Below are 576716 nucleotides of genomic sequence, written 5' to 3'. Positions count from 1 at the left end.
CATATTCAGTGTTTTCTTTTATAATGTCCAGCTGGGTTGGGGAATGATTTCCAGTTTCGGTGTGAATAATACTGTCTAGGATGTTATTTACAGAGTCCTCCCAACACAGGATTGGGGTTCCATCTAGTTTGACAGTAGTTTCTAAGACATCTCCTCTTGGCAGCTTGTTGGTCATTATTCTGTAGACAATTCCTCAAGGGTTATTGTTTCCAGTGGTTCCCAACAAGTGCCTCCTGCATTCCTTTTTCTTGTCCCTTATGAGGACTATATACTGATTCCTGAGAGTTCTATAAGAATCTCTCAGTGCATCCACCTCATTTTGTGGCCAAGATGTTCTGGCTCTTTGAAAATTTCTTCTTGCCTGGTGCACCTTTATCCTGAGTACAGTCAGTTCAGGGCACCACTAAGGGACTGCCTGCTTCCTTGGGGTTTTCCATGGAACAGACAGGTCTGTTGTTTTTGTTAAAATGTTTGTCATAGTCAGTGCTTGCTCATCCGGGCGGCTACAGTTGCTTGATCTAGACCACTCATTTTCCTGTTTTTGCAGGTGAACTGTATGTTCTGCAAAAATCTGCCAGTTTGCCTTTTTGAGGTTATACCTTTTGATATCCAACAAGGGGTGTTTCTAATTGCCTGTTTAGTTTGAAGGTGATGACTCTATGATCTGATATGGTCCAGACTGGCTGGACACACCAGTCTGTAATTTTATTAATACACACCAGTCTGTAATAATATGTGGCAAGAGTAACATCAGTGTCACTCTCCCACACAGTACTTCTAAAAAATTGGGAGGTTATTTGGTTGGTTTAGCACTTGAAAGGGTGAGGTGGCTATATAGTCTGAAAGTATCTGGCCATTGTGTGTGCTTGCTCTGTCTTCCATATGGCTGACAGGCAGTTGACATCAGCACACACTATGATATTTGCAGTAGGTAGCAAGTCTGACTGCTTGTAGGTATTCAATAACTGGATTTATATCTTCAGCTGGTCTAGAATATAGTGAAATAATGTAAAACTGTCCTACAGCACTGGTGATATAGGCACACACTGCCAGTGGTGAGCAGAGGTGACCCACCTTTGTGACTATAAGGTCAGTATTTTTAACTACTATTGCCATAGAAGGGACACCTGAGGTGTATTCTATTATTTTATAGCACGTTGGGTATCTTTAAACCCTACCCATATGTGTGTAGGGCTCTTAGAGTACCAAGATATCTATATTATTTTCTTCCAATTTGAGTTTGATCTGATTGACAACAGCTCTTGCTCTTTAAGCATTCAATTGGACAAGATTTAGAGCCCTAGTCACATTTATATTTTCAATCTGGCCATAGTTTGTCCTAGATTGTATAAGTTTTACCATTTTTTTATAACAGGGCATTTATCATCCCTGATACTATGTGCATAGTGAGTCAGCCGTGCTACTTTACAGGCAGCACATTTTGGTTGCTGATTTTTATTTTGGCAGTTCTTGTAATCGTGGCCAGTGACTGCACAGTGGCCACAGACAGGGGAATTCTGACTGCAGTCTCTGGCAGTATGACCATATTTATGACAGTTAAAGCACTTCTGCACAGGAAAGAATTCCCTGAATTTAGGCTGGTCCAGCCAGCGTAGACTCTTTGCTGTCATTGTAGGTTTTTCCAAATTCTGGGTGATACTTCTACAATGATATTGAATTGCCCATTTCTTTTGTTTTTTGACCCTTCTTTTAGAAGAAATTCTTTGGCATACTTATCCAGTTCCATTATATTGATAAAGTTTTTGTTGTAGAAATCCAACATAAGATCTCTTTCCAGAGTTGTCTCAGGTATGCCAAATATAATGATGGTGGGGTTCCTGCCCCTTGGCTTTTCTGTTTGCAGTCCCAATTTTACTACCTCTGGGTTTTTCAATCTTTTTAACATCCTCTTTATTTGTTACTTCAATTAAAACTCCATTATCTATTATTTTTCTCATGTTATTCACTTTTATTTCTTTCAAATGAGATTTTAATTTTGTCATGATTTGTATGTAGAGTCAGGCTTAGCCTTTATAATGATTGTTTGTTTCTTTTGCCTTTGGTATTTCCTTAGTCTTATTGTTGGTTTGTTTAGTTTGTGATGAATCTTCTTTGGTGGCCCTTCCTACTTGGGCGTAAGTCAAAGTATTTATTTTTTTTATAATTATTCTTCTCTTCAGTCACTGTTTCTACTTTTGCTTTCAATACTTTGTTTTCTGTATTAAGTTCAACCACTCTATGTTCCAAAACAGACCAGCAGTTCACAATCTGCAGTCTTGTTGCGGATGTAATCCTGTTTGTCTGTGTATAAAGAAACTCTTCTAGCAAAAGTTTCATTTCTGGGCGCCTCCGTAGCCAGGTGGGAAGGAGCAGCCGTGCATTAGCACACACTTCTTGATTAGACCGGGGTTCGAGCCCGTCACCACCAAATACGGAGGATGCGGAAAGGTCATTCAGGGAATGACCACCGCATATCCCGGAGCAATATGGCCTTAGTTGCTAATGCTCCTAAAAACCAAATAACAAACAAACAACAATAACAAGTTTCATTTCTTTAATTTGTCTTATGGGATCCTCTATTTGATTTATAAGCTAAAATTTCTTCTCCTCCTCTGTTTTTGTTACTTGTGGCTGTAAATTATCGTTCTCCTTTTGATCTGTATTTTCTACCTGGTTTTTGCCTTTTCTAGCCCTTTTTACACTAAGGTGGCAAGATTCTAAGTCCTCATTTGTAATTTCTTCATTGTTTAGCACCTCTATCCCACAATCAGGCAGGTCCTTCAAGTCAGGATCGCAATTGATATTTTTTGATTTTTCAGTTTTTTTCCTTGAGTTTTGGTCTTTGCCAGTCATTTTGCTGTTATTATAATATTCCTTATATCCAGGGGAGTAAGTTAAGATAAATTTTATATTGTGGGCCTATTAAAACCCAAGATGCAACATTTCCCCGTTTTGGCGGGAAAACAGTCACACACAAAGAAAGGTTCTCTTATACACAAGGAAATTATTATTATTATTATTATTATTATTATTAGCTATATGGTGCAAGGAAGCCTGAGGCTTATGCTGCACTATGTTTAATCTAAGTGAAATTCACATTTTCCCTCACAAATAACATGTAACCAGCTATTTTAATCGATAAATTTATCCCAATTTTTGGAATTTTGAGGCATTGCAATATCGAAATCAGAAATAGTTGCAGTATAGAAATCAGCAACAGTTCTGAGAGCCACTGGAGTTTAACATTGGCAAAGTGTTGTATATGGGTATCTGAGTGTAGTACCAACTGGGTGGTACTACACTCAGGGTAATGGAGAATGAAAAGGACCTGGGGGTAATTATGCAGCAGATATGAAGTTTTCTGAGCAGTGCAGATAGGCTGCAAGAGTAGCTCATAGTGTCTTGTCAGTGATATACAGGAATTTTTCTAGCAGGGATAAGGAGGTTGTCCTCTACAAGAGGACAATCACCTCCTTATCCCTATGGGGTAATGGTCAGGCCACACCTTGAGTTCTGCATACAGGGCTGGAGGACTCATTTTAGGAAGGATGTAGAGCTGCTGGAATGAGTACAGAGAAGGGCATCGAAATTGATGAGTGGAACAAAGGGCAGTTGTTACCAAGAAAGGCTTAAGTTCTGAAAATTGCAGCTTCTGGAGACCAGGCACTTGCGAGGTGATCTTATTGAGGTGTAGTATAAGGCCTTGAATGGTTTGAGCAAGCTCAATGCTGATGGGATTCTTCCTCTTGCTCAGATTACTCACCTGAGGGTAAATAAATTCAAATTGAGGAAAGGCAATTGTAGAACAGATTGTGTGGAAATTTGCCTTTAGCCAGCAGGTGGTTGATAGAACAAAGTTCCCTGTTGTAGTGGAGGTCAACAACTTAAATAAGTTGAAGGCAGAACTAGACAAACATGGGTGAAATGGGAAGTTTTTAGGGTCCATAGTATAACAATGGACCCTTATAATGTCACTCAGTTGTCTGTCACAGCATTGTATCTCTGGAACCACTCAACCTATTGACTTCAAATTTTGCATGGGTTTGTACGTCATGTGGACCAACATAACGCCATATTGATCATTGTTGACAAAAATTTGTCTGAGAAATGGGGGGTGTAAAATATGAGGGGACAAAATTGTTTTTGACAATCTATAGCTTATTATACACCATTGGAAAGAGCTCAATGAGTAGGCTTAAAATATAATTTTAAAATATTTTTAAATTAAAAATGGTGGCGCCAGACAGGAAAATGTGAGTAATTTTCGTGTGTCCCCCTCTTCTATTTCTGTCACTAATAGAGCTAAAAATTTAAACATCTCATTAGCTATGCGTTATTTGATTCTTATCAAGGGAAAACTATTCCGATTGAAATCTATCATTTACTTTTTGTGTTAAAATTAAAAAACCAATTTTTTATTGAACTTCGATAGTATGCTTCTTTGTACTAAGTAACTCTCCTTTTGGCAACAAAAAGGTTGCTAAATAGTTAGATAATAATTCTATAAAGGATATTTATAAATTTTGTGATGAGAAATATTTTTAAAAACTTTCAAAGCTGGAGTTGTCCCGGCAAGGAGGTACTCAGAGAGCCAGTGTTGAGGTGGTGACGGTGGGGAGGAGCCTGCGCGGAGTCTTGCATGACCCTCACCTGCCAGTCACTTCTCCCCCAAGACTTTAATCACTTCTCCAGGAAGAAGTCAGAGTTGCTTCTCCCACCCTTTTCATTCACAACAACTGGAAAGACTCAAATAGACTGTTTTAGTTAGTTCCTCAGTTTTAGGCCAAGCTGGGGTGCTATAAACTTTTTTCAGTTACTATAAAGCTCTCTATTTGAGATACAGTCAGTCCTCGTATAACACGTGTTTACACTACACGAATTCGATCATACGCGATTTATAAATAGGGGAACGATATCTTATATAACATGAACCGAATTCGCTTATGCACGATTCGTCTTTGTGTTTACAAGAAATGGCAGTCGAATGCGGAATCACCCCAACTGAACGCAACACAATAGGAATGAAGAGAAGATTCTGAAAATGTATTTGTTTTTTATATCAGTGAAGGGGAAACACATTTAACCATAATAATGTAAAAACCCACACAATTCCAGCTATCGGTATTATCACAAATGCAATTAGATCGAGTTTACTACCAGTTTATAACAGATTCCACTAGCAGAAACGCAGCTGGAAATTATTTTTATTGTTTTATGGTAGTAATCCCCAGAAATGTGCTTTAGTAAAATTTGAGGTGTTAATAGTGTGTCTCTGCCTTTACGGTGTTGTTTATTCAGTTGCTACAAGCGCGCAGCTTTATGTGTATCAAGCGTGCCTCCTCATTTTGTAATTGTGCTTTATTCCCTAAAAATGAGTAAAATACTTAAAAGGTGTCAAAAGGAAGCGTCCTGGTGAAGACACTGCAGATTCAGAGAGAAAAAGAAAGGCAATATCGATAAACAGAGGCGGACTGGATCAAAAATTCTTACCCGGGAAAATTTGTAGTGGCCTCATACTAGCGTTTATGGCCAAAATCATACCGGCCTTCGGCCCACCGGGGTTTCCCCGGCAAGGCTTATGGCCAGTCTGCCTCTGTCGATAGAGAAAAAATATGAAATTGTGAAACGCTTTGAGCGAAATGAGAGACCGTGTGATATTGCACGTGCTACAGGCCTAAATGAGGCAACGCCGAGAATTAGAAAGATGCATAAAAACAACTTTCATAGCAGGAACAACTCAAAGTGTAATTAAAATCCATTAGATTAATACACAAAGAATTGGAAGAGATGGAACGACTGTTATCTGTTTCGATAGAAAATCAAACAAAAAACAAGTTTGCTTACGATAGAAGCAAAAGCATCAGCAATATTTTATTACGTAATAAGATACGCAAGTATTTTATTACCATTATTTATTGTGTTTGGTAATGATTTGGTTACAAATGTGTGTTCAATCTTGGGTGTCGGCACCTAACCCTATTTTTCCCATAGGGCCTGTTGTTTATATTGCACGAGGGTTTCTAGGAACACAACTATCGTGCTATATGAGTACTGACTGTACTACTCTAATGACCACTCATGACTATGGACCCTTCATCCTGAGTTCCTGGCACTCGGTAGTTGACCGATTTATTACTATTTTGTTTTTTGGCTGATGCTATATAAGCTTGCTTTCTTGCATCAATGCTAACAAGCAAAATATTTTGGAATTATATTTGACAGTACACCAGGTGTATCCCATACTGACCAGATGTGTGAAGTAATTACATATGTTCACATTGTAGGTGACAAGGTTGAAGCTTATTTTCCGTTGTTGGAAAGACCACTGCTGAACTAACGAAAGAAAGTTTGAATAATTTAGAAAAGGATGGACTGGATATAAATCTAGGCTGTGGGCAAGGTTACAATAGTGTAGCAACCATGGCAGGAATTCATTGTGGAGTTCAATCTAAAATCAATGAAATTAATCCCAAAGCATTGTTTATGTCCCATGCAAACCACTCATTAAATTTACACACAGTGCATTCATTTGCGAGTGTTTCTTCATGCATAACCTTCTTTGGAACTTTGGAAAACCTTTATTCTTTGTTTTCAATCTCTTCACACAATGAAAAAACATACAGGAATGACAATCAAAAGACTTGCCCAGACAAGGTGGAGTGCACATGAATCTGTAAATATGGTCAAAATGAATTTTGAAAAAATAACTTCTGCTCTACAAACATTTTGTGAACCTCAAAAGAGAATATTGATACCAGAGGGACCACTGAAATTTTGTTATCATCCATATGCGATTTTTCTTTTCTAAGTTACCTTTCTTTCTTTCTGGCACAATTCTACAAGAAGTTAACCTTACACAAAAATATTTATAAATAGTTGGAATAAGCTTGGAAAAATATGTTGTATAGTTATAGACCTTAAAATTATTCATTAATGAAGAAAGAAATAAAATTGTAGAAAGAGCTCTTCAATTTGAAATACAACTGTTGAGGAAATGGGTATTCCAATAGGAGGAAGAAGAAGAAGAAGAATAAGGATGAAAAAACAAAAGCCAGAAGAAAAGACGAAGGATGCTGGACTGTCACTCCAAGAAGAATTAAAAAGAGTGATGTATGAATGCCTGGATAGATTTTGTCACGAATTGGAGGTTCATTCAAAAGCGATGGACAATCGTATAATTCGGTTGTTGCAAAGAAAGAAGAATATGAAATGCATATTTCAAAGCTGACCGAAATTTTTTATGAATTTTGCATGAAGAAATTGTATTAGAAATTGGCTGACTAAGATGTCTCTTACAAGCTGAAATGTTGAGAAAGCAAAACAGCGGACAGCTGTGCAGTTTGTAGAGTTTATTATAAAGTGGGATTTTTCTGAATCTTTACCAAATTTATTATTATGTTTTTAGGTTCTTTTTAGCAGCATGTGTATCTATAGCTTCTGCAAAAGAAGCTTTTCCAAATTAAAATGAATTAAAAATTACTTTCGCTCATCAATAGGTTAGACTAGATCAGTGGTTTTCAACCGGGGTGCTGCAACAACATTCCTGGGGTGCCATGTAATTTGGGTTTAAGCTACTTAAACTTATTATTATTTTTTAATTTATATGTTTATTTCATTATAAAAAGGTGTACGGTATCTTTTATAATTCTGTGGTGATCTATAATTGATGTTTACTTAGTATCTCTATATAAAGAATAAAATTATATACTGTATATATATAATTTGTATTATGAAATGTAATTTTTATAATCATATTATTGTAATAAATATCATATATATTTTTATATATGATATAAAAATATATTCATACACACACACACACACACACACACACACACACACACACACACACACACACACACACACACACACACACACACACACACACACACACACACACACACAGAATCAGATCTAACAGGCAGAAAATTGAGTAGGGGTGCCGCAATATAAAATAAATTACTTAGGGGTGCCGTTATTAAAAAAAGGTTGAAAACCACTGGACTAGATTGTCCAGTCTAGACTATATTATCTATATATGCCAACAAAATTAATTTTGATGAGGTTATCGATAAATTTACCAAAATGAAGACACGAAAATGGAAATATTATATTAAATAAAATTTTTTAAAAATTCAATGAATTTTTGTTGATAACATTTTTTAGGGGGTGACACCACAAGGATCCGCCCTAGGTGCAAAAGACCATAGCTACAACACTGAAATGTGAATGTTATTCTTATTAGGCCAAGTTTCACATTGTTTAAAAGCAAAATGCTAGCTTTTATTTTAATTGTTGTTTTGTCAAATTTCAGTAATTGAAGAAGCCAATTGGTTAACACTTCCTGATGATATTCACAAGCCAGGTGATGGATTTGATGCTGTAATCTGTCTTGGCAATTCCTTTGCTCATTTACCAGATTTAAAAGGAAATCAAGAAGACCATAAAAGCGCTATTAAGAATTTTTGTGAAATGATCAAACCTGGAGGATATCTTCTTATTGACCATAGAAACTATGATTATACAATTGAAACTGGGCTTACTCAATTAAAGAATGTCTACTACAATGTAAGTATTATAATATTTGTGAATAATAATGAATAAGTGTGAATTTTCACAAGATTATATACAAACTCATATTGTATGTACATGTATATTTGTGTAATTGTTATTACTCATGGGGTTCGTGAAGAGAAAAGATTAGGGAACCACTGTCACGATACATCCCCAGCATTGCATCCCTGCATGTAATAATACACTAACTTATCACATTGCACTCTATCCATTCTTGTATATATATATATAGTGATAATGGGGTGCACCATGCATTTTGTTCAGGTGGAACTCAATGGCAAAATAGCCATTGTGGTCAGATGCGAGGGAACAATATGCATTTGAATTGATTGTAGTTCTAGCTCATGTGACTGCTAAATACGATGAACTTGTATTTTCTCTCTTGTGAACTTCTCTGACCTTATGTGGTTGTCCCAGAGTATAAATAAAAAATTTCTTTATTTTTAAAACAGTTTAATTAACAACAAATTTAATTCAACAACTAATAGGGAAGGTCTTGCTTTTGTTTGTCAATATTGTATCAAGCTGGTCTTGCTCTTGCTTATCAGTATTGTACATAAGGTAATCAGATAATGAAACCGAAGATTGTACAAAGTGTTATTGTTCTGTTTTATGACCATTGAAGTAGCTTGTTAAAATGCTGTACCTACATAACCTTCATGTTTACAGTTTTTTTTTTAAGAAACAGCCCTTCTAAGTACATGGTTGAGGTGAGTGGTTCTCTAGGCACCTCAGGTTGCAACTTAGTGATGAACTGAGGTACCCAGAGGACCTCAGGTCATCACCAATGGTCTCTTTTCCAGTGGGGCCTTTCTCTCTTGTGGCAATTCTCAACCTCTTGTTGCAAAATGGAATGGCCTGCATGATTTTTCTTCTTTTCTTTGTTTGGATTATTGTTTTAAATCTTCTGACGTCAACGTATGCTCAGGTAGGTGCCTCCGTAGCCAGGTGGGAAGGAGCAGCAGTGCATGCGTATGCTCAGGTCATTTCAGGGAAATTATTCTTGCAGGGATGAAATCCTTTCTTCCACACTCCACCTTAAAATCTCATCCATTATCTAAACATTAGTTTCCCAATAAATGTGCTTAAGCTCATTTAAGAAAACAGTGTTATATATCAAAACTGGGTTGCATCCAAATCTCCAGGTTCATTTCCTTCCTACACCAAGCTTGCAACAATTGTAAAGCAGTTATTAATCAGTCCAAACTAGTTTTTGAACAAGTTAAGAGTTGAAAACGTGCCTCTTGCCCAAATTGTAGTCGAGCATTCTAGTCTCTTGCAAAGCTGTTGGCCATAACTTTTGCTCATTTCTATTCCCAACTCTGTCAAAACCAGATGGTTCTATTGCCACTTCAGCCAAAGGTAAAGCTGACCTGCTAGCATCCCATTTTTATTCCAACTCGTGTATTAATGATCTTAGTAAAACACCTCCCACCATTCCCCGCATGCCCCCATTCAATGCCTCCTGTGGTCTTCCATCAAAAGAATGTCAGAAGGATTTTGACTAATCTCGATGCTAAGATAGCTCCAGGTCTTGATGGTATTTCTCCACTTGTTCTTAAAACCTGTGCTCCTGAACGTACTCCTGTTCTTTGCTGCCTTTTTTCACTTTCTTATTCCAAAGGTGTTTTTCCTTCTGCTTGGAATGCTCATATCCAGCCACTTCCTAAAAAGGGTAACAAATCCCTCCCATCCAGTGGTGAGCTGTGGATAATTTAACAATGGGCTCGCAGTTTTTCCGACTTTCTACCAAGTAAATTTGATCAGTCACTGAAATGACATCATTCGCAGCTTCCACTATAGGCACTTCCCACGCTCGCACTACTAGTAGTATGATTAGAGTGCGTGACGCATTTTTCGTGACCGGTATGATATCTTGAGTCTGGTGGATTTAGGGGGTGGACAGATGAGACTTATTACCCCTTAACCATGCGTATAAGTGAATGTGTAAAACGTCCCTAGGTCTATCTAAAAAAAAAAAAAAAAAAAAAAAAACTTAAACCTGGTTGTCATGCTTCGCCTTATGATGATAACTGGATACGACAGTGTCTGGAGTTCTAACTTTTTAGAATTTTTGAATACTATGATGTCGCAATCATGCTTCCTGAAGTTACTACTGCAGTAAGTATGTTGCAACAATTTCTTTTTTTCGTTACATTCCATTGTTAGGTTTCCCTAACAGCTGCGTATGTCGCTTCAACTACAAGATCAGTACATCAATCGGTGCTATTTTACAGAGCTATTTAGATACGTTGCACTTGCAAGTATACATCTCTTACTTTAGTTATCATAAATCCATTGTATCTTGTCTTCCAGAAATTATGAAAATCTGTGAATGATCAATAAAATATTTACAATAAAAAAGCTCTTATTTCGTAATTGATATATACAAATCAAAGTATCTAAAAGAGCCGACCGGGCTAGCCGGGTGGGTAAAGTGCCTGCCTGGCAACCCAAAGGTCGTGGGTTCGATTCCCGCCTCGTACTGCAAAAACCTTGGGAGGTGCATTATGGCCACAGAAGCCTATGCGCCAACAACTACAAAAAAAAAAAAAAAATAATAAATAAAAAAATAATATCTAAAAGAAATGCGAAGGATGTTTTGCATAAACCATCTACTGCGCATGCTCGGCACATGCGCAACTTTTTTATTCGTCTTTTTTTTTAACAACTAGGGAAATATAATGGATACATTTTTTTCATGATCAAATTTTAATATTGCGAATAAAAAATAACTGAAATATTTCCCATATCACAAATAACATAAAAACTATCACAAAACATTCCACAATATAAAAGCAAATATTACATAAAAAAACAAACTTTTTCTAGAAAAAGTACACAAAAATCACAGATTACATGAAAAAAAAATTATTTCATAAATATTCAAAAACATTTATTCTAAAAATTTCCACATAGAATTTACTTTATTAATGTTTGTTGTCGATCTTCTGCTTTGCTTAATAGCTGAGTGATGATTACAGTGGATTGATTTGGCGTAATGATCCGGATCAAATTGAAGCAATGGTTTTCCATTTAGATGTCATAATCTGCAACGTGTTTAATTGTCAACGTTATTCATTCATTCACTCAATATTATTCATTACGTTGAAAACTCGCTCAGCTTCAGCACTGCTAATCACAATGGTTTCAAAGATATTTTCTGGCTTTCTTGATTGAAAACGTAATTTCACACGATTTTAAAGATAAACTGTCTTCGACAAAATCTCTAAAATCATTAATTTTTATTTCATATTTTGTCAGAAAACTTAAATTTCTTATTCGGTTTTCGCCCTCTTGCCACCGAGATGAAAGTTCTTTCACATTCCACGATTTTGGGTTGCATATGTTTAAAATTTCTTTCAATGGTATCGTTTATTTACTTTATATAATTTAAAATTGCCCTGTTGCATTAATAACTTATCCTTTAAGGATAACACAATGCATTTAATAACTTGTTGTTAAAAACTAATTTTTTTACTTTCGATTTTGATTCCTTCAAATTCTTTCCACTTCAACATGCTCTCAATTTTAGTGTCATGATTTCCTTCAGAATTTTTCAAATTAGCAATAGCACTGATAGTTCTAATAATTAATTTATATGCTTTTACCATTGTGATTCTGTAAAGCTCTTGAAAGAGAACTCCTGCAGGATGTCGATCATTACTGCTAAATTGTTAAGAAATTCCAAATTTAAAAGTCGATTTAATAATCCGAAATATTTAACTTCTGATTCAAAATGTTTGCACAAAGCGGGATGATTCCTCCAAACCACAATTGCCGTCCACAAGCTAAAAGATGCTCATCGTGGCCCAAACACATGACCGATCTTTATGGTTTCCACACCAAGTTCTTTAGCAATCATCCTTAATTCACTCTAGTTTTTTGGAGATTGGTGATATATATATATATTTTTTTAATTATTGCCTATATGCCATTATATTTTAGAACATTTTCTAAACAGTGAAAGGCTCGATAAAGTTTCAAAATCTGCCAACATTTCATCTTCGTAAAGTTAATATAATATCTTAGTTGCCTCAATCCCCCCCCCTCCTATGTTGCTACTCTCACTAGTTCTTTGAATACTGTGCAAATGTCTGAATCACAATATTCAGCTACTGTGACCATGTAAACATAGACAGGAGAAATTTATTGGAAGGTGTGGAACACTCACTTCTCCGAAAAACATATGCCCATTTGTCGGAGTAAAGGGGAACCACAACACACGTTGACCAGAGGCTATAATCCGTGTCGAGAACTTCTTAATCCTCTGACTGGCTATGGAAAGCATATTGACTAGTGCGACTTCTCGGTATGTGACTGCAGAGGTTTTATGGACACCACTAACATTGTGAAACGGTAATCCCTTTCACCCTTAATTCGCACTTTCTAATTATCTAAAGGCCAGGGGTCAGAACAATGCATACAAAGTTCTCTCTCCTAATCCGTTCATTACGTGGAAATTTTCTTCGTTCAACAAAACTATTTTAAATGTAATCACCAAGGGGGAATAAAAAAAATTCGCTGTAAAGAAGTTGGTTAAACAGAGGTCCGACTAATTAAGTCAAAAATAAAGAAATTTTAAAATACATAACCAATCGATTGCGCCATGAAAATGCTGGGAATGGGGCCCTGCTCGCCCCACTGTATTTTCGGCTCTGGATACTCAATAATTGCATTCAGGATTTCGTGTGTAAAATAAATGATCGTCTCAACAATGGACTCACAAATTTTCAAAAAATAACAATGGGCTCTCATGAGCCCACTATAGCTCACCACTGCTCCCATACAATTATTATCCCATTGCAATTACTTCTACTCTTTCTAAAGTAATGGCAAAATCAATTAACTGCCAACTTAAACTATCTAGAAACCTTCCATCTGATCAACGATCGCCGCTTTAGATTCTGTCAGTGTCAATCCACTGGTGATATTCTGGCTTATGTTACCCATTTATAGACAAATTCAATTGGAAAAGTATAGTGAAACCAAGCAGTTGCTCTTGACATTGAAAAGCTTAGTGAAACCCAAGCAGTTGCTCTTGACATTGAAAAGCTTAGTGAAACCCAAGCAGTTGCTCTTGACATTGAAAAGCTTAGTGAAACCCAAGCAGTTGCTCTTGACATTGAAAAGCTTAGTGAAACCCAAGCAGTTGCTCTTGACATTGAAAAGTTTAGTGAAACCCAAGAAGTTGCTCTTGACATTTCAAAGGCTTTTGATGATTGTGTTTGGCATAAAGGTCTTCTGAATAAGCTTCCATCTTATGGTCTGTTTTTTTGTAATTGAGTATCCAGTTTTCTCTCTGACCACTCACTGCAGGTGATGGTAGATGCTGCTCTGTATTTTAACTCCATTTATACTGGTGTTCCCCAAAGTTCAGTTCTCTCCCAACTCTTTTCCTCTTATATATTAATGACCTACTTCCATTGATCAGAAACCCTATCCATAGTTTTGCTGATGATAGCATGTTGCATTAGACTTTTCAATCTGAAAAACTATGCTCTGCGCAAACCACTTCAACTTCTTGAATGTCTACTACCAATTCCTTAAATGTTGATCTTCAGGTAATTCTCCAGTGAGTCAAAGATAACTTAGTTGATTTCAATCCTTCTAAAACTTAGTCCTATCTTATATCTCTCAAAAAAAAAAAAAAATTCTTCTGCACCTATGCTTATCTTTGATGACACTCTGATTTCTAGGTAAGATCATATATCTCTATTGCGGATTACCCTGACTTCTAATCTCTGTTGGCATAAGCACGTTACAAATATTGCTTCCTCTACATTTAAAAAACTGGGGTTTTCTTTTTCCTCTCATGCTTGGTATTCTAATAAAAAAAAAAAAAAAATTGTTTCTGCTGTTATGAATAAACTGTGAGCAAAACCAAATTCACTTGTCCTACACCCTTTACAAGATTCACATCATAGAGAGTGTAAGGATTTCAGCACTTTCCTCATCATTACCTTCCATCAACCTGCACGATGTATGTACCAGACATCATTAGGAAGTCATCTGAACTTCCAGTCAGTAGTGAAACTACCATACTGTTATGTCTACCACTGCAGGGTAGGGGGTGAAGCTGAGGAGACAAGGAGCCCCATGATTAGTATCATAGGTTCTTTGAATATGCTTTAGGTTAGGTTTAATCAGTTTTCTCTGCCACTCTGTGACACAGCAAGATCTTTAAAAATACAGTAATACAGCATTTAATGTTTTTTATTATTATTATTTCATGGTACAGCACATTTTCATTACATTCTGGCTTCTTTGGCAACTGTAAATATTTCTTTTGAATTTAAAGTTCAGTCGGATTTAGCAGACTTTGTGGTTTTACTGTGTTATTATTAACAGGAAATGGATGATAAACATTAAAGAGTCCAGAGTATTCTAAAGATGTGGAATTGAGAGTGATCTCATGCTGGCTGAAAGTAAGTTGCAGTTTATGAATAGAGGGAACTGGTATGAAAGAGACAGTAAACACCCAAAGACACATACACTGGAATTACAAAGCATTAAATACATTAGGAACAGACTAAAACAAAAATCCAAACTTACCATCAGAACCACAGAAACAGACTAAGAAAACATCAAAGAAGCTATCCTAAAAGCAGGAGAAGGCCTAGGATACAAAAACTGAAAAAATTAGATAGCTACATATGAAATGAAAGCCTAAACAAATTATAACTAAAATGGTTGTTCAAAAACAACAATTCAAGTACAAAACAACTGTGCAGTGACAAAATCTAAAAATCTTTATTTTATAAGTTTTTGATGGTATAGTCTCCTCTAGCCTCCTGTGCAACTTGATTGCAAACATGCAGAAAGCATCCAATACGTTAAGCAGCTTGGTTTTTCTTTGGGCAGTAATGAGGAATGCTCAAAATATTTTCAACTGCCTTAACAACACCAGCCATGACACCTTACACTGTGATGCTCGTGATGAGTCAGAAGGCCCTGATGGCTAATTTTGTATGGTTGTTAAAGGTCATATGGGATGGGTCATCAGAATTCTCACAGGAGAAGGATAGAATATATAGTTTCACCTCGGATGAAATGTTTAATGAAAAACGGCTAATATTTGTCAGTTACATCTGGAAGTAAAATAAAATTTCAATGGACTGTAAAACAGGATTAGTAATAAATATTCACAAAATAAGGTAAAAAAAAAAAAAATCAACTGTAGAAAAATTAATCTATTACAAAAATTCTAAACTACAATATATGCCAACATAAAAAAAACAACCACCACCACAACAATGCCTACAAAATTTCAGAGAAAAATGCATATCAGAAAAAGAATAGTTCAGATTCAGGGTAGACATAAGCTGCATTAACAGGGTGTCAGACTGAATTTTCAGGAAAATTTTATCACCAGTTTTAATTAGTAAAGGTGTGAGGTGAGGCTTAATTATACCTGGCACTTGTGTGTGTGTAATTTAATTAGGAAATGGAAGCCGAAACAAAGAATATGTTTTAAATCAGATGAAGCAATAGCCACCATTTTATATACAGAAAACCAGTTGCCAATGCAAGAAAAATATATTGGAATGTGTGTAAAAAAAAAATCTCAAAAGTAAAAATAAAACTGAATAACAACATTGCCAAACAAGTGTTGACATTGACGGTTCGATTGTTGATGAAGATGATGAGGTAGCTGACAAACTGAATGAAATATTTTGCATCTACATTCACGCATAAAGGAGATCAGTAGGGAAGTGGAGGCCAAAAGCTTATCAAACTCTGGGAGGGAGCTAAATGATTTTGTAATAACTGAGAGCAAAGTGGAGAAGAAATTGTTGAAATTGAACATAAGAAAGGCACCTGGGGTGGATGGGATCTATCCAGTTATATTAAAGGAAGTAGCAACGGAGGTAAGCAAACCCTTAGCTATAATTATGAAAGCTTCCTTGGACACAGGGGAGGTCCCCGTGGGCTGGAGATGTGCAAAGGTGTCCCCAATTCACAAAGGGGTCTGGTTTGTTTGTTTGTTATTTGGAGCATTAGCAACTAAGGCCATATTGCTCCGGGATATGCGGTGGTCATTCCCTGACCTTTCTGCATTCGCAAAGGGGGATCAAAGGGTCAAAAGGTGATATGAGTAATTACAGACCTGTTAGTTTAATTTGTGTTCCTGGGAAAATAATGGAGTCACTGGTTAAAGAAGCATTACAGGATCATCTAGACAAGACTGCAGTTATAGTTCAGACATAGCATGGGTTAGTTAGGGGGGGCACCTCCGTAGCTAGGTGGGAAGGAGCAGCAGTGCGTAGCACACGCTTCTTGATTAGACCGGGATTCAAGCCCGTCGCCACCAAATACAGAGGATGCGGAAAGGTCAGGGAATGACCACCGCATATTTCCGGAGCAATATGGCCTTAGTTGCTAATGCTCCTAAAGACCAAATAACAAACAAAACATAGTTAAGGAGAAGTCTTGTCTGACAAATTTGATTGGATACTATGATGTAGTCACAAAGAAACTGGATGCAAAAAATAATTTTGATATTATATACTTGGATTTTAGGAAAGCATTTGATACTGTTGCGTGCGAAAGACTACTGTACAAATTGGAGCAATATGGCGTTAAGGGCAAGTTGCTACAATGGATAAAAGGATGGCTGAGTGAGAGAAGACAGAGTGGTAATTAATGGATACTGCTCTTTGTGGACTAATGTTACTAGTGGAGTCCCCCAGGGTTCAGTGTTGGGCCCATTGTTGTTTTCTGTATTTATCAATGATGAAGGTATATTGGTGTTAATATCTAAGTTTGCAGACGATATGAAGGTTGACAGGGTTGTGACAGTAATGATAGTACACTATTGCAACAGGATCTGGAGAAGTTAAGTACCTTTTTTTTTTTTTTTTTTTTTTTTACCAATAACTGACATTTTATTTTTCAAAAAATCTTCACCACAGTTTAGGTACTTATCCCTCTCTGTATGTCAGCTTTTTTATACACTGCTCGTGAGTCTTTTAGTTGCTGTTGGCACAGCTGTTTGACTGAGTCCATCTGTGTCTCATCCATAGCCACTGCATAGTCTAAGAAGTCATTTTCACCCTTTTCATACTGTGTTCAGAATCATTTCTATTTATCATTGTTAGCTTGTCCTAGATAAAAAGTTTCCTTCGGGGTATACCTTCCTTCACGGTAATAATTTGTTCATTCGTGCATTCATAGGTATGATTGACATACAGTTGTTAGTGTAAACCTTTTTCATACATTGGTAAATTGCATGAGATTTATATAATTGTATTAAGAGAGGCAGCCATAATTTTTGAACGCATTCCTGGATTTAGGGGAGATCTCTGTGGACTGGAGATGTGGAAATGCATCCCCAATTCACAAAGAGGGATCAAAGGATGACATGAATAAACATGGATGTTAGCTTGACTTCTGTTCCAGGGACAATAATGGAGTCACTGGGTAAGAAGTAATGCAGTACCATCTAGATAGGAATGCAGTTATACTGTATTCACAGCATGAATTTCTTAAGTCACTGATTATTGTCTGACCAGTCTGATTGGACACTATCACAATATCCAATCAGATTCATCAGGAACTGGATATAAATAATAAGGAACTCAATGCAAATAATAATTTCAACATCATATACTTATTTTTCAGAAAAGCTTTTGACACTGTTGCGCATAAAAGATCAATTGGAGAAGTGTGGAATTAAGGGTAAGTTACTGGTATGAATGGTTTAGTGGGAGAAGACAGAGATTGGTTTTCAGTGGGCACTGCTCTTCTTGGACTAATGTTATTATTGGAGTTCCCTATGTTTGAGTTCGGTGCTGGGCCCATTGTTGTTTTCTGTATTTATTAATGATATTGATTAAGGCATTTCGGGCTTAACCTCTAAGTTTACAGATGATACAAAGGTATACTACTGCAGCAAGGTCTAGAAAAGTTAGGCAGATAGGCACATCAATGTCAGAGCTTGCACTTGAACATCAGGCAACACAGCGGCAATCCCCAAGGTAGAATACTCTTGTCCCACAGGAACTAGTTGTCAGCGACTCTATTGTCAGGGAAATGGGGAATATATTGTGCAAAAAGGATAGGTGGAACAAGACCAGAGTATGCCTGCCTGGGACAAAAGTTGATGACATTGTGGAGCAGATATCATCTTTTAGGGCACAAAAGATGATACTGTTGTACATGTTGGCACCGATGATATTAAGAGTAGGAGAACAGTGGAATTACTTAAGAAGTACAGGTAAATGTTGAAAAAAAGTAGTGAGTTAGAGTTAAATTTGAAAGTGTCTACAATTCTGGCCAGACACGATAGGAGGAAGTACATGATGAGAGCCTTGTCGATCAATTCGGCCCTGGAGAGATTGTGCAATGCTCCTGGGGTGGAATTTTTCTCAGCTTGGTTTGTGCTTGTTAACAGGAGTGACTGCTTCTACAGGAATGGGATACACTTAAATAGAAGGGATGCAAGAGTGTTTGCTGATGCTGTTGAGCAGGGCTGGCCCCAAAATTTGTGGGGCCCTGTGCAAAACTTATTCGGGGTATTTTTATAATAGCAATTTTTTTTTTTTTTTTTTTAAATTTTTTTTTTCAAATATACAGTAATTAAGAGATAATTAAATTTAAAAATAATTAATTTAATTTATAAGATATTAAGGTGAAAATAAAATATTTTCATTTTATATAAATTAAATCTGTGCTTCCTTTATTATTAAAGATATATCATGTAAATTATTTGCATAAAATGATTTTGTCTTTATAAATATTAATTTCTTAAAAATTATCAGTATATCTACGTAGCATAAGAACAGTCGATTGTGGTAAGGAATAAAAAAAGTATTTTAAAATATTACACATTTTAGCATTTATAATATCACTATAGTAAATGATACAATACAATAATAGTAACTTTATAACGATTTTATAACTTCTTTATAATGATTTTAATTTTTTTCAAAACACAGGACCGCTGCCAGTAAGTGAAATCAAATTTGTGACCCAAAATATTTGGATTAAAAAATAAAAGGTGTAAATAATTATTATTAATTTATTGAAAAAGAAAATAAAATCACAACATATCTCACATTTAATATAATGAAACAACAAAAAAAAAAAAAAATTAATTCCGAAATAAACTTTTTAAATTTTAACAGTAAAAGAGTACACTTTTTTCCCATGGGGAAAAAATTTCCTATTTTAATTTCTTCATTAAATTTTTAATCATATGGATTAGGAGGTAAGGTTCATGATGTTTATAAGCAATGTTAAAAAATTGAAATCGTATAAAGAATCAAAGCCATAACAAATCCAAACAAATCAAAGCCATAACAAATAAGTTTCACAGTTATATTTTTCATTATAAAAATTGCTTACCTTGAGAAATAATTGAAATCTATGATATAAATAAACTATTTTGTAACTGCAAAATATAAATATGATACACAGATACAGATAATAAGAAAATTACATAAGTTTGCAATTTCATGTACTGCATTTATTTCAAATGAATTATTTGCCTGCTGTGTTGAATACCGGTAAATGTTAACCAATCAGATGATCAGCACGACTTCTGGGTATGTGGGAGAAGTGCGGTTGGATAGGTTTTAAGAGTAACACTAAGTTGCAGAATGGTAATCCCTTTGACTCTTAATTCATGCTTAGCAGCAGCAGCAGCATTAGTTGCCTCAATTGCAAGGCCAGAGGTTTGAACAATGCATTTCCAGTTAAGTCTCTCGTAATCTGTTCATTACATGGAAATTTTCTTCGTTCTACTGAAACTATTTTCAATGTTCCATATCAAATGAAACATATGCGTTAAAATTGAAGTATACGCTCAGAGTAATTTTCAAGTCAACTCGCGAAAGTGCTCTTGGAGTGAAGATAATGTGGGTGGCTAGACATTTAGACGATGGTAGGCTCGTTGATAGAAATGTGGAAAGGGCACAGATGATATTATTATTTAGACCACTTGTGTGTGGGGCCTTATTCAACAGAACCGGTTGAACATGCTTGTGGCCGGCACTGCTAGTGAGGCAGTGTTAGGTGAGTCGGAAAACTGCTAGCTTGGGGGATTTACAGATTAAAAGATTAACAGTAGCTGCATGCAGAAGTGAAAGTGATTCTTGCACTACTGCTTCTATTAGAATGAGCAGTGGCCCAGAGGGTGGGGTGCTGGGGATTTTAAGGACTGGTGGGAGTCATCATGAAACAAATAAATACATGGCTGTGTTACGGTAAATAAGAGTAACAACAGGCGCATGTATACTTGCATGTGCATCAATGCTAGGAGTGTAATAAATAAATTTCATGAATTTGAAGTGCTGGTCAAGACATCAAAGGAGAATACTGTTGGGATATCACAGACTGGTGTCACACAGATATAAGCAGTGCAGAATAGAAATTTGGGGAGTACAATGTGTACAGAAAGGACAGACAGGAGAGAAAGGGAGGAGGGATTATGCTGTTAGTTAAGAAACACAAAATCTAAGGAAGTGCATCCAGTTGACATGGATGGACAGTGCAATGTTGAGTCAGTTTGGTGTGACATAAACACTGGGAAAGCAAAAATGAGAGGAGTGTGTTATAGGCCTAATGAGTATAACAAACAATTCTACAGAGACATAGAGTGGGCCTGTAAACCAGAATGTCTAATAATAGGGGATTTTAACTTCCCAGATATTGACTGGAACTTGTGGATTGGTCACTTGCACACTAGCAAGACTTTTGTGGAATTATTGGATGATTGTTTTCTGTAGTAGCAGCATGTTTGAGAGGCAACCAGAGGGAGTAATACTCTTGATCTGGTTATCAGTAGTGTTCTTCATGCATTAAGAATCTGCAGATAAAGGAACCATTACGTGGCAGTGATCACAGTGTGCTGATGTGGGAATTTACTCAAATAGGTAACTACCATCAGGGGTAAAGGGAAGAGCTTTTGCTTTTGTAAAGGTGACAATAGTGGTCAGAGACAGTTTTTAAATTCTATACAGTGGGACCAACTGATGATGTTACCAACAGCAAATTCTAAATGGGAAGCATTCAAAGAATTAATCTTGGAAGCTACTAGGCTTTCATACCTAGTAAGAAATATTGTTCAAGGATGTGAGGTGAACTAATGAGACATGTGGCAGAGAAGAAAAACACATAGTATACATATAAATTAACAAGTGACACAGAAGCCTATGGTAGATATAAGCTGGTTTGTAATCAAGCCACAAAGGAGTTTTGGCAGGCAAAGGCAGATTACGAGAAATCTTTGGCAAAGGATGCAAAGAAAAACAACAAAGAGTTCTTTACTTATGTAAACTCTAGAACGAAGGGGATGAATCAGATTGGTCCACTTGATATCGATGGTTCAACTGTTGATGATCACGCACAAGTAGCTGACAAACTGAATGAGTATTTTGCATTAGCATTTACACATGGAGTTATTCAGGGTGGGGAATGCCAGAGGTGTATTAAACTCTTGAAGTGAGCTAAATGATTTTGTGATAACTGAGTGCAAAGTGGAGCAGAAATTGTTGAAAATAAGCATAAGAAAGGCACCTGGGGGTGGATGAGATCTATCCAGTTATATTAAAGGTGAGAGTTTCCTTGGAATCAGGGGGGGGGAACCCATGGACTGGAGATGTGCAAATGTGACCCCCAATTCACAAAGGAGTAATTACAGACCTGTTAGTTTAACTTCTGTTATGGAGAAATTAATGGAGGCACTGCAGGATCATCTAGACAAGACTTCAGTTATAGTTCGGACACAGCATGGGTTTGTTAAGGGGATGTCTTGTCTGACCAATTTGATTGGATATAACGATCACAAAGGAACTGGATGCAAAGAATAATTTTTGATATCATATACTTGGATCTTAGGAAGGCTTTTGATACTGTTGCACATGGAAGCCTGCTGTACAAATTGAAGCAGTGTGGAATTACGGGCAAGTTGCTGCTATGGATAAAGAGATGGTTGAGTAGGAGAAGACAGAGTGGTAATCGATGGACACTACTTTTCATGGACTAATGTTATTTGTGGAGTTTCCCAGGGTTTAGGGCGCCTCCGTAGCCAGGTGGGAAGGAGCAGCAGTGCGTAGCACATGCCTCTTGATTAGACCGGGGTTCGAGCCCATCACCACCAAATACGGACAATGCGGAAAGGTCATGAAATGACCACCGCATATTTCCGGAGCAATATGGCCTTAGTTGCTAATGCTCCTAAAAACCAAATAACAACAACAACCCAGGGTTTAGTGTTGTGTCCATTGTTGTTTTCATTAATGATGAAGGTAGATCAGGCTTAATGTCTAAGTTTGCATGCGATACTTAAGTTGGTAGGGTTGTTAATGACAGTATGCTACTGTAACAGGGTCTAGAAAAGTTAAGCAAATGGGCTGAGAGTTGGCAACTGAAGTTTAACATTTGAAGTTTTTTGAGCAGTGCAGATGGGCTGCACGAGTAGCTCACGATGTCTTGTCAATGATATACAGAAATTTTTCTAGCAGAGATAAGGAGGTGATTATGCCTTTGTATAAGGCAATGGTCAGGCCACACCTTGAGTACTGTATACAGGCCTGGAGGCCTCTTTTCAGGAAGGATGTAGAGCTGCTGGAACGAGCAGAGAAGGGCAACAAGATTAGTGAATGGAACAAAGAAAGACTTAAGTTATGCAAATTACAGTGTCTGGAGACTAGGTACCTGCGAGGTGATTTGATTTAGGTATATAAGGCCTTGAATGGTTGAGCAAGCTCAACACTAATGGGATTTTTACTCTTGTCCAAATTAATCGCCTGAGGGGACATAAATTGAAATCAAGGAAAGACAGTTGTAGGATAGATGTACAGAAATTTTCCTATAGCCAGCAGGTGGTTGATTGCTGGAACAAACTTCCATCTGTCGTTGTAGAAGTTGAAAGCTTAAATAAATTCAAGGCAGAACTTGACAAATATTTGGAGCGAACAGATGGGTGAAATGGAAAGGGTTTTTTTTTTCTGGCTGATGCTGTATAAGCTTGCTTTCTTGCATCACATGCTTATACTAATGCTAATTTAAATTTGTAATATTTCTAAAGTTTAAATTTTACCCTAATAATGGTTGCTACAAGTTCCACTTACAATACAAAGTCCAAGGACATCATGATCCAAACAGAAATGCCTGCAGGCATTTACAGTGCAAGTCATGAGTTTGTCATTAGTATAGCATGTGACATGTATTCTAAGGTTGGTCTAGTGAACAAATCTAGCTCAACTGATGATTCTTTTCTTTGCACCCAATGTAAGGAGTGTACTGGTTTCAAATTTGAAATTGGTGCATTATGAAAAGAATCTGAGTCACTGAATAAACGAGTGCTTACCCTAGAAACAGTTGTCAAGTGATGAATCCCCAAAGTGGATTTGGGGGTGCATCACTTTAAAGCCTTATGGATTAACTCAAGCCTTGACAGACTACAAAACTCTAGGAGGGAAATTTTTATCAGCATGGCTTGTACTTGTAGTTAGAAGGAATCTGTTTTGTAGAGATGGTGTTCATTTGAACAAAGTTTTTGCAAGGATTTTTGCTAGTATCATTGATGATACTTTAAGGGTTTGAAGAAACTGCTAGTTAGGTGGGAAAAGGGTAATATAGATCCACATTTATCTGATATGAGTCAAAGTAATGCTTGCACTCACCTCAAGAATTCTGTTTGTCGCCACAACAGCAGACATTCAATATGTTCTGAGGGTAGCAACATTTCAAATGAGTGGGATGATAAAGATAGGGAAACAAGCCTAAATAACTTCAAGGGATGTGTCAGGGTAGTAAACTATAGAAGAATATTTAATACTTAGCCATAACTATGTCTATGCTAATGTCAGAAGTAAAGTCCTGTCAATAAAATGGCTGAGTTTGAACTCCTAGTTAGGACAATTACTGCTAACATAATAGGACTAACAGAAACGTGGTGCTGCCTGTAAATTGGGGATGATGAGTTCCACTATGGTATGCATAATGTATTTAGGGAAGTTAGAAGGGTTGGTGGTGGTGTAATGATTCTTATCAAAAGCAGCCTGAGTGCAAAAATAGCTTTTGCTGAGTCTGAAGTTACATCTGCCAGCACAGAATCTGTGGTGCAAGTCAGTTGGAAGCAAAGGTATAATGATTGGAAGTAATCTACAGAATCTGCCCCAGATTGACTGGAATAAGCGAGGGGAACTCATCTTAGGGGAAAAATTTTTTTTAAATAAACTAGATTATTATTTTTAACAGCATGTTAGAGAAAATACTAGGGGTGAGAATATTCTTGACATCATTATTCACGAATTAGATGACATCACAGGGCTTAAAATACAGGAACCATTGTCAGGTAGCAATCATAACCATCATCAGTTGAAAGGTGAAGAAAGATGTTGCGATAGCTAAAATTAAAGGCATGGGTTTTAATTTCTCTAGAGGGGACTTTGACAGTTCAAGGTGCTATATGGCATCTAATAATTGAGTGGATAGCAGAGTGAGCGAAAATACACTTGAATTACGGAATACCTTTAAAGCAAAAATTTCAAAAGTTACATAACAAAGATGATTATTTTGCATGAAGCAATGGGACTACACTTAAGATTCACTATTGAACAACCAGTGCTTTTGCACCATGTTTTGTTCATAATGAATTGTTCAAGTCAATAATTAGCATCATTTTAATTGAATCTCCTATTGTGAATCAACCTTCACAATGAATTGCCGAGGTACTGCACTGCTTTGAATAAGTAACACTTCACCAGTGGAGAAGACTAATGTTACTTATTCTCAGCAGATACCACCACCCAGACGGCACCGTTTTGAAGCATGTTGGCTTACTCATCGGTGGGTGGGCAGGTACCCTGCTGTTGCCAAATGGTGCCGTCTGGGTGGTGGTACCTGCCAAGAATAAGTAACATTAGTCTTCTCCACTGGTGAAGTGTTACTTATTCAAAGCAGTGCAATACTTCGCCAACTCATTGTGAATCAACCTTTTACAATGAGATTCAATTAAAATGATAGCAATTATCGACTTGAACAGTTCAGTACGAACAAAACATGGTGCAAAAGCACTGACCGTTTAATAATAATAATCAAGATGATATATGACCACTTACAAGAGAACCAGAACATCATGGCTGAGCAGAAGGGATGTAAGCTGATGACCAAATAATGCACAGAGCAATTGACCATTGATGTGGCAGTTATAGAGCAAGCCTACAAGAAACACCGCAACCTGTACATGACCTACACTGACTATCTCAAGGCCTTCAACTCCATGCCCCCATATCTGCATGGTAAAAACACTGAAGACTCACAAAGACAACCCGACACTGACACACTTCCTAGAAATAGAGTAATCCAGAGTAGTTGGATTACCGAAGATGTCATCACTGACATCAGGATGCAATTTGGCCTAGACAAATACAAGCCCCATGGATTGCATCAGGGAAATGCAGTTGACCGAAACTACCAGCTGAAGACCAGCGAAGAGATTGAAGCCATGACAAAGGGAGAGACCTACAAATACCTGGGGATGATGCAGGCTTTACAGTTAGAACACAGATATCAAGGCTCACCTGACTGAAAAATACCATTAGAGACTGAGGAGCAAGCTAAAAACAAAGTTCAATGATGTGAATGTTGATAGAGCCATAAACACCTATGCAATCCCAGTACTAACATACTCTTTGAAGATCATAGATTGGACTAATACTGAGCTGGAAGAGATTGAGATCGACCAGGATAATGATGACCAAGAACCGCCAACACAATGCAGTCAGCCATCAAGAGATTGCCCATAGCCCAGAAAGGGGACTGACTGACTCCATTGAACAAGAGAAGTCGGCAATTAAGAACCTGTGAGATTACTTCCAGGAGAAAACAGTGCCAATCTACCAAGCCATAAGGAAGACAGACAAATGGCACACACTACCCAACCTTAACGACATTCATGGCAAGGACTTAAGAGAGACTGGTGTAGACATGCAGCCAGGGTTACCTGTTAGCCGGAAAACACTAGTAAGATGCAGGTTTCTGAAGTATGCTAGTATGAATGAAGATGAATGAATGAGAACCGGAGTGAAAGGTTGAGTGAATGATAATGCATGATTCTGGGGAGTAATGCATGAGTACTGAAAGGATAAATGTGGAAATTGAGTGAAAATGGTTGGCGAAAGTAAAGGGGGTGCGTGTGTGTTGTTGAGCGAATGACTGTGGAATCTTGAGCGAAATGAGTTATGTGAATGAAACAGTGTGTGTGTCTGGATGAGTGAATAATTGCAAGAAATAGTGCATGTGTTGAATGTATAAATGTTGAAGGAAGAATATAATAGTATGATAGGAAGTTTAATTTTTATTATTAGGATAACAGTTAATATAAATGAGGGTGTTTTTTTTTTTGTTTCTTTCTTTAATTAGATATTCAACCAACCCATGCATGCTACTAATTACTATTTGGTTCAAATACCTCTCGTGTTTGGGGTTTTCATAAAAAAAGAGATATGTAGATGAATATCTCTTTGTGTCCTTGAGGTTGTCACAGACATTCTCTCAGATATGCCAGTCAAGCTGTACTTGCTACCTGGGAGTCTAAAATGCTGATGGAACTGATATTCGGGTGACACTCAAGCCAAGTGGACCCAATTTCGGCAAAGTCCGGACGGTCTGTGACAGCCAAATCCTCTGCTTGCACCTTCACGATGGTGGGACCGTTAGTAATCCTGGGTATAACCTCCATGCACAAGTACATGGTGGGTGACCACCCAGGTGTGAACCAACGTAAGCAGGGGTCGAGGTGTGGCACCCACACCACATGGAGGAACGCCGCCCCCCTCTATGTTACCAGGCAGTACTAGGTGGTAGATGACTCTCATCAAGCAGTGAAATACCACCACTTTGCTTATTGGAGGCTTGAAGTGGTGGAACCCATGTTTAGTCTCTAGAGCTAAGTTCCGGTCAACCCTTCCCTATCTCTTCAATCATGCAGTACGATTGATGACTTTTGAGGTTATGATGAACGTCGTGGCGAGATCCAATATTCCTTACATTTCGAGGGTACAGCTCTAAAACGGTGTTCGCAGGCCAGCCACTAGTTAGTACACCAGGCCGAACCTATTGGTAACTCCCTAGGAGGCTTCCGGATCAGCTAGTGTATAATCTTGCTACCTCTACTCTGCCAGATAGTGACTGGAGGGAGTCCGAGTTGTGTGTATGCCGGAAGCATTGTCGAGGCCACGTTATGTCAAGAATCTGGGTATATTCTTACCACGTGTACGCCATATCCAAAAATTTTATTACTTCATACAGCATGCCTCACCCACTTTTTCTTACTATTGAATACACCATGAATTGTCAAACTAATAGAGCAAGCTTATCTGCGAAAAGATCTAAACCTCCCAAGCACTTTCTAATTCATTTCAAAAATATACATGGTCTCAATTCTAATCTCAACGATGTCCATTTCCACTTGCAGTCTGCCAAACCCTATGTACTTTTTCTGACAGAATCTCAGTTATCGATTGATTCAACTACTGCTCATCTCAGATGCCCAAATTATTCGCTGTATGATTCCTTTCGTCTCAAAGGTGGTACTAGTGCATATGTCCATTCTGATATTCCCTGTCAGAGACTTGGCAATTTGGAATCTCCTCTCTTTGATCTCCTCTGGCTTAAAATCTCTCTACCTCATTGTGTCAAATTCATCTGTTGTCTCTACCGTTCTCCCAACTCCACTAATCACTTGGAGCTCTTTGATTTCTTCTCTTTGCAACTTGACTTTCTCCAGTCCAACTTTCCTAACAGTGAGGTAATTTTCCTTGGTGATTTTAATGTTCACAACTCCAGCTGGCGTCCGTTTTCTAGTCACACCGACCCAGCAGGTCGAGATGCTGAGGCTTTTGCAATTACTAATGACCTAGCACAGATTGTTCATTTACTTACAAGAATACTGGACAATCCTAATCATACAGCCAATACGCTTGATCTTTTTCTCACAAACAACCCTTCTAAGTACACGGTCGAAGTGAGAGGTCCTTTAGGCACTTCAGATCACAACTTGGTGATTGTCTCTTCTCCAATGGAACCTTTATCTCATGGCTATTCCCAACTTCGTGTTGTTTGGCATTACAAGAATGAAAAATGGAATGACCTGCGAGACTTCTTTTCCTTGGTCGGATTACTGTTTCAAAACTTCTGATGTCAACGTTTGCTCAGATTGTATCAGTGAAATTATTCTTGCAAGAATGGAATCCTTTATCCCACACTCCACTTTTAAAATCTCGTCCTTTATCTAAACCTTGGTTTTCCAATAAATGTGCTAAGGCTGTTGAAGAGAAGAATGTTGCACATCGTAATTGGCTTGTTTCTAATTCTTCAGTTTCATTTTCTGCCTACACCAAAGCTCGCAACAATTGTAAAGCAGTTATTAATCAGTCCAAACTAGAGTTTGAACAGGCTAAGAGTAGAAAACTTGCTTCTTGCCCTAATGGTAGCCGAGCATTCTGGTCTCTTGCCAAAGCTATTGGCCGCAACTTTTGCCCATCTCTGCTCCCACCTCTGTCCAAACCAGATGGTTCTGTTGTCACTTCAGCCAAGGATAAAGCTGACCTGCAAGCATCCCATTTTCCTTCCAGCTCATGTATTAATGATCTTGGTAAAACACCTCCCACCATTCCCAACACGCTCCATTCAATGCCTCCTGTGGTCTTCCGTCAAAAGGATATCAGAAGGATTTTGATGAATCTTGATGCTAAGAAAGCCCCAGGTCCTGATGGTATTTCTCCACTTGTTCTCAAAACCTGTGCTCCTGAACTTACTCCTATTCTTTGCTGCCTTTTTTCACTTTCTTATTCCAAAGGTGTTTTTCCTTCTGCTTGGAAATTTGCTCATATCCAGCCAGTTCCTAAAAAGGATGACAAATCCCTCCCATCCAATTATCATCCCATTGCAATTACTTCTACTCTTTCTAAAGTAATGGAGAAATCAATTAACCGCCAACTCTTAAACTACCTTGAAACCTTTCGTCTGATCAACGATTGCCAGTATGGATTCCGTCAGTGTTGATCCACTGGTGATATTCTGGCTTATGTTACCCATTTATGGACTAATTCAATGGAAAGGTTCGGTGAAACACAAGTAGCTGCTCTTGACATCTCAAAGGCTTTTGATCGTGTTTGGCATTAAGGTCTTCTAAACAAGCTTCCATCTTATGGTTTACCAACTGTTTTTAGTAATTGGTTATCCAGTTTTCTCTCTGATCGCTCACTGAGGGTGATGGCTCTCTGTCTTCCAACTTCTCCACTAATGCCGGTGTCCCCCAAGGTTCAGTTCTTTCCCCCCACTCTTTTCCTCTTGTATATTAATGACCTTCTTCCATTGACTGGAAATCCTATCCATAGTTTTGCCGATGATAGCACATTGCATTCCACTTTCCATTTTGAGAAACCTTGTCCTGCTCAATCAGCTTCAATTTTTCGAAAATTTGCTACCAATTCCTTAAATGCCAATCTTCAGGTAATTCTCCAGTGGGGCAAAGACAACTTAGTTGATTTCAACCCTTCTAAAACTCAGTCTTGTCTTATATCTCGCAAAAAGGATTCTTCTGCTCCTATGCTTATCTTTAGTGACACTCCGATTTCTAGGCAAAATGATATATCCCTTTTGGGGATTACCGACTTCTAATCTCTCTTGGCACAAGCACATTACAAGTATTGCTTCCTCTGCATCTAAAAAACTTGGTTTTCTCTTTCGCTCTCGGTGTTACTTTTCTTCCAAACAGCTGCTCACTCTGTATAAATCGCAAATCTGCCCTGCCATGGAATATTGTTCCCACATCTGGGGTGGTGCCCTCAAAACCTCTCTCAGGCTTCTTGATTCCATTCAGTAGAGGGCAGTTAAGTTAATTAATGATTCATCTCTAACAGTCTCTCCACTCGCTTTCCCATAGACGTACTGTTTCTGCTGCATGCCTCTTCTACAGATACTTCCATGGGCACAGTTCTTCTGAATTGGCTTCTATAATTCCCGCTCTCTCTTTCAAAACAGTCCAAACACGTGCCGTCACCAGCCAACATCCATTTACTGTCCAACTTCAAACTCATAGAACCAACTTTTCATCTTTCTCGTTTATTCATTCAACTGCCGTTTTCTGGAATAACCTTCCTTCATACGTATTTCCTGAAAATTACAGTCTACAGAAGTTCAAGTCCAATGTCAACAAATATCTTCTTTTGTCTTCTCAACCTCCAACCCAAGCACGGTACTAAGTACTATAGGTTCTAATACCTCTCGTGTTTGGGGTTCACATAAAAAAAAAAAAAAAAAAAAATATTATTTAAATCAGTGAGAATTTATTTTAAATTATTTAGTTGTTTAATTCTTGCTTTGGTTTAAATTGACTGCTACGAATGAGAGTGATGGATGAATGGAACAAAAAAAAAAAAAAAAAAAGTATAAAAATTTTGTAAAATGTAAAAACTATAAGATGTCTTTGAAATGTAGAAAAAAAAAAAAAAAAACTATAAAACATAAAATGTAAGAAAAAAATATATAAACCAAAAATGGTGTATGTGAGTGAATGAGTATTAATTGCATGTTTTGGGAACCTTATAGACCCCAAAGTCATCCACGCTGACACCATGCTGTTCTCTTTTCCTAGCCGGCATGATGTGGAATGCTGACATTGGCCATTGGAGAAGCCCAGACAGTGTGGGACTACGATGTCTGATGCTGACTCCATACTAGGGCTTGCTAACCGGTTAAATCCGGTTTTCATATTGAGTTGTTAAAACCGAAACCGAGCTTCTAAAACCGGATTCGAATATTTTTTTTAGTTAGCCTTCGAATATAGTTTTTTGTTACGCACATTTTCTTTTGTTTGTTCGTTTATCTGGATCGTTCAACTGCTTTGTGTTTTAAACATGTTTTTTATTTTATTTTATTTTAAGGTACGAATCTCATGGGCAAGTGGCCCAAATCTAGGAGGGGTACCTTTTATCTTCCCACCTGTATCTTTTGAAACTTGCCTCGTTTAGACTCTTCATTCAGTGCTTGCGGGAGTGATGCATAGTATTGTGCCTTTGTTATCTTCAATATTTTTATTTAAAATTGTCGGTGATATAAATTCCTACTAATTAATATTTATTACTCTTAATATGTCTAAGATGAAATCAAATGTATGCAATTATTTTGCTCCAAAAAGCAAAGATGCTTTTTGGAGCAAAATGTTCGAAATGTCAGAAGATAATGAAGTCGTCTGGAGGATCTACATCATCTTTGATGTTGCATTTCAAGAAAATGCATCAGATTGACATTAAACAAGATAACAGTGAACCTTACGTAAAAATGGTAAGAACATTAGAAAACTTTATCGTTAAAAAATCTATGGAAGAAGAGATTTCAAAATTAGCTGCTTTAGATGGATTTTCTTTTAATTCAATTGCCAAGAGTGAGTTTATACAATCAAGCCTTCACCTTCAGAGAAATAAATACGATAAATTACCACCAGCCTCAGTGAATGGAATTAAAAATATGGTTCTGAATTATCATAAAACTAAGAAAGAAGACCTCATTCAGCATTTCAAAAATTCATTGGTTTTGGGTGCACAATGACTCTAGACGAATATCGTCTATTCAAAATAAAAGGTATATGAATATAAATGTGCATTCAAAAGACAATCATTGGTCGTTAGGTCTTATTGAGATTAATGGTTCACTTGATAGCAGAAGAACTGAGCAAATTGTGAATGGACACTTGAAGGAATTTGGTTAAAACTTGGATGAGGATATTGTTGCCTGCACCACCGATGGAGCAGCAATGATGATTAAGTTTGGCAAGAAAATTACACCTAATCATCAACAATGTATAGCCCATTGTATACATCTGTCAGTTATAGATGTACTTTATGAAAAAGCAATCAATTATGGTGCGACAGTCTCTGAGTCTCCCAAAGACAATGAAGAAAATGAAAATAATGAAGAAAGTAGTGATGATGAAGAAAGACAGCAAGGCATGCTTTATCAAACCGACTTTACCGATGAGCTCATTTATTTCTTCAATCCAATGGCCAATATTGCACAAACTATTAACATATTGTTAATAGTTTGTGCAAATAGTTTGTGTTAATAGTTTTTGCAAGCTTTTTCAAAAATCGCCTACCAAAAATGACATATTACAAAATTTTGTTAAAGCAAAATTTAATGGGAAAGAATATAAACTTATATTAGATTGCAAGACTAGATGGGATAGCACATTCTATATGATTGAGAGATTTTTGAAATTGAAAAATTGCATTCCAAATGCTCTATGTGCAGTACTGTCAACTGAAGCTGTGTCTGACGATGACTGGAAAACACTTGAATTGCTATGTGAAACTTTGCGACCAGTTGAAATGATTCTGAAGGCTATAACCTCAGAAGATACGGACTTACTTAAAGCAGAGTCTTCAATAGAATTTCTGCTTGCTAAGCTTGATATAGCAGAAACCCCATTTGCTTTAAAGTTTCACCAAAGCCTTTTGCAGCTTTACAATGAAAGACGAAATTGCCAAACTGTGGCTTTGCTGAGCTATCTACACAACCCCAAAAAGTTTAGGAAAGAAGATTCAGGTTCAAGAACTTTTGATTTTCCAAGTAAGCAAGTTTTGAAAAAGCATGCTGAAGAGATTTATCAGAGATTATTTGCAAAACATTCCGAAGGAGTCTTAGCGTTGAATGAAGAAACTGAAAATAAACGAACTGTTCTTTTAGAAGAAAACAAAGACTCATCTAGTTCCGATGTCGGAGATACACTCATGCGAGAGTATGATAGTGTAATAAAGAGATTAACTGAAGAGCCTTCAAAATATCCGAGCGAATTGGAAATCAGCAAAGAATTTAAAATTTTGGAGGCAACTAGCAGTAGAAGTGAAAAGCTGGAGAAAGTTTATAGAGCACTGCTGACCATTAAACCAACAAGTGTCCAATCTGAGAGAGTGTTTTCGATCACTGGTCTCTTTAACACAAAAATAAGGTCAAGTCTATCAGGAAAAATGCTTAATATACTGTTTTTTAAAGGACCATTTTCAGAAAAAATCTGAGCAATAAATAGTAAAGTAAATTCCTCAAGCTGTTTATTTTTATTTATTTATTATTATTATAGGGCTTATTATTTTTTTGTATAATCTTAAGCTGGTTACCTTTTTGGAGCATTTTAATTTTTTTATTTTTTTTTACTATAAGAGGTGATAGATTTTGTTTAAAAGATTTGATTACGATTTGCACAATATACCCAAGATAAAATAAATACTTGTGTTATAAGCTTTTAATTATTTTCCCTAAGTCTGAGAAAATTGGTTTTAAGAATAAACTTCGGTTAAACTTGGTTTTGAAATTTCTCGGTTTTATGCAAGCCCTACTCCATACCATAGGGATCCCTTTCCCTATGTTCTTTCATTTCTACCACCTGGGGTGGTTGTCTCCTCCCCATCTCCTTCCTCCACTCTGGGTGGCCCCTACTCCTTTTTTGCCTGGTGCTGAACTCCCCCACCCTCTTCACCTTCCCTTGGATCAGGATGGGTTTTCTGTTACAGGGAACCCCTTACTGTCACCCCTTTCTTAGCAGGTGGGCTCCTTTGCTCTAGCCCCCTCTTTCCTCTCCCTCCTTTATCCCACTCTTAACTACCCAATACTTTGCCTGGTGGCTAAACCCACCACACCTTTCTACTTCCCCCATTGCAGGTTGGGCTTCCTGTTCCTGAGTTTCCTACTGTCACCCCTTTCCAATAAGGCTATAGTGACAGAAACTGGGGATTGGTGGCCCTCCACAGGCTCCCAGGCTAAGTGGCCAGAAGAACAACACAACCCATATTGGTGCCTCACAAAACACACACCCTAGTCTCGGGTGTGTGTTTTGTGTAGAATACAGAGTATTGTATTCTACACAAGTAATGGAGTTGGGGTGAACACCCAGTGCCACCAGACAAAAACACTGTCACTGTTTCACCACTCAACCTCACTCACACAGACAGAACAAACAAAGATGGGCATTGAAGGCATTCCATGGCAGATATTACAATGACCTCCACCAAGACTACATAGATATTTTACAACGTATGGCTCATGAGAGAGAGAGAATCTTTATTGTAACAACATTTGATTGTAGGTGGTTGCAAGGTTATATAGTGTTGCACTTTCCCTTCACGGCCAAAGTCAGGAGTGGGAGGTGTGGACTTCAAGAAAAAAAAAGAATTCAGCGAATTATTCAGAGTTGTGTGTACTTTGGAATATTAATCAAGATTAAAGTAATCTTCTTAAAACTTTTATTGCATGTATATCGTAGAAAGCAAAAATGCTCGCTATCAAAGACCAGGTAATCAGGAACTATAGGAAATACATTGCTGAAACCCAAGAGTGAGAGACAATGCATCGATGATGCATTGTCTCTCAGTCTGATGTCCCTGGCCCCAGAAACAATCCAGCACATCATCACGGAATACAGGGTATAGGAAATACATCGAGACCCAACATGTCGATGATACCATCTGGCCCCAGAACAATCCATCAAGGAGTACAGGATGATCACCCAGATGGAGTACACTCAGACATGACCAGGTAGCCAGGATAGTACATCAGTAGCTAGCACAAAAGTACCAGTTGATTATATTGTAATCAAAGTACCAGTTAAGTGTGTTGTATTAAGAGTATGATCTCAAGGCCCTGCTAGAGACCCCTATTCACATGCAATACTGGGAACATGCCATAATAATGGACAAGATGATCCTGCTCAACAGAGCAGACATAACCTACACCCAGCTGGATATCACCATTCTTCTGTTTCTTGGTGATTCCCTTCTACTTCTCTCTCTCTCTGGGTAACTCGGAAATTTTTTTTTTTGGCTGGTGCCATAAGCCTCAGGCTTCCTTGCACTACATGGCTAGTAATAATATTAAGGAAATGGCTTACCAGATCAACATAGCGGTGTTCAACACCAGCAACCTCCAGAAGACCTACAAGGAAAAGATCAGTAAGTCGGAGAAATTATTATTATTAGCCATATGGTGCAAGGAAACCTGAGGCTTATGCTGCACCAGCCAAAAAAATTTCTGAATTACCTTGAGAGAGAAAGAGAGAACAAGATTCAGAAGTAGAAGGGAATCGCCAAGAAAAAGAAAAATGGTGATGTCCAGTTCAGGACCCTGGGTGTGCCAAGCCCATACTCACCAGATGTGGCATATGAAACAAGTTATGACCATTCCAATCACCATATCAGTCCCTGGTATAGTGCCAAAAAATTTTCCATAAGAACTTAGCAGAAATAGGCCTCCACGTTTTCTGGAGCAAGTAAGTGTACTTACTTGCTCCAGATAACTGCTATTCTCAACACCTACAGTGGCAGACAAAAAAACTGCATCAGCTTAAAAAAAAAAAAAAGTAACAGTTATAGTGAAACATAAGACACTTTGTTTGTTGCAAAGCAAAGGTATTGCATCAGCCATTTCTATAAATATGGCGTTATAAAGGGTATACATGCTCATTAGTATCCTGTTTTGCAAAGTTGCAAGCATGGCTCCATATGTTCAGAGTTGACACCAAGAAAAAAAAGTATAGCTGTTGCTCTGTCCCAGGAAGAGGTTTCTATGCATGCTATCACTGATAAAATAGGCTGCCACCAGTACCCCAGGTGCTGAAATTAAAGCGTGAAACCGGTGTTCTGAACAGAAGATCTGGATCAGGCCATAAGAGAGTGGCCTCAAAGTTGATGTTTGAAATGGCTATGCCTTCGTAATTGCCATGCTAGTGCTCCTAATCTAAAACTTAGCCTCTTGTGTTGAAACAAGTGCACGAACTATCCAAAGACAGCTTTTGGAATGTGGTCTCCATGCCTATCAGCCCAAGAAGAAGCCTTTGTTAACCCAACAAATGAGGAAAAAGCTACTTGGGCTAAAATGCATGTTTCATGGACAAAAGAACACTGGGTCTAATGAATCAAAATTCAACCTGCATGGCTCAGATGGGAAGCGATATGTCAGAAGACAAATATCGGAGGCATACCATCCTGACTGCATAACACAGACCATAAAGTTCCGTACCAGTCAGATCGTCTGGGGATGCATAACAAGCAAGGGGGGGGATGCAGATTAATGGTGAATGCAGAAACCTACTGTTGTCTTGAAGGAGTGCCTGAAACTCGTTATTAGGATCACCACACAGACGTCCAAAACTGCATTTTTCAACAGGACTCAGTACCTTGCCACACAGCAAAATTGGTAAGTTTATGCTATTTAGATGAGTTTTTCTTGTCTCACAAGGCTTAAAACATACATCATTTTTCACCCTTAAGGTGCAGTCATACCTCAGAAATGCTGGAATTAAGTGTTGGACTGGCCCAGCAACATTTGATTTGAACAAATCTGTCATCTAATTGCTCAGAAGATGCCAACAAGTAAGATTCAGCTGCAAGAGAGCATTGTATGGGTACCACTAAATTGGGCAACTGTATATCCAGAAGTTGATTAGTTGCAAGGCTGTAATTGCAGCTTCAGGAGGAACAGTAAAATATTGGGGACTTATTTTGCTGATTTACAGTACATAATACTATTATGTTAATGTCATTTGTTTGTATGCAAGTGCAATAAAATGTATGGTTGTCATTTGCATGCACATTAATTATGCACTTTACCCTTTGGGAAGATATTTATGGCAGTTGGGTATATCAGGTGGAGTCTTTTTATTGGATTTCATTCACAGAGATATATATATATCCCATCTAACAAATGCATTTAGAACATTTCTGCAACCCATAGTGCAGTGCAAAACAAATTATTCACAAGTGATGCAGATTTTTTGTTTGCCACTGTACATGATAGTTGGAGAGTTCCCTCTACCAACAGTGATAATAATACTAATTGGTTCCAATCAACCACCCTATGCACTTGTACCAGTCACACTGTGGAAAAAATCCCATAAGGAGAAAAGTCATAATAAGTTGGGAAGTACCCATATTTTTGTATACTAGCAATGGTTCTATGGCCAGTAAATTTATCATACTATATTTCCTTTTCTTGTAAACTTCAACATCTAGCTGTTATCTCTTTAGATCGGTGTTTCCCAACGTGGGTCCCACGCCCCACATGGGGGAAATTTGATTGTTCAGGGGGGCAATTCAAAAATTGCTTGTCTAGAGTTTAAAACAACCGCCTACTATGATTTAACTTATACAAAAGAAGAATTGTTGGTATCTCAATTTGAAATAAGCATTCGTTAAATGTTGTACTTTCTATAGAGCCGCACTTGAAAGTTTGGAGTAATATCAACTACAGTTTGCTCGGAGAGTATTGCTTACTATGCCTAGTGAAGGAATAGTACGTACTGTATTGGACGATTGCTTATGGCATGTGCAATGCTCAAGCAAAGTGGTTGTCTACTGTAGCCTACCGCAAACTCCGCATGTTATATGAAATAGGTAATTTCTTTCATACAGATGCTCGCTTGGGCATCTGACTGTACATTTGGATAGGTTTGGCGATCTCAGATTAAAATAAAAAATTACTTTCTCTGCGCACAGAATTATTATTAATGAAGAACCGCGATACACAATGGTATGTATTTGTCGTATATATATATATTTCTGTGGTCTCAGTAAATAAGCAAATAAGTCCAAAAACTCGAATTTGCAGGAGAGGAAAAATAAACTTCACACTCTCATATAAACATGCATATATTCGAATATACAAATATTTATTACTCACGCTAAAACTACAGTAACGAAGATATCTGCATGTCACATAATAGTAAATAATAAATACTTTATTATAGTGCACTTATCTCATTTTTGATAAATTAGACTTATCTGCTTGTTCACAGAGACCACAGATTTAATAGCCCGAATTCAGTAATTTGTGTGATTTATTCATTCAAAAAGCATACTAATAATTAATTTTGATATATTAAAATAAAATTAAACTAACTTTAATGCATAGTTTATTTTTAGTTTTTGATTTATCTTATATTTATTTCTTTCAGTTGCACAGTAAAATGAGTAGTGCAAGTAAAAAAAAAGTTCGTCAGTATTCAGAGGAATACTTAAAATTTGGTTTCATACCCGCTATCCACGATCAAAGGTCACCTTTTTGTCTTTTATGCCAACAATGCTTGACCAACGAATCAATGAAGCGAGGTCGTCTTGATGCGCATTTCAAGGCGAAACATAATGCCTCAGATTTAAATTACTTTCAAACTTTAAAGAAGAATTATGAAAAAAGAGCAACATGAAAGTCTCTGTTTATTGCTCATACTGTAACTATCAATCGTACTCTTGAAGCTAGTTATGAAATTTCTTTACTCATTGCTAAATCTGGGAAAAATCATACTATAGGAGAGAATTTAATCAAACCATCAATATCAGCATTTCTTAAACAGTTCTGGAAAAAGATGACAAAGACGTGAAAGCTATGCCACTCAATAACAATACTGTTAGCAGAAGAATAGATGAAATGAGTGAAGATATTGAAATACAACTTGTTGGAAAGCTGAAAACAAGAAAATTCTCAGTGCAAATGGATGAATCAACTTTGAGAGACAGTGAAGCCGTACTGATAACTTATGTAAGATATATTGATAAAGGTAATTTTGCTGAAGAAATGTTATTCTGTAAATCATTAGAGAGCACCACTACCTCCAAAGGTATATATAATAAGCTAAAAAATTACTTGGATGACAATAATATACCAATGAAAAATATAACATCTTGTGCTGCAGATGGTGCTCCTAATATGATGGGCAAGAAAAATGGCTGCTTAAAATTGATGAAAGATGAGAATCCAGAAATGCTTCATGTGCATTGTGTTATTCATAGGGAAAACTTGGTAGCTAAAAATATTTCGCCTGTTCTTAATGAAGTATTAAATCAGTTATAAAGTGTGTCAATGCTATTAAAGCTAATGCCAAATGTGAGCGTCTCTTCAAGCTTTTTTGTGAAGAACAAAATGCAGACCATGTGAGACTTTTACTTCATACTGAAAGGGAACTGCTTGAAAAGATTTATGGAACTATTTGATACTATTAGTGACTTTTTAAGTGACAAACCTGAAATGAAGCATCTGTTAATGGTCGATGGTAAAGAATTTGTGAGTTATTTAGCCGATATCTTTGAAAAACTAAATATATTAAATAAACAACTTCAAGGAACAAATAAAACTCTCGTCAATGCAAAAGCGAAGATATTTGGTTTCATTACATTCATTGAATTATGTCAAAAATATATTTGTAACAAAAATTTTGTTACAAAATTTTTGTTACTGATACTGCTGTACTTGTTATTGTCGATCATCTGAAAATTCTGTCCACTGATTTAAAAGAAAGTTTTCTGATTTAAAACAAATTGATTTTCCAACCTGGATGATGCAACCAATGTTAATAGATTTGTGGACGAGGCACTCGTCCTCGTCCACGAGGACGAGTGCCTCGACCTCGTGGACAAACGGAAACAGGCAAAGTTGGTCGACTTTGAACGGTACCGGCAGCTAAACCGAGAAGTCCGACAAAGAATGACAGCAGAAAGAGAAGCATACTGGAACCAAGTGGCAGACGATCTTGAAGTGGCGGCATCCAAAAACGAGTACCGCACCCTCAGATGTCTGAGTGGAAAGACCAAATTGACTAGTGACAACATCAAGAATGCTGATGGGACCTTCGTGCGATCATCATCCGAACGCCTGCAACAGTGGAGTGAATTCTTCAAAGCTTTGTATAATCACGACCCACCTCAGGGACCGCCAGCAACAGCACTCTCGATCGACCCCCCTGAGGTCTCCATGGTCGATGTTGAGCCTACAGTACAAGAAGTGAAAGCAGCCATACAATCCCTGAAGAATGGCAGGGCACCAGGAGTGGACCAAGTCACCACAGAAGCGATCAAAGCCGGGGGAGATGTACTGCTTCGCCGACTACACTCACTCCTCAAAACCATCTGGTGCACTGAACAAATTCCGTTAACATGGAGGAAAGCCATTATCGTACCGATCCACAAGAAAGGTGATAACCGGGACTGCAAGAACTACTGTGGCATCAGCCTCCTTTCCATCATCGAAAAGGTCTTTATGAAGATCATCCAGTCAAGACTGCAAAAACATCGCGAGCAAACCAGTCGAGAAGAACAGGCAGGATTTAGACCCGGGCGAGGATGTTGTGATCAAATCTTTGCCATTCGTCAGCTGATGGAGGAGAGGATCCGGTGTGGACAGCGAACCGTCATTGTTTTCATTGACTTTAAGTCTGCTTTCGACTGTGTCCACCAGCCTGCCTTATGGAAACTACTAGAGGTTGAACATGTACCTCGAAAAGTCATCACACTCCTCCAAACTGCATACAACGGTTTAACCAGCCAGGTGCGCATCCAGAACGATTTATCTGAGGAATTTACCATCCAAACTGGAGTCCGCCAAGGGGATGTAGCCTCCCCGTTGCTTTTCAACATCGTGGTTGACCCCATTATGAGGCAAGCATTCAGAAACAGACAGGGCATACAATATGATAAGGATCACTATGTGACTGACCTGATGTTTGCTGATGATAGTGCTATCCTTGCCGGTAACGACGCTGAAGCCACGGACATCCTCTACGACATTGCCCGGCCATACGGTTTGAAGATCAATGCTGGTAAGACAAAGGCCCTGACAACAGATGGGTCGCAAGCCACCATCTATCTCGAAGGCGTCCAGATCGAGCAAGTGCAGGACTTTAAATACCTTGGGTCACTGGTCCAGGAGAAGAAAGTTGCATCCACCATGGAAATCCACAGCAGAATTGGACAGGCGGCCACTGCATTCGCCTCGCTCAAATGGTGTCTGTGGAAGAGGACCAACATTTCCACAAAGACTAAAATCCGACTCTTCCGGACTTTGATCCTGCCAATTCTTCTTTACGGATCGGAAACATGGATTTGTCTCAAGTTAGATTTGAACAAACTTGAGGTATTCCAAATGCGATGCCTGCGGCAGATCTTGGGCATCTCTCTTCGCGACCGCATCACTAATGATACCATCCGCGCCAGATGCCAACAGCAACCAACCATTGCCGACCAGAAGCGAAGACTCAGATGGTTTGGCCACGTATGTAGAATGGGCACGAACAGAATACCATCCACACTCCTTTGGAGACAACGACCCACCCAATGGAGCATCCAACGGACCGCGCCTAGGAAAACGTGGGCCAAGCAAGTGGAAGATGACTTGAAGAGCCGATGTCTCGACCTTAACCAGGCCAGGACTGAAGCCATGGATCGTAAGATATGGAAGAACATCACAGAGCAAGTCCAAAACCCTGCGGCACCTACAGCAGCATACTGGTTGTGTGGCCAACCACCTCCCCCAGCTAAGGACCAAAGAAGAAGAAGAATAGATTTGTCTGATGTATCAATGCAGTACCAAGAAGAACTCTCAGAAATGCAAAATGATGAGTCAGTTAAAACTTTATTCAATATAAAAGGAGCAATGGCATGGCTTTGTGATGAAACAAATTAAATACCCAAATTCAACCAACTTTGCAAGAGAGCTATTGTTACCGTTTCCATCTTCATATTTAGCTAAATGTGGATTTAGTGCCATAAATGATTTGTTACTAAAGAAAAGAAATCGACTGGATATCACAAAACTGGGAGATTTGAGACTGAAGCTGACTAAATTGGAGCCCAATATAAAATCTCTCTGCATCAAGCACAAGGGTCTCACTAAATTTAGGGGCACCTCCGTAGCCAGGTGGAAAGGAGCATTAGTGCATAGCACACGCTTCTTGATTATACCGGGGTTCGAGCCCGTCACCACCAAACAAGGAGAATGCGGAAATGTCAGGGAATGACCCCTGCATATCCCGGAACAATATGGCCTTAGTTGCTAATGCTCCTAAAAACCAAATAACAAACAACAAATAAACACTAAATTTAGTGCACTCATCTAGAAGTGACTTCACATGGAATGTTGAAATTATTAAACAATTAAATAATAATTACTAAAAATTAAAATATTATAGAAAAATCTTTCATATAAATTATCTTGTACTTGAATTTTAGTTGTCTATTATATGTTTTGAAAATTTACTATTTTTTTCTTAATAATTTTTTCCTAAAACCTAAGTCTTGTGTCCTGAACAAGTTGTAATTAGGCTTCATTTAGGGAATAATCCAATTTTTGAATATAAAAAATATATATATCGGTGTTTCCCAACATTACATAGGGGGGCATCAGAATTTTAGAAAGACTTAGGTGGGGCATGGTAAAAAAAGGTTGGGAAACACTGCTTTAGATAGAAGTATCATATGGGTATTTATTTGGAATCATCCATTCTTTGTCACTTGACTCCCATTAAAAGACCTTGTGGTGACTGGAGGAATTTTTAAAGGCTTTTTCAATTGGGGATGTAGTTAGCTGGTTTTAGGTGGAGTGACAGTAGGTTCTCCTTGCGATTTTGAGTTTTTTAGTATGCACATCATTCAGATTGGTTTGGGAACATACCTGTACAGACATAACAGCATCCATTATTTGAAAGAGATTTAAAACTACAGTTTGGAAAAATCTTTAGTCCAACTTCTCATCTTTGCAGTTTTTATCAAAAATCAGTTTTTCCAATATAGGTAAAGTATATTAATAGAATAGAAAAATAAAATTTCAGAATTTCAAAATATTTTTATTATGAGGTTTATTTTAACATTACATAGTTTATTAATTCTACCTCTGGTTCTTATAAATTGCTTAATATAAAAAAAATTTTATTGATGATTCTTACCCTCCAATGATAATTTTTCATTTGTTTAGTCTACAGAGGTTACCTGAATAAATTGTTTTATTTATAGAGTAAGCATGTTAAAGATATTCAGACCTCAGTTCTCTATGTAAATGGCAATGCCAGAATGGTTACACTGGATTATACAATGGACATGTCAGAAATCACTGATAAATGTGAACAGACAGACAGCATTTATACAAAGAAGGGAAGATATTTTGGAGATACTATTGAGTAAGTAGTAAACCAAAGTGTTGCAGAGTAAGTTAAAAGTAAAATTAAGTTTTTTTTAAATATAGCAGGATGCTGATTATCCAAATGTTTGTTAGCCAAAACATGATCTAGTCGAGTTCAGAATTCATTTTTGCTATGCACTTATTTTACATCTGTTAAAATACATCAATGTAACACTTGTCTGCATTATAGTGATGAGAAGACTAGACTCACTTTTTATATGCATTATCAGGTAGCAACTTATTGTTTTTATACTTCTTTAAAACTATTGACAACTTCTTCAGAAATACTTCGGATTGTGATACTAATTGGTAAGTTACTTTCAGTGCACTGTAATTTGTTTTTATAGCATGGAGAAAGACATCTGATGTTTCAGCATCCTGATTGCATGATACTTCTGTTCATAAGTGCTATTCAGTTAGAATGACACATGCACAGGTCTAGAATTTGTTTTTGAAATTAGACTCAGAGTAATGCATTTGGTGTCATGATAAAAATAACTGTTTATATTCTTGTTATTGGCAAGGCAATTGCCCTGTACTGTACTCTTTATACCTGTGACTAAATGAACTATATTGTGCTGCATCATCCAAAAATGTCACTAAAAGCAAGATCAATTACATTGAACAACAGGACAATTGTTTTCAATAGAAATCTGGCAGAGTTAGTGCACTGATTTTGAATGTCCAGCCATATTAGCATATTGCATCTATTGTCTTTACAGTCATGTAACAACTTGATTCTGAGTGGATGGATTTTTTGTGGAATTTTGTTTGGGTCTTTAAAAATGCTTTTTCAAGGCATCCCAAATTTCATTAAAAATCAGACCAGTAGCAATGTGGTAATTATTATTTCTATTTTTTGTCTTCATGTAATAACTCCCAGTGGATGGCTTTTCATGAAATCCATACACTGGAGCCTTTTGGAAAGGTTTGTTTGTTGAACCATTACAAATTTCATTAATATCAGACCAACAGAAATCTAGCAATTATTATTATATATATATTTTTTTCATACACATCATAGTCTATCCATATACCATATGTTGGAGCTGAAGTACTGTTCCATGCATTTTATCAGTTCTCACATAAGTTGACTTTTTGCTCTTTCCCTTATTATTATAAAAGAAAATTACTACAGACAGACCTGTAAAATTCAAGTTGTTCTGCAAACCTTCACCTCAAGTTTATTTACATAAATTTAACCCACCCATTTTAATCACACCCTATTCCTTAGGTGTTTACAATATGTGTATACAGTAGTACATTTAAAGGTTATTTTCTGTTAGTTTTATTCATAGGACACACTAATTTCAATATGTAATTATTAATGCAAAATAATATATAGTATGAGAAAATAGAAAAGGTTTAATTTGGCCAATCAATCTTCCTTACAAAATTATCAAGAGATAACTGAACAGTGGCTTCTTTCCTCTTTGCACCTTTAAGAACCATTAGAATCCATCTTCTCCAATCATGCCATTCCTACTGAAATCTCACAGAATGCAACTCACTTTTTGTCATGTCTTGGTTCTTCTTCTGAAGCCTCGGCTTCAACAACTTTTCCTGCTTCTAATTCATTGTTCTTCATTTGATAATTGATCCCCATGTTGTGAGTCAATCAATTCTTCAATATCATGTTCATCAACTTCTAATTTTAATTGTTCAAGCTTCACAATTTTTCAGTCAACTCTTTCTAAAGTTTCATCCTTAAAATGCAGACATTGTTTTCTAAACTGAATTCATACAATTTTGTGTAACCTCTTTCCATGCTTCTGTATAGCTTGATGATAATATCTGACTGTTAAAATCAGGATTTCTGTCCATAGCTGCCAATGCCTGTGCAAAAGCCTTATGTAAATAACTGAGCTTTGCAATTGCCCTGGGCCAAAAGAGTGAAGTAGTGTTGAGTGGAAGGTAGAATACTTTTTGTATGAAAATCATCTAAATGTGCAAGACGGCCAGGAGTATTATCAACAATCTTGTATCGTATGGGATGTCAATTTTGTGACAATATTTCTCAACTTCAGGCACTAAACAGTTAATAAACCAGTCCTCAAAAAAAAAAAAAGTGATAGTAATCCATATATTGAATGAAAATATATGGGAAGAGTCACCTTACTGATGCTTTTCAAAGTGCATTGTGTGGGGTTTTTGAATGATAGACTAGCAGCAACCAGAAGCATTATCAGCAAGCAAAAGAATTAGTCTAACTTTTGAAGCTTTGCTTCCTGTCTACATTAAACACTTGTCGCAGCAAGTAAGGACCCTCATAGATTGTTTCTATCACTCAGCTGCTTCAATATTGCCACTAGCAGCTTCTAATCTAGCAAACCAACCATAGCAGAACAATAGTACCAGAACTTTTTTTTTAAAAGGCAGATCCTTTCACATGTTCCTTTACATGGGCAACATTCTTCACTGTTTTTGGTGCAAGAGAACATTATGTCCTATGGACTAAAGCTTTGTCCATCTTCATGTTTCTTTATAATTTTAAAATTTTGGTGCATTTACAAATGAGCTCACTTTTTCCAGTCATGATTGTACTCAACCACAGTGTATCCAAACACTAAAAATTATTAAAGTGTATGAATACACTTTAATTGCCAGGGCAGGTTATGGGGGTTTTGTCAATGATATACAGGAATTTTGCTAGCAGGGAAAAGGAGGTGATTGTCCCTCTGTATAAGGCAATGGTCAGGCCATGCCTTGAGTACAGGTCTGAAGGCCTCATTTTAGGAAGGATGAGGATTTGCTTGAGCATGTACAGACAAGGGCAACAAGATTGGTGAGGGGAGTGAAGGAATCCTCTTACCAAGAGAGGCTTGGTAAAAGGATTCCTTCTTAGGGGGAGGGGGGAAACTACTGCTGTACACAGATAAAAGGGGAAGAAAACCAGAGTGTAATGCACAAATTTACTAATGTAAATAGCCCAATTCTGCTTCATTTCCTGGTATCGTGAACTGCAGGTATACTAACAAAAAGCCCAGACCACAATGAAAACTGATACCATTGATTGTCAGTTGCCTAGTAGCTTAACTGCTCTCTGTGCCATGGACCTGGAGCAAGTACCTTCTGTTCCTACACATACTTTAACTCTCATCAATTGCCTTGTTACAAGTTCTGCATATGCAACTTGACAAATAATAACAGCTACACACACATGTGTAGTCTCTGGGCTGAGAGGAAATGAAATGTTATGCTCTTACAATGCAATGTCTTCAAAAATAAATAAACCAAATGCTTCACTATGATTTCCTTAGTAGCCCAAACATTGAACACTGAAATTAAAATACCTTGTTTTAGGGCAGTTTCATGACCTGTGACATGGCAAAGAAAAAGGCTCATGAAAGCCATGAACCCTGATGAGCTGGAAGAGGTCATTGAAAGGCCAAGACTGAAACCTTTTGAAGTAGGTCCAGACAATTTCTTTGCTTTGCAAAGCTGGTGGATAACTTGATAAACACCACTAAACTAAGCATAAGTAAAGCATCACAAATCAGGGTGACAAGTCACCAACCAGACCAAGTTCAGATCAAAATTCCCTTCCACAAACTGTTCGATTGGGAGATCTTGTTCAAGAAAAATAAACCAAAATGGTTACCCCAATACTGATGCTTCTGTGTATAACGAAATAGCATGAAATTAGTCAAGAAACACAACCCTTTAGACCTGTGCTCCTTTTTGGCAAGGAGTAGTACAAAAACCTTTGATACCTTTGTTTGGGAGAGCACAAAGATGAGGGTTATGATATGGACAGCAACTAAAAAGCTGCTGTGTTGAAATTTACATTTTTAAAAATAATTTAATCAAAAATCTTATGGATTATTCTTACCTCCAGTCAAGATTAGGTTACAGCATTTATTCATATGGAAAAAGAGAATCAATGGTTTTCTTCAAATAAAGTATTTTTCCCTAAGCTTTGTTTTAGGAAATAGAAATCTCCTGGAAAACAATGAAAGTGACAAAAAGAACAATTTAAAAATTGTTCTTTTGGCATTTAATGTTTTCCTCCTCAATTGCATTTTAAACAAAAATGTGCTAGTAATATAAAAAAAAAAAAAAACAAATATTAAAAATTGGCTGTGATATAAAGGTTTAAAGTAGTGATTGAGCCAATCTACACACAAGAAGCAGCAATACAAACAATTATCTATGCCCCTCAGGTTCTTAGTCTGATCAAGCAGAAGTGTCCTGTCAGCATGGGGCTTTAATCAAACCATTCAAGGTCTTATACACCTCAATCAGATCACCTAGGCTCCAGTTGCTGAAACTTGCAGAACTTAAAATGAGGCCTCCAGACCTGTATACAGTACTTAAGGTGTGGTCTGACCATTGCCTTATTTATACAAAGGCAATAATCACCTTGTCTCTGCTAGCAAATTTCCTATATATATCTCATTGACAGACATCTGCACTGCTCAGAACTTCATACCTGACTGCACAATTACCCCCAGGTCTTTTTCATTCTCCCCCCTCCCTGAGCCTAGTACTACATAGTATACATCTTGTTTGGGTTACTGCTACCCATATGCAGTACTTTAATATAGTATTAACTGGAAACTTGCAAATAGTGGCAACTGAAAAAAAAAAGGTTAAAACTAGTTTTATGCAAGACCCAGCTGTAGTAGAGATAGTTCTTTAGATATCAACTGAGTAAGAGGTTGAATTGTTAATTAAAGATGAATAAAATCAAAAACCAAGGCAACTTTCCTTCTAATTACTTTGACCATTTCTTTTATAAAAAATGGTTTTGAACTAAGATTTATTTTATGTGCTACTTTAAAATATTGATTTTAAATAAAAAATTGAGTTAATTTTATTTAAACTTTACATACTTGCAGCCATTTTCGCCTTTCTTATTATCCGCATCGCCTTGCAGTATTCACAGAACTTTTGAAAGAAGCTTTTGGAAAAGGCAGTAAACATGGTGTCTACGGAGACTTCAAGCCATTATGCGAGAAGGAAATCCCAGCCTTTTACATCCACGTAATTAAAAAACCAGAGTGAAGTTTACTTGGAAAACTGTTTAGCTAATAAGTTGTATTATTCATTAAATATTCTTACAAAGTTTAGTTTGTAAGGAGTTAAAGCAAGACTACTACTTAATACTTAAGTAAAAAATTATTAAAAACCTCACTCAATGTAAGTATCAGTAAATAAAAACTGAGTTATGGATTGTGTCGTGTAATTTGTCTATACAGGAGAAAAACTACAGCTGGTCACAATATCTTTGCATGAAGTTTTATTAGAAAACTTCATTACAGAATGAGGAATGTTAACATGAAAGAAATAAATATACAACAACTTCTACAATGATGGTGAGAGTAGATAAGATAATTTAATCAACTTCTTCCATTCTAGAAGCATCTTCTTCATCTCCTTCCAAAGGTGGCATGTCCTCTGTAATGGCATCACCAGCACCAGTTTCATCTTCATCAATACCAAGTCCAAGTTTGATCATTCTGTAAATCCTGGATGCATGTGTTTGGGGATCTTCAAGTGTAAAACCAGAGCAGAGCAAAGCAGTTTCAAAGAGTAGCATAACCAAATCCTGGATAATTAAAAAAGGACCAGTTAGATTTATGCAACTAAATAATTATCAATTTACACAACTTCAATAAGTACATTTAAGTTGTTTGAGGAAGCAGTTTCTATTTGAGTTTTTTGAATTTCTTTCTAGCAAGTTGTTTGAAGGGGCAGAGTTTGTGTAGAGCAGTGCTAGCAGTTGTCATAAGTCAGAAATACTGTCAACTGATCAATTGCTGCTGCTAAACTAGTCATCTAGCATGCACCTCCTAGCTAGGTATACTAAGACCTAAATTTTATTGCAACTGTTCAGAAATTCACAATACCACTAAGTTTTCTTTGCAAGAGTATTTTATAAGAAAAATACTATTTTCACAGTCAGTTTTAGAATTCCCACATGTTCACTAGCAGTCATGAATTCCATGCAGTTCAGAGAATTACAATATAGAGCTACAATACTGGTAGAGTGCAGCTTTTTAACAGGAAATTGCAGTTAACTGTTTCCAAAGTTGAATCTGTCATTTCCTTGCTGCAACATGCAGATTCTGTTTGTATGCCCAGATGCTATGCACCTTAGAACAGTAGGTGGCTATTCATTAGATCCAGCAGAGCATTATTGCTGTGAACAGCACATTAGTTGTAACCCACATTCCAAAGTGTGGAATGTTGGACCATGCATGATTCCTGTCATTCTTCAAAGTTGGAAACAATCCATATAGCTTCCAACAATTGTTGGAAGCTATTCCATTATGGAAGGGTGTATTTTCCATGATTGGCAATATGGTAAATGCATCTTAGACCTACTTCTACAGTCTAACAGAAGATGTTTTGCTCCTTTCACCACAACCTGCATTGGCTTGTTTATGCAGTGCATACATATTGCACCTTTGCAGCATATAACTATTTGTCTAAGTCAAAGTGGTATATTGCTCCAAAAGTTACTTAATGTAACTTTCATTCTTATTGCTTTTAGTACTTGATCAGTTTTAGCATTTATTTTTACAATGCTTATTAATATTCTTAGCAGTATCTGCTCACTGTATGAAGTTAAGTAGCATACAAGTGTTATTGTAAATAACACATACAGGAGAAAAACTACAGATGGTCACAATATTTTTGCATGAAGTTTTATTAGAAAACTTCATTACACAATGAGGAATGTTAACATGAAATAAATATACAACTTCTACAATGATGGTGAGAGCAGATAAGATAATTTAATCAACTTCTAGGGGACTGTTGCAGAAACATGTTTATAAAACCCAAAACAGAGAACTGAGTGCAAACTACAGAACTCAAATATCAATTAATACAATTGGCAATGAAAGTAAAGTTTACTCCAAAACAGGCAGGGGAGAGAATGTAACAACATTAAAGGATACTAACCTTAACAGACTTATCATTCTTGTCAACTTCTGCTTTCTGTCTCAAGTTTTCAACAATAGGATGGTCAGGATTAATTTCCAAATGTTTCTTGGCTGCCATATAACCCATGGTACTACTATCACGAAGAGCTTGGGCCTTCATTATTCTTTCCATGTTGGCACTCCAGCCATACTGACTAGTGACTATGCAGCAGGGCGATGAAACCAACCTGTTTGACACAACGACCTAAATAAAAATGAAGGTAATTATTTTACTCAAATTCTTTCAATAATTATTTTAATATTAAGTGACCAAGTTTTACTTATACAAAATGCAGAGTTAAGTTGTTTAGCATTTTCAAACATGGCTAGGTATTTCCAACACTGGGAAGGAAAAGGGAAACTGAACTTTAACACTGAAGTATTAATAAGTTAAGGCACTAATTGAATCTAAATTGGCAACAGTTAACTACATTAAGGGTAACAGAATTAGATTTAACAGACTAAATTACAAGGGTTGACTTGTCATTTTAGGAATCAAATTACCAGGTAAGTTAAATAAATCAGCAAAAGCCATGCTTAAACATTGCAGCATTTAAAATAATGCTCAAATAAACAATTAAAAATTCAGTTGCCTATGCTCCATGTTTCCACAAACCAGTTCTTGGCAACTACTGAATGACAAAGTTACCAAATGGTATAAATAAATTAAATTGCCTTTATTTCACATTTCTTAAGTGAAACAACTCAGGAGGTAACATACTAACTTGTTTAACTATTTATACTTTAATCTTACCTTTTCTACCCTTTTATCCAAAATGTCCTTAATAACTTTACAAAGGCTTTCGTATTTGGCCTTATCTTCTTCTCTCTTCTTTTTCTCTTCCTCATCTTCAGGTAGCTCTAACCCTTCTTTTGTTACAGAAACTAGTTGTTTGCCATCATATTCTTTAAGTTGCTGGACACAATATTCATCAATTGGTTCTACCATATAGACAACTTCAAATCCCCGTTTCTTTACCCGTTCAACAAATGCAGAGTTTGCTACCTGATCTTTTGATTCGCCTGTGATAAAGTAGATGTGCTTTTGGTTTTCTTTCATTCTAGATGCATAGTCTTTAAGGGAACACATTTCATCCCCAGAGGCAGAAGTATAGTATCTAAGAAACTCTGCAAGCTTCTTCCTGTTTTGAGAATCTTCATGAATACCAAGCTAGAAATAAAGTATTCTTAGAATTAGTTCACACAAAATAAAAAAAAAAAATTGTTAGTCTTCATAAGGCAAGATGTTATACTTGTAGTACTTAAAAGACCTAGTTAGTTATATTTAATGTAAATAAAATATCAATTACAGCTGGTGCCGTTTAAAAATAACAGCCCTTTACCCTAAATGCCATGTGGATGTGCAAATCCACATGGTGTACATAGTGTTTAAGATCAAGCAACAATTAGTTTTTCACAACTCAAATCACTTCTGATGTCTTGAATACAGTACCCTGTAAAGGCCAGATAATGTGAGTGGATGTGTTTCTGGCACCAACTACGGAACAGCACTGACCCTCAAAAAAAATAAAGCCTGCACACAACACTGGGACTCCAAATTTAGAATTCTTTGGATCTAAAGACTAGTAACAGTTTTGATTGATTACTATACAGCAACTGACTTTACAGAACCTAATTAGACAGTTTAAAGTATTACCTAAGTATAGCAATCAAGAGAATTTATTTCAATCTCTGCACTCACTTTCAGTGTTAGTTAATATATGCTCTTTCCCTGAAGAGCAAAAGATGCTTAACATATAAATTCTTAACCCCAAGTGGACCAATTATTAGAAGGAATGGGCACAAAAAGAATGACCATTCATGTTCTACACACAAGCAAAGGTTCTGACCAGGGATGGGCAACCATTATAAAAGGCAGGGCATTTTTTTTTTTTTAGCTTTCCATGATTATATACCTCCCAATTATATACCATTTTACAAATGGTATATAATTGGGAGGGCAGAGTAAAAAGGTTTGTTATTCATTGTAACAAATACATACACAATTAAGATAAAATTACAATTATAGTAACAAAAACTAATCTTATTTTTATAATAAGAGAGATTTGATAATGTTTATTTTTAATCAGTGACTGTTCTAGCAATACCTAGGGTATTTTCTCAATTTAAGCCAGAAATTTCTTTAATTCAAAATAAATGGCCATTCTCCAACTTATCTAGGCATTGCATTCCACAGAACTAAGAAAGTTGGAATTTCCTAAATGGTAATGCAGCATTCAACTGTGTGAATTTGATTGAAAAAAAAAAAAAATTCAATTTTTTCTTTTGAGCCAGAATCAATTCTGGCTGATAAGTATGCCACTGTTGATATTTAGAAGGGTTTTTCCAACACATCACAATTTCTCTGCAGAATCTGCACTGGAGACTTGGGGTTCACCATACTTCATAAATAATTGCTTTTGCTTGAATGGCTAATTGGATGCAGGGGGGGGGAAAGACTTGCTTCTGCATCTTTGATATAGCACCTGAACACAGTTTTGTGTTCAGTGTTGATCTTAAATGCATTGATCCTTTAACATGTTCTTTTATACACACAGTCCCTTAAAATAGCATTCATTATTGAAGCAGCAAGACCTAACTCCTTGCAATAGATGACAAACTGTCCTGCTTTGTACTTAAATCATTTCTAATTGAGATTTGTTTTGTTCCCTAACACTGCCACTTTTCATTGGTCCCTTTCCCTTCACTGTTGTAATTAGTAAAGAGAAGATTCTGAAAATTTGTTTGATTGAAAAATTTCCGTGAAGGGGAACAAATTTCACCACAATACTGCACTGTAAAAACCCACACAATTCCAGTTATAGTTTACTACCCATTTATAATAATTACACAGAAAAGCCCAATAAACTGGCAAGTGCAAGTTGTTTTATGGTAGGGACCTCCAGAAATATCTAAGGGTTCAAAATGGATTCTTATAATGAAACATAATGAAAGTGTAGTGCTATTTATCTCTAAATAACTACCTTTTAGAGATAAATAGGTTAGTTGTATAGCAAAAATTAATTTTTGAGGTATCTGAACAAATTATATATAATAATAAAAAAAAAATAATAAAGTGTTAAATGGGGTAACATTACATTATTTTTGTGATACCTCCATTTATTCCTACAGGATAAAAAATACACTTGCAAGATTAAGTTTGCACCTGCCGGAAAAAACTTAAAGCCAAATTTCTGTAAGTCTATTAATTGCCACCCCTGTTCTAGACTATACCACAGCCAAACATCCCTCTTAATTTCACTGATGAAAAGCTCCAGCAGCAATTTCTAAGTATCCCCAACCCCTACCCACATTTATTTGCAATAGGGTATTTTTCATTTCATTCAAAAAAGTTAAGACAGCAATGTTACCTCATTTCAGTTAACTAGCTTGGCTCTAGATGCCAGAATGAGAAGGCAGCCTTACAAGGAAATTTATCTAGGAAGGACCAGTGGACTATGAAAACAAGGGTATCTATACTTGAGGATATTGTAAAAATTAGGATTATTCTTGGTCAGATACTTGCAAAACCTTTAGTAGATGTGCAAATTATTAATCTTGCAAACATAAGCTCAATATAATAACCACATCTATTAAGGTCAACATAAGGTCTCCATTGTGACTAATCAGAAACAGGACAGTTTTCTAGCTACATTTAGGAAAAAGGACAAATCCACAGTTGATTCCAGGAATTGGCAAATTTATGTTCTATTGCTGAACAAGATGAACTAACATTGAAGACATGTAAAAGCTACCAGAATGCAGTCAAGGCTGATTTGCATGTCATGTGGGTAGAATCAAGGAGGGAGGACTACTCCCACTTGCAAGTAGGGGAGTAGTCCTCCCCAGACTTGTTCAAAAGTGGTAGCAAAACCAATCTAAGGATTTCTCAGATTATCCATTTTCTAAATCAAAATAGGTGAATGGGTAGATTGCACCTCAGTCAATGCCTTTTTCCCCTTCCACAGAGTACATTCTGGAATGGAAAGTGATACTGAGTATTTACTGGAGGTACCCATCATTTGCATGTAAAATCAGATATAGCAAAGATTTGATTTGGCAAGCTTTTTTTTTCTTGAGGAGGAATTCAATTGTTTTCCCCCACCCTGTTATTAATAAAGATACTTTAAGTAAATAAGAATTCTGAGTGATCATTTTTAGATTAGCAAAGATTAATAAGTTACTTCCAGCTCACCTTGATATTTTTGCTGAACTGTTCATAACATTTTTTGTACATGTCTTTATCTTCTGCAATTTCATCAAAAAGTTCAAGGCATTTTTTCACTAAGTTCTTTCTGATGACCTTAAGGATTTTGTTTTGTTGTAACATTTCTCTGGAAATGTTAAGAGGAAGATCTTCTGAATCAACAACACCTTTGATAAAATCTGAAAATAAGAATTTTAGTATACTATCATTTATGATAACTATTTATCATAGAACCTATTAGTTAGTATTAAGTGAATACTTCAACTGCACGCCAAGCAGAATTAAAACATTAAGCAAAAAATCTTGCTTAAAATGTTCTAGTAAAGTAACCAGTAACATTAAATCGGTCAGTCAATAAGTAATGCTTTTTTTGGACATAAGTATAATGACAGATAAATTAAGCAAAAAAAAAAAAAGCTATATTAATTTTTATAAGTTAAAACTGGGTTGCATTTTAACTGAATATGCAGGGTGGTCATGTCAATTCACCAAGATGTTATAGTAACTTCAAGGCATTTAAAATTTCATAACACCATGTAAATATAACATTAGACAGAACTGATTAAAATTCAGTTTGGAAAAGTAATCTGTAAACAGATGGTCCACTCCACCCTGCATATTTTTTGCACAATTTATACAAGGTGCATTCAAGTCACATTCTCAAAAATACACCAGCTAAAAAGGGCACTACCAATAGTTTAAGCAAACTCCCACAAGAAGCATCTTACTTTTCAATTGTAATTATGCAGACATTAATTCCACTGTTTGAACCATCCAAGAAGTTTGGTTTGCTGCAGAGAAATGTTTGCATGACAGTGAAAGTGTTTGGTATCTCACAATTTCAGAATGTGACAACCAGATTAAAATTCCACCAGGACAATGCTGTGCCCCACTGTGCTGATTAAGTGCATGATTCCACATCATCCATATTCACCTAGCTTTGTACAGAATTCATGGGATATCTGGTTTCTGGGTAACATGACACTCACCCCCCTCTTGTTGGTGGATGAACCCACCACTTGGCAGGTATATGGGTACACTGCATTCATGTACACTAATTTGATCTCAGTATGGATAAACATGAGCTAACTGACTTTGAAAGAAGGATGTTTGTTTGTTATTTGGTTTTTAGGAGCATTAGCAACTAAGGCCATATTGCTCCGGGATATGCAGTGGTCATTCCCTGACCTCTCCACATCCTCCGTATTTGGTGGTGACTGGTTTGAACCCCAGTCTAATCAAGAAGCGTGTGCTACACACTGCTGCTCCTTCCCACCTGGCTACGGAGGTGCCTCAAAAGAAGGATGGGTGCCCAATGCATGGGTCACTATCAATCAAAGAGGTGGCATAGAAATTGCTCTATCCCTGTTTGACAGTATCAGGAATGTGATTTCTGGAATAACATTCCATTGTTGACAGCACTGTGGGTGGATGAATGTGGCTATTGACATGTCTCATTGTTTCAGCCAACCAGAGAAAGAGTGGCACAAATCACCACTACTTCAATGAGAGGAGTGCCAGAAACATCAAGCAATCAGCCACAATAGGTTATGGGAGCCACTGTTAGCACAACGACAAAGGTTACTTCACCCCAACTGGACAAAAGAACACTGGCACTGAGGTCTCCTCATCCAATGAGGACCATTTCCAGAGCATGGGGAAGGGCTTGTATCTGGCAGAAACTGCACAAAGCTATGTACCCATCGTGTCAAAAAGGAGTATGGTCAGTAATGGTCTAAGGCATGTTCAACTGGCACATCTACTCTTCTCTTAAGTGTCCATTCTTGTTAATCATGCCCCCACAGGGCAACGAACTCTTCCAGCAGGATGATGTACTTTCCTACACAGCTGGTGACTAGAACATGGTTCTAAGAGCATTCTGCAGATGCCAACAACATTGAATGGCCTCCCTATTCACAAACCCTGTGGAGCATCCTTGGGATACTGTCAGAGCTTTGGATTTGTACAGGAATTATGAACAGTGATGCAGCAAGCATGGATGGAATTACCTGTGGAATGCTTTTGTGAAATAGGACTCAATGCCTTGCCACATGATTGCCCTTATGCAGGCAAAAGGCAAGCCTACCCATGTACTAGTTAGGTATCCTATGATTTCTATCCATTCAGTGAACTTTGTTTCACAATGGAGGATGCTTGTTTTGGCAGAACTAACAAAAAAAAAAAAAAAAAAATATTCAGCCATTCACCCCAAATTTGGATACACACCAAAATAAGCCTTTGCATAATTGCTGCCAAAAAAATAATGCTCCTAGGAGCATTGCTGAAAGATTTATTTTCTCCGAGTATCTTTCATTTTAATCTTATGGATGGAAGCTACAAGCTTTCTTTAAAATTTAAAAAGTTTACCTAAATTAGTAAAAAAAAAAAATTCTGTAACTTAGTTTTATTAGACTACTTAATACAAGTCCCAAATTTTCAAAGTAACAAATTAGTGAGAAAGCCTGAATTGCATTGTACTTACTTAGGTACTCTGGAATGAGATCTTCACAATTATCCATGATGAATACCCTCCTCACATAGAGTTTAATGTTATTTTTCTGTTTCCTGTTTTCAAATAAATCAAATGGTGCTCTTTTGGGTACAAAGAGCAGAGCTCTGAATTCTAGTTGTCCTTCCACTGAGAAGTGTTTTACTGCTAGATGATCTTCCCAATCATTAGTTAAGCTTTTATAAAATTCACCATATTCTTCTTGAGAAATATCATCAGGATTCCTCATCCAAATAGGTTTTGTTTTGTTTAGTTCTTCATCTTCAGTATACTTCTCCTTAATTTTCTTTTTCTTCTTATCCTTATCTTTTTCTTTATCTTCTTCCTCATCTTCACCAACATCTTCAATTTTTGGTGCTTCACCTTCCTCCTCCTCTTTCTTTTCTTCTTTTTCCTCATCTTCAGCTTCATCATCTGAGATTTCTTTCTCTCTTTCCTTCTGAACCATCAGCTTGATTGGATACCCAATGAACTGGCTATGCTTTTTAACAACTTCTTTAACCCTTCTTTCCTCAAGATATTCTGCCTGGTCTTCTTTTAGATGAAGGACAATCTTTGTTCCTCTTCCCAGCACCTCACCTGAAAGCAGTTTATCATAATATTAAAATAAAAAATTAATACAAGTTTATACATAGAAATAAATGCAACTTGAAGCTAGGTCTCAACACCATGGGGGGGGGGAATTTAAGGACCCAATCCAATCACTCCCATAAAGTAAATTAAACTTTGCTTGTTTTAAGCACTGCCTGACAGCAAATGAACTATCTAGCTCCTTGATTGCAGTTTTAGAACTGCACAACCCAAGTCCCTCTTTATGGGAGGGATTCCAAATTAAGATGACAAGTATATCAGCAACCAACAGAGCACATTAATCATAATGCTGATGACTTTACTAAATGCAAAAGTATTAGTGAATTTTTTGCACTTTCACCAGTATTGCCTTTTAACCCATATTTTTATTTGAAAGGCACAAGTTGATACAATAGTTCACAAGCTGTCCAATCCAAACATTTTGGTTAAGTTCCATAGTAAAACAAGTTTTGTAAGAGTTAAATGTTGTATTTAACTCTTACAAACTAGATGTTACTTGTTATTTAAAATATTTCAAGTAGTGCTGTCATATTTAGCTGGTGAAACAAGAACCACTTTCTATATAAGATTTTCTGTTATTTAAAATCAGGCAGCACAGTATATCATTAATACCTAACAAATTTCTGAAAACCCTGGACCTGATCATTATCAGATCTTACAATGAAATTATACTGAAATATACTGCTTTATCCTTTTTAGTGTAATAACCTAATCAGTCAAAAAAAAAAAACACCTTTACATTTACTACAATAGTGCTAGACAAAAGTTAGGTGACAAATGGCATTCACAGAGAATACCATTTCAAGTAGTTTGTAAACTAGGTTGTCACTATATTTAAGATAGTGATTAGGACAAAGAAGATCATTTATAAAACATTTTTTCATGTTGATAAAACTGAAAAATCAATAAGAAATTGGCATAGCTTTTCCAGATTTAGTATATAGATGTATAGTACTAGCCCATCACTCAAGGGAATAATTGCTCTGGGGGGTACCAAATAACCCTCCCTGGTTCAGGTCATTCAATCCTGGTAGTAACAGTCATAAAGAGTGACCTATGGTGTAATCTGCATGCATGTGCTGTTCATAGAACTGTCACAGGTGTAATGGCACCCAGGAAATACATTTTTGTGAAAAACCCAAAAAAGTACCAGACCATTTAGTACTATGCATGGGTTGAAGGAGATGGGCAGTGAAAAGCAAACTGAAAATGTACTAAGCTGATTATTTATAAAATATATTGGTTACAACTTATATTATACTGACAACCTTACCAGGTTCCTGGAACAGCAACACTGAACATGAACAGAAAGCTGTCAAATTTTTTTTAAACAGGGTTATACAGTTTTACAGGGTCTATTTCATCTATGTCAATGGCAGATAGAAAAGATGGTGTTTTTGTTTATGTTCCCCAATACTGATAGTTCAGAGTCTACATGTAGTCTATTTACCTGACATGGTAAATTCTTTATTGCTAAGTTTATTCACCTGGTAACAGTTACATCCAGCAGAAATGCTCAGAAATAGTTCCAAGAGCATGAGCCTCTTGTATCCAAAGGCCATATTTAAATTCTACAAGCAGTAGTGATGCACTGTTTCTTATGCTCAAAGTTAAAGGGCAATAGAATCTCGCTCAAATACATATGCTTAAATGATATCATTCTCTTACTGTCGGGAATCCATAATTTTGAACATTAAAAGCCTGTCAAATTAACCCCTTTATGGGTTATTCTGAGATAACTAGTTTTTAGTTTTAAAAACTATTTGGAACTACACAAAATATCTCTGGACAATACCCAACACAAACAATACCTCCAAATTTAGGACAAACTTCTTTTCTTGGGCATTTATCTTGCTAATTTTGCATTAGCCAGATAAATCTGGAAATTCTTACATCTGGCTTTCATTTTACTTATACAGTCGATTCTAGTTATTTGGGACACATCGCAACTAGTGCATTTTGGCCCGATTAAGCGGCTGCCCCAGTTATCTGAAGTTTCACGTTAATAGTTAAAAATACAGTGGATCCCCTCTTTACAATTGGTTCACTGTACAATCAAATCACATTATGATGGAGTCACCATAGTAAAGTACCATTCACTATACGATGTGTAGTAAGTGCTGGTCATTGTGATCTGAATTTTAATTCTATTAAACAGATTCTAATTAGCAAAAATAGGAGGAATATTACCCACAGGCTATAAGAGTAAAGTGTATTATGCACAAATTTACCCTTTATTACCTTACCAATTAAAAAATTGTACACAATAATTGAATAATTAATACTTACTGTAATATGTACATTTTAACTAGTTGACATTTCTGTTCACTGACATTTGTGGGTGGGGGTTAATTTAAAACAGTAAAAATTTACTGTTTTAAATTTAAGACAGCATGAATAATTAATACATACTGTAATATGTATATACTAACTAGTTGACATTTGCAGGCAGGGGTTCAATTGTAGGGTAATCTCCAGTGCTGCAGTCTCCTGCCCCAATTAAATGGTATGTTATCCCAAATAAGTGAAGTAAACACTGGATATTTTCGATTGGTTCTGTTTAAGATTTGACCCAAATTAATGGCTGCCCTGATTAACTGGCGGCCCAAATAACCAGATTCCACTGTAATTGCCATTTTAAAATTTATCTGCATTAGAGGATAATGAAATACCTCTTTAGACTTGGGCAACATGAACAATAAGTATTAGTAAGACATCCTTTTGCTGTAATTGGCAAAAAATCTGTTCCTCATTATACCAAGTCTTTTACAGGAAGCAGTGGTCCTTTAAATTAGATTAAAATCCACCAAGAGGCAAAGGTTTTTGTAAGGCATCTCCTTTCTAATTTAGTGGAAGTCTTCTCATGCCCATATTTGGTATTTTATAAAACACCACTATGGGATTTGGCTGATCCAAGTCTTTTCTGAATAAGACTAAATAATGTCTATTCAGAATTATCTGTATGAAAGGGACAAATGAAACTACATACTGAAATCCAGTTTTTCTAGCTTAACACCATGTGGCTATACTAATATTCACTAGTACTTTACTAGCTACAAAACAACCTACATAGGCTTCAACAACTGAGAATAGCTCTCTCAGCAATTCCATTAAAAGATATTTAAGTTACAAGTGAAGACTAAATTAACTAAAAGCATTGCTTAAATTACAAGAGTAAGATTACTGTCTAGGCAATTAAGTTTTGCAACTTACCACAAAAACAAATCTCATGTTCTATTCTTCCAAATAGTCTTACACAAATGTTCCAAATGGCAGTATTAAAACTACTTGCAGTTCATGTTCACATATTTGTTTGTGAATCAAGAGAAGAGGCACTGTTTTTGACAGCAGGGAGCTTTCCTGAACAAAGACTGCCATAATTCCCAAGTGTCAACTGAGGATATTTTTTTACCTCAAAAATAATAAACTTACCTAGCAGTATCAATAGCTACAGTGATATTTTATAGAATTATAAAATTTTGGTGTAAGTGTCAAAATAGGAAATGACAGCCAGTCAAATTTTTTTTTTTTTAAATAAGAGCTCAAACTTGATTCTGCAAGCTTATAAAGCTGAGCCAGTCAAATAAATGTGAATCATGACCAATTTTTGGCTTGGCCATAAGAACCTATCTTGAAGCTGAATGCTCACAATTAAGAGAATCAGTCAACCAAATGCAGCCAAGGTTGTCAACTTTCCAACATACTTAGTGAGATTTATAAGACTATTATAATTCCAAGAAATTGATGTTTTGGAACATCACAATGGCTCTTTAACCCATTAAAATCAAAGGTCAGTAAGAAATACAAGCATGAATTTACTTCAATATACTGAGGTTTTTCCATATTGAAGGAAAGGCAGGGGCTGAAGCCTCACCAAGAACACACATGTGAAGCTACTACAGTTAAACAAGTAATCAACCAAAGCATTATACACCATAACTAAAGTCTTGCAAAAAAAAAAAAAAAAATTTAAGAAAATCTACCCCTAGTACTCACCATGGTCTGGTTTTACAGTAAAGGATCCACCAGCAGATGATTCCCATGTATACTGTTCATCATCATTGTTCTTGGATGTAACTGTTACCCTATCTGCAACAAGATAAGCTGAATAAAAACCAACACCAAACTGACCAATCATAGATATATCAGCTCCAGCCTGTAATGCTTCCATAAAAGCCTTTGTTCCAGACTTTGCAATTGTTCCCAAGTTATTTATTAGATCTGCTTTGGTCATACCAATACCAGTATCAATTAGAGTCAGAGTTCTATCATCTTTATTTGGAATTATTTTTATATACAGTTCTTTCCCACTGTCTAGTTTAGATGGATCAGTAAGACTTTCATATCTGATCTTGTCAAGAGCCTATACAAAATACATTAAAGAAAAATAATTAAAAATAAATATTTTAACAAGTCATTAATGATTACTTCAAATCAAGTATCTCACATATACCATTTTCTTTATGCATGAATTATTACACACAAACCAAGTGGACAGATTTAGTTCTAAAATATTCAAATTATTTTCAGCTGTAAATTAATTTTAATATCAGCAGAAAATAACTGCAAATTGATTATCACCATGAATAGCAAGTAGGCTATGTAAGCCTACTCAGAAGTATGCATTAATCTAGTGCACAGGGGAAGTAAAAAAAAAAATTTTGTACAGGACTTTTCAAATAAAATGTAGTTGTTCAGGACCTAGAAATGTTTTGGTCAAAATCAATTGATGAGATTTTACCACATTTTTCAAAATAATGAATTTGTCTGGTTTTTAGTAGTACTAAATCAACTATTCAAAAAATGGCTCCAAGAAAATGAAAAAACTTGTATGCTGTTAATTTTGGGGATCACCTAATCTGTAACTGCTGCACATGTTTGTTTCAGGTAGAAACAAAACTTCAACCATCCATACTGGATAACCTGTAGTTTTGCTAATAACCTGTAGTCAAGCTTATCTGCGAAAAGATCTAAACCTCCCAAGGACTTCCTAATTCATTTCACAAATATACGTGGTCTCAATTCTAATCTCAACGATGTCCATTTCCACTTGCAGTCTGCCAAACCCCATGTACTTTTTCTGACAGAATCTCAGTTATCGGTTGATTCATCTACTGCTCATCTCAGATGCCCAAATTATTCACTGTATAATTCCTTTTGCCTCAAAGGTGGTACTTGTGCATATCCGTTCTGATATTCCCTGTCAGAGACTTGGCAATTTGGAATCTCCTCTGGCTTAAAATCTCTCTACCTCATTGTGTCAAATTCATCTGTTATCTCTACCATTCTCCCAACTCTACGAATCACTTGGAGCTCTTTGACTTCCTCCAGTCCAACTTTCCTAACAGTGAAGTAATTTTCCTTGGTGATTTTAATGTTCACAACTCCAGCTGGCTTCCGTTTTCTAGTCACACCAACCCAGCAGGTCGAGATGCTGAGGCTTTTGCAATTACAAATGACCTAGCACAGATTGTTCATTTACCTACAAGAATACAGGACAATCCTAATCATACAACCAATACGCTTGATCTTTTTCTCACAAACAACCCTTCTAAGTACATGGTCGAAGTGAGAGGTCCTTTAGGCACTTCAGATCACAACTTGGTGATTCTCTTCTCCAATGGAACCTTTATCTCATGGCTATTCCCAACGTGTTATTTGGCATTACAATAATGCAAAATGGGATGACCTGCGAGACGACTTTTCTTCTTTTCCTTGGTCGGATTACTGTTTCAAAACTTCTGATGTCAACGTTTGCTCAGATCGTGTCAGTGAAATTATTCTTGCAGGAATGGAATCCTTTATCCCACACTCCACTTTAAAATCTCGTCCTTCATCTAAACCTTGGTTTTCCAATAAATGTGCTAAGGCTGTCCAAGAGAAGAATGTCGCATATCGTAATTGGCTTGTTTCTAATTCTTCAGTTTCATTTCTGTAAAGCAGTTATTAACCAGTCCAAACTAGAGTTTGAACAGGCCAAGAGTAGAAAACTTGCTTCTTGCCCTAATGGTAGCCAAGCATTCTGGTCTCTTGCCAAAGCTATTGGCTGCAACTTTTGCCCATCTTTGCTCCCACCTCTGTCCAAACCAGATGGTTCTGTTGCCACTTCAGCCAAGGATAAAGCTGACCTGCTAGCATCCCATTTTTCTTCCAGCTCATGTATTAATGATCTTGGTAAAAGACCTCCCACCATTCCCAACATGCTCCATTCAATGCCTCATGTGGTCTTCCATCAAAAGGATATCAGAAGGATTTTGATGAATCTTGATGCTAAGAAAGCTCCAGGTCTTGATGGTATTTCTCCACTTGTTCTCAAAACCTGTGCTCCTGAACTTACTCCTGTTCTTTGCCGCCTTTTTTCACTTTCTTATTCCAAAGGTGTTTTTCCTTCTGCTTGGAAATTTGCTCATATCCAGCCAGTTCCTAAAAAGGGTGACAAATCCCTCCCATCCAATTATCGTCCCATTGCAATTACTTCTACTCTTTCTAAAGTAATGGAGAAATCAATTAACCGCCAACTCTTAAACTACCTAGAAACCTTCCGTCTGATCAACGATCACCAGTATGGATTCCGTCAGTGTCAATCCACTGGAGATATTCTGGCTTATGTTACCCATTTATGGACTAATTCAATGGAAAGGTTCAGTGAAACAAGTAGTTGCTCTTGACATCTCAAAGGCTTTTGATCGTGTTTGGCATAAAGGTCTTCTAAACAAGCTTCCATCTTATGGTTTGCCAACTGTTTTTAGTAATTGGTTATCCAGTTTTCTCTCTGATCGCTCACTAAGGGTGATGGTAGATGGCTCTCTGTCTTCTAACTTCTCCACTAATGCCGGTGTCCCCCAAGGTTCAGTTCTTTCCCCCACTCTTTTCCTCTTGTATATCAATGACCTTCCATTGACTGGAAATCGTATCCATAGTTTTGCCGATGATAGCACATTGCATTCAACTTTCCATTTCGAGAAACCATGTCCTGCTCAATCAGCTTCAACTTCTCGAAAATCTGCTACCAATTGCTTAAATGCCGATCTTCAGGTAATTCTCCAGTGGGGCAAAGACAACTTAGTTGATTTCAACCCTTCTAAAACTCAGTCTTGTCTTATATCTCGCAAAAAGGATTCTTGTACTCCTATGCTTATCTTTAGTGACACTCCGATTTCTAGGCAAAATGATATATCTCTTTTGGGGATTACCCTGACTTCTAATCTCTTGGCACAAGCACATTACAAATATTTCTTCCTCTGCATCTAAAAAACTTGGTTTTCTCTTTCGCTCTCGGCGTTACTTTTCTTCCAAACAGCTGCTCACTCTGTATAAATTGCAAATTCACCCTGCCATGGAATATTGTTCCCATATCTGGGGTGGTGCCCCCAAAACCTCTCTCAGGCTTCTTGATTCCATTCAGAAGAGGGCAGTTAGGTTAATTAACGATTCATCTCTAACAGAGTCTCTCCACTCGCTTTCCCATAGACGTACTGTTTCTGCTGCATGCCTCTTCTACAGATACTTCCATGGGCACTGTTCTTCTTAATTGGCTTCTATAATTCCTGCTCTCTCTTTCAAAACAATCCGAACACGTGCCGCCACCAGCCAATATCCATTTACTGTCCAACTTCAAACCCACAGAACCAACTTTTCACCTTCCTCGTTTATTCATTCAACTGCCGTTTTCTGGAATAACCTTCCTTCATACGTATTTCCTGAAAATTACAGTCTACAGAAGTTCAAGTCCAATGTCAACAAATATCTTGTTTTGTCTTCTCAACCTCCAACCCAAGCACAGTACTAAGTACTATTAGTAAATTAATAAGAGGAGTTTACCTCAATATAGTACGTGGAACACTTCCGTATGATACCCTCCAGAAATTAAAACGGAAAAAACGAAAAAATCGACAACTTACCGGTACATTAAAGTAAAATATAAATAATTAAAGTAAAATATAAATAATTAAATAATCAATTTAACACAATTCAAAATCAATTCAAAACAATTAAAATTCAAATTAACGCAATTAAAAGAATCTAACGAAAATATTCAAAACGATTTTCCTTCCTGAAGCTGACAATGCTTTTCGACTGACTGTCGTGATCACAGGAATGAAAATTACCGAATCAGGCTAAACCTGCAACTTAAATAGTGATTGTGTCTTCGCGCATGCGCGTAAAGGTCCACGCATCGGAGATCAAATATGGCCGCCGAACATTAACAGAATTCTCGTGTAATTTAATTTCAACGGTTTCTGCAATTAATAGTCGCGTATAATTACGTTGAACGTTAAGTATTTTGGCCTCGTTAAATAAAAAAGTATGTTTTTCGTTAATGGCATGAAAGGCTAATTCTGACGCTGCTGAACGAGAAGCACGAACAGAGGCTACGTGTTGATTTACACGGATATTAAGAGAAAACCGCGTGGAACCCTGATAAGACGAGTCGCAATCACCGCAAGAAATGTTGTATACTAGATCATTAATATGTGTTGCGAACGCCGAAAGAACCGAGCGATTGTTCAGTATAGAGTGTAACTTCCGTATAGGCCTAGCTATAATTTTAAATTTGGTATCTTTAAAGAATCTGTTAAGCTGTTTGTGCCACTGTTCAACATATGGGACAGAAATAAAGTATTTTTTGATATTACTATTGTTGATTGGTGCAGTATTTTGTATCCTATCCTTAGCTTGTACCCTAATTCGATTTATTGTGTTAATGGGATAACCCCTGTTCAAGAATCTGCTAGTTAATATTTGTATTTCTGAGTCTAAAGCAGAATCCGTCGTTGAATATTTATAGGCATTTAGAAATTGATTAAAGATAATCGATCTTTTGTAGGTGAACGGGTGGTAGCTATTATAATGTAGAAGCATACCGGTGTTTGTGGGTTTTCGATAGATGCTAAATTGTATTTTGTTCGAGTCCCGGGTAAGCGTGAAATTTAGAAAGTTTAATGACTTAGTATCCGTATCTTCCCTTTCCAGTGTAAATTTGAGTCTAGAATGAATATTGTTAAACGAATGTAAAATATCTTGGATAGTACTACTATCGGTAATAACTAGAACATCGTCTAAATACCTCCCATAGTATGTGATACGGGGACGAAAAGGTGTCAAATGTATCAGCTCAATCGTTGAGAGATAGATCTCTGACATTAAGCCACTCAGGCTCAAACCCATTGGTAATCCAAAAATTTGTTTGTACACCTTGTCTCGAAAGGTGATGTAGTTAGCCTCAACTAATAGTTTAATTAAGTGAAAAATCTCCTTTATAGGCAGCTTCGTATAATTAATCGGTGTCGAGTTTTTATTTAACATATCCCAAATAATATCTAATGTGTATTCAACGTTTACATTCGTATATAATGATGTAACATCTAATGAGAATAAATTGTCATTGTCGCCGAGTCTACAGTCTTTAAGATTATTAAATAATGTATCGTAATTCTTAATCCCAAATTGTATAACCTGTCTAAAAGGTTTTATAATGTTATATACATGTGTGGCTAAGGCTGAAAATGCCGAGTTCCTGTAGGAAACAATAGGTCGAATCGGAAATCCAGGTTTGTGTAATTTTACCTGACCAAAAAGTGCAGGAATATTGTATGTTCTGGACTTCAATTCCTTCAACTGAACCATAGTAATGTAGTCGTTTTTACGATATGTGGTTAACGTTTTATTGTATTGATTTACCAAATTGGTAAACAGTGTCGGGTCCACTTCACAATAAGTGGAGCTATCAGATACAACTGAATCTAACTTATTAATATAATCATGTTTATCTAGTATTACCACTGTATCTCCTTTATCTGCCCTCTGTATAATAATGTCCTTATTTTCTCGAAGTTCTCGTAAAGCTGAACTGTCATGTGTATTCAATTTAGGAAGTCGTGTTTCTTTTATGTTATTCACTACTTGGTTAACTTGTTGAATAAATACATCTTTTTGTGGAACACTACGAAGTCCAAATTCAAAATCAATTACGCATTGTTTTTTTGGCAGCTTTCGAGGTGGTAAATTATAATTTAATCCTTTGGATAAAAGTGAAATCTGGTCCTGCGATAGTGTACACGAGGAAAGATTTGTAACCTGTTGATATGTCGGTTCGTTGGATACTGGGTGAGGGGGTGTTCGTGAACTAGCCGACATATTCTGTGGTAGTGCGTTATGTGTCTGTGGGGGGGATGTCACCCAACTCGTGTGAACTTGGTCGCAAGCTCGCGACAATGTGTTAGAATTCGCATGAACGTGTCTTGAACTATTCGATAATGTTTGCAACTTATTAACGTGTCTGTTTTTTATTTCTGAGGCTTGTGCTTCCCGTCGCAAATCTATGGAGGTCTTCAATACAGACCAATCGTTCGGATGTAGATAATTTTTTAATTTATCGCGAAGCTTCCTAACCTGGGAAAGGTATTTTTGTTTATCCGAATATCGAGATTTTAAGGCAAGCTTAACAATATTACGTGATGTCGCCAGTGATAGTTGTTTTATGCCTGAAATTTTTTGATTTAAATTTACCCTGGCAAACTTCGGAACGATGTTGTTTTGAAGGCAATATTTTAGGAAAGAAATATGGTAACTTTGGGCCGAGTACCTTAGTGTAGATTTAATGTAATTTTGTACCAAGCCATTCAAAAAATCTCCCATAATTGTGTGTATCGATTGTATACTACTGGAGAGACAGGAAGTGAATGAAATAGTCAATAAGAGTTTGAAAATTAATTAGATAGTATGAATCAGAGCTGTAATACTCAATATGTTCTACGTTGATAATAATATTAGTAAATTAATAAGAGGAGTTTACCTCAATATAGTACGTGGAACACTTCCGTATGATACCCTCCAGAAATTAAAACGGAAAAAACGAAAAAATCGACAACTTACCGGTACATTAAAGTAAAATATAAATAATTAAAGTAAAATATAAATAATCAATTTAACACAATTCAAAATCAATTCAAAACAATTAAAATTCAAATTAACGCAATTAAAAGAATCTAACGAAAATATTCAAAACGATTTTCCTTCCTGAAGCTGACAATGCTTTTCGACCGACTGTCGTGATCACAGGAATGAAAATTACCGAATCAGGCTAAACCTGCAACTTAAATAGTGATTGTGTCTTCGCGCATGCGCGTAAAGGTCCACGCATCGGAGATCAAATATGGCCGCCGAACATTAACAGAATTCTCGTGTAATTTAATTTCAACGGTTTCTGCAATTAATAGTCGCGTATAATTACGTTGAACGTTAAGTATTTTGGCCTCGTTAAATAAAAAAGTATGTTTTTCGTTAATGGCATGAAAGGCTAATTCTGACGCTGCTGAACGAGAAGCACGAACAGAGGCTTCGTGTTGATTTACACGGATATAATACTGCACCAATCAACAATAGTAATATCAAAAAATACTTTATTTCTGTCCCATATGTTGAACAGTGGCACAAACAGCTTAACAGATTCTTTAAAGATACCGAATTTAAAATTATAGCTAGGCCTATACGGAAGTTACACTCTATACTGAACAATCGCTCGGTTCTTTCGGCGTTCGCAACACAAATTAATGATCTAGTATACAACATTTCTTGCGGTGATTGCGACTCGTCTTATCAGGGTTCCACGCGGTTTTCTCTTAATATCCGTGTAAATCAACACGAAGCCTCTGTTCGTGCTTCTCGTTCAGCAGCGTCAGAATTAGCCTTTCATGCCATTAACGAAAAACATACTTTTTTATTTAACGAGGCCAAAATACTTAACGTTCAACGTAATTATATGCGACTATTAATTGCAGAAACCGTTGAAATTAAATTACACGAGAATTCTGTTAATGTTCGGCGGCCATATTTGATCTCCGATGCGTGGACCTTTACGCGCATGCGCGAAGACACAATCACTATTTAAGTTGCAGGTTTAGCCTGATTCGGTAATTTTCATTCCTGTGATCACGACAGTCGGTCGAAAAGCATTGTCAGCTTCAGGAAGGAAAATCGTTTTGAATATTTTCGTTAGATTCTTTTAATTGCGTTAATTTGAATTTTAATTGTTTTGAATTGATTTTGAATTGTGTTAAATTGATTATTTATATTTTACTTTAATTATTTATATTTTACTTTAATGTACCGGTAAGTTGTCGATTTTTTCGTTTTTTCCGTTTTAATTTCTGGAGGGTATCATACGGAAGTGTTCCACGTACTATATTGAGGTAAACTCCTCTTATTAATTTACTAATATTATTATCAACGTAGAACATATTGAGTATTACAGCTCTGATTCATACTATCTAAGTACTAAGTACTATAGGTTCTAATACTTCTCGTGTTTGGGGTTCACATAAAAAAAAAAAAAAGTTTTGCTGCTGGTGCACACACTGGCTATGCTTTAAAGTAACAAACACAAATCACTGGTGCAGTGATTTAGTACAGCTTTAGAAGCAAAGCATGCTGTGGTAAAGAGATGTGCTCACCAACACTAGAATCTTTCACCTTCTGTTCATCAACTTTCCTATCCCAAATAGACCTACCAAATTTAGCATTAACCAAAGCTTCCTAAGATCACTTAATACTAACCTCAGTTGTGCAGTGTGGCCTTGTTGCATCTGGCAGACCTACAGACCTAAGTGAAAGTAACAGCCAAAGCTGCTTCTATTTCATCAGTTCAATCATTTTGACAAGAATCATTTTCACTATCCACTTAAGCAAACTCAAAACAAGGGGCCCACTCAGCTGCATATACCATTGACTAACAGTATATGTTAGTCATATACTGGCAGAGTATGTCTGCCAGGGGCAAAGGTTGATGACATTGTAGAGCAGATATCTTTTAAGGGCACTAAAGGTGATATAGTTGTACACGTTGGCACTAATGATATTAAGAGTAGGAGAATAGTAGAATTACTTAAGTACAGGTCACTGTTGAAAAAAAAGCAGTGAATTAGAGTTGAATTTGAAAGTGTCTGCAATTCTGCCCAGACACGATAAGAGGAAGTTTATGATGAGAGCCTGTTGATCAGTTCAGCCCTGGAAAGATTGTGCAAGGCTCAAGGGGTAGAATTTTTTTCAACCTGGTCTATTTGTTAACAGGAGAAACTGCTTCTACAGGGATGGGATACACTTAAATAGAAAGGGTGCAAGAATGTTTGCTGATGCTATAGAGGCAGTGTTAGGTGGGTCGGAAACCTGCTAGACGGGGGGGGGATACAAGGACTAATAGATTAACAGTACCCACTGGCAGAGGTGAAAGTGATTCTTGCACTGCTTCTATTGGAATGAGCAGCAGTTTGGAAAATAAGATGCATGATATTTCGGAGACTGCTAGGAGTCATTGCGGTACAAGTAAACACATGGGTTGTGTTAGGGTAGTTAACAAAAAGAACAGGTGCATGTATACTTGTGTGTACACCAATGCTAGGAGTTTGGTAAATAAATTTGATGAATTTGAGGTATTGCTGAAAGCATCAAAGGCGGATATTGTTGGGATATCAGAGATGTGGTGTCACACAGATATAAGGAATGCAGAACTGGAATTTGGGGAGTACATCTACAGAAAGATGAGACAGGATAGGAAGGGAGGAGGGGTTATGCTATTAGTTAATAAACACAAAATCCAAGAAAGTGAAGCCAGGCAACATTGCTGGACAGTGCAGTGTTGAGTCAGTTTGGTGTGACACAAGCACTGGGAGATCAAAATTGAGGAGTGTGTGCTATAGGCCTAATGACTGAGTATAATAAGAAAAATGTACAAGGAAATAGTGGGCCAGTAAATCAGATTCTTATAATGGGGATTTTAATTTCCCAGATATTGACTGGAATTTGTTGGTCACTCGCAAGGCTTTTGTGGATTTATTGGATGATTGTTTTCTACATCGGCATGTTCGGGAGGCAACTAGAGGGAGTAATACTCTTGATCTGATTATCAGCAGTGATTCTTCATGCATTAAGAATCTGCAGATAAAGGAACCACTAGGTAGCAGTGATCATAGTGTGCTGAAGTGGGATTTACTCAAAGAGGTAACCTACCATTAGGGGTAAAGGGAAGGGTTATTGCTTTCGTAAAGCAGACTACAATGGTCTGAGACAGTATTTAAATTCTATAAAGGGGGACCAACTGATGATGTTACCAACAGCAAATTCAAAATGGGAAGCATTCAAAGAACTTATCTTGGAAGCTACTAGGCTTTACATACCAACTAAGAAATATTGTTCAAGGTTTAGGCCTAAATGGATGCCAGATGACATGACAGAGAAGAAAAATGCTTGGCATACATAAATTAACACGTGACACAGAAGCCTATGATAGATATAAGTTGATCTGTAACCAAGTTACAAAGGAGGTTAGGCAGGCGAAGGCAGATTACGAGAAATCTTTTGCAAAAGGATGCAAAGAAAAACAGTAAAGAGTTCTTTTCTTATGTAATCTCTAGAAGGAAGGGATGAATAAGATTGGTTCACTTGATATCGATGGTCCAACTGTTGATGATCCTGCTCAGGTAGCTAACAAACTAAATGAATATTTTGCATAGACACATGAGGAGTTATTCAGCGAGGGGAATGCCAGAGGTGTATTCAACTCTGGCAGTAAGCTAGAGAATCTTGTAATAACTGAGTAAAGTGGAGGAGAAATTGTTGAAGATAAACACAAGAAAGGCACCCAGGGTGGATGGGATCTATCCAGTTATATTAAAGGAGGCAGCAAAGGAAGTAAGCAAACCCTTAGCCATAATTATGAGTTTCCTTGGACTCAGGGGAGGTACCCATAGACTGGAGATGTGCAAATGTGACCTCAATTCACAAAGGAGGATCAAAGTCTGACACAAGTAATTATAGACTTGTGAGTTTAACTTCTGTTCCCGGAAAATTAATGGAGGCACTGGTTAAAGAAGCACTGCAGGATCATCTAGACAAGACTTCATTTATAGCTCAGACACAGCATGGTTTTGTTAAGGGGAAGTCCTGCCTGACCAATTTGATTGGATACTATGATGCAGTCACAAAACTGGATGCAGGGAATAACTTTGATATTATGTACTTGGATCTTAGAAAGGCTTTTGATACTGTTGCACATGGAAGACTGCTGCACAAATTGGAGTAGTGTGGCATTGGAGGAAAATTGCTGCTATGGATAAAGGGGTGGTTGAGGGGGAGAAGACAGGGTAGTAATCAATGGACACTGCTCATCGTGGACTAATGTTATTAGTGGAGTCCCTCAGGGCCCATTATTGTTTTCTGTATTTATAAATGATATTGATGATGGTATATCAAGCTTAATGTCCAAGTTTGCAGATGATACAAAGGTTGGCAGGGTTGTTAAGGACACTACTGATGCAACAGGATTTATAAAAGTTAGGCAGATGGGCTGAGAAGTGGCAACTGAAGTTTAGCATTGACAAATGCAAAGTACTGCATACAGTTGTTAAGGACACTACTGACACTATGCTGCTGCAACAGGATCTGGAAAGGTTGAGCAGATGGGCTGAGAGGTGGCAAATGTAAAGTACTACATATGAGAAACAGCAGCTGCTGGAACGAGTACAGAGAACGGCAACAAGATTAGTGAATGGAACAAAGGGTTGCTCTTACGAAGAAAGGCTTAAGTTTTGCAAATTACAGTGTCTGGAGACTAGGCACCGGCAAGGTGAGAGGTGTATAAAGCCTTGAATGGTTTGAGCGTGCTCAATGCTGATGGGCATAAATTCAAATAGAGGAAAGAGATGTTAGGATAGATGTGAGGAAATTTGCCTTTAGCCAGCAGGTAGTTGGAACTGACTTTCATCCCTTGTTGTGGAAGTTAATAGCCTAAATAAATTTCAGCTGGACAGGTATTTCGAATGAACGGAGGGGTGAAGTGGAAGTTTTTTTTTTCACTCCCAAATATGCATAAGCTTGCATCATATGCCTCTACTAATGCTAACAGTAACGAAGTTTTATAAGAAACAAAAATTAAAAAAAAAAAAACACTAACAGGTTCAGAAAATTGGGAGAGTCCTTGATTTTTAGACTATGCTAACAGTATTGACCACTCAAAATTGAAGTGTGGAAGAAATTAAACATTTCAAGTACAAAAACACACCAGGAAATTAATTTTGAATTCCCAAATTTTTTGAAATTCTATCAACAAATTGAGACAAGGTACAGTGATTATTGCAGCTTATGTTATCTACAAAGATAGATAACAAGTCTGACCCAGCACAAAATTTAGAAAAATCATTTTTGGCCACAGAAAGGGGAAGACTTTTCCGGTATAGTTAGATATTCCTAAATTACAATATGCAAAATATTTATTTAAATAGAAAAAAAAAAACACCATACTTACATCAGATGAATTAGAAATCAGTTCACGGAGAAAAATTTCCTTATTGGAATAGAAAGTATTGATGATCAAGCTCATCAACTGGGCAATTTCTGCCTGAAAGGCAAATGTTTCCACTTCTGCCTCCTCTACCATGTTGACTGTTTCTGGAGTCTCTTCAGGCATCTACAAGAAAAATCAGACGCATAGTCAATTTAAAACTGCATGGACACAAAGTTCATTTCTGCCCAACTTTAAAATCATGTCACCACCAAATGTAATTAACCCTAGAATACTGAAGAAACTTATGTATACCACATTATTGGTTATGCTAATAAAAAAGTTCTTGTAATAACTGTGGCTGACTCAGAGAAAAAAAAAACCCACCCACCTTAAATTCTTATTAATCTATTTAAGTTTGGACTGAAATGCAGAAGCTATGATCATTGAATGTTTCTATTATTGTTTAGTTAAATGTGATATGCTTACCTGTTGCATTAGGGGAGAAAAAAAAAAAAACCTACTCTTGTCATCATAGGTAAACATGCTTGTATTGGTTTTCACCAAATTTTAGAGTGCTACAAAAAAATGCTATTGCCTATTGTTATTTTTGAACATGTTGAAATATTACCTCAATGCAACAAGTCAGCTGTGGAACTAGTGTTCTGTAAGCTAATACTTTCTGCATATAGAACTTATTTAAATTTCCAGATTTAGAGGTAGGTATAATTTTTTTTTTTAAGCTAAAATAGAAGTCTCATTTCAGCAATATGCTAATTTTTAGAGATACAGCAGACTGTTCTCCAATGAATATTATTCATATTCCTTTGCACATTAATCACTAGAATATTTTTGAAAGGAAAGCTGAAAAGTATTTGAACAGAATTTATTGAAAGGTTGAATACTGTTTTAACATTCAGAGGCCACAGGCTTTTGCTGCACTGGCCAAAAAAAAATAAATAAAATAAAACAATAAGGAAATACTAATTATGTGCTTCCCTCCCACATAGGAAGTTATCCACTTGACCACTGAATTTATTCAAAATTCAGCCCAAACTTCCTGAAGGCCCATAATCAACTCACTGGCTGAAAGAAAACTCGCTACAATTTAGTCTAAACCTCTTCCCCTTCCATTTGAATTTATGGCCCCTAATTCTGGAACAGTTTAACTGTGAAAGTTCCACCTTATTAACTCTTCTCTCAGCATTATAAACTTCAAGTCCTCCTGAGGCACATGGTTGCCAAGCTCTGTAACCCATATCTGAATCTCCTCATCCAGTCCCCTTTTCACCAATCTCATCTCACCTTGCAAGTTGCTCATCTTTGGGCCCTTTAAAGAAGCTAATGTCTTGTTTTTTCCCCAAATGAGGTCTCCATACTTGAACACAGTATTCAAAATGTATCTTGCAATTTCCTTATACAGCAAGATCTATACAGGATAACATTCAACAAATGATCAATAGGACAACCACAGACTTTCCTTTCTGCCTGCTTACATTACACAGAAAAACTCCTGCCCATATTGTAACTACCAGATCCCTTGTTTTTAATCAAGCCCCACCAAATGCTTTTGGAGTTTCTATTCCCAAGTGTATGACCATGCATTCTACTGCAGAAAACACAGCTACCACATTTCTGAAATCTGTTCAAGTCATTCTGAAGAAGCACTGATCATCAGCAATTACCAATCTTTATGCCATCTGCAAATTTTGACATCAAGCCTTCAATGTGATTTATGACAATTAGAAATTAGTGACCCAAGAAGCAATCCTTGGAGGGGCACTCCTGACATTACACCAATTTGAAAAATATCAATTATTCACAACCCTCCAATCTGCAGCCACCCATCTTATCTTTCTAGCTTATAGATGAACATAACCAAGATCATCTATTAGTGTAGTGAAATAGACCATTGCACTACAATGCTAATCCCATCTAGTGTATTCTGAAAGAAGACAACTGAAAAATACATTAAGGTCATACAGAAAGCTTGTCTCAGTTTGTTTCCAGTAAGAGTTCAAGTTTCAGAGAAAAGTCTTTCAGAGTTAAGTCCAGTAAAAACCAAACCTTAGTGGATTTTAAAGGTAAAGTCCAATTTCTATTGAGAGAGAAAAATGCATTGATTAAAACATCCATGTCATCCTCTATGTATATGCCTGTACCCCATTTATTTACAGAAAAAGGGAATTCTACTTGCAGTAAAAGCAAGTAGAAACTGGGTCTATCTGGGTCAATCAGAAGAATCTGCTTGGCAGTGATCATTAACTCTATTTGCAGATGATCTAAAGATCATCTGCAAATTTAGACATCATGCCCTCCATCCTTTCCTCTACGTCATTTAAGAAAACAAAAAACAGCAGTCCCAATACTGATCCTTGGAGAACTCCACTTCTTACATTAACCTAATCTGAGGAATAACCATTTATCACAACCCTCTGCCCTGAAGCCATCCAGCTAAGAATTTTCCTTGTTATTCTAACCTGTTCCAGCTTATCAATTAAGTAAGCACTCTTGAAACCTTCAAAATAAATAAAATGTCAGAATTATTCTCCAAGTCCAGCTGTTGAGTGACCCTGTCAAAATAGCTAACCAGATTAGTCAAACATGATTTTCACTTTACAAAACTATGCCGAGTATCCTTCAGAATTCCATATCTAAATGATCCTGAATTCCACCCACAATCATTGTATCCATGATTTTACCTACTACCGACCAGTAATTTCCCACTTTGCTCTTCCAATCCAAAGGAATCACTTGAGTCCAGTGATTCTCTCATAATTAGCTTCAATGCATTCATTTGCAGCCTCCCTTAAGATTATAGGTATACGCCATCAACACAGGAGCCTTACTGGCCTGTAGGATTAAGTTTTCATTAAATAAAGATGCAAAATTTCAACATCATTACATTTTTCGACTTCACTCCCATAATTTCTCATTGATGCAAAGGGTTTTTTCTTCTATAAATATCAATGCAAATTAGCTGTAAAGTTCATCCAGAACATCAGCTGGGGGTATCTAATACAATCACATGTCCATTACATAAGGGTCCAACCTGGTTTGTCCTCTTATTTGCATTTATATAAGAATTCCTTACCTTCAGTAATTTTTCATAATCTGCTTTTGCCAACCTAACCTTTTCTGTGGTACTATTACAGATCACTTTGTAGGTATTATAGGCTTCAGTACTTTATTGCTCTAACTTTTCCATTTTGTATTTTTCTGCTCAAGTAATCTAGCAACTTCACAATTCATCCAACTTGGAATCCTCATGAAGTATTTTAATGGTGTATAAGCATTAAAGCTTCTGTGATTAATATTGTAAAATGGTATACCATAATTCTATTGTATTCACCCTGAGATATCTATCCAGTTAGAAAGCCATGTAGCATCTTAAGCCATCGTAACTTCCTCTCCTAAAATTATAACCCATTCCTTTGCCTTTAACTACCTCTTCATCATTCCCCATAGAACTCAGTGATCACTTCCTGTACTGTCAGCCTTATGTATCTGGTTCATAGGTGATGAAGTTGGGTATTTTTCTCTAGTACTTTCCCTGACATGTTGATACAAATAACAATCATCTAGTTGATTTTAAAGTTGTCCCCTATGTAGTTTCCTTTCCATTTGCTCCAATCAATTTGAGGCAAATTAAAATTGGCCATAATGGCACTTACTTGCCCATTCCATTTACATGTAGAGGCTCTCATCAATCTTCACAATCACCTTGCCTGTAGATTACTCCCACTCTCATACCTTTGCTTCCAACAATCTCATCACACCATACAGATTTTATACTAACATGCAAAATGCCTAAATCCAGGAAAACTAATGTTCTTTTCTACTTTCCTCATCTCATTACTCACTCCACCCACCCATTTCATTCTCCTCCACACTACACTTCTAGCAAAAATGTAGCCATTAACAAAATGCAATGAAAATAACTCAGGCTGTTTTGTACAATAACTGAACATTCCATCAGTATCACAAAGTGATATAGTATGCACGATTGTGCAAAGTTAAAAAAGCACTTTAGTAAAATAAGGAACAGTTCCCTGCAGGGAAGCTTTCATTTAAGTCAGCAGTTGCACCGAGCTGTTTAACAGCTTAAATCCCATCACCTGACAAGCCCCAGCTTTTAAAAGTATCAAGATTGTATTTGTTCTTGGAGTACAGTAATGCTGGACCTATAACCAGTAGATTGAAATGCATAATAATTTATTTTTAATTAATAATGAATAGTCAACTCATTAGCTTTAGTGAGTAGTCTAAAACTTAATTTTCAGAAAAATGTTCATATCATAAAATAAACATGGAACAATCTCTGCTGTAATTGCCAACTTGGGTATTATTTTACACATTAAAGCCAGTATTCATATAATTAACACTTCAATGAATACGTCTGTTCATTGCTGTGTTCATAAAGCATACTGCAAACACAAAGATCCACTTCTTTTAAAGTTTCTTTTCACTACACGCAAACATAATTAGCACAGTGCAAATTAGTTTTTCTAAATGGGGGAGGGGGATGCAAGGTGGTTATAAAGGAATGCCTTGGTTATGACTGTCATAACCAAGTTGCACTGCATTTAAAAAATAAATTAGAGTTGTGGAATTCCTGCACCATGCCAAATTAACTCCCAAAAGATCCCCATCCCATGGGTGGACTGAACATTTTAGGTGGGTCTGAAAACTGTTAGCTTTGGCAGGGGGGGGGGAAAGATTTAGACTGACAACAGAAGTAGTGCAAGAATCACTTGCTTTGTGTAGGTTGAAGTGATTCTTGCACCATTTCTATTGGAATGAGAAGCAGCCTAGAACTTGCTGGGGATTTGAATAACTGCTAGGAGTCATCATGAAACAAGTAAATACATGGGCTGTGTTAGCAGAGTAACACAGTAAGAACATGTGCATGTACACCAATGCTAGGAGTATAGTAAATAAAAAGTTTGAATTTGAAGTGGTGGTCAAGACAAAGGCAGATACTGTTGGGATTCAAACTTCGCACAAGAATGCAGGGGATTCTTGTGCGAATATGTGTGAGTTTGGGGAGTATGTGTAAAGAAAGAATCAAAAGGGAAGAGAGGTTATGGTGTTAGTTAAACCAAAATCACACAAAAAGCAGTACATCCAGTTGACACTGGTGGACAGCACAACAGTCATTTTTGTCACCTTAGCACTGGGAAAGCAAAAAATGAGGATGGGGGGGTTATAGACCAAATGACTGATGAATAGAATGAACTATAGAGAAAGAGTGGGCCAGTAAATCAGAACTTAATCTTCTCTGTGCCATATGCTTAATAATGTGGTTGGTCACTCACACACTAGCAAGACTTGTGGATTTATTGGATGAGTTTACTACAGCAGAATGCTCAAATGGCAACCAGAGGGAGTAACTCTTGATCAGCAGTGATAATTCATGCACTACTGGCAACATTTAGTGTACTATTGAGGGATTCACTTAAAGATAACTACCATCAGAAGTAAGGGGAAGGGTTTTTGCTTTTGCAAAAACAGTGGCCTCACAGTTTTTAAAACTCTATACAGTGGGACCAACTGATGTTACCAATAGCAAATTCTAAGTGGGAAGCATTCAAGGAATTAATCTTGGAAGTTACTAGGCTTTTCATAGCAATTAAGAAATATTGCTTAAGGTTTAGACCTAAAATGGATGCCAGACAAACTGACTCTTGAAAGATGAAAAATGCATTGGATGCATATAAATTATCAGATAACACAGAAGCCTATGATAGATACAAGCTAATCTAATCAAGTCAAAAGGATGCAATGAGAAACAGACTTTCTTTTAAACTAGAGTTTTTACTTATAAAAACTCTAGGAGATGAATCATATTGGTTTCACTTGATATTGATGGTTTCAGTTTGATGTTCCTGCTCAGATAACTGAAGTATTTTGCATCTACATTCACACACAAATGTGTGTAGGGAAATGGAGGGCAGAAGCTCAAGCTAACAGGGAGCTAAATGATTTTGTAATAACTTTTAGAAAACAGGCCTTGTGCATCAGGTTGCATTATATCTTCCAAGTTTCTTGCAACAACCCATTAACTGGTTAAAACAAATGATATATACATAAGATAAAAGCATTAAAATACATAGTAGCTGTTGATGCAAAGTGCCTCTTCATCAGCTAATCTGAATGGTGTACTTTGGTGTATATATATTGATGGTTACAATAGCACAAGTCAGCTGGGCATGATCGCGTATCACGAGTCTGGTGTCGGTCAGACTAGCTGATGAAGAGGCACTTCGCTTCGAAAGCCACTATATATTTTAATGCTTTCAGTATATTATATTTTAACACTATCTTATTGTATTTTAATGTTTTTATCTTATGTATGTATATATATATACACACATCATTTATTTTAAATAAAAATATTTTAACCAGTTAGTGGTAGCAAGAAACTTGGGATGATATTTGTAACAACTGAGAGAAAAGTGGAGGAGTAATTGAAGTTAAACATAAGGCAACTGGGATGTTTGGGATCTATCCAGTTATATTAAATGAGGCATCAAAGGAAATGATGCAAACCCTTAACCACAATTATGAGGGCATCCTTGGACTCAGTGGAGGACCCCACAGACTGGAGATTTACAAGTTGGTCCCAATTCACAAAGGGGGATCAAAGGGTACACAAGTAATTACAGACTTAAACAGGTCTGTAATAGAGTGGCTGGTTAACGAAGCATTGCAGGATCATCTAGACAAGACTAGATGTAATAATCGAGACAACATGTGTTTGTCGAGGGGAAATCTCGTCTAACCAGTTTGATTGGATATTATATGGTCACAAAGGAACTGGATGTAAAAAATTGATATATACTTTGATTTCAGAAAGGCTTTTGCTACAGCTGAACATGGAAGACTACTGCAAAAATTGGAGCAATATTGCATTAAGGGCAAGTTGCCGCTACAATGGATAAAAGGATGGTTGAGTGGGAGAAGACTGATTACTGCTCAATGGACACTTTTGTGGACTAATGTTATTAATGGAGTCCCCATGGTTGTGTTGGGCACATCGTTGTTTTGCATATTTATCAATGATATTGATTGTTATTTGGTTTTTTTAGGAGCATTAGCGACTAAGGTGGAAAGGTCAGGAAATGACCACTGCATATCCCCGGTGGTCACGGACTCAAACCCCAATCTAATCAAGAAGCGTGTGCTACACACTGCTGCTCCTGCCCACGGAGGTGCCTCAGTGATATTGAAGTATATCAGGCTTAATGTTGAAGTTTGTGGATGATATAAAGGTTTTCTAGATCCTGTTGCAGTAGGCTGGGAGGTGACAACTGAAATTAACATTCAAAATGTTAAGTACTGCATATGGGTAGCAGTAACCCCAGAGAAATGCACCAACTGTTGTACTACACCTGGGGTAGCAGAGAATGAGAAAAAAAAAAAAAATACCTGGGGTAATTGTGCAGTCAAGATATGAAGGTTTCTGAGCAGGGCAGACAGAGCACATATGGGGTCTTGTCAATGATATACAGGAATTTTTGCTAGCAGGGATAAATAGGCGATTATCCTATTTATCCTTGTATACGGCAATGGCTACACCTCGTGTACAGGTCTAGAGGCCTCATTTTAGGGAGGATGAGGAGTTGCTAGAGAGTACAGAAGGGTAAAAAAAGATTGGCTAGGGGTACAAAGGGTTGCTTTTACCAAGAAATGTTCAAGGTCTTCAAATTTAGAGTTACCAGACATCTGGCAGATTTTACTCTTTTCCTTATTTTTTTGTAATTTAGGAAAATATCATCATGAATTGAATTTATTAAAGTTTCCTGCACATTGCACCTTCAGTCAATACAACAGAATAAATAAAAATATGCTGGTTGCATTAAGCAGACTATCATTTTTTTTGGCTGATGCTACATAAGCTCATATGCTTGCTTTCTTGGATATGACTATACTACAACTATTTGCCTAATCAAAAACAGATTAGGTTGTTTGACCAATTATGAATTTCAGCACAATTAACTGACACAGCCATATGGCCAACACCCTGTTTCAGTCTAAGTTACACTAGCTGTAAAGCACTGACAACCAATAGGGAATTTACATTATTTTTGTAAAGTGTGGCCCTGGTACATCTAATGAAATTTGCATGCCATTAAAATAAGCAAGTAACTGCTGATTATTTAAAAAAATATATATATTCATCACGTGAATTTCAATCAAATTAATAAGTGAATGAGGAATAACAATTCAAATGTTGCAAGACAATTTTTGTTAAGTTATTTTTATAGATAAATTTGGTTGACCAGTAAGATACCAAACATGTAAGCATGAAAAACTCAGTTGTCAGAAACTGATTTTTTTTTAAATGACTCTGCCTATGTTTCTGTTAGAATAATATTTACGACTACCTCAAAATGAGTAACCACAAAGTTGCTGACATGGTTCCAAGAAATGAAGCAGTAACTTATAATTACTTGGTAATCCAAACTTAAATGATTGGCAGTAACAATAAATATGTATTGCAATTTTTTTTAATAATAAATAAGTTTAACTAATAAGTTTTATTATTATTAGTTAATTTTCAGCACGCACTGAGATGAGTGCTGAAAATTAAGCAGTGCTACATCAGTTTTAAAAATATATGTCCTAGTTTTCTTCTAGCCTTCAAATTCTAGCATCTGAAAGGTGATCTAATTGAGGTGTACAAGGCCTTGAATTGCTCAAGCAGGATAAGTACCCGGGCACCGCCTTTCTCCCTACACAAATGGCGGCAAAAAACAGGCAGTAACGAGAACCCTTAGCATGCAACTGTAACAAGGGCAGCTCAATGCTGATGGGATTCTTCCTCATTTTATAAACTGGGGGGGGGGGGGGGGGGGGGGGGGGGAAGAAAGGCAGGAACTCAAATCAGTTGTGGAATAGACGTGTTTGCCTTTAGCCAGCAGGATGGCTTAAATTAATTCAAGGAAGAACTTGGAGTGAATGGATGGGTGAAATGGCAAGGTTTTTTTGGCTGATACCATATAAGCTTGCTTTCTGCTTTTTTTTTTCACCCATCCATATATCTCTACTAATGCATTTTTAACTACTCAAAACATGTTCTGTAACTTCATACCACATCCCTCTTGACTCATCAGAATCTGCAGAAAGCATTTCTACAAGACTTGCTTTGTTGGCATTTAGGTTTTTTTTTTTAAGAATCCAGGACTGAGCAACAGACTTCTCTTCATACTGTCTTAGTAATAGTAGTGAAAATGAAAAACACGAATACAAAAAGTGATTTAGTTCAAGATACAATATTTTCTTTCAAAGTTAAAATGTTTTCTCAAGATACACAGCTCTCCTCCTATTGAGATTTCAATCACTAGACTAGGAAATTTCCCAAAAAAATCTGTCAAGAGTTCTTAAAAAGAAGTTATTTTTGTATTTCACTTCACATTACTTATATTGTACAATGAAATTCAGCAACTTCCATCAATAGTTTTGTGCACAGATTTTTAGGAATAGTTTTAAGGAATGGGTAAGTGATTTTACCTTAAAGAACCATTCCTTTAATTGATCAACTTCTTTAACCTTTACTTAACCTTTGTAGCCATTGTTTTTTGTATATAGTGGTAGGGAATTCAAATTTTTTAATTGAGGTAGCTAGGTAGCTCTAATGCATAATTATATAGTAATACGCTTCACTGTTTCTATTCAAATACTATTGACATTTAATTTATTGATTTTATTAATTTAAAGTATCATGCCCCAAACTAGAGCAGCAAAGCAACGGGCACAAAGTGGCAGGAGTGCTGTGAATCGGGGGAGAACTGAGGGGGGCGATTCTCCAACGCATCACAGCCTAAAAAAAATGTGCAACTTGTGAAATGTTTTGCCGAACTCTCTGGAACGGAACATGATATTGCCATGGGGGATGTCTTTGTGTGTGCGTGATGTAAGGAAATCAGGCAACAACTCAGCATTGTTATGGGCCTATATGAGAGTTTGAAGGACAGGGTGGATGCTCTTGAAAGATCTAAATTGAGGGGCCCATCAGGCTCTCAGCTGCCCACATCAATGCCAGAGCCTGCACTTGGTCATCACGCAACACAGCGGCAACCCCTAAGGCAGAATGTGCTGGTCCCACAGGAACTAGTAGTTGTTGGTGACTATTGTCAGGGAAACGGGGAACATGCTTTGTAAAAAGGATAGGTGGAACAGGACCAGGGTATGTCTGCCAGGGGCAAAGGTTGATGAGTAGAATGGATATCATCTTTCAAGGGCACAAAAGGTGATATAGTTGTACACGTTGGCACTAATGATATTAAGAGTAGGAGACCAGCAGAATTACTTAACACGTACAGGTCACTGTTGAAAAAAAGCCGTGAAATAGGGTTGAATTTGAAAGTGTCTGCAATTCTCCCCAGACACGATAGGAGGGAGTACATGATGGGAGCCTTGTTGATCAATTTGGCCCTGGAAAGATTGTGCAAGGCTCAAGGGGTAGAATTTTTTTCAGCCTGGACTGTACTTGTTAACAGGAGAGATTGCTTCTACAGGGATGGGATACACTTAAATAGAAAGGGTGCAAGAATATTTGCTGATGCTATCGAGGCAGTGTTAGGTGGGTCGGAAAACTGCTAGTTTGGGGGGATACAAAGACTAAGAGTTTAACAGTAACCACAGGCAGAGGTGAAGGTGATTCTTGCACAACTTCTATTAGAATAAGAAGCGACCTGGAGCGAGGGGTGTTGGGGGTTTCAGGGACGGATGGCAGTCATCATGGAATAGTTGGGTATATGGGATGTGTTAGGGTAACAAGGAATAGGCATAGGAGCATGTATACCAATGCTAGAAGTATAGTAAATAAATTTGAAGTGTTGGTCAAGACATCAAAGGCAGATATTGTTGGGATAGCAGAGACGTGGTGTCCACAAAGATATAAGGAATGCAGAACTGGAATTTGGGGAGTACAATGTGTACAGAAAGGATAGACAGGACAGAAAGGGAGGGGTGTTATGCTGTTAATTAAGAAAAACAAAATCAAAGGAAGTGCACCCAGTTAATATAGATGAACAGTGCTCTGTTGAGTCAGTTTGGTGTGAGATAAGCACTGAAAAAGGAAAAATAAGGTGTGTTTAGAGGGGAACAGATATCCTGTGTGTTATCAGACACTCAGCCTAAAACACTGATGGATCCAATATCTTTCTATTACAGAAGATTTAGGAGAAGTCCGGTTGGCCTGCCTCCCTAAAATCCACTCGTGCACACCTTCGATGGTAAGCCCTGTTACGTCACTTAGGTGGCAACGAACGTGTAGAGCGGTTCTCTTCAAGACGCCTGGTCAGCGTGAAGAGGAAAAGACCAAACCCTCCAGCAATGAGAGCACAACAATACAAATGGCCCTCAGTCCCCAGCAGCTTTCACTCTCCCTCTTACGGCAGCAAGAGGATCAGAGGGTGCTAAGAATCTCTGGGTACGACCAGGCTGCCATACACAGAAATTGAACTTGGCCTGTTATAACGTACGATCACTCATCGGTGAAGACAGGATTATTAGAGCTGGAAAAGGAATTAGTAAATGTGAATTGGAATATCATCGGTTTGGCTGAAACAACAAGAAGAAATGAATCACTTATAAGTTTATCAAGTGGAAATCTGCTGTACACCAATGGAAACAGTGAAAGGAGTGAAGGTGGAGTTGGGTTTCTGGTCCATAAAGATTTTAAAAACAACATTTTGGAATTCAAAAGTACATCACCAAGGGTGTCAAGACTAATATTCAAGATTTCTAAGAGGTACAAGCTAAAGATTATAATGATTTATGCACCAACATTGAGCCATGATGAAGAGGTTGAAGAAATGTACACTGAAATTGAGTCTTCTAGATGAGCAGAAAACCCACTACACTATTATTATGGGGGACTTCAATGCTAAGGTTGGAAAAAGGCAAAACAGCGCAGAAAGAGGAACTATAGGAAATTTTGGAATTGGTGAAAGAAATAAGAGGTGAAAGACTTGTGGAATTTGCAGTATCTCAAGGACTGTCAGTAATGAACACTTTTTTCAAGAAAAGGGTGAACAGAAAGTGGACATGGAAGAGTCCAAATGGATTAACAACTAATGAAATCTACTTCATCCTCACTAACAGAAGATATATTGTGAATGATGTTACTGTCCTGAATAAGGTAAATGTTGGAAGTGATCACAGAATGGTAAGATGTACACTTGATATAGATGTAGGAAAGGAAAGGAAAAAACTGACTCGAGTAAATAATACAAAAAGGTCTTTGAAATAACAGGAGGAGAAAAAGCAGTATGTACTGGAACTTAAGAACAAGTTTGAGCTTCTGCAGACTGCTCAGGACCAAGATATCGACGAGGAATATTACAACTTTCTGAAAGTGATAAAGCCCAAGAAACCTATAGGGAAACAGAAATCCAAAGAAGAAAAAATTAGTCAAGAAAACACTTGTCATGATGAACCAAAGACGACAAATGAAGAGCAAGAAAAACACTGACAGGGAGAAAATTGAGTATACTGAGTTATGCAAAGCCATTAGAAAGAGACTCAGAGAGGACATAAGAAGATTTAACACAAGAAAAGTAGAACAAGCATTAAGGGAAAACAAAGAATTTAAATCAGCAGCCATGAACAGTAATACAGAAAGACAAATGATACTGAAACTGAAGAATAGCAATGGAGTACTTATAAACAGCAGAAAAGGCATAATTCAAATAGCAGAAGACTACTATAGAGAATTATACAAGGAGCAAGGGAATGATACCAGCAGTGCGGAAGATGGATTGCAAAGTAGCAACACATACGACATACCCAATATTCTTCCTGATGAGGTAGAACATGCATTGAAGAAAATGAAGAACCGGAAAGCCCCGGGGGAAGATGAAGTTACTGTAGAGTTGTTAAAATTGGGAGGAAGAGATAACACAAAAACTGGCAAGGCTCTTCACAAAGTGCATTAGAAAAGGTGTGATGCCTAAGCAGTGGAATAATGCAATCATAGTTTTGCTGCATAAGAAAGGAGATAAATCAGAAATTGGAAATTATAGATCAATTAGCTTGTTATCCCATATCTACAAGTTGTTCACAGGGTCATTACTAACAGATTAGAAAGAATACTTGATGAGAATCAACCGAAAGAGCAAGCTGGCTTTAGGACAGGATTCTCAACTATGGATCATCTTCACGTAATATCACAGCTAATGGAGAAAGCAAATGAATATAAAAACACCATTATGCCTGGCATTTGTGGATTATGAAAAGGCGTTTGACTCCATACAGCATAAGGCAATGTTTCGGGCACTGGAAAGACAAGGCATAGATACTCCATATATTATGATTTTGAAGAAAATATATGAGAGTGCTACATCCTTTATTAGACTAGACAAAGACAGTAGCAAATTTAAAATCGAGAAAGGAGTTCGACAAGGAGACAATATCTCTGAAGCTGTTTACTGCTGCCCTTGAGGAAGCTTTCAGAAGATTAGACTGGTCGCAGAAAGGAGTCAATGTGAACGGAGAGTACCTAAACCATTTAAGATTTGCAGATGACATTGTGGTCATAAGCCACGATCCCAAAGAATTAGAGGAAAATCTTATCAGTTATGCACAGCTAGTAAGGATTTTGGACTAAAGATGAATATGGCTAAAACAAAAGTAATGATGAACAAGTATGCCACGGAAAGGGAAATAATGATTGAAGGAGCAGTAATTGAAAAAGGTGGAGTCATATACTTATCTGGGACAAGTTATTAGCTGTAATAATGATAAATGGCTGGAAGTCAAGAGAAGAATAAATTTTGGATGGATAGCATTCAGGAAATATAGTCACATACTGAAGAGCAATATCCCAGTTTGTCTGAAACTGTAAAATAATGAATCAATGTATACTCCCCACCATGACTTATGGAAGTGAAACTTGGGCACTCACCAAAAGAATGGAAGAGAAGCTAAGAACTACACAGCAAAGAATGGAACGAATTATATTGGGAATCAGACTGTTAGATAAGAAGAGAAACACATGGATTAGGCAGCAAACTCAAGTAAAGGACATTCTTATCAAAACTAAAATGGTCTTGGGCAGGACACATAGCTCAAAGATATGACAGATGGACTAAGAAAATAACAGAATGGTACCCAAGAGGAGCTAGAAGAAAACCTGGAAGACAAAGGCAGAGATGGATAGATGAAATTCATGAGTTTTTGAGTAGTAAATGGATGGTCAGTGCTCAAAACAGAAGGAACTGGAAAGTTGCTGGAGAGGCCTTCATCCTGCAGTGGATTGAAAATGGCTGATGATGATGATAGGCCTAATGACTTGAATGAGTACAATGAACAATTGTACAGAGAAATAGTGGGCCAGTAAATCAGAATGTCTTATAATGGGGGATTTTAACTTCCCAGATATTGACTGGAACTTGTGGGTTGGTCACTCACACACTAGTCAGACTTTTGTGGATTTATTGGATGATTGTTTTCTGCAGCAGCATGTTCGAGAGGCAACCAGAGAAAGTAACACTCTTGATCTGGTTATCAGCAGTGATCATTCGTGTATTAAGAATTTGCAGATAAAGGAACCACTAGGTGGCAGTGATCACAGTGTGCTGAAGTGGGATTTACTCAAAAGAGATAACTACCGTCAGGGGTAAAGGAAAGGGTTTTTGCTTCCGTAAAGGGGAGTACAGTGGTCTCACACAGTTTTTAAATTCTGTACAGTGGGATCAATTGACGATGTTACAAACAGTAAATTCTAAGTGGGAAGCATTCAAGGAATTTATCGTGGAAGCTACTAGACTTTTCATACCGATTAAGAAATATTGTTCAAGGTTTAGGCCTAAATGGTTATCAAATGAACTAATGAGACTCGTGACAGAGAATAAAAATGCATGGGATGCATATAAATTATCAGGCGACGCAGAAGCCTGTGGCAGATATAAGCTAGTCTGTAATCGGGTCACAAACGAGGTTCGGCAGGCGAAGGCGGATTACGAGAAATCTTTGGCAAAAGATGCTAAGAAAAACAGCAAGGATTTCTTTACTTATATAAACTCTAAAAGGAAGGGGATGAATATGATTGGTCCACTTGACATCGATGGTTCGACTGTTGATGATCCTGCTCAGATAGCAAACAAACTGAATGAGTATTTTGCATCTACATTCACACGTGAGGAATTATTACAGTTTGAAAATGGAAGGTTATCAAATTGTAGCAGTGTGCTTAATGATTTTGTAATAACTGAGAGCAAAGTGGAGGAGAAATTGTTGAAGTTAAACATAAGAAAGGCACCTGGGGTGGATGGGATCTATCCAGTTATTTTAAAGGAGGCAGCAAAGCAACTAAGCAAACCCTTAGCCATAATTATGAGAGCATCCTTGAACTCAGGGGAGGTTCCCACTGACTGGAGATGTGCAAATGTATCCCCAATTCACAAAGGTGGATCGAAGGGTGACACGAGTAATTACAGACCAGTTAGTTTAACTTCTGTTCCGGGTAAAATAATGGAGTCACTGGTTAAAGATGTATTGCAGGATCATCTAGACAAGACTGCAGCAATAATTCAGACACAACATGGGTTTGTTAAGGGAAAGTCTTGTCTGACAAATTTGATTGGTTATTATGTGGTCACAAAGGAACTGGATGCAAAAAATAATTTTGATATCATATATTTGGATTTCAGGAAAGCTTTAGACACCGTTGCACATGGAAGGCTACTGTACAAATTGGAGCAGAATGGTATTAAGGGTAAGTTACTACAATGGATAAAAGGATGGTTAAGTGGGAGAAGACAGAGTGGTAATCAATGGGTGCTGCTCTTCGTGGACTAATGTTATTAGTGGAGTCCCACGGGGTTCGGTGTTGGGTCCACTGTTGTTTTGTGTATTTATCAATGACATTGATGAAGGTATATCAGGCTTAATGTCAAAGTTTGCAGATGACACAAAGGTTGGCAGGGTTTTTAATGACTGTCATGGCAGTGTGCTACTGCAACAGGATCTAGATAATTTGGGCAGATGGGCTAAGAAGTGGCAACTGAAGTTTAACCTTGACAAATGCAAAGTACTGCATATGGGTAGAAGGAACCCCAGAGAAACGTACCAACTGTGTGGTACTACACTTAAGGTGGTAGAAAATGAAAAAGACCTGGGAGTAATTGTGCAGTCAGATATGAAGTTTTCTGAGCAATGCAGACAGGCTGCTAGGGCAGGTCATGGGGTTTTGTCAATGATATATAGGAATTTTGCTAGCAGGGAAAAGGAGGTGATTGTCCCTCTGTATAAGGCAATGGTCAGGCCACGCCTTGAGTACAGGTCTGGAGGCCTCATTTTAGGAAGGATGTAGATTTGCTTGAGCGTGTACAGAGAAGAGCAACACGATTGGTGAGGGGAATGAAGGGATCCTCTTACCAAGAGAGGCTTAAGTTCTGCAAACTGCAGTGGCTGGAGACTAGACACCTGCGCGGTGATCTGATTGAGGTCTATAAGGCCTTGAATGGGTTGAGCACGCTGAATTCTGATGGGATCCTTCCACTTGTTCAGATTACGAACCTACGGGGACATAAGTTCAAATTAAGAAAGGACAGATGTAGAATAGATGTGCAGAAATTTGCCTTTAGCGAGCGGGTGGTTAATTGCTGGAACAAACTTCCATCTGTCGTTGTGGAAGTTGATAGGTTAAATAAATTTAAGGAGGAACTGGACAGGCATTTGGAGGGAATGGTGTGATTTTTTTTTTTTGGCTGATGCTGCATAAGCTCCTACACTTGCTTTCTTGCATCACGTGCCACTACTACTAGTCACATCAGTTAGCATTGATGTTTGCAATGACATACATTCTCATCTGTCTTTGAACTGCTCACAGTGGTTCCCAAACAGATCTACAGACCCCTTCAAAAATCAAGTTTGCAGACCCCTGTGTGTGGGTTTTCTGAACAGAAAATTCAAAGTTATGTTTAAAACAACTTTATTCTTAATTTTACATAAATAATAAAAACTTATCAATTTGATATACATAGAACTAATAATTTGACCAATTCCAGAGGGTTTGTTTTGCAGACCCCTGGAACTGGTCTACAGAATCCAGTTTGGGAAATACTGGCTTATACCATCCAGACACTGCTACATCTTATTTCTCCGACCAGGCTAGCCAGGTGGGTAAAGTGCCTGCCTGGCAACCCAAAGGTCGCGGGTTCTAATCCCGCCTCGGATCAGAGTACTGCAAAAACCTTGGGACGTGCATTATGGCCACAGAATGCACGATGTGCCAACAACTACCAAAAAAAAAACCCCCACCTTATTTCACCAATTTAAAGCAAAGCAAAATTTGCTATTTGTTCATTGCTCCACTGCAACGTTAACAAAACTGATTCAGCCTACTGGATAATCTGTACCACTATTTGCTGGAAGTTTAACATACCAACTCCAGTTTTTTTCTTAAAATCAAACATGACTGCAACATCCACCAATACATGAACTTTATACTATGCTAAACACACCGCTTAGTACTTGGGAGGGCAATTACCTGGGAACACAAGGTGTAGTTGGCTTTTTTTTTGTTTCCTCAAGCTCCTACATGTGAAGCTCTGGGTGCTGGTCACTGTGTGTACTTGCACAATTTATTTATTGCCACACCTGATCAGCGCTTTTTGTTGTTTGGTTTTTAGGAGCATTAGCAACCAAGGCCATATTGCTCCGGGATATGCGGTGGTCATTCCCGGACCTTTCCGCATCCTCTGTATTTGGTGGTGGCAGGCTCGAACCCCGGTCTAATCAAGAAGCGTGTGCTATGCACTGCTGCTCTTTCCCACCTGGCTATGGAGGCACCTCTGATCAGCGCACTGAGCAACATTAACAAGTGGGCCAGACAGCACCCAACATTCAGAATACTGAATCACAGTAGGTCTGCTTTCTGTGGGCACCTAGTGGTTAAACACTAACTAGCACCACCACACACGTGCTGCTGTAAACAAACTGCAGGTAGTCTTGGCCATATATGAGCCCAGATACAAGCCACATGACCTTACAAAGTTTCCTGAAAGATATTCCACAGGAAATCCACTGCTGGCAAAATTGATAGAATTGTCTCAAACACAATATAGTGAAGTACCACAAGAGGTAACTAGATAAAATGGGAACTGTATTTGGTAATATCACTTTTCTTTTTTTTTTAATTGAGAGTCCCACCCAATGGAGAAACCCCTGGTGCCATCAGACAACTAACCTCTTAATTTGTGTTCATAAGGGAGCAATGAAATTCCCAACACCATTAATGCAAAACTACAGATTTTGCTTGGCTGAAAAATTCATTGTGCAGAAAGGGGAAAAAAAAAAAAAAAAAAAAACTCTTGGATTGGCTTCCAGGATCTGTATTCGTAAACAGTAACATGGCAATAGAGAGAAAATGCAAATTTCACCACAAACTATTTTCAGCAGTAGCAGACAGTGGCGGTGTAAGGAAAGGAGTCTAGAATGGAATAAACGAAAGGAGTCTATAATGTTACTGTTGAATGCCAAGGCTTTGCAGGACTACGTAATTAGCATGCTATTTGGGCAATTCCCAATCATTTTTGCATTACCGAAAATGCAAATTATGCAATTGTATCCCAAACTGATTTCAATCAGGAAAAAATTACTCTGAAAGATGTTTCACTTGTATAAAAAAACTCTGCACTGTGTCAGTAAGTGATAAACACTTATTTTATTCACAAACCCATTTCTTTAAGGTAGAATGCCAACTAACAGATGCAAATAATTTATACACGCTTCTTTTAACTGTTTATATGAAGTTAAGGGTGTCAGTAGCACTTGGCCATAAGAAACAAAAGCATCTTTAAAATTAACCTTGATTTTTTCCAACAAGAATGTTGAAAAACAATAGGTTTTTCTTCTCGGTGATGCTACTGATACTTATCAAAATTTTGACTAACTCTTCTGTTGAAAAGTGACAACTTCGTTGGCCGCTTGGTATCAGTACAGAAGCATTGTATTAAGATACAATAAATGAAATAGGATGCTTCTTCAGTAACAGCATCCAGGATAGTACCATAAAATAAACAGATTTACGAGGATAACGATAGCCATTTTCTGTTTAACCTGAACTAGTTCGGTTAGCTTCCGTTATCATCTGCAACAATGTTTCTCAAATGACCTTAGTATAACAAAGGAAACTAGAGGCATTTTGAACACACGTCATCAAAAAAGAGTATCGTAGCTGACGACCGAAGTGTCCACTCCTGTAAATGGAAAATGTACTGTTGCAGCGAGCTCAGTATAACAGGACTGGAACTGATGAATTTTTTTTTTTTTTTTTTCCCCTTTGGTAGTTGTTGGCGCATCGGCTTCTGTGGCCATAATGCACCTCCCAAGGTTTTTTTTTTTTTGCAGTACTTTGATCCAAGCCAGAGGCGGGATTCGAACCCGCGACCTTTGGGTTGCCAGGCAGGCACTTTACCCACCCGGCTAGCCCGGTCGGCGGAACTGATGAATGCCGGTGAGAGTAGGATAAGACGAAAACACCAGGGAAACGTTTTCGTGGGCATACTTGCCCTTTGATAGCAATATCAATCCAATGGAGCGCCTGGAGATACGGAATGAGCTCTTCGAAGTAAAAATGCTGAAATTGCGACAACTATGGGAAGCAATTAGTCCATAAGGTAACATTCCGGTGGCAGCCGGAGAAACCGTACCACAATCGATGCGCACTGTTAGCATTAGCAGGTGTGTTAGCATAAGTGTGTGTGTATATATATATATATATATACACACACACACCACCCCCGTTTTTCACCCTTTTGCGAATTTGAAGTTTACAAAAGGATAAAAAACTGTTTTGCGAATTTGAAATTCCCATTTAGAACCATCTTAAGTAGTTCTCCCCGCGCGCGCGTTTTAATTGCACATTTTCATTTAAATTATTTCAGGGGATGCACTTAAACTAATTTCTGTACTATATACATATCATCATTTATTGAATCAATTAACAATACCAAACAGAAGGAATTCTTTTACTTACTTTCAAATATTACAGAACGATCAACCCTACCACCAAATCAAACAAAGAAGATCTGAGGGTCACTAAGGCGCAACGCTTCTGTTTTAAAGACAGGAGAAATTGCTAGAGAAAGAGGAGCGCGCAATTTCTGTGTAAGCTTCCGCACTTCCTACCAATGCAGTGAAATAGCAACGAAATGATTATCATATATAAATCACATGAAAATATTAAAATATAACCTTCCACTTTTACTCTTGTTTACATTACATATGATAATTAAGATGTAATGTTCATTAATTGTGAAATAGTCTCGAAACAAGGATGGGTTTAGTTAACGGAAATGAATTGATACTTGTAATGTGGTCAGAGCTCTAGAAAGTTCCAGATAATTCTACATCTTTCTTGTTAATACGCTTCCGGTAATGCTAGCGACACCTATTCAAAATCCGGACGTGTTTGTCTTTTGATTGTTGGATGATGCTTATATTATTTTCAAAGAAAAATTACCCATAAACCCAAAGAAATTATTATTTTGAAAGGATGTGTATTGGATTTAACTTTTTTAAATGATATTTATAAACAAAAGATATTTCATCAACTTAGTAAAGCATTTATACTTTTAAAATAATACTTACCATAAAAATAACATCGTTCAGGGTAAATGAAAGTCATAATAAAAAGTGAGTTTTTATAATATGGACCAATATATTTTTTGTTCTATTTTATTCTTTTAAGCTTTAGGTAATATATGCATCGGTACATACCGTTGAAGCTTGTTATTAAAATTAGTTATTGCAAATTGCTTAGATATTTTCCTGACGTAAATGATGAATAAAACTTCTTTTATTATTTGTTATTATTAGGGGCTGACATCTGGTGAGTATGGGCTTAGCACACTCAATGCCCCAGCTGGATATCATTCTTCTCTTTCTTGGTGATTCCTTTCTACTCTCTCTCTCTCTCTCAGAGTAAAAGGAATTTTTTTTTTTTTTTTGCCCTTGCAGCATAAGCCTCAGGCTTTCTTGCACCATACGGCTAATAATAATAAAAATAATATTTATTATTACAAAGCCTCTCCACTATCTCATTGATGTTCTGTTTCTGTTGCATGTCTTTTCTATAGATACTTCAGTGGGCATTCTTCTAAAATTGGTGTCTAATTTCACTACTCCCCTCCAAACCAGCCATAACGCTTGACACAGGCAGTCAGCATCCATTTACTATCCAGCTTCTCTTCCTCATTTATTCTTTCGACTTGTATTTTCTGCAACAAAATTTATTTGCCTGCATTGCAGGATCATCTAGATAAGACTGCAGCAATAATTCAGAAGGGAAAGCAATGATTAAGGGAAAGTCTTGTCTGACAAATTTGATTGGATACTATGATGTGGTTACAAAGGAACTGGTTGCAAAAAATAATTTTGATATCGTACTTGGATTTCAGGAAAGCTTTTGACACTGTCGCACATTGAAGATTACTGTACAAATTGGAGCAGCATGGTGTTAAGCGTAAGTTGCTACAATGGATAAAAGGTGGTTGAGTGGGAGAAAACAGAGTGGTAACAGTGGATGCTGCTCTTCATGGACTAATGTTATTAGTGGAGTCCCACAGGGTTCGGTTTTGGCTCGCTGTTGTTTTGTGTATTTATCAATGATATTGGTGAAGGCATATCAGACTTAGTGTCGAAGTTTGCAGATGATACAAAGGTTGGCCGGGTTGTTAATGGCAGTGTGCTACTGCAACAGGATCTAGAAAATTTGGGCAGATGGGGTGAAAGGTGGCAATGAGAAGTTTCACATTCACAAATGCAAAGCACTACATATGGGTAGAAGTAACCGCAGAGAAACTTTCCAACTGTGAGGTGCTACACTTAGGATGGTAGAAAATGAAAAAGACCTGGGAGTGATTGTGCAGTCAGATATGAAGTTTTCTGATCAATGCAGACAGGCTACAAGAGCAGGCCATGGGGTCTTGTCAATGATTTACAGGAATTTTACTATCAGTCAAAAAGAGGTGATTATCCCTTTGTATAAGGCAATTGGTCAGGCCACGCCTTGAGTACTGCATACAGGTCTGGAGGCCTCATTTTAGGAAGGATGTAGAGTTGCTTGAGTGTGTACAGAGAAGGGCAACAATATTGGTAAGGGGAGCGAAGGGGTCCTCTTACCAAGAAAGGCTTAAGTTCTGCAAATTACAGCTGTTGAATTTTGCAGAACTTAAGCAAGCAGAATCCGATAGAGATGTATAAGGCCTTAAATGGGTTGAGCACGCTGAATTCTGATGGGATTCTTCTGCTTGCTCAGATTACAAACCCGAGGGGGTATAAATTCAAATTAAGGAAAGGCAATTGTAGAATGGATGTGCGAAAATTTGCATTTAGCCAACAGGTGGTTAATTGCTGGATCAAACTTCCATCTGTTGTTATGGAAGCTGATAGCTTAAATTAATTCAAGCAGGAACTGGACAAGCTTTTAGAGGGAATGGATGTGCAAAATTGTTTTGTTTTTTTTTTTTGGCTGATGTTACATAAGTTTATATGCTTGCTTCCTTGCATCACATTATTACTACTATTAGCATAAGCATTAGTAGAGGCATATGATGCAAGAAAGCAAGCTTATGCAGCATCAGCCAAAAAAAAAAAAAAAACCCTTCCACTTCACCCCTCCTTTCGTTCGAAATACCTGTCCAGCTGAGCCTTAAATTTATTTAGGCTATCAACTTCCACAACAAGGGATGGAAGTCTGTTCCACCAACCAACTACCCGCTGGCTAAAGGCAAATTTCCGTACATCTATCTTACGTCTGTCTTTCTTCAATTTGAATTTATGCCCTCTCAGGTGATTATTCTGAGCAAGAGGCAGTATTCCATCAGCATTGAGCATGCTCAAACCATTCAAGCCTTTGTACACCTCTATCAGATCACCTCGCTGGTGCCTAGTCTCCAGACACTGTAATTTGCAAAACTTAAGACTTTCTTCGTAAGAGCAACCCTTCATTCTGTTCACTAACCTTGTTGCCCTTCTCTGTACTCGTTCCAGCAGCTCTACATCCTTCTTGAAATGAGGCCTCCAGACCTGTATACAGTACTCAAAGTGCGGCCTGACCATTGCCTTATACAAGGGAATAATCACCTCCCTATCCCTGCTAGAAAAATTCCTGTATATCATTGATAAGACACCATGAGCTACTCTTGCAGCCCTTCTGCACTGCTCAGAGAACTTCATATCTGCCTGCACAATTACCCCCAGGTCCTTTTCATTCTCTACCACTGTCAGTGTAGTACCACAGAGTTGATACGTTGCTCTGGGGTTGCTGTTTCCCATATGTAGTACTTTACATTTGTCAATGTTAAACTTCATTTGCCACCTCTTAGCCCATCTGATGAACCTTTCCAGATCCTGTTGCAGCAGCATAGCATCAGTAGCGTCCTTAACAACCCTGCCAACCTTTGTATTGTTTGCAAACTTGGACATTAAGCTTGATATACCATCATCAATATTATTTATAAATACAGAAAACAACAATGGACCCAACACTGAACCCTGAGGGACTCCACTAATAACATTAGTCGACGATGAGTAGTGTCCATTAATTACCACTCTCTGTCTTCTGCCACAATTTTAACAATCAGACACATTTTAGTTGACTGTCCAGATTTTAGCAATATACGTTTTACCGCTTTTAATCATCTGACTGAGCCGTATACACTCAGTCAGATTTTATCCGACAATGACAATGTGTCTGCTGTTTTTAGCCTTTTTAAATCAATAAAGGTTTTTACTCATATTTAAAATTTATATGTTATCGTTATTTCTTTTATTGATTTTTTTTTTTTTTATATATATAAATCTGGACATGGTGGCCTTAACTAATTAGGTCACTGAGAGGTTAAATTTTTATATTACCTGGTCTTGGCGCATTATAGCCTTAGTTGCTAATGCCGCAATAAAATCCAAACCAAATCTCTTTTCTGCCACTCAACCATCCCTTTATCCATAGCAACAATTTGCCACCAATGCCACACTGCTCCAATTTGTGCAGCAGTCTTCCATGTGCAACAGTATGAAAAGCCTTTCTAAGATCCAAATATATAATATCAAAGTTATTCCCTGCATCCAATTCTTTTTGTGACTACATCATAGTATCCAATCAAATTGGTCAGGTAAGACCTTCCCTTAACAAACCCATGCTGTGTATGAGCTATAACTGAATTCTTGTCAAGATGATCCTGCAGTGCTTCTTTAACCAGTGCTTCCATTAATTTTCCTGGAACAGAACTCACAGGTCTATAACTACTTGTGTCAGCCTTTGATCCTCCTTTGTGAATTGGGGTTACATTTGCACATCTCCAGTCTGTGGGTACCTCCCCTGAGTGCAAGGAAGTTCTCATAATTATGGCTAACGGATTGCTTACTTCCTTTGCTGCCTCCTTTAATATACCTGGATAGATCCCATCCACCCCAGGTGCCTTTCTTGTATTTATCTTCAACAATTTCTCCTCCACTTTATTCTCAATTATTACAAGATCATCTAGCTCACTGCCAGTGTTTACTTCATCTATGGCATTCCCCTTCCTGAATAACTCCTCATGTGTGAATGTCGATGCAAAATATTGATTTAGTTTGTTAGCTACCTTAGCAGGATCATGAACAGTTGAACCATCGATATCAAATGAACCAATCTGATTCATCCCCTTCCTTCTAGAGTTTACATAAGTAAAGAACTCTTTGCATCCCTTGCCAAAGATTTCTCGTAATCTGCCTTCGCCTGCCTAACCTCCTTTGTAACTTGGTTACAGTTCAACTTATATCTATCATAGGCTTCTGTGTCACGTGTTAATTTATATGTATCCCATGCATTTTTCTTCTCTGCCATATGTCTCATTAGTTCATCTGACATCCATTTAGGCCTGAACCTTGAACAATATTTCTTAGTTGGTATGTAAAGCCTAGTAGCTTCCAAGATAAGTTCTTTGAATGCTTCCCATTTTGAGTTTGCTGTTGGTAACATCATCAGTTGGTACCACTGTATAGAATTTAAATACAGTCTCAGACCATTGTAGTCACCTTTACGAAAGCAATAACCCTTCCCTTTACCCCTGATGGTAGTTACCTCCTTGAGTAAATCCCACTTCAGCACACTGTGATCACTGCTACTTAGTGGTTCCTGTATCTGCAGATTCTTAATGCTTGAAGAATCACTACTGATAATCAAATCAAGAGTATTGCTCCCTCTAGTTACCTCCCGAACATGCTGATTTAGAAAACAATTGTCCAATAAATCCACAAAAGCCTTGCTAGTGTGCGAGTGACTAACCAACAAATTCCAGTCAATATCTGGGAAATTAAAATCCCCCATTATAAGACTCTCTGATTTACTGGCCCACTCTATTTCCCTGTACAGTTTCTTGTTATACTCATCAGAGTCATTAGGCCTATAGCACACTCCTACTCTCAATTTTGATCTCCCAATGCTTTGTCACACCAAACTGACTCGACACTGCACTGTCCAGCGATGTCGACTGGCTTCACTTCCTTGGATTTTATGTGTTTCTTAACTAATAGCATAACCCCTCCTCCCTTCCTATCCTGTCTACCCTTTCTGTAGATGTTTTACTCCCCAAATTCCATTATTCTGCATTACTTATATCTGTGTGATACCATGTCTCTGATATCCCAACAATATCCGCCTTTGATGCTTTGAGCAATACCTCAAATTCATCAAATTTATTTACCAAACTCCTAGCATTGGTGTACACGCAAGTATACATGCACCTGTTCTTTTTCTTAACTACCCTAACACAACCCATCTGTTTACTTGTACCGCAATGACTCCCAGCAGTCTCTGAAATATCCTGCATCTTATTTTCCAGGCTGCTGCTCATTCCAATAGAAGCAGTGCATGAATCACTTTCAAATCTGCCAGTGGCTACTGTTAATCTATTAGTCCTTGTATCCCCCCAATCTAGCAGTTTTCCGACCCACCTAACACTGCCTCGATAACATCACCAAACATTCTTGCACCCTTTCTATTTAAGTGTATCCCATCCCTGTAGAAGCAGTCTCTCCTGTTAACAAGTACAGACCAGGCTGAAAAAAATTTACCCCTAATTTCCTAAAATTTACGATCTACAGAAATTCAAGTCTAATGTTAGCAAGTGTCTTCTCAACCTTCGGCTTACTGACAGTAGTACAGATTATAGTACCTTTCATGTTTAGAAATCTTTTAATTCTTTCTTCTGGTAAACTGTAATAAAAAAAAAAATCACTATACCATGATGTAGGGAATAGTGGAAGAACACGATTTATTCTCAAAAAAATAATAATAAAATAAATATATATATAAAGTGGAATCTGTCAGGTGCTATGCATCAGATGAAATGCTAAAAACATTAAACTCAAAAGGAGGAAAATAAAAACCCACCACAGACATTTCCAAAAAGCGTACAATCAACAGCTTTTCTTTCTGACAATTCTGTTGGTTTATGTTGAGTATATGGAATATAAAATGACAAAGACAGGAATACCCTGTGGCCTAGGCCTTGTGCAACCCTGAAAACATGTGCCATTGTAAACTTTGAAAGACAATCAATACTTTAAAGGCACGTTGGTTCTGTTTCAAGTTATTTCCGTTAAGGGATAAGAGGCTCACATCTGGTGAGTATGGGCTTGGCACACCCAGGGTCCAGAGCTGGATATCATCATTCATCCCTCTCAGAGTAATTCGGGATTTCTTTTTTTTTTTTTTTTTTTTTGTTGGCTTATGCCACAGGCACCATATAGCTAATAATAATAATAATAATAAATTTAATACACTGATTATTACCTTTGATTAGAGGGTAATTAGAGAGCAGGGTATGGTTATTACTGAGCCAGTATGATATGATCTTTCTTCCAGAGGTGGATTCACCATAAAACTTACCAGGGAAACCCTTGTGGGCCCAGAGGCTGATGGAGGCCTTTTTAATTTCCAATATTACACTCTGACCTCCAATACATTCGTTTTTCCCAGTAAGAATTTTTGGCCCAGTCCGCCTCTGCTTTCTTCACTTGACATTCTGATTGTTAGGAGCAGAGTGTGACAAGGAACTCGCAGAAATTCTGGGATGTGATGCTCTTAATAAAGGTCACAGTGTATTAATTAATCAATGTATTAATTGGTATATGCTGTGATTATTACTTTTATTAAGAGCATCACATCCCAGAACTTCTAACAATTCCTTGTCACATGCACTGCTCCTAAAAATCAGAATGTCAAGTGAAGAAAGATCATCCTCCAATTATCCTCTAATCAAACCTTTGTTCATAATTGTGAGAGCATCCTTGGATTCAGGGGCGGTTCCTACAGATTAACTCCATTGGAGGTGTGCACATCTTTCCTATTCACAAAGGTGTATCAAAGGGCAATGTGAGCAATTATAGAGCTGTAATTTTGACCTGTTCCAGAAAAAATAATAGTCAGTGGTTAAAGAAGTATAGGGGGTCCCAGTATCCGAATCCCCTCAGTTACGAGATTGCAAATAATGTATGAAAACATAAAAAATATAATAGTATATATGTACTTCATTTCAACTTCCATTGAAGCACCGCACTGCACACTTAATTATTTCTGGCCCGTTCTTCCTGGGAGCATCCTGTTGACTCTACCTCTAGTCAGTTTCTCCTTTACTGTTGCTTGTAGTAGACGTGTCTGATATTTTCCATAATTTTTATGTTAAGAGAATTCTTATTTTCCTTATTTGTATTAACCATGCTTTCAAAGTGAAGTGCAATGATAAGGCATTCTAAAAAAAAAAAGACAATACAAAGATTATGGTTTAGAATTTATACATTGTTAAAGAAGTGGAGAGTAAGTAATCAATATTGTAAAACTGAAATATAGTGTAACTTCAATAAACTTTACTTAACCTTACATCGCTCAACATATTACAATAAAAAATGTCTAATAAAATAATCTCATTTTTCAGTTTCTTCAGTCTATTTTTTACTATGTACAAGTACACTGGTGTTCAAAGAAAGTGCATCACCTAGGAATTTCACATTTCTAACCCATTTTCGCAATGGTATGTTATATTAATGAATAGCATCACAAAAGATATTTATTAATAGTTAAGGCAAAGCTAAGTAATATTTCACAGGTGCTCTCAAAATGTTCCAAAGTGAGCACTTGCAGCCTTTATACAACAGTTTTGGTAAACACCATAATTATGGCTGAAGTGTTATCAGAAGCACTCAGTTTGCTTCAGTTTATCATTTTAAATGGAAAACAAAACGAAAAGTTCACCATGTGCAAAGTAATATTTAGTTGAACTGCCTCTGCCCCTGATAGCAGCAGCACACCGTCGAACCAATGACAAGATCAATTTCTAAAGATAATCAACTGATAGTTCGTGGTTCCAAACACAAATTATGGCTTCCTGAAGTTCACAAAAGGTCTTTGGTTTCTTTCTGGCAACTGCAGATTCCACACGATTCCAACAGTTCTCTATAGGATTCAGGTCCGGGCTGTTTCCTGGTCAGCTAACAGTTGTAATCCATACTTCCAACCATTTTTTCACCTGCAACAAATGTTAACACATTACTGTTGAACCTCTAATGCAGAAACAAAGCTAAAGTAACTACAGAAGTGCCTACTTACACTTTTCGCTCGATGATAAGGAGCAGATACTTGGCAGGTTGAAATGGTCTCTAATGGTTGGCAGAAATTTGCCTTCCAATATAGCCAGGTATCCATTGGCATTTATGGAACCTTTTATAAACTGCAGGTGATACAAAATGCACCCCCATGTCATTTGGCTGGTAGGGAATTTCACTGTAGATACCATACAGTCTGGATGGTATTTTTCACCACGTCTACGGCAAATCGTTTGTCTCCCATCAGAGCCATGCAGGTTGAATTAGGTGCCTCCGTAGCCAGGTGGGAAGGAGCAGCAGTGCGTAGCACACGCTTCTTGATTAGACCGGGGTTCGAGCCCGTCACCACCAAATACGGAGGATGCGGAAAGGTTAGGGAATGACCACCGCATATCCCGGAGCAATATGGCCTTAGTTGCTAATGCTCCTAAAAAAAAAAAAAAAAAAAAAAAAAAAGCAGGTTGAATTTCTTCTCATTTGAGAAAATAACTGACTTCCACTGTTTGGGGGTCCATTTGACATGCTCCTTACACCAAATTAATCGGGCCTTTTTCATTTTTTGTGCGAAGAGGGGCTTCTTAGGATGACAGGCTACAAGCCCATTTTTGAAGAGGCATCTTCTGACTCTTACTGCACTTGCTACCATTTCTATATGTTCTTCCCATCCTCTTTTCAGCTCAGAAGAAGAAGCTTTACGGTTTTTAAGGCGCTTCAAAACGCGGGCCTGTTTTGGCGTAGAGACTTGTTTGCGTCCGGTTCCTTTTTTCCTATCAGCAGAACCAGTATTCTTCAGTTTGGAAAGAAATCTATTCACTGTTGACTGATTACAAGACACTATAAGCAATATGACGGGAAGAACATCCTTCCTCACGTAAAGCAACAATAGCACTCTTTCTTCGTGCTGTCAACTGCACGTAACTCACCATCCTGACACAAGCAAGGAATTACTGCAACTCTTACAGAGCATGCTTATATAGCTGAAAGTAACAGCTGATGCAATAATAAGTCATCACCTATATGTATCAATCTTATCTGATGCAATATGTAAGAAACATTGCCATATACTTAGGTTATTCGGAGGCCAATTACAATTTTAAGGGGTGATGCACTTTCTTTGAACATCAGTGTACATAATACACATTATGAAAATTTGGTCTCCATTTTAAATGGAATTTTCTGTAACCAATTATCCTCGGATAACAAGGATCCCGTGTTGCAGGATCATTGTAACAGGGATACAATTGTATGGAAATAACAGAATGGATTTGTTGGGAGGAGGAATCTTGTCTGACCAATCTGATTAGCTACTCTCTCTCTCTCTCTCTCTCTCTATATATATATATATATGAAAACTCAAAGTTCTCATTAGAATCTTGAAAGTTTTTAATGAAAACTTTATTGTTGAATAACTTTTTGCTCAATTTCATTAGATGCAGCTGATAGACTCATCGAATAAATCTGTTTTAAAACAAAAGTACTTTTTTATAGCATGAACTATTTACGTGTGGCCAAGTATATTGTCTGGTATATTTTCCTATGAATTCTATAGAACCATCATCAGTGGAATAAATGTAGTCTATTAAACTCCATTCCTTCCTAATAAGTTCAGAAACTATTGTGATCATTGGACCCCATCTAGTAAAGAGGAACATATTTTTAAATTCATCCACATTAGACATATCAATATAGCTTTTAATTACTTTATTCCTATTATTAAAATGTTGCCAGCTCTAGAGAATGTTTTAAAATTAAATATATTTTTTTGAATCTTGTTTTCTCTAGGTCAATAATTTGACTAAAATGCACATGTATGGGTGGTTCGATTAAAAATTATATTTATCATTTCATTTCTACATATTTAGTAGATGGAAATTTATTTTATTTTTTAATAGGTTGGGCTGGTGTTGCTACTTGGCGCTGGGTTGCTAATGACGATAACTGTGGCATTTGCAGAATGCCATTTGACGGTTGTTGTCCTGATTGCAAAATGCCAGGTGACGATTGTCCTCTAGGTAAGTTATTGAAGAGATTTACTGAGTTAGCATATCTCAAGACGATCTTTTTTTTCCTGGATTAACCCATAAGTAGACATTAGCATTAGTAGAAGCATATGATGCAAGAAAGCAAGTTCTACAGCATTGGCCGAAAAAAATAAAAAATTCCCCATTTCATCCATCCATTTATTCCAAAAGTTTGTGTACTTCTGCCTTGAATTTATTTAAGCTGTCAACTTCCGTAATGAATAACTTTTTGCTCACTCACCTACTCAATCACTCACCCACTGGCTAAAGGCAAATTTCCGCACATTTATTCTACAACTATCTTTCATCAATTCGAATATATGCTCCCTCAAGTGCGTAATCTCAGCAAGAGGAAGAATACCCTCATCATTAAGCTTCCTTAAACCATTCAAGGCTTAAGGAATTACACCTCAATCAGATTACCTTGCAGGTGCCTGGTTTTCAGACACTGCAATTTGCAGAACTTACGCTTTTCTTAGTAAGAACAACTCTTGGTTCCCCTCACCAATCTCACTGCCCTTCTCTGTACTCGTTCCAGTAGCTCTACATCCTTCCTAAAATGAGGCCCCCCCAGACCTGTATGCAGTCCTCAAGGTGTGGCCTGACCATTGCTTATACAAGGGAATAATCACCTCATTATTCCAGCTAGCAAAATTCCTTATTATCATTGACAAGCCCCCCATCAGCTACTTTTGCTGCTTGTCTGCACTGCTCAGAAAACTTCTTATCTGACTGCACAATTACTCCCAGGTCTTTTTCATTCTCTACTACTCTGAGTGTAGTCCCACACAGTTGGTATGTTACTGTGGAGTTACTGCTACCCATATGCAGTACTTCGCATTTGTTAAAATTAAACTTCAGTTGCCACCTCTCAGCCCATTTTCCCCAACTTTTCTAGATCCTGTTGCAGTAACGTACTGTCACTTACAACCCTGCCAACCTTTGTATCATCTACAAACTTGGACATTAAGCCTGATATATTTTCATCAATATCATCGATAAATATATGAAACAACAGTGGGCCCAACACTGTACCCTGCGAGACTCCACGAAGAGCAGTGTCCATTGATTACCACTCTCTGTCTTCTCCTACTCAACCATCCCTTTATCCGTAGCAGCGACTTGCACTTAATGCCATACTGCTCCAATTTGTACAGTTGTCTTCCATTTGAGTACTGTATACAGGGCTAGAGGCCTCATTTTAAGAAGGATGTTGAGCTGTTGGAACGAGTACAGAGAAGGGCAATAAGATTAGTGAATGGAACGAAGGGTTGCTCTTACGAAGGAAGACTTAAGTTTTGCAGATTACAGTGTCTGGAGACTAGGCACCTTTGAGGTGTATGGTTTGAGCATGCCCAATGATGATGGGATTCTTCCTCTTGCTCAGAATAATCACCTGAGAGAGCATAAATTCAAATTGAGGAAAGAGAGTTGGAGGATAGATGTGCAGAAGTTTGCCTTTAGCCAGCGGGTAGTTGATTGGTGGAACAGACTTCCATCTTTCATTGTGGAAGTTGATAGCCTAAATAAATTTAAGGCTGAGCTGTACAGGTATTTGAAATGAATGGAGAGGTGAAATGGGATTGGGTGTTTTTTTATTTTTTTTGGCTGATGCTGCATAAGCTTGCTTTCATGCATCGTTTGCCTCTACTAATGCTAATGCTAATTTGCAACAGTATGAAAAGCTTTCCTAAAATCCAAGTACAGTCAGTCCTCGTATAACACGTGTTTACACTACACGAATTTGATCATACACGATTTATAAATAGGGGAACGATATCATATATAACACGAACCGAATTTGCTTATGCATGATTCGCCTTTGTGTTTACAAGAAATGGCAGTCGAACGCGGAATCATCCCTACTGAACGCAACACAATAGGAATGAAGAGAAGATTCTGAAAATGTATTTATGTTTTTTATATCAGTGAAGGGAAAACACGTTTCACCGTAATAACGTAAAAACCCACACAATTCCAGCTATCGGTATTACTGCAAATGCAATTAGATCGAGTTTTCTGCCAGTTTATAGCAGATTCCACCAACAGGAACGCAACTGGAAATTGCTTTTATTGTTTTATGGTAATAACCCCCAGAAATGTGCTTTAGTAAAATGCGAGCTAGTGAGGTGTTCATAGTGTGTCTCTGCGTTTATGGTGTTGTTTATTCAGTTGCTCCTTCCCACCTGGCTACACTGCTGCTCCTTCCCACCTGGCTACACTGCTGCTCCTTCCCACCTGGCTACACTGCTGCTCCTTCCCACCTGGCTACAGAGGCGCCGCTACACACGTGTAGCGGCGCCTCTGTAGCCAGGTGGGAAGGAGCAGCAGTGCGTAGCACCCGCTTCTTGATTACACTGGGGTTTCAGCCCGTCACCCAAAATACGGAGGATGCAGAAAGGTCAGGGAATGATCACTGCATATCCCGGAGCAATATGGCCTTAGTTGCTAATGCTCCTAAAAATCAAACAACAAACAATATGCGTGCAGCTTTGTTTATGTATATCAAGTGTGCCTCCTCATTTTGTAATTGTGCTTTATTCCTTAAAAATGAGTAAAATACTTAAAAGGTGTGAAAATGAAGTGTCCTGGTGAAGACACTACAGATTCAGAGAGAAAAAGAAAAGCAATATCGATAAACAGAGGCGGAGTGGGTCAAAAATTCTTACCCGGGAAAATTTGTAGTGGCCTCATACTAGTGTTTATGGCCAAAATCACACCGGCCAGAGGCCGGTGTGATTTTGGTAATCCCCGGTAATCCTTCTGACATCCTTTTGATGGAAGACCACAGGAAGCATTGAATGGAACATACTGCAAATGGTGGGAGGTGGCTTACCAAGATCATTAATATATGAGTTGGAAGAAGAGTAGGATGCTAGCAGGTCAGCTTTACCTTTGGCTGAAGTGGCAATAGAACCATCTGGTTTTGACAGAGGTGGGAACAGATATGGGCAAAGTTGTTGCCAGTAGCTTTGGCAAGAGACCAGAATGCTCAGCTACCATTTGGAGACAAGGAGCAAGTTTTCCACTTTTAACTTGTTGGAAATTTAGTTTGGACTGATTAATAACTGCATTACAAGTGTTGCAAGCATTGGTGTAGGCAGAAAATGAAACTGAAGATATGGAAACAAGCCAATTGCAATATTCAACTTTCTTCTCTTAAACAGCCTTAGCACATATATTGGAAAACCAAGGTTTAAATAAAGGATGAGATTTTAAGGTGGAGTATGGAATAAAGGATTTCATCCCTACAAGAATAATTTCACTGACACGATGTGAGCTAATGAACATCAGAAGGTTTGAAACAGTAATCCGACCAAGGAAAAGAAGAAAACAAATCTTACTGATCATCCCATTTTGCTTTCTTGTAATACCAAACAACACTAGGTTGGGAATGATCATGAGAGAAAGGCTCCATTGGAGAAGCCATCACCAATTTGTGATCTGATGTGCCTAGAGGATCACTCACCTCAGTGTACTTAGAAGAGTTGTTTGTGAGAAAAATATCAGTTGTGTTGGCTGTATGATTAGGATTGTCTAGTATTCTGGTAGGTAAATGAACAATCTGTGTGATATCATTAGTAATTGATCTCACACAGATCAAAAGATTCAGCTTCTTGAATAGCTGTGTCCATGTGACTAGAAAATGGAAGCCATCTGGTGTTGTGTACATTAAAATCACCCAAAATATTATCTCACTATTAGGAAAGTTGGACTGGAAAAAAAGTCAGTTTTCAAAGAGAGGAAGTCAAAGAGTTCCAAGTGATTAATGGAGTTTTGAGAACGATAGAGGCAACAGATAAATTTGACAGATTGTGCTGGAGAGATTTTAGAGATCAAAAAAGAGGAGATTCCAAATTACCAAAGTTCTGACAGGAAATATCAGAATGGGGATATACATAACTACCACCTTTGAAGTGAAAGGAATCATATAGCGAATAATTTAGACAACTGAGATGAGTAGTGATTGAATCAACTGATAACTGAGATTCTGTCAGAAAAAGTGCATGGGGTCGGTCTGGCAGACTGCAAGTAGAAGGTTTTTTTTTTTTTTTTATGAATACAACAAACAAGAGAGGTATTAGAACCTATAATACTCAGTACCATGCTTGGGTTGGAGGTTGAGAAGACGAACTTCTGTAGACTGTAATTTTCAGGAAATACGTACAAAGGAAGGTTGTTCCAGAAAACGGCAGTTGAATGAATAAATAAGGAAGATGAAAAGTTGGTTCTGTGAGTTTGAAGTTGGACAGTAAATGGATGTTGGCTGGTGGCAGCACGTGTTTGGACTGTTTTGAAAGAGAGAGCGGGAATTATAGAAGCCAGTTCAAAAGAACAGTGCATATGGAAGTATCTGTAGAAAAGGCATGCAACAGAAACAGTACATCTATGAGACAGCGAGTGGAGAGACCCTGTTAGAGAGGAGTCATTAATTAACGTAACTGCCCTCTTCTGAATGGAATCTAAAAGCCTGAGAGAGGTTTTGGGGGCACCGCCGAAGATGTGGGAACAATATTCCATGGGAGGGCAGATTTGTGATTTGTACAGAGTGAACAGCTGTTTGGAAGAAAAGTAAAGCTGAGAGCGAAAGAGAAAACCAAGTTTTTTACATGCAAAGGAAGCAATATTTGTAATGTGCTGGTGCCAAGAGAGATTAGAAGTCAGGTTAATCCCCAAAAGAGATATATCATTTTGCCTAGAAATTGGAGTGTCACCAAAGATAAGCATAGGAGCAGAAGAATCCTTTTTGCGAGATATAAGACAAGACTGAGTTTTAGAAGGATTGAAATTAACTAGGTTGTCTTTTCCCCACTGGAGAATTACCTGGAGATCGGCATTCAAGGAATTAGTAGCGGATATTTGAGAAGTTGAAGCTGATTGAGCAGGGCAAGGTTTCTCAAAATGGAAAGTGAAATGCAATGTGCTATCATCGGCAAAATTATGGATGGAATTTCCAGTCAGTGGAAGAAGGTCATTAATATACAAGAGGAAAAGAGTGGGGGCAAGAACTGAACCTTTGGGGACACCGGCATTAGTGGAGAAGTTAGAAGACAGAGAGCCAACTACCGTCACCCTCAGTGAGCGATCAGAGAGAAAACTGGATAACCAATTACAGAAAACAGTTGGAAAACCATAAGATGGAAGCTTGTTTAGAAGACCTTTATGCCAAACACTATCTGAAGCCTTTGAGATGTCAAGAGCAACTGCTTGTGTTTCCCAAACTTTTCCATTGAATTTGCCCCTAAATGAGTAACGTAAGCCTGAATATCACCAGTGGATTGACACTGATGGAATCCATACTGGCGATCGTTGATGAGACGGAAGGTTTCTAGGTAGTTTAAGAGTTGGTGGTTAATTGATTTCTCCATTACTTTAGAAAGAGTTGAAGTAATTGCAATAGGACGATAATTGGATGGGAGGGATTTGTCACCCTTTTTAGCAATTGGCCGGATATAAGCAAATTTCCTTTGGAATAAGAAAGTGAAAAAAGGCGGCAAAGAACAGGAGTAAGTTCAGGAGCACAGGTTTTGAGAACAAGAACCTGATGGTATTTCTGGGTGGTGGGAGGTGTTTTACCAAAATCATTAATACAGGAGTAGGAAGAAAAATGGGGTGCTAGCTGGTCAGCTTTATCCTTGACTGAAGTGACAACAGAGCCATCTGGTTTTGACAGAGGTGGGAGCAGAGATGGGCAAAAGTTGCAGCCAACTTTGGCAAGAGACCAGAATGCTCGGCTACCATTAGGGCAAGAAGCAAGTTTTCTACTCTTAGCCTGTTCAAAATCTAGTTTGTACCGATTAATAACTATTTTACAATTGTTGGGAGCTTTGGTGTAGACAGAAAATGAAACTGAAGAATTGGAACCAAGCCAATTACGATATGCAACCTTCTTCTCTTGAACAGCCTTAGCACATTTATTAGAAAACCAAGGTCTATTAAAGGATTCCATTCCTACAAGAATAATTTCACTGATATAATATGAGCAAACGTTAACATCAGAAGTTTTGAAACAGTAATCCAACCAAAGAAAAGAAAAAAAGAAATCTCACAGGTCATCCCATTTTGCATTCTTGTAATGCCAGACAATATGAGGTTGGGAATAGCCATGAGATAATTGCTCCATTGGAGATAAGACAATCACCAAGTTGTGATCTGAAGTGCCTAAAGGATCACTCACTTCGACCGTGTACTTAGAAGGGTTGCTCGTGAGAAAAAGATCAAGCGTGTTAGCTGTATGGTTAGGATTGTCCGGTATCCTTGTAGGTAAATGAATTATCTGTGCAAGGTTGTTAGTAATTGCAAAAGCCTCAGCATCTCGACCAGCTGGATCGGTGTGACTAGAAAACGGAAGCCAGCTGGAGTTGTGAACATTAAAATCACCAAAGAAAATTACCGCACTGTTAGGAAAGTTGGACTGGAGAAAGTCAAGTTTTAAAGAGAAGTCAAAGAGCTCCAAGTGATTAGTGGAGTTAGGAGAACGGTAGAGACAACAGATGAATTTGACACAATGGGGTAGAGAGATTTTAAGCCAGAGAAGATCGAAAAGAGAAGATTCCAAACTACCAAGTCTCTGACAGGGAACATCGGAACGGACATGTGCACAAGTACCACTTTTGAGACGAAAGGAATCATACAGCGAATAATTTGGGCAACTGAGATGAGCAATAGTTGAATCAACCGATAACTGAGATTCTGTCAGAAAAAGTACATGGGGTTTGGCAGACTGCAAGTGGAAATGGACATCGTTGAGATTAGAACTGAGAGCAGGTATATTTGTGAAATGAACTAAGAAGTGTTTTGGAGGTTTAGATCTTTTTGTAGATAAGCTTGGTCTATTACTTTGACAATTCATGGTGTATTCAATAGTAAGAAAAAGTGGAGAGGAGGGGACATGATGTATGAAATAATGAAATTTTTGGATATTGTGTACACATATTAAGAATATACCCTGATCCTTGACATAACGTGGCCTCGACAATGCCCCCTGCACACACACACAACTTGGACTCCCTCCAGTCACTATCTGGCAGAGTAGAGGTAGCAGGATTATACACTACCTGATCTGGAAACCTCTTAAAGAGTTACCAATAGGCTCGGTCCTGTGTGCTAACTAACGGCCGACCTTCGAACACCGTTTTAGAGCTGTACCGTCGAAATGTAAGGAAGATTGGATCTCGTCATGATGTTCATCATAACCTCAAAAGTCATCAGTCATACTGCATGATGGAAGAGATGGGGAAGGGTTGACCGGAACTGAGCTCAGGAGTCTAAACATGGGTTCCACCACTTCAAGCCTCCAATAAGCAGAGTGATGGTATTGCACCGGTTGATAAGAGTCAACTACCACCTAATATTGCCTGGTAACACAGAGGGGCGGCATTCCTCCATGTGGTGTGGGCGCCACACCTCAACAACTGCTTACGTTGGTTCACACCTTGGTGGTCACCCACAGTGTGCTTGTGCATGGAGGTTATACCCAGGATTACTAACAGTCCCACCATCGTGAATGTTCAAGCAGAGGATTTGGCTGTCACAGACCATCCAGACTTCACCGAAATTGGGTCCACTTGACTTGAATATCACCCAAATATCAGTTCAATCAGTGTTTTAAACTCCCAGGTAGCAAGTACAGCTTGTCTGTTACAATCTCAAGGACCAGAATCCTCACGGAAGTTGACATCATTGAGATTACAACTGAGATCACATATACTGTATTTGTGAAATGAACGAGGAAGTGTTTGAGAGGTTTAGATCTTTTCATAGATCAGTTTTCTGTCTTAGTTTGACAATTTGTGGTGTATTCAGTAGTAAGAAAAGGTGTGGGTGGAAACACGCTGTATGAAGTAATGAAATTTTTGGATATAGCATACACGTAAAAATATACCCAGCTCCTTGACATAACGTGGTCCTGATAATGTCTCCACATACACAATACTCAGATTCCCAGTCACTATCTGGCAGAGAAGAGGCAGCGAGATTATACACTAGCTGATCTGGAACCTCCTAGAAAGTTACCAATAGGTTCGGTCTGGTGTATTATCTAGCAGCCAGCCTACGAACACCATTTTAGAGCTGTACCCTCGAAATGTAAGGAAGATTGGATCTTGCCATGATATCCTCAAAGACGTTAATCATACTGCGTGATAGAAGAAATCGGGGATGTTTGTTTGTTGTTGTTGTTTGTTATTTGGATTTTTAGGAGCATTAGCAACTAAGGCCATATTGCTCCGGGGATATGTGGTGGTTATTCCCTGACCTTTCCGCATCCTCCGTATTTGGTGGTCATGGGCTCGAACCCCGGTCTAATCAAGGAGCGTGTGCTACGCACTGCTGTTCCTGCCCACTTGGCTACTGAGGCACCGAGATGGTGGGGGGAAACTGAACATTAGTTACACCACTCAAACCTCCAATAAGCAAATTGGTGGTATTGCACCTGTTGATGAGAGTCATTTCCTGGTAACACAGAATGGCAACATTCCTCCGTGTGGTGTGGGTGCCACACGAACCCCGCTTATGTTGGTTTGCACCTGGGTGGTCACCCACAGTGTTGTGCTAGGTGCCGTATTTCAGCACTTGCACATGGGGTTATACACAGGGTTACTCACAGTCCCACCATCGTGAAGGTGCAAACAGAGGATTTGGCTGACACAGATTGACTGGACTTTGCCGAAATTAAGTCCACTTGACTGGAGTATCACCCGAATATTAGTTGCATCAGCATTTTAGACTTCTAGGTAGCAAGCACAGCTTGGCATATTTGAGAGAATGTCTGTGACACTCTCAAGTACTAAAATGGAATTAAAGAAATTAATATGAATTTCAAATGGGGGGAAAGAGTCTTTTTGATAATCTTGAAGTGGGCAAAGAAAAGTGCAGGTTGATCCCTGAAACTGTTGTAAACATTCTTCCAGGTTTGATGAGCTATCTGAAAAATCTAAAACTGTGATGGAAATGATATTCAGATCCCTTTAGGCTTGACGTAGCCGAGTGGTCAGGAGCACGAGTGCAGTAGCACATGCTGTTTGAGTGGACCAGGGTTCAAGCCCGTGACTTGATACGCTAAATACGATCATATGTATTGATTGATTTATTGTAAACGCCACTGACCTGGTGGTCATGCCAGAGTATAAAAAAGAACATTTTTTTTTTTTTTTCTTGAGTCAAGCAGATCACATTTTGGCAAAGTCCAATCATTTTGCAACAACCAAATCCTCTGCTTTCACCTTCACCTTATTGAGACTGTTATTAATCAGTATTTCCTACCTTTTACTTGGTGTACCAACCAGGTGCAAAGTAGGCAACTGTGCCTAACAAGTGGAAGTGATCACGCATGTGTGAACCAGCATAAGCAAGGGTGTGGTATTGACATCACACAAAGAGGAATGTCATCCCTCTGTGTTACCAGGCACTACTAGGAGGTAGACAATTCACATCATCCAATGCAAAACCACCACTTTGCTTATTGGAGTCTTCGTGTGGGGAAACCTATGTTAAGTCTCTAGAGTAAAGTTCTAGCAATCCCCATCATGTAGCATGAGTTGTGTGTTATGAGGGACATCATGGCATGGTCCACTATTTCTTACATCCCAGAGGTACAGCTCTAAAACATTATTTGCCTGTCTGGTTAGATACTATGAGGACTGAACTCTCTTGGTAACTCTCGAGGAAGCAACCAGATCAGTAAGTGTATACAGCAGGCTCCCGCTATAACGCGGTTCGCTTTACGCTGATTCGCTATAACGCTGTTCATATATTATAACCCGTATCTGACTATAACCCTGTCACAGATCACTATAACACTCTTTTACAGATTGCATATTTAACAAAATCGTTTCATTTGATGGAGTCGATAGCTTGAAAATGAATAACAAAACAGCATTAAAACGTTTCCCACGCCGACTTGAGAAATTTTCCCACACTCAGTGAAATTTTCTCGCATGCTAATTTAATTGCAGTACAGTGACTTGTTACGTAGTTCCGAGATCAACATTTTAAAAAATGATCAAGTATATTGCTTGTAATATTTGTGTTACATGCATTTATCCGAAGTCTAGTCATCGCTCAGTACAGTATTAGACATTGTGCGTAACGGACAGTTTACTTGAACATTGTATCATAATTAATGCAACCAACGCAGTTACATTTTCGAAGAGTTAATAATGGCCGATAAGAATGAAAAAGCAACAACGTCTGGGTGCAGTATGAAGACTATAAATGTAAGAAAATGACTGAATTTGAAAATTAAATTAGACATTTTGAAGCGAATCGATTCCGGTCAAAGACAAGCGGATGTGTGCCATAATTTAGGACTTGCAAGTTTAACTGTAAGAACAATTATAAAAAAATAATAAAGAATTAATTTTAGCAGCAGGAAATATAGCTGTTCCACTGCAAGCAACTAGGGCTAGGCTGGCTATTAGGATTGAAATGGAAAGACTTTAACTAATTTTATTGAAGATAATATCCAATTCAGAATTCAGTTAAGTTAAATATTATAAAAAAAAAAAAAAGAGAGAGAGAGATTAGCCAATATAATGATCTGAAGAAAACTCACCTAAAAAAAAAAAAAAAAAAATGTGGAACCATTTAAAACTAGTAAGAGCTGGTTGAATAGATTTAAAATCCAGGGAGAAGCCGCAAGTGCAGATCAAGGAGCCGAAACTTTAAAAAAAAAACTTGTTAAAATTATTGAAGAGGGGTATTATGTGTTATACTTCTCAACAAGTTTTTAACATAGATGAAGCTGGACTTTTGTGGAAACGAATGCCTAAAAGAAGTTTCATATTGAAAGAAGAAAAAAACATGCCAGGTTTCAAAGCAGCGAAGGATCGGTTGACTTTATTGTTGGGTGGTAACGCTGCGGGGAATTTAAAATTAATACCCCTTTTAGTTTATTTGGAAGAGGGCCAAAGTTCAACCCAAAATCGACACATTTTTCATGATTAAATTTATCAATTAAATTAAATCAATTTAGATCAATTAAATTCATGATTTTAATTGGAATTTTAAGTTTAATTTTGATACGTAAGTAGTTACCACATAATTATATACGTATGTGATGCAGAATGTTTAATTATGTACAAATATTTGAATATTAAATATTTTGACTGACATTTGTGCATCTTTTCACTACCGTTTATTGTTGATTTGGAAATATCCTATGGCACCGACTGCAACTCACAAATACATATGTTACCTTATGGGAATGCGGTGCTCGCTTAGCGCTCTGTTTTTCTGGAACAAATTATCAGCGTTAAGCGGGGGGGGGGTCACCTGTAATCTCATTATCTCTACTCTGCCAGCATAGTGACTGGAGGAAGTCTGAGTGATGTATATGCAGAGGGCATTGTTGAGGCCATGTTATGTCAAGGAGCTTCTTCTTTGAGTCTGCTGTATCCAAAAATTTCATTAATTTATACAGTCAGTCCTCATATAGCACAATAGTTGTGTTTCTAGAAACCCTCGTGCAATATAAATTACAGGCTCTGAGGAAAATAGGGTTAGGTGCTGACCACCCAAGATTGAACGCACATTTGTAACCAAAACATTACCAAACACAATAAATAATTGTAATAAAATATGTATTTTATTATGACTATTATACGCCTCCGTAGCCAGGTGGGAAGGAGCAGCAGTGCGTAGCACACGCTTCTTGATTAGACCGGGGTTCGAGCCCATCACCACCAAATACGGAGGATGCGGAAAGGTCAGGGAATGACCACTGCATATCCCGGAGAAATATGGCCTTAGTTGCTAATGCTCCTAAAAACCAAATAGCAACAACGACTATTACGTAATAAAATATTGCTAATGCTTTTGCTTCTATCGTAAGCAAACTTGTTTTTTGTTTGATCTTCTATCCAAACAGATGACAGCCGTTCCATCTCTTCCAATTCTTTGTGTCTTGATCTAATGTATGTTGTTCCTGCTATGAAAGTTGTTTTTATTTTCTCTGCATTTCTAATTCTCCGCATTGCCTCATTTAGGCCTGTAACACATGCAATATCACATGTTCTTTCATTTCACTCAAACCACTTCATAATTTCATATTTTTTCTCTATCGACAGAGGCAGACTGTCCATGAGCCTTACCGCGGAAACCCCAGTGGGCCGGAGGCCAGAAGACAATGGAGGCCGGTGTGATTTTGACCATAAACGCTAGTATGAGGCCGTTACAAATTTGACCCAGTCCACCTGTGTCTATTGATATTGCTTTTCTTTTTCTCTCTGAATCTGTTGTGATAGATACTCTCATTTTTCCTTTCCCAGTGCTTAATATCACACCAAACAGGCTCAACATTGCATTGTCCACCAACATCAGTTGGGTGCACTTCCTTAGATTTTATATGTTTCTTAACTAACAGCATAACCCCTCCTCCCTTCCTGCCCTGTCTATCCTTTCTGTACATATTGTACTCCCCAAATTCCAATTCTGCACTGCTTATGTCTGTGTGACACCACGTCTCTGATATTGCAACAATATCTGCCTTTGATGTCTTGACTAGCACTTAAAGCTCATCGAATTTATTAACTATACTCCTAGCATTGGTATACTTGCAAGTATACATGCACCTGTTTCTACTCTTAGTTACCCTAACACAGCCCATGTATTTACTTTTTCCACTATGACTTCCAGCAGTCCTGGAAATCTCCATTGCCTTGCTTTCCAGGCTGCTGCTCAATTGCATTTCAATAGAAGCAGTGCAAGAATCACTTTCACCTCTGCCAGCAGCTATTGTTAATCTATTAGTCCATGTATCCCCCCAAGCTAGCAGTTTTCTGACCCACCTGTAGAAAAAGTCTCCTCTGTTAATCCCTGTAGGATGTATCCCATCCCTGTAGAAAAAGTCTCCCCTGTTAACAAGCACAGACCAGACTGAGAAAAATTCTACCTCTTGAGCCTTGCACAATCTCTCCAGGGCTGAATTAATCGACAAAACTCTCATCATATACTCCTATCGTGTCTGGACAGAATTTCAGACACTTTCAAATTCAACCCTAACTCATGGCTTTTTTTCAGCATTGACTTGTACTCGTTAAGTAATTCCACTGGTCTCCTACTCTTAATATCATTAGTGCCAACGTGTACAACAATATCACCCTGTGTGCCCTTAAAAGATGATATCTGCTCTACAACATCATCAGCTTTTGCCCCTGGCAGACATACCCTGGTCCTGTTCCATCTTTCTCTTTTGCACAATATGTTCCCCGTTTCCCTGACAATAGAGTCATCTACAACAACTAGTTCCTTTGGGACCAGCGCATTCTACCTTGTGGGTTGCCGCTGTGTTGCGTGATGTTCAAGTGCAAGCTCTAGTGTTGATGTGGGCAGCTGAGAGCTTGATGGGCTTCTCAATTTAAATCCTTTGAGGGCATCCACCCTGTCCTTCAAGCTCTCATATAAGCCCATAACAAATGCTGAGTTGGCACCTGATTTCCTCACACTCTTTGCATCGTGCACACACAAAGACATTCCCCTTGGCAATATCATGTCCCATTACTGATTGCTCCACAAATATCAAACAAGCAGTGCATTTCAGTAAACTGATTCTGAGGACGACCGCCCCCCGTCGGTTCTCCTCTGAGCCACAGCACTTCCATTAGTTTGAGCCTTTTGCTTTGCTGCTCTGGTCTGAGTCATGATTTCTATTCAAGTTCAATAAAATTCCAATTCAAAATATAACCCTTAACTTATATCCCAATGCAGTTATAACACTATATATACAAATATAGTCAATTCCGGTTATTTGGGACACATAGGGACTAGTGCCTTTTGGCCCGATTAAGCGGCTGCCCCAATTATCCGAAATTTCACGTAAATAGTTAAAAATACAATGTATCCCCCCCCCCTTACAATTAGTTCACTGTACAATCAAATCACGTTACGACGAACTCACCATAGTAAAGTACCGTTCACTGTACGATGTGTAGTAAGCATCGGTCATTGTGATCACGCTTTGAATTAAATTTTAATTCTATTAAACAGCAATTCTAATTAGCGAAAATAGGAGGAATATTATCCACAGGCTATAAAATTAAAGATATATTAAGTACAAATTTATCCTTTATTACCTTACCAATGAAAAAATTAAATGATATATGAAATTCGGAAGAATATATGTGATAATTAATACGTACTGTAATGTGTACATACTAACTAAACTAGTTGACATTTCTGTTCACTGACATTTGTGGGTGGGGTTAAAATTTAAAACAGTAAAAAGATAAGCAATCAATAACAAAAAACACAGCACACACAAATTGCAGGTAACACAACATACGCAAGTGAGAACGGAGTAATGAGTTACAAAGCTTTAAAAATAGGAATGAAGAGAAGATTCTGAAAATTATTTTTTTTATATGATTAAAGATTCCATGGAAGTGTAAACACATTTTACCATAATAACCCACAGAATTCCAGCTGTCAGTATTATCGCAAATTCAGTAAGATCAAGTTTACTATCCGTTTATGATAGATTGCACTAACAGAAAAGCCCAATAAACAGGTGACTGCTAATTGTTTTATGGTTGTGACTACAGAAATCCGACCAAACTACGTGGTACGGTCGGAGACAATCGTAGGGTAATCTCCAGTGCTGCGGTCTCCTGCCCCAATTAAACGGCATTTTTCCCAATTAAGCGAAGTAAACCCTGACTATTTTCTCAATTGGGTTCTGTTTTTTAAGATTTACCAAATAAACGGCTGCCCCGATTAACTGGTGGCCCAAATAACCTAATCCACTGTATATATATTTCAGTATCGAATACTATCTCTGAGTTACGTTATATGACTTCCTTATTCCGTGTTAATTTATGATGTTATGTTTGTAAAAACTAGGTTGCTATATTTATTTAGTTAAAAAAGTACAATTCAGTTGATGATGAAATTTAATAAGATTAATAAATTTTACTGATTAATTGATACTGCTGTACTCGCTATCTAGTTTTCCATTAAACCTTACGCTATGTAGTTTGGTGTACACATATCGTATAACAATGGCGGCAAGTTACGAATTGTAAATCTACAGACAAGGTACAAGGTATTATATACTTTCCAAATCGCACTATCTAAATTCAAAATAAACCATGGAGCTTGACTAGGTCTATAAGCTACTTATAGAAAATAATTTAATCTAACAATTAAGTCAATAAAGCAGCTAAATATAATTAAAAACTTTGTGTTGTAAATGCGTGTTATACAAGGACTGACTGTACAAGGTTTCTCTCCCCCCTACATACACATACTTTATATACTAAATGCATTATGAACGGTCAAATTAATATAATAAATTTAGCTGCAAAAAGATATAAAGATCCCAGAAATTTGCCTTAACCTCTACTCATCTCAGTTGCTCTAACTTTTCACTCTGGGACCCCTTTTGATTCATATGTGGTACTTGTGCATATATCTTATATGATATTACCTATCCGTGTGGTCAGGAGCACGAGTGCAATAGCACGTGCTCTTTGAGTGGACGTTCAAGCCTGTGACTGCTAAATACGATTAACATGTGTATTGACTGTGGCCTGTACTTTTTAACAGGAAGGACTGTTTTTGCAGGAATTGGATAAACTTAAATAGAAGAGATGCAAGAATATTTTCTTATGCCATCAATGCAGTATTAGGTGGGCTAGAAAACTGCTGGTTGAGGGGGCGGAATGATACAAACTAATGGATTAATAACAGCCATGAGCCCCAGAAATTTGCCTTAACCTCTACTCATCTCAGTTGCTCTAACTTTTCACTCTGGGACCCCTTTTGATTCATATGTGGCTTGTGCATATACCTTATATGAAATTACCTATCCGTGTGGTCTGGAGCACAAGCTCTTTGAGAGGACTGGGGTTCAAGCCTGTGACTGCTAAATACAATTAACATGTGTATTGACTGTGGCCTGTACTTTTTAACAGGAAGGACTGTTTTTGCAGGGATTGGATACACTTAAATAGAAGAGATGCAAGAATATTTTCTTATGCCATCAATGCAGTATTAGGTGAGCTAGAAAACTGCTAGTTGGGGGGAGGAATGATACAAACTAATGGATTAATAACAGCCATGAGCGAAGCAAAATTTACTCTTTTAGTGCTTCCAACTGGACAACCAATCACCTAAAAGCAAGGGGGAAGATCGAGTTCTAGTGGGACAAGCAATTATATGGACCCCATTAGGGTGCTAAGAGCACAAGCAGGCACATATACTTGCATTATATAATAATGCTAGCAACACAGTAAATAAATTTGAATATGAAGTATTGGTTAATACTTTTGCTGCTAATTTTCTGACTGCAGTTCAAACCCTGGGTTTGAAAACCACCATGGAATTGTGCCAGTCTGAATCGGAAAGAGCAGAAATATTTTTGGGCTTCCTTCTGACTATGTTGTTATTTGTTTTTAGGAGCATTAGCAACTAAGGCCATATTGCTCCGGTGCGGTGGTCATTCCCTGACCTTTCCGCATCCTCCGTATTTGGTGGTTGATGGGCTCGAACCCCATTCTAATCAAGAAGCGTATGCTACGCACTGCTGTTCCTTCCCACCTGGCTATGGAGGCGCCTCCCTTCTGACTATGACTGAATTAATTAACTACCAATGAAAGTCGCTTGACAAAAATATCCAATTTTTCTTTTGTAAAATTGGTAGAAAAGTTCCAAATGTAGAGCGGTTTCCCCCTCCAAATGGATTAAAATCTGAAGTCACATATATGCATTCAAGAGGCATTGAATGTGTTAAGCATGAAATGCAGACATTAGTTTTTAATACCATACCACTACCCTTCCATGCTCGGGCCATGAACTTTTGAATATCTCTTAGTTTGTCTAGTTATTCCTTGAATTTATTCAAACTACCTATTTCCACAATGCCAGATGGAAGTTTATATTAATCAGCCTGCTAGCTGAAGACAAATTTTCACACATCTCTCCTGCAACCATCCTTCCTCAATTTGAATTTATGGCCCTCATGTGTGTAGTCTGAGCAAGAGAAAGAATACCATCAGCTTTGAGCTTATTCAATCCATTCAAAACCATAAGCACATCAATCTGATCTCCTCACAGGTGCTTAATCTCCATACACTGCAATTTGCAGAACTGAAGCCTTTCTTGGTAACAGAAAAGCCCTCTAAAATGAGGCCTCCAGACCTGTATGTAGTGTAGCCTAACTATTGCCATATACAACAGGTAATCGCCTCCTTATCTTGCTGAAAAATTTCTGTATATCATTGACAAAAACTCCATGAACTGTCCTGACAGCTTGTCTACTCGGTTCAGAGAACTTTGTCTAACCATGCAGTTACCACTAATCCCTTTTCATTCTGCACTACCCTGAGTGTGATAACATACAGTTGGCATATTTTTCTCGGGCTGCTACTACCCATATAGTAACATTGTATTACTATATGTGTAGATACCTTATATTTTATGAGATGTTTAGCAATTCTGTATTATTAAACACTTTATCCTTTAAGAATCCCTACAAACCACACGGTGTTAAATCCGTGGAGAGCGCTGGCTATTCAGTAGAACTCCTGGGAACATTTTGTTTAAGGATTTGCAGATAATTTATGCATGGTGAGCTGGTGCTCCATCCTGCATAAAAATGCAATTCTGAAAATTGAATTTTAGCTGCATTAGTGGAATGTCTTTCAGCATTCTCAGGTGGCTTTCTCCTGTTACAGTTCCCTCAAATAAAAAAAAGATCCGAGAACAGCTCCAACCCAAATTCCTTTTTTGGCTGTCAAGTCAGAAGCATTTAAATGCAGTTTGTTAAGAGCATAATAAACACAGTTATTATTATTATTATTGCTCTTACAAATGTATATTATTTCTCCCTGATTGGGGATTCCATCTCGTAACGGGTATTGCTACCAAGTACACGGGGTGGTTGTTGTTATGTCTGATGTTACTGTTGGTCGAGGAACTCTCTGACTATTCTACAGGTGTTCAGGATTGCGACTTTCCAGAGTTCCTTGTAGGTGTTCGCTGGCAGACCTATTGCTGCTAGGCTATTATGTAGGGTCTTTGGCACCATACCTGTAGTTGACATGATGATCGGGATGCTCGTTACTTGTTGCGTATGCCACATCTCTTTGATCTCCTGTCTTAGGTTCGTGTACTTCCTGATTTTTTCCCCATGGGTTTTCTGCAGGTTGCCAGTGTTGGGTACCGCTATGTCAATCAGATAGATAGCCTTTTCCTTCTTGTCCACAAGGGTTATGTTTGGTCTGCTGTGCGAGATTGTCCTATCTGTTATTATGGTGTGGTTCCAGTACAGGTTGGGGTCTATAGTACTGCCTGGCGTTCGTACTTGTAGTACGGTACACTTTCTTCTATCAACTGGTATTTCCTTGCTAGCTTCTGATGTATTATCCTGGCTATCTGGTCACATCTATGAGTGTATTCAGTCTGGATGATCACCTTGCATCCCGCAGTGATGTGTTGGATCGTTTCTGAGGCTGGGTTGCATCGTCGACATGTGTCATTGAACACTCTGGGCTCCTTGGCGATGTATGTTCTGTGGTTCCTGGTGTTGATTACCTGGTCTTGGATGGCGAGCATGATTTCCTTCAGTCTCGGGGAAGAGCGTCCCACTCGTGAGCCATGCATTGGAAGCAGTTTTATCTATGTGATCTTGATGGAGATGATTATAGTGTCTGCCATGGAGTGTCTTCTCTGCCCATCTTTCTAGCTTCGTTTGTGCCTCCTGGTTGGGGGGGGGGCTCCTCGCTTAGGTTGAGTGGTGTATACTGCTTGTCTATCTTCCTTGTGGCCTGCTGGAGTGCTGCTGTGTGTTTCTCGAAGTAATCCTTCAGGTTAACTATCGCTGTCTTCTGTTGCTCAATGAGGTCTATCAGGCCCCTTCCTCCTTCTTTCCAGGCAATTGTCAGTCTCTCCACAGAAGATTTCGGGTGGTGTTGGTGGCTCTTGGTCATCATTGTCCTTGTCTTTCTCATGATATCCTCCAGCTCGGTGTTAGTCCAATCTATGACCCCGAAGGAGTATATTAATATAAACTTTACAAACCACCCTGTGGTTTGTAAAGTTTATATTTAATTTCCTCTGTGATTTTATTTAAACTTGTTTTTGGTAAAAGTAAAAGTAAAGTGCAGCCATTATCAACCCACTGCAGGATGGAAGCCTCCTCAACAATTCATGCTGAGGGAAAATGGACCATAATCTGCCACGCTGGTCCAGTGCGGGTTGGCAGATCGACCGTATTCAGCAGTCAGGGGCTTGAACCCCAGTCTACTCAAAGAGCGTGTGCTACTGCACTCCCGCTCCTGCCCACTTGGCTATGGAGGCCGTTTGTTTTTTATATTTTAAGTTAAAAACTTCGCATTTGAGATTTTTTTTTGATTTCTCTAGATATTTTTTATTATTATTATTAGCTATATGGTGCAAGGAAGCCTGAGGCTTATGCTGCACCAGCCAAAAAAAAAAAAAAAAAATTTTCTAAGTTACCCTGAGAGAGAGAGAGAGAAAACTTGAAGGAAATCACCAAGACAGAGAAGAATGATGAAGATATCCAGCTCAGGACCCTGGGTGTGCCAAGCCCATACTCACCAGATGTGAGCCCCCAGGGTTTAGCACTTAATACATTCACAATATGCTGAAAGCAAAATTATGTGCATATACACAGATGAGCCAAAACATTATGACCAGCAAGTCATTATGCAAATTGAAGCAACTGCAGGTGAACTACGGCGTGTGTGCGGGTCGGGAAGCGGTATAAAAAACACCTGATACTGAGCTCCGTTAATCAGTGTTACTCTTGTTCTTCAGATGGGAAAGGCAGCAGACTTGAGCGAGTTTGACAAACGCCAAATTGTAATGGCCAAACGACTGGGTCCGAGCATATCTGAAATGGCACGGATGGTGGGATGCTCACAGTCAGCCATTGTTAGTACCTACCGAAAGTGGTCCAAGGAGGGGGGAACCCATAAACTGCCGGCGAGGTGTTCGACGACCATGGCTCATTGATGCGAGTGAAGGCTCTCCTGGATGGTACGTGGCAACAGAAGGGTGACTGTGGCACAACTTGCCAGTAATTGGAATGCTAGTGATGGGAGTAATGTGTCACAACACACAGTACATGTGTACAACTCCAGCTGGATTCCGTTTTCTAGTCACACCGACCCAGCTGGTCGAGATACCAAGGCTTTTGCAATTACTAACGACCTTGCACAGATTGTTCATTTACCTACAAGAATACCGGACAATCCTAACCATACAGCCAAAACACTTGATCTTTTTCTCACAAACAACCCTTCTAAGTACACAGTCGAAGTGAGAGGTCCTTTAGGCACCTCAGATCACAACTTGGTGATTGTCTCTTCTCCAATGGAGCCTTTATCTCAATGCTACTCCCAACCTCGTGTTGTTTGGCATTACAAGAATGCAAAATGGGATGACCTGCGAGATTTCTTTTCCTTGGCCGGATTACTGTTTCAAAATTTCTGATGTCAACGTTTGCTCAGATCATGTCAGTGAAATTATTCTTGCAGGAATGGAATCCTTTATCCCACATTCCACTTTAAAATCTCGTCCTTTATCTAAACCTTGGTTTTCCAATAAATGTGCTAAGGTTCTTCAAGAGAACAACGTTGCATATCGTAATTGGCTTGTTTCTAATTCTTCAGTTTCATTTTCTGCCTACACCAAAGCTTGCAACAATTGTAAAGCAGTTATTAATCAGTCCAAACTAGAGTTTGAACAGGCTTAAGAGTAGAAAACTTGCTTCATGCCCTAATGGTAGCTGAGCATTCTGGTCTCTTGCCAAAGATATTGGCCGCAACTTTTGCCCATCTCTGCTCCCACCTCTGTCCAAACCATCTGGTTTGGACAGAGGTGGGAGCGGAGGTGATCTGGTGACCTGCTAGCATCCCATTTTTCTTCCAACTCTTGTATTAATGATCTTGATAAAAAAAAAAACCTCCCTCCATTCAATGCCTCCTGTGGTCTTCTGTCAAAAGGATGTCAGGAGGATTTTGATGAATCTTGATGCTAAGAAAGCTCCAGGTCCCAATGGTATTTCTCCACTTGTTCTCAAAATCTGTGCTCCTGAACTTACTCCTATTCTTTGCTGACTTTTTTTCACTTTCTTATTCCAAAGGTGTTTTTCCTTCTGCTTGGAAATTTGCTCATATCCAGCCAGTTCCTAAAAAGGGTGACAAATCCCTTCCATCCAGTTATCGTCCCATTGCAATTACTTCTACTCTTTCTAAAGTAATGGAGAAATCCATTAACCGCAAACTCTTAAACTACCTAGAAACCTTCCATCTGATCAACGATCGCCAGTATGTATTCCATCAGTGTCGATCCACTGGTGATATCCTGGCTTATGTTACCCATTTATGGACTAATTCAATGGAAAGGTTCGGTGAAACACGAGTAGTTGCTCTTGATATCTCAAAGGCTTTCGATCGTGTTTGGCATAAAGGTCTTCTAAACAAACTTTCATCTTATGGTTTGCCATCTGTTTTTTGTAATTGGTTATCCAGTTTTCTCTCTGATCGCTCACTGAGGGTGATGGTAGATGGCTCTCTGTCTTCTAACTTCTCCATTAATGCCGGTGTCCCCCAAGATTCAGTTCTTTCCCCCACTCTTTTCCTCTTGTATATTAATGACCTTCTTCCATTGACTGGAAATTCTATCCATAGTTTTGCTGATGATAGCACATTGCATTCCACTTTCCATTTTGAGAAACCTTGTCCTGCTCAATCAGCTTCAATTTTTCGAAAATTTGCTACCAATTCCTTAAATTCCGATCTTCAGGTAATTCTCCAGTGGGGCAAAGACAACTTAGTTGATTTCAGTGCTTCTAAAACTCAGTTTTGTCTTATATCTAGCAAAAAGGATTCTTCTGCTCTATGCTTATCTTTAGTGACACTCCGATTTCTAGGAAAAATGATATCTCTTTTGGGGATTACCCTGACTTCTAATCTCCCTTGGCACAAGCACATTACAAATATTGCTTCCTCTGCCTCTAAAAAACTTGGTTTTCTCTTTCGCTCTCGGCATTACTTTTCTTCCAAACAGCTGTTCACTCTGTACAAATTGCAAATCTGCCCTCCCATGGAATATTGTTCCCACGACTGGGGTGGTGTCCCCAAAACCTTTCTCAGGCTTCTTGATTCCATTCAGAAGAGGGCAGTTAAGTTAATTAATGATTCATCTCTAACAGAGTCTCTCCACTCGCTGTCTCATAGACATACTGTTTCTGCTGCATGCCTCTTCTACAGATACTTCCATGGGCACTGTTCTTCCGAATTTTCTTCTATAATTCCTGCCCTCTCTTTCAAAACAGTCCGAACAAGTGCAACCAAAAGCCAACATCCATTTACTGTCCAACTTCAAACTCACAGAACAAACTTTTCATCTTACTCCTTTAATCATTCAACTGCCATTTTCTGGAGCAACCTTCCTTCATACGTATTTCCTGAAAATTACAGTCTACAGACGTTCAAGTCCAATATCAACAAATATCTTCTTTCATCTTCTCAACCTCCAACCCAAGCATGGTACTAAGTACTATAGGTTCTAATACCTCTCGTGTTTGGGGTTTACATTAAAAAAAAATCATTTACTGCTATGGTTGAAAATGCACACTCTTAATTTTGAGAGTTGGACAGACAACTTGAGTAGTTAACAAGTACTTAACAACTTCAGTAGTTAACAGCTTAACAAGTACAGGTCACTGTTGAAAAAAAAGCCGTGAATTAGGGTTGAATTTGAAAGTGTCCGCAATTCTCCCCAGAATTGGGCAGAATTGCAGACACTTTCACACACTATCGAGGCAGTGTTAGGTGGGTTGGAAAACTGCTAGATTGGGGGGATACAAGGACTAATAGATTAACAGTAGCCACTGGCAGAGGTGAAAGTGATTCTTGCACTGCTTCTATTGAAATGAGCAGCAGTCTGGAAAATAAGATGCAGGATATTTCAGAGACTGCTGGGAATCATTGGGGTACAAGTAAACACATTGGTTGTGTTGGGGTAGCTAAGAAAAAGAACAGTTGCATGTATACTTGCGTGTACACCAATGCTAGGAGTTTAGTAAATAAATTTGATGAATTTGAGGTAGTGCTCAAAACATCAAAGGCAGATATTGTTGGGATTGCAGAGACGTGGTGTCACACAGATATAAGGAATGCAGAACTTGAATTTGGGGAGTACAATGTCTACAGAAAGGATAGACAGGATAGGAAGGGAGGTGGGGTTATGCTATTAGTTAAGAAATACATAAAATCCAAGCAAGTGAAGCCAGTCGACATTGCTCGAATGTGCAGTGTCGAGTCAGTTTGGTGTGACATAAGCATTTGGAGATCAAAATTGAGAGTAGGAGTGTGCTAGTATAACAAGAAACTGTACAGGGAAATAGAGTGGGCCAGTAAATCAGAGAGTCTTATAATGGGGGATTTTAATTTCCCAGATATTGACTGGAATTTGGGGGGGTGGTCACTCACACACTAGTAAGGCTTTTGTGATTTATTGGATGATTGTTTTCTACATCAGCATGTTCGGGAGGCAACTAGAGGGAGTAATACTCTTGATTTGATTATCAGTAGTGATTCTTCATGCATTAAGAATCTGCAGATAAATGAACCACTAGGTGGCAGTGATCACAGTGTGCTGAAGTGGGATTTACTCAAAGAGGTAACTACCATCAGGGGTAAAGGGAAGGGTTATTGCTTTCGTAAAGGCGACTACGATGGACTGAGACAGTATTTAAATTCTATACAGTGGGACCAACTGATGATGTTACCAACAGTAAATTCTAAGTGGGAAGCATTCAAGGAATTAATCGTGGAAGCTACTAAAAGTTTCATACCTATTAAGAAATATTGTTCAAGGTTTAGGCCTAAATGGTTGTCAAATGAACTAATGAGACTCGTAACAGAGAAGAAAAATGCATGGGATGCATATAAATTATCAAGCGACTCAGAAGCCTATGGCAGATATAAGTTAATCTGTAATCAAGTCACAAACGAGGTTCGGCAGGCGAAGGCAGATTATGAGAAATCCTTGGCAAAAGATGCTAAGAAAAACAGCAAGGATTTCTTTACTTATATAAACTCTAAAAGGAAGGGGATGAATCTGATTGGTCCACTTGACATCGATAGTTCGACAGTTGACGATCCTGCTCAGATAGCAAACAAACTGAATGAGTATTTTGCATCTACATTCACATGTGAGGAATTATTAAGGTTTGAAAATGGCAGAAGGTTATCAAATTGTAGCAAGATACTTAATGATTTTGTAATAACTGAGAGCAAAGTGGAAGAGAAATTGTTGAAGTTAAACGTAAGAAAAGCACCTAGGGTGGATGGGATCTATCCAGTTATATTAAAGGAGGCAGCAAAGCAACTAAGCAAACCCTTAGCCATAATTATGAGAGCATCCTTGGACTCAGGGGAGGTTCCCACGGACTGGAGATGTGCAAATGTATCCCCAATTCACAAAGGAGGATCGAAAGGTGACACGAGTAATTACAGACCAGTTAGTTTAACTTCTGTTCCGGGTAAAATAATGGAGTCGCTGGTTAAAGATGCATTGCAGGATCATCTAGACAAGACTGCAGCAATAATTCAGACACAGCATGGGTTTGTTAAGGGAAAATCTTGTCTGACAAATTTGATAGGATATTATGATGTGGTTACAAAGGAACTGGATGCAAAAAATAATTTTGATATGATATATTTGGATTTCAGGAAAGCTTTTGACACTGTTGCTCATGGAAGACTATTGTACAAATTGGAGCAGAATGGTATTAAGGGTAAGTTGCTGCAATGGATAAAAGGATGGTTAAGTGCTAGAAGACAGAGGGTGGTAATCAATGGGTGCTGCTCTTCTTGGACTAATGTTATTAGTGGAGTCCCACAGGGTTCGGTGTTAGGTCCACTGTTGTTTTGTATATATATCAATGATATTGATGAAGGTATATCAGGCTTAATGTCGAAGTTTTTAAATGATAAAAATGTTGGCAGGGTTGTTAATGACAGTAACGGCAGTGTGCTACTGCAACAGGATCTAGATAATTTGGGCATATGGGCTAAGAAGTGGCAACTGAAGTTTAACCTTGACAAATGCAAAGTACTACACATGGGCAGAAGTAACCCCAGAGGAACGTACCAACTGTGTGGTACTACACTTAAGGTGGTAGAAAATGAAAAAGACCTGGGAGTAATTGTGCAGTCAGATATGAAGTTTTCTGAGCAATGCAGACAGGCTGCTAGGGCAGGTCATGAGGTTTTGTCAGTGATATATAGGAATTTTGCTAGCAGGGAAAAGGTGGTGATTATCCCTCTCTATAAGGCAATGGTCAGGCCACACCTTGAGTACTGCGTACAGGTCTGGAGGCCTCATTTTAGGAAGGATATAGATTTACTTGAGCGTGTACAGAGAAGGGCAACAAGATTGGTGAGGAGAATGAAGGGATCCTCTTACCAAGAGAGGCTTAAGTTCTGCAAATTGCAGTGGCTGGAGACTAGGCACCTGCGCGGTGATCTGAATGACGTATATAAGGCCTTGAATGGGTTGAGCACGCTGAATTCTGATGGCATCCTTCCACTTGTTCAGATTACGAACCTAAGGGGGCATAAATTCAAATTAAGAAAAGACAGATGTAGAATAGATGTGTGGAAATTTGCCTTTAGCCAGCGGGTGGTTAATTGCTGGAACAAACTGCCATCTGTCGTTGTGGAAGTTGATAGGTTGAATAAATTTAAGTAGGAACTGGACAGGCATTTGGAGGGAATGGTGTGTTTTTTTTTTTTTTTTTTTTTTTTGGCTGATGCTGCATACGCTCATACATTTGCTTTCTTGTATCACATGCCACTACTACTACTACTAAAAGTAATTATAGACCTGTGAGTTTAACTTCTGTTCCCGGAAAATTAATGGAGGGACTGGTTAAAGAAGCACTGCAGGATCATCTAGACAAGACTTCAGTTATAGCTTGGACACAGCATGGTTTTGTTAAGGGGAAGTCTTGACTGACCAATTTGATTGGATACTATGATGCAGTCACAAAAGAACTGGATGCAGGGAATAACTTTGATATTATATACTTGGATCTTAGAAAGGCTTTTGATACTGTTGCACATGGAAGACTGCTGCACAAATTGGAGCAGTGTGGCATTGGAGGCAAATTGCTGCTATGGATAAAGGGGTGGTTGAGGGGGAGAAGACAGAGAGTAGTAATCAATGGACACTGCTCATCGTGGACTAATGTTATTAGTGGAGTCCTTCAGGGTTCAGTATTGGGTCCATTATTGTTTTCTGTATTTATAAATGATATTGATGATGGTATATCAAGCTTAATGTCAAAGTTTGCAGATGATATGAAGGTAGGCAGGGTTGTGAAGGACACTACTGACACTATGCTGCTGCAACAGGATCTGGAAAGGTTGAGAAAATGGGCTGAGAGGTGGTAAATGAAGTTTAACATTGACAAATGTAAAGTACTACATATGGGAAACAGCAACCCCAGAGCAACGTATCAACTCTGTGGTACTACACTGACAATGGTAGAGAATGAAAAGGGACCTGGGGGTGGTTGTGCAGGCAGATATGAAGTTCTCTGAGCAGTGCAGACGGGCTGCAAGAGTAGCTCATGGTGTATTGTCAATGATATATAAGAATTTTTCTAGCAGGGATAAGGAGGTGATTATTCCCTTTTATAAGGCAGTGGTCAGGCCACGCCTAGAGTACTGTATACAGGCCTGGAGTCTTCATTTCAAGAAGGATGTAGAGCTGCTGGAACGAGTACAGAGAAGGGCAACAAGATTAGTGAATGGAACAGAGGGGTGCTCTTACGAAGAAAGGCTTAAGTTTTGCAAATTACAGTGTCTGGAGACTAGGCACCAGCGAGGTGATCTGATAGAGGTGTATAAAGCCTTGAATGGTTTGAGCATGCTGAATGCTCATGGGATTCTTCCTCTTGCTCAGAATAATCACCTGAGAGGGCGTAAATTCAAATTGAGCAAAGACAGATGTAGGATAGATGTGCGGAAATTTGCCTCTAGCCAGCGGGTGGTTGGTTGGTGGAACAGACTTCCATCCCTTGTCGTGGAAGTTGATAGCCTAAATAAGTTTAAGGCTCAGCTGGACAGGTATTTCGAACGAACAGAGGGGTGAAGTGGAAGTGGTTACTTTTTATTTATTTTATTTTATTTTTTTTTTGGCTGATGCTGCATAAGCTTGTTTTCTCGCATTAAATGCCTCTACTAATGCTAATGGTAGTTGAGACCCACTAATTTTTGTAAAGTCACAGAAATGCTAATAATTTATTGTAATTTTTCTTTGTAGTGGATCTGCGATCTCATTATGGATTTAAAATAAACTTTGTGGATTTTTTCCAAAAAGGATATAATATAGGCTATTTTAGAAATATATATTTTTAATGCAGAATTCTCTTTCCTGGTAATTCTCGTGTACTTTTGAATTACACCTCACCCGGATGCAGCCATTTCTTCAGAAATGGCTGCATCCGGGTGAGGTGCAATTTGAAAGGTGTTGAAATAGCATATATCTGAAAGGGGGATGAAGGAAAAAGCAAACTTTTGTCCTAAATGTCCCCCTTGCAAGGATTTAGGACAAAAGCTTCCAAAACGCTTTGGAAGCTTATATTTTAAAGCGTTTTGGAAGTTTATATTTTAAGGAGACTTCCTTATGGTCCACCCCTTCAGAAAATCATGGTGTAAAATGTGACAAATTTTTGAATTTGGGGGTTTTTCTAGTTTTGTTTTGAAACAGTTTTGAATGTGCTTCCCCTTCCCCCATCCTCTCTTACAAGTTTGAAACCAAGCACGTTTTTATGATAAAAGGTCTACCAGGTTTTGGTAGATGGTGCACTGCTCCCAGTTCACACTTTGCTCTGTGGTCTTTTATGTGTGGGGGGGGGGCGTTATGGCCATAAAACTTGTTTCCTACAGTGGATACATCCCTTAATGATGACTGTCTTCCTGGATGGCAAGTGTATTATCCAGCAGGATAATGTGCCCCGCTACATTGCCAGAATTGTTTGAGAATGGTTCACCAAACAGAAAAGTGATTTCCACGGCCAGCAAATTTTCCAGATATGGATTCAATAAAACATCTAAGGGATTCCATGGATCGACAGATCTGTTGTTTGGTTCCTCAATTGCAGGATGCCATACTGGTAGTGTGGTACAACTACCTCCTGCAGTGTTCAGAGGCTTTATAGTATCCATACCTCAACAAGTGACTGTAGTACTATTTCAGGTTTATTACCTGCCTAACAGTGGTTTTACAGGTCTCATATTTTATGTTGGCATGTGATCGTTCATATCAAACTTCACTATTTTCCACACTTTTTGGCTTGTATTTTTTTATAACATTCAAAAATCTGCACTATTAAAAATTGTAATACAGTCGATTCCGGTTCTTTGCGACACATCGGGACTAGTGCATTTTGGCCCGATTAAGCGGCTGCCCCAATTATCCGAAGTTTCACGTAAATAGTTAAAAATACAATGTACTCCCCCCCCCCCCTTTACAATTAGTTCACTGTACGATCAAATCAAGTTACGACGAACTCACCATAGTAAAGTACTGTTCACTATATGATGTGTAGTAAGCGCCGGTCATTGTGATCACATTTGTGAATTGAATTTTAATTCTATTAAACAGCGATTCTAATTATCGAAAATAGGAGGAATATTATCCACAGGCTATAAAAGTAAAGATATATTAAGCACAAATTTACCCTTTATTACCTTACCAATTAAAAAATTAAATGATACGTGAAATTCGGAAGAATATACGTGATAATCGGAATAATTAATACATACTGTAATATGTACATACTAACTAAACTAGTTGACATTTCTGTTCACTGACATTTGTGGGTGGGGGTTAAAAAGATAAGCAATCAATAACAAAAAAACACAACACACACAAATTGCAAGGTGGTAGATGACTTTCATCAACCGGTGAAATACCACCACTTTGCTTATTGGAGGCTTGAAGTGGTGAAACTCATGTTTAGTCTCTAGAGCAAAGTTTCCGGCATCCCCCTCCCCCCATACTTCTCCTTCAACCCATGCACGGTACTAAGTACTATAGGTCTTGATACCTTTCGTGTTTGGGGTTTTCATAAAAAAAAAAAAAAAAAAAAAAGTAACATAACATGCACAAGTGAGAACAGAGTAACGAGTTACAAAGCTTTAAAAATAGGAATGAAGAGAAGATTCTGAAAATTATTTTTTTTATATGATTGAAGATTCCATAGAAGTGTAAACACATTTTACCATAATAACCCATAGAATTCCAGCTGCCAGTATTATCGCAAATTCAATAAGATCGAGTTTACTATCCGTTTATGATAGATTGCACTAACAGAAAAGCCTAATAAACACGACTGCTAATTGTTTTTATTGTTTTATGGTTGTGACCTCCAGAAATCCGACCGTACCATGTAGTTCAGTCGGAGACAATCGTAGGATAATCTCCAGTGCTGCGGTCTCCTGCCCCGATTAAACGGCATTTTGTCCCAATTAAGCGAAGTAAACCCTGGCTATTTTCTCGATTGGGTTTTGTTTTTTAAGATTTGCCCCAAATAAATGGCTGCCCCGATTAATTGGTGGCCCAAATAACCGGAATCCGCTGTAATTGTTTTGGTTAATTTATATTTTAGTTGATAGACAATCTTTTATATTTGAGGTTTGAAATAATTATTATTTGAATGTCTATCCATCCCCACTGGATGTGCACTGCCCATGGGTATTTATATTCATATTCATGAATTTCGTTTTTACAACCCGTAAACACTGGCAAGCCATTCCCGCTTGTTTTTCTGCATTTATTATTATAACCTGCTCACATCCCATCCATGATTTCAATGCATAAAGGAAGTGCCACTCATGATGTAAAGTGCAAACACTGTACATTGTCCATAACACAAAAATTTGAACTTCTGAAAAAACTGAACAGCGGTGTGTTTTTTGAGAAGTTTAACTCTGCTTAATTGTAAATTCCAGCAATTTCTCTCAGTTCCTCTTATTTTAGTAATTTTCTTTTAGCCATTCCTTTTTAGATTTTTTTATGTGATTAGTTTATTGCAGTGCTCATCGCACGTGCAATAAACTAATCACAAACGACCTTCATATGTATGTCATAATAGCGTCACACGTATGTGGCTGACACGGCTTTTCAAGATTTAACCTACTGGGCCACGTCAGCCACATATATGCGACTTAAAAAAAAATACTTTTTTTTTTTGATATTTTGAACGAAAAAACGACAACACTGACATTACAATATTTATTTTAGAATTACTAATAAAATTATTTGCTAAATATTTTTTGGCCCCTAGGAAATTTTTTTCTTAAACTTGCTTGGCAGTCAACGTGTTAAAGGTAGGATGAGGTAGTTAGCTGTTGGGTAAACTGTGTGCGCCACAGAGTAGTAAGATAATAATAATAATAATAGTAGTAAGAGTAGTAATATCTTACTACTCTGTGGTATGTGCTAAAATAATCACCGGTGATCCAGCAAACTCGCTAATCCAGCACCCCACATTTCCCAACGCTGCTGGATTAGTGACGGTCGAACTGTATAATCTTCAAGTTACTAGGATCTGTTTTGTGATAAATTAGTTACTATAGTTACAAAATGTGAACACTGTGTAACTTTACATATTTTTAGGTAGAAGTTCTGCATATTATAACAAGACATTGGAATTTATTATTGCTTTTGAAGGCAGAAACTATTTTTAATATTTTTGAAATACTGTTTATATCAGCATTAAACCATTATTGTTTTTCAACTGTGAAAATTTAAAAAAAAATGAATTGTAATATTTTTCAGTATGGGGTCAGTGCTCCCACTGTTTCCATATACACTGCATTATGAAATGGCTGAATTCCCAGCAGGTTCATCAGCTTTGTCCTATGTGCAGGCAAGAATGGAAATTCAAGGAGTGAAAGAAAGGAAATGATATGTTATATATTCACAAAGAAATTTTACTTGCTTTATAATTTGCTTGTATCATTAGTGACTTGCACTCATTTGCTATTTTTGTAAAATACATCTTTTTCATCTTGGATATAATTGTTGTAAATAATCATTGACACAGCTTGTAAAAGGTTGATTTAGAAAGTTTAAAAATCACCAAGTGTTGCATTGTCTATTTGCACCTCCACATCTGTGTGCATGTCAAGACACATGGATATATATGTGATAAATGATTGGTTTGGGTATGCATGCATGCTTGCTCAGTTTGTGGGGAAAGGAAAGAAGGATTTGTGTGTCTCTCTGAGTGCTTTATCATATTGGGCATGCTAAAATTCCAAAAATTTGTAAGAAAGTTTTACCTAGACACACACACACACACAAGCATTATCCCGGAACCTTCAAATAGGCCTCTGGGTTGGGAAAATTCATATTCACAAAAAATTACACACGTACACCAACCGTTGCTGAAATAATTACTTTTAATTTACTTTAATATTGTAAAACTAATGAAATAACAAAACTTTTCTTTAAATTAATGTAGAATAAAATAAAATCTATTTACAATAAATATAAAAATATATATAAGATATATAAGAATTTGAGATATAAAAGTGATAAAATAATGAAAATAAAACCACTAAAATACGAATAAAACAATGAGACTAAAACCGCTAAAATCCTGAAGCTTTCAGAGGCATCCGCCTCCTTTCTCAACTGTTGAACTGTTGAGAAAGGAGGCAGATGCCTCTGAAAGCTTCGGGATTTTAGCGGTTTTAGTCTCATTGTTTTATTCGTATTTTAGTGGTTTTTCATTATTTTATCGCTTTTATATCTCATAAATTCTTATATATCTTATATATATTTTTATATTTATTGTAAATAGATTTTATTTTATTCTACATTAATTTAAAGAAAAGTTTTGTTATTTCATTAGTTTTACAATATTAAAGTAAATTGAAAGTAATTATTTCAGCAACGGTTGGTGTACGTGTGTAATTTTTTGTGAATATTATCCCAGAACGTGCAGTGTGAACACAACTCGTACAAGAAGAGTGAGAGCTAGTAAAGGCACGTTGCCTTTACAAGCTTCCAAAAAAAAATCAGCTGGATGTGTATACCCAAACCAGTCAATGACTAGGTGCAGTGAAACTTGCCTATGATAACAGAAAAGCCATGTTTTTTTTTTTTTTTCGTGGACATTTGTGGTTCATTTATTACTGCAGCACACTGTTGCACAAACTTTTTCAGAAACAAGAATTCTGTTGATTCTAGCTTTACTGGTAAGTAAAGCTAGAATCAACATCAAATTAAAATATCATTTGTTTTATTGCTCTTAATAAGAAATTGTTCATGGACAGGCATAAATATTTTTAACTTGCCTTCAAAATTTGCCTCTCTATACACAGAGAGACAAATTTTTAATTTGTCTCTGCTCAATGCATAATTGTTTATAACTTGGCTTCCAGAAACTAGAGAAGGTAAAAAAATATGTATGTATAGTAACAAGTTTACCTCTTAAAATTAGTGTTAATGGGGTAAGTATGCTTTTTTTTTCTTTCTTTTTTTTATTTTTTTTTGTGCTAATTAACTCATTTGTAGTTCATGTAATGAGAAGGAAGTCCACCTTTTTATGGACCTCTACAAACTACAGTTTGAGTGCTGCTGCTGCTGCTGCTGCTGTAGAGTAATCAATAAAAGGTATGTAAAAACAAAGGAATTTTTTAAACACTTTTTATTAAACATACAATGGTTGGTGTACATGTAATCAATTTCTGATGTCACAGTAGATAAGTGACTAACTTCAGAGAATAAAGAATTTTAGCTTCCATTAAATTAAAATGTGTTATTTTATTTTTGCGTTCTGTTTAATAAAGCTATAAAAACAAAGTTATAAATGCACCAGTAAGTTATAAATGCACCAGTTGTTAAGTTTACCCTTTCAAATTAAGCACAAAATGTTCCAATTGTTACACTTGTTACAAAAAATGTTTGCCAATATCTCAAGGTGGTCATTGCCAATTATACATTTGTGCACATTCATAAAATACAACATCCAAATGTCATTACTAGTGAAAACTATTGTATGATATTTACATATGTTGGATTAGCCTTTGTTTCCAAATATTAGCTTCAGTTAATATTTTCCAATTCAAACTGCTTGAAAATAACATGATTCATTGGCTCAAAGGCTCTTCAGTTTTGAAATGGGTGCTGTCACCTGACATAAAATCCCCACTGTTCAGTTTATTTGTGTATTCTATTAAGAGTTTGCTATACATCCCCCCCCCTCGTCCTTTTCATCTAAGTTAACAGATGTTTTCATCTAAGATCAAGATCCTATCGTATATTCATACGTGTCCCTGAATGTATATGAAGATGCACATAGGTACTTCAGTTGAAGCTCTATATAACGATCCTCCAGAGGAATGAGAAAAATAGTCGTTATATTGGAAGCATGTTATTTCAAATATTCATAAAATCCCCAACAAAACAAGTAAAAACTTGAATATTTAATGTAATTCTACTAGCACGATGTAATATGATCTCATTTATAATATGTACTGCGGTATTCAATTAATAGAGGAAGAGGCATTCAAAACTTTGCACATTGCATCATTCAAGGCAGTAAATCCTGCATGTTTGAAGCAGTTGGTGATCAATTTTTAATCAGCTTCATTCCATGCTTAACCATATAAATACGTTGCCTGCAGGATGTCGATTTGGTTTCAAGACAAAACACAATTTTGTTTAATAGCATTCTTCGTGTAGTTTTTCTTAAAAAACTGGATTACACCTTGATCAGGTGGCTAAAGAATTGACGTTACATTTAGTGGTAAGTATTTGATAGTGACTGCACATAGCTCGTTTACTTGAGAATGAGGAGTGCAGTTATCCACGAGCAGCAAAATTTTTCTATTCTCACTCATCCTGCTGATCTAGGTCTCTGATTCATTTTCGTAGATTTCTGATGTCATCCATGCCTTTTGGTTTCTCATTACATAGTCAGCAATATCTTTGAACCTTTAAAGCATTGAGGCTTCTGGGCTTTCCCAGTGATTAACGGAGGAAGCTTCTCTGTGCCATTCATATTTGCTGCTAGGAGAACAGTAATCTGTCGTTTGGTCTTTTTTTCCCGCCACTACATTTCTCGCCTTTAAATGTGTTTTATCTGGTAGCAATTTAATAAAAAGAGTCCAGTTTCTTCAGCATTGAAAATGCCATTGTGGTCGTATTGTCAGCAAAACATTTTTTTAAATGATTTTCCTTCCATTCTTTTGTAGCATCACTGTCCACGGCTGCACTTTCACCATACACTTTTTTTGAAAGACAGGCCATGATGAGTCTTAAATTTCTGGAAACATCCATCTGAACTTTTAAATTCTTTAATATCCATTCAATGTGAAAACAATTCAGCCTTAGCTTTTAAAAGGTTACCATCTACAGCAGGCCTGGGCAAACTTTTTGGCTGAAGGGCCACATTAGGAATTCAAAAAGAAGGCGGGCCGCATGTAAAATACTATTTTTAGATATATATTATTAGTTATCATGAAGAAGAAATATAACATAAAAAAACAATATTCTCTAACACCAAGAATTTAATGAGATGAATGGAACTGTTTTACATCTTTTAAAATTTTTTTAATTTCGGGTGTTAATTTTGTAGTTGAGATTCTTAAAACTGCTTGTAAATGTTCATCGGTGATGCTTGATCGTAATGAATTTTTATTTAGATTCATGATGGAAAATGTTTGTTCACATATGTAGGTTGATCCAAAAATAACCAACATTTTTCGGTCAAAATCTTTTTAAGTTCGTTGAATTTGTCCGAATTAAGAGTATTGTAGAATTTACAGATATCCTCACGACGGTGCAATTCCCTTAAATCAGTATCACACTGCAGATCTATAATCTGAAGTTGTGGTTCACTCGGTGCACTATCAATTTATATTTAAAATGGGTCGCGCACTATTGCCAAACTTTTCGCAATTTTTCGGAAGTCGCCGAATCTTCGTGAAAAGTCGTCATTCAAAGCGTTGATAATTTTTCAAATTTATTTTCTGGAATCTTCAGCAACTTCATGATTGGAAAGTGGTCTACCTTGTTAATCAATAAATGTCGAAGGAACAACTGGAGTTTTGGCGCCTCCATAGCCAGGTGGGCAGGAGCAGCAGTGCGTAGCGCACGCTTCTTGATTAGACCGGGGTTCGAGTCCGTCACCACCAAATACGGAGGATGCGGAAAGGTCAGGGAATGACCACCGCATATCCCCGGAGCAATATGGACATAGTTGCTAATGCTCCTAAAAACCAAATAATAATCAAACAACTGGAGTTTTAATTGAAATCCATTCAAACTTTTTACCATATCATGGGCGTATAAATTTTTTCCTCGTAACACGGTGTTGAAAGTATTTAAGTGTGTCACGATGTCCAGGGTAAACGCAAAATCACAAATCCAGTTATTATCAGTTAATTCGGGAAAGTCCATAATATTTTTCAGTTTTAAAAATAGAATAATGTCATCTTTAAGATCCCATACTCGCCGAAGAACTTTTCCTAAGCTAAAGCCATCGAATTTGGCTATGATAAGGAATATCTGTGTACTCAGATTCAGTATCTTGAAGAAAATTAACGAATTATCTGTTTCAGGCCCCTCAATCGTATTAAATTTACTAGTTTAATAATACAAGATGTGACACGTTCAACTTAACACATTTTTACATAATACTTGTCGATGTATAATACAATGAATTGTAATTAAATTATAATCAGGATAATTTTCACAAATTTTATCCTGAATTTTCTTTAACGCTCCAACATTTTTACCTGTCAAACTTGCTGCTCCGTCAGTTGTTACGCTTACCATTTTGTTCCATTGTAAATTATATTTTGTTAAGCGTTTTTCAAATATATCAGCTCGTCGAGAGATATCGAGTACCATGTTATGGATTCTAATACTGATAATAATTGCTCATTCAAATTTGTATCGATACATTCAATTCTTCTTACTACGGTTCGCCGAGATAAACTTATATTCTCAAATTTGTGTTTAATGTCAGGAGATATAATTCCACAAGCTTCAGTCATACATTCTTTAATATAGTGTCCGTCAGAAAAAGGCTTGTTGCTTTTTTCAATTATGTGAGAAATAACAAAACTTGCCTCTACAGTAGCTTCTTGTTCCTTCTGCGTAAACACATTTTGTTGTCTAGATAAATTTTGAATCAATCCATCAGCAGTTTTCTTTCTCGCTTCCAGAGTTAAATTGGCACCATATTCGGAATGTTTAGTAGTGAAATGTCTTTTAATATTGTACTCTTTCAACACTGAGACACTCTCCCGGCAGATGAGACAAATAATCTGGTTATTTATGTTAGCAAAAAAATATTTTGTGTTCCACTCTTCAAATATTTTGTGTTCCATTCTTGAAAACACAATGCTCTTGTTGAATTTTTCGTTTTTTATTCATTTTTAAAAGGGCATAAATATTATTTTTATCGCTACTGGTACTGAGATGATAACCGAAGATAACGCAAAAAAACTAACTGCGGGATGACCGTCAGAGAAAACAGATTGGAATTGCGGTCGGTGCTTTGGCTCGCTCCGGTTCGCGCACAAGTTCAAATTCTATCTCAATTTGAACAATAGAGATGATAAAACAATTAAAAGTCGACAAATTCTATAATGTATTACATATACAAATTTATTTTTCAAAAAGGCGTCGCAAAAGGCATAAGATAAGTAAACATTTTTTCGAAAAATGTAATTAAAGCTCGCGGACCGCACAAAAATGTGGGGCGGACTGCATGTGGCCCGTGGGGCATAGTTTGCCCAGGCCTGATCTACAGGAACTTTTTTGCACGAATCATCATTAGTCATTACAAAATAACTTTTTCAAGATTCAGATGCTTCGCTTTTTGTGCTCGTATTCTACCTGATGCAGCAGCAGACCGCACAAAAATGTGGGGCGGACTGCATGCGGCCCGTGGGGCATAGTTTGCCCAGGCCTGATCTACAGGAACTTTTTTGCACGAATCATCATTAGTCATTACAAAATAACTTTTTCAAGATTCAGATGCTTCGCTTTTTGTGCTCGTATTCTACCTGATGCAGCAGCAGATTTCTCTAAACTTTCAATCTTTTCCAATCTTTCAGAACAGTGAACAGAGTACTCTTAGGAATGCAGAACTTTTTGGCGATGTTAGTCTTAGAATGCACACCATTGTCTACAGCTTGCAAAATCCTAATTTTCTGGGATTGGCAAAACTATCCGCTTTCTTGGAGCCATACCAGTAAACATTACATTGTAACTGACTTCTAGCCAATGTTTATTTGATTACTGCACTGCAAAAAAATGCATGGGAAATCTGAAAAAATAATTTCTCAGTCAGGATGCAATTACTCAATATATTTAAAGCATTCTGTCATTTTTAAATGCAAATTTTGAAATCAGAAAGTGAAAATTCAGATTAAGAGGTAAAAATTTATAGTCGTTATAGAGAAATCCTTTTATTTTCACTTTAAGTCATCGTACTGAATGTAAAATAGCATTAGGTTAATGAGAAATTGGAATTGGAAATTGTTATAAAGAGACTGTACGTCCTTTGGCATCTATTTAAAAAAATTATGAAATCTTTACTACTATGCATAATACAGGGCAATCATTTTGAGTAAAAGAGTACATGAGATGTAATTTACAAGTCTGTACAGGGTGTTGCCATTACTCAGCATTCTGTAATTCTGTAAAACTTTCAGTGCACATGTCAACAACCACATACACTCAAAATTTCAGTCTATACAAACGTGTTCAGCATAGCAGTGGAATGTTACCCCAAAACAGAGTTGTTTAAAAGTAATGAACATGATTTTTGTAGGAAATTTTAGTTTTGTAAGGCACTTTCAAAATATGAAGTATGGAAACCTATGAAAATGGTCAGGGACTGTAATATGAAATGTTGCAGATCATGTTTGCCCATCAACTGTCACGATGGAGTCATTGTTTTCAGACATGCTTCATCGTGCTCAGTTATTCTATGATTGTGAATGTGAACTTGATACTTTTCAAAAAAATTGTTTTCTGAAAAGTTAACTAAATTCAGAGAATAAAGAATTTTACTTGTCAATTTCTTGTCTCCTTTTGCATTTTTGTGGGTTCTCTTTTAAAATAGTTGCATTGTATTAAGAAAAAATGTTAAAAATAACTTCAACATAAGCAAAGAAAATATTGAACTGTGAACCAAGTATACAGCTTTTATAGCGTTCTCTAGACAGTGCAATTGATTCTAAGCAATCCCACCCGTAATGCAATAGCCCATGTTTCAGTCAAGGTGCCGATATCACTTAGTTGTTCATTTCATGTGCCTTTTCTTCTGCAGTGCTCATTTATTAACTGCAGTTGAATACAAAAATACAGTTGAGGACAAAAAAACTACATCACCTTAAAAAAAAAAAAAAAGTAACATTTGTAGTGAAATGTATGAGATATTGTTTGATTACAGTCATTTTGTTTGTTGCAAAGCAAAGGTAATGTGTCAGATAATGCTTATATTGCATCAGATAGTAATTGCCAGGTATTGCCTCAGCCATTTCTATAAATATGGAGTTGGAAGGGTATACACAGTCATTAGTATCCTGTTTTGTGGAGGTGTAAGCATGACTCCATATGTTCGGTTGACACCAAGAAAAAAAAAATTTTGCTGTTGCTCTGTCCCAGAAAATACTTTCTACGCGTGCAATCGTTGATGAAATAGGCTGCCACCAGTCAACAGTATCATGGGTTCTGAAATTAAATCGTGAACCCAGTGATGTGAAGAGAAGATCTGGATCAGGCTGTAAGATAGTGACTACGCTGTCCAAAGATCGATATTTGAAATGGCTGTGCCTTCGTAATTGCCATGCTAATGCTCCTGATCTAAGACTGGGTATTGAGATGTCCTCCGGTGTTGAAACAAGTGCACAAACTATCCAAAGATGACTTTCGGAATGTGGTCTGCTTGCCTATTGGCCCAAGAAGAAGCCTTTTTTTAACCAACAAATGAGGAAGAAGCGACTTGCTTGGGCTAAAATACGTTTTGTGGACAAAAGAGCAATGGACACCATCATCTTTTCTGATGAATCAAAATTCAATCTGCATGTGCTCGGATGGGAAGCGATATGTCAGAAGACAAAAATCAGAGGCATACCACACCGACTGTAAAGTTCCCTGCCAGTCAGATGGTCTGGGAATGTATAACGAGCAAAGGGGTGGGGCGAATTAAGTTTATTAACGGAATGGTGAATTCAGAAACCTACACTTCTATCTTGGAGGAGTGCCTGAAACCTTATTAGGGATCACCACACCATGTCCAAAACTGCATTTTTTCAACGGGACTCAGCACCTTGCCACACAGCAAAATTGGTAAGTTTTATGCTGTTTAGATTTAATGATGAGTTAGTCTTGTCTCACAAGGCTTAAAACATACACCAATGTTTTCCCTCGTTTTTCGACCTTAAGGTGCAGTCATACCTCAGAAATGCTGGGATTACAGTGTTGGACTGTCCCGGCAACAGTGCAGATTTGGACCCTATTGAAAATTGCTGGTACATAATGTCTAAAATTGTTCAGAAGAAACCAACAAATAAGATTCAGCTGCAGGAGAGCATAATAAGGGTGCGGCACCACGAAATTGGGCAACCGTATATCCAGAAGTTGATTAACTCTATGCCAGATCGTTGCAAGGCTGTAATTGCAGCTCAAGGAGGAGGAAGAACAAAATATTGAGGACTTATTTATTTTGCTGATTTACAGTACACAATACTATTACGTTAACTCGTCATTTCAGTTTGTACACGTAAATGCAATAAAATGTACGTTTGGTTGTCAGGCAATTTGCATGATTTCTCATATTTCTATTAATTATGCATTTTACCCTTTGGGAAGATATTTATGGCAATTGGGTATATCAGGTGGAGTCTTTTCATTGGATTTCATTCACAGAGATATATATCCCATCTAACAAATGTATTTTGAACATTTCTGCAACCTACAATGCAACGCAAAATGCATTATTTACAAAATTCACAAGTGATGCAGTTTTTTTTGTCTGCCACCGTGCAATTGGACCTGTCTCTCTCTAACAAATTTCCATATAGCGAATTTTTCTACGTGTGAACTTTTTTGATTTCCCCTTGGTCATTGCATTGAAAATAGTTTCTGTATAACAAAGAAAATTTCCATATAACAAACTGATTTTGGGAGACCTGGGTATGCATTGTTCGTCCTTCTAGGCAGTAGAACTGATGCTGTAGGAAGCACGAATTAAAAGCTAAAAGGATTAAGAGGCTTAATTCTTAAGAGCATTCCACAATTTAGTAGTGCCCGTAAAGCCTTTACTGTATGGAAAAGTCATGCTGGTCAACTGCTGTTATTATTATTATTATTAGCCATATAGTGCGAGGAAGCCTGAGGCTTATGCTGTACCAGCAAAAAAAAAAAAAATTCCGTGTTACCCTGAGAGAGAGAGAGAGAGAGAGAGAGAGAGAGGGTCAGAAGTAGAAGGGAATCACCAAGAAAGAAGAAGAATGATATCCAGCTCGGAACCCTGGGTTTTCCAAGCCTGTACTCACCAGATGTGACCCCCTGGGGATTTTATGTGTCCACAGCCATTGGCAAAGATTAAGACATATTCCCGACATGGACATTGGCTCTGGTCAACCTGTTTTCTATTGTAAGCACCATATTAGAGAATTAAGAGAGAGTGATATTCCTTTATCCTGTAAATTCATCTGTTGTTTCCCAGAAATGAGTCATCCTCACTTTCACTAAATTTCACCTGTCTTTGTGTGGTAGGTACATGTGGGCCCTAAATCAGTTTTGTTTTAGCTGCTGTGCAAGTAATCTTACATTGTCTAAGAGGAAATCCTTGAGTGTAGTGGAAAAAGTGAAAGTGCTTAATAGTGTAGATTGAGGTGTTTAAAAAAAAAAAGAAATCGCTTTAAAATTTGGTATCGCAGCCTGTAGTGTGTCAGCCTTTCTGAAAAACTGAGTTTCGATTCTCAAACTGTTTGAGGAAATGGGACGCAGTCGGGAGTGCACAAAATTATGCCTGTATGAAGATGTAGCTTAAGCCATTTTTAAGTGGGTGAACATGTCTGTATCAAGGCTATTAATAAAAGAAAAGGCTATGGAGTATGCATCTTTTCTGGGACATAAAACATTACAAGTCAGTTCTGGTTGGCTGGACAAATTTAAAAAGTGCCATGGCTTATTCAAAAAAGTTATTTCTGGTGAAAGTGGGGTTGTAATCGAAGAAGCCTACCCCTTGGAAAGAAACCGTTTTGAAAAAGATTATAAGGAGGACTGCGAGCCCAAAAACATTCGATGTTGATGAAACTGGTTTATTTTTTAAATGTTTGCTAAAAAAGACACTGACTTTTAAAGATAATAAATGTGTAGGTGGTGAAAATAGTAAGAGAATTACAGTCTTGGTTAGTGCAAATATGGCGGATAATGAAAACAAGCTTTTGGTAATAGGCAAAAGTAAACAACCCCAATATTTCAAAGTAGTAAAATCAGAGTTAGACTACAACTACAACAAAAATGCTTGGATGACAAATGAAATTTTTGAACAGTGGAATTTAAATTTTGATAGAAAGATGATGGAAGAAAACAGAAAAATCATTGATTGTCGACAACTGCCCTGCCCACATACACTCAGTAATTTTGAAACTTACAAGTGAGAAGCTTGTTTTCTTCTCCCCAAATACCTTGTGCTAAACTTCAGCCAGTGGACCAAGGCATTATCAAGAATATGAAAATGCACCCAAAGGTGTATACCGAGAATAGAAACCAAGCAACCTATAGATCTGTTATAGATTTGCAGAAGTGCTTATCAGAGTTGACAAAAGTGTGGCATGAAGATGTGACAGACACAGTGATTAAGAATTGTTTGGCAAAAGCAGGTTTTGCTAAAATGTCAATTGCAGCAATGAGAGGGATGAACTGCTATGAGACATTGACCAATCGAGAGGTTTGATCAGTGGAGAAATTGTTCTTGACGAATTTTTAGGAGTTGATAATAATGTCATAGTAGCTGAATATCCAAGTGACTCCAACATTTCGGAGAGTATTCAAAGAACTAGTGACAATATCGATGAGTTGGCTGAAAATTAGGGCAACGAAGGAAATATTAAACTTTCCAAACAGGAAGTGTTGGCAGCATTTCAAACTTTGCGTCGATGCCTTCAGTGTCAAGAAAATACCATAAAATACAGTGTTTTGAGTGTTTAAACAAACACAAACTTGCACAGATCATCCATTTTGCATTCTTGTAATACTGAACAACATGAGATGGAGAATGGCCACAAGAAAAAAGCTCCATTGAAAAAGAGATCACATTTTATGAATGATCTACAGTAAAAATCAATGTACAACACAAAATAATTCTTAAAAGTACTTATATATTGTGCACATGTAGTCATTTCTTAATACAGCAATACCCCGCATAGCACTGATAATTAGTACCGAAACTATTCCATGTTATGTGAAACCGTGCTGATTGAGGTATAATTTTAATGGGTTTTAATTGAATGCATACCAGAGAAACAGTCTATAAACAAATTATAATAAATCTATAAACAATTTGCACTTGAGAGCCAATTAAAAGGATTCGAAATTTAAAAAAATATTGCAAAAATTTTATTAATGAAAAGGTAACGTCATGAGAGATGAGGAAACAAGCTTTAAAAAAGCAGTTGTTCATTTAGGTATTTCAATAATGAAGTCTGGTGAAGCCATCTCTTCTTTTTCTTGGCATACTAGTCTTTGTAGCATCGAATCCCACCTTTTAGACCGAGGTTCGAGCCTGTGATCACCAAATATGGAGGATGCAGAAAGGTCAGGGAATGAACCACATATCCCCGGAGCAATATGGCCTTAGTTGCTAATGCTCCTAAAAACCAAATAACAATGGATCTCCATTCGTAATCGCCTCGCAGGCCATGTCAACCACCCAGAAAACTTTCTCCAGTTCTTCTGTTGAAAATCGTTTTGGTGGCACTTCAATGTTATCCACTTGAGAATTGTTTTCCTCTTCTGCATATGCAGTTTGCTCTTCAATTTCAAGGAGGTTGCATCGTATAATAAGTCTGTGAGTTAGTGTAGTCACATACATTGGCAGTGTCCAAAGTTTCAAATCCCAAGTCTTTTCCGACCTTCACAATGTCTTCGGCAATTATCTGAACTTGTGATTCAAAATCAGTGAAATCATTTACCAAATAGGACAAAACATTCTGCCAAGCAGAACGCATGTTTTTGGCAGTGATTTCTAGCCAAGATGCAAATATATTTTCGATCATATTTAAAGGGGTAAAAATTAAATTTTGAAATCAAAAGTTTGAAAAACAATCATGTCGTCTCGTCAGGATGGAATTAAGAATACTGAACACTGTTGCATGTTACAGCTGACTGTCTGAAAGGAGCTATTGTCACATGTGCATGGTAGAAAATAGAGTATATATGTGTAGTACCTGTCTAGGCTATTGAATGAGTTTTATTATGTACACTAAATTTTTGACTTAAACTTAATTGAAAATTGTGTTATAGTGAAACCCGTGTTGTTTGAAGCTGTGCTAAGCGAGGTATTGCTGTATGTATGTATTAATAAATTAATTGTTTTAAAATGTTAGAAAATTTATTCATTTCCACTTATTTCTGAATGGGAGTTACATTACAGTATTTAAATTATAGTATTTTTCATTGTTGAAAAGTTCATATTTCTTTATAACAAATTTTTTCAAGCTAACGATCAATTTTATTATATAGAGGTCCGACTATTTGCATTACAGCAAATAAAATTGCAGTTCATTTTGATGTAAGTTTGCATTCCATCAGTAAATGTGTTAACAGATTTATTAAATGTTGCATATCAACCCCAGGGACTCACATCTGGTGAGTATGGGCTTGGCACACCCAGAGTCCTAAGCTGGATATCATTCTTCTCTTTCTTGGTGATTCCCTTCTACTCTCTCTCTGGATAAATCAGGAATTTTTTTTTTTTTTTGCTGGTGCAGAAAAAGCCTCAGGCTTCCTTGCACTATATAGCTAATAATAATAATAATAATACACTGAGTGATCACTGAATTATGACCACCTACCTAATACTCTGTAGGTCCTCCTTTTGCCCTCAGTACAGCAGCTATCCGGTGTGGCATTGATTCAACAAAATGTCGGAAGTGTTCAGGAGGTGTGGCCAACCAAGCTGGCTGTAATGTGGCCAGCAATGCAGGTATGAAGGTGATTGGTGTATCCAGATGCCTGATATGTCTTTCCATAGTGTCCCACAAGTGCTCTATGGGATTGATATCAGTGGAATTCAGAGGCCAATCGATATGCTGGAAGTCAGAACTGTGTTCCTCAAACCATTCCTGCACAACAAGTGCCTATGGCTTGGTGCATATGCCTACAGCCAGGTGTAGGCAGTCAGCAAGCAGTTGATGATAGCAGAGACCACTGATACGTTGTTCCACATACACCAGGGGCCCAAGTTCCTGCCAGTGAAACATGCCCCACACCATACAACCGCCTCCACCGGCCAGCACTTTTGATACTACGTATGATGAAGAGCCTCGTGTTGTCGACGCTAAATCCATACACGACCATCCACGGTGTGGAACAAATCACATGACTCATCCAACCAGCACACCTTCCAGTCTTCTAATGTCCAACTTGCATGTCTTTGCACCAGGCGAGTCTTTTATGCCGATGAACTTTGGTTAGGAGAGGATGGCATAGGGGTCGTTTGCTGGTATAGCCCATACATGTGAGCGTGCGACGCACGGTCATGCCAGATATTGTTCCAGGTTGGCTCATGTTGTATTGGCTAGTCAACTCTTCAATGTGCTTATATGAGTTGTCGGACACGGCGCTCACCTCTAACATCAACCTTGCGCTGACCTTTGCAGTTTTCCTGTTGGGTTGTTGTTTGACCATTTTGATGCCAGTCCTGGTACACTTTTAACTATGGCGGCTCTCGAACACCCCACCAGTTCAGCTGGTTGGGAAATCGAAGCACCAGCTCGTCAAGCTCCCACAATCTGTCCTTTATCCAAGTCCGATAAATCCTTCCTTTTACCCATCACACTCGGAATTTTACTACCTACTGAACCACTGACACCTTATCTGTGCTACGTAGGTCGACTAACTGCACACTCGTACTTCACGTGGTCAGCAGGTCACATTGAGTTTTCATAGGGGTGGTCATAATTCAGTGATTACTCAGTGTATACATTGTGGTTTAAAATAAATATTTACAAAAATATATTAAGTGATATTTATGTCACTGTTTTTTCATGTTTCAGTGGACTGCATAAATTTTAATAATCTTTTCTGAATTTCATATACCTAAATATTGTACTTGTTAAAATTATAATTATTATAATTTTTGAAACAAAAATCAGAAAATATCATACTAATATATGAGGCAGGATCAAATAATGAAGTGAAAATATCCTGAGTTCCCTCTTCTTCCAGTACAGTCCTGAATTATTTTTGGTTTATCCAAGATGATGAATAAAATGGTGGCTAAATACATATTAGGTCTGACTAAAAGGATATTTTTACAGTGATGCATGTAGAGAACCAATATAATGAGTAAGCATGAGGGGGTTACCAGATTACTGGATCAAATTACTTCCTTTTCTGCCAAACCATTCAGTCATATCATAGGCCTCTGTCGCAATCAAAATGAATATGAAAGTAGAATGTGTGCTTCGTGTTTGGTGATGCTTCTTTAATTAAGGCTGTCATTTATCACCAGATGAAACATTTTGAAAATGGCCCAAAATCTGTCAGAGATAAGCGTCATTAACTGGACCTTCAGCTGCGTGAAGTGATTTCTAGCTCAAGTGCATTAAAAAATTCATTCTGATTGGCTGTTAACTGAGAAATTGCTAATGAACTGGGATTCCCCTTTGGATTGACTGAAACCTTGACGTGCATGAAGTGACAGCAAAGTTTGCTCAAGATTGTTGAATGATGGTCAAAAGGTTCATTATCAAGAATTTTGCCAGAAGCTAAAAAGAAGGGAAGAGAAGGAAATGCATCCAATTTCATCATTTCCATTGTTATTACTAGGGATGAAACCTGGTTGGATGGACCGGTATATCAGCAAAGTCCACAACCCCCCATCTCCGAAAAAAAGCTTAACACGTTTAGTCAAAATGGCATTGCTGTTTTCTTCAGTTAAGGATATTATCTATTGTGAAGCATTACTTATTCAAAGCAGTGCAATACCTAGGCAACTTGTGAAGGTATTCACAATATCATATATAATTAAGCAATGCATACCTAATATGAACAGGTCATAATTCTGTTGAGAAAAAAGGGAAAAAAATACTAGTATCCATTTGAAAGTGGTGAATGATTTGATTTACCATGACAGTACTTCTGTGTACACCACACTCCCCACTCAAAAATTTTGTCCCATCCTCCATATTCACTTTCACCTTGCCTTGTGCAATATTTTTCTCTGTCACAAACTCTGAGTACAAATAAAGAATAACAATTTGATCTGCTCATCCAACAAAATGTGACAATAGTACTCAAGTGGTTTACAATGAAATAAGAGGAGTGGTGGGAACATTGTTTTTTTTTTTTTTTTAGGAAAAACAGTCTTACAACATATTGATTGATCAGACTGCATGTATTGTAACTGCATTTGAGCTATTGATGCCAATTTTTGGGCTGGAGATATACAGGAGGGTTTTGACATTTAATATGTAATTTGTTATATCAGGGGTTCTTAACCTGGTGCTCATGAGCACCATTCTGCTCTTTAAAAAATAAATTTTGCTCGTGACCAATCCTAAAATGGGTGCACCTTCACTTAAGCTAAAAAAATTATATATAAATCTCTTTATTTAAAATTTGTGCTTTTTATTTTTTAACTTTCTGCGCTGCGATATTCTACAAAAATCCATGCCAATCTTTAGAAAATCCTTTTGTTGGCGATTGGAGGAAAATTATATATTTCGCGACGTTTTAATCTGAAAAGTATCAAACTTTGACGGTATTCTTAAAATTATTTCTTGTTAATTTGACATTAATTTAGTTAGAAATTTTTTTCAAAATACTTTATTGAGAGTAGGATCATTGTTGCCGTAGTTGTGCTACTGACCAAGGATACTGCCTCATGATTCTCAGTTTATGGTTATAACAGGTTTGAACTAGTTTCTGCTGGGTTTCCTCAACTGCACTGCTGCAATAGGTACAGTATAGTGTTGACTTTAAAGGTGAAGAGAAGGAAATGGATCCAATCTCATCATTTCCACTGTTATTACTAGGGACGTTTCTTATAGTAAGAAACCTTTTGATTTTGTGAATGCTTAGAACTTGTTGGTATGCAGTCGTCTTTAGCTCTGAAATATCTTTTACAACCAGGGCTGGATTTACCCATACTACAAGGATTTACGATTATACAAGCTACAGTTTAGGCCTCAAATTACAAGGGGCCTCTGCATCAGTACAGATAAAGTTTATTTTAAAAAATAAATAATTTATAAATGATAAACATCAGTATACAAATAAATTAAAATTATTGTTATTATAAACTTTATGCTTTTCTCCTGATAATAAAACAAGGAATCAGATTGATTATATCCTTATGCAGCAAAGGTATCGTTCCAGTGTAATCACAGCAAAAACACTTCCTGGAGCAGATTGTGGCAGTGATCATCAACTACTCCACGTTGTCAAGCTGAAGCTGAAAAAGATAGTGAATAAGGTTTTCCCTATACGATTGGATGTTGAAAATATTCCAAACGATTATATGCTTGAAACAGGCAATCGTTTTCAAGCTCTATTAGAACTAGATTATGATATGCTGCCTCAGGAAATATGGGAAAATACATAAAGCATTATTAAGGATTCACAAATAGATACATTAGAGAAAGGTCAAAGATCAGGAAGCCTTGGATTACAGAAGTCACTTTTAAACTTATTGAACAGAGAAGAACTGCAAAAGCACGGGATATACAAGGAAACGAGTATAAGGAACTAAGCAAAGTCATCAAGTGCTGTTTAAGCCTGGACAAACAGGATTATATCAATCGAAAGTGTAAAGAAATCGAATACCACAACAAACGAAACACTATAAAGATGTATGATGTAATTAAGTCCTTAAGACAAAAGTTCCAACCAAAACTTAATGTAATTAAGAACTCCAAAGGGAAAATTTTAACAGAGGAGAACACAAAGGAAGGTGAAAGAATACTGTGAGCAGCTCTTCCGAGCACCTGCTGGCACTAATGAACTGCCACCCCCTTTTCAAGAGTGGTCATGAACCAGATCAAAGAACTAACGTGTGGCAAGTCACCTGGAATTGATGAAATCCCAGCGGAATTTATTAAAGCTACAGGTATGAAGGGCGCCGAGTTTTTTCATAAAATTATTGTAAAAATTGGGAAAGAACAGGATGGTGACCATCCGATTGCAAGAAATCAATTTTCATCCCCTTATCAAAAAAAGGAGATTGAAAATTTTCTAAAATTACAGACAGCCTAATTTCTAATTCTAGCAAAATTCTTCTTAAACTCATACTAAACAGAACTTTGAGAAAACGAGAAGAAAAAGATGCCAGAAGAGCAAGCAGGTTCAGAAAGGGCAGAGGAACCCGAGATCAGGTCTTAAACCTACGACTGATTAATTGAAAAATGCGAAGAATTGAATGTTCCAGTTGTTTTGTGTTTTATAGATTATGCAAAAGCATTTGATGGTGTTCAACTTGAGAAACTATGGGAAACAGCTATTACGGGTTTCCCAATCCACGTAATTCATCTGATTAAGCTACTGTACCAGGAACATGAAGGAACTGTGCGAACTGACTTTTTCACAATAGGTAACGGTGTCAGGCAGGCTGTATTTTGTTATCTCATCTTTTTAATCTTTATGCCGAAGATATGGTGGGTGAAGCTTTGGAAGATTTAGTGACACCTCCAAATTGGAGGACAAGATAAACAACCTTTGTTATCCAGATGACACTGCTAATTTGTAATTCTAAGGATAATCTTAAAGAAACTCTGAGGAGAGTACGTGAAGCAAGAAAACAGGATTGTTTCTGAATGTGTGTGTAAAACTAAAATCATGGTGATTGGTGGTAATATCGGTTCCATTAAAGTTAATGGGCAAGATATCAAAGAAGTTGATGAATTTGATTACTTGTGTTCAAGAATAAATAAAAATAGTGACTGCTCAAAGGATGTAAAGAGATGACAGGCAATTGGTAAAGCGGTCGCTGATCTGATAAAATTATGGAGAGATGATCTGCCCCTAAAGACGAAACAGAATCATTGATTCGTTAATTTTTCCAGTTGCCACTTGTCTTTATTAAATGAATATACTCTCTGAATAAATTGTATATTAAAATAAAATAAGTTGATATAACAAAAATGAAAAATAAAAGTGCTAAAAACATGTTTTAAAATTACTAAAACTGTTGCTTTCGGCAGCAGCGGCCACCAGCAATAATGGTTACAGGTTACATATACACCTATATGTCACCGGTAGGTACACAACACGAGCTATGGCACTTGCATTCAGTCCACTTCCCGTGCGTTGGAACCGGAAATGGCACTGGAACGAACCATTCCAAAACGTTAATCTCTCCCTAGGTTAAGGGTTTCAAAGAGTGAATGAATGCAACAGCCCTTATCCCTATTAAAACTATACCATCCAGATGAACGTATCCTTAGACTCTAACCATTTCCAGTTAGAGGGGATCTATCCAGTTATATTAAAGGAGGCAGCAAAGAAAGTAAGCAAACCCTTAGCCATAATTATGAGAGCTTTGGACTCAGGGGAGGTACCCATACACTGGAGATGTGCAAATGTGATCCCAAATCACAAAGGAGGATCAAAGGCTGACACAAGATTGGTGAGGGGAATGAAGGGATCCTCTTACCAAGAGAGGCTTAAGTTCTCCAAATTACAATGGCTGGAGACGGCACCTGCGCGGTGATCTGATTGAGGAGTATAAGGCCTTGAATGGGTTGAGCACGCTGAATTCTGATGGGATCCTTCCACTTGTTCAGATTACGAACCTAAGGGGGCATAAATTCAAATTAAGAAAAGACAGATGTAGATTAGATGTGCGGAAATTTGCCTTTAGCCAGCGGGTGGTTAATTGCTGGAACAAACTTCCATCTGTCATTGTGGAAGTTGATAGGTTGAATAAATTTAAGGAGGAACTGGACAGGCATTTGGAGGGAATGGTGTGATTTTTTTTTTTTTTTTTGGCTGATGCTGCATAAGCTCATACACTTGCTTTCTTGCATCAAATGCCACTGCTACTACAAGTAATTATAGACCTGTGAGTTTAACTTCTGTTCCAGGAAAATTAATGGAAGCACTGGTTAAAGAAGCACTGCAGGATCATCTAGACAAGACTTCAGTTATAGCTCGGACACAGCATGTTTTTGTTAAGAGAAAGTCTTGCCTGACCAATTTGATTGGATACTATGATGCAGTCACAAAAGAACTGGATGCAGGGAATAACTTTGATATAATATACTTGGATCTTAGAAAGGCTTTTGATACTGTTGCACAGGGAAGACTGTGCTGCACAAATTGGAGCAGTGTGGCATTGGCAAATTTCTGCTATAGATAAAGGGGTGGTTAAGGGCGAGAAGACAGAGAGTAGTAATCAATGGACACTGCTCATCGTGGACTAATGTGATTAGTGGAGTCCCTCAGGGTTCAGTGTTGGGTCCATTATTGTTTCTTGTATTTATAAATGATATTGATGGTATATCAAGCTTAATGTCCAAGTTTGCAGATGATACAAAGTTGGCAGGGTTGTAAGGACACTACTGACGCTATGCTGCTGCAACAGGATCTGGAAAGGTTGAGCTGAGAGGTGGCAAATGAAGTTTAACATTGACAAATGTAAAGTACTACATATGGGAAACAGCAACCCCCCAGCAAGGTATCAACTCTGTGGTACTACACTGACAGTGGTAGAGAATGAAAAGGACCTGGAGGTAATTGTGCAGGCAGACATGAAGTTCTCTGAGCAGTGTAGACGAGCTGCAAGAGTAGCTCATGGTGTGTTGTCAACGATATACAGGAATTTTTTTAGCAGGCATAAGAAGGTGATTATTCCCTTGTATAAGGCAATGGTCAGGCCACACCTTGAGTACTGTATACAGGTCTGGAGGCCTTATTTCAAGAAGGATGTAGAGCTGCTGGAACGAGTACAGAGAAGGGCAACAAGATTAGTGAATGGAACAAAGGGTTGCTCTTACGAAGAAAGGCTTAAGTTTTGCAAATTACAGTGTCTGGAGACTTGGCACTGGCGAGGTGATCTGATAGAGGTGTATAAAGCCTTGAATGGTTTGAGCATGCTCAATGCTGATGGGATTCTTCCTCTTGCTCAGAATAATCACCTGAGAGGGCATAAATTCAAGTTGAGGAAAGGCATGTAGAATAGATGTGCGGAAATTTGCCTTTAGCCAGCGGGTAGTTGGTTGGTGGAACAGACTTGCATCCCTTGTCGTGGAAGTTGATAGCCTAAATAAATGTAAGGCTCAGCTGGACCGGTATTTCGAACGAACAGAGGGGTGAAATGGAAGTCGTTTTTTTTTTTTTTTTTTGCTGATGCTGCATAAGCTTGCTTTCTTGCATCATATGCCTCTACTAATGCTAATGGTTCCAAAAACCATGCGCTTTATCTACAATCACGGCTTCCTTAGTCATAATACTATGCCCAGTTTCCCAGGCATATTCAGCTAAGGCTGAAGCTTCATAATTAGTCATCTTCAGGGCCCTATCATGCTCCCCCAGGTGATCATGTAGCCTACGTTTCGTCTCCCCCACATAACATTTCCCACAATCTGGACACTCAATTTCGTATACAACCCCACTAGTGTCATTATTCTCAATAGGATCTTTAATTGCGAATATTACTGTGTGCGGTCTGGCCCGGAAGCTGCACACAGCATATCTGACACGAGTGCAATATATGAGCAGTGTGTTCCAAGATGCCGGATTGTAGGAGATGTATGCAGCGGCAACAGGTGTAAAAACACCCCTATGACTGCTACTCATATCTCTTAAACATCCCTCAATAAAACTCTGGGGGTAACCGACTGCACGTTACTAGATCAGCCGTAACCCGTTTGGTCTCATCGACCCTCCCCAGATAAAGAGCAATGGGACCGCACCCTACCCGTTAAGACCTTGACCACACTATTTTGGGCAACGTGCCCAGGCTGTTATAAAATGTGTATTAACTGCTACAAATCGGTTTTCTATAAACCTTGGATCTCAAGTGTCAGCCCTAAAGACAGCTAATTATGTAGGTTCAGCCATAGCTGAACATGCCTGGGAAACTGGGCATGGTATTAAGACTAAAAAAGCTGTGATTGTAGATAAAGTGCATTGTTTTTGGAACCGGAAATGGTTAGAGAGTAAATATATGTTTGTCTGAATGCTATAGTCTTAATAGGCATGAGGTCTGTCGCATTCATCCAATCTTTGAAGCCCTTATTATTAGCCATATGATGCAAGGAAGCCTGAGACATGTTGCACCAGCCAAAAAAATTCCGCATTACCCTGAGAGAGAGAAGTAGAAAGGAATCAGTAAGAAAGAGAAGAATGATGATATCCAGCTCAGGACCCTGGGTTTGCCAAGCCCATACCAGATGTGAGCCCCTGTGCTTATCCTAGGGAGAAATGAACGTTTTGGAATGGTTCGTTCCAGTGCCATTTCTGGTTCCAATATATGGGAAGGGGATCGAATGCAAGTGCCGTAGCTCCTGTTGTGTACCTGCTGGTGACAGGCGTACATATAGATTGTTGGATAATGTTCCACAAGTGTTCCCGTTATAGCGTGCTTGCTGGACAACCTTCATCGCGTAATGATCACCTCACACTTACTCCACCTTCAATGTGTATAATAAGTTTTCCGGGCAAGTCTAAACACTAATATTGGTATTTTAGGAAACCTGGGTTTTATATGATCAGCTAGTGGTTTGGTTTTAGGACAAACATCTCATATTCTCAAAACCTATTCCGCGACGTGGAGAATAGACTCGCAATATCAAGAAGGTGATGTGTTAATCCAATGGTGAGGCCTCGAAGTGCCGCAGGTTATGGTTCTTTTATTATAACTTGTGCTATGGACAGTGTGTGGCAAGAAAATGGCTAAGAGGTACGGATGCATAAACAGAACATGATTTATTAAACATAATGTACAACTGGTAAAAAGAAATAATTGGTTACATTTATGGTATAATAGCATATACTCTATTCCTTATTCTTTGTCTAATATTAGATTGATGTGATAATGATACACATATGCAATGTTAACCATGATCTTCATGTCACCTCTGATTGCTTTTGCTCGTATCCTATGTAGCTGACATATATTTTGCTGTCTGAGTATTTTCACACTAGTGTATGAAGACATATGAGTCTAGTGGTCACAACTAATACTAAGGCATTTACCATGATGGCTCATGTTAGTTTTATATGTTCTGGGTGCTGAATATGATAACATAGATTCTTGTCAAAGTATGTATTTAGGAGGAGAGATGTATGTGGGTGACAACTATACAAAATGGGGGGGGGGGAAGGTCTGGTTGTTGTACCGTTCCAACCGATTTGCTATCGAACAACTAGGGTTAACTTTTGCAGGGGTGGGAGATTCGGAACAGCGATCCATCAGGTACAATAACCAGGGCGTTCTTCTTGTTTTCCACTCTTCTTTCTCTTTGCTCTCCTGATTCCTTTGGTTTCTTTCTCCTCGTGCAACGACACCACTCGCACTCTAGTTCACTGCGTCTCCTCTGATTCCCACAACAAAAAAAAAAGCACCCTCCAAAACGGCTACCTGCGATTCTTCCTTGCCACAAACAACAACCCTTTCTTTTTCCCCACACTATATATATATATATATGCCCCCCTTTCTGAGTTTCAATAGCTCGCATTGGTTTACAGGCTAATTTTCCTGGAGGAACTAAAACAGGCCAGGAACTGTCATCTTGATGACCTGAGACGGCCACAATGGGATTTATGTAGAGAAAGAGGAACTTTACATCGGCATGGGGTGGCATTTCCAGACTGTCCAGCGGTAGTCATTAGATCTAAAGTCTGTTCATAACTACAGATTTCCAGACAACACTCACCCCAGGTTCAGATTTCATCCAAAAGCAAGTTCCTTAACCGACATTACTCTCGCTTCTCTGTTGAGAGTCATACTTTCCCACCGTTCTCATGATTATAATGTCCACGACGTTTGTCCGATCCGATCGAGTGACGATCTCTCGCTGTGAACCAGCCAGACCCATAACAGTGGGATAATGTCTCAATCGCTTCTTTCTGTAACTCGGCGTCACGGAGCATATGCTAGAGCAGACAAAGATAGCCTCCAGCAGGAAGGGGGCCGTTATTCTCCAAATACAGCAGTGGCAAAAATACAGGGTGATTTGGAGAGGAGACCGCTTCTTAAAGGCAAACCAAGAGGTAAAAATGCCAGCATTTTTACAATAACCTGTAACCATTATTGCTGATGAAGGTGGCCGCTGCTGCCAAAAGCTACGGTTTTAGTGGTTTTTAGTAATTTTAAACATATTTTTAGCACTTTTATTTTTCATCTTTGTTATAATCATCTTATTTTATTTAATATACAGTCAGTATATTTATTTAATAAAGATATTTTATTGATTTGATTCAGTGTTTTAGTAGCATTATAGATGAATCATCAATAAATTACGATTGTGCCAATGGTAAGTGTAAAATCGGAGATTTCTTTCCCCACTTCTCAAACTAGCTGCTAGGTTTATCGGCCGGGCGTAATGTGGTTGACGTTATTTCTGGAGTGCCTGTGAAGCGAGCCTTTTATAAATCGAGCATCCGAAGTGGGAACAGCCATTAAGCAAAAAGTCCACAACTAGAAAGGTGGACACTGTAAATACCAAGATATTTTTCAATGATATCTGAATTGGATCTCTTCGCCCACCCTGCAACTAATCTGTGTGTCGAACATTTTGAATTTTTAATTCAGGGAACGTCGAAAGAATATCTAGACCTGGGAAAAAGTTATTTACACCTCAAAGTAGAGCTTACAGAGGCCAACGGTAAAGACATGCAAGAAAATGTGGGTGGTGTTAATTGCTCTCTGTTTAGCTATGTCGATCTTTTTGTGCAAGATAAGCTTGTCAACCCTGCTTCAGATACGTACACTTATAGAGTATTTAGAAACGTTTCTGAACTTTGACAGCAGTGCTAAAAACTCAACTGAATACAGAGCTGTTTGTTAAAGACAATGTTTGCGACATGGGAGCAATCTTTTCCCGAGCTGATAGCGGCATGTACCAACAAATGAAGCTTTTTCCAAAGTCGAAAACTGTCGAACTTTTGGTTCGTCTCAGACTAGATTTGTGCCACCAAACCAGATATATCGTTAACAACCTGTCACTTTGTCTGAGCATGGTTCGCAGTTGCCCAGAATTTTGCCTGTTATCTCTAGATGCCACCGCGAAAATACACATACGAGAAGCATGTCTTTTTGTTCACAAGGTAAGGTTAGGTTGAACCCACAGATTCAGCTTGCTGACCTGACTGTTTTAGAAAAGAACCCACTTGTTTACCCAATCAACAGTCAACGTTACTATTTCTCTGTTCCCAAAGGGATGAGCGACTCAACCCGAGACAACATATATCTGGGTCAGGTTCCAGCCCGTCTCATTGTGGGTATTGTGGCCAGTGAAATCTTCAATTGATCATTTAAAAGCAGCCCTTTTAATTTTTCACATTATAATTTGTATTACTTGCTTTTGACTGCAGGTGGAGTTCAGGATCCATCAATACCTCTTACACCCAATTACAAGAACAGGCATTACACGAGATCCTGTCACTTTTTACAGCTCTAAACAAGTGGAATTTAGACTCTGGAAACAATGTGTTGTATTTGGAATACTCAGGTGGCAACGTTCTTTATGCTTTAGACTTAACACCAGATCAGAACACAGTCGGCGAACATGTGAGCTCTAAAATTGAAATGAAATTTGCATCCCCTCTTCCCGAGAACATAACAGTGATTCTGTGTGCTGAGTTTGAAAACGGGCTCTCTATAACTAAAGATAGGTCCATCGTCATCGACTATGAACGCTGAACAGATCGTAAGAGTGTTAGAAGCCGATGGCGCATTGGTTGAACTTCTAATTGCGGTTTGTGCCCTTGACAAGTTACCATCAAGAATAAATTGAAAGCCAGCTCTATTCGTCATCAATACAGATTTTTCTCATCAATGGGGAAAATAGTGGGTGCCTATTTTCCTTGGAAAAAAAGCCAGTATTTTGATAGACCCCCACCAGTGGATATTGCTGCCTTTCTAACCAAACAGAAGAAGAAAGAGCCTTAAAACAAGGTGCAAATTCAACACCCAGAATCTGTGGTCTGTGGCCTTCATTGTATATTTTTCTTAACTCATAAATGTAGGAGCATTTCTATGCAGTATGTGTGATAGCAAGCATAATTTCTCTGTGTCCTGACAGAAGTCAAACAACAAATATGAATGAGCTTCTCGAGTTGCCTCTTTATAAATGTTTTCAAGGACACGTGGTCGACCCGGAAACACCTACATAGCCAGGTGCCAGATTTGGCGAGTCTCGAGGGTTTTTAAATACTACCATCTAATAAGAGTTTAAGCTTATAGTTCTAAACTATGAACCCTGGGAAAACAAGTTTTAAGTAAAATTACACTTAGATTTCTATGATGAGACCCTTTAATGAAAATTTCTGGCACTAGAGTGCTATCTTTTGCCTGATTGATGAGATCGTTGAGAACGAGAGTATTCACTCTAGGGTCAAATTCGGGAACGTTTAACCCTTCCACGAACTCTATTTGTGGTTATCTTAGAAACTTTACTTGATGTTCAGAAAAACAATAGACATTCTTTGTGGAGGAGGAGAAATTAAAAGTTGACTATTCTTAAGTAATAACTGATGGTTTTTCTTGATTGCATTGCTCCAGACACTAGACAGGTAAAACTGTTTTAACATTTTGTGAGTGTGGACCCCCCTCTTATTTATAGATGTGTGGGCGAGGCTTGCAATGATAAAGACAGAAGATGAGGTTCCAGAAAAAAAATTTTTCATCATGCAAACAAACAAATATTTTCATTTTCAATTCCTGATTAGAAACAAGTTGCTGATTTCAATCTGTATGGTTTTTAATATTCCTGATTTAAGAAAAGTTACTGATGTTCATCCTAGTTTTCTGAGTTCAGAAAATTAAAAATTTCTGATTAAGGTACTGACTTCAGAAAATTCAAAAAGAACACCCCTTTGGGGTGTACCCCCGCGCACGCATCCGGGGCCATCACGAAGTGACAGTGGGGGTGGAGTCCCGTGTTCTCCCCTCGCGTATGGAAGGGGGAGGGGCAGGCGTGCGCTAAAGTCCCCAGAAAAGGAGACAGCACCACTGAAGACCACTTAGTGTCAAACATGGGGGTTCCGCGGGAAGTTTCTAATGCTGAAAGTATAATGTTAGGTGGTTAGCCTTCACTGGTGTCGTGAAAATATCCATAAGGGAAAGTCCATTCGTCATCTCCAATCACACGTTTAGTGAAGGTAAGTCTAAACCTTTTTGTTACGGAGGATTCCAGAAGACGAGCAGTTGTTTGTCTCTTCGGTCACAAAATGGTGCATCGTCTGAAACACTTACATTCTGGTCCTTTGCTGCAGCTGTCATAACGTCCAAATTGACTACTCTGGCATTTTTGGCATTCAGAGTCACCTTTGCATTTAGTCACCATTCTTCCTCCTTGGCTTCTGGAGTAAGACTTGGGACTCGTCGAAGCGAACTCGATGATGTTACCGTCTGGCTCTTTGTGAGCTCCCCAGGTGAATGACCGATAAGTGGACATTCTGGATTTTGATATTTGTGTGCGTTCTTGGTGAGAAATGTGTACAAACAAATGTAACAGCGATGCAGTTCCGAGCAAGTATTGTTTACTCGGTGACAATCCAAGCACTCGCTCCCCTTGAAATACCTGTTGTGGGCATTGCACAAAAGAAGGTTGCTTCCACTATGATGGGCGCGGGCCCTGCACCAATTATAGGAATGAGGAGAAGTATTTGTTTAAAGGTGTTGCTGATTACGAAAAACCTTCAAACAAAGTGAACAGTAATAACCACTACCTAACAGCCTTCAGAGAACGCACCAAATCATAATGTTCATCATGGTGAAGGAAAATCTGTTTTGCGCTCTTGCCCACCGATAAATCACTTCAAGCCTGCACTCAGCGGAAATCACCACAATCTGGAAAATCGGGTGTGAACGCACTGAAACTTTCCACTTCAGCCAAACCACAAACACCTGAAGCAACCCCAGCCATTTCATGCAGCTCTTTAGCTCTTGTAGTCTGCACCCCACGTACATCTTCCTGCACTTGTCGGCGGTATGTTTTGGCATCGTCCTAGTGGGATGAAATGCCGATGCATAACACTCTTGAAAGACACAGCGAATCACCATTATTGATCTGAATGAAACATCTTTATTTTTTTTCAAAAAGTTGTTCAGATGCAACATACCCCTTTTCTTTATATTCTCAGAATGATTTCCCTTCCCCATTGGCGATGTTAATGAGTATAATATAAGACTAAGATCATTTGTGATCATGAAGTCTGCATTGGACAGGTCTACTTTTATAAATGCAGCCATCACCATGTTTAATGTAAGATCAGACAGCAGCATGAATGGTAAACTAATGGCATTTTTGAGGCTAGGCGCATCGAGGCACAGATGAACGCGAGAATAGTTCCCCTGCACACTCAAACGTCTGATAATTTTCTCTAACATGTGTTGGAAGGCAGAAAAACATTCACTATCATTTGCAAGGCCAAATATTTCTAAACCGTGTTTCATAGGTCTTGAACAACGTGCAGTATTTCTTGGAATACCTTTCCACACCTGTATTTGGTAAAATCATTCATAACCCACAACAGGGACATCCCCACCTGAAAAGAAAAAAAAATCGTGTAAGGCAAAGTTTTTTCACAAAAACGTATCTCTTTTCGAAATTGCAAAAATTTAGACTTCACATTACCTGTGTAAAATAGCTTTATTTTACCTCTTGGACTTATCTGAATAAGTAATCCTTATAACGCCAATACTTTTCCACGGCCTGTATAAGTAAAGCTTCCTCCCTCCCCAACGGAGAAGGTTGCGTCGCTGCCCCTGTGGTGTGCAGGTGACGCCGCGCGAGTGAAACAGTATCGCCCCGTCATGTGCCGCCAGCTTGCGGAGAGTGGTCAGTATTCGCCCAAGGCAGTGGGCTGACGCATGTTTACAAAAAAGAGAACGTGAGATGTGACACTGCAGAGAGAAAAGTCGCCCCTGTAAGAGTCATACTACTGATGCCGACTGAATCACGTATCAGCGGAATGTTTGGTAGTGGGGAGACTAAAAGGGGAGAGGTGAATGTCACATAAACTTCTCCAAAGCAGCCCTGCACGAATATGCAAGCCCCTTAATAAATATCGTCCCTGGGTGAGTCAGGTCCTAAAAGTGTCAAGCAAAAACCCTTTTTGCCTGGCCGTCCAAATGAACACCTGCAGATGGGAGGGAAAAGCAGAAAGGGGACAAACTTATATATAGGGATAGAGAACAAAGGAGTCGAGGGAGTGGTCCAGTTAGTTGGTGAGAAAGTTGTCCAGTTGCCGTGGTCCAGTGGTCGCAGTCGAGTTGATTCGAGAGCAGTAAGAAGAAAGGCAGAGAGCGGTATTACCCCAAGTAGAAGTGAGATAAGATGATACCAGAGATGATGAAGTCCTCGCTCCGACGTGGCTCGGAACTTTGCGGTAAGTTCACCCCATTTTAATCAATAGAATTGTATATGATGGTATATCATATTATACCCACCTTTCTTCTCATTAAAGTAAGCTTCAAGATGTGTTTGATGTGATTGTAACAGTAAAGTAATATTATCCAATGATACCATATTGTGTTCTATTATTTACCCAGCAATTACCTAGGCTACTTACTTAACACGAAGATAGGAGAACATCTATGTCATCATTTAAAGGGAAGGAATCGTTCGCCTAACTACATGAAGATACACAGACTTAATGTACCAACCAAATTTCCCTTAAACTAACTTAACAATTATCTTGATACTAGATACTGTTATATTATGTTTATTGTATGTTTATATGTAATGTTGTTATGTAATGTTGTTGTTTAATAAACCATGTTTGTTTGCTAACTTTGCCTCATGACATTCTCTGGTTACACATGGACCACGGAATCCAAGTTAAGAAAGAACCTTTATTTGCGGCCACTCTAGAGGCTCTGTTAATTCAATAGAGAATCAGGGTGGAGAACACAACGCCCTCCGATGTTGCCAATTTTATTCCACGAATAAGATTGAAGAACACGTGAGGTTTATGTCCTAATTCAAACTGGTAGACGAGCACATTAAAACCCGACTCTCTGGACATTCATTTTAGTGTTGAGCATGCTTGAAAGTTGTATGGATATTGGTGAAAGTTACACAGCATGCCCGCACTATAACCAGAGAGAAAAGGCGGCGTTACACTGTTGCTAATCGCGACCAGGATTGGATGTGTCATTTCGGGATGAAAAACTGTTTTATGAGTACTTATTGGTAACTAGGATTGCTGTAGACTGAAGAGTGAAACAGCAGTAGAACCAACGAAAATAAAGAAGAAGAAGTAGAAGAAAATTACTACTGTAGAAGAGAAGGCACTAGTACCGTGGATGTGTTTGCAAAGAATGGTAGAGGCATTTTGTTTTTCAGCACATCAGCACAAGTAACACGGTCGTCTTCAGGAACACCTACATTCAACAACAGTTAGCAACTAGTAACTAGTATTATTTTTACATCTAAGAGAGAAGGGAAAACCAATAAAATAAATAGTTGCTATATGTTGTAACACTTTTGTTTAGGATTATGGATTACTAACGTTATATAATTCTGTTTTCAGCAACGTAAAGGTAGGTCTCACTATTTTGGAAAACGGGATCCCACAGTACATAGATAGGCTTACCCCAACATTTTACCTAAAAATTAATAGGGTCATCTAATTTCACTTACACAGGAATAAGTTTAAAATGGAGGGACAGAGCCCACAAACCACTCAGGTCGGAATAGATCCTTCAGCTCCATTATTCGTAACAGAACAGACTCAGCCTCCTCCCGATGCAGCTAGGCCGCAGTTGGCTAATATTGGAGGTTACTTGGGTCTTGTTCCAGTTTTTTCAGGCAGCCCTGATGAAGTCCCATCTGTTCAATATTTTTTCGAAATGCTCGAAAGTGTAGGGGAATTAGCTCTTTGGGGAAATTCTGAACTTTTGGCAGTCTGTAAAGCTAAGTTTCGCTCTCTTGCAGCGGAATTCTTAGCACAGTCGTTAGAATTACGTAGAGAAAAAGACTATACCGTGTTCAAGAATGCTTTCTTAGCCCAGTTCGAAAAAACGGAACCAATAGTGACATGCTTGAGTCAATTCTCAAATGCTGTTCAGGGGCCCACTGAAAATGTGGCGAATTTTAGCGCCCGTGTCAAGAATTTGGCACGACTAGCGTTTAAAACCCAAAGTGAGTCGCCTGAGGCATTATCAATTTTAGACCAGGCAATGTTGGCTCAATTTCTCAGGGGGGTATCAAATAAAATTAGAAGGATGGTGCTCTCTCAAAATCCGTTAACTTTCTCACAGGCGATAAACGTAGCGAAGCGTGAGGAAACAAATGACCTCATATCGGATTCAAAACATAGATCCGTTAACACTCTTTGTGGGCAAACTAATAGGGATGGAGAAATGCTCAATCAACAAGAAAGCTATTTTAAAGAATTTTTAAAGCCGTTACAAGAACAGATACGAGACCTACAACAGTCGTTATATACTCTATCGGTAAATAATGTTATGCAAAATAAATTAGAAACGCAAGGTACTACAAACAATGGAAATAATTCATATCAAAAATGGAGCACTGGAGCTTATGCATCTTCCCCTGCGTGCGACCGCGAAGCATTCCCTGTAAGGCACTTACAGTCGAACAGGGCGTTACCAAGAGACGCTAGCGATACTCGCTGTCACAGGCGCTACGGAGAGCCGAGTTATGCCGGGAAGCAAGCATACCGTAACCAAGCTAACACTACAGAAGGCAGGGGCCGTTGTTCTGATCGATGCGGCTGTCGGTGCAACTCTTACCCGACGCCAGATTGTTCTCCTCGGTGTGCGAGGTATACCGCGCGCGAGTACACTACCTTACCAAAAAATGGGACACCCCATGCTAACAGTCAGGGTTACAATTTTAACAGGAATAGAGACAAAATAGCAAATAGAACGTATTATAGTAATCGAAATAAGGGTAATATGAACTCGTATAATAGGGAAAGAAGGGAAATAAATAAAAGTGGGCATATTTTTGAACAAACTCAACCTAAAGCTGTTTTGGGAAGGCAAATAAATCAACATAATTACAAAACAGATAGGGAGAGATATATGTGACAAAGATCAGTTCCTGCACCAAATAGAAAGAGTTTTTCATGTTATAGAACCACCTCATTGAAAAAAAATGTAAACGGAGTCGCTAAATCGTATGCCTGTAGTAAAAACGTACAAGGGGTATATATATTAGATGATGATTCCAAATTGCCATTGATTAGTGGGTTTATTCAAGGTGTTCCGGCTAAATTTCTAGTGGACACAGGAGCTAGTATAACGCTTATGAATACAAATTTATATAATAAAATTAAACATGATAAGTCATTAAATTCGAGAACACCAGACCTAACTATAACCGGAGTTTCTGGCTATATTGTTCCAATTCATACTGAGGTTACAGCGAATTTTAAGTTAAATGATGCTACTTTCCAAGAAAGTGTTTTAGTAGCTTCAGGGAATTTTAAGGGTCGTTATGAATTAATATTAGGACTAAATGTCTTAAGACGTTTTTCATTTACCATAGATCTAGGTAAGGGAATTATACACTCTGCCCCATTGAACATTTGCTTAAGGGAAGAGGGTAGCGAGGAGAAAGGCGTAAGAGGCCAGTATGTGAATTTAAAACCGTCGGTAGCTAAATTAACGGGTAAACATTTGATCCCCCGCCTCATCAGAAAAAGTAGTAACGGCTGTTTGTAACCAACTTGCTGCTTTTGCCGAACAGTTGGTTTTGACAGAACCTAACTCTAACTTAGGTCGTGACGACCTGGCAGTTAAATGCTCAATAGACAGATTAGGTCCAGATGGCAGAGTGTCAGTTCTTGTTGCCAATCTGACAGACGAACCGCTCCATCTTCCAAAAGGGATGAATATTGCTAGTCTTGAGGGTGTTAGGGATAATACAGTTGTTTTTACAGGTGAGAAAGCTAATGAGAAAGCTACATCTCCCGTGACTTTGCAAGACTTTGACCTCGATCACTTGACAGATGATCAAAGGCATAAACTGTCCGATTTGTTATACGAATATAGAGATATCTTCGCCAAGTCCCCAGCTCAGCTAGGAAATTCGAAGGTGCTAAAACATAGGATTAGATTGACTGATAATATACCGATGAAGCAGACAGCCTATAGAGTTCCATATTTGTTAAAAGATGAAGTTCGAAGGCAGGTAAATGAACTATTGGAATCCAACATCATACAACCAAGCCATTCCCCATACGCAGCGCCTATAGTTCTAGTCAAAAAGCCTGATTCGAGTTATGAGATGTGTGTGGACTTTCGAAAATTAAATTCTAAAATTCTTTCTGATAATTATTCTCTCCCTAATGTTAGTGAAGTACTCCAACATCTCAGGCAAGCGCGTTATTTTACTTCACTCGATTTGCGAAGTGGATTCCACCGAATTGAGGTGCACCCAGCTGATCGTCACAAAACCGCCTTCACTACTGGTGAATCCTTATATGAATTTTCTCGAATGCCGCATGGGTTAAAGAATGGTTTTACGTCGCTTTTGAAAGCCTTATCATTAGTGCTTATCATGGGTTAAAGAATGGTTTTACGTCACTTTTGAAAGCCTTATCATTAGTGCTTCATGGACTCGGAGAAGAATCGATTTTCGCTTACCTTGAACATATAATTATTGCATCGCCCAACCTTGATTTACATCTCTTGAAGCTGCGAAAGGTTTTCCAGCGTCTGAGAGAATACGACCTTAAGCTAAAACCCAAGAAATGTGAGTTCCTAAAAGAACAATTAAAATACCTTGGGCATTTAATCAATTCTGAAGGTATTCGCCCTGATGCAGACCAGGTGGCTGCCGTTCGAGATGCGCGTCCTCCTCGGAACCCAAAACAAGTGCGATCTTTTCTAGGAATGGCAGGGTTTTACAGGAAGTTTATTCCTAATTTTTCGGAGATTGCGAGACCTCTAACAAATGTGACGAAGAAAGGAACACCATTCGTCTGGAACAGCTCAACGCAGCAGGCTTTCGATCAGTTAAAGGCTGTTTTGACTACACCACCTTTGCTGGTCTATCCTGACTTTTCCCGACCTTTCGTGGTATCTGCTGATGCATCTTCATATTGTGTCGCAGCATGCTTAGAAGTACAGATAGATGAGAATTCTAGACAGCCAGTAGCTTATGCGTCCAGATTGTTAAAAAAGTCAGAGTTGAACTATAGTACTACAGAGAAAGAAGCCTTGGCTATAATCTTTGCAGTCATGCAATTTAGGCCTTATTTGGTGTCAAATCATTTTACATTAATAACGGATCATCAACCATTGAGCTTTTTGCTTAATCTAAAGAACCCATCGCCCCGCTTAGCTAGATGGAGTATGATGTTGCAAGAATACGATTTTCAAATTACCTACCGTCCTGGTAAAGTGCATTCAAATGCAGACTTTCTTTCTAGACCGGTTTTAGAAGAAGATGAGACACAAAAAAGGAATAGGAAACCAAGAAATACGAAGGTAGTCGCTCCATATCAGCAGAGGCAAATCAGGAATCAGTGATTTTTCCTCAAAATCAAACCAGAACTTTGATCAAAACTCTACAGAGAGAAGATCCGATTTTGCGGAAATTAATTGAAGCGCTAGAAGGAACACCCCAGGCATCAACAAGAGTGCCAGATTCCTTTTATATGAGTAATGATGGATTATTATACCACTATACTCTGTCTGGCTCTGGAAACACCCGAGAAGACCCAAATGAACAGTTAGTCGTTCCAGAAGGTCTAAAGGGGGAAATTTTAAAATCATGCCATGACGATTTACTTTCTGGAGGCCATTTAGGATTACAAAAGACACTGGAAAAAATTAAAAGGCACTTTTTCTGGTCAGGCATGTACGCAGACATCCGGAATTATATTGAATCATGCCCATCTTGTTTGGAACGCAGGGGTTATAATCCTAAAGCTAAAGCGGCTCTGATGAGAGTCCCAGTCGAAAACGCCCCTTGGGTGAGGGTGTCTTTAGATATTTTGGGACCTCTCCCAATGACACTGAAAGGAAACAAGTATTTGCTGTTGGCAGTTGACAATATTACTCGTTATGCCGAAGTGGTCCCACTCCAGACTCAAAAAGCGGATGAAGTTGCTACAGCCTTTATTAATAATGTAATCGCTAGGCATGGAATTCCTAAGTATATTCTTACAGACCAAGGCACAAATTTCATGTCCTCGTTGGTACGACAAGTGTGTGACAGGTTGAATATTCATCAAATTCATACGTCTCGATATCATCCACAAACAAATGCCAAAGTCGAACGTCTAAATCGCACCTTAGCAAATATTTTGTCACATGTCATAAATGAGGCTCAATCAGACTGGGACGAAATGACACCATTGGCGATAGCTGTGTACCATGCAGCAACCCATAGTGCTACTCAGGAATCGCCTAACTTCTTAATTTATGGTAGAGACTTACTGTTGCCTTCTGATTTATGGCATGCGAAAGAAAAACAGTCTTATGCATCCTTGGAAAATTCTGAAAAGTTGTGTGCGCGTCTTAGAAGAACCTATGAGATTGTGTCCCAACATCTGGAAGAGGCAGTGCAAAAACAAGAAGAACGAAGAGCTACAGTAGCTGTAGACAAGAATATTCGTGTGGGAAGTCTTGTCTATCTTTTTACTCCTAAGATAAAGGTAGGCACAACAAAGAAACTGGCTCGATTAAGTACAGGTCCTTACCGTGTAACCAACCAAACTTCGCCAGTAAATTTTGAGATTCAGAATCTGTTCAACCCAAGAGACAAGCAACTAGTGCATGTGGATCGAATGACAAAGGTAGTTGATCGAAAAGTTTTCCCTGAACTGAGAGTTGAAGAGACAGTAGAAGCTGAAGATAATGAACCGCTGGAAGAAACTTGTACCGAAACAGTGCCTAAGGAAACTTGGATATTTGACGAACCTGTTGTGGAAGCTTGTGATTTAATCCCACCAATAGACCCTAGGCCGGCCATAACAAGACCAGTTCGGCCTACAACTGTGCCAGTATCCATTCCCTTAAGGAATCTCCCAAGTAGGAATAAAAATATTCTGGCTGATAAATCAGTTGAAGCTACCCAAGTGCCAACACAGACACATGGATACAACTTGCGTAGCCGAAATCGAGTGACTCATACTCTGCATGTTGTGACTATCACTTCCCCACCACAAAATGAAGTGTTAGTTCCCGAATCAGTTTCCAGTGAAAGAGAGGAAACAGAACAGAGTAATCCCATTCTCGAAGTAGAGATGCCGAGTGATGAAGTTCAAGAGCAGAATCTTGTAGACCTTAGTAGTCCTGATCTAAATGAACCACCAGGTGGTGCCGAAAGGACATTACAGTGGATGCTTGGACCACTTGCGTCAAGGGTTGATTCACAGGACAGTGACAAGAGTTTTAATTGGTCAAGTCTCCTCAGAGATGCTTGGAGGGATTAAAAAAAAAATAATATAAATTAAATAAATAAAATTTTTTCAGTTTTTGACTAATGAGAAGAGTATGCTAGAATGATTGCTTTTCTCTCTATCCCCTAGATTTGAGATTGAGGTCTGGAACAGGTACTACGACCAGCCTGAGATTTCTGTTGAGATGGTTGATCTTAGCAATATTTCTGCGATTTTGTAAAGCTGAAGTTGAACTGTGCCAAGTGAAACATGGAGCATATGTTTGTGAAATGACTAAACCCTCCCTGTCTTTGCGTAAATTAATTCCACAGAATAGTTGCTCCATTACCAATTGTGGAAATTGCCTTAAACAGTGGGTATCCAGAATTCTTCTTAAAAATGGTTCTTTGATCCCACCAGGGCACTTTATGTTGAAACAGTCATTAAAAGAAAATGGCACTTCTGTCATTTATAAATGTCAAAAAGGAGAAGAGAGTTGCAAATGTAGCAAAGAGCCCTGTAAAGGTAGTATCGAATACTGTTTCGAAACCGAATGTAATCAACAAGCATCATGCATATGCCAAAGACAAGCGGCTGAAACATATTGGCTAGCAGAATACGGTGCGCAAACTGTTAGAAATCCACCAATTGTCTCTTACAGAATGTGTTTGACATCGCAAATGGAGAATTTGGATCGGATTAGACATGGAAGGCATATGTTAGCTGACGAACAAGCAAATTTCCAAGAGCAAGGATTGGAAGTTATGTTTACCGACCCAGTTTTCACCACCTTAGAGAAAGGTACCTTGATTATCAGGAAGTTTGGGAACGAACGGACGTTTGTAATAGATAAGGAACCTTTGCAGGCAGAAGTACCAAGGGAGTTCTTGTTAGTTCCAGGACCATTAAAGTTTCTTTTTGTATCCCAGCAAGGTAAAGTGGTACAAGGTACGATACATTTGACAGGAAGGGATGAATGTAAGAAAATGAATTGCATTTTTTGTTGGGAGGTGATGGGGGTTACTGTCTGAAAAGGATTAATCGTCGGGTGCCATATCAGCATTTTAAAAGCGTTACTACAAAATACACCGATCTTTCTGTGGACTCCATAATTGGTTCTTCTTAAATACCTTCGGCTGCATATTGAGTTTTCTACACTCCTGAAGTTTTGGAAGTTCGATGCCAAAGCGGTGAACAGCCGACACTGTTTTCCACCTTTTGTTACTTATACAGTATACATAATACTGGGTATCATGGCAGTAATAATCATCTGGTATTTAAAACTGGTCATCAAATCAATAGTACAAACAGTCAAGGGATTTTTCGTGCTTGTTAGTGTTATGTGGAGAATGTTTAGAACTGCTTGGCGCCTCACGAGCCTGGCAGGCCTTTCTGCAGGCGCAGTGGTTAGGACAACCACGGGAAGAATGCAGCAGTATTTAGGAGAACATGTTCCCATAGAACCCAGACCACTTGTAAGAGTCACACCCTTACAGATTCTCTTATACTTGTCGACACTTATGCTTGTAATTGATTCAACCTGTACTAATCATCAGATTTTACATGCGAAAATAAAGGAATGTCAAGCAGACATCTCTCAACCATGCAAAATCTCTACGAAAGTCCGTGTGACTCTATTAAATTTGGAATACAAACAATGTATGTGGTTTGTTTCCGACACTGATCAAACTCTCTTTCAATTAAGTTGACTTTTAAACAAGTTCAGTGCCACTGGCAAACGAAACGGATGTATTACACTTTTCCTACTGAATTGCATCTAATTAGTCAAGTGGCCTGCCCGCAAAATGCTTACTGCGCTTGGGGCCACCATTGTGTGCCTGACTATATTTTTGAGGCATTGACTAAGGAATCCTTGAGTTGGCCAGGGATTACAAATTGCATTGCAGGAGATAGTGGTTCGAATTGTTTCATTATCGATAGCCAGCCCTGTTTACACTATCAAGTTTGGCTAGTTCCCGACTTCACACGTGTGTATGAAGTCCGAAAGATTGAAGGAGTTACTTGTAGATACAGAGTGGAAGTACAATCACACGCTAATGCAACTGTTGGGACGTTGTCATTAAAGAATTTCGCTATCACACGAAATAACATTAAAATTCAAGTTTTAGGAGCATTTGATCAACCCACCGACATTCTCGAACACCATTTAATTCTGAGAGTTGGTGATAGTACTGAAGCCTACTTAGACCAAGCAGCTTTGATATCTCGACCAAAATACGGAGAGATTGGTGACGTACAAGCGAATTATAGTGTGTCAAAACATTTTATTTTTGATGACAGAATGATACAGTGTCAATACTATGAAGAGAAAGTCCGTTGTCAAAAAAGCGAGTCTTATTTAGAACAAATGGTAGCCAGAAAAATAAATAAGCTCCCCAAAACGAAAGTTTCTCATCAGCTAGAAGTTGAGCCTTCTGGTAGGCTCACATCAAAAATGCTGCAATCAGCTCCATTAACCTTAGACTTGTCGTTTCTTGGATTCGAATTTTACTTGGAAACACACACAGTATGTCCAAAGTTTGTTGACGAGGTTACCAAACCGATTGGATGTTTTACATGTGATACACTGGCTACACTTACTTTTCAAGCATTTTCGACATGTCTTTCTGGAATGGTTTCTATAAACTTTCAAAGCATATTAGTGGCCACAAGATCAGTTAAGTTAACTCAAGAAACTAGTACATACACTATTCAATTCAAGACCGATATTAAATGTCATAATGAGAACTTGTGCCTAGTCGCACGAACTATTACAGCTTGTAAGGACATAGAATTCTGTTTAGAAGACCCAGCATTACAAGTAAACCACCCAAACTTTTCACAAGTTTCACACATAGCAAGTTACGCATCGGGACTGTCGCCATGGACAGAGTGGTTCCACCAATTAATGGATGGAGGCCTCATTTCTTGGATTAAAATACCGATTATACTCCTTTCTATGGCCTTATTAGGATCATTTATTGTCTCGACATGCTTAGCTTGTTTTCGCAAATAATAATAAATAATAAGGATAATATTAGTTAAAAAATTAAAATTCTATGTGTGAAGAGGAATGAAAGAAGATTAAAAATGTGAACAGTAAATGGATAGTATGAATGTGAAGAGTAAATGACAGCAAATGTCCTCCTGCTTGATTCCAACATAAGAGGTGAAAAGAAGTATAAATGAAGCAAATCTTTGTCTAAAAGGAAGGAGTGAGAAGAGTAAATGAAAAAAAAAACAGAGATTAATTTAGCACCTATTTCTCTTTGTTTCTTCCCACTCACAGTTTCAGCAATAACCAAATTATGGGGGTATGTGTTGAGTTGCCTGAGGATCTTCCTCGGCACTCATTTGAATTGGTTTTGGAGGGATGCAGCACCCTCTCCCCCCTCTCGGAGTACCTGCCAAGACCATACCAGGGCACAGCTGGTATTGACGCCGAAAAAACTTGCCAGGCACTGCCGAAGACATGAGGCGGCAAGAATGCATGTGGTCAAAAGGAAACGTGACGATGACAGCTCTTTATGAAGATGTTAGACCGACGTTTATCAAGCTTACCCCATCCCAGATTGCCACTACGAGTCGCCCTTTCAAGACGCTCGAAGTGCCATTTAAAGATTGGGCATTTTTGGACGCTCGTTTTACGCGAGATATTCAGGAGTCAGGGCCAGTTGAAGAACTTGCCTTCATTACGGCAGATGGTCAGGATTGTGCTTTCCTTCTCCAGCCAGGAACCCTCTTTTCCCCGGAGTTTGATTCTCAGCTAACTCAACTCCTAAGAAGCTACCCTGTGATTCTCACAGATGGTTCGGAAAAGGCACGGCTTCTCCGTGAGTCTCTTGTTTTCAAGACCGTCCTGAACATCAAAGACTTCTCCTGCCCTGCTCAAGACCATCTCCCTGCGGTTCGAAACCACCAATTTAGATGTCCTTGGGGTCACCAAAAAGTTTTGCGCGGTCCACTCGGTCGGTGTCCTCACTCAGTGGGCAGAATCTGAGGGCCTGATCCAGCTGCGTAGTGAGACCAGCTCAACTGAATGGTGGGAGTGATCCTCTCTAGACTGATGAAAGGAAGTATCCCAGGAGGATCTCTTATTGAATGAAAAAAAATGGGGAGAAAACCTCTCTCCAAACAGAGTGTATTGACTATAATCATATCCTATTGTAACTAACATGTATTTTTGGCTATTTGATAACCAATATCTAATTGCTATTACTGCTTAAATTTAATTGTTGACCAGCTATGTATGAAATGGTCTTATAGGTATATCAAAAAAAAAAAAAAAAAATATATATATATATATTATAATGAAAAAAATATATAATCATATGTATGCAGAAATTACTTTTTTTAGATAGATAAGTAGGTTTTGAGGTAATTGTCTATGTTATTAATTGTATGGATAATTGGCAGGCAGCATTGTAGCACCTGTCAATATCAACTGTGCACTTTCTAAAATCATTGCTTTATAAACGGGTCAAGTATGTTACCTATTTCTTTTATAATATAACCTTCATAGGCATTTATTGTGTGTTTTGCTATCAAACCTTGAGAATATATCTGAAGGGATTTTTAATCAATATGATATTTAATCAATATGATAGTTAATCAAAATATATAACTTTTGAAGTTATTAGATAGTAGTACATATATAATGGATTGTTCTAGATATTGGTTGTAACGTGTAGTGTGTTTAATATCAAATATGTATGTGTTTGACAAATCATATTAGAAATAGGGGCAGATACTAATGTTGTGTTCCTTTGTTTCATGTTGTATCACCACTTCGTATGACAACAAATGACGAGAGTCACAAACCAGCTGTCTCCAGCATACCAGGAGAAGAAACTTTCAAAGAACTTCCGTTCCAGTGTTAAAAGTTTCAACCAGACTATGCTTATCCTGAATCAACTGTCACAAACAGAAGAAGGTGATGCAGTGAACATGATAATGTATAAATAGTGAATTCAAGAGACATCCATGAGACATTCATACATACATCTAAGAACATTTGGACTCCCAAAAACATGTGAACATTTATTGTGTTAATTATTTATGTGAAAACAATATAACGGTATTGCTTTGATACTAATTATTCTCAGATAACCATCTTAATACATAACAAGTTAGTATAAATTGATTTTAGATATTCCTTAGATTAGAAAGAGTAACCCAATTATGTAAGAGAAGAAATGTGTGTTTTGTTTCACCATAGTCCAAGAACTCCATGCTCGATTCGACGAGTACGTACACCCCTTTAAAATTTTGAGCACGTGAAATTAACTTTTCGCGTGCGCAAAATCTTCTGGTGGGGTAAAGGTGTGTAAAATAGCTTTATTTTACCCCTTGGACTTATCTGAATAAGTAATCCTTATAACGCCAATACTTTTCCACGGCCTGTATAAGTAAAGCTTCCTCCCTCCCCAACGGAGAAGGTTGCGTCGCTGCCCCCTGTGGTGTGCAGGTGACGCCGCGCGAGTGAAACAGTATCGCCCCGTCATGTGCCGCCAGCTTGCGGAGAGTGGTCAGTATTCGCCCAAGGCAGTGGGCTGACGCATGTTTACAAAAAAGAGAACGTGAGATGTGACACTCTGCAGAGAGAAAAGTCGCCCCTGTAAGAGTCATACTACTGATGCCGACTGAATCACGTATCAGCGGAATGTTTGGTAGTGGGGAGACTAAAAGGGGAGAGGTGAATGTCACATAAACTTCTCCAAAGCAGCCCTGCACGAATATGCAAGCCCCTTAATAAATATCGTCCCTGGGTGAGTCAGGTCCTAAAAGTGTCAAGCAAAAACCCTTTTTGCCTGGCCGTCCAAATGAACACCTGCAGATGGGAGGGAAAAGCAGAAAGGGGACAAACTTATATATAGGGATAGAGAACAAAGGAGTCGAGGAGTCGAGGGAGTGGTCCAGTTAGTTGGTGAGAAAGTTGTCCAGTTGCCGTGGTCCAGTGGTCGCAGTCGAGTTGATTCGAAAGCAGTAAGAAAGAGGCAGAGAGCGGTATTACCCCGAGTAGAAGTGAGATAAGATGATACCAGAGATGATGAAGTCCTCGCTCCGACGTGGCTCGGAACTTTGCGGTAAGTTCACCCCATTTTAATCAATAGAATTGTATATGATGGTATATCATATTATACCCACCTTTCTTCTCATTAAAGTAAGCTTCAAGATGTGTTTGATGTGATTGTAACAGTAAAGTAATATTATCCAATGATACCATATTGTGTTCTATTATTTACTTGGGCTACTTACTTAACACGAAGATAGGAGAACATCTATGTCATCATTTAAAGGGAAGGAATCGTTGTTCTCCTAACTACATGAAGATACACAGACTTAATGTACCAACCAAATTTCCCTTAAACTAACTTAACAATTATCTTGATACTAGATACTGTTATATGATGTTTATTGTATGTTTATATGTAATGTTGTTATGTAATGTTGTTTAATAAACCATGTTTGTTTGCTAACTTTGCCTCATGACATTCTCTGGTTACACATGGACCACGGAATCCAAGTTAAGAAAGAACCTTTATTTGCGGCCACTCTAGAGGCTCTGTTAATTCAATAGAGAATCAGGGTGGAGAACACAACGCCCTCCGATGTTGCCAATTTTATTCCACAAATAAGATTGAAGAACACGTGAGGTTTATGTCCTAATTCAAACTGGTAGACGAGCACATTAAAACCCGACTCTCTGGACATTCATTTTAGTGTTGAGCATGCTTGAAAGTTGTATGGATATTGGTGAAAGTTACACAGCATGCCCGCGCTATAACCAGAGAGAAAAGGCGGCGTTACACCTGTTTGGGATCAGAATTGTCATGCAGCGCAGGGGTATCTTTACCTCCACCCAGCTAAAGAAAAACAAAAAAAATCAGATAAGACCTTTTTTTTTTCACACATAAAACGTATTGTTTTTCTAAGTTAAAAAATTTAGAGTTGAACTTACTTTTCGCTGCTCGTTATGCAATGTCGTCGTGGTTTGTGGCCCCCTCATTGGGGCTTTCTGCAGCACTAAGAATCTGGGCCTTTGCTTGAGCAAAGGCCTAGATTCGGGGTAAAAACATCTAGTTGCGAAGGGCTAAAGAACTCTGCATTCTGAAAAAAATAAAAGATCGTTGTTTTTAGAACTTGAAAATAACGTCAATTGAAAGACAGTAAAAACTTGTACTTTTTAAAAATCGGTTTAAAAGCCACTTAAAAAGTAGCTCTATATTGTCAAGAAAAATTACAAGTAAATTTCAATTTACGGTAGAAATATCTTTCTGCTCGGGTCTGCCTTGCCCTCTCCGCATTGTTTAATACGTTTCCGTATTTCCACATCCTTCTCCACCTTATCTACTAAGGCAACAGCTTCCATTTCGCCCACTGTATTGCAGTAAAAATCTAATTCTTGAGAATACATCTTCAGAATCTATCTCTTCAGAAAAAAAACATCAAAGTAAGCACACTGGCAATGATCAGAAAAAAAAGCAAGTGAGGGAATAGGGTCAAACATCTCTTTTTAAACACTAGTTCGGGATTGAAACGACAATTGCAAGTAACCAATCAGAACTGCAAAAAGGGTTCTGGGATAACCAATAGGAAGCCTACTAACCAATAAGATTTTTTTTTAAGCTGGGTACAAACTAACCAATAAGATTTTTCTTTAAGCTGGGTACAAACTAACCAATAAGATTTTTCTTTAAGATGGGTACAAACTAACCAATAAGATTTTTCTTTAAGATGGGTACAAACTAACCAATAAGATTTTTCTTTAAGAACACAATCTGATGCATGTCTGGACAGGAAATCATATATGAGTCATACGTCCACCTGTTATCACTACCCTCTTGGTGGAGATGGCAGACAGAAACATGTACCTGTTAAATTTAAGTATTCTTTGAAAAGTAAACTTTCAAAAAAAAAAAACTTCATTTAACCTTCTTTTATAAGCTGTCATGAATAAAAACAAAGCTGTTGTTTCCCAGGATGGAAATACGGTTTGTTCACGAAAATCGAGTTGTTTTGGGTTCAAACATGCAGTTTATAATGTTTAAAAAGCCCCAAGTACTTTGTTTGTTGGTTACACAGACTAAACGAACTGTCAGCATTGAAATTTTAAACCTTAAAATTAGAGATTTTTCATAAGTTCCAGAGCAACAATTATAGGGCAATAGTAGTTTCGACAAGAATGAGTTCCAAAGTAATAACTCCGGAGAACTAGTTTCAGGCATTACCGAGCGATATACTGTATAGGGTTTAAAAGGCCGTATCTCTATATTTTCGACCGTTTATGTGGCGTTAAGATGTAAAATGTGATTGTTTTCTGTCCTCTGCGTCTCAGAACAGATTAAAATTATTCGAGTTTGAAAAAAATATATATCTATTTAATTCAAAAAGAAAAGACATTTTATCGTTTTCGCATGTATGTAGGACATCAATGCTATGTGTTTATAAGGGCGGAAATTATCACTTTGATATTCGCTGCCTAATATCCCCTCCACACTAAGCCCGTACACTGGTATGGAATGGGGAATAGCTTTATGTGGTTTAGAAATTAACCTTTTTCAAAATAAATTGAAAAAAATATTGTAAATTCAAAATAAACCCACACTCGTTTCTGTTTTTTTTTTTTCGTGAGAATTATAAGAGCAAAACGAACGGTATTTGATGATCTTAAATTTTCAAAAAGATCCCTACCGACAATGGGAAAAAATATACATTTCATTCCGAAGAGAAATAAATATCAGGTTATATTCTCAACCAATCAGAAATCGTTTGCAGATACAACAGAATCAGACACTAAAATGTTTTCAGTTGCACACATAAAGGCTTTGTACCTTTTCCCAATTTCGATCCGTCAGAAATCGTATTCACATCTTGATCATAAAACAAGTGTTTATGTACACCTCAAACAGAAAATCCCCCCACGAATGGATTATTACCCTCCCAAAACTGATGTTCAGTACTTCTCTTTCTGAACGGAAATTATCAGCAAATGTTAACTGGAGGGGCATGTACAGCCATATTTTGTGAAGGTGAAATCTGATGATATTCAAAAATAAACAAGAAAAAAGAATTTGCATTTTATCGTTTCAATATGTAAACTGTGTTTCCCAAAAATTTTCTGCTCTGCTAACTGCAATTATCTCTTTAGACGATGTAAATTTGTATTTTCTGTTAAAAATGAAAATAATCTTTTGTGTAGTTCTTTCTGGAAAAATTGTAAACAACCACTTTCATTACACTAAAGTTAATTTGCACTCGACAATAAGAATAGTTAGTTAGTTATTTGGTTTTTAGGAGCATTAGCAACTAAGGCCCTATTGCTCCGACAATAAGAATAGGACAGAAATCATGGAATGTTCTTTGTTATATACTTTTCAATTCAGTTTGAATCAAAAAGGTTCAATTCATACAGCTCAACGGTTGAAGATTTCGAATGCAAGCAAAAGTGTATCTCCAGGCAAATTGAATTTGTGTTCTGCTGTTAAAATGTAAGTAAACTCATTTTCATTTAATCAACTGAAAAAGGACTAAAATGTAACCATTATGGAGAATAAATAGCCATGTGATTTTTGTATGTTTGTGGTTAGGGTTGAGAATGGGAAAATATCTGTTTTAATTCCAAAGAAGGACATTCACAATTACAGTTTTTGAGAAAAAAGAAAACCAAATTATTGCAGATAAACTTGATGAGACTTCAAGCATACACAGGTTTAATTTTCAACTTTTCAAGAACAGATTTTAAGAATACAAATTTTATTTTCAGATCTCATCAGATGGAAATAGCAAGGAATTTATCTTTCAGGGAAAAAAAGTTTTTTTCCTCCCGCTGCAGGTCGGCGGCGGCCCTCCCCCAAACACCATAAACACTCCAAAATAAACCTTCCCAACATACAACTTCCCTATTAAGACCCACAATGCATTGCCACAAAATTGATGTCAAAATTATTCACAAAAATTCACTATGACGTCACAACCGATACATTCAAAGACAGACGACATATAACCCAAAGCTAACAGGGGAACCTGAACACTCGCGAGGAAATGTCTCTGCTCGCCACCCATAATGATCGCAATTCGAGTCCCCGACCCCAAAGAATAAATTGAAAAAATAAATTCCGAAATTACAATAACGTCATCTATCGAGAGAAAAACAAAACTTTATTTCCTGCCAAATAGGGACCCGCCTCCGACCCCACAAAATCGGTTCGTGTTGTTGGGACCCGTCCCCGCGAATTTCGTTCATAGCTACACTCGATACTACAGACAAACTCTACTTACAGCAAAAAGAAAAAATCTTTTTGCTCGAGTAAGATATTTTTGAACAAGGGAATTACCAATTCTATATCCCCAGGCCCCAGCCGCATAACACACAATTGGTATAAATATACAAGAGTGGTATAATTTAACAGAAGATTTCTTTACACCAAAAGTACTCTTGGTAATTTTAATAATTTTATAGATTATAGGTTTTATTTTCTGAAGTACATATTTTGCATGATAATTGGTCCTTGAGGTTGTCACAGACATTCTCTCAGATACACCAGACAAGCTGTACTTGCTACCTGAGAGTCTAAAACGTTGATGGAACTGATATTCGGGTGACACTCAAGTCAAGTGGACCCAATTTCGTCGAAGTCCGGACTGTCTGTGACAGTCAAATCCTCTGCTTGCACCTTCACGATGGTAAATACGGTGTTGGAAGGCTATACACGCTCATTGATATCCTGTTTTGCGGAGGTGTAAGCATGGCTCCATAAGTTCAGTTGACACTAAGGAGAAAAAGTGTAGCTTTTGCTCTGTCCCAGGAAGGGCTTTCTATGCATGCTGTCACTGATAAAATAGGCTTCCACCAGTCAACAGTATCCCGGGTGCTGAAATTAAAGCATGAAACCAGTGATGTGAAGAGAAGACCTGGATCAGGCTGTAAGAGAGTGACTACGCCTTCCCAAAATCGATATTTGAAACTTCGTAATCGCCATGCTAGTGCTCGTGATCTAAAACTAGACTTTGAGATGGTGTTGAAACAAGTGCACCAACTATCCAAAGACGGCTTTCGAAATGTGTCTGCATGCCTATCAGCCCAACAAATGAGGAAGAAGCGACTTGCTCGGGTTAAAACGCATCTTTCATGGACAAAAAAGCAATGGGATACTGTCATCTTTTCTGACAAATCGAAATTCAACCTGCAAAAAAAAAAAAAATTGATATTAGGGTCCCCCGTAAATGATTACATCTACCCATATATTTATGCCTTAAAATCCGTAAAGCTTCTTTGTCTGAGCTGAAAAGAAAATGGGAAGAACATACAGGAGTGGTAGCAAGTGCAGTAACAGTCAGAAGTAACACTCTTCAAAAATGGATTTGTAGCCCGCCGTCCTAAGAAGTAGCCCCTCCTCACACAAAAAATTAAAAGGCCCGATTCATTTGGTGTAAGGAGCATATCAAATGGACCACCGAGCAGTGGAAATCAGTTATTTTCTCGGAGGAGAAGAAATTCAACTTGCATGGCTCTGATGGAAGACAAATGATTCGCCGTAGACGTGGTGAAGAATACTATCCAGACTGTATGGTGTGTACAGTGAAATTCCCTACCAGCCAAATGATAGGGGGGGTGCATTTCGTATCGTGGAGTAAGTCCCCTGCAGTTTATAAAAGGTTCTGTAAATGCCAATGGATACCTGGCTATATTGGAAGGAAAATTGCTGCCAACCACTAGAGACCATTTCAACCTGCTAAATAACTGCATCTTTCAGGACGACTCTGCTCCGTGTCATCGGGCGAAAAGTGTAAGTAGGCACTTCTGTAGTTATTTTAGCTTCATTTCTTCGTTAGGGGTTCGACAGTAATATGTTTAAATTTGTTGCAGATGAAAAAATGGTTGGAAGAACGGTCCATTACAACTGTTTGAGGGCCAGGAAACAGCCCGGACCTGAATGCTATAGAGAACTATTGGCATCGTGTGGAATCTGCAGTGGCCAGAATGAAACTAAAGACCCTTCATGAACTTGAGAAAGCCATAATTCTGGTTTGGAACTATGAACTGTCAGTTGATTATCTTCCGAAATTAATCTTGTCAATGCCTCGATGGTGTGCTGCTGTCATAAGGACCAGAGACGGTTCAACTAAATATTAGTTTGCCCCTAGTGAACTTTTAATTTTGTTTTGCATTTAAAATGATAAACTGAAGAAAATTGAGGGCTTCTGATAAGATTTCTGCCATAATTGTTGTATTTACCAAAACGTTGCAAATGCTCATTTTGCAATATTTTGAGAGCACCTGTCAAATATTACTTAGTTTTGCCTTAACTGTTAATAAATATCTTTTTTTGTATTCCTATTTGTGATGCTAGTCATTAATGTAACATACCATCGCGAAAAAGTGTTAGAAATGTGAAATTCCTAGGTGATGTACTTTCTTGAACACCAGCGTATATTGGAACAGTTTCTCAAAACCAGTAAAATATTACAAGATCCTCAAACATCATTAAATACATGTTCAAACTGTATGCATATTTATCAGATTTCATAAAAGTAACCAGAAATAGTTTTGATGAATTTGAACAAAATGTAAAAGAAAAATTACCATATAACATAGATTATAAGAGTGCAAAGAAAAGAAGAAGATCTTGAAAAGTACAGATTAATGATGGAAATGTATCTGATATTGACGATCTTTATGCAAGAGATAAATTTAGGATAAACTCTTTCATTCCTATCATGGATTCTTTCGAAAATAATTTACAAAGAAGAGGTGAAGTATATAAGAATATTTCTCAAAAATGTTCATTTTTTAAAAATTTTGACCAGACAGACGAAGAGCTCAGAGAAAATGTAAAAAGTTTAGTAAATAATTACCTCGAAGATATGGATGATAATTTATACGAAGATATAAAACATTTTCATCTGTATATAAAGAAAAATTATTCTCAAACAAATGAGTTTAATTATCAAAATTCAAGAGAAAATACAGTCAGTTTTTCCAAATCTTGAAACTATATTTCGAATTTTTCTTACCTTGATGATAGCCAGTTGCCCTGGAGAAAGCTCATTTAGCAGGCTAAGGGTAAAAAAAATGAATGTCATTCAACCATGCTTCAAAAGAAACTCTCTTCCTTGAGCATCTTATATATGGTTGGCGCCTCCGTAGCCAGGTGGGCAGGCGCAGCAGTGCGTGGTACATGCTTCTTGATTAGACTGGGGTTCGAGCCTTTGACCACCAAATACGGAATATGCGGAAAGGTCAGGGAATGACCCCCGCATATCTCAGGAGCAATATGGCCTTAGTTGCTAATGCTCCTAAAAACCAAATAACAAACATCTTATATATGGAAAGTGACAAGCTTAGAAGCTTATCATTTGAAGACATTGTTTCCCATTTCGCCATAATGAAATCACATAAGAAATAATTTGAATCAATAATTTTTTGTAGTTAATAAAATTATTTATTAATCATTAAATAAAAAATGATTTTATTTATCTGCTGCAAGCAAAAAATTGTTTTATTTTATTTTTTAACAAAAATGAATGAAAATAATGTATTTTGTTTTATTATATTATTAATTTAATTTATGTTATTGTTACCAATGTCAAAAATATCTGTTATTTTTTTAATAGTTAATAAAAATGTATGCATTACTTGTATGTAGGATTTTATACAGACCCTTTGATGAGCATGAAACGCTATTAAACCTAAAATTTACTCAGTAGAGGGGGGGGCCTCTTAAAAGTTATACCTTAGGGGCCACAGCAACCTTAAATCTGGTCCTGTTTCCAACACAAAACTATTTGAAAATTCTGGAGTTCTTCCAACTACAAAAAATGTCCTTTATTACAAAGAGAAGCGCTCAAAATACTTTCTATGTTTGAATCAACATATACGAGTGAAAGTGCTTTTTCATTAATGAACAATATCAAACACAAAAAAAAAGACAAGATTGCTGAAATCACATTTGGAAGAAAAGTTGCAATTATCTCTTCATAATGGAGAAATTAATTTCAAGGTTTAGCGTTATGTCTTCAAAATCAAGGTTCACATTGATAAGGTAATAAATATTAGCGCCCAAAAATTTTAATTGAGAAATATAATTCTTGTACTCGTATGTGTAATTAGGCTTATTGTAATTTGCATAATCTTGCTCGCTTAAAGCAAAAGGTTAAGAATCCCTGTGTTATATTCTTTCTGTTAGAGGAAAGACTAGCAAAATATTTCTGAAAGTAATGAACAAGGTGCAGAAGGCATAAGAACAAACAACCTTAAACTTGTTTATCTCCATCCCCCGCCCCCGTGCAAGAAATTGTAAATATTATTAATCACTGATATTTTAGCACTGACAATTTAAAATTATCATTTATATGATTATTTTCTCTCAATTGCAGTCCATACAAGTTTCACCTCCATAGATTGCATCGAAAGAAAAGGATTAAATAATAAATGAAGCTCCATATGTTCCACTTGATAAGACACGTTTTTCCTGGAAAATGTAACCTAAAATTTCCGTGGGGCTTTTGGTCTGAAGGTATACTAGGTGTATGTTGTGAGTTTTTTTTTTTTTTTTTGTTCCGATTCAGACGTTTCGCAAGCTAGTATAGAATCTGTATCGTGTGAGATAGTTAAAAGCTATAAGATATAATGAGAATGGGAGTAATTTATAGTCCAGTTGATTGTGAAGATTATCACGAGACCTCTACATGCAAATGGATTGGGCAAGTAAGTGTGAATGTCTTATTATGCATGATTTTAATTTGCCTCTAATTGATTGGAGCAAATGGGAAGGAAACTCGACATGGGGACCAAAATTTTTAAATCAACTAGATGGTTGTTATTTGTATCAACATTTCATGAAAAGTATTAGGGAAAAGAGTATTCTGGACCTGATCATCACTTATGAATCAGGTGACATAATAGGGTTGAACGTACAGGAATCAGTAGCTGGAAGTGATTACAGAGTTCTACGGAGGATGATGGAGAGGTAGCAGTAGTTAAAGGCAAAGGAAGGTTATAATTTCGGGAAAGAAAATTACGACAGTTTAAGATGCTACATGGCCTCTATTAATTGGGTTGATATCTCAGAGAACGAATACAATTAAATTATGGTATACCTTTAAAACAATCACAGAAGCCTTGAGTGCCTATATACCATTAAAAAAATACTCTATGAGGAGGATTCCAAGTTGGATGAATAACGAAGTTGCCAGATTACTTGACCAGTAAAAGAAAGGATGGAAAAGTTACAGAGCAATAAAAAGCAGTGAAGCCTATAACAGCTACAAATTAATCTGTAATAGGGCCACAGAAAAAGTTAGGTCGGCAAAAGCAGATTATGAGAAATCGCTGGCAAAGAAGGGGGGGGGGGGATAAGGAATTTTTCACATATATAAATGCAAATAAGAGGACAAACCAGGTCATGCTATTTAATGGACACGGGACAGTATTAGATATCCTAGTTGATATTGCAGATGAACTCAACAGTTACTTTGCATCGATATGTACAGAAGAAAAGTCTATGTCAATGAGAAATGGGAGTGAAGTTTAAAAATATGTAATTAATGATATTGAAATTTCGCATGATTATTTAATAAAAAAACTTTTAAGTAAGTAAGTAAGGCTTTTGGGGTTAATGGCGTATACCCTATAATTTTAAGGAAGGCAGCAAGTGAGTGCATTGAACCATTGAGACTAATTATAAAAACATCACTGGACTCAGGAGAGATTGGCGCCTCCGTAGCCAGGTGGGAAGGAGCAGCAGTGCGTAGCACACGCTTCTTGATTAGACCGGGGTTCGAGCCGGTCACCACCAAATACGGAGGAGGCGGAAAGGTCAGGGAATGACCACCGCATATCCCGGAGCAATATGGCCTTAGTTGCTAATGCTCCTAAAAACCAAATAACAAACAAACAAACAACATCAGGAGAGATTCTGTTGGATTGTAAAAGTGCCAATGTATCACCAATACATAAAGAGTGTAGTGGGAAATTACCACGGTCACTCTGACTTCAATGGTAGGAAAAGTCATGCAAGCAATGATCAAGGGTGGAATTCAGGATCATTTAGATAGAAATGGAATTCTGAAGGATACTCAGTACGGTTTTGTAAGGGGAAAATCATGTTTAACAAATTGGTTAGCTATTTTCACTCATGAGCTGGATTTAGGGAATAATTTCGACATTGTTTATTTATATTTCAGCAAAGCATTTGACTCAGTTCCACATGAGCAGTTACTTTATAAGCTGGAACAGGTTGAAAACACAAGGAAAATCCTTAGATGGATAGCAGAATGGTTTCAGGGGAGGAGGGGGGGGGGATGATAAGTGGTTATTCCTCAAATCGGGTTAATGTAAAAAGAGGTGTTCCTGAAGGATCAGCATTGGGACCAGTGTTTTTTTGATTTTCTTAAATGATATTATTGAAGGGATAGAAGGCATGATGTCTAAATTTGCATCGATTTAATTTAAATCAATGCCTTTACACTACTTATGTTGTTCTTCATCTTTTTAAATATCTTTTATTTAAATATTATCCTGCACACCTTTTGGCATCTCTCATATTGTGGGAATAACTTCACAACTGAGTTGGCATGATTGCAACACCAGGGTACCTTCCCTCCCACTCACCACGATATGCGAGCAAACCTTGAAACGGTGCCGTCTAGGTGGTGGTACCCACTAAGGATAAGAAACAATAGCCTATTGGTGAAGCATTACTTATTCGACGTAGTGCAGTAAATGGTAACTAGTTGTGAAGGTAGTCACAATATGAGATACAATTAAATGGATGCCTGTACACTACTTATGTAGTTGTTCCTATAGTGTATTTACACCAAGATAAGATTTTTTAGTGTTTTTGAAACTCGTAGTATGTTATGCCTTGAGCATTTATCTTTTATTTATTACTAAAATCATCTTTTTAAAATCAATTCGGACAAGAACTGATATCAAACTTGATTGAATTCTGCCCACTGGAACCTGACCAAGTAGTCATTTCATCCATCTCCTCCCGTACACACACACACTACATTATATCACCAACTACTACTTTGTCTATAACTATTTATATACTGAGCTCCAGGGATCAGGCGCCTCCGTAGCTAGGTGGGAAGGAGCAGCAGTGCGTAGCACACGCTTCTTGATGAGACCTGGGTTCGAGCCCGTCACCACCAAATACGGAGGATGCGGGAAGTTCAGGGAATGACCACCGCATATCCCGGAGCAATATGGCCTTAGTTGCTAATGCTCCCAAACAAACACATATCCACGGATCAGAATTGCCAGCCTGTTCTACAAAATTTCTCCAACATACCTCTTTACATTTTTTAATTTATCTGGAGTATTATAAACTTAAATTTCAATATACGAGTTTATTATATACAGTAGTAATTAGATTACAGATTGTTGTAATGTTTAATTTATAATTGATGGCATTAATCTGATCTAAAACATATCTTACCACTCTTTTATTTTCATTCCATAATTTCATAATAGATTATATATACACTGATGAGCCAAAACATTATGACCAGTGAGTTGTTATGCAAATCGAAGAACTGCAGGTTAATACGGGGCAGGTTGGGACACGGTATAAAAAACACCTCATACTGAGCTCCGATAATCAGTGTTACTCTTGTTCTTCAGATGGGAAAGGCAGCAGACTTCAGCAAGTTTGACAAAGCCCAAATTGTAATGGCTAGACGACTGGGTCAGAGCATATCCGAAATGACAGGCTGGTGGAGTGCTCGTGGTCAGCCGTGGTTAGTACCTACGGAAAGTGGTCCGAGGAGGGAAAACCCACGAGCCGCCGGTGCGGTGTTGGAAGACCACAACTCATCAATGCTCGAGGTGAGCGAAGGCTATCCCGAATGGTACATGGCAGCAGAAGGGCGAATGTGGCGCAACGAGCCGGTAATTGGAATGCTGGTGACGGGAGTAATGTGTCACAACACACAGTACATTTATGTTGCTATACTGAAAATGAGGCTGCTCCGAGTGCCCATACTAACCACAGTTCACCGGTGACAGCACCTACAATGGGCATGCGAGCATCAAAACTAGACTTTGAGTGATTAGAAGAAGGTCATCTGGTCCGATGAATCACGTTTCCTGTTGCACCATGTGGGCGGATGGGTATGTTTGTCATTTACCTGGGGAAGTGTGGTGCCTGGATGCATGGGACAAAAAGAAGCCGGTGGTGGTGGTGTCATGATTTGGGCGATGTTCTGCTGGGGTACCCTAGGTCCAGTCATCCTTGTGCTGGGCACTTTGACGTCTACCACCTACCTAAACATCAGATGATCACCAATATGGCTGCCTTTCATGCTGCCACGTTATTTTACCGCTCGTGGTGTACAAAGTGTTTTCTTCGCAGTAAAAGTGTCTACAGTGATATTAAAACCTCAGTGGATACCCACAGTGAGTAACTTTCTGTACTTTGCTGGATTTTTAGCCTGCTAGAAATGTTTTCATTTGTATTCTTTGTGTCAGACTGCATGGTCACCATGTGGCTGACACTCGGAGTATAGAGAGGCGACCGATATTACGCGGTCGCCACGCTTCTTTTGGGGAACTTGACTGGGGAGGTGACCCAAGCTTAGTAACCTCGGACTGTGACCTAGTCCCAAATTTTCAGCGATCTTCGTTCTCTTCATTTTAAGGAACAATGACCACAACATCTCCCCCCCCCCATTACTATAGACTTACAATGGTGAAATGCCATCTTTTTCCCGATGCGCCAAATAACTTTTGAGTATGACCAGAAACTTCGCCATCCCTGAAAACCACAAATAAAGTGACCCCGCTCTCCTAGGAGTATTTCTGTACCTCCCCCACCCCCAATTTGACTGGGGGTATAACCCAAACTTCAACTAATATACCCACAAACTTGTGGCTGACATCATCCGCCAGCAAAATCCCAGCCCTAGCAAACACCATCAACAAAATCCCAGCCCTAGCAAACACCATCAGCAAAATCCCGCTAATCTGGACGACCCCGTTAATCCGAACTGTGTAGGCATGCACAGGAAACATGCTGATCAAAAGACAATCCACAAAGGGACTGCGTCCCAGAAAGAAACAACGAACGGAACCCATTAACTTAACCATAGGAATGGACAATTAGAGTAGTAACACTGCTATAAACAGAAACCATGGACAGAAAAAACACCAGCAATTAAAGAATTCGACCCAAACATAAACTTAAGTAACCATAGACTGGACCAAACACCGACAACCACAGACCTGACTAATGGACCCTAACCTGGTGCTAAGTAACAACTATGGTCAGGATCCTACACCCGGACTCGACAAACTCGGGTCCAACAAATGGACCCAGGATCCAACAACTAATGACCATGACTCCAGACAGAGACAAGTAACCATGGACTGGACTAAATACAACTATGGACTTTACTAAGGGACCTGTCTTGCTGCCAAGTGACAACCACAGATAGGAACCTACACCCGAATTGGACAAACTCGGACTCAACCAAGGACCTGACTCAAGCAGACATGCAACTGCCAGGCCATATGGCGACTTGTGCCGACTCCCTTGCTGGGCACACTTTCCTCCCTCCCCTGGCAGAGGGGGAGGCGACAGCCTTCTTGTTGCTCCCCTCTGCCACCTCACATCTTTCCCTCTGGTGGGGCATGGGCGTGCACCACTGACACATGCGGGGTCATCTACTCTATTGACCCCAGTCCTTCCAGCTATTCCTCTCAGCCTTCAGTCTCCTCCCCTCTCTATCTGTATGCTAGCACAAAACCCACACCAAAATTCTAGCTTCTCTAAATTATTTTGCCCGCTCCTCGGCCATTAAATTCTCAAACACAACCCCTTCAAACCAGGAAACATATATGTGATCAACGTACAATGTGCAAAAATTATTTTATTTTATTTATTTATTTATTTTTTTTTAGGTCCTCACCCCTGAAATCTCAGGAATAGGTGGTAGGACCTGCCAGAATAAATTGCAAACTACTAGGTACCTGGTCTGCCTCCACAGGGCGGAAGTGGGGCAACGTCGGGTCTCAGCAGGGGCCTGGCGGCTAAACGGCCAGAAGAACAACGGTACACGACCACACATTTCAAGATCCATACACTTTTAAATCTCTGGCCTTTACAGCGAACTGTATCACCACACAAAATAAACTACGCGGAGATGGGGGGAAACCCCTGGTGCCATTTTACCATAAATACACTTTACCTAAACATTATTGCTGACCAGGTACACCTATTCGTGGCAACGGACTTCCCCTTTGGTGGTGCCGTCTTTCAGCATTATAATACGCCATGTCACACCGCCTGGATTGTTCGAGACTGGTTCGCGTAACATGAGGAAGCTTTAGAGGTATTGCCCTGGCCTCCAAATTCCACTGAGCATCTGTGGTTTGTGTTGGAACAGCAACTCCGATCTGCGGCGTCTCAACCATGGACGTTACAGGAGTAAAATGAACTGCTGATTACATGTTGGTACCAGATACCACAAGACACATTTAGAAATCTTGTAGCATCCATGCCTCGCAGGTTACAAGCTGTTTTGGCTGCACGTGGAGGACCAGCATCACATTACATAGGTGGTCATAATGTTTTGCCTCATCGGTGTATGTCTTTCATGTCATTTCATACAATACTAGCAACCCTGTCTCCTTTGATACTTTTTATGGGCAGATTTAACATGTAATTTCATTTCACTCAACGTCTGGTTCTAGCAAAGAACATTGCGAGAAGGCTCCCGCTTTTTCACAGAAATTACACTAGCTTCCTATAAATTTCGCCACCAGTTCAACGTTTTGTTCAACACCCTGATTGCTCCAATTCAATCCTTAAACCCATCTTTGATATAATCATCAAATTTATTCCATTTTACAGTTTTAACAGTGTAACGATCAATCTCGTGCCAGGTTCGAGTAACTTCTGACACTGTGAACATGTTATACATTGGTGGTCACTAACCAAAGCCTCATAGACCTTCCAATGGGTCAATATACTGCCTACTGCACCAGAACACTGACATCTATATAGGATTTCCCATGGACAGCATTAGCATTAGTAGAGGCATTTGATGCAAGAAAGCAAGCTTATGCAGCATCAGCCAAAAAAAATAATAAAAAAAAATAATAAATAAATAAATAAATAAAAAATAACCACTTCCACGTCACCCCTCTGTTCGTTCGAAATACCTGTCCAGCTGAGCCTTAAACTTATTTAGGCTATCAACTTCCACTACAAGGGATGGAAGTCTGTTCCACCGACCAACCACCCGCTAGCTAAAGGCAAATTTCCGCACGTCTATCCTACATCTGTCTTTTCTCAATTTGAATTTATGCCCTCTCGATTGATTATTCTGAGCAACAGGAAGAATCCCATCAGCATTGAGCATGCTCCAACCATTCAAGGCTTTCTACACCTCAATCAGATCACCTGGCAGGTGCCCAGTCTCCAGACACTGTAATTTGCAAAATATAAGCCTTTCTTCGTAAGAGCACCTCTTTGTTCCATTCACTAATCTTATTGCCCTTCTCTGTACTCGTTCCAGCATCTCTACATCCTTAAAAGAAGAGAAGGTAGGAAACTATTGCGGGTCGTTTGCCACTCTACACCCAGAAGAGGAAAGGAACTCTCCCAGATATAAATATCTGTCAGATGTTCCTGCCCCAGAGTGTAGAGTCGGTATTTGAATCTGCAGCAACAACCACAAGCATCCCATTTAATTAATATAACTTCCACTTGCTCCTGGTACCTAACGTAAGGCTCAATTATGTCGCTATACTTACAATAAAAGGACACACCAGGTACACAGAGCTGGGGGGGGGGGCTATCTCACAATGTAACAAACAGTAATGGTGGAATCATAGTGACAACTAAATCCAGGTTCACTACAATAATCACAGCCAGAGCAGGAACTAAGGTGGGGAGAGCGAGGCGCCATCCTCAGGTGCAGCATTATAAGGGCGCATTCGAACAGTTATATGTTTTAAAAGTTTGTTAATCACAGTGGGAGCTGTGTTTAACGAACTTCTTTATAGCGAATTTTTTGAATTCCTTTTGGTAATTACATTTAAAAGTTTCTGTAGAATGAAGAAAATTTCAATATAACGAACGAATTACGAGAGATTTAACTTTGTATGCTTCGTTTCCACCTCTGGCCTTTAGGCAATTTAAGCAATTAGAAAGCTCAAATTAAGGGTTAAAGGAATTACCGTTCCACAATCTAAGTGGAACGTAAAGCGTATGCAGTCACCTATCACATATACCAAGAAGTCATGCTAGTCAACTGCTTTCTATAGCCAGTCAAAAGATTAAGGAGTATTCCCGACACAGATAATAGCTTCTGGTCAACTATATGTTTTAGAATTCGATTTTTGTCTTATTTTAAAAATGATTTTAGACACAATAATCAAATTGGGAGGGCGTAGTTCTCCCTGTTAATTTTTTTGAGTAAAGAGTTCCCCTTATCAATTTTTTGAACAAAACATTTTCCTTGTTAAAATACTTTTTTATACTACAAAAATGCAGATTGTGAACAAACTGCTATTTAAAATAATGTATTATCGAGTTTGTCTCTTTTTTTTTCACTTAATGAAACTGTTAGTTGAGGCTAACTATATCACCTTTCGAGACAAGGTGTGAGCCCGGGGTTAATTGTACCCGTTGTCCAAATTTATCTTCAGTACAAACCTTAGAACTCGCTCCATAGGGATACTTTAATTTTAGCAGCCCTGTACATTCATAGTGTTATATGAGTGGTTCAGAAGAATAGCGAATCAAGTCACTTTCAAATAGTATTGAAAAAAAAAATTCAACTTTTGTTCATGAGCCAATAAAAAATTGTTAGATAAATTTAAATAAATTATGACAATATTTGTTTGAAATGGTTTGAAACTATACAAAAACCGCCAGTATTTATATAGTAGATTTTGTTTAACTTGCGCCAATGAAGGTCTACCAATTTTCTCCTTCTGTATGTCAATTTCTTCGAATGGCATTACATTTCTTGATGAGTTTTTTGTAAAGTATTGAGAAGCAGGGTCCTGAGCTGGATATCATCATTCTTCTCTTTCTTGGTGATTCCCTTCTACTTCTGACTCTCTCTCTCTCTCTCGGGGTAATTGAGAAATTTTTTTTTTCCTTTTTTTTTTGGCTGGTGCAGCATAAGCCTCAGGATTCCTTGCATCATATGGCTAATAATAATAATATCCCCAGGGGCTCGCATCTGGTGAGTATGGGTTTGGCACACCCAGGGACCTGATATAGCTAATGATAATAATAATAATATAAAAGGGGCGTTCCTCTTTTTAGCATTAGCATTAGCATTCGCATTAGTAGAGGCATATGATGCAAGAAAGCAAGCTTATTCAGCATCAGCCAAAAAAAAAAAAAAAAAAAAAAAAAACCCTCTCCCATTTCACCCCTCCGTTCGTTCGAAATACCTGTCCAGTTGAGCTTTAAATTTGTTTAGGCTATCAACTTCAACAACAAGTGATGGAAGTCGGTTCCACCAACCAACCACCTGCTGGCCAAAGGCAAATTTCCGCACATCTATCCGACAGCCGTCCTTCCTCAATTTGAATTTATGCCCTCTGAGGTGATTATTCTGAGAAAGATGAAGAATCCCATTGGCATTGAGCATGCTCAAACCATACAAAGCCTTATACACCTCTATCAGATCACCTCGCCGGTGCCTAGTCTCCAGACTCTGTATTTTGCAAAACTTAAGCCTTTCTTCGTAAGAGCAACCCTTTGTTCCATTTACTAATCTTGTTGCCCTTCTCTGTACCCGTTCCAGCAGCTCTATATCCTTCTTGAAATGAGGCCTCCAGACCTGTATACAGTACTCAAGATGTGGCCTAACCATTGCCTTATACAAGGGAATAATCACTTCCTTATCCCTGCTAGAAAAATTCCTGTATATCATTGACAAGACACCATGAGCTACTCTTGCAGCTCGTCTGCACTGCTCAGAGAACTTCATATCTGCCTGCACAATTACCCCCAGGTCCTTTTCATTCTCCACCACTGTCAGTGTAGTACCGCAGAGTTGATACATTGCTCTGGGGTTACTGTTACCCATATGTAGTACTTTACATTTGTCAATGTTAAACTTCATTTGCCACCTCTCAGCCCATCTGTTCAACCTTTCCAGATCCTGTTGCAGCAGCATAGCGTCAGTAGTGTCCTTAACGACCCTGCCAACCTTTGTATCATCTGCAAACTTAGACATTAAACTTGATATCCCATCATCAATATCATTCATAAACACCGAAAACAACAATGGACCCAACACTGAACCTTGAGGAACTCCACTAATAACATTAGTCCACGTTGAGCAGTGTCCATTGATTACCACTCTCTGTCTTCTGCCACTCAACCATCCCCTTATCCATAGCAGCAATTTGCCTCCAATGCCACACTGCTCCAATTTGTGCAGCAGTCTTCCATGTGCAACAGTATCAAAAGCCTTTCTAAGATCCAAATATATAATATCAAAGTTATTCCCTGCATCCAGTTCTTTTGTGACTACATCATAGTATCCAATCAAATTGGTCAGGCAAGACCTGCCCTTAACAAAACCATGCTGCGTCTGGGCTATAACTGAATTCTTGTCTAGATGATCCTGCAGTGCTTCTTTAACCAGTGCCTCCATTAATTTACCTGGAACAGAAGTTAAACTAACAGGTCTACAATTACTTGTGTCAGCCTTTGATCCTCCTTTGTGAATTGGGGTTACATTTGCACACCTCCAGTCTATGGGTACCTCGCCTGAGTCCAAAGAAGCTCTCATAATTATGGCTAGGGGTTTGCATACTTCCTTTGCTGCCTCCTTTAATATAACTGGATAGATCCCATCCACCCCAGGTGCCTTTTTTATGTTTATCCTCAACAATCTCTCCTCCACTTTCCTCTCAGTTATTACAAAATCATCCAGCTCACTGCCAATGTTTACTTTACCTACATCATTCTCCTTCCTGAATAACTCCTCATGCGTGAATGTAGATGCAAAATACTCGTTTAGATTGTTAGCCACCTGAGCAGGATCCTCAACTGTTGAACCATCAATATCCAGTGGACCAATCTGATTCGTCCCTTTCCTTCTCGAGTTCAAGTATGTAAAGAACTCCTTTCTGTTTTTCTTTGCATCCTTTGCCAAGGATTTTTCGTAGTCTGCCTTTGCCTGCCTAATCTCCTTTGTGACTTGGTTACAGACCAACTTATATCTATCATAGGCTTCCATGTCACCCATTAATTTGTATGTATCCCATGCATTTTTCTTCTCTGCCACATGTCTCATTAGTCCATCTGACAACCATTTAGGCCTAAACCTTGAACAATATTTCTTAGTTGGTATGTAAAGCCTGGTAGCCACCAAGATAAGTTCCTTGAATGCTTCCCATTTTGAGTTTGCTGTTGGTAACATCATCAGTTGGTCCCACTGTATAGAATTTAAATACTGTCTCAGACCATCATAGTCGCCTTTACGAAAACAAAAACCCTTCCCTTTACCTCTGATGGTAGTTACCTCCTTGAGTAAATTCCACTTCAACACACTGTGATCACTGCCACCTAGTGGTTCATTTATCTGCAGGTTCTTAATGTATGAAGAATCACTACTGATAATCAGATCAAGAGTATTGCTCCCTCTTGTTGCCTCACGAACATGCTGATGTAGAAAACAATCATCCAATAAATCCACAAAAGCCTTGCTAGTGTGCGAGTGACCAACCCACAAATTCCAGTCAATATCTGGGAAATTAAAATCCCCCATTATAAGACTCTCTGATTTACTGGCCCACTCTATTTCCCTGTACAATATATTATTATACTCATCAGAGTCATTAGGCCTATAGCACACTCCTACTCTCAATTTTGATTTCCCTATGCTTATGTCACACCAAACTGACTCGACACTGCCCTGTCCATCGATGTCAACTGGCTTCACTTCCTTTGACTTTATGTGTTTCTTAATTAATAGCATAACCCCTCCTCCCCTCCTGTCCTGTCTATCCTTTCTATATACATTGTATTCCCCAAATTCCAGTTCCGCATTACTTATATCTGTGTGACACCACGTCTCTGATATCCCAACAATATCTGCCTTTGATGTTTTGAGCAATAAACTGCATGCAGCCGTTGAAAGTTAAGGCAGGTGACAGGCTTCCTGCTTTTCATTCTAACTTTGAATTTACTAGGAATTTGAAATGTTTATCCTTAAAATTTGTGTTTAAACAAAAACATGCACTTCGTTCACTTTAACTGGAATATTTCTCCACTTCCACAGAATACAAAGTCCTATTACTAACTAATTTTATTATTTAGGATTTAATGAATGAGTAATATCACTTTTTCTTTTACCAATACTGTTTTATTTAAGCAAATAATGTATTACTGAAATTAAAATCATAATTTTTTTGCACAAAAAAAAAAAGATAAAAGTGGGTACTTTTATTAGTCATACATATATTCATGCATAATTTGCATGAATATGCGTTTGAAAGGAAACTAGATCTTCTGCAGATGTAGTGTTCCTTTCCATCGACAGCTTTTTGTAGATACTATGGTGACAAGGAGGAATATAAGGCAATAACGAAATCATGTTTGCTTTCTTTGCACTTGTTACGGGACGTCGGTCTTTGTATATTTGAGTTTGTTTAACTTGCGCCAATGAAGACGGAGGTCTACCAATTTTCTCCTTCTGTATGTCAATTTCTTCGAATGGCATTAAATCGCTTGTTGAGATTTTGTTAAATATTGAGAAGGGGTATCCTCTTTTAAACTGCAGCCGTTCAAAGTTAGCCAGTTGACAGGCCCCTTGCTAATGATATTTAGCAAGGGGCCTGTCAACTGTTGATTATGGCCTTTTCTGGAGGCTTTAATAGCAAAAAATCATTTTGCTTAAGCTCAACTACTTTAAATGGTGGGTCTTTTTTTCTTGATTTTTTATTATATTAATCCAGTCGTCTGGCTGTATATAAATGAATGTTTCTTACTCAACTTTTCTATAACGCCGAAATCAGCGTCATTTGTAGGTAGCAGTGACGAGAAACTATGAACATTCGTCAATTGAATTGACCACCATAGAAGGGTCCTTGCACAACTTCAATAAATAAAGTGCAACCTTTATGTTCCGGTCCACCCCGCAAGGGTCACAATAAGGAGTAATGTTGGTGCATTGGCTAGCGTTATCATTTAAATGCTTTTAATAACAGTCGAGATTTCTTGACACCCCCTTCGACTTCATGTGTCATTTCACATAAACTTTACAGAAGGTCCAGAAGAGGTTCCACTGGAAAATGGTTCGTCATCAGACAAAATTTCTTTACAATACTATCAATAAAATTAACAACAAAAGAATCAAATGCCCGTAAAATTATACAATATTTATTTTGACAATAACAATCCACTGTCACCGATTCAAACGTTATAAAGAGGTAACTGTATGGTTATAAACAAGAGGACTAAGCATCAGAAAAGGCATATGATGCAAGAAAGTAAGCTTATATGGCATCAGCTAAAAAAAGAAAAAACAAAAAACCTTCTCATTTCACCCATCCAATCGCTCCAAATGTTTCTCTAGTTCCGCCTTATATCTATTTAAGCTATCAACTTCTACAACCACAGATGGAGGTTTTGTTCCAGCAATCAACCACACGCTAGCTAAAGGCTAACTTCTGCACATCTAATCTACAACTGTCTTCCCTCAATTTTAATTTATGCCCTCTAAGGCGATTATTCCGAGCAAGAGGAAAAATCCCATCAGCATTGAGCATGCAAACCATTCAAGGTTTTATGCACCTTAATCAGATCACCTTGCAGGTGCCTAGTCTCCAGATGCTGTAATTTGCAAAACTTAAGCCTTTCTTCCATCATTTGTTCCATTCACTAATCTCGTTGCCCTGCTCTGTATTCGTTCCAACAGCTCCACATCCTTCTTAAAATGAGGCTTCCAGTGCGTAGCACACGCTTCTTGATTAGACCGAAGTTCGACCCCGTGACCACCAAATACGGAGGATGTGGAAAGGTCAGGGAGTGACCACCGCATATCCCCGGAGCAATATGGTCTTAGTTGCTAATGCGCCTAAAAAAAAAAAAAAAAAAAAAAATCTTTTCCTACTGGAAAAATTCTGTATATCATTGACAAGACACCATGAGCTATTCTTCCAGACCGTCTGCACTGCTCAGAAAACTATATCTGACTTCAAAATAAGTCCCAGGTCCTATTCATTCTCTACCACTATCAGCGTAGTACCACACAGTTGATACGTTGCTCTGGGGTTACTGCTTTCCATATGCAGTATTTTACATTTGTCAATGTTAAACTTTAGTTGCCACCTCTTAACCCATCTGCTCAACTATTTCTAGATATTGTTGCAGCAGCGAACTGTCATTGGTGTTCTTAACAACCCTGCCGACCTTCGTATCGTCTGCAGACGTGGACATTAAGCCTGATATACCATCATCAATATCATTAATAAATACAGAAAACAACAATGGACCCAACACTGAACCCTGGAGGACATCACTAATGACATTAGTGCACGAAGAACAGTGTCCATTGATTGCCACTCTTTTTCTTCTCCCACTCAACCATCCCTTTATCTATAGCAGCAATTTGCCTCCAATGCCATATTAATCCAATTTGTGAAGCAGTCTTCCAGGTGCAACAGTATCAAAAGCCTTTCTAAGATCCAAATATCAGATATCAAAATTATTCTTTGCATCTAGTTCCTTTGTGACTACATCATAGTGTCCCATCAAATTGGTCAGACAAGACTTCCCATTAAGAAACCCATGCTGTATCTGAACTATAACTGTTCTTGTATAGGTGATTCTGCAGTGCTTCTTTAACAAGTGCCTCTATTAATTTCCCTGGAAAATAAGTTAAACTAACAGGTCTGTAATTACTTGCATCGCCCTTTGATCCTCCTTTGTGAATTTGGGTCTCATTTGCATATCTCCCATCCATGGGTACCTCCCCTGAGTCCAAGGAAGCTCTCATAATTATGGATAAGGGTTTGCTTACTTCCTTTGCTGCCTCCTTTAGAAGAAGAAGAAGAACTCTTCTTCTTTAATATAACTGGATAGATTCAATCCCCCCCACGTGACTTTCTCATGTTTATTTCAACAATTTCTTCTCCACTTTGCTCTCAGTTATTACAAAATTATCTTGCTGACTGCCAGAGTTTAATTCACCTCTGGCGTTCCCTATGTATGAATATAGATGCAAAATACTCATTTAGTTTGTTAGCTACCTGAGGACGAAAATTAACAGTTTCACATCAATATCAAGTAGCCCAATCTGATTCATCCCTTCCCTTCTAGAGTTTACATAAGTAAAGAACTCATTGCTACCTTTCTTTGCATCCTTTGCCAAAGATTTCTCGTAATCTGCCTTTTCCTGCCTAATCTCCTTTTTGAATTCGTTACAGACCAGCTTATATGTATTGTTGGTTTCAGTGCCACCTGTTAATTTACAAGTACCCATGCATTTTTCCTCTCTGCACATGTCTCATTAGCTCACATGACATCCATTTAGGCTTAAACCTTGAACAATATTTCTCAGTTGGTATGAAAAGTCTAGTAGCTTCCAAGATTAATTCTTTGAATGCTTCCCATTTTGAATTTGGTGCTGGTAACATCGTCAGTTGGTCCCACCGTATAGAAGTCACCTTTACGAAAGCAAAAACCCTTCCTTTTATCCCTGATGGTAGTTACCTCTTTGAGTAAATCCCACTTCAGCACCCTGTGATAACTACCACCTAGTGGTTCCTTTATCTGTAGATTCTTAATGCATGAAGAATTACTACTGATAATCAGATAAAGAGTATTCCTTCCTCTAGTTGCCTCAGGAACATAATGCCATAGAAAGCAATCATCCACTAAATCCATAAAAGCCTTACTACTGTGTGAGTGACAGACCCACAAATTCCAGTCAATATCTGGGAAATGAAAATTCCACATTATAAGACACTGATTTTCTGGCTCATTGTATTTCTCTCTACAGTTATTTATTATACTGATCAGAGTCATTAGGTCTATAACACACTCCTACTCTCAATTTTGCTTTTCCAGTGCTTATGCACACCAAACTGACTCGACAGTGCACTTTCCACCCATGGCGACTGGCTGTACCTCCTTGGATTTTATGTGTTTTTTAACCAACAGAATAACCCCCTACTCCCTTGCTATCCTGTTTATCCTTTCTGTACACATGGTACTCTCCAAATTCCAATTATGCATTCCTTATATCTGTGTGACACGACATCTTTGATATCCCAACAATATCTGCCTTTGATGTTTTGACCAACACTTTAATTTCATCAAATTTATTTACCAAACTCCTAGCATTTGTCAACATGCAAGTATACGTGCACCTGATCCTATTCTTAGCTATCCTAACACAGCCGATGTATTCACTTGTTCCGCAATGTCTCTCAGCAGTCTCTGAAATCCCCTGCACCTTGTTTTCCAGGCTGCTGCTCATTCCAAAAGAAGCTTTGCAAGAATCACTTTCATCTATGCCAGCGGCTACTGTTAAAATATTAGTAAAATATTATCCCCACAAGCTAAACATTTTCCGAACCACCTAACACTGCCTCGATATCATCAGCAAATATTCTTGCGCTCTTTCGGTTTAACCGTATCCCATCCCTGTAAAAGCAGTCTCTCCTGTTAACAAGCACAGACCAGGCTAGGAAAAGTCTTGCACCATCTCTCCATGGCCGAATTGATTGATAAGGCTCTCATTATATACTCACTCGTATCGTGTCTGGGCAGAATTGCAGACATTTAGAAATTCAACCCTAACTCCTGACTTTTTTTCAATATTAACCTGTACTTGTTACTTGTACAGGTTAATGTACAAGGTAATTCCGCCGATCTCCTACTCTTAATATCATTAGTGCCAACGTTTAGAACAATATCACCTTTTGTGCCCTTAAAAGATGATATCTGTTCTACAACGTCATCAACCTTAGCACCTGGTAGATATACCCTGGTCCTGTACCACCTAACCTTTTTGGATCACTTTCATTATGAATCTCGTGCAAGATGTACTTGGCCTGGCTAAAGAACTAAGAACTTGGTCCACATTTTCATTGAATAATTATTGGCTTGAAGGGGGTTAGTACACCTTTAGCTCGACTTGAAGAAAAATTGAACTATTATATATATATATATATATATAGGTTACATCGATTTTCAAACTATGGAGGTTACATCGATTTTCAAACTATGGAGGTACTTACATTACACTATAACTTATATAATTTGGACATACCTAACGTCCGATGTAATGTTCTATCGTTTGATGGCATTAATCGGTTAGTTCTATATGTAGCACTTAATAATTTTATAATTTTATATATTGGTAACACTTAATAATTTTATATATTTTACAATTTAACTCTGGAATATTTGGATTCTATATATATATATATATATATAAGTACTAGTAAAATAATAAGAGGAGTATACCTCAATATAAGTACTAGATATGATGGAGAAAATATCAGTTTTTGTGCGTCAAACTCCCAAGTAACGTGCATAGGCTAACGCCGGCACTATGCCGAAACCTAGAGATACAATATATAATATATGATATAATACATAATAAAAGGTGAGCGTAAAACAAAAGATAAAACGTAGAGCAAAAAGATGAAAGCAGTAATGGAAGTAATATATGATAGAGCAAACTATAAGATAGAGCAAAATATATAAAATAATGAGGCAAAATTGTATAACTATACAGAGGCAAAATTATAAAGCAATGAGGTAAATTATAAAAAAGGGTCAACTATGGGTGTGTAGATACATTAAAAGGGACTTTGTCTAGGGCTAACCCTCTCAATGTATTTGCCCATAATTAACGTCGCTATCTGTTTCTGCAGTCAACAGCCAGCAAAATCTAGGTAAGAATATAAGTAGGATGGTAAAAAGGTAATAATAATATACATGCCGAAAGCAGGTAATACGCGGTTTTTGGTAAGGAATTTAGAAACAATAAGATGTGAACCAAATGCTGGTAACAAGCACGTATTTCATAAGTAGTTTGCTGGTGAGATGACTGCTAGCCCGACAGATAGCATAGTAGCATAAAAGATACAAAAGAATATACTAGAGTAAGAGTTTCATCCATTGTAGTTATATATCTTTGTTGAATAGGCAGCTCGGGCTAAAGGAAGGAGAACGGAAGTAGGACGTAGAATAGCAATAGTCCTTATACAGGCATAGCTTCAGGAATGAGTTCCTCATATGCAGACAATAAAAATATTTTATATCAACATAGTTCCGGAAATGCTTGGTTTCCGAGTTTTGAAAGTCTGTCTATAACACTTAACTGTTCACATCATCTTATAGTAATTGTTCAAAATGTCCACCTTCTGCCTGAATACAGGCCTCACATCGACGTCTCATGGACTCGCGAAGACGATGCCAAATTCCTGGCATGTTTCGTATTGTCTCACAACCTGCCACAATTCGATTGCGGAAAGTTTCCACATCAGCTACCGGAGTCGAATACACCAATGACTTTAAATGGCCCCACAAGAACAAATCTAGTGGGTTTAAATCATGTGAGCGTGGAGGCCAGGCAGTTGGTCCACTCCTCTACTTCAGGAGTCGTAAATCTTGGTCGTCCTCTGTCGGCAGCACGAGGTGTAAAGGTCCCATGTTCACAAAGGCGGCGTTGGATACCTTCAAACGTTTTCCTGTCTGGACAGCTTCGTTCTGGGAACCTTTCGTGGTACAAACGACGAGCCTCCAGGGCATTGCCGTCCGCCAAATCGTGCATATCCGCTTGCTCCTGATTTGAGTACATGGTCGGAATGGAAAAACACCAGATTCTGTTAGTACCTTGTGATGAAGGAAATCGCCTGCGGGAGATAAGACATTCCGGTTAATCACTCGGGAACCAAGCATTTCCGGAACTATGTTGATATAAATATTTTTATTGTCTACATATGAGGAACTCATTCCTGAAATTTTGCCATGCATTTTTGAGACACCCTGTATATATATATATATATATATATATATATATATATATAGAAGTCTGAGATGTTAATAATGCTGGCAATTATTTTTACAATTAACAATTGTTATAGATTTTTTTTTTTCTTTTTTAATCCAATTGTCGCCTGGTGTAATAGATTGAATCATTGAATTGCTAAAACGTGGAATTTGATGTGTGGTAGCTAAGTTTCAAAGGTGATAAGGATAATCTGAAATCTTTAAAGGAATACTACATTTGGTTTAATGGTGTTTATGATGTTTATCCATGGATGTTTGCAACAAGGTCTGAAAATTTGACCTAGCTCTGATCAGTAACTGCCTGATTTATTCTTGTGGGTGAATTAGTTTGCAGATTTTAAACCAGCTTTAAAAGGGGAACCCAAAAACTATCCTCCCTCCTTCGTGATGGCTTAAAATTGAGAAATGATTTTATCACCATTGTGGCTGATTTAAAATCGGCCATAGGTAGTCCAATGATTATTTATTATTATTATTATTATTATTATTAGCCATATGGTGCAAGGAAGCCTGAGGCTTATGCTGCACCAGCCAAAAAAATTTCTGAATTACCGTGAGAGAGAGAGAGAGAGAGAGAGAGAGAGAGAGAGAGAGAGAGAGAGAGAGAGAGAGAGAGAGAGAGAGAGAGAGAACAAGAGTCTCAGAAGTAGAGGGGATTCATCAAGAAACAGAAGAATGATGATATCCAGCTCAGGACCCTGGGTGTGCCAGGCCCATACTCACCAGATGTGAGCCCCTGGGGTTACCACAGGTAAATACTATATACTTTTATAGTAATTATGATACATACGCGTCGAAGGCAGATTACGAGAAATTACGAGAAACCAATGGGCTGTGCTAGGCCAGCTCTTTACTTTTGCAAAGACCATGTTTAGTACCATAAAGGAAATCTCAACTCTACACTAAAGTTGTCCACGCATGTTACACTCGGACCACTTTGCTTATTGGAGGCTTGAAGTGGTGAAACCCATGTTTAGTCTCTAGAGCAAAGTTTCCGGCATCCCCCTCCCCCTCCCCCATACTTCTCCTTCAACCCATGCACGGTTACTAAGTACTATAGGTTTTGATACCTTTCGTGTTTGGGGTTTTCATAAAAAAAAAAAAAAAAAAAAAACTGTGTTCAAAACTATTCTTATAAGCTTGTAGTTATTTTGGTGACTACAGTGGTCTCAGACAGTTTTTAAATTCTATCTAGCGAGACCAGCTGATGATGTTACCAACAACAAATTCTAAATGGGAAGCATTCATGGAATTAATCGTGGAAGCTACTAGGCTTTTCATACCGATTAAGAAATGCTGTTCAAGGTTTAGACCTAATGGATGTTAGATGAACTAAAGAGACTAGTGGCAGAGAAGAAAAATGCTTGCGATGCATATAAATTATCAGGTAACACAGAAGCCTATTTTAGATATAAGCTCTGGACCGTTTTAATGCATGGGCGCACCCGGCGGGCGCCAGGGGCTCACTTCTTGATATTAAATAATTTTCTAAAAGACCCTCTGTCCCATATGTTACTTTGCGGTCAATAGCACCGCAAACATGGAACATAATGATACTATTATTATTATTATTATTAATATCCATATGATGCAAGGAAGCCTGAGGCTTATGCTGCACCGGGTAAAAAAAAAAAAAAAAGGTTCCCGAGTAACCCTGAGAGAAAGAGAGAGAGAGAGAGAGAGAGAGAGAGAGAGAGAGAGAGAGAGAGAATTAAAAGTAGAAGGGAATCACAAAGAAAGAGAAGAATGAAGATATCCAGTTCAGGACCCTGTGTGTGCCAAGCCCATACTCACCAGATGTGAGCCCCCATATCCGAATAACGTTTTTGGCTTTCTTTAAATAAACTCATATGCAACGAGAAAACATTTTCAATGTATTTCCAAATATTGAAATTGCAATGAGAAATTTTTTGAGCATGATGGTGACAAACGCAGGCGGTGAACGTTCAATTTCAAAGTAAAAGTTTATAAAGAATGAATATAGAAATAATATGAACGAGTCGCGTTTAAATTATTTAAGTCTAATGGTAATAGAAAATGAGCTTTTACAAAACATCGATTTTAAAGATGTCATCCAAGTGTTTGCCACTTTGAAATGTCGAAAACCACTTTAATAATTTTTGTAAAAAACCTTTTCTTAAAGTTGTTCATAGGTATTTTCTTCATATTTCGAACAAATATCATACGATTTCAAGAAATATAAAAATAAATTTAAAATTGAAAAAAAAAAAATTTAGAAAAGAGAAAAAAATTAGAAAAGAGAAACAAGAAAAATTTATAAAAGAAAAACAAAAAAAAATTATAAAAGAAAAAAAGTTAAAAAAGGAAAACGTGAAATAGAATTTTAAAAAGGAAAAATAAAAAATAAAAAACGCCATCGACGGGTTTCCACCTTGATCTGGTGATGGAGCATAATTTCCAGTAGCTGTTTTAATACATAGGGTTAAGAATGCGACTATGAGAAATCCAGAAAAAAAAAATTAAAACAGAATTTAAACTGAATAGGAGCCACATTTGGAAATTTGCCGGGAGGCCCTGGAGTTCTTAAGTCGGCCCTGTATAAGCTCGTCTATAATCAAGTCGCAAAAGTGGTTAGGCAGACCAAGGCAGAATATGAGAAATCTTTGGCAAAGGTTGCTAAGAAAACATCAAAGACAATCGGCGCAGGCAGAATATTTTGCAAGGTGGTGCATGTGAGAATAATTTTTTTTTTTCCACCACCAAATTTTCGAATACGTGCAATACCTTATGTTTCTATAAATTAATGAAAATATTAAAAATTGTGTATTACTTCGAAATCCAAAGGTGGGTATTGCTGGCAGCATGGTTCACTTGCACCATGCAGTCAGCGCCAATGGCAAGAACTTCTTTAGTCATATAAACTCTAGAAGGAAGGGGATGAATCAAATTGGTCCACTTGATATTGATGGTTCAATTGCAGATGATCCTGCTCAGATACCTGATAAACTGAATGAGTATTTTGCATCTACATTCACACATGAGGAATTCTCTAGGGAAGTAGAGGATATAAGCTTATTAAACCCTGACTGAGAGCTTAACGATTTTTAATAACTGAGAGCTTAACGATTTTTAATAACTGAGAGCTAAGTTGACGTGAAATTGTTGATATTAATCATAAGAAATGGACCGGGGGTGGATGGGATCTATCCAGTTATATTAAAGGAGGTGCAACGGAAGTAAGCAAACCCTTAGCCAAAATTATGAGATAATCCTTGGACTCTGGGCAAGTACCCACTCACTGTTTATGTGCAAACGTATCCCCATTCACAAAGGCCGATCAACGGGTGACATGAGTAATTACAGACCAGTTAGTCTAATTCTGTTTTCGGTAAAATAATGGAGTCACGGCTTAAAGAAGCATTGCAGGATCATTTAGTCAAGACTGCAGTAATAATTCAGACACAGAATGGGTTTATTAAAGGGAAGTCTTGTCTGACAAATTTGATTGGATACTATGATGTAGTTACAAATGAACTGAATGCAAAATATACTTTTTTTTTGAGATCATACACTTGGATTTCAGGAAGACTTTTGATACTGTTGTGCACGAAAGACTTCTAAACAAATTGAGGGGGGAGAAGACAGAGAGTGGTAATCAATGGACACTGATCATCGTGGACAAATGTTATTAGTGGAGTCCCCCAGGGTTCAGTGTTGGGTCCATTATTGTTTCCTGTATTTATAAATGATATTGGTGATGGTATATCAAGCTTAATGTCCAAGTTTGCAGACGATACAAAGGTTGGCAGGGTTGTCAATTACACTACTGACACTATGCTGCTGCAACAGGATCTGGAAAGGTTGAGCAGATGGGCTGAGAGGTGGCAAATGAAGTTTAACCATGACAAATGTAAAGTACTACATATGGGAAACAGCAACCCCAGAGCAACGTATCAACTCCGTGCTACTACACTGACAGTGGTAGAGAATGAAAAGGGACCTGGGGGTAATTGTGCACGCAGATATGAAGTTCTCTGAGCAGTGCAGACGGGCTGTAAGAGTAGCTCATGGTGTATTGTCAATGATACAGGAATTTTTCTAGCAGGGATAAGGAGGTGATTATTCCCTTGTATAAGGCAATGGTCAGGCCACACCTTGAGTACTGGATACAGGTCTGGAAGCCTCATTTCAAGAAGGATGTAGAGCTTCTGGAACGAGTACAGAGGAGGGCAACAAGATTAGTGAATGGAACAAAGGGGTACTCTTACGAAGAAAGGCTTAAGTTTTGCAAATTACAGTGTCTGGAGACTAGGCACCACCGAGGTGATCTGATAGAGGTGTATAAAGCCTTGAATGGTTTGAGCATGCTCAATGCTGATAGAATTCTTTCTCTTGCTCAGAATAATCACCTGAGAGGGCATAAATTCAAATTGAGGAAAGACAGATGTAGGATAGACGTGCGGAAATTAGCCTTTTGCCAGCGGGTAGTTGGTTGGTGGAACAGACTTCCATCCCTTGTCGTGGAAGTTGATTCCCTAAATAAATTTAAGCCTCAGCTGGACAGGTATTTAGAACGAACGGAGTGGTGAAGTGGAAGTGGTTTTTTTTTTTTTTTTTTGGCTGATGCTGCATAAGCTTGCTTTCTTGCATCATATGCCTCTACTAATGCTAATGCTAATTCTAATGCTAAAAAAAAATTAAATTATTATTATTTTAGGGTTGGCCGTAATTAAATACATTAACGCGTATTTGTGTCTGTAAATTGCGTATGTTCTATGGTTGATTTGCGTGTTTTGCTGGACGAAAAAACCCCATTTACTGGGGAGAAAAACGTTGCTATCTACGCCTGAGACCAACTAACTCAGCCACGGAGTGAAAAAAGCCCATTAAAGTTCCTCGCGTCATCGACGGGATTCGAACCCAGGCCTTTTCCACCCGGTGTTGGGAGGACGGTGACGATACCACTGTGCTACCGCACAGACAATTCTAATGCTAAATTGGAACAGTGTGGTTTGGGCAAATTGCTGCAATGGATAAAAAGGTGGTTGAATGGGGGAAGACAGGACTGTTAATCAATGGACGCCGCTTTTCGTGGACCAATGTTATTAGTGAAATTCCCGCACGGTTCTGTGTTGGGCCCACTGTTGTTTTGTATATTTATCTGTATTGATGAAGATACATCAACTTAATATGCGAGTTTGCAGGGTTGCTATTGACTGTAATGGTAGTGTGCCACTGCAACAGGGGCTAGAAAAGTTGGTCAAATGGGCTGAGAAGTGGCAACGAAGTATAACATTGACAAATGTTATAATGTTATAATGTTATAAATTAATTTTTGCTGAGGAAATGTCGCGAGCTAGGCCATAATGTCTATGTGTCTGCAATTCTGCCCAGACACGATAGGAGGGATTATATGTTAAGAGCCTTGTGGATTAACTCAAGACTTGAAGGAATCTGCAAGGCTTTGGGGGGTAAATTTCTATCAGCATGGCCCACACTTGTAGGTAGAAGGAATTTGTTTTGTAGAGATGGGATACACTTAAACAAAGGTGGTGCAAAAGTTTTTGCCAGTATTATTGAGGATACCTTAAAGGTTCAGGGAAACTGCTAGTTAGGGGGGATGTGGGTAATACTGACACGCGTTTATCTGATAATATTGGTCAATGTAACTCTTGCACATACCTTAAGAGTTCTTATCTGTTACCCCAACTGGACGTATTATCTAGATGTTCTGGGGGCAAAGACGTTTCACGTGAGCGGGTAGCTAATATCAGAGAAGAGAGCCTAAAAAACTTCAAGGGTTGTGTTAGGGTTGTTAAATATACAAGAACAGTAAATCTTAATTGTTTGTACAGTAACGTTACAAGTGTCGTCAATAAAATGAGCGAATTCGAACTGCTGGTTAAAACAAGTAACGCAGACATAATAGGGCTTACAGAGACGTGGTGCCACCAGGAGATTGGGGATGATGAGTTTCAGTACGGCTTGTATAATGTATTTAGGAAGGATAGAGTAGATAGAAGGGGTGGTGGGGTAATGCTTCTTATCAGAAGCAGCCTGAGTGCGACGATAGCTTTCCCGGATTCAGACATTTCACATGCTAGTATAGAGTCTGTATGGTGTGAGATAGTTGGAAACAAAGGTATAATGCGAGTAGGAGTAATCTACAGACCAGGTGATTGTGAAGATTATGACAAAAGCCTCTACATGCAAATGGAATGGGCAAGTAAGCGTCAATGCCTTATTATGGGTGATTTCAATTTGCCTCTAATTGATTGGAGTAAATGGGAAGGAAACTCGACATGGGGAACAAAATTTTTAAATCAACTAGATGACTGTTATTTGTATCAACATGTCAGGGAAAGTACTAGAGAAAAGAATATCCTAGACCTCATCATCACACATGAATCAGATGACATAACAGGGCTGAGAGTAGAGGAACCAGTAGCAGGAAGTGATCACGGAGTTCTACGGTGGATGATGACGAGAGAGGTAGCAGAAGTAAAAGGCAAAGGAATGTGTTTTAATTTCAGAAAAGGAAATTACGATGCCTTCAGGTACTACATGGCCTGTATTAACTGGGTAGATATCGCGCTGAGAATGAATACAATTGAACTGTGGTACGCTTTTAAAACATTAATCACAGATGCCTTGAATGCGTATATACCATTAAAAAATACTCCACGAGGAGGGTTCCAAGTTGGATGAATAGTGAAGTTGCCACATTACTTGAGCAGAAAAAGGTGGCATGGAAAGGTTACAGAGCAATAAAAAGTACTGAAGCCTATAACAGCTACAAGATGATCTGTAATAGAGCCACAGAAAAGGTCCGACAGGCAAAGGCAGTTTATGAGAAATCACTAGCAAACAGAGCAAAGAGGGGGGATAAAGAATTCTTCACATATATAAATGCCAAGAAGAGCAGGACAAACCAGATCGGACCTTTACGTAAGGGAAAGGGGACAGTAATAAATACACCAGCTGCCGTTGCAGATGAACTCAACGGTTATTTTGCATCGATATTTACAAATGAAAAGCCTTTTGTAGCAATGGGAAACTGTGGGAGCGAAGTTAAAAAATGTGTAATTAATGATATTGAAATTTCGCAAGATTATTTAATGAAAAACCTTTCGAGCCTACAGACCAGTAAGGCTCCTGGAGTTGATGGAATATACCCTATAATCTTAAGAGAGGCGGCAAGCGAGTGCATTGAACCATTGAGGCTAATTATGCGAGCATCACTAGACTCTGGGGAGATTCCCTTGGATTGGAAAAGTGCAAATGTATCTCCCATACATAAGGGTGGCTCTAAAAGTGAAGTTGGAAATTATCGACCTGTCAGTCTGACTTCAGTAGTAGGGAAAATCATGGAGGCAATGATCAAGGGTGGAATTCAGGATCATTTGGATCGAATTGAAATTCTCAAGGATACTCAGCATGGTTTTGTAAAGGGTAAATCATGTTTAACAAATCTGGTTCGCTATTTCGAAAGGGTCACTCACGAGCTGGATTTAGGGAATAATTTCGACATTGTTTATTTAGATTTCAGCAAAGCTTTTGACTCAGTCCCACATGAGCGGTTGCTTTATAAGCTGGAACAGGTTGGAATCACTGGAAAAATCCTTAGATGGATAGAAGGATGGCTTCAGGGCAGGAGGCAGAGGGTTGTGATAAATGGCTATTCCTCAGATTGGGTTGATGTAAGAAGTGGAGTTCCCCAAGGATCAGTATTAGGACCACTGTTGTTTTTAATTTTCATAAACGACATTGATGAAGGGATAGAGGGCGTGATGTCTAAATTTGCAGATGACGTTAAAATTGGTAGAGTAGTTAATGATCAATGTCAAGCTGAGCTTCTTCAGAAAGACCTAGATAGACTTCAAGAATGGTCAGAAAAATGGCAGCTGTGCTTTAATCCAACAAAGTGTAAGGTATTACACCTGGGAAACAGTAATCCCACAAAAACTTATTCACTTGGTGGAGTTCAACTAAACCCAGTACTGGAGGAAAGGGACTTGGGCGTTACGATACGGTCAGACATGAAATTCTCTGAGCATTGTAAACAGGTTGCAAGGAAGGCCCATGGTGTCCTATCGATGATCTATCGAACTTTAGCAAGTAGAGATAGGAACGTGATAATCCCATTATATAAGGCTTATGTTAGACCACACTTGGAATACTGTGTTCAAGTATGGAGACCGCACCTAAAGAAAGACATCGAGCTTCTTGAAAGGGTGCAAAGAAGGGTAACTCGCCTGGTGAGATCGGCAAAAGGGCGTCCTTATGAAGAAAGACTTCGAATATGTGGGTTGCAGAGTTTGAAAACTAGACACCTTAGGGGAGATTTGATTGAGGTGTTTAAGGCTCTGAGAGGCATCAGTAAAATGAATGAGGACAAAATTTTCAAGATTATAAATGATGCTAGAACTAGGGGACATAAATTCAAGTTACGGGGGGAAATGTTTAGACTGGACTGCAGGAAGTTTTATTTTAGCCAGCGAGTTATAAATTACTGGAATAAGTTGCCTTCATGGGTGGTAGAGGCCGACAGTTTGGGGAAATTCAAAGGTCATCTGGATAGTACCTTCGGGTAAGGGAAGCGCATAGGATGATAGGTTTAATTTCCTTTTTATTTATATTTTATTTTATTTATATATTTTTTTATTTATTATTATTTAGTTATTTATTTCATTTATTTTTTGTTTTTATCATTGTTTTGTTCGGATTATTTTATTTTTTATTTTTTTTGGCTGGTGCAGCATAAGCCATAGGCTTTCTTGCACCATGCGGCCGTTACTAATACTAATACTAAAAATGCAAAGTACTGCCTATGGGTAGAAATAACCCCAGAGGAACATACCAACTGTGTTGTTCTACACTTAGTTTGGGTGAAAATGAAAAAGAGCTGGAAGCAATTGTGCAGTCAGATATGAAGTTTTCTGAGCAGTGCAGCCTGGTTGTCAGTGCAGGTAATGGGGTATTGTCAATTATATATAGGAATTTTGCTGGTAGTGAAAACGAGGCGATTATCCTTTTGTGTAAGGCAAACGTGAGCTGACGCTTCGGGTCCTGCGTACAGGTCTGTCGGCCTCATATTAGGAAGGATGTAGAGTTGCTTGAGCGAGTACAGAGAAGGGCTACAAGATTGGTGAGGGGAACGAAGGGGTCGAAGGGTTCTGCAAATTGCAGCGTCTGGAGACTAGACACCTAAATATAGATATAGATGCATTGCAGGATCATCTAGACAAGACTGCAGCAATAATTCAGACACAGCATGGGTTTTTTAAGGGAAAGTCTTGTCTGACAAATTTGATAGGATATTATGATGTGGTTACAAAGGAACTGGATGCAAAAAATAATTTTGATATCATATATTTGGATTTCAGGCAAGCTTTTGACACTGTTGCGCATGGAAGACTATTGTACAAATTGGAGCAGAATGGTATTAAGGGTTAGTTGCTACAATGGATAAAAGGATGGTTAAGTGGGAGAAGACAGAGGGTGGTAATCAATGGGGGCTGCTCTTCTTGGATTAATGTTATTAGTGGAGTCCCACAGGGTTCGGTGTTAGGTCCACTGTTGTTTTGTATATTTATCAATGATATTGATGAAGGTATATCAGGCTTAATGTCGAGGTTTGCAGATGATACAAAGGTTGGCAGGGTTAATGACAGTAATGGCAGTGTGCTACTGCAACAGGATCTAGATAATTTGGGCATATGGACTAAGAAGTGGCAACTGAAGTTTAACCTTGACAAATGCAAAGTACTGCATATGGGTAGAAGTAACCCCAGAGAAACGTACCAACTGTGTGGTACTACACTTAAGGTGGTAGAAAATGAAAAAGACCTGGGAGTAATTGTGCAGTCAGATATGAAGTTTTCTGAGCAATGCAGACAGGCTGCCAGGGCAGGTCATGGGGTTTTGTCAATGATATATAGGAATTTTGCTAGTAGGGAGATGGAGATGATTGTCCCTCTGTATAAGGCAATGGTCAGGCCACGCCTTGAGTACTGCGTACAGGTCTGGAGGCCTCATTTTAGGAAGGATGTAGATTTGCTTGAGCGTGTACAGAGAAGGGCAACAAGATTGGTGAGGGGAATGAAGGGATCCTCTTACCAAGAGAGGCTTAAGTTCTGCAAATTGCAGTGGCTGGAGACTAGGCACCTGCGCGGTGATCTGATTGAGGGATATAAGGCCTTGAATGGGTTGAGCACGCTGAATTCTGATGGGATCCTTCCACTTGTTCAGATTACGAACCTAAGGGGGCATAAATTCAAATTAAGAAAAGACAGATGTAGAATAGATGTGTGGAAATTTGCCTTTAGCCAGCGGGTGGTTAATTTCTGGAACAAACTTCCATCTGTCGTTGTGGAAGTTGACAGGTTAAATAAATTTAAGGAGGAACTAGACAGGCATTTGGAGGGAATGGTGTGATTTTTTTTTTTTTTTTTGGCTGATGCTGCATAAGCTCATACATTTGCTTTCTTGCATCACATGCCACCACTACTACTACTACTACTACTGTCATAGTGGAAGTTGATAGTTTAAATAAATTCACGATTGTTTTTTTTTTTTTTGTTTTTTTTTGTTTGAATAATTCACGGTTGAAATGGTTTATTTTGGCTGATGGTACATAAGCTTGCTCTCTTACATCACGTGCCTTTACCTCTCCTACTTCCGTAAACCTGTAATTTCTGAGCGTTCTAATCAGCATTGTAGCGTAATGCTTATAAAACCGAAACGAGAAGCTTCTTGGGCTACTTTACACTATATAGTCGTATTGATTTCTTATTGCTTTTCTTGTAATTTGAACATCTATAGGTGAAAATATTTGACGTAATGCTATCATGGCGCTGACATTTAAACAGGTTGGGTTATGTCTTGGGATGATTATCACTGGTTCTATCAATACCTTAAGTAAAAAGGCACAAAATGACTGCAAGTAAGTTAATTTATGAAAGTGAAGGTCCTTCACTGTATTGTGTGGTTAATCAACAAAACCAGCTTAAGTTATTGCGCAGTTAGTACAGCAACAACGGTAACAAGTTTCTTGTATTAGTACTGGGGTGTTCACCTTAGGGGGACCGTGTACCTCCGACTCTTACAAATTGTTTGACCGCCGCTATGTTGGAAGGCTTAAAGTGTTATGTGTCCCCCGAGTTTAAAACTAGCGCATCAAAAAAATACAGTTTCACAATCACTTGAAAAATATGTTTTTAATAATATTTAATTTTTTTTCTATTTCTTTCTGATGTTTTTTGTATCTTCCCCATAATTTTGCAATATTGGACAAAAAAAAAAAAAAAAAAAAGAAGCTCACATCTGGTGAGTATGAGCTTGGGAAACCCAGGGTCCTGAGCTGGATATCATCATTCTTCTCTTCCTTGGTGATTCCTTTCACTTCCTCTCTCTGTCTCTCAGGGTAACTTGGGAATTTTTTTTTTACTGGTGCAGGATAAGCCCCAGGCTTCTTTGCACCATATGACTAATAATAATAAAAACCATTATTTGGGTACCACTTGTCTCTGCGCACTGGGCCTGGTCTTGGAACGGAGTGATTGTACGGTCAAGTTCTGTGATTGGGTGATTATTTTGAAGGCGTATTCTTTCGGATTGTTTTTAGGAGGGGATGCTTCACTAGCGTAGCTACCCATTTTCGGGCTCAGAGGCAAAGAACATGTTCGGGCCGCTACTTAATTAATGAAAATTGCAAAAACAGGAGACAGCCAAAGACGTTGGGCCCCCAAAGGGCTCTGGAGGCAATTGATCTCACCCCCCCCGCTGTTTTACAATCGGAAAACGAGTTTTAAAAACAGCAGCAAGTGGGGCTAAAACACCCGAGGCTTATCAACATAGGAGGACAGTGGACGGGGAAAACAGTGAGTGGCATTTGGCATTCACTGCTTTATTCCTGCCCGCCTGTCGAAATATGAACTAATACCCAAGATCTGTAGTTTTCCCTAGAAATGCTATTATTATTATATAATGATTGATGGATTTTCATATTTAATGGTCAAAATGCATAATTGGTAGTGAGGAACTAGTCTTGTGGTGTTTTCCACAATATTATCTGTTTTGACTCCAAGCCAGAAAACTGTATTAGTATCTTCTATGACAGTGTTTCCCAAATTGGGGTCCGTAGACCCCCGGAGGTCCACGAAACGGTGGTCGACCATATGGCCACTGTAGCCGAGTGGTAAGGTCTGCTGTCGCTTAAGTACACGTGCCTTGAGTGACCGGTGCTGCTAAATATGGTGCTGTTTCTTGTGTTCTGTCTATCTTATGAACTCTTCTGACTGTTTGGTCGTACTGAAGTATAAACAAAAAATTTATTTTATTTATATATATATATATATATATATATATATATATATATATATATATGTATAGGGGTCCACAAACTTTTTTTTGATTTTTGAAAGGGTCTGTAGATCTCAGTAGTTTGGGAACCACTGTGCTGTGATATAATCCCAGCTTTAACCACCGGTCCACTTCAATTATTCTTTTAGAGTAAAGTTGGCCAATCCACAGGCGTCTTAGGCTCGTGTCATGTTGGTGTTATGGGACTCTGAGTAAAAGTAGTGTTGTAAATTATTTGTTTACATTGACTAGAAAATAACCGTTTTTAACAATATTCAATTTTTCTCTATTGCTTTCCATCCAAGATTATACTGTACTGTTTTCTCATTATGTTTTTGTATCTTTCTCAATATTTGAAAAGTATTATTGTATCATACTCCAGAACTAGGAGTGTCTTTGGTATTTCATTTTATTTCACCCCTACTTTTCTTTATAAAAAAAAAATGTTATATTATAGGGAGAAGGAATATTTAGATTTTTAAAAAATAGGTCTTAAATAAATTTTTATATAAATTAAAATTATTAAACTTAATTTAAATTATTTAAATGAAATCATAATTTTTAAATAAGTTATAATTAAAAGGAATTATAATTTATTTTAAATTAAATAATTATATTTAGTAGTAAAATTGATAAGATATTGTGGGAATTTCAGAGATGTGGTGTCACACAGATATAAGGAATGCAGAACTGGAATTTGGGGAGTATAATGTCTACAGAAAGGATAGGAAGGGAGGAGGGGTTATGCTATTAGTTAAGAAATACATAAAATCCAAGGAAGTGAAGCCAGTCGACATCACTGGACAGTGTGTCGAGTCAGTTTGGTGTGACATAAGCATTGAGAGATCAAAATTGAGAGTAGGAGTGTGCTATAGGCCTAATGACTCTGATGAGTATAATAAGGAACTGTACAGGGAAATAGAGTGGGCCAGTAAATCAGAGAGTCTTATAATGGGGGATTTTAATTTCCCAGATATTGACTGGAATTTGGGAGCTGGTCACTCACATACCAGCAAGGCTTTTATGGATTTATTGGATGATTGTTTTCTACATCAGCATGTTCGGGAGGCAACTAGAGGGAGTAATACTCTTGATTTGATTATCAGTAGTGATTCTTCATGCATTAAGAATCTGCAGGTATATGAACCACTAGGTGGCAGTGAACACAGTGTGCTGAAGTGGGATTTAGTCAAAGAGGTAACTACCATTAGGGGTAAAGGGAAGGGTTATTGCTTTCGTAAAGGCGACTACGATGGACTGAGACAGTATTTAAATTCTATACAGTGGGACCAACTGATGATGTTACCAACAGCAAATTTGAAATGGGAAGCATTCAAAGAACTTATCTTGGAAGCTACTAGGCTTTACATACCAACTAAGAAATATTGTTCAAGGTTTAGGCCTAAGTGGATGTCAGATGAACTAATGAGACATGTGGCAGAGAAGAAAAATGCATGGAATACATACAAATTAACACGTGACACAGAAGGCTATGATAGATACAAGTTGATCTGTAACCAAGTTACAAAGGAGGTTAGGCAGGCGAAGGCAGATTACGAGAAATCTTTGGCAAGGGATGCAAAGAAAAACAGCAAGGATTTCTTTACTTATATAAACTCTAAAAGGAAGGGGATGAATCTGATTGGTCCACTTCATATCGATGGTTCGACTGCTTATGATCATGCTCAGAGAGCAAACAAAGTGAATGAGTATTTTGCATCTATATTCACAAATGAGGAGTTATTCAGCGAGGGGAATGCCAGAGGTGTATTCAACTCTGGCAGTAAGCTAGAGAATCTTGTAATAACTGAGAGTAAAGTGGAGGAGAAATTGTTGAAGATAAACACAAGAAAGGCACCCGGGGTGGATGGGATCTATCCAGTTATATTAAAGGAGGCAGCAAAGGAAGTAAACAAACCCTTAGCACATCTCCAGTCCTACCCATGGACTGGAGATGTGCAAATGTGACCCCAATTCACAAAGGGGGATCAAAGGGCGACACAAGTAATTATAGACCTGTTAGTTTAACTTCTGTTCCTGGAAAATTAATGGAGGCACTGGTTAAAGAAGCACTGCAGGATCATCTAGACAAGACTTCAGTTATAGCTCGGACACAGCATGGTTTTGTTAAGGGGAAGTCTTGCCTGACCAATTTGATTGGATACTATGATGCAGTCACAAAAGAACTGGATGCAGGGAATAACTTTGATATTATATACTTGGATCTTAGAAAGGCTTTTGATACTGTTGCACATGGGAGACTGCTGCACAAATTGGAGCAGTGTGGCATTGGAGGCAAATTGCTGCTATGGATAAAGGGGTGGTTGAGGGGGAGAAGACAGAGAGTGGTAATCAATGGACACTGCTCATCGTGGACTAATGTTATTAGTGGAGTCCCTCAGGGTTCAGTATTGGGTCCATTATTGTTTTCTGTATTTATAAATGATATTGATGGTGGTATATCAAGCTTAATGTCCAAGTTTGCAGACGATACGAAGGTTGGCAGGGTTGTCAAGGACACTACTGACACTATGCTACTGCAGCAGGATCTGGAAAGGTTGAGCAGATGGGCTGAGAGGTGGCAAATAAAGTTTAACATTGACAAATGTAAAGTACTACATATGGGAAACAGCAACCCCAGAGCAACGTATCAACTCTGTGGTACTACACTGACAGTGGTAGAAAATGAAAGGGAGCTGGGGGTGGTTGTGCAGGCAGATATGAAGTTCTCTGAGCAGTGCAGACGGGCTGCAAGTGTAGCTCATGGTGTATTGTCAATGATATATAGGAATCTTTCTAGCAGGGATAAGGAGGTGATTATTCCCTTGTATAAGGCAATGGTCAGGCCACACCTAGAGTACTGTATATAGGTCTGGAGGCCTCATTTCAAGAAGGATGTAGAGATGATGGAACGAGTACAGAGAAGGGCAACAAGATTAGTGAATGGAACAAAGGGGTGCTCTTACGAAGGAAGGCTTAAATTTTGCAAATTACAGTGTCTGGAGGCTAGGCACCAGCGAGGTGTATAAAGCCTTGAATGGTTTGAGTATGCTGAAGGGATTTTTCCTCTTGCTCAGAATAATCACCTGAGAGGGCATAAATTCAAATTGAGTAAAGCCAGATGTAGGATAAACGTGAGGAAATTTGCCTTTAGACAGCGGGTGGTTGGTTGGTGGAACAAACTTCCATCCCTTGTCGTGGAAGTTGATAGCCTAAATAAGTTTAAGGCTCAGTTGGACAGGTATTTCGAACGAACAGAGGGGTGAAGCGGAAGTGGTTATTTTTTTAATTTTTTTATTTTTTTTGGCTGATGCTGCATAAGCTTGCTTTCTTGCATCAAATGCCTCTACTAATGCTAAAGAAACAAAACACAATACAAATTTCAAAAACTGAATAAAAATTTACTTTTCAAACCTTTGGCCTAGTGAGCTTACTAGCAGTTTTATTTTTATGGACCAAAGGTTTGTTTTAATTAGTTTAAATTTTGAGAAACTTTTTTCAGCTCCTGTAACTGTTATATATAAGGTAAGTAAAATACATAGTGCCATTTGTATATGAAAGCTGTTGTTCATATTTCATCATGGCTGAATTGAAGAGTTTCTCATAGTGATTCTTTCACTTAAGAATCCACTTGATTTGCTAAGTGCTTTGTTCATGCCTAATACTAGCATCCACATGAATAAACTCAAACATCATTTTGATTGGTAAACTTCTTTTGTGTGATAATGTATTACTTTTATACTGTCAGTCATGGCTTTCTGTTGAGTATTGATTATAATATATAATCATATATACAGTACTCAAGTACTTAATATATATTATTATATAGTATATAATAAGAAAACCTTTCTAAAAGAGACACTTCATGATGGACACTTGGAATCATTTCAGTTTTTAGTACTTTTGGATCCTGGTGAGAAGTATTAGAAATTCTTTGTTAGATGACTTCTTGAATATGGATATGGACACTTTCAAGGGGCAGCGAGTGTATATGTGTAATTGACACACATACTCTTGTTGGCTGATGGGCATTTCCAGTGAAGGTCAAGGCCATTGCAGTAATACTAATTAGACTTGTGATGGCTATGAATTACTCAGGGATCAGATGGCACAATGTCATTAATGCACTTAACACTGCTGGTAAAATATTTTACCAAAGTTATTAGGGCTGTATGTATGATGCAGTTCTACTGTTGTTGTGCATCACAGCAGGGCAATAAAATTTCCAGACTGAGAAATTCTGTTTGAAGAATTAAAAATAATAATAAATAAGTGCTGGAATAGAGGTATAATACATTTCTTTCAGTATTAAAAAAAAAAAAAAAAAAAAAAAAAATGGATTGCATAGATAATTTTTCCCAGTAGCCCATGAGGGCTTCCACATCCACAAGTACAGGCTACCCAAACCTTCTTTACAAAACTAAAACATTATTGTGTGAACACTGTACATGATACAAATCTGAAACCACTTCCAGGTGTTAGAGGATATCTTCAAGTTTTTTTTTTTTTTTTACTAATTGGGAAAACATGCACTCCACAGTACATGGCAGCATAATCACAAAACTGTAGGCGCCTCCGTAGCCAGGTGAGAAGGAGTAGCAGTTCACAGCACACGCTTCTTGATTAGACGGGGTTCGAGCCCGTCACCACCAAATACGGAGGATATTCACGGAGCCGGAGCAATATGGCCTTAGTTGCTAATGCCCCTAAAAACCAAATAACAACAAACAAAACTAATCATGGTGGAAGGTCATTGTGTACTTTGGTTTAACGAACTGCAACTTGTCACTGCTGTTATGTATAAATTTCAAACGTGCTTTAAAAAGAACTGAGTAGACCTACAGTAATACAGTGGTCTGTGGGTGATTTAGATTTGTAAAGGAGGTTTCCTTTGCAAAACTAAAATATTATTGCATGAATGGAATACATGTTACAAATCTGAAACCACTTCAGATTCGGGTTATAGAGGATATTCATACAGGTCACTTTTGGTGCAATCAGCCTAATGGTAGAGGTGGCGGCTGAAATAAAATCAGTGAAAGATTCACTGATTTTATTTCAGTGAAAGACTGTTAAAATATTAGTCCGTGTATCCCCCCCCCCAAGCTAGACGTTTTCTGAACCATCTAACACTGCCTCGACAGCATCAGCAAATATTCTTGCACCCTTTCTATTTAACCGTATCCCATCCCTGTAGAAGCAGTCTCTCCTGTTAACAAGCACATGAGGAAATCCGTAATATGATAGTCACGTGCTTAACATGCGAAGGACAGTAGTGTGTAACATTTATATTGCCATGTGAGGATGAAACGACACAGGTTACAGTTCGTACAAAGGCTGTTCATTGACAATGAACTGAAGAGAATGAAATTTATATGAATTTTTTTTTCATGATTACAGTTTTGCAATTATTATTATTAGCCATATGGTGCAAGGAAGCCTGAGGTTTATGCTGCACCAGCCAAAAAAAAAAATTCCTGAGTTACCCTGAGAGAGAGAGGTAGAAAGGAATTACCAAGAAAGAGAAGAATGATGATATCCAGCTCAGGACTCTGGATTTGCCTAGCCTATACTCACCAGATGTTGAGCCCTTGGGGTTAAGAAACAGCACCGTATTTAGGTCACAGGCTTGAACCCCGGTCACTCAAGGCACATGTACTTATGCATCTGCACGCCTGATCACTTGGCTATGGCAGCGCACACACTTTTCCAAATGGCTAATAAAACTTAAATATATCCTCTATAACCCGAATCTGAAGTGGTTTCGGATTTGCTACATGTATTCAATTCATCCAATAATGTTTTAGTTTTGCAAAAGAAACCTCCTTTACAAATCTAAATCACCCACAGACACCCTGTACATTTGGCATTCCTGTATATTCAGTAAAAATACTGTGTGTTGCTTGACTTAACTTTCCTAACTGTTTTAGCAACAGTGGTTTCTGACTTTTTGACTGAGTGATGATGATGACAGTTTTCCCTTGCTGTCACATACTATTTATATTTGGTAGGGAGAAATCTTGGTCATTTAAACGTAGCGACCTACAAAGTTTGTTCGTGTATGCAGATTTGCTTTTGGAATACTGGTTGAAATTTTCTTAGGCATTACAATTGTTTGCTGATTTTTTTTATTAAATGAAATTTTAGCAGCAGGGCTGTATGCAGGAATTTAAAAAGGAAGGGGTTTTGACTCATGAAAGGGGGGGGGATATATCCTGTTACATTAAAAAATACTATGTGAACAAAAGCAATAAGGACTAAAACTAGTAAATGATCTAAATTATCTATCATGAAAATGAAAGGCTCTAAACCAGTGGTTTTAAAATGGAGTGCCACAAAAACATTCCAGGAGTGCCACATAATTTGGGTTTTAAGTTACTTAAACTTATGCTTTTTTAAATTTAAGTATTTCATTATAAAAAGATACATCCTTATAATTATATTATTATAATAACTATCATATAAAATTTTTTTAATATATATATATATATATATATAATATTAAAAAAATTATTTTTTTAATATTATATGAAGGCAGATATGAAGTTTTCTGAGCAGTGCAGACAGTCAGCAAGAGTAGCTCATGGTGTCTTGCCAGTGATATTCAGGAATTTTCCAAAGGGATAAGGAGGTGATTATCCCTTTGTATAAGGCAATGGTCAGGCCACACCTTGAATACTGTATACAAGTCTGGAGGCCTCATTTTAAGAAGGATGTAGAGCTGTTGGAACGAGTACAGAGAACAAGTTCAAAGTTTTTTACAAAGAAAGGCTTAAGTTTTGCAAATTACAGTGTCTGGAGACTAGGCTCCTGCGAGGTGATCTGATTGAGGTGTATAAAGCCTTGAATGGTTTGAGCATGCTCAATGCTGAAGGGATTGTTCCTCTTGCTCAGAATAATCATCTGAGAGAGCATAAATTTAAATGAGGAAAGAGTTGTAGGATAGATGTGTGGAAGTTTGCCTTTAGCCAGCAGGTGGTTGATTGCTGGAACAAACTTCCATCTGTCGTTGTAGAAGTTGATAGCTTAAACAGATTCAAGGCAGAACTAGACAAACATTTGGACCAAGTGGAGGGTGAAATGAGAAGGGGGTGTGTTTTTTTTTTTTTTTTTTGGCTGATGCTATATAAGCTTGCTTTCTTGTATCATGTGCCCTTGCTAATGCTAACAGTTACCAAAATGGGAAACGTAAAAAAGTATATTCTGAATTCTGACACCATAATGAACAATATCATCATTCTTCCCTTTCTTGGTGATTTCCTTCTACTTCGGACTTTCTCTCTCAGGGTAACTCAGAAATTTTTTTTGGCTGGTGTAGCACATTCTTTGCACTATATGGCTAATAATAATAACAATATACAGTATACTATCGAAATAATGGCACCCCAAATAACGGAACATTCGAACTAACAGCACATTGAAATCAGATGTTTACATACAGCACAAGAAAAAGAAAACGCCAGGTCATGTGATCACAGTATGTGTTTACATTTGCCATTTTGAAAGTGAATTCTGTATTGATATCATGGATATCAGTACAGAATTCACTTTCTTCACAAAACAGAATTCTACTGTTTACATTTATTTTAAATTTGAAACCCCTCACTATGGCTCCTCTAGTTAATAAACCTCATAAAGAGAAGAAAAACATTAAAGCTTAGTGACAAACTTGATATAATTCAAACTATTAAGGGTCACCCGGAAACTTAATTCATATACCCATGGGTATTGTCTGTAAATGTGTGTTCTCAGGTCGATTTGCCTGTTTTGCTGAATGGAAAAAAACCCAAGTTTCTAGGGGGGGGGGGGACTTACCATCTACGCCTGAGACCGTCTAACTCGGCCATGGAGAGAAAATCTCCATAAAAGTTCCTTGCGTTCCTTGCGATACCACTGTGCTACCGTGCAGACTGAACTTAATATAATAAAGAAAATAGATTGTTGCATAAGCAGGAGTGTATTAATGGCAGAATATAACATTGGATCGTCAACACGTTTGTCGTTTTATGTGCAATTAATAAATTGCATTCTTAATCTCTCATATTTCTTATTTAGCCTCATTATTTCTGCATTAAATATATTAAAAATTAAAAATTTCTAGATAACGGAAAAATTGAAATAATGGCACCTCAAATCCCCGAAGGTGCCATTATTCTGAAACTATTGCGTGCGTCTGTGGGCACACATACACACACACACACAGAAAATTGGATCTAACAGGCAGAAAATTGAATAGGGGCGCCACAAAATAAAATAAATTACGTAAGGGTGTCGTTATTAAAAAATAGTCAAACCACTACTGTAAACAGTCATTATACGTATTCATTTTTATTAAGTCTTCTGTTTACAGAAAGTTGTATTATTTATTAAAAGTTAATTAAAATTAACTTTTTAATAAATAAACAAAGAAAACTCTGAGTAATCAGCCACATAGAGTGAATTTCATGTTTCCAAATTATTGAAACAGCCTACACTGACCTCTGTAAAGTGGACACCTTTTGATCCAGTGGTGTTCACTCCAGAGAGAATTCACCATATATTATATTAATACTTAATAATACATACTATTAATACTTAATAATAATTAATACTTAATAATACATACTATTAATACTTAATAATAATTAATACGTAATAATACATGCTATTAATACTTAATATTAATTAATACATAATAATACTTAATATGCAGTTGGATGCTGCTTAGTGGAATCACTTTGGGACTTGGCTAAACTGATAACAGTAACCAAAGAAACAAGAATGTAGCTGTTCAGTGTTGTTTATTGATGCTGAGTGGAAATGTATATATAAAAAGGTGGAAATGGACAGAAAGAAAAGATTAAAAATCAAGCAATCTACAATATTTTAATTTGACTATCCACTATTTCTTTGAGAAAGTTATTGATAAATATGAAACTGTCATAAGGTGTCTGTAAATTCATACAATCTATTAAAAACAAATAATATATTGTCAAGATTTAGAAAAGGGTTACTATTCCAGTATAAAACAGTCAGATTGGAAGGAGTACAGATGCAGTACATTCTTTTACAGAGTAATGACATCCAGCAACCATACGAACTCTATGAAGCAACGCCACTAACCACGCAACATGTCTAGTTCAACAACAAATTGGAATGTTATGTAAATGAATTATCTGCAAATTTACTTAGCAAAAACAGGTCAATGTCGAAAAAAAGTTGTGAATTAGAGTTAAATTTGAAAGTGTCTGCAATTCTGCCCAGACACAATAGGAGGGAGTACATGATGAGAACCTTGTCAATCAATGTGGCCCTGTAGAGATTGTGCAAGGCTCTTGGGGGTAGAATTTTTTCAGCATGGTCTGTGCTTGTTAAGGAGAGATTGCTTCTACAGGGATACACTTAAATAAAGGTGCAAGAGTGTTTGCTGATATTATCAAGGCAGTGTTAGGTGGGTTGGAAAACTTCTAGCTTGGGCAGATTCACAGACTAAAAGATTAACAGTAGCCGCTGGCAGAGGTGCAAGTGATTCTTGCACTGCTTCTATTAGAATGAGCAGTGGCCTGGGGAGCAGGGTGCTGTGGGTTTCAGGGACTGTTGGGAGTCATCATGGAGTAAATAAATAGATATCAGAGACGTGGTATCACACAGATATAAGCAGTACAAAATTGGAATTAGGGGAGTACAATATGTACAGGAAGGGAGGAGGGGTTATGCTGTTAGTTAAGAAATACATAACATCTAATAAGGAAGTGCATCCAGTTGACATAGATGGACAGTGCAATGACACGAGCACCTGGAAAGCAAAAATGAGAGTAGGAGTGTGTTATAGGCTGAATGACTCTAATAAGTATAGTGAACAATTGTACAGAGAAATAGGGTGAGCCAGTAAATCAGAATGTCTTATAATAGGGATTTTAACTTCCCAGGTATTGACTGGAACTTGTGGTTAGTCACTAGCAAGACTTTTGTGGATTTATTGGATGATTGTTTTCTGGAGCAGCATAGTCGAAAGGCAGCCAGAGAGAGTAATACTCTTGATCTGATTATCAGCAGTGATTCTTCATGCATTAAGAATTTGCAGATAAAGGAACCACTAGGTGGCAGTGATCACAGTGTACTGATGTGGAATTTACTTTAAGATATAACTACCATCAGGGGAAAAGGGAAGGGTTTTTGCTCTGTAAAGGTGACTATAGTCCTCTCAGACAGTTTTTAAATTCTATACACCAGGACGAACTGATGATGTTACCAACAGCAAATTCTAAATGGGAAACATTCAAGGAATTAATCGTGGAATCTACTAGGCGTTTCATACTGATTAAGAAACACTGTTCGAGGTTTAGGCCTAAATGGATGTGAGATGAACTGATGAGACTTGTTGTAGAGAAGAAAAATGCATATAAATTATCAGGTGGCATAGAAGCATATGGTACATATAAGCTAGTCTGTAATCAAGTCACAAAGGAGGTTAGGCAAGCGAAGGCAGATTACGAGAAATCTTTGGCAAAGGATGCTAAGAAAAACAGCAAGGACTTATTTACTTATATGAACTGTAAACAGAAGGAGATGAATGGGATTGGTCCACTTGATGTTCAGCTGTTCATGATCTTGCTCAGATAGCTGACAAACAGTGAATATTTTGCATCTGCATTCACACATGAGGAATTCTCTAGGGGTTTGGTGGACAGAAGCTTATTAAACTCTAATAGAGATCTTAATGATTTTGTAATAACTGAGAGCAAAGTGGAGGAGAAATTGTTGAAATTAAACATAAGAAAGGCATGTGGAGTGGTTGGGATCTATCTAGTTATATTACAGAAGGTGGCAAAGGTAATAAGCAAACCCTTAGCCATAATTATGAGAGCTTCCTTAGGGCTCAGGGCAAGTCCACACGGACTGGAAATGTGCAAATGGATTGCAAATTCACAAAGGGTGACACGGGTAATTATAGACCTGTACGTTCAATTTTTGTTCCAGGGAAATAATAGTCACTGGTTAAAGAAACATTTCAGGATCATCTAGACAAGACTGCAGCAATAATTAAGACACAACATGGGTTTGCTAAGGAAAGTTTTGTGTGACAAATTTGATTGAATACTAAGATGTGATTACAATGGAACTGGATGCAAAAAATAATTTCGATATCATATATTTGAATTGCGGGAAAGCTTTTGATTTTGTGAACCCTGTACAAATTTGAGCAGAATGGTATTAAGGCAAGTTGCTGCAATGGATAAAAGGATGGCTGAATGGGAGAACACAAAGAGTGGTAATCAGTGGATGCGGCTCTTCATGGACTAGCATGGTTGAACTGCAGCATGCTCTTACCAACGCAAGGAACAGCACTGCTGGCCCTGATGGGATATTTTATGGTATGCTCAAATATTTAGATCCAAAATCACACTCGTCACTGCTCACCTTCTTCAATCGAATCTTCATTGAACATACATTCCCAAGCTCCTGGCATCATTCCTACATACTGGCTATCCCAAAACCTGGTAAAGACTCTTCTGTTCCTCATAACTATAGACCAATATGTAAAACACTCAAAAATGATTCATCGTGTCTGACTTGGTATCTTGAATCCCAAAATTTGATCAATAACAATCAATTTGGATTCAGAAAAAATCAATCATCATTGGACCTTATGATTAAAGCTGAAGCAAACATCAGAAATGCATTCATCAAAAAGGAGCATCTCGTTATTGTCTGTCTGGATATTGAGAAAGCTTTTGACACCACATGGTGCTTCAGCATCTTAAAGGATCTACATTCTCTTGGCCTGAGAGGAAATTTGCCATGTTTCATCCAGAATTTCTTACAACAAAGATCCTTCCAAGTTTGTTATCAGGGAATTCTCTAAAAACTTTGTCAGGAAGAAGGAATCCCTCAAGGGTCCATTCTCAGCACCACTCTATTCGTAATTAGAATTAATCACTTAACTGAATTCATTCCAAAAAAAGTGAACTCACATCTTTATGCCGATGATCTCACAATCTTCTGCCATTCTCAAAACATGAACTATATTGAGAGACAATTGCAGATATCAATAAATCGGATCCAGATTTGGATGACACAGAACGGTTACAGACTATCCAGCCAGAAATCAACTGCCATTCACTTCTGTACCATAAAGTGCATTCTAATTCTGAACTCCAATTAGATAACCATCCTATTCTAATAGCAAATAGTATTCGTCTGCTTGGCTTAATTTTTGACAGCAAGTTAAACTATCAAAAACACATTGAACATCTCCGGACAACTTGTCAAAAAAAAATGAACATACTCAGAGCCTTATCAGCAACAACCTGGGGAGCAGACCGTTACACTGTGCTTCACTTATATAGATCCATAATCAGATCTCGATTGGACTATGGCGTGCCTGTCTTCAATTCTGCTAGGGAAATTGCTTTATCTCGCCTGAACCCTACTCAACATTCAACTCTCAGAATAGCACTAGATGCATTCAGAACATCTCCAGTGCAAAGTCTGTATGTAGAAGCCTATGAAGCTCCTCTAAAGATCAGAAGAAAGATGTTATTACTGAACTATGCAACCAAGATCCAAAGCCAGTTGACCCATCCTAATTGGTCAATATTAATGATCCGCAACTCATGACCTTTTATAGAAACAAACCACAAGCAACTAGGCCTGCAGGTATTAGGTTAATGGAACTAGCAGAAAACTGGAATATACAGCTAGGCCTCGCATAACGCGAGTTCGATTAACGCGATATTCAGTTAACGCTATTTGAAAAATGATACCACTTTTCACTTTACACGATGCAAATTTCCAGTTAACGCGATCTTTTTTTTTTATGCGATAGTTGAAAAAGATTTGAATTGCACGTTAAGCTTACTGCGAGTCGTACAGTCAATAAATAAACGTATGCCTGCTGCCCACCTCGGTGTGTTCCATCAACCATCGGAAGAAGACGTGTTTGTCTCCTGCTAATAAAGTCAATGCAGACTTGCATTTAAAAATTCAAATTTTTAAATGAGCCAGATGAAAATGTTACCGTGAAGGAGATAACGGTAAAAGAATTACATGAAATCTTTCGTATCGCATAGAACCTCAAACAAAAGGTTTGATGTTCTCTGTGATATTTATTTCACCAGGATCCAGAGAAGATTGTGGGCTATCGGAAATTGATTGATGAAAAGCGAAAGTCAACACTGTTCAAATATTTCCGCAACAGTAATTTCTTCATTGTGTATTTTATGTCAGAGGTTCCCAAAGTTTCTTGGTTCATGGTGCCTTTAATGTCTCAGTAATTTTTTTAAGGCGCACCCAGACCAAAAGAAATACCTAATAGTTTCGTTTAGTAGTTAGGTCCAAACAACTTAATAAGAAATGCTGAAACTGTGAACTACCTCGAGCTAGTAGTTCGTGCGGTGTCCAACAGATGTCAAGTACTGCTGTGTTTCCCTCGAAAATTTAAAATATTCCGCGGCGCAGTTTAAGAACCACTGTTTTATGCAATAAACATTTAATTCCATAATTATTTTCATTATCTTTTACATTATATACAGTTAAAAAGTTATTTAAAAGGTATTTTTAAAATTCTTTATGGACATTCCAGAAGGTCAAGGACCAATTATAATTTTTCCTATTGGTTATTATATTCGATTAACGCGTTTCCGTTTTGCGCGATGCGCTCATGGGACAAATTAATCGTGTTAATCGAGGCCCGCCTGTACAACTCAATAAAGTCCACCAAGAACCTATAGATCACGTTCCTCCATGGTCTGTCATCATGCCGTCTTGTGACAATTATTTCCACCAGTGGGGAAATCTCTCCTTAACAGATAATATCCAACAGCTGCATATTGCACATATACAATGTTATACTAACTTCTCTAAAATATATACTGATGGATTGAAGTCCAAGAGTGGAACAGGTGCAGCAGCGGTATTCCACTACGTTACCATTTCTGTATCACTTTCGATAGAATGCAGTAGTTACACCATTGAATTATATGCCATAAAGCTTGCTCTGGAAAACATTTTCCATCTCTCAATCCAAAAGAGCATAATCTACACAGACTCGCAAAGTGCCCTATTAGCAATGCAAAAGATTTCCCCACCAACTCATCCATTACTACAGCTCATCAGATCAGAGTTGATTTGTCTCAGAGATCATCAGCAAAAGGTTGTCTTCTCCTAGATCCCAGGCCATACTGGAATACCAGGAACGAAATTGCAGATGCTGCTGCCAAGCATCCATCCAGCACAGCCCCAATGAATTTTCTGGGCCCGTTCAGTGATTACAAAATGCATATACGAAATATATGTAAGGAATGATGGACTCTTCATTGGCAAACGCATATACATAACAGACTCCTTGAAATTAAACCTGTATCGCATGTTTTGGGCCTCCAATTTCCACACAAACAGACAAGAAGAGGTAGTCCTTGCTGGAGCCCGAATTGGCCACATTCATTTGACCCATCTATTTCTGTTATCAGGTAATGACCCTCCACATTGTTCGCATTGCCACAGGCCACTCACAATAAAACCCATACTCCGGGAATGCACCTTGTATAACAACTCTCGTATAATTTCGTTCACTTCTCTCTCAAACTTACAGGAACTGTCACTTAGCTATATCATAGGCGAAAATTCAAACCTTACAGAATTTTTCTTCTTTCTGAAATGAATAGGTTTATATAACCATTTCTAACTGCTTCCATAGAAGCCAATATAACTAGCATTTAATACTGTGATAGGTGCAATATGGCCTAAGTAGCCTTTGCACCAGAAAAATCTAAACACAACAATAACATTGTGGACTAGTGTTATTAGTGGGTTTGTTGTTGGGCCCACTGTTGTTTCATATATTTATTGATGGTATTGATAAAGGTATATCAGGCTTAAGGTCCAAGTTTGCAGATGATACAAAGGTTGGAATGGTTGTTAATGACAGTGATGGCAGTGTGGTAATTACTGCAATAAGATCTAGAAAAATTGGGCAAATGGGCTGAGAAGTGGCAACTGAAGCATTGACAAATGCTAAGTATTGCCTGTGGGTAGAAGTAACCCCAGAGAAATGTACCAACTGTGTGGTATTACACTTAGGGTGGTAGAAAATGAAAAAGACCCTGGGAGTAATTGTGCAGTCAGATGTGAAGTTTTTGGAATAGTGCAGACAGGCTGCCAGGACATGTTCTGGGGTATTGTCAATGATATACAGGAATTTTGCTCGTAGAGAAAAGGAGGTGATTATTCCTTTGTATAAGATAGTGGTCAGGTCAGGCCATGCCTTGAGTACTGCGTACAGTTCTTTAGGCCTCATTTTAGGAAGGATGTAGAGTTTCTTGAGCGAGTACAGGGAAGGGCAACAAGATTGGTGTGCGAAACAAATGGGTCCTCTGCAGTGGGGGGATTCAAATAATTTAACAACGCGTTCGCTGCACTAATGACCGTTCTAAGTATAAAAAAACTATATACTGAAAGGTAGTTTATTATTTCATGCAGTTAATACTTAAATAAGAACAATAAAAGAGGTCCACAAAACTAGATTATGTTATAAGAAAGAGTTTTAAAATATTAATGAAAAAATATTAAATAATACCTGAAAAAAAACAATAAAACTGTTATTTGAGATATTTCCATATTGCTTCTTGATTGGCGTCCTCACTTGCAATTTTCTTTGTTTTTATCCGAGCATCATCGGCTGATTGATTTATCCTTAACCATCTTTTCACTGTAGGAGTAGGATCCCATTCCTTTAGAGGTAGGCCGATTAGACTAATAGTCATTGTGTTTGATATATTAGAAACAGTTAGGTGACTTCTCTTCTCTGAACATATTATGTTCATCTTTGAAAAACCCCTTTCCGCTTCTGCTGAACTTACAGCAATTGTTCTGACAATATTTTTAGGTCTTTGAGCACTTTCAGGAATTACATAATTCTGGGAATTTTTTAAAACATTTTCCACGAAATCTTGATAATCATTAATATCAATTTGGTAATTAAAAATGTAATTAAATACGAGCAATTGTTCTTCAGCTGCTTTCCATGGAACTAGTACTTCAATATTCCAGTAATCTGGCTCCAAAAAATTGAGAAATTGTAATTTGTTCCTATCTTAAAATTGGCTACAACTTGCTTTTAAATGTTCACGATCCATTAGTCTTGTTTTCAAATTCGTTACAATGTTTTCTAAGTCTTTCCCGAGGAAGCCCGGCAAATCGATGATTTTCTACAAATTTTATATTTTTGAAGGTTTCTGCAAAGTAATTAATTCATCAATTTTTTTTCGTATGGACCCTTTTCCTTTCCAAGAATTTGAAACGCTTTAATAGATCTTATCACGAGTTTTTCAGCCTTTATTATGTCTATATTTCTTGCTTGCAGTGCATTTGAAAGAAGAGAAATTTCATTTAAAATATCAATCATCAATGCCAAATCAGTTATAAAATATATATTTTCAAGACAGGCAGCCATACCTAAGTACTTTTTATTTGAATAAAAATAGTGATGTAGTGCTGGATAAGTGCGCCACACAGCTAGGGTTGACCTTAAACTACAGGCAGCCCATCTTGGTCCCAAAACTCTACCAATCTTTATAATTTCAATTCCAAGTTGTTCGGATATTTTGGAAAGTTCAATTTGGTTCTTATTGGATTGATGAAATAATAGTATATATCTTATCAATAAATATTTTAAAATGATTTACTTGCTTTATTTTCTTTATCGAATCATCTAAAACAAGATGGAGGCGATGATTTAAACAGTGCCATATTATTATGTTTGGAAACTCTTTTGCAATCCTAGTGCTCACTCCAGATTTTCTCCCAAGCATAACGCCGGCACCATCGGAGCAAAATCCTATTAAATTTTTTTCTAGGTAGTTCTTAGTAAGCCCAACATTATTTAAACTTTCTATAACTGAAGAACATATTGTCACTGAATCTTGTTTTTCCAATTCAACTAGTTCAACTAAAATTGTTGGTGATGTAACTGAATCCTCAACTTTTAAGAAAAGTATAATAACTGGTTTGCAGGATATCCTTGAAGCTTTGTCAATAATCAAACATATTTTCAGATTATTTTCAATAATTTTATTAAATATTTCTTTTTTAATTTCCTTTGCAATGAAATCAACTACTTTCACAGCAGTTTTACAAGAATGTAATCCTATTCCCATATCTAATCCATTTTTAATTTGCACTTCTATCTCATCTTCTATGTCTGAAAACGGTTTACATCTTTTTGCCAGGCTGTAAACTGTATTAAATACTCTACAAGTAGCACTTAAATATTTTTCATTCATCGTATCTATTACTTTTGTAATTGAATCCTGCTCACATTGTTTTAAGTTCTCTTTACAAATGTTATGAGCTTTTGATGAAAAATGTTCTTTCATTTTTTTTCTTAGAGAAGCTTGTTGGACCTCTTTATTTTTCTCTGATGCCTCAATCTGAAAACATTTCCATTCTTTTGACACATGAACACTTTTCTCTTTTATAAAGTCATATTTTGCACAATACTCACAACCTAACTTTTTGTTAAAAATTACCAGTCCGTCATATTTTTCTTTAAAATTGTTATATTATTCCATTGTCCAGCATTCAGGAAGATTATTTTCAATTTTGGAGTTGTTATCGTTTTTTATTTCAATAATTGACGTGCTGCTTTCTTCAAGTTGGAGTGGTTGTGCTTGTCTGTTTTGTACCATCCAAGGCCAATTCTGATACAACAAATTCTGATTTTGGTTTCTTATTGAAAAAAATCTGTCAAACTCTGTTGCCTTTTCATTCTTTTAAGAGCTACTGCAAAAAATTTAAAAAATGTTTTATTTTAATATATTATAGAGCAGGAGCGGATATGTGCCTATATAGTTGAATATTTTTACAGGTTCTGTCCACATGTGGTCATATCATAAACTTTTATAAACAAAGCACTGTGCTTATACCATTGATAAACATCAGTCAGAACATACATTTTCTTAATTTTATTCGATACCGAACGAAAATTTCTTGCTGAATTAATAAATGGCATATGCTATGCAGATTAAATACGATAGAATAATGTGTATGACAAACCTGTTTGTCCCGGGAAAGTTGTGATAAAAACGTCTTAATTACTACGTGCACACGCATAAGGATTCCAACATGGAAGAACATTCTTTCATGTTGGAATCCGAAATGGACGATAAGATAACCCTTGAAATCTATATTTCTATTGGTTCGTTGTGTCCTAGCTTCCTATTGTTTTTATTGATCGGGGAACACCAACGCACTCATAATATCTTGTGTGAATTTAGGGCGTAACACAAAGCTGAAACAAATGACAGTGTGTCACTCCCTGGTTGTTTGGCACTTTTTCTCTTTACGTTATATGTTTGTTTACTTAAGTAACAAACACGAGGGAATAAAAATGTAGTATTTCATCAAATGTATAATGAGTTTTATGAAATGAATAAATAAATATTACAAGCATAGTTCCGTCTAATTTTTTTCACCTATGGACGGAATGAACATTACTACGGGCACTTGGAATATGCTGTTGCGTAGATGAACGTTAAAAAAGAGTAAGGAATGTATTTTGTGATTTCCACATTGGGTAGCTGCCGAGGTGCCCACCTTAGAGAGAACCCTCATCACAAGTGCCATTTTAACAACCGGTTCGCTGAACTCAACAAAAAATTAGGTATCGGTTCTGCCGAACCGGTGCGAACCGGCTGAATCCCACCACTGGTCCTCTTACCAAGAAAGGCTTAAGTTCTGTAAATTGCAGCATCTTTAGATTAGGGTGAGGTGATCTAATTGAGGTGTATAAGGCCTTGTGAATGGGCTGAGCAGGCTCAATTCTGATGGGATTCTTTCTCTTGCTCAGATTACGAACTTGAGGGGCATAAATTCAAATTGAAGAAAGACAATTGTAGATTAGATATGTGAAAATTTGTCTTTAGTAGCCAGAAGGTGGTTAATTGCTGGAACAAACTTCCATCTGTCATTTTGGAAGTTGATAGCTTAAATAAATTCAAGGAGGAACTGGACAAAATTTTAGAGGGAATGGATAGATGTGAAGTGTTTTTTTTTTTTTTTGTTGGTTGATGTTACATAAGCTGGCTTTCTTGCATCACATTCCTCTACTTCTAATACTTCCATTGCAGATTTGTAAACTGCAATAAAGCAAAAAAGTGATAGCAAAAACTGAAGTGCCAATTATAATAATTTTTTTTTTTTTAAATATGTCTGATAGCACTTCATAAAAGTGATAACATTATCTGTGATTGCAATAAGTGGTTTTTACTATATAATAATATATATTAAGAATTATTAATAGTTAATATATAACAAATTTATTATTAAAAAATTGAGGTTAAAAAAGCCAGCCATGCTTGTAGTCACATAATATTTAGAGTAAGATATTTTGAGGACTTAACAAGAACAGGGCAATGTTGAGAAAATGTTGCACGTTAGGATTGAATTTGAAAGTGTCTGCAACTCTTCCCAGAGGAACATATACTCCCTCCCATATTAGGAGAGAGTATTTGTTGAGAGTCTTGTCAATCAATTTGGCCCTGGAGATATTTTGCAAGGCACATGGGGTAGAATTTTTTCAGCATGGTCTGTGCTTGTTAACAGGAGCGATTGTTTTTACAGGGATGGGATGCACTTGAATAAAAGGGATGAAAGAACGTTTGCTGATGCTATCGAGGCAGTGATAGGTAGATCAGAAAACTGCCAGCTTGGGGGAATACACAGACATAGCTTAACTAGAATTGCAGGCAGAGGTGAAAGTGATTCTTACAATGCTACTATTATATGCAGCAGCCTGGAAAGCAAGGTGCCTGGGACTTCAGATGCTGCTGTGGGTCATCATGGAACAAATAAATATGTGGGCTGTAGGAGAACTAAGAGTAATAACATGTGCATGTATGCTTGCATGTAGATCAGTGCTAGGAGCATTGTAAATAAATTTGGTGAATTTGATTGAAGTACCGATAAGGTCATCAAATGCAGACATGTTGGAATAGCAGAAATACCGTCACTCAGACATAAGTGATGCTGAATTTGGATTCCATCAGCATTTAGTTTACTTAACCTTAAATACTTTTTAAATACTTAAATATTTAGGGCTTAAATACTTTAGTTCGGCGTTTCCCAATGTGGGTCCCACGCCCCACATGGGGAAATTTGATTGTTCAGGGGGGCAATTCAAAAATTGCTAGTCTAGAGTTTAAAACAACTGCCTACCATGATTTAACTTGTACAAAAGAAGAATTGTTGGTATCTCAATTTGAAATAAGCATTCGTTAAATGTTTTTCTTTCTATAGAGCCGCACTTGAAAGTTTGGAGTAATATCAACTATAGTTTGCTCGGAGAGTATTGCTTACTATGCCTAGTGAAGGAATAGTACGTACTGTATTGGATGATTGCTTATGGCATACGCAATGCGCAAGCAAAGTGGTTGTCTACTGTAGCCTACCGCAAACTCTGCATGTTATATGAAATAGGTAATTCCTTTCATACAAACGCTCGTTTGGGCGTTGTGACTGTACATTTGGATAGGTTTGGCGATCTCAGATTAAAATAAAAAATTACTTTGTCTGCGCACAGAATTATTATTATTGAAGAACCGTGATACACAATGGTATGTATTTGTCGTATATGTATATTTCTGTGGTCTCAGTAAATAAGCAAATAAGTCCAAAAACTCAAATTTGCAGGAGAGGAAAAATAAACTTCGCACTCTCATATAAACATGCATATATTCGAATATACAAATATTTATTACTCACGCTAAAACTACAATAATGAAGATATCTGCATGTCATATAATAGTAAATAATAAATATTTTATTATAGTGCACTTATCTCATTTTTGACAAATTAGACTTATCTGCTTGTTCACAGAGACCACAGATTTAATAGCCCGAATTCAGTAATTTGTGTGATTTATTCATTCAAAAAGCATACTAATAATTAATTTTGATATATTAAAATAAAATAAAATTAACTGTAATGCATAGTTTATTTTTAGTTTTTGATTTATCTTATATTTATTTCTTTCAGTTGCACAGTAAAACGAGTAGTGCAAGTAAAAAAAAAGTTCGTCAGTATTCAGAGGAATACTTAAAATTTGGTTTCATACCCGCTGTCCACAATCAAAGGTCACCTTTTTGTCCCTTATGCCAACAATGCTTGACCAACGAATCAATGAAGCGAGGTTGTCTTGATGTGCATTTGAAGGTGAAACATAATGCTCATGTAAATTCAGATTTAAATTACTTTCAAACTTTAAAGAAGAATTTTGAAAAAAGAGAGCAACATTAAAGTCTCTGTTTATTGCTCATACTGCAACTGTCAATTGTACTCTTGAGGCTAGTTATGAAATTTCTTTACTTATTGCTAAATCTGGGAAAAATCATACTATAGGAGAGAATTTAATCAAACCATCAATATCAGCAATTCTTAAAACAGTTCTGGAAAAAGATGACAAAGACGTGAAAGCTATGCCACTCAATAACAATACTGTTAGCAGAAGAATAGATGAAATGAGTGAAGATATTGAAATACAACTTGTTGGAAAGCTGAAAACAAGAAAATTCTCAGTGCAAATCGATGAATCAACTTTGAGAGACAGTGAAGCTGTACTGATAACTTATGTAAGATATATTGATAAAGGTAATTTTGCTGATGAAATGTTATTCTGTAAATCATTAGAGAGCACCACTACCTCCAAAGATATATATAATAAGCTAAAAAATTACTTAGATGACAATAATATACCAATGAAAAATAGCACCATCTTGTGCTGCAGATGGTGCTCCTAATATGATGGGCAAGAAAAATGGCTGCTTAAAATTGATGAAAGATGAGAATCCAGAAATGCTTCTTGTGCATTGTGTTATTCATAGGGAAAACTTGGTAGCTAAAAATATTTCGCCTGTTCTTAATGAAGTACTAAAATCAGTTATAAAGTGTGTCAATGCTATTAAAGCTAATGCCAAATATGAGCGTCTCTTTAAGCTTTTTTGTGAAGAACAAAATGTAGACCATGTGAGACTTTTACTTCACACTGAAGTAAGGTGGCTCTCGAAAGGGAACTGCTTGAAAAGATTTATGGAACTATTTGATACTATTCTTTCTTCTTTGGTCCTTGGCTGGAGGAGGCGGTTGACCACGCAACCAGTACGCTTCTGTAGGTGCCGCAGGGTTTTGGACTTGCTCTGTGATGTTCTTCAATGCTTTACGATCCATGGCGTCAGTCCTGGCCTGATTAAGGTCGAGATGTCGGCTCTTCAGGTCATTTTCCACCTGCTTGGCCCACGTTTTCCTAGGCGCGGTCCGTTGAATGCTCCATTGGGTGGGTCGTTGTCTCCAAAGGAGTGTGGATGGTATTCTATTCGCACCCATTCTACATATGTGGCCAAACCATCTAAGCCTTTGCTTCTGGATTTGGTGGGCGATGGTTGGTTGCTGTTGGCATCTGGCGCGGATGGTATCATTAGTGATGCAGTCGCGAAGTGAGATGCCCAGGATCTGCCACAGGCATCGCATTTGGAATACCTCAAGTTTGTTTAAATCTAGCTTGAGACAAATCCATGTTTCCGATCTGTAAAGGAGAATGGGCAGGATCAAAGTCCGGAAGAGTCGGATTTTAGTCTTTGAGGAAATGTTGGTCCTCTTCCACAGACACCATTTGAGCGAGGCGAACGCGTTGGCCGCCTGTCCAATTCTGTTGTGGATCTCCACGGTGGATGCAACTTTCTTCTCCTGGACCAGTGACCCAAGGTATTTAAAGTCCTGCACTTGCTTGATCTGGATGCCTTCGAGATAGATGATGGCTTGCGACCCATCTGTTGTCAGGGCCTTTGTCTTATCAGCATTGATCTTCAACCCGTATGGCTGGGCAATGCAGGCAATGTCGTAGAGGATGTCCGTGGCTTCAGCGTCGTTTCCGGCAAAGATAGCACTATCGTCGGCAAACATCAAGTCAGTCATATAGTGATCCTTGCCATATTGTATACCCCATCTGTTGCTGAATGCTTGCCTCATAATGGCGTCGACCACGATGTTAAAAAGCAATGGGGAGGCCACGTCCCCTTGGTGGACGTGGCCTCTCTCTCGTCGATGCAAAAGCGAAGATATTTGGTTTCATTACATTTATTGAATTATGTCAAAAATATATTTGTAACAAAAATTTTGAACAGTTTTCGTTGGCTGCAAAAATGTGAAGTGACTGATACCGCTGTACTTGTTATTGTCGATCATCTGAAAATTCTGTCCACTGATTTAAAAGAGGTGCCTCCATAGCCAGGTGGGAAGGAGGAGCAGTGTGTAACACACGCTTCTTGATTAGTCTGGGGTTCGAGCCCGTCACCACCAAATACGGAGGATGCGGAAAGGTCCGGGAATGACCACCGCATATTCCCGGAGCAATATGGCCTTAGTTGCTAATGCTCCTAAAAACCAAATAAACAATAAACAAACAAACAAACTGATTTAAAAGAAAGGTTTTCTGATTTAAAACAAATTGATTTTCCAACCTGGATGATGCAACCAATGTTTGTGGATTTGTCTGATGTATCAATGCAGTACCAAGAAGAACTCTCAGAAATGCAAAATGATGAGTCAGTTAAAACTTTATTCAATATAAAAGGAGCGATGGCATGGCTTTGTGATGAAACAGAAATTAAATACCCAAATTCAACCAACTTTGCAAGAGAGCTATTGTTACCGTTTCCATCTTCATATTTAGCTGAATGTGGATTTAGTGCCATAAACGATTTGTTACTAAAGAAAAGAAATCGACTGGCTATCACAAAACGGGGAGACTTGAGACTGAAGCTGACTAAATTGGAGCCCAATATAAAATCTCTCTGCGGCAAGCATCAGGCACAAGGGTCTCACTAAATTTAGTGCACTCATCTAGAAGTGACTTCACATGGAATGTTGAAATTATTAAACAATTAAATAATAATTACTAAAAATTAAAATATTATAGAAAAATCTTTCATATAAATTATTTTGTACTTTAGTTGAATTTTAGTTGTCTATTATATGTTTTGAAAATTTACTTACTGTTTTTTTCTTAATAATTTCCTAATGATTTCTTCCTAAAACCTAAGTCTTGTGTCCTGAACAAGTTGTAATTAGGCTTCATTTAGGGAATAATTCAATTTTTGAATATAAAAAATATGTATATGTTACATAGGGGGCATCAGAATTTTAGAAAGACTTAGGTGGGGCATGGTAAAAAAAAGGTTGGGAAACACCGCTTTAGTCACTTAAATACTTTAGTCAAATTTAATAACTTAAATACTTTAGTCCTAGTTTTTAGATTATTATTAGCGATATGGTGCAAGGAAGCCCGAGGCTTATGCTGCACCGGGCACAAAAAAAAAAAAAAAAAAATCTGAATTACCCTGAGAGGGAAGTAGAAGGGAATCACCAAGAAAGAGAAGAATGATGATATCCAGCTCAGGACCCTGGGTGTGCCAAGCCCATACTCACCAGATGTGACCCCTTGGTGGTGCTGCACTTCATAGAACTCTTTCTTCATAAGAGTATGCTTATGAAGTGTACCCCTGACTAACATTGTTGCCCTTCTCTGCACCCATTCTTGGAATGGGTGCAGAGAATTCCTAAAATAAGGCTTCCAGACTTGTGGTGTGGGCTAACCATTGCCTTATACAATGGTATAATTGCCGCCTTGTCTCTGTTGCCAAAATTCCTGTTATCATTGACAACCCATAAGCTGTCCTAGCAGCCTATCTGCACTTTTTAGAGAATTTCATGTTAGACTTTACAATTATCCCTAAGTCATTTTCATTTTTCACTACCCTGTATGGTACCATCAAACTAGTATGTAATAGTATGTAATTCTGGGATTACTGCTAGCCAGATATGCAGTACCTTGCATTTATCAGTGTTAAAGATATAACTCTCTCTCTCTCTCTCTCTCTCTCTCTCTCTCTCTCTCTCTCTCTCAGGGTAACTTGTAAATTTTTTTTGGCTGATGCAGCATAAGCTTCAGGCTTCCTTGCACCATATGGCTAATAATAATAATATTTTCTTCTTGCCCCCAATTTCCCCAGTGATCACATCTGGTGAGTATGGGCTTGGCACACCCAGGGTCCTCAGCTGGATATCATCATTCTTCTCTTTCTTGGTGATTCCTTTCTACTTCTGACTCTCTCTCTCTCTCTCTCTCTCTCTCTCTCTCTCGTAGTAACTCGGATTTTGGCTGGTGCAGCATAAGCCTCAGGCTTCCTTGCACCATATGACTAATCATAATAATAATAAAAAAAAAATCTCATTTGTCACTTTTCAGTCCATTTGCCCGTCAGCATGAAATTTTGTAGTAGTAGTAGTAATAGTGGTCATGACAAATTATGCAAGGGAGCAAGTTTATACAGAATTAGCCAAAAAAAAAAAAAAAAAGAGAGAGAGAGAGAGAGAGAGATACTACTCACTTCATTTGTCCATCCCCTTTCATAGTATATATAATTTTTCCCTATATTTATTCAAAGTAGATGGTTGTTTGTTCTAATAGTCACTCTTTTGGCTGAAACCAAATTTTCACACATCTACCGTGCAACGATCCTTTTTCAGTGTGTGTCCCTTATGTGTGTGTTGTTCCAGAAAGGGTAAGAATCAAGTTTACTCAATCTCTTGCAAGTGCTTAGTTTCCAAGTGTTGCAGTTTGCAGAAGATTTTGGTCATGGTCTTTTGTGTTTAGAGTACCCCTTTGTGTCCTTGATACTTTGGTTGTTCTTCCCTGAACCCATTCCAAGGGATCTTTCTTAAAATAACGCTTGCAAACCTGTATGCAGTACTCAAGATGTGTCGTAACCAGTGCTTGATATAATGGGATACTCATCTCGTTGTTCCTATTGTCAGAGTTTAGCATTAGCATTAGTTGAGGCATATGATACAAGAAAACAAGCTTATACAGCATCAGCCAAAAAAAAAAAAGAAAAATCCTTCCCATTTCATCTCTATTTGGTCACTCCAAACATTTGTCTAGTTCAGCCTTAAATTTATTTAAGCTACCAACTTCCACAACAACAGGCGCCTCCGTAGCAAGGTGGGCAGGAGCAGCAGTGCGTAGCACACACTTCTTGATTAGACCGAGGTTTGAGCCGTGACCACTAAATACAGAGGATGTGGAAAGGTCAGTGGATGACCACTGCATATCCCCGGAGAAATATGGCCTGAGTTGCTAATGCTCCTAAAAACCAAATAACAACAACATCCACAACAACAACAGATGGAAGTCTGTTCCAGCAATCAACTACCTGCTGGCTAAAGACAAACTTTTGCACATATTTTCTACAACTGTCTTTCCTCAATTTGAATCTATGCCCCCTCAGGTTCTTAATTTGAGCAAGCGGAAGTATCCTGTCAGCATTGAACCTGCTCAAACCATTCAAGGCATTATACACCTCAATCAGATCACCTAGCAGGTGCCTAGTCTCCAGATGCTGCAACTTTCAGAACTTAAGCCTTTCTTCCTAAGAGCATCCCTTTGTTCCTCTCACCAATCTTGTTGCCCTTCTCTGTACTCATTCTAGCAACTCTGCACCCTTCTAAAATGAGGCCTCCCGAACTGTACGCAGTACTCAAGGTGTGGCCTGATCATTGTCTTATACTAAGGGATAATCACCTCCTTGTCTCAGCTAGCAAAATTCCTATATATCATTGACAAAACTCCATGACCAGCTCTGGCAGTCCATCTGCACTGCTCAGAGAACATCAAATCTGACTGCACAATTACCCCTGGTCTTTTTCATTCTCCACCTCCCTGAGTGTAGTAACACACAGTTGTTTTCTCGGGTTACTGCTATCTGTATTAGCATTAGTAGGGCATATGATGCAAGAAAGCAAGCTTATGCAGCATCAGCCAAAAAAAAAAAAAAAAAACCCACTTCACCCCTCCGTTCGTTCGAAATACCTGTCCAGCTGAGCCTTAAACTTATTTAGGCTATCAACTTCCACGACAAGGGATGGAAATCTGTTCCACCAACCAACCACCCGCTGGCTAAAGGCAAATTTCCGCACATCTATCCTACATCTGTCTTTCCTCAATTTGAATTTATGCCCTCTGTAGCTCTAAGTAATGAGCGGAATGCCACCAAAATTAGTAAGTAAACTATTCATGCATGCAGAGAAGGATCCCATGAAAAAAAAAAAAAAGTAGTTTGAAAATCTGCCAATATGGATAATATTGTGCTGTACGAAAGGAAAGACATGACAAAGTACCAACAAATAAATAACTAAGACAAACCTTATTGAAATTATAAATTTTATTTGTGCTCTTTGCAAAAAAATACAAAAACTGAATTGCACCAAAGTTTTAAATCCAAACTAAAAAATAAGACACCTAAGAGAGCAGAAAATTTGCATAAATCTGAGTTAATTTAATTTTCCCAGAAGCAGAGAGCTATAAAGGTAGAATGCAAACATCGCAAGCGTATTCCGTAAGTTTACTCTTAACAATGCGTCTCACTCTGCCTGATCGCACTTTAATTGCGAAGTTCTCCGTTTATCGATGCAATGCAGCAGCTGCTCTGCGTGAATTTAGGTGCTGTAAGAACTTACATCAAGGTCCTTTATCAGCTGCGGCAGGATGGTTAACAAATTTGAGGAAACTAGGTCCTTTGCCTGGAAGAGGAAGGGAAGCCTGTTTCATCTCAAGTAGCAGAGGAAGTTGCAATGGCTATCGGTCGACCGATTCATTGATACAGATGCTGTCCTGGTTTAAAATCATTTAGCATGAGTCTGAAATCAGCACATTTAGTAATCTGGAGTCTATTTCTTTCTTTATTTTTTTGCTTGGAGAGAAGTAAGATTTCCATTAAAACCAGTATAAAATATAACTATTTACCAGACAATCACAAACCTTCACCTACCACAGATGTACGATAACTAATGTACAAGAAATTCAGTAATAGCTGTTATCAGTAATTGGCTATCTTCAGGGTTGTCACTTACCAGTAGGTGACAACTCTGATTTATATATCTAAAGTGATCAAAGGAAATAGCTTTGAAAGCAATAAGAGCAGTAAAACTTTAAGCGGGAAGCGAGGAAGGGGTTTCACCCCTGGCTCCAACCAGGTCAACATAAGCGATCAATGTGCTCTGTATCTCCCCACTTTGAAAACCACTGGTATAGAGTATTAGCACTTTTGTTTATTATATTTTAATGTGTTTAGGATTTGTGTCTCAGGATGAATGTTTCTCAGAAGCTTTTTTGATATTTCTATAAATCAATAGAATTTAAAGAAAATAATTTGTCTTCATAATAAATTATAATTTTTTTTTTTTTACTCTATAGATCTCCTGGCTATCCATATGCCATTTCTAACAGTACAGGAAAAATTCATGAATTTTATCATCCCTGGTTTCAGACCATTATTATGTTTATGGGTAAGTATTAAGAACGACATTATGTAACATGTTATTAGACATTAATTTTATTAGCATTTCTTTTAGGTAATTGTTTTATTAATTTCAGCTAGAAGTCTTTACTATTGCTTTTTCCTTCAGAGTTTTATGGTCATAAAGAAATATATTGGCATTATTAAAATTATTTTGTGTGCATTAGTTATACTTTTGTGTACTGTCTTCTTTAGAATTAAGATATACGACTTGAGCAGCTTCTGGTTTTACAAAACCAGAAGCTTATTAGGTCATATTATTAGGTCTTTTATTAGGTCATATGTTACTCTTAGTATCCTCCCCCCATGCAAGATTTTGGTGAATCTGTTATCTTAACAAAATAGTAGATTACCATTCCTTAAGGTATGTTGTAGACATTCTTACAGTGAAAAGCTTCCAGGTGGGAGTCTAAAATGCTGAAGGAGCTAATTCAAATCCCACTTGTGAGTAAAATTTCAGCCAAGTCCAGTCATGTAGTTTGAGGAGTTGGATTTATTCATATTCTGTGTGCACCATGTCTAAAAATTTAATAAATTCATATATGCTCTCCTTTCTCCACCCCCAATACAGTTAATTTCTCCAAGGACTATACTGCATAACCCGAGTTCACACAACTGTTGAAATTAAAATCACCAACCACTATAACTCCTGAGATTTATTATACACAGAGACAAGCCAACCTGTAAAATCTTTCCAAGTTTTAAAACTGGTAGAAGGAGCCTAATACACGAACTACAATTACCCTAAAAAAAGAAGCCATTACATAAGAGTAGTTCCTTCAAATGCATCCACCAATACCTTTTTAATACTAAGAATAGAATGAAAGTTCGATACAGACACTCCATCACCTTCTTAATGTTATGTAAAGCTGCAGCAAAATCATAACTGAACATTGCACCCATAGGTGATAGATCACATTTGCGAGTAATAAAAATTTCAGAACATTCAATTGCATCATAAGTTTGACTAGGTAATAACTCAACTAAAGAAGAAACAGTTGTGTGAACCTTGGTTATGCTGTATGTTCTGAAACTTCCCTACAATGAGGAATATAACCTATGACCCTTATGAATAAAAAAAAAAGGCAAAAGAGGTTCAGCTTCCTAAACTTTGTTTCCCATGCCTTAGTAAAAAATATAATGTATTTTCAGCATGAAATAATAGATGAAATGTAGCATAGTGATGCATAATCCAGACATTAATCAATCAAAGAAGCTTTTGAGTATGCAATCGTTATTAAACAAAAACTCTGTCCAAGACACTCACTCACTCACTCACTCACACACACACACACACACACACACACACATACACAAAACACAACACTTGACGTTTCACAAAGGAGATTCCCAATTCACTGAGGATCAAAGGGTGACACAAGTAATTACAAACCTATTAGTGTAACTTCTGTTCCAGGAAAATTAATGGAGGCACAGGTTAAAGAAGCACTGCAGAATCATCTAGACAAGACTGCAGTTATAGTTCAGACACAGCATGGGTTGGCGCCTCCGTAGCCAGGTGGGAAGGAGCAGCAGTGCGTAACACACTTCTTGATTAGACCGGGTTTCGATCCCGTCACCACCAAATACGGAGGATGCAGAAAGGTCAGGGAATGACCACTGCATATTCCCGGAGCAATATAGCCTTCGTTGCTAATGCTCCTAAAAACCAAATAACAAACAAACAAACAGCATGGGTTTTGTTAAGGGGAAGCTTTCAAATTTGATTGGATACTATGATGTCACAAAGGAACTAGATACAAAAAATAATTTTGATATCATATACTTGGATTTTAGGAAAGCTTTTTATACTGTTGCACGTGGATGACTACTATACAAATTGCAGCAGTATAGTATTAAGGGCTAGTTGATACAATAGATAAAAGGGTGGTTGAGTGGGAGAAGACAGTGGTAATCAATGGATGCTGCTCTTCGTGTTCTTCGATGTTGGGTCCATTGTTGTTTTCTCTATTTATTAATGATACTGATGAATGTATATCAGACTTAATGTCTAAGTTTGCAGATGATATGAAGGTTGGCAGAGTTGTTAATGTCAGTAATGATAGTACCCTACTGCAACAGGATCTAGAAAAGTTGAGCAGATGGGCTGGGGAGGTGGCAACTTAAGTTTAACATTCACAAATGTAAAGTACTGCATATGGGTAGCAGTAACCCCAGATTAATGTACCAACTGTGTGTACTACACAGGGTAGTGGAGAATGAAAAGGACCTGGGGGTAATTGTGCAGTCAGATATGAAGTTTTCTGAGTACTGCAGACAGATTGCAAGAGTAGCTCATGGTATCTTGTCAATGATATACAGGAATTTTGCTTGCAGGGATAAGGAGGTGATTGTCCCCCTTGTATAAGGCGATGGTCAGGTCACACCTTGAGTACAGGTCTGGAGGCCTCATTTTAGGAAGGATGTAGAACTGCTGGGACGAGTACAGAGAAAGGTAACAAGATTGGTGAGTGGAATAAAGGGTTGCTCTTACAAAGAAAGGCTCAAGTTCTGATAATTGCAGTGTCTGGAGACTAGGCACTTGCGAGGTGATCTGATTGAGGTGTGTAAGGCCTTGAATGGTTTGAGCAGGCATCAATGCTGATGGGATTCTTCATCTTGCCCATATTAGTTGCCTGAGGGGACAAATTCAAATTGAAGAAAGACAGTTGTTGAATAGATGTGCAGAAATTTGCCTTTTAGCCAGTTGGCAGTTGTTTGCTGGAACAAACTTTCATCTGTCATAGAAGTTGACAGCTTAAATAAATTCAAGGCAGAACTAGACATAAATTTTTTTTTGGCTGACGCTATATAAGCTTGCTTTCTTGCATCATATGCCTATGCCAGTGCTAAAAATTTGGTCATAAACACTAAAACACATGCGCATGCACGCACAAAAAGCATCAAAACAAAAACAGTTGAACCAGAGAGCAGACCCAACAAAAAAACAAACACTGATCCGGAGGTGACCAACAAGGTGTGATCCAGTGTAAGCACAGGTTGAGGTGTGGCATCCATACCACACAGAAGAATGCCACCCCTCTATGTTACCAGGCAATACTAGGTGGTAGATGACTGACTCTCATCAATTGGAACAGTACCACCACTTTGTTTATTGTAGGTTTTAAGTGTCGAATCCCTTTTTTAGTCTCCAGAGCAAAGCTCTGGGAACCCCACCCCCATCTCTTCCATTATGCAGTATGATTGATGTCTTTTGAGATTATGATGGTTATCCAGTCTTCTTTATATTTCAAGGATGCAGCTTTAAAAATGGCGTTCTCAGCCCAGTCACTAGATACTCCAATGAACCAAACCAGGTAACTCTCTAGGATGCATCCAGATTAGCTAGTGTCTAATCTCGCTGCCTCTGTTCTGCCACCTTGTGGTCTTCCATCAAAAGGATGTCAGAAAAATTTTGAACAGTCTTTATGCCATGAAAGCTCCAGGTGCTGAGCTTACTTCTGTTTAGTGTTTCCTTTTTTTCACTTTCGTATTCCACTGATTTTTCCTTCTGCTTGGAAATTTGCTCATATCCAGCCAGTTTTTAAAAAGGGTGACAAATCCCTATCATCCGGTTGCACTTCTACTCTTTCTAAAGTAATGGAGAAATCTGCTAACCACTAACTCCTGAACTGTCTTGAAATCTACTGTCAGATCAATGATCACCAATATGGAATTGCAGATCATTGATCTCCAATTCAATTAAATCCATTAGTGTCAATCCACTGATGATTACTAGTTTATGTTATCCATCTATGGAAAAGTTTGAAACTCAAGCAGTTGCTCTTGACACTTCAAAGGCTTTTAATTGTGTTTGGCATAAAAGTCTTTAAAATTAGCTACCATCTTGCAGTTTGCCTACTTTTTTTTTATTATTATTATTATTATTATTATTGGGTATCCCATTTTGTCTCTGACCACTTGCTATGGGTGATGGTAGATGACCTTCTGTTTTCTAATTTCTTCACTGGTGGCATTACCCAAGCTTTAGTTTTTTCTTCTACTCATTTCCCTCTTGTATATTAATGACTTTTTTTTCTTTGACTGGAAATGCTATTCATTGTTTTGCTGATGTTAGCACATCGTATTCCACCTTCCAGTTTGAGAAACCTTTCCATACACAAACAGCTTCAACTCCTTGAAGAATTCTTCTGCTCCTGAGCTTATCTTTGATGACATTCATATTTCTAGACAAGATCACATATCTCTATTAGGGATTAATTACCCTGACTTCTAATCTCTCTTGAGAGCACAGCACATCACATATTGGCCGACCGGGCTAGCCGAGTGGGTAAAGTACCTGCCCGGCAACCCAAAGGTCGCGGGTTCGATTCCCGCCTCGGGCTTGGATCAAAGTACTGCAAAAACCTTGGGAGGTGCAATATGGCCACAGAAGCCGATGCGCCAACAACTACCAAATCAATCAATCACATCACATATTGTTTCCTCTGCTTCTAAAAAAATGGATTTTTCTCTTTTGCTCTTGGTGTTACTTTTCTTCTAAACAGTTACTCTGTGCAAGTCTCAAATCTGCTCTACCATGGAATATTGTTTGCACATCTGGGGGGTGGTGGTTCCCATAACTTATCTCAGGCTTCTAGACTCTATTCAAAAGAACATAGTTAGGTTAATTAATGACCTATGAATTGTTGAGGAGGCTTCCATCCTGCAGTGGGTTGATAATGGCTGCAGTTTACTTTTTATCTCTTAAAAAGTTTCTGCACTCTGTCTCATATATGTTCTGTTTCTGCTGCATGCCTTTTCTGTAGATACTTCTATGGGAATTGTTCTTCTGATTTAGCAATTCCCTCACTCTCTTGCAAACCAGTCAGCAGTCTTTTACCGTCCAACTTCAAACTTGCAGAGTCAACTTTCCTTTTTCCTCATTTAGCTTTTCAACTTTCATTTTCTGGAACAACTTCATACATATTTCCCAAAAATTACAATCTACATAAATTGAAGTCTAGTGTCAATTAGTATTTTCTCTCAGCTTCTCAACCTTCAACCCATGCAAGGTACCAGGTACTGTAGATTCTAATACCTTTCATGTTTTGTGTTTTCATTAAAAAAACCCCAAAATTTCCTGATTCTGATTTCTAATTTGTCAAGTATGTTGTTTTCATTGTTGGTAATAAATATTTATAGACTCATTTTAAATCTTATATCCTTGTCATCTTGGATTTTGTATAGTGGGTTTATTTATTCAACATAAATAAACTTTCTGACTAATGTTCCTTGGGTTCACAAAAAGAATCAGTAGAGGTCAGAGTATGCTTACTCTCCTTCAGTATCCTGGTCTTGAGTGTAATATTAAAAAATAAGACATCTTCTCCAGAATTAAAAAAATAAAGCATTCTGTTCTCAATTTGTATAATTAAATTTACATCATTAAGTTCAGAAACAATACTTTGAGAAACAAAATGCATAAACTTTTATGGCTAAAGAAGGAGACTCAATATTTATTTTAGACTTTGCTGAGGTAAAGAAAAAGCTTATACTCAGTATGTGTATTCAGTTGTATTCAGTCAGATAAGCTTTTTAAAACTATCTAGTTGAAACTAATGCATTTCTGATGCATTATTTCTAAAGATTTTTTTTCCCTTTAAAACTTATTCTGTGTTCTTCTTTTGTCTCTTTGTTTAACATTCAATATTTGCTTACTAACCATTGCTTGGATTAAAACAGTTCCACTCACTTATTTCTCTCTATATTTAATGGGCAAAGCTATATGAAGCAATCAGCATCATATAGCTTTGATTATTAACTTCATTTTAACCATAGAATATGTGTTAGATGCTTATTAATATTCATAAATCCTGAAATTGCAGTAACCGTTGTAGCTTCTATTTTTAATTAAAAAATTTATCCTTCAGATTTATCCATCTGACGATCATGTTCCTAAATTTGAATTAGTAATGAAAGTCACTTTTAGATTAATATTCTATTGATGTGCATTTAAATAAATCACTATATAGCCACTATAATAACTATAATAAGATTTTTATTTTCATTTTATATTAAAAAGGAATAACATGACATACTTTACATAACTCCTCTGACAGTGTGGTCGTCCCAGAGTATAAACAGAAAATTTATTTATTTATTTTATTTATAAGTAAAACTTTTATTACACTACTAATAACCACTATGTTTCACTCTTATATATGTTTCTAACTTTAATTCACATGCACAGCTGTAAGGTACTCTGTATATTCTCAATAAACAAACCGTTTAAAAGATTCCGGAGCTAGCAACGACTAGCGGTCAATATACAAAACAATAGTGCACTGCCTGGAGGTTAGAAACGTATGTTAGCTATTTGGAACATGCGTGTGTGCATGCAGAAAATACAATTGCAAATGAAGCTGCATTAACTAACATGGGCACCTCCACAGCCAGGTGGGCAGGAGCAGCAATGCGTAGCACACTCTTCTTGATTAGACCAGGGTTGACCACCAAATACGGAGGATGCGGAAAGGTCAGGGAATGAACACCGCATATCCCCGGAGCAATATGGCCTTAGTTGCTAATGCTCCTAAAAACCAAATAACAGTAGCATTAACTAACAAAAATTAACATTATTACTGGTAAGTATTCTATAAATTCTATGATTCAATACAAAATTATTAATTTTAAGTTTAACCTTTTCTACATAATTATATATTAAAGTAGCTTTTAGTTCAGTCTCTTTACACACTTTAGGCCTACACATACACATGACATTGATGGTATCAGTCACCAACTTATTAGATTTTTGTGGTACAAAATTCATAGTTAAATGAAGTGCTAATTTTGAAATATTCACTGGAAATCTTGGCAATTTGTGTTTTTGTTTAAAAGAAAATTGAGTTATTACAGCTCTGATTCATACTATCTGTTTAAAAGAAAAAGAAAAAAAAAACAATGACATTAGAAGTGAGATCAGAAAACTTTTTTGGATATTATAGAATTTATGATAAAGATTAATTGTAATACATTATACAATAGATATTGTTTAAACAAATTTTCAGTGTAATCACTTGTAATTGCACTGGTGGCAAACAGAACAATATATGTTTGAAATGAATGTTTTAGATGGAGCTCCATCTAGAATAGGCAATGACTTCTCTTTCATTTGTTACGTCATGAACTTTATTCTTTCAAGGAGTTTGTACACAATAAGATTTTTATTTTCATTTTTTATTTCAGAGATGTTTACAATAATTTTTAAAATTCTCTAGGTGAAATGACATGTCTCTTTGGTTTATGCTACATAAGGTGGAGGGAAAGGAAATCCATAATGCAAGAAGAAGTAAGGAAATTTTAAGACATTTAATTATAAAATTATTTTATGTATTTAGTAATGTGCAGTGATAATTGCAATCTTAAATGTGGAAAACTTTTTTTCATTATGCTTATTAAATAAATAAATACAATACAGGTGCTCCTCTGACTTGGACAGGTTATACTGCTATAAGAAAAGCACCACTCAGAATGACAATCAGTCTGAGTTGATTTTCCCATAAAAACAGTGATATGGGAGAAAGATTACATTTCTGCCTGCCTGCCTGCCCGCCCAAGGGTTTGTGTGATATACAAAAATATGAGTAGTTGCATGCATTTTAATGCTCCTTATGACTAAGCTTGACTGTACAAAGTACAGTCAAGCTTGGTTATAAGGAGCACGGAAATAACGAGATCACGGCTGTAACGACCAAAGAGCCATAATGATTTTATGCATATTCCCATACAATCGCTCACTGTTATAATGAGCATACTACACGGTTACACCATACAAGTGTTGGTAACTATGCAAACATTCTTAATTGCTCGGGTAGTTGAAAAAACCCAATTCTTGGAATAGACGAAAATGAAAGGATGACAGCTTTTGTGACCACCCACATCGCATCAGATTAGCGGCTGGTTTATGACCTTGTCCTTTCAGGGATGGGGCTATACAATAGTTCATTGGCATTCCATTACCCATTACCCTATTTACAGATTGTCTTGTAGTCACTGAACGATAAATTTATTTCGGGACAGACAATGATACAACAAGGTCTTGAGAAACTATCCTGGGTCAACACAATAGTTAAAGACAACATTTGATTTTTAACTCCTGTAATGACAAATTAATACTATTTCTATGCTATACTGCATATATCTTCAAATAAATAATCGGAAATGAATGCATCAACCTGGAGGAGCAATATTTCAGCATAACAACTAGTACACTAAAAGTAGATACTTTTGGGGGGGGCAGCGGTGGTTCAGATGATTGGCATTCTACTGTAGGTTTTTTTTTTTTTTTTTTGCACCACCTTTCAAAATATCCTGCTGATTCCCATGGTCCTGACAAACCCCTTGAAATTATTAAGGTATGTTTCCCTAGCTTTACCCTCCCACTCATTTGAAATGTTGCTACCTTCAGAACATCTTTCCAGCAGTGGTTGTTGCAGTCATAAAAAAGAATGTGAGATGTGTACAAACATTACTTTGACCCATATAATCAGGGCGCCTCTGTAGCCAGGTGGGCAGGAGCAGCCGTGCGTAGCACACGCTTCTTGATTAGACCAGGGTTCGAGCCCGTGACCACCAAATACAGAGGATGCGGAAAGGTCAGGGAATGACCACCGCACATCCCCGGAGCAATATGGCCTTAGTTGCTAATGCTCCTAAAAAACCAAATAACAAACAAACAAGCAAACATATCAAATAAACAAGTCTCTGTATTCTTCTTCCCCCTAACTACCAATTTCCCTGAACCAGTAAGGTATCCTCCATGATACTGGAAAAATCCCATAGGCTATACAAGCAATGACCTCATGACTCGCACTTTGGCATCTTGAAGTATCCTGGTAAGTCGTGAGTATGCTGTACTTTATTATTACCCTATTTAATGTTGGTAATGTCTTACTGTGTGTTTCATTTATCAATAAACTTTATTATACGTATGTACAAGAAAATCACATTATACAGTAAACCCCCGCTATTCACGGTATCTGTATTCGCGATCGCCGATTTAATATAAAATGAAACTTAAAAAAATGTGAATTTTAAAGTGCCGTGAACATTTTCCCCCATAAAAAAACATGGGCGTGGCTAAAATTATCTTTCCTGGTCAAAACAGCGCTCAGTGGGTGGGGGGAGAGGGGTGACAAAATCGCGAGCGTGGATATTTCTCGCTAATCCTTGTTCAGTATGTGTTATGCGCTTGTCATGGAAGGTTTCGTCGTTTGCTTTTAATTTATATGCTTATAAATTGAATAAATTTATCAATTTATAAATTGATATGCTTACAAAAGTGATAAATCTACCGTTTTGCAGTGTAAAACAGACTTTTTCGAGTGTGTTAACAGAAGAAAGTGACTTTATTGTGGACAAGTTCTTTCTAACCCCTACAAAAATATGGCTATGAATAACAAGAGAAATGTGAAAATATCAAAGAAGGTGATGACATTAGCGAATAAAATTAAGTTATTAGATAAAATTTCTAATGGTGAAAGTGTCTCCTCAGTGGCAAAACATTATAAAATCAATGAATCAACGGTACGATCAATCAAAAAATCGGAAGGAAAAATCCGCCGTAGTGTCCGTGAAAACGCGCTAATTGCTTCAAAAATTTGCTCTGTAACTCATGATGTTAAATTAGAAAAGATGGAAAAAGCTTTAAATCTCTGGATAGAAGACCGAACTCAAAATAAAATTCCGTTAAGTTCACTCATCATTCGTGAAAAGGCAAAACTCCTTTATCAACACTTTAGCGAAACTGGTGATAGCACTGGTGGGATAAGTTTTTTAGCTAACAAAGGCGCTGGTTTGAAATTTCTAATAAATATTACATTTAATATTAAATTGTTTCTTATTTTCATTTCGATGCCATATGCTTGCAATTCACTATGTATTCTCTATGTACGTAGTCATATTACAAAGGTACATATAATACATACATAGACAAAATTTTAGACTAGTTTTTCTTATATATTTCATACTTTGGAACAGAACCCCTTTATTACTATGGGAGCCATAACTCAGTATTCGCGTTTTCGGTATTCGCGGCATTTCTCAGGAACGTAACCCCTGTGAATAGCGGGGGTTTGCTGTATATGGGGTCAGCGGGTGTTCGCTTATATCCGTGGTTTCAGCCATCCACGGTAGATCTAGGAACGTATTCCCCACGGATACAGGGGTCTTACTGTAGTGGCATATGATGCAAGAAAGCAAGTTTATACAGTATCGGTTTTCACCCATCCATTCAATCCAAATGTTTGTCTAGTTCTGCCTTGAATATATTTAAGCTGTCAACTTCTACAATGACAGATTGTTCCAGAAATCAACCACCCGCTGGCTAAAGGCAAATTTCCACACATCTATTCTATAACTGCAGGTATCCAGAAGTCTCCAGAAGCTGCTTTTTGCAGAATTTAAGCCTTTCTTTGTTCTACTCACCAATCTTGTTGCCCTTCTCTGTGCTTGTTCAAGCAGCTCTACTTCCTTCCTAAAATGAGAGTACTCATTATACAGTACTCAAGGTGTGGCCCGAGTTACCGGGATTCTGTCTGAAAATGTACATGAAGTTTGGCTTACTGTAACATAATTTGAGATTAGAACCGAGACCATATATATTTGTGAGATGAACAACAAATGAGAGTGTTTGGGAAGTTGAGATCTTTTCGCAGATAAGTTTGTTCTGTTAGTTTGATTATTCATGATGCATTCAGTAGTAAGAGAAGGTGGGCAGGACATTTATGATGTAAAGAAAATTTTTTGATATGGTGTACACACCACAGCAAGAATATAACCAGCTCCTTCACATAATGTTGCCTTGACAATGCCCTCCCCTACACATACACGCCACTCAGACTCCCTCCAGTCATTATCTGCAGTACCAATAAGTTCAGTCTGGTGGACTAGTGACATCTAGTGACTGGCTTGCGAACACCATTTTAGCACTGTACCCTCAAAATGTAAGGAATATTGGATCTTGCCATTATACTCATTATAATCTCCAAAAGATCAACCATATTGCATGATAGAGAAAGAGAGAGATGGGGAGGTAGTTGGAGCTTTTCTCTGGAGACTAAACATGGGTTCCTGCACATCGAGCATCCAGTAAGCAGAGTGGTGGTATTGCACTTTTTGACGAGAGTCATCTACCATCTAAGATTTCCTGTTAACACAGAGGGGGTGACATTTCTCCATGTGGTGTGGACAATACACTTGACCCCTGTTTATGCTGGTTTTTCACCTCCAGTATATTTGGTGCCATATTTAAGGACTTGCACACAGTGGTTATACCCGGGGTTGCTAACAGTCCCACCATCATGAATATGCAAGCAGAGGATTTGGTTGTTGCAGAATGGCAAAAATGAGTCACCTGAATATCAGCTCCATCAGTGTTTTGGCGCCTCTGTAGCCAGGTGGGCAGGAGCAGCAGTGCGTAGCACACGCTTCTTGATTAGACTACGGTTCAGGCCTGTGAGCCACCACATATGGAGGATGCGGAAAGGTCAGGGAATAACCACTGCATATCCCTGGAGCAATATGGCCTTAGTTGCTAATGCTCCTGAAAACCAAATAACAACAACAAATCAGTGTTTAGATTCCTAGGTAGTAAGCCCAGCTTGTCTGTACCTGAGAGAATGTCTGTGACAGCTTCAAGTGGTGCCTCCGTAGCCAGGTGGGAAGGAGCAGCAGTGTTTAGCACACACTTCTTAATTAGACCGGGGTTCGAGCTTGTCACCACCAAATACGGAGGATGCGGAAAGGTCAGGGAATGACCACCGCATATCCCTGAGCAATATGGCCTTAGTTGCTAATGCTCCTAAAAAAAAACAAATAACAAATAACAACAACAGCTTCAAGGACCAAAGCACAGTAGACTTTCAGAATAACTGTACCTTCGGGGATTCAAGGTGCCGTTATTTTGATTTTTCTGGTATTTAGAAAGTTTTATTTTAAAAATTTTTAATTTTTAATGCAGAAATAATGAGGCTAAATAAGAAATAGAGATTAAGGATGCGATTTTATTAACTACACATAAAAAACATAACATGTTGATGATCCAATGTTATATTCTGCCATTAATACACTCCTGTTTATGCCTCGTGCTATTTCCTTTATTGTATCAAATTTAGTCTGCATGAGTAGTACAGTGGCATCATCACTGTCCTCTCCACACCGGGTGGAAAAAGCCCATGTTCGAATCCTGTTGATGGCGTGAGGAACCTTTATGGGCTTTTTTTCACTCTGTGGCTCAGTTAGTTGGTCTCAGGCCTAGATAGCAAGGTTTTTCCTCCAGAAACTGGGGTTTTGCATCCAGCAAAACAGGCAATTCACTATGGGTATATGAATTAACTTTCTGGTTTATAATAGTTTGGATTACATGAAGTTTGTTACGGAGCTTTGATGTTGTCCTTCTTTTCTTCTCCGTATGGGATTTATTAACTTTAGGAGTCATAGTGAGGGGTTTTTAATTTAAAATAAATGTAAAACAGTGGTATAATCCATGATATCAGTACAGAATTCATTTTCAGAATGGCAAACGCAAACAAATACAGTAATCACGTGACCTGCCAGTTTCTTTTTTCGGCACTGCCAGACATCTGCGCTGTATGTAAATCTGATCTCAATGTGCATTAGCTCAAATGTTCCGTTATTTGGGGTGCCATTATTTTGACAGTCAACTGTATTAGGATATTCTTAAGTTCTCTCCTGACATATATAATATAAACATATCAAAATAATTTACCAATGAAGTATCAAAACTTGTAGGCCCTGATAAAATGAAGTGGATGGCTTATTTTCATCTCCTAGTTCAGTGGTATGCAAACTTATTTCACTCACGGCCCCTGTTTATTAAATATAAAATTGATGCAACCCCTCAATGTAAGCCCTGAGAGAAGATGACAAGATTTTTAGAGAAAAAAATGGCATTTTATAAGTTATGTATAAAAAAATTTTATTTGAGTACTGAGAAAGGAATAAAAAAATTTATTCCTTTTTAATTTACACATTAAAATAATTGTTTAATGTTTTTATAGAATACAGAAAAAACAAATCAAATTATTCTTCACCAGACAACACCAGACATAACAACAACCACTTCAATTAAGATTACAAAACAATAAAAAATGAACATTACAAAACAAAATTGATGAGACTGGATAACCGATAATATTTGGTCCATATTTGGAGCAATATTTGAAATTGCTAATTTCACGTCATCTTCTGTATCAAGTCTGGAATGCTGTTTGTTTTCATAGCTGTTAATTTGAGAAACAAACCTCACATAAATATGTAGACCCGAGAGGTAGCTATCTTTGTTTCACCATTTTCAATAATTCTGGATACTCATCTTGAAGAGAAAGCCAAAAAATTTCACAATTAGTCTGGAAATGAGCATGTAATGCTTTGTCAGATGACAGGTTAATAAGATCTTCCGGTCAATAATTTCTGGATTATAAAGAAATTTCAAGAGCAAAGGGATCACGAATCCAATACAACATTTTTTTTCTGGAGGTACATAATCGTTTGGAAAAATTCTTAGTTAGCATTGTTAGGTGGGTGGCAATGACATCCCTAAATTGTAAAATGTCAGTATTATTGTTATTAACAAAATCAGAAAAACATGGGAATATTTCAGTATTATTACACTCAAATTCATTTTTCCAATGGCTAAGTTTATTTTTGAAAGCTTCTGATATTAATATACAGTGGATTCCAGTTATTTGGGCCAACAGTTAATCAGGGAAGTTGTTTAGCATTAGCATTAGTAGAGGCGTATGATGCAAGAAAGCAAGCTTATGCAGCATCAGCCAAAAAAAAAAAAAAAAAAAAACCCACTCCCATTTCACCCCTCCGTTCGTTTGAAATACCTGTCCAGCTGAGCCTTAAATTTATTTAGACTATCAACTTCCACAACAAGGGATAGAAGTCTGTTCCACCAACCAACTACCTGCTAGCTAAAGGCAAATTTCTGCACATCTATCCTACATCTATCTTTCCTCAATTTAAATTTTTAACCTCTCAGGGAATTATTCTGAGCAAGAAGAAGAATCCCATCGGCATTGAGCATGCTCAAACCGTTCAAGGCTTTATACACCTCTATCAGATCACCTCGCCGATGTCTAGTCTCCAGACACTGTAATTTGCAAAACTTAAGCCTTTCTTCGTAAGAGCAACCCTTTGTTCCATTCACTAATCTTGTTCCCCTTCTCTGTACTCGTTCCAGCAGCTCTACATCCTTCTTGAAATGAGGCCTCCAGACCTGTATACAGTACTCAAGGTGTGGCCTGACCATTGCCTTATACAAGAGAATAATCAACTCCTTATCCCTGCTAGAAAAATTCCTGTATATCATTGACAAGACACCATGAGCTACTCTTGCGGCCCATCTGCACTGCTCAGAAAACTTCATATCTGCCTGCACAATTACCCCCAGGTCCTTTTCATTCTCTACACTGTCAGTGTAGTACCACAGAGTTAAGTTGCTCTGGGGTTACTGTTTCCCGTATGTAGTACTTTACATTTGTCAATGTTAAACTTTATTTGCCACCTCTCAGCCCATTTGGTCAACCTTTCCAGATCCCGTTGCAGCAGGATATCGTCAGTTGTGTCCTTAACAACCCTGCCAACCTTTGTATCATCTGCAAACTTGGACATTAAGCTTGATATACCATCATCAATATTATGGGTGATTTCAATTTGCCTCTAATTGATTGGAGTAAATGGGAAGGAAACTCGACATGGGGGACAAAATTTTTAAATCAACTAGATGACTGTTATTTGTATCAACATGTCAGGGAAAGTACTAGAGAAAAGAATATCCTAGACCTCATCATCACACATGAATCAGATGACATGACAGGGCTGACAGTAGAGAAACCAGTAGCAGGAAGTGATCACGGAGTTCTACGGTGGATGATGACGAGAGAGGTAGCAGAAGTAAAAGGCAAAGGAATGGGTTTTAATTTCAGAAAAGGAAATTACGATGCCTTAAGGTACTACAGGGCCTCTATTAACTGGGGAGATATCGCGCAGAGAATGAATACAATTGAACTCTGGTACGCTTTTAAAACATTAATCACAGATGCCTTGAATGCGTATATACCATTAAAAAAATACTCCACGAGAAGGGTTCCAAGTTGGATGAATAGTGAAGTTGCCACATTACTTGAGTAGAAAAAGGTGGCATGGAAAGGTTACAGAGCAATAAAAAGTACTGAAGCCTATAACAGCTACAAGATGATCTGTAATAGAGCCACAGAAAAGGTCCGACAGGCAAAGGCAGTTTATGAGAAATCACTAGCAAACAGAGCAAAGAGGGGGGATAAAGAATTCTTCACATATATAAATGCCAAGAAGAGCAGGACAAACCAGATCGGACCTTTACGTAAGGGAAAGGGGACAGTAATAAATACACCAGCTGCCGTTGCAGATGAACTCAACAGTTATTTTCATCGATATTTACAAATGAAAAGCCTTTTCTGGCAATGGGAAATTGTGGGAGCGAAGTTAAAAAATATGTAATTAATGATATTGAAGTTTCGCAAGATTATTTAATGAAAAAACTTTCGAGCCTACAGACCAGTAAGGCTCCTGGAGTTGATGGAATATACCCTATAATCTTAAGAGAGGCGGCAAGCGAGTGCATTGAACCATTGAGGCTAATTATGCGAGCATCACTAGACTCTGGGGAGATTCCCTTGGATTGGAAAAGTGCAAATGTATCTCCCATACATAAGGGTGGCTCTAAAAGTGAAGTTGGAAATTATCGACCTGTCAGTCTGACTTCAGTAGTAGGGAAAATCATGGAGGCAATGATCAAGGGTGGAATTCAGGATCATTTGGATCGAATTGAAATTCTCAAGGATACTCAGCATGGTTTTGTAAAGGGGAAATCATGTTTAACAAATCTGGTTCGCTATTTCGAAAGGGTCACTCACGAGCTGGATTTAGGGAATAATTTCGACATTGTTTATTTAGATTTCAGCAAAGCTTTTGACTCAGTCCCACATGAGCAGTTGCTTTATAAGCTGGAACAGGTTGGAATCACTGGGAAAATCCTTAGATGGATAGAAGGATGGCTTCAGGGCAGGAGGCAGAGGGTTGTGATAAATGGCTATTCCTCAGATTGGGTTGATGTAAGAAGTGGGGTTCCCCAAGGATCAGTATTAGGACCACTGTTGTTTTTACTTTTCATAAACGACATTGATGAAGGGATAGAGGGCGTGATGTCTAAATTTGCAGATGACGTTAAAATTGGTAGAGTAGTTAATGATCAATGTCAAGCTGAGCTTCTTCAGAAAGACCTAGATAGACTTCAAGAATGGTCAGAAAAATGGCAGCTGTGCTTTAATCCAACAAAGTGTAAGGTATTACACCTGGGAAACAGTAATCCCACAAAAACTTATTCACTTGGTGGAGTTCAACTAAACCCAGTACTGGAGGAAAGGGACTTGGGTGTTACGATACGGTCAGACATGAAATTCTCTGAGCATTGTAAACAGGTTGCAAGGAAGGCCCATGGTGTCCTATCGATGATCTATCGAACTTTTGCAAGTAGAGATATGGACGTGATAATCCCATTATATAAGGCTTATGTTAGACCACACTTGGAATACTGTGTTCAAGTATGGAGACCGCACCTAAAGAAAGACATCTAGCTTCTTGAAAGGGTGCAAAGAAGGGTAACTCGCCTGGTGGGATCGGCAAAAGGGCATCCTTATGAAGAAAGACTTCGAATATGTGGGTTGCAGAGTTTGGAAACTAGACACCTTAGAGGAGATTTGATTGAGGTGTTTAAGGCTCTGAGAGGCATCAGTAAAATGAAAGAGGACAAAATTTTCAAGATTATAAATGATGCTAGAACTAGGGGACATAAATTCAAGTTACGGGGGGAAATGTTTAGATTGGACTGCAGGAAGTTTTATTTTAGCCAGCGAGTTATAAATTACTGGAATACGTAGCCTTCATGGGTGGTAGAGGTCGACAGTTTGGGGAAATTCAAAGGTCATCTGGATAGTACTTTCGGGTAAGGGAAGCACATAGGATGATAGGTTTAATTTCCTTTTTATTTATATTTTATTTTATTTATATATATATATATATTTTTTTTTTTTTTTAAATTATTATTATTTAGTTATTTATTTTATTTAATTATTTATTTTTTGTTTTTATCATTGTTTTGTTCGGATTTTTTTTTGGCTGGTGCAGCATAAGCCCTAGGCTTTCTTGCACTATGCGGCCGTTACTAATACTAATATCATTTATAAATACAGAAAACAACAATGGACCCAACACTGAACCCTGAGGGACTCCACTAATAACATTAGTCCATGATGAGCAGTGTCCATTGATTACCACTCTCTGTCTTCTCCCCCTCAACCATCCCTTTATCCATAGCAGCAATTTGCCTCCAATGCCACACTGCTCCAATTTGTACAGCAGTCTTCCATGTGCAACAGTATCAAAAGCCTTACTAAGATCCAAATATATAATATCAAAGTTATTCCCTGCATCCAGTTCTTTTGTGACTGCATCATAGTATCCAATCAAATTGGTCAGGCAAGATTTTCCCTTAACAGAACCATGCTGTGTCCGAGCTATAACTGAAGTCTTGTCTAGATGATTCTGCAATGCTTCTTGAACCAGTGCCGCCATTAATTTTCCTGGAACAGAAGTTAAACTCACAGGTCTATAATTACTTGTGTCAGCCTTTGATCCTCCTTTGTGAATTGGGGTCACATTTGCACATCTCCAGTCTATGGGTACCTCCCCTGAGTCCAAAGAAGCTCTCATAATTATGGCTAAAGGTTTGCTTACTTCCTTTGCTGCATTCTTTAATATAACTGGATAGATCCCATCCACCCCGGGTGCCTTTTTTATGTTTATCCTCAACAATTTCTCCTCCACTTTCCTCTCAGTTATTACAAAATCATCTAGCTCACTGCCAGAGTTTACTTCACCTCTGGCATTCCCCTTCCTGAATAACTCCTCATGTGTGAATGTAGATGCAAAATACTCATTTAGTTTGTTAGCCACCTGAGCAGGATCCTCAACTGTTGAACTATCAATATCCAGAGGACCAATCTGATTCATCCCTTTCCTTCTAGAGTTTACATAAGTAAAGAACTCTTTTCTGTTTTACTTTGCATCCTTTGCCATGGATTTCTCATAATCTGCCTTTGCCTGCCTAATCTCCTTTGTGACTTGGTTACAGACCAGCTTATATCTATCATAGGCTTCCATGTCACCCATTTATTTATATGTATCCCATGCATTTTTCTTCTCTGCCATATGTCTCATTAGTTCATCTGACATCCATTTAGGCCTAAACCTTGAACAATATTTCTTAGTTGGTATGTAAAGCCTAGTAGCTTCCAAGATAAGTTCTTTGAATGCTTCCCATTTTGAATTTGCTGTTGGTAACGTCATCAGTTGGTCCCACTGTATAGAATTTAAATACTGTCTCAGACCATCGTAGTCTCAGACCATCTGTTTATTTGGGGCAAATCTAAAAAACAGAACCCAATCGAGAAAATAGCCAGGGTTTACTTCGCTTAATTGGAACAACATGCCGTTTAATTGGGGCAGAAGACTGCAGCATTGGCGATTACCCTACGATTGTCTCTGACCATACCATGTGGTTCGGTCGGATTTCTGGAGGTCACAACCATAAAACAATAAAAACAATTAGCAGTCACCTGTTTATTGGGCTGTTCTGTTAGTGCAATATATCATAAACGGATAGTAAACTCGATCTTATTGAATTTGTGATAATACCGACAGCTGGAATTCTGTGAGTTATTATGGTGAAATGTGTTTACACTTCCATGGAATCTTCAATCATATAAAAAATTTAATTTTAAGAATCTTCTCTTCATTCCTATTTTTAAAGCTTCGTAACTCGTTACTCTGTTCTCATTTGCGCATATCATGTTACTTGCAATTCGTGTGTGTGCCATGTTCTTTGTTAGTGACTGCTTACCTTTTTACTGTTTTAAATTTTAACCCCAACCTACAAGTGTCAGTGAACAGAAATGTCAACTAGTTGGTATGTACATATTGCAGGGCGCCTCCGTAGCCAGGTGGGCAGGAGCAGCAGTGTGTAGCACACACTTCTTGATTAGATCGGGGTTTGAGCCATGACCGCCCAATACGGAAGATGTGGAAATGTCAGGGAATGACCACTGCATATCCCCGGAGCAATATGGCCTTAGTTGCTAATGCTCCTAAAAACCAAATAACAAACAAAGCAAACATATTAAAGTATGTATTAATTATTCTGATTATCACGTATATTCTTCCAATTTTCACGTATCATTTAATTTTTTAATTGGTAAGGTAATAAAGGGTAAATTTGTGCTTAATATATCTTGACTTTTATAGCCTATGGATAATATTTCTCCTATTTTTGCTAATTAGAATCACTGTTTAATAGAATTAAAATTCTTCAATTCACAAATCGGGATCACAATGACCTACGCTTACTACACATTGTATAGTGAACGGTACTTTATTATGGTGACTGCATCGTAATGTGATTTGATTGTACAATAAACCAATTTTAAAGCGGGGGTCCATTGTATTTTTAACTTTTTTTATGTGAAACTTCGGATAATTACTCGTGCAGCCGCTTATTCGTGCCAAAATGCCCTAGTCCCAATGTGTCCCAAATAACCGGAATCGATTGTATTTTTCCCTGTCCTTGATGACTTAAAATTAAATCATTAAGTTTTTCAAATATATCAACAAGGTAGCTAAGTTTTCCAAGCTATTTTTTAATTGTAAACAATTGAGAAAGGTTCTGATCTGTATCTGATAAAAACAATAAAACTTCATGTTTGAGGCCAAAAAGACATCGCAACACTTTACCACTGGACAACCACCTCACTTTCGTATATAAAAGAAGCATTTCATAAGCAGATCTCATTTCATTACAAAGGGTAGTGAAAAGTGTGCTAATTCAGCTTCTACGTTCAATAAAGTTGATCACACTTACTGCATATTTCAAAACTTCGTGCAAATCAGTTTACATTTCTTTCGCCACTAATGCTTCCCTATGTATAATGCAATGATTAAAAATTATATTTGGATCAATTTCCTTTACTTTGCCTTTTAAACCTTTATTTTCTCCTGTTAATGCAGCCATCAGCACAAATTGCAACACAGTTGTTCCACGTTAGATTATTTGTTTGAAAGAAAATATTTATAACATCAAAAATCTTCAAACCCGTCGTTCTTCCTTCCAAAGCTTTGCGAAATAGAAAATCCTCAAGTATCTCCCTTGTAGCAGTATACAACATATACAATAAGTTGAGCAAGGTTTGAAATATCTGTGAATTCATCTAATTGTATTGCAAAAATTGGACTTTCTCTCAACTGATTTAATAAATTGAATTTTATGTTGTCCGATTACTGTAATACATCTCGAAACTGTCTCTGGACAGAGGAATGGTTTTTAAATCATTGTTGTACTTTTCTCCATGCATAATTGAAATAATTTTTATTGCAGCAAGGAGAATGCACAGAATTACGAAGCAGAATAAAGCTTGCATGCAACCAGGGCCGGTGGAAAACAGTAAGCCTGATAAGCAGGGCATGGGGGTGCCGAAATTCAAAATTTTTATTATAATTATATTTAATAAAAGTATCTCAAGGGTGCCAAATACATTTCTGCCTAGGGGTGCCAAAAACCCTAGCACTGCACCTGCGTGCAACACACTTGCTGTGTATATTTACTGCTACCGCACATTTGCACCTCTGGCCTTTAGGCAATTTGAGAATTTGTGCTGTAGGAAGCACAAATTAAATGCTAAAGGGATTACCATAAGGGATTAATTGAGAATAATTAATTAGTATTTCCTCAGCATTTGATTAGTACTGAGAAGTACATATTAATACGTACTGAGAAGTGGCACTAGTCGGTTGCTTTTGTGTCCATAGCCAGTGAGCAAATTAAGGCATATTCCCGACACAGTGCGCAGTAGGGTTCATTCATATCTCAGACTTAGTTCGAATAGCAAGGTCTTTACACCTACAGTATTGAAAAAAAAAAGTAATTTTAGCAACAGGTTTTTAGCTTTTATGTACACAAAAAATAAATTTATTTAAAAATTTCCACGACGCCTTTGTTCTGCGACCCCTCTGGGTGTCGTGCCCCCACAGCTTGTGCACCACTGCCCTAGCTCTCTCTATGTCTGTAACTCCTCACTTTTGACCATGGTTTTTTTGACCAAAAAAAATTTAAAAATTTCTGTTTTAGGATATATTGTCACCTGATATGTTTATATGATTGTGTATGGCTTCTTATATGTTTGCTCTAAAATGTTTTGTTTGTTCTAACATGTTTTCATTTTTATTATTCTCTCTTTCTTAAATCTAAAACTCCCTCAACCAGGACACAGATGCATTGTTTATAAAATTCATACACTGCAATTTGTATTTTTACCTATAAATTTTTTAAAATTATGTATTTTAATTTTTCTCTGTAGTCATTCTGTTTATCAGGTGTAACTTGGAGTGCTTTTCAAGAAAGGCTGCTCCTTAGTGTGGCTAGCAAATATCCAGTAACTTTTTTTTTTTAGCAATATCAAACTGATTTCCATATACCTGAGTTTTCACATGCTATGTTTGGATTATACCAAGCATTCCAAAACAATTGTTTTATGAATGTATTTTATCAATACAGTTATCTCTGTTTTCCATTATGTTTTAAACAAAATATAAATATTGATATTTCTAATTTTTTATTTATTTTGTTGTGAACAGTTAGATACTTCAAAATTTAATTAAATGGAATTTTAGTAACTGCCATTAAAAATAAGAACTTGTAGCTTCATTAAAACGTTGACTTAAAACTAAGTGATTATTTTTTAAATGTTTTCTAAAACTTATTTAGCAGGAGGTAATCTTAACTTAACTGAATTAGTAAGCAGTTATTTAAAGAATAGCAGAGGTGCAAAAACTTATTAAAAAAAGTTTTAAATATTTAACCATTTTTAAAACAATACTTGGCTCTGTTAGCTGTTTGGGTGTTTAAGTTTTTGTTTTCCTGTGCCTAAGTCTGGGTTGTATCTAGCATTGTTAAAATTTTTATTTATATAAAAGGCCTTTTTATTTATATAAAAGAATTTAATTTACAAAGGTTATTCAAATGAAAACCACAAAAGTTAAAAGTTGTATTTCGTGAACACACTGAGACTACGAATGTCACCCTTCGCTGTAGTCCCTATTACATTTGATGTGTCTTTCCCTGAGAGAATTTTTGTGGTTGGTGTTGAAGCCATTTGTGCACCATTGTCGTGATCTCTTCATCTAATGAGAAGTGACATTGTATCTTTTAGTGGCCAAAAAAGGTGATTATCACATGGATCCATTTCTGAAAAGATGGCAGATGGGGTCATAACCTCCAACTTCATCTCCTATGTCTGATTCATTGTAGAACTGGAAACATGTGAGGCTGGGTGTTATCACGCTGCAAGCATACACCAGAGAACAGCAAACCACTTTTATTTTGAATTGTTGGCTATAAATGGTTCAGAATCACATCACAATATTTGCTACTTGTTATTGTTTATTTTTTCTCCAGGCAATTTTCCAGAATCACTCTTTTTATTATACCAGAATACAGTGAGTAGCACTTTCCTGGCCAATGCTTTGATATGCACTTTCTTCAGTTGAGGGGAGGCTGTATAGCACCACTCTGAACTTACGTGTTTGTTTGCTGTATGGTGTGTAATAGTGTACCCATGATTCACCTCCAATCACTGTATTTTCTAAGAAAGCATTTCCTTCGTACTCATACTGTACAAGAAGCGTGGAATGCATCATATTGACTCATTGTTTCCTCAGTGACTGGTGTTAAATGCTGAGGAATCTATCAAGCACACACTTTTGAAATTGCAACTCATTTGCATAATGATACTATGCACTGAAGCAACACTAATTTTTCATGAAAATGCAATTTCTTCAACATTAATACAACTATGTCCTCATATGAGTTCTTCCATTGTTACTATGACATCTTGTTTGTTGTTGTTGTTGTTTGTTATTTGGTTTTTAGGAGCATTAGCAACTAAGGCCATATTGCTCCGGGAAATGCAGTGGTCATTCCCTGACCTTTTCCCATCCTCCGTATTTGGTGGTGACGGGCTCGAACCCCGGTCTAATCAAGAAGCGTGTGCTACGCACTGCTGCTCCTTCCCACCTGGCTACGGAGGTGCCATGACTTCTTGTGTTACCAGTGTACTTGCCCTGGTTGATACAATTGATACTAGGGCAGGCACATTGATGCCATTCTTAAAACTTATTCACCTATATGTAGACCAGCCGTTAACTCATGCATACTTCACTCTACTGAGCAAACATTGTGCAATAAATTTCTGAAGGTTTTATTCCTTCTGCATTCGGAAATTGGATTACATAACACATCTCTACCTTGGTGGTTGACTGCAAGAGTACCACCATCTTAAATATTGACTGTTTCTAAATGATTCCAGAACAAAGTGCCATTTTTGCCAGCAGACTTCAATCAATAATCTGATATAACATTATCATCAGTTTTTGCATAATATTCATTTTAGTTTAGTATTGCAATTTTCACTTGAATGACCTTTGTAAAAAAAGTTTCATGTAAAAGTAAGAGAATCTTCTTTTATCTGTCATGATTTTGAAATTTAGTATCTTTTCTTAATGTGAATACATATTTTGACATCTCCCTTTTCTGCTAGAACAACAGACTAATGGTCTCACCATCAACTTCAGGTAATTTGGGGAATAGAAGAATAACTACATGGCAACCACGGTATGATAACTTCATTTGAGAGATATTTTAAGGCTGCTACATATGAAGGCTGGCCAAGAATAACTGAGGGTAATCCCTGTATTAGGACTGTACCCATTCAACCTGTCACTGTATTTTTAAAAGTATCCTTTTGTAGTTGCAGGGCACATATCCCAATTCTGTTTTTCTGTAGACCATCTTTTAGCACACCTTTCAGTTTTAATTTTGAAACGTCAGTTACTTTCATATTTCATCCATTTTTCCAGTTTCATCCATTTTATTCCAGTTTCATCCTAATTCCTGTATATCCTGACCTGTAACATGCTTCTTACAGTATGTTCCAAGGCTTTTTTGAGAATTTAAGTAGTACAGATCATTGATGTGAAAACAGATGTGCTTGCAATGAAACCTTTTTGTAGCAAAGAAAATAATTAGCATACATAACAGATTTCATTTTTTCTTACTTGCTTTTTTGATATGAGAGATGTGGTTATTTACTGAGCTTTTTTCAAGAACACTGTGGGGTAAGTCATCTTTCATCGCTTGTGGTTAGTATTAGTAGTGGCAAATGATGCAAGAAAGCAAGCTTATAAAGCATCAGCCAGAACAAAAAAAAAAACCTTCCCACATGACCTAACCATCCCCTCCAGTAATTTGTCTAGTTCCTCCCTGAATTTATTCAAACTACCCGCTTCCTCAACAACAGCAGAGAGAAGTTTGTTCCTAAAATCAACTGCCTTTTGGCTTAAGGCAAACTTCCACATGCCATCCTTCCTCAGTTTGAATTTAGACCTTTCTGTTTAACTTTGTTTGATTATTTAGACCATTTTGTTTTACCCTTTCTGCTAGGGTTTCATTTGTAATAACAGGGTTGAAAATGCTGCACAAATATCTACAAGATCACTCTTTTTGACTATATTGGTTATGTAGCATCCAAGCCAAAAAGACTCTCCAGTTTCATATTTTATCCATATTTAAATATATATTTTTTATATAAATACATAAAAAAAAAAAATTTTTTTTTTACATATGTATAAGCTTTCGGCAATTTGTTTTCGTAGGTAATTACTCTTTAACTAACAACAAATTTTTACATATAGTCTACAATTATCTTTCTTTAATTTGAATCTGCCCACTTATTTTCATCATCCTAGATAGAAAAAGGTTGTATTCCCATCTTATTGCAACCCGTGGTGCCTTTTCACCTTCAACGATGTTGGGTGCTACTTTTAGTTGATAATTTAATTTGGAATTATTGTAACTCAGATACAGAAACCTTGTATATACTAGCATCATGGCTCAATTGCCAATTTGTTTTAGACCACTTCTAATACTTACCTAATTTGAGAAGTGAGCACATTATATTGGTTTTTTTTAATTACTTAACAGATTTAATTAATTAAACTATACATTTAAATGAACCATACATTTGAGTTCTATGCCTCCTCCCTTCTGAATTTTACATGATGGCCACTGCACTATGCTAGTGATGGGCATAATCATAATTGAATTTTCATTCAATTATGGAAATAATCGAATTATTAGTAGTTATTAACTACAAATGATTTTCCATAATGGAATAACTCATTCATGTGAGTATAACTGAAACTTATTCATATGAACACTCGTTCATATGAACTCATTCATGTGAGTATAACTGAAACTTTATTCATATGAACACTTGTTCATATGAACTCATTCATGTGAGTATAACTGAAATAATCTGATGATTCACTATAATTGAAATAATCAATTATCGCCCCTCCATTATGCCCAATGCTCTCCTACACCATATTCTTGGTCTGTTGCAAAGAAAACTGTGAATGAAAAGAATGAAATTACACAAAGAGGATGAAATTCTGGTTCTACTGTTTCTGTAATATTTTATACATATTACTTACCACCATTTTAGTTTTGCAGCTGTGTCAGTATTATACAAGATAATTCAAAAGACATGTCACCTATTGTCTTTTATTTCAATTATTATTATAAAGTTAATGATTACAAATATTACAGTAAATGTTGAAAGTGTTCTCAAATGTAAGCATGAATTGTTTGATTTCACCGTATTTGATGATATTTGGTATCTAAACAGTTATCACTGAAATTTCTCTTTTGGTATCAACTTTTACAGTCATTTTTCCAGTATGGGAAAGGTTGTTAGGGTATAACAATCCTTTTAAGTAGCCCAAGAGATAAAAATCCAGGTATTAGCATTAGCATTAGTAGAGGCATATGATGCAAGAAAGCAAGCTTATGCAGCATCAGCCAAAAAAAAACCCACTCCCATTTCACCCATCCGTTTGTTCGAAATACCTGTCCAGCTGAGCCTTAAATTTATTTAGGCTATCAACTTCCACGACAAGGGATGAAAGTCTGTTCCGTCAACCAACTACCCGCTGGCTAAAGGCAAATTTCCGCACGTCTATCCTACATCTGTCTTTCCTCAATTTGAATTTATTGCAGATATTCAATTATGAACACGTGATGTGCCTGAAAAGATGTCATAATACTATCATTGTAAACAAAACACTACTGGTTAGTGATTGAAAGCTAACATAACTGTTGGACATCTGGGTATGACTAGGGCTGCCACCTCTCTAACCTTAAAAATTGAGGACATTTGGGCAGAAAAATCCGGACTTTTGAGGATGCCTTTCCCTATTGTACCAAAACACACCTTACATTCTCTTACAGTATTTTCAAAAATGCCTATGCCTTTAATAACGGTTTATAATGATAATAGGATAATAACAGTCACTGGCAAAGTAATAACATGTTAAATATTTTAATTGAATATCTCAAATCCCTTAAATTAACAGAATTTGCACTTGCCATTCTCATGCAGATTGCTTAACTTGTAAAAAATGATACAGAAAAAATTTACTTATGGTATGAATAAAAAAAAAAGCTTATTTTTCTCAGTGTAATTTATTTACTGTTCTCTACATTTCTTTTATATATATATATTTTTTTTTTTGATGCAATTTTTCTCTGTAAATCTGTGTTTTTGGATATTGTCAGCATGTCACTGAAATTGAATTTTGTAAGCATTAGCCCCTTAATAGAATCAACAGTAAATGAGTTTCTATCCTTAGACCACTGCATTTCCATCATTGAAAACAGTCTTTTAGTAAATGTATATGGTGGTATGGAAAAGAAAAATTGAGCAATTATTAACAGCTCTGAGAAAAACTCTTCATTCTTACAGTGGCTAAAATAATTAGCCCATCTTGCATTACAAGGAACAGAAACATCAGTATCCTTAATTTCTGTTACAAATTTTTTTTAAATTACAAAACTGATCAAAGCACTTCACATCATCCGCGCGCACGCACACACACACACACACACACACACACACACACACACACACACACACACACACACACACACACACACACACACACACACACACTCACTCCCCTTTGGTATGAAGTTACCTAATTGCTGAAACCACACTATCCCATTCAAGTGGCTCTCTTAAAGACACCCACTTGAAAGAAGAAACTTCTTCCAGTGGTGTCAGCCACATGTCCAAGTATTCAGTGTATGATGAATATAAATTCTGGATATTTCTTCTGAAAACTCCACATTTTTTCTGTATATCTCTCTCCTTGCCTCTTCTCCAACATTTCCTTGACTTTGAGGGAAATGAACTGATATTTACTCCTTTCTGACAGAATATCCCCTACGGAAGCAAGAGCTTCAATAACTTCTATCAAAGAATTGTCATTTCTTTCAGTGCTCATTATATGTGAATTGAAGACTCACATTACAGTTTGGCAATGAACAAGATAAGTTTCACTAAAACTCATCTTCAAAGAAAAGTTTTAAAATCTTGGGGGAGGGAGGTTTCTTGAGACAAAAAGAAAGATCTTAGGACTTATAATCCTTTCAATTGCAGGCTATAGAGAAAGCCAGCATGTTCTGCTATGATGCAGAAGTTTTTTTTAGGTAATCTCTGTAAATTGGCAGAATTTTTTTTTTAGGGTTTCAACACGTACAGTGTAGACACTGAAATAATTAAAAATCTTAAGAACAAAGGCATCAATATCTACATCAATTGCATCTGCTCCATGCTAGATACAGTTATGCAGAATGTGGGCAGGGCAGCCCATTCCTATTAGCAATCGACCAAATAATCTTTGTAAATTTGAAAATACGTTGTTCCCATTGTATCTCTGCACTCCTCCAAACATGATGTTACAATTATCTTCACCAAATGCAATACATTTCTTATCCAGGCCACTTTTACACAAGGTCTCATAAACAGCCAGAAATAGTAGCTGTGAAATAGAAATAATAGCAAGTCAGAAATAGTATCTGACTTGCTATTTAATTCTATTAGCTTAACCTTTTAGCTACCATTTTTCCATTCAAAATAATGCACAAGAATAGGGAAAATTATCAGAAATCCACTATTAGTGGCATCAGTGGAAACTCCAAAAAACTGTACATTCTGCAGGGACTTAACAACTTCTTCAACTGAATGGACTGCTAAGACAGTTAACTATGGCTTCAATCTTTGTTTTTGCACAAGATAACCTCCTAGCAATATCTGAATCAGAGCATATCGAATTTAATAATTCTGCTGAACAAGACATCGATTTATAGCTGTGGTAATGTGCCACTGTATGAAAGGCAAGGGTTTCTTCAGCAACAGAAACTCTTGCATCAAGCCTTTTAGGGGCGTTTACTAAAAAGTCTGTTACCTTGCTGCAAGATATTTCAAATCTCATGTTCTTATGTTTCTCTAAATTCATGTGGATGTCCAAATAACCTGAACCCTTGTTAGCACCTGAGATGTAGCTTTCTGGACTGCAAACGATGCATTCGCCTCCTCATCTACTCTTCCCTTTCGAACACCTGAATATTTCAACCTCAAGTCGTCTGTAAACTTGCACTTCCTTTTCAGCATAATTCAGGGTAATCCTGAATTTATGTAAATTAAAGAATTATTTTAATTTAAATAGTAGAAATACAAAATTATTTGGAGAAGTTTGTTTGTTTGACTCAAATTTAATAGCAATGCTTAATTTAGCAGTGGTACTCACCTTAGTATAATCTGCAATTAATGCTTGGGATAGGAAATTAAATAAATTGAGGTTGGGGTAATGAATTGAAAATCGGAATTAAAATAAGCTCAAGGAAGTAGGAGTGCACAACTTCATCCTTGGTTGTCATTGATGAAATAGTCGATAAATTAATTAAGGAATTTAAAAGTTTGAACTGGGTAGGCCAAAAGTTGTAACGAGTTGACTTTCGTTTGTTAACATCTTCAGTTGGCGATGATGAAGTAGGGAGAGAATGCGTATATTTAAAGGAGTTCTAAGTTCCTGTGATGCTCTTTGAAACATGTGGGAATCTCAGGTGCATGAGATTCCAGACCGGGGAAAGATTGTAGGGTAGTTTTGTGTTTATGACGTTGAGTTTGGAGTGACGGCGAAACCATTCTATGATGAGGGCTTCGTACTGAAAAATTTTATAACTGGATTTTAATTTAATGATAGTGATGGCTGAATCAATTAGAGGGTTGTGATTATTGGAATGTATGTGTTGTGTAAGTTTGGTACTTGATTGTCCTGTTCTAAAACTATTGTAATGATAATATGCCCGTGTATTAGGTGTTTTTGTGGAACCCTATTTGGTGGTGATGCTTCCGATATAACAGGTATTGCAATTTTGTTGACATTTTATTAGGTATATGATGTTATTCATGTCATTAATTTGATATTTATATGTTTCTTTGTATGAATTGAACATTGAGCTAAGTTTGTTATAAGCAGAGAATGTAAGTGTGTTTTACCTGTAAACACCCGGCGGAACTGTCTGGCCAGACAGCTGAGGTAAGGGAGAACAAACGTGTGTTGCTATTTGCATTGTGTTTAGGTGAATTATTGATGTTATTTTTGGTGGTAGAAATGGTATGTTGAATTAACTGAAATGGGTATTTTCTAGCCATAAACTTTTCTGTAAGATATTGAAATTCAGTAGATAGGTCATCTTGTGTGGAGCTGTATTTGATGGTGTTATAAACCTGATTATAAAGAACAGCTTTTTTTGTACTAAGTGGATGGTGTGAGTCAAAATGCAGGTATTTCCCTGTATGTGTGTTTTTTCTGAAGATTCTGATTCCAAGTTTGGTATCTGTTTTGTATATAGTGAGATTAAGAAAATTGATCTGTTCGTTTACTTCTGTTTCAAGTGTATATTTTAATCTGTCATGTATTGAGTTAAATTTAGTGAAAAGGTTATCGATTATGGTTCTATTGCCTATTATTAGTATATCGTCTGCATAACATATGTATAATTTAATTTCTGGGGGGTAAGGCTGTAGTATTTATTCTCGATAGTTGCTAGGTAAATTTCGGATAAGGGGGCGGAAATTCCTAGACCCATAGGTAGGCCGAATATTTGTTGGTATATATGATTATGGAACCAAAAATGTCTGACGTCTAATAGGAATGAGGTCAGAACTAAAATATTATTGATGGGGAGAGAGGTGCGGTTGGATAAGGTATTATCTTTCATACATTTGTGTAAAGTGAAACTACGTCGAAAGATGCTAGAGTATCTCCGTTGGAGATTAAGGTAGAACTTATTTTCTGAAATGCTTGAATAGTATTGCTAACTTTGTATTTAGAGAATCTTGTGGGGGGGGGGGGGGAAATGATTTTTACTAAAAAAGAGGATAGATTAGCGAAGGCAGATTTGCTGAAGGAAATTATTGGTCTTAAGGGTCGGTCAGGCTTATGTAGTTTGGTGATGCCAAACGTGTGGAAGGATGTTATTCTGTATGCAATTTGTTGCAATGTGTGTAAATTAATTTTGTTGTTTGTCCTTAGCCTTTTTAAGATGGTATAGAGTTTATTTTTAAGTTTGGTGATATTATATGTATTGTCAAGTTCATAGGTATCTTGATCGGAAAGGATGTGTTCCATTTTGTTAAAATAAGTGCTTTTATCTAAAATTACTATGGTATCACCTTTATCAGCTTTTTGTATAATGATGTTGGAGGTATTTTGTATTTTCTGTATATCTGATAATTGTTGTTTATTTATATTAGGTTGTGAACGGAGTTTTGAACTGAGAATGGAATTGGTTTGATGTATGATGCACAGTGGCGGATTAAGGATAGTTGGGGCCCCTAGGCAAATTATATTTGGGGCCCCCCAAAAAATAATAATAAAAAAAAAAAAGAATAAAAAAAAAATAAAAGTTAGGTGGCATTGAAATTTTGTACTTTTGAATTTTTTGTTTAAATTTTCGCTTAAATTAATCAAGATTTTTATGATGTTTACTGAAAACATTAATCTATTTTAGAACACTATAGGAAAATGTCTTGGCTTGGGCCCCCCCCAAAGCCTGGGGCCCCTAGGCATGTGCCTCATTGCCTTAATGGGTAATCCGCCACTGATGATGCGCCATATTCCATTCCATTCTCAGTTCAAAACTCCGTTCACAACCTAATATAAATAAACAACAATTATCAGATATACAGAAAATACGAAATACCCCCAACATCATTATACAAAAAGCCGATAAAGGCGATACCATAGTAATTTTAGATAAAAGCACTTATTTTAACAAAATGGAACACATCCTTTCCGATCACGATACCTATAAACTTGACAACACATATAATATCACCAAACTTAAAAATAAACTCGATACCATCTTAAAAAGGCTAAGGACAAACAACAAAATTAATTTACACACATTGCAACAAACTGCATACAGAATAACATCCTCCCACACATGTTTGGCATCACCAAACTACATAAACCTGACCAACCCTTAAGACCAATAATTTCCTTCTTCAAATCTGCCTTCGCTAATCTATCCTCTTTTTTAGTAAAAATCATTTCCCCCCCCCCCTCACAAGATTCTCTAAATACAAAGTTAGCAATACTATTCAAGCATTTGAGAAAATAAGTTCTACCATACTCTCCAACAGACATACTCTAGCATCTTTCGATGTAGTTTCACTTTACACAAATGTACACCTACCTTTCACACTACAGGCTTTACAGGATCTCCTAATGAAAGATAATACCTTATCCAACCGCACCTCTCTCTCTCTCTATCAATAATATTTTAGTTCTCACCTCATTCCTATTAGACGCCAGACATTTTCAGTTCCATAATCAAATATACCAACAAATATTCGGCCTACCTATGGGTCTAGGAATTTCCGCCCCCTTATCCGAAATTTACCTAGCAACTATAGAAAATCAAATACTACAGCCTTACCCCCCAGAAATTAAATTATACATATGTTATGCAGACGATATACTAATAATAGGCAATAGAACCATAATCGATAACCTTTTCACTAAATTTAACTCAATACATGACAGATTAAAATATACACTTGAAACAGAAGTAAATGAACAGATCAATTTTCTTAATCTCACTATACACAAAACAGACACCAAACTTGGAACCAGAATCTTCAGAAAAAACACACATACAGGGAAATACCTGCATTTTGACTCACACCATCCACTTAATACAAAAAAAGCCGTTCTTTATAATCAGGTTTATAACGCCATCAAATACAGCTCCACACAAGATGACCTATCTACTGAACTTCAATATCTTACAGAAACGTTTATGGCTAGAAAATACCCATTTCAGTTAATTCAACATACCATTTCTACCACCAAAAATAACATCAATAATTCACCTAAACACAATGCAAATAGCAACACACGTATTGTTCTTCCTTACCACAGCTGTCTGGCCGGACAGTTCTGCCAGGTGTTTGCAGGTACAGACATCACACTTACATTCTCTGCTTATAACAAACTTAGCTCAATGTTCAATTCATACAAAGAAACATATATCAAATTAATGACATGAATAACATCATATACCTAATAAAATGTCAACAAAATTGCAGTACCTGTTATATCAGAAGCACCACCACCACTAAATATGGTTCCACAAAAACACCTAATACACGGGCATATTATCATTACAATAGTTTAGAACAGGACAATCAAGTACCAAACTTACACAACACGTATATTCCCAATAATCACAACCCTCTAATCGATTCAGCCATTACTATCATTAAATTAAAATCCAGTTATAAAATTTTTCAGTACTAAGCCCTCATCATAGAATGGTTTCGCCGTCATTCCGAACTCAACGTCATAAATGCATACTACCCTACAATCTTTCCCCGGTCTGGAATCTCATGCACCTGAGATTCCCACATGTTTCAAAGAGCATCACAGGAACTTAGAACTCTTTTAAATATATGTGTTCTCTCCCTACTTCATCATTGCCAACTGAAGACGTTAACAAACGAAAGTCAACTCGTTACGACTTTTGGCCTACCCAATTCAAACTTTTAAATTTCTTAATTAATTTTTCAAGTATTTCATCAATGACAACCAAGGACGAAGTTGTGCACTCCTACTTCCTTGAGCTTATTTTAATTCCGATTTTCAGTTCATTACCCCAACCTCAATTTTTTAAATTTTCTATCCCAAGCATCAATTGCAGATTATACTAAGGTGAGTCCACTAAATTAAGCATTGCTATTAAATTTGTGTGAAATCAATTTGGTACCCAGTACCTTAAGATATTTCTATAATTATTTGATAGTTTTATTTGTTTGTTATTTGGTTTTTAGGAGCATTGGCAACTAAGGCCATATTGCTCTGGGGATATGCAATGGTCGTTCCCTGACCTTTCTGCATCCTCTGTATTTGGTGGTCACGGGCTAGAACACCGGTCTAATCAAGAAGCATGTGCTATGCACTGCTGCTCCTGCCCACCTGGCTATGGGAGGCATTTGAAGAAGTGACTGATTATTTTATCAACTGATAATTAAGAAATATTGCATAAAAAAAACTATGCTTACTCATAAATAAATATGATGAATTGAAGCTGGATGTATCAAATTATTGTTTATACGAACTTCTGAAAGAAGAATAGAAAATGTGAGATCTCTTAAAAAAAAAAAACGAGAGAAAATTTATTTTAAATTGTCTGCTCACCAAGAATGTAAAAGAGAATAAAAAATATGGAGTCAAAAAGTCAAACTGCACGAGCAAATTGTCAGTAACTCCGAATGCACGATAAACTCCTCAATGTCTTATCTGTGTTGTTTACAGCCGGAAGTTGGCGCCTCCATAGCCAGGTGGGCAGGAGCAGCAGTGCGTAGTACACGCTTCTTGATTAGACCGGGGTTCGAGCCCGTGACCACCAAATACGGAGGATGTGGAAAGGTCAGGGAATGACCACTCCATATCCCTGGAGCAATTTGGCCTTAGTTGCTAATGCTCCTAAAAACCAAATAACAACAACAACAATTACAGCCAGTAGCGGAGATTCTTGGGATTACTTCTGCAAAGCTGATTGGTGTATGCTTTAGAAATTTTACCAACGATAAGGATCAGGAGATTTTCAAATTTTAAGAGCCAAAATTCCAGATATTTTCAAAATTTTAGAAATTCCTTCCTGACAGTCCAGGAAAATGAGGATAAATGGTAGCCCTAGGTATGACCAGTGCTGCTACTGTAGCAGCTAGAATCATATTCAATCAAGTTTTTAGCGAAAAATTACCACCTGCTGATTTTGCTGCATGAATTTTGAATCACTTTGTAGAACTCATTGCTTTTTATCAAAAAGTAATTTAACACTTTCTTCAGTATATTTGTTTTTTTGTGTGTGGACTTTGAGGAGTACATACATATATTTACTTTTTCAGATCATACATATATATTTGCCATTTATATAAATACCTAAATACTAAAGTACAGTATATGTATTTATGCATTTTTATATTTACCATATATGTACAGATTATCGTGATCTTTTGGTGATATACTGCTATCTCTTATCTATGTTTCCAACTAGATCCTTGAGGTTGTCACAGACATTCTCTCAGATAGGCCAGACAAGTTGTACTTGCTACCTGGGAGTCTAAAACGCTGATGGAACTGATATTCGGGTGACACTCAAGTCAAGTGGACCCAATTTCGGCGAAGTCCGGACGGTCTGTGACAGCCAAATCCTCTGCTTGCACCTTCATGATCGATGGTGGGACTGTTAGTAATCCTGGGTATAACCTCCATGCACAAGTACATGGTGGGTGACCACCCAGGTGTGAACCAACGTAAACAGGGGTCGAGGTGTGATGCCCACACCACATGGAAGAACGCCAACCCCTCTATGTTACCAGGCAGTACTAGGTGGTAGATGACTCTCATCAACCAGTGAAATACCACCACTTTGCTTATTGGAGGCTTGAAGTGGTGGAACCCAGAGCTAAGTTAGCATTAGCATTTTTTAGCATTAGCATTAGCATTAGTAGAGGCATTTGATGCAAGAAAGCAAGCTTATGCAGCATCAGCCAAAAAAAAAAAAAAAAAAAAAACCACTTCCACTTCACCCCTCTGTTCGTTCAAAATACCTGTCCAGCTGAGCCTTAAACTTATTTAGGCTATCAACCTCCACCACAAGGGATGAAAGTCTGTTCCACCAACCAACCACCCGCTGGCTAAAGGCAAATTTCCGCACGTCTATCCTACATCTGTCTTTCCTCAATTTGAATTTATGCCCTCTCAGGTGATTATTCTGAGCTAGAGGAAGAATCCCATCAGCATTGAGCATGCTTAAACCATTCAAGGCTTTATACACCTCTATCAGATCACCTCGCTGGTGCCTAGTCTCCAGACACTGTAATTTGCAAAACTTAAGCCTTTCTTCGTAAGAGCACCACTTTGTTCCATTCACCAATCTTGTTGCCCTTCTCTGTACTCGTTCCAGCATCCCTACATCCTTCTTGAAATGAGGCCTCCAGACCTGTATACAGTACTCTAGGTGTGGCCTGACCATCGCCTTATACAATGGAATAATCACCTCCTTATCCCTGCTGGAAAAATTCCTGTATATCATTGACAATACTCCATGAGCTACTCTTGCAGCCCATCTGCACTGCTCAGAGAACTTCATATCTGCCTGCACAACCACCCCCAAGTCCCTTTCATTCTCTACCACTGTCAGTGTTGTACCATAGAGTTGATACGTTGCTCTGGGGTTGCTGTTTCCCATGTGTAGTACTTTACATTTGTCAATGTTAAACTTCATTTGCCACCTCTCAGCCCATCTGCTCAACCTTTCCAGATCCTGTTGCAGCAGCATAGTGTCAGTAGTGTCCTTGACAACCCTGCCAACCTTTGTATCGTCTGCAAACTTGGACATTAATCCCGATATACCATCATCAATATCATTTATAAATACAGAAAACAATAATGGACCCAACACTGAGCCCTGAGGGACTCCACTAATAACATCAGTCCACGATGAGCAGTGTCCATTGATTACCACTCTCTGTCTTCTCCCCCTCAACCACCCCTTTATCCATAGCAGCAATTTGCCTCCAATGTCACACTGCTCCAATTTGTGTAGCAGTCTTCCATGTGCAACAGTATCAAAAGCCTTTCTAAGATCCAAGTATATAATATCAAAGTTATTCCCTGCATCCAGTTCTTTTGTGACTGCATCATAGTATCCATTCAAATTGGTCAGGCAAGACTTCCCCTTAACAAAACCATGCTGTGTCTGAGCTATAACTGAAGTCTTGTCTAAATGATCCTGCAGTGCGTCTTTAACCAGTGCCTCCATTAATTTTCCTGGAACAGAAGTCAAGCTCACAGGTCTATAATTACTTGTGTCAGCCTTTGATCCTCCTTTGTGAATTGGGGTCACATTTGCACATTTCCAGTCTATGGGTACCTCCCCTGAGTCCAAGGAAGCTCTCATAATTATGGCTAAGGGTTTGCTTACTTCCTTTGCTGCCTCCTTTAATATAACTGGATAGATCCCATCCACCCCGGGTGCCTTTCTTGTGTTTATCTTCAACAGTTTCTCCTCCACTTTACTCCCAGTTATTTCAAGATTCTGTAACTTACTGCTAGAGTTGAATACACCTCTGGCATTCCCCTCGCTGAATAACTCCTCATGTGTGAATGTCGATGCAAAATATTCATTTAGTTTGTTAGCCACCTGAGCAGGATCATCAACACTTGACCCATCAATATCAAGTGGACCAATCTGATTCATCCCTTTCCTTCTAGAGTTTACATAAGTAAAGAACTCTTTGTTGTTTTTCTTTGCATCCCTTGCCAAGGATTTCTCATAATCTGCCTTCGCCTGCCTAACCTCCTTTGTAACTTGGTTGCATATCAACTTGTATCTATCATAGGCTTCTGTGTCATGTGTTAATTTGTAAGTATCCAATGCATTTTTCTTCTCTGCCATATGCCTCATTAGTTCATCTGACATCCATTTTGGCCTAAACCTTGAACAATATTTCTTAGTTGGTATGTAAAGCCTAGTAGCTTCCAAGATAAGTTCTTTGAATGCTTCCCATTTTGAATTTGCTGTTGGTAACATCATCAGTTGGTCCCACTGTATAGAATTTAAATACTGTCTCAGTCCATCGTAGTCGCCTTTACGGAAGCAATAACCCTTCCCTTTACCCCTAATGGTAGTTACCTCTTTGAGTAAATCCCACTTCAGCACACTTGATCACTGCCACCTAGTGGTTCATTTATCTGCAGATTCTTAATGCATGAAGAATCACTGCTGATAATCAAATCAAGAGTATTACTCCCTCTAGTTGCCTCCCGAACATGCTGATGTAGAAAACAATCATCCAATAAATCCACAAAAGCCCTGCTAGTGTGTGAGTATCCAGCCCCCAAATTCCAGTCAATATCTGGGAAATTAAAATCTCCCATTATAAGACACTCTGATTTACTGGCCCACTCTATTTCCCTGTACAGTTCCTTATTATACTCATCAGAGTCATTAGGCCTATAGCACACTCCTACTCTCAATTTTGATCTCCCAATGTTTATGTCACACCAAACTGACTCCACACTGCACTGTCCAGCGATGTCGACTGGCTTCACTTCCTTGGTTTTTATGTGTTTCTTAACTAATAGCATAACACCTCCCCCCTTCCTATCCTGTCTATCCTTTCTGTAGACGTTGTACTCCCCAAATTGCAGTTCCGCATCCCTTATATCTGTGTGACACCACGTCTCTGATATCCCAACAATATCTGCCTTCGATGTTTTGAGCAATACCTCAAATTCATCAAATTTATTTACTAAACTCCTAGCATTGGTGTACACGCAAGTATACCTGCACCTGTTTCTATTCTTAGCTACCCTAACACAACCCATGTGTTTACTTGTACCACAATGGCTCCCCAACTTTGTGGTACCACAATGGTACCACAAAGTTCCGGTCAACCCTTCCCTATCTCTTCCATCATGCAGTATGATTGATGACTTTTGAGATTATGATGAACGTCGTGGCGAGATCCAATATTCCTTACATTTCGAGGGTACAACTCTAAAACGGTGTTCGCAGGCCGGCCGCTAGTTAGTACAATGGACCAAACCTATTGGTAACTCTGTAGGAGGCTTCCGGATCAGCTAGTGTATAATCTTGCTACCTCTACTCTGCCAGATAGTGACTGGAGGGAGTCCGAGTAGGTGTATGCGGGGAGCATTTTCGAGGCCACGTTATGTCAAGGATCTGGGTATATTCTTACCACGTGTACGCCATATCCAAAAATTTAATTACTTCATACAGCATGTCCCACCCACTTTTTCTTACTATTGAATACACCATGAATTGTCAAACTAATAGAGCAAGCTTATCTGCGAAAAGATCTCAACCTCCAAAGCACTTCTTAATTTATTTCACAAATATACGTGGTCTCAACTCTAACCTCAACAATGTCCATTTCCACTTGCAGTCTGCCAAACCCCATGTACTTTTTCTGACAGAATCTCAGTTATCGGTTGATTCAACTACTGCTCATCTCAGATGCCCAAATTATTCGTTGTATGATTCCTTACGCCTTAAAGGTGGTACATGTGCATATGTCCGTTCTGATATTCCCTGTCAGAGACTTGGCAATTTGGAACTTCTCTCTACCTCATTGTGTCAAATTTATCTGTTGTCTCTACCGTTCTCCCAACTCCACTAATAACTTGGAGCTCTTTGATTTCTTCTCTTTGCAACTTGACTTTCTCCAGTCCAACTTTCCTAACAGTGAGGTAATTTTCCTTGGTGATTTTAATGTTCACAACTCCAGCTGGCGTCCGTTTTCTAGTCACACCGACCCAGCAGGTCGAGATGCTGAGGCTTTTGCAATTACTAATGACCTAGCACAGATTGTTCATTTACTTACAAGAATACTGGAAAATCCTAATCATACAGCCAATACGCTTGATCTTTTTCTCACAAACAACCCTTCTAAGTACACGGTCGAAGTGAGAGGTCCTTTAGGCACTTCAGATCACAACTTGGTTATTGTCTCTTCTCCAATGGAACCTTTATCTCATGGCTATTCCCAACCTCATGTTGTTTGGCATTACAAGAATGCAAAATGGGATGACCTGCGAGACTTTTTTTTCTTCTTTTCCATGGTTGGATTACTCTTTCAAAACTTCTGATGTCAACGTTAGCTCAGATCGTGTCAGTGAAATTATTCTTGCAGGAATGGAATCCTTTATTCCACACTCCATTTTAAAATCTCGTCCTTTATCAAAACCTTGGTTTTCCAATAAATGTGCTAAGGCTGTCCAAGAGAAGAATGTTGCATATCGTAATTGGCTTGTTTCTAATTCTTCAGTTTCATTTTCTGCCTACACCAAAGCTCACAACAATTGTAAAGCAGTTATTAATCAGTCAAACTAGAGTTTGAACAGGCTAAGAGTAGAAAACTTGCTTCCTGCCCTACTGGTAGCCGAGCATTCTGATCTCTTGCCAAAGCTATTGGCTGCAACTTTTGCCCATCTGCTCCCACTTCTGTCAAAAACAGATAGTTCTTTTTTCACTTCAGCTAAAGATAAAGCTGACCAGCTAGCATCCCGTTTTCCTTTCAACTCGTGTATTAAAGATCTGGGTAAAACACCTCCCACCATTCCCAACACGCTCCATTCAATGCCTCCTGTGGTCTTCCGTCAAAAGGATATCAGAAGGATTTTGATGAATCTTGATGCTAAGAAAGCTCCAGGTCCTGATGGTATTTCTCCACTTGTTCTCAAAACCTGTGCTCCTGAACTTACTCCTATTCTTTGCCGTCTTTTTTCACTTTCTTATTCCAAAGGTGTTTTTCCTTCTGCTTGGAAATTTGCTCATATCCAGCCAGTTCCTAAAAAGGGTGACAAATCCCTCCCATCCAATTATCGTCCTATTGCAATTACTTCTACTCTTTCTAAAGTAATGGAGAAATCAATTAACTGCCAACTCTTAAACTACCTAGAAACCTTCTGTCTGATCAACGATCGCCAATATGGATTCCGTCAGTGTTGATCCACTGGTGATATTCTGGCTTATGTTACCCATTTATGGACTAATTCAATGGAAAGGTTCGGTGAAACACAAGTAGTTGCTCTTGACATCTCAAAGGCTTTTGATCGTGTTTGGCATAAAGGTCTTCTAAACAAGCTTCCATCTTATGGTTTGCCAACTGTTTTTAGTAATTGGCTATCCAGTTTTCTCTCTGATCGCTCACTGAGGGTTATGGTAGATGGCTCTCTGTCTTCTAACTTCTCCACTAATGCCAGTGTCCTCCAAGGTTCAGTTCTTTCCCCCACTCTTTTGCTCTTTTGTATATTAATGACCGTCCATTGACTGGAAATCCTATCCATAGTTTTGCCGATGATAGCACATTGCTTGGAAATTTGTTTCCAAGCAATGTGCTATCATCGCAGCGGAAAATTGTTTGGAACTTTCCATTGTGAGAAACCTTGTCCTGCTCAATCAGCTTCAACTTCTCGAAAATCTGCAACCAATCCCTTAAATGCCGATCTTCAGGTAATTCTCCAGTGGGGCAAAGACAACTTAGTTGATTTCAACCCTTCTAAAACTCAGTCTTGTCTTATATCTCGCAAAAAGCATTCTTCTGCTCCTATGCTTATCTTTAGTGACACTCCGATTTCTAGGCAAAATGATATATCTCTTTTGGGGATTACCCTGACTTCTAATCTCTCTTGGCACAAGCACATTACAAATATTGCTTCCTCTGCATCTAAAAAACTTGGTTTTCTCTTTCGCTCTCGGCGTTACTTTTCTTCCAAACAGCTGCTCACTCTGTATAAATCACAAATCCGCCCTGCCATGGAATATTGTTCCCACATCTGGGGTGGTGCCCCCAAAACCTCTCTCATGCTCTTGATTCCATTCAGAAGAGGGCAGTTAGGTTAATTAATGATTCATCTCTAACAGAGTCTCTGCACTCACTTTCTCATAGACGTACTGTTTCTGCTGCATGCCTCTTCTACTGATACTTCCATGGGTACTGTTCTTCTGAATTGGCTTCTATAATTCCCGCTCTCTCTTTCAAAACACTCCAAACACGTGTCGCCACCAGCCAACATCCATTTACTGTCCAAGTTCAAACCCACAGAGCGGCGCCTCCGTAGCCAGGTGGGAAGGAGCAGCAGTGCATAGCACACGCTTCTTGATTAGACCGGGGTTCGAGCCCGTCACCACCAAATACGGAGAATGCGGAAAGGTCAGGGAATGACCACCGCATATCCCGGAGCAATATGGCCTTAGTTGCTAATGCTCCTAAAAAAAAAAACCAAATAACAAAAAATAACAAACCCACAGAACCAACTTTTCATCATCCTCATTTATTCATTTAACTGCCGTTTTCTGGAACAACCTTCCTTCATACGTATTTCCTGAATATTACAATCTACAGAAGTTCAAGTCCAATGTCAACAAATATCTTCTTTTGTCTTCTCAACCTCCAACCCAAGCACGGTACTAAGTACTATAGGTTCTAATACCTCTCGTGTTTGGGGTTCACATAAAAAAACAAACAAACTAATAGTGGATATAGTGTTAATAGATCAACATAAAATTAACTTTGAAAATCAGAGGAGGAGAGTGCATCTATCAGCCATTGTTTGTCAAATTTTGGCATACAAAAGAAAAATTCTGCGGAATTCAGATCCAGAAGTGACAAATAAATAAATTTGCAGAATATTGTATCAAAAAAGTTTTTTTTTTTTTTTACAAATGAACTGACTTGATTTCAGATAATTTTGTTCTAATATTAGGTAGTCAGGTCAGAATAGGGCTTACAATACTGGTCAAAATCTTAATACCAATATTTCGGTATTTTTAATTTTTGAAACGGATACCGGTATTCTAAAAACAAACATTTTTCTCAATAAATTTTGAAGACAATTAGGTGCAATAAAGTAAGAAAAAAAAACAAGTACTGTAATTACTTGAATTCATGTTTTAAATAAAATTTTATTGCAATAATAAAAATTCTGAAAAAAAATCATTAAAAATACAGTTATTCTAAAAACAAAAAAATACATATTGTTACTGCAAAGTTTAGTTATGCTTAAGCATTCACACTACCTGTCCGAATAAAGTGAGCTCTTAAGAAACATAAGCAATCAATAGTAAAATGGATCTAATTTTGGTACATATTTGATTAGCAGCAGAAAATGCCCTTTCGGATTCTATTCTGGTACTGTACTATTGTACTGAGATAATCACAGATGATCTCAGTCCATATTTTCTAGGCTTGGAACTTTTTTAGAAAAAATAGTTAAGTATTTCATTAATTTCCGACTCAAGTTCATCTTTTAAAATCTCGGGCAATTTCTTATTTTGGAAAGAATTTGCAGAACACTGATGTTCTGTTCCATGTTGGTCTTCCATGGTTGAATTATGTTCGTCATTTTCTGAAGGAGAAAGACGTTTTATTCAGCGAAGTATAATTTTTCTCTATAGTATCTTTATTGAGTCTGGGAGAGAGCAAAGAGTGGGGATAAAGAATAAAAAAGAGAGCAAAGAGTGCAGTTAAGGAATGGAATTCTTCACATATATAAATGCAAAGAACAGAAGGACAAATCAGATTGTACCCTTATGTAATGGATGTGGGATAGTATTAGATAGCATAGCTGAAGTTGCAGATGAACTCAACAGTTACTTTGCATCGATATTTACATTAAAAAAAATCTTTTGTGTGAATAAGATATTATGGAAGTGAAGTTGAAAAAAAATGTAATTAAAGCTGTTGAAATTTCAAATGATTATTTAATGAGAACTTTTGTGCCTACAGGCGAGTAAGGCTCCTGTGGTTGATGGCATATATCCTATAATCTTAAAGGAGGCGGCAAGTGAGTGCATTGAACCATTAAGGCTAGTTATAAATAAATTTTCTGTTTATACTCCGGGACGACCAAACGGTCAGAGGAGTTCACAAGGTAGAGAGAATACAAAAAATAGCACCATATTCAGCAGTCACGGGCTTGAACCCCAGTCACTCAAGGCACGTGTACTTATGCACCCACACGCCTGACCACTAGGCTACGGTGGCTATGAGAGCATCACTGGACTCAGGAGAGATTCCATTGTATTGGTGTAAATTGGAACATAAAGGCGCTTTTAGGAGTGTAACGGGAAATTACTGACCAGCCAGTCTAACTTCAGTAGTAGGGAAAATCATGGAGGCAATGATCAATGAAGCGCATTATAGCCAAAGCAGCTTATGTGCCATCAATCCCCCACAACAACATTATGCAATGATCAAGGGTGGAATTCAGGATCATTTAGATGGAAATGGAATTCTGTAGGATACACAGCATGGTTTTGTAAAGGGAAAATCATGTTTAACAAATCTGGTCATTTTGACAGGTCACTCATGAGCTGGATTAAGGGAATAATTTCGACATTGTTTATTTGGATTTCAGCAAAGCATTTGACTCAGTTTTACATGACTGGTTACTTTATAAGTTGGAGCAGGCTGGAATCATTGGGAAAATCCTTACATGGATAGCACGATGGCTTAAAGGCACCAGACAGAGGGTTATGATAAATGGTTATTCCTCAGATTGGGTTAATGTGAGAAGTGGGGTTCCCCAAGGATCAATATAGGGACCACTGTTGTTTTTGATTATCTTAAATGACATCTATGAAGGGATGGAGGGCATGAGGTCTAAACTTGCAGATGATGTAAAGATCAGTAGAGTACTTAATGATCGCCGCCAAGCAGAGCTTCTTCAGAGTGACCTAGATAAACTTCCGGGATGGTCAGAAAAGTGGCAGCTATGCCTTAATTCAACAAAATGCAAGGTCTTATACCTGGGGAACATCAACATCAAGATAACTTATACACTTGTTGGGGTTGAACTAAAGTCAGTGGAGGAACGGGACTTGGGAGTAACGATACGGTCAGACATAAGTTGTCTGAGAATTGTGGATAGGTTGCAATGTTGCATGGTGTCTTATTTATGATTTATCGAACATTTGCTAGTAGAGATAATGACGTCATAATCACATAAAGGTGATTTTATAACCTTTATGTGATTAAATTATAAACAATTATTTTTTTTAAATTAGTACCGAAAAACTGGTATTTTTTGTATCAATACCGGAAAAAAAATTACCGGGATCCTGGTATTGTAAGCCCTAGGTTAGAATAAGAAGACATTAATATCTGAAAGCACTGTGTACAAAATTTAAAAATTCCATCTATAAGCTACTTCACAGAGTCTGCTGCTAGTAGAAAACTCAATAGGTTACAAGTTTGCCAAACTCACTGCTAAAAGGGTTAATGATAAATAATTATCCAAACTAATAATCTTCACTGAAGGGCATAATGCAAAGAACCTGCCCACCATATGAATACCTAGTCAAAACCAAACCTTGTGTTACCGTGTAGTCAGTGGTGAGCTGTGAATATTTTAACAATGGGCTCGCAGTTTTGCCGACTTTTTGATGTGAAACATCCTTGGGGATTCCTGCCGCGGATGACGTCCACCAGAGGCACTTCCCACGTTCACACTACTAGTCTGTGCCAAGCATTCACTAGTAGTGTGATTACAATGCGTGACGCATTTTTCGTGACCAGTATAATATCTCGAGTCAGCCTGGTCATCATGCCACCCTCCCCTCTTTACAATGATACCTGGATACGATAGTATCACGAGTTCTAACTGTTTAGATTTTTTTAATAGTATAACATCACAATCATACTTCCTGAAGTAAGTATGATTGCAACAATACAAATATTTGTCAACAATTTATTTTTTCGTCTCACATTTTCGTAACATTCCATTGTTAGGTGCCCCGAACAGCTGCATATGTCGTTTCAACTACAAGGTCGGTACTTCAATCGACGCTATTTTCTAGAAATTAGATACATTGCAATTGCAGGTACACATCAGTTACTTTAGTTATCATAAATCCATTGTATCTTCTTGTCTTCCAGAAATTATTAAAATTTGCGAATGTTCAATAAAATATTTACAATACAAAAGTTCTGTTATTTCATAATCAATGTTCAAATCAAAATACCTAAAAGAAATGCGAAGGATTCACATAAAACCATCTACCGCGCGTGCTTGGTACATGCGGCACTTTTTTATTCGTCTCTTTTTTTTTAACAACTAGGGAAATATAATGGATACATATTTTTTTCATGATAAAATTTTAATATTGCGAATAAAAAAATAACATGAAATATTTCCCATATCACAAAAACTATCACAAAACATTCTACAATATCAAAACAAATATTATATAAAAAACAATCTCTTCTAGAAAAAGTACACAATTATTATTATTATTAGCATTATTAGCTATATGGTGCAAAGAAGCCTGAGGCTTATGCTGCACCAGCCAAAAAAAAAAAAAAATTCCCGAGTTACCCTGAGAGAGAGAGAGAGAGAGAGAGAAAGCGAGAAAAGTAGAAGGGAATCACCAAGAAGGAGAAGAATCATGATATCCAGCTCAGGACCCTTGGTGTGCCAAGCCCATACTCACCAGATGTGAGCCCCCGGGGTTAAATCACAGATTACATAAAAAATATTATTACACAAATATTCAAGAAAAATTTATTCTAAAAATTGTCATATACAATTTACTTCTTTATTAATATTTGTTGTCGATCTTCTGCTTTGCTCAAGCTGAGTGATGATTACAAAGGAATGATTTGACGTAACGATCTGGATCAAATTGAAGCAATGGTTTTCCATTTAGATGTATGGTCAACATATTCATTCATTTATACAATATTATTCATTACACTGAAAGCACTTCTAATTGCAATGGTTTCAAAGATATTTCTGGCTTTTATAATTGAAGAGGGAATTTCACTCGATTTTAAAGATAAACTGTCTTCGACAAAATCTGTAAAATCGTTAATTTTTATTTAATATTTTATCAGAAAACTTAAATTCGTATTCGTTTTTCACCGTCTTGCCACAGAGATGAAAGTTCTTTCGTATTCCACGATTCCAGGTATGTCACGAGGTAATTTTTTAAATGTGTTCTTACTTTCGATTCCTTCAAATTCTTTCAACTTCAACATTCTCTCAATTTCAGCTTCATAATTTCCTTCAGAATTTTTGAAATTAGCGATAGTATTGATAGTTAGAATAATTAATTTATCTGCTTTTACTATAGTGATGCTGCAACTTTGTAAAGCTTCTAGTTAAGGTAAGAGAGCTCCTGCAGGATGTCAAGGCATCTCCGTAGCCAGGTGAGCAGGAGCAGCAGTGCGTAGCACACGCTTCTTGATTAGATCGGGGTTTGAGCCCGTGACCACCAAATAAGGAGGATGCGGAAAGGTCAGGAAATGACCACCGCATATTCCCGGAGCAATATGGCCTTAGTTGCTAATGCTCCTAAAAACCAAATAACAAACAAACAAGCAGGATGTCAATCATTGTTGCTAAATCATTAAGAAATTCCAGATTGAAAAGTCAGTTTAATAATCCACAATATTTAATTAACTTTCTGATTCAAAATGTTTGCACAAAGCGAGATAATTCCTCCAACCCTCAATTGCCGTCCGTAAGCTACAAGCTGCCCATTGTGGCCCGAACACACGACCGATCTTTATAGTTTCCGCATCAAGTTCTTTAGCAATCATCTTTAATTCGCGCTGGTTTTTTGTAGATTGATGATAGTTTTTTTTGTTTTTTTTATATTATTGCCTGTATGCCATTATATTTTAGAACATTTTCTGCACAGTAAAAGCCTTGACGAAGTTTCAAAATCTGCCAACATTTCCTCTTCGTAAAGTTTATATAATATCTTAGTTTCCTCGATTCTCCCCCCCCCCCACGTTGCTACTCTCACTAGTTCTTTGAATACAGTGCAAAATGTCGGAATCACACGAATATTCTGCTACTGTGACCATGTAAACATAGACAAGGAGACATTTACTGGAAGGCAAGGTTCACTCACTTCTCCGAAAAACATATGACTTCTTCTAGGAGTAAAGGGGAACCACAACACAGGTTGACCAGAGGCTATAATCCGTGTCGAGAATATTCTTAATCCTCGACTGGCTATGGAAAGCATATTGACTAGTGCGACTTCTCGGTGTGTGACTGCAGAGGTTTTATGGACACCACTAACGTTGTGAAATGGTAATCCCTTTCACCCTTAACTCACGCTTTCTAATTACCTTTTTTTTTTTTTCCTTGTTAGTTGTTGGCGCATCAGCTTCTATGGCCATAATGCACCTCCCAAAGTTTTTTTTGCATTTTTACTGTGATCCAAGCCCAAGGCGGGAATCGAACCCGCAACCTTTGGGTTGCCAGGCAGGCACTTTACCTACCTGGCTAGCCCGGTCGGCTCTAATTACCTAAGTTGCCTAAAGGCCAGAGGTAAGAACAATGCATACAAAGTTGTCTCTCCTAACCCGTTCATTACATGGAAATTTTCTTCGTTCACCAGAAACTATTTTAAATGTAATTTAAAGGGGGAATCAAAAAAAATCACTATAAAGAAGTTCGTTAAACAGAGGTCTGACTGTAATTAAATCAAAAATGAAGCAATTTTAAAATACATAACCGCTCGATTGCACCATTAAAATGCTGGGAACTCGCCCCACCGTAGTTTCGGCTCTAGATACTCAATAATTGCATTCAGGATTTCATTTGTAAAATAAATGATCGTCTCAACAATGGGCTCGCAAATTTTCAAAAAAAATAACAATGGGCTCTCGCGATCCCATTATAGCTCACCACCGCTGTAGTAGCCCAGTACATTTCATTCCTTTCATTTTAGTATTCACTTGTGCAGAGAATTCATCACTGTCTTTTTTGTATCTCCTTCCTCCACCACCAAGTAAAATATTCCATATTGGATTGGTTTAATTCCAGTATCAGTTTTATCAGTTGTAAGGTCATTCACTTTGGTTTATCTTTTTAAAGGTATGAATTGGTCTGTAGCTAGAATTCTTTTTGGAATACTTTGTATTTTTAGCTTGCCCATGCATATAGCCCATTGGAGCTCTGTGCACAAGACCAAATTAGCCATTAGCGCTATCTGAATGGGATGCTATTTTACCTAGTTTGTTCAACTACATGTACACAGTAATGCTATGACCATGAGTATAAAAAGCATTATGATGGTGCATCTTACTAGCCAAATAGAATATTTGGCTAGTAAGATGCACCAGCAGCAGGTTAGTGGGGTTGGACTATCTTATTTGGTGTACTGTAGTAAAATTCTCTTTCTCTCTCTCTCGAAGTAAATTTTAAATTTACTTCAAGAGAGATGAGAGAATTACAAATTTTAAATGTTCCCTGATGAATTAACTCAGATGATATCTGATGCTATTTAAGAAAATGACATTACCCATATTTTGTTTATGGCTGAAGACCTTTACCCTTTATAACTATAGTCTCTTTTGGTCCATCCTACGCTAAAACTGTCATTTTAGTGTGAATGCATCCGAGGAAATTACATTTATAAAGCTTACAATTCAGTGTAAACAGGCAGCCAGGAATGCACATGGTGTTCTATCAGTGATTTATTAGACTTCTGCTATGGAGAAGAATCTTATCACTGCTCCTTAGTGACTCACAAACTCAAAGATTTTTAATAGCAAATGAATTTTTAGTAACCAAATCAAGGATCTCCTAATGGCCTCTTTAACATGTTGCTGTCAAAAATAAACGTTCAGATGACTCAAGAAATATTTGCTACTAGGTGGAGTTCTACTCACAAACCACAATCTGTAGGGATAGTTAGTTCCCCATGAGATATTCTCGTTGCTAACCCATTCTAATTATGCATATAGAGCTGATTATCATACTTAACATATTCATTTTTTCGGTATAACACTTATGCTCTTATATTTGTTCTTTCACTCTTCATATCACATATATTCATCATTATTATTATGATGTTTTCTAGATATACTTTCTTATCATTACCCCATCCTTTCATTCTACATCTGAACTGTGCCTTGTTTCTGATCTTGATCTGTCAATTTAGCCAATATTAAGAAACATCAAATTCATTAACTAAACTCCTATCATTAAGACACACATAAAAATCTGTCTTTTTATGACTATGTGGTTCTGACACATCTTGTGTTGTTGCTTTTGGTATTGATTTCCCCTCACCACGAATTTTACAGTTGTATATAATTAGTTCCTTGCACTCTCTGAATAATTGTTCACTTAACCTAAAAGAGCAGTTCACTCAGTTATTCTAGGCAGGCACTGTAAGTACTTTTACTAATTTGATTTAAAATAAAGAAGTATTTTGAAACCATATGTATTACAAAATATTGTGAAACAAATAAATTGCTATTGTTTTGCATAGAAGAATCTTGCAAAGATATTACAAATTTGTCTAGAATTTGTCTGGACTCTGTGGTAATATAAATGCTTAATATAAACTAACTGAAAGTGATTGATGTGGTGTGAACTAACACAGGTATCGATATAGGTGTGGTACCTGCATACACCACATAGGAATGAGAGAACTGCCATTTTACTAGGCAACATTAGGTGGCAGATAATTGACATTATCTGATGTGGTATCACAATCTTGTATAATGGAAACCTGAAGTGGCAAGGCCATGTTTGGACTTCAGATCAAAGCTTCAGCTTCTACCTCCCCAGCTTGTAGCGGGAATCATTTCAGACACTTAGAAGTATGATAAAAATCACTTTAAGCAATTTGAGTTGATAGCAAGTGGGATTGCTTTTTTATTGGTAATTCCTATACATGGGAAATATTGGACCAGCTTTACTCCAAATTTTTGAGCCAACTGGATGATTCAACTGATCCTGATCCTACCGATCCAGCTCACTATAGGCCAGTTTCTATGCATTAAGCCTTTTGCAGCTTCGAGAGAGAGAGAGAGAGGGAGAGAAAAAGGGAATTTTACTATTGGTAATAATTCTGATACTTTCCACCAAACCACTACAAGATCACTCTGCCTATCAGGTAGGATTGGCTGCTACCACTTTGGTTTCCTACCACAAATATTATCCTGCAGGCATTTGATGTTTACATCCACGATCCTGAACTGGTAACATCATATAATTCATATCCCATATTCTAATAGAGAGAGAGAGAGACTTTTCGAGTGGTGAAAGAAAGACGTTACAGATAGTATCTAACATTGGTCCTGGAGGCTGTCACAGACATTCTCTCTGGTTCGCCAAGCTGGGCTTGCTAACTGGGAGTCAAAAAGTTTAATCTTGTGCTAAAGACAAGGAATTGTAAAAATTTTTGCCAAGTTTGCAGTGATATTGAAACATACTGACCGCCATGGTGGCAGCCATATTGAAGTGTTGAGTAACTGTTGAAGTAATTGTAAGTACGTTTTGTGCTTATTAGTGAGGAGGAGTTGTCTTATTCCTAATATTGTAGGATTATTACGTTTTGGAGGAAAGGTGAGCGATCACAGGACTACTTTTTTTTTTTTTTTTTTTTTTTTTTTGTACAAGTAGAAGGATATACTAATTGGTGAGATAGTAATTGGTGATATAATTACCTCTGGAGATTGGAAAGCAGCCTTGTTGCTTTAAATGATTTGGTTTTAATTGCTATTGGGCTCACTTGCTTTCATATAGAAGCATGGAGAGTAAACATAGTACCAGGAAAAATGTTAGAAGTATAGGTGGGGGAAGAGGAGTTGGGAGCTTCCCCCCTTTCATCTAGAGTTTCAAGGTTACAGGGTGACTCAGTGAAAAAGATATTAGATGCAAAATATCTGAAAGGAAAATCAACTAAAGGTAGTGTAATACCAGCTGTATTACACTACCTACTTATACTGAAGGAGCTGATGCAAGTGTTGTTTCTACAAGTGCCGCTACAAGGGCTAATGCTAAAAATAATGTTAATGTTGATCCTTTGCAGGATGCAGTTAAAGTCAGGGATACTAATTTTAGTGAACAAGGAGTTCAGGTTATTTAGGGTGATGTAAATGATTTAGAAATTCCTCCTGGGACTAAGGTTACTGATTTTTCAGATTTTCAGGCTGATGATTTCCATGTGGGAATAGAGAGTTTTTATAGTGACTCTGGAAGAAAGAGTGTGGGTATAAATGTCAGAGAGTGACATTATGGTTAGCAATATCCATTTACAAAGAAGTAAATATTACTATGTATTAACCATATATGAGTTAATGACCAGACTTAAGAAGTAAATTGTAGATTACATGACTAGTGAATCCAACAAGATTACCGAGGCTGCTTTGAATTTTGGCCTAGATAAGTTGATTGATATGGAGACCATAATGAAAGACTTAAAACTAGAGTCGGAGTTAGAACTACGTGCTAGATTGTTCGACAATATAGTAAGAGCTCATTCTTATCCCATTGTGCAAGTTGACCAACACCAACCTACTTATGCAGACAAGGTGAAATTAAATACTTCCCAAGAAGTGCTGGAAGATAAGTCTAAAAAGGAAAAAGTTTATGAAAGTGATTTTGGAAGGGGGGAGAAATTACTCAAAGGCAGAATACAACAATTATTTTAAGGGCTGGGGAAGGTGATCAGTACACCTCAAGTCAGGATGTCAGAGTTGCTGTAGTAAGTACCCTAAAACAGGATTTTAAAGAAATTAAAATAAGGAATTTCAGAATGGTGAGAAATAAAGGGGTTTTGATTGAAACTCAGACAACTAGTGACTTAAATAAATTAATTGGATCTGAGTCTTTATCTTCAAAAGGGATAAGGCATGACAAAATAAAGACTACAGATCCAACTATTATAATTTATGACATTCATAAGGATTATACTCAGGAGGAGTTCTTGGAGAATATATTCTCTAAGAACATAAAAGAGCATAGCTTTAGTGACCAAGAAGTTAAAGAAGGCATGACTTTCCGCTTCAACACTGGTTCTAAGTTAAAAACGTCAAATTGGGTTGTAGGACTTTTTATCTAAATTTTTGAAGTGTATATTGGAAAATGACAGACTGTGTTTTTGGTATACTCTTCCCATAGGTACAGGCATTTTACTGTTGTGAATAAACATTTCAAGTGCTTTCAAGTGTTCATAAGTAGAAATGTATCTTGTGGACATTGTGCTGAGACTGGACATTTATTTGTTGACTGCCCACATAAAGAGCAGCAACCTAGATGTAAGAGAAGTCAATTGTAAGAGAAGAGGGAAGGAGGCTAATCATTCTATACATGATTCTCATTGCCCTGAATATACATGAGCTTTAGAAATTGCAAAGTTAAGGAAAAATTATGGCTAACCTTGGTCCAACAACTGTAGCAAGAGTATTACATTCCAATGCTCTTGATGGAACTATTATTGTATTGAAATTGAATTGTCAAAGGTCACATAGTGTTATGGATGAAATTAGGATTGTGTCTAGTGAAAAGAAAACTGATATTTTCTGTTTACAAGAACAATATTATTGTGTGCGGGGGGGGGGGGGGGGTAGAAACATCAAGTTTAGGTTTTTCTGTAACAGCTAATGTGGTGCAAGTTGATAACGGTAAACCTAATGTGGCTATTATTGTGCTTAACAGTAATTTAAATGTAACAGTTTTGTCTAGCTTATGTTTAGCTGAAGGAGTTTGTATTCATGTTTCCACACCAGTGGTTTCATTATATTTAGTCTCAGAGTATTGACCTCCAAATAGTGACATACCCAATCAATAAATTACATAGAAAATGTATTAAATGTTGTTGGATGTAATAGTATCATTTTTTGTATTGCTAATTCTAAATCTCACTTGTGGTACAGTAATATTTTGGATACTAGAGGTACTTTTGTAGAAGATTTTATTATAGCCAAAGATTTTATTATAGCCAACTACCACTTTTAATAACGTGAAGGGTTCCTCAAACATTGATGTTACAATTGCCACACTTGGTATAGTTAAGAGAATTTTAAATTGGTATGTGTATGATACTTGTACTAATCCCATAATAGTGATCACAGAGCTCTTTTCTTTTATTATTAATTTACAGGATAATATTGGCATTTCTAATGGTTATATAGAAGAGTTTAAAAGATTTTCCTATAAGAAGATTAATTGGGTTAAAGTTAGTCTTTACAGAATGACTTTAGTAGTGATAAAATACAAACATTAAATTTGTTAGATGCAGTAGAAAATATATGTCAATGTATGTACAAAATTCTTTATTTAGAGCGCTATGTTATGCTTCAAAAAAAAAAAAAGGGTAGTTAATAAGCAAGTCTCATGGTGGACTGCTGAATTATCAGTACTGTATTAAGGAGGGAAGTATTTGCAGCTAGGAAAACTAACTAGAGGTATAAGAAGTGGGGGATACAAGAGGCTAATCATTTCAATGAAGTATATAAAATTAAAAAAAAGGATATATAGTAAAAAAATTTATGACAGTAAAATTAAGGTTTGGAGGGATTTAGTTTTAACTGCAGGTAATAATGATCCATGGGGTCTTATTTATAAGATTATGACAAATAAGTTAGCTAGTAATAATATTTTTAACACTGTTATTGTTGACAGTGTGGAGACAATTGATTGGGATACTACTATTAATGTGGTCACTGTTAGACTGTTTCCTAATGATGATATTGAAAATGATACTCAGCAACAGGCTAAGACTAAACTGGATAACTTGTCTTATACTGGCCCTGAAGATGATTCTTTATTTACTTATGATGATTTGAAAATTGTGGCCATGCAACTTAATGTTAATAAATGTCCTTGTCCCGACTTAGTGGAAAACAGTGTAATACAAAAATTTTTTGATCTATACCCTGTGATAATGCTAAATATGTATAACAAGTGTTATTTAGAAGGTGTCTTTCCCGGTTTTTGGAAGTTAGCATTGTTAAAGTTATTAAAGAAATCTAGGAAAAGATTACATGATCCTCGGGGATATAGGCCAATTTCTCTTTTGGCCAATTTGAGCAAGTTCTTTGAAAGATTATTGTTTTTAAAATTAAGCTCATTGCTGTATGAAAGGAATTTTAAGTTTGTAAACCAATTTGGTTTCTTCAAAGATTTTTCTGCAGTAGATGCTATAAGAGATTTGATAACACATATTGAATAGTCTTCACATAAATATGAATTAGTCATATTTGTTGTTTTTGAGAGTGTCTGGTTTCCAAGTGTTTTGTATGCATTAAGATCTTTATAATGCACAAATTTGTTGTATAGAGTAATTTATAATTACTTGGAAGATAGACAGATAATGTTGAAGGCCCAGCATAAAATTTTCAAAAAAATTTTATGCTTTATTTTATGCAAAAAAATTTTCAATATCTAGAGGTTGTTCGCAGGGCTCAGTTTTAGGTCCTATCTTTTGGAATTTAGTGTAACATCGATGGTTGGTTACCATTCAGGAATGTGTTTATAAGGTTACCTATGCAGATGACCTCACAGTGTGTATATCTGGTAAATCTAGGAGAATATTGGAAAATAGAGCTGAAGTTGTTCAATCCAGTTTAGTCAAGCTGACAGCATCCGAATCAAAGGTAATTATGATGTTATTTAAGGGAAAATTAGATTTAAATAGACCAGCTAAGGTTTTATTACAGGAGAAGCAAATTCCAATGGTGACACAGGCCAAATATTTAGGAATCACCTTAGACAGTGAATTACTGTTTATGCCCCACTTATTATATTAGAGTGAAAAAATTAAGAATTTTACCTCTGCTATTGGCACCTCCATAGCCAGGTGGGAAGGAGCAGCAGTGCGTAGCACACGATTCTTGATTAGACTGGGGTTCGAGCCCGTCACCACCAAATACGGAGGATGCGGAAAGGTCAGAGAATGACCACTGCATATCCCGGAGCAATATGGCCTTAGTTGCTAATGCTCCTAAAAACCAAATAACAACAACAACCTCTGCTATTATAAGAATTACTCGCTCAGACTGGGTTTAAAAAAGCATGCTTTAACTATATATTATAAAGCAATTTTTTCTGCCTATTGTTTCATATGGTTCGGTTATTTGGTATAAAAGATTGGACAATGTTAAATTCAGAAATAAACTTTTGTCTATACAGCAATTAATGTTGTTAGTGATTTGTAGAGCCTGTAGAATAGTATCCACTAATGCCCTACAAGTAATTGCTGGACATCTACCTTTGGATTATTGTATTATCTACAGAGCATGTTGCTACCATCTCAAGAAAGAAATCCCATTCACTTATTTAAATTTATTAAGCGATTTTGGAGATCAAAGTGTTGTTACTAAAAAAGATATGAAAAAACTTGTATCCTTATGGCAAGACCATTGGGATACCAGCGAAACTGGTAATGTGACAAGGCTATTTATCCCTAATGTTCAATTTATGTTTAACAACAAAAAGTGTGGATGGTTTTATCCAAATATGGTGCTGTCTTATATACTAACAGATCATGGTTCTTTGAATGATAAATTGTTTAAATTTGGATTGGTGACGAATTCCAATTGTTTGTGTGGTGCTGGGGAAACCTGGCACCATATCTTGAATGACTGCTATTTATATTCAGAATATAGACACAATTTAAGGCAGGTCATACTAGAACTAAGTGCTGGTAATGAACATAAACTTTTAACCAATTATGTGCATTTTAGTGCCCTACAGGAATTTAGTTGCAAGGTTTTTAGTATACGAAGATATTTATATACCTTGGTAAATTATGAATGAACTATACTCTATACTCTTCTTTCTTTTTTATGTGAGTTCAATTCTTGTGAAAATCAATAATTTTTTGATAAATTTTTGTTATTCATCCACTGAAGTTCAAATACATTTTTTTAAACTTGTAGTGGATGACACTTGATGTTAATACAGTTTTTTCAAATATTAATTCATTAATTAAATTTAATTAATTAATTTTAGTTTTATATGGGAGAAAAAAAATTCTCTTATATAAGATATTTAGCAGGATATAAATTTAGGAATAAATACCGTCAGTGGCGAAGCGTGTAGATCGCTGGAAAAAAATTTCTTTTTCAGATTCTTTTTTCATTCTGGGTTCTAGTCTGAGTCAAGGAGGGAACAAAATGGAAAATGAAACATGTGAATAAAAATAATAGTCCAACACCATATATAGAAAGGAAAATGGAAAATTGCAAGGAAATTTGCTTTCTATTTTGCCACTTAATATTGTGATTCTGTCATATGTATATACATATTTATATTAATTGTAATTATTTAATGAAAAGTAACTAAAATAAAATTTTTCTTTGTTGACCTAAGTAGGAATTGACTTAAAAAATTTTTTTTTATATTACTTGTTTCCCTTTAACTCACACGAGTGTTTTTTTTTTTTTTTTTTGTTTTGTTTTGTTTTATTGGCATCAGTGGGTTGATGCCATGGGATTTTCCACTCCTGTGTGTTTGACGAATTTTTTTATTATTATTTATTTTATTATAATTATCTTATTTACTTATTTATTATTATTATTATTTTTTTTTTGTGTTATAATTATTTTATTTATTTTTATTTTTTTAAATTTTTTTGTTTTTATTTAAAAAAATTTTATGTGTTTTTTTTATTATTTATATATATATATATATAAATATATATAATTTTAAAAAAAAAAATATATATATATATATATATTTTTTTTTTTTTTTTTTTTTTTGCTGGCTTGCCTGGACAATCTAGGATCAGGATTGCTGGCACCCTCTGGTGCCAGCAATCCCACACCCCACACCAAAAATCCCACACGAGAGGGTGTGGGATTCTGTCAAGGTGGAAACCCATGGATGGAGTTTTTTATTTTTAAAATTTTATTTCTTTTTTTCCTTTTTTAAATTTTAAATTTATATCTATATTTTATGAAATCTTTAATTCGTATGAAATTTTTCGAAATAGGAAGAAAATACCTATGAACAACTTTAAGAAAAGGTTTTTTTACAAAAATTATAAAAGCAGTTTTTGGCATTTCAAAGTGGCAAACTTCTGGATGACATCATTAAAATCGATGTTTTCTAAAAACTCATTCTCTATTGCCATTAAACTTAAATGATTTCAACGCAACTGGTTCACATTATTTTTATATTCATTCTTTATAAAGTTTAACTTTGAAAATGAACGTTCACCACATGCATTTGTTATCGTCATGCTCAAAAAAATTCTCATTGCAAGTTCAATATTTGGAAATACATTGAAAATATTTTCTCATTGCATATGAGTGTACAATTTTTGAATACTTCTACTTTCCTCTTTCTAAATTTTATTGCCAGAGTTGTTTTTTTTGTCAATCAAATCTAAAGTTATGTAAGATTTCAAATGAATACATTCAGAACCCAGTTCTTCACGATAACCCTTCCCCACCTCTTCCATCATACAGTATGATTGATGACTTTTGAGGTTATGATGAACATCGTGGCGAGATCCAATATTCCTTACATTTCGAGGGTACAGCTCTAAAACGGTGTTTGCAGGCCGGCCGCTAGTTAGTACACCGGACCAAACCTATTGGTAACTCTCTAGGAGGCTTCCGGATCAGCTAGTGTATAATCTTGCTACCTCTACTCTGCCAGATAGTGACTGGAGGGAGTCTGAGTAGTGTGTATGCGGGGAGCATTGTCGAGGCCACGTTATGTCAAGGATCTGGGTATATTCTTACCATGTATACGCCATATCCAAAAATTTCATTACTTCATACAGCATGTCCCACCCACTTTTTCTTACTATTGAATACACCATGAATTCTCAAACTAATAGAGCAAGCTTATCTGCGAAAAGATCTAAACCTCCCAAGCACTTCTTAATTCATTTCACAAATATACGTGGTCTCAACTCTAATCTCAACGATGTCCATTTCCACTTGCAATCTGCCAAACCCCATGTACTTTTTCTGACAGAACCTCAGTTATCGGTTGATTCAACTACTGCTCATCTCAGATGCCCAAATTATTCGTTGTATGATTCCTTACGCCTTAAAGGTGGTACATGTGCATATGTCCTTTCTGATATTCCCTGTCAGAGACGCGCCTCCATAGCCAGGTGGGAAGGAGCAGCAGTGCGTAGCACACGCTTCTTGATTAGACCGGGGTTCGAGCCCATCACCACCAAATACGGAGCATGCGGAAAGGTCAGGGAATGACCACTGCATATCCCGGAGCAATATGGCCTTAGTTGCTAATGCTCCAAAAAACCAAATAACTAAGAAACCTGTCAGAGACTTAGCAATTTGGAATCTCATCTGGCTTAAAATCTCTCTATCTCATTGTGTCAAATTCATCTGTTGTCTCTACCGTTCTCCCAACTCCACTAATCACTTGGAGCTCTTTGACTTCCTCTCTTTGCAACTTGACTTTCTGCACTCCAACTTTCCTAACAGTGAGGTAATTTTTCCTTGGTGATTTTAATGTTCACAGCTCCAGCTAGCTTCTGTTTTCTACACCGACCCAGCTGGTCGAGATGCTGAGGCTTTTGCAATTACTAATGACCTTGCACAGATTGTTCATTTACCTACAAGAATACCAGACAATCCTAACCATACAGTCTACACGCTTGATCTTTTTCTCACAAACAACCCTTCTAAGTACACGGTCGAAGTGAGAGGTCCTTTAGGCACTTCAGATCGGAACTTGGTGATTGTCTCTTCTCCAATGGAACCTTTATCTCATGGCTATTCCCAACCTCGTGTTGTTTGGCATTACAAGAATGCAAAATGGGATGATCTGCTAAACTTCTTTTCTTCTTTTCCTTGGTCGGATTACTGTTTCAAAACTTCTGATGTCAACATTTGCTCAGATCGTGTCAGTGAAATTCTTCTTGCAGGAATGGAATCCTTTATCCCACACTCCACTTTAAAATCTCGTCCTTTATCTAAACCTTGGTTTTCCAATAAATGTGCTGAGGCTGTTCAAGAGAAGAATGTTGCATATCGTAATTGGCTTGTTTCTAATTCTTCAGTTTCATTTTCTGTCTACACCAAAGCTCGCAACAATTGTAAAGCAGTTATTAATCAGTCCAAACTAGAGTTTGAACAGGCTAAGAGTAGGAAACTTGCTTCCTGCCCTAATGGTAGCCGAGCATTCTGATCTCTTGCCAAAGCTATTGGCCGCAACTTTTGCCCATCTCTGCTCCCACCTCTGTCCAAACCAGATGGTTCTGTTGTCACTTCAGCCAAGGATAAAGCTGACTTGCTAGCATCCCATTTTCCTTCCAACTCATGTATTAATGATCTTGGTAAAACACCTCCCGCCATTCCCAACACGTTCCATTCAATGCCTCCTGTGGTCTTCCGTCAAAAGGATGTCAGAACGATTTTGACGAATCTTGATGCTAAGAAAGCTCCAGGTCCCGATGGTATTCCATCGGGAACTGGAATACCTTTCTACTTGTTCTCAAAACCTGTGCTCCTGAACTTACTCCTATTCTTTGCTGCCTTTTTTCACTTTCTTATTCCAAAGGTGTTTTTCCTTCTGCTTGGAAATTTGCTCATATCCAGCCAGTTCCTAAAAAGGTTGACAAATCTCTCCCATCCAATTATCGTCCCATTGCAATTACTTCTACTCTTTCTAAAGTAATGGAGAAATCAATTAATCCCCAACTCTTAAACTACCTAGAAACCTTCCATCTGATCAATGATCGCCAGTATGGATTCCGTCAGTGTCGATCCACTGGTGATATTCTGACTTATGTTACCCATTTATGGACTAATTCAAAGGAAAGGTTTGGTGAAACACAAGTAGTTTTTCTTGACATCTCAAAGGCTTTCTATCGCGTTTGGCATAAAGGTCTTCTAAACAAGCTTCCATCTTATGGTTTGCCAACTATTTTTAGTAACTGGTTATCCAGTTTTCTCTCTGATCACTCACTGAGGGTGATGATAGACGGCTCTCTGTCTTCTAACTTCTCCACTAATGCCGGTGTCCTCCAAGGTTCAGTTCTTTCCCCCACTCTTTTCCTCTTGTAAATTAATGACCTTCTTCCATTGACTGGAAATCCTATCCATAGTTTTGCCGATGATAGCACATTGCATTCCACTTTCCATTTTGAGAAACCTTGTCCTGCTCAATCAGCTTCAACTTCTCGAAAATCTGCAACCAATTCCTTAAATGCCGATCTTCAAATAATTCTCCTGTGGGGCAAAGACAACTTAGTTGATTTCGACCCTTCTAAAACTCTGTCTTGTCTTATATCTCGCAAAAAGGATTCTTCTGCTCCTATGCTTATATTTAGTGACACTCCGATTTCTAGGCAAAATGATATATCTCTTTTGGGGATTACCCTGACTTCTAATCTCTCTTGGCATAAGCACATTATAAATATTGCTTCTTCTGCATCTAAAAAACTTGGTTTTCTCTTTTGCTCTTAGCGTTACTTTTCTTCCAAACAGCTGCTCACTCTGTATAAATCGCAAATCCGCCCTGCCATGGAATATTGTTCCCACAACTGGGGTGGTGCTTCCAAAACCTCTCTCAGGCTTCTTGATTCCATTCAGAAGAGGTCAGTTAGGTTAATTAATGACTCATCTCTAACAGAGTCTCTCCACTCGCTGTCTCATAGACGTACTGTTTCTGCTGCATGCCTCTTCTACAGATACTTCCATGGGCACTGTTCTTCTGAATTGATTTCTATAATTCCCGCTCTGTCTTTCAAAACAGTCCGAACACGTGCTGCCACCGGTTAACATCCATTTACTGTCCAACTTTTCATCTTCCTCGTTTATTCATTCAACTGCTGTTTTCTGGAACAACCTTCCTTCATACGTATTTCCTGAAAATCACAGTCTGCGGAAGTTCAAGTCCAATGTCAACAAATATCTTCTTTCCTCTTCTCAACCTCCAACCCAAGCACGGTACTAAGTACTATAGGTTCTAACACCTCTCGTGTTTGGGGTTTACATAAAAAAAAAAAAAAATTAAATCTACGTAATAAAAAGCAGTTAACTAATGAGATTTATTTTTAATTTTGTTCTCACCAAGTAAATGCAGATGTTCTAAAAATCAAAGTTGCCATACACTTCTTCATGTGCTTTACCACGTCATTCTAAATTATATATTAGAGAATCTGTTATTGGTAAATATGTTTCTATTTTAAATTTTCGACCACTCTGCAGAACTTCGCCTTCACCACCCTCCACGAAAACGCTAAAATGGCTACACTTTTTTACACACTTATAAGAACTGCAATAGTCCTTAACACAAGATTTATCTTTTGTTCTCTTTTCATAATCTTCAAATAAATATCTTTTTCCATTTATGTATAATGTCAATGATTGAATTAATTTAACAGCCACTGATAGGTTGATATTCTCTTTTTGTAAATTTATATTTGTTTTGTTAATACAGCTTAAAATATCATTCCAGAAATTGTTAAAAAAGTTGTTTCTAACTCATCCATTTTATTACGTAAATGTTCAGCAGTAACTCAGGTGTTAGACGTTTGAGTTTTATCATTTAGAAGTTAATCCAGAGCTTTCTTTATATTTTCGTAATCATTATGAAGGGCAGTGACAACATCTGCATGTGCAGACCAGCGAGTTTTTGATAAACTTTTCACAATTTTTAGGTGAGAGCCTGAATTTGAAATCAATATTTCCCAACCAGGGCTGTGCCGAGCCATTTTAGTACCTGAGGCAAGAAAGAAAAATTGCACCCTATTGTTAATCATGGCAACATTGGCAATTATTTAATCTTTTGTTTGGCGTCCCTTTCAGATTTTAATCTGAGGCAAGAGCCTCGTTCACCTCACCCATGGCATGTGGATGATGAAAAAAAAAAAAAAATTAGGCTAAGGTAAAGAAAGCCAACACGAGAACGACAAGAAACGTCGGATAACTTACACGGAAAATTAGTTTCCCGACACTGGACTGTAGCGCTGCTCGCTCGGTAAACAGACTGTAGGTGTTATCGGTCTGGAGCTGAAATCGAGAAGGATTTATTGATTGACAGGTAGGCATGGCAAACTATGAAATGATTGGTGGTGGAAGCGACAGACGACAAGCTACTGTGTAGTTATTGGTTGGCATTATAATGTGTATTTATGAGTAAAGAATGGTGCATAATAGTTTTGTAATGAATGGTAAACAGGTAATAGTAGCGATGAATCTTTTAAAGATGGAAGAAATTTGTAAGGAAAATAAAATGTTGGTTGATTTTTTGATGAAAACTAAATTAATAAAAGTTTCGTTCTGTTCATTATGTTTTTTTCTCATTATTAAAAGCAGATTTTTGGAGTTCATGCGTGTTTTTCCTATACAGGTAGTTCTCGACTTTACGAGTTAATTCGTTCCTAGCGCGTGCTTGTAAAGCGAAAACTCATAAAGCGGGAATTTATTTCCCATAGACATAAGGTTAAAAATAGGGGTTATGTTCTCAATAATGAAATTAGTTAGCTAATTAGTTTGCTTAAACAATGATTGATTTATCCAAAAAAATGAAAACGTATCCTGTAAAATCAAGCAAATTATAATAATAGAGAAATTACTTACGACTTGCAAATGTTAAAGAATGTTTATTCTTCATCATCAACTAAATGCACACTTGTTGATCACTCATTATTGGCTTGGCACTTGTTGGTTTGTTGCACAAAGAGTCATCTTCTTCAGAAATGCTTCAAGAGGCATTTGTTTCCAAGATAATCTTCTCTTTGAAATTATAAATTTCATGATTGCATGCATAAGCAAGTATTTAAATGGCACATACAAATTGCAACTAACACGATTCGCAAGGAGTAACAAGTTTACGAAACTTTAAAAAAAAGGAATGAAGAGAAGATTCTGAAAATTTATTTATGTTTTTTATACGATTTGAAGATTTCAGTAAAGGGGAAACACATTTCACCATAATAACGTAAAAAACCACACAATTCCAGCTATTGGTATTTTCGCAAATGCAAGAAGATCGAGTTTACTAACCGTTTATAATTGCTTGCAGTAACAGAAAGCTGATCGGGCTAGCCAGGTGGGTAAAATGCCTACCTGGCAACCCAAAGGTCACAGGTTCGAATCCCACCTCGGGCTTGGATCTCAGTAAAAATGCAAAAACCTTGGGAGGTGCATTATGGCCACAGAAGCTGATGCACCAACAACAAACAAAAAAAAAAAAAAAAAAAGTAACAGAAAAGCCCAATGAACCGGAAAGTGCAAATTGTTTTTATTGTTTTATGGGAGTGACCTCCAGAAATGTGCTTTAGAAAAATATCACTAAGGCATTTAAAATTGATTCTTATAATGAAACATATGATAACGATGAAAGTGTAGTGCATTTTAATGATTTCTATTGGTAACTAATACAATTTACAAACTAAGCTCACGACCTTTTATATGGCCTTAAGGTCACGCTTTTGATCTTAAAAATGACATTTTAGAGAGATAAATAGCTTAGTTATACAGCGAAAATTTCAACTTCTGAGATCTTGAAACGAATTCCAAAAAACAATGTGTTCACATTACAATATTTTAATGATACGATGGTGTCTCTGGAACTGATTAATATCGTAAAGCCCGGGTACACTGTATTGTATAGCTATGCACGTGGTTTGGAATGCGGTATTTATGAATGTTTAACATTCATTTTTTGCAATTAATGTTCATATTTTCGATTTTGTTGATACTTGGGAAAAAAACTCATAAACCCTGAAACTTGTAAAGCGAGAACTGCCTGTACTGTTGATTTAGGTTTGGTTACGAAAAAAGGAAAAGGTTTCTTTATTTTTCGTTATACCGTATTTCATCGATTCTAAAATGCCATCGATTGTAAGATGCACCTTAATTTCAGAAAAAAAGCTTTGATTCTTAGAAAGAAAAAAAATAAATAAAACACTAAAATAAATCTAATAAATATTTTTATTACAAACGAAAAAAGGAAAAGGTTTCTTTATTTTTCGTTATACCGTATTTCATTGATTCTAAAATGCCATCGATTGTAAGATGCACCTTAATTTCAGAAAAAAAGCTTTGATTCTAAGAAAGAAAGAAAAAAAATAAATAAAACACTAAAATAAATCTAATAAATATTTTTATTACAATAGAATTCAATTTACTAACAACAATAGTATCAGTATTTATCAGTAGGTATGTTATTCATCACTTCCTTTTGAATCTTCTGAGCCGTCAATATCTGAATCAATATTAGAGTCTACTTCACATTCAGGGTCAGATTCTTCTGAGCCATCGTTATCTTCATTATTCTATAATATTGTTGGTGATGCAACATTTTTTAAATGAGTGCTGCACTATTCTTTCTGGGATTAGCTTCCAAGCTGTTGATACCCATTCTGCCAATTTTGATGCCGGTGATTTCATAATTTTTCCGGAAGGTGTCAGCAGAAGGTTGTCAGTCAACAGCCAGGATTCATATTCCTTTCTCAAGTAATAGTACAGTCATAAAAAAATAAATTTTTTTATGAATGTATTTCTAAATATGACTGATTTAAAGAAAAAAGGTTAGGTTACCCCCTCCACTTCGGGAGGGGGTCAAGTTCCCATGGGATTCAAGTGGAGGTAACCTGAACTTTTTTTACCATTATGGAAAGTGTTCATTGGGGCAAGTTACCATTAGTGCTACTAGTGATACTAAACCGATGTTTTCGTGTGTTGTGTTTGCACACCAATCAGCACATCGTTTGCCATGCCTACCTGTCAATCAATATATCGTTCTTGACTTTGCTCCAGACCGATAACACCTACCATCTGTTTACCGAGCGAGCAGCGCTAGTGTGCTGTATCATGAAACTAATTTTCCGCGTAAGTTATCCGATATTTCTCGTCGTTCTCGTGTTAGCTTTCTTTACCTTCGCCAAAAGTTGTACATATTTTGAATAAAATTAAAGTAAATCTTAACGCTTGTGTTACATTTTACTGCTTGCGAACCAGTTAAGTTCATGGAATGCCCCACGTATGGTGTCTATATTAGACAAACTCATTTTGATCTTTAAGTCGGTCTTGCAATCCTGAATAATGTCATGACATATTCGATGCGTTGTCATATGACTGACCTCTGCAGTTTATCAATGCAATATCATCTTTTAAAAATGAAGTAACCATATCAGAAAGATGATTGGAACAAACTGCAGAAAAGCATTCTATTGGACCATCATTTTTTACAAATAAAATCAGATAATAAAAGGTAATTGGTCAATGTAGGACACGTCAGGTGTTGAGTCTACTGAAATAGAACAATATTTTGCTTTTTGTATTTCAGCTACAATCGTAGCCAACAGTTTTGATCCCATTATGTTAATAAATTCTTTGCATATTGTAGCAGACAAATATGGCAGGTTTCCTTTACCGACATTACCATATTTTTTTAATATGGTCACACAAAAATGGATCAAATTGGCTAAATAAGCTCCATAATTCCCAAATAATTTTCGTTTCTTACAGAACCAATATTCTGGTTTTCACCACTCAAAGGAAGCCCCCTTGATACTAGAAATTTAATAACAAATACTATTATTTTTAGCACTTCCTTCCAATATTGTTGTTTGTTTTTAAACTGAATTTCTAACTGTGTGTCAATACGCACAGCTTTTTTTTTTCACAAATAATACGTCATCATGCATTTTCTATGTTCTTGTCCATTTTCATGCTCTGTAGCAGCTTTTGCAGAATGCTTCCAATCATTAAATCTGCTTATATTAAATGCAGACGTGGAATATGAAAGTAGCGTACACACGAAACAATATACATTTACCTGCAATGGCGAATATATAAGTCACTCTCGGTTTACTATTTCCCCGTTGTATAATTTTTGCTTCAACATAGCTTGTTAAATGCCTTGATTCGATAGTACCATCAGCAGAAGGCCGCCGTAGCCTAGTGGTCAGGCATGCGGGTGCTTAAGTACATGTGCCTCGAGTGACTGGGGTTCAAGCTTGTAACTACTGAATACGGTGCTGTTTCTTGTATTCAATCTATCATGCGAACTCCTCTGACCGTTTGGTCGTCCTGGAGTATAAACAGTATCATCAGCAGCCTTATATATATGTACTGATTTTATAAAATAACATTTTTTTTATTCCAATAGGATTGTAAATTATTTACAGAAGGCCATAATGCAGGATCAGAACTTATGCTTATAATATCAACAATTTGATCAGAACTTGTATTACTTACATTATTATGAATTTCATCAAATCGCACTTTTTCGGAAAGATTTTCAATTTCATTTTCACGTACATTTTCCAAAGCATTCGATGTAATAGCTTTGGCATTGTTAATACTGCATCTTTCTGGATGTTATTTGCATCATCTGGATGTTAATACTGCATCTTTCTGGTTGTTATTTTGTTTTTCTTTAGCACTTGGGGCTGTAGAAGTTCGACAGTCATTACTGTTGGTTGTGGTAACTGAATCCAAACCTGTTTTAGTAAAGAAGGTTGTAACTTTTGGAAGCTGTTTAATCATTTCTTCTTGATGCTTTGCCTTTTTTCTTTTTGCAGCACCACTTTCGAAAATCCATTTCATTTTAAGATATTATCTGATATAAATGACAACAGGATGTAAAATACAAAGTAAAATATTATATTGGTGATGACTGACAGGTTATTATATGACAAATAATAGAACCAGTACGGTGGCCAACTGCAATAACGCCGACGATGATGCGGTGAATCTACATAATACAATTTGCTGAGCAATAAATTTGTCGACCGGCAGCGGACCTATAAGGCATCCGTGACATCACTTTGCATGCGAGAAGCTTTGCACAGAGCGTAGCGTAACACTTAAAAATTATATTATATAATTATAATTACATAATATATATATGTTATTAATTTATAATCATAAGCAAGAATTAAATTTGTTAATTATTTTTCTAAATATTAATATTTTCGGCACTTTAAACTATTTAAAGAAAGCCAAAAACATTATTCGTATATCATTATATTCCTGTTTGTGGTGCTTTCGACTGCAGCGTAACATATGGAACAAGAGGGTCTTTAAAAAAATTATTTAAGATCAACAAGTGAGGTCCCCAGTAGGTAGAGGCCCCTGGCATCTGCCTGGTGCACCCATGCGTTAAAACGGCCCAGGAAACCCAAGCAGTTACTCTTGACATTTCTAAGGCTTTTGATTGTATTTGGCATAGAGGATCTTTGGATTGCTGACTACCTTTTGCAATTGGGTATTCTGATTGGATATAAAGTGCAGGTTATGGTAGATAGCTCACTTTAGCATTAGTAGAGGCATATGATGCAAGAAAGCAAGCTTATATAGCATCAGCCAAAAAAAAAAAAAAAAACAACCACTTCTCCACTAATGTTGGTGTTTCCCTAGATTCAATTTATTCTTCCACTCTTTTACTCTACTATTTTAATTACTTTCTTCCACTGACTGGAAATCCTATCCACTGTTTTCCTGATGATAGCACATTCTAAAATTGGAAGGTGGAAACCTTCCAATTTTAGAAAAATTTCCCCTGTACTTCATTTTCATCAAACAGCTTCATTTTCACAAATATGCACCACCAATTTCTTAAATGCAGATCTTCAGTGGGACAAAGATAACTTATTAATATTATCTTATATCTCTCAAAAAAGAGTCTACTACTTCTGTACTTATCTTTAATGACACAAATCTCTAGAAAAAATTATATATTTCTATTAGGGATTACCGTGACTTCTGATCTCTTTTGGCATTACAACATCACAAATATTGCTTCCCTTACACGTGAAAAGATTTTCTCTTTCACTCTTCGCATTACTTTTCTTTAAGCGCTCGCTCTGTACAAATCTCAGATCTGCTCTACCGTGGATTATTGTTCCCACATCTGGGATGGTACACCCAAAGCCTCTCTCAGGTTTCTAGACTCCATTCAAAAGTGTTTGACTCCACTCAAAAGAGGGCAGTTTTTTATTAAATAAAAAGGCTAATTAATGATCCATCCCCTACAAAGTCTCTACATTCTCTGTATCATGGACATTCTGTTTCTGCTGCATGTCTTTTCTGTAGATACTACCACTGCCACTGTTCTTCTGAATTGGCGTCTGTGATTCCTCCTCTCTTTAATGTCATAGAGTATCCTATTGTATGTCTTCTCAACCATCAATGCAAGCTTATATAGCATCATCCAAAAAAAACCACACACACACACTTCCCATTTCACCTATCCAATCCCTATCAAAGTTTGTCTAGTTCTTTGGAAATTTGCCTTTAGGCAAATTTCCACATCCAGCCAGTGGTTGACTGCTGGAACAAACTTCCATCTATCATTGTGGAAGTTGATAGCTTAAATAAATTTAAGAAAGAATTAGATAAACTTTGATAGTTTGTCTAGTTAAAGGTTTGGATTTATGACCCTCAAGTGTGTAATCTGTGCAACAGGAAGAATTTCATCAGCATTGAGCTTTCTCAAACCATTCAAAGTTTTGAACACCTTAATCAGATTACTTTGCAGGTGCTGAGTCTCCATATGCCACAATTTGCAGAACAAGCCTTTCTGGGGATGAGAGTACCCCTTTGTTCCCATTACTAATCTTGTTACCCTTCTCTGTACTCATTCAGCAGCTCTACATCCTTCCTAAAACGTGACCTCCAGACCTGTATGCAGTGCTCAAGGTGTGGCCTGACCATTGCCTTATACAAAGGGATAATCACTTCCGTATCCCTGCTAGCAAAATTCCTGTAAATCAGTTATTTACTTTTTGCTTCTATTAATCACCAAGAAAGAACAAAATTCATTTTTTTTTTAAAGAAATTAAAACTTAACACACCTGAAATATAACACACTGCATACATTAACTAACTTGTTTTATGTGCCATTTCTCTGCCTTTTTCATCTGTTGGGCAAATTTAGTTAGGCCACATCTGGAATATTGCCTACAGGTTTGGAAACCTCATTTTAAGAAAGACATAGCTGAAAAGCATGCAGAGAAGTGCAGCAAGTGGGGACACAAAAGGATATTCTTGCTAAGAAACACTTTGGTTCAGTAAATTGCAGTTGCCAGAAACTAAGTGTTTCTAGTGATACAATTGAAATGTATTTAAAGCTTTAAAAGTGAACAAAATGTTGATGGCATCTCTGCTCCTCAGATGAGGCAAATGGGAGAAAGATTTTTTTTTTTTTTTGCATGAAAGAGTGCAAAATAACTGCAGGTTTAGTATTTAAAGGGTAATTTCTTATAATAAAATAATAATAATAGGAAAATTTGACATTGTTTGAATTGAATGTTTGACATTAGCAATAATTATAAATTCAAACCTTATTTTTTTCAAAATATTAACCCAGTAGTGGTGGCAGGGTACCTCACAGGCGCCTCTCAAAAATGCTTATCCATATAAACTGTTAATAAATGATTAAAAATATGTAAATTTTTTTCTACCATCCTAAATACAGTCAAACATTTACTGCAGTAGTTTCTGAAGGTTTTCTTATAGAAATTGGTGGCACTAACCTGTCAGGTGCTTTACCATTACTTTTTGAACTATTTGAATTTTCTTGAAGAATGGCTTGGTACCAGATGAGTGAAAGTGCTGTGTTTGTTTAAAGGTTGCTTGTTTAGGTTAATTGTTTTTGAAACAATTATTGTATCCAGTAGGCAGAGTAAAGATGATAACATGAAAACCTGATATTCTCTCAAAATGGCTCCCACATATATAATTTCATATTTTGCTTGCTATGAAGGGCACCAAATTTGAAATAAATTTTATATACATAAAAGCAGAAATACACTGAGTGATCACTGAATTATGAGCACCTACCTAATACTTCGTAGCCTTCCTTTTGCCCTCATTACAGCAGCTATCCGACATAGCATTTATTCAACAAGATGCCGAAAGCGTTCGTGAGGTATGGCTAACCAAGCTGTGTGTAATGCAGTCAGAAATGCAGGTATGGAGGTGATTGGTGTATCCAGATACCTGATATGCCTTTCCACGATGTCCCACAAGTGCTCTATGGGATTGATACCGGCGGAGTTCGGAAGCCAATCGATATGCTGGAAGTCAGAACTGTGTTCCTCAAACCATTCCTGCACAACAAGTGCTTGATGGCTTGCCACATTGTCATCTTGGAAGACACCATTGCCATTCGGGAAAAGGTGTAACATAGCGGGGTGTACACAGTCAGCAAGCAGTTGACGATAGCGGAGACTTGATATGTTGTTCCACATGCACCAGGGGGTCCAAGTTTCTGCCAGTGAAACATGCCCCACACCACACAACTGCCTCCACCGGCCTGCACATTTAATACCATGCATGATGAATCAAGAGCCTCATGTTGTTGACACCAAATCTGTACATGACCATCCACGGTGTGGAGTAAATCACGTGACTCATCCAACTAGCACACCTCTTGTAACACCCAACTTGCATGCTCTTTGCACCGGGTGGGTCTTTTATGCCGATGAACCTTGGTTAGGAGAGGATGCTATAGGAGTTGTATTGATGGTATAGCCCATACATGCAAGCGTGTGATGCATGGTCATAGCCAGATATTGTTCCGGGTTGCCCATGTTGTATTGAGTAGTCAACTCTTCAACAGTGCTGTGTCTATACGAGTCGTCGGACACGGTGCTCACCTCTAACTTCAACCTTTCGCTGATCTTTGCAGTTCTGCCGTCGGGTCATTGTTTGACCATTTTGACGCCAGTCCTGGTACACTTTAACTACAGTGGCTCTCGAACACCCCACCAGTTCAGCCGCTTGGGAAATCGAGGCACCAGCTTGTCGAGCTCCCACAATCTGTCCTTTATCAAAGTCTGATAAATCCTTCCTTTTACCCATCGTGCTCGGAATTTTACCACCTACTGAACCACTGACACCTTATCTATGCTACATATGTCGACTAACTGTGCACTCTCATATCTCACATGGTTAACGGGTCGCATTCAGTTTTCATAATTCAGTGATCACTCAGTGTATATGTATATGTTTAAAATTTCGTGGACGTAATTTAAATTGGAAAAAGGAAGAGACTAAAAGAACCACTTCTATTTTTGTGCATAAAATGATTTTTAATATTTAGCAAAATTAATATTGCTTTTCTTTTCTTGAAAATAAAAGATGTAAAACGTTGCATGTTCTAACAATTTGAATTTTTTTAGAACTTAAGTTACACACAAGTATAGTCTGTTGTTCAAGCAGAATTAAAAAAAAAAAAAAAAAAACCCAAAAAATGTTTTCCAGAAATTAAAAAGAAAATGGACACCTGTAAGGCACCTTGCTACTATCTTTGTTACAAAGAGGTACCAGTGCTTTGTTAATCTTGTTGCCAGATTATAACAGGGCTGGACAGTTGAATATACATATTGTGACATAATGGCACCTCTATCAGAAGGGTTTTGAAAAAAGACTTGAATGCATTGGCTGTTGGAAGCATTGGATCAGCATAATATGTACAAATGTTAAGTATCAGGGAACACATTGATTGACTCATGGATATTCATGAAAGTTTATAGTTGTCAAACCATGCAAAATTTCATTAAAACTGACCAGTAAAAATTGGAATACTATCCCCATAAATCTTTTCTAAATGTAAGTCTTAGTCTCTGGGAAGGGTTTAATACCTCAGGGGCTCACATTTGGTGAGTATGAGCTTGGCACACCCCAGGGTCCTGAGCTGGATATCATCACTTTGGCTGGTGCAGCATAATCCTCAGGCTTCCTTACACCATATGGCTAATAATAATAAAAATAATAATTTCTGATTTGACAGCCACAGTCCACCCTCCCTCCCTACCCACCCACACACACACAGAAAAGTTTGGATAGTTGAGCATTAAAAAGCACAATTTTCATGTATGTTTGTTTTGTTTTTGTCAGTAACAGACATGTTTGCTGGTAATTGGCAGTAATTGCAAATTTTTCAGGTTTTTCAAATATGCATTCCACAGACATGGTCTGTTTCTTTAGCATTAAAGAGTATGACAAATATAGCAGTTGTACATTGTTATTTAGATAGTGTAAGGCACAAAGTAATAGTGGCATAAGGTTTAATGTAAAACTAGATGGTGAAACACGTAGCACTGTATTAGAAATCTGTTAGCATAATATAGTATTATCAATTAATTAGTAAAATTTATAATCTTATTAAATTTCATTGTCAATTAAATTGTACTTTTTTAACAAAATACATATAACGACCTAGGTTTTACAAACGTAACATTATAAATTAATACATAATTTGACAGGAGATGTGAAAGTCATATACCATAACTGGAGGTAATACTCGATACTGAAATATATATATATATATATAATGTTATTACTCCATTGGGATATAAGTTTAGGGTTATATTTTTGAATTGAAATTGAATCGAAATCATGACTCAGACCAGAGCAGCAAAGCAAAAGGCTCAAGCGGGAGTGCTGCTCAGGGGAGAACAGTTGGGGGGGGGGGCGGTTGCCCTCTGAATCATCCTTTTGAATTGTACAGCTTGTTTGATGTTTGTGGACAATCAGGAATGGGACATGATATTGCCATGGAGAATGTCTTTGTGTGTGCGCGATGTAAGGAATGTAAGGAGCAAAGCAAAGTGTGCGCGATGTAAGGAGCAAAGCAAAAGGCTCAAGTGGAAATGCTGTGGCTCAGGGGAGAACTGAGGGGGGGAAGTTGTCCTCTGAATCACAGCCTTTTGAAATGTACAGCTTGTTTGATGTTTGTGGACAATCAGGAATGGGACATGATATTGCCATGGGGAATGTCTTTGTGTGTGCGCGATGTAAGGAGTGTGAAGAAATCAGGCTCCAACTCAGCATAGTTATGGGCCTATATGAGAGCTTGAAGGACAGGGTGGATGCCCTCGAAGGATTTAAATTGAGGGGCTCATCAAGCTCTCAGCTGTCCACATCAACACCACAGCTTGCACTTGAACATCACACAGCAGAGCAGCAACCCTCAAGGCAGAATGTGCTAGTCCCAAAGGAACCAGTTGTTGTCGGTGACTCTATTGTCAGAGAAACGAGGAACATATTGTGCAAAAAGGCTAGGTGGAGCAGGACCAGGCTATGTCTGCCAGAGGCAAATGTTGATGATGCTGTAGAGTAGATATATTCTTTTAAGGGCACAAAAGGTGATATTGTTGTACATGTTGGCACTAATGATATTAAGAGTAGGAGACTGGTAGAATTACTTAACAAGTACAGGTCAGTGTTGAAAAAAAACTGAGTTAGGGTTGAATTTGAAAGTTTCTGCAATTCTTCCCAGACACGATAGGAGGGAGTATATGATGTGAGACCCTTGTCGATCAATTCGACTTTGGAGAGATTGTGCAAGGCTCAAGGGGTAAAATTTTTTTAAGGTTTTTTTTTGTGCTTTTTAATAGAAGAGATTGCTTCTACAGGGATGGGCTACACTTAAATAGAAAGGGTGCAAGAATATATGCAGATGCTATCGAGGCAGTGTTAGGTGGGCCGAAAAACTGCTAGCTTGGGGGGATACATGAACTAATAGATTAACAGTAGCTGCTGGCAGAAGTAAAAGTGATTCTTGCACTACTTCTATTGAAATGCAATTGAGCAGCATCCTGAAAAGCAAGGCAATGGGAATTTCCAGGACTGCTGGGAGTCATAGTGGAACAAGTAAATACATGGGCTGTGTTAGGGTAACTAAGAGTAGAAACAGGTGCATGTATACTTGCATGTACACCAATGCTAGGAGTATAATTAATAAATCCGATGAGCTTCAAGTCCTAGTCAAGATATCAAAGGCAGATATTGTTAGGATATCAGAGACATGGTGTCACACAGACATAAGCAGTGTGGAACGAATTTGAGGAGTACAATGTGTACAGAAAGGATAGACAGGACAGAAAGGCAGAAGGGGTTATGCTGTTATTTAAGAAACACATAAAATCTAAGGAAGTGCATCCAGTTGAAGTTGGTGGACAGTGCAATGTTGAGTCAGTTTAGTGTGACATAAGTACTGGGAAAGCAAAATTGAGAGTAGGAGTGTGTTATATGCCTAATTACTCTGATGAGTACAATAAACACCTGTACAGAGAAAGAGTGGGCCAGTAAATCAGAGTGTCTTATAATAGGGGATTTTAATTTCCCAGATATTGACTGGAATTTGTGGGTTGGTCACTCACACACTCAGGGCTTTGTGGATTTATTGGATGATTGTTTTCTACAGCAGTATGTTCAGGAGGCAACTAGAGGAAGTAATATACTTGATCTGATTATGAGTAGTAATTCTTCATGCATTAAGAATCTGCAGATAAAGGAACCACTAGGTGGCAGTTATCACAGCGTGCTGAAGTGGGATTTACTCAAAGAGATAACTACCATCAGGGGTAAAGGGAAGGGTTTTTGCTTTCATAAAGGTAACTATGGTGGTCTGAGACAGTATTTAAATTCTATACGGTAGGACCAACTGATGATGATGATGTTACCAACAGCAAATTCAAAATGGGAAGCATTCAAAGAATGAATCTTGGGAGCTACTAGACTTTTCATAACAACTGAGAAATATTGTTCAAGGTTTAGGCCTAAATGGATGTCAGACGAACTAATGAGACATGTGGCAGAGAAGAAAAATGCATGGGCTACATATAAATTAATCAGTGACACGGAAGCCTATGATAGATATAAGCTGGTCTATAACCAAGTCACAAAGGAGGTTAGGCAGGCAAAGACAGATTACGAGAAATCTTTGGCAAAGGATGCAAAGAAAAACAGCAAAGAGTTCTTTGCTGTTTTTTTTTTTTTTTGATTTAATGCATGAATCAGATTGGTCCACTTGATATCAATGGGTTATAATTTCAGAAAATGAAATTACGATGCCTTAAGGGGCTGTATGGCCTCTATTAACTGGGTAGATATTGCACAGAGAACGAATACAATTGAACTGTGATATGCTTTTAAAACATTAATCACAGACGACTTGAATGCGTATTTGCCATTAAAAAAAAATACTCCACGAGGAGAGTTCCAAGTTCGATAAATAATGAAGTTGCCACATTACTTGAGCAGAAAAAGGTGGCTTGGAAAAGTTACAGAGCAATAAAAAGTACTGAAGCCTATAACAGCTACAAGATGATCTGTAATAGAGCCACAGAAAAGGTTTGACTGTCAAAGGCAGTTTGAGAAATTGCTATCAAACAGAGCAAAGAGGGGAGGATAAGGAATTCTTCACATATATTAATGCTAAGAAGAGCAGGACAAACCATATCGGACCTTTTACGTAAGGGAAAGGGGATAGTATTAAATACACTAGCTGTCGTTGCAGATGAACTCAACAGTTATTTTGCATCAATATTTACAGAAGAAAAACCTTTTGTGGAAATAGGAAATTGTGGGAGCGAAGTTGAAAAATGTCATTAATAATATTGAAATTTTGCAAGATTATTTAATGAAAAAACTTTCGAGCCTACAGGTCAGTAAGGCTCCTGGAGTTGATGGAATATACCCTATAATCTTAAGGAAGGCAACAAGTGAGTGCATTGAACCATTTAGGCTAGTTATGCGAGCAGCACTAGACTCTGGGGAGATTCCATTGGATTGGAAAAGTTCCAGTGTATCTCCCATATATAAGGGTGGTTCTAAGAGTGAAGTTGGAAATTATTGACCTGTCAGTCTGACTTCAGTGGTAGGGAAAATCATGGAGGCAATGATCAAGGGTGGAATTCAGGATCATTTGGATCGAATTGAAATTCTCAAGGATACTCAGCATGGTTTTGTAAAGGGAAAATCATGTTTAACAAATCTGGTTCGCTATTTCGAAAGGGTCACGCATGAACTGGATTTAGTGAATAATTTCGACATAGTTTATTTAGATTTCAGCAAAGCTTTTGACTCAGTCTCATATGAGCGGTTGCTATATAGCTGGAACAGGTTGGAATCACTGGGAAAATCCTTAGATGGATATCAGGATGGCTTCAGGGCAGGAGGCAAAGGGTTGTGATAAATGGCTATTCCTCAGATTGGGTTGATGTAAGAAGTGGGGGATCCCCAAGGATCAGTGTTAGGACCACTGTTGTTTTTAATTTTCATAAACGACATTGATGAAGGGATAAAGGGCATGATGTCTAAATTTGCAGATGATGTTAAAATTGGTAGAGTAGTTAATGATCACTGTCAAGCTGAGCTTCTTCAGAGAGACCTAGATAGACTTCAGGAATGGTCAGAAAAATGGCAGCTATGCTTTAATCCAACAAAGTGTAAGGTATTACACCTGGGAAACAGTAATCCCCAAATAACTTATTCACTTGGCGGAGTTAAAATAAACCCAGTACTGGAGGAAAGGGACTTGGGTGTTACGATACGGTCAGACATGAAATTCTCTGAGCATTGTAAACAGATTTCAAGGAAGGCCCATGGTGCCCTATTGATGATCTATCGAACCTTTGCAAGAAGAGATAGGGACGTTATAATCCCATTATATAAGGCTTTTGTTAGACCACACTTGGAATACTGTGTTCAGGTATGGAGACCGCACCTAAAGAAAGACATCTATCTTCTTGAAAGGGTGCAAAGATGGGTAACTCGTCTGGTGAGATCGGCAAAAGGGTGTTCTTATGAAGAAAGACTTCGAATATGTGGGCTGCAGAGTTTGGAAATTAGACACCTTAGAGGAGATTTGATTCAGGTGTTCAAGGCTCTGAGAGGCATCAGTAAAATGAATGAGGACAAAATTTTCAAGATTATAAATGATGCTGGAACTAGGGGACATAAATTCAAGTTACAGGGGTGGGAGAGATGTTTAGATTGGACTGCAGGAAGGTTTATTTTAGCCAGTGAGTTATAAATTACTGGAATAAGTTAGCCTACATGGGTGGTAGAAGCTGACAGATTGGGGAAATTCAAAGTTCATCTGGATAGTACCTTCGTGTGAGGGAAAAGCATAGGATGATAGGTTTAATTTCCTTTTCTTTTATTAATTACTACTTTTTTTTTCTTTTTTATCATTGTTTTATTCTTTTTTTTTTTTTTTTTTTTCTTTTGGCTGGTGCAGCATAGGCCATAGGCTTTCTTGCACCATGTGGCCATTACTAATACTAATGGTTCAACTGTTGATGATCCTGCTCAGGAATCTAACAAACTAATTGAGTATTTTTCATCTACATTCACACGTGAGGAGTTATTCAGGAAGGGGAATGCCAGAGTTGATTTAAACTTTGGCAGTGAGCTAGATCATTTTGTAATAACTGAGAGCAAAGTGGAGGAGAAATTGTTGAAGATAAACATAAGAAAGGCACCTGGGGTAGCAGTAGTAGTAGTGGCATGTGATGCAAGAAAGCAAGTGTATGAGCTTATGCAGCATCATCCAAAAAATAAAAAAAAATAAAAAATAAAAAATAAATAATAAAATAAAAAATCACACCATTCCCTCCAAATGCCTGTCCAGTTCCTCTTCAAATTTATTCAACCTATCAACTTCCACAATGGCAGATGGAAGTTTGTTCCAGCAATTAACCACCCACTGGCTAAAGGCAAATTTCCACACATCTATTCTACATCTGTCCTTTCTTAATTTGAATTTATGCCCCCTTAGGTTCGTAATCCGAACAAGTGGAAGGATCCCATCAGAATTCAGTGTGCTCAACCCATTCAAGGCCTTATACACCTCAGTCAGATCACCGCACAGGTGCCTAGTCTCCAGCCATTGCAATTTGCAGAACTTAAGCCTCTCTTGGTAAGAGGATCCCTTCATTCCCCTCACCAATCTTGTTGCCCTTGTCTGTACACGCTCAAGCAAATCTACATCCTTCCTAAAATGAGGCCTCCAGACCTGTACGCAGTACTCAAGGCGTGGCCTGACCATTGCCTTATACAGAGGGACAATCACCTCCTTCTCCCTGCTAGCAAAATTCCTATATATCATTGACAAAACCCCATGACCTGCCCTGGCAGCCTGTCTGCATTGCTCAGAAAACTTCATATCTGACTGCACAATTACTCCCAGGTCTTTTTCATTTTCTACCACCTTAAGTGTAGTACCACACAGTTGGTACGTTTCTCTGGGGTTACTTCTACCCATATGCAGTACTTTGCATTTGTCAAGGTTAAACTTCAGTTGCCACTTCTTAGCCCGTCTGCCCAAATTATCTAGATCCTGTTGCAGTAGCACACTGCCATTACTGTCATTAACAACCCTGCCAACCTTTGTATCATCTGCAAACTTCGACATTAAGCCTGATATACCTTCATCAATATCATTGATAAATATTCAAAACAACAGTCGACCTAACACCGAACCCTGTGGAACTCCACTAATAACATTAGTCTACGAAGAGCAACACCCATTGATTACCACCCCCTGTCTTCTCCCACTTAACCATTGTTTTATCCATTGTAGCAACTTACCCTTAATACCATTAGCATTAGCATTAGTAGAGGCATTTGATGCAAGAAAGCAAGCTTATGCAGCATCAGCCAAAAAAAAAAAAAAAAAAAAAAAGTAACATAAATAAATAAAAATAACCACTTCCACTTCACCCCTCTGTTCGTTCGAAATACCTGTCCAGCTGAGCCTTAAACTTATTTAGGCTATCAACTTCCACGACAAGGGATGGAAGTCTGTTCCACCCACCAACCACCCGCTGGCTAAAGGCAAATTTCAGCACATCTATCCTACATCTGTCTTTCCTCAATTTGAATTTATGCCCTCTCAGGTGATTTTTCTGAGCTAGAGGAAGAATCCCATCAGCATTGAGCATGCTCAAACCATTCAAGGCTTTGTACACCTCTATCAGATCACCCCGCTGGTGCCTAGTTTCCAGACACTGTAATTTGCAAAACTTAAGCCTTTCTTCGTAAGAGAACCCCTTTGTCCCATTCACCAATCTAGTTGCCCTTCTCTGTACTCGTTCCAGCAGCTCTACATCCTTCCTGAAATGAGGCCTCCAGGCCTGTATACAGTACTCTAGGTGTGGCCTGACCATTGCCTTATACAAGGGAATAATCACCTCCTTATCCCTGCTAGAAAAATTCCTATATATCATTGACAATACACCATGAGCTACTCTTGCAGCTCGTCTGCACTGCTCAGAGAACTTCATATCTGCCTGCACCACCACCCCCAGGTCCCTTTCATTCTCTACCACTGTCAGTGTAGTACCACAGAGTTGATACGTTGCTCTGGGGTTGCTGTTTCCCATATGTAGTACTTTACATTTGTCAATGTTAAACTTCATTTGCCACCTCGAAGCCCATCTGCTCAACCTTTCCAAATCCTGTTGCAGCAGCATAGTGTCAGTAGTGTCCTTGACAACCCTGCCAACCTTCGTATCGTCTGCAAACTTGGACATTAAGCCTGATATACCATCATCAATATCATTTATAAATACAGAAAACAATAAAGGCCCCAATACTGAACCCTGAGGGACTCCACTAATAACATTAGTCCACGATGAGCAGTGTCCATTGATTACCACTCTCTGTCTTCTTCCCCTCAACCACCCCTTTATCCATAGCAGCAACTTGCCTCCAATGCCACACTGCTCCAATTTGTGCAGCAGTCTTCCATGTGCAACAGTATCAAAAGCCTTTCTAAGATCCAAGTATATAATATCAAAGTTATTCCCTGCATCCAGTTCTTTTGTGACTGCATCATAGTATCCAATCAAATTGGTCAGGCAAGACTTCCCCTTAACAAAACCATGCTGTGTCCTAGCTATAACTGAAGTCTTGTCTAGATGATCCTGCAGTGCTTCTTTCACCAGTGCCTCCATTAATTTTCCGGGAACAGAAGTTAAACTCACAGGTCTATAATTACTTGTGTCAGCCTTTGATCCCCCTTTGTGAATTGGGGTCACATTTGCACATCTCCAGTCAATGGGTACCTCCCCTGAGTCCAAGGAAGCTCTCATAATTATGGCTAAGGGTTTGCTTACCTCCTTTGCTGCCTCCTTTAATATAACTGGATAGATCCCATCCACCCCAGGTGCCTTTCTTGTGTTTATCTTCAACAATTTCTCCTCCACTTTGCTCTCAGTTATTACAAGATTCTCTAGCTTACTGCTAGAGTTGAATACACCTCTGGCATTCCCCTCGCTGAATAACTCCTCATGTGTGAATGTCGATGCAAAATATTCATTTAGTTTGTTAGCTACCCGAGCAGGGTCATCAACAGTTGACCCATCGATCTCAAGTGGACCAATCTGATTCATCCCCTTCCTTCTAGAGTTTACATAAGTAAAGAACTCTTCGCTGTTTTTCTTCGCATCCCTTGCCAAGGATCTCTCGTAATCTGCCTTCGCCTGCCTAACCTCCTTTGTAACTTGGTTACAGATCAACTTGTATCTATCATAGGCGTCCGTGTCACGTGTTAATTTGTATGTATCCCATGCATTTTTCTTCTCTGCCATATGCCTCATTAGTTCATCTGACAACCATTTAGGCCTAAATCTTGAACAATATTTCTTAGTTGGTATGTAAAGCCTAGTAGCTTCCACGATAAGTTCTTTGAATGCTTCCCATTTTGAATTTGCTGTTGGCAATATCATCAGTTGATCCCACTGTATAGAATTTAAATACTGTCTCAGTCCATTGTAGTCGCCTTTACGAAAGCAATACCCCTTCCCTTTACCCCTAATGGTAGTTACCTCTTTGAGTAACTCCCACTTCAGCACACTGTGATCACTGCCACCAAGTGGTTCATTTATCTGCAGATTCTTAATGCATGAAGAATCACTACTGATAATCAAATCAAGAGTATTACTCCCTCTAGTTGCCTCCCGAACATGCTGATGTAGAAAACAATCATCCAATAAATCCACAAAAGCCTTGCTACTGTGTGAGTGACCAGCCCCCAAATTCCAGTCAATATCTGGGAAATTAAAATCCCCCATTATAAGACTCTCTGATTTACTGGCCCACTCTATTTCTCCGAACAGTTTCTTATTATCTTATTATACTCATCAGAGTCATTAGGCCTATAGCACACTCCTACTCTCAATTTTGATCTCCCAATGCTTATGTCACACCAAACTGACTCGACACTGCACTGTCCAGTGATGTCGACTGGCTTCACTTCCTTGGATTTTATGTGTTTTTTAACTAATAGCATAACCCCTCCTCCCTTCCTATCCTGTCTATCCTTTCTGTAGACATTGTACTCCCCAAATTCCAGTTCTGCATTTCTTATATCTGTGTGACACCACGTCTCTGAAATCCCCACAATATATGCCTTTGATGTTTTGAGCAATACCTCAAATTCATCAAATTTATTTACTAAACTCCTAGCATTGGTGTACACACAAGTATACATGCACCTGTTCTGCTATTATTTGTACAATAGTCTTCCATGCGCAACAGTGTCAAAAGCTTTCCTGAAATCCAAATATATGATATCAAAATTATTTTTTGCATCCAGTTCCTTTGTAACCACATCATAATATCGTATCAAATTTGTCAGACAAGACCTTCCCTTAACAAACCCATGCTGTGTTTGAATTATTGCTGCAGTCTTGTCTAGATGATCCTGTATTGCATCTTTAACCAGTGACTCCATTATTTTACCCGGAACAGAAGTTAAACTAACTGGTCTGTAATTACTCGTGTAACCGGGTGGATGGGATCTATGTTGTTATATTAAGAGGCAGCAAAGGAAGTAAGCAAACTCTTAGCCATAATTATGAGCACTTCCTTGGTCTCAGGGAAGATACCCATAGACTGGAGATGTGCAAATGTGACCCCAATTCACAAAGGAGGATCAAAGGGTGATACAAGTAATTATAGACCTGTTAGTTTAACTTCAGTTCCAGGAAAATTAATAAAGGCACGGGATAAAGAAACACTGCAGTATCATCTATACAAGTCCAGTTATAGTTCAGATACAGCATGTGTTTCTTAATGGGAAGTCTTGTCTGACCAATTTGATGGAATACTGTGATGTAGTCACAAAGTAACTGGGTGCAAAGAATAATTTTGATATCATATATTTCGATCTTGGAAAGGCTTTTGATACTGTTGCACATGGAAGCCTGCTGCACAAATTAGCATAGCATTAGGATTAGTAGAGCCATATGATGCAAGAAAGCAAGCTTATGCAGCATCAGCCAGAAAAAAAAAAAAAAACTTCCACTTCACCCCTCCGTTCGTTCGAAATATCTGTCCAGCTGAGCCTTAAATTTATTTAGGCTATCAACTTTCACAACAAGGGATGGAATTCTGTTCCACCAACCAACCACCTGCTGGCTAAAGACAAATTTCCGGACATCTATCCTGCATCTGTCTTTCCACAATTTGAATTTATGCCCTCTCAGATGATTATTCTGAGCAAGAGGCAGAATCCCATCAGCATTGAGCATGCTCAAACCATTCAAGGCTTTATACGCCTCTATCAGATCACCTCGACGGTGCCTAGTCTCCAGACACTGTAATTTGCAAAACTTAAGCCTTTCTTCGTAAGAGCAACCCTTTGTTCCATTCACTAACCTTGTTGCCCTTCTCTGTACTCGTTCCAGCTCTACATCCTTCATGAAATGAGGCCTCTAGACCTGTATACAGTATTCAAGGTTTAGCCTGACCATTGCCTTATACAAGGGAATAATGACCTCCTTATCCCTGCTAGAAAAATTACTGTATATCATTGATAAAACACCATGAGCTACTCTTGCAGCCCGTCTCCACTGCTCAGAGAACTTCATATCTGCCTGCACAATTAACCCCAGGTCCTTTTCATTCTCTGCCACTGTCAGTGTAGTACCACAGAGTTGATACGTTGCTCTGGGGTTGCTGTTTCCCATATGTAGTACTTTACATTTGTCAATGTTAAACTTCATTTGCCACCTCTCAGCTCATTTGCTCAACCTTTCCAGATCCTGTTGCAGCAGCATAGCATCAGTAGCGTCCTTAACAACCCTGCCCACTTTTGTATTGTCTGAAAACTTAGACATTAAGCTTGATGTACCATCATCAATATTATTTATAAATACAGAAAACAATAATGGACCAACACTGAACCCTGAGTGACTCCAATAATAACATTAGTCCATGATGAGCAGTGTCCATTGATTACCACTCCGTCTTCTCCCCCTCAACCACCCCTTTATCCATAGCAGCAATTTGCCTCCAATGCCACACTGCTCCAATTTGTGCAGCAGCAGTATCAAAAGCCTTTCTAAGATCCAAGTATATATTATCAAAGTTATTTCCTGCATCCGGTTCTTTTGTGACTGCATCATAGTATCCAATCAAATTGGTCAGGCAAGACTTCCCCTTAAGAAAACCATGCTGTGTCAGAGCTATAACTGAAGTCTTGTCTAGATGATCCTGCAGTGCTTCTTTAACCAGTGCCTCCATTAATTTTCCTAGAACAGAAGTTAAACTCACAGGTCTATAATTACTTGTCGCCCTTTGATCCTCCTTTGTGAATTGGGGTCACATTTGCACATCTCTAGTCCATGGGTACTTCCCCTGAGTCCAAGGAAGCTCTCATAATTATGGCTAAGGGTTTGCTTACTTCCTTTGCTGCCTCATTTAATATATCTGGATAGATCCCATCCACTCCAGGTGCCTTTCTTGTGTTTATCTTCAATAATTTCTCCTCCACTTTACTCTTAGTTATTACAAGATTATCTAGCTTACTGCTAGAGTTGAATACACCTCTGGCATTCCCCTCGCTGAATAACTCCTCGTGTGTGAATGTCGATACAAAATATTAATTTAGCTTGTTAGCTACCTGAGCAGGATCATCAACAGTTGAACCATCGATATCGAGTGAACCAATCTGATTCATCCCCTTCCTTCTAGAGTTTACAAAAAAAAAGAACTCTTTACTGTTTTTTTTTGTATCCTTTGCCAAAGATTTCTCATAATCTGCCTTCACCTGCCTAACCTTCTTCGTAACTTGGTTACAGATCAACTTATATCTGTCATAGGCTTCTGTGTCACGTGTTAATTTATATGTATCCCAAGCATTTTTCTTCTCTGTCATGTCTCATTAGTTCATCTGACATCCATTTAGGCCTAAACCTTGAACAATATTTCTTAGTTGGTATGTAAAGCCTAGTACTTCCAAGATAAGTTCTTTGAATGCTTCCCATTTTGAATTTGCTGTTGGTAACATCATCATCAGTTGGTCCCACTGTATAGAATTTAAATACTGTCTCAGACCATCGTAGTCGCCTTTTCGAAAGCAATAACCCTTCCCTTTACCCCTGATGGTAGTTATCTCTTTCAGTAAATCCCACTTCAGCACACTGTGATCACTGCCACCTAGTGGTTCCTCTATCTGCACATTCTTAATGCATTAGGAATCACTACTGATAATCAAATCAAGAGTATTACTCCCTCTAGTTGCCCCCCGAACATGCTAATGTAGAAAACAATTATCCAATAAATCCACAAAAGCCTTGCTAGTGTGTGAGTGACCAACCCACAAATTCCAGTCAATATCTGGGAAATTAAAATCACCCATTATAAGACTCTCTGATTTACTGGCCCGCTCTATTTCCCTGTACATTTTCTTATTATACTCATCAGAGTCATTAGGCCTATAGCACACTCCTACTCTTAATTTTGACCTCCCAGTGCTTATGTCACACCAAACTGACTCAACACTGCACTGTCCAGCGATGTTGACTGGCTTCACTTCCTTGGATTTTATGTGTTTCTTAACTAATAGCATAACCCCTTCTCCCTTCCTATCCTGTCTATCCTTTCTGTAGATGTTGTACTCTCCAAATTCCAGTTCTGCATTCCTTATATCTGTGTGACGCCATGTCTCTGATATCCCAAGAATATCCGCCTTTGATGCTTTCAGCAATACCTCAAATTCATCAAATTTATTTACCAAACTCCTAGCATTGATGTACACGCAAGTATACATGCACCTGTTCTTTTTCTTAGCTACCCTAACACAACCCATGTGTTTACTTGTACCGCAATGACTCCCAGCCGTCTCTGAAATATCCTGGATCTTGTTTTCCAGGCTTCTGCTCATTCCAATAGAAGCAGTGCAAGAATCACTTTTACCTCTGCCAGTGGCTACTGTTAATCTATTAGTCCTTGTATCCCCCTAATCTAACAGTTTTTCGACCCACCTAACACTTCCTTGATAGCATCAGCAAATATTCTTGTACCCTTTCTATTTAAGTGTATCCCATTACTGTAGAAGCAGTCTCTTCTGTTAACAAGTACAGACCAGGCTGGAAAAAATTCTACCCCTTGAGCCTTGCACAATCTTTCCAGGGCCGAATTGATCGACAAGGCTCTCATCATATACTCCCTCCTATTGTGTCTGAGCAGAATTGCAGACACTTTCAAATTCAACCTTAATTCACGGATTTTTTTTCAACAGTGACCTGTACTTGTTAAGTAATTCTGCCGGTCTCCTACTCTTAATATCATTAGTTCCAACGTGTCAACTATATCACCTTTTGTGCCGTTAAAAGATGATATCCGCTCTACAACGTCATCAACCTTTGCCCCTGGCAGATATACTCTGGTCCTGTTCCACCTATCCTTTTTACAAAGCATGTTCCCCGTTTCCCTGACAATAGAGTCACCAACAACTACTAGTTCCTGTGTGACCAGCACATTCTGCCTTGGGGGTTGCCGCTGTGTTGTGTGATGACCAAGTGCAAGCTCTGGCGTTGATGTGGGCAGCTGAGAGCTTGATGGGCCCTCACTTTAAATCCTTCGAGTGCATCCACCCTGTCCTTCAACTCTCATATAGGCCCATAACAACGCTGAGTTGTTGCCTGATTTTGTTACACTCCTTGCATCGCGCACACACAAAGACATCCCCCATGGCAATATCATGTCCCGTAACCGATTGCTCCACAAACATCATGCAAGCAGTGCATTTTAAAAGGCTGTGGTTCGGAGGGCAACTGCCCCCCTCAGTTCTCCTCTGAGCCACAGCGCTCCCATTAGCTTGAGCCTTTTGCTTTCCTGCTCTGGTCTGAGTCATGATTTTGATTTAATTTCAATAAAATTTCAATTTCAGTACAAAATTATAACCCGAAACTTGTATCCCAACACAGTTATAATGCTATATATATTTTTCAGTTTCGAGTATTATCTACGAGTTCCGTTTATATAACTTCCGTATCAAGTTATGTATTAATTATGTTTCATTTGTAATCTTAGTCGTTATATGTGTTTGGTTAAAAGTACAATTTAATTGACGGTGAAGTTTAACAAAATTAGTAGATTTTGCTGATTAATTGACAATATTATATTATATACTATACTAACGCTATCTAGTTCGGGATATATGTTGTATCGTATAACAATGGCGCAAGTTATGAACGGTAAATCTATGGACACTTATTAAGTATTAATTAACTTCCAAATCTCGCTGTCTCAATTCAGAATAAACTAACGATCCTGACTAGGTCTATAAGCTACTTATAGTAAATAATTTGATGTATCAATTGGTCAATAAAGTGGCTAAATATGGCTAAAAAACTTCTCGTTCAGCGGAGTGATACCTTACTGATACTTTTATGCAATTACAAGCCCGAGTAAAGAATAAATACACCAGATTAATCAGAAAAACACAAAATAATGCTATACTACTCAATTTAAATCAAAAGTTTTAGAAAAACAATAATTTCAAATCAATAAATAAGAAAATCCACTTAGTGGCTTTTAAACATGTCTGGCTCCCATTAGCCTCATCAGCAGACCCCAAATTGGAGCAGTGTGGCATTGGAGGCAAATTAATTGGACACTAATGACAGTACGGTGCTGCAACAGGGTCTAGAAAAGTTGAGCAGATGGGCTGAGAGGTGGCAAATGAAGTTTAACATTGACAAATGTAAAGTACTGCATATGAGAAGCAGTAAACCCATGGTAACGTATCGGCTGTGGTACACTGACACTGGTGGAGAATGAAAAGGACCTGGGAGTAATTGTGCAGGTAGCTCAAGGTGTCTTGTCAATAATATACAGGAATTTTTCTAGCAGGGAAAAAGAGGTGATTAACCCATGTATAAGGCAATGGTCAGGCCACACCTTGAATACTGTATACAGGTGTTGGAGGCCTCATTTTAAGAAGGATGTACAGCTGTTGGAACGAGTACAGAGAAGGGCAACAAGATTAGTGAATAGAACAAAGAGTTGCTGTTACGAAGAAAGGCTTAAGTTTTGCAAATTACAATGTCTGGAGACTAGGCACCTGCGAGGTGATCTGATTGAGGTGTATAAAACCTTGAATGGTTTGAGCATGCTCAGTGCTGATAGGATTCTTCCTCTTGCTCAGAATCACCTGAGAGGGCATAAATTCAAATTGAGGAAAGACAATTGTAAGATAGATGTGTGGAAGCTTGTCTTTAGTCAGCGGGTGGTTGATTGCTGGAACAAACTTCCATCTGTCGTAGAAGTTGATAGGCAGAACTAGAGAAACATTTGGAGCAAATGGATGGGCGAAATGAGTTTTTTTTGGCAGATGCTATATAAGCTTGCTTACTTGCATCATGTGCCTGTGCTAATGCTAATATAATAACATTATTATCTAAGTCTGTTCATGAACTGATCTGCATGCCATGCAGGCTGAAAAAGCCAAAATAAATTGGAGCTCTACTATAACCCCAATCGAAGAGGTTAACCTCCAGCCTTTTTTCATTATCTGACTTGATTTGAACTGGGACCTCTCCAAATAGGAAGGCTGATCCTAGAGTTCTGAGCCTGGGTGCAAGAATTAATATTGGTGAAAAGAACAGCAAGGATAAGTGTGTATTCAGAACCCAAGTGTATTATGTTCCCCTTTTCCCAAACTGGCCTGCAAATGAGTGACAAATGGTGAAACCATTATACTGTCACTGGGGACACCATATGCATAGAGATTTTAATGTTATCTTTAACTTTAAATATAATTCTTGTAAGAAAATTCATTAATTTAGTGAATGAATTATTTTCTTTGCAGAATATTTGAGTGGCTGTTTGCAATTCCTGCTCTTTTTGATCTCATTGGAACATCATTAGCAGGTGAGTTTAAGATGACAAAATATCAGTAAAACTTTATAGTTGTTCGTGCACATTTTTTATTTTTTTTTCAAATATATATTTTGTTAACAAATTACACACTATTCATCATAATAAGATTTCATTCTTTCTGTCAGCATTACTGTTTTAATTGACCTGTTTAAAAACTCAAATTCATTTATTTATATTACTTGTTGCATTAGTATTGGAAGAGGCATATGATGCAATAAAGCAAGCTTATATAGCATCAGCCAAAAGGGAAAAAACCTGCTTCCCATTTCACCCATCCATTCAGTCCAAATGTTTATCTAGTTCTGCCTTGAACTTATTTAAGTTGTTGACCTCCACTACAACAGATGAAAGTTTGTTCCAACCACCAGTTGGCTTACAGCAAATTTCTGCACTTCTGTTCTACAATTGCCTTTTCTCAATTTGAATTTATGTCCCCTCAGGTGAGTAATCTGAGGAGGAGGAAGAATCCCATCAGCATTGAGCTTGCTCAAACTATTCAAGGCCTTATACACCTCAATCAGATCACCTCGCAGGTGCCTAGTATCCAGACATTGTAATTTGCAGAACTTAAGCCTTTCTTGGTAACAGCAACCCTTTGTTCCACTCACCAATCTCGTTGCCCTTCTCTGTACTCATTCCAGCAGTTCTACATCCTTCCTAAAATGAGGCCTCCAGACATGTGCTCAAGGTGTGGCCTGACCATTGCCTTATTCAAGGGGACAATCACCTCCTCCTTGTCCCTGCTAGTAATATTCTTGTATAACATTGACAAGATACCATGAGCTACTTTTGCAGCATGTGTGCACTCTCAGAAACTTCATATCTGACTGCACAATTATCCCTAGGTCCTTTTCATTCCCCACTACCCTACGTATAGAAGCACCCAGTTGGTACATTACTCTGGGGTTGCCAACCGGGCTATCCGGATGGGTAAAGTGCCTGCCTGGCAACTCAAAGGTCGCGGGTTCGAATCTCACCTCAGGCTTGGATCAGAGTAGAAAATGCAAAAACCTTGGGAGGTGCAATATGGCCACAAAAGCCGATGCGCCAACAACTAACAAAAAAACTCTGGGGTTACTGCTACCACCCGTATGCAGTACTTTACATTTGTCAATTACCAACTCATAGCCCATCTGCTCAGCTTTTCCAGATCCTGTGCAGTAGTGTTCTATCATTACTGTCATTAACAACCCTGCCAACCTTCGTATCATCTGCAAACTTAGACATTAACCCTCATATATCTTCATCAATATCGTTGATAAATACGGAAAACAACAATGGGCCCAATACCGAACACTGGGGGACTCCACTAATAACATTAGTCCACAAAGACCAGTGTCCACTGATTACTACTCTGTATTCTCCCACTCAACTATCCCTTTATCTATGTGCTCTTAATGCCATACTGGTCCCATTTGTACAGTAGTCTTCCATGTGCAACAGAATCAAAAGCTTTTCTAAAATCCAAGTATTATGATATCAGAGAAGACTTCCCCTTAACAAACCCATGCTTTGTGTGAACTAAAACTGCAGTCTTGTGTCAAAGATCCTGCTTTGCTTCTTTCAATTGTGATTCCATTATTTTCCCTGTAACAGAAGTTGAACTAACAGGTCTGTAATTATTTGTGTCACCATTTGATCCCCTTTGTGAATTGGGAACACATTTGCACATATCCAGTCCGTGGAGAACTCCTCTGAGTCCAACGAAGCTTTCATAATTATGGCTAAGGGTTTGCTTACTTCCTTTGCTGCCTCCTTTAATAGAACTAGATAGATCACATCTGCCAGGTGCCTTTCTTATGTTCAATTTCTTCTCCACTTTGTTCTCAGTTATTACAAAATTATTTAACTCTCTGCCAGAGTTTGAGAAGCTTCTGGCCACCACTTCCCTACAGATTTTCTCATGTGTGAATGTAGATGCAAAATAGTCAGTTTGTCAGCTACCTCAGCACGTTCATCAACAATCAAACCTTAGATATCAAATGGACCAATCTGAGTCATTCCCTTCCTTCTAGAATTTACATAAGTAAAAAGAAGTCTTTGCTATTTTTGTTTGCATCCTTTGCCAAAGATTTCTCATCAGCTGCCTTCACTTGCCTAACCTTCTTTGTGACTTGGTTATAGACTAGCTTATATCTGTCATAGCCTTCTATGTCACTTCGTAATTTTATCCATCCCATGCATATTTATTTTCTGCCATGAGTCTCATTAGTTCATCTGCTATCCATTTAGGTGTAAACTTTGAACAATATTTCTTAGTTGGTATGAAAAGTCTAGTAGCTTCTAAGATTGCTTCCTTGAATGCTTCCCAATTAGAATTTGCTGTTGGTAACATCATCAGTTGGTCCCATAGTATAGAATTTAAAAATTATCTGAGACCATCACAGTCACCTTTAAGAAAGCAAAAATCATTCCCTTTACCCCTGATGGTAGTTACATCTTTAAGTAAATCCCACATCGCCATGCTCTGATCACCTCTGAATGCTGCTTTAGAAAACAATCATCCAATAAATCCACAAAAGCCTTGCTGGTGTGCGAGTGAACAACCCAAGTTCCAGTCAATATCTGGGAAGTTAAAATCCCCCATTATAAGACACTCTGATTTACTGGCCAACTCCTTCTCTATACATTTGTTCATTGTACTCATCAGAGTCATTAGGCTTATAACGCACTCATTCTCCTCCTCTCAGTTTTGATTTCCCAGTGCTTATGTCACACCAAACTGACTCAACATTACACTGTCCACCCATTTCAGCTGGATGCACTTCCTTAGATTTTGTTTCTTAACTAACAACAGCATAACCCCTCCTCCCTTCCTATCTTCTCTGTCCTTTCTGTAAACATTGTACTCCCTGAATTCCAATTCTGCATTCCTTATATCTGTGACACCCTGTCTCTGCTATCCCAGCAATATCTGCCTTTGATGTCTTACCAGCACCTCAAATTCATCAAATTTATTTACTTAACTCCTAGCATTGGTGTGCATGCAAGTATACATGCATCTGTTCTTACTCTTAGTTATCCTAACACAGCCCATGTATTTACTTGTTCTATGATAACTTCCAGTAGTCCTGGCAACCATCAGCACCTTGTTTTCCAGGCTGCTGCTCATTTCAATAGAATTAGTGCAAGAATCACTTTCACCTCCGGCTGCGTCTACTGTTAATCTATTATTTTGTGAATACCCTCAAACTTGCAGTTTTCTGACCCACCTAACACTGCCTCGATAGCATTAACAAATATTCTTGCACCTTTCAATTTAAGTGTATCCCATTCTTGCAGAAGCAGTCTCTCCTGTTAACAACCACAGACTGCGCTGAGAAAAATTCTATCCCATGTGCATTGCATAATGTTCCGGTGCCAAATTGATTAACAAGGCTCTTGTTATATGCTCCCTCCTATCGTGTCTCGGCAGAATTGCAGACACTTTCAAATTTAATCCTAACTCGCAACTTTTTCTCAACATTGACCTGTACTTGTTAAGTAAGTCCACAGGTCTCTTACTATTAATGCCATTAGCACCAACATGCACAAAAATATCACCCTTTGTGCCCTTAAAAGATGATAACTGCTCTACTATGTCATCAACTTTTGCCCCTGGCAGACATACCTGTTCCTATTGCACCTATCCTTTTTGCATAATATAATTCCCGTCTCCTTGACAAAGAGTCACCGATAATAACTAGCTCCTGTGGGACCAACGCATTCTGCCCTGAAAATTGCCACTGTGCTGCCTGATGCACGAGAGCAAGCTCTGCTATTGAGTTGAACAGCTGGGAGCTTGATGGGTCTCCCAATTCCTTTGAGTGCATCTACCTTACTCTTCAAATTCTCACAAATACCGATCAGAATGCTGAGTTGGCGCCTAATTTCTTGACACACTCTGCACCTAACGCACGCACGCACATGCACACACACACTCTCCATGGCCAGGTCATGTCCTGTTCCAGAAATGTCTGAACATTCCACAAGTTGCACATTTTTTTAGGCTGGTTGGAGAATCGCCTCCTTAGGTTCTCACCAGAGCCACAGCACTCCCGCCACTTTGTGCTTGTTGCTTTGCTGATCTAGTCTGGGGCATGATTTTCGTTTAAATACTATTTAAATGATTAACAATGAAAAGTAATAAGGTCGATAAATTTAATTTGCAATACTGCACTAAGCTAATACAGCGATACATATTACGGCACTATTTCTTACGTTATACCTTATGCTATTGAGTATGAGATATACACTGTTGAGTTATGCTATACTGTAATGATCACAATGTTAAATTAGTTGTATCCTTAGCTAAATACAAAAGATATATGCGCAACATGTGATTAAAACCTTCAAACTACTTATTTATCACGATTAAAACCCTAGTATTCTTCTGCACTACGTTACGATCTATGATATTTGTGTCAGATATTTGTACAATAGCAGTACGAGCAGTGAGTCGTAACTTACAATAATTACTAGTTAAATTTAAAGAAAAAAAAAGCTAACAAATGCTAGTAAACTTATTTTATTTAATATCTTGTAAAACACAATTTAATATGTTAATCAATCAAAAATATGGTAAAAATATGCAAAACACTTATAGTAGCATTTACTATATGGGGAAATTTTGTATTTTATTGCTTTTTGCAACTCTTATACATCCCTTGTAGCTGCTTAAACTGTTTTACCTTGTGTTTCTTTTCCTCATGACTGCTGGTAGTTTTTCCATCTGTTCCAGTGTCTCTTTCTGTTCATAAGATATTTGGGGAGGGGGGTCCCATAAGTCCTAGAAACAGTGAATGCAGGTGCAGATGTTGAATTCTTGTCATTTGGGTGAGATATTTTTGGGCCAATGCATAACAGTCAGTTTTAGGTTAGGAGACACGTGCTCAGATAAGGTGACATGTGACCAAAAGTACTAATCATTCTCTATGGGCACATGTCAAGTGTGATTTTGGAAACCTTGTAGTCTAATTATACTTGAGAATTGCATCTGGAATTGCATATAGAGCAAACAAAAAAAAAATATGGGTTTCTTCTTATCTTCACAAATCCCAAGCATTAAATAACATTGGTAATCATATTATATTGGTAATCATATCCCATACAATCTGATACTCGTAGATCACACTGTTTAACTTCAAAGAAAAACATTAGCATCATGTCTATTTCATTTGACTAAATATGAAATTGATATCAATCCTTATATGGAAAAACTGATGATCCACACTAGCTAATTATATGGATAAGGATTAAGAGCACCAACATATTTTAACAACCTACATAATTTGATATATGTTATGTTGAACATGATAAGGTGACATGTGACCAAAAGTACTAATCATTCTCTATGGGCACATATCAAGTGTGATTTTGGAAACCCTGTAGTCTAATTATACTTGAGAATGGCATCTGGAATTGCATATAGAGCAAACAAAAAAAAAATAAGGGTTTCTTCTTATCTTCACAAATCCCAAGCATTAAATAACATTGGTAATCATATTATATTGGTAATCATATCCCGTACAATCTGATACTCATAGATCACACTGTTTAACTTCAAAGAAAAACAGTAGTAGTAGTAGTGGCATGTGATGCAAGAAAGCAAGTGTATGAGCTTATGCAGCATCAGCCAAAATAAAAAAAAATAATAAAAAAAATTTCTTGTCATTTGGGTGAGATATTTCTGGGCCAATGCATAACATCAGAATTCAACGTGCTCAACCCATTCAAGGCCTTATACACCTCAATCAGATCACCACACAGGTGCCTAGTCTCCAGCCACTGCAATTTGCAGAATTTTAGCCTCTCTTGGTAAGAGGATCCCTTCATTCCCCTCACCAATCTTGTTGCCCTTCTCTGTATCTGCTCAAGCAAATCTACATCCTTCCTAAAATGTGGCCTCCAGACCTGTACACAGTACTCAAGGTGTGGCCTGACCATTGCCTTATACAGAGGGACAATCACCTCCTTTTCCCTGCTAGCAAAATTCCTATATATCATTGACAAAACCCCATGACCTGCCCTGGCAGCCTGTCTGCATTGCTCAGAAAACTTCATATCTGACTGCACAATTACTCCCAGGTCTTTTTCATTTTCTACCACCTTAAGTGTAGTACCACACAGTTGGTACATTTCTCTGGGGTTACTTCTACCCATATGCAGTACTTTGCATTTGTCAAGGTTAATAGCATCATGTCTATTTCATTTGGCTAAATATGAAATTGGTATCAATCCTTATATGGAAAAACTGATGACCCACACTAGCTAATTATATGGATAAGGATTAAGAGCACCAACATATTTCAACAACCTACATAATTTGATATATGTTATGTTGAACATGATATTGTGACAGATGACAGCAACAGTATGCTCAATATGAGCTGAAATGTGATATTATAACTCCTATTAATGTTGCTATATGAGGGGAAACTACTTTCACAAGTGAGACAAATCATTTAGAAAGTCTTTCACTATTAAAAGTGAACTTGTCTGTAAAACTTTGTATAATAGCTGAAATAGCAGGCAAGTCTGTATCAACAGTTTGTCATATAATCTCAAGCTGAATCAAATAAAAGCAGGTGGGAAACCATTATTTACATCTGTAAAGAAAAGAAATGATGCATGGGTGATGTTTGCCAGATTATCAGATGTCTCAGTTGACTATCTGGCCTGGGAAGAGTAATTCATAAAAACTGCAAATTGCCATGTACTTGAGACTACTCTTTCCTGGTTGGTATTCTGCACATTATGTAACAAGTTGTGTCAAAATGGCTGATGACATATCCCCCCCCCTACCACTACTGTGGTGCATTAATATGAACATGGGTGGCATGAATAGGCTATGGCACATAGGCATATCCACAAGGGGTGAGGTTAGCCCCAAGAACATACTATTTTATATTGTGTGACTGTACTGTTATGTACTGATGCTTTTAAAAGTAATGTGGAACATATAAGTCTTCCTTCCTCCAAACTTCTGCTCCACTGGTGAGACATATTGCTACAAACTGCAGAACAAACTTTGCTTTCAAAATGAGTTGTTCTGGTATTGGACTGTTTTAAAACACATTTGTGTGAAACTAGTGGGTAGGGCAACTGGCACATTAACATATTAGGAATGATGTTACATTGCCATAAGGTTATTTAGCCAGGTTTCTTATCTGCAGCATTCTGTTATATAGTCAGTGTCTTATTTTTTAAAGAGGCAGATTAACTTTTAAAGCAAGTGACATTGCAAAGGAGATATCATTTGTTTGAAATTAGTGCAACTCATTGTATAGGTAAAGTTTGTTACTGTCAGTTAAGAAGTATAATTGAGACTTTTGCATGTTGTGCATTTCATCCTTTGCCAAACATATATAGATGTAGCCCCCTGGCTGAACAATGTTTGATAATTTTTATTGTAAGCAAGAGCAAAATTAGATTACTGATAATTTTTTTTTTTTTTTTTTTTTAAATCTTTGTTGATATTAGTATCTCTTTTATTTATTACCATGTCAGATTTGGCTTTTATCCAAATATGTAGTAGCTTTTATTTCTGTCTGCACTAAAGCCTGGAGCAGTAAAACATGTTATCAATAAAATCAAACTTGATTTTGAAAAGGCTGAGTTGTAAAAAAGTGCCTCCTCTTGAAACAGTAATGGTTTTTTTTTTTTTTTTAATTAACATATCAACAATCAAAAGACCTTGCATGTCTGTATCCATATGTACATACAATATTATAAATTACATTAATTAAATTATGCAGGTGCCTAGTCTCCACACACTACAAATTGAACATGTGGAGACTAGGCACCTGCAAAGAGATCTGATTTAGGTGTTTAAGGCCTTAAATGGATTGAGTAAGCTAAATGTTAATGGCATTTTTCCTCTTGCTGAGACTACACATGTGAGTGGGTATAAATTCAAGTTGAGGAAGAATGGTTGAGGAAGGAAGCATGAAAAATCAAAACTCAAGCATGGATAAAGAGGGACTGCATTGTCAGTGCAGCCATCTACTTTTTTTTTTTTTTTTTTTGATAATTTTTCTACTTGATTAACTTTTTATTAATTACATTATTTATTATTTTTTCTCTTAGCCATTGGTCAAGTTTTGGAAATAAGGAACTTGGCACCATGAAGTTACTGATGCAATCACCTACAAAATTACTCCAGCAATATTCTATTTAAAAAAAATAATAAAATAACAGGAAGAAAAATAAATAAATAAAAGAAACAAAATAATTCACAGGATATTTTTTACAAGATGTTTTTTATCCTTTTTTTGGAGTACAAGTAAAGCTTTTAAATCCCCCCACTCTGAATGATTGACACCAAACACTTTTCAACTGCCTTGGTGGCCACCAAGGCAGTTTGAAGGAGTTTTCCATGACTATTGGAATATCCTTACTTAATCTGAAATTCATGCAAAAAAAAAGCAGGCACTTCAGAGAAGAAACCTAGTATGTTTTGTGCACTGTTGAATATCAAATGAAAGTAGAAATTGCAAACAGAATTCTCTGTAGCTGTGTTCAGATACCTTTATTTCAGTACAGGCATGCCTGTTTTACTTACTAAAATACATCAGCTATACAGTATGATTAAAAAAGGAAGAGTAACAAAAACAGCCAACTTCAAAGCTCAAAAATATAAACCTAAATACCATCCTGCTTTTTTAACAATTTCGTGAAGGTCTTTGCTGTCAATAGTAGTTATTAAATACCAATGGCAGATGCAAACAGAAATATTCGGAAATAGCACAAACTAAACAAATTTTACCCCAAGCGTTTTTATGTACAGTGAAGTTAAGGCTGTGTTTGTATGTAATTTCTCAAAAATAAATAAAGGAAAAAAAAAAAGATGAATAATAAAAGAAAATATATTTGATACATTGTGGACTTTGTTTGACAGCCTCTATCATGAGCAGAGCCACTATGTTTACTTATGGCAGCTGAAAGTGTAGGCTGGCAAAAATAATAAATGCGCATACGAAGTTAGTGTTAAGTTAAATATTGTTTAATTTTACTTTAATGTAATTGTATTTAGAGTTCCAATTTATTAGTGTTATTTGGGGAACATTTTTTGCATCAAATTGAAATTGAACAATTTTACAAAAAAAAAAAAAAATGGGGTGCCGATTTTGGACATCTGGATTTCAGGCATTCTACCTGTACAATAAAGTTTGTAGTAGTGTCAAATAATGCAAGAAAGGAAGCTTATACAGCATCAACAAAAAAAAAAAAAAAAAAAAAAAAGCCTGCGCGCTTCAGCCATCCATGCCCTATAAGAATTTGTCAAGTTCTTCCTTGAATTTATTCAAACCAACCACTTCCACAACAACAAAAGGAAGCCTATTCTAGCAATCAACCACCCACTCTTTGAGAGAAAACTTCCGCATCTTCCTGCAACCATCCTTCCTCAACTTGAATTTATAATTCACATTTAGCTTACTCGATCCCTTCGAAGTCTTAACACCTCAATCAGACGTCTCTGCAGGTGTCTAAGTCCACATGCTGCAATTTGCAGAACTTAAACCTTTCTAGGTAAGAGCACCCTTTTATTACCTTCACTAAACTGGTTACCCTTCTCTGCACCCATTACAACAGATATACATCACTTCCTAAAGTGAAGCCTCCAGACCTGTATACAGTAGTCAAGTTGTGGAATAACAATGGCCGTGTATGAGGGGATAATCACTTCCTTATCAGCAAAATTTCTAGATATCATTGATAAAACCCCATGAGCTGGCCTGGCAACATATCAGCAGTGTAGTAACACATAGTTTATAAGTTACTCTGAGATTACTGTTGTCTGTAAATAGTACCTTGCATTTGTCAGTATTAAACTTCAACTGCCATTTCTCAGCACATCGACCTAATTTTCCTAGTTCTTGTTGCAGTGGCCCACTCTGATTACTGTCATTAACCATTCCGCAAACCTTTGTATCATCTGAAAACTTTGACATTAAGCCTGATATACCTTCATCAGTATCATTAATAAATATTGAAAACAACAATGGGCTCAGCACTGAACCCTGGGGGACTCCACTAATAATATTAGTCTGCAAAGAGCAGTGCATATTGATAACCACTTTGTCTTCTTCCACTTAACCATCCCCTTATCAGTAGTAGTAACTTGCCCTTAATGCCATATTGCTCCAGTTTATGCAGCAGTCTTATGTGCAGCATTATCAAAAACCTTCCTGAAATCCAAGTATATGATGTAGAAATTGTTTTTTTACATCCAGTTCCTTGGTCAATGCATCGTAGTAACCTATCAGATTGGTTAGATAAGACCGCCCCTTAACAAATCCAATTTGTGACTGCAGTATAATTGCATTCCTGGCCAGGTGTTCCTACATTACTTCTTTAACCAGTGACTCCATTATTTTTTTTGGAACAGATGGTAAACTAACAGGTCTGTATTTAGTCATGTTGCCTTTTGATTCCCCCTTTATGAATTGGGGATACATTCACGTCTCCAGTCCAGAGGGACCCCCGCCCCAATTCCAAAGTTGATGTTATAATAATGGCTAAGGGTTTGCTTACTTCCTTTGCTACCTCCCTTAATATAATTGGATAGATTCTATCCATCCCAGGTGCCTTTCTTATGTTTTCAGCTTCAACAATTTCCCTTCCACTTTCCTTTCAGTTATCACAGTCATTTAGCTCCCTTTTAGAGTTTGATAAACTTTTGGCATCCCCTCCTCTGAAGAATTCTTCATGTGTGAATGTAGATGCAAAATACCTATTCAGTTTGTCAGCAACCTGAGCAGGGTCATCAATGGTTGATGCATTGACATCGTGGCAGAATGTACAGGCACTCCCCGACTTATGTGAGAGTTGCATTCTGCGGGACTCTACATAGGTCAAATTTTACGTTAATTGAAATTTCCCTAAAGGCTTAAGCACTTGCAACTATGCTTGCTGAATATGATTGAAGGAAAAAAGAAATGTTCAATGAACATGTAAATAGAATTGTTCAATTTTTTTGTTTTTTATCTCATGCGTAGGAAAAATTACAAAAGTGTGCAATTACAAAAATTATAAAATTACGAAAAAGGGAGGGACAGGCATAACAACCTCAAGTTTTACCTTTTGAGCATCGCTGCCAGAATAAACGTATCCAGCTGATAAGTATGCCTCTGAAGAGGTTGAGGGCTGTGGAAATTTAGAAAGGGTTTTTTCCAACACATCACGAAATATCTCTGCTGCTGCTGCAGAATCAGCACTGGCGACTTCATTGCACACTTTAACGTTGTGGAAACCAGTGCGATGCTTGAACCTATAAAACCACCCATTGCTTGCCACAAAATTGACTTTGGGTTCATATACTTATCCTTAATATCTTCAATAATACTTATTGCTTTTGCTTGAATGGCCATTAGACTCAGTGACATTTGCTTCTGAATCTCATTTTCCATTCATATTATTAATAGCTTTTCCATCTTCGATATAGCACCTGAACACTGTTTTGTGGTCATTGTTGATCCTTTAACATGATCTTTTACACATGTACTGCCCTTTAAAATAGCATTCACTGTTGAAGCAGCGAGACTTAATTCCGGTGAAATAGATGACAAACTTTGTCCAGTTTCATACTTTTTAATCATTTTCATCATCATTTCTAAATAAATTTTGTTTCGTTTCCTAGCACTGCCACCCCTTACACTTTGCGTTGGTCGCTTTCCCTTCATCATTATAATAAGTAAATAGGAATGAAGAGAAGATTCTTAAAATTTTTGTTTTTTATATGATTGAAGATTTCAGTGAAGGAAAAACACATTTCACCACAATAATGTAAAAACCCACGCAATTCCAATTATCAGGATCATTGCTTATACAATAAGAATTAGTTTACTACCTGTTTATAATAGATTGCACTAACTGAAAAGCCCAATAAACTGGAAAGTGCAAATTGTTTTTATTGTTTTATGGTAGTGACCTCCAGAAATGTTCTTTAGAAAAATATCAACAAAGGCGTTCAAAATTGATTTTTATAACAGAACATATGATAATGATGAAAGGGTAGTGCTCCATATCTCTCTAAAAGGAGATATTTATCTCTTTTAGAGATATCTAAAAGAGATATTTATCTCTTTTAGAGAGATAAATATCTCTCTTAGTTATATAGCGAAAATTTCAACTTCCGAGGTCTTGGAACGAATTACAAAAAAAAAAAAAAAAAAGTGTTATTGGGTCACATTGTGATATTTTCACACCTCCATTTATTCCTACGGGATACAAAATATGTTTCCATGATTTTTTTAAGTTTGCACCTGCAGGCAAAAACTCACGTAAAGTCGAATTTACGGAAGTCGAGTTATACATAAGTCAGGTAATGCCTGTAATTTAATCCCTTCCTTCTGCTGCCAATATAAGCTTAGCCGTCTTTGCTGCTTTTCTTTATATTCTTTGCCAGAGACTTCTGACAATCTGCCTTAGCTTGCCTAACTTCCTTTGTGACTTGATTACAGATTAATTTATACCATGCTTCTATATCACCTGTTGATTTATGTGCATCCCATGCACTTTTCTTCTGTGCCAAATGTCTCAGTAGTTCATCTGACATCCATTTATGTCTAAGCTTTAAACAGTATTTCTTTGTTGGTATGAAAAATCTAGTAGCTTCTATGATTACTTCCACGAATGCTTCCCATTTACAGTTTGCTATTGGTAACATCATCAGTTGGTCCTACAGCATAAAATTTAAAAACTGTCTGAGATCACTGTAGTCACCCTTTTCTTTTACCCTTGACAGTAGTTGTTTGTAATTAATTCCATTATAGTACACTGTGAGCACTGCCATCATTAGGTCTTTTGAATGGAGATTCTTAATGCATGAAGAATCACTACTGATAACCAGATTAAGAGTATTGCTTCCTCTTGTTGACTCTCTAACATGCTGCTGTAGAAAACAGTCATCCATGAAATCTACAAAAGTCTTGCTGGTGTGTTTGTTTTTTTTTTTTTTTTTGTTTTTTTATGTAAACCCCAAACACGAGAGATATTAGAACCTATAGTACTTAGTACCATGCTTGGGTTGGAGGTTGAGAAGACGAAAGAAGACATTTGTTGACATTGGACGTGAACTTCTGTAGACTGTAATTTTCAGGAAATACGTATGAAGGAAGGTTGTTCCAGAAAACGGCAGTTGAATAAATAAACGAGGAAGATGAAAAGTTGGTTCTGTGAGTCTGAAGTTGGACAGTAAATGGATGTTGGCTGGTGGCAGCACATGTTCAGAGTGTTTTGAAAGACAGAGCGGGAATTGTAGAAGCCAATTCAGAAGAACAGTGCCCATGGAAGTATCTGTAGAAGAGGCATGCAGCAGAAACAGTACGTCTATGAGACAGCGAGTGGAGAGACTCTGTTAGAGATGAATCATTAATTAACCTAACGGCCCTCTTCTGAATGGAATCAAGAAGCCTGAGAAAGGTTTTGGGGACACCACCCCAGATGTGGGAACAATATTCCATGGCAGGGCGGATTTGCGATTTATACAGAGTGAGCAGCTGTTTGGAAGAAAAGTAATGCCGAGAGCAAAAGAGAAAATCAAGTTTTTTAGATGCAGAGGAAGCAATATTTGTAATGTGCTTGTGCCAAGAGAGATTAGAACTCAGGGTAACCCACAAAAGAGATATATCATTTTGCCTAGAAATCGGAGTGTCACTAAAGATAAGCATAAGAGCAGAAGAATTCTTTTTGCGAGATATAAGATAAGACTGAGTTTTAGAAGGGTTGAAATCAACTAAGTTGTCTTTGCCCCACTGGAGAATTACCTGAAGATCAGCATTTAAGGAATTACCAGACACACCCTTCCATTGACTTTATTATTATTATTATTAGCTATATGGTGCAAGGAAGCCTGAGGCATATGCTGCACCAGCCAAAAAAAAAATTTCCCGAGTTATCCTGAGAGAGAGAGAGAGTCAAAAGGGAATCACCAAGAAAGAGAAGAATGATGATATCCAGCTCAGGACCCTGGGTGTGCCAAGTGCATACTCACCAGATGTGAGCCCCTGGGACTTGATACAAAAGGAAACAGTTTGTCTGACCACCACACTGTCTTCCTTGTCTTGCTACTCCTGGTATACTTGTGCAACAGTAGATGAGGAACAGCCCACTAGACACACTGTATCCAAGATGGGCACACCTCCGCTTTGCACCAACAATTATGGCTCATTAAAAGTGTCCATCTTTCCTATCTTGTCATATGTAACATTACACGCTTGCTGTACATTTACTCTTGCATGCCTGTGATTGTTATCCACTTGCTCTTATTAGGATGATATGCCTATTTCAATGCCCTTTCATTGTATTGCAGAATTAAATAAAAGAAAAAAAAAAATTATACTTACTGAATCAACCTAGTATTTCTGTAGGCATCCTCTCAGGATTAGCTCCTAAATATTTAACTACTAGTAGGAGTAGGTATAATTTAAATGTTACTTTTGAGCTACTCATTTAATTAGAAAATGAATACAGCCATTTTATCAGCACTGTGGAACTATTTAGTTGAATCTATTACAAAAGTGTGTGGAAATAAAGGAACAAATACACAGGAATTAGAATTACTTATATAATATTGCGTATATCACTACTCTGCTGACACATCACTGTTCTGCATTGCTACTGCAACATGCTCTAAAAAAAGTTAGGCAGATGGCTGAGAAATGGCAATTGAAGTTTAACATTGAGAAATGCAAGGTATTTCGTATGGGTTCCAGTATTCCCAGATTAATGCCAACTGTGTGGTACTACATATGGGAAGCAGGAAACCAGAGGTCTGGTTTCCTGCCCCCACTTTGTTTGCAATAGGTCATGGAGCTTTGTGGCTATTCTTTTTTTTTTTTTTTTCATCATTGAAGGTGTTGGTTGTATCAAGGGCTATCCCCAGAGGCTTATATTATAGATTTAAAAAGGGCATACCCCAGAAAGCCTCTTTTGGCTACTTCCAGGTAAAGTGGGAGAGCTCTGGCCAGCAACTGTAGCACAGGTGTGCTTACTGTGCGACATGCTCTGGTAATAGTGAGTAGTATTGTCCTTTGTATTGATTCTAATCTATTCCTATTTCTTACTATGGCTGAGCGGGTGAACCACGCACCGGCTCCATAGATGATAACAGGTAGGAACATTGCATGGACTGCCAGGGTCTTTCTTTTGAGCCCCCAGTGTGCTCGACTGATCCTGGCAATCATACCTGCATAATTTCTCACTTTCTTCGCCAAGTAGATCAAATGGGGGTAAAAAGTTAATTTTGAATCAAAGACCACTCCAAGATATTTTAGTTCTGTTACCTCAGGGTAATGGAAAATGAAAAATACCTCGGGGTGGGGGGTTATGCAGACAGATATGAAGTCCTCTGAGCAGTACAGACAGGCTGCCAGGACAGCTCATGGGGTTTTGTTAGTGATATACAGGAACTTTCCTAGCAGAGTTAAAGAGGTGATTATCCCATTGTACAAGGCAAAGGTTAGGCTGCATCTGAAGTACTGCATACAGATCTGCTGGAACGGGTGCAGAGAAGGGTAGCAAAAGAAGAGAACAAACGGTTGGTGTTACCAAGAAAGGCTTCAGTTCTGCCAGTTGTGGTATGGAAAAATATCTGGAGACTAGGCATGTGCAAGGTTATCTGACTGAGGTGTTCAAGGTTTTGAATGGATTGAGGAAGCTCGGGGCTGATGGCATTCTTCCTCTTGTTCAGACTGTGGAAGTTTGCCTTCAGCAGCAGGTGATTGGTTGTCAGAACAAACTTTCATTTGCTGTTGTGGAGATGGATAGTTTGAATAAATTCAAGGAAGAACTAGTCAGATTATTGAAGGGGACAGATGTGTGATGTGGGTGGGGGGGGGGGTTGTGCTTAGTGGCAAATGATGCAAGAAAGCATCATTTGCAGAAAGAAGAAATTCATCTGCTGAGACCCCATCTGATCTGGTAATGCAGAGCACCAGTATCCAAAAAAAAAAAAGCAACAAAGGGACATAGCATTTCATTAATTTCTAAACCTGCAAAATGGGATGGATTAAAAGACTGAAATTCTATGATTTGCAAACTACTAAGAGTATTTACTAAACCAATGAATAAAAAAGAAGCTGTTACCAAATTTCTGTGTTTACCATTCTCAAGTGTGAATGTAGAAGAAAAATATCATGAAATAGGTACATCATTTCAGATGAATAATATTGAGATTAAAAACAAAGTTCCTACATTACTAAACAATATTGTAATAAAAACAGGAGCAAATAAAAAATGTTTTTGCACTCTGTTCAGCAAAAGAAAGTGCCTCTGTATGAAAATATTTGCTTTATTATTTAGTATTAGTCAGGACAAAATAATGCAAGGAATAATGCAAAATAATGCAAAACCTTATACAGAATCTGAAAAAAGAAAAAACTGTCAATTTCATTTGTCCAGCCCTTCTAATGATTTGTCTAATCACTCTTTAAATATATGCATTCTACTCACTTCCACAATATCAAGTGGAAGTTTGTTCCAACAATTAATTACTTTCTGGCTGATTTTCACACAATTGTTCTCCAACTGTTGATGATTCTGCTCAGGTGGCTAACAAACTAAATGAGTATTTTGCATCTACATTCACACATGAGGAGTTATTCAGGGAGGGGAATGCCAGAGGTGAATTAAACTCTGGCAGTGAGCTAGATGATTTTGTAATAACTGAGAGGAAAGTGGAGGAGAAATTGTTGAAGATAAACATAAAAAAGGCACCTGGGGTGGATGAGATCTATCCAGTCATATTAAAGGAGGCAGCAAAGGAAGTAAGCAAACCTTTAGCCATAATTATGAAAGGTACCCATGGACTGGAGATGTGCAAATGTGACCCCAATTCACAGAGGAGGATCAAAGGACGACACAAGTAATTATAGACCTGTTAGTTTAAATTAGTTACAGGGAAATTAATGGAGGCACCGGTTAAAGAAGCACTACAGCATCATCTAGACAAGACTTCAGTTATAGCTCGTACACAGCATGGTTTTGTTAAGAGGAAGTCTTGTCTGACCAATTTGATTGGATACTATGATGCAGTCACAAAAGAACTGGATGCAGGGAATAACTTTGATATTATATATTTCGATCTTCGATCTTGGAAGACTGCTGCACAAATTGGAGCATTGGAGGCAAATTGCTGCTATGGATAAAGAGATGGGTCAGTGGGAGAAGACAGAGTGGTAATCAGTGGACACTGCTCTTCGTGAACTAATGTTATTAGTGAAGTCCCCTGGGGTTCAATGTTAGGTCCATTGTTGTTTTCTGTATTTATAAATGATATCGATGATGGCATATCAGACTTAATGTCCAAGTTTTCAGATGATACGAAGGCTGGCAGAGTTGTTAAAGCAATAATGACAGTACACTGCTGCAACAGGATCTAGAAAAGTTCAGCAGATGGGCTGAGAGGTGGCAAATGAAGTTTAACATTGACAAATGTAAAGTACTACATATGGGAAGCAGAAACCCCAGAGTGACATATCAACTCTGTGGTACTACATTGACAGTAGTAGAGAATGAAAAGGACCTGGCGGTGATTGTGCAGGCAGATATGAAGTTTTCTGAGCAGTGCAGACGGTCTGCAAGAGTAGCTCATGGTGTTTTGTCAATGATATACAGGAATATTTTTAGCATAATAGAGGATAAGGTGATTATCCTCTTGTATAAGGCAGTACTGTATACAGGTGTGGAGGCCTCATTTTAAGAAGGATATAGAGCTGTTGGAACGAGTACAGAGAAAGGCAGCAAGATTAGTGAATGGAACAAAGGGTTGCTCTTATGAATAAACACTTAAGTTTTGCAGATTACAGTTCCTGCAGACTAGGCACCTGCAAGGTGATCTGATTGAGGTGTATAAAGCCTTGAATTGTTTGAGCATGCTCAATGCTGATGGGATTCTTCCTCTTGCTCAGAATAATCACCTCAGAGGGCATAAATTCAAATTGAGGAAAGACATTCTTGGATGGATGTGTGAAAATTTGCCTTTAGCCAGTAGGTAGTTGATTGATGGAACAGACTTCCATGTTTTGTTGTGGAAGTTGATAGCCTAAATAAATTTAAGGCTGAGCTGGACAGGTATTTGGAATGAACAGAGGGGTGAAATGGGAGTGGTTTTTTTTTTGGCTGATGCTGCATAAGCTTGCTTTCTTGTATCGTATGCTTCTGTTAATGCTAACCATTCTTTTCTAATTTAAATTATTGTCCTGTCTGTTTATATGTGTATGTTGCCCTAGAAAGATAAGGATGCCATTGCATATATTGTACTCATTCCATTTATAGCTGTAAACAATTCAATTGACTTGCAGATTACAATTTACAGAATCAGTCTTTATTTTGGTAGTCTGATTTACAGAATCCATAATTTTCTGCCTCTGATTAATTTTGTTGCTCTTCTTTGCACCTGTTCTAATAGATCCACATCCTTCCTAAAATGAGGCTTCCAGACCTGTGTGCGGTACTCAATATGGGGACTCCTAACCATTCCTTATATAACAGCATAATCATCTCTTTGCCCCTGCTGGAAAAATTCCTGTATATCATTGACAGAATCACATGAACTATCACTGAGCAGTGCACTGAGCTATCCTCAGAATCGCTGAGCAGTGCACACAAGCTGGTATCCTAGCAGCTTGTGTGCACTGCTCAGCAAAATACTCATTTAGTTTGTTAGCCACCTGAACAGAATCATCAACAGTTGCAGCTCAGTAAAATTAATGTTTTGTTCTACATTATTATCCCTTTGTCTTCTTCATTCTCCACTACTTTGAGAGTGGTATCATCCAATTCATATTCATTCTGGGATTTGCAGTACCTTGTGTTCAGGCGCCTCCGTAGCCAGGTGGGCAGGAGCAGCAGTGCGTAGCACACGCTTCTTGATCAGACCTGGGTTCGAGCCCGTGACCACCAAATACGGAGGATGCGGAAAGGTCAGGAAATGGCCACCGCATATCCCAGGAGCAATATGGCCTTAGTTGCTAATGCTCCTAAAAACCAAATAACAACAACAACCTTGTGTTCATCAACATTAATGTTAAACCTCAAACAGTATTCAGGTCTGATTACCGTAATTGCCCTGCCAGCCTCTGTATCACCAACAGACTTAGGAAAATCTGCCTCAATATCATTATTAATATTGAGGAAGGCATATCTAATTGAGGGAGCTTTTAAAACAGGGAGGGAACCAGCACTGAATCCAATATGAGGGATTCCAATACTCAGATTGTAATTCATCAAGAAAGAGAGAGAGAATGATTGCTCCTTGAGATCATGGGAGAATGAAGAAGAAAAAGGCAAGGAATTGGTAAGATTGTCTGAACTGGTAAGTGAATATTGTTCAGACCTGTTGCCTGTTGGAGCAAGCAGTAGCACAGCTATTCCTCCATGACCACCGAATATGGAGGATGCAGAAAGGTCAGGGAATGACCATCGCATATTCCCAGAGCAATATGGCCTTAGTTGCTAATGCTCCTAAAAACCAAACAAACAACTATTCCTTGACAGAAGTGGTCAGTGTCATCTGGTGGCAACAATTCAGGAGTCACACTGGAGAGCTGCTAGAGGAATTCCATTTCCTGCATGTGGATTATATGGATTATATTTGATAAAGACATCTTTAGCATTAGTAGTGGCATATGATGCAAGAAAGCAATCTTATAAAAAATAATGAGGGTTTAATAAGTTGGAGAGTTAATTTAGAAATAAGTTAAATAAAAAAAATTAAAAAAAAAACCCACTTCCCATTCACCACTCCATCCACTCCAAAAGTTTATCTAGTTCTTCCTTGAATTTATTTAAGCTATCAACTTCCACATAGACAGATGGAAGTTTGTTCTCGCAATCAGTATTAGTCCGGAAAGGGTGAACTAATGTTAATTCTTTTTAAAACATTAGTCCAAGAAGAATTTTGAACTTCAATTTCTATGACAGTTATTTATTTTAAACAGTATAAAAAGCTTTACTGAAATCCAAGTACATGATGTCAAATTTATTTTTTTGTGTGACAGCATTTTTTTTTTTCAAGGAAAAATAAGTTACAATATTAATGTAAACATTTAGAATTTTGTTTATGTTTATCTGTAAGCAGCTACATGCACTTATTTAATGTGCTGATTGCCACGAGACACGATAGTCATATTTTACCATTTCCAGTTTGACAGGCTTAGATCTGCCTGCCATGTTATACAGTTTGTTTATACTCTGTGAGATAGAAGTCACTTTTTGCTCGATCTCCTGTGTGTGTGTGTGTGTGTGTGTGTGTGTGTGTGTGTGTGTGTGTGTGTGTGTGTGTGTGTGTGTGTGTGTGTGTGTGTGTGTGTGTGTGTGTGTGTGTTTTTCAAGTAGGTGGTGCTTGGGAAGTGAAAGCTGCTTTTTTTTTTTTTTTTTTTTTTTTTTTCCCATGTAGCTTTTAAATTAAATGTGATCTTTAGATATTGACATTACCAAACTGCCAGGAATGTTCAGAACTTCACATAAAGCAGAGAACGGGTTTGCCAATTCCATATGTATTGCATTATTGAAGAATTAGAAAAAGGTTTTTGTGTTGTGTAATACAAAAGTCTGCTTGCATGTAAAGAAAAAGAAAACATTTACTTGCATATAATACCAAAAAAAATGTAACATTGAAGTATTTACTTATCTATGAAACTACAAATAACATTCAAAATTTGTAATATTCTTATTAGGAATTGGACTTATATATGTCGATGCTTCAGTCTGGCAGATGCTCCGTGGATCCATAATAATTTTCACAGGCATATTTTCAGTAAGTTCTGTCAGTTTCTATTATGTACAGTGCTCTTAATCATCTGCCAGTGCTACACTTTTTCTAAAGTTCATCACATTAAAATGCAACATATGTGGTATCATCCATTTAATAGTAAATTGTATTCTGGCATCATTATTATTTATTATTTTTTTTAATTACCAGAATTGTAGAATTTTGATTACCTTAGGAACGATCCCAAAATTTCCAGTGAATTTATCATATTATGTTCTCAATATTTTTCTCTGGCAGTCACTAGTTGCCTTCATGTGCATTTGACATACAAAGCTGGGGGAGAAAATAGTTCTAACCTTTCAGACAAACAATTTCTGGGGAAATAACTGAGATAGATATTTCTGATTTACGTCAAATATACCCCTCGATGTGGGCATCTGTATGTGGTGAGGGGACGTCCCAGTAATGCTGCTGGCCTTCCAGATTAGCATCACTGGGATCTAATGCCCATACCTTGGTTCCAGGGTTACATCGTTGGAATCCGGCATATTCAGCCGTGCGCTGTGACCTGTGGAAACTCGGAAAGGGGGATCCTGGTAGTTGAGGGGCCCCAGCCTTAACACAACACTTTGGCCCCTGCTTTGACAAGATGGGTGGTCCCGGACCGGCCCGACCAGGATCAATTGGCAGGTGGTTCTTACTGCTAGGATCAACTGCATTCCAATAAGTCTCCCTTCCTTTGGTCCTGGGATAGGATCAAGGCTTATTAGAAATGGGTATTGTGCTCCTAAGCGAACTCGGCAACCCATTCGTGTACACAGTATCTGCTAGTTCACGAGTGGGTGTCCTCTCATAGGGCTCTGTGGTGAGTGAGGTACTTAGGGCATCGGAAATTTTTATCTTACTCTTATGTCAAATATACCCTTATTTCTAATTCTTCTGGGGCCCTAATAAGGCCCCTACCTGATCAAGATGATAACACAGAAAATACCTCTGTAAAAAGAGCCAGAACTGAGGATACACCACCATCAGTGACACTGCTCTTCCTCATTCTCCATTCCACTGGAGAGCAGTCAATTGGAAAGACGTCACCCTTCTTTATCCAGAAAGGATTAGAAGGGTTGGCAGGATCACCTAAATCTGTAAAAAGACTGTGTTCTGGCAACCTTTTGGTCGAAGCTTCCACCACAAAACAAGCTGCAAAAATCCTGAACTCTACATCCGTAGGGGGAATACTTATTGCCATAACCCCCCACAAAACTCTGAATTCTTCACGAGGTGTTATATCAGAGTGGGACCTTCTTCATGTTTCTGAAGAAGAGATCTGTTCTGAATTGGAAGACCAAGGAGTGGCAGCTTTTAAGAGACTATTGATACGAAACGATGAGAATCTCATCCCTACCCAAATTCTTATCCTCACATTTAACACCCCACAGCCTCCAAGTTCCATCAAGGCAGGCTATCTAAACTGCCCAGTGAGAATTTATATCCCAAACAAACTGAGGTGTTTTAGATGCCAAAAATATGGCCACTCACAAACAGCTTGTTGTTGTAACCCTGCCTGTGCTCGATGTGGCGTTAAAGACCACAAGAGCAAGGAATGTTCAGCTTCAAAACTGATCTGTGTCAGTTGCTACCGCTGGCATACTCTAGAGCATGCCAGCGGTGGAAGGATGAAAAAGAAATCCAAAAATTGAAAACAGAGCTGAATATCTCCTACCCAGAGGCCAGAAAATGTATCCAACCAATAAATACCAGGAAACCTTCATATGCCCAGGTTTCTGCTAAGTGTACTATCGGTACACAAGCGGAGATAACTGTACCACCACGAGAGTCATTCACTCCGACTGCACGCTATTTATTGAGTTTACAAAAGCCCACCCAAAAAACACAGTCAGCTGCCAATCCTATATCCTTACCTCCACATTACCAAAACCAAGTGTAAAGAAAAGCTAAAATGTTTGGAAGAGCCACCCGTAATACCAGAAACAATGGATGTAGAGGATAAGGAGGTACAGGACGAATCAGTCTTGGAACTCTTTGCGTAGGAAGAAATGGACACGGGACAGCATCCATACTTCCCCAAAAAAGAGAAATCCAAGACTAACAAAAGGAAAACCCTTCCTTTCGTAATACTACCATCATTCGAAGAGACAACTGGGGATGGACCTGCTCATGGGGGTGTTCCTATTCTTCTGGACAACCACACCCCATTTCAACATATTCCGGCGCCTCCGTAGCCAGGTGGGAAGGAGCAGCAGTGCATAGCACACGCTTCTTGATTAGACCGGGGTTCGAGCCCATGACCACCAAATACGGAGGATGCGGAAAGGTCAGGGAATGACCACCGCATATCCCCAGAACAATATGGCCTTAGTTGCTAATGCTCCTAAAAACCAAATAACAACAACTCTCTCTCTCTCTCTCTCTCTCTCTCTCTCTCTCTCTCTCTCTCTCTCTCTCTCTCCCCCCCCCTGTGTGTGTGTGTGTGTCAGACTATGAATTAACTATTCAAGCTGCATGCTTGTCACAATGGACAACAATATGGCACTCTTAAACTAATAATAAACTCTTTGAATTTAGACATTATCCAAAAATTTGGTACTCCAGTGTCCGTACATCAAGATGAGAAGAAATAGTCATTTCAAGGGCAAGAATAGGTCATACCCATTTGATGACCCATCTTTATTTATTCACAGGAGACGATCCACCACAGTGTCCACATTCTTATATAAATCTGACTGTTAAACATATTGAATTGGCTGCCCCCACAATATCAAGATTTACCAATGATAGCAGGGTTGAAGACAGAACTTCAACCCTGATATCACTGGCAAATCTTGATAAACCAATAACTTTTAGCGAATCTCATTGGTGGAAAGGCAGATATTTCCGAATTTTTCAACTACCTCAAGTAAACTGGACTTTTTAATAATTTCTGATTTTACGATGATTTCTCATTTCCTTATATTATAAATGAATAGGTGCATTATAGCCATAGTAGCTTATGCACCATTAAAACCCCCATAACGACAACAATTATCTGAGTTAATGGAGTGGGGGGGAGAGGAATCACAAATATTCAAACATGTGGATAATTCAGAATTATTTTCTTTTAAATTCATTTGGATGTATTATATGTTTTTTCTAATTAGCTTTATATTGGAATTAGCACTCTTTTGTATGATGTCAGCAAGCATCAGAATTAAATTGTGAAATTAATGTATGTTTGTGTACTTAACTTTAACAAGTGCCTGATAGATGCGATGAATAATTTTTAATGTAGGTTTAATGACTATAAAATTAAGTTAAACTTAGAAATATCCTCATATTCCAGCTTGGCTCTGCCTTCACAGAGAATTAATTAACAGTAATATAAAACAGAAATAATACACATGCTGTATGATAGCAGAAAACTAAGCTATACGAAATTTTAAATAAGAAAAAAATGTATATGACACTATCTAATAGATCATTTTAAATGTAATAATTTTAAAATTGAAATCGAAGAAAGAAAAATTAAAATTAAAAGACTGCAAGAGGCCATCTAAACAGTGCTGTGACTTTTTTTTTTTTTTTTTTGTTTAGTAATTCTGTACAGAAGTCTGTTTTTTAGATGCAGAGGAAGCAATATTTGTAATGTGCTTGTGCCAAGAGAGATTAGAAGTCTGGGTAATCCCCAAAAGAGATATATCATTTTGCCTAGAAATCGGAATGTCACCAAAGATAAGCATAGGAGCAGAAGAATCCTTTTTGTGAGATATAAGACAAGACTGAGATTTAGAAGGATTGAAATCAACTAAGATGTCTTTGTCCCACTGGAGAATTACCTGGAAATCGGCATTTAAGGAATTGGTAGCAGATTTTCAAGAAGTTGAAGCTGATTGAGCAGGGCAGAGATTCTCAAAATGGAAAGTGGAATGGAATGTGCTATCATCGGCAAAACTATTGATAGGATTCCAATCAATGGAAGAAGGTCATTAATATAAAAGAGGAAAAGAGTGGGGGAAAGAACTGAACCTTGGGGGACACCAGCATTAGTGTAGAAGTTAGATGACAGAGACCCATCTAACATCACCCTCAGTGAGCGATCGGAGAGAAAACTAGATAACCAATTACAAAAAAAACAGTTGGCAGACCATAAAATGGAAGCTTGTTTAGAAGACATTTATGCCAAACACGATCAAAAGCCTTTGATATGTCAAGAGCAACTGCTTTTGTTTCACCGAACTTTTCCATTGAATTAGTCCATAAATGGGTAACATAAGCCAGAATATCTCCAGTGGATCGACACTGATGGAATCATATTGCCGATCATTGATCAGACGGAAGGTTTCTAGGTAGTTTAAGAGTTGGCAGATAATTGATTTCGCCATTACTTTAGAAAGAGTAGAAGTAATTGCATTGGGACGATAATTGGATGGGGGCGGGATTTGTCACCTTTTTAGGAACTGGCTGGATATGAGCAAATTTCCAAGCAGAAGGAACAACACCTCTGGAATAAGAAAGTGAAAAAAAAGGTGGCAAAGAACAGGAGTAAGTTCAGGAGCACAGGTTTTGAGAACAAGTGGGGAAATACCATCAGGACCTGGAGCTTTCTTAGCATCAAGATTCGTCAAAATCATTCTGACATCCTTTTGACAGAAGACCACAGGAGGTATGGAATGAAGCATTTTGGGAATGGTGGGAGGTGCTTTACCAAGATCATTAATACATGAGTTGGAAGAAAAACGGGATGCTAGCAGGTCAGCTTTATCCTTGGCTGAAGTGACAACAGAACCATCTGGTTTGGACAGAGGTGGGAGCAGAGATGGGCAAAAGTTGCGACCAATAGCTTTGGTAAGAGGCCAGAATGCTCGGCTAACATTAGGACAAGAAGCAAGTTTTCTACTCCTAGCCTGTTCAGACTCTAGTTTGGACTGATTAATAACTGCTTTACAATTGTTGCGAGCTTTGGTGTAGGTAAAAAAATGAAACTGAAGAATTGGAAACAAGCCAATTACGATATTAGCATTAGATAAAAGCATTAGCATGATGCAAGAAAGCAAGCTTATATAACATCAGCCAAAAAAAAAAAAAAAACCCTTATTTCACCCACTCACTGCAATTGTTTGTCAAGTTCTGTTTGTTTGTTTGTTTGTTATTTAGTTTTTAGGAGCATTAGCAACTAAGGCCATATTGCTCCGGGATATGCGGTGGTCATTCCCTGACCTTTCCACATCCTTCGTATTTGGCGGTGACGGGCTCGAACCCCGGTCTAATCAAGAAGCGTGTGCTACGCACTGCTGCTCCTTCCCACCTGGCTATGGAGGCACCTTGTCAAGTTCTGCCTTGAATCTATTTAAGCTATCAACTTCTACAACGACAGATGGAAGTTTGTTCCAGCAATCAACCACCCGCTGGCTAAAGGCAAACTTCCGCACATCTATCCTACAACCGTGTTTCCTCAATTTGGATTTATGCCTTTTCCGGCGATTATTCTGAGCAAGAGGAAGAATCTGATCAGTATTGAGCATGCTCAAACCATTCAAGGCTTTATACACCTCAATTAGATTACCTCACAGGTGCCTAGTCTGCAGACACTGTAATATGCAAAACTTAAGTCTTTCTTCGTAAGAGCAACCCTTTGTTCCATTCACTAATCTTGTTGCCCTTCTCTGTACTCGTTCCAACAGCTCTATACTGACATCCTTCTTAAAATGAGGCCTCCAGACCTGTATACAGTACTCAAGGTGTTGTCTGACCATTGCCTTATACAAGGGGATAATCACCTCCTTATCCCTGCTGGAAAAATTCCTGTATATCATTAACATGACACCATGAGCTACTCTAGCAGCCCGTCTGCACTGCTCAGAGAACTTTATATCTGCCAGCACAATTACCCCCAGATCCTTTTCTTTTTCTACCACTGTCAGAGTGGTACCACAGAGTTCATACGTCACTTTGGGGTTACTGCTTCCCATATGTAGTACTTTACATTTGTCAATGTTAAACTTCATTTGCCACCTCTCAGCCCGTCTGCTCAACTTTTCTAGATCCTGTTGCAGCATTGTACTGTCATTATTGTCATTAACTACCCTGCGAATCTTCATATCGTCTGCAAACTTGGACATTAAACCTGATATACTATCATCAATATCATTAATAAAATACAGAAAACAACAATGGATCCAACACTGAACCCTGAGGGACTACACTAATAACATTAGTCCACGAAGAGCAGTGTCCATTGATTACCACTCTGTCTTCTCCCACTCAACCATCCCTTTATCCATAACAGCAATTTGCCTCCAATGCCACACTGCTCCAATTTGTGCAGCAGTCTTCTATGTGCAACAGTATCAAAGGCTTTTCTAAGATCCAAATATATGATATTAAAGTTATTCTTTGCATCCAGTTCCATTGTGACTACATCATAGTATCCAATCAAATTAGTCAAACACGACTTTCCTTTAACAAACCCATGCTGTGTCAGAGCTATAACTGAAGTGCAATGCTTCTTTAACCAATGCCTCCATTAATTTCCGAGCCGACCGGGCTAGCCGAGTGGGTAAAGTACCTGCCCGGCAACCCAAAGGTCGTGGGTTCGATTCCCGCCTCAGGCTTGGATCAAAGTACTGCAAAAACCTTGGGAGGTGCCACAGAAGCTGATGCGCAAACAACTACCAAATCAATCAATCAAATCAACCATTAATTTCCCTGGAACAAAAGTTAAACTAACAGGTCTGTAATTACTTGTGCCTCCCTTTGATCCTCCTTTGTGGATTGGTGTCACATTTGTACATCTCCGGTCCATGGGTCATGAGTCATAATTATGGCTAAGGGTTTGCTTACTTCCTTTGCTGCCTCCTTTAATATAACTGGATAGATTCCATCCACCCCAGGTGCTTTTCTTGTGTTTATCTTCAACAATTTCTCCTCCACTTTACTTTCAGTTATTACAAGATTATCTAACTTACTGCCAGAGTTGAATACACCTCTGGCATTCCCCTCTCTGAATAACTCCTTATGTGTCAATGTCAATGCAAAATATTCATTTAGTTTGTTAGCTACCTGAGCAGAATCATCAACAGTTGAACCATTGATATCAAGTGGACCAATCTGATTCATCCCCTTCCTTCTAGAGTTTACATAAGTAAAGAACTCTTTACTATTTTCCTTTGCATCCTTTGCCAAAAATTTCTTGTAATCTGCCTTCGCCTGCGTAACCTCCTTTGTAACTTGGTTACAAACCAGCTTATATCTATCATAGGCTTCTGTGTCACATGTTAATTTATATGTATCCCACGCATTTTTCTTCTCTGTCACATGTCTAATTAGTTCAGCTGATATCCATTTAGGCCTAAATCTTGAACAATATTTCTTTGTTGGTATGAAAAGCCTAGTAGCTTCCAAGATTAATTCTTTGAATGCTTCCCATTTTGATTTTGCTGTCGGTAACATCATCAGTTGGTTCCACTGTATAGAATTTAAATACTGTGTTGACCACCATAGTCACCTTTTCGAAAGCAAAAACCCTTCCCTTTACCCTTGATGGTAATTACCTCTTTGAGTAAATCCCACTTCAGCACACTGTGATCACTGCCACCTAGTGGTTCTTTTATCTGCAGATTCTTGATGCAAGAAGAATCATTACTGATAATTAGAACAATAGTATTACTCCCTCTAGTTGCCTCCCGAACATGCTGCTGTAGAAAACAGTCATCAATAAATCCACAAAAGCCTTGCTAGTGTGTAAGTAAACAACCCACAAATTCCAGTCAATATCCGGGAAATTAAGATCCCCCATTATAAGACACTCTAATTTACTGGCCCACTCTATTTCTCTGCACAATTGCTCATTATACTCATCAGATTCATTAGGCCTAAAACACACACCTACTCTCATTTTTTCTTTCCCAGTGCTTATGTCACAACAAACAGACTTAACATTGCATTGTCCACAAACATTAATTGGATGCACTTCCTTAGATTTTGTTTCTTAACTAACAGCATAACCCCTCCTCCCTTCCTGTCTTGTCTCTCCTTTCTACACATTGTACTCCCCAAATTCCAGTTCTGCACTGCTTATGTCTGTGTGTCACCATGTCTCTGATATCCCGACAATATCTGCCTTTGATGTCTTGACTAGCATTTCGAGCTCATCAAATTTATTAACTATACACCTAGCATTGGTGTACATGCAAGTATACATGCACCTGTTTCTACTCTTAGTTATCCTAATACAGTCCATGTATTTACTTGTTCCACTATGATTCCAGCAGTCCTGGTAATTCCCGTTGCCTTGGTTTTCAGGCTGCTGCTCAATTGGATTTCAATAGAAGTAGTGCAAGAATCACTTTTACCTCTGCCAGCGGCTACTGTTAATCTATTAGTCCGGGTATCCCCCCCCCCAAGCTAGTAGTTTTCCGACCCACCTGTCTCCCTCGACAGCATCGGCAAATATTCTTGCACTCTTTCTATTTAAGTGTATCTCATCTCTGTAGAAGCAGTCTCTCCTGTTATCAAGCACAGACCAGGCTGAGAAAAATTCTACCCCTTGAGCCCTGCACAATCTCTCCAGGGCCGAATTGATTAACAAGGCTCTCATCATATACTCCCTCCTATCGTGTATGGGCAGAATTGCAGACACTTTCAAATACAACCCTAACTCACAGCTTTTTTTCATCATTGTCTTGTACTCTAGGAAAGTTGGACTGGAGAAAGTCAAGTTGCAAAGAGAGGAAGTCAAAGAGCTCCAAATGATTATTGGAGTTGGGAGAACGGTAGAGACAACAGATGAATTTGACACAATGAGGTAGAGAGATTTTAAGCCAGACAAGATCAAAAAGAGGAGATTCCAAATTACCAAGTCTCTGACAGGGAATATTGGAATGGACATATGCACAAGTACCGCCTTTGAGGCGAAAGGAATCATACAGCAAATAATTTGGGCAACTGAGATGAGCAGTAGATGAATCAACCGATAACTGAGATTCTGTCAGAAAAAGTACATGGGGTTTGGCAGACTGCAAGTGGAAATGGACATTGTTGAGATTAGAATTGAGATCACGTATATTTGTGAAATGAATTAGGAAGTGTTTGGGAAGTTTAGATTTTTGCAGATAAGCTTACTCGATTAGTTTGACAATTCATGGTGTATTCAATAGTAAGAAAAAGTGGGTGGGACATGCTGTATGAAGTAAAGAAATTTTTGGATATGGTGTACACATGGTAAGAATATACCCAGATCTTTGACATAACCTGGCCTCAACAATGCCCCCCGCATGCACACTACTCGGACTCCCTCCAGTCACTATCTGGCAGAGTAGAGGTAGCAAGATTATACACTAGCTGATCCGGAAGCCTCCTAGAGAGTTACCAATAGGTTTGGTCCAGTGTACTAACTAGCGGCCAGCCTGTGAACACCATTTTAGATCTGTACCCTTGAAATGTAAGGAAGATTGGATCTCGCCACGATGTTCATCATAACCTCAAAAGTTATCAATCATACTGCATGATGAAAGAGATGGGGAAGGGTTGACCGGAACTTAGCTCTGGAGACTAAACATGAGTTCCACCATTTCAAGCCTCCAATAAGCAAAGTGGTGGTATTGCTCCAGTTGATGAGAGTCCTCTACCACCTAGTACTGCATGGTAACACAGAGGGACGACATTCCTCCATGTAGTGTGGGCACCACACCTCGACCCCTGATTACGTTGGTTCACACCTGGATGGTCACCCACCATGTGTTATGCATGAAGGTTATACCCAGGGTTACTAATAGTCCCACCATCGTGAAGGTGCAAGCAGAGAATTTGGCTGTCACAGACCGTCTCAACTTTGCCGAAATTGGGTCCACTTGACTTGAGTGTCACCCGAATATCAGTTCCATCAGTGTTTTAGACTCCCAGGTAGCAAGTACAGCTTGTCTGGCATATCTGAGAGAATGTCTGTGACAACTTCAAGGATCTTAAAATGAGACCTCCAGACCTGTATACAGTTCTCAGGTGTGGCCTGACCATTGCCTTATATAAGGGAATAATCACCTCCTTATCCCTGCTAGAAAAATTCCTGTATATCATTGACAAGACACTGTGAGGTACTCTGAATGATGTCTGATCTGAATGAATTACTAAATGCATATAGCAGTGAAATTTGTCAACCTTTGACAAATGAAGAGCTGCAAGACCTAGAATTTACTGAGGCATTCACAGAAAAAGAATCTGAATCGACACTCATCGCATGATCAATGCATGAATTTTCAGAGCATGACAGTGATTTTTTAAGGGTAGATGTTGTTAGATGAAGTTTTGATCAGATGATGGAATGTTATAAGCAAACTTTACAAACACAACGTAGGCAAGCAACGCAGACCACATTGGATTCATATTTTGGAAAAAAATAAAATAAAGCTGCTACGACATGAGTGTGTTCTATGTGATTTTTGTTTTAAGTCATTTTGAAAACTGCAATATGCATGTAATTAAAGTTGGTAATTAATACTTTAAATAACAGTTTCGCATTATTTCATTGTATTTTGAATAAAAATGAGTTGTTTTAAGATATTTCGTACACTGCATTAATATGAGAAAAGAAAAAAAATCAATGAATAAAAATAGTCAAATGACGTGAAAAAAAACCGGTATCCTCTTTAATGCAGAAATTCGCTTTATGTGTATTTCTTTGAATGCATCTCCTGCATAAAACTGGGGTTACCCGTAGTTGATTGATATGAAAGGGCAAATTGATATATGACCCAAACAATCTAAATAAACTGTTTTTCAGACTTCTGTATTGAAATTGTCTTTGGACCTGGATCTGGATTTTAAAAGGTCACTAGAACGTGGGAGAGGCCTTGTGCCATACTCAGATTGTAATTCATGAAGAAAGAGAGAATGATTGCTTCTTGACATTATGGGAGAATAAAGAAGAAAAAAGGCAAGGAATTGGTAAGAATGTCTGAACTGGTAGGTGATTATTGTGCAAACCCGTTGCCTGTTGGAGCAGGCAGTATCACAACTGTTCCTTGACAGAAGGTATCGGTGTCATATGGTGGTAACAATTCAGGGATCACATTGTAGAGGTGGTAGAGGAATTCCATTTCTTGTGTGGTGCTTATATTTGATAAATACACCTTTAGTATTAGTAGTGACATATGATGTCACTACTAATACTAAATTTGTCAGCATCAGCCAAAAAAAAAAAAAAAAAGAAAAGCAAAATAAAACACACTTTCCATCTGCTCCAAAACTTTGTCTGGTTCTTCCTTGAATTTATTTAAGCTATTAACTTCCACACTGACAGATGGACATTTGTTCCAGCAATCAACCACCCATTGGCTAAAGGCAAATTTCTGCATGTCTATTCTACAACTGTCTTTCCTCAATTTGAATTTGTCCCCTCAGGCGATTAATCTGGGCAAGAGGAAGAATCCCATGGCATTGAGCTTTCTCAAACCGTTCAAGGTCTTATACTCTTCAATCAGATCACCCCACAGGTGCCTAGTCTCCAGATGCTGCAATTTGCAGAACTTAAGCCTTTATTCATAAGAGCAACCCTTTGTTCTATTCACCATTGTCATTACTAGAAGGATGCAGGGCTGCGGACCAGTAACTCTGCATCCTTCTTAAAATGAGGCCTCCAGACCTGTATACAGTACACAAGGTGTGGCCTGACCATTAATCATTAGTTCCAAAATTCCAATTTTGCATTCCTTATATCTGGGTGATATCCCAACAGTATCTGCCTTTGATGTTTTAACCAGCTCCTCAAATTCATCAAATTTATTTGCTAAACTCCTAGCATTGGTGTACATGCAAGTATATATGTACCTGTTCTTATTCTTAGCTACCCTAAGATACAAGGGGTTAATCACCTCCTTATCCCTGCTAGAAAAATTCCTGGATATCATTGACACCATGAGCTACTCTTGTAGACCGTCTGCACTGCTCCAAAAACTTCATATTTGACTGCACAATTACCCCCAGTTCTTTTTCATTCTCTACCACCCTGAGTGTAGTACCACACAGTTGATATGTTACTCTGGGGTTACTGCTACCCATATGCATTACATTTGTCAATGTTAACCTCAGTTACTGCCTCTCAGCCCATCTACTCAACTTTTCTAGATCCTGTTTTGTGTTTCTTAACTAACAACATAACCCCCTCCTCCCTTCTTATCCTGTCTATACTTTTTGTACACATTGTAGTTCCAAAATTTCAATTCTGCATTTCTTATATTTGGGTGACACCACATCTTTGATATCCCAACAGTATCTCCCTTGGATGTTTTGACTAGCACCTCAAATTCATCAAATTTATTTACTAAACTCCTAGCATTAGTGTACACGCAAGTATATGTGCACTTGTTCTTATTCTTAGCTATCCTGACACAGGCCTTGTATTTACTTGTTCCACGACATGGTCAATACTTCAAATTCATTTGATTTGTTTACTAGATTTCTGCCATTAGCATATAAGCAAATTCATCTGTTACAATACCTAATGGAAAGGAAAGTCAACAGCAAGCTACCATTCCTCGGCACTTTAATTAATAGAAGTCAGTGTATATTCGCTTCATGATAACTGTTTATCAGACTTAGTTTGTCCTTCAAGAACCTATAAGAGAGCATATCAAAATAAAATTGCACTTCCCATTTTCAATTTGCTGTAAGTTTCATTTGTACCATGCTGTAAATGTGGGTTCTAAATAGGAAATACTTGTCATTTCAATAGCCATGATGTTGTTTCAAGATGATGTTATGGTATTCTTCATCTTCATGTGTATGGTAAATTTCCAGTTTAAAGCAGTCAGTAAATGTAAAAAAAAAAAAAAAAAAAATTGCCGCCTGCATGGGCAGGAGCAGCAGCAGTGCGTAGCACACGCTTCCTGATTAGACCGGGGTTTGAGCCCGTGACCACCAAATATGGAGGATGCGGAGAGGTCAGGGAATGACCACCGCATATCCCTGGAGCAATATGGCCTTAGTTGCTAATGCTCCTAAAAACCAAATAACAACAACATCAAATGTAAAATTTATTTGGGAAGAAAATGCAAGAGCAGTGGTAATTTTATTTTGATTTATGAAAGTAGGCTAATGCTTCATAATAATGAGGATAAATTCTTTTATGAACTGTATATTACAAAGCATGAAACAGTTGAGGCAAGCTGTAAAAGGATTATTGAAAGTAAGATAAAATATATTTAGTTTATTAAAATATTTTGATATTCTGTTACTTTCAATTATTTTGTTTATTAAATTTAATTAAAGTTAGGATTAATTAAAATAATAGAAATGTAATTCCTTCTTACAAGTTCTTATAAAAATACATTGATTCTCGTCAACTTATTAAAAACATGAATTTTTTTCTTTAAATAAAAATAGTGCCATAATTTTGCAGTCAGAAGTGCCATTACATTTTTAAAAATGGAAAAGTAATTATTTTTGTTAACTTCTAGAAACTTTTCTTGAAACGTAAAGTACGAAGACTCCAGTGGCTTGGAATTTTTGTTACAGTTATTGGGCTGTTGCTTGTAGGATTGTCCTCTGTACTCAGAGAATCACACCATACAAACAAAAAAGTTATCTTAGGTAATATGTTTTACAAAGTGTTTTAAAGTAAAATATGTGTATGAGTTTTGAGCTGATTTATACTATTAATTTCATACAATTTTGAATTTTATGAAGTTTAACAAATTTTTAACCAACTTCAAAAATGTGAAATAATTTTAACTTATCTTCATGGCTTAGCAAACTTTTGTGGGTCCTTGGTACAAAATTTAACTTTAGAACTGCCATCTGTTGTTAATTTTATGATTTAAATATGTGAGTGTCAAGAGCATTTGAAGCTCATCTTGATGGGGACAGTACATTGCACCATTTCTACTTGTAAACCGTGCCACTTCTTATCTCAGTCATCGCAAAAAATATTTAAGTTAAACAAAATTTTTCGAAATCAATTATTAGAAATAAACACTTCTCTGACTATATTAAAAATAATAGATTTTTTTGTGTTGAAAATATACTGTTATAAAACTCAAATTCTTTCTTCTAGAGAGGTTAGTATTAGTAGTGACAAATGATGTAAGAAAGCAAGCTTAAAGAGCATAAGCCAAAGGGGGGGGGAACTTCCCACATCACGTACCCATCCACTCCAATAATTTGTCTAGATCTTCCTCGAATTAATTCAAATTAGCAGCTTCCATAACAACAGATGGAAGTTTGTTCCTGCAGTCAATTACCTGCAGGCTGAAGGTGAACCTTTGCACATCTCTCCTGCAACTATCCTTCCTCAATATGAATTTATGCTTATGTGTGTAGTCTGACCAAGAGGAAGAATGCTGTCAACATGGAGCATAAATTGAGCACCAATCTTGTTGCCTTTCTCTGTACCTGTTCCAGATGCTCTACATCCTTCCCAAAATGGGTCCTCCAGACCTGTACGCAGTACTCAAGATGTAGCTTGACCATTGCCTTATACAGTAGAATAATCACCTACTTATCCTTGCCAGCAAAATTTCTGCATATCATTGACAAAACTCCATACTGTCTGGGAAGATTGTCTGCGCTGCTCACAGAACTTCATATCTGACAATGCAATTAACCCACGTCTTTTTTTAATTTCCCACTACCCTGAGTATAGGACCACAGAGTTTGTACATTACTCTGAGGTTACTTCTGCCCATTTCCAGTAGTTTGCATTTCTCAAACTTCAACTGCCATTTCTCAGCCTGTCTGCCTGATTTTTCAAGATCCTGTTCAGTACCATGTCATCCTGCCAACATTTTATCTGCAAACTTGGACATTAAGCCTGATATACCTTCATCAATATCATTAATAAATATTGAACATTCAGGAAATACACCATTCTTTGTTTGTAATAGGAAATTACTATTTACTACTACGAACAAAGAATGGTATATTTCACTGAATGCTCAATAGTAAATTTAAACTCGTAATGTATTATGCCTTGTGCATTTACTTTTACTCATTAATAAATATAGAAAACAACAATGGGCCCAGAACTGAACCCTGGGGGATTCCACTAATGACATTAGTCCACGAAGAGCAGTGTCCATCGATAACCATTCTCTGTCTTCTACCACTCAATATCCCTTTATCCATAGCCGTAACTTGCCTTTAATGCCAACTTGCACACCATTCTTTTATGTGCAACAATATCAAATGATTACCTGAAACCTATATATGATATCAAAAATATTTTTTGCATCTAGTCCTTTGTGATTGTATCCAATCAAATTGGTCATACAAGATTTCTCGCCGACCGGGCTAGCCAGGTAGGTAAAGTGCCTGCCTGGTAACCCAAAGGTCACGGGTTCAATTCCCGCTTTGGGCTTGGATCACAGTAAAATGCAAAAAAACTTTGGGAGGTGCATTATGGCCATAGCAGCTGATGCGCCAACAACTAACAAGGGAAAAAAAAAAAAAAAACAAGATTTCTCCTTCACAAACCCATGTTGTGTCTGAAATATAACTGCACTCCTGTCTAGATGGTCCTGCATTGCTTCTTTAACCTGTGACTCCATTATTTTCTCTGGAACAGAAGTTTAGCTGACAGGTCTGTAATTGCTCTTGTCACCCTTTGATCCATCTTTGTGAATTGGGAATACATTTGCATATCTATAGTTCTTGGGGACTTCTCCTGATTCCAAAGATGTTCTCATAATGGTCTGCTTAACTGCTTAGCTGTCTCCCTTAATATATTGGATAAATCCAATCCACCCCAGGTGCCTTTTTATGTTTAACTTCAGCAGTTTCTCTTTCACTTTCTTCTCAATTATTACAGAATAATTTAGCTTCCCATTAGTTTGATAAACTTCTGGCATCCACTTCCATAAAGAATTCCTTGTGTGAATGTAGATGTAAAATACATATTCAGTTTGTCAGCAAGCTGACCAGTATCACCAGCAGTTGAATCATCAATCAAGTGGACCAATGTGATTCATTCCCTTCCTTCTAGTGTTTACAAGGTAAAGAAGTCTTTGCTGTTTTTCTTTGCATCCTTTGCTAAAGATTTCTTATAATCTGCATTAGCTTACCTAATATCCTCTGTGGCTTGATTGCAGACTGGTTTAAATCTACCATAGGCTTCTGTATCATCTGATAGTTTGTGTTCCATGCATTTTTATTCTCTGTCTGATTCACAAGTCTGATTAGTTCATCTGACATCCATTTAGGTCTAAGCGTTGAACAGTATTTCTTTGTTAGTATGAAATGCCTAGTAGCTTCTATGATTATTTCCTTGAATGCTTCCCATTTGGAATTTTCTGATGGTAACATCATCAGTTGGTCATACTGTATAGATATTGAAAACTGTGAGACCACTGTAGTCAACTTTATGAAAGCAAAACTCCTTCCATTTTCCCTTGATGGTAGTTATAACCTTAATTATATTCCACATTAATACACTGTGATCACTTTCACCTAATGGTTCTTTTATTTACAGATTCTTAATGCATGAATAATCACTGCGAGAATATTACTCTCTCTTGTTGCCTCTCTAACATGCTGCTATAGAAAAGTCATTCAATAAAACCCCAAAAGCCTTGCTACTGTGTGAGTGACAAATCCACAAGTTCTCTTCAATATCTGGAAAGTTAAAATCATCCATTATAAGCCATTCTGATTTATTGACCCACTCTATTTCTTTGCATGGTTGTTCATTGTACTCATTAGTCATTCATCCTCTACTTTTATTTTTGCTCTCCCAGTGCTTATGTTACCTAACTGATACAGTATTGTACTGGCAAACAATGTCAGCTTGATGCACTGCCTTAGATTTTGTGCTTCTTAACCGGACACCTCGGTAGCCAGGTGGGAAGGAGCAGCAGTGCGTAGCACACGCTTCTTGATTTAGACCGGGGTTCAAGCCCATCACCACCAAATACGAGGATGCGGAAAGGTCAGGGAATGACCACCGCATATTCCCGGAGCAATATGGCCTTAGTTGCTAATGCTCCTAAAAACCAAATAACAACAGCTTCTTAACCAAGAACATAACTCACCCTCCTATCCTTTGTGAATGGTGTTCCCGAACCTGCAATCATATTGCTTTCCTGTGGACACATTGCCCAGAAAGGGCACAAATTTTGCTCCCCTTCAGTGTGTGCCAACTTTTTTTTATTTATTGTACTAGGTGGTTCTAAGTGTGTGTTCCAACTGCATAACCAGACTGAGACTTGACTTTTTCGGCATATTGAAGTAGAGGTAGCAAGTGCCCCATTTACCAAAAAGTCAAATGTAGCCAAAAACTAAAGACTAACTGGCAGTAAATCAGAAACAGTATAATCAAAATGTCTGGAGCTCCTACAGTTAGAGCGTGCGCCGTAACCGACTAACCCCAGCTTAAAGCTGATGAAGACATCTTCCCATTACAAGGGCAATATACTCATTCAAAACAGATTGGACGATACCCTCTGACTTATAAAATTGTTGCAGATGAAGATACTCTTTGGGCTGCCATAGTCATATGTAATCCGAACATCGCCATAACCAGAATGTCTGGAAGTTACCCAAAGGATATTTCCAGATCTCACTCCGTACCCAAGTACTGGTGATCCAGCACCTAATCACTAGAATTATTACTAACGTCTGCGAGAACTCACTCAAAAGGACAAGTCCATTCTGAAGGCATTCCCATGTTGGTCTCCTGACTTACACCTTTGCCGGATCATCCATACCAAGAGAAAAGCTTTCCAGTTAGCCTGATCCATATAGCCTCCCAGCTAGATAAATGCTCTGGGAGATGATTACCATTGAATCAGGAATTATTATACCTCCCTGATAAGGCATAGGAAGAAAGCTTCCTGGGAGCAACTAGTCCCTACAACTAGAAATTCTGAACCCTGGGGAGGCAAGGTAACCACCACAACCATTACATCTGATGGCACCATGACCAATTCTTTGGATGAGTCAATAAACATCCTCGACTCCCTTTTCCCAAACGAGGCCACCATTTAACCACCGAGCAGATTGAGTACTGTCATCTTAATGACAACTACCACAGTGAAGATAGAAGCCCCATTCACCAACAACAACACAAACTACAATGGCATCACAGGGCTTAAAGTACAGGAACCATTGTCAGGAAGTGATTATGCAATTGTCAGTTGGAAGATGAAGAAAGATGTTTTAGTAGTTAAAGGTAAAGGCACAAATTTAACACTCAGAAGAAGGGACTTTGGCAGTTTAAGGCACTATATGGCATCTGTGAACTGGGCAGATTGCTGAGAGATGGTGAATACATTTGACTTATGGAATAATTTTAAAAAAAAAAATCATGAGCCATGATACATACCTTTAAGAAAATATTGCAGGAAGAGGATGCTGAAATGGATGACTGCAGAGCTTACCTGGTCAAATAGAGCAGAAAAAGATGGCATGGGACAGTTATAGAGCAATGAAAAGTACTGAAGCCTACAATAGGTATAAGTTGATCTGTAATAGTACGACAAATGAGCTCAGGGAGGCCAAGGCTGCATATGAGAAAGCTTCAACTAAGAGAGCAAAAAATGGGGAAAAGGAATTTTTCTTGTATGTGAATGCAAAGAGAAAAAAAGTTAATCAGATTGGACCCTTGTCCACTGTGTGTGTGCGAGAAAGTTTTAGACAACCCAGCTGATGTTGTGGATGAATTGAAGAGGTGCTTTGTATCTGTCTTTAATAACAAAAGACCCTTTATGCTGAGAAGAGGCTGTGCAAGTGAGGCTGAGACATATGAAATTAGGATGTTGTAATTCTAGATGATTGTTTATTAGAAAAACTTTTCATCATAAAGGCAAGTAAGTCTCCTTGTAAGGTCCTTAGGACTTGATAAATCAAATTACAGACTTGATGGCATGTACCCTGCAATGTATCACCAATACAAAAAAAGTGGTTCTAAGAGTGAAGTTGGTAACTACAGACTGGTTGGTCTGGCTTAAGTGGTAGAAAAAACTTAGAGACAGTGATTAAGAGTGCAATCCAGGGACATTTAGATAGATATGGCATTCTGAAGGATACACAACATGGGTTTGTTAAAGGTAAATCATACTTAACTAACTTAGTAGACTATTTTGACACAGTGGTGAGCTCGATTTAGGGAATGATTTCGACATAGTTTATTTGGATTATATAAGAGTTATTATATAATCTTAAACAGGCTGGGATTACTGATATGATTCTAAGGTGGATTGCTATGTGGCTGCAGGGCAGAAGGCAGAGGGTTGTGATTAATGGAGATTCCTCAGATTGGTGTAATTGGTATGCTTTGGAAAAAAAAAAAAAAAGCACATCAACATTTTGAATAAAACACCACAGTTTTTGCAAGAAAAATTTTTTAGTTTATATCAGCTATATTACATACTCAACATGCTTTAAATTTTACTGTAGGTCCTTATTAAAATATCAAAAGCAGTCGAAACAAAGCGCTGACTTTTCCAAACACTTCTCCCAGTAGTACATTGTATCTTTCCTTTTGCCAGACTGTTATCCATGATTGGTGTAATGTCAGGAGTGGGATCCTTCAAGGATCAGTTCTTGGACCACTGTTGTTTCTCATTTTCATAAATGACATCGACAATGGGATAGAAGGCATGATGTCAAAATTTGCAGATGATGTAAAGGTTGGTAATGATCACTGCCAAGCAGCACTTCTTCAGAATGACTTAAACAGACTTCAGAGATGGTCAGAGAAATGGCAACTATATTTTAATTCTGCTAAATGCAAAGTCTTACACTTGGTAGGGTTGAATTAAAAACAGTGGAAGAGGAAAAGGATCTGGGTTACAATATGGAGAAATATGAAGTTATCTGAACAGTGTAAACAGGCAACCAGGAAAGCCTATGGTACCCTATCAATGATTTATCGAACGTTATCCTGTAGAGATAGGGACAGTGGTGAGCTATAGCAGGCTCGCAAGAGCCCATTGTTATTTTTTTGAAAATTTGCGAGCCCATTGTTGAGACGATCATTTATTTTACAAATGAAGTCCTGGATGCTATTATTGAGAATCCACAACGGAAACTACGGTGGGGTGAACAAGGCCCATTCCCAGCATTTTAATGGCGCAATCAATCAATTATGTATTTTAAAATTGCTTCATTTTTGATTTAATTACAGTCGGACCTCTGTTTAACGAACTTCTTTATAGCGAATGTTTTGATTCCCCTTGGTAATTACATTTAAAATAGTTTCCATTGAACGAAGAAAATTTCCATATAACGATGGATTAGCAGAGACAACTTTGTGTGCATTGTTCTCACCTCTGGCCTTGAGGCAATTTAGGTAATTAGAAAGTGCAAATTAAGGGTGAAAGGGATTACGGTTCCACAATGTCCGTAAAACCTATGCAGTCACACTAGTCAATATGCTTTCCATAGCCAGTCAGAGGATTAAGAAGATTCTCGACATGGATTATAGCCTCTGGTCAACCTGTGTTGTGGTTCCCCTTTACTCCGACAAACAGGCATATGTTTTTTTGGAGAAGTGAGTGATCCATGCCTTTCAGTAAATTTCTCCTGTCTATGTTTACGTGGTCACAGTAGCTGAATATCCGTGTGATTCCGACATTTTGCACTGTATTCAAAGAACTAGTGATGGTAGCAACGTAGAAGGAGGATTGAGGCAACTAAGATATTAAATAAACTTTACCAAGATGAAATGTTGGCAGATTTTGAAACTTTGTTGAGCCTTTCACTGTGTAGAAAATGTTCAAAAATATATTGGCATACAGGCAATAATTAAAAAAAAAAACAAACTGTGTTACCAATCTCCAAAAAACTAGCGCGAAGTAAGGATGATTGCTAAAGAACTTTATGTGGAAACTATAAAGATCGGTTGTGTGTTTGGGCGACGATGAGCAACTTGTAGCTTGCGGACGGCAATTGTGGGTTGGAGGAATCATCCTGCTTTGTGCAAACATTTTGAATCAGAAGTTAAATAATCCAGGATTATTAAATGGACTTTTAAATTTGGAATTTCTTAACCATTTAGTGCTAATGTTCGACATCCTGCAGGAGCTCCTTACCTTTCAGAAGCTTTACAAAGTTGCAACATCACAATGGTAAAAGCATATAAATTAATTATTCAAACTGTGAATGCTATTGCTAATTTGAAAAATTCTGAATGAAATTATGAAGCTAAAATTGAGTGCATGTTGAAGTGGAAAGAATTTGAAGGAATCAAAATCGAAAGTAAAAAAATTACCTCGTGACAGATTATTAAATGCACTGCTTTATCCTTAAAGGATAAGTTATTAATGCAACAGGGCGATTTTAAATTAAATAAAGAAAATAACAACACCATTGAAAGAAATTTTAAAGATATGCTACTGGAAATCGTGGAATGTGAAAGAACTTTCGTCTCGGTGGCAAGCCGGTGAAAACCAAATAAGAAATTTGAGTTTTCTGATAAAATATGAAATAAAAATCAATGATTTTAGAGATTTTGTCAAAGACAATTTATCTTTAAAATCGGTTGAAATTCCCTTTTCAATTAATTAAGAAAACCAGAAATATCTTTGCAACCATTGCGATTAGCAGTGCTGAAGCTGAGCGAGCTTTCAGCGTAATGAATAATACTGTGTGAATGAATGAATGAATAATGTTGACAATTAAACACGCTGCAGATTATGATGACCATACATCTAAATGGAAACCATTGCTTCAATTTGATCTGGATCGTTACATCAAATCACTCTGTAATCATCACTCAGCTATGAGCGATGATTACAGAGGAATGATTTGACATGACGACAACAAATCTTAATAAAGAAGTAAATTGTACATGGCAATTTTTAGAATAAATTTTTCTTGTAAATTAATTTTATCTTTTAAATTAATTTTATTATTTAAATTACTTTAAAATTATTTTTAAATTAATTAATCTTGTAAATAAATTTTTTTTCATGTAATCTGTGATTTTTTTTTTTTTTGTGTGTTTTTTCTAGAAAGTTTTTTTTTTTTTAAATGTAATATTTGTTTTTATATTGTGGAATGTTTTGTGATAGGTTTTATGTTATTTGTGATATGGGAAATATTTCATGTTATTTTTTATTCGCAATATTAAAATTTTATCATGAAAAATATGTATCCATTATATTTCCATAGTTGCGCAAAATAAAATAATAAAAAAGTTGGGCGTGTGATGAGCACGTGCGGTAGATGGTTTATGCGAAACATCCTTCATGTTTCTTTTAGGTATTTTGATTTGTATATATGATTACGAAATAAAAGAGCATTTTTATTGTAAATATTTTCTTGATCATTCACAGATTTTCATAATTTCTGGAAGACAAAATACAATGGATTTATGATAACTAAAGTAAGAGATGTATACTTGCAAGTGCAACGTATCTAAATATCTCTGTAAAATAGCACCGATTGATGTATCGATCTTGTATTTGAAGCAACATATGCAGCTGTTAGGGGAACCTAACAATGAAATGTAACGAAAATGCAAGACGAAAAAAGAAATTGTTGACAAATATTTGTATTGTTGCAATCATACTTACTGCAGTAGTAACTTCAGGAAGCATGATTGTGACGTCATACTATTCAGAGATTCTAAAAAGTTAGAACTCCGTACACTGTCATATCCAGTTATCATTGTAAACAGGGTTTTTAAGGTTTTTTTTTTTTTTTTTTTTTTAGATAAACCTAGGTACATTTTACACATTCACTTATACGCATGGTTAAAGGGTAATAAGCCGTATCTGTCCAACCCCCTAAATCAGCCCCTGACTCGAGATGTCATACTGGTCACAAAAAATGCGTCACGTGCTCTAATCACACTACTAGTAGTGCGAGCGTGGGAAGCGCCTCTATCTGAAGCCGCGGATGCCGTCACTTCCGTGACTGATCAAATTTATTCGGTAGAAAACGGAAAAACTGCGAGCCCATTGTTAAAATATTCATAGCTCACCAATGGATAGGGAGGTCATAATCGCACTATATAAAGCAATTGTAAAACCACATTTGGAATACTGTGTTCAAGTATGGAGACCTCATCTGAAAAAAGATGAGGTCTCCATAAAAGCTTCTTGAAAGGGTCCAAAGATGGGCAACTCGAATGGCGAGATTGACAGAAAGACTACTGTATGAGGAAAGACTCCAATTTCGTGGGCTACAGAGATTGGCAACCAGGCACCTCAGGGGTGACCTGATTGAGGTTTATTAGGCTCTGAGAGGGATTAGTAAAATGAATGCAGTAGAATTTTCATCGTTCTAAACAATTCCAGAACTAGGGGTCATAAATTCAAATTATAGGGCTTGAGGATTAGATTAGTTTGTAGGAAGTTTTCTTTTAGTCACAGTCATTGATAACTGGAACAAGTTGCCCTCACAGGTAGTTGAGGCTGACAGTTTGAATAAATTCAAAGGTCTACTGGATACTTGCCTGTGTGAGGAGGGAAGCATATAATAATTTGTGTTTTCTTATCTACTTGGGTTTTTTTTTTTTTTTTTGCCAGTTTCTATCCTACAACACATGAAGGATAGTAAGTGCCTAGGACCAGGCTTCATTGAACTAGAAATGGTTAAGAAGATACCGAGCTGAATCCACACCTATTTCTGGAATTATTCAATAAATGCCTTTTGAAAGGCAATTTCCTACTCATTTGGAGGTAGCCAACATGGTTTGATCCCTAAAAAATCTGTTAAAACCTCCTGATCTAAATTTGTACAGGACATTAGCCTTGCTCTCCATGCTCAGCAGACTTTTTTAAAGGTTCTACAAACACTTCTTTAGTCTCGCTACCAAAATGCAGGCCTCCAATTAGAGATTCAATTCAGTTTCCACCCAGGTCACTGCATGGAGGACACCCATTTGGTGAATTACAGCAACAGCCAGCACTATAACTGAGAAATATTTTCCACTCATCGCTATTGACTTTGCTGAGGCTTTTGACATGCTCTGAAGTCTGCGAAGGATACTTGACATGTATCCTTTGCAAACTGCGGTAGGCTTGAACTCTCAATTCGTACAGATGGGCGTGAATGTCATCTTGGATGAACTACTTGCCTTTGACCTTGGCCCTGCTACAATTCTGGCCTACATGGATGATGTCACTATCTGTGTAACTACAAATTTCAGAGCATGTCTTGAAGCCAAAGCCAATCACGTCCTGCAGATTCTGCAGGACTGGGCAGATCTACATCAAGTCTGTATTTCCCCACATAAAACCAAATCCATCCTCCTCAAAGGATCCCTACAGAGACATCCACAGAACCACTATCCAGTTTGTTTCCGAGCTAAAACTTCTTGTATTAACTCTGGATAACAAGCATTCTTTCCTCTCCCACCTACTGCATCTCCATAACAAGGTGAGGCAATACACTGTCTTTATTTCCCATGTCAGCCAGATGGATTAGGACTTAAATCATCGCACACTAAAACTCATAATGTCATTCCTACTTGTAATCACCTATGGTTCCTGGGTCTGGTTCCACAGTGCTGTAATAAACCCTAACTACCACAAATACTAGAATCTATACAGCGATACACCCTATTTGTAATCACCCGTGCATGCCGTACAGTTAGCTCACTGGCCCTCCAGGTTTTAGCGGGCACCCTTCCCCTGGACCTGAAGGTCATTCAACATGGATTGTACTACCACTACCTTGCTCGAGGCCTTCAAGCTACTATCATGGGAGAATACCATTAATCCTCTTAATGACAGGAAGATAAAGAAGAAGCTCCTTGCCAACAGGCTTGTTGGGATCTGGTAGGTCAGATGGTCCAGCTCCGATAAAGGGCAAATGACCTGAAAATTTCTCCTTGATGTGGGATTGGTTTTTCTAATAGCCCCAACTTGGTTTTCACCAGGTCTTTACCCTATTTTACCTCATTTCTATTGACTGGACATGGGTCCATCAACATTAAACTCACCTCTATGAGCATTTCAGATAATCCACACTGCATGTGTGGTGATATTGAAAACTGGGCCCATCTACTATACTGATGTTTCTATTGCGAAGACCTTCGTGGCATAGTCTTTGCCACTATTCAAAACATTCCACAAGGGCAAGAACATCTAATCCCGGATCAATCCAGATACCAAGCTTTCACTAAATATGTACAGGAGCTATTCACAAGACTTAGAATGCTTCAGCTACTCATGCTGCAAATTCTTGAAACACACAGTCCTCCTATTTATCAACTCACTCTCACAGAACCTAAGTTGCTATACCTACACTCCAACATCTATTTAACAGTAAATCCTACTTGTCAGCTGGGTCACGTGCAACGACTTTACCCACAACAGTGGACATTACTTACTTCATTACTTCGTTCATGGTATGGACACTCCTTTCAAGTGAATCTACATAACTTTCACAACTTTTTAACCTGGACTTGACCCTCAATCCATATGCTTCCCTAACTGAAACTGCCTCTTTATAAAAGTATACTCACTTGACCCTGGTATCAACACCTCCATGGAACAGGCACTGCATGGGTCTGACACCCTGGATATGACCTCCCAAACCAGCAAAACTTTTATCTTCTGGAGCAGAGCACCTCTGTTGTGCTTCCTATCTTATGATTATGACCTCTTACCCGATTGACTGCTAAACCTGGTCTATTTGTTTACAATATAGGATCTGATGCTAACCCAGACTCAGTTCTGGGTAGGTTTTTGCCACATACCCATCCACTTCACTTATGGATGGATACTGAAATCCCCTGCCAGGGATCCCTTTACTGGTACTATACCATAGCTTGGAATACTACTAACCCTGTGGGGGGTAGGATCAATGCTGGCACTGCAGTGAGCCTCACTGCTATGTAGCACCACTTGCCACATGGGCCTTATGTCATTCCTATGGGAGCCTCTGCCTCCCATGGCTTTCCTTCCCTGTTCTCTGAGGACCCTCTCCTCCCTAATTTTTGCTTGGTGGAGCCCAAGCATAAATTGGACTTGTGATCCCCATGTTAAATTGCCAGTTTTGGGATGCCTTCCCCTACATCCTCATTTTGGTCTTCCCTCACCCTTCCTGCTGGTACAATCTCTACCTCCACTACTCTGCCTTTTTTATTTTTTAACCCCCCATCCCTTACACGAACATAATACCACCCTGCGCAAATCTACATCTATACTTTTTGCTGGCTTTTGTGTGATATATTTACATCACAGTGACATAAAGCCAGAGATCAGAGAAACCCATGGTGCTGGGACCCTCAACACAATACACAATACATTCTATCCTTTCTGTACACATTGTACTCCCCCATATTCAAATTCTGCATCCCTTATATCTGAGCGATACTGTGTCTCTGATATCTCACAATGTGTCTGCATTTGATGACCATCACTTCAAATTCATCAAATTTATTTACTGTTCTCCTAGCATTGGTGTACATGCACATGTTCTTAAATAGAAAGGGTGCAAGAATATTTTCTGATGCTATCAAGGCACTGTTAGGTGGGTCAGAAAACTGCTAGCATGGAGGGATACACAGGCTAATAGTTTAACAATAGCTACAAACAGAGGTGAAAGTGATTCTTTTACTGCATTCTATTGGAATGAGCAGCAGTCTGGTAAGCAAGGTGCTGATGATTTCAAGAACTGCTTGGAGTCATCATGAAACAAGTAAATACATTGGCTATGTTAAGGTAACTAAGAGTAAAAACAGGTGCATGTATACTTGCATGTGCACCAATGCTAGCAGCATAGTTAAGAAATTTTATGAATTTAAAATTCTTAACGGTAAAAGATGCTAAGAAAAACAGCAAGGATTTCTTTACTTATATAAACTCTAAAAGGAAGGGGATGAATATGATTGGTCCACTTGACATCGATGGTTCGACTGTTGATGATCCTGCTCAGATAGCAAACAAACTGAATGAGTATTTTGCATCTACATTCACATGTGAGGAATTATTACAGTTTGAAAATGGAAGAAGGTTATCAAATTGTAGCAGTGTGCTTAATGATTTTGTAATGACTGAGAGCAAAGTGGAGGAGAAATTGTTGAAGTTAAACATAAGAAAGGCACCTGGGGTGGATGGGATCTATCCAGTTATTTTAAAGGAGGCGGCAAAGCAACTAAGCAAACCCTTAGCCATAATTATGAGAGCATCCTTGGACTCAGGGGAGGTTCCCACGGACTGGAGATGTGCAAATGTATCCCCAATTCACAAAGGTGGATCGAAGGGTGACACGAGTAATTACAGACCAGTTAGTTTAACTTCTGTTCCGGGTAAAATAATGGAGTCACTGGTTAAAGATGCATTGCAGGATCATCTAGACAAGACTGCAGCAATAATTCAGACACAGCATGGGTTTGTTAAGGTAAAGTCTTGTCTGACAAATTTGATTGGTTATTATGATGTGGTCACAAAGGAACTGGATGCAAAAAATAATTTTGATATCATATACTTGGATTTCAGGAAAGCTTTTGACATTGTTGCGCATGGAAGACTACTGTACAAATTGGAGCAGAATGGTATTAAGGGTAAGTTGCTACAATGGATAAAAGGATGGTTAAGTGGGAGAAGACAGAGGGTGGTAATCAATGGGTGCTGCTCTTCGTGGACTAATGTTATTAGTGGAGTCCCACAGGGTTCGGTGTTGGGTCCACTGTTGTTTTGTGTATTTATCAATGATATTGATGAAGGTATATCAGGCTTAATGTCAAAGTTTGCAGATGACACAAAGGTTGGCAGGGTTGTTAATGACAGTAATGGCAGTGTGCTACTGCAACAGGATCTAGATAATTTGGGCAGATGGGCTAAGAAGTGGCAACTGAAGTTTAACCTTGATAAATGCAAAGTACTGCATATGGGTAGAAGTAACCCCAGAGAAATGTACCAACTGTGTGGTACTACACTTAAGGTGGTAGAAAATGAAAAAGATCTGGGAGTAATTGTGCAGTCAGATATGAAGTTTTCTGAGCAATGCAGACAGGCTGCTAGGGCAGGTCATGGGGTTTTGTCTATGATATATAGGAATTTTGCTAGCAGGGAAAAGGAGGTGATTGTCCCTCTGTATAAGGCAATGGTCAGGCCACGCCTTGAGTACTGCGTACAGGTCTGGAGGCCTCATTTTAGGAAGGATGTAGATTTGTTTGAGCGTGTACAGAGAAGAGCAACACGATTGGTGAGGGGAATGAAGGGATCCTCCTACCAAGAGAGGCTTAAGTTCTGCAAATTGCAGTGGCTGGAGACTAGGCACCTGCGCGGTGATCTGATTGAGGTCTATAAGGCCTTGAATGGGTTGAGCACGCTGAATTCTGATGGGATCCTTCCACTTGTTCAGATTACGAACCTACGGGGGACATAAGTTCAAATTAAGGAAGGACAGATGTAGAATAGATGTGCGGAAATTTGCCTTTAGCCAGCGGGTGGTTAATTGCTGGAACAAACTTCCATCTGTCGTTGTGGAAGTTGATAGGTTAAATAAATTTAAGGAGGAACTGGACAGGTATTTGGAGGGAATGGTGTGATTTTTTTTTTTTTGGCTGATGCTGCATAAGCTCATACACTTGCTTTCTTGCATCACGTGCCACTACTACTACTACTACTACATCAGATGCATACATTGTTTTGATATTAGAGATGTGGTGTTACTCAGATGTAAGGGATGCAAAATTTGAATATGGGGAATACAATGTGTACAGAAAGGGCAGACAGGATAGGCAAGGGAGGAGTTATGTGAGGAGTTAAACTCATAAAATCTAAGGCAGTACATCCAGTTGACATGGGTAGCCAGTGTAATATTGGGTCAGTTTGGTGTGACATAAAACAGTAGAAAAGCAAAAATAAGAGTAAGTGTGTGTGTATGTGTGAATGAACTGATGAATAGAACGAATACCTGAATACCTGTGCAAAGAAACAGAATGGGCAAATAAATCAGAATGTTTTATAATGGGGGGGGTTTAAATTTCCATATATTGACTGGAACTTGTGGATTGGTCACTCACGCACTAGCAAGACTTTTATAGATTTACTGGATGACTGTTTTCTACAGCGGTATGTTAGAGAGGCAACCAGATGGGAGCAATACACTTGATCTTATTATCTGCAATGATTATTCATGCATTAAGAATCTGCAGATAAAACAGTGTATTGATATGGAATTTACTTAAGGAAGTAACTACTATCAAGGAAAAAGGAAAAGTTTGTTGCTTTCGTAAAGGTGACTACAGTGGTCACAGACAGTTTTTAAATTCTCCACAGCTGTTAATGTTACCATCAGCCAATTCTAAATGGAAATCATTCAAGGAATTAATTATAGAAACTATGAGGCTTTTCATGCTAACTATGAAATACTGTTCAAGGTTTAGTCCAAAATAGATGTCAGATGAAGTAATGAGACATGTGGCAGAGAAGGAAAATGCATGGGATGCATATAAATTATCAGGGACACAGAAGGCAAAAGACGCCCTTTTGCCGATCTCACCAGGCGAGTTACCCTTCTTTGCACCCTTTCAAGAAGCTCGATGTCTTTCTTTAGGTGCGGTCTCCATACTTGAACACAGTATTCCAAGTGTGGTCTAACATAAGCCTTATATAATGGGATTATCACGTCCCTATCTCTACTTGCAAAAGTTCGATAGATCATCGATAGGACACCATGGGCCTTCCTTGCAACCTGTTTACAATGCTCAGAGAATTTCATGTCTGACCGTATCGTAACACCCAAGTCCCTTTCCTCCAGTACTGGGTTTAGTTGAACTCCACCAAGTGAATAAGTTTTTTTGGCATTACTGTTTCCCAGGTGTAATACCTTACACTTTGTTGATTAAAGCACAGCTGCCATTTTTCTGACCATTCCTGAAGTCTATCTAGGTCTCTCTGAAGAAGCTCAGCTTGACAGTGATCATTAACTACTCTACCAATTTTAACATCATCTGCAAATTTAGACATCACGCCCTCTATCCCTTCATCAATGTTGTTTATGAAAATTAAAAACAACAGTGGTCCTAATACTGATCCTTGGGGAACTCCACTTCTTACATCAACCCAATCTGAGGAATAGCCATTTATCACAACCCTCTGCCTCCTGCCCTGAAGCCATCCTTCTATCCATCTAAGGATTTTCCCAGTGATTCCAACCTGTTCCAGCTTATAAAGCAACCGCTCATGTGGGACTGAGTCAAAAGCTTTGTTGAAATCTAAATAAACAATGTCGAAATTATTCCCTAAATCCAGATCGTGAGTGACCCTTTCGAAATAGCGAACCAGATTTGTTAAATATGATTTTCCCTTTACAAAACCATGCTGAGTATCCTTGAGAATTTCAATTCGATCCAAATGATCCTGAATTCCACCCTTGATCATTGCCTCCATGATTTTCCCTACTACTGAAGTCAGACTGACAGGTCGATAATTTCCAACTTCACTTTTAGAGCCACCCTTATGTATGGGAGATACATTTGCACTTTTCCAATCCAAGGGAATCTCCCCAGAGTCTAGTGATGCTTGCATAATTAGCCTCAATGGTTCAATGCACTTGCTTGCCGCCTCTCTTAAGATTATAGGGTATATATTTCATCAACTCCAGGAGCCTTACTGGTCTGTAGGCTCGAAAGTTTTTTCATTAAATAATCTTGCGAAATTTCAATATCATTAATTACATATTTTTCAACTTCGCTCCCACAATTTCCCATTGCCACAAAAGGATTTTCATTTGTAAATATCGATGCAAAATAACTGTTGAGTTCATCTGCAACGGCAGCTGGTGTATTTATTACTATCCCCTTTCCCTTACGTAAAGGTCCGATCTGGTTTGTCCTGCTCTTCTTGGCATTTATATATGTGAAGAATTCTTTATCCCCCCTCTTTGCTCTGTTTGCTAGTGATTTCTCATAAACTGCCTTTGCCTGTTGAACCTTTTCTGTGGCTCTATTACACATCACATTGTAGCTGTTATAGGCTTCAGTACTTTTTATTGCTCTGTAACCTTTCCATGCCACCTTTTTCTGCTCAAGTAATGTGGCAACTTCACTATTCATCCAACTTGGAACCCTTCTCGTGGAGTATTTTTTTAATGGTATATACGCATTCAAGGCATCTGTGATTAATGTTTTAAAAGCGTACCAGAGTTCAATTGTATTCATTCTCTGCGCGATATCTACCCAGTTAATAGAGGCCATGTAGTACCTTAAGGCATCGTAATTTCCTTTTCTGAAATTAAAACCCATCTGCAAAACCCATTTTGCATCTTCATTCACACAGGACAAATTATTTAAGGGAGTGGAGGCCAGAAGTGGATCACATTCTAACAGGCAGTTAATCGATTTTCTAATACTGAAAAGAAAGTGGAAAGAAATTGTTGAAGTTAAGCATAAGAAAGGCACCTGAGGTGGATGGGATCTATCCAATTATATTAAGGGAGGCAGCAAAAGAAGTAAGCAATCCCTTAGCCATAATTATGAGAGCATCCTTAGATTCAGGGGGTCCTCGTGGATTGAAGATGTGTGAATGTATCCCCAATTCATAAAAAGATCAAAGGGTGACATGAGTAATTACAGACCTATTAGTTTAACTTCTGTTTTAGTGAAAATAATATTCTCTGGTTAAAGAAGTAATGCAGGATAATCTAGACAAGACTGCAGTTATACTTCAGGCACAGCATTGGTTTATTAAGGGAAAATCTTGTCTGCAAATTTGATTGGATACTGTGATGTGGTCACAAAGGAACTGGATGCAAAAAATTATTTTGATATCAATAGTTGGATTTTAGGAAAGCTTTTGATACTATTGCACCTAAAAGACTGCTGTTCAAATTGGAGTAATGTGGCATTGAGGGCAAATTGCTGCTATGGATAAAGGGATGGTTGTGTGGGAGAAGACAGGAAGTGGTAATCAATGGATACTGCCCTTCATGGACTAATGTTATTAGTGTAGTCCCCAAGGTTCTGTGTTGGGCCTATTGTTGTTTTCTTTATTATTTATAAATGATATTGATTAAGGCATATCAGGCTTAATGTCCAAGTTTGCAGATGATACACAGGTTAGCAGGGTTGTTAATGATAGTAATGATCGTATGCTAGTGCAATAGGATCTAGAAAAATTGTATCAATGTGCTGAGAAATGTCAACTGAAGTTTAACATTGACAAATGCAGATTACTGCACATGGATAGTATTAACTGTCTGGTACTATACTCGGGGTAGTGGAAAATGAAAAACACCAGGGGTAATTGTGCAGTCAGATATGAAGTTTTCTGAGCAGTGCAGACAGGTTTCCACAACAGCTCATGGGGTTTTGTCAATTATAAACACAAATTTTGCTAGCAGGGATAAGGAGGTGATTATCCCATTGTGTAAAGTAATGGTCCTGCCATATCTTGAATACTGAATACAGGTCTGGAGTTCCCATTTTAGGAAAGATGTAAAGCTGCTGGAATGAGTATAGAGAAAGGCAGTGAGTTGTGAGGATGAGGAAGAGGTGCTCTTAAGAAAGGCTTCATTTCTGCAAATTGCAATATCCTGGGGTGTTTAAATCTTTGAATGGATTGAAGAAGCTGTGCTGATAAGATTCTTCCTCTTGCTCAGACTGTGCACATGAGGAAGCATAAATTCAAATTGCAGAATAGATGTACTGAAGTTTGCCTTTAGTCAATGAGTGGTTGATTGCTTTAACAAAATAGATAAAATCTTGGAATGGATAGGTGAAATGGGAAAAGTTTTTTTTTTTTTTGCTGGTGCTGTGTGAGCATGCTTTTTTGCATCATAAGTTACTAGTAATGCTAATAATTTGATCTGATATTAGCATATTCTTTTCATGTATCATCTGTGCCCATTTTAGAACAACTTTATCGACATCTTATACACACAACTTAATTTGCATCTTGTCTGGTCCTCCTTGTTCAATTGCATTTAAAATTGATTTTCAGTTTTTTAAAATCATGGTATATTTCTCAACAATATAGTTTTTCTTAAAACCATAGTCATTTTCACGAAAAATCTTGACTTTATCATTTTCACCTAAACACTTTCCCTTTGACGTGTTTCTGCATTGTTAAAAATTACTCGAAGTGTGCAGTTGAAAGTAAATATCCATTATAGATCCACTCTATAGCAAAGTTGATAACCACATGTACCTGAAATTTATTAGAAAACTTGGTTAATCTTTAGGATACAGTACCCCTTCTGATTAATTGTTGCGAGGTGTGGTGTGATGGAGTGATTGGTAAGCATAGCTTCTCCCATCCATCCTTTGATAGGCTGGTAATTACCGTTGGTTTGCATTAGAGTGAATGCTATTTTTTTTAATAATTGTTATAAAGGGACTAACATTTGGCTATAAGAGTACTACACGCACCTAGAGTACTGCATACAGGTCTGGAGGCCTCATTTTAGGAAGGCTGTAGAGTTGCTAGAACGAGTACAAAGAAGAGCAACAAGAGTAGTGAGGGGAACAAAGGGGTGCTCTTACCAAGAAAGGCTTAAGTTCTGTAAATTGCAGTGCCTGGAGAGTAGGCACCTGCGAGGTGATCTGATTGAGGTGTATAAGGCCTTGAATGGGTTGAGCAAGCTGAATGCTGATGGAATTTTTCCTCTTGCTCAGATTAAGAACCTGAGGTGGCATAGATTCAAATTGAGGAATGACAGTTGTAGAATAGATGTGCGAAAATTTTCCTCTAGCCAGTGGGTGGTTGATTGGTGGCACTGACTTCCATCTTTTGTTATGGAAGTTGATAGCCTAAATAAATTTAAGGCTGAGCTGGACAGGCATTTGGAACAAATAGAGGGGTGAAATGGGAGGTTTCTTTTTTTTATTTATTTATTTTTTTTTGGCTGGTGCTGCATAAGCTTGCTTTCTTGCATCGTATGCCTCTGCTAATGCTAATAATGGGTTATTTTACATGTAATTTTGTTTTAAGGTGTAATGATTTTCAAAAAAAATTCATAATACAGCGAAATTCATTAAATAGAAGTTCAGAATAGAGAAGTTCCACTGTGTGTAAATCCACACTTGTGAAAGAGTTAAGGAAATGAAAACCTCTCCTTTATCCTTAATAACTTCTTTAGAAAACCGAATACCTAAATCTGCAACTCCTAAACAGCAGATTATTTCTTTGTAATGAGCAGGTTAAGAATATTGATTTACCCTAATGGCATCCTTAACAAATTGTTGAAGAAGGCAGTCATCTTAGATTCAAATCTGGTTAGTTCAAGTCCCCTCCCCTTCATTAGGTCAACATGGCTGCTTATTCTTCCAATTTACAATGGAGAAACCATCTTATCAACTTAATTTGACCTCTTCTCCTTCACGCTGTTATAATGTAATTAGAAACATAGAGCTTCTCCGGCACCTCCGTAGCCAGGTGGGAAGGAGCAGCAGTGCTTAGCACATGCTTCTTGATTAGAGCGGGATTCGAGCCCGTCACCACCAAATACGGAGGATGTGGAAAGGTCATGGAATGACCACCGCATATCCTGGAGCAATATGGCCTTAGTTGCTAATGCTCCTAACAATAACAATAGAGCGTCTCCATTTTTTTTATAACTCCAGTTTTCTCCATATTTTCCTTTTCTCAAAAAAGTAGAGAAACTGTTAAAATCAAAATGTTTTAAAAGTTCTGTGAATTCCTTCTTATTGTCATTAATAAATATATGGCCCTAATAAACACTTGAGAATAGTTTCCATAATTATTCACAGCCATAAAAAAAAGCAACACATTGTATGGTCCAGGGACGGTATCCTCACTCAATTTAGAAAGTAGTAAAGTTTAATAAAAGAAGTTAGTTTATTAAAAACTAACATCATTAAAGATTTCTTTTCAAAGCAATTGAATTTATGGGATAGCAACTCCTTAAACTTGCAGTTTTTGGTAGAAGAGAAATACAAACCAAAACACTCACCTCCCCTGTCAGTAAATTAATAAAGGCTGCCTTCATTGTCAGTCACAATTATAAAACAGCAGAGAGATGAATGCAGAGACTGGTTCATCATACATCAAAACAGGTTGATGTATGATGAACTTGTCAGTAGAACAACCATCACACCATTCAGTGCACACCAGACCATAAGTGTATTATACATACCAAAAAAAAAAAAAGCATTAGTGAAGCTGTAGCTAAATAAGTCGACCACTGACAAAGGTTGCATGACAAAAATATCTAGTTTTTCTTCCATCAGATCAGAAGAAAGTGGTTCTTAAAGTGAGGGGGAGTTTTCATCCACATGGATTAAACCATAAGAGAAACCATAAAAATTAAAACCGGATTGATGGAAATTCATAAGAAAACAATTATATATAATTAGTTTAAAAATGTATAATATTGGGTGGTTTCAGAAACCTTCAATAAATTCAGTTGTGAAAATTATAAGAAAAGTGAGAAATCATGCACTGGTAATTTTCACAGATAATTATAATTGAGGATACTGAATGTAATGTTATATTCTCTTGTCTGCTATCAAATCTTGATTTGTGGCTATTTTATAATAATTTTGTCTATTTAAATCATAAGCTGGTTATGAGCTTAACATTAGTTGACTTTTTATTGGTCCTTCATGACAATATAATATTTTGCTACTTGTCACTTGTTTGTAAAGGTCTGGGTTCAATTCCCATTATTGGCTGAAGGAATTATTAATTTCCTTTTCACTCAAGGTTAGAGTCAATCTCAGCTAGTGTGGTGTAGTAATATTCAACCAACAGTATGCATACCCCCTGGAAACTCAGCAAGGCCCTTTCAAGTGTTACACTTGCATATGAAATTGACAATTTTCAAAAAATGTATAAATTTTTAATACACTAGAGTCCTGATTATTCAAGGTAATGTGGACCGAGGGAACCTCTGATAATCAAAAACTCGGATAATATGGAAGGTTTGGTGAATTATTATTAAATAAACTGGATTTGAATACATTAATGTGATGATGTACACTCTGTTTTCAGGTTAGATGTACTTATTGAAAATAATGACTTTTAAATTATACAATAAAACACTTAATTTTATTTACAACTGTTTTATTACAAAAATTAAAAAAAAAAAATAGTACATTGTATAAAAATTACAAGTCATGGACAAGAAAAATGTACGCTTACATTTTTCTATCTATGATATTAAGGTATAGTGCTAACTATACCTTAATATCATATAAAAAATTCCTTACTGGATTTCTGTTTCATAGAAGCTACACGCTTTTTAGCTGCTATATTTTTTTAGGTAACAAAACATCGGCAGGTGTGATATCCTCCTGCTGTACAATATAATGTAAAGCTGACACAATAGCATTTAAACCTTGTGTGCGCGTGCGTGCGTGTGTGTGTGTGTTTTTTGTAGTTTCTGTGCACTCTTCATCTTTACTTTCATCGTTTTGTCTGTCAACAAGCTTTATGATCATGTCATTGGTCATTTCCAGCTGTTGATCAGAATTCATCCACCCTTTAATATCCTCTGTAGTAAGAGTGTCCGAAACAGGAAGATTATTGGCTAGTTCTAAAAGGGTTTCACCACCTCTTTCATGTTCATTTGCCATTTCGTTCTAGTTGGCTTCATTTTGAGAGCATAAAATATTTTCCAGGATTTAATAAGAGTAGATGTTTTAATATCGTTCCATGCTTCTGCCAACCAGTAAATAATGTCCTTGAGGTTTATTTTTTGAAGTAGATGTTTTAAGAGATGTCACCTATAGTTGCGATTCAAAGTCTCCAAAACATCTTTATCTAGAAGTTGAAGACGGGATATCACATTAGGTGGCAAAAACAGAGCTCTGATGTCACCAAAAACTAGTTCACTTTCATCTGGATGGGATGGAGCATTGTCTAAAATTAAAAGTGCTTTGTGGGGAAGTTTCTTTTCGTTTAAATATTTTTTTGTGCTAGGGACAAATACTTTATGAAACCATATTTTTAAAAAAATTGAATCCATCCATGAATTTTTTTGATTTGCGTAGTTAACAGGCAAACATTTTACAATTTTTAAACTCGAGGGAGAGGGGTTCTTTGACTATCCAGTGAGAGTTTAAGTTATATCCCCCTGATGAATTTGAACATGCCAGTACCATCATTCTTTCCTTGCTTCATTTATAACCAGGAGCTGATTTTTCTTTTCTAGCTGCAAGTGTTGTTTTGGATGGGAGCATGTTATAATTCAGATCCGTTTCGTCATAATTGTAAATTTTGATCCAAATTCAAATTTTCTTCTTGAATAATCCAGCTGATAATTTTTCCCTAGTGATGTTCAGATTTCTAACACCAAACCTTTTTTTTTTCCAACGATCCAACCAACCAATATTTGTGGTAAATTGTTCTTCCCCCTTCATTAAAATGCTTATGATATTATAAGGCCTTAGCCTGTAAGGCCTTAGCTTGGTGTAAGGTCTGCTATTCTTGGACTGTAGACAATTGGAAAATTGTGCATTGGAACGAGTCACAGTATGTGGTCTACCAATTTGGTGGTCATGCCTGGAGAAGGTGTCATTGAACTGTATCATCCCAACAATGGAGTTAAGCAGAAGCAGTGTGATGTTCCGGGGGGTGATTGGATCTTGGTTCTTTTGGACAAAACCATGAGCCCTGATCTGAGTCCTATAAAGACATCTGGGAGGAATTGGATCATCAGTGCATGTGAGGAGAAACCATCCAAAAAAACGGAGCTGAACTGGTTTCTGCTTTGAAGGCCGAACGTTGGAAAATATTTGAAGACATTTACAAAAAAACTGGTGAAGAGTGTGCCACAGACTATAGGCTATCTTAACTTAAAAACTTAGTTTCATAACACATTAGTTTTCCTGTAAATAAAGGTATTTATAGATATACAAGTGTCTCTGTATTGATGGTAGGGCAGTGTGTGTGTGTGTACACATACCTTACCATTAATATTCAGACACTTGCATATCTATAAATAAATTTTAAGTAGAAAGTAGAAAAAGAAGAGCAGTAGATTGGTGAAAGAATGTTAATATCCTAGAGGTTATGGTGAATTAAGTAAATTATGGGCTGAAATGCCAAGCCAATATAAAGTGGGGAAACTGCAAAGTAAAATTAGTACAACAAAATATTAATAAAAATAAAATGAAAATGGTATAGCTGTCATCAGATATGGGGGGAGAAACAATTTTAGTAAAAGGTCTAATATAGGTAATGCAAAAAAATGCTTGATTTGATGTCAGCAGAAATAAATATTGATACATGATCAGGTATTTCATCAGGGGACTACACCTGACCACGTATCAGGAACTACGCTTCTATACTTGTCCATAGTAAAAGAAAAGTGAAAAGCCAAAAAGGAATGAAATGAAATTAACACTTTCTAATACAGTATGGACAAGGTAGTCCCAACACAGTGTAATTTATTTAGGTAAAAATAAGTATTGAGTTGGGATAAAAATGGTTAATATCAATATGTGGAATTTAGTGTAGGATTTAATTTTGTATCGATAAGAAATCAATGTATTTTAAAAATAAATTTGGAACAAGCAAATGGTATAAAGGTGAGGTATTAAAATGAGGATGGGGAAGGGAAAAGGAGTATTTTAAATAAATAAAGATGAAAAATAGCAATAGAAGTAGGAATGTTCATTTCACCCTCTAAACTATTAGTATTAGTATTACACTAATAGTTTAACTATTAGTGTAATACTAATTACACTTAATTGGTATTACACTAATAGTTTAACGAACGGGAAGAAATTTAGAATTAGACAAGCATTTGGTATCCCTTTTATACTAATGTTTACAAATGCCGGAGCCCTTACAGAAAAATAAAAAAGCATAGAAAAAGTTATTAAATAAGACCAAGCTTGCTGGGGTTGTGAAGCCCAATCTTGTAGTAATGGCTCTGCATTTGTAAGCATTAGTATAAAAAGGAGGTAATACCAAATGCTTGTATTGAAAGGAAAAATATATGTTGTGACATGCTGAGAAACGAATCTAAAATGAAAACGAAAGTATGATAAGACGGTGAAAGTGTACGATACCTGGAGTATTTCAAGAAAATGAGCTGGTGGGAAAAATAAAGGCAGGGAGCTGAGATGCACAAATTAAGTAGCATAGATGAAAGTATGCAGGCTTAAACGAAATGAGCAACATATCTACATGAGAAAGCAATTTATAGCAGCGAAGCAGACTTAATAGTAAGCTGTGAAGAAAATCAAAATAGTGGGAAAATAGGGACCTCTATAGTTGTATTTAGAATACAAGTACATGGAGATAATTTATAATTAGTGTTGAAAAAAAGAAAAGAAACACAGTTGGAATAGTATGGCTTAACAGTGATACAGTCATGCAAAATTAAACATTACCGTTAATATATAAAGAATTATACGGTGGCAAAAAACATATACATGTAGGCCAAATGATGGAGCTATGTTATAATAAGCTGAAAAGTAAATGTATAAGAGTGTGGTAAATAAGAATCATCAAATATTTTGAGAAAAAAATAAATTAATAATTGCAATCTATTCAAATTTGCATGAAAGTGCATTCAGAGAAAAAGAACTGGTTAAAATCCAACGAAATAAGTAACATAGTGATGAAATAAGTAATATAGTATCACGTTCTTTTATAATCGGTTCCATAAAAGAATATGACATAAAGGAACATAAAATAACATGCAAAAAGTCTATGTATATGAAATAATTCCAAGGAAACATTTATAGTACAGGAAATAATTCCATGTATATAATACTAGATAAATTCACAGGTAGTATCAAGTGTGAATTTACTGTGGAAATAGTAGTAAATGAAACCAAGGAAAAAGAATCAGTTAACATTATATCCAATTATGAAGTGATACAACTCCAGGGATATAAGTAACATAGTGACTAAAGATGATATAGCATGAATATGCAACAGTTCCAAGGAAACATTTAAGGTATAGAAGAACAGTAAATAATTCCATGTCTATAAAACTAGATGGATCCACAGGTAGAATCGGGCGTGAATTTACTATGGAAATAATAGTAAATGAAACCAAGGAAAAATAAACAGTTGACTTTATATCCAAAAATGTAGTGATATCATTTCAGGGATATAAGTAACATGGTGAATAAAGATCCAAAGGTGGTGTAGTTATGGATCCAATTATAAAAGAACAGGCAATAAGTCCATGTAAATAAAATAATTCCAAGTAACTAACTACAGTGTATAAGAACAGGAAATAATTCCGTGTATATCAATTTAGATATATTCAAATGTAGTATTGTGGATTCACTGTGGAAAGAAAGAATAGTAAATGTATCCTAGATAAAGAACCAGTTGACAAATTCATTGGTAGTGTAGTAAAGAATCCAATTATAAAAGAACAGGAAACAAGTTTATTGACATGAAAGTGGTATAGACCAGAGTTACTAAAATCAGAGGGTTGTTATATGATTTTAGTGGAAAAAACTAGAAATGGATATTCAAAGGTGTAGTATGTTAACATAAGCTTGAAAAATCCAAGATCCACAAGGTACAATTCTACATATGATATCAACTGTATCCTAAAACAAATCATTAGAAGTCAGCCAAGACAATATGGGCAGTTAAATAAAAATAAGCCAAGATTCAACAGGGGAGGTTAATTATAAGTAATTTTATGAATGATTATTAAAACAAATCCATTGGATATATGAGAAAAGTGAAAACATAAGAGTAGAAGTGAGTAAAGAGTCAAAGTTATCAATCCGAAGAAAATAGTTACATCGGAAATCATGTATAGCTATTACTTACCAAGTAGTGGAATTCCACAAGATAATATACAGCTATACATATACGTTTATAACTGTATATAGTAATAGTAAATAGTATATAGTAAATTATAACTGAATTTATTACTGATAACATGGGAAACTGTATTGAAACAGTATTTTATAAAGTAGATAGGGATATTATTGTTGACCAGCTTATTATAAAGGAGTTGTAGAGCTTTGGTGAACAGTAGTTGGTTACTGCTTATATTAGATCGTCTTACGGTTTGAGTACATATTATATTTTTATGTATTTTGTTGGAAATATTGGAATGCCAGTTGGTAAGATAGATGACATCAAAGTTAAATTTATTTCTCTTATCATATATGTTAATATTATATGGAGGAGAAGTATTGTTAATAGTAGCATTGAGGTCAGGAAGCTGGCTGTATGATTGGTGGAATTTTCTTTGTTTAGCTTAAGTTCACCAGGGTAAATAGCATTGGCTATAGGTTCAAAGTTAGTATTTAAAATTAGGATGTCACCTACATATCTAAAAGCTAATAGGTTATAATTTGGATTATTTGTGGTGTATTGTTTGTTCTTCATAATAATGCAGGAGTGGGTTGGAAACTAAGCTCCCTTTTATACTAACACTTACAAATGCCATAGCCCTTACTACAAGGTTGGGCTTCACAACCCCAGCAAGCTTAGTGTTGTTTAATAACTTTTCTATGCTTTTTATCTTTCTGCTGTCTAATTCTAAATATCTTCCCATTCGTTAAACTATTAGTGTAATATGAGGGTGAAACAAACGTTCCTACTTCTATTGCTGTTTTTTGTCTTTATTTATTTAAAATACTCCTTTTCCCTTCCCCATCCTCAATTTTGTACCTCACCTTTATACTATTTGATTGTTCCAAATTCATTTTTAAATTACATCGATTTCTTATCTATACAAAATTAAATCCTACACTAAATTCCACATATTTATATTAAACATATTAATATTAACCATTTGTATCCCAACTCAATACTTATTTTTACCTAAATAAATTACACTGTTATGGGACAGCACTTTCTAATACAGTATAGACAAGGCAAATTTCATTTCATTCCTTTTTGGCCTTTCACTTTTCTTCTACTACTATGGACAAGTATAGAAACGTAGTTCCTGATATGTGGCCAGGTGTAGTCCCCTGATGAAATACCTGATCATGTATCTATATTTATTTCTGCTGACATCAAATCAAGCATTTTTTGCATTACCTATATTAGACCTTTTACCAAAATTGTTTCCCCCCCATATCTGATGAGAGCTATACCATTTTATTTTCATTTTTATATGCTTTTTATTAATATTTTGTTGTACTAATTTTACTTTGCAGTTCCCCCACTTTATATTGGCTTGGCAATTCAGCCCATAATTTACTTAAGTCATGACCTCTAGGGATATTAACATTCTTTCACCTTTCATCATCATCATCAGCCATTTTCAATCCACTGCAGGATGAAGGCCTCTCCAGCAACTTTCCAGTTCCTTCTGTTTTGAGCACTAGCCATCCATTTACTACTCACAAACTCATGAATTTAATCTATCCACCTCCGCCTTTGTCTTCCAGGTTTTCTTCTAGCTCCTCTTGGGTACCATTCTGTTATTTTCTTACTCCATCTGTCATCATGTCTTCGAGCTATGTGTCCTGCCCAAGACCATTTTAGTTCTTTAGTTTTGATAAGCATGTCCTTTACTTGAGTTTGCTGCCTAATCCATGTGTTTCTCTTCTTATCTAATAGTCTGATTCCCAATATAATTCGTTCCATTCTTCGCTGTGTGGTTCTCAGCTTATCTTCCATTCTTTTGGTGAGTGCCCAACTTTCACTTCCATAAGTCATGGTGGGGAGTATACATTGGTTCATTATTTTACGTTTCAGACAAACTGGGATATTGCTCTTCAGTATGTGACTATATTTCCTGAATGCTATCCATCCAAGATTTATTCTACTCTTGACTTCCAGCCATTTATCATTATTACAGCTAATAACTTGTCCCAGATAAGTATATGACTCCACCTTTTCAATTACTGCTCCTTCAATCATTATTTCCCTTTCCGTGGCATACTTGTTCATCATTACTTTTGTTTTAGCCATATTCATCTTTAGTCCAAAATCCTTACTAAGTGTGCATAACTGATTAAGATTTTCCTCTAATTCTTTGGGATCGTGGCTTATGACCACAATGTCATCTGCAAATCGTAAATGGTTTAGGTACTCTCCGTTCACATTGACTCCTTTCTGCGACCAGTCTAATCTTCTGAAAGCTTCCTCAAGGGCAGCAGTAAACAGCTTCGGAGATATTTTGTCCACTTGTCGAACTCCTTTCTCGATTTTAAATTTCCTACTGTCTCTGTCTAGTCTAATAAAGGAAGTAGCATTCTCATATTTTTTCTTCAAAATCATAATATGTGGGGTATCTATGCCTTGTCTTTCCAGTGCCTGAAACATTGCCTTATGCTGTATGGAGTCAAATGCCTTTTAATAATCCACAAATGTCAGGCATAATTGTGTTTTATATTCATTTGCTTTCTCCATTAGCTGTGATATTACGTGAAGGTGATCCCTAGTTGACAATCCTGTCCTAAAGCCAACTTGCTCTTTCGGTTGATTCTCATCAAGTATTCTTTCTAATCTATTAGTAATGACCCTTGTGAACAACTTGTAGATGTGGGATAACAAGCTAATTGGTCTATAATTTCCAATTTCTGATTTATCTCCTTTCTTATGCAACAAAACTGTGATTGCATTATTCCACTGCTTAGGCGTCACACCTTTTCTAATGCACTTTGTGAAGAGCCTTGTCAGTTTTTGTGTTATGTCTCTTCCTCCCAATTTTAACAACTTTATAGTAACTTCGTCTTCCCCCGGGGCCTTCTGATTCTTCATTTTATTCAAAGCATGTTCTACCTCATCAGGAAGAATATCGGGTATGTAGTATGTGTTGCTAATTTGTAATCCATCTTCCCCACTACTGGCATCATTCCCTCGCTCCTTGTATAATTCTCTATAGTAGTCTTCTGCTATTTGAATTATGCCTTCTCTGCTGTTTATAAGTACACCATCGCTATTCTTCAGTTTCAGTATCATTTGTCTTTCTGTATTACGGCTCATGGCTGCTGATTTAAATCCTTTGTTTTCCCTTAATGCTTGTTCTACTTTTCTTGTATTAAATCTTCTTATGTCCTCTCTGAGTCTCTTTCTAATGGCTTTGCATAACTCAGTATACTCAATTTTTTTCCTTGTAAGTGTTTATCTTGCTCTTCATTTTTTGCCTTCGGGGTTCATCATAACAAGTGTTCCTTGACTAATTTTTTTCTTCTTTGGATTTATTTTTCCCTATAGGTTTCTTGGGCTTTATCACTTTCAGAAAGTTGTAATATTCCTCGTTGATATCTTGGCCCTGAGCCGTCTGCAGAAGCTCAAACTTGTTCTTAAGTTCCAGTACATACTGCTTTTTCTCGTCTTCTGTTATCTCAAAGACCTTTTGTATTATTTACTCAAGTCAGTTTTTTCCTTTCCTTTCCTACATCTATATCAAGTGTACATCTTACCATTCTGTGATCACTTCCAACATTTACCTTATTCAGGATGGTAACATCATTCACAATATATCTTCTGTTAGTGAGGATGAAGTCGATTTCATTAGTTGTTAATCCATTTGGACTCTTCCCTGTCCACTTTTTGTTCACCCTTTTCTTAAAAAAAAGTGTTCATTACTGACAATCCTTGAGATTCTGCAAATTCCACAAGTCTTTCACCAGTTTCATTTCTTTCACCAATTCCAAAATTTCCTATAGTTCCCCTTTCTACGCTGTTTTGTCTTTTTCCAACCTTACCATTGAAGCCCCTCTAATAATAGTTAGTGGGTTTTCTGCTCATCTAGAAGACTCTCAATTTCGGTGTACATTTCTTCAACCTCTTCTTCATCATGGCTCAATGTTGGTGCATAAAAAAAAAAAAAAAGTAAAGTGCAGCCATTATCAACCCACTGCAGGATGGAAGCCTCCTCAACAATTCATGCTGAGGGAAATGGACCATAATCTGCCACGCTGGTCCAGTGCGGGTTGGCAGATCAACCATATTCAGCAGTCAGGGGCTTGAACCCCGGTCTACTCAAGGAGTGTGTGCTACTGCACTCCCGCTGCTGACCACTCGGCTAAGGAGCATAAATCATTATAACCTTTAGCTTGTACCTCTTAGAAAACTTGAATATTAGTCTTGACACCCTTGGTGATGTACTTTTGAATTCCAAAATGTTGTTTTTTAAATCTTTATGGACCAGAAACCCAACTCCACCTTCACTCCTTTCACTGTTTCCATTGGTGTACAGCAGATTTCCAGTTGATAAACTTAATAAGTGATTCATTTCTTCTTGTTTCAGCCAAACCGATGATATTCCAATTCACATTTTCTAATTCCTTTTCCAGCTCTAATATCCGTCTTCACCGATGAGTGATCTTACGTTGTAACAGGCCAAGTTCAGTTTCCATTCATGGCAGCCTGCTCGTACCCAGAGATTCTTAGCACCCTCTGCTTCCACTCTGATCCTCTCACTGCCATAAGAGGGGGAGTGAAAGCCGTTGGGGACTGCAGGCCATTTGTTTTGTTGTGCTGTCATATGCTGGAAGGTTTTACGCTGACCAGGCGTCTTGAAGAGACTAATCTACTACTCTTCTTTTTCTACTTTCCTCACCCTTATAGTTACTGGCACCTTGTGTAACTTTCATATCCATTTATGCTTATTTAATTTAATATTAATACAAATTACATATACTCTTGCATCTCTTAATGCTGCTTTGCTCTTTTAGGTGCATCTGTCATACCTAATTTATTAATCTTGCTTTCACAAAAACCATTTCATCTACTGGTTACCTGTTTTCTATGTGACTCTTTAAACTTTTCTTTTAAAGACTTACTTTAAAAACCCATTTATATATATTTATATATTTACAAGCAGAATAACGATATATGTCTTCATTTGTGATGTAAACCACAAACCAAAGGGTGAAAAGCATAAACATAAATAAAAATGAGAATAATATTTTATTGTTGTTGAAATATAAATTTGTAACTAAAATAAATAAATATGAAAATAAAATTGTGAGCAAAATAACATTTTTTTTTTTTACAAGGAGGTGTTTTGAAAATGGCTTGAAGTTTACAGCTGACACTATGAAGACGAAAAATTATAAACTGGAATCAACAACAGAAATTTCTAGAAACAAGTAACTTATTAGTCTAATCCAAGTAAAAGTAAAGAGATTTGAAAAGAGTAAAAAGCATGTAGCCTTGGAAAAAATAACTTACATTGTAGAGACATGTGAGGTGGCCATATGACTATACACAGGACAAAATTAAACCAGAACTGAAAAGTGCATGCCAATGAGATACAAATATAAAGTTATAAGACAGCAACACCAAGTAATAAAAATTTTGTCAAAACCATATTTACATCAGAAGTGAAGACGTATTTTGCTTTTAGTCGTGGCTGTTATCACCTGACAAAATGCTAGTTTTGTAATTTGTATGGCAACATCCTTATTTTTAAGTTTTTAATTATATATTTCTTATTATACGTTTTTATGTTACCTACTATCACTCTCTATTCCCCCCTTTTTTTTTTTCAGTTGTCATTTTCCTCATAGGTTTAGCATTTGATGCCTTTCATTTCACTAAACTACTTTTTTTACCAATTTTCTGCCTTCTTGTTTCCGCTTTCTTGTTATTCTGGTCAACACACACACATATATACGTAAACAATGTATAGTAATAAGGAATATAAGAGTAAACTATGTATTGTGGAGAAAGGTTAGAGCTACTGAAAAGCAAAAAAGAACCTACAACCATAATGAATTTATAAATTGAAAAGCTCTAAAAGAAGGTTGTATAAAAGTGGCAAGGAACAAGCAAATCTATGATATATTGTACATGAAACAAATATATATAATAATTTGTATAATGGAAATAATATATAATTTTTTTGTGTATAATGTGAGATTGTATGAGAGTGGTATACCATAATACCACTCTCATACAATCTTCTTTTACAGCTTTTCAATTTATATATATGTTACTGGCAAAGTGTAGAATCCAGGCATTGAATAGAATGCCTGGAAAAGTATCAAAAGTATCAAGTGGTAGATGAGAGTCATCTACCACTAGGTGGTAGATGATTCTCATCAACCGGTGAAATACCACCACTTTGCTTATTGGAGGCTTGAAGTGGTGGAACCCATGTTTAGTCTCTAGAGCTAAGGTCCGGCCAACCCTTCCCTATCTCTTCTATCATGCTACGATTGATGATTTTTGAGGTTATGATGAATGTCGTCGCGAGATCCAATATTCCTTACATTTCGAGGATACAGCTCTAAAACGGTGTTTGCAGGCCGGCCGCTAGTTAGTACACTGGACCAAACCTATTGGTAACTCTCTAGGAGGCTTCCGGATCAGCTAGGGTATAATCTTGCTACCTCTACTCTGCCAGATAGTGACTGGAGGGAGTCCGAGTAGTGTATATGCAGGGAGCATTGTCGAGGCCACGTTATGTCAAGGATCTGGGTATATTCTTACCACATGTACGCCATATCCAAAAATTTCATTACTTCATATAGCATGTCCCACCCACTTTTTCTTACTATTGAATACACCATGAATTGTCAAAATAATAGAGCAAGCTTATCTGCGAAAAGATCTAAACCTCCCAAGGACTTCCTAATTCATTTCACAAATATACGTGGTCTCAATTCTAATCTCAACGATGTCCATTTCCACTTGCAGTCTTCCAAACCCCATGTACTTTTTCTGACTGAATCTCAGTTATTGGTTGATTCAACTACTGCTCATCTCAGATGCCCAAATTATTTGCTGTATGATTCCTTTCGCCTCAAAGGTGGTACTTGTGCATATGTCCGTTCTGATATTCCCTGTCAGAGACTTGGCAATTTGGAATCTCCTCTCTTTGATCTTCTCTGGCTTAAAATCTCTCTACCTCATTGTGTCAAATTCATCTGTTGTCTCTACCGTTCTCCCAACTCCACTAATCACTTGGAGCTCTTTGACTTCCTCTCTTTGCAACTTGACTTTCTCCAGTCCAACTTTCCGAACAGTGAGGTAATTTTCCTTGGTGATTTTAATGTTCACAACTCCATCTGGCTTCCGTTTTCTAGTCACACCGACCCAGCAGGTCGAGATGCTGAGGCTTTTGCAATTACTAATGACCTAACACAGATTGTTCATTTACCTACAAGAATACTAGACAATCGTAATCATACAGCCAATACGCTTTATCTTTTTCTCACAAACAACCCTTCTAAGTACAAGGTCGAAGTGAGAGGTCCTTTAGGCACTTCAGACCACAACTTGGTGATTGTCTCTTCTCCAATGGAACCTTTATCTCATGGCTATTCCCAACCTCGTGTTGTTTGGCATTACAAGAATGCAAAATGGGATGACCTGCGAGACTTCTTTTCTTCTTTTCCTTGGTCTGATTACTGTTTCAAAACTTCTGATGTCAATGTTTGCTCAGATCGTGTCAGTGAAATTATTCTTGCAGGAATGGAATCCTTTATCCCACACTCCACTTTAAAATCTCTTCTTTTATCTAAACCTTGGTTTTCCAATAAATGTGCTAAGGCTGTCCAAGAGAAGAATGTTGCATATCGTAATTGGCTTGTTTCTAATTCTTCAGTTTCATTTTCTGCCTACACCAAAGCTCGCAACAATTGTAAAGCAGTTATTAATCAGTCGAAACTAGAGTTTGAACAGGCTAAGAGTAGAAAACTTGCTTTTTGCCCTAATGGTAGCCGAGCATTCTGGTCTCTTGCCAAAGCTATTGGCCACAACTTTTGCCCATCTCTGCTCCCACCTCTGTCCAAACCAGATGGTTCTGTTGTCACTTCAGCCAAGGATAAAGCTGACCTGCTAGCATCCCATTTTTCTTCCAGATCTTGGTAAAACACCTCCCACCATTCCTAACACACTCCATTCAATGCCTCCTGTGGTCTTCCGTCAAAAGGATATCAGAATGATTTTGATGAATCTTGATGCTAAGAAAGCTCCAGGTCCTGATGGTATTTCTCCACTTGTTCTCAAAACCTGTGCTCCTGAACTTACTCCTATTCTTTGCCGCCTTTTTTCACTTTCTTATTCCAAAGGTGTTTTTCCTTCTGCTTGGAAATTTGCTCATATCCAGCCAGTTCCTAAAAAGGGTGACAAATCCCTCCCATCCAATTATCGTCCCATTGCAATTACTTCAACTCTTTCTAAAGTAATGGAGAAATCAATTAATCGCCAACTCTTAAACTACCTAGAAACCTTCCATCTGATCAACGATCGCCAGTATGGATTCCGTCAGTGTCGATCCACTGGTGATATTCTGGCATATGTTACCCATTTATGGACTAATTCAATGGAAAGGTTCGGTGAAACACAAGTAGTTGCTCTTGACATCTCAAAGGCTTTTGATTGTGTTTGGCATAAAGGTCTTCTAAACAAGCTTATGGTTTGCCAACTGTTTTTAGTAATTGGTTATCCAGTTTTCTCTCTGATTGCTCACTGAGGGTGATGGAAGATGGCTCTCTGTCTTCTAACTTCTCCACTAATGCCGGTGTCCCCCATGGTTCAGTTCTTTCCCCCACTCTTTTCCTCTTGTATATCAATGACCCTCTTCCATTGACTGGAAATCCTATCCATAGTTTTGCCGATGATAGCACATTGCATTCAACTTTCCATTTTGAGAAAACTTGTCCTGCTCAATCAGCTTCAAGTTCTCGAAAATCTGCTGCCAATTCCTTAAATGCCAATCTTCAGGTAATTCTCCAGTGGGGCAAAGACAACTTAGTTGATTTCAACCCTTCTAAAACTCAGTCTTGTCTTATATCTTGCAAAAAGGATTCTTCTGCTCCTATGCTTATCTTTAGTGACACTCCGATTTCTAGGCAAAATGATATATCTCTTTTGGGGATTACCCTGACTTCTAATCTCTCTTGGCACAAGCACATTACAAATATTGCTTCCTCTGCATCTAAAAAACTTGGTTTTCTCTTTCGCTCTCGGCGTTACTTTTCTTCCAAACAGCTGCTCACTCTGTATAAATCGCAAATCCGCCCTGCCATGGAATATTGTTCCCACATCTGGGGTGGTGCCCCCAAAACCTCTCTCAGGCTTCTTGATTCCATTCAGAAGAGGGCAGTTAGGTTAATTAATGATTCATCTCTAACAGAGTCTCTCCACTCACTTTCTCATAGACGCACTGTTTCTGCTGCATGGAAATATCTTCTACAGATATTTGCATGGGCACTGTTCTTCTGAATTGGCTTCTATAATTCCCGCTCTCTCTTTCAAAACAGTCCGAACACGTGCCGCCACCAGCCAACATCCATTTACTATCCAACTTCAAACCCACAGAACCAACTTTTCATCTTCCTCATTTATTCATTCAACTGCCGTTTTCTGGAACAACCTTCCTTCATACGTATTTCCTGAAAATTACAATCTACAGAAGTTCAAGTCCAATGTCAATAAATATCTTCTTTCGTCTTCTCAACCTCCAACCCAAGCACGGTACTAAGTACTATAGGTTCTAATACCTCTCGTGTTTGGGGTTCATATAAAAAAAAAAAAAAATAAAAATAAACTTTTCTTTATTGTCCTGTGATACTATTATTAAGTGAATCACAGTTCGGACTATTATACAAAGTCATACTATTTGGGAAATATTGCTCCTCATATCTCAATGTTAAAATGAATATATATGTTATAAGTATTAAATATAATATAAAAAAATGCTTGTAACATGAAAATTTTGGGGACTTTACATACACTTTATGTTTATTAAATGCATTTCTCACTACTATGTTTCCGACATATAGAATTTTTTTTTTTATCTTTTTGTATTTTTATACTGTATATTTTGCACCTTACTATATTTTGTATAAAAATATTACAATAAATTTTTTCATCCACAAGATCCCTATTTTATTTCTCAGATTTTTTACTTAAATACGGTTCTATTTTGACCGTAGTGTATTATTTCATGAAATGCACCAAGCAGATTTTTTATTTGTTTGTTTCGGAAACCACACTACATGTTTTAAGATTTTTTTCAAAATAATTTGAACTTTTCAAAATTCACGAAATAATTTCTTAAATATATCATTAATGATCTAAAACATCCTCTTAAATTATTTTCTAATAGCATGGAATTTCACGATCCTATATCCTATTCCAGAATGAAATCATATTTTAAAAATCAAATATCAAATAAAAGTTTTAAAAAATAAATACAGCAGAGCATCGAAAATCCAAACATCAATAATCTGAATGAGCCAGCATTTATTTTTTATGTTGGTGCCATAAAATAATTACAGTAAGCACCAGTTATTGTGATTGTTTGCAAATTGAATTTTTATTCTATTAAATGGCAATTCTAAGAAGCGACAATCAGAGGAATATTATCTACAGGCTATAAAAATGAAATTATAAAGCACAAATTTACACTTTTATTGCTTTACCAATTAACAAAATTAAATGATACGTGAAAATTGGAAGAATATTATAAAAATTGTCCACAGGTTAGCAAAATAAAAATAAATTTATGCTTACATATGTGGCTTAATATACATACAGTACTTACTAAACATAACACTTTGTAATCTGTTATTCAACACACTTTGTAATTGATATTTCTGTTCACTGACTGTTTATTTGGTTGTAAAATCTAAAACAGTAAGAAAAGATAAGCGTTAATCAATAACAAAGAGCACTGCATGCAGAAATTGCAACTAACATGATACGCAAGTGTGACATACAGAGCAAAAGTTTACAAAGTTTAGATATAGGAATGAAGAGCGGATTCTGAACCTTTATTTACAGAGTTTTACTTTACTGTACTGTTGTTATGATGTCTTCTTCATCTTTTAAAAGGAAGCAGAAATTTTTAACAGTTGAATCGAAGATTAAAATTTTAAAAAGACTTTCAAAGGGAGAAAGCAGGTCTTCATTAGCAAAATTTTACGAAGTTGGAAAGTCAACCATAACAGACATTAAAAACAACAAGGGAAAATTTTTAAAGTTTGCATCGAACCTACACTGGTGTGCAAAACTTAAGAATCAGTCAGGTTTTCACCTGTAGCTTCTCATAGGAGTGGCCTGGATATGGAAAAAAGCATACCAAAGGAATCTCGTGAGGTACAGAAATGGTGAAGGAAACAACACCAACACAACAACGGAAACAAAACTGTACAGGGACTTTATTCAAAAATGGCAACATAGCACTGGCTGTCATGATACAGATGTATCACTGTCAAAGATGAAATAAAGGGAAGAGGTGGTCCTCAGTAGGAGATATGGCCACCCCTAATGTTGATGCAGGCTTTGCACCACCTGTCCATACTTAGAACAATGTTATTGGTAAGTTCTTGAGGTAACATCGTCCATTCCTCTGTCAGCACCATCTTCAGCTGGTGAACATTTTCTGGTGGGTGTGGATGTGCCGCTAGGCATCTCCCCAGAGTGTCCCATATGTGTTCGATGGGATTTAGATCGTGGGAATGGGCAGGCCAGTCCATACGAACAATATCTTCACTTTCCAAAAGCATATCAACAGCTGCAGTGTGATGGGGTGTGGCATTATCATCCATAAACACAAACTCGCGGCCAATGCCACCTCAGAACAGATGTACGTGGGGAAGGATTACCTCAGTACAGTAGCGTGCACTGGTTAAAGTACCGCCTTCCAGTATCTGGAGTTGTGTACGTCCATCCAAGATAACGTCTCCCCTGACGAGAACACCTCGATTTCCATATTGATCCCTTTTCAGCGATGTTTGCAGGGGTGATACTGTGTGCCAACGTCCAGAATCGCTGATGAGACTGAATCTGCTGTCATCAGTGAAGAGTACCTTACCCCATTGCGCTGCTGTTCAGTCCTTGTGTTCGATACACCACTGTAAACAGTGTCTCCGATGGGCAGGTGTTAAAGGGATACAGCATACTGGCTGTCGGGCAAACAGTCCATCTTTGTGTAGTCGCCTGGCCACAGTAAACTATGATATCCTGCGTCCTGTGCAGCTGGTTTGCAATGGATCCGGCTGTCTGGTATTAGTCCCTCTTGGCCTGTAGGAGTATATAGTGATCACCATTTGGTGTTGTTTTTCGTGGATGACCACCACTGGTCCTTCGAACAGCTGTACCTGTCATTCTGAAAGGTCAGGGAATGATCACCACATATCCCCGGAGCAATATGGCCTTAGTTGCTAATGCTCCTAAAAACCAAATAACAACAACAACCTGTCATTCTCAAGGTTGACCACACATATGAGACAATGCTATGGGCGATACTGAACTCTGCAGTCACACTCCTTGCACTTCGAACTTCCCAATTATTCAACCCCGGGTAAAGCCATACAGATGTTGTCTACTGGCCATTTCGTTGTCTTAGCACTGTATGAAACAAATCAAACATCTGTAACAATCATGCTCAACATTTGGTAATTTGCACATAACTACCAAACTGCTGCTTTTTTCTGTTTATGTGAGCCCTCTCATCACAATTCAAATTTTTGCATGTGCACCAGCTTTCTACTGAAAGGCCACAGTAATGCAAATCGCCACAGGCTGTTTCATTTGATTTTGTGGTATAACCTTTAGAAATAGTGTTGGTCCTTAAGTTTTGAACACCAGTGTAGAATCAGATGATGGTGCAAAAAAAATAAAGACGGGCTGCCAGTGCAGGTCACGGAGTCTTGTCGATGATATATAGGAATTTTTCTAGCAAGGACAGGGAGGTGATTATCTCTTTGTACAAGGCAATGGTCGGGCCACACCTGGAGTACTGTGTACAGGTTTGGAGGCCTCATTTTAGGAAGGATGTAGAGTTGCTAGAACGAGTACAAAGAAGGGCCACAAGATTGGTGATGAGAACAAAGGGATGCTCTTACCACATAACTGTTGCAAGGGCATCCCTTTGTTCTGCAGATTGCAGTGCCTGGAGAGTAGGCACCATTCAAGGCCTTATACACCTCTGATTGAGGTGTATAAGGCCTTGAATGGGTTGAGCAAGCTGAATGTTGATGGAATTTTTCTTCTTGCCCAGATTAAGAACCTGAGGGAGCATAGATTTAAATTGAGAAAAACAGTTGTAGAATAGATGTGTGGAAGTTTGCCTTTAGCCAGCGGGCGGTTGATTGGTGGAACCGACTTCCAATCTTTTGTTGTGGAAGTTGATTACCTAAATAAATTTAAGGCTGAGCTGGACAGGCTTTGGAACGAATGGAGGGGTGAAATGGGAAGTTTTTTTTTTTTTTTTTTTGGCTGATACTGCATAATTTTGCTTTCTTGCATCATATGCCTATGCTAATGCTAAACACAGAGATTATCCCAGACTCTGAAATAAGAGTATTAAGGGAAAGGGCTCCCAACAACAATGATGAAATAAATAATGAAGAAGTAGATACATGTCCTCCAGGCCTCCTTAATGTGAAAAGGGCCAAAAAAAGGGAGGAACCTAGTTGAAAATAGAGAGTAAAGAGAAAGAAAATAGAGAACTAATTGATAACAAAACAGAAGAGGAAAAAAAGGTTTCAGGGGATAAATGAGATGGAAGACCCAATTAAACAATAAGAGTTGAAACTCTACTTAGAAGCCTTCCTCCACAACCAGACGAACAGAATAACATCTGTAACTAGACTGCAGATAGTCAGTTGCTGGACAGTCTTGGAGCAAAGAGTCATAGAACTAAACACAGAAAATAGAGTATTAAGATCTAAAATAGAAAATGTAACTGTGGAAAGAAACAATTATAAAGAAATAAACACCCTAATTTATGCTCAAGTATCAAGAGCAGGCAAAACAGAGTAAACCCAACCTAGACAACTTAATAAATCTAAGGAAACACCCAGGAGTAAAGATACTAATATAGTTATTATAAAGGCAAAACCTGACTCAGTCTGCAAATCTAGTAAGGCAGTCAGGAAGCTGTAGTGACTCAACTACCCCAGGGGCTCACATCTGGTGATTATGGGCTTGGCACACCCAGGCTCCTGAGGTGGATATCATCATTCTTCTCTTTCTTTCTTGGTGATTCCTTTCTACTTTTGACTCTCTCTCAGGGCAACTCGAGAATTTTTTTTTGGCTGGTGCACCATAAGTCCGCCTCAGACTTCCTTGCACTATATGGCTAAAATAATAATAATAATAAGAGAGATTAGAAGTCAGGGTTATCCCCAAAAGAGATATATCATTTTGCCTAGAAATCAGAGTGTTACTAAAGATAAGCATAGGAGCAGAAGAATCCTTTTTGTGAGATATAAGACAAGACTGAGTTTTAGAAGGGTTGAAATCAACTAAGTTGTCTTTGCCACACTGGAGAATTACCCGAAGATAGGCATTTAAGGAATTGGTAGCAGATTTTCTAGAAGTTGAAGCTGATTAAGCAGGACAAGGTTTCTCAAAATGGAAAGTTGAATGCAATGTGCTATCATCGGCAAAACTATTGATAGGATTTCCAGTCAATGGAAGAAGGTCATTAATATACAAGAGGAAAAGAGTGGGGGAAAGAACTGAACCTTGGGGGACACCGGCATTAATGGAGAAGTTAGAAGACAGAGAGCCATCTACCATCACCCTCAGTGAGCGATCAGAGAGAAAACCGGATAACCAATTACTAAAAACAGTTGGCAAACCATAAGATGGAAGCTTGTTTAGAAGACCTTTATGCCAAACACGATCGAAAGCCTTTGAGATGTCAAGAGCAACTACTTGTGTTTCACCGAACCTTTCCATTGAATTAGTCCATAAATGGGTAACATAAGCCAGAATATCACCAGTGGATCGACACTGACGGAATCCATACTGGCGATCGTTGATCAGACGGAAGGTTTCTAGGTAGTTTAAGAGTTGGCGGTTAATTGATTTCTCCATTACTTGAGAAAGAGTAGAAGTAATTGCAATGGGACGATAATTGGATGGGAGGGATTTGTCACCCTTTTTAGGAACTGGCTGGATATGAGCAAATTTCCAAGCAGAAGGAAAAACACTTTTGGAATAAGAAAGTGAAAAAAGGCGGCAAAGAATAGGAATAAGTTCAGGAGCACAGGTTTTGAGAACAAGTGGAGAAATACCATCAGGACCTGGAACTTTCTTAGCATCAAGATTCGTCAAAATCCTTCTGACATCTTTTTGACGGAAGACCACAGGAGGCATTGAATGGAGCGTGTTGGGAATGGTGGGAAGTGTTTTACCAAGATCATTAATACATGGGTTGGAAGAAAAATGGGATGCTAGCAGGTCAGCTTTATCCTTGGCTGAAGTAACAACAGAACCATCTTGTTTGGACAGAGGTGGGAGCAGAGATGGGCAAAAGTTCCTGCCAACAGCTTTGGCAAGAGACCAGAATGCTCGGCTACCATTAAGGCAAGAAGCAAGTTTTCTACTCTTAGCCTGTTCAAACTCTAGTTTGAACTGATTAATAACTGCTTTACAATTGTTGCGAGCTTTGGTGAAACTGAAGAATTAGAAACAAGCCAATTAAGATATGCAGCATTCTTCTCTTGAACAGCTTTAGCACATTTCTTGGAAAACCAAGGTTTAGATAAAGGATTTTAAAGAGGAGTGTGGGATAAAGAATTCCATTCTGGGTCCTGTGGAAAGCCTGGCCTTTCCAGATGACATGATTTTCCTTGTAAAGGTAACATGTGAGTGGTTGTAGAGCAAAGATCAAATGCTGCTCTCTTGCCGCTGCAGGAATGGGCACAAATGTACATGCTCAAAATATCTCCTGACTACACCAAATAAATACTTCTAAAAGGAAATTTGGTCATAAGAAGATGTCCACAAAAAAAAATTAACATAACCACTATAAAATAACAGAACTAAAATATCTTGGAGTAGTCTTCGATTCAAAATTAACTTGTAATCCCCATTTGTCCTACTTGGCGAAGAAAGTGAGAAGTTATGCAGGTATGATTGCCAGGATCAGTCGGGCAGACTGGGGGCTCAAAAGAAAGACCCTGGCAATCATATACTGTGCAATGTTCCTACCTGTTATAACCTATGGAGCCAGTGCATGTTTCACCTGTTCTGCCATAGCAAGAAACAGGAATAAATTAGAATCTAAAGAAAGGACAATACTTCTCACCATTACCAGAGCATGTCACAGTGTGATCACATTTGCACTACAGTTGATGGCCGGAGCTCTCCCACTTTACCTGGAAGTAGCCAGAAGAGGCTTGTATTATAGACTTAAAAAGGGCATATCCACAGAATTTCTGGAGCCCTTGGTACAGCCAACACCTTCAATCCTGAAAGAAAAAGAATAGCCACAAAGCTCCATGAGCTATGGCAAACAAAATGGGAGCATTAAACCATATATCTAGTTACCAGAAGGTTTCTGCCACAGGTGGCAATGGTCAGCCCAAAGCCACCTAAGTGGTATGCCCCCTGGACTTTTCACAACATTCATATTGACAGGTCACGGCTCCCTAAAGGCTAAACTAACCTCCTTAAAGCTGACTGATGACCCAAATTTTACCTGTGGCGAGAGTGAAGACTGGGCACACATTCTATATGATTGTATAATTTATGAAATCCCCAGAACACAGCTAATAGCACAGATTGGCCCCCTTCCAAGGAGAGAAGAACATCTATTCTTTATAGAAGAAGAAAATTATAAAGCCTTCACACAGAAAGTATTCGAAATGTGCAAAACTATCCAAAGAATGGCAATTTAGCTCCCCCCAGCAATTAAATAATAATCAATAGTTAAAATTACCCACGTCTTCCACCATGCCCAGACGATAACCTAATAACTGTCGGGACAGTTTAATAATTATAACAGGTATATATTCATTTTATCAGAGAGATATGAGCAGCAGTTTTCCTATAGTATACCTTTGTTTAAAAGTCGGAACTGTGATTCACTTAATGGTATTCCTATGATACAATTAAGCTTTTTACTATACCATTAATTAAATTAAATACTTATAATTAAAATACCACAAAGGACGTTAGGCAAGCAAAGGCAGATTACAAGAAATCTGCCTTTGCTTGCCTAACGATGCAAAGAAAAAGAGTGAAGGGGATTGATTTGTTTGGAATGGTTTGATTGTTGATGAGGTAGCTGAAAAACTGAAAGAGTATTTTGCATCTACATTCACACATGAGGAGCTCTTTAGGGAAGTGGAGGCCAGAAGCTTATCAAACTCTGGCAGGGAGCAAAATGATTTTGTAATAACTGAAAGAAAAAGGGGAGGAGAAATAGTTGAAATTGAACATAAGAAAGGCACCTGGGATGGATGGAGTCTATCCAGTTATATTAAAGGAAGCAGCAAAGGAAGTAATCAAACTCTTAGCCATAATTGTGAAAGCTTTCTTGGACTCGGGGGAGGTTCCCATGGACTGGAGATGTGCAGATGTGTCCCCAATTCACAAAGCGGGATCACGAGTGACACGAGTAATTACAGACCTGTTAGTTTAACTTCTGTTCCAGGGAAATTAATGGAGTCATTGGTTAAGGAAGCAATGCAGGATCATCTAGACTAGACTGCAGTTATAGTTCAGAAACAGCATGGGTTTTTTAAGGAGACTTTGTCTTTTCTGACAAATTTGGTTGGATACTATTGTGTGATCACAAAGGAACTGGATGCAAAAAACAATTTTGATATCATATACTTGGATTATAGGAAAGCTTTTGATACTGTTTCACATGGAAGACTACTGTACAAATTGGAGCAGTATGGCATTAAGGACAAGTTACTACAGTGGATAAAAGGATGGTTGAGTGGGAGAAGACAGGGTAATCAGAGGACACTGCTCTTTGTGGACTAATATTATTAGTGGAGTTCCCCAGGGTTCGGTGTTGGGCCCATTGTTATTTTATGTATTTATCAATGATATTAATGAAGGTATATCAGGCTTAATGTCTAAGTTTGCAGACGATACGAAGGTTGGCACGTTGTTAATGACAGTAATGATAGTACACTACTGCAACAGGATCTGGAAAAGTTGAGCAGGTGGGTTGAGAGGTGGCAACTGAAGTTTAACCTTGACAAATGTAAAGTACTGCGTATGGGTAGCAGTAACCGCAGAATAACACATCAACTCGGTGGTACTACACTCAGGTTAGTGGAGAATGAAAAGCCCTGGGGTAATTGTGCAGTCAGCTATGAGGTTTTCTGAGCATTGCAGATGGGCTGCAAGAGTAGGTCATGGCATCTTGTCAATGATATACAGGAATTTTTCTAGCACAGATAAGGAGTGATTGTTCCCTTTTATAAGGCAATGATCAGGTCACACCTTGAGTACTGTATACAGGTCTGGAGGCCTCATTTGAGGAAGGATGTAGAGCTGCTGGAACGAGTACAGAGAAGAGCAACTATACTGGTGAATGTAGTTGCTGGTACCAAGAAAAGCTTAAGTTCTGCAAATTGCAATGGCCGGAGACTAGGCACCTGCAAGGTGATCTCATTGAGGTGTATAAGGCCTTGAATAGTTTGAGCAAGCTGAATGCTGATAGGATTCTTCCTCTTGCTCAGATTACTCACCTGTGGGGACATAAATTGAAATTGAGGAAAGACAATTGTAGAATAAATGTGATCAGTTCTTGAGGTTGTCACAGACATTCTCTCAGATATGCCAGACAAGCTGTGTTTGCTACCAGGGAGTCTAAAATGCTAATGGAACTGATATTTGGGTGACACTGAAGTAAGTGGACCAAAACACAGCCAAATCCCGTGCTTGCACCTTCGTGATGGTGGGACTGTTAGTAATCCTGAGTATAACCCACTTGTGCAAGCACACTGTGTGTGACCACCCAAGTGCGAACCAATGTAAGCAAGGGGTCATGGTGTGGCGCCCACACCACACAGAGGAATACCGCCCCCTCTGTGTCACCAGGCAATATTAGGGCTGTAGATGACTCATCAACCGGTGCAATACTACCATTTTGCATATGTTTAGCCCATGTTTAATCTCCGGAGCTAAGTTCTGGTGAACTCTTCCCCATCCCTTCCATCATGCAGTGTGACTGATATCCTTTGAGGTTATGATGAACACCATGGCGAGATCCAAACTTCAAAACAGTGTTTGTTGTCCAGCCACCAGTTAGTACACCAGACTGAATCTATTGGTAACTCTCTAGGAGGCTTCTGGATCAGCTAGTGTACAATCTTGCTACCTCTATTCTGCCAGATAGTAACTGGAGGGATTCCGAGTAGTGTTTATGCGGGGGGTCACTGTCAAGGTCACGTTATGTCAAGGATCTGGGTATATTCTTACCATGTGTACGCCATATCCAAAAATTTCATTACATCACACAGCATGTCCCCCCGCCCTCCACTTTTTCTTACTATCGAATACACCATGAATTGGCAAACTAATAGAGCAAGCTTATCTGCGAAAAGATCTAAACCTCCCACACACAAACACTTCCTAGTTCATTTCACAAATATACGTGGTCTCAGTTCTAATCTCAACAATGTCCATTTCCACTTACATTCTGCCAAACCCCATGTACTTTTTCTGACAGAATCTCAGTTGTTGGTTGATTCAACCATTGCTCACCTCAGTTGCCCAAATTGTTTCCTTCCTGATTCCTTTTGCCTCAAAGGTGGTACTTGTGCATATGTCCGTTATGATATTCCCTGTCAGAGACTTGGAATATCAGAATTTGGAATCTCTCTTCGGTCTTCTCTGGGTTAAAATCTCTCTACCGCATTCAAATTGTCAAATTCATCTATTGTCTCCACCTTTCTCCCAACTCCACTAATCACTTTAACTCATTCCAAGGGTTCTTCTCGTTCTCCCAGCTCCACAAATCACTTGACTTCCTCTCCGTGCAACTTGACTTTCTCCTGTCCAACTTTCCTAACAGTGAGATAATTTTCCTTGGTGATTTTAATGTTCAAAACTCCAGTTGGCTTCTGTTTTATGGTCACACAAACCCAGCTGGTCGAGATGCTGAGGTTTTTGCAATTACTAATGACCTCACACAGATTGTTCATTTACGTACCAAAATACCAGACATCCTAACCACAGCTAGCATGCTTGATCTTTTTCTCACAGACAACCCTTCTAAGTACATGGTCGAAGTGAGTGGTCCTTTAGGCCCCTTAGATCACAACTTGGTGATAGTCTGTTCTCCAATGGAATCTTTATCTCATGGCTATTTCCAACCTCAAGTTGTTTGGCATTACAAGAATGCAAAATGGGATGACCTCTGAGATTTCTTTTCTTTTCCTTGATCGGATTACTGTTTCAAAACTTCTGATATCAATGTTTGCTCAGATCGTGTCAGTGAAATTATTCTTGTAGGAATGGAATCCTTTTTTTCCACACTCCACTTTAAAATCTCGTTCTTTATCGCAACCTTGGTTTTCCAATAAATGTGCTAAGACTGTTCAAGAGAAGTATGTTGTGTATCGTAATTGGCTTGTTTCCAATTCTTCAGTTTAATTTTCTGCCTACACCAAAGCTCGCAACAATTGTAAAGCCATTATTAATCAGTCCAAACTAGATTTTGAACAGGCTTAGAGTAGAAAACTTGCTTCTTCCCTAATGGTAGCTGAACATTCTGGTCTCTTGCCAAAGCTATTGGCCAAAACCTTTCCTCGTCTCAGCTCCCACCTCTGGCAAAACCAAATGGTTCTATTGTCACTTCAGCCAAGGATAAAATTGACCTGCTAGCATCCCATTTTTCTTCCAACTCATGTGTTAATGATCTTGGTAAAACACCTCCCACCATTCCTAACATGCTCTATTCAATGCCTCCTGTTCAATGCCTCAGTCTTCCGTAAATAGGATGTCAGAAGGATTTTGACGAATCTTGATGCTAAGAAAGCTCCAGGTCCTGATGGTATTTCTCCACTTGTTCTCAAAACCTGTGCTTCTGAACTTACTCCTGTTTTTTTTTGCTTTCTTATTCCAAAGGTGTTGTTCCTTCTGCTTGGAAATTTGGAAATTTGCTCATATCCAGCCAGTTCCTAAAAAGGTGACAAATCCCTTCCATCCAATTATCATCCCATTACAATTACTACTCTTTCTCCTTCTCTCTCTTTCAAACTGGTACTGACAATCATCCCTAGTCCATGTTAATCAAGTACTTCATATGAACCACATATCATGATTCCATAGTATCACATTTACTAGTTGTCACCACAACACATGTGCCACCAGGCAGGGAGGAATGCCTAATTGCTATTCCCACTCTCTCTCTCTCTCTCTCTCTCTCTCTCTTTCAAAACAGTCCAAGTCCAAGTTGAACAGTAAATGTTTGCCACCAGCATCCATTTACTGTACAACTTTAAACTTACAGAACCAACTTTTCATCTTCCTCATTTATTCATTCAACTGCCATTTTCTGGAACAACCCTTCTTCATACCTATTTCCTGAAAATTAGTCTACGGAAGTTCAAATTCAATGTCAACAAATATCTTTTTTCATCTTCTCAACCTCCAACTCATGCATGGTACTAAATATTATAGCTTCTAATACCACTTGTGTTTGGGGTTTTCAAAAAAAATAAAAATAAAAAATAGATGTGATATGTGGAAATTTGCCTTAAGCAGTGGGTGGTTGATAGTTGGAACAAACTGCCATCTCCTGTAGTAGTAGTAGTGGCATGTGATGCAAGAAAGAAAGTGTATGAGCTTATGCAGCATCAGCCAAAAAAAAAAAAATTTCACACAACCATTCCCTCTAAATGTTTGTCCAGTTCCTCCTTAAATTTATTTAACCTATCAACTTCCACAACGACAGATGGAAGTTTGTTCCAGCAATTAACCACCCCGCTGGCTAAAGGCAAATTTTCGCATATCTATTCTACATCTGTCTTTCCTTAATTTCAATTTATGCCTCCTTAGGTTCGTAATCTGAACAACTGGAAGAATCCCTACAGAATTCAGCGTGCTCAACCCATTCAAGGCCTTATACAGCCCAATCAGATCACCACACAAGTGCCTAGTCTCCAGCCATTGCAATTTGCAGAAAAGCCTCTCCTGGTAAGAGGATCCCTTCATTCCCCTCACCAATCTTGTTGCTCTTCTCTGTACACGCTCAAGCAAATCTACATCTTTCCTAAACTTAGGCCTGCAAACCTGCACGCAGTACTCAAGGCGTGGCCTGATCATTGCCTTATACAGAGGGACAATCACCTCCTTTTCCCTACTAGGAAAATTCGTGTATATCATTGACAACACCCCATGATCTGCCGTGGCAGCCTGTCTGCATTGCTCAGAAAACTTCATATCTGACTGCACAATTACTCCCAGGTCTGTTTCATTTTCTACCACCTTAAGTATAGTACCACACAGTTTGTACGTTTCTCTGGGGTCACTTATACCCATATGCAGTACTTTGCATTTGTTAAGGTTAAACTTCAGTTGCCACTTCTCAGCCTATCTGCCCAAATTTTCTAGATCCTGTTGCAGTAGCACACTGCCATTACTGTCATTAAACAACCCTGACAACCTTTTTATCATTTGCAAACTTTGACACTAAGCCTGATATACCTTCATCAGTATCATTGATAAATATACAAAACAACAGTGGACCCAACACCGAACCCTGTTGGACTCCACTAATAACATTAGTCCACGAAGAGCAGCACCCATTGATTACCACCCTCTGTCTTCTCGCACTCAACCATCCTTTTATCCATTGTAGCAACTTACCCTTAATACCATTCTGCTCCAATTTGTACAGTAGTCTTCCATGCACAACAGTGTTAAAAGCTTTCCTAAAATCCAAGTATATGATATCAGGATTATTTTTTTCATCCAGTTCCTTTGTAACCACATCATAATATCCTATCAAATTTGTCAGACAAGAATTTCCCTTAACAAACCCATGCTGTGTCTGAATTATTGCTGTAGTCTTGTCTAGATGATCCTGCAATGCATCTTTAACCAGTGACTCCATTATTTTACCCGGAACAGAAGTTAAACTAAACTGGTCTATGTGTATTTTAGTGCAATTGCATCATTTATACACAGCTAATTATAGATTAACAAATTTGCAATAGCAGCATCGTTTAAGTTACATCTCATATTGTGAATACCTTCACGACGAGTTGCCATGACATTGCACTACTTCGAATTAGTAACGCTTCACTTGAACGAGAAGACTGTTGTTACTTATTCTTGACTTATTTTACTTATTCTAACTGATCTGTAATTACTCGTGTCACCCTTCAATCCCCCTTTGTGAATTGGGGATACTTTTACACATCTCCTGTCCATGGGGACCTCCCGGAGTCCAAGGATGCTCTCATAATTATGGCTAAGGGTTTGCTTACTTCCTTTGCCACCTCCTTCAGTGTAGATCTCATCTGGATAGATCCCATCCACCCCAGGTGTCTTTCTTATGTTTAACTTCAACAATTTCTCCTCCACTTTGCTCTCAGTTATTACAAAATCATTAAGCACTCTGCTAAAATTTTATAACCTTCTGACATTTTCAAACCTTAATAACTCCTCATGTGTGAATGTAGATGCAAAATACTTGTTCAGTTTGTTTGCTATCTGAGCAGGATCATCAACAGTCGAACTATCGATATCAAGTGGACCAATCGGATTCATCCCCTTCCTTTTAGAGTTTATAAAGTAAAGAAATCCTTGCTGTTTTTCTTAGCATCCTTTGCCAAAGATTTCTCGTAATCTGCCTTTGTCTGCCTAACCTCCTTTGTGACTTGATTACAGACTAGCTTATATCTTCCATAGGCTTCTGTGTCGCCTGATAATTTATATGCATTCCATGCATTTTTCTTCTCTGTAATGAGTCTCATTAGTTCATTTGATAACCATTTAGGCCTAAACCTTGAACAATATTTCTTAATAGTGAAGGTCATCAACTTATAAGTTCAAGGAAGAACTAGTCAAACATGTGGAGTGAATGGATGGGTGAAATGGGAAGGTTTCTTTCTTTTTTTTACCTGATTCTATATAAGCTTGCTTTCTTGCATCATATGCCTCTGCTAATGCTAATTTATACCAATAAAGAAAAGTGTAGTTCATAGTGTGCCAGGCATTCTACACTTTGGGAACATACATATATAAACACACATACACTGTTCAGTCAAAACATCATGACCATCCCCGTGTTTTAGCAATTAGCCATTCCTCCTTGCCTATTGGCACATGTATTGTGGTGACAACTAGTAAATGTGATACTGTGGATTCGTGATGTGTGGTTCATAGGAAGTACTTGATGACTAGGGATGATTGTTGGGTACCAGTTTGAAAGGTGGAGAATTACATAAATGCAGATCTCATGGGCTGTTTTCAGACTCCTGTAGTTAAGGTGTTCCAAAAGTGGACAGGTAGTGGATAGAGCATCTGTTGCTGGGCTAGTGGCAGGCACCTGTGCCTCATTGATGGTTGTGGTGAATGTAGGCCGTCCACTTTGTGTGAGCTTGATAGATGTGGAACAGCTGGCCAAGGACCTGGGAAACACCAGTGGTATCTCCAAGACCATGAATTTGAGGTATTACTCAAAACATCAAAGGCAGATATTGTTGGGATATCAGAGACGTGGTGTCACACAGATATAAGGAATGCAGAACTGGAATTTGGGGAGTACAACGTCTACAGAAAGGATAGACAGGATAGGAAGGGAGGAGGGGTTATGCTATTAGTTAAAAAACACATAAAATCCAAGGAAGTGAAGCCAGTTGACATCGCTGGACAGTGCAGTGTTGAGTCAGTTTGGTGTGACATAAGCATAGGTAAATCAAAATTGAGAGTAGGAGTGTGCTATAGGCCTAATGACTCTGATGAGTATAATAAGATACTGTACAGGGAAATAGAGTGGGCCAGTAAATCAGAGAGTCTTATAATGGGGGATTTTAATTTCCCAGATATTGACTGGAATTTGTGGGTTGGTCACTCACACACTAGCAAGGCTTTTGTGGATTTATTGGATGATTGTTTTCTACACCAGCATGTTCGGGAGGCAACTAGAGGGAGTAATACTCTTGATCTGATTATCAGTAGTGATTCTTCATGCATTAGGAATCTGCAGATAAATGAACCACTGGGTGGCAATGATCACAGTGTGCTGAAGTGGGATTTACTCAAGGAGGTAACTACCATCAGAGGTAAAGGGAAGGGTTTTTGCTTTCGTAAAGGAGACTATGCTGGTCTGAGACAGTATTTAAATTCTATACTGTGGGACCAACTGATGATGTTACCAACAGCAAATTCAAAATGGGAAGCATTCAAGGAACTAATCTTGGAAGCTACCAGGCTTTACATACCAACCAAGAAATATTGTCCAACGTTCAGGCCTAAATGGTTGTCAGATGAACTAATGAGACATATGGCAGAGAAGAAAAATGCATGGGATACATACAAATTAATGGGTGACGTGGAAGCCTATGATAGATATAAGTTGGTCTGTAACCAAGTCACAAAGGAGATTAGGCAGGCAAAGGCAGATTATGAGAAATCCTTGGCAAAGGATGCAAAGAAAAATAGAAAAGAGTTCTTTACCTATTTAAACTCAAGAAGGAAAGGGATGAATCAGATTGGTCCACTGGATGTTGATGGTTCAACAGCTGAGGATCCAGCTCAGGTGGCTAACAATCTAAACGAGTATTTTGCATCTACATTCACACATGAGGAGTTATTCAGGAAGGGGAATGTCGTAGGTGAAGTAAACATTGGCAGTGAGCTAGATGATTTTCTAATAACTGAGAGGAAAGTGGAGGAGAAATTGTTGAGGATAAACATAAAAAAGGCACCCGGGGTGGATGGGATCTATCCAGTTATATTAAAGGAGGCAGCAAAGGAAGTAAGCAAACCCCTAGCCATAATTATGAGAGCTTCTTTGGACTCAGGGGAGGTACCCATGGACTGGAGATGTGCAAATGTAACCCCAATTCACAAAGGAGGATCAAAGGCTGACACAACTAATTATAGACCTGTTAGTTTAACTTCGGTTCCAGGAAAATTAATGGAGGCACTGGTTAAAGAAGCACTGCAGGATCATCTGGACAAGAATTCAGTTATAGCTCAGACACAGCATGGGTTTGTTAAGGGCAGGTCTTGTCTGACCAATTTGATTGGATACTATGATGTAGTCACAAAAGAACTGGATGCAGGGAATAACTTTGATATTATATATTTGGATCTTAGAAAGGCTTTTGATACTGTTGCGCATGGAAGACTGCTGCACAAATTGGAGAAGTGTGGCATTCGAGGCAAATTGCTGCTATGGATAAAGGGATGGTTGAGTGGCAGAAGACAGAGAGTGGTAATCAATGGACACTGCTCAACGTGGACTAATGTTATTAGTGGAGTTCCTCAGGGTTCAGTGTTGGGTCCATTGTTGTTTTCTGTATTTATAAATGATATTGATGATGGTGTATCAGGCTTAATGTCAAAGTTTGCAGACGATACAAAGGTTGGCAGGGTTGTTAAGGACACTACTGATACTATGCTGCTGCAACAGGATCTGGAAAGGTTGAGCAGATGGGCTGAGAGGTGGCAAATGAAGTTTAACATTGACAAATGTAAAGTACTACATATGGGAAACAGTAACCCCAGATCAACGTATCAACTCTGTGGTACTTCGCTGACAGTGGTAGAGAATGAAAAGGACCTGGGGGTAATTGTGCAGGCAGATATGAAGTTCTCTGAGCAGTGCAGACGAGCTGCAAGAGTAGCTCATGGTGTCTTGTCAATGATATACAGGAATTTTTCTAGCAGGGACAGGGATGTGATTATTCCCTTGTATAAGGCATTGGTCAGGCCACACCTTGAGTACTGTATACAGGTCTGGAGGCCTCATTTCAAGAAGGATGTAGAGCTGCTGGAACGAGTACAGAGAAGGGCAACAAGATTAGTGAATGGAACAAAGGGTTGCTCTTACGAAGAAAGGCTTAAGTTTTGCAAATTACAGAGCCTGGAGACTAGGCATCGCCGAGGTGATCTGATAGAGGTGTACAAGGCTTTGAATGGCTTGAGCATGCTCAATGCCGATGGAATTCTTCCTCTTGCTCAGAATAATCACCTGAGAGGGCATAAATTCAAATTGAGGAAGGACGGATGTCGGATAGATGTGCGGAAATTCGCCTTTAGCCAGCGGGCAGTTGGTTTGTGGAATAGACTTCCATCGCTTGTTGTTGAAGTTGATAGCCTAAACAAATTTAAGGCTCAGCTGGACAGGTATTTCGAACGAATTGAGGGGTGAAATGGGAGTAGTGGTTGTTTTTTTTTTTTTTTTTTTTTTCTTTTTTTTTGGCTGGTGCTGAATAAGCTTGCTTTCTTGCATCATATGCCTCTACTAATGCTAATGCTAATGATGCAATCACCATTCTCAGTATGGGCCTTAGGAGTAACCACCCAGTTAGGATTCCCATGCATACAGCCACCCATTGCCAACAACGCTTATAGTTTGCATCTAAATGGTCATTGAACAATTGATGACTGGAAAAATAGTTGCCTTTTCTGATCAGTCACCTTTCTTGTTGTGCAGGTGGAGGGTATAACAAAAAAACTGTGTAGAGGAATCACTCTGATGTCCTAGTCCAACAGAAACAGGCAGGTGGAAACAGTATGGAGAATGTTTTCCTTGCAATTTCTTGGAGCCCTTATACTCCTAGACCATTTTGAATGCTAAAAACTACCTATCCATTGTGAACGATGAGATTATACCCCTTCATGGTGTTCGAGCCAGTCACCACCAAATACGGAGGATGCGGAAAGGTCAGGGAATGACCACCTCATATTCCCTGAGCAATATTTCTTTCCGGATGACACAGGTGTGTTCCAGTAGGATAATGCACCCTGCCACATTTCCAGTATTGTTCAAGAGTGGTTCGGTGAACATAAAAGTGACTTACATGTGTTACCGTGGCTGGTGAATTTGTCAGATAAGAATTCCACAGAACATCTCTGGGATTACATGGATCCCCCAGGTTCAGTGTTTGTATCTTCCACCATTGGCCATCACAGATGTATGGGATGCAATCCTGGCAATATGGTACAACGGTACCTCCTACAGTGTTCAGGGGCTTTAGAGTGTCTATGCCTTGCTGCGTGGTAGTAATACTGGTGGCAAGAAGAGGACATTCCTGTTATTAGGTTGGTGGTCATAATGTTTTGGCTGGACAGTATATATAACAGGTACAATATTCTTCAAGAAAATTATGTGGCATCAATGGAAAGGTTTGATTGTAGTGGTACTTCAACAGAAGATCGAATTGCAAGGAATACATCAGCAGAAGGTTGAATTGTGAGGCAATCATCAAAAAATGGTGAATACATTTGATGTGGTGTTTTCATCCCGGGATTTTCCTTGGGTTTTGTAAACCCACAAATGGTACATGAATGCTTATAAAGATATATCTTGCATTATGGAGATGATACTTAAGTAGTGGTGGTTATGTATTATTCTAAACCCTTGTATTTCTTTATGTGATTATCTTTCATTCCTGTCTACAGAGGGATCCCCATGAGCCAATGGTTAAGATGTGGAATATCTGAGAATTAATGAAATGAGTTTAAGTATCACCCTTTCTTGAATAAGAAATGTGTTGAAGAGCAGGCTCTTGTAGTCCACAAACTAGTGATGGGAAAACAAGTCTTTTAGCTGAGCTGACTCATTACAGGAAAGTGTTGGAGTCATCTTGTCACTTTGAAATAATCATCATTCATCATGGTATTAATGAGGATTGTTTTTTTTTTTTTTTTTTTTTTTTTAGGAGCATTAGCAACTAAGGCCATATTTCTCCGGGAATATGCAATGGTCATTCCCTGACCTTTCCGCATCCTCCGTATTTGGTGGTGACGGGCTCAAACCTCGGTCTAATCAAGAAGCGTGTGCTACGCACTGCTGCTCCTTCCCACCTGGCTACGGAGGCATTAATGAGTAATTTAAAAAGTAAATTATTGGGTTATGGGGGGGGTGGATCTTGCATCAGTCTAGATATTAGTTAAATAATAAGTAAAGTACCAACTCACCCTGAACACTAAGGACCACAATTGAATGAAAATTGCTGAATATTTGGATGTTTCTGAAGCAGTCAAATGAATAGGTGATTAATGCAATATTACTTGGTATTCATACTACTTTCTTATGTTTGATTAAAACCTACCAAATAATTATTTTATTGTTTAGGGAAACAACAGAATGATCATTCAGTAACCATTCCAATCAAAATGCTCTTACTATTACCACCAGCATGTCAGTTGGAAGGGAGTAGTGCATCCACGCTTCTTTTCAATATGTAGCAAACAAGAACTCTTCCTTGTTATCCTTTTCTTCAATATTAATTCTCATACCCAAACCTCTGAACTGCCCCGGACTACCATTGACTTCATTACACTTCTCTCAGCTATGGACTGTTCTTGAAGCAGCCATGCTGTTTGTTGTACCCTGAAAATTAAGTTTAGTATTCCTAATGGCAGATTGAGCCCTATCCCATTTCCCCCCCCCCCCATCAGGAGGGACCTTGAGTATAGAAATATAAAAAATTTGAAAATATCTTCACAATGTTATAAATGGAAATAATGCATAATTTGACATTATCTTTTTTCCTCCATAGATTAGCCCTTGACTATTTCATGTATTTGCATATTTTATTTCAATATTTTCTAGATTCAGATTAAGAAACATGATCACTTTGTCAGCCTACAAATTCGATTGCACATTTATTTTATTAATTTCTTTATTATTCATACAATACAGGAAAAATCTGAACGTTGTGTTTTACTTCTTCATGCATTGTAGAGATTTTTTTTCAAATTTATATACAACAGCAAACACACCTATCACAAAGCTGTTCACTTTGAGGCAGGGAAATGGAAGCAAGTAAGCTGAATATTAATTCATATCATCATTGCGTGGAGAAATAAAAAACAAAACATAATAAAATTGCCTATTATCACTTCCGTTGCTTTCTTTTCTGATGATGGTTTCAACCCAGGATTGAGTCTGATTGGAAAGGGTAGATGCATTATTTGGACTTTTTCTTGCTACGACTAAATTAAGTCGCCTCCAGTGAAGGTTTCTTGATAAAAAAATATCTGATTTCCTTCTGTCAACTTGGAAGAAAAAAATTCTAAAAGTAGGGTGGTTTTCCTTCCAAGTGGATTAAAATATGAAGCTGCATATTTGCATTCAGGAAGCAGTGAACATGTTAAATTATGGAGATATTATAAAAATACAATACATGAATGGTAAATCCTGTATAGTGAGGAACTACAAATTGCAAAGAATAAAATATACTGCAAAAATTAAAAAAGATTAAATATTTAATTTTAGATTATAATTAAGAAAACACATTTTAGGAGTTTGCTTGTCACTTGTAAACTTGCTCTGCTTCATTATGATTGTCTCTACCTCTTTTGAGAATGCTTTCACGTTGAACTGAAGTTGCAGTTATGTGAAATCTGCTGTGCACTCATTTGAAATGCCTTGAATATATGATTTTACTTTCTTTCTTTCTGCCAGTTTAATGAATTTTCTTCATGTCTTAACAAAAGAAACTGGTATTTAAATATGTTTATACTTCAATAATGATAGATGCTCTAGGTTTTATATTTGAACAAAATGTGCCACAGCAGAATCAAATTCCTCCTGGATCTGCTTTAAAGCTTGGGGTGATATATTTCATTGGATCTGGTTATTTTGTTGTAACTGGAACACAGTATGTCAGTTGTTGATTTTTTGCAAGACAATTGTAAAAACGGCTTTATATAAAAACTAGGCGCCTCCGTAGCCAGGTGAGAAGGAGCAGCAGTGCGTAGCACACGCTTCTTGATTAGACCGGGGTTCGAGCCCGTCACCACCAAATACGGAGGATGCGGAAAGGTCAGGGAATGACCACCGCATATCCCGGAGCAATATGGCCTTAGTTGCTAATGCTCCTAAAAACCAAATAACAAACAAACAAACAATATAAAAACTATAGGTGACTATGGCTGTGCTCAGTGACTTCATTGTTTAGATAATTGATTGACTTGGGTCATAACACAAGTCATTGAATTTAGTCACTCTGTTCAGCAATCATTACTCCATACCACGTAATTCTTACATCTGCTTCTTTACAATGTTTCTTCACTTTTCTAAGACCGAAGTGATAACCAAAGAAATTGACAGCTGCTTCTAGTAAATTTACAAGAAAGGATAACACTTATTTCACTAACTCTGGGGAGTTTCCAATTTTGACTAACTGCCCAAGTAAATCCTTCACATGAAGGAAATAATGATTCCAATTGACTGTGGTGTAAAATATCAGCATTCATAGAATTATGAATGCTGATATTTCCTCTATATATTCATCCCCTTTGTATACTTCAGATAGTCTTTGCTTTGGTGCTTTGGTCTGGCCCAGAACATTAATGCTCGAAAGATATATAAAAAAAAAAAAATAAAACATGAAAGATGTTTTATTTTATGCTTGGATGAGGTTAAAGGGTTGGGCCTTCATGGTCATTACGTCTACAGTTAGAAATTCCAAGAGAAGTAACTGATAACTCTCTGGAGTGTAAAGTTTTACATAATTTTCATACCTTAATTGATCACAGATATCACAAATAGCTCCAAACGTATTTTTGAGAAATTATTGTTTAAATTCTTTATAGGAGTTACGGTCCTGTTCTATGTTTGTAAATGATTTGATGCTTGACTACTGTTGAAACTTGTGATGAGTCTACAACAGGTGGTTGAGCTGAAATATGCTTTTGTTTCTTTTTGGATGATGCAATTGAAGCTGGTTGTTGCAGTATACTCTGTCTAGCCGGTTCAGAAATCAATTGAATATCCTTGGGTAATTCATTTGAATTCAAATTTTCTGGATCGAAATCTTCAGGAAGTTCTTGAATGTAATTTTGTGATGTTGACAGTCCAGCTTCTTGATGAATAGATGGTTGATGTTGATTAAAATCTTGAGAAGCAGATTTTATTAAACTTTGCATTTTTTTTTATCAATGTTAGTGACTGAGTTAGCATCATTTAGTAAGTGACTTCATTTCCGTCTCTTGGTATGAACAATGTAAAGTTTATTCTCACAGCCACTGCTTACTCTACCAAATCAACATTAATTGTTCAGTGAGCATCATTAGTGCCATTTCAGAAGTGGTGTCATTTGCGTCATTTCCATCTGAAAATTTCATTACCAATTTGTTTTTCTTTAGTCCGGAAATGTAGTAGGTGCTGCCAGTGATGTTTTCCCATCAAAAGACCAGTAGCCTTTTATATCTTTATATGATGCCCCAACTGTTCTTGTTGAAAAGATTTAAAATAATACCTGAACCCACTATAACTTTTCAGTTTTTTCTTGATGACAGTTGTTGCTTTAAATATATTACTCATTAATACATTATGATTGCTATCTGCTAATGGTTCCTTAATGCAATATTCTGAATATCAATTTAATCCTTGGTAAAAATTAGGTCATGTTATTTCTGACACATTGATGTAGGAAGTGGTCCAGAAATTACTGCTGCTGTGCAAGTCAACTGCCCACAAATCTTGTGTATCAGGAAAATTAACATTCCTGACAATGGTGCATTCATATCTGCTTGTTGCTCGCTCCACTCATCCACTTAATTTTGCTCTCCATCATATGGCAAAGCCAGTAATATATTGACAGTTCTTAGTTGTTTTTTTTTTGGGAGGCTCCTTGGCATGTTGATTACTTTGGTCATTGTGTGCTGGCTTTGTTATGCATTGTCTATTTTAATATGTTGTTCATGGGCAATTTACATGTATAGAGTGAAAACCCAGAAATAACTTGTGATGAAAATCTTCTCTACCTCCCTCTTCCAGAAATTGGCTAATCCAGACCTCTTCAAGCATGGGACAAAGGCACTATATTGTCATGGAGGACAAAAATCAGATAAAAATGTGTTTAGTAATTCTCTCTCTTTAGGGATTATACTAATTTTTGCTGGGCAGGTGGTTAGCGCTGGCCAGATGGTAATAGAAGAATTGTTTTTAAAGAACAAGGGATATCATCCTTTACAGGTAAAATTTTTAAAACTTTTATACAATATTATTTTAAGAAACATGTTTATTAGTGTTTAGTTGATGACTAAACACTAAAAAACATTTTAGTGTTTAGTCATCAACACTAAAATTAGCTTACTTATAATGGATTAACAGAAAACAGGGAGGAAAGTACTTTTAATCTTCTTGTGGTCATACTTGTTGACTACAAAAAAATTACCAATTTTTAAATGTTTTAAAATTTTAAATATAAAAGCATGGTCTTTAGTTTTGCTCTGTATCTTTTTTTTTTTTTTTTTTTTTTTTTTTTTAGCTGGAGAAGCATGATCATAAAAAAAATGAGATCTCTGCATGTTGGTATATGGACTATATTTCATGCCTGTTTGTGTATTATTTTCACATAGTGTTTTGGTTTAGCCTTGATATCTCTTGCTGTCATGGAAGTGAAATAGGAAATTTAATTATTATTTATTTATTTTTTTTTTTTGGCAATGGGACTGCTCTTATGTTATCCAAAAAAAAAAGCAAAAAAACCAAAAGAGACAAAGAAAATAACATTCAACAAGTGAATTATTACAAAACAAAAGTATTAACAATCTACAGTGGCAGACAAAAAAAAACTGCATCACTCGTGAATTTTGCAAATGTGTTTTGCACTGCATTGTGGGTTGCAGAAATATTCAAAATGTATTTGTTAGATGGGATATATATCTCTGTGAATGAAATCCAATAAAAAGACTCCACCTGATATGCCTAATTGCCATAAATATCTTCCCATAGGGTAAAATGTGCAATTAATGGAAATATGAGAAACCATGCAAATGACAATCTTGACAACCAAACATACATTTTATTGCATTTACATGTACAAATTGAAATGACAAGTTAATGTAATAGTATTATGTACTGTAAATCAGCAAAATAAGTCCTCGATATTTTGTTATTCCTTCTCGAGCTGCAATTATAGCCTTGCAACGATCTGGCATAGAGTTAATCAACTTCTGGATATACGGTTGCCCAATTTCGTGGTACCACATCCTTACAATGCTCTCCTGCAGCTGAATCTTACTTGTTGGCTTCTTCTGAGCAATTTTAGATGATATTATGTACCAGAAATTTTCAATAGTGTTCAAATCTGCACTGTTGCCGGGCCAGTCCAACACTGTAATGCCAGCATTTCTGAGGTATGACTGCACCTTAAGGGAGAAAAATGAGGGAAAACATTGGTGTAAGTATATTAAGCCTTGTGAGACAAGAAGACAAACTCATCATTAAATCTAAATAGCATAAAACTTACCAATTTTGCTGTGTGGTAAGGTGCTGAAAAAGTGCAGTTTTGAACATCTATGTGGTAATCCCTAATAATAGGTTTCAGGCACTCCTCCAAGATAGCAGTGTAGGTTTCTGCATTCACTGTTCCATTAATAAACTTAATTTGCCCCACGCCCCACCCCTTTGCTTGTTATGCGTCTGCAGACCATCTGATCAGCGGGGAACTTTACAGTTGGTGTTATGCAGTCAGAATGGTATGCCTCCGAATTTCTATTTCTGATATATTGCTCCCCATCTGAGCCATGCAGTTTGAATTTCGATTCATCAGAAAAGATGATGGTGTCCCATTGCTCTTTTGTCCATGGAACATGCATTTTAGCCCAAGTTAGTCACTTATTCCTCATTTGTTGGGTCAACAAAGGTTTCTTCTCGGGCTGATAGGCATTCAGACTACAATTCAAAAGCCGTCTTTGGATAGTTCGTGCACTTGTTTCAACACCAGAGGCCATCTCAAAGTCCTATTTTAGATCAGGAGCACTAGCATGGTGATATGAAGGTATAGCTGTTTTAAATATCAGTCTTGGGAAGGTGTAGTCACTCTCTTACGGCCTGATCAAGGTCTTCTGTTCACATCACCAGTTTCACACTTTAATTTCAGAACCTGGGATGCTATTGACTGGTGGCAGCCTATTTTATCAGTGATAGTATGCGTAGAAAGTCCTTCCTGGGACAAAGCAACAGCTACACTTGTTTTTCTTTGTGTCAACTGAACATATGGAGCCATGCTTACACCTCTGCAAAACAGGATACAAATAAGCTTGGGCTAAAAAGCATACCCTTCAAATGGCGTATTTAGAGAAACTGCTGATGCAATACCTTGAAATTACTGTCTTTTGCAATAGAAGCATTATCTGGTGCAATACCTTTGCTTTGCAACAAACAAAATGATTGTAATCAAACAATATCTTATACGTTTCACTACAAATGTTACTTTTTTGAAGGTGATGCAGTTTTTTTTTCTTCACTGTATATAGAATTAAACTAAGAAAATGTTTGGAATCAAAAGAAATGGAAAGTGAAAATCAGTCAATACAAGAAAAATGGAAGAGAATTAAAACTTGTATGTATAAAGCAGTGTATGAAAAGTTAGGGGTGTGATATCCAAAAGACCTTAAAAAAAAAAATAAAAAAAAAAATTGGACCCATGATATGCAGAAGAAGCAAAAGAGTTAGGTAAAATCAAAGCACAGATATTTTAGAAACATTTATCAAATACAATGGATGTGCAAATATATCAAGAATATTAAAAAGGTTAAAAATAGAATTAAAGTGAAGATAAGAAAAATAAAACAAGAAAACTGGATTGGTTTTTGGAGGAATTAGGCTTGATTTTATATAGGACCAAAAAAAAAAAAAAAAAACAAAAAAACTTGTAAATAACATGAAACTCTTATGTCAGAATAACAAACATAGATTCAACTACATCGGGTAATTTATTTTAAAGAATTATATACAATTGAAGAAGAATAGCAAGTACCATAAAACAAAGAAAATAATATTAATGAAGAAGAGATTTAAGAAATAATAGGAAAAGTGCAAGTACAGATGAAATAAATAATGGGTTATTAAAATATAGAAGAGAAAATTTAATTATTAAATTTATAGAACCATTAAATCAAATTTTTAAAGGAAAGAATATGCCAGGTGGTGGCAGAAAAATGCAACAATATCATTGTATTAAAAAATGAAATAATCAATTACCTGATTTAGTCGAGTGGTCAGGAGCAAGAATGCATGCCCTTTTTGAGTGAACCAGGGTTCAATCCCGTAACTGCTAAATGCGATTAACATATTTATTGTAAACTCCACTGACCTGGTGGCCATGCTGAAGTATAAACTAGAAATAATCAGATAATTATAGAGATTAATTTATTAAATGTATACAAAGGTAATATCAGAAAAATTAAATAAAATTATATAATTTAGTGAACAGCAGGTATTAGAAAAAAATAGAACATCCATAGATGCAGTAGTTGTGATAAAGCAAATGAAATTACCGATAATACAAAAATCACTATATGTGACAGACCAAATTTTTTTTGTGTATGTTTTATAAATTTAACAGAAGCCTTTAATAAAATAAAACATGTACAAATTACTGCAAATGCATCATGTTAGCACACAGCAAATTCTAAATTAGCAAATTATTTGCAAAAGCGGCATCTTTTAAGTCATATCTCATATTGTGAATACCTTCATGACGAGTTGCCATGACATTGCACTACTTTGAATAAGTAACACTTCACCTAAAGGAGAAGTCTATTGTTACTTATTCTCAGTGGATACCACCACCCAGATGGCACCGTTTCAGGGCTATTTGGTCCATCTTCGGTGGGTGGGTAGGTAGGTAGGTAGGTAAGACTATAAATGCATTAGGGCTTATGCCTCAGGCTGCGAGAAAGTTAGACTATGTACAAATTAGTGAAAAAGCGGCATCGTTTAAGTCATATCTCATATTGTGAATACCTTCACGATGAGTTGCCTTGACATTGCACTACATCGGATAAGCAACACTTCACCTAAAGGATTAGATTAGTCTTAATTCATCTTGTACACCATTAGATTAGATTAGTCTTAATTCATCTTGTACACCATTAGATTAGATTAGTGTTAATTCATCTTGCATCAGGCATCTCCCATATTGTGGAGTTATACTTCATAACTGTTTTGCCATCATTACATCACTTGGGTACCTACCCACCCACCGAAGAAAGGCCAAATAGTCCTGAAACGGCACCAGGGGGAGCCTAATGATGTCTGGAGTTTCCAAGAATAGGTAACAACAGCCTTCTCCACTGGGGAAGTGTTGCCTATTCGAGGAGTTTATTGAGTGTTTGAGTGGTGTGAGTTGAAGGAATTACTGTCCCTTTCATTCTTCTACACCGTTTCTTTTCCTCTTCCACTCCTACTATTACTTTCCCTCTACCTTTTTGCTTTTCTAAGTCTAATAGGGACAAGTGGATAGTCGAGTTATTATTCCACACATATACAAAATAGCCCTGAAACGGTGCCGTCTGAGTAGTGGTGGTATCCACTGAGAATAAGTAACAATAGTCTTCTCCTTTAGGTGAAGCGTTATTTATTCGAAGTAGTGCAATGTCGGGGAAACTCTTTGTGAAGGTATTCACAATATGAGATATGACTTAAATGATGCCACTTTTGCAAATAATTTGCTAATTTAGAATTGGCTGTGTACTAACATGATGCATTTGCACTAATTTGTGCATAGTCTAACTTTCTCGCAGCCTGATACATAAGCCCTAATGCATTTATAAAATAAAACATGTAATAGAAATTATGTAAAGACCTTCAGCAGTTAATAGAAGTAATTAGATATACAGGTAATCCTCGTATAACACAGTTATTAGGCTCCTGTAAAATGTTGTGTTATACGGGACTAAGAAAAAGTACAAAAAGGGGGGTTATGTTCCAAAAGCTAGCAAAAATACGCTATTTCATTAACAAATATACCATTCTAGATTTCGTATCTTCTGCTCTTTAAAAAATTAGTAATCTGGGTTTGTTTGCTTTTGCTTGATAGATCTTTGTGAATTTCATCCTATGGAACTAAGCATTTTTGTAGCTCCCTTTTGAACTTAGGGCTTCTTTCATTCAAGTATCTACATTCAAAAAATAAGATTCTAATTGCTTAGCTAACTTTATGCCTTGCCCTATGCTTTTTAGTGTAAAATTTGGAAGTTTAGAATTTCCATCTGCATTGTCATCCTCTGAATTGATTTGATTTTACCTCCGATGCCATTTGCACCAAATCTGCTACACTTGCTTCTTTTTCTACCAGTAATTCATGAATGTCTTCAGTAATCATATCTTTTTTTATTTTTTTAGGAGCATCGGCAACTAAGACCATGTTACTCTGTGTATATTGTCTATAAATTGTGTGTCCTGACGTCGATTTTCTGTTTTGCTGGACGAAAAACCCGAGTTTCCGGAGTAAAAAACAATGCTGCCCGAGCCCGACTAACTCAACCACGTGAAAAAGACCCATAAAAATTCCTCCCTTCATCAATGGGATTTGAACTCGGATATTTCCAGCCAGTGTGGGGAGGAGGGCGACTCCATCAACTGTGCTACCCACAAGGGCTTCAGTAGTCATAACATCAAAACCTTCCCCTCCTACCAACGTAGCAAGTTCTACTATCACACTGATTCCGTTTTCTGCCGTTCGATCATATTTCCTGAATGAACTGATTGTGGCCATACATTTTTACACATGCATTTAACGTTGATGGTTTTACTTCTTTCAGCGATAAATCTATGATTCTGATACAGTCCACAATTAAGAAATGTTTCCATGCTTCCATTACTTCAATAGATTTGGAATCAATTTTTTCCAAAATCCATTGTAATGATTTTCTGATGTAATGAGTTTTAAAGGTAGATATAATACCTTGATCTAATGGCTGAATTAAAGAAGTTGTATTAGGCGGTAGGAACATTACTTCAATATTTTCGATGACTTGAATCTTTTGGATGTCCTTGTGTGTTATTCAATAGCACAGAATGTAACAATTTCCCAACAAAATAAAATACAGCGATTTCTCAATTATTTTTTTGACTAGTGAGTCAGCAGCGGGGATTCAAACAGAGTGGAAATGTTGAAAAATTACATCCAACATAATAGCAGAGTTTCCCCCCGCACAAAAGCTCAAAAATACCCTGTTATGTGAGGTTTCTTTAAGCATGTTAGAGTGAAACCATGTTGTAGAAGTACCATGTTATATGGGGGTTGCCTGTATATGTAGGGACAACAATGCATAATCAAAGAAAAACAAGAAATCTCAAATGAAATTGAAATAACTTAAGTAATAAGGTGGGAATACTTATTGAGTCCTACTCTTTTTTCAATTTAATAATGGACAAATAATTAGAGAGAGATAAAGTAAACAAAGAAAATTAAAATAAAAAAAATATCTGTTATGCAGATAATACAGTATTAACCCAATAGCGATGGTGTAGCAAAAATGGTGGATCACCTGACCATTTTCTTTTTAATATCCGGAAAATGGAAATGTTTTGATTTTTTTTTTTATTCTGCTTGAACAATGCCAATGTTTCATCTTTTCTTAATGGATTGCAATGCTTATTGTATGTAGCTTATAAGTTTTTAATAAAATATTAAAAATTTTAAAACATGCTGTGTTATATTGCACCTTTTATTTAAAAAAAAACTAATTCTGCAGAAAATTTCAAAAATGTTTTAGACACAATCGAAACAGTCTTTTTCCATTCTCCACTTTAAAACACTTTAAGTGCATGAAATTTCAAACATGCATATGTATTGCAGATTACCATGTGTATAAATATTATTTAAAATTAAAAAAAAGTGTGTGTGTGCGTGTGTGTGTTCAACACTTAGTTACTCCCATTTTCCAACTTGTTTCTAATTTAGTGCTCTTCATGGCATGCACTGCTTACAGAGTAGCACCCACCTTTAGTCAATATAGAGTTTTGTGTTCTTGTTTACTTTCAAAAACCAAATATTTTTAAAAAAGTAGGATGAGACCGTAAATATTTATTGAATTAATGGAAGAAGAAAAACAAGTAACCTAAAACTACAAACAGTGTCGACAATTGTTCAGTACTGTGACTCTCTTCAAGCAAAAAGCCAGATGGTTGCAAAGATAAGGACAAATCATGTGATAGGTTCTCTCATTCAGTTTCTGTACAAAAATTGGCTGGAAATTCTATCCATCGTTTTTGCTGATGATAATACATTGCTTTCCAGTTTTGAGACACCTTGCTCTGCACAAACAGCTTCCACTTCTTGAATCATCATCATCATCAGCCGCTTTCAATCCACTGCAGGATGAAGGCCTCTCCAGCAACTTTCCAGTTCCTTCTGTTTTGAACACTAGCCATCCATTTACTACCCACAGACTCATGAATTTCATCTATCCATCTCTGCCTTTGTCTTCCAGGTTTTCTTCTAGCTCCTCTTGGGTACCATTCTGTTATTTTCTTAGTCCATCTGTCATCATGTCTTCGAGCTATGCTATGTGTCCTGCCCAAGACCATTTTAGTTCTTTAGTTCTGATAAGAATGTCCTTTACTTGAGTTTGCTGCCTAATCCATGTGTTTCTCTTCTTATCTAACAGTTTGATTCCCAATATAATTCGTTCCATTCTTCGCTGTGTAGTTCTCAGCTTCTCTTCCATTCTTTTGGTGAGTGCCCAAGTTTCATTTCCATAAGTCATGGTGGGGAGTATACATTGGTACATTATTTTACATTTAAGACAAACTGGGATATTACTCTTCAGATGTGACCATATTTCCTGAATGCTATCCATTCAAAATTTATTCTTCTCTTGACTTCCAGCCATTTATCATTATTACAGCTAATAACTTGTCCCAGATAAGTATATGACTCCACCTTTTCAATTACTGCTCCTTCAATCATTATTTCCCTTTCTGTGGCATACTTGTTCATCATTACTTTTGTTTTAGCCATATTCATCTTTAGTCCAAAATCCTTACTAACTAACTTACTAACTGTGCATAACTGATTAAGATTTTCGTCTGATTCTTTGGGACATGGCTTATGACCACAATGTCATCTGCAAATCGTAAATGGTTTAGGTACTCTCCGTTCACATTGACTCCTTTCTGTGACCAGTCTAATCTTCTGAAAGCTTCCTCAAGGGCAGCAGTAAACAGCTTCAGAGATATTGTGTCTCCTTGTCGAACTCCTTTCTCGATTTTAAATTTCCTACAGTGGGGAAGGTGGATTGCTAATTTGCAATCCACCTTCCCCACTGCTGGCATCATTCCCTCGCTTCTTGTATAATTCTCTATAGTAGTTTCTGCTATTTGAATTATGCCTTCTCTGCTGTTTATAAGTACACCATCGTCTAGTCTAATAAAGGAGGTAGCGTTCTCATATATTTTCTTCAAAATCATAATATGTGGGGTATCTATGCCTTGTCTTTCCAGTGCCTGAAACATTGCCTTATGCTGTATGGAGTCAAATACCTTTTCATAATCCACAAATGCCAGGCATAATGGTGTTTTATATTCATTTGCTTTCTCCATTAGCTGTGATATTACATGAAGGTGATCCATAGTTGAGAATCCTGTCCTAAAGCCAGCTTGCTCTTTTGGTTGATTCTCATCAAGTATTCTCTCTAATCTGTTAGTAATGACCCTTGTGAACAACTTGTAGATGTGGGATAACAAGCTAATTGGTCTATAATTTCCAATTTCTGATTTATCTCCTTTCTTATGCAGCAAAACTATGATTGCATTATTCCACTGCTTAGGCGTCACACCTTTTCTAATGCACTTTGTGAAGAGCCTTGTCAGTTTTTGTGTTATGTCTCTTCCTCCCAATTTTAACAACTTTATAGTAACTTCATCTTCCCCCGGGGCCTTCTGATTCTTCATTTTCTTCAATGCATTTCTACCTCATCAGGAAGAATATCGGGTATGTCGTATGTGTTGCTAATTTGCAATCCATCTTCCCCACTGCTGGCATCATTCCCTCGCTCCTTGTATAATTCTCTATAGTAGTTTCTGCTATTTGAATTATGCCTTCTCTGCTGTTTATAAGTACACCATCGCTATTCTTCAGTTTCAGTATCATTTGTCTTTCTGTATTACTGCTCATGGCTGCTGATTTAAATCCTTTGTTTTCCCTTAATGCTTGTTCTACTTTTCTTGTGTTAAATCTTCTTATGTCCTCTCTGAGTCTCTTTCTAATGGCTTTGCATAACTCAGTATACTCAATGTTTTCCTTGTCAGTGTTTATCTTGCTCTTCATTTTCCGCCTTCAGTTCATCATAACAAGTGTTTCTTGGCTAATTTTTCTTCTTTGGATTTCTTTTTCCCTATAGATTTCTTGGGCTTTATCACTTTCAGAAAGTTGTAATATTCCTCGTCGATATCTTGGTCCTGAGCAGTCTGCAGAAGCTCAAGCTTGTTATTAAGTTCCAGTACATACTGCTTTTTCTCCTCTTCTGTTATCTCAAAGACCTTTGTATTATTTACTCGAGTCAGTTTTTTCCTTTCCTACATCATTGGTCCTTGAGGTTGTCACATACATTCTCTCAGATATGCCAGACAAGCTATACTTGCTGCCTGGGAGTCTAAAATGCTGATGGAACTGATATTCGGGTGACACTCAAGTCAATTGGACCCAATTTCGGCGAAGTCCGGACGGTCTGTGACAGCCATATCCTCTACTTGCACTTTCACGATGGTGAGACTGTTAGCAATCCTGGGTATGACCTCTATGCACAAGTACATGGTGGGTGATCACCCAGGTGTGAACCAATGTAAGCAGGGGTCGAAGTGTGGCGCCCACACCACATGGAGGAATGCCTCCCCTCTATGTTACCAGGCAGTACTAGGTGGTAGATGACTCATCAACTGGTGCAATACCACCACTTTGCTTATTGGAGACATGAAGTGGTGGAACCCATGTTTAGTCTCTAGAGCTAAGTTCCGGTCAACCCTTCCCTATCTCTTCCATCATGCAGTATGATTGATGACTTTTGAAGTTATGATGAACATCGTGGCGAGATCCAATATTCCTTACATTTCAAGGGTACAGCTCTAAAACGGTGTTCGCAAGCTGGCGTTACTTTTCTTCCGGTTCGCTCTCGGCGTTACTTTTCTTCCAAACAGCTGCTCACTCTGTATAAATTGCAAATCCACCCAGCCATGGAATATTGTTCCCACATCTGGGGTGGTGCACCCCAAAACCTCTCTCAGGCTTCTTGATTCCATTCAGAAGAGGGCAGTTAGGTTAATTAATGATTTATCTCTAACAGAGTCTCTCCACTCGCTGTCTCATAGACGTACTATTTCTGCTGCATGCCTCTTCTACAGATACTTCCATGGGCACTGTTCTTCTGAATTGGCTTCTATAATTCCCGCTCTCTCTCTCTTTCAAAACAGTCCAGACACGTGCCGCCACCAGCCAACATCCATTTACTGTCCAACTTCAAACTCACAGAACCAACTTTTCATCTTCCTCGTTTATTCATTCAACTGCCGTTTTCTGGAACAACCTTCCTTCATACATATTTCCTGAAAATTACAGTCTACAGAAGTTCAAGTCCAATGTCAACAAATATCTTCTTTCATCTTCTCAATCTCCAACCTAAGCACGGTACTAAGTACTGTAGGTTCTAATGCCTCTCGTGTTTGGAATTTACATAAAAAAAAAAAAAAAAATCTATGTCAAGTGTACACCTTACCATTCTGTGATCACTTCCAACATTTACCTTATTCAGAACGGTAACATCATTCACAATATACCTTCTGTTAGTGAGGATGAAGTTGATTTCATTAGTTGTTAATCCATTTGGACTCTTCCATGTTCACTTCTTGAATATCCACTACCAATTCTCCAAATGCTGATCTCCAGGTAACTTGCAAAAAAGGGTTCTTCTGCTCTTATGCTTGCCTTTGATGACACAGATTTTTAGACAAGATAACATATCTCTATTAGAGATTTCCCTGAGTTGTAATCTCTCACTCTCTTATCATAAGCACATCACAAATATTTCTTTCTTTGCATCAAAAAACTGTTTTCTCTTTCGCTCTCGGCATTACTTTTCTTCCAAACAGCTGCCCACTCTGTACAAATCTGAAATCCAGCTTACCATGGAATATTGTTCCCACATCTGGGGTGGTGCCCCCATAACCTCTCTCAGGCTTCTAGACTCCATTCAAAAGAGGGCAGTTAGGTTAATTAATAATCCATATCTAATTAAGTGTCTCCACTCTCTGACTCGTAAATGTTCTGTTTCTGCTACATGCATTTTCTATAGATACTTCCATGTTCTTTTGAGTTGGCTTCTATAATTCCTGCTCCGTCTTTCAAACCAGTCCGAACATTTCTGCAGCCAGTCAGCATCCTTTTACCGTTCAACTCCAAACTTACAGAACCAACTTTTCTTCTTCCTCATTTATTCCTTCAGTTTCTGTTTTATGGAAGGCTGATCCCTAAACATAGTGTTTTGTGAAATGTGCCACTGGTGGTCTCCGACATCTGCTGGACCCCTGGCCAGTGTCAGCATCCCGCACCATGCCGACTAGGAATAGCGAACAACATGGTGTCAGCATGAATGACCTTGGGGTCCATAAAGTTTTTTTTTTTTTTTTTACTCTACATTTCAAGGCAACATTTTATAGTTTTTACATTTTACAAGTTTTTATACTTTTTTCTTGTTCCATTCATCCATCATTCTCATTCACACCATGGGGTATGCTGTTAATTTAAAACAAAGCAATGATTAAACATGTAAATAGCTTAAAGAAAGATCACACTAATTTAAATAATTAAATTTAAGAGAATATTTATTTGCATATCTAATCGAACAGTGTGTTAGTTGTCTGCTGGCACCAGGGATTTTCCCCATCTCCGCATCTAATTGAACAATGAAACAAAAACATGCGTTTATATAACAATTATACTAATACTAAATTTTTTTTAAAACAAACTTCCTATTGTACTTTTATATTCTTCCTTCAACATTTATACATTCAACACACACTATTTCTTGCATCAACCCCAGGTGCCAAGTGATTTTGTGATTAAGTGTCTTTGCCTATAAATTAGTGCTCTTTCTTGGTGAAATAAAATCGTTTCCTTATTTTCAGCATTACATTAACACTCAATTTATTCAGTAAAGAGGTGTCACAAAGGTGGCACTGCTCCTGCCTCCACATGGCGGGGCTGGTAACCAAGAAGGGGAAAGCTCTCCCTTCCGGGCCGAAATGGAGCAAACCATTCCTAACACCCAGAAATCCACTGGGTGCATAGATGGAGACACCCACAGGACGAGTACATTCAGAGACTGATTTTGTAGCAGCTAAATGTCAAAAGACTGACATAGTCAGAATCAAAACTACAATTTTCCTTACTATTTACTCGACCCAAGAACAACCTATTGGCAAATTCTCGCCGTTTCTAGTGCAGAAATGGCTAGAAAGCATAATAGGTACCCCAAAGATAGTTCGTCGCTTAAGATCAGGTGACTTACTGGTTGAAGTTGCCACTGCTCGACAATCTGAGCAACTACTGAAACAAAAAACGTTTTGTGGAACTTCTATTAAAGTTTCACCACATGTCTTCCTGAACATGTCAAGAGATGTCATCACCGAATGGGACCTCATGAACGTGTCAGATGAAGAGCTAAAACAGGAACTACAAGACCAAGGAATCATAAATGTCAGAAGAATAATGACAAAGAAGGATGGTATACTAGTTCCTACTCGAAACGTAATACTCACTTTCAGTAACCCTAAACCACCAACAGCGATCAAAGCAGGTTATCTTAATTGCTGTGTTTGAGCATACATTCCAAACCCCTTACACTGCTACAAGTGCCAGAAGTTTGGGCACTCAGACAGTCTGCAGAGGAGCAGTTACCTGTGCCACATGTGGATCTACTGCACACACAATTACCGATTGCACAGCTACAACGCTTAGTTGTCCTAACTGCAGAGAAGCTCATCTGGCATTTTCCAATAAGTATCCCCTTTGGAAAAGGGAAAAAAATGTACAGCAGTACAAAATTGAACACAGTGTCAAGTACCAAGAGGCCAAAAAGTCCATTCCAGTCCCGAATGCTAATAAACCAAAGCTATGCTCAAGTAAGCAAGAAACATATCAATTTCAACCCAAACGGTGGTAACCATACCACACTATCTGATTGGGCAAGGTCAGTATTGGCCTCGGTTCCACTAAGCCAAACAGCAAGCAAAAAAAAGTAAAGCAATAAATATGCCGATTACTGTACTACCAGATGCCATCCCTCAGGAAAACGTTACAGTTCGTATTTCTCCTGATGCAAACCAAACTGCATGGACTTAGAAGATAGCTCACAGCAAAATGAGTACATATTAGAACTTTATACCGACGAGGATCTGGACACTGGAAAACCATACTTTTCAAAGAAGGGGAAAAGGAAACTTGAGTGAAGCAAGAGATCTCCAAGATCTCACACAATATGATCCTATCGCCTTCTACCTAACCAATCTAACCTCACATATAACCATTTCTCTCCGGAGCTACATTATTCATCGGAAAGATTGTATTGTAAACAACCTGAACAATCTGGCACATGGACAAGGAGGCATTGTGTTGATAATCAACACTCAAAATACCCTCTAAACCACTCCCATTGAAAACAAACCTTGAGGCAGTTGCAGTACGAGTCAGTGTTAATTTTGACTTGACTATCGTCTATTGTCTCGCTGTACTTGCTCCATAATCAAAATATAAGCTATGCTGATCTAGAAGAACTAGTGGTACAACTTCCTCAACCCTACTTCATCCTAGCAGACCTCAATAGTCATCATCCTCTATGGTGAAATCAAAACATGGACAAATTATAGAAAAATTACTTGACCAGCACAATTTGATTACTCTCAATAATGGCAGACACACTTATACACATTTACTTACAGGATCTACTTCAGCTGTTGATGTGTCTCTATGCTCAGCATCCATATATCCTCTATTTGGATGGTCTATTCATAGCAATCCACTGGATAGTGACCATTACCCAGTGATAAGTCGGATTGAAACAAACATCCCGCACTTTTCAAACAGAACTGTCAAATGGAACTTTTTCAAAGTAAAATGGGACATATACAAGCAACTAGCAATACTGGAAGAAAAGCAGGTCCAGCAAACATCTGTAAACTTGGCCACAGATTATATATCTAACCAAATACTACAGGCAGCTGACCAAGCAATTTCAAAGCAATCCATCAAAATATCAGCACACTCAAAATAATGGTGGAATAATGAATGCAACACGGCAAAAAAAGAAAAGAACAGAGCATGGAACATCTTCAGGAAGTTTCCAACAGCTCCAAATCTCATCCACTTTAAACAGGCTCGGGCAAAAGCAAAACGTATTAGGCAGACTAGTAAAAGAGAAGCATGGAGACATTTCGCCTCCACAATTACAAGGACTACAAAAATGCAAATGATATGGGCAAAAATACGACGCATGTACTCTAAACATCTACACATCAACCTTCCCATACTAACTGTAAACAGTTGTGATGTTACAACACCAGTGGAGATTGCGAATGCATTTGGTGAATCGTTCACGAGAATTTCAGTCACGACATCTTACACACCACTTTTTCAGGTATGCAAAGCACAGGCTGAGAAACATTTCATCAATTTCGAATCATTATCTAGTGCTTCATGCAACCTCCCCTTCACAATATCTGTTGCACCATGCTTTAGCCACCAATAAACTCAGTGCAGTAGGACCAGATGGAATACATTACATCATGATAGCACAACTTGCTGAACCCACCCTTACGACACTGTTACTGTTTTATAACAGAATTTTCAAAGAGAATACTTTCCCATACAAATGGCACCAAGCTTATGTTTTGGCTTTTCTGAAACCAGGAAAAGACCCTACAAATCCACAACATTACCAACCCATTGCACTCACCAGCTGTATGAGCAAGGTCCTGGGAAAAAATTATTAATGCCCGCCTGACCTGGTTTATAGTCCAAAACAACCTTAACCCAATACATTGCAGTTTCCATGAAGGCAGATCCACTCTTGACTTACTGATCAGGGCAGAAATAAACATCCATGATGCTTTTGTGTTAAAAGAACACAACTTCATTGACATAGACAATTCTCTTTGACATAGAAAAAGCATTTGACACAGCTTGGAGGTATGGTATAATGCGAAACCTATACGATCTAGGACTATGCGGACACCTGCCAAAATTTATCAGAAACTTCCTTCATCATTACTCATTTCAAGTTAAAGTCAACAACCAGTTATCTTCCAGTTTTATCCAGGAAGAAGGGGTCCCACAAGGTTCAGTACTGAGTGCCACCCTATTTAACATAACAATGAACTCCATAACACAGGATCTACCACAGACAGTGTCCACTACTCTATATGCCGATGACTTCAGTATCTCCTGCCATTCGCCTAATATGCGAATGGTAGAAAGACAGTTGCAAGGTGCCATCAAAAAAGTTGTAAAATGGTCACTAAACAATGGTTTTCGCCTCTCACCACAAAAGACTGTCGGGATACACTTCTGTAGGAAGCGTAACCTACATCCAGACCCAGAACTTCACCTAGAAAATCAAATGATCCCAGTGGTTCGCAGTATCCGCTTTCTTGGTGTGGTTCTAGACCAAAAACTTACCTTCCTCGAACATATAAAAGAGCTCTGGATTACTTGCCTTGAGAAGCTAAACATCTTAAGAGTACTATCTGACACAACATGGGGAGCTGACCTTTACACGCTACTGCATTTGTATCATGCATTAATACGGTTACGGCTCTGTGGTCTGCAGCTCTGCTAGACAAATTGCCTTGCGTTGGCTTGATCCCGTACACCACAGTTCTCTCCAGCTTGCACTAGGGGAATTCCGTACATCGCTGGTTCAGAGCTTATATGCTGAAGCAACCGAAACCTCTTTACATCTACACAGAGCAGTGCTTCTGTTAAACTACGCAGCAAAGGTTAAAGGGCAACTAGACAACCCTACTTGGAATGGACTTTTCTCGCCCAAATGGGAGAACCTTTACAGATCCTATCCATCCAAAAACCCATCAACAGTGATGCGTCTGCATTCCCTGCTCAGTGACTGGCAAATTGACCTTAGTATGATACAGCCTACTACTTCTCGGACAGCTCCACCTTGGATGTATCACATACTGCTGTGTGACCACATCGCTCACTCACATCGTTGGGGAAACACACCTTATCCCAACAGAACATACTGCAAATTCATGCCTCACTGAGAACCCAGCACGCAGAGTACATGCCAATCTACACGGACGGATCTAAAACTGACACCCACGTTGGCACAGCAGCAGTTTTTCCCAACCTTACCATAGCCAAGAAACTCCCCATTGAATGCAGCAGCTACACTGCAGAACTCTATGCTATCTTCATAGCATTAAATTTCACCTTATCAACAAATATATTGAACAGTGTGATATATACAGACTCCATTAGTGCTATCTAAGCTATACAGCAGAATAAAAATAACCCCTTACTCATACAGATTTGGAATACCATGACTAAGTCATCTTTTGTTGGATTCCTGGTCATGTGGGAATTTCTGGAAATGAATGTGCTGATCTAGCTGTGAAAACTGCTACAGATTCTATAGATAAACCGTTTAGTATACCGATCACAGACTACAAGTCAATTATAAAGAAGTGGTGTCTTGGAAAATGGCAACACATCTGGCAAAGTCAAATTGGGAACAAACTACTCTGTATAAAGAAACATCTCCAACCTTGGAAATCCAGTATACATGAAAACAGGCATGAAGAAGTCGTATTAGCCCAACTATGAATAGGCCATACACATTTGACACATCTTTATCATCTTGCAGGTACTGATCCACCACTGTGTACAAATTGCAACACTCAGCTCACTGTTCAACATGTACTCATTGATTTCCCCAAATACAGTAGTGACCGACAAGCTATGTTTACCTCTTTTTCCAGGACAAACACCTCTTTCAGTATTGCTGACCTCCTGGCAGATACCCCACACGTGATCAAAATTTTTTCATTCCTTAACAGATACAACTGTACAATGCAGAGTGAACTTCAACATTTATATACATAAACTGTGTATTTAACATCACCATAGTTAGGCACATTATGGCCTTGCTGCCCTTGCACCATAAAGCCCATAAACAAACAAACATTTCTTGCATTCATTCACTCATCCAGGTGCACACTTTTTCACCCTTACATTCACGCAACCCATTTCATTCAGACTCCAGTCAACAATTTGCTCAGCAACACACTCACACTCATCCTTTACTTTCACTCAATTTCCACATTTAGTCTTTCAACACTCACCTTTTCTCACACAGAGTCATACATTATCATTCACTCACCCTTCCTAGCATTTCCTTTCATACTCTCACTTTTACATTCACTCATCCTTTCACTCCAGTTCTCATTCATACTAGCATACTTCAAAAACCTGTAGCTTACTAGTTTTTTAAGTCCTTTCCATGAGTGTCGTCAAGTTAGAGAATTCAGTCTATTTTGTTAGACGTATGTTTTCATGAGGGCAGTACCAGCCTGCCTTTATTCCCATCAGTCAAATTTCATTCTTTTTCTACCTCTATGGTCCCCTGGCAATGAGCCAAAGGGGTCCCCAGAGACAGGATGTCAAATTAGGTAAAGTGCAGTAATTTCTAAGTCAATTCAGGTTTGATCAGTAATGTAGAGATTTTGCCATTCACTGGGTGTGGGGAGGGAAATGGGCTGGTTATAGGTTTTGTTATTGATTTGGTAGAGGGACTGGTTGAAGTGCCTGTCTCTGCAAGTTTCGGCAGATTTCAAAAATGTTTTGAGCACACTTGGTGGAGGCCTCTAAAAGGCTTCCTCAATGATGAATTAGTGTTCTTGGCCCCTAGGAAGGGGTCCAGTTTCTGTGATTAACTGTCTACATTGATTTTCATAGATTTCACAGTCATATAGAATGTGTGCCCAATCCTCACTTTCGCCTCAGGTACAGTGGGGATCATCAGCCAGTCCCAAAGAGTGCAATTAGCTTTAAGGGATCTGTGGGGGGGGGGGTATTTTTATGTTTCTTAACTTATACTTATTTTTTACTGCTATTTATTTAATTTCCTTTATAAATATCCTCTTTTTTTTCAACCTGTTCCACAATGCTATAAGGGCTTATTTAATTATTCCCTGTACTCTACTGTGCCCCCTGTTTAGTCCCCTCCCACTTTACACCTGACTTGTATGTCTCCCAGAAGATTCTAGACTCTTAGGGGATCTCAATATTTTTCTTTCCTCTGGATTGGCTGAAGTTCAAAATGACTGACAGACACTTAAGTACCAAATCATAATAATATTTATTGACAATATATATATATATACATTTCCAACCAATAGCTAAGATTGACTGTGAACTTTAATATCTGTGTAGCTTTGTTAGGCTGTTAGGCTTTATCTGTGTATATCTTTGTAATTCAACTACAGAGTTTTCATACATATATATATACATATCATTATTTTCTTCGTGTGTCTCATCCTTGGGTTCTAACGGATCTAAGAGTCATTACATCTTATGATCCTTACATGAGTTTTCCGACCAATCAACTGTCCTAGTAGGTTTACAAGTGGCTTCCAGCATGGCAATAAACAATTTTAAGTAGCTATATACATATTTATATCCCTTTCCAAAATCACCACGTATACATACATATATATATCTCAGTTAGTAAATCCTTTCCTCAACTACAGACCTGCTCATCATTCATAATCAACAATAGTAATTAACTGTTTTCCCGTATCTAATCCTATAATCCTTTAACTAGCAGGGCACTCTATCAGCGTTTTATCCGTTTAAAACAGTTACTATCACTCTGTGTTATACTCTCTATAAATCCAAATTCGCTATAATTTCATAATCAACTACAATCCTTTGTTACCTACTTAGTCATTCCCTCAAAATTAACTATTATCTCAAAGTATCCTTTCTACCCATTTATAAATCTTTATCTTAAAAACCTACACTTAATTTCACTACAGTTCTGTGGGCATGGTTACAATTACATTTAACTTTCTCTTATAGATTAGGTATTTGTCCTAGAGTCCTTCCTTTATAAACTTAAGTTTTGTTTCTTACTGAACTATCACTTACTCAGTTTCCAAGTGATTTTCCTATTCAGGGCTGCCATAACCATCAGCGTAACGGCGTAGACTAGGAGGCAGGTGGTTGCTCATCCTTGGGCACTCTTCTTCCTTCTCCATAAATTTTATCGGCTTCTCACACTGCTGTAGTATACATTGGCTATGCAGAATATTCTTTCTTCCACACGGACACGTTTCTTTTCCCAACTTTAGGCTTACGAAATTTCCCACAAAGAAAATTTCCTTCCCATTCCTAAACCATCTCCCCAAACTCAGCGACGACTCTGCCACCCGACTGTCTTCCTCTACGCACTTCCAAAGACTACTTCACCATCTCCCCCAAACTCAGCAACGACTCTGCCCCACGACTGTCTTCCTCTACGCACTTCCAAAGACTTCTCCAAAAAAACTTATCCTTCTCCTCACTCTGAATTTCAAAATTTCCTGCGCTTTTTCGTTCAGACCAATCGCTGACCAGTACATCCCTTCCCCTGTGATTTCCATTCGTCTCCTATCTCTTCCGTGGGCGTGTCTTCCATCCTTTTTAGAGAGGGCTACTTGTTTCCAGCAATTCCTAGAATTTTTTAGAAAGGCAACTGGAAATTCCTGTAATTTTGGAGTTTCTAGATTGTCTTTGTGTTTGTCCATCTACGCCCTGTATTGGCCTTGATACACCTGTCGTTAATAGCCCCCGTGAAATTTTAAAGTGTGCACTTAAATATCATGAATACCTCCATTACTGAGCTCCATCTCTGTCTTATTTATTTTTGTTTCAGCTCATTGTTCTATAGGGCGAAATGTTAACTCTGATCTGAGCTCATTAACTACGGTCTGCTCCATCAGTGTTTCCTATTGTATCGCGTGTTCGAAACGCTTCCCCCCCGTTGCTACGTTAATCTTCCTCTACTTAAAGGTAATAAGCATAACGAGCACAATTAAACCTTGACTTATCTGAATTATCCTACACGCTTTCAGTTATTAGTTTTTGACCATATATATTTCAAATTGGTTGTCTGTATTAATATTCCTTAATAATTTTTTTCAATATCAATAACCCTCATTTTTTTTTTTTTTTTATAACAGTTGTAAGGACAGGTCCTTACAGATCCATGACCTGTCAACAGAAATGTGGTATGAAGTCCTGGAGCATACCACTTAGGTAGTTTTGGGCTAACCTTTTGGTAGTAGCTCCTTTGGTCTCTTGCTCCCATTCAGTTTACTGTATCTGATGTAGTTGTGTGGCACTTTGTCGTCATTGATATCATTGGCAAGGTTTGGAGTTATGCCTAGGAAACCCATGGGGATTCCTTTAAGTCTGTAATGTAGCCTTTTTTTTTTTGCAATTTCGAGGTGCAGTATTAGGGTACCAGCCGAAACTTGCAGGGCTGGGATACTAACTGTACAGCATGCTCTAGTATTAGTAATGGCCACATGGTGCAAGAAAGCCTATGGCTTATGCTGCACCAGCCAAAAAAAAAAAAAAAAAAAAAAAAAAACCCAAATAAAACAGTGATAAAAAAAAAACAACTAATAATTAATAAAAGAAAAGGAAATTAAACCTATCATCCTATGCGTTTCCCTCACCCGAAGGTACTATCCAGATGACCTTTGAATTTCCCCAAAATGTCAGCCTCTATCCCCCATATAGGCAACTTATTCCAGTAATTTATAACTCGCTGGCTAAAATAAAACTTCCTGCAGTCCAATCTAAACATCTCCCCCCCCCCCGTAACTTGAATTTATGTCCCCTAGTTCTAGCATCATTTATAATCTTGAAAATTTCGTCCTCATTCATTTTACTGATGCCTCTTGGAGCCTTAAACACCTCAATCAAATCTCCTCTAAGGTGTCTAGTTTCCAAACTCTACAACCTACATATTTGAAGTCTTTCTTCATAAGGACACCCTTTTGCCAATCTCACCAAGCAAGTTACCCGTCTTTGCACCCTTTCAAGAAGCTCGATGTCTTTCTTTAGGTGCGGTCTCCATACTTGAACACAGTATTCCAAGTGTTGTCTTACAAAAGCCTTATATAATGGGATTATAACATCCCTATCTCTACTTGCAAAAGTTCGATAGATCATCGATAGGGCACCATGGGCCTTCCTTGCAACCTGTTTACAGTGCCCAGAGAATTTCATGTCTGACCGTATCATAACACCCAAGTCCCTTTCCTCGAGTACCGGGTTTAGTTGAACTCCACCAAGTGAATAAGTTATTTTGGGATTACTGTTTTCCAGGTGTAATACCTTACACTTTGTTGGATTAAAGCATAGCTGCCATTTTTCTGACCATTCCTGAAGTCTATCTAGGTCTCTCTCTCTCTGAAGAAGCTCAGCTTGACGGTGATCATTAACTACTCTACCAATTTTAACATTATCTGCAAATTTAGATATCATGCCCGCTATCTCTTCATCAATGTCGTTTATGAAAATTAAAAACAACAGTGGTCCTAACACTGATCCTTGGGGAACCCCACTTCTTACATCAACCCAATCTGAGGAATAGCCATTTATCACAACCCTCTGTCTCCTGCCCTGAAGCCATCCTGATATCCGTCTAAGGATTTTCCCAGTGATTCCAACCTGTTTCAGCTTATAAAGCAACCGCTCGTATGGGACTGAGTCAAAAGCTTTGCTGAAATCTAAATAAACAATGCCGAAATTATTCCCTAAATCCAGCTCATGAGTGACCATTTCAAAATAGCGAACCAGATTTGTTAAACATGATTTTCCCTTTACAAAACCATGCTAAGTATCCTTGAGAATTTCAGTTCTATCCAAATGATCCTGAATTCCACCCTTGATCATTGCCTCCATGATTTTCTCTACCAGTGAAGTCAGACTGACAGGTCGATAATTTCCCACTTCACTCTTAGAACCACCCTTATGTATGGGAGATGCATTGGCACTTTTCCAATCCAACGGAATCTCCCCAGAGCCTAGTGATGCTCACATAATTAGCCTCAGTGGTTCAATACACTCACTTGCCCCCTCCCTTAAGATTATAGGGTATATTTCATCAACTCCAGGAGCCTTACTGGCCTGTAGGCTCGAAAGTTTTTTCATTAAATAATCTTGCAAAATTTCAATATCATTAATTACATATTTTTCAACTTTGCTCCCACAATTTCCCATTGCCACAAAAGGTTTTTCTTCTGTAAATATTGATGCAAAATAACTGTTGAATTCATCTGCAATGGCAGCTGGTGTATTTAATACTATCCCCTTTCCCTTATGTAAAGGTCCGATCTGGTTTGTCCTGCTCGTCTTAGCATTTATATATGTGAAGAATTCCTTATTCCCCCCTCTTTGCTCTGTTTGCTAGCAATTTCTCATAAACTGCCTTTGCCTGTCGAACCTTTTCTGTGGCTCTATTATAGATCATCTTGTATTATAGGCTTCAGTACTTTTTATTGCTCTGTAACTTTTCCATGCCACCTTTTTCTGCTCAAGTAATGTGGCAACTTCACTATTTATCCAACTTGGAACTTTCCTTGTGGAGTATTTTTTTAATGGTAAATACACATTCAAGGCATCTGTGATTATTGTTAAAAAGGTTGTTCCTTGAATGCTATTTAATTTTGTTCTGTTTCTAATTATGGCTGTGCAATGGAACCATACGGCAGCACCATAGGAGATTACAGGTAAAAACACTGTTCAGTAACTGAGTGCCAGAGTTCTGCACTTGAGACCCCAGTTGGCTCTGCTGATTCTGGCAATCATTCCAGCATAGTTTTGGACTTTTTTTTAGTCAAGTGTGGATAGAATGTTAATTTGGAATCTAGAATTATGCCTAATTATTTCAATTCTTGGACCATGTGAATTGAGGTATCACCTATTTTTATCATTGGTCATCTTATATTTAGATTTCCTTTCAGTAGGATACATTTAGTTTTTTTCTGACAAAATTTTTAGCATGTGAGTTAGCGCCCATTCCTGCAGTTGTTTGAATGCCACGTTTGCTCTTTCTTCCACCACCCTTCTGGTGTTACCTTTTACCAATAAGACAGCTGCACCAGCGAAGTCCATAGATATTGCCAGCATGTACTTTTGATCACTATTATATACTGTTGTGAGGATATAGTGCATGGCATCCTCAGTTGAAGACCCTTGCTTGAAACCAAATTGCTGTTCAGAATTTAGGTTGGCTTCAGTATAATATAAATTAAGTCTGTAGAGGAGTAGGCATTCCATTATTTTCCCTAGAACAGGCAATAAAGCTATAGGTCTGTATGATTTAGGTTCAGTAGGATTTTTTTCCCAATTCTTTAAGCTTAATCTAATTATACCTAGTTTCTATGCTTTTGGAAATAAACCCTCAGCTAAGCAGTGATTAAATAAGTTCAGTAGCATATCAGGAGAAATTTCTGGTAACTTTTTTATAGTTTCTGTTTCAATTAAGTTAGGTTCAGAGCACTTATTGGTTTTGATTTTTAAGAGTGATGATATCCAGCCCAGAGTCCTGAGCTGGATATCATCATCCTTTTTCTTGGTGACCCCCCCCCTCTCTCTCTCTCTCTCTCTCTCTCTCTCTCTCTCTCTGTCTCTCTCTCTCTCTCTCTCTCTTTCTCTCAGGATAACTCGGGAAATTTTTTTTGTTTGGTGCAGCATAAGCCTCAGGCTTCCTTGCATCATATGGCTAATAATAATAAAAATTATGTAATTATGTACCAGGTGTATAATGAGTTGCTGTCGCTCTACTCTGAGACCAATTGTGTCACTGATAATGTCACAGTGGCAGCCATTAAATATGTCTCTACTGCAGGAACTCATTATGAAACTGAAATTATATGTAAAGTTACCATTTCGAGTATATGTTCATGAAGATATGTTGTATTATAATTCCAGTACTGAATTATTTTAGGAAATTGTCTTTTCACCCATTCCCCATTTCCTTTTCGATAATAAGCAGTAAATCGTGCAAGGGTTAGATCTTTTGTTTCACCCCATTTTTCATATTTATCAAAAATACTATCTTTCCATATATCCAAAGACTCACTATCAACTTGTTTTTCATCCAATTCAGCTTTTGATTTACGTAATTTCTGACACTCATGTGGCCATACCATTAGCACATATTCAATCGCTCTTGAACACACGGACATTGGGTATCATAATAAATACCAAGCTGCCTCTTGTGAACTCATCTCCACAGAATTCAATACATCTACACTTAATGCTCATGTTAGATCAGTTATATCCATATCAGGATATTCTTCTTGTAGCTCTATAATTTTCCTTTGCAGGTTGCTTCTTCCTCTGTTAGATTTATTCACATATTCAACTACATATGCTGCACATGAATATTTTTCTACGATATATTGTAAATCCTAATTAGACTTGAGCACTCCTAAAATCCAAGGATTGTAATTATTCATAAATTTCTCTTCTATCTTGTGTTTAAGAAATATGCATGGTCATTTGATACTAGCCCCCAAAATATTTAGATATTCTTCTTCTGATTGGCATTAATTTGATTTAAGGAATTCTTCAAAATTAACATGATTATCCAATTCTAATGAGTCGTGCATTTTACGATATTTTTTGCAATAAGCTAATCTTCGATTGTCATCTGTGGCCATCGGTATCAATATACGAGTTTGCAACATTGGCCAAAAAGGTGCTTCAAATTGACATTCGCGTCAGTTTGCGTTATTATTTTTATAACAGTTAAAAGTATGTTTATGTTGCTGTAAATTTGAAGTTCCCAATAGAACATAATGCATCTATCATTTGGATTGCTTCTTCCATCCCACCTTTTTATTCTAATGGTGCAGAGGGTGCATTGTTCATCCATAATAATATATGTGCATATGAACTTCCTCGCTGTTGAAATTCAATGTGTTTAAAGAAATTCACAACATAATATTTCCCAAAAGGATTATAGGTTTTCGATTTTAAAATTTTGAGTATACTCTCAACAATTTTATTACAGTATATGGCACACGTTATGAGATCTTCATTTATTAATGTAGCTCTTTCCATGTAAGGTAGATCCATAACTTCATTAGTTGTAATTTCTCGTTTATATCTGAATTTGTATAACATACATAACATACATAGTAATATGGGCCATGTTGGTTCATACACACTCAATGTCAAGAACATTGTAGGTTTTCCTAATTGACGAATCATGGCAAACACATCTCGTTTACATTGACTCCAATAATATGCTGAATTGGGAATTGATTTTAGAAATGCAAGTTAGACTCTAATGACTTGTTTATAAATTCTTTTGATTCCAATATAGAATGAGTAATGTTAGCTGTTATTCCTACTGATTTAAATGCAAATCTTCTTTGACAACTTGCAAATTCATTTGAAAATTTTAAATGAATTTCACTCGATGCCATCATAAAGGGAATAATTTTCAATCCATTTTTAAATTTTCGTGCATGTCCCAAATATATAGTTGTAAAAGAAAGTTCTTCTGCATGTATACAAATATGAAATTTGTTGGAGATGATTTCTGGCCCGGTGCTATACATAAATATTTATCCTCAGATTATAATAATGTTTGTTGTTGAATTAACAATAGTTCATCCTCATTTTTGACAGGTTCCACAATTTAATCTGAATGTTCCTGCTCACTATCATCATTTGTCCTCAAGAAAATCGTCACTCACTTTTATTTCATAGAATTTATACAAAGGTAAATTTATCAAATACCGTAACCATGTTTTCACTATTTGCTTCTGCACACATCCTTGCTGTTTGTTGTTGAATTAACAATAGTTCATCCTCATTTTTGACAGGTTCCACAATTTAATCTGAATGTTCCTGCTCACTATCATCATTTGTCCTCAAGAAAATCGTCACTCACTTTTATTTCATAGAATTTATACAAAGGTAAATTTATCAAATACCGTAACCATGTTTTCACTATTTGCTTCTGCACACATCCTTGTAGATATGATGATTTATGTATGGGTCTTCGTTTTATATGTATGTTAATGGCATAATCGTCATCTGATTCTCTAGGTAATTGATGAACCATCGTATTTACGTTAACTAGTACATTTATTACTGGTCCAATGATCCCATATTGTCCATGTTCATAATGTAAACGACGAATTTGCATAAAGGGTAATCATGGTGATATCAAATACACAGTTACAACATCCAGTGGAGGCAAATGAATAGGATATGTTGGATATATAAATCCATTAGGCATAGCCATAGTTAGTATCCGTCCCTCATTTAATGAAGTATGACATGTATTACATGTCATGAAAGTATTCACTTCTTGTAAATGAAATTCATTTTGAGGTAATTCATATGAAATTGTTGGAAATGGTTTAAAATCTAATTGAAACCATAAACGATCACAAACATTAGTTTGTGATCGTTTATGGTTTATTTAGTTACACTAGTTTTTCAAACTCACTGTCAGCTCGTGTAGACACTATAGGGATGTAATCAGGTTTCTAATTTTGCTTTTTTTATGCACGATATTCCTTCATTCATTCTGCTGGAGTTTTAGATTCCTGATAAGTATCAGGCATAGTAGAACTCTGTGGTTGACAAGTATCAAGCAAAGTAGAACTCTGTGGTTGACAAGTATTAGCCATAATAGAACTCTGTGGTTAAACTTCATTATTATTTGGAATAGTTTGAATTTCTAATTTCCTTTTCTTCCGTTCACAATATTCCTTCATTATTTCAGCTCAATTTTTTTTGGGTGCAGTTTGAGAACTCCCAGGCATAACGAAACACTCTTGTTGAATTTCATCTGGATTCACATTTCTGTCCAACTTCCCTTCCTTTCTTTCACGATATTTTGGATATTTTTTGGACAGTACATTCCTAATAAATGGTATAAGTGTTGTGATCATGTATTAGAATTGAAAACCAAATTTGGAAAAAGGAAGACAAATTGATGAGGAAATTGACAAACTTATTATTAATACAGCAGAAAATTCACCTTCAAATACTGAAAATTGCAATTCATATTCAGTTGATGAGGATTTGGTTGATCATTTAATGATATTATAAGTGAGTTTACTTTACTTTTCAAAAATATTTTAGCATATGATCAAGTAATGATTATTGCAAAATCCTGTATACTATGTAGTCTGTTACAAAAATTCAAATAACCCATTTGTATAGTACTGTATTTGTATAGTATTTGTATAGTACCCAATTGTCCCTGTGATTAACCTAATACATTTTCACAGACAAGTTTTTATTTTCAAGGTCGTTGAACCAGGGTCACTGTGTAATAGGTCATTGCCAACCTGTATCTTGTAATATTCCCTGTACTTCAGTATCAAAAGCTTCCCAGTTTGCTGTTCTTGTAACATACACCTGTGAGAGAAAATAAGTTTTTTCTTATACAACTGCGGAAGTAAATCAGCCTATGGTCACTAGTTATTTTGTCCTTGTAGACACATCCAACTCAGGATGTGTCTGCCAATCAAAAGTGATACTAAGGGAACATCAATATTTGAGTCTAAACGTGGGCAAAATGAAGTCCTCCAAAAGTTGGCCTCTAGCATCAATAATGGAAGAATGCTAAAAGGAAGATTTGGTATTTGTGTCAGCTGCTATAATAAGGCCAGTCCTACTAGATGGATGGATAGCTTGTTCCAGTTCTAAGAGGTGGGGGTTTATAAAATGACTAAACTGAAGTATGATGATAGAATTTTTATGCTACCAAAAGTGCCTGGAATGGTGGTCACAGCTAGATAGGGTTTGCATAGGGTTTTGCTTTTAACTAGAAGGTTGGGATTTTTCACCACAATGTATCTGGGTAGCATTTAGGTTCAGTTTTTTGTATCTTGCAATAAGCAACAGGAGAGCCTGTTACCGTTCCTTTGATGCAGTAAGATTCTTAGAGGAGCAAAAGAGCTATGTTTAAATTCTCCATGAGATGGTGTAGTTGATTAGCCATACTAATGGAACACTGGGCATTTTTCACTGCTCTTTTGTGTATGGGGTATGCACCATCTCTAATGGGGCAATTGTGTAGTCTGTTTTGTCTTCTTCAATTTAAAATCAAGGTGGGAGATCTCTAGGAGGACAGTTCTTGTGTACATGGCCTTCATTTCTGCAATGACCACAAAATGGTTATTTATTATTATTATTATTAGCCATATGGTGCAAGGAAGCCTGAGGCTTATGCTGTACCAGCCAAAAAAAATTCCCGAGTTACCCTGAGAGAAAGAGAGAGAGCAAGAGTCAGAAGTAGAAAGGAATCACCAAGAAAGAGAAGAATGATGATCCAGCTCAGGACCCTGGGTGTTCCAAGCCCATACTCACCAGATGTGAGCCCCTTGAGGTGATTTTATATTAGCATCTAGTAGAAGTATGCCCATATCTAAGATAATTGAAGCATTTTGTAACAGACACAAACTCTGAACCTACTGGACCGTCCTATATAAATTCTGTCATTATTTATCAATTGCCATGCCTTCCAGGAGGTTGCTACAACCCAATTTAAGTTGTTCTTGTCCTTGGTTGGTCTCAGTTGATAATAAAACCACAATTTCATTTTTAATTTCATCAGAATGCTCTCCTAGGTTGCTTTCCAGAATCTGAAAGAAGGTCATCCCAGGTCACCATTGCTGCCCACAAGTACGTTAATTTTTAATGTACTGGGTGGTCTTGGCCTTAAAACCTATGTTATTCAAGCCTTTGCATCCTTTATCATTATCAATGTCTTCTTTAGAAGCAGTTTCATCCATAATACCCATATCTCTGATCTTTCAGAGAATCAATCAGCATCTTCAAAACTTCATTTTTAACTTCTTTCTCACTTGTTTTTAAAGAGCAACCTTCCATTTTTTTTAATAAGACCATGTGTCATTTTGACAACAGCTTTAGGATTTTGAAGGACTGCTGCATATGTTAACACTAATGAGTCCACAAGGGAATGTTCTAAACTAGAAGCTTATTCCCTCAGAAGCAGGGTAGCTCTTAAATTCTCATTTTGTTGCATGATGTCATGGCGTCTCCGTGGCCAGGTGGGAAGGAGCAACAGTGCGTAGCACACGCTTCTTGATTAGACCGGGGTTCGAGCCCGTCACCACCAAATACGGAGGATGCGGGAAGGTCAGGGAATGACCACCGCATATCCCCGAGCAATATGGCCTTAGTTGCTAATGCTCCTAAAAACCAAATAACAAATAGCATGATGTCATGAATAAACATCTCCATTTCACCCCAGAAGTGTGGGATTCTCAATGATGCCACTTATGTAACATAACTATTTTCATTGTTCAGACAGTTTTTTGTACACTCGCTTGGAGAAGAAATATTTCCTGAGTTAGGGTCTGGTTAGAACCTTTTGTTGACTTTTCAGATTCTGCCACTTCGCATTGATTATTATATAGACTCCTTAGAGATGAGTTTCTTAGCTTTTAATTTCTTCCTGGTTGTAGCAGAAGGGTTTTTGTATCTTGCAATTACTGGTTGTTGGTTTGAAAGCATTACAACTGCATTTTACAATGGAAGAGGAACAGGAGCCAGAAGAATTCCTGCTGTGAAGGATTCCAAAGAATTCCTTCTTTGGCAGAAGAAATATCCTGATTATATATGAAATAATTTATCATCATCATCTGCCGTATTTGGGTTATGAATGACAGACAACTGAGTAACAAACAAATACTTCTGTACACAGATGTGTGAATTGCAACTACAATGGTATCCCAAATCCAGTTTTACCTTTCTCATCCAAAACTGACGATTTGATCCCAAGAAATACAAAGTTCCGATCTAGGATGAAAACTTCATTGAATTAATTAACAGGTAGTGCATAACTGATGGATACACAGTTAGGTCAATTCATGTGGAAGGTTATAACGACATGCAATTTAGCACCAGAAAAATTTGCAGTGACAAACCACAACCACTTTCCATAGGAAATGCATAGACAACAGTGGGGAAGGGAGATAATCATATAGTCAATCTCTGTATGTTTTGGCTTAAAAGTAGGTCTCCTGAAGGGTTTTCAGGACTTCTGAACGCAGTGACAATATTTGTTTTCTGCTAGTATCACTTCCACTGAAGTTGTGAATGGTCACTACAATACGGGCATTTCCAGTGTTAGTCACGACTTCCTCATTTGTATATCCTGTGACGTATTCTTCTAAAGCTGATCTTGTAGAAAAACCTAGCACATCTGGTGATTGTTTTCTTTGCAACTGATGTACTGATCTCAAATTACAACTTGGTTTTGTTACAAGAGGAATTTGAGTCACTAAAGAAACAAGTGCTTGCACTAGGAACAAATGTAACTGGGAGCTCATCAGAGACTCAAGTATCTCCTGACCTGTCAAGTGATGCACACAGATTCAGGTCCCAGAAAAGAAGTCAGGTGCAGACTGCCCTGGTTGAAGGTGATCTAGTTTTATTGGGAGACTATTCTCAGGGAAACCTGTAGCATTTTTTTTTTTTTTTTTTATAAAGATAGGTGGTTCAGAACCAGAATGTGTTTGTCAGGAGCAATAATTAATGATGTTACCACCTAACGATATTAAATGTACACGACCTGACCATCTGTTGGATAAATATAGGACTATGCTGAAAAAAATGCTGTGAGTTAGGCCAGTATGTGTCTGCAATTCTGCCTAGCCACCATAGGAAAGATTATGTGCTGAAAGCCTTGTGGATTAACTCAAGGCTTGAGGGAATCTGCAGGGTTGTGGGAGAGAGGATTTTTATCAGTGTGGCCCACATGTGTAGGTAAAAAGAATCTATTTTGTAGAGGTGGTATTCATTTGAACAAAAGTGGTGCAGGATTTTTGCAATATCATTGATGTTGCAAAAATGCCCTCTATGCTACTGATATGGCAACCAGCAGGTCAGAGCATGGCAGATTATCCAAATAAATCAAAGCAAAACTTGCACATGGGTAACTCCTCTACTGAAGTTCCCATTGGTGTCATTCTTTTTAAATTTCATTCAGGCAGTCCACAGTACAGTAAACCCTCACTAATCCAGTTACAGTTAATGTGGATGTCGGATGATCCAGATCGAAATATGAAAACTTCTGTTCACAGTGGAGTACTTTGAAAGACATAAGGAATTTAGGAAGGCAGATGAGTAACTCTGACTGCGCACTGATTAACTGCACACAGAGAGACGAAACATACATTACACATTGTCCTGCGTGTTGTTCAGTATTGTTGTTGACTCTGAGTCGGATGAGTGTCCGACTCATACATATGTACATAAGTCAACATATTTTATATAATTATGGGTTCTAAAGAATAAAAAAGAAAACCCGCTACTTTAACTATCATTAACAAGCTCAAAGTGGTAGAACAATTTGAAAATGGTGTTATGGGGAAAAAAAAAATTGCTGAAGAATTTGGTATTGGCCAACAGGCTGTGTCAGATATTAAAAAACAAAAGAAAGAATCTGTAAAGACATTTTCTTTAAAATTTGATGTGGGGAGTGATAAAATCAGTGTATCAAATAGCCAGATATTAAAAAACCAAAAGAAGTGTCGATCAAGTTGGCAATGCCACTTGATCGACACTTCTTTTCCCAATGCCACCTGATAAATGTAAAAAGACAATACAATTTATCCATCTATCGGTGGATAAATGTATTATCTTCTTATAGTTTTTAAATAAAGGCTCTACAGTGATATTTTAAAATTTATTTTTATTAGCACTACCTATATCATTAAATTTTCCACTTATTTCTGTTCTAATCTGGATGACCTCTCCCTCCAATTAATCCAGATTAGCAAGGGTTTACTGTAATAATTCAAAAATTAGCAGCTCAGTAAATTGTGACAAACACAAGCGAAAGCCAACGTGGTGGTTTCACAAGACACACTGCAACTTGTCACAGTCACATGGTACACATGAGGCCCTCCCTGGCTATCAAGCAATCCATCTAAGGTTCTTGCCTGTGATATCAACTTGGTCTTGCTTATACAGTAATCTCTCATGCATTACTAGTCAAAGTGAACAATTTCAAATATTTCCTACATCCATCTCATGTGTGACTATCAAAACAGCTAACTACATTAGTTAAACAAGGTTTCTCCCCATACAAAACCATGCTGTTTCCTTCAGAATACCATTTCTGTCTAGGTCCCCTGTATTGCATTCTTAATCCTCACCTCCATTATTTTCTCTACCACTAAAGTCAGACTGACTGGCCTGTAATCACTCACCCTGCTCTTAGAAAACAAACTTTATGGGTCAGTCTACATCTCCAGTGCGAAGCTGAGTTAAGTGATGCTCTTATAATTAATTATGGTAATTCAGTGTACTCTCCCAAAACTACTGGATATATGTCATCAACCCTAAGGACCTTACCTGTCTTAATGCTTGAAATTTTTTCTAATAAACCATCTTCTGTAATTTCACTATCATATTTCATACTGCTCAGCTTCACTTGCACAGTTACTCTTGCCATGAAGACTCTTTCATTTGTAAATATGAATGCAAAGTATCCGTTCAGTTCATCAACTTGGCTAAGTCATCTGTAGCATTCCCAAATGGTCTAGTCTAATCTTTATTCACATATGTGCACAACTCCTGGTCCCGGTTCTTTGTTGTCTTTGCCAGTAATTTCTCATAGTCTTCTCCTTTACCCCTTCTGTGGCACTGTTTCAGATCACCTTATAACACTTTTTAGGCTTTGGGTACTTTTTATCACAGTGTAACTTTTCCATGCCATCTTTTTCTGTTTTGTTGAAAGTAGCCAGCTACATATTCATCTTAGCATTGTCCTTGTGAATATTTTATTGATGATATATTGCATTCTTGGCTTTTGTGACTACTTCTTCAAAGGTATTCCATATTTCTACTGTATTTGCTCTCACTGTACCACTGACCAATTAATAGAACTGTACCTAGTTAACATGTCATGTAGCATTTTAAACTGTCATAGTCACCTTTTCTGAAATTAAAACTTACTTTTATCTTTAACATCTGTGATTTTTCTTCCCCCCTCTCTCGCAACCAACTTCTAAAGGTACCTCCTGTCCAGTGATGCTGTTTGGTTCATGGATGGTCATCATGAGTGGAATATTCTCACTCCTTTCCTGTTTGCCCCAATTAATAAAGGAAAAAATGAAGTCACCTATAAGAAGGTATTAGTTAGGGCTTGTTTGTAAATATCAAAGCTTGGCTGGCTCAGCCAAGCTTTGATATACCTCACCTCAATTGAACACTGGCTGGATGAATTGGAGTGTCAGAATAGGATATGGTCAAAATAGCCTTTTAAAACCAGCCCTGGAATTTGCAGGAGGGAAAGATGCACTGGTCACACAGGCATGACATGGTTCTACTACATATTAAGTTTTTGAATGGAAAGCTGTTTTTTGCAACTATTTGTGTGTGCATGCATCGGCCCTGTAGTGTATATTCTTTTTCAAGGACACTTCAGGTACTTTTCAAATAATGAGTCTGTATGCATATAAATTTTACGTATAAATTTATGTTTACACATATAAATTTTTAAAATTCCATGAAGAAACTTTCTTCTTAAAGGTCAATTCTGTGGGGTAGTCAATAAGTATTTACCTTCACCTAGAAATATTTGAGTTAAGGATTTGATGTGTATACATATATATAATTAAATCTCATAAGATAATGTTTATTTATTTGTTTTTGTAGATCCATCGATTACTGAACTAGAGCCATGAATACAGCAAGAGATGGTATGCTGGAGAAGGTTGAGGTCCAGTTCAGTATAAAGTTTGTTCATTTGCAAGGCAAAGTAGCAAAACAAATCCATGATTAGATGAAAGATATATATGAGGAGGATTATCTATCATGTGAGACTGTGAAATATTGAAAAAAGACAATTAAGGTATGAGCAAAGCTGTGTACATTCTTCCTTCCTAAGAAAAGGAAGACTCATCTTGGTCACAGATACTGCCATTGTAGCTGAAGTGGAACAGCTGGTCTTAAGGATCAGAAAGACATTTGACAATAAATTTTATAGAAAATGAAATGGACATTAGCCAGGTCTGTTTGCACCATAATGCATGAGTTCCTGCATATATCTAAGATAGCAACTCAATGCATTTCGAGATTGTTGACACCTTCTCAAAAACAAAAGAGATCACCTTCATCCCCCCCTCCAAAAGAAGCCAGTGTTCAGTTGCCTGCCAGTATCAATCAGTCTTCTCGGGCAATAAAGGTATCATCCTTACAGATTACCTCCCAAATGACAACAGCATTACTGAGCTGTACTAGAGATGCTGATCACTGTCCAAAGGTGTCTACCTCCTAGTGAACAGTGCTCCTGTTCATAAAGCTACATCATAAAATCAGGTGTGGTTTTGAAAAACTGCGGTACCCATCTTATTCTCCTGTCTTCTCACCTTCATACTTCATCCTCTTCCCCAAAATGAAGAAACCATTATGGGTCTGCAGATTTCAGACTGATGAGGCGGTAATTAACAAAGTGAACAGAACTCACATTTTGTTCAAAGTGAGTTCTGTTCAAGGGATCTGAAAGAGCTTAACCACAGATGGAAAAAATGGGTAGCTCTAGAAGATAGTCACATAGAGAAGGATGAAATTGCTAGCCAAGTGTAAAATCCTTCACTCAAATGTTTATAAGTGAGGGTAAATACTTGTTGACTGCCCCCTCATTCATATGAGGTGGTGATCAATAAGTATTTGCATTTGGATTTTTTATTTGGTGGCTATCATTGAAGTAGTTTCGTATACCTGTATGTACTGTATAATATCGATTTATGCCTTTTTTATTGCCATTTAATGATTTTTAAAAACGTGTAAAGATTTAACTAATAACAGAAATTGAAAAAAAAAATGTTTGATTGTCTAAAATTTATTCATATGTAAATCATTCTAGGTAGTTGGAATGGAAGGAGCATTTGGATTTTTTGCCATGGCTGTGGTATGTTAAATTCTTTTATAACTGAAAAATAAAATGTTAAAAATTTAATCTAATTTTGGGTCTATACTATTGCATAAATAAAATGCAAATTTATGGTTTCTGAAATAAAATTGCAGGAATTTAGAAATAGATATTCTCTTGCAACTATATATTCATCTGTTTATTGTCCCTAATTAGGGACAATAAACAACTTAATCAAAAATTTTTAAATTTCAATGCAGATTTTATGAAGTAGTATCATTAGTTATGGCAGATTGTGTTAGGAAATGCTGTTTTTTGTTATCAATTTTGAATCTAGTATGTATTGTTTTGAGAGATGAAGTTAGTTGCCGCCATTCTTGTGAAGGTATAAACAGTTTATAAAAATAAAAATAAAAAACTTTTTATGATGGAGCATTGGTTTTTCTGTGCTTGGGTTTCACATTCCATCTGAATAAACTTCTTATTGCCCATCACTTTCTCCTATGATGAAGAATGCTCATTAGAATTTCACACCTAAAGAATGTTACATTTTCACTTTGTCTAATGTGTCATTAAGCTTTTAAGTTCTTTGTTCTCTTCTCACATGTATACTTTTTTTGTTATTTATTTAACACTGAAGAATTTAACACTTTTTTTTTAAGAATTTTTTTTATTTAACACAGAGTGTTTGAAAGAATGCATGTGTATGAATTAGTAAAGAATAGAGAATATCTGAAAAAAAAAAAAAAAAATGGGCACTTGAAATACTTGAACAAAAGTATGGAGCATATATAAGTATAAAACATGAAGTGCAGTATAATGTTTAAAATTACAAAAGATATATACAAATTACATGTTGTATACATACAATTTGGTGACTTTCTCAAACAAGGATTACCTACTGAGATTGAAAGCAAAGGCAACAGTATGCATGTACTCTGGAGGCGCCTCCGTAGCCAGGTGGGCAGGAGCAGCAGTGCGTAGTACATGCTTCTTGATTAGACCAGGGTTCGAGCCCGTGAGCCACCAAATACGGAGGATGCGGAAAGGTAAGGGAATGACCACTGCATATCTCCGGAGCAATATGGCCTTAGTTGCTAATGCTCCTAAAAACCAAACAACAACAGCATGTCCTCTGTGTTTGTAATGATTAATATTCATTACAGCTATTCTAGAGGTAAATTTTACTAAGAATTAATTGCTCTAGCGTAAATATTAAGAAATAAATACATGTATTAAAATTTTAAATATTATAAATTTAGATAGTTTAAAATTTGCTGTGTCGTGTGTATTGATTATTATTGACCCAACAAAGAGCCAAATGAAAGTTATAAACAGATGTACCATCTTCAAGTGAACCATGTAAACCACTGCAAATACTAACAGAACGAAGGGAAATGTAGAGGGAGTATGCACCAGTGACCTCAGGAAAAAATTATGGCAAGCAGTAACTTCTGTGCTAAACATGGTAAAATGTATGATATTGTGCCAGAATATAGACCAGTGTGTAATTTATTGATAATATACAGGGAGTCTCAAAAATATTGGTACAAACATTTAGGGGAGGTAGGTAACATCTAAAGGAATGTGAATCGTATAGGAACCCATAACCGGAAACATCACCGTAAGTCGGTAGATGGCTTGGTAGTTGCCGCACGAAGAGCACGCATCGATATACGAACTGTGAGCTGGCAGACATACACCTAGTGTATGGATTAGCAGAGGGCAATGGACGAGCCGCTCAATGAATTTATGGAGAATGCTTCCCAGACAGACATGTACCGGACCACCGTTTGTTTGCGTGTGTGCATCAAAATTTGTGCGATTATGGGTCATTTAGAGGTAACAGGAGTAGTGCGGGCAGACCACATTCAATGCGAACTCCCGCCATGGGAGAAAGTGTGTTGAATGCCGTCCAGAATAATCCTACTACCAGCACACGTGCAGTTGCTTCTGCCTTAGGAGTTGTTGTTGCAGTGTACAGTGTGTCTGGCACAACGATTCCTTACACCCCTTTCATCTCCAAAGGGTTCAGTTGCTGATCCCCCAAGATCATCCTGCACATGTGGCTTTTGCACAGTGGTTTCTCCAAGAAAGTGTTCAAGACTTGAATTTTCCAGCCTATGTTTTGTTCACGGATGAGGCTTATTTCACTCGGGAAGGCTTATTCAATCAGCACAATGCTCATGTGTGGGCTCACGACAACCCACATGGTGTGCCCCATGCGGCACAATATCGCTTCGCAATAAATGTGTGGCCAGGTATGGTCGGTGACTGCTTAGTCGGCCCATACCTGTTACCATCCCGCATGAACTCCGCTAAATATAGGATCTTTCTTGAAGAAGTTCTACCAGGGTTACTTGACGATGTTCCAGCAAATGTGACGCAAAATTCGTTTCAATATGATGGGGCACCTGCCCATTATGGAAAGTGTGTTCATGACCATTTGAACAGGCGTTTTGGGCATCGATGGATTGGCCTTGGTGGACCCGTTGCCTGGCCCCCACGCTCACCTGATTTATCGAGCCTTGATTTCTTTCTGTGGGGGCTCTGAAATCTATCGTGTATGGATTGCCTGTGGAGATGGAAATGGATCTCGTGGTGAGACTCGTCTGCGCTGCTGCTACTGTCAAAGAAACTCCAGGTGTGTTTGACCGTGTCCGCCAATCCATGCTGCGTCGGTGTTATTGTTATTGTTTGGTTTTTAGGAGCATTAGCAACTAAGGCCATATTGCTCCGGGGATATGCGGTGGTCATTCACTGACCTTTCCGCATCCTCCGTATTTGGTGGTGACGGGCTCAAACCCCGGTTTAATCAAGAAGCGTGTGCTACGCACTGCTGCTCCTTCCCACCTGGCTACGGAGGCGCACCTCTGCGTCGGTGTCACGCATGCATCGTGTCTCATGGTGGAACCTTCGAGTATCTGTTGTAACATCATGAAATGCATCCATCTCATACTCCATTGTTAATATTATATCAAATAAATGTTTACCACTAATTACTGTCTTGTGTCATTTCTGCTTCTTGTGCCTCTGCTACTACTACTTTCCTGTGACGTTTCCGGTTATGGGTTCCTATGCAATTCACATTTCTTTAGATATTACCTACCTCCCCTAAACGTTTGTACCAATATTTTTGAGACACCTTGTAGAGAGAGAGGTGATAATAAAAGGAAAGAAAGGACCTAAGCTCCATAAAGTGAAAAGATAGTGATTTATTTACAAATACTTTCTCCTACATACTTGGTATACCTAATAGGTTCAAAGAAATAAAAATTAAATATTTTGTATAGTTAATAGTAGGAGCTTATTCAAGATATTTTGCTAAGGTTACATGCTCCTTCACATAGAAAGACCTTAACCTGAATCAGCATGTTGTATTAGTTGGTGACCTTGAGAAAGTTACCTAGATTGTAAATAGTAGTACAGGTCGACCATCACTAATTCAGCCACCGGTAATCTGGTTCCACCACTAATTCGGACATAATTTCCGCGAACGTAATTTCAAATTTCCCAGGTCGGCACACCTGGGAAATTTGACCTGCCGCTACTGTTTTGGTGGCATTGGTTGCAGCATCAGCTGTTGGCATGAACTCATAAACACTGGCAAGCCATTCCCACTTGTTTTTCTGCATTTATTATTATAACCTGCTCACATTTAGCCCCAGCCATGGTTCCAATGCATAAAGAAAGTGCCTCTCGTGCTGTAAAGCACAAACACCATACATTGTCCATAACAGATAAAGTTGAACTTCTGAAAAACTCAACAGCGGTGTGTCTGTGAGAAGTTTAACTCTGCTTAATTGTAAATTCCAGCAATTTCTCTCAGTTCCTCTTATTTTAGTAATTTTCTTTTAGCCATGCCTTTTTAGATTTTTTTTTTTTTTTTTTTTTTTACAACACACTTGTACAAACTTGCAGAAAAATACACCACAATATGATGGATAATACAGTGCGCTAGCAAACATCTTTTCACAAAATCTCTAACAATACTAACAAACTTATTGTGATGTTTGAGAGTTTATTTTATCGTAATTAGTTTTATTGCAACGCTCACCACACATGCAGTAAACTAATCACAAACGACCTTCATATGTATGCCGTAATAGTGTCACACCTATGTGGCCGACACGGCTTCTCAAGAAATAAAGTAACCTACAGGCCACGTCGGCCACATATATGCGACATAAAAAAAAGTCTTTTTTTTATATATATATATTTTAAGAGAAAAAACGACAACACTGACATTACAATATTTATTTTAGAATTACTAATCAAAAGGTAGAAGGAGGTAGTTAGCTGTTGGGTAAAATGTATGTGCTAAAATAACCACCGGTGATCCGGCAATCTCACTAATCCGGCACCCCACAGGTCCCAATGCTGCCGGATTAGTAATGGTCGACCTGTAGTAGTAATGGCAAATGGTGCAAGAAAGCAAGCTTACATAGCATCTGCAAAAAAAATAAAAATAAAAAAAAAAGTTCACCATTTCCGTATCCCCCAAGAATTTGTCCAGTTCTCCCTTGAATTTATTCAACCACCAACTTACATAACAAGAGATGAAATCCTGTTCCAACAATCAACCACCAGCTGGCTGAAGGAAACTTTCCACACATCTATCCTGCAACCATCCTTCCTCTACTACATTGTTCCTAAACTGAGGCTTCCATACCTGTATACAGTACTCAAGGTGCAGCATAACCATGGCATTAGCATTAGTAGAGGCATGTGATGCAAGAAAGCAAGCTTACGCAGCATCAGCCAAAAAAAAAAACTTCCACTTCCCCCTCAACCTCCGTTCATTGGAAATACCTGTCTAGCTGAGCCTTAAATTTATTTAGGCTATCAACCTCCACAACAAGGGATGGAAGTCTGTTCCACCAAACAACTACCTGCTGGCTAAAGGCAAATTTCCGCACATCTATTCTACATCTGTCTTTCCTCAATTTGAATTTATGCCCTCTCAGGTGATTATTCTGTGCAAGAGGAAGTATCCCATCAGCAATGAGCATACTCAAGCCATTCAAGGCTTTATACACCTCTATCAGATCACCTCGCCAGTGCCTAGTCTCCAGACACTGTAATTTGCAAAACTTAAGCCTTTCTTCGTAAGAGCAACCCTTTTTTCCATTCACTAATCTTGTTGCCCTTCTCTGTACTCGTTCCAGAAGCTCTACATCCTTCTTGAAATGAGGCCTCCAGACCTGTATACAGTACTCAGGGTGTGGCCTGACCATTGCCTTATACAAGGGAATAATCACCTCCTTATCCCTGCTAGAAAAATTCCTGTTTATCATTGACAACAGTTTATCATTCTCTACCACTGTCAGTGTAGTACCACAGAGTTGATACATTGCTCTGGGGTTGCTGTATCCCATATGTAGTGCTTTACATTTGTCAATGTTAAACTTCATTTGCCACCTCTCAGCCCATCTGCTCAACCTTTCCAGATCCTGTTGCAGCAGCATAGTGTCAGTAGTGTCCTTAACAACCCTGCCAACCTTTGTATCATCTGCAAACTTGGACATTAAGCTTGATATACCATCATCAGTAGTTTAATTTATAAATACAGAAAACAATAATGGACCCAACACTGACCCCTGAGGGACTCCACTAATAACATTAGTCCATGACGGGCAGAGTCCATTGATTACCACTCTCTGTCTTCTCCCCCTCAACCATCCCTTTATCCATAGCAGCAATTTGCCTCTAATGCCACACTGCTCCAATTTGTGCAGCAGTCTTCCATGTGCAACAGTATCAAAAGCCTTTCTAAGATCCAAGTATATAATATCAAAGTTATTCCCTGCATCCAGCTCTTTTGTGACTACATCATAGTATCCAATCAAATTGGTCAGGCAAGACTTTCCCTTAACAAAACCATGCTGTGTCCGAGCTATAACTGAAGTCTTGTCTAGATGATCCTGAAGTGCTTCTTTAACCAGTGCCTCCATTAATTTTCCTGGAACAGAAGTTAAACTCACAGGTCTATAATTACTTGTGTCAGCCTTTGATCCTCCTTTGTGAATTGGGGTCACATTTGCACACCTCCAGTGTATGGGTACCTTCCCTGAGTCCAAGGAAGCTCTCATAATTATGGCTAAGGGTTTGCTTACTTCCTTTGCTGCCTCCTTTAATATAACTGGATAGATCCCATCCACCCAGGGTACCTTTTCTATGTTTACCATCAACAATTTTTCCTCCACTTCCTCTCAGTTATTACAAAATCATCTAGCTCACTGCAAGAGTTTAACTCACTTCTGGCATTCCCCTCACTGAATAACTCCTCATGAGTGAATGTAGATGCAAAATACTCATTTAGTTTGTTAGCCACCTGATCAGGATCATCAACAGTTGAACCATCAATATCCAGTGGACCAATCTGGTTCATCCCTTTCCTTCTAGAGTTTACATAAGTAAAGAACTCTTTGTTGTTTTTCTTTGCATCCTTTGCCAAAGATTTCTCATAATCTGCCTTTGCCTGCCTAACCTCCTTTGTGACTTGGTTACAGACCAGCTTATATCTATCATAGGCTTCCATGTCACCCATTAATTTATATGTATCCCATGCATTTTTTTTTCTCTGCCATGTGTCTCATTAGTTCATGTGTGATGATCCTGAAGTGAATAAAGGCCTAAACCTTGAACAATATTTCTTAGTTGGTATGTAAAGCCTAGTAGCTTCCAAGATAAGTTCTTTGAATGCTTCCCATTTTGAATTTTCTGTTGGTAACATCATCAGTTGGTCCCACTGTATAGAATTTAAATACTGTCTCAGACCATCGTAGTCACCTTTACAAAAGCAATAACCCTTCCCTTTACTCCTGATGGTAGTTACCTCTTTGAGTAAATCCCACTTCAGCACACTGTGATCACTGCCACCTAGTGTTTCCTTTATCTGCAGATTCTTAATGCAGGAAGAATCACTACTGATAATCAAATCAAGTATATTACTCCCTCTAGTTGTCTCCCAAACATGCTGATATAGAAAACTATCCAATAAATTCACAAAAGCCTTGCTAGTGTGTGAGTGACCAATCCACAAATTCCAATCAATAACTGGATAATTAAAATCCCCCATTATAAGAATCTCTGATTTACTGGCCCACTCTATTTCCCTGTACATTTTCTTATTATACTCATCAGAGTCATTAGGCCTATAGCACACTCCTACTCTCAATTTTGATTTCCCAATGCTTATGTCACACCAGACTGACTCGACACTGCACTGTCCAGCGATGTCGACTGGCTTCACTTCCTTGAATTTTGTGTGTTTCTTAACTAATAGCATAATCCCTCCTCCCTTCCTATCCTGTGTATCCTTTCTGTAGACGTTGTATTCCCCAAATTCCAGTTCTGCATTCCTTATATCTGTGTGACACCATGTCTCTGATATCCCAACAATATCCGCCTTTGATGCTTTGAGCAATACCTCAAATTCATCAAATTTATTTACCATATGGCTTTGTACAAAGGGATAATCACCTCCATATCTTCACTACAGCCCAAGCCTTTTTCATTCTCCATTATCCTCAGTGTAGTACCACATAGTTGATAAGTTTCTTTGGGATTCTGCTACCCATTTGCATTTGTCAATGTTAAACTTCAACTGGCATTTCCAGCCCATCGACACAATTTCCCTATATCTTCTTGCAATAGTTCACCCTGATGACTGTCGTTAACCACTCTGCCAACATTTGTTGGCAGAGTGTTTAACGTGTGGCTCTGTCTACCCTTCAAACGTAGGCATTCAGCCTATCAATATCATTAATAAATGTTGAATACAACAAATGGCCCAACGCTGAACCCTGGAGAACTCCACTAATAACATTATTCCATGAAGATCAGCACCCATTGATAATCACTTTTTCTTCCACTTAACCATCCCTTTATCCATAGCAATTACTTTCCCTTAATGGCACATTGCTCCAGTTTGTACAGCAGTCTTTTATGTGCAACAGGAGGATTTTAATTTCCCAGATATTGACTTGAACTTGTGATTTGGTCACTCGCAACTCACAAGTTCCAGGTGGATTTATTAGATAATTGTTTTCTACAGCAGCATGTTTGGGAGGCAATGAGAGGGAGTAATACTTGTGATCTGATTATCAGTAGTGATTATTCATGCATTAAGAATCTGCAGATAAAGGAACCACTAGGTGGCAGTGATCAGTGTGCTGATGTGGGATATGCTTAAAGAGGTAACTACCATCAGGGGTAAAGAGAAGGATTTTTACTTTTGTAAAGGTGACTACGGTGGTCTGAGACTGTTTTTAAATTCTATACAGTGAGACCAACTGATGTTACCAACAGCAAATTCTAAATGGGAAGCATTCAAAGAATTAATCTTGGACGCTACTAGGCTTTTCATACCAACTAAGAAATATTATTCAAAGTTTAGGGCTAAATGGATGTCAGATGAACTAATGAGATATGTGACAGAGAAGAAAAATGCATGGGATACATATAATTTAACAGGTGACACCTGTTAATTTATAACAGAAGCCTATGGTAGATATAAGCTGGTCTGTAATCAAATGACAAAGGTTAGGCAGGCAAAGGCAGATTACAAGAAATCTTTGGCAAAGAATGCTAAGAAAAACAGCAAAGAGTTCCTTACTTATGTAAATTCTAGAAGGAAAGATGAATCGGTGGTTCAACTGTTGATGATCCTGCTCAGGTAGCTAACAAACTGAATGAGTATTTTTGCATCAACATTTACACATGAGTTATTCAGGTAGTAGAATGCCAGAGGCGTATTAAACTCTGACAGTGAGCTAAATGATTTTGTAATAACTGAGAGCAAAGTGGAGCAGAAATTGTTCAAAATAAACATAAGAAATGCACCGAGGGTGGATGAGATCTATTAAAGGAGGCAGCAAAGGAAATAAGCAAACACTTAACTATAATTATGAGAGCTTCCTTGGACCCAGGGCAGGTACCCATGGACTGGAGATTTCCAAATGTGACCTCAATTCATTAGCATTAGTAGGGCATATAATGCAAGAAAGCAAGCTTATATAGCATCAGCCAAAATAAAAAAAAAAAACACCCTTCCCATTTCATCCATCCATTCACTCGAAATGTTTGTCTAGCTCTGCCTTGAACTTATTTAAGTTGCTTACCTCCAGTGTTCCAACTATCAAACACCTGCTGGCTAAAGGCGAATTTCTGCACATTTATCCTACAATTGTCTTTCCTCGATTTGAATTTATGCTCCTTCAGGTGAGTAATCTGAGCAAGAGGAAGAATCCCATTGGCATTGAGCTTGAACAATCCATTCAATCCTTATACATCTTAATTATAAAATCATAAAGGAGGATTAAAAGGCGACACAAGTAATTACAGATCTGTTAGTTTAACTTCTGTTCCGAGGAAATTAATGGAGGCACTGGTTAAGGAAGCGCTGCAGGATCATCTAGACAAGACTTCAGTTATAGTTTGAACAAAACGTGTTTGTTAAGGGGAAGTCTTGTCTGACCAATTTGATTGGATACTATGATATGGTCACAAAGGAACTGGATGCAAAGAATAATTTTGATATCACGGACTCTCGATTAACCGGGACACTTCAAGATTCCAAATAAAAAATTTTAAAAAAAATAAATAAATCCACCAGAAATCATAAAATTCAAGTAGTAATAAATAGAATAGGTATAAACAGATGTTTTGCAAGTTGCAGCCCCTACTGTCTGTCTTCACACCCGCTGCTAAAAAAAAAAGAAAAAAAGAAAGAAAGAGAGAGAGAGAGAGACCAAATGTTTCGTTTTTGTTTTAGTGCGTTGTGCCAATTGTTGTGCTCCAACCCACCACAAAAGGACAAATTTTGTTTTGTTATGCATGTCAGAACTTTTTTTTTTCATTATAACTTTATTTTGTTTAGAAATCTCGAAGGAAGGAAGCTTTCATAATTATGGCTAAGGGTTGCTAACTTCCTTTGCTACTTCCTTTAATAACTGGATAGATCCTATCCACTCCAGGAGCTTTTCTTATGTTCAATTTCAAGAATTTCTCCTCCACTTTGCTCTCAGTTATGACAAAATCATTTAGCTCCCTGCCAGAGTTTGATAAACTTCTGTCATTCACCTCCCTGAATAACTCCTCATGTGTGAATGTAGATGCAAAATTCTCATTCAGTTTGTCAGCTACCTCAGCAGATGCCTCAACAATTTAACTGTCGATGTTAAGTGGACCAATCTGATTTATCCCCTTCCTTCTAGAGTTTACATAAGTAAAGAAGTCTTTACTGTTTTTCTTTGCATCGTTTGTGAAAGATTTCTCATAATCTGCCTTTTCTTTGACTCTGACGAATACAATGAACAACTGTACAGGAAAATAGAGAGGGCCAGTGACTAACCCACAAGTTCCAGTCTATATCTTGGAGGTTAATTCCCCCATTATAAGACTATCTGATTTACTGGCTCCCTTTATTTCTCTGTGCAGTTATTCATTGTACTCATCAGAGTCATTAGGCCTATAAAACACTCATTCTCTCAATTTGGTTTTCCCAGTGCTTATGTCACACCAAACTTCAATTATTCAATATAAGAAACTATTAAACTGATATTGAAGATGGTTCATCCCTAATTAATTAATATTTTTCCTTAATGGTTTGACAGCTATAAAAAAATTAATTTCCTTCAAAAGATTTCATATAGAGACAGAACACTGAATCGAATGTGATATCCAGGATATCACCAAGTAACAAGATATGGTAGAAGTTACAGCATTCTGTATAATTATTTTTTGGTTTTCAAGTCTGTTCTTAAAATTGAATAGCAAAATTTTTCTTCACACATTGAATTAAGGCTGCAAGTCTTGTGCTCACAGAAGATTGTATTTATGATAAATACTCATAATGAAACCACCGCCATCTGATACAAAAAGATAGACTATTTTTTTTTAATATGTAAAATCTAATCTTATCTAGTTTACATGTTAAGTTTTCTCCATTACGCTTTCTCAACTTATTATAGACTAGATTTAATGTATATTTCTCATTCAATATATACTTGATTATTTCTCAACATTCAGAAATTACTACGTATTGAATAGCTCTGAAAGTTAAAACAACTGTATTAATTATAAACATCTGCAGATGTTCCTTTTGCTGACTTTTTATTGTGATGTATCATTGGTAGTGACATTTTTTTACAATTTTATCACTTTTTTTTTTTAAACTTTTGTGTTGTAATTAGTTACTAACATTTACTGCAGTTACCTAAAATAATCCTAAGCATAATTACAAAAAAGGAATTTTGCTGTACGCACATTATTTGTGATTTTCTTTTGTTTTTACAAAGGGTGATTATTTAATTTAGGGACTAGTGCAAGATCTTATCTTAATTGTCATCATCTGAATCTTCTGTGAGTTCTCCTTCTCAAAATACTCTCCCTTGAACTTTACACACTTTCACCACCATCGTACCCACATATTAAATGCTTCTTGCAAGTCATTTTTTGAAAGATTGCAAATTGTTTCCATTGTGGCTCTGTGAGCATCGTTGTTGGATGCAGAATACTTGCCTTTCACAGCTTGCTTCCGGTGTGGAAACAGGAAGAAATCACACAGGGCTAAGTTCGAAGCTTGCAGATGATACAAAGGTTGGCAGGGTTGTTAATGACAGTAATGGTAGTGTGTTGCTGCATCAGGATATAGAAAATTTGGGAAGATAGGCTGAGAAGTTTAACATTGACAAATGCAAAGTACTGCACATGGGTAGAAGTAACCCCAGAGGAACATACCAACTGTGTGGTACTACACTTAGGGTGGTAGAAAATGAAAAAGATCTGGGAGTAATTGTGCAGTCAGATATGAAGTTTTCTAAACAATGCAGCAGACTGCAAGAGCAGGTCATGGGGTTTTGTCAATAATATACAGGAATTTTGCTAGCAGGGAAAAGAAGGTGATTGTCCCTCTGTATAAGGCAATGGTCAGGCCATGCCTTGACTACTGCGTACAGGTCTGTAGGCCTCATTTTAGGAAGGATGTAGATTTGCTTGAGCGTGTAGAGAGAAGGGCAACAAGATTGGTGAGGGGAATGGAGAGGCTTAAATTCTGCAAATTGCAATGGCTGGAGACTAGGTGCCTGTGAGGTTGTTGTTGTTGTTATTTGGTTTTTAGGAGCATTAGCAACTAAGGCCATATTGCTCCAGGATATGCAGTGGTCATTTTCTGATCTTTCTGCATCCTCCGTATTTGGTGGTGACGGGCTCGAACCCCGGTCTAATCAAGAAGCGTGTGCAACGCTCTGCTGCTCCTTCCCACCTGGCTACGGAGGTGCCACCTGTGAGGTGATCTGATTGAGGTGTATAAGGCCTTGAATGGGTTGAGCACGCTGAATTCTGATGGGATTCTTCCACTTGTTCAGATTACGAACCTAAGGGGGCATAAATTCAAATTGAGGAAAGACAGCTGTAGAATAGAATAGATGTGCGGAGATTTGCCTTTAGTCAGCGGGTGGTTAATTGCTGGAACAAACTTCCATCTGTTGTGGAAGTTGATAGGTTAAATAAATTTAAGGAGGATCTGGACAAACATTTAGAGGGAATGGTTGTGTCAATTATTTTTTTTTTTTTTGGCTGACACTACATAAGCTCATTCGCTTGCTTTCTTGTGTCACATGCCACTAATTCTACTATAAGGGGGATTTGGCAGAACCTCTGCACCTATGGCAGTGATATCACTGGCTGCCCATATTAGCCTTGTGGGGCCTGGCATTGTCTTGATGGAAAAACCACTTCACATTGGAAAGCTCTTGACATTTCTCACGAATGGCCCAGTGAAGTTTGACTCTGAGAACCTCAGAGTATGCATCCTTATTCATAGTTTCACGAGGCATAAAATGTGTAACAAGATGCCTTTTGTGTCAAAAAACACAAGAACTATTTGTTTGTCAGCCAAACAAGAAGCTTGAAATTTCTTAGGTCTTTTTGAATCAGAATGCTTTCTTTCACTCGACTGTTGTTTTTTCTCTGGATCATAGTGAAAAATCCAAGTTTCATCACCAGTCACTATTCAATTTAAGAAGATTTGACCCTTTGTTTCAAAACAATCAGGCATTTCTTTGCACAAGTCTACTCTTTGCTGTTTTTGTTCTGGAGTCAAATTTTGTGGAATCCAGCAGGCACAGATTAACACATTTTCAGGTTATCTTTCACAATACTGTGAGCACTACCATATGAAATGGACATTCTAACAGCTAATTTATGAAGTGTAATTTATATGTCTTCATCCAAGATTTCCTGGACTTTTGTGATTTGCTCAGGAGTTGTGGAGGAAGGCTGACCAGGTCTTGGGCCATCAGCAACAGACTCATGGCATTAACTGAATCGCTTGTGCCATTTAAATATGGCCATCCTACCAAGACACTCAATACCATATGCTTCATTCATCTCTTTAACTGTTTCCAATGCATTTAAACCCCATCTGACACGATAATGAATCACATATCACTGTTCATTCTGTGTCCGACATAAAACTTTCTTCAAAATGATTGTCATTGACACGGAGCTAAAAAATATCTCTTCACGCAACACTAGCTTAACAAGTACTGGCCTGTGCATCTGCCCAGTAGTAATCAGGGAGAGTGCACCAGTCTGCGAATTAAATGATCACATCTCATATATTAAATTAGTGTGGCCAAACATATCTGCTATTGAAAGTGTCCATTATATAGACATAAACACATTACAAAAGCCTACCTTGGGACTGGAAGAAATAATGACATTAGTGAGCAGGAATTTGATTTATTAATGAGGGTTGTTTACTATTCAGAGATGTCCATTAATGGAACTTTTGCTGTACAAAATGACGTCAGTGCCTGCATTGAATTATAGCCTTTCAGTCATACATCCCATACATTTATATTATATTATATTATACATATTTATATGTATATGATCATTTAGCGTATATAGTATTGTTAACTAGAAAAATATTAATTTATAAAAATATTAAAGCTAAACCCTCATCGATTAGCTGCATTACAGTATTTTGATTTAGAAACATTGTCTTACAAACAAGAATTTTTGATAAGACAAACTTGATATTTTTATTAAAGCTCTGTCTTAAAACTTTTGCTAAACCACACACCAATGGTGCAGTACGTTTGAAAGTTGAATGAATGAAGAACTTGCACCGGTTATGTATTTAGCATCTGTTGTACATAGAGATATAATATAATACAGTATTATAGTTTTGATGCTTTTTTTTTTTTTTTATTATTGTTATTATTTTCTTTTTAATCTAGCATCTGGTCAGGCATGAACTTTCATGAGAGCAAGAGGTTGAAAATTGGCTAGGGCAATTAATAAATGATTAGTAATAATTTTACCATTTATTCCTGGTTATTTAAGTGTTGTATACAACTATTTTAGCATAATCTAGCATCTGGTCAGGCATGAACTTTCATGAGAGCAAGAGGTTGAAAATTGGCTAGGGCAATTAATAAATGATTAGTAATAATTTTACCATTTATTCCTGGTTATTTAAGTGTTGTATACAACTATTTTAGCATGATGATGGGAACAACAGTGTAGTTGGGCACATTGTACCACCAACTCTGCCTAACATAGAAAATACTTTACCTGATATTTATCCTGCAGTATGGTCCATCATTATTATTACAACTGATAAGTTTCAGAAAAGAAAAACTTCAAATAAATAAACATTGTCTTAGTAGCAATACTGCTTCATGCACTTTGCTACCAGCACTTCTCTAGAATGTTAGATTTTAAAAATTCAGTGAGATCTGAGTCCCAGTATTGCTGAATTCATGAGGTTCTACTGTAATACTCATTTTCTAAATTACAAATGTTATGTAAAGGGTATTTATTTATGAAAGAATAAACATCCTTAGGTTGCATTTATTACTTTAATTCTGTAATAAAGGCAACCCTGAAACTATGAGAAATTAAAAATTATTCAAATTGAGTAATTAAAAATTATTCAGAATAATTCAGAATTTTTAATTATATAGAATAATTAAAAATTATTCAAATTATTCAATTATTCATAAGTAAACACAAAACAAATAAATTCTAGTTGCCCACTTTTAAACTGCTTATACTCTGTTATTAATCTTGGTAACACAGAGATAACCCAGATTATATCTATTAGATTGTATTTTTTTATGAAACCTCAACATGGAAAATATTAGAATTTATAGCACTTAGTACAGCACATGAGTTGAAAGGTGACGACAGGAGATACTTTTTGATCAGATTTGAATTTCTGTAGATTGTAATTTTTGAGTAATAATTGTGAAGGAAAGTTGTTCCAGAAAACTGGAGTGGGGGATGGGATGAATAAGAAAAAAATTATTTCTGTAAATTTAGTTAGAAAAAGAATGAGTGTTGACTGGTTCCAGCATGAGTTTGGACTGGTTTGGAAGTGAACAGGAGAATTACAGATGTCAATTCAGTATTTATAAGCAGTAGAAACTGAATGTCTATAATATACAGCATCAGCAAAAAAAAACATTTCCCACGTCACCTGTCTAATCCCTTGAATAATTTTTCTAATTCCTTCTTAAATTTATTCAAACTGCCTGCTTCCACAGTACAAAATAGAAGTTTGTTCCAACAAACAAGTACCCACTGACTAAAAGCAAAATTTCACATTTCTATTCTGCAACCATTCTTTTTCAATTTAAATTTATGGTCTCCCCCATGTGTATTTTCTGAGAAAGAGTAAAGATATCATCAACATATGGCTTACTTGATCCATTCAGTCTTTAACAGCTCAATCAGATCTTGCAGGTACCTAGTTTCCAGATGCTGCAGTTTGCAAAAGTGAAGTTTTTTTTTGGTAATAGAACCATTTTGTTCCCCTCCCTAATCTCGTTGCTCTTCTCTGCATTCATTCCAGCAGATCCACATCCTTCCTAAAATGAGGCTTCTGGACCTGTATTGTAGTACTTGAGGTATGGCCTTACACAGTAGAATAATCACCTGCTTATCCTTGCTATAAAAATTTCTGTATATCATTGACAGACCTAATGAGTTGTTCTACCAGCCCATCTGCACTGGTCAGAGAACTTCTGGTCTGCCTGCACAGATGCCAACAGGTTTTTTTTTCTTCACAACCTTGAGTGTAGAAATAGTTTAGAACGTCAGAGGGATTTTGGTAGGATAACCCAAGATGTGCTAACAATATTCCATGGTACAGCAAATTTGTGATTGTACAGAGTGAGTAGTTGTTTAGAAGAGCAATTCCAAAAAGAAAACTTTTTTTTTTTTTGTAAGACAGGACTGAATTTTAAAAGGGTAGAAGTTAAATTTATTTTCTTCTCCCCATTGCAGAATTGGCCTTTAAGGAATATGTATGAGTGGCGGAGAGCAAACTTTCTGAAACTAAGAGGTATGTAGTGTGCAGTAATCGCCAAAACTATGAATAAGATATTGAGTCACTGGAAGGAAGTCATTCTGACTTTTCCCCTTTAATGGAAAAGTTAAAACGACTTCCTAGCAGCACTGTCTCCCACAGACAGTTACTATTTCCCATAGAGTTAGTATTATATCACACAAAAGAGCAGTTAGAGAGAACTGGCTGCTTGATTGGAAAAAACATTTGACAGTCTGTAAGATGGAAGTTTGTTTAGGAAACCTTAATGCTAGACATGATCAAAAGCTGCTTAATTTTCACCAAACTTTTCCATTAAATTTCTCTAAAGATGACATCAGCCAGTTTGTCAACACTGAATCAACCCATATTGGCAATCATTTATCTTATGGAGGGCTTGAGATTTAAGAATTGGCAGTTGATGAATTTTTCCATTGCTTTAGGGAGAGAGAAAGAGGTAAGTATAATGGTACAATAGGGGGGGGTTTCCCTTTATAGAAATTGGGTGAATATGAGCCGGTTCATATGTGGCAGGAAAAACACCAGTGGAATAAGAAAATGGAAAGGACAGAAGAGGAGCAAGTTTAGCAGCACAGCTTTTGAGAACAGGAGGAAGAATTCCTTCAGGATCTGGAGCTTTCTTGCTATCAAGGTTGTCTAGAATTCTGCTATAACATCTTCTAGTTGGAAGACCACAGATGTTGAGTAGAATGCGTTTGGTATGGTAGAAGGTGACATACCAAGATCATCAGTACAACAATTAAAAAAGAAAAGTAGGATTATGGTAAGTCAGCTTTTAGCTGAGGATGTAATAGAATCATCAAGTTGCAACCGAGGTGGTAGTATAAATGTATGAATGTTGCAGCCAATAGTTTTGGCAAGGGACCAGAGTGCTTGATTACTCTTTGGACAAAAAGCAAGTTTTTTACTCTTGGCCTATTCAAAATCTAGTTTTGATTGATTAATAGCTGCATTACAATTGTTGCAGGCTTTGGTGTAGGCAGAAAATGAAGCTGCAGATTTGGTCACAAGTCAGTTGTGATATGCTACATCTTTAACAGCCTTGGTGCATTTTTTGGAAATTTAAGTAAAGGATGAGATTTTAAGGTGGAATAAAGGATTTCATCTCTATGAGAATAATTTCATTGACATGATCTGAGCAAACATCGGGATCAGGAGATTAAAACAGTAATCTAACCAAGGAAAAGAAAAATAGAACTCGATCATCCCATTTTGCATTCTTGTAATGCCAACAACACAAGGCTGAGAATGGCCATGAAAGAGAAGGCTCCATTGGAGAAGAGACCATCATCAAGTTGTGATCTGAGGTTCCTAGAGGACTGCTAACATTGACTGTGCATTTTGAAGAGTTGTTTGTGAGGGGAAAAAAATCAAAAGTATTGGATGTGTGTGGTTAGGATTGTATGATATCAGGTTAGGATGAATGAAAAAGCTGAGTAAGGTCATTAGTATTTGCAAGAGTGTGGATATCTCAATGAGCTGAAGTTAAAGAAATTGCCTCACTGTTACTGAGACTAGAGCATATAGAGTTTCAAAGAAATGAAGTCAGAAAGTTCAGAGTGATTAGTTGAGTTGGAAGAAAAATAGAGGAAACAGATGAATTTGACAGAATGGAGTAGAGAGAGAATGAGTGAGTAGATATTCCAGATGAGGCAGTCTTTAAGAAGGAATATTGAGCAGACATGTATACAAATATAGCTTTAAAGGAAGAATTGTACAGAAAATAATTAGGGCAACCAAGATTGAGTAGTCTCTGAGGCAACTGATAATCGATATTCCATCAGAGAATGTATTTAGGGTTTGGCAGACTGCAAGTGGAAACAGCCATCATTGAGATTGAAACTGAGAATTGTGTATATTTGTGAAATTAAATGAGGAAGTTTTTTTAGAGATTTAGAGCTTTTTGCAGCTACATTTGTTCTATTACTTTGACTATTTATGATGCATTTGGTAAGGGGGTAACATATATGAGTGCAGTAGCGCTGCGTTCCTATGTGCCACCAGTAACCAGAATAAAATTTGCCGCCCTTAAATGTTGAATACTGATAAGCGTTAACCAATTGGAAAACAATATCAAAAGAAATTTTGGCGGCCACTTGAACTGTCGCCTGTAAGCAACGCTTACTTCACCTACCCACTTGCGGCGGTTCTGTATGAGTGAAATCCATTTAGAACATGGCCACTGTTGAAATTCAAACAGCCATAGCTCTGTAAACATTTAGAATAAATATATGACTTTCAAGCCTACATTTTTGGATATGCTTTACATGCAGCAAGAATATATCCAGTTACTTGATAAAATGTGACCTCAACACTGAATCCTGCATATACCCTGCTTTGCCAGCTGGTGAGTTCCTCAGTCACTAGCCAGAAGGTAGATGCAATGAGTTGTACACTAGCCAGTCTGGATGCCTTATAGTGAGTTACCAATAGGTTCAGTCCAGTCTTGTGGCCAGCATGTGAAAACCATTTTAAAGCTGTATTGAAATTTAAAGAATATTTGATCTTGCCATGATGGCCATTATAACCTCCAATGATATTACTTATACTGCATGATAGAAGAGATGGGGGGTTGCTGGAGCTTTTCTCTAAGGACTAAACATGAGTTTTTGCCACTTCAAATAAGCAAGTGGTGGTATTGCACCAGTTATTGAGAGTCATCTACCACTTAATATTGCCTAGCAATAGTATTAGTAGAGGCGTATGATGAAAGAAAGCAATCTTATACAGCATCAGCCAAAAAAAAAAAAAAAAAACCCCTTCCCATTTCACCCATACATTCACTCCAAATTTTTGTCCAATTCTGCCTTGCATTTATTCAAGCTGTCACCTCCACGACAACAGATGGAAGTTTGTTCCAGCAATCAACCACCCGCTGGCTAAAGGAAAATTTCCACACATCTATTCTACAACTGTCTTTCCTCAGTTTGAATGTCCCCTCTGAGCAAGAGGAAGAATCCCATCAGCATTTCTCAAACCATTCAAGGTCTTAAACACCTCAATCAGATCACCTTGCAGGTGCGTAGTCTCCAGACGCTGCAATTTGGAGAATTTAAGCCTTTCTTCATAACAGCAACCCTTTGTTCCATTCACCAATCTTGTTGCCCTTCTTGGTACTTCTTCCAGCAGCTCTACATCCTTCCTAAAATTAGGCCTCCAAACCTGTATACAGTACTCAAGGTGTGGCCTGACCATTGCCTTATAAAGGCGGGACAATTACTTCCGTATCCCAGATAGCAAAATTCCTGTATATCATTGACAAGACACCATGAGATATTCTTGCCGACTGTCTGCACTCCTCAGAATACATCATATCTGATTGCAAAGAAACCCCAGGTCTTTTTCATTCTCCCTCTACCCAGAGTATAGTACCACACAGTTGATATTTTACTCTGGGGTTACTGCTACCCATATGCAGTACTTTACATTTGCCATTGTTAAACTTCAGTTGCCACCTCTCACCCCATCTGCTCAACTTTTCTAGATCCTGTTAGCATTTGCTGGAGTTGCAAAATCTTTTCCAGCACGTGGATAATCTCGTTCTCCTGCCTAGCGACACAGTGAGTCATCCATTCCTTTGTGTTCAATGCCACAGCTTGATCATTGCTTATGTAGATTTACACTGGATGGCTATCTTCAGTATACTGAATGCAGTCTTTCAATCCATGCATATGGGTGGACATGGTCCATAACTGTCCCACCAATGTGAAAGTGCAAGTAGAGGATTTTGTTAAAGCAGAACAACTGAAATTCAGTCCACTGACTCCCAGGTAGCAAGCCTCAGGAAATAAGTTATAAAAGGTCCTTTTAATATCCCAGAACCTTAATGCCTAGAACCAAGTTTGTTTACTTTCGGTATGCAGATAAATTCTACTTTGTTATCATTGAGTTACAGTACGTAGCTTTTTTTTTTACTATATAATAAACTGAACTTGAAATCGCATGTCCACAAATGTTTTCACATTGTTTGTTTTTTGCAAATAAAAATAAATGTTGTTGTTTTAACAAAGTATTATCTGAATCTTTATCAGTTTGTATATATTTTTCATATTAATTTATGATAACTGTAATGAATAGAAGAATTTAACTGGTATAAATTATTTCTACAGGTTGTATTACCAGCAATGTATTTTATCCCAGATGGCTCAGGCAGAAAGTTTGAAGATAGTTTGGATGCTATATATCAGATTTCAAATTCCCCTTCCCTACTTATCTTCAGTATTGTCTATCTGGTTTCTATTGCTCTTTATAATTATTTTGGCCTTGCAGTAACAAAATCTCTAACTGGTAATAATTTTAATATTTCAAATGAATTAAACTTCTCTTATTTATATTTTGCATGTTTCCTTCTTTTGATTTCTTATGTTTTGAAAAGTGAAGTCTAAATAATTAAGTTTAATATAGCACATTATAACTATAGTAATGTGTTTCTTGAAAGGGATGTTTATCACATAGGTCTAAATAATGATGCAAGTTACTCCACTACATTGTTATTGAAACCATTTATTTCCACAAATATACTTATAGGATACAATACACAGTGTTCCAAAAGTGTGTGCATGCAATTCTGGGGAGTATTGTATGGACAAAAATAAATAAAAAAAGTCTTGTGTGTCCAGTTCTGAGCAGATATGGAACTATGGCTGTTTGAATTTTAAAAAACAGTTTGAAGTTCTGAATGATAATAAATTATAAAAAAAATAAGTAAATATAAGCAGAGATATAATGGTTTTATTGCCTATCTGCTTATTATTATCTGTCATTCAGATCTCCATAGCCATTGTTGAAATTCAAACAGCTATAACTCTCTAACCATTTAGAATAAATGGTTATAGAGTTATATATATAGACCTAGTCAAGATCCTCGGTTTATTCTGAATTTAGATAGAGAGATTTTGGAAGTTAAGAAATAGTTGGTGTCCGTCCGTAGATTTACCGTTCTTAACTTGCCGCCATTGTTATATGATACAACGTTATATCCCGTACTAGATAGCATTAGCTTAGAATAGTATATAATATTATCAATTAATCAGTAAAATTTATAAATCTGTTAAACTTCATTGTCAATTAAATTGCACTTTTTTAACTAAATACATATAACGACTTAGATTTTACAAATGTAACATTATTAATTAATACATAACTTGATACAGAAGATATATAACGAAACTCGGAGATAATACTCGATACTGAAAAAAAATATATATATAGTGTTATAACTTCATCGGGATATAATTTAGGGTTATAATTTTGTACTGAAATTGAAATTTTATTGAAATTGAATTTAAATCATGACTCAGACCAGAGCAGCGAAGCAAAAGGCTCAAGCTGATGGGAGTGCTGCGACTCAGTGGAAAACTGAGTGGGGCAGTTGCCCTCTGAATCATAGCATCTTAAAATGCACTGCTTGTTTGATGTCTGTGGAGCAATCAGGTACAGAACATGATATTGCCAAGGGGAATGTCTTTGTGTGTGCGTGATGTAAGGAGTGTGAGGAAATCAGGCGAAAACTTAGCGTTGTTATGGGCCTATATGAGAACTTAAAGGACAGTGTGGATGCCCTTGAAGGATCTAAATTTGAGGGGCCCATCAAGCTCTCAGCTACCCACATCAATGCAGAGCTTACACTTGATCATCACGCAACACAGCGGCAACCCCCAAATAGTAGGAAATAGTAGTTGTCGGTGACTCTATTGTCAGGGAAACGGAGAACGTGGTATGTAAAAACGATAGGTGGAACAGGACCAGGGTATGTCTGCCAGGGGCAAAGGTTGATGACATAGAGCAGATATCATCTTTTAAGGGCACAAAAGGTGATATTGTTGTACACGTTGGCACTAATGATGTTAAGAGTAGGAGACCGGCAGAATTAATTAACAAGTACAGGTTACTGTTGAAAAAAAAGCCATGAATTACGATTGAATTTGAAATTGTCTGCAATTCTGCCCAGTCATGAGAGGAGGGAGTATATGATGAGAGCCTTGTCGATCAATTCGGCCTTGGAAAGATTGTGCAAGGCTCAAGGGGTAGAATTTTTTTCAGCCTGGTCTGTACTTGTTCACAGGAGAGACCGCTTTTACAGGGATGGGATACACTTAAATAGAAAGGGTGCAAGAATATTTGCTGATGCTATCGAGGCAGTGATAGGGGGGGTTGGAAAACTGCTAGCTTGGAGGGATACAAGGACTAATAGATTAACAATAGCCGCTGGCAGAGGTGAAAGTGATTCTTGCACTGCTTCTATTGGAATGAGCAGCAGCCTGGAAAACAAGATGTAGGGTATTTCAGAGACTGCTGGGAGTTATTGCGGTACAAGTAAACACATGGGTTGTGTTACGGTAACTAAGAATAGGAACAGGTGCATGTACACCAATGCTAGGAGTTTGGTAAATAAATTTGATGAATTTGAGGTATTGGTCAAAACATCAAAGGCAGATGTTGTGGGATATCAGAGATGTGGTGTCACACAGATATAAGGAATGCAGAACTGGAATTTAGGGGATACAGGAAGGATAGGAAGGGAGGAGGGGGTTATGCTATTAGTTAAGAAACACATAAAATCCAAGGAAGTGCAGCCAGTCGACATCGCTGGACAATGCAGTGTCGAGTCAGTTTGGTGTGACATAAACATTGCGAGATCAAAATTGAGAGTAGGAGTGTGTTATGGCGTCACACAATGTTGACAGTTTGGCTGCTAGAAAATTGTTGTTAATTTTAGAATTCTACATGTCTCGAGGCAACAATTCAATTTTTTCAAAAGTTTCTTCAGCTGTTATCAGTGTTGTTAATAATAGCAGAAGCTGAAAGGATCATATCAGAAAGGCTGAAAAGAAAGGATATTGAAGAGTATGAAGCAGCACTTAAAAATCCTAATATTGAAGAAAACAAAGTGATTATAATAGGTTAAAGGCTTCACAATTAAGAAAGGAAAGATATGAAAAGAGCAAAAAAAAATGAATCACAAATTGTTGATAGCTCTATTGAAACTCCAATCATTGATAAAAAAAAGGAAAAAATCATAAAAAATGGTAAAGTAGTAAAAGACGAAAATGACCTTCAGGAAATTTAATACATGATGTTTTCAGAAGAAAAAATTTTTTATCCAAAATTAAGATTCCAGAAGAATTGAAAATAGTTTATTCATCAGATCAAATTATGCCAAGTCATTGTAATTCTGAAGCATGCAACTTTGTAATACCCAAAACACTTTATTCACTGGAGCTTTCAGGTTTACGTCCATTTAAACTACTTTTAAAGGTAAACACAATTGTTATGGTTTTAAGAAACTTAGATATAAAAAATGGAATTTGCAATGGTAAAAGACTACGTGTAGTAGAAATAAGGAAGAAATGTTTGGTTTATGAACATGTCACAGGTGACAGAGCTGGATTCAAAGCATGTATTCCACGGATTCATATGTATCAAAAGAAGGGGAATATTACTTCATTTTTCAACAAACACAGTTTCCTGTGAAATTGGCTTTTTAGTATGACAATAAACAAAAGTTAAGGTCAAACATTATCTAAGGTTGGTGTTGACTTAACATCACCATGTTTTTTGCATGGACAATTTATGTTGCATTAAGTAGAGTGAAGGTAGCTAAAAATCTCTTTGTATTAACAGAAAATGAATAAAAAAAGTACAAAATTGGACAAGAAATTTTGTTTTTGATCAAATATATAAATGATGGTTTTGTTATTAATTTTTTATATAATAAAATAATATAATATAATTTTTGTACATCTTTTGATTGTTAGAAGGGGGCGTGGGGGTTTCCCCCCACTAAAAAAATTAAAATATAAAATGTATAATTCATGTTCATGTAACACGAGTCAGAGGGGAGCGAAGCCACTTTCTGACTTGTCTTCTCAAAAAAATATATGGCCCTGTGATTCCAAATTTTGCAACTGTGCACAATACTGTAACCCTCAGACTGCAACAGTTTTTAATTGCTGTTCTGCAGGGTTTCTTTGAGATCAGTAGTGCTCATTTTGTTTATTAACATACCCAGTATTGGGAAATTCATGCCACAACATGTTCAATGTGCCTTTCATGTTTATCATTAATATATCCCTGGATAAAATTTCTGACAACAGGATGACCTCCTGTGTCTATTGATTTAAATCTACATGATTTTTATCTCTGAAGGTTATTCTCAATGACAGAGTGTTTCAGAAGAATCTACAGAGATAAAATTCATTCCTACACTGAAGAAAGTAACTGAAGATGCATTTTTTTTCACTGCAATGGAAACATTGAAGCACGTTCTTTGCAATTTCATACTCTGATTGTGACATATTAATGTTTTTTTTTTTTTTTTTTATGAAAACCCCAAACACGAAAGGTATCAAAACCTATAGTACTTAGTACCGTGCATGGGCTGAAGGAGAAGTATGGGGGGAGAGGATGCCGGAAACTTTGCTCTAGAGACTAAACATGGGTTTCACCACTTCAAGCCTCCAATAAGCAAAGTGGTGGTATTTCACCGGTTGATGAAAGTCATCTACCACCTACGTTCAGAATTAAATTATACTATATTGTATAAATGTTCAAATTTCTCTTTGCTCTTTGGCTGATTTTGTGAACTACTGATATAATGACTTTTCAATATAATGACCATTTTTCTCGTTCCTCTCCATGGGAATGAGAAAAATAATCACTGTAAAGAGCTTGGACTACCTTTGCAGTCTTGCAAGCTTCAAATTCATGAAAAATTTTAAGCTTGTCACAACATCATTACTCAGTAGAAAAAGGTTTGGAGATCCAGTTGGCAACACTGAATACTCTACAACTGACATATGCACTCTCTTCATTAGGACGTTTTGAGCTAACGTTCATTTGATGGAAACAGCAGCACAAGTGATGTCTACCACAGTGTCATTATGGACAACGTTGTACTTTTTTGTATGGCTAGGCATTGAGATGGATGACAACTGATTTTAATGGAATGGTTTGAGGCCCCATACTGCAGGACAAGTCAAAATTCACTGTTTCAGTGGTAGACAGTTTTTAAGAATTATGAAGGTGCATGAGAGCAGTTAAGTAAATGCACTTTTGCAGTTAGGCTGTGCTTGGAAAATTCAACATAAAATTTCTAATCCTTGATGAGAATTCTTCAGTGAAATTTCTTGCTTAACCATAATAGGTTCTTCTCCATTCGTGCATATTCTGAAAGACACTATGTCCAATTCCACTTCAGCGTGGCCTTCAAAATATTTCCAAGTTTAAATGATGATGTACATTCTCAAAGATTTCTTTCACTATTATTGGACTGTTCTTCACAATTAATAGATGAAGAAGTGTGTGAAGTTTCATTTGTTGCATCATACAAGGCAACAAGTCCAGCCTTTGTTGATCACTTGTTTCATTAATCTCATCCAACACATAAATACATTGTCTGCAGCAAGTCGATTTCTCATGTTTTGCTTTTGAGACAGAGCAATTTTGTTTAATAACATTCTTTGGTAGCTTTTCTTCAAAGCACCTGATATCACCTTGATCAAATAGATGGAGCTGCAGTAGGTAGCAGGTACTCAATAGTGATTGTACATAGGCCATTCGTTTGTCATGAAGGGTGCAGTTATCTATAAGGAGCCAAATTTTCTCTTCTCCTGCTCATGTGATTTTAGTCTCCGATCCATTCTTCATAGATTTTTGATGACATCTAAGAGCCTTTTGGTTTGCTTGATACACAGCTGACAACGTGTTCAAATCATTAAAACATCAAGATTTCAGGGTATATCTTCATCAGTGATATTGATGAAGATATATCAGACTTAATGTCTAAGTTTGCAGATGATACGAAGGTTGGCAGGGTTGTTAATGACTGTAATGACAGTGTGCTACTGCAACAGGGTCTAGAAAAGTTGGGCAGATGGGCTGAGAGGTGGCAACTGAACTTTAATGTTGACAAATACAAAATGCTGATAATCAAATCAAGAGTAATACTCCCTCTAGTTGCCTCCCGAACATGCTGATGTAGAAAACAATCATCCAATAAATCCACAAAAGCCTTGATAGTGTGTGTGTGTGTGTGTGTGTGTGTGTGTGTGTGTGTGTGTGTGTGTGTGTGTGTGTGTGTGTGAGTGAGTGACCAACCGACAAGTTCCAATCAATATCTGGGAAGTTAAAATCCCCCATTATAAGACAATCTGATTTACTGGCCCACTCTATTTCTCTGTACAGTTGTTTATTATAGTCATCAGAGTCATTAGGCCTATAACACACTCCTACTCTCAATTTTGCTTTTCCAATGCTTACAATAGAATAGAATAGAATCTTTAATTGCAGCATGATGGACATACAATTAGTCCCGTCACGGCATGGTGATGCCAGGGGTTTACAATGTCACACCAAACTGACTCTGCAGTGCACTGTCCACCCATGTCAACTGGCTTCAGTTCCTTAGATTTTATGGGTTTTTTTTTATCTAATAGCATAACCCCTCCTCTCTTCCTATCCTGTCTATCCTTCCTGTGTGCATTGTGCTCTCCTAATTCCAATTCTGCATTCCTTATCTCTGTGTGATACCTTGTCTGATATTCCAACAATATTTGCCTTTGATGTTTTGACCAACACCTCAAATTCATCAAATTTATTTACCAAACTCCTAGCATTGGTGTACACACAAGTATACATGCACATGTTCCTATTCTTAGCTACCCTAACACAGCCCATGTATTTACTTTTTCCGTGATGACTCCTGGCAGTCTCTGAAATCCCCCGCGCCCTGTTTTCCAGGCTGCTGCTCATTCCAGTAGAGGCAGTGCAAGAATTACTTTCACCTCTGCCAGTGGCTACTGTTAATCTATTAGTCCACGTATCCCCTCAAGCTAGCAGTTTTCCGACCCACCTAACACTGCCTCAATAGCATCAGCAATTATTCTTGCACCCTTTCTGTTTAAGTGTATCCCATCCCTGTTGAAGTAGCCTCTCCTATGAACAAGCACAGACCAGGCTGAGAAAAATTTTATCCCATGAGCCTTGTGCAATCTCTTCAGGGCTGAATTGATTGACAAGGCTCTCATTGTATACTCCCTCCTATTGTGTCTGGGCAGAATTGCAGACACTTTTAAATTCAACCTTAACTCACGGCTTGTTTTCAACATTGACCTGTACTTGTTAAGTAATTCCGCCAGTCTCCTACTCTTAATATCTTTAGTGCCGACATGTACAAAAAAATCACCTTTTGTGCCCTAAAAAAATATCTGCACCGTTGCATATTATGTTGTACAAGTGTGTGTTTAGGCACATCTGCATGGACCAGCAAACCCATAAGAACACACAGGGAAAAAAACTTACCCTCTCCAGCTGAAATCAACTAACCACAGCCTTGATTGATGAGGACTTTCGAGATTCCTCCACTCTGTGATGTGATTTAAACCTAGACCTCTCACATAAAATTTGTTTGTTCTTAACTGTTTATGTTCAAGTTGGATCAGTTTATGGCAAGTACTATTTATAAAAAACAGCTGCCCCGTTGTTACCCCCTCTACTACTTCTTTCAGTTCTGCATCTGGCTGCGGTGGTTGATAAAAGCCATTGCACTGATTGATCGGGCAATTAAAAAAAAAAAAAACCAAGTAGATAAGAAAACACAAATTATATGCTGTTATATATTTTATATCACAAATTATATATCATCACACAGGTAAGTATCCAGTTTACCTTTGAATTTAATCAAACTGTCAACCTCAACTACCTGTGAGGGCAACTTGTTCCAACTATCAACGACTGGCCAAAAGAAAACTTCCTACAATCTGATCTAAACCTGAAGCCCTGTAATTTGAATTTATGTCCCCTAGTTCTGGAATTCTTTAGAACAGAGTGTAAAGTATTGATGTCTAGCAGTACCAGGGATTTCTCCCATCTCTGCATTGCTTCCATTGTTGTTGTTGTATCAGTTCGCTGGGTAGGCCAGAGATTCAAAAAGTGTGTAGATTTTGTATATGTGTATTGTTGTGTATCGTTGTTCATCTGGCTGTTTAGCCATTGGACCTCTGCTGAGGCCCAACATTGCCCACAGTTAGCCCTGTGGAGGCAGACCTGGTACCCAGTAGTTTAAAGTTTTTACTCTGGCAGGCTCTGCCACCTAGTTTCCTGAGATTTCAGTGACTAGGGCCCAAAAAAAAAAAAAAAAAAAAAAACTTGGTAAGGATGCGTGCTGGAATTAGGAAAGCCAAATGAGATTTATGCTGTTTAATTTGGGTGAAATTAATTTTTTGCAGTTTGTGTGAGGTATGCGCTGGCATATTAGGCAGAGTTGGAGGGAGAGACTGAAGACTGGGGGGGAAGACAGAAGTATGGAGACAATAGAAAAGGTGACCCCAGGATGTTCAGTGAGACAGGCCTGTGCCCCCACCAGGAGAAGGATAAGGGTTGGCTGGGGAAGGAAGGAGACAAGACTTCCCCCCCCCCCCGCCAGGGAAAAGGAAGTAAAAGATACCGGACAGGGAGTCTGGAATAGATTGCCATTAGGAATTGGCAGTAGAGAGCACTTTGTCACTGTTGGTAAAGAGTCCAATTTGGGTATCTGGACCAATTTGGCATCATTCATGGGGCAGAATTTCCATCCGAGATAGGTTAGTGATCACGGCAGTCTTCAAGGGGGTGGTGGGTGCCAATCGATTTCGATGGCAAAATACATTCCAATTCCCAGATCGCTTACGTTCTGGGTAGGATTTTTTGCCTCGGAATAGGTCCTTTGCAAAGATGGTGAAGGCTGTGTATTCTTCAGTTATGTCGAGCAGGTGGTGGTGCTCCATATTCATAGGGATGTAGCGAATTCTCGTCATAAGAGAGTGCCAAAGGTCCTCATAAATGTCACAGTGGTAGAGAAGATACAACCAGGTTTCTGGGGAGCCCCAATGGGAGTTTGGATCTTCGACAATCCTAAACCCCGCGAATTTAGCTTTGAATGATCCGTGGCCCATGAAAAGGAAGGTGGCATGGAGTCCCGGTGAGAACCGTGTGGGGTAGCTCGGGGTGGATTCTTGAGATTTCAGGGATGGATTTCTTGGTGATGGATCCCTTTGTGGTTTGGTCTCATCTCAGTTGCCATGTCCTTTAAAGGTGAAGGGTGAGTCATGCTATTTCCACTCTGACGCTGTTTGCAGGGTCGATGGTGAAGTCACGGCAGATAAGAGATCTGCCTTTGGAGAGATTATGTAGTAATCCACACTTGACTACCTCTAGGTTCAGGGGTAGTGCACCTGCAAGGCATGTGTGCTGACCGTTCAGCAAGCTCTAGTGATGGAAAGTAGGATGGTACACTAGATTGATTCTAATTTTCTTGTATTTACTACAGTTGTAGCTTTGGGAAACCAAGCTCCTGCCGCATAAGTGATGATCAATACAAATACTGCTTTGTAGTAAACCGTTTTTGTGAACACTAAGTAAACCCTTAGTGTTCACCGTTTCAAGCCACACTCTCGCCGAGAAACTCTGTTAACCATGGCACTATATTTTCTTATTTTTTCGGTGGAGATGAGTCAGATGCGGGGTGAATGATAAGTTTCTGTCTAGAATTACTCCCAGGTATTTCAGTTTTATGGTCATTTGTTAGATTTTAATTAGGGGAGGTCTGGTGACTTGCAGTGTTCCTTTCAGTAAAATTGAGTTGGTCTTGTCTGGTGAAATCTGTAGGTGGTGCTGTTCAGTCCAAAGTTGGAGAGTCATAAGGGCTTCTACTTGGCCACAGGAGTTGGTCACCAGGGTAAGAATCAGATCATCAGCATATGCCTGGGTGGAGACATCCCGCAATTTGCTGTGGAGGAATTCGTCTAAAACAATGTTCCAAAAAGGGGGGTCCCAGTACAGAGCCCAGGGAACACTCTGTGCACTTGTCTGGTCACTTGGCAGTATGGCGTTTTGACTGTTACTTTCCTTTGTGAAAGATAATTCTTAATGCAGCAAATAGGTTATATGGTAATTTGGCTTCCCTTCCACCTTCATTCATTCTAATAATCCCTCTCAGAGCCTTATAAACCACTATTATCTCACCTCTGAGTTGCCTGGTTGCCAAGCTCTGTAGCCCACATAATCGGAAAATTTCCCCATATGGCTGTCCTGCCAATCTCACCATTCGAGTTGCCCATCTTTGGACCCTTTCAAGAAGCTCAATGTCTTTTTCAGATGAGGTCTCCATACTTGAACACAGTATTCCAAATGTGGTCTTACAATTGCCTTATACAGAGGATGACCTCACTATCTCTACAGGATAGCATTCAATTAATCATCGATAAGACACCATAGGCTTTCCTGGCTGCCTGTTTATGCTGTTCAGAAAACTTCATATCTGCCTGTGTTGTAACTCCCAGATCCCTTTCCTCCTCCTGTTTTTAATTCAACCCTACCAAGTGTATAATTTATTTGTGGGTTGCTATTCCCCAAGTGTAAAACCTTGCATTTAGCAGCAGCATTAAAACATATCTGCCACTTCTCTGACTATGTTTGAAGTCTGTTCAAGTCATCCTGAAGGAGCACTGCTTGGCACTGATCATTAACAACTCTGCCAATCATTACATCATCTGCAAATTTTGACATCACACCTTCTGTCCCTTTGTCAATGTCATTTATGAAAATGAGAAACAACAGTGGTCAAAGAACCGATCCTTGATGGACCCCACTCCTGATGTTGCGCCAATCTGAAGAATATCAGTTAATCACAACCCTCTGCCTTCCAACTACCCAGCAATCCATCTTAGAGTCTTACCAGTAATCCCAACCTGTTCAAGCTTATATAGTAACCTCTCATGAGGGACCGGGCTAGCCGGGTGGGTAAAGTGCCTGCCTGGCAACCCAAAGGTTGTGGGTTCAAATCCCACCTTGGGCTTGGATCAGAGTAGAAAATGCAAAAACCTTGGGAGGTGCAATATGGCCACAGAAGCCGATGCGCCAACAACTAACAAAAAAAAAAAAAAAAAAAAAGAGGGACTGAGTCAAATGCTTTGCCAAATTCAAATAAACTATGTTGAAATTATTCCCTAAATCCAGTTCATGAGTAACTGTGTCAAAATAGCCTACTAAATTAGTTAAGCATAATTTACCTTTAACAAAGCCATATTGTGTGTTCTTCAGAATGCCATATCTATCTAAATGTCCCTGGGTTGCACTCTTAATCACTGTCTCTAAAATTTTTCCTACCACTGAAGTCAGACTTATCAGTCTGTAGTTACCAACTTCATTCTTAGAATCGCTTTTATATATTGGCGATACATTGGCAATTCTCCAATTTAACGAAGTCTCCCGTGAGTCCAACGATGCCCTCATAATTAGCCCCAGTGGTTTGATATACTCCCTCGTGCTGTCCCTCAAATCTACAGGCTATATGCTGTCTATTCTGGGAGCCTTACTTGCCTTTATGCTCAAAAGTTTTTCTAATAAACAGTCTTCTGTAATTACGACATCACTAATTTCATATGGCTCAGCCTCACTCACACAACCTCTCTCTCTCTGCATGAAGCCCTTCATCAGTAAAGACAGATACAAAATACCTGATCTCAATAAGACCAAACTAAACATTAGCTGTTTTATAATTTAAACTGTAATTAATTTTAAATAAAATAAACTGACTCTATACCTTTTCAGTTTTATGTATTTTTAATTTATTCTATAAAATGATATAAGTAATGTCTAAATGAAGCAAAAAATAAAGAGAGCAATTATTAAAAAAGCAAATAACAAAAATTTCGGGTTACCTAAGAATTTGTCAGTATCTGACATTGTAACATTGATGCAGAAAGTCACATGGTACTTTACCCCTGCATGCCAAAATGAGTGCCATCCTGCACAACATTTCTAATACTTATCTAGGCTGCTGCATACAAATAGAAATACACCAGTTACTTTCCAACATTTAAGGCATCTCGTGTTACGGTGAAATTTTGAATGCTTGTATAGCACTGCCTTAAGAAACTAAAAGCATGCTGCTAAAAACAGGCTGTTTTTAGCAGCATATTTTTTGAAAACTGTATTGATACAAAATCTTGAATGTGTAGCAAAATTTCATTAAAAATTTTTGTTGGAAGTCAGTGTATAAAATGCGAAAATTTAGTGTCAGAAAACTTTTGTATATGTATATATGTTAAATCAATTGTAACAGACACAAAAAGACATAATGGAAGGTAATATAAAATAGTAATAGAGAAGATTGATGCCATCAAACTAACAATTGAACATTACATTAGTTATGTCCATATTTTACTGCCTGTAAAATAGAGGTTTCACAATTTAAATTTAAATGTTTTTAATTTTAAATGTTGTAAATTAGAGGTATGTATAATGAAGTAAGAGAGCAGTAAGCTCATATTTGAGCAGATACAGTAAGTGGCCAGGTATGTGTGCCATAAGCCAAAATAATGCACAGAGTCCTTCATAAGAAAAATTACAAATGGAATCAATAAATTTTATACATAAAAGTCCAATTATTAATAGAATATGTTGAATGGTATGTTATCATAACCAATCTATAATTAGCAATAGCTGTCTGTTCTGTTTATCAGCTACTGTTTTGGCCAACTGCATATAAGAGTAAATTAGTATTTTCAACAATTTAGCAGTTTACAGGCAGAATAACAGCTGGCCCAATAAATAGACTATATACTGTATGTGCATACAAATCAGAGCCAACCATACTCTATACACATAATGGTAGAAGGAGTATATAGAGAGAGAATAAATGAAATGCTAAAATTAGGCAAACTAAGTGTTAGGGTAGAAATAGCTATCTTGCTTATTTTTAGGTTATCTTTTAGGTTTACTTTTTCTCTTCTCCCTCCTTAGGGTTGTGAATATGTCATGCATTAGGTTTTTGAATGTGTTCTCTACCACCTAGTTCATGACTACACCACAGACCTCCATGGTGAAAAGTTCCACAGTCTGAACTATGCTACTAGTGAGTGTTGTGTTATCTGCTTAGTTGTGCATAGCAACAAAGAGCCAGTACAGTTCTCTGTACTGACATCCCCGCTTCTTGGACTCAGCCCTCCTCTGAATGCCAAAGCAGCCCCTGCAAATCCAAAGCCAAAAGACAAATACTCAGGGCTTGTTTACATATATTGTGTATAGTTGATAAATGATAACATCCCCCCCCCCAATGTTGAAAGTTATTTTATACCATGACTGACATACCTTCCAATGCTGGGGAATCATTAAGTGCCTGAAATAAAATGTGAGCTGGTGAGGTGTTCATAGTGTGTCTCTGCCTTTACGGTGTTGTTTATTCAGTTGCTACATGCACGCAGCTTTGTTTATATGTATCAAGCATGCCTCCTCATTTTGTAATTGTGCTTTATTTCTTAAAAATGAGTAAAATACTTAAAAGGTATGAAAAGGAAGCATCCTGGTGAAGACACTACAGATTCAGAGAGAAAAAGAAAAGCAATATCGATAAACAGAGGCGGACTGGGTCAAAAATTCTTACCCGGGAAAATTTGTAGTGGCCTCATACTAGCGTTTATGGCCAAAATCACACCGGCCTCCGAAGTTTCCCCGGTAAAGCTTATGGCCAGTCCACCTCTGTCAATAGAGAAAAAATATGAAATTGTGAAACGCTTTGAGCGAAATGAAAGACCATGTGATATTGCATGTGCTACTGGCCTAAATGAGGCAACGCCGAGAATTACAAAGAATGCAGAGAAAATAAAAACAACTTTCATAGCAGGAACAACTTAAAGTGTAATTAAAATCCATTAGATTAAGACACAAAGAATTGGAAGAGATGGAATCGTAATAAAATACGTAAGTATCTTATTATGATTGTTTATTGTGTTTGGTAATGTTTTCTTTACAAATGTGTGTTCAATCTTGGGTGGTCAGCACCTAACCCCATTTTTCCCATAGGGCCTGTTGTTTATACTGCACGATTTTGCATTACACGAGGGTTTCTAGGAACACAACTATTATGCTATACGAGGACTGACTGTATTTTGTTCCCTCCCCACCCCAAACCATATGGTGTGGCAGCTTGCATCCCAATAAACCAACTTAAGTATCACTCAGAGGGCCTTCTTCTGAGAAGTACTTCCCACTGTGGCCTCGCTACTATTTTCACATTGAAGGAAAACTTCTACTCTCCCCACCCGTCTCTTTTTCTCTCTCTTCAACCTTCTTTTTCCTTATTTATCTCCTGTCCATCTGCCATATCCTCTCCCTTTCCCATCACTCTGTGCAGTCCATCCATCTACTCACCTGGATGGTTGATTTGGCACACCAAGCCTCAGTTGCTAATGCACCAAAATCAACTCAAAAATCACCTGTATTATTGGGTCAGCATTTCGACATAATGGTATATGCCTTCCGCCTGTACACTGCTCATTATGGATTAATATTATTAGTGGAGTTCCATAGGGTTGTTTAGTGCTGAGCCCATTGTTGATTTCTATATTTATTAATAATATTAATGAATGTATATCAGGCTTAATGTCTAAGTTTGTGGATGATACCAAAGTTGGCAGGGTGGTTATTAACAGCAATCAATAATGATTGCTGTCAATAACCATCAGATGCAGAGGAGAGAAACCAGATTGGTGAAGGGATGGTTTTAAAATAGATGTGCGGAATTTTCCCTTCAGCCAGCAGCTGGTTGATTGTTGGAACAAACTTCTATCTGATGTTGTAGAAGATGGTCCTTGAGGTTGTCACAGACATTCTCTCAGATATGCCAGACAAGCTGTATTTGCTACCCAGGAGTCTAAAATGTTGGTGGAACTATATTAGGGTGATATTTAAGCCAAGTGGACCCAATTTCTGTGAAGTCCAGACGATCTGTGAGAGCCAAATCCTCTGCTTGCACCTTCATGATGATGGGACTTTAGTAATCATGGGTATAACCTCCATGCACAAGCACACTGGGTGACCACCCAGATGTGAACCAACGTAAGCAGGGGTCGAGGTGTGGTACCCACACCACATGGAGGAATGCAGCCCCTCTGTGTTAACGGGCAATAATAGATGACTCTCATCAGTAGATGATGACTAGTAGATGACTCTCATCAACCGGTACAATACCACCACTTTGCTTATTGGAGGCTTGAAGTGGTGGAACACATGTTTAGTCTTCAGAGCTAAGTTCTGGTCAACCCTTTCCCCATCTCTTCCATCATGCAGTATGACTGAAGCGTTTGAGGTTATGATGAACATCGTGGCGAGATCCAATATTCCTTACAGTTCAAGGGTACAGATCTGAAACGGCGTTCACAGGCCGACCACTAGTTAGTACACCGGAAGAACCTATTGGTAACTCTTTAGGAGGCTTCCAGATCAGTTAGTGCTACCTCTACTCTGCCAGATAGTGCCTGGAGGGAGTCTGAGTTGTGTATGCGGGGGGGGGGAGCATTGTTAAGGTCACTTTATGTCAAGGATCTGGGTATATTCTTACCATGTGTACGCCATATCCAAAAATTTCATTACTTCATATAGCATGTTTTGCCCCCCTCACTTTTTCTTACTATTGAATACACCATGAATTGTCAAACTAATAGAGTATGCTTATCTGCAAAAAGATCTAAACCTCCCAAACACTTCCTAATTCATTTCACAAATACACGTGGCCTCAATTCTAATCTCAATGATGTCCATTTCCACTTGCAGTCTGCCAAACCCCATGTACTTTTTCTGAGGGAATCTCAGTTATCGGCTGATTCAACTACTGCTCATCTCAGTTGCCCAAATTATTTGCTGTATGATTAGTTTCGCCTCAAAGGTGGTGGTACTTGTGCATATGTTCATTCCAATATTCCCTTCAGAGACTTGGTAATTTGGAATATCCTCTTTTTGATCTTCTCTGGCTTAAAATCTCTCTTCCTCATTGTGTCAAATTCATCTGTTGTCTCTACCATTCTCCCAACTCCACTAATCACTGGAGCTCTTTGACATCCTCTCATTGCAATTTGACTTTTTCCAGTCCAACTTTCCTAACAGTGAGGTAATTTTCCTTGATGATTTTAATGTTCACAAATCCAGCTGGCTTCCATTTTCTATTCACACCAACCCAGCTGGTTGAGATGCTGAGGCTTTTGCAATTACTAATGACCTTGCACAGATTGTTCATTTACCTACAAGAATACCGGACAATCCTAACCATACAGCCAACACGCTTGACCTTTTTCTCACAAACAGCCCTTCTAAGTACACAGTCAAAGTGAGTGGTCTTTTAGGCACCTCAGATCACAACTTGATGATTGTCTCTTCTCCAGTGGAGCCTTTATCTCATGGCTATTCCCAACCTTTGTTTGGTATTACAAATATGCAAAATTGGATGACCTGCAAGAATTCTTTTCCTTGGTCGGATTCCTGTTTCAGAACTTCTGATGTCAATGTTTGCCTAGATCATGTCAGTGAAATTATTCTTGTAGGAATGGAATCCTTTATTCCACACTCCACTTTAAAATCTCGTCCTTTATCTAAACCTTGGTTTTCCAATAAATGTGCTAAGGCTGTTCAAGAGAAGATTGTTGCATTTTGTAATTGGTGTTTCCAATTCTTCAGTTTCATTTTTTGCATACACCGAAGCTTGCAACAATTGTAAAGCAGTTATTAACCAGTCCAAACTAGATTTTGAACAGGCTAAGAGTAAAAAACTTGCTTCTTGCCCTAATGGTAGCAGAGCATTCTGGTGTCTTGTCGAAGCTATTGGCTGCAACTTTTGACCACCTCTGTCAAAACCAGATGGTTCTGTTGTCACTTCAGCCAAGAATAAAGCTGACCTGCTAGCATCCCGTTTTTCTTCCAACTCATGTATTTATGATCTTGGTAAAACGCCTCCCACCATTCCCAACACACTCCATTCAATGCCTCCTGTGGTCTTCCGTCAGAAGGATGTCAGAAGGATTTTGATGAATCTTGATGCTAAGAAAGCTCCAGGTCCTGATGGTGATCCTACACTGCTGAACTTACTCCTGTTCTTTGCCACCTTTTTTCACTTTCTTATTCCAAAGGTGTTTTTCCTTCTGCTTGGAAATTTGCTTATATCCAGCCAGTTCCTAAAAAGGTGACAAATCCTTCCCATCCAATTATCGTCCCATTGCAATTACTTCTACTCTTTCTAATGTAATGGAGAAATCAATTAACCGCCAACTCTTAAACTACCTAGAAACCTTCCATCCGATCAATGATCGCCAGTATGGATTCTGTCAGTGTAGATCCACTGGTGATATTCTGGCTTATGTTACCCATTTATGGACAAATTCAATGGAAAAGTTTGATGAAACACAAGTAGTTACTCTTGACATCTCAAAGGCTTTCGATCGTGTTTGGCATAAAGGTCTTCTAAATAAGCTTCCATCTTATGGTTTGCCAACTGTTTTTTGTAATTGGTTATCCAGTTTTCTCTCTGATCGCTCACCAAAGGTGATGGTAGATGACTCTTTGTCTTCTAACTTATCCACTAATGCTGGTGTCCCCCCAAGGTTCAGTTCTTTCCCCCACTCTTTTCCTCTTGTATATTGATGACCTTCTTCCCTCCACTTTATGGAGGGAAGAAGGTCATTAATATACAAGACATTAATATTCTATCCGTAGTTTTTCCGAGTATAGCACATTGCATTCCACTTTCCATTTTGAGAAACCTTGCCCTGCTCATTTAGCTTCAACTTCTCAAATATCCGCTACCAATTCCTTAAATGTTGATCTCCAGGTAATCCTCCAGTGGGGTAAAGACAACCTTGTTGATTTCAATCCTTCTAAAACTCAGTCTTGTCTTATATCTCGCAAAAAGGATTCTTCTGCTCCTATGCTTTTCCTTGGTGGCACTCCGATTTCTAGGCAAAATGATATATCTCTTTTGGGGATTACCCTGATGTCTAATCTCTCTTGGCACAAGAACATTACAAATATTGCTTCCTCTGCATCTAAAAAACTTGGTTTTCTCTTTCGCTCCCGGTGTTACTTTTCTTCCAAACAGCTGTTCACTCTGTATAAATCGCAAATCCACCCTACCATGGAATATTGTTCCCACATATCTGGGGATGGTGTCCCCAAAACCTCTCTCAAGGCTTCTAGATTCCATTCAGAAGAGGGCAGTTAGGTTAATTAATGACTCATCTCTAACAGAGTCTCTCCACTCCCTTTCTCATAGACGTACTGTTTCTGCTGCATTCCTTTTCTACAGATACTTCCGTGGGCACTGTTCTTTTGAATTGGCTTCTATAATTCCCACTATCTCTCTTTCAAAACAGTCCGAACACGTGCCGCCACCAGCCAACAACCAATTACTGTCCAACTTCAAACTCACAGAACCAACTTTTCATCTTCCTCATTTATTCTTTCAACTGCCGTTTTCTGGAACAACCTTCCTTCATACGTATTTTCTGAAAATTACAGTCTACAGAAGTTCAAGTCTGATGTCAACAAATATCTTCTTTCATCTTCTCAACCTCCAACCCAAGCACGGTACTTAGTATTATAGGTTCTAATACCCCTCGTGTAGGCGCCTCCGTAGCCAGCTGGGAAGGAGCAGCAGTGCATAGCACATGCTTCTTGATTAGACCGGGGTTCGAGCCCCTTCACCACCAAATACGGAGGATGTGGAAAGGTCAAGGAATGACCACCGCATATCCCGGAGCAATATGGCCTTAGTTGCTAATGCTCCAAAAAAACCAAAATAACAAAATAACATAACCTCTCGTGTTTGGGGTTTTCGTAAAAAAAACTAAACTAAATCTTGGGGGAGGGGGTGGCTGAAGTGTGTGTGTGGTTTTTTTTGGCTGATGCTTTATAAGCTTGCCTTCTTGCATCATGCCACTACTAATAGTAATAATAATAACTAACAAACATTGTGACATTTGGGGAACATTTAACGGTAGTTAAATGAAACATATATATAATATTTAACTTGAGTTTTTTTTTTTTTTAAGTTAAATGGAACACAGAATAGTTTAGGGCTTAAGCCTCGGATTACATAGGGAGTTAATGGACGTACAAGTTAGTGCAGTTCATCTGTAATGACTCGAATCTATAAAATTTTTTTATTAAAATAATATAAAAATATAAAATCAAATATATGCATACTGATCATATAAACAGTATATTAAAATAAAATAAATGGTGTATAACAAGAATAAAATGCAATAAAATATATAAAATTAAAGGTGCTAAAAAATGTTTAAAATCACTAAAAACTACTAACACAGGAGCTTTCGGTAGCAGCGGCCTCCTTCATCAGCAGTAATGGTTACAGGTTCTCCGACAAGCTATATGTATACACACATATGTCTCAGCAGGTCCGCGACACTAACTATGGCATCTCCGCACTGTCCACTTCTCTTGCATTGGAACCGGAAATTGGATAGGCCACTCTAAATCGTTCGTCTCTCTGTAGGATAAGGGCTTCAAAGAGTGGGTTTAATATGACAGTCCTTATCCCTATTAAGACTGTAACATTCGGACAAGTTTATCCTTAAATTCTCCAGCCATTTCTGGTTCCAAAAGCCATGTGCTCTATCCACGATCACAGCTTCTTTAGCTGTAATGCCATGTCCAATTTCCCATGCATGTTTAGCTACGGCTGAACCTCCTTAATTTGCACTCTTGAGGGCTCTGTCGTGTTCCCCCAGGCGATCCTGCAGTCAGCGTTTCATTTCTCCTACAATCAGGAAACTCAATTTCATATATGACCCGACTAGTGTCATTACCTGCAATAGGATCTTTAGTTTCGGACACTACTGTGTGCAGCCTCCGACTCGGCAGCTACACATAGCGTATCTTACATAAACATAAGATACGGGAAATGGGTTCAAATGCCTGGATAGTATGGAATGTATGCAATGGAAACAGGTGTAAAAGCATCCCTACCACTGTTATTCATACCTCTTAAACACCTCTCAATAATGCTCTGGGGGCAACCGCACGTTACTAGGTCCACTGTAACACATTTAATCTCGTTGCCTCTCTTGTCAGATGAGGAGCAGTGGGACCCCACCCTTTCCGTTAAGGCCTTAACCACACCATTTTTGTGGCAGCCAGCCTGAGCAGTTTTAAAGTGTGCGTATTGGCCACGACACATAGGTTTTCTGTAAACCTTAGTTTTCAAGTGTTGGCTTTCTCTGTATGTGTGTATACAGAGAAGCTGGATCATACAGATCTGAACATGCCGGTGAAACTTGGCATGGCATTACAGCTAAAGAAGCCATAATTGTGGACAGAGCACATGGCTTTTGGAACTGGAAATGGCTGGAGAGTTTAAGGATATGCTTGTCCAAATGTTACAGTCTTAATAGGGATAAGGGCTGTCGCATTCATCCACTCTTTGAAGCCCTTATCTTACTGAGAAACGAACAGTTTAGAATGGCCCGTCCAATTTCTGGTTCCAATGCACGAGAAGTGGACCGTGTGCAGATGCCATAGTTCATGTCGCGGACCTGCTGAGACGTATGTGTATATATATATATATATATAGATTGTTGGAGAACCTGTAACCATTATTGCTGATGAAGGCAGCGGCTGCTGCCGAAAACTCCTGTGTTAGTAGTTTTTAGTGATCTTAAACATTTTTTAGCGCTTTTAATTTTATATATTTTATTGAATTTTATTCTTGTTATACACCATTTATTTTATTTTAATATTTTAATATATAGTTTATACGGTCAGTACACATATATTATATTTTATTTTACTATATTATATATTATTATAATAAAGGCATTTTATAGATTCGAGTCTAGAGTTTTTTAGTAGCATTACAGATGAATTACAGATTCCTGACTCCAGAGTCCTCTTCAATGAACAAGTTAGTGCAATTGGCATCATTAAGTATATCTCATATTGTGAATACCTTCACGAGTTGCCATGATATTGCACTACCTTGAATAAGTAAAGCCTCACCATAGGAGAAGACTATTTTTACTTATTCTCAGCAGATATCATCACCCATACAGCACCGTTTCGGAGCCTATTGGCTCCTCATCAGTGGGTGGGCAGGTACCCTGGTGTTACAATGAAGACAACCCAGTTGTGAAGTATAACTCCACACCATCAGGCATTTCTCATATTGTTAAGTTATACTTTGCAACTGGGTTGTCATCGTTGCAACACCAGGGTACCCCCACCCACTAATGAGCAGCCAATAAGCTCCGAAATGGTGCCGTATGGGTCATGGTATCTGCTGAGAAAAAGTAACAGTAGTCTTCTTCTATGTTGAGGCTTTACTTATTTGAAGTAGTGCAATATCATGGTAACTTGTGAAGGTATTCACAATATGAGATATACTTAATGATACTAATTTGTACATCAGTTAAATGGAACGTTAAACAGTAGTTAAATGTTACAACAAAAAGCAATAAATATATATATATTTATTTATTATTTTTTCCCCCATTTGATTTTATTATGTATGATATTAAATTCCTTGAAATTAACAGTTTATGTTAATAAACAAAACAGAGAGGTTATTTTAATTTATTTCTCTACAAGTTCAGTTAAATTCACTATTCCATTTGAATGGACCTCTGCTGTTTTCTATGACAAATGTAAGCAGAGTTCACATCTGTTGATTACAGTTACATCTGAAAAATTACTGTTTTATTAAAAAAAGAATTCTTTATTAATTTTCAGCTGTTCACAGGACACTTCTTGATGCATGTAGAACAGTCATAGTTTGGCTTGTAAATCTTGCAATTTTTTACTTGTTTAATGAGGTGAGCTTTATTTATTTCTCAAATTATATTTTTATTGAGAATGTTTATTCATTTCCATAAACCAGAATTTGTCTTTCTATTCATTTAACTTTTTGATGGTTATTACAAGCAAGTTATAAATTTTTGAAAATTTCACGTTTAAATTTTAAAAAACTTCTTTGTTAGCATAAAGCAATTCAAAAGACTCGCATCTCATAGTATATTCTCAGGTTTTTTTCAATTAGTATTATTAATATAATTATAATAGAGTTACAACAAGTTTTATTTTAGTTTGTTGTTATAGCAAGTTGCTGACCCAGGGTCCTGGGTCAGCAGCTTATCAGGGATAGTTAATCAGAGAGTTGGCATTCCATGTAGAGTCATTTTGTTACCTGGTTTGCCATAGGAAATCCAATGTCTGAGTCGAGTTCACAGCCAATCAAGGAGGGCTTGTCCGAGAGGAGGTCACTTCTCGGTTGATTGTCATGTTAAGAATAACTGTCAAGTCCAGGATTGTCAATGCTAGTTTATTTGTGGTACACCAATTTTCAAGGTCTGTCAGGATCTCATTTGCTGATACTTATAGTTGGAATTTGGAGTTTCCTTATATAATAACAATGAGGTCATTGATGTATACCACCTTTTGAGAATTTGGATATTTATGTTCTAGTCACTTGTCAAACATGGTATTCCAGCAAGTGGACCAAGGATTTTCCCCTGGGGATAACTCCTGCTGGTACCCCCTTTCCTCTCCTGTAGATAATTGGAAAAGAGCCTATAGATTGGGATGGAAATCTTGGCTTCCCTGCACCTCTCCAGAACACTCTGTCACCAAAGGGTGTCAAAGGCTCCTTTGAAGTCCACAAAGAGACTGAGAGCTACTTCTTACAGATTTGGCTTGCCTGCACTACTGCTCTGATGGCATCATCTGCACTCCTGCCCCTTGTGAAGCCATACTGTTTGCTTGAATTAAGACCATTAGCTTGATATGCTGTGATGAAACATCCTGCAATGAATTTTTCTAATACCTTACCAGGTGCGTGGTGAAGAGCTATCTTGAGGTTTATTAGGATTTTTCAATAGAATCTTTAACTGTATTATTTTCCAGGCTGAGGGAAAGATGCCATCACACAGACAGGAGTTGTAAAGGTTTTTAATGATGGTTAGTGAGAGGGACCAAAATCTCTTAATATCTTAGACATCCATGTAGTACAGACCCAAGCATTTGGTGGTTTGGTCAATCTCCTGGAATGCAACTGGGTTTTTCTCTTTGTGAACACAATATGTAAGATCAGTGATACACATCCCAGTATGGATATTGGACTCCCTAGAAGAATCACCCTGGTGGATAATAGTATCAAGGATTCTACTTACAGTGTCCTCCCAGGAGATGGAGTCAGGCAGTAAATCGAAGACTATGGAAGATTATATGTTCATGGGCTGTATTTTACTGTCACAGGTTTGTAGATCAGTCCTTGGAGATCATTGTTGCCTTCTCTGTTGACAAGGGCCTCCCAGGACTTCTTTTTGTATTTTTGTGATATATGGCCATGTGGAAGATGAACTGTGAGCATCTTTATATGAGTTTTGTAGCCTTGCTCTATCAAATGTAGGTCTCACATTCCTTCCTGCTCTCTGATCGTTTCACCTAGTTCTCATTCAGCCCCTAAGTGTCATGAGGGCTCTACTCAACGAAATGACATAGTTCTGTGTTCTCTTGTGATAGGGCATTGATGCTGAGCACCAATGATGGTCCATCTGCTGATGCACAGGCTGAGGAAATCCAAAATGAATGACATTTTGGATTTCCTCAGCCTGTGCATCAGCAGAAAGCCGGTGGAGACGGATGATGTTCTGTGGATTGGCAAAGTTACACACGGCCATATATCACAAAAAAGTAGTAGTTCTGGAAGGCCTTTTCAACAGATAATTTGATTTTGTCTTCCATTGGGATGTTCAGGAACAAGAGAAAAGGTAATGGGATTATGGTCACTGTCCATCCAGTTCACATGTACATGCCAGTTGATGACTCTCTGGTGGATGTTCTGATTGGTGAATGTGATATCTATGAAGGACTATCCTGTAGGAGTAACACATCTGAGAGGATGCCCATGTGAGTTATATGATCTGCAAATTATTGGCTGCTATAAGCTCCTCAAGAAAGAAGTTGAACATAGAGGTCAGTTCTAGGACTGTTCCATGAGGTGGAACAGTCATTAGCATCAGTAGCAATCAGGAGAGGTTTGCCGGGAAGCCTGAGAATGAAGTCTTCAAGTTGATCCAGGAACAGCTGTATTGTTTATTATATTGACTGCACTGCATATACATGAAAATGAAGAACACCTGACTAAAAGAACTCTCCAAGCATGCAACCGCAGCATGTAAGGTGCAAAAGGCCATCCAATTTTGTTTCAGTGACTGATGGATCATTTAAAGGATGCCTGAGCAAGGTGCAACAAGCTCCTTGTTCAGGCAGGCATCTTAGGTGAGTACAGTGCCGGATTAGTGTCCATGTGTATTGTGCTCTTGTCTACAGTGGCAGACAAAAAAAGTGCATCACTTGTGAATTTTGCAAATAATATATTTTGCTCTGCATCATGGGTTGCAGAAATGTTCGAAATGCATTTGTTAGATGGAATATATATCTCTGTGAATGAAATCCAATAAAAAGGCTCTACCTCATATACCTAACTGCCATAAATATCTTCCCAAAGGGTAAAATTCGTAATTAATGGAAATATGAGAAATCATGCAAATGACAACCAGACATACATTTTATTGCATTTATTTGTACAAACTGAAATTACAAGTAAACATAATAGTATTATGTACTGTAAATCAGCAAAATAAGTCCTCAATATTTTGTTCTTCATCCTCGAGCTGCAATTACAGCCTTGCAACGATCTGGCATAGAGTCAATCAACTTCTGGATATACGGTTGCCCAATTTCGTGGTACCACACCCTTACAATGCTCACCTGCAGCTGAATCTTACTTATTGGTGTCTTCTGATCAATTTTAGATGATATTATGTACCAGCGATTTTCAGTAGGGTTCGAATCTCGACTGTTGCTGGGCCAGTCCAACACTGTAATGCCGGCATTTCTGAGGTATGACTGCATCTTAAGGGAGAAAAATGAGGGAAAACATTGGTGTAAGTATGTTTTAAGCCTTGTGAGACAAGAAGAAAAACTCATCATTAAATCTAAATAACATAAAACTTATCAATTTTGCTGTGTGACAAGGTGCTGAGTCCTGTTGAAAAATGCAGTTTTGGATCAGTCTGAGCAAGGTGATCCTAATAACAGGTTTCGGGTGTTCCTCCAAGATATCTATGTGTGTTTCTGCATTCACCAGGCGCCTCCGTAGCCAGGTGGGAAGGAGCAGCAATGCATAGCACACGCTTCTTGATTAGACCCGGCTTCGAGCCCGTCACCACCAAATACGGAGGAAACGGAAAGATCAGAATGACCCCGCATATTCCGCAGCAATATGGCCTTAGTTGCTAATGCTCCAAAATAACAAACATCTGCATTCACTGTTCCGTTAATAAACTTAATTCGCTCCACCCCTTTGCTTGTTATGCATCCCCAGACCATCTGACTGGTGGGGAACTTTACAGTCGGTGTTATGCAGTCAGGATGGTATGCCTCCGATTTTCATCTTCTGACATATCGTTTCCCATCCGAGCCATGCAGGTCGAATTTCGATTCGTCAGAAAATATGTCAGTGTCCAATTGCTCTTTTGTCCATGAAATATGCATTTTAGCTCAAGCAAGTCACTTCTCCCTCATTTGTTGGGTCAACAAAGGCTTCTTCTAGGGCCGATAGGCATGCAGACCACATTCCGAAAGCCATCTTTGGCTAGTTTGTGCAGTTGTGCCAACAACAGAGGCCATGGCAATTGCAGAGGTATAGCCATTTCAAATATTGATCTTGGGAAGGCTTAGTCACTCTCTCTTACAGTCTGATCCAAGTTTTCTCTTCACATCACTGGTTTCACGCTTTAATTTCAGCACCGGGGATACTGTTGACTGGTGGCAGCCTATTTTATCAGCAATAGCACATGTAGAAAGCCCTTACTGGGACAGAGCAACAGCTACACTTTTTTTTCTTTGTGTCAACTGAACATATGGAGCCATGCTTACACCTCCACAAAACAGGATACTAATGATCATGTATATCCTTCCAACAGCGTATTTATATAAATGGCTGATGCAGTACCTTGCAATTACTGTCTGATGCAATACCTTTGCTTTGCGACTAACAAAATGATTGTAATCAAACAATATCTTATACGTTTCAATACAAATTTACTTTTTTTAAGGTGATGCAATTTTTTTGTCTGCCACTGTACATGATTTTAGCATTAGCATTAGTAGAGGCATTTGATGCAAGAAAGCAAGCTTATGCAGCATTAGCCAAAAAAAAAAAAAAAAAAAACCCACTTCCACTTCACCCCTCTGTTCGTTCAAAATACCTGTCCAGCTGAGCCTTAAACTTATTTAGGCTATCAACCTCCACCACAAGGGATGGAAGTCTGTTCCACCAACCAACCACCCGCTGGCTAAAGGCAAATTTCCGCACGTCTATCCTACATCTGTCTTTCCTCAATTTGAATTTATGCCCTCTCAGGTGATTTTTCTAAGCTAGAGGAAGAATCCCATCAGCATTGAGCATGCTTAAACCATTCAAGGCTTTATACACCTCTATCAGATCACCTCGCTGGTGCCTAGTCTCCAGACACTGTAATTTGCAAAACTTAAGCCTTTCTTCGTAAGAGCACCCCTTTGTTCCATTCACTAATCTTGTTGCCCTTCTCTGTACTCGTTCCAGCAGCTCTACATCCTTCTTGAAATGAGGCCTCCAGACCTGTATACAGTACTCTAGGTGTGGCCTGACCATTGCCTTATACAATGGAATAATCACCTCCTTATCCCTGCTGGAAAAATTCCTGTATATCATTGACAATACTCCATGAGCTACTCTTGCAGCCCGTCTCCACTGCTCAGAGAACTTCATATCTGCCTGCACAACCACCCCCAAGTCCCTTTCATTCTCTACCACTGTCAGTGTAGTACCACAGAGTTGATACGTTGCTCTGGGGTTGCTGTTTCCCATGTGTAGTACTTTACATTTGTCAATGTTAAACTTCATTTGCCACCTCTCAGCCCATCTGCTCAACCTTTCCAGATCCTGTTGCAGCAGCATAGTGTCAGTAGTGTCCTTGACAACCCTGCCAACCTTCGTATCGTCTGCAAACTTGGACATTAAGCTTGATATACCATCATCAATATCATTTATAAATACAGAAAACAATAATGGACCCAACACTGAGCCCTGAGGGACTCCACTAATAACATTAGTCCACGATGAGCAGTGTCCATTGATTACCACTCTCTGTCTTCTCCCCCTCAACCACCCCTTTATCCATAGCAGCAATATTCCTCCAATGTCACACTGCTCCAATTTGTGTAGCAGTCTTCCATGTGCAACAGTATCAAAAGCCTTTCTAAGATCCAAGTATATAATATCAAAGTTATTCCCTGCATCCAGTTCTTTTGTGACTGCATCATAGTATCCAATCAAGTTGGTCAGGCAAGACTTCCCCTTAACAAAATCATGCTGTGTCTGAGCTATAACTGAAGTCTTGTCAAAATGATCCTGCAGTGCTTCTTTAACCAGTGCCTCCATTAATTTTCCTGGAACAGAAGTTAAGCTTACAGGTCTATAATTACTTGTGTCAGCCTTTGATCCTCCTTTGTGAATTGGGGTCACATTTGCACATTTCCAGTCTATGGGTACCTCCCCTGAGTCCAAGGAAGCTCTCATAATTATGGCTAAGGGTTTGCTTACTTCCTTTGCTGCCTCCTTTAATATAACTGGATAGATCCCATTCACCCCGGGTGCCTTTCTTGTGTTTATCTTCAACAGTTTCTCCTCCACTTTACTCCCAGTTATTTCAAGATTCTGTAGCTTACTGTTAGAGTTGAATACACCTCTGGCATTCCCCTTGCTGAATAACTCCTCATGTGTGAATGTCGATGCAAAATATTCATTTAGTCTGTCAGCTACCCGAGCAGGATCATCAACAGTTGACCCATCAATATCAAGTGGACCAATCTGATTCATCCCCTTCCTTCTAGAGTTTACATAAGTAAAGAACTCTTTGCTGTTTTTCTTTGCATCCCTTGCCAAGGATTTCTCATAATCTGCCTTCGCCTGCCTAACCTCCTTTGTAACTTGGTTGCATATCAACTTGTATCTATCATAGGCTTCTGTGTCATGTGTTAATTTGTAAGTATCCCATGCATTTTTCTTCTCTGCCATATGCCTCATTAGTTCATCTGACATCCATTTTGGCCTAAACCTTGAACAATATTTCTTTGAATGCTTCCCATTTTGAATTTGCTGTTGGTAACATCATCAGTTGGTCCCACTGTATAGAATTTAAATACTGTCTCAGTCCATCGTAGTCGCCTTTACGGAAGCAATAATCCTTCCATTTACCCCTAATGGTAGTTACCTCTTTGAGTAAATCCCACTTCAGCACACTGTGATCACTGCCACCTAGTGGTTCATTTATCTGCAGATTCTTAATGCATGAAGAATCACTGCTGATAATCAAATCAAGAGTATTACTCCCTCTAGTTGCCTCCCGAACATGCTGATGTAGAAAACAATCATCCAATAAATCCACAAAAGCCCTGCTAGTGTGTGAGTAACCAGCCCCCAAATTCCAGTCAATATCTGGGAAATTAAAATCTCCCATTATAAGACTCTCTGATTTACTGGCCCACTCTATTTCCCTGTACAGTTCCTTATTATACTCATCAGAGTCATTAGGCCTATGGCACACTCCTACTCTCAATTTTGATCTCCCAATGCTTATGTCACACCAAACTGACTCAACACTGCACTGTCCAGCGATGTCGACTGGCTTCACTTCCTTGGTTTTTATGTGTTTCTTAACTAATAGCATAACCCCTCCCCCCTTCCTATCCTGTCTATCCTTTCTGTAGACGTTGTACTCCCCAAATTGCAGTTCTGCATCCCTTATATCTGTGTGACACCACGTCTCTGATATCCCAACAATATCTGCATTTGATGTTTTGAGCAATACCTCAAATTCATCAAATTTATTTACTAAACTCCTAGCATTGGTGTACACGCAAGTATACCTGCACCTGTTTCTATTCTTAGCTACCCTAACACAACCCATGTGTTTACTTGTACCGCAATGGCTCCCAGCAGTCTCTGAAATACCATGCATCTTGTTTTTCAGGCTTCTGCTCATTCTAATAGCCAAGCTCATTCTGCTCATTCTAATAGCAATTTTGCCAAGTATCTGTACCCTAGGCACTTGAAGCACCTGGAGATGGCAAGGAAATCATTAATTTTGTGAGTACTCCAGCCCAAATTGACTTTTTCTGTTGAGACATCTTCTGATCCCACCAGTCACCTCAACCACCCAGTTTTGGGTATACTTGTCTTGTCATTTGATCTCTTTGTAAATCTAAATTTGATTGGGTTTTTGATCTCATTCATGGAGTACCTATGATCATTGAGATTCCTGTGATATATGTCCTCCATTATTTCTTGTTGATTCATCTCTTTTGACACATCAAACAAGTGCATGTTAGATCCCATTCTTCTGGGAGTACTTGCCTTGACCTTCATATCTTCAAGGGCGCCTCCGTAGCCAGGTGGACAGGAGCAGCAGTGCGTAGCACACGCTTCTTGATTAGACTATGGTTCGAGCCCATGACCACCAAATACAGAGGATGCAGAAAGGTCAGGGAATGACCACCGCATATCCCCAGAGCAATATAGCCTTAGTTTTTTTTTTTTTTTTTTGGGAGCATTAGCAACTAAGGCCATATTGCTCCGGGATATGCGGTGGTCATTCCCTGACCTTTCCACATCCTGTGTATTTGGTGGTGATGGGCTCGAACCCCGGTCAATCAAGAAGCGTGTGCTATGCACTGCTGCTCCTTCCCACCTGGCTACGGAGGCGCCTATAGCCTTAGTTGCTAATGCTCCTAAAAGCCACATAACAAACAAACAATCATATCTTCAAAGTTTTTTCAGTCCTCTTTTTGTAGGTTGGTGGGAGATGCCATCTGTATGAGATCTGCATTGTCTCTAGCCCTTCTGATGTTCTTGATTTTGACGTTCTTGAAGTAATTTTTGAGATTGGTGTGCAAGCTCTTGCATGAGTTCCTTGCTTGCCTTTGATTTAATATGTTCATTGGTTTTATTATCAGAATGTGGTTGTTTTCGATTCTGTTCTTTGTGAGGGTTTCTTTGGCATAGATGAGCTGAGTACAGGAGGGTTTCTGGCAGCTGTCTGTGCAAAGATTGCCTGCTTCTCGGCTGTTAGGTGCATAATTTTTTTTTTTTTTTTTTCACTCGTCAACCTTTGTTTTAATGAACTGGTTTTGCACAATCAGGTATGGTTAAACTTCTCAATATCCATCAAACTTATCAAATTCCAGAACCATCATTCCAGACACTCTGTTGCCCTCCTTAACCGTATTTCCGTCCAGTGGGGTATGTTCCAATCCCAACTGGGTTCGGCAAGTTAATTCTATAATTTTTACTCTAATTACAGAGCTGAAACTGGCTATAGTTGGAGCCAGAACTGTTTTCTTGAATTTTCCCACTTCAATTTTCAAAACTTTCTATTGAATTTCACGGAAATGACAAAAATGTGACATCAAGTATGTATTTTTTTAGGCCTTTTCAATTTATTTTTCTACCCCCGCCCTAAGCAGCCTAGAGCTTATGAAACCCGACACTTGATTCATTTCTTGATGTAGAGTGCGCGAATTTCCTTTTACGGAGAGTAGCAGTTCTGATAAAAAAACTTCGCCCGGTACGAGCAAAGTGTGGGAAATATATATCATGTGACTTGTCTCCCCGTACAGCTACATCGAGACGGGAAGGGAGGAAAGAAAATAAACAAAAGACAACCATGAGCTACTGTTGTTGACATAAGAAGCAATAAAGCGAAACAGTAGCAACAACTGTTTATGAAAGGCAAACAGATTGTATTTCCTTTCTTCAATGTGTATTGCACTACGAACAGAAAATGAGGGAAATTCATCTGCTGGAAATGGGTAAAACTGGTGTAAAACTGATAACACTGCAATGCACATTTGAATAAAAAAAAGAAGTTTGCTCTATTGTAATTGTTTTTAGTAAACAATATCTGAACAGCAGTTTCCTGGATTTGATCTTCTAACGAAATCTCAAGAAAATATTTCTATTTATAGCTGCGTTATAAACTTCGAAAACTGGTGTGCAAAAGAAGAAAAAAAAATCATCTGCTGTGAATAACGGATTGTTTCTTGAAATGTGTATTGTTCTCAAAACTGCAATATTTTCTAACAATACAAAGCTAACAGATTACGAATCATGGGCTGCTCAAAAAGTATTGTTAGAAGATATTTGCTTGTTATGCTTTGATGCCATCGCAAAGGGAGAAATTCTGTTTAGTACAGAAGCCGAATAAATTCACTATCCATGGTCATAATGCTGTTCTGAGCTGCAATAAAAAGATAAACCCTGCTGAAAAATAGATTTACTCCCCATCACTTCTCTTGTTTTTCTGTGGTTTTTGACAGATGAGCAATTTCACACAATCAAGTCAGTGACTCTCTCTCTCTATTTCGGGATTTCTGACCGTGTGGTCATCCCGGAATATAAACAGAAAATTTGTTTGTCGGAATGCTGCCCACCAATTATCAACTCTTTTACTGACCTTCTAATGTACATTGTATTCAAATAATCCACTTCACGAAAATTGGAACGTGCTACATCAATTAGGAGCAAAAACCGTTTCCCCCAACATAAAGAATTACTTTAGGTACACTAAAGGATGACTACTGATGATTTTGCTGACTGGAAGGAAGTGTCCACAATAAAACATCTGTAAAAGGGCGGTCACTCAAAGTAATTCATTTGTATTCAAGGACAAGCTATACAGCGATGTTTGAATTGTATAATGCAATTCACTCGCTAATATTTCCAGATGGATTATTGTGCATTTTTTCTCAAATTCACACCACACCAAAAGCGGACTCATTAGTACTTCCACATCCTAGGATGAACTGACTAATTAGAACTTCAGCATCTGTGATGAAACATCGTGCACACCAATATTGTTGGCTACAGCAATAATGTAAAGAAACAAAGCAAAATATTGTAACAGAGCTATAATGCAAAATAATGTTAGAAAGTAAAAATGCAAAATATTGTTCTCTAAAACAATTGCAGTTTCGGCATCCTATTATGAAGCTGACTTAGAGCTGCAATGCTATTTTTTTTATTATTATTATTTTTATTTTTGTTTTATTTTTATTATTTATTTTTTTTTGTGTGTGTTTTTGTAAGGGTGGCTCCTAGAACAAAAGTTCATCTCCGCCTCATTGCTTGTTCAGTTTTTACGCACTGTCAAGGTAAGGCCAGTGTGTGTCGTGTAAGAAAAAAAAAAAAAAAAAAAAATTCATCCCGCATAGGAATATCCCATGTTGGATGAAGACAGATGAAAAGGAAGGCAAGGGAGAGAGAGAAAAAAGTTTTTCATCCCGCACGGGAGAAAGTGACAAGAAAGAAAAACTGTTTGTGAGCTTATGTGTGTGTTCTGTATTGTGATGTTGTGTTTTAGCATTTTGGCTACCTGGAAGCAGTGATCACCTGGACGACTGCCTCCAGGTACTCGTCCCTAGCAGGAGGGCAAGGCTTCCCCTACTATCTGCATGGCCTCCTCCCTGGAGAACGAGTTTCCCAGGGAGGAAAGAAAAACTTGTATAAGATGAAGAGAGGGAAGGAGAAAAGAGGAGAAGGACTATCCTGGCCCAGGGAAGCCCCGATCCGGGATGGATTGCTAGAACAACACAAGAAAAAAATAATAAAAAAATAATAATAATAAAAAATTTAAAAAAAAATAATAATAATAATAAATAAAATAAATGAAAGTTAGAGCTCTCGACCTTTGACAATCTCTTGGCCTTCTCCCCACCAAAAGGGTATTTTTATTTCTCTCTCTCTCTCTCTCTCTCTCTCTCTCTCCCCCCCTCCCCAGCCGACCGGGCTAGCCGAGTGGGTAAAGTACCTGCCCGGCAACCCAAAGGTCGCGGGTTCGATTCCCGACTCGGGCTTGGATCAAAGTACTGCAAAAACCTTGGGAGGTGCAATATGGCCACAGAAGCCGATGCGCCAACAACTATCAAATCAATCAAATCAAACCCCCCTCCCCCCTCTCCCTAGGGTCGGACTAGAAAGGGTGTACTCCTTCCCCTAAGGAGTTTTTCCTCCCCATGTGAATGAAGGGAACTGGAAATTTCAGGAAAATGAACCCTGTTTTCCTTCATTCGGTAAGCAGCTACTCTGTCAGTTCAAGAAAGGTGACTTTATTACAGTTGCAACTCAGAATGGAATTCAAGCATCGAAACACATGACATTTTATGGTGAATTTTTCAGGCTTGTGTGTGATAATGAAAATTCAGTTTTTCTCTTGAAATTTTTTGATGGTATCAAATGCATATCAAGGAAATATTAAAGTACAGTATTCAATAACAATTACTTACAATTTCCCAATCCGTCGCTACGAGTAACAGATTATTTTCACAATCTGTTACTAGTAGCACATTTTTTTTCTCATTTGCACACTAGATGAGATGCATGCAAAGTTCCTTCGACATCAGTTTTCGAAGTTTATAACGCAGCTATGAATAGAAATATTTTCTTGAAATTTCGTAAGAAGATCAAATATACATCCATGAAACTGCTGTTCCAATTTAATCCTCTAAAAACAATTACAATAAAGCAAACTTTTTTTTTTAATGAAATGTGCATTGTAGTGATCAGTTTTTTTTTTCTTCTTCCGTTTCCACTGTGGTTTCCAATAGATGAATTTCCTTGATTTTTTGTTAGTAGATACAATACATACTGAAGAAAGGAAAGAAGATATTTTTGTTTTTCAAAAACAATATGTTGCAATTCTTTCTTACAACAGTTATGAAAAGCAGTAAAGCAAACTGTTGTGAGAGAGCCATGCAAAATATTGTTCGCAAGTCATGCTCAACTGTTTGTTTTCCACGAAAGTTTTTTTTTAGCTAGTGAAGCGGGAATTTTTGAACAAATGCTGTTTTTGCCAACATAAAAATTTAATAAATTGATATGTGATCGTACATTTTTGCTGTTTTCGAGTGAATTAATATTTTTTGCTGAATGCTAAAGGTAGGAAATTGAATATACTTCTGTTTATGTATATTGAGAGTTTCAATTTTGTAAATTGAGTAGAAATTCAGGAAATTTTTTTGTTTTTGTCAGGGGGACAACTTTTAAGTGGGGGGTTAATTGTAGGCTTAAAACCGAGCAGACAAGACTAAGGTTAAAAACTTCCTTTGTTGTAGTTCTCAGGGCAAAAGATAGTCATTAGGGTTGTTCGAAAGGGAGTTACTCAAATCAGTTAGGGATTCATTACTTAATTGTTGACTATCCATAGCTTCTAAGGAGGGTGCTGATTCCTTATGGAAAGTGGATTCTTGGCTCAAAGGAAGTAATTGGTCCTCTTGCAGTCTTTTTAGATGTACTGACAGGGTCATCTGTGAAATTTCTGGTTCACTATTATTATCAGCCTCCATGTTAAGTTTAGAGTAAGGTAACAATCTAGAAGTTCAGTGTTTTTGGCAATACTAAAAGAATCTTCACAGAAAGAAGACAAAGAGGAAAGTTCTTCTCCAACCAAAGAGCACAGATAGACAGGGGAGAAGGGGGGCTTATGCTCTTGTTAAGAAGCATATTAAATCTGAGGCAGTGCATCCAGTGAACACGGGTGGCCAGTTGAATGTTGAGTCAGTTTAGTGTGATATAAGCACTATGAAAACAGATGTGGGTAGGAGTATATTATAGGCTTAACAAACAGCTAAACACAGAAAAAGAGTGGGCTAGTAGAGCAGAATGTCTTATAATGGTGATTTTAACTTTCCAGATATTGACTGGAACTTGTCAGTTGGTCACCCACACACTTTGTGGATTTATTGGATAACTGATTTCTACAGCAGTATATGAAAAAGGCAACAAGAGGAAGCAATACTGTTGATCTAATTATGAGCAGCTATTGTTTATCCATTAAGAATATTAAGATAACAGATCCACTGGGTGGCAGTGATTGAAGTGTACTGAAGCAGGATTCACTTGAACATTGCTTAACTACTGTCAAGGATAAAGGGCATTTGCTTTCATAAATAAATGTAACTACAGTGGTCTCAGACAGTTTTAAAATTCTGTGCAGTGGGACCAATTGATGATGTTACTATCAGCAAATTCTAAATGGAAAGCATTCTGTAAAGTAATCACAGAAGCTATCAAATTTTTCATACCTTCTAAGGAATACTGTTCAAGGGTGTCGTTTTTTTTTTCTGTAACAAGTCTCATCAGACTTGTGACAGAAGAAAAATGCATTAGATCCATATAAATTATCAAGTGATACAGAAGCCTATGATAGATATAAACTAGTCTGCAGTCAGATTACAGTTAAGATTAAGCAAGCTAAGGCAGGATGTTTGGCAAAAAATGCAAAGAAAAGCAGCAAAAACTTCTTTACTTATATTACCAGTAGAAGGAAGAAGTGGTTGGATCACATTTGTTTACTTGATGTCAATGGGTTAACTGTTGATCCTGCTGAGGTTTCTGACAAACTGAATAGATATTTTGGATCTACATTCATATGTGAGGAATTCTTTAGGAAAGGGAATACCAGAAGTTTATCAAACTCTAAGAGGATGCTTAGTCATTCTGTGATAACTGAGAGGTAAGTGGAAGAGAAAAACCCTTAGAAATAATTATGAGAGCATCTTGGATTTGGGGAAGGCCCAGTGGACTGAGTTATGTGAATGTGTCACAAATTGAGAGAAATTTTGAGAGAAAAGTTGAGGAGAAATTGTTGAAGTTAAACGTAAAAAAGGCACCTGGGGTGAATGAGATCATCCAGTTATATTAAAGGAGGCAGCAAAGGAAGTAAGTACACCCTTAGCCATAATTATAAGAGCATTGATGCACGTCTTTGCACATCTCTAGTCCCACGGACTGGAGATGTGCAATTGTATCTTCAATTCACAAAGGTAAATTGGAGATACGAGTAATACGGTGTAAATTGGCGATACGAGTAATTAAAGACCTGTTAGTTTCACTTCTGTTCTGGAGAAAATAATGGAGTCACTGGTTAAAGAAGCATTGCAGGATCATCTAGACAAAACTGAGCTAAGAAAGAAAGTCAACACGAGAACGACAGGAAACCTCGGGAAACTTTTACTGGTCAAAAGCGTTTCCTGGTACAGCAGCTTCTCCCTGCATTCTTGGTAAACAGATGGTACGTGTTATCGGTAGTGGCAGTAGAAGTCGATAATGATGTATTGATTAGTTTTTTCTTATTATTATAAAATCAGATTATCAGAGTTCATGAGTGGGCTGAAATTTACTTATGAGTGCACTCTCCAGACTGCTCAGTCTTAGGGTGTTTATTACTCCTTCCCACTGTTTTAACACGATACTAAAACAACTTCTACAGATGGTTTGTGTTATCGATAGTTGCAGTAGAAGTTGCAAGTCGGGTTAAAACAGCGGGAAAGGGGGGATAAACTCCCTAAGACTGAGGCAATCTGGAGGGTTTACATGTAAGTAAATTTCAGCCACAAAGGTATTACACTTGTGAACTCCAATAATCTGCTTTTAATAATGAGAAAATACATCGTTATCGACTTCTACTGCCATTACTGGTAACACACCATCTGTTTACCAAGAATGCAGGGAGAAGCTGCAGTACAGGGAAAAGCGTTTGACCGCTAAAAGTTTCTCGTGTTGGCTTTCTTTACTTTTCCCAAGACTGCAGTAATAATTCAGGACACATGATCCAATAAAGCAAACTTATATAGCATGAGTCAAAAAAAAACACACACTCCCTTCATATTTCACCCATTCACTCCCTCCAAATGTTTGTCTAATTCTGCCTTCAATCTGTTTACGCTATCAACTTCTACAATGACAGATGAAAGTTTGTTCCAGCAATCAACCACCGGTTGGCTAAAGGCAAATGTCTGCACATCTATCCTACACAAGTCCTTCCTCAAATTGAATTTATGCCCTCTCAGGCGATTATTCTGAGCAAGAGTAAGAATCCCATCAGCATTGAGTATGCTCAAACGATTCGAGGCTTTATACACGTCAGTCAGATCAGCTTGCAGGTGAAGAGTCTCCAGACACTGTAATTTGCAAAACTGTAATTAAGCCTTTCTTCGTAAGAGCAACCCTTTGTTCCATTCACTAATCTTGTTGCCCTTCTCTGTATTCATACCAGAAGCTCTACATCCTTCTTGAAATGAGGCCTCCAGACCTGTATACAGTACTCGACGTGTGACCTGACTATTGCCATATACAAGGGAATAATCACCTCCTTATCCCTGCTAGAAAAATTCCTGTATATCATTGACAAGACACCATGAGCTACTCTTGCAGCCCATCTGCACTGCTCAGAGAAATTCATATCTGCCTGCACAATTACCCTCAGATCCTTTTCATTCTCTACCACTGTCGGTGTAGTACCACAGAGTTGATACGTTGCCCTGGGGTTGCTGTTTCCCATATGCAGTACTTTACATTTGTCAATGTTAAACTTCATTTGCCACCTCTCAGCCCATCTGCTCAACCTTTCCAGATCCTGTTGCAGCAGCATAGCATCAGTAGTGTCCTCAACAACCCTGCCAACCTTTGTATCATCTGCCAACTTGGACATTAAGGTTGATATACCATCATCAATATCATTTATAAATACAGAAAACAACAGTGGAGCCAACACTGAACCCTGAGGGACTCCACTAATAACATTAGTCCATGATGGGCAATGTCCATTGATTACCACTCTCTGTCTTCTCCCCCTCAACCATCCCTTTATCCATAGCAGCAATTTGCCTCCAATGCCACACTGCTCCAATTTGTGCAGCAGTCTTCCATGTGCAACAGTATCAAAAGCCTTTCTAAGATCCAAATATATAATATCAAAGTTATTCCCTGCATCCAGTTCTTTTGTGACTGCATCATAGTATCCAATCAAATTGGTCAGGCAAGACTTTCCCTTAACAAAACCATGCTGTATCCAAGCTGTAACTGAATTCTTGTCGAAATGATCCTGCAGTGCTTCTTTAACCAGTGCCTCCATTAATTTTCCTGGAACAGAAGTTAAACTCACAGGTCTATAATTACTTGTGTCAGCCTTTGATACTCCTTTGTGAATTGGAGTCACATTTGCACATCTCCCGTCTATGTGTACCTCACCTGAGTCCAAAGAAGCTCTCATAATTATGGCTAAGGGTTTGCTTACTTCCTTTGCTGCCTCCTTTAATATAACTGGATAGATCCCATCTACCCCTGGTGCCTTTTTTAAGTTTATCCTCAACAATTTCTCCTCCACTTTCCTCTCAGTTATTACAAAATCATCCAGCTCACTGCCAGAGTTTACTTCACCTCTGGCATTCCCCTTCCTGTATAACTCCTCATGTGTGAATGTAGATGCAAAATACTCATTTAGTTTGTTAGCCACCTGAGCAGGATCCTCAACTGTTGAACCATCAATATCCAGTGGACCAATCTGATTCATCCCTTTCCTTCTAGAGTTTACATAGGTAAAGAACTCTTTTCTGTTTTTCTGTGCATCCTTTGCCAAGGATGTCTCATAACCTGCCTTTGCCTGCCTAATCTTCTTTGTGACTTGGTTACAGACCAGCTTATATCTATCATAGGCTTCCATGTCACCCATTAATTTATATGTATCCCATTCATTTTTCTTCTCTGCCATATGTCTCATTAGTTCATCTGACATCCATTTACGTCTAAACCTTGAACAATATTTCTTAGTTGGTATGTAAAGCCTAGTAGCTTCCAATATAAGTTCTTTGAATGCTTCCCATTTTGAATTTGCTGTTGGTAACATCATCAGTTGGTCCCACTGAATAGAATTTAAATATTGTCTCAGACCATCGTAGTCGCCTTTACAAAAGCAAAAACCTTTCCCTTTAACCCTGATGGTAGTTACCTCTTTGAGTAAATCCCATTTCAGCACACTGTGATCACTGCCACCTAGTGGTTCCTTTATCTGCAGATTCTTAATGCATGAAGAATCACTACTGATAATCAGATTAAGAGTATTACTCCCTCTAGTTGCCTCCCAAACATGCTGATCTAGAAAACAATCATCCAATAAATCCGCAAACGCCTTGCTAGTGTATGAGTGACAAGCCCACAAATTCCAGTCACTATCTGGGAAATTAAAATCCCCCATTATAAGACTCTCTGATTTACTGCCCCACTCTATTTCCCTGTACAGTTTCTTATTATACTCATCAGAGTCATTAGGCCTATAGCACACTCCTACTCTCAATTTTGATCTAACCAATGCTTATGTCACACCAAACTGACTCGACACTGCACTGTCCAGCGATGTCGACTGGCTTCACTTCCTTGGATTTTGTGTGTTTCTTAACTAATAGCATAATCCCTCCTCCTTTTCTATCCTGTCTATCCTTTCTGTTCACATTGTACTCCCCAAATTCCAGTTCTGCATTCCTTATATCTGTGTGACACCACGTCTCTGATATCCCAACAATAGCTGCCTTTGCTGTTTTGAGCATTAACTCAAATTCATCAAATTTATTTACCAAACTCCTAGCATTGGTGTACACCCAAGTATACATGCACCTGTTCCTATTCTTAGCTACCCTAACACAACCCATGTGTTTACTTGTACCGCAATGACTCCCAGCAGTCTCTGAAATATCCTGTATCTTTTTTTCCAGGCTGCTGCTCATTCCAATAGAAGCAGTGCATGAATCACTTTCACCTCTGCTAGTGGCTACTGTTAATCTATTAGTCCTTGTATTCTCCCAAGCTAGCAGTTTTCCGACCCACCTAACACTGCCTCGATAGCATCAGCAAATATTCTTGCATCCTTTCTATTTAAGTGTATCCCATCCCTATAGAAGCAGTCTCTCCCTGTTAACAAGTACAGACCAGGCTGAAAAAAATTTCACCCCTTGAGCTTGGCACAATCTTTCCAGGGCCAAATTGATCAACAAGACTCTCATTATATACTCCCTCCTATCGTGTCTGGGCAGAATTGCAGACACTTTCAAATTCAACCCTAATTCACGGCTTTTATTCAACAATGACATGTACTTGTTAAGTAATTCCACCGGTTTCCTACTCTTAATATCATTAGTGCCAACGTATACAACTATATCACCTTTGTGCCCTTAAAAGATGATATCCGCTCTATGACATCATCAACCTTTGCCCCCCTGGCAGACATACCCCGGTCATGTTCCACCTATCCTTTTTACAAAGCATGTTCCCCGTTTCCCTGACAATAGTCACCAACAACTACTAGTTCCTGTGGGATCAGCGCATTCTGCCTTAGGGGTTGCTGCTGTGTTGCGTGATGACCAAGTGCAAGCTCTGCCATTGATGTGGGCAGCTAAGAGCTTGATGGGTCCCTCAATTTAGATCCTTTGAGGGCATCCACCCTGTCCTTCAAGCTCTCATATAGGCCCATAACAATGCTGAGTTGTCGCCTCATTTCCTTACACTCCTTACATCGCGCACACACAAAGACATCCCCCATGGCAATATCATGTCCCGTATCCGATTGCTCCACAATCATCAAGCAAGCAGTGCATTTTAAAAGGCTGTGATTCAGATGGCATCTGCCCCCCTCAGTTCTCCCCTGAGCCACAGCACTCCCATTAGCTTGAGTCTTTTGCTTTGCTGTTCTGGTCTGAGTCATGATTTCGATTTAATTTCAATTTCAGTACAAAATTATAACCTTAAACTTGTATCCCAACACAGTTATAATACTATATATATTTTTCAGTTTCGAGTATTATCTACGAATTCCATTTATATAACTTCCGTATCAAGTTATGTATTAATTAATTATGTTACGTTTGTAATCTAAGTCGTTATATGTATTTAGTTAAAAAGTACAATTTAATTGACAACGAAGTTTAACAAGATTAATAGATTTTACTGATTAATTGACAATATTATATTATATACTATACTAACGCTATCTACTTCGGGATATAACATTGTATCGTATAACAATGGTAGCAAGTTATGAACGGTAAATCTACAGACCCTTAAGTATTAATTTACTTCCAAATCTCGGTGTGTCGATTCAGAATAAACTAAGGATCCTGAGTAGGTCTATAAGCTACTTATAGAAAATAATTTAATGTAACAATTGGTCAATAAAGCAGCTAAATATGGCTAAAAAACTTCTCGTTCAGCGGAGCTGCAACTTGTAACACGTGAATTTGATATCCTTAGCGATACTAAGTAATACCCACAAAATCTCTAACTAAGTTAAACTTTAAACTAAGTATCGTAGCTAGGAATATAAAGCTACTCTAGAAAATAAGTTAATATGCCAATTTAAGCTAATAAAACACAAAAAACTTCTCTATTCCAGGAGCTGTAAAACCTTTGCCTGCACAAGGCTAATCTCGTTCTCGATATTAGTTGAGAACAAGACTAATAACTAATAACATTAGTCTACGTTCTCATCGTGGAGTAATGTTATTAGTGGAGTCCCTCAGGGTTCATTGTTTTTTTCTGTATTTAAAAATGATATTGATGGTGGTATATCAAACTTAATGTCCAAGTTTGCAGATGATACGATGGTTGGCTGGGTTCTTAATGACACTAATGACAGTATGCTGCTGCAAAGGGATCTAGAAAAGTTGAGCAGATGGGCTGAGAGGTGGCAACTGAAGTTTAACATTGAAAAATGCAAAGTACTGCATATGGGTAGAAGTAACCCCAGAGAAACGTACCAACTATGTGGTTCTACACTTAAGGTGGTGGAGAATGAAAAAGACCTGGGGGTAATTGTGCAGTCAGATATGAAGTTTTCTGAGCAGTGCAGACAGGCTGCAAGAGTAGCTCGTGGTGTCTTGTCAATGATATACAGGAATTTTGCTAGCAGGGATAAGGAGGTGATTGTCCTCTTGTACAAGGCAATGATCAAGCCACAGTGTACAGGTCTGGAGGCCTCATTTTAGGAAGGATGTAGAGTTGCTAGAACAAGTACAGAGAAGGGAAACAAGACTGGTGAGGAGGATCAAAGAAGGTGCTCTTACCAAGAAAGGCTTAAGTTCTCCAAATTGCAGCTTCTGGAGACTAGGTACCTGCGAGGTGATCTGATTGAGGTGTATAAGGCCTTGAATGGTTTGAGCAAGCTCAGTGCTGATGGGATTCTTCCTATTGCCCAGATTAGTCACCTGGGGGGGTGACATAATTTCAATTTGAGGAAAGACAGTTGCAGAATAGATGTGTGGAAATTTGCCTTTAACCAGCGGGTGGTTGATTTCTTGAACAAACTTCCATCTGTTGTTGTAGACATTGAGAGCTTAAATAAATTCAATACAGAGCTAGACAAACATTTCGAGCAAGTGAAATGGGAAGGGGCTTTTTTTTTTCTTTTTTTTTTTTTGTCTGATGCTGTATAAGCTTGCTTTCTTCCATCATATGCCTCTGCTAATGCTAATAATATAGATTGAACATTTAGTTTTGATCCAACTTTTCATTCTACAGTAAAACCTGAAATATACTTTGAATTTATATGAATAGAATGAACAAATGAAATTTATATGAGTAAGTTTGAGTATATTTATATATGTACCTTCCTTTATATGACTTAAAAGTTTTCCATGGACTGACAAAGCATCAAAGCATACACTGAAAATTTGATTAAGTAATGTACACACTGTATTATATTTTCATGTGCATTCTATTATTTTTTAAAATTAATTGAAAAAAAAAAAAATTTTCTGTGATTAACTTAAAGGACAGATTGTGCAAGGCCCAAGGGGTAGAATTTTTTCAGCCTGGTCTGTGCTTGTTGACAGGAGAGACTGCTTCTACAGAGATGTGGTACACTTAAATAGAAAGGGTGCAAGAATATTTGCTGATGCTATTGAGGCAGTGTTAGGTGAGCCAGAAGACTGCTAGCTTTGCGGAATACACAGACTAAAAGGTTAACAGTGGCCGCAGGCAGAGGCAAAAGTGATTCTAATTCACTGCTTCTATTAGAATGAGCAGCAGCCTAGAAAGCAAGGTAATGGAGATATCCATGGCTGCTGGGAGTCATAGTGGAACAAGTAAATACATGGGCTGTGTTAGGGTAACTAAGAGTAGGAACAGGTTCCTGTATACTTGTATGTACACCAATGCTAGGCGTATAGTTAATAAATTTAATGAGTTTGAAGTGCTAGTCAAGACATCAAAAGCAGATATTGTTGGGATATCATAGATGTGGTATCACACAGATATAAGCAGTGCAGAATTGGAATTTGGGGAATACAATGTGTACAGGAAGGATAGACAGGACAGGAAGGGAGGAGGAGTTATGCTATTAATTTAAGAAACACACAAAATCTAAGGAAGTGCATCTAATTGATGTTGGTGGACAGTGCAGCGTTGAGTCTGTTTGGTGTGAAATAAGCACTGGGAAAGGAAAAATGACAGTAGGCATGTGTTATAGGCCTAATGAATCTGATGAGTATAATGAGCAACTGCATAGAGAAATAGTGGGCCAGTAAATCAGAATGTCTTATAATGGGGAATTTTAACTTTCCAGATATTGACTGGAATGTGTGGGTTGGTCACTAGCACGCTAGCAAGACTTTTCTGGATTTATTGGAGTTGTTTTCTACAGCAACATGTTCGAGAGACAACCAGAGGGAGTAATAATCTTGATCTGATTATCAGCAGTGATTATTCGTGCATTAAGAATTTGCAGATAAAGGAATCACTGGGTGACAATAAACACAATGTACTGATGTGGGAATTACTTAAAGATATAACTACCATCAAGGCTAAAGGGAAGGGCTTCTGCTTTCGTAAAGGTGACTACAGAGGTCTCAGACAGTTTTTAAATTCTGTACAGTGGGATCAACTGATGACGTTACCAACATTGAATTCTAAATAGGAAGCCTTCGGGGACTTAATTTTGGAAGCTACTAGGCTTTTCATTCCAACTAAGAAATACTGTTCAGGGTTGAGGCCTAAATTGTTGTCAGATGAGTTAATGGGGCTCGTGGCAGAGAAAAAGAATGTATGGGATGCATATAAAGTATCCGGTGACACAGAATTCTGTGGCAGGTATAAACTAGTCTATAATCAAGTCACAAAAGAGGTTAGGCAGGCGAAAGCAGATTACGAGAAATCTTTGGCAAAGGATGCAAAGAAAAACAACAAAGAGTTCTTTACTTATGTAAACTCTATAAGGACAGGGATGAATCAGATTGGGCCACTTAACATAGATGGGTTGACTATTGATGATCATGCTCAGGTAGCTGATAAACTGAATGAGTATTTTGCATCTACATTCACACATGAGGAGTCATTCAATGAAATGCTGACAGGGAGATAAGTGATTTTGTAATAATTGAGAGCAAAGTGGAGGAGAAATTGTTGAAGTTAAACAAAAAGAAAGCACTTGGGGTGGATGGGGTCGATCCAGTTATATTAAAGGAAGCAGCAAAGGAAGTAAGCAAACTCTTAGCCATAATTATGAGAGCTTCCTTTGACTCAAGAGGTCCCCATGGACTGGAAGTGTACAGATGTATCACTAATTCACAAAGGGGGTTCAAAATGTGACACAAGTAACTACAGACCTGTTAGTTTAACTTATGTTCCAGGGAAAATAATAGAATCACTGGTTAAAGAAGCATTACAGGATCATCTAGACAAGATGCAGTAATAGTTAAGACACAGTATGGATTTGTTAAAGGGAGGTCTTGTCTGACCAATTTGATTCAATACTATGATTTGGTCACAAAGGAAGTGAATGCCAAAAATAATTTTGATATCATATACTTGGATTTCAGGAAAGCTTTTGAAACTGTTGCACATGGAAGACTGCTGTACAAATTGGAGAGGTATGGCATTAAGGGTAAGTTGCCACAATAGATAAAGGGATGGTTGGGTGGGAGATGACAGAGAGTGGTAATCAGTGGGCACTGCTCTTCGTGAACAAATGTTATTAGTGGAGTTCCCTAGGGTTTGGTGTTGGGCCCATTGTTGTTTTGTATATTTATCAATGATACTGATGAAGGTATATCAGGTTTAATTTCCATGATTGCAGATGATGTGAAGGTTGGCTGGGTTGTTAACAGCAATAAAGACAGTATGCTACTCCAAGTGGATCTAGATATGTTGGGGAAATGGGCTGAGAAGTGGCAACTGAAGTTTAACTTGACAAATGCAAAGTACTGCATATGGGTAGCAATAACCGAAGAGAAACATACCAACTGTGTGGTACTACACACACACAGTTGGTACCACACAGTGTGGTACTACACTCAGGGAGGTGGAAAGTGAAAAAGATTGGTGAAGGGAACAAAGGGGTGCTGTTACCAAGAAAGGCTTAAATTCTGCAAATTGCAGCGCCTGGAGAGTAGGCACTAGAGAATGGGTTGAGCAAGCTGAATGCTGATGGGATTCTTCCTCTTGCTCAGACTAAGAAACTGAGGGGGCACAGTTTCAAATTGAGGAAAGATAGTTGTAGAATAGAGGTGCAGAAATTTTCCTTTAACTAGCGGGTAGTTGATTGGTGGACAGGCTTCCATCTTTTATTGTGGAAGCTAATAGCCTAAATAAATTTAAGGCTGAGCTGGACAGGCATTTGGAACAAATGGAGGGATGAAATGGGAGGGTTTTTTTTTTTTTTTTTTTTTTTTTTGTTTGGCTGATGCTGCATAAGCTTGCTTTCTTGCATCGTATGCCTCTACTAATGCTAATGCTAAATAAGTGTACTTATCTTCTTATCAATTAAATTCTATGATTATAACTTTATAGATCACTTAATAAAACTATAGTATTATCTAATCTAATTAGGGAAGGATGTAACACGGTGGTGTTCCTTAAATATTAATAACCACTCTTATACCACGTGAAATTAATAATATGGCATGCACATCAGGTTCTGATAGCATCGATAAGCATGAGTTTGTCAGCAGCATGGTTTGAAGATGGATATCAGTAAGATGCCTGAAACTTCGCCTTAAATGTGTAGTGGTTTGGGCTATAAACTTAATAAACTATGTTATTAATTTCATGAGGTATAACAGTGGTTATTAAACATAGCAATTAATCTTTATAGTTTATGTTCTCTAAATTTAGCAGCTCAGTTTCATTGCAGTTCTATAATATTTCTTACTCTTCTCAAATATTCTTTTTTGTCTCTTCTTCTCTCTTTCTACATACATATGTCTTCATAAGTGACACCACCTTCATGAGTCTTATGTGAAGACTTCATGAGTCTTCAATACACACAAAGCTTGCACAGGCTTTCTAAAGCTAAAAATACTGCATTAACATTTAATCTTGTATAAAAGAAAGAAATAATAATTGCTGGATTCTATTTGTCAGATTTTAATGAAATTTGAAAGGCTTCACAAATCTTTCTATATGAACCAAATATAAAATTTCATTAAAATTAATCCACTGGTAGTTGAGTTGTTACATGCAGATGGATAGATGAACAGAGAGATATTCAGAGGAACAGTGTAGAATTGAGGTTTCTTTTTAACTTTCAGCTATTTTGCCAGCATGAAATCAAACTAATCAGCATGAAGAGTTATGCTGTGTATATTGTAAATGAATGTGTTAAGGTACCGCTTATTACCCTGGAGATTGTTTTCTTTTTGTATATTTTCTTAAAGAAGTGTGATAGGAGAAAGAAGTTTAATATTGCTGTGTTTTAACTACACTCCTGTGTAGTTTTTATTGCAGCTTATTAATAAATAAATCCATTATAAAAATTTGTTATTTACTTGAAGTTATATATTTACCTAGAGGAGTTTTGGAGAATCATTTGACAAGAAATATGGAATATTTCAAGGTAAGTACACCCTTTTCTATATTGGTATTAAATTTTGTTCATATTTTCATATACATAACAAGAATTAAAGAAAATTGAGATACACATACAGTTATAGACATCATTTTATATTTACAAGGCATTTGTTGACCCATCTTGAAGACTTTGTAGATCACAAGAGAGAGCTGCCCGTAGTGCTTTATAGCATTATAATATTGCCACCGTTTCACCTCCCCTGAAATGATGCTGGCACGTCTAGAGATATCGAGAGGTTCACTCCTCTTTATTACAATTGGTGTCAAAGTTTGCATGTGTATAATTGTTTATTTTCTGTGATCTGTGATCACTACTAACATGTTCACTGCCACATGTATTTGATAGAGTGCATCCAATGTGCCATAATATTCGGAATGTCGAAAAACATCAGCATTCCAAAATTCTCAGCATTCTGAAATTCATAAGTAATGGTAAAAGTGAAGACTTACTTTTATGCTCAGCAGTAAATCGAAACAAATCTTAAAATTTCATAAAACGTTTATTTAAAGACTGAATGCACAAGGTATAATTCCATGTGGGTTTAAATTAACTATATAATATCAGTGTAGATACACCATAGTTAGCCCATAAAATTAGACTACACATGTAGTGTAAAGGCATCGTTTTAGTTATATCTCATATTGTGGCTACCTTCACAAGATACCAGGTATTGCACTACTTTGAATAAGTAAGGCTTCTCTAGTAGAGAAGACTACTGTTACTTATTCTTAGTGAGCACCGCCGCCCAGACGGCACTTTCAAAGCTTGTTGGCCTTTCATCGGTATGTATCAGGCTTAATGTCTGAGTTTGCAGATGGTACAAAGGTTAGCAGGGTGGTCAATGAGAGTAATGAAAGTATGCTGCTTCACAATAAGATCTAGAAAAATTAGGCAGATGGCTGAGAAATGGCAGTTGAAGTTTAGCATTGACAAATGCAGGGTACTGCATATGAGTAACAGTAATCTCAGAGTAATGTACGAAATGTGTGGTATTACACTCAGGGTAGTGGAAAATGAAAAGGACCTGTGCAGTCAGATATGAAGTTCTTTGATCAGTGTAGACAGGCTGCCAGGACACCTGAGGTTTTTTCACTGATATACAGGATTTCTGCTAGCAAGGATGAGGAGATGATTATCCCATTGTATAAGGCAGTGGTCAGACTACATCTTGAGTACTGCATACAGGTCTGAAGGTCTCATTTTAGGATTTATAACTGCTGGAATAGATACAGAGAAGGCCAATGCGACTGGTGAGTGGAACAAAGGAGTGCTCATACTAAGAAAGGCTTCAGTTCTACAAACTGCAGCTTCTGGAGACTAAGCACCTGCAAAGTTAACTGATTAGGGTGTTTAAGACTTTGAAAGCTTGAGAAAATTAAGTGCTGATGGGATTCTTCCTCTTGCTCAGATATGCAGATGAGGGGACATAAATTGAAATTGAGGAAGGATGGTTGCAGAATAGACATCTGAAACTTTCCCTTCAGTCAATTGGTGTTTATTGCTGGAAGAAACTTCCAACCGCTGTTGTGGAAAAGTGGATAGTTTAAAAAAAATTAAAGAAAAACTAGACAAACTACGGGAGAGGATGGATAGGTGGAACTTTTTTTATTGGCATTAGTAGTAGCATCATTTGCCACTTACTAATACCAATTTTTTTTCTTTCTTTCATTTATATTTCTTATCATTAAAAATGCATAATCGTTTTACATTAGTACACAACAAATTTGGGGCCATATGGGAAATTAATTCAATTGTAATGCTTGATTTGGGAAATATTAATAGGGATGCGGTTTATGTGGCCACCACTGTATATATAAAGTCAAGGAGTAACACTGCTCACAGTGTTTTATATCACCCTGAAGGTTTCTAAATATATTGTTTATATAAATATATAGCTTTGCTTGTGATTTCCCCAGTCTCTTCACTGTAATAATGGAGAATTCCATCTCTTAATCATACTTTCTTTCATTTATTTATAATTAATGAGAGGATAGAAGACATATCAAATATGCAGATGTAAAGAGAGTTGTTAATAATCATTGCCAAGGTGACTTCAAGATGACTTGGGCAGGCTCCAGTGATTGTCAGAAAAGTGGTAGATGTTTTAATGCTGCAAATTGCAAGGTGGGAAATAGCAACCCTAATGTAACTTATACACTTAGTTAGGTTGAATTAGATGCAAAAAAAGCATTTTTTTTTTGCATATGATGCAAAAAAGCAAGCTTATGCTTAGTATATACAGGGTATATACTAAGCATAAGCTTGCCCTTTCCTTTCTCCCCTGAGTCACAGCACTCTCGCTAGTCTGTGATCTTTGCTTCATAGCTCTAGTCTGGGTCATGATTTCCATTTAAATACAATTTAATTAACAATGAAATTTAATAAGATTAATAATATTTTTGATTAATTGATAATACTATAATAAGCTAACAGATTCCTAATTGAGTGCTTTGTGTTGCACTATCAACTTTATATCTACTTCGTGTTGTGCTAGTTTTACTTTATACCTTACGCTATCAGTCCAAGATATATATACGTTACGCTATAGAATTGTTAAATCAAAAAAATGCTAAGTCATTGTGATTTGCTGTTCTATAGGATCTGTGATCTCATTTTAAATGAAATTTTTAAATTAATATTTTTTTAAACCAATCTTATTTTTTTCCTTTTTTTGTACAGATATGTAATAATAACTTTATTTATCATCAATTTGCTATACAAAGAATGAATAATTTGAAATATGTATACAATTATACAGGATGTCTCAAAAATATACTGCATAACTTCAGGAATGAGTTCCTCATATGTAGACAATAAAAATATTTTATATCAACATAGTTCCAGAAATGCTTAGTTTCCGAGTTTTAAAGGTCTGTTTATGACACTTAACTGTTCACATCACCTTATAGTAATTGTTCAAAATGTCTGCATTCACCGATGTGAGGCCTATATTCAGGCCTCTCATCGACATCTCATGGACTCACGAAGACGATGCCAAATTCCTGGCGTGTTTTGTATTGTCTCACAACCTGCCACCGATTGCAGAGAGTTTCCACATCAGCTACCCGAGTCGAATACACCAATGACTTTAAATGGCCCCACAAGAAGAAATCTAGTGGGTTTAAATCAGTGAGCGTGGAAGCCAGGCAGTTGGTCCACCTCTACCTATCCGCCGACCAGGAAACCTTCGATTCAGGTAATTGTGGGCTAGGTGGCTGAAATGTGCGGGAACTCCATCGTGCATGAAGTGTGCTTGTTGACGAATGATCAGTGGTGTGTCGTCCAAGAAATCAGGCATGTTGTTTTCCAGAAAGTTTCTGTATGCCTGCCCTGTGAGTTTGTTTGGAAGTACATGGGGCTGAAATAACTTATCACCAAAAACACCTGCCCAGACGTTGAGGCTGAACTGCTGTTGGTGATGTGATGTGATGGAAGAATTGCATGTGGGTATTCCTCAGCCCATCATGCTGATTGTGAAAGTTTTAGATTCCGTCTCGTGTGAACTGTGTTTCATCTGTGAATATCACTAAGGCAGGAAAGTGAGAAGTTGTGCCACACTGCTGCAAGAACCACTGGCAGAACATTACTCGCGCAGGGTAATCTGCTGGTGACAAGGCCTGTACCCGTTGCAGATGGTAAGGATACAGTTGGTTCTCGCAACACTCTCCAAATAGTCAAACGTTGAACAGCCAGTTGCATTGCGATTCTCAGTGTGCTGATTCCAGGAGTGGCATGCACAACATCGAAAATCTCCTCCTCTACTTCAGGAGTCATAGATCTTGGCCATCCTCTGTCGGCAGCATGAGGTGTAAAGGTCCCATGTTCACAAGGGCAGCGATGGATACCTTCAAACGTTTTCCTGTCTGGACATCTTCGTTCTGGAAATCTTTTGTGGTATAAATGATGAGCCTCCAGAGCATTGCCGTTCGCCAAACCGTACATAAAGTGCATACCGCTTGCTCCTGATTTGAGTCCATGGTTGGAATGGAAAACCACAAGATTCTGTCAGTACCTTGTGATGAAGGAAATCACCTGCGGGAGATAAGACATTCGGTTAATAACTCGGAAACCAAGCATTTCTGGAACTATGTTGATATAAAATATTTTTATTGCCTACATATGAGGAACTCATTCCTGAAGTTATGCTATGTATTTTTGAGACACCCTGTATATACTAATCTAAAAATCTGAAGCAGATTTTTTTAAATAAGCATATTATAAATATAGACATTTTAAGCCAGGAAATTCTCTTACTTAAGATTTTCTTAGAATTTCTATATTTGATATTCCTATTTATAAAAAAAAAAAAAAAAAAAAAATTTTTTGCTTGAGATCTTAGATTGGTTTAAAAAATTTAATTTAATTTAAAATTTTAATTTAATTGGTTTAAAAATTTTTATTTAAAACAGATCCTATACAACAGCAAATCACAGCGAGTTAGCATTTGTCTGATTTTACAAATATCAGCGAGTCTCGATTACACACCCACAAGTTATCTTGTCCAACATATCAATTCATTGCATGACAATTTTCATCAATTTGGTTCGTGACAATTTGTCATATGCGAAAGTTTGGAGAAAGACAGTTTTGGTGTACCACACAGCGATCAGAAATTAACAAAATCAGTGAAGTAAAAGGTTTAGGAAACATTTAGAAGAAAAAAAATGTATATATTTTTGATCCATTTATTTTGAATAAAAGGTTTCACTCAAATCCTTCTCATAGGTGGGTTGGAAAGTTAGTATGTGCCTATTTCAGCATGACAATGGCCATATTGTATTGCTTTAATCCAGATAAGATTATTTATTAATGATATACAGGCAGTTCCCAGGTTTATGAGTTTTTTTTTTTTTTGAAGTATCAACAAAATCGAAAATATGAACATTAATTACAATAAATAACTAAATGCTAAATATTCACATATATGGCATTTTAAACCATAGCTATATAGTACAGTACTACTGTGCATTCAATTGTTTGTTCAGGCAGAGATGAGGAGGGAGGTCCAAAATATTAAAAATTCCATATTTTAGATACAATCAAAATAAAACAAACATGGGACAAAATTACAGAGAGAAACATGAAGTGTGTTTGGAATAAACTCTCTCATCAGGTTATTGATAACTGTGAAGGATTTCAAGAACCAACAGTTGTAAATGTTGCTAACCAATTGCAGCTTGAGGTTTCTACAACCGACATCACTGATTTTCCAATGAACAGCTTGCAAATGAAGACCTCATTGAAATGGCAAAACGTGAAGAAGCTAAGGAAGACGGTTTAACAGTTGAAACTCCTGTTCATTCCATCGCTCTTAAGGGGTTTGACAAAGCTTTTCAACACAGAAAAATCAATTGAGATTTTCGAGTCGTAAGATTCAAATTTCGAGCGCACTAGAAAAGTTGCTATAGATTTAAAAAATGCTTATGCATGCTATCATGAAATTTATAAAGAAAAGATTATCTTGGCAACAAACGACTCTTGAAGCATTTCCGAAGAAGATGACTCCTTGTGCTTCCAAAAAGCCAACAATGAATGATGAACATCAACGAGTGTGCATTTAGTGATGATGGTGAAGAATAAACATTCTTTAACATATGTATGACACAAATAATTTCTCTCTAAACATTAAAAAAGTTTTCCTCCTAGTGATGTTTATTCGAGCTAATGGGAGAAGAGGTCGAGGCAATTATGTCACTACAAATGCAATTAATTACTGATTTTGTAATAACTGAGAGCAAAGTGGAGGAGAAATTGTTGAAGTTAAACATAAGAAAAGCACCTGGGGTGGATGGGATCTATCCAGTTATATTAAAGGAGGCGGCAAAGCAACTAAGCAAACCCTTAGCCATAATTATGAGAGCATCCTTGGACTCAGGGGAGGTTCCCACAGACTGGAAATGTTCAAATGTATCCCCAATTCACAAAGGGGGATCGAAGGGTGACACGAGTAATTACAGACCAGTTAGTTTAACTTCTGTTCCGGGTAAAATAATGGAGTCACTGGTTAAAGATGCATTGCAGGATCATCTGGACAAGACTGCAGCAGTAATTCAGACACAGCATGGGTTTGTTAAGGGAAAGCCTTGTCTGACAAATTTGATAGGATATTATGATGTGGTTACAAAGGAACTGGATGCAAAAAATAATTTTGATATCATATATTTGGATTTCAGGAAAGCTTTTGACACTGTTGCGCATGGAAGACTACTGTACAAATTGGAGCAGAATGGTATTAAGGGTAAGTTGCTACAATGGATAAAAGGATGGTTGAGTGGGAGAAGACAGAGGGTGGTAATCAATGGGTGCTGCTTTTCGTGGACTAATGTTATTAATGGAGTCCCACAGGGTTCTGTGTTGGGTCCACTGTTGTTTTGTATATTTATCAATGCTATTGATGAAGGTATATCAGACTTAATGTCGAAGTTTGCAGATGATACAAAGGTCGGCAGGGTTGTTAATGACAGTAATGGCAGTGTGCTACTACAACAGGATCTAGATAATTTGGGCTGATGGGCTAAGAAGTGGCAACTGAAGTTTAACCTGGACAAATGCAACGTACTGCATATGGGTAGAAGTAACCCCAGAGAAACGTACCAACTGTGTGGTACTACACTTAAGATGGTAGAAAATGAAAAAGACCTGGGAGTAATTGTGCAGTCAGATATGAAGTTTTCTGAGCAATGCAGACAGGCTGCCAGGGCAGGTAATGGGGTTTTGTCAATGATATATAGGAATTTTGCTAGCAGGGAAAAGGAGGTGATTGTCCCTCTGTATAAGGCAATGGTCAGGCCGGCCACACCTTGAGGTCTGGAGGCCTCATTTTAGGAAGGATGTCGATTTGCTTGACCATGTACAGAGAAGGGCAAGGTTGGTGAGGGGAATGAAGGGATCCTCTTACCAACAGAGGCTTAAGTTCTGCAAATTGCAGTGGCTGGAGACTAGGCACCTGCACGGTGATCTGATTGAGGTGTATAAGGCCTTGAACGGGTTGAGCACGCTGAATTCTGATGGGATCCTTCCACTTGTTCAGATTACGAACCTAAGGGGGCATAAATTCAAATTAAGAAAGGACAGATGTAGAATAGATGTGCGGAAATTTGCCTTTAGCCAGCAGGTAGTTAATTGCTGGAACAAACTTCCATCTGTCGTTGTGGAAGTTGATAGGTTGAATAAATTTAAGGAGGAACTGGACAGGCATTTGGAGGGAATGGTGTGATTTTTTTTTTTTTTTTTTTTTTTTTTGGCTGATGCTGCATAAGCTCATACACTTGCTTTCTTGCATCCCATGCCACTATTGGCGCCTCCATAGCCAGGTGGGAAGGAGCAGCAGTGCGTAGCACACGCTTCTTGATTAGACTGGGGTTCGAGCCTGTCACCACCAAATACGGAGGATGCGGAAAGGTCAGGGAATGACCACCGCATTTCCCGGAGCAATATGGCCTCAGTTGCTAATGCTCCTAAAAACCAAATAACAAACACAACAAACAAACATGCCACTATTACTACTACTATAACTGCCTCCATAACATTCACCACCTCGTGCACAATTTGATGTTCCATTGTAACGTTTTTTTGTACATTAATGAATATTAGTAAATTAATAAGAGGAGTTTACCTCAATATAGTACGTGGAACACTTCCGTATGATACCCTCCAGAAATTAAAACGGAAAAAACGAAAAAATCGACAACTTACCGGTACATTAAAGTAAAATATAAATAATTAAAGTAAAATATAAATAATTAAATAATCAATTTAACACAATTCAAAATCTTGCGGAAGGAAAATCGTTTTGAATATTTTCGTTAGATTCTTTTAATTGCGTTAATTTGAATTTTAATTGTTTTGAATTGATTTTGAATTGTGTTAAATTGATTATTTAATTATTTATATTTTACTTTAATTATTTATATTTTACTTTAATGTACCGGTAAGTTGTCGATTTTTTCGTTTTTTCCGTTTTAATTTCTGGAGGGTATCATACGGAAGTGTTCCACGTACTATATTGAGGTAAACTCCTCTTATTAATTTACTAATATTATTATCAACGTAGAACATATTGAGTATTTCAGCTCTGATTCATACTATCTAATTAATGAATATTGTATAATTGTAAAATAGTTTAGTATTTTATAAATATTTTAAATATTTTAATTCTTCTCTTTCGGACGCAACAATATTTATTCGACCTTGACAATGCCTCGCACTACAAATGCACAGGTAAATAATTACATAGGTTATTTCCTGATTTCGTCATAGTGATTTTTTCCTGGCGGCACCAAGGGTTCCCCCCAACTCCGTGTTTTTACTCTGTGTAGAATACCATACTCTGCATAAGATCAGGGTGTGTGTTTTATGAAGTATTAGTGTGGGTTGTGTTGTTGTTCTGGTCACTTAGCCAAGGGGCCTGTGGAGAGCCACTAACACCCCAAGTTTCTGTCACCCACCCAAGACACATTAGGAGAGAAGAAAGCTCTGGCGGGGCAAACCCTGGGGTAGCCTTGGCATCCAAGGAGAGCCCAAAAAAAAAAAAAATTTATTGGAAAAGAGATAATGGGGCAATAGGAAGAGGATGGGATAAAAGTGGTAGAGAACAGACAGGGGCAGTAGTAGAGGCATCCACCTGATTTGAATGGTGAGACAGTAAGAAGACCCCTAGAACAGGATGCCCATCCTGGTCAGAGGGTGGTAGTTGAAAGTGGGTGGTGGGGTGAGCCACCAGGTGAAAGGGGGTAAGGGATTGGGGGAAGGAGACTCAACCACCCCAGATGGTAAGAATAAAAGAACATAGGGAAAGATATCCACGTGGTGGAGCATGCTTTTTGCAGCTCTGTCCCACACTGGCTGGCCTGGGATTTACCCAAATGGCCAGTGTTAGCCTGGCATCAGCTGGGATAACCATGAGGACCCTGAGGGCCTGCATAGCCATCAGTCTGTGCGGTCAAGAGACTAAAACAGAACATGCAATTATTAATAACTCTCACTCTCATTCAACATTTACACAAGTTTTTAATAGTTTTTCCTTACACTTTCTATTTTCTTTTATATATTAGATTAGATATCGATCAGTGGCTTTCGACAGGTGTGTCTTTTACGTAGAAAAGATTTGACTTACTCTGTCATAACTCTACGTATTATGTAAAAAGTGTGCATGGGGAGTTGGCAAGCAAAGCGCGCAGGGGGCAGAGCCCCCTAGTATTTATTATTATAATTTGCTTCATTTTAAAGGCTGTGTTTTCATTTCTTTGGATATATAAATCATTGTTTAAGCATAAACTATTGTTTTGTTGACCTTTACTTAACATTACTATGGTCAAATTTCATTGTTGAGAACGTAACCCCTGCTTTTTTAACATTGCATCTATGGGAAATAAATTCCTGCTTTACAAGTTTTCACTTTACGAGCATGCACTAGGAATGAATTAACTCATAAAGTCGGGAACTACCTGTATTTTTAACATACTCAGTTGAATCCTATGCCTTTCCAGGAGCATGGATTGATTGAGGGGGGTGAGAAGCTAGAAAAAATTACAGATACAAAAACCAAGGGGAAAAGGCAGAAATAAAGATAATAACTATGAGAGCTGTTAAAGCCATGTGCTAGTTTAGTAACATGGACTGGCTGAAGGTTGCAAAGCTAGAAGAAACTCATTTACATTGAAACAACAGGAAAGAAAAGTTAAGGGTAGGTTTCTTTATCTTTTATAGAGAACTCCAAAGCCTGCTCTATTCTATCAGGATTTGTGAGGGTTGGGAAGTTGCAAGAAATTTATTGACTAGCACAGATAAAATAAATAAATACAAAAATAGCAGCCTGATAATCTTTTTATCAGGCTACTATTTTTTATTTATTTTTTTTTTTTGAGCCCGACACAGCCCATGCTGTTCTGTTGGGTTGGGAATTTAGAAAAAATTATACACAGATGAGCATTTTCCCATGTAGGAGACTTGGACTCCTACTGACCCCTACACAAACTCCAGGGAAACTCATTGACTTATCCTTAACCCATTCACAGTATTAGCCTACTACTAACTTCTTTCAATAAAAACTGTAATGCAGGTTGTAAACCAAACATCAGAAGATATGCATTACCCAGCTGGTATCCATTAATGATCTCTACTTTTGGTCTCTGGAAACCCCCCCCCCCATGTGTATTTCCTAAAAAATGCAACTTACAGAAGTGAAAGTAAAGTGCAAGCAAGATTCTCTTGTATACCAAACTTTAACCTGCCCATGGCACTCCTTTAATAGGATCTCCTAAAAAAGCATACTATCCAAAGGTGTAGCACACTTTATAAAAAAAATAAAATATTAAGAACAGTATCATGATAAATTCACCATTTACAGCATGGCATATTAAAAGTTTGCAATTTCTGCCCTGCTTTGCCTTACACTAAATCATCATACTCACCAAATTGTAGCCACAAATTGTTATATACCGAATTTTTGCATTCAGTGAAATGTCATACATTGAAATTGAAGTGATCTCCTTTTAGAGTAATGCAATACCAAGGCAACTTGTAGAAAAGTGTCACAACAATATGAGATTGTTGCACTAAGTGGTAAATCCAATTTGCTCACAGCATGTACAGAAAGAGGCTATGCCTGACATATACATTTACATTATATAACTTCCTTAGCTTCAGGTTTCACCTTAAACTTACTACTTGATTCATAATATAATCCAGTGGTTTTCAACCTTTTTTTTAATAACAGCACCCCTAAGTAATTTATTTTATTTTGATGCACCCCTACTCAATTTTCTGCATGTTAGATCCGATTTATTCTCCCTCTCTGTGTATATATATAATATTACAATAATATAATTATAAAAATTACATTTTCATAATACAAATTATATATATACAGTATATAATTTTATTCTTTATACAGAGATACTAAGTAAACATCAATTATAGATCACCACAAAATTAAAAAGATACTGTACACCTTTTTATAATGAAATAAACATATAAATTAAAAAATAATAAGTTTAAGTAATTTAAACTCAAATTACGCGGCACCCCGGTTGAAAACCACTGATATAGTCCAATGGGTACACATTTCTGTATTTAAAATTGTAGCACTGAATATTTTAAAAAAAGTTATTTTTGCATTATAACTAGTGTTTTGTTGAGTACCTTACGTCACGGTACAGTTTTTTGCAATATATTTTATTTTAATTTTAATTTTTTGGTCATAACTATGTTTAGAACTAGATCAGCAAGGTTAGCTGGATTGGGTTCTGGCCATAGTTACAACTTAAAAAAACACATAACATGGAAGAATTTCTTCTGTGTCTGAAGATTTTGTTGATTCTATCATTTGTTTGAAGCTGTCTCTGTTAGGCCATAATGGTTCTACAGATGATCCCTTTTGTATGTTAGATGCAAAGGGAGAAGAGCAATTAAATGAAATGAAAATAGTATTTATTTATGGATGAGATTGAGTGCCAAAAAAAATTGAAGCCTGGGTGAGAATTGGGTTAGGAAACTGGATAAGTGTCTATTCAGCACTTAGGTTTAAATCCCAATGATTTCTTGAAAAATAAAATACTAGTTACTGACAAAAAAAAACAAAAAAAATTTCATTTTATTGTCCTTAAATTTTTTTTTTTTTTTTTTTTGCTCCTTAATTTTGCATTACATGAAAACCATTATTATTTTGTAGAAAATTTTGTCCATTTGTTTCACTTTGATTTCACTTTCAATTAATGTTTCACTTCGTATTTCATTCGTATCAGTACTTTGAAGTCTGGATATAAAACAGCTTGCTTTTTTTTATTTGAAGAAAATTATTCCATGTTCCTATTCTGCAGCACATCATAGGTTCTTAAAAATGCCTGTTTATGAAAAATCTATTAAACTCCAAAATACAATTAAATCCCATTTTATAAAGGGGAAAGGTTTGGAATGTTTAAAATATAAGGTCCGGTCAACCCTTCCCTATCTCTTCCATCATGCAGTATGATTGATGACTTTTGAGGTTATGATGAACGTCGTGGTGAGATCCAATATTCCTTACATTTCGAGGGTACAGCTCTAAAACGGTGTTCGCAGGCCGGCCGTTAGTTAGTACACCGGACCAAACCTATTGGTCCGGTGTACTAACTAGGTCCGGATCAGCTAGTGTATAATCTTGCGACCTCTACTCTGCCAGATAGTGACTGGAGGGAGTCCGAGTAGTGTGTATGCAGGGAGCATTGTCGAGGCCACGTTATGTCAAGAATCTGGGTATATTCTTACCACATGTGCGCCATATCCAAAATTTCATTACTTCATACAGCATGTCCCACCTACTTTTTCTTACTATTGAATACACCATGAATTGTCAAAATAATAGAGCAAGCTTATCTGCGAAAAGATCTAAACCTCCCAAAGACTTCCTAATTCATTTCTCAAATATACGTGGTCTCAATTCTAATCTCAACCATGTCCATTTCCACTTGCAGTCTGCCAAACCCCATGTACTTTTTCTGACGGAATCTCAGTTATCGGTTGATTCAACTACTGCTCATCTCAGATGCCCAAATTATTCCCTGTATGATTCCTTTCGCCTCACAGGTGGTACTTATGCATATGTCTGTTCTGATATTCCCTGTCAGAGACTTGGCAATTTGGAATCTCCTCTCTTTGATCTTCTCTGGCTTAAAATCTGTCTACCTCATTGTGTCAAATTCATCTGTTTTCTCTACCGTTCTCCCAACTCCACCAATCACTTGGAGCTCTTTGACTTCCTCTCTTTGCAACTTGACTTTCTCCAGTCCAACTTTCCTAACAGTGAGGTAATTTTCCTTGGTGATTTTAATGTTCACAACTCCAGTTGGCTTCCGTTTTCTAGTCACACCGACACAGCAGGTCGAGATGCTGAGGCTTTTGTAATTACTAATGACCTAGCACAGATTGTTCATTTACCTACAAGAATACTGGACAATCCTAACCATACACCCAATACACTTTATCTTTTTCTCACAAACAACCCTTCTAAGTACACAGTCAAAGTGAGTGGTCTTTTAGGCACCGCAGATCACAACTTGATGATTGTCTCTTCTCCAGTGGAGCCTTTATCTCATGGCTATTCCCAACCTTTGTTTGGCATTACAAATATGCAAAATTGGATGACCTGCGAGAATTCTTTTCCTTGGTCAGATTACTGTTCCAAAACTTCTGTCAACGTTTGCTCAGATCGTGTCAGTGAAATTATTCTTGCAGGAATCGAATCCTTTATCCCACACTCCACTTTAAAATCTCGTCCTTTATCTAAACCTTGGTTTTCCAATAAATGTGCTAAGGCTGTCCAAGAGAAGAATGTTGCATATCGTAATTGGCTTGTTTCTAATTCTTCAGTTTCATTTTCTGCCTACACCAAAGCTCGCAACAATTGTAAAGCAGTTATTAATCAGTCCAAACTAGAGTTTGAACAGGCTAAGAACAGAAAACTTGCTTCTTGCCCTAATGGTAGCCGAGCATTCTGGTCTCTTGCCAAAGCTATTGGCCACAACTTTTGCCCACCTCTGTCCAAACCAGATGGTTCTGTTGTCACTTCAGCCAAGGATAAAGCTGACCTGCTAGCATCCCATTTTTCTTCCAGCTCATGTAATAATGATCTTGGTAAAACACTTCCCACCATTCCCAGCACGCTCCATTCAATGCCTCCTGTGGTCTTCCGTCAAAAGGATATCAGAAGGATTTTGATGAATCTTGATGCTAAGAAAGCACCAGGTCCTGATGGGATTTCTCCACTTGTTCTCAAAACTTGTGCTCCTGAACTTACTCCTATTCTTTGCTGCCTTTTTTCACTTTCTTATACCAAAGGTGTTTTTCCTTCTGCTTGGAAATTTGCTCATATCCAGCCAGTTCCTAAAAAGGGTGACAAATCCCTCCCATCCAATTATCGTCCCATTGCAATTACTTCTACTCTTTCTAAAGTAATGGAGAAATCAATTAACCGCCAACTCTTAAACTACCTAGAAACCTTCCGTCTGATCAACGATCACCAGTATGGATTCCGTCAGTGTCGATCCACTGGTGATATTCTGGCTTATGTTACCCATTTATGGACTAATTCAATGGAAAGGTTCGGTGAAACACAAGTAGTTGCTCTTGACATCTCAAAGGCTTTCGATCGTGTTTGGCATAAAGGTCTTCTAAACAAGCTTCCATCTTATGGTTTGCCAACTGTTTTTAGTAATTGGTTATCCGGTTTTCTCTCTGATCGCTCACTGAGGGTGATGGAAGATGGCTCTCTGTCTTCTAACTTCTCCACTAATGCCGGTGTCCCCCAAGGTTCAGTTCTTTCCCCCACTCTTTTCCTCTTGTATCAATGACCTTCTTCCATTGACTGGAAATCCCATCCATAGTTTTGCCGATGATAGCACATTGCGTTCAACTTTCCATTTTGAGAAACCTTGTCCTGCTCAATCAGCTTCAACTTCTCGAAAATCTGCTACCAATTCCTTAAATGCCGATCTTCAGGTAATTCTCCAGTGGGGCAAAGACAACTTAGTTGATTTCGACCCTTCTAAAACTCTGTCTTGTCTTATATCTCGCAAAAAGGATTCTTCTGCTCCTATGCTTATCTTTAGTGACACTGTGATTTCTAGGCAAAGTGATATATCTTTTTTGGGGATTACCCTGACTTCTAATCTCTCTTGGCACAAGCACATTACAAATATTGCTTCTTCTGCATCTAAAAAACTTGGTTTTCTCTTTTGCTCTCAGCGTTACTTTTCTTCCAAACAGCTGCTCACTCTGTATAAATCGCAAATCCGCCCTGCCATGGAATATTGTTCCCACAACTGGGGTGGTGCTTCCAAAACCTCTCTCAGGCTTCTTGATTCCATTCAGAAGAGGGCAGTTAGGTTAATTAATGACTCATCTCTAACAGAGTCTCTCCACTCCCTTTCTCATAGACTTACTGTTTCTGCTGCATTCCTTTTCTACAGATACTTCCGTAGGCACTGTTCTTTTGAATTGGCTTCTATAATTCCCACTATCTCTCTTTCAAAACAGTCCGAATACGTGCCGCCACCAGCCAACATCCATTTACTGTCCAACTTCAAACACACAGAACCAACTTGTCATCGTCCTCATTTATTCATTCAACTGCCGTTTTATGGAACAACCTTGCTTCATACGTATTTCCTGAAAATTACAATCTACAGAAGTTAAGTCCAATGGCAACAAATATCTTCTTTCGTCTTCTCAACCTCCAACCCAAGCACGGTACTAAGTACTATAGGTTCTAATACCTCTCGTGTTTGGGGTTCACATAAAAAAAAAAAAAAGCAGCAGCTTTTACTCATTTCTTTTGCTGACCTTCACCTTAAAGATATAAAAATAATCATGAATAGAGAATGGAAAAAAGAATTTTTTTATGTTGTATTCTAATAAGTTTTATCTTATAAATTTTTTAAATATCACTTTGAAACAATTGATAATAGTACAGTATCTTTCTCTTTTTTTTTTTCCTCCTATTTCAGTGGATGGATTTCTTTTCCTTATAATAGGCACAGCATTATATAATGAACTTATGGATGTGCCTTGCATTCCTTCACTGAGAAAAACACCACTGGAAACGTATCCAAGTCTTATTGATTCCAGTGTTTCTCCAGCCTCAGGAAACATTCAGTCAGAAGTTGAAGTGGACAGTGAACGAACACCTCTTCTTCATGGAAATACTCAACCTTCTTCATTTAGTTAAATGTTTTTTACTATGATTTTTACTTTTGCTCATCATGAAATCTCAAACCTTATCTGTTTATATTCACATGATAATGATGTGATGTATGTATTCACATTATTTTTTGGCTGTTAATCTAGTATATGACCATGATGGATTTATGATTATTACAAATAACACCAATAAGTTAGTATACTGATATACATAATAAACATTCAGAGTAATTCATGAAAACATTACATCTTTTTGACTTTGATAGCTGTCTTTAAAATTCTGCTCTGTAAAATTGATTTATTATTCATAGAAAACCTGATAAAATAATTTTTGCTTAATAAAAGTCTCAATTATTAATTTTCATGGTAAGTTATATTTGTCATCTGGAAATAAGAACACTGAAATGATAATATCACCTTTGAAAATCTTTATTTCTGCGATGAATTTACAGAACAAAGCATAATTTTTTGAACTCCATATCAGTCACTTGATTTGACCTGACATTAGCATTAGCATTAGCATTAGTAGAGGCATATGATGCAAGAAAGCAAGCTTATTCAGCATCAGCCAAAAAAAAAAAACACACACCACTCCCATTTCACCCCTCCGTTCGTTCGAAATACCTGTCCAGTTGAGCTTTAAATTTGTTTAGGCTATCAACTTCAACAACAAGTGATGGAAGTCGGTTCCACCAACCAACCACCCGCTGGCCAAAGGCAAATTTCCGCACATCTATCCGACATCCGTCCTTCCTCAATTTGAATTTATGCCCTCTGAGGTGATTATTCTGAGCAAGATGAAGAATCCCATTGGCATTGAGCATGCTCAAACCATTCAAAGCCTTATACACCTCTATCAGATCACCTCGACTGTGCCTAGTCTCCAGACTCTGTAATTTGCAAAACTTAAGCCTTTCTTCGTAAGAGCAACCCTTTGTTCCATTCACTAATCTTGTTGCCCTTCTCTGTACCCGTTTCAGCAGCTCTACATCCTTCTTGAAATGAGGCCTCCAGACCTGTATACAGTACTCAAGATGTGGCCTAACCATTGCCTTATACAAGGGAATAATCACCTCCTTATCCCTGCTAGAAAAATTCCTGTATATCATTGACAAGACACCATGAGCTACTCTTGCAGCTCGTCTGCACTGCTCAGAGAACTTCATATCTGCCTGCACAATTACCCCCAGGTCCTTTTCATTCTCCACCACTGTCAGTGTAGTACCGCAGAGTTGATACGTTGCTCTGGGGTTACTGTTTCCCATATGTAGTACTTTACATTTGTCAATGTTAAACTTCATTTGCCACCTCTCAGCCCATCTGTTCAACCTTTCCAGATCCTGTTGCAGCAGCATAGCGTCAGTAGTGTCCTTAACAACCCTGCCAACCTTTGTATCATCTGCAAACTTGGACATTAAACTTGATATCCCATCATCAATATCATTCATAAACACCGAAAACAACAACGGACCCAACACTGAACCCTGAGGAACTCCACTAATAACATTAGTCCACGTTGAGCAGTGTCCATTGATTACCACTCTGTCTTCTGCCACTCAACCATCCCCTTATCCATAGCAGCAATTTGCCTCCAATGCCACACTGCTCCAACTTGTGCAGCAGTCTTCCATGTGCAACAGTATCAAAAGCCTTTCTAAGATCCAAATATATAATATCAAAGTTATTCCCTGCATCCAGTTCTTTTGTGACTACATCATAGTATCCAATCAAATTGGTCAGGCAAGACCTGCCCTTAACAAAACCATGCTGCGTCTGAGCTATAACTGAATTCTTGTCTAGATGATCCTGCAGTGCTTCTTTAACCAGTGCCTCCATTAATTTACCTGGAACAGAAGTTAAACGAAATTTAACGTTAATTAACAGAAGTTAATTACTTGTGTCAGCCTTTGATCCTCCTTTGTGAATTGGGGTTACATTTGCACATCTCCAGTCTATGGGTACCTCCCCTGAGTCCAAAGAAGCTCTCATAATTATGGCTAGGGGTTTGCTTACTTCCTTTGCTGCCTCCTTTAATATAACTGGATAGATCCCATCCACCCCAGGTGCCTTTTTTATGTTTATCCTCAACAATCTCTCCTCCACTTTCCTCTCAGTTATTACAAAATCATCCAGCTCACTGCCAATGTTTACTTTACCTACATCATTCTCCTTCCTGAATAACTCCTCATGCGTGAATGTAGATGCAAAATACTCGTTTAGATTGTTAGCCACCTGAGCAGGATCCTCAACTGTTGAACCATCAATATCCAGTGGACCAATCTGATTCATCCCTTTCCTTCTTGAGTTTAAATATGTAAAGAACTCTTTTCTGTTTTTCTTTGCATCCTTTGCCAAGGATTTTTCGTAGTCTGCCTTTGCCTGCCTAATCTCCTTTGTGACTTGGTTACAGACCAACTTATATCTATCATAGGCTTCCATGTCACCCATTAATTTGTATGTATCCCATGCATTTTTCTTCTCTGCCACATGTCTCATTAGTTCATCTGACAACCATTTAGGCCTAAACCTTGAATAATATTTCTTAGTTGGTATGTAAAGCCTGGTAGCCTCCAAAATTAGTTCCTTGAATGCTTCCCATTTTGAGTTTGCTGTTGGTAACATCATCAGTTGGTCCCACTGTATAGAATTTAAATACTGTCTCAGACCATCATAGTCGCCTTTACGGAAACAAAAACCCTTCCCTTTACCTCTGATGGTAGTTACCTCCTTGAGTAAATCCCACTTCAACACACTCTGATCACTGCCACCTAGTGGTTCTTTTATCTGCAGATTCTTAATGCATGAAGAATCACTACTGATAATCAGATCAAGAGTATTGCTCCCTCTTGTTGCCTCACGAACATGCTGATGTAGAAAACAATCATCCAATAAATCCACAAAAGCCTTGCTAGTGTGTGAGTGACCAACCCACAAATTCCAGTCAATATCTGGGAATTTGCCTCCAATGCCACAGAGAGTCTTATAATGGGGAAACTAAAATCCCCCATTATAAGACTCTCTGATTTACTGGCCCACTCTATTTCCCTGTACAATATCTTATTATACTCATCAGAGTCATTAGGCCTATAGCACACTCCTACTCTCAATTTTGATTTCCCTATGCTTATGTCACACCAAACTGACTCGACACTGCCCTGTCCATCGATGTCGACTGGCTTCACTTCCTTGGACTTTATGTGTTTCTTGACTAATAGCATAACCCCTCCTCCCCTCCTGTCCTGTCTATCCTTTCTATACACTTTGTATTCCCCAAATTCCAGTTCCGCATGACTTTTATCTGTGTGACACCACGTCTCTGATATCCCAACAATATCTGCCTTTGATGTTTTGAGCAATACCTCAAATTCATCAAATTTATTTACCAAACTCCTAGCATTGGTGTACACGCAGGTATACATGCACCTGTTTCTATTCTTAGCTACCCTAACACAACCCATGTGTTTACTTGTACCGCAATGACTCCCAGCAGTCTCTGAAATATCCTGCATCTTGTTTTTCAGGCTTCTGCTCATTTCAATAGAAGCAGTGCAAGAATCACTTCCACCTCTCCCAGTGGCTACTGTTAATCTATTAGTCCTTGTATCCCCCCCAACTAGCAGTTTTCCGACCCACCTAACACTGCCTCGACAGCATCAGCAAAAATTCTTGCACCATTTCTGTTTAAGTGTATCCTATCCCTGTAGAAGCAATCTCTCCTGTTAACAAGTACAGTCCAGGCTGAAAAAAATTCTACCCCTTGAGCCTTGCACAATCCCTCCAGGGCCGAATTGATCGACAAGGCTCTCATCATATACTCCCTCCTATCGTGTCTGGGCAGAATTGCAGACACTTTCAAATTCAACCCTAATTCACGGCTTTTTTTCAACAGTGACCTGTACTTGCTAAGTAATTCCGCCGGTCTCCTACTCTTAATATCATTAGTGCCAATGTGTACAACTATATCACCTTTTGTGCCCTTAAAAGATGATATCCGCTCTACAACGTCATCAACCTTTGCCCCTGGCAGACATACCCTGGTCCTATTCCACCTATCCTTTATACAAAGCATGTTCCCCGTTTCCCTGACAATAGAGTCACCAACAACTACTAGTTCCTGTGGGACCAGCGCATTCTGCCTAGGGGGCTGCCTCTGTGTTTGCCTGATGACCAAGTGCAAGCTCTGGCGTTGATGTGGGCGGCTGAGAGCTTGATGGGCCCCTCAATTTATTTCCTTCGAGGGCATCCACCCTGTCCTTCAAGCTCTCATAAAGGCCCATAACAACGCTGAGTTGTCGCCTGATTTCCTTGCACTCCTTACATCGTGCACACACAAAGACATCCCCCTTGGCAGTATCATGGCCCGTACCCGACTGCTCCGCAAACATCAAGCAAACAGTGCATTTTAAAAGACTGTGATTCAGAGGGCAACTGCCCCCCTCAGTTTTCCCCTGAACCACAGCACTCCCATTAGCTTGAGCCTTTTGCTTTGCTGCTCTGGTCAGAGTCATGATTCCGATTTAATTCAATAAAATTTCAAAACAAAAATTAAATCCTTAAGTTATATCCCAAACAGTTATAACGCTATATTTATTTTTTGGTATCTAGTGTTTTCTACGAGTTCCCTTTATACAACTTCCGTATCACGTGTACCACTATATATATAGTTATGTATTAATTATTTGTTACGATTAAGTCGTTATATATATATATAGAGTTAAAAATACAATTTAATTGACAATAAAGTTTATCAAGATTAATAGATTTACCGATTAATTGACAATATTATATTATGCACTATACTACACTAAGCTTATGCTATCGTGTAAAAATGGCGGGAATTCTCGAACGGTACTTCTACGGACTCGTAAGTATTGATTAACTTCCAAATCTCGCTATCTCAATTTAGAATAAACTAAGGATCCTGACTAGGTCTCTAATCTACTTATAGAAGATAATTTGATATAACAATTGGTTAATAAATCGACTAAATTTGGTTAAAAAAAAAAAGACCTCTCGTTCAATTTGTAACACGTGGATTTGATACCGTTTCCGATACTAAGTAATACCTACAAAATCTGTCTAAGTTAAACTTTAAACTAAGTATCGTAACTAGGAATATAAAGCTACTCTAGAAAATAAGTTAATATGACAATTTAAGCTAATAAATCAGAAAATAAATCAGGAAAAACTTCTCTGTTCCAAGAGCTTCCAGGAGCTTCGTCTGCACAGGCTAACCTCGTACCCGAATGCTAACGCATTGAGAAAATGTTACATAATGAACTGGCAGTTAACAAGTTAATGTGCTCAGTGTATCTACTGGCCCTCATTCACAGATTCAAAATGATACTTTTTGCAAATAGCCTATGCCAACATGCTCAGATGTACCTTCCACAGTCGATCTTCATAATAACTGTAATCTTGAACCCATCACCAGACTAATTCAATTCATGAACCTGTTAATGTCAGTTGATTTTGTAAGTTTTTCTGTTATTTGAGTATTATTACTAGCCATATAGTGCAGGAAGCCTGAGGCTTATGCTACACCAGCCAAAAAAAATTTCCAAGTTACCCCGAGAGAGAGAAAGAGAGAGAGAGAGAGAGAGAGAGAGAGAGAGAGAGAGAGAGAGAGAAGAATCACACATTAGTAAGGGATAATGAAAAATTGTGCCTTGTAACGTTAGTATGCTGACTTCCAGATGATGAACTTTTTTTTAATAGAACTGTCATTTTATTTTACTTTCTTAATTATGTAAAATTTGTATGTTTGGTTATATCCTTTAAAAGTATGATATTATAGCTAAGGACATAATTAAAAGCAACTGCTCTGATCCTAAGTCACTAAAATAAAATTTTGTATCCATACTCACACAGGCCACATTATCACAATAAAATAGTATAGTACTTAAGTTATAGCTCTAAGAGGAGAAGAAATAATATAATACATCTCAGTTCTTAAAATCAGTTGCCTCTTTCTCATTCTATGGATATTCAAATTTAAATTTACTTTCTGAAAATAATACTCTAAGGACAAAAGAATCGCTATATCATTGATATCTACTTGTTATTACCAGTTATAAATTAAATGTCTGAGAGCATACCATGCTAGTTGTGCAGAGAGAAATTCCCAGAAACATGCATTGAACCTTTACCTTTAAAGTTCCTTGACTGAATGCATAAAATTGTACAATATACAAAAAGTTTACATTTATTTCCTTTCCATCCCTGCTTCCTGTATATGTCAATGCTTATTATTGCTGAAAGTCATTAAAGCAAATTAAGAATGCACTTTGCAGATTACTTTAATCAGCTGTGTATAATGGCCATTTAAATGGCTTGAATATGTACCCAGTAAGACCTTCCAGTGTCCTGATGATTGATGAAAGTCTGGTTCTTTTTCCTTCCGAAAAGTGGCTCGACACTGCTATATGGAGCAGTTCATTACTGTGCATGCTCTTGAATCATATTTATTTGTGGGTAGTCAGATGTGTTCGACTTCAGTGGTTAGAATAGTAAACAGATTTCAGATGAGTATGCTTTTTGAGAAGTTACCCTTACAAATTGTTTAAAAGCATGAATTAAGGAAATTGGGCAAAGGTTAAGAAAGAGACTTCAAAAAGCCCACCAAACTCCCTTCCTGCCATGCACTGAACATTAGTAGAAGTATATGATGCAAGAAAGCAAGCTTATATAGCATCACCCAAAAAAAAATTACCATTTCACCTATCCATTCACTCCAAATGTTTGTCTATTTCTGCCTTGAACTTATTTCAGTTGTTGACCTCCATTACAACAGATGGAAGTTTGTTCCAACTATCAACCACCTGCTGCCTAAAGGGAAATTTCTGCATATCTATGCTACAATTCTCTTTCCTCGGTTTGAATTTATATCCATTCAGGTGAGTAATCTGAGCAAGAGGAAGGATCTCATTAGCATTGAGCTTGTTCAAACCATTCAAGGCCTTGTATACCTCAATTACATCACCTTGCAAGTGCCTAGTCTTCAGAAGTTGCAATTTGCAGAACTTAGGCCTTTCTTGGTAAGACCAACCCTTTGTTCCATTCACCAATCTCGTTGCCTTTCTTTGTACTTGTTCCAGCAGCTCTACATCTTTCCTAAAATGAGGCCTCCAGACCTGTATACAGTAATTAAGGTGTGGCCTGACCATCCCCTTATCCCTGCTAGCAAAATTCTTGTATATCATTTACAAGACACCATGAGCTACTCCTGCTACCCTTTACCTCTGATGGTACTTACATCATTAACCCATGTTTAGTCTCTAGAGCAAAGTTTCCGGCATCCCCCTCTCCCCATACTTCTCCTTCAACCCATGCATGGTACTAAGTACTATAGGTTTTGATACCTTTTGTGTTTGGGGTTTTCATAAAAAAAAAAAAAAAAAAAAATCCCACTTCACTACACTGTGATCACTGCCACCTAGTGGTTCCTTTATCTGCAGATTCTTAATGCATGAAGAATCACTGCAATAATGAGATCAAGAGTATTACTCCCTCTGGTTGCTTCTCAAACATGCTACTGTAGAATACAATAATCCAATAAATCCACAGAAGTCTGGCTAGTGTGTGAGTTGTTGTTGTTATTCGGTTTAACGACACAAGGGCTACTAAGGCCAAATTGTGTCTGTTCATTGTTAATTTACAAGCATATCATTAGAGAGGTTAAATTATATGCTTCTGTACGAGCCAATAAGTTTTAGATATAATAAAAGTTCTGCAATATTTGCGTAATTTCTTAAGAAATGAGATAAATCAGGTGATATATTCAACGTGGAGAGTGACTGAAAAGTGTGTGACCGGATGGCTGGATGTAAGGGACAATCAACCAGAAAATGGCGGACAGTAAGTTGGGTCTGACAGGATAGTGTGTGAGTGACCAACTAACAACATGTTCCAGTCTATATCTGAGAAGTAAAAATCCACCATTATAAGAGCTGGAGGATATCATTATTCTTCTCTTTCTTGGTGATTCTCTCTCTCTCTCTGGGTGATTCAGGAATTTTTTTTGGCTGGTGCAGCATAAACCTCAGACTTCCTTGTACCATATGGCTAATAATAATAATAAAATAAGACAATCTGATTTACTGGCCCACTCTGTCTCCCTGTACAGTTGTTCATTGTACTCATCAGCATCATTAGGCCTATAACACACCTACGCCAACCCTCAACTTGGTTTTCCCAGTGCTTATATCACACCAAACTGACTTTGTTTTTCTTAACTAACATCATCACCCCTTCTATCCTTTCTGTACACATTGTACTCCCCAATTTCCAATTCTGCATTCCTTATCGGTGTGACCACACATCTCCGATATCCCAACATCATCAGCCATTGGTGTACATGCATGTATTATTACTCTTAGTTACCCTAACACAACCTATGTATTTACTTGTTGCATGATGACTCCCAGCAGGACTTGTAATCCCCAGTACCTTGCTTTCCACACTGCTGCTCATTCCAATAGAGTGCAAGAATCAATTTCACATCTCTCCAGCAGCTGCTGTTAATCCATTAGTCCATGAATTCTCCCCACAAGCTAGCAGTTTTCGACCCACCTAACACTGCCTTGATAACATCAGCAAATATTCTTGCACCCTTTCTATTTAAGTGTATTCCATCCCGGTAGAAACAATCTCTCCAGGGCTGAATTGATCGAAAAGGCTCTCATCATATTCGTGTCTGAGCAGAATTGCAGACACTTTTAAATTTAACTCGTTCCTACTCATAATGTCATTAGTGCCAACGTGTACAACAATATCACCCTTTGTGGCTTAAAAATAGCTTCTCTACAATATCATCAACTTTGGCTCCTGGCAGACATACCCTGGTTCTATTCCACCTATCATTTTTGCCAATATATTTCCCATCTCCCTGACAATAGAGTCACTGACAATAACTAGCTCCTGTGGCACCAGTGCATTCCACCCTGAAGGTTGCCGCTGTGTTGCCTGATGATCAAGTGCAAGCTCTGTCAGCTGAGAGCTTAATGGGTCCCCCAATTTAAGTCTTTCGAGGGCACTACCCTGTTCTTCAAACTCTCATAAAAGCCCATAACAACTCTGAGTTGTTGCCTAACTTCTTCACACTCCTTTCGTCAAGCACACACAGAGACATACCTTTGGCAATATCAGGTCCCGTTCCAGAAAGGTCCGCAATAATTTTACAAGTTGCACATTGTTTTAGGCTGTGATGTGTTGGAAAATTTCCCCCTTTGGTTCTCCCCTGAGCCACAGTACTCCTCTCCTGCTACTTTGTGCACGTTGCTTTGCTGCTCTAGTCTGAGGCATGATTTCCATTTAAATACAATGTAATTAACAATTAAAATTAATAAGGTTAATAAATTTAATTGATTAAATACATATTCCACTATACATTTTTACATTATACCTTATCTAGTTCAAGATATACATTATCAAGTTATGCTATACCATAATGATCATAATGTTAAATTAGTTATATCCTTAGCTAAATACAAAATATATATGCCTAAAAAAGTGATTAAAATCTACAAAATACTTATCTATTACAATTAAAACCCTACTATTCTTCTGCACTACTGGTTATGCTACGATATTCCAGCCCAAACACTGATATGATAGTGGTACGAGTAGTGAGTTGTAACTTACAGTCATTAGCTAAATTTAAAAAATATGCTAACGAAAGCTACTAAGCCTATTTATTCTATTTGTAAAACAAATTAATATGTTAACTAATCAAAAAATACAATAAAATACAAAAGATATATGCCCAAAAGGTGATTACAACCTTCAAAATACTTATTTATTACAATTTAAACCCTCTTATTCTTCTGAACTACTGGTTATGCTACGCTGGTTACACTTGGTAATCAAAGAACATGCAATTATTCAATTGTCTCTTAACAAAGTTTTCTGTTATGCACTCAACAGCAGCTTTTCAATACCTGAGATGACAAAATACATAGTGGTAAAAATTCAGCAGTGTAATATCAGCTCATTCATATGAAATGAATCTATTAAAACTGGTCACATTACAAATTTGCCCTACACACATCTTAAGAAACTTATGAATGGCCCACATCAGCAGCAACTAACTAAGTAATGTGTCTTTTTGTTACCAATGGCATAAGAGGATATCTAGCATTTTAACATTTGTTTCTATGTGTAGGATCATTGTTCAAAATTTTCTAAATAGTACATATCTCATTGTTAAGATGAAAATATATCTAAGTACTAAATGTAATATGAAGCAAGTATCTACCTGTGAATTCTCCATGCTGCCAACTATGTTTCTTTTCTTTTTTCAATCAGAGATGTTTTACATGTGAAAGAGGCATGCTTCATTCTTGCTGTCAGCTGGCTTTGCTTCCACACATGTTATGGCTATATTTTGCTACAAACTGGTATCTGGAGTGCCAGATTTTTACCAGTGACAAAGTGATTACAATTAAGAGTTTTTCAACCACATAAGAGGAAACCTAACTTTTATGCTGTTGGTAAAAATTTGACACATCAATTTGCTGTTACCATCAAGCACAGTGCTTGATGGTAACAGCAAACATTTACCAAGAAACATGGCCAGCTCAGATAGCAAGAATGAAGCATGCCTCGCTTTCACATGTAAAACAGCTCCAATTGAAAATGAATAATAAAAAAAAAAAGAAAGAAAGAAAAAAAAAAACATAGTCGGAAACAATGTTAGATATCGGGAACGTGCTTGATATTATATTTAATACTTAATGAATGATTTCACTTTTAACAGCAAAATATTTGAGAGCGTTTTTCCTCATGTTTTGCCCTTACATAAAAGTCGGTTTTTTAAGTGAACAGGGATTCACTTACATAACTGATATTGTTCAGTCAATTACAGTTCTGACTTTTATAGAAAGGCAAAAAAGAGAAGTGATACTCCTCCCATATCTCATTAAAATGAATATTTTTTTAAAGAGCAGTATTTCCCCTCGTGCGCTGTTGTATAAATGTTAGAAACTGTGATTCACTTGCATAACTAATTATAAGTGAAGTACCAAATATAATATCAGATAAATCCCTGATACCTAAAATTTTGCTGGATTCAAAATTAAAAGCTATCTTCCGTGCCATTTGGGGAATATATCTGATGGTGTTCAAGAGTCAGTGTAACTAACTACAAAGCAGAAATGTTTGAGCAGTCAACTGAAGAATGTTGTCATAGTGAGTGAATGTTGCAAATAACAAACAATAAACTGATTACCACATGAGCCTAAATAATTATAGCATCATATGATTAAGTAATTGAGTGAGAGAATGATTCAAAGCAATCAGCACTTAATTGGAAAGCAGCTTGTTGATGAGGTTCTGGTAGTTTAAGGAGACAGACAGCCTGGGAAAATGATACCGAAATTAAAATGGGAGGCTGTGTTGATCGGAGAACGGGACAACATGAGAAATTGATACTGGCAAATAGCACTGAAGGCAAATTTAAATATTGAAGTATGAGTGGACGAAATTCTGAGAAGGTAGGCCTACAAGATAGGGCGGTACAGAATTCGAGGAACAAAACGGAAGAATGCACAAAAAGTTAGGGTTCTAGTCGAAAAGAGGTTTTTTTGGAGTGTGGTCGGAAGAAAGTCCTGATCTGGTATCGGAGAGCAGTATGTTAGTAGCAGTATGTCAGTATGAGATGTGAATAAGGACTGGTAAAGAGCTCTGTAGAGATATAGTGATGGAGAATGAAAAGTAGTGTGAATTAGAATGTAGAAATAGTGTAAGAGAGAATCCATTAGTAAGAAGACTGAAAGATTTGGAATGATTGTTAGAATTCGTTAACATCAAGTAAGTGGACGAAGAGAACTAATATAGTCGCTGATAGTTCGTCGAAATGTATATGAGTAAAGATAAATCAGAAAGATAGAGAAGTAAACTCAAGATCTCTCATCAAAGGAGAAGGAAAGCCCAAGTATACTGTTAAAGGCTAAGATATCTAAAGAAAATCTTGGAAGCAAGGTGCACGCCCAATGGAAACTGGAACCAGACAACCTGATAATAGCCACCCTGAAACAGAAGAATCACAATGGACAGGTCTGATAATCGGTGCCGAGAAACTACTTAGCAACCCTGCAGCCCAAGCCAAGCGCCCCGGTAATAGAGAAATGCAGATCTAGACCATGAAGATACTCGTAGCCTGAGGGAAGGACGGACATGCAGTAATGCCTCGCCAAGTTAACTAGGTAAGTGATTAAATTATATTAGTACCTTCACATATCTGCAAAGGACTGTAGGAACATTAACAATGAATAAGTAGAATGTTAAAAGGAAATTGTAGAAATTACACAAAGAAATACGTAAATGTAAGAATAGTATTGTAAGAAATATTGTATTGAAGGGAATTTAATTGGTACGCATATATACATAATTGTGATGATAGGTAATGTTTAACTGATGTATAGTTAAGGAAATTTTTTGGTTAGAAAGGAATGGAGGTGGCTATTTGACAATAGTTAATTTTGGCCTGTTATATATATATATATATATATAACAGGCCAAATTTCTAGAAGGGAAGGAAAAGAGAATGATTATTGCTACTAGTTATTGTTTTGGGATAGATGTACGATTAAATAAAGATTTTGGAAGAGAAAAGTAGAGAGATAATTTAAACAAATGTTATTTTGTATGTGAACTCTGATGTAATGTAAGGATCCAGAGAAGTCTTAGGACCGAACATTGTTGTAGTTACAACCAAACGGACTACTGCTAGTCCTAGAGATAGTCTATTACGTATAAGAAACCTAATAAGAAAGAGATTAACTATTGTCTATAGCTGAGTAGAAGGTAATAAGTAGGTCAGAGAAATTAGACATTGGCACTCTCAATAATTTTAGAAAAAAAAGGAAGAGAATTGTATTGAAGGAATAATTATAATAGTAAGGATGCTAACAGGGGTTAGCAGTTATATGTAAGGAAAATAATATTAGTAACAAAGGTTTCATGAATGTTATTAATCTAATAGGAAGGAGAAAGATAATTCTATAAATGTAAAATAAATAGGCTTGATTACTTGAATGAATGTTACGTATATAATAATGTCATAACTAATGTCACCATGTGTTTAAAAATTGAACTTTTACTCTGTTGTAAATATGTACCAAAAACAATGTTATATAATATTTTGTGTTTTTGTTATTCTGAACACTCAGCCTACCAGTGAGGAATTATAAATACAGGTACTGTATATCTAAAGGTATACCTGTATATTTAAAGTTTTCCCCTGAACCTGAAATCTTTTGAGAAGTTATGTCAGTTGTGTAAGTGGGGATATAGAAAGTGGATTACATAAAAAGGGGAAATATTATTTATAAACTATATGTATAATAAATTAATAAACAAGTATTCACATTAATTTCCACCCCCCCACATATTGTTTATGTATTTATCAAAACTGAATTGTTTGACGAGGCGTGACATTTATAGCAAGTGATAATTGGGAATTAATTTTTTTCTTGCATTATTTGAAAACCATTTTATCAGCTGCCTTTCAAAAATGAGTCAAATTTCCACCAGATCCTGTTCTTTAGCGATTGCATGATATTTTTATTTTTAATAATGTTTTTACTGTTGTCTACGACAGTGCTTCCCCAACTGGTGGCCTTCAACCTTGTTGAGGGGGCCACAAAATAACCACTAAGGTTCGGTCTTTCAAATGCCCGATAAACAAGCCAACAGCAAATACATTTTATTTTTTGTTAGGGTTGTTTGTTTATTATTATTATTATTAGCTATATGGTGCAAGGAAGCCTGAAGCTTATGCTGTGCCAGCCGAAAAAAATTCCCGAGTTACCCAGAGAGAGAGAGAGAGTCAAAAGTAGAAAGGAATCACCAAGGAAGAGAAGAATGATGATATCCAGCTCAGGACCCTGGGTGTGCCAAGCCCATGTTCACCAGATGTGAGCCCCTGGGGTTATGTTTCAATCACCCAATACACAAGCTCACAGTTATTGTTGACTTGTTTTTTGGGTGACTTGTCAGTTGTTTATTTATTATTAATGTATTTATTTAATTTATTTAGCCAAGAAAAGAAGATTTGAGAGCGGAGACGAGAAACGCAAAAGACAAAAATAAAAATAAAAATATGCACGACAGCAAAGAAATTCGCTGGATAAATTTATAACCCATTCAGAAGAGCGAGCTGAAAAAGAAAAGGAAATCAAGAAACAAACTGAAATACCAACAACTAGCGCTATAGATATAGATGTTACTAATTATTATTATTATTATTATTAGCCGTATAGTGCAAGGAAGCCTGAAGCTTATGCTGCACCAGCAAAAAAAAAAAAAAAAAAAAAAACCGCGTTACCCTGAGAGAGAGAGAGAGAGTCAAAAGTAGAAAGGAATGATATCATCAAGAAAGAGAAGGATGATGATATCCAGCTCAGGACCCTGGGTGTGCCAAGCCCATACTCACCAGATGTGAGCCCCCGGGGTTCCATGAAGAATGGGATAATAATGAAGAGGAACCGGAAAGAACCGATGAGCGAGCTGAAAAAGAAACTGAAGGATCAACAACTTGTGATACAGATGTTATCATTGAAGAACCAAATAACAGCGTAGAGGAATCGGAACAACAAAACAAATTATCAGCAGACTATGGTAAAAATAAAGATGACTGTCATTTTCCCAATGATATTGCATTGTAGCCAGTGAACTTATCTGATAAAATGATGCAATACTATTTAATAAATAAACCATGCAATACTATTTAATAAATAAACCATGCAATACTGGAGATATTACAACTCTTAAAGTAGAATATGTAGACAGAAACCGATCTTACTAAAGAAATATTTGCGAATCAAATTTTTATTGTGTGAAAGCAAATGGCACCAAAGAATTCCGTCAGTGGCGTATTTCCGCACAGGCGCACGAGGCACGCGCCTGGGGCCTCTTAAATCGAGGGGGCCTCAAATCTCAGGTCTCAAAAAAAAAATAAAATTGTTTCATTTTAAATTTTTACACTCATCTTTATTACCGTTACTGAATAAAACTATAATTTAATATGAGAAGTTAGTAAACTCTTATGCGAATATCCCCACATATATGAAATATCTATGCGAACTAAGTGAATCTGAAGTAGAATACATATCATTAATGCTAGATTTTATGTATTAATGTTAGATTTGGGAGGAATGGTTGTGTCATTTTTTCATTTAAATAGTTAAAATATGTATGAAAGAATTGTGCAACCAAAATGATTAAAACCGCAACACCAAATCTAGAGCGCGTGCTATAGTAAAAACGTGCACGTAGACAGTGTTTTTTGACAGGCGGCACCGGTGCTTTCGCACAACTCCGCATTTGAATCTCTTGTGAAGTAAGACAGTACGGTCAAGGCCAGATAGCATATGTTAGTGTATGTTCATGTTTGCTTAGTGTGGGTTATGTTGTTCATCTGGCCGCTTAGCCTAGGGTCTGTGGAACACCACAGACTGCCAGTTACCGTCACTGGCACTGGTAGCCGGACCAGGTAAGTGGGAAGAGAACTCTGGCTGGCCGACCCTGGGGTTAGCCTGAGCTTCCCAGGGAGGGCCAAAAAATAAAAAAAATAAAAAAATTTTTTTTTAAAAATAAAATAAATAAAAATATAAAAAATATATATATATAATAACAAATAAAATAAAAATAAAGTAAAATAAAATTAATAAAAAATTATAATAATAAAAATAATAAAAAAATTAAAAAAATAAAAATATATAAAAAATATATATATATAAATAAAAATAATAATAATAAAAAAAATATATATATATATATTTAAAAAATAAATATATATATATTTTTTTGAAATAGGAGAAGGGGTGAGAGATTGAGGAGAAGAAAGAAGGTAAGCACAAGGTCAGGTTGCCTAATAGCATGACCCTGCATTTGAAAAGTCAAATGCCAGTCCCACTCCCAGAGGAGTATTTATGTGAGTTCCTACACAGGTGGGAAAATCAGTATTGTCCTACACCTCGAAGAGAAGAGGTGCCAGCAAGTGAGTGGGTCGCACATTGGGCAAGAGCCCAGTGTCAGCAATTTAATCTTCAGCCAAGGGTGACTTGTAGGCAATGAGCAGTGTCCGACACTGGGTAGAGGACTTCGCATAGAATGCACACTGTAGTGGTACCGAAAATATTTAGAGGGGGGGGGGCAAGTGCTAAATCCGCCACTGCGTTCAGGTGCTATATTGAAGAAGGAAAATATTAAGTTTTTTCTTTGCTGACCCTGCTAAAGTTCACAGGGTGAACTTTAGCAGGGTCAGCAAAGCCAACAATCAAGCGCCTGCGGGCACGATTGTTGGCTTTTTTTTTTTTTAAATGAGTTTTTATATACGTCAGAGAACTTTGGAATTCACTCTGGATACAGAGTATGAACCACGACAAATGATTGAGGGTTTAGCAAAATGCGTAAATTTATCTAGATTGCAGGGGTTTACTCTCCTGTCCTTGAGGAAATACCAGGTAGTTTGTAAAGACTGTGTGACTAGAGACACATAATTGAGGGGTTTCCCTTTTGAAAACCAAGTGATACACCCTCATTTGGTGGGTAGTATCAGAAAATATATCACTATAGAACGATATCCAATCGAAATGCCGAGTACATATCTGAAAAACGCAGAAGCATATGGTAAAGTCACGAGAATAGAAATGCATGCGTGGGAGGGCTTTCCAGAGTTATATACGGGAAAAGTCACAGTGCAAATGGAAATGAGAAAGCCGGTTCCCAATATTATTTATGTCATGGGAAACCGACTACTTCTGAAATACGGAGGGGTTGAGAAGAAATGCTTGAAATGCGGCAGCTTGGACCATTTAGGTGCGAATTGCACGAAAGGGCGTTGTTTTAATTGCAAAGAAGTGGGGCACATTAGTAGCGACTGCTCCAAAGCATGCAATAAATGTGGGGAAACAAGCCACAAAGCGGGCAGCTGCTCAGCTAGATCATATACAGATGCTATTAGAGGAGGTGAAGAAAGTGGAAGTGAAGAGAATTCGAAAAAGGGAAACATGGTCATTTTAAAGCCACAGGGAGCCACAAAAACGATACTGTCAGTAGAACCAGGGAACGTAATAACAGGAATAGAGGAGGGGAAAGGGGCTATGATATAAGGCAAAATACCCCCACTTTAATGGAAATAGAGGAAATAGCAAGAGGTCAGAAGAGGGGGGGAAACAAAGACGAAGAAAGCATAGGGGGAGAAGGAAAAAGAAAGGCAAATTGTGGAAAAGGGAAAGGACATCACACAAGATCTGAATGAGATCAGTTCGGACGACTCCGAAATAGAGGGGGGGGGATTAGATGAGGGAAGTGATAAATTATTGGGATTGAGCATTTAAAGAAACATGTACCAGTAGGACTGGAAACATTAACTGCTAAGCTAGTGGAATGAGAGCAACGGTTACGGAAGCCCAGAATAGTGTTAGAGCACACCCAGGAAGGCAAAGTAGGCAACTTTCAATTCTTGTGGGGGGACATATTTTTAGGAAATTTGGTGGGACAGACCTTACTGGAAATAGTCCAGCAGCTAAGCAATTCCCGAATCTCATGGTTATTGGGACGCGAACAAGAGTTAGGCAAGACCTTGTATGCTTTAAGCATATCTTTAACACAACGGTTAAAATTTCTAAGGTAAAACGAAATACATCTTCATGGTAATTATTGGCACGTGGAACATATGAGGCTTTGCTCAAGGGCAGACTCGGCATCATGTATGGAGGAGTAGGTTATTATTAGGTGTAAAAATTTTATTCATTCAAGAAAGTCACTTTTTTAACAGCATCCAAGTACGAAATTTCCGTAAAAGATACAAATGTCTAAGTTTCTGGAGTTTTGGTTCAAGGAATGCCACGGGGGTAGGCATTACAGTCTTACCGCCAATCATAGGAAAATTCTGCAATCTTTAAAGGGACATAGAAGCTAGAATAATCTGCATTGACTGGAGACTAGGTTTGCACACAATCAGACTGATGAATGTATATGCACCAAACACCGCTCCACAGCGGATGCGGATATATATTTAGTAGTTTACATCTTTTTGTGTTGGGAGCCCGATTGATTATACTAGGAGGAGACTGGAATTGTGTTTTAGAACCAGTTAAAGACAAAACAGGTACGCGGGACCCAAGAAGAGGCACAGGGGACTCTTCAGAGCTCAACAGTTTGTGCTTAAATCATGACCTGATAGATGTAGAGAATGAAATATCCCATAAGTCATGGAGCAACCTGGTTTTGGGGAACGGTGAGGACCCGCATTGACCGATTCTATGTCCCAAGCAAGATGGCAGAGAAGGTAAATCGGGTAAGACATATTAACATTTCCGGACCCCGTGCTATAACAGATCACAAATTAGTCATAATGGACTTTCCATTAAGTTTAACTGTAGAATAGGGGAAGGGCACCTGGAGGTTAAAACCGATGCTCTTGCAAGGGGACCCGCAGGACATCAAAAGATTAACGCATCATTTGAGAAATTCTAATTACTGGACAGAAGGAAGCTGGGTAAACTACAAGAATGTAATAAAAACAGCTTTTCAAAAATTAACAAGGGAAAAGAGTATGGGAAGTAAGAGGGAGCTAAGGAATCTCTATGAAGTTCGGAGTCTTAAGTGTTGTCTGGAGTCTTAAGTCTTGTTTCTTTTTCAAACAATTCAACAGATCACACAGAGACAGCAGTCTTATCCATCAGATTCTGATGTTGGCGATACTGTTAAGTGTTTCGCACATGTTTTTAAGCAAATGTATAGAGCATTTAGAAGACCAGCTTTACCAGAGAGCTGTGAAATACCAGGCTTTCTGGCAGTTCATGGACAAGAACAGGATCAACCTGTCTCTTTGAATGAACTCATTTATTGGCATTAGAACTGTCGTTAGCCTTGAGAGAAATGAAAGGAGGTAAAGCGCCATGTTCAGATGGGCCAACAGTGGAGTTTTACAAAAAGTACTGGAAGGAAATCGGACCAGTTTTGGCCGCCATTTTCTACAAATTTTTCTCCGAAAGGGTAGTCCCGGAGGGATTTATAGAAGCCCAAACCATATTCCTTAAAAAACTGTAAAAGGGGGAAAAATTGGCCGAATGGAGGCCAGTGTCATTGCCCAACGCAGACTATAAGTTGTATGCTAAAGTACTAAATGCCCGACTTAAAAGTCAATTAAGGGCATTATAGGTCCCAATCCAATATATGCAATTCCAGCAAGATCCATGATGGCAAATCTGTCATTTTTAAAAGATTTGCAAGGATATTGAAACAATACAATACAACAATACAGCATAGTAGTGGCTGTACTTGATTTAGGAAACGCCTTCGACAAGCTTTCCCATGAGTACGTAAGTCGTTTGCTACATACAGTCCGAATGGGTTTTCTATTAAGAACAGCTATTATAAGTCTGTACAAAGGGGGGGCAACTACTCTTTTGATTAATGGTTACAGCTCAGAGAAAATAAAACAGGAACGGGGGACTAGACAGCGATGCCCACTGAGCCCTGCACTATTCTCATTGGCATTAGAACCCATATTAAAGCAATTAGTTATTTCCAAAAACAACAGCGGGGTTCATCTTCTTGGTCCACACTCTGATTGCAAATATGTAGCACATGCGGATGACGTGATCTTAACTTGAGCGGACAGCAGTTCTCTTCAAAGAGCGCTGGATACTTTCAGCTATTTTAGCTTATCTAATGGTCTGTGTCTGAACAAAAGAAAGACCAATTGTCAACAGTGGGGAATTGAGGTTCACTACAATTGCCAGCAGGCCTCACTGTTTCGGCAGTCCCTGTAACTGTCCTGGGGGTACCTTTTGCGAAATGTCTGGCAGTATCGTCCCGGCAATTACTAGATTCTTGGGAGGATGCTCTGTCAGAGTGGATTTTGGGGATGTTAGCTTTCGCCCGAAGGGTTTGAATTATGTGGACGATTCTGGTACCGATTTTGAAGAACATTGTATCAATTAAATCATTCAATTATTGCACGCAGAGAAAGGTAACTCGAAGATCATTTAAGTTTTTTGGAACAGCAGACAGCAAGAAGTGACGCAGCAGAGGCTATACTGCATAAAGTGCGAGGGGTCTATGCAGTACCACAGTTAAAGTGGTTAAGGTGGGCATGTGTGTTAAAGCACATCCGAACGGCCCTATGGGGAACCCATCCAGTGGCTGCCTTCATCATCATCATCCATTTTCAATCCACTGCAAGATGAACGCCTCTCCAGCAACTTCCCAGTTCCTTCTGTTTTGAGCACTGACCATCCATTTGCTACCCAAAAACTCATGAATTTCATCTATCCATCTCTGCCTTTGTCTTCCAGGTTTTCTTCTAGCTCCTCTTGGGTACCATTCAGTTATTTTCTTAGTCCATCTGTCATTATATCTTCGAGCTATGTGTCCTTCCCAAGACCATTTTAGTTCTTTAGTTTTGATAAGAATGTCCTTTACTTGAGTTTGCTGCCTAATCCATATGTTTCTCTTCTTATCTAACAGTCTGATTCCCAATATAATTTGTTCCATTCTTCGCTGTGTAGTTCTCAGCTTATCTTCCATTCTTTTGGTGAGTGCCCAAGTTTCACTTCCATAAGTCATTGTGGGGAATATACATTGGTTCATTATTTTACATTTAAGACAAACTGGGACATTGCTCTTCAGTATGTGACTATATTTCCTGAATGCTATCCATCCAAAATTTATTCTTCTCTTGACTTCCAGCCATTTATCATTATTACAGCTAATTACAGCTTGTCCCAGATAAGTATATGATTCCACCTTTTCAATTACTGCTTCAATTACTACGAAAATTAATTCATTTTCGCAATAACGAGTTTAAGGAACTTATTGACGCCGTAATATTATATGTTGAAACTGTGGGAAGACTGACACTAAATGAACACTTCAATCTATTTTTATAAATACCTAATATTAATATTATATAAATACCTAATGATCAATATTAAAAATACAAATACCAAGCAAAATGCTCTGAATACAACTGTTCATTTCCATTGAAATGGTCTATTGTACATATTAAGTACGGAGAATTCCAATAACAATGTCACATATTGCCTTAACAGCTTGGGAAATGAACTTGCTATCAATCTTTTATCACATTGCTATAATATATGGTTCAATCTACTATTTTAATAAAATTCGAAAAATTTGTAACACTCATTAGGAAAATGACGGCATTTTGTAATGGATGAATTCCAATCAGCTTACCTTTAAACCCTGAAGAACCAGATATACGTCTTTCATCCGGCGACTGCCTACTCCTAATTTTAGGTCCATCACTTGACCAATTACAAGTAGGGGACTTTGATGGACTCCCTCTTTTGTTTGCATTCCTAGTTGTTAAGGAAGCAATGCAGGATCATCTAGACAAGACTACAGCTATAGTTCAGACACAGCATGGGGTTGTTAAAGGAAAATTTTGCCAGACCAATTTAATTGGATACTATGATGTAGTCATAAAGGAACTGGATGCAAAGAATAATTTTGATATCATATATTTGGATCTTACAAATGCTTTTGATACTGTTGCACATGGAGGACTACTGCACAAATTGGAGCAGAATGGTATTAAGGAAAGGTATTAATGGAAATGCTGAGGTAGCACAAATTTCATCAGTTGGCATTGCATCATTGTCAAATTTGAAACATTTTGTGGACACGTTTCCAGTATTTCTTGGAGTTGATAAAGAAATAGATGGAGCAGTAGATGTTTGCAGTATGAGTTTTTTTCAGTTTCAGTGTGAGATATGGATAAAAGGATTGTTGAGTGAAGTGGTAATCAATGGATACTAATCTTCGTGGATTAATGTTATTAGTGTAGTCCTCCAGGGTTCGGTGTTAGGACCATTGTTGTTTCTATATTTATCAATGATATTGATGAAGTTATAACAGGATTAATGTCCAAGTTTGCAGATGATACAAAAGTTGGCAGGGTTGTTAATGACAGTAATGATGATATGCTGTTGTTGTTGTTTGGTTTTTAGTAGCATTAGCAACTAAGGCCATATTGCAACGGGGATATGCAGTGGTCATTCCCTGACCTTTCCGCATCCTCCGTATTTGGTGGTCATGGGCTCGAACCCCGGTCTAATCAAGAAGCGTGTGCTACGCACTGCTGCTCCTGCCCACCAGGCTACGGAGGCGCCCAATGATATGCAGCTGCAACAAGATCTAGTAAAGTTGGGCAGATGGGCTGAGAGGTGGCAACTGAAGTTTAACGTTGACAAATGCAAAGTACTGCTTATGGGTAGCAGTAACCCCAGATTAACATACCAACTGTGCACTACTATACTCAATGTCGTCGTCATCCATTTTCAATCCACTTCAGGATGAAGGCCTCTCCAGAAACTTTCCAGTTCCTTCTGTTTTGAGCAATAGCCATCCATTTACTACCCACAAACTCATGAATTTCATCTATCCATCTCCGCCTTTGTCTTCCATGTTTTCTTCTAGCTCCTCTTTGGTACCATTCTGTTATTTTCTTAGTTCATCATGTTTTCGAGCTATGTGTCCTGCCCAAGACCATTTTAGTTCTTTAGTTTTGATAAGAATGTCCTTTACTTGAGTTTGCTGCCTAATCCATATGTTTCTCTTCTTATCTAACAGTCTGATTCCCAATATAATTTGTTCCATTCTTCGCTGTGTAGTTCTCAGCTTCTCTTCCATTCTTTTGGTGAGTGCCCAAGTTTCACTTCCATAAGTCATTGTGGGGAATATACATTGGTTCATTATTTTACATTTAAGACAAACTGGGACATTGCTCTTCAGTATGTGACTATATTTCCTGAATGCTATCCATCCAAAATTTATTCTTCTCTTGACTTCCAGCCATTTATCATTATTACAGCTAATTACAGCTTGTCCCAGATAAGTATATGATTCCACCTTTTCAATTACTGCTCCTTCAATCATTATTTCCCTTTCTGTGGCATACTTGTTCATCATTACTTTTATTTTAGCCATATTCATCTTTAGTCCAAAATCCATACTAACTGTGCATAACTGATTAAGATTTTCCTCTAATTCTTTGGGATCGTGGCTTATGACCACAATGTCATCTGCAAATCGTAAATGGTTTAGGTACTCTCCGTTCACATTGACTCCTTTCTGCGACCAGTCTAATCTTCTGAAAGCTTCCTAAAGGGCAGCAGTAAACAGCTTCGGAGATATTGTGTCTCCTTGTCGAACTCCTTCTCGATTTTAAATTTCCTAGTGTCTTTGTCTAGTCTAATAAAGGAGGTAGCACTCTCATATATTTTCTTCAAAATCATAATATATGGGGTATCTATGCCTTGTCTTTGCAGTGCCCGAAACATTGCCTTATGCTGTATGGAGTCAAATGCCTTTTCATAATCCACAAATGCCAGGCATAATGGTGTTTTGTATTCATTTGCTTTCTCCATTAGATGTGATATTACGTGAAGGTGATCCATAGTTGAGAATCCTGTGGCTGCCTTAGTAAAGTATAATATGGGGAGGTTTATTGAATTGTTAGGAATGGAACGTACTGGTCCAACAGTAGAAATAATAACACCCTGTTATAAATTGGTAATCAAGTATTTACCAGAGTTATCTGCAGGGGGCCTGTACATGGGAAACAAGCTTAAAGTTTCAGAGATAGATTGGAAGTTATTTGATATGAATGTACCCCTAGTGCCGGTGCCGCGAAGCTGGCTGAGACTGGATACGACTCAGAGGTTGAGTAACCTACATCATCATATAGGTTACGAGTCACGAAAAGCCTTGGCATGGAGAATAATACACGGACACTTGCCAGTGGAGATGAATAAAGCCAAATTTCGAGGGCATATGAATGTTCAATGTTTATACTGTAAGGTGCATGAAACAGTGGAACATGCATTCTTCTCCTGTCTGGTTATTCAATGTATCTCACTCAGTGTGCACAAAACAATGGGAATACCGCGCTTGACCAGGGAACAAGTACTATTTTTACAGTTTCCGGCCCCGATTTCCAGAGCGACGTGCATCCTGATATACCTCTTAAACGAAGGCAAATATCAGGCTTTGAACATTAGGAAAAGAAAAGAAGGCTCTGCAACAGAGGTGTCAAAATGCGCCCTTCGAATGATGCATGCTGCAATAAGAAGATTTTTGGTACTAGAGTTACTACAACTCGGAAAGCAAAGATTCTTACAATTATGGTGTTTCCCCACACCTTTATGTCGGCTAATAGATGACAACATACATGTGCAGCTTAGATGGTAACGATCAATCTAGATTAGGGGGAGTGGATGTATCAACTAGATTAGCTTAGTTATTAGAGGAAAGGGACCAAGTCAACTGCAGGCATTTGGTCTTTCTCCCGTATGTACGGCGGCTGAGCTTTGAAAGTTGCATGCAATAAAAGGAGTGTGGAAGAGGGGGACGACCCTGTAACCCATGTAGGGCAAGCCAACTCCAGGCGGCCGCACACCTGGTGGTCAAATGGACTTGGCCTTCCTCAGAGTGCGGTAGTGGAAGAGTAAGCATCCCAATTGGGTTGAGGTATACAGATATGAGTGGATAAGGCGACTGTCCCTTTCCTTTCATCACAGGGGGTAGGGAGTATGGAGTATTTTTTTTTTTTTTTTTTCAAAACCATATGGACCATTATGTGGTTCTAAAGCAGGACCCATTTAGAGTTCTTGATGGGTTTAATTTTACAGAAATATCTGGAAACTGGAAAGCACGTCTAATCTAACCAGGATGCCTACCTGCCCACTGATGAAGGGCAAATAGCCAGAAACGGCACCGGTGGGGAGAATTTAATCATCTTTGTGGGACTCCGATTGGGTAATAACAGTCCTCGGTAGTGGAGACGTATTGCCAAATCGGGGCATGGAGCTTTGAGTTTGTGTGAATTGAAACTAACTATCCCTTTCATTCTTCTACGGCATCTTTTCCTCTCCCTCTCTTACTGTCACTTTCCTACCTCTTTTTTCTTTGCTCAGTCTAATAGGGATATAGAGGTTAGCTGAGATCTTTATCCAATACTATTTTCAAAACGGTGCCGTCTGAGTGGTGGTATCCATCTGAGAATAAGTAACATTAGTCTTCTCCTCAGGTAAGCGTTACTTATTTGAAGTAGTGCAATATATATTGATGGGTTTAATTTTACAGATATATCTGGAAATTTGAAAGCACGTCTGGTCTAACCAGAATGCCCACCTGCCATTGGTATACTTGCATGTATACCAATGCTAGAAGTATAGTAAATAAATTTGATGAATTTGAAGTGTTGGTCAACACATCAAAGGCGGATATTGTTGGGATAGCAGAGACGTGGTGTCACACAGATATAAGGTGTCACACAGATATTTCAGAGACTGCTGGGAATCATTGGGGTACAAGTAAACACATGGGTTGTGTTAGGGTAGCTAAGAAAAAGAACAGGTGCATGTATACTTGTGTGTACACCAATGCTAGGAGTTTAGTAAATAAATTTGATGAATTTGAGGTATTGCTCAAAACATCAAAGGCAGATATTGTGGGGATTTCAGAGACGTGGTGTCACACAGATATAAGAAATGCAGAACTGGAATTTGGGGAGTACAATGTGTACAGAAAGGATAGACAGGATAGGAAGGGAGGAGGGGTTATGCTATTAATTAAGAAACACATAAAATCCAAGGAAGTGAAGCCAGTCGACATCGCTGGACAGTGCAGTGTCGAGTCAGTTTGGTGTGACATAAGCATTGGGAGATCAAAATTGAGAATAGGAGTGTGCTATAGGCCTAATGACTCTGATGAGTATAATAAGAAACTGTTCGGAGAAATAGAGTGGGCCAGTAAATCAGAGAGTCTTATAATGGGGGATTTTAATTTCCCAGATATTGACTGGAATTTGGGGGCTGGTCACTCACACAGTAGCAAGGCTTTTGTGGATTTATTGGATGATTGTTTTCTACATCACCATGTTCGGGAGGCAACTAGAGGGAGTAATACTCTTGATTTGATTATCAGTAGTGATTCTTCATGCATTAAGAATCTGCAGATAAATGAACCACTTGGTGGCAGTGATCACAGTGTGCTGAAGTGGGAATTACTCAAAGAGGTAACTACCATTAGGGGTAAAGGGAAGGGGTATTGCTTTCGTAAAGGCGACTACAATGGACTGAGACAGTATTTAAATTCTATACAGTGGGATCAACTGATGATATTGCCAACAGCAAATTCAAAATGGGAAGCATTCAAAGAACTTATCGTGGAAGCTACTAGGCTTTACATACCAACTAAGAAATATTGTTCAAGGTTTAGGCCTAAATGGTTGTCAGATGAACTAATGAGGCATATGGCAGAGAAGAAAAATGCATGGGATACATACAAATTAACACGTGACACGGATGCCTATGATAGATACAAGTTGATCTGTAACCAAGTTACAAAGGAGGTTAGGCAGGCGAAGGCAGATTACGAGAGATCCTTGGCAAGGATGCGAAGAAAAACAGCAAAGAGTTCTTTACTTATGTAAACTCTAGAAGGAAGGGGATGAATCAGATTGGTCCACTTGAGATCGATGGGTCAACTGTTGATGACCCTGCTCGGGTAGCTAACAAACTAAATGAATATTTTGCATCGACATTCACACACGAGGAGTTATTCAGCGAGGGGAATGCCAGAGGTGTATTCAACTCTAGCAGTAAGCTAGAGAATCTTGTAATAACTGAGAGCAAAGTGGAGGAGAAATTGTTGAAGATAAACACAAGAAAGGCACCTGGGGTGGATGGGATCTATCCAGTTATATTAAAGGAGGCAGCAAAGGAGGTAAGCAAACCCTTAGCCAAAATTATGAGAGCTTCCTTGGACTCAGGGGAGGTACCCATTGACTGGAGATGTGCAAATGTGACCCCAATTCACAAAGGGGGATCAAAGGCTGACACAAGTAATTATAGACCTGTGAGTTTAACTTCTGTTCCCGGAAAATTAATGGAGGCACTGGTGAAAGAAGCACTGCAGGATCATCTAGACAAGACTTCAGTTATAGCTAGGACACAGCATGGTTTTGTTAAGGGGAAGTCTTGCCTGACCAATTTGATTGGATACTATGATGCAGTCACACAAGAACTGGATGCAGGGAATAACTTTGATATTATATACTTGGATCTTAGAAAGGCTTTTGATACTGTTGCACATGGAAGACTGCTGCCCAAATTGGAGCAGTGTGGCATTGGAGGCAAGTTGCTGCTATGGATAAAGGGGTGGTTGAGGGGGAGAAGACAGAGAGTGGTAATCAATGGACACTGCTCATCGTGGACTAATGTTATTAGTGGAGTCCCTCAGGGTTCAGTATTGGGGCCTTTATTGTTTTCTGTATTTATAAATGATATTGATGATGGTATATCAGGCTTAATGTCCAAGTTTGCAGACGATACGAAGGTTGGCAGGGTTGTCAAGGACACTACTGACACTATGCTGCTGCAACAGGATTTGGAAAGGTTGAGCAGATGGGCTTCGAGGTGGCAAATGAAGTTTAACATTGACAAATGTAAAGTACTACATATGGGAAACAGCAACCCCAGAGCAACGTATCAACTCTGTGGTACTACACTGACAGTGGTAGAGAATGAAAGGGACCTGGGGGTGGTGGTGCAGGCAGATATGAAGTTCTCTGAGCAGTGCAGACGAGCTGCGAGAGTAGCTCATGGTGTATTGTCAATGATATATAGGAATTTTTCTAGCAGGGATAAGGAGGTGATTATTCCCTTGTATAAGGCAATGGTCAGGCCACACCTAGAGTACTGTATACAGGCCTGGAGGCCTCATTTCAGGAAGGATGTAGAGCTGCTGGAACGAGTACAGAGAAGGGCAACTAGATTGGTGAATGGGACAAAGGGGTTCTCTTACGAAGAAAGGCTTAAGTTTTGCAAATTACAGTGTCTGGAAACTAGGCACCAGCGGGGTGATCTGATAGAGGTGTACAAAGCCTTGAATGGTTTGAGCATGCTCAATGCTGATGGGATTCTTCCTCTAGCTCAGAAAAATCACCTGAGAGGGCATAAATTCAAATTGAGGAAAGACAGATGTAGGATAGATGTGCGGAAATTTGCCTTTAGCCAGCGGGTGGTTGGTGGGTGGAACAGACTTCCATCCCCTGTCGTGGAAGTTGATAGCCTAAATAAGTTTAAGGCTCAGCTGGACAGGTATTTCGAACGAACAGAGGGGTGAAGTGGAAGTGGTTATTTTTATTTATTTATGTTACTTTTTTTTTTTTTTTTTTTTTTTTTGGCTGATGCTGCATAAGCTTGCTTTCTTGCATCAAATGCCTCTACTAATGCTAATGCTAATGCTAAAGGAATGCAGAACTGGAATTTGGAGAGTACAATGTGTACAGAAAGGATAGGAAGGGAGGAGGTTTTATGCTGTTAATTAAGAAAAAACATAAAATCAAAAGAAGTGCATCCAGTTGATATAGATGAACAGTGCACTGTTGAGTCAGTTTGGTGTGACATAAGCACTGCGAAAGCAAAAATAAGAGTAGGAGTGTGTTATAAACCTAATGACTTGAATGAGTACAATGAACAATTGTACAGAGAAATAGTGGGCTAGTAAATCAGAATGTCTTATAATGGGGGATTTTAACTTCCCAGATATCGACTGGAACTTGTGGGTTGGTCACTCACACACTAGTCAGACTTTTGTGGATTTATTGGATGATTGTTTTCTGCAGCAGCATGTTCGAGTGGCAACCAGAGAGAGTAATACTCTTGATCTGGTTATCAGCAGTGATCATTTGTGTATTAAGAATTTGCAGATAAAGAAACCACTAGGTGGCACTGATCACAATGTACTGATGTGGGATTTACTTAAAGATTTAATTATGATCAGGGGTGAGGGATAGGGTTTTTGCTTTCGTAAAGGTGGTTACACTGGTCTCAGACAGTTTTTAAATTCTGTACAGTGGGATCAACTGACAATGTTAATAACAGTAAATTCTGAGTGGGAAGCATTCAAGGAATTAATCGTGGATGCTACTAAACGTTTCACACCTATTAAGAAATATTATTCAAGGATTAGGCTTAATGATTATCAAATGAACTAATGAGACTCGTGACAGAGGACAAAAATGCATGTGATGCATATAAATTATCAAGCGATTCAGAAGCCTATGGCAGATAAAAGCTAGTCTGTAATCATGTCAAAAAGGAGGCAGATTACGAGAAATCTTTTGCAAAAGCTGCTAAGAAAAACAGCAAGGATTTCTTTACTTATATAAACTAAAACAGGATATCGATAGGTCGGCTGTTGATGATCCTGCTCAGATAGCAAACAAACTGAATGAGTATTTTGCATCTACATTCACACATGAGAAATTATTAAGGTTTGAAAATGGCAGAAGGTTATCAAATTGTAGCAGGATACTTAATGATTTTGTAATAGCTGAGAACAAAGTGGAGGAGAAATTGTTGAAGTTAAACATAAGAAAGGGACCTGGGGTGGATGGGATCTATCCAGTTATATTAAAGGAGGCGGCAAAGCAACTAAGCAACCCTTAGTCCTAATTATGAAAGCATCGTTGGACTCAGGGGAGGTTCCCACGGACTGGACATGTGCAAATGTCTCCCCAATTCACAAAGGGGAATCGAAGGGTGACACGAGTAATTACAAACCAGTTAGTTTAACTTCTGTTCCGGGTAAAATAATGGAATCACTGGTTAAAGATGCATTGCAGGATCATCTAGACAAGATTGCAGCAATAATTCAGACACGGCATAGGTTTGTTAAGGGAAAGTCTTGTCTGACAAATTTGATAGGATATTATGAAGTGGTTACAAAGGAACTGGATGCAAAAAATAATTTTGATATCACCTATTTGGATTTCAGGAAAGCTTTAACACTATTGCGCATGGAAGACTATTGTACAAATTGGAGCAGAATGGTATTAAGGGTAAGTTGCTACAATGGATAAAAGGATGGTTGCTTGGGAGAAGAGAGAGGGTGGTAATTAATGGGTGCTTCTTTTCGTGGACTAATGTTATTAGTGGATTCCCACAGGGTTCGGTTTTGGGTCCACTGTTGTTTTGTATATTTATCGATGATATTGATGAAGGTATATCAGGCTTAGTGTCGAAGTTTGCAGATGATACGAAGGTTGGCAGGGTTGTTAATGACAGTAATGGCTGTGTGCTGCTGTTGCAACAGGATCTAGATAATTTGGGCAGATGGGCTAAGAAGTGGCAACTGAAATTTAACCTTGACAAATGCAAAGTACTGCCTATGGGTAGAATTTACCCCAGAGAAACGAACCAACTGTGTGGTACTACAGTTAAGGTGGTAGAAAATGAAAAAGACCTGGGAGTAATTGTGCAGTCAGATATGAAGTTTTCTGAGCAATGCAGACAGGCTGCCAGGCTTGGTCATGGCGTTTTGTCAATGATATATAAGAATTTTGCTAGCAGTGAAAAGGAGGTGATTATCCCTCTGTATAAGGCAATGGTCAGGCCACGCCTTGGGTACTGCGTACAGGTCTGGAGGCCTCATTTTAGTAAGGATATAGATTTGCTTGACCGTGTAGAGAGAAGGGCAACAAGATTGGTGAGAGGAATGAATGGATCCTCTTACCAAGAGAGGCTTAAGTTCTGCAAATTGCAGTGGCTGGAGACTAGGCACCTGCGCGGTGATCTGATTGTGTTGTATAAGGCCTTGAATGCGTTGAGCACGCTGAATTCTGAAGGGATCCTTCCACTTGTTCAGATTACGAGCCTAAGGAGGCATAAATTCAAATTAAGAAAAGGCAGATGTAGAATAGATGTGCGGAAATTTGCCTTTAGCCAGCGGGTGGTTAATTGCTGGAACAAACTTCCATCTGTCGTTGTGGAAGTTGATAGGTTAAATTAATTTATGGAGGAACTGAACAAATATTTAGAGGGGATTGTTTTGTAATTTTTTTTTTTTTTTTTTTTTTTGTTTTGGCTGATGCTTCATATGCTCATACACTTGCTTTCTTGCATTACATGCCACTACTACTACTACTACTACTACTACTATATCATGGCAACTCGTTGTGAAGGTATTCACAATATGAGATATAACTGAAAACGATGCCGTTTTGCTAACATTCTGTTAATTCAGATTTGGCTATGTATGATTGATGCTTTTGCACTATACTTATACGTAGTCTAGACTTTTCCATAGCTTGAGGCTTCAGCCCTGAACGGTTTATAGTAATAATATAAGATAATAATAATGAACTTTGCAGAGTCTCTCTAGGGCGTCTGCGCAGTAGCACAGTGGTATCGTCACCATGCTCCCCTCACGGGATGGACAAGGCCCAGCTTCGCATCCCGCCGATGACGCAAGGAAATTTAATGGGCTTTTTTCACTCCGTGGCTGATTTAGGCGGTCTCAGGCGTAGATAGAAAGTTCCCCTACCCGAGAAACGGTTTTTTTTGTTCACCAAAGCAGGAAAATCGACCAGAGAACACACGCAATTTACAGACATAACAAATAAATGGGTACACGTAAGAAATTACTGGTGGCCCTAATATAATAGTTTGAATCTCTCTAGGACCGAATTGATTTTAAATGCTCTCATCATGTACTCCCTGCTATCGCGTTTGGGCAGAATTGCAGACACTTTGAAATTATTCCTAACTAGGACTGTTTTCTGATCATTATCCTGTACTTGTTAAATAAGCGCTCAGATCTCCTACTCTTAATTTCGATTTCATCTCCTTTGAAGGTGCTTCCTTAGCCCTGCAATACTTAAATGAAGCCTTCTCAATCCTTTATCTTATATTCATATTAAAATCTTATGCGAGTCTTTTTTTTTTTTTTTTTGTATATAGCAAGCGCTAGGAAAGCCAACAAAAAATATATAAACGCCAGAGCCCTGTGCAACCTAAATCCGGTCTGATGTCGCCATAGAAACGCAGCAATGTCTGGCGTACAATATACATGGATATTATATGTAAAAGCTTTAAACACTGAATTCTTTAAATCTAATCCACATAAAACTCTGCAAAGTCACCGGGAAGTTCTATATGCTTAGTTCTATCAGTTCAAGTCTTTGAAGGTCCTTGAAATTTAGTACATCCCTAGAACCCCCAGGGGCTCACATCTGGTGAGTACGGGCTTGGCACACCCAGG

At 37.8% G+C, this 576716-nt stretch overlaps 4 protein-coding genes across 8 annotated transcripts in view; 3 read left to right on the top strand and 1 right to left on the bottom strand.

Moving 5' to 3' along the window:
* Gnmt (Glycine N-methyltransferase) overlaps positions 1–48647 on the top strand; it is an 84100-nt gene extending 35453 nt beyond the window's left edge. The window contains exons 3-5 of one of the 2 annotated variants that reach the window (XM_090370741.1): positions 8315–8568; positions 43353–43450; positions 48357–48647. In XM_090370741.1, the coding sequence (XP_090226867.1) occupies positions 8315–8568; positions 43353–43450; positions 48357–48525 (521 nt within the window). In that variant the 3' untranslated portion in view covers positions 48526–48647. Of the gene's footprint in view, positions 1–8314; positions 8569–43352; positions 43517–48356 lie in introns of both variants that reach the window. The other variant, XM_090370739.1, reaches the window with a different exon arrangement.
* A 96-nt stretch (positions 48648–48743) lies between these two features.
* On the bottom strand, positions 48744–94162 carry Hsp83 (Heat shock protein 83). Its single transcript, XM_090369467.1, has 8 exons — positions 94024–94162; positions 74055–74216; positions 61754–62120; positions 57140–57745; positions 54646–54836; positions 51205–51621; positions 50431–50655; positions 48744–49069 (listed from the first exon to the last, which is right to left on the bottom strand). Exons 2-8 carry the CDS (start codon positions 74214–74216, stop codon positions 48857–48859), a joined length of 2181 nt encoding a protein of 726 aa, XP_090225593.1. The 5' UTR covers positions 94024–94162; the 3' UTR covers positions 48744–48856.
* Positions 94163–94507: 345 nt separating this feature from the next.
* Positions 94508–136077, top strand: lmgA (anaphase promoting complex subunit lemming A). The gene is made up of 3 exons (XM_090369468.1): positions 94508–94682; positions 104528–104647; positions 135482–136077. The coding sequence occupies exons 1-3, from the start codon at positions 94664–94666 to the stop codon at positions 135595–135597; spliced, it is 255 nt and encodes an 84-aa protein (XP_090225594.1). The 5' UTR covers positions 94508–94663; the 3' UTR covers positions 135598–136077.
* A 79172-nt stretch (positions 136078–215249) lies between these two features.
* Positions 215250–544809, top strand: LOC150088358 (solute carrier family 35 member F6-like). Of its 4 annotated transcripts, none has more exons than XM_090370736.1 (13): positions 215250–215365; positions 245067–245158; positions 252390–252460; positions 268884–268957; positions 332893–332954; positions 353624–353703; positions 367101–367233; positions 427139–427233; positions 461994–462038; positions 482475–482652; positions 503914–503996; positions 528893–528938; positions 544463–544809. In XM_090370736.1, exons 1-13 carry the CDS (start codon positions 215271–215273, stop codon positions 544654–544656), a joined length of 1248 nt encoding a protein of 415 aa, XP_090226862.1. In that variant the 5' UTR covers positions 215250–215270; the 3' UTR covers positions 544657–544809. The 4 variants fall into 4 exon arrangements, with proteins under 4 accessions (XP_090226862.1, XP_090226861.1, XP_090226863.1 ...); XM_090370735.1 differs by having other exon boundaries at positions 544436–544809; XM_090370738.1 differs by having other exon boundaries at positions 215348–215365; positions 268884–268917; positions 544436–544809.
* Positions 544810–576716: the final 31907 nt, after the last annotated feature.

Source organism: Mastigoproctus giganteus, chromosome 3 (genome assembly GCF_048544385.1).
Source record: "Mastigoproctus giganteus isolate SK-2022 chromosome 3, ASM4854438v1, whole genome shotgun sequence".
Classification (NCBI taxonomy): domain Eukaryota; kingdom Metazoa; phylum Arthropoda; class Arachnida; order Uropygi; family Thelyphonidae; genus Mastigoproctus; species Mastigoproctus giganteus.
This window is presented reverse-complemented; position numbering and strand designations above follow the sequence as displayed.

Coding starts and splice junctions, on each gene's coding strand:
- lmgA (XM_090369468.1), top strand. Junction 104,648..135,481: donor AGGTGACGATTGTCCTCTAG/GTAAGTTATTGA, acceptor AATATTTTTCAG/TATGGGGTCAGTGCTCCCAC.
- LOC150088358 (XM_090370735.1), top strand. CDS start 215,271: ATGGCGCTGACATTTAAACAGGTTGGGTTATGTCTTGGGATGATTATC. Junction 268,958..332,892: donor ATAACTACATGGCAACCACG/GTATGATAACTT, acceptor TTTTCTTTGCAG/AATATTTGAGTGGCTGTTTG. Junction 427,234..461,993: donor AGGGATATCATCCTTTACAG/GTAAAATTTTTA, acceptor AAATCATTCTAG/GTAGTTGGAATGGAAGGAGC.
- Hsp83 (XM_090369467.1), bottom strand. CDS start 74,216: ATGCCTGAAGAGACTCCAGAAACAGTCAACATGGTAGAGGAGGCAGAA. Junction 57,746..61,753: donor TACTGTAAAACCAGACCATG/GTGAGTACTAGG, acceptor AACTGCTTTCAG/GTGAGGTGCTGGGAAGAGGA. Junction 54,837..57,139: donor TCTCATTCCAGAGTACCTAA/GTAAGTACAATG, acceptor TCTTATTTTCAG/ATTTTATCAAAGGTGTTGTT.